Here is a 576,716-nt window from a genome sequence, read left to right on the forward strand (position 1 = left end):
ACGTTACACAAGTATAGCTATCCCTCTCACACTGCGGGTTACAACATATTCACTACTTGCTCAAACCCCTCAGCCACGTTACATTTTGTCGATTGGTGTAGGTACCCACAAACGGAATGCAAAATGATTCGGCTGTAACAAATTGCATTACATTGCCGTGAAAAATGAACGTGAAAAACGTGAACAAAATATCTTCAACGCTGGTAAAAACGTATACGCTAATTTTCCTTGTGTTTCCGGTGTTTCTTGCACCCTTCCACGAGAAAATGTTGTATGGAAAACAGTAATCCTTCTGATACACCGTTTTCTCACAGGACTAGTATGACATCCTATATATCCATTTAAATTTGCCACTTTGACGTGATAGGTAAAGCAAGAGACTAAGCCACTAAACATTTGGACATAGGTGCATATCATTTTTTATGTGTCGATGCAAAGATAAACCCAAGCTCTCTCTCCGAGCTGATGCATAATGTTAGTCTTACCACACAGAGACATATAAAAGTTATTATCCTTCCCTAGAGTTCAGTTCTAAGAAAATATTTTTCGTTTTTATTAGCAGTTTTGGAAACATTATCTATAAACCCTTTACTTCCACAGTAGCGCTTTCATTTTACCAATCATGAATGAATATTCTAAAATGACCTGATTTGCAGAAATATTTATAATTAACCTTGTGGCGTGGTTGCACCACCAGCAGTGTGTTATTGTTGTTGTAAATTTTATCGCATCGTAATTATTTAATTTACACATTGCTTTAAGTGAGACATAATGCAACAGCAACACGTTATGCATGCTAATAATTTGAGGAATTCGAATGTGCAATATTTCGCACAAACTATATAGAGTATGCCGTACACAAATAATTTTTGTTGCGTTATTATTAACCAATTATTTTGCATCGACATATCATGGCCGAAACATATAGCAACACATAACGGAATTTAAGGAATCTGATGAACCATTTTCATTAACTATTAAATTGAAGTGATCACCATGAAATTAGGGGGATAGCCACGTTAGCCTTTCGAGCAATAAGAATCAAAATAGTGAGTTTGAAACGATAACCAAAGGTTATATTCACAGATTTTATGGTGTTTAGAAGTTAGAGCAACAAATACGTGCAGGCCTGTACTGTCCATATATGGCGGACTTGGGGAATCACAAATACACCGTTTGTAATTCAAATAGAATCTATTATATTGGCACCTTTAGAAGTCACATCTTCGTACTGTTTTCCTTTCGGTAGCCAGTTTGGCCCTGAATGCTTTGAAAAGCAGAAATTCAGATCAAAGATCCTTTTCTTCCTACTCGCTGGTCTTACTTCTCCTATCTGCAAAGATTTTCATTTATCACATCTTCCGTCTGTTTTCAAGTCCCTTTTGGTAGCTAATTTGGTCCTGAATGCTTTGAAAATCAGAAATTCAGATCAAAGATCCTTTTCTTCCTACTCTCTGGCCTTACTTCTCCTACCGGCGAAAGTTTTCAATTATAAGACCATTTCCATCTGAATATGGAAGATCTACTCAGAGTCGGAAGTGGTCCGGTAAGATTCGACATCCTAACCCATACTCATTTTTCCCTCCGTAAAAATTGATGGCCTGACTTTGTCGATAATTTTCCTAAACTTTTAAACTGTATGTCTCATTGTCGGGAATTTCGTCTCGAAACAAAATCACTTGTTCAATCATCCCTGTCTGTAATCGTGTGAAAATTCCAAACTAGCCTGCACAGAATCATAATGACCCGGTACGTACGCGGTGAACATAAAACCAAAATTTTTAGTTAAAAATATCAATATCGATCGATTGAGACTTAATGACCGTTCAATCGAGAAAATGTAATCCAAAAAAAAATTCTTCCACATATATCTTCGATCATCTTCCAACATCTTCAAATGAATATGCCGAATTCAATTCGTGTGATATCTCAATTTCGTTAGGGAAAACCGACCGATTTCCATAGAATTTCTATTACGGTCTGTTGTTTTATTACAATTTATGTTAATAATTTTTCAAATAATAACTTGAAACGGCGCCCTATTATTACCACACACCAAACAGAAAAACACATAAATTGAAATAACCGGAACCGTGTCAATAAATAAGATATCAAGCGAGAGAGAGAAACGGAGAAAGAAAAAAACAACGTTTAACCGCTGCAATACATTCGACAAACATTAATACCTAAATCAACTAATTATTGAGTTGCCCTTCGAAAAAAATCACTCATTAAAAGTGAATTGAAAACCGAAGAAGTTTTATAGAAAAACAGAGAGAAAAAAACTAAAACAAAAAAAGTTCCGACATATTTTTCAATTTAAATTTTACTGTGGCCGAATTAGGGTTAATTGTGGCCATAAATAATAAATTAATGTTTATACAATTTTTGTTTAATAAATTTTATGCCTCCTTGTATATGCCAAACGTAGTTTTTGAAGGCATCCACTAAGAATGTTATTCATTTTTCGATGTATTCAACGTGTAAAAGGTAAAATATATTCATTCAACCCTTAAATGTATAAAAATTGGGTTTATAACTCGTGAAATATAATAATTGATCTTATGGTCGTGCTCGTCTTTCTGTCTCGTTGTTGAACACCAGCAAAAACATTTTCATTGTCTTTTCGATATATCCTTTTTTTAATGAAACATAAACTCTAAGACAACTTTGTATGTGGAGAGACCGTGTTTTCACATATGCTTTCAAATGGCAGATGGTTGAATAATTGTTTTATATTTTAGATAAATTTCTCATGAACTGTTAATAGCATGGAATATCTTTATACCTGCGACGACTGTGCTAAATATGCATATGTAAACGAGAAACTAAAACTTTATATTTGAATAAATGCAATCCCCGTTTAACGCTATATTGTCGCGTAAAAGGAGGAATAGAAAAAGGGATATATAGATAGAGACACATCAAGAGATCAACCCTTTTTTCGCCCGACTTATATATCCGAAAAGGCAAAACTTTCAAACCCCCATCTAATAAATATAAACAACTCAATTTTCACTGTTCCTTTGAGTACATTTTTCATTCAGAAAACCCCATCGTTAATTAAAGAAAGCCATAATATAATTTCCGTATCGCTAAGCGTTAACTGTGTTATCACGGCATTTGTTAATTGTTTAATTATGTTAAACAGGCAAAGGAGTCTTGCATAAGAAATTATTGTTCGCGATGGCATATCTTTTTCGGTGGAAATTAAAGAGATATAAAATACGCACCATAAAATGGTTGTATTTTAAGTCAAATATTTTTGGATGCCAAGGCAAAATAAGTTATAATTTTAAATGTTTTCGCTGTTTTCGGGACGGAAAATATGATTCTCGTGGGAGCCATTTCATGGAGTATTTAAGCACTTCCTAATGAATTTTAGCATTTTCATTCCGTTAAACTTGTTTAATTGTCTTCAATGTGTGAGATTTTATTATTGTTCGTCGTCGTTCAGTAGAAGACGAGCGAACTGAAAGAAGAAAGTGAAAAAAAACACACATTGCGCTGTACATAGAATTTGAATAACAGTATAGGGGTGAAAATCTCCGTATATTATTTGTAATGAAAACAATGCCTAAATGGAGTGTGCACATTGCACATTCGAAATGAAAATGTTTTGAAAAAAAAAAACAGCGATACCGGAATTAAAAATTCAAAGATTTTATGACTCATGTTTCAGGAAGTAATGGGTTGATGTTTTGTATGTTTTATGTTCCTTCATGTTTTTGTTTCTGTGATGTGTACAACAAAAAAACAAAAGAAACAAAGCACAAAGCATCGTAGAGCCTGTGGAGGTGTACTAAGCAATTATTATGCAGCATTGTACATCAGAGAACATTGTCAAATGTTAAAGATATTTCTTGTCATTCACCGATTTCTATGCTGCTTGCTCTCTGGTTAATGTGTCGGAACATGCTGCGGAACTCATCCAATTGTCTAGTCTATTCGATCCACATACTCGGTGAGATATCTGCAAAAATTATTTTCGAGCAGAAATTTAAGTCTCTGTCAGCTATCTGATTACAGTACTCCTTTAAACCAAAGATGATGGATTTTGTAGATTTTAATTTAACGGTAAGGCTGTTATAGCCAATTGACCCACTCAACGATTTATTTACTCATATTTCTTCATGTCATTGTAAATGTCGATGTTAGCCTCAGCTTTCCGAGTCGGGTACGATTTATTTAACAGTATTTTACATTATTTATAACTAAAATAATTCTGCCAAGTTCGTGGAAGGTGGAATTGTACCAAGAATCGATGCAACATTTCCACGCTGAATTGAGAGTGCTAATCTCTGGAACATAAAACTCTTATCTCTTTTCTCATGAGTAACTTCAGCGATCTTGCTTCGAATTGCTTTTATTAGTTTAATTGCTTCGTTGCCTTAGCTTTAGATTTGGCAGGCTGGGATGGTCTTTGTATAGGATGCGTCTCAAATGTATGGACAAAATTAGAAGCAGGAAATTGTTAGACCTTACATTCTCAGATTGCCCTCACAGACGAAAAAATAAGTTCTTCATTCTATGTCAGTCGATTTGGGGTGGCCGGAAGTTTGTCGAAGCGTAGAATTGTGATTTTTCAGACTAGCCACTCTCCAAGCCACGCACGTAAACGAACATATCGACAGAGGGCTCAAAATACGCAGGAAGGATAAAATGCATTTAGTGGAGAGGAGTAACACAAACAGTGGTTTGAGTGTCTCAACATTCATGTTGGTCTGTTTTTGGAATTTTGAGCACTCTGTCGATATGTTTGGCTGCGTGGCTAGGAGTAGTGGAAAGTCAACGAATTTCCTAAATATCGACTGCAAAAGTCCAAATAGGCTTAAGTATAATACTTATTTTTTTCAAGAGAACAATCTGAGAAAGTAAGACCCAATTCTGACTTTCGTGCTTAAGACACATCCTTTTGGGTATATTGCATGGCTGACCCATACGACTTCTTCGGATCACGACTATCAGTACTTTGTAATTCACAACTAACGTGAGGATCCGTTTTCTCTCCAGCTACAGTTGGGATCATTCCAAGGTCCTATCTTAGCCAAATGTTTATTCAACTCGTAGTGATCGTTCGCTACAACTTTTCTGAAGTGACACCGGTTCATGCTGACCGTATCTAATTCCTCACTGCTCTTTTTGCACAATGAAATTGTGATTGGGAGAGTATGGTCTTGAGTTGTGTAATTAAATTCTTTTACCAAAATATTGCATGCCGAAAAATTAACAAATCTGACAAAGTCTAAAATTACCAAAGAGAAGCAGAAAAAATAAATAAATAACAAACTTCTCAACGGATAACAATCAACAGATGACATAACAAAACCAAAGATGTTTTGCTCCAGATAAATATAATGCAGACACAATAGACACGAATAAATCCATAAGAAAACTGAGACGAAATTTTGCAATAAAAAGTTTCATGAAAATATCAGAAGAGTATCGTTTACATAGTAAGTAGCAAACGAAGACGACTTAAAAGGATATTGTCATTCATGAAATTATAGCTCTTAAAATATAATAGATTTCAGTAGCTTAAGTATTTCTATAAAAAAAAATGTCACAGATCAAACGCAAAGAAGAAGAAAAAATCACCAAGTTGTTAAAAGGATTTGTTTTGTATTTTTTTAAAGATTTTCTATGATATTATAAAGAACGATGTTTGCACAAACATGCAATACGAATGAGTGGATCTTTATAATGGATTAAGGGTTTTATTCAAATTGCTTTAAAGAGGATTTTGTCATTTCTTTCTATGGGGCAAACAAAGAATATAAAAATTGGAACTAACGAGACCTATTTTTTTAAGAATAAATGTTGGATGTAAAAAATGAAATCGTTTCCACCGATTTTGAGCACATTTCGAGAGATTACGAAGGAGATACAAATTACACAATTTAAGAATGCAGCATGCAATCAAACAGCAATAGACATTGTCTGCATGTTAATAGTAGCTCATCATACAACAAAGATAATAACGCTGATACAAGTATGAATACCTATGTAGAAACAGGACATTAGCGAATTTATTTAAAAAAAAAATCATGCATTCAGCTCGTTTCGAATACGCTTATGGTGTTTTGTCTTCTGAAGTATCAAAAAGAAACGTATTATTAAAGTCAGTACACTCTCTTCACAATCACCCTTTACTAGGTCTCTAGACCTTTCATTTTGAGCCGTTTCAGTATGGTCGTCCAGTTTGATTTAATTGAACCTGTAGTAGAGCATTCTTGTGAATTCCTCGGACGATACTGCAGTATTCCAGTCTGCTTCAATACAGTAATCATCAAATTTATGATTTTCACGTTTATCAGTCAGAACTAATCCTCAAATCTTGTACTTCACTTGATTTCTATACAAAATTTTCTAGATTCAAATGAGTGAAATGCTCCTATTTACTAGGCCCCACCTCTCGGGTGGGTCAGGTCCCTTGATTTACTACGTTTTTCAATAATTGCGGTCCAAGTTTTCTCATCATTTTTAAATAATTTGGTGTTCTCAACATCACAAAATTATAGTCAGATGAAAAAGCTTATATTTGCTACGTCATTAATTGTGGATCGCTTTTATTTTCACTGGCAGTTTAGAAAACTCAAATTTAATTTAATTTTCTGAAGAAACAAAGAGAGCTATGAGTTGAAGGTTCAACGACGAGCGATGTTTTACTCGCAATAATATGAGTCTACTAAAAAGCGCACATTTCTTTCCTACCTCTTGAATAAACTATACTCGTGCGAATTACGTTAAGTTCACACTCATTCAAATTATCTATTTCGTACGCATTTTAAGCAAGGGAAAAATTCTTTTAAGAATACAATTTGTCTTGGATCGCAATTAAGGTCCAATCTTCGAGCTTAACTACATTTAATACCTTATGTAACTCCATGCTTGAACTTAGCTTCAAAATTCACTTTTCTGAAGTGAAACCGAATGAAATTATAACAAAATATATTCACATCTACGACTTTGGAAGCCTCTGAGAATTACTCGAGTGTCGTATTATCAATTAAGCAAACCAAACTCTTTTAGGAAGTACCTCTACATTATTAAACCAGAAATTCAGAATTTTATTACTCTACCAATCAAAAATGTTTCTGGAAATCCATTGAGAATTACTCAAGTTAACGTGTTGTATTATCAAGGAATTTACAACCAGCCAACGAAACAATTTCGTGGTAATAAGAAGAAAAAAAAGTTGTGTATAGAATTACTCCCATCTCACTACTTCGATATTACCCATCTACGAACTTAACCTCATGAATATCATTCTCTAGCAATTGAAACAACAATCTTGAAAATTGGGTAAAAATTACAAAAGTAATTACTCAAATTACTCTAACATTATCCATCTACGAACTCAACCTCAAGAATTTCAATCTACGTCGATTAAAACAAAAACAATTAAAATCGGATGAGAATTACGCGGTTATCGCGGTAACAAGGAAAAAATTCTGTTGACGTATTGAAGTACTCCTATCCCATTACTCCCATATTGCCCATCTACGAACTAAGGTAAGATTTTCATTCTCCGACGATTAAAACCAAAATTTTGAAAATCGGTTTAGAATTACTCGACTTATTGCGTTAACGACTTGTAAAAATAAAATTGCAATTCCGAGTCATTACGAATTTGATACGGCTTTCCCATTCGTTTCAGTTTAAATTGTTTAAATTATTAGTTTTAAATGACCCGAAAAAAGTTATTCGAAAACCGATTCGCGTTACAGTATAACAAATAAAACTGCTGGTTCCCACGAAATTGAGTGTATACCACAATTTTTATTGACGATTGTTCAATTATTTGCATTTAAAAAAAAACCGAATAAGATTCCAATTTTGCAAACGTTAGTGTATGAAGTACCGATCTCCAAATAGTAAATGTCGGCACCATATATTGAAGGAAACTTTTTATTATCCTTTCTTCGCAATAAAATTCTAATTTTTTTTGTTCATTTTTTCTTCACGTCATTTCGGCTCTCTAACCGCATGTCCATTTTTAAGATCAATAATTCTAGGTTGCCCAAAAAGTAGCACATACGAATATAAAGAACATTCTTTATGTTTTCTACTATAAACAGAAAGTTGATAAAGAAACCGCTTCAGGTTAAATGCAATAAAAATTCAACATTTTAACTAATAAAAAAATTATTTTTATGCTTCGGATCCTGAAAATATGAAAAAGGAGGAAAAAAAACACACACACAAAAGGTCAATGGTATGTGCACATTGTATATCCTTACTGTATACTGTAGGTTTAAAACAAACTTTATTGCCTAACAGACAATATTATACTGTTACGGTGAGTAGAGAGATAAGAACATGATTTTTGGTTAACTTATACCCTGTATGGTAAATATTTGCATAAAATCAAAGTATTTTCTCCATTTTCTCTCTTTATTCAATCGACATAATGACATCTGTATACCACTATGCACAATATAGGTTTACCGGCGGCCCGAGTGCACAATATTCCCTGTGGACTCGACTCACTTATCCCATAATATTTACGCTGTGGTGGTCTCTGTCACCTCGTATTTTGCAATATCATTTCAACTTAAATTATCAATTGATGAAAGGAAATATTATTAACAAAAAAAATCTCCTTATTCGCAATCGACACGTCCTTACCAGTATGCACAATTTAATCATACAATTGTCCAAAACTTTCGACTCATTCATAATGGCATATACAGATTCATTACTGAGGATAATGACTGCTTGGTGAATGAATTTTGCTTGACAATGTGTATAACATTATATATCCAACAAACACTCGGAACACATGAAAATGCTTGACGGTCTCTTCTATTTGCAAATCCGTGTGTCATTAAGCATAAAGTGGCAAATAAATGAATAAAATATGAAAATGATCGATAAAATTGCAATGTTTAAAATATCCATATATCATAATACCGCTGTTGGATATTTAGTATTTATGTGTCTCGTCTTCAAATTATTGAATGACACATACAATTGACGATACAAAGCTTTTTCGAGTGTTCAACATTTTAATGGTCGATCTGTAGATTTATATTCGTTTTTCTACCGTATACCCATTTTATTGCTGTGTTGTCATGGGCTAATCTATATAATATTTTCAACACCAGAGTGAATGTGCACAGAATGCATTTTATAAACAGCAGTCACACACACCGGCAGTACGATGGCTCACCATATATATGCCGAACAAAAGTATCAAAAACTAAGAAGTCAATTTTCGGGGCATACAACAAAAATGTTACCACATACTGTGCGCTTTTCATTCAATTTAAAATCAAAGTCCTGCTGACAATTTTTTTTTATTGTTAGAATTTTTATGTGGACTACTATATGTGTAAACATTAGTCAATTCGGTGACCGGATTCTGGGTTATTATTAAAATTTTTGAATTTGGTTTTCGGTTTGCTGTTTTATGGATAGAATTGCTTGCACATATTCATCATTCATCACGATGATACATTTGATATCTGGGAGTTATGTAAAGACTCTCCGGGACCATTTTTTACTGGAATGGCAGGATATTGAGAATTATATCACTAAATTTTACTAAAAAATTCATTAAATTTGGTGAATTTTGTAGTGAAATTTAATGAATTTGGTGTAGTGGATGCAGACATGACTAACAGGAGTCTCGCGGTGAGAGTTAGATTTAATTCACAAGAAAAATTAGGTTTTTCCTGCGTTTATAATTAGTCATCTGAAGTCCGAGATTTATTGTGCTTCTAATTCTCACTTTAAAAAATCTAGCAAATTCAATTGTACATTAATATATATGATGACTCAGTTCCATATAGAATTTTTCTAGCGATTAAGCCGCATTGATAACAATCAATTAAGCATTTAACTTACCTCAGAACATATTTGCATACTTCGAGGCGTCGGTCTGAATTACAGTATTACTAGCCCGAATTGGCCGTTAAAGACTGTTAGTGAGGTCTGAAAACAAACAAATACGAATAATATCAGACTTTCAGATTCAAGAGTGGATGGATTCAAAAATGTACCGAGTTTCTACCAATAAACTAAACTCGAAAGATGGAAAAGAAGAGGGCATCGACATCATGTATATTGGTTTAGACCATAGACTATTTTTGTGAAAACTTTTTCCCAGATTTTCCTAGATTTTCTTAAGTTTTCCTTAATTTAAATAAAAGAAAATTTTGAAAAAGATTTTCCCAAAAATAATTTCCAACTGGTTAGATTGATACGCTAAAATGTCTAATATTCTACTACTTCAAGCAACAGAATGAAAAAAATGTGGACTTAGAATCCAACAACTCTACCTATTTCATTATACAACACGAGAAAATTGCCTCTACTATCTAAATTAAGATTTTTTTTTCGAATTCAAATAAATTGTCGAATGGAATAAAATATTGAATACATCTTGCGTTTGCCTTGTCGGTTCAATAAAAGTCAATTTTTATTATCACAATTACAACTATATTTCGGATGTATAAAGGTAAAATCGAAACCCTGCTGCGTGTTATGGCAACAAAATGTTTTGTTTGCACTGAACATATCTTAGCACTTGAATAATATTTTTGTCAACATGTTTTTTTCTTCGTATATCGGTGAAAAGTTGCATTAGCCGACATGTCCCATATAATAAGTTATACGTTGGTTAGGAGTCCACGTGTATTGTAAAGGTAAAAAGGATAAGAATTTTTTTTGTTCCTTTTTTTATCAAAAGTTGCATTTAGGAATAACCAAAGGTTTTTACAGAAGAAAAAAATTACAATGAAGATAAAATCAGAAATATTTAATGAAATTTAATTCGGATGTATGCCTTTTGGTGATAGTTATTAATTTGAAATCGATGCAGATTAAGAAGGTGTACCGCTCCGTTAAATGGTAAATAATGTTAGGATTTTAATCGTAGTCAACATGAGACCAAAACAATTTGTGCAATTCACTGTGAGGGATTTCGTTACTTACGCCGCCTATGTGCAATAATCTATTATTGCATTAGTGTAATAAAGGATTTGCAATGCTTTTTTGTACTAGTGCAAAAATATTCAATGGTACGAGCCCGCGTTACAATATTTTCCACTTTTTCCCTATACGAAAAAATTGGAACTATTTTCACGCCGCCGTTTCGAGATCATTAATTTGATCATCCCAACCTGATAAATCTGATATATGCGGCTTAACAATAGTTCCACTTTTACAATTTTACGAACAAAAGTGGAACTGAAAGTGGGGTATGTAATTGTAACGCTGTCTGCTTATGTTGTATCTCAGCATTGCAACAGTGGGCAGGCAACATGATTTGTGTCGTACAATGTATGTTTCCGTGTTTTGTCATAGAAGCAGTACATTCCGTTAAAGAATTGCATAATAGTAATTTATGCAACTAGTTGCGAAAAGTGGTAGTTTTTGTCACTAGAACACATCGTGTTCTAAGCATTGGGCTTTGGTGTCGGTGGTTCGAAATTTGGTCAGGGCAGAATTTTTATTTACAGTTAATGGTTCAGATGTTTAGAAGGAGGGGTGAAAAGTAAATCCATTTCACCACTAGTGACGAAAAGCATACATAAAAATCCATTTCACCACTAGTAGTGGTGAAAAGTAAAACATAGAAAACCAGAGAAAAAAAGACCATTCGATCGCCACCCAAATCACGCATGAAAAAGTTCAGTTTTCGCAGTGCAGTTGCAGAAAACGTTGTGTGCAACACGAATCGTATGCTGGTATATTATGGCACAAAGCACTAGATGTCGATTTTTAACCCGAGGCGAAGCCGTACCCTTATACGATTCTTGTTGCAAAGATCACTGTAATCTGCCAAGTGTCGTATGAATTTTAGATTTTCAACTCGAGGTTCATAAGCAACAGTGCGTGAGAAAATATCATCATAGTAAATACCACCACCACGTTAGAATAGCTCCAGCGGTACTCTTATAAACAGTCTCTGCAGTGAACAAGAGTGAAATCTGTCGTATATGATATCAGTCCTAAACGCAAGGACGAGTAACTCCATGAGAAATGGAAAAATTTTCTCCTTAATCATTTATTACTGTTATGGACAAAAAATGAATTTATCAAAGGTTTTCTGTTGGGTGACATAGGTGCAAGGTGGTTTATTGGCTGGTAACGCATTAACGTTGGAAACGGAAAAACCTAATTTTTGCAATTGAGAATATACGAAGGTTAGGTGCAACGATTCTAACTCACACTGTAATCAACCCACTTATCCTTTTATTAAACATTAAATAAATGAAAAAAATATCATCCACGAAACACCAATTTTTTTCCAATGTGAAATTTAAAAAAAAAATCGGGAAAAAATCAATAAATAAAATTCATTTTCCATTTAGAACGGAGAGAGAGAGAGGCGATGCCATTTAACAATGACTTCGAGAACAATATTAAATAATGACATCACACCCGTATATGCCAAATAACTAAACGAAACATCGTTATTGCCACGTGTGACATAATCTAAATCATAAAATTTTCGATACGTTCAAGTTCACGTGTTATTTCTGTTAAGCTTCATAGCCAATACGTACATCCTCCTAACACTCACACGGAATAGGGAATCATATAACTAACTTCCACAAAATGTATATCTGAAAAATCATTTGTAACATATTTATACACATCTCTCTATATAGAGAGGAGCAGAGCATATAATTTTAGATCGGATTTAATGACTGTACACAAAGAGCAAAGTGGTATATGAAATATGAGGGTGAGATGTGAGAATCACTGTACCAGTGATGTAAACGGCTGTGAATTATTTATAAATATCGAAAATAATATCGAGATGAGAATAGTACCATACTTTTAGATGTTCGGTTAAATGTAATTTTAGGGGGACTCGGCGTCACGGCCTACGCTCCTGCTTGGTTCATGATGAATTTAAAACACAAGCTGATGTAGTATTCGACGATTAATGTTATCCTCCAGTCATCTAAGCCTGATGAGAATAAAGTGTGAGTATCCAGAGCTACAACTTTATCTTAAAACGATTGTAAAAAAAACTTTGAACAAAAGACGGAATAGATTCCATTATATCGTGATACGCCGTTTGTCAAAGATTTGGGCGAATATCGACAGTGAAATGTTCGGTATTTTGTTTAGCTTCGATGCCTTCTTTGCACGCTGGCTTTCTGACTTAATCAACAATTTTACGGTAGAAAAAGTTCTATGAGATTATCTCGTAACCTCCAAGAAAAAAACCCAGCCAAACTGCCTACACATCGACAATGATACATAAACAACGAAATTTCCGAATTATAAAAACCAACAAACCTTTATTAATTTCAAAACAAAATATTCCCCCAAAAATTTACCAAAGCCCTTCATCCCTTTGATTTATACGATTCATTCACTGTTAACACCATATCCGCTGCCAATATTATTTTCCACATACCAACCCCTATCTCACTATATTATACCAGAAAAAAAACCCATGGCACACAAAGTACACACAGAATATCATCGAAAGTGTATAAACTCAAAAACCCCTAAACGCACATGGCACATATACACCAAAAAAAGACAGCCTCTTAAAATTTTGCATTTTGCCAACCAAACTTGTGTATTGGGTCAAACTCTCGGTATCGTTGTGGGCTTAAGGGTCGTGTTCGTCGGTTCACCCCTAAATAAAACCCCTCTTTATCCTATTGAATTATATACGTACACATGAGATATCGTAATGTTGGGGTATACACTACTAGTGTGTATAAAACGAAAATGTAATGTGCTTTGTTACTTTATAAAGTTGTGTGTTCACTTTTTGTGTGTGTACCTCTCCATATACATATATGCATATACATAAAATTCAATTCACCGAGATCTGCTGTAATTATAGGCACTTCATATAAAGTAGAAGCACACACAACAGAAATGTATTCAGTGTTGCGATATTAGGGTAGCAATATATCAAGTCATCGGATGAACACAAAACAGCAAATTAAAATGCTGCGATCGACGATATTTGTTTTATACAAAAATTTAATTATTTGGCCCTCGATTCAAGAATTTTATATTTTTATTCGTTATGCTGATTGATAATAGTAATGAGCATTTGAGAAATTTTGCTTTTTTTTATTTGGTTCCATGTTTTAAATTTGAAAAAAATAATCCCTAACTTTCGGGAATATATTCCAAGGCAAAAATGTACAAGGGACTGTTTTTGGAAATTGGTTTTTCAAAGATTTCTTAAATTTCACAGTTTCTTAAAAATTTCTCAAGGAGGTTCCAAAAAAAGTTTCCTAAGTTTTTTTTTCAAATTTCACATATTTCTGAAAGTTTTCCCCTGCAAAAAGAAGCTCATTAAAGTTGGAAGAGCTAGAAAAGTTATTTTCATTTTCTGATAATACGGCTAATTAACTTAAATTGGCGTATCGTAAGTATATTTCTTAATATTCTTAAAAGTTCCTTAATATTACGAAAATTAAAACATTTACAATTTAAATATTCTAAGAATTTTATGCATTCTCAGCAAATAAAAATTTCGAATAATAAGCTACCTGTGCCATGGATATAAATATGGATAAAATTACACTTCAGTTTATCTGTTTAGTTCCATTGCTTTATTCGGGTTCTGTATTACCAGATGATTACTGATGAAAATTAAGACATAAATTCGGTACCTCAATAATATCGAGTCGATATAAATATGACAAAATCTATTACTTCTTGTGTTTATCACACAGTGCATCCAACTTAATCGTGTATTTCATTTTTTCTGAAAATAGCTATTTTATTTAAACTGCTCAGTCGTACTAGTCTTCCACCAAATGATCTGGGCTCGATTACCGTGTCAGACAATTCCACATGGAATTTTTCTAGCGATTATATCGCATTAGTAATGTCCTAAAGGGGTAGCTGCAGTGTGTTGACTGACTGAATGACTCGTATACGAATTTGTGTGCATAATGTCTAGCCTTTATTTAGGCGAGATATCAATTAAGCACATAATTTCACTCAGAGAGTATTGCATACTTCGAGGCAAGGTTCGGAAGTCACGTTAAGTCGGTGGTCCACACTATTGTTATTGGCTGTAAAAGGCTGAGGTCTCTGAATGAACAATGAAACCCAAGTGTTTTCAAGAATTTCTTGTTTTGTAATCGTGTGAAATCGTGTGTAAAGCCGGGACAAAATGAAAAGTCACGTTCTCGTGTAGTTATTGATATCGGTGTCGCCTCGGATGAGCAATATTGACCCGTAAGCTCGACTTTATTTTCAAATTTTTCTTCTGCACGCATTGTTTAGAAATTCTGCATTACGTAAAACCCACAAAATGACATAAAAACGAATACCAATAATTAATTTCAGAGATTTTTTGTTAAAAGTAGCTATGAACAACATTTAAAAAATAATTTCTGAACAGATGTCACTGTGGTCCCGTTGTCAAAAAAAATGAAATACCAGAAGGACTTGCGCAATTCATGTAATAGAATTGTATATCGAAAACTTTTCACTGAAAAGAGGTTGTTTGTGAAACCGATCAGTCGTAAACAGGTCCTATCGAAGCGAATACAGGTAGGACCGTGTTTATGACGTGTCCCACGAAATTCCGAATATATCACAAGTGACACACCATACATATTACACAATGAAACGAGAAAACTTTCGACAAGACAGTTGAATTAAAAAAATAAAAATGAAACGGTTAGATGTAGTGAACGCAGAATTGCGGACGGAAATAGACGGGAACATTGTAGGTGTATCGAAATGAGTGTTTGAATTTTTTCATCTAGTACTTCAAAAAGATTCTTTCCGAAAATTTACTATAGTTGTAATCTTGTTGAACTGGAACTGGATGCATATTTCATCTAGATTTGTTTTCAAATTTTTCTTTATTTTAGGACCTCCGCAAATGTGCAAGACTTTAATGTAAATCTTACACGTATATGCCTCAATATGAAAATTTCTAAATAAATTCTTGAATTTTTTATGAAGTTTTGTAGATCTAATAGTTTTAAGTAGCTAACCTTCAAATAGCTAACCAAAACTTCTATTTTACTTCATCTCTTTTCTATATTTTTTTTGTGTTCGTTCACTCTCCATATTTCAATAAACACCAACCGTGAATACTGTTATAAAAACTTTCGTGACTATAAATTCAGCTGTAATGTCGTAAAAGTTAAACGATGCAATTCCAACCAAAGCTTACGATTGTGTGCAATATAACAACAAAAAACTGCAGCCAAATATTAAATCCCGTATACCGTGTATACATCGCTCATATTCAGCGTAATATAATGAAAGATAAAGTTTTCTCGGGGAAAAATGCTTGCATATCCACACACCACATTGTCTATATATGCTATAAAGCTAAAAAAAATTCAACTTCAACTTTTACAACAGTTTTGTGACGAGAAAAATCCTCTGAAAATATACCTTTTCATTTCGTCTATAAAATAGATTCAATATATATATTCTTATAACCACTACCTCAATCGGTGGCAGTAGTGGTGGCCGCAGAAGGATGCGATATGCGCGGCAAACCAAAACGCAAAGAGGTTGTTGGTTGTTGTTTTGCGGAGAAAGTTCTTGGTGAATGAAAATCACTGGTGACATACCTACTCGGTTAATGGAGACAATGGTGTGGGTGTGATGGAAAGAAAACATTTTTCTCCGTCTATATACACTCCGTACTGTATTTGTTGCTCAAGTTTTACAATTTTATAGCATACACATAGTAGCAATAGGTAGTTTAAAAACCGATTGTTGGTTGTCTTGAGGGTATCCATAGTGTGTGCGGTACCAAGGAGTATAGCCACAATATGGTGGGCGTGAAAAACATACTTCTCACTGTCATATACATTATATGAATACCTAGCATACCCCGCCTTTTCTCTCTTGTATCAGAAAAAAAAAATATTTTCATGTTCTCTATCCAACTTTTGCATATACGTTTCGAACATTTCTTTTACTTGGAAAAATAACACTTCTTACTTGTTCTCATTTGCACAGCTGGAAAATGTACAATCTTATCGTTTCGTTTTCATTCATCACTGTGGGTGTATGGGACGAAATGTTTGCATGTGTATGTGCGAAAGAGCGTTTTTTCGAAGTTGATTTTTCATCTTCAAATTCGTATGCGTGTGTTAGAACGAACGGGAAGATTACGTTGTCATATTTTTACAATATATTGCAAAATAAATATTCGCTTATGTTGTTCGTTTCATTTTGAACTTGTTCATTTGTCCGTACCATTCGAATTAAAACGGAATCGTCCGATCATGCAAGCAATCATAAATGGGAAACGGTTGCGGCATTTCCGTCGTAATGTTTCTAAAGTGGCCAATTAATGAGCACTTTCTAAGAGATTATTCTTGTCACCAGTCATACAAAAGAAAAAAACAATTATTTCTCACTTTAATGAGGATTACGATAATAAAATAAAAAAATTCATGTGAAACGATTACCGGGGTGTGTCGGTTATGGGATTAAAGACTAAAACCGCAATGCATAGAACCTTTCTTTACTTTCAAATTAGCACCTATTTTAATGTATTACTAATTGAATAGAGACAGGTACAATAAAATTACTGTGATTTTACAAAATATTTAGTTTGTTGTTTACCGACAAGAAACTCCAACAATTTAACGCAAATTACTCGGTTGGGTTCCTATTTTTCGTCGTGGTTAACACAACCTCTTTCATGTGTGTGGTATGATTAACCATTTTTTTTTCACGAACATCACTTCGTTATAACATTAGAAACAAAGCGATCGCTCACACGATAAAAATTCTTTCTCCCTACTGCATCGACTTTGTGAACTGATGAACCGAAATATAAATTTCTACTTTTCGAAGCAGAACGTTATTCTTAACTAAAAGTTGTTCTCCGGAAAATTAGTTTTGTCATAATAATTACATCGCAATGTTCCGCATTTTGTCAAACTCTCAAAACTCAACTGTGGTCATTTGTAGCAGAGATAAGTAAACGATTCTTTTTGGGCCCCCGCCCGGTAGCTAGAAGTTTGGCCACATTTTTGTTAAATTGAATGTCTATTAAAATAGTGTAAAATCGAAGATATCGATCCGCAATTTCGTAATTTTTTTATGTGTACTAACAAGCATGTCGCTCAGCTGAACAAAACTAATTTGGGTAACCGGCTAGAAGACATGGAGAGCATGACATATCAGTCTTACTGGCAAAATGTGTTTGCACCTCTTAAAAATATTTTAATTGGGTTGATGAATGGAGTAAGGTACGCTCAGAAATGAATCTTCTTCACTCTTACAGCAATTTACAAAGATATTACTGTTGAATTTTTTGAAGTAATTGCATTTTTCAACATTCGTCAATGCCCGTTATTATTGCTTTCAGAACAGAACAGAAACCGGTCCCACTTTGTTATATTTATTGCGACTTAAACTGGGCCCAAAACCTGTTGTAATTTTATGTTTCGCAGAAACCATGTCCGTATTCGTTGAATAATGTGACAAGAGAGATTTATTGAACAGAAATCTTATCACTAAGTGGCAGTGTACTAGTGACCATATGATCAGTAAACGAGTTACATTTCAACAGGAGGCATGCCGTAGAGCAATTTTTTGTTTAGATTCATTGGATGCTATAACTTAATTAGCTAAGATGTGTATTCAAAGGTGGACAATAATGTCCACTGTCCTGACCTCGGTTTCAAATGGAAGGTTTTTCCAAAACCATTCTCCTTTTAAAAATAAAAATAAATCAGCTAGGCAAAAAAAACGCGAGGAACAACATAATCTAGCGAACGTATTTTCAACGAACAGTGCGTATCAACATTGAATATTCACGACAAACAAAAAAAAGAACACGAAAAACTGTATCAGAATGAAACGAACATCATCTGACCAAAAATAAAATAAAAAAATCATTCTGTCTTTGTCCGACTTATGTCGCAGGTAAATAAAAATTTAAAAATGTGCTCAATATCCTTTTCACATTTTTACAATTTCGAAAAAAAATTGCTGTCCCTTTTCCGTTACTCTATGAATTCCATTTAGGTATATAGTACAGCAATAACCACATCGCATATGAATTAATGCATAGTGTGAGTGAGGCGGGCGTCCCTTGTAGCATTCAAGTTGGATTTTTTCCTGTTTTGTATGTATATTATAAGGGATATTCGACTCAATGTGTAAGTATATGTCTGTAAAAACGGATACCATTTATAGGGTAGATTTACCGCACATAGTGGGGTGAATATTTTTAACTCAATACCTCAAAAACATATAGTTTGTTATTCACTACATCAAACATATTGACCAAATGAGAAAAAGTTGTGTCAGATCAAACAATCAGTTCGATCTGAGATCTTGCGGGAAACGCACGCGACTTATTACACAAAGTAGAAGAAACGTAAAAGTGTTTTCAGAGCGGTGATTGAGTGTATTTTTATTTTGTTTTGTTGAGTGTGACGATTGTATATGTAAAACGTCTCGAATTAATTATTTTTGAAGGAAAAAAAAGAAAAGCAAAGACGAAACAGTTCATTTGACTTTTATTTCGGATTGTTTTGAATTAATTTTACCAAAAGAATTCGTGACAAAGAATTCTATTTTTGATTGAAGACAGAATTTTTAGTGGGAAATAAATAAACCGAAAAAAATAAATAAACGAAGAAAGTGGTGTGTAGAAAACTGTGCATGCAGACATTACTGGATTCAGTCATACGGATAAATGACATTGTGAATATACCATTCGGAAACAGACATTCGACAAACGTATCCCAACCAAATGCATCTGCCAAACAACCAAAATACTGCAACAATGCCACCATCAATGACAGACATGCTTTCTAATTTACGCGAAGTGCTCCAAGAATATCACGGTGACCTGATGCAAACCGGATCACCAACCATTATGTGTTCCATGCTACCGGGGCACTGGAGGAGCAACAAAAGTCTCCCATGTGCTTTTAAAGTTATAGCACTGGACGATGTGCAAGACGGCACTGAGGTTATGATACACGCAGGAAATGATGAAAATTTCAGCGCAGAGCTTCGTAACTGCAAAGCTATTATGAAGAACGGAGTAGCAAAATTTAACGATCTAAGATTTGTGGGAAGGAGTGGACGCGGCAAATTCTTCTCCGTTACGATCACAATCAAGACTTATCCCTGCCAAATCGCAACGTACACAAAGGCGATAAAAGTAACAGTCGACGGACCTAGAGAACCAAGAAGTAAGCAAAGTAAGTTTTAATACTTATTTTTTATAATTTGCATGATTTTGCCGTTTGATGTGTTTTCTAGTTGCACACTTTCAAAATATAATTGCCAGAGATTCGGTAACATTTTAAGATCTAATCTCCTCTTTTAATATATTTATTAAAAAAATTGAAGTAGTAGATTTCATTCACTCGATGCATTTCATTCCATACATAAAACAGCAACAAAATCAAAAATTGTGAAGTAATAGACCGAAAACTCTGCACCCACATATATTATGAGCAAACTGTTGCAGTAAGGTCTTCGAAATTTCAAATTCTCTTCTTTTACACATTGTGTACGAAAACGATCTCGTACTAAACTCTGTGGTGACACCTTATATTGGTGTCATAGGAACACTTATAATGGTATAACAAAAATGTTACTTGTGATAGATCTAGTACTTCCCCAAAAATAAACAAAATTTTGTGGCAAGTCTAAACCGTGTTGCACAATTTGCAATCGTTCACGTTGCAAATTTGCTGTCTCATAAAATTATTGTCAGGGTACGAACGTCAAAAATAGTTCAGTAAATTACTCCATTTCTATTTTATTAACTTCCCAACTAAATTGCGTTGAAACCGCTCAAACCCATTTAATTATTTAAAAAACAAAAAAAAACTAACGAACGAACGAAATCTCTCACCGTGTTGTTTAATTAAAAAACACAAAATAAACACGTTTTTCTCGGTGAATTTAAATGATCCATAAAGTATTTTAAATTTATGATTGAAACATCAAAAACCCAAAGAAATCTCGCGGCGCCAAATGTCAATAACAAAAATGTTTCCCATTAAAATAACACTCCTTTATGCTTTTCTGTGATCTCCAGTGCTTATTTTTCTTTCAGTAGAAAAGCAAGAAAAAAATCTTTGTGATACTGTTTCGGTATAGAGGAGTATCGCGTCGTCGTCGTAATATATAGTAGGTATTATAAGCGGTGAAAATTGCCTGCTCAGAAACATTTAACTCGTCTATTACCATATTGCTTCCATAACGTCTTATTTCTAATTTAATTTTCCAATAATTTTTTTTTCCTTCATCTCTTCGTCTTCTCTGTTTATTTATTTGTTTCTTTTTTGGCGTTTAACACTTTTTTAACAGCCGGGTTCGGCTCGTTTACATCATCAACCAACATTTTGTGTGTATAAAAATAAAAGGTAATGCGTTGGAAAACTGATACCCTACTTCTTAAGACCGGGGGTATTATGAAAGAAAACAATCAGACGAAACGAAAATCTTAATTTCATCCATAAAAAATTTTTTGTTGTGTACTCGGGTACTTTGATATCATTTAAGAATCACATGGCGTCATCGTCGTCATCGCGGTGCCTTTTTAATGTGCGCGCGGTCTCATGTCTGTTTACAAATATATACATTTACTTGTCTCATTCCGGAGGGATGGCGTATACTTTATTGTTATGCTAGGACTTATGTATAGATATACGCATTGGGATCGGAAAATGTTAAAAAAGAATTTTCTTTTGTCACTCTTCTTGTCTTTTTTGTTGTTGTTGGTGCTGTTGAATTATTCCTCTTCTGGTGGTGTTAAGTGATGAGGAAAATTTTTGTTGGTATTTCTTTTATGATAAACATTTAGCCGTATTTCGGTGGCGGTTGAGTCATCCGAAATTTATGAACTCAATTGAGGTTGATGTAAGATGTGATACTAAATAGTGGATAGCGAATAAGTTCCCAGTCATTCTTTGGTCATTTTTATGGTTTTCGTATTTGGATAGAGAAGAGGCTACATATTCATTCTGTCAGACCTTAAATGAATCGAATCGCTGCAGTAGAGTCCTATCTCGCATTCAGTTCAAAAACGGACGATTTTGTTTACGTCTTCCGGGAAAGTTTTATGATTTTATTGGACAGAAGCGATGATAATTTCATATGGGAGTCTCTGGCTATAAATTTTATGGCCTTTGCAGCAATAAAATACGTCAATTTGGGTCACGCCACATTTCCAATTCCTTTGACTTCAGAGATAAATCAATTGACGAATAAAGAAAAAAAAAGTGGAGGAAGGAATGTGCCATCAATTTGCTTTATTATTAATTACTGGCAGTCCGAAGCAGTACATTAAAATGCGATGTAATGAACTGCATGTATCATTCGATTGAAAAACATTTTAACTGCCATCGAGTGGGAAAGTCATCAAAGAACTTTTTTTTTCTCGTCGTCGTCTTCTTCTTCTTCTTTGCTTATTAAAATAAACATTAATGATGCTCACAAATTTAATAATTTTTGATTTTTTTTGGTTGCCTTCGTCTAAAAATAACATTTGGAACGTCGAGAAAAAAATATGATTTACAAGTCTGTGTGGCTGAACCAGCTATCACACTATCTCGCTTTCCATGCACTAGGTAAAATTTTTGAAAAGATTCTTTTTTGTGGAAATCATTTTTCTCATCTCGATTTGATTGTGTGTGAACCGTGGAAATATCCAACATTCACACACACTTGATAGTGTTTATGAAAGTCGTTAAATTAACACAAACATTGGCTGTTAATTTGACACGAAATTTTGTTGTGTTTTTTTCTGTGCTTAAACGCATCTTATTCGAAAATCCAAAACAACATAAAACTTCATCACTTCAAAGAGGTCCCATTCTCTCCCGTCTACACACAATAACGGCATGTCTTGTGATCCATTTGAATCTTAATTAGTGTTTAGATTAAATGCAAAGCATTTCAATAAACAATTCGAGTTGAACGGATTCTTTGTTCACAAACTGTTGCGATATTCCCCCTATTCCCCATTAGAATGTTTGTAATAACTATAGCTTTAGATGAATGCAATAATTTTTTTTCCATTTTGCTTAGTTAATGTTTCATTAAATAATCGATCAATTGTCTAACAAAAATGTTTTTTTTAACCTATTTTTACAGGCTTTGCTTACGGTCACAGTAATGATTTCGGACATTTCATTATTGGACATCCTTGGTTAGAAGCAGCATACATGAAATACGCGTGGCCAAATTATCTGTCTCATCAAACACACAATGCAGGCTTCCCAACAGGTGAGTTTAGTTTTCCAATCTCGTTGGGTTTTTTTCTAAATAAATAAATTCGAATGAATGGCATTTCCATCAAAGGTGAAAGAGATCCGATTCTCGATGATGATGATGGGTGCTTTTATGCAAACCATTATTACAGCAAAGCTAATTAGAAACAGAGGTGTCCGATATTTGTTTTTAAAATGTGCCTGCAAAAAAAAACTCTTTTTGCTCAAAGTTTTTTTTTTGTTCACCGAACTTGTGATACCATATAATGTTACTTTGTACGACGACACACTCATTGTGCTGCGAAAGGCTAATTAAAAAAATTCGCTTCAAACGGGGTACAACAAAAAATCCGATAAAAGAATTATTTACAGCGGAGGACATCGATCCGCAATATCAGGTGTATTTTTTTAGAAAATTGATTTTATGTCGAACATGGTAGTGTGACTGGCATTTATACAAAAAAAAGCAATTTAATATAATATTATGCTTTGAAATTGATAGTGGTCAGATGTTCGACACTAAAAATTCCTCTGATCGTTTTTCCATTTAGTTTTTCACACTGAATAAACGTGTAGAAGGGTATCCGTATCCGAACATGGTAGCACACACTCAGGACACACATCATACACTCTGTGTATGCAGACATGTATATATGTATGCCATTTTATACATCTAAAATGTCTACTGTCCCCATCTATACATATGTGTACATGTGGACGCATCGTAACATCGAAACGTCATACAGGACACATAAAAAAAAAATTCATCCACCACCCTCTTTTTCCCATACACAATAAATTTTACATATATTCGAAAGTAGAAGAGTATGAAAAACGAGTGGTTGTTCAAAAGCTCTCGCACAAACATGCATTATGTACACATAAATATATTTTTTTTGTTCGTCGTTTATTTCACAACGATTATATGAAGTGGATTTTCTCTGTGTACCCCCCGTATAAAAAAAGACACAAAAATATATTTTATAACCGAACCGTACACACACAGAGCACACAGTAAACATGCAGCCAACAAGCACTCAATACAATATATATTGCGAGAACGGATGGTGGAACGCTAAAACAAAATACGAAAAAAAAAATCTGCGACCCCATGGTTTAATGAAAAATCCCCTATCGTATCGATTAACTAGTTAAGCTTTGAAATAAAATTCCCGTGGATTAAACATTGTGTACGCAATGATGATAGAAACAAATAGGCAAAAAGTTTTTTTTTTCATAATACCTACACGAGTAGAACACTTCAGGATGAAAAATGTTCTAAAGTCGTAAATGAAACAAACAATTTTAGGCAATTGCCTCGCGTCAATAGGAACATTTTATAACAAAAATCGTTGTTGCCTAAAAATTTTGATTTTTTGAAGAAAAAAAAAATTAAAAACGAAACGATCAATTTAAACGATATTTGGAGCGGGCGTTGGTTAAAAAAATTCAAAATATCAAAAATGTACAAACCGGCAACAATAAAATATGTTCTAACGCTATTGTGAACTGTCCCTATTGCAACTTCCTATTTCCAAAACGAAATCGTAAAAAAAATTGCGAATTTGACGAATATCATTCCGTGGTGTTTACAATGAAACAATTTTATGGCAAAGAAATTTGTTGTGTGTGTATTTCCGGGACACAATTAAAAAAAACTGACAGCAAATATGGATGTAAATTGTATCGAACAGGTCTCGTCTAAGTCCGATATAAATTCATGTGACTTAATAATGGAATGCACTGAATCTATGAGAGACATTGTATTCAATATTCTGAATTTTCTGATCATACCGAACGATAAACATTATTCTGATTCGTTGGCGTACTCTCGACTGCAGTGGATAACTAATAACTTGTTACAAAAAATCCACTCACTTTCTCAAATGTGAATGCTTTTATGTCTCCTCCATACAATGACTTTACAAGCTTACATCAACATATTTTTAGTTCAAAAAGACCATAATATTACCCTTGAAATCAATTGAGCGCATATATTATATTCAAAAAGATGCAATCTATAAAATCCCGAAAGAAAGATATCATCTCATTTTCAGTAATCCTATTAGGGATTTATCTTATTCCCACACATATATCCGCACATACCGAACGGTTTTTTTTCTTCAATTCTTCTTCTTCTCTGTAACCTCCATTTATGCGACGCTTTTTAACCATTACTTTCCTATTTCTGATATAATTCAATGCTCTTCTATCCATACATGAATGGGAAAAAATTCAATCGCAGGCAGTGTAAGTATGGATAAATAAAAACAGTGCAGAGAGATCACAGAAGTCATGACGCGAATATTTTTTTTTGTTTGTTTTTCATCTGTTCTGTTCTTCCTTTCGTCGTTTCTCCTACACAAATGTCAAAATGTAGTACACACTTATGGTGGATAACGCTGTGCAGTGTAACATATAAGCCCAATATCTAGATAAATGGAAAAATCAAGAAAAAATCTTTTTAGAATCATTTTCTTCGTATATATATAATGCATGTTATATCCTATCCGCCTAATAATATCTTCTAGCATAAGGCTATACACACATATATAAATATCCCTTCAGTAGATATAATTTTTCAGTAACATTTGGTATATATTTATGGCACAAAGGGAGGCAAAAACACAAAATGTGTGAGGGTGAAGATCTCTTTGTTTTCAGATCAATCATGCGAAATTTGAATAATTTTACATTATTCAGAATGTTTTTCGAATTTTCTTTCGATTTTTTTCTTCTTCTTCCTTCCATCAAATTCATTTTTGAATGATTCCTATTTTTTCTTGTATGCACATCGTTTTCGGGGGTATTGTGCCAAAAGGCAAAGGACAAATCATATTAGGCAAAAGTTTTTTTTTTGTTTCGAACTTCCGTAAATAATTGAAGAGTGGAGACGAACAAGAACAAGAGGCAAATAATAAAAGAAAAAAAAATTGTGAAGTAAAAGCAACCCGAAATGAGTATATCTTTTATTCCATTTGACTAATATCTCATTCACTTTGATGTGCCAATAATCCAAACACATTGCAAATTAAATTGTTCCGAATCTTTTTTCCTTTTTTCTCTTCGTTACTGATTTTAATTTCGTTTATCACCAGGCTCACCACCATTGATGACACTGCCGAATGGAATTACACCCGGCTCCGGCACCGACATAAATCAAATGCCCCAAGCGTCACCGCCCCAGCCAGCCATGAACGGAAATCTCGTACCACCGCGTTACCTTCCACAATTCCCATTCGGTCATCCGGAATTGATCCATCAACATCCATTCCTGCCATACAATCTCGCCAATCTGCGAACGATGCCCAATGGTTTACCGCACAGTACTGTTCCGTCATCGGAAAATCTAAACTTAACGCGACTATCGCCGTCATCGTCACGTCCATCATCGTCCAGTCCACCATCCACGCAAAACACATCGATCCGAGTGCATTCGAATTCCGAAGAGGAATCAGACGACGAACAAATCGATGTGGTGCGATCAGCATTTGTGCCAATTTTACGACCCAATTCGGTGCAATCGAATCTGCCGGACTCAACGACCGTACCTGATCGATCGCCATCGGACTCACGGGTACCGATTAAAAGTGAACTGAAGGCGCCATCGTCAAGGAAGCCCGTCTGGCGGCCGTATTAGCGAATAAGGTATTGAAATGTGTGTGAGTGAAAAGTTGTAAGAAAAGACTTGATAACAACCGAAGAAACATTGACCATTTTGAGTGTTCAAATGTGATGTCAGCGTAATGTGTTCGGATTGGTTTTAGTGATGGAAAATGAACGATTAAAAAACGTTCGATTGCTCAATTCGATTCCAGTACGCCCCCATCAGCAAAACGAATATTCAAAATGGCCAATTTTCTTTATTTACATTATTAAAGTGAATTTCTAGTGATCTGTTTTTAATTTTTTTTTTCCTCTCTCGAAATTAATTGTAAAAAAAGAAAAGAAAATTTATTTTTTTAATTATATTTTTGAGAATGTTTATGTTTAGCATTACGTTTAAGAAAATGAATGAAAAAAATAAAATTAAAATAAAATAAAATTATTGTAAATAGTTGTAACATAAATGTGAAAAACGAAATTAGAACGCAAAGAAATCTAAATAATAAAAAAAAATAAAAATAAAAAATGGAAAAAACGTAAAATAAAAGTGAAATTTTATTAGAAAATGTACATAAATTTTTATGAAAACTGTTATTAAATAATAAATTATATTTAATTATTGAACGAATTTCTTTTTATTTTATTTATCAAAATGCAAAGTGTATGTAGTACATAGAGTACACTCTACACAATCAATCATACAAATAGTATCGATTTCATCATACACGTCCCCACTCATACTCAGAGACACACACAAAAAAAACTCATTCATAATAGACCGAGAGCCAACGAGTTTTCCCAGTCCCCTCAACGGTCCACAGACCGTGCAACTACAGATTGAGACTTATAGATGCAGGCAATGAATAGTTATTTGTTCAACGAGGGAAGAAAAGTTGGAAATTGAAAAAATGTCATTTTTTACCTTTTTCCCGAGTTAAGCACAACGTTTTTCACAATAAAGGCTTCGGAGGTTTAAGCGGAGAGTAGAAAATGACCATTTTCTCGCCTGCGTTGCGAAAAAACAATTATAATTCTTTCTGTTTGTTCCACATGTACTACCAACATTACGGTGCGTATAAATAGCAAAATAGTTATCGCGGGTATCTCTTTTTCAAAAAAGTACGACATTTATTTCCAGCAAAAATGTGTTAGCTTTAAAAAATAGAATTGGTTGGGTCAGTTTGACCAGCTCAGGTCAAGGGTTAAGGACTCAATTTTCTCAGAGCTAGTCAAACTGACACAAACAATTTCATTTCACTGATCATAGAATGGCAATGTTGGATTCCACTTCCAGCACTCCATTTTTTTAAATTGAAAGCTATAACAATGTAACAATACTGTTCGAAATAAAAAGGTCATACTTTTTTGACAAAGGATTCATCGATATCATCGTAAATAGAATACAAAATGTAGGCTACAATTTTGGCTATGTGGTCTTGCCTCTTAAGGAAATCTTATATAATATAGGGTAGATAAGCAAACACAAAGAACGTTTGTGCGGAAAGAATGCATGAATGTATGTGCAACGTAATTTACGTTCTACAAAAGCGCGCGATACAAATATTTGAAAATCCTAATGTCACTTTATTTTTTAATGTACCTTTTAATGACACTTTGCTTTATTTTGAACATTTTTATTCTACGACATTTTTTCACAAACTCTACGATTGTCGAATCAGGTTATGGGCCTAGTGTTTGTCTCAGCCGTCTCACAACGTATGAAACCTAATTAAGAGTATGTAAACTATTGCGGCATTAATCCTTTCATTCTAACACCAATATGGTTTCTGCGCTACGTGACTGATGGGCACAGCCTAAGTCGTAGAACAAATGTTTTGTTTTTGTTCTAGGACAATATCAAACTTAAAAATGATACTAGTGTTTTATGCAGTAGCATAGGTCAAACTATCAGACAAATTTGTATTTCTCTGCTCTGCTTCAAAAAATGGATTCTATGATCGAACCAGAAAGTACTTGCCGATAAAGGTTTTGAAACAGGAATGGTTCTGACTCCTTCCAAGAACAGCATCGTATAATCATACGATATGTAAAACAAAAACATCATCAGACGACACAGAAGAACCCATACAATCGGTATGACAGTTACTTTGAGTGTGCGCTGGGACAGCACAATCTTCTTTTTTTTAAACATTTTCTGAGTTGACCATAGAACGAATATTCGGAAGTGGAGCTTTGAAATTGGACCACAGTAATCACACAGTGAATCGCTGTCAGTGAACCGAACGAGTGACGGGTGAAACGCACATAGGCTCTCAACCTACACCGCCCAGTGAATGTACCGAATGATTTTCCATGCCGTGCATTATTAACTAAATAATTTAATTGCCAACCATTTTATGTAACTAACAGCATGAAAAAGTATTAATTTTGAATTATTTTCAGAGCATTAAATTAAGCATTACATTTTTGTCATTTAATATCAGATTATTTAATTAATTATTTATTTATTTTCAATATTTTTTTTAATTCATTTGAAACAAAAAATAAATAAAAAGGACTCACCTCGCCTATAGGCAAATAGTACAAAATAATGGTAAATAAATAAATAAAATTTGTAATAACATATGCTGTTTGCAAGAGTTTTTATTCTGACTTTCCTTTTATTTGATTCGCTACGGAAAATATAGTGTTCCTTCATCCAGATTTACATAGTTTGAGGAAAACATTTTGTTAGACTTAAGACAATGATTGTTTGTGGCCATACATAACACACTTCACAACACTACTTCAAGAGTTATTTCAATGCATACCGATACATCAATGATGACATAGCTACTACGAAAGCAGTTCTTGAATTTCAAAATTAAATTATGAAATCACAGTTTTATTGCCAGAATCAATTTATTCATTAAGTGAGACACTGATTGGCTATATGGTTATTTAAACTCTTTAGATGCAAAAAAAATGGTTCCCCTAAATGCAACAACACCTTTTCATCTATAATATAAGATTAAATTGGATGCTACGAAAGTAATTCATTATATGAGGTAACAATTTTGTGGTAAAAGCAAACTGACAGGACAGCTCTGTATTTTTGACAAGAAGTGTGGAGTTACAACACCACTTGTCGAAAAACAGTTATCGAAGAAAGTTGGTCAAAAAACATACCTGGGAGTTTGCTTTGATCACAAGGTTTAGTGCGAATTAATGAATTACGTAGCATCATCCCATTAATTCTGCTACATGCAAAAGTTATCACAAAAGAATTCGCGCAAAATGAATTAAACATATTCGTGGGCGTCAATCTGCAATGCAATGGTCAACTTTCTCATGGGGTAGGCAATAAGAGAGTAAAGAGAGTAAAGACAGGTATGACCTATTTTGTTGCTAGAACCACACAGCTCCACATAGAATATTTCTGATCAATAAAATAGATGAACCTTTTACGAAGGGAGATATTTACAAAGTTAATCCATTCGCTCGCCTTCGGCTTGGAAAGCAAAAGTCAACCTTGTCGAAAAAAATCTCCAAGCCAAACAACAGCAACGTTATCAAGCACAATGTGTGTGTATTCCTTTTCCAGGATTTTTCTTTTCACGTACGAGGATACATGATATTTAAAGTAGGGCGCACGATGATGTGTATAAATGTCTGGTAGTGTCGTGTATAACCAGTAAACTGTGTATCATAATACTTCAATGTCTAGTCTATACTAAATGTGAATCAGACGACCGAAACGAAAGAATGTCACAATTCATTTATAAATTTGATTTCATGCGCTAAAGTGACTTTTCCGGCATGTAACTTATGCCCAACGAGGCATTGCAAATATGTTGATATACCTGTTTTGCATATAAAATATCCACTTTTTAAAAGGATTAACAAAGAGAACGCAAAATTGCAAAGGACACACTACACACTGGTGTATGCTAGGTGTATTCTACAATTTTAATAAACCGAAGCTTGGGTGTAAGTGTATATATAGCTCTGACTGCAAAATGCTAGCATAGTTTTTTTTTAGTATAACTGAATGAGGTAGGTATAACATTTTAGATATGCGATGCTAAACTTACACTCCAAAAACCATACTACTGTGTAATCAAAAATTGCTTAAAACTTCCATAGGTCTTCTCTTCAATTCTCCCAACCGAACGGTATGTATTTTTATATAGAATTTTATTCACCCAAAACGGTAAGTGAATATGCATGCAAGAGGAGCTACGTATGAGCTATATACATTGTTTAAAGGGTTGAACGATATTCTAATCCGATTCTATGCTTGACGAGGTTTACTCTATCCATTATATCTGGGCGCTTTTTAGCTTGGCTGTAATCATACACGAAATATATATTTAGGTTTTAGTTGGGAGTTAATTTGCAGGGTTACGAGAGAGTAGAAAAAATAATGGAAAAACAACCGAATGAAGACTTTCGAGTCCAGTGTGGCAGGCGATGCACATATGTGGATTCTAATGCTTTTTAATTTGATTTTTTTTTACTTCTTCGCTGTTCACAGTATCCCATCAAATATGGCGATGTGTTTTTTCTTTTCAAGATTTAAATCTATTTTTTATGATATTACGTTGGATCTGCATTCTATGCCAGTGTATACCAGTGTTCACATACCAAGCATCGGGATTTTTATTTTTTGGTTTTTTTGTGGTGAGACGTTGAAATTCATTAGCTATTTTACAAGCACATTATGCTTCATCTAGTTTTTATATATATTTAAATGCAACAAAATTTCAAACTAAATCAAACCGATATTTGTGCTGGAAGCACATTGAACGGCATCGGCAGAGCGCAGAGTTTATACATGGCTGTAAACAAAATATTTTTTTTTATTTCAATAAATAGAACTTTTTAGAGGGTTCGAATCAATGAACATTGAGGGTAAATATTGAGGCATTATTTCATACATGAGTTGCTTTAATCAATAGACTTTGACTACGGTGGCATTGCATCTGATGCTAAATACCCCCCTCCGATTCCATGGTTACAATTTATGTGCTGAATGCATAGGGAAATAAACAATCACAAAATAGCCAAACACTTTTTCAGTGTGTTCAATTGTGAATGTTCGTCGGATCAGGAATCGAATGAAAATTCACATAAGTTTCTCTTGGTGGTTCTAGTGGCATCACAATCGGGTTGCATCTTAAGTGAAACTTTCGATGAATCATAATACGAATATTTTTTCCGAACTACTGACCTCGTTAACCTGCCAACTGTTTTCGTGGATATCAGACTGTATCCCTCATTTGTTCAGTCAAAAGTAAAGGGTGATTACAGAATACAGAATGACTCGTTGATTCTGTGTAGTAAAAATGTAGATAACGTTCGCGAGAAGCATTTATTATTTTCGATGAGTTTTCTGACATATGTCGGGTATACGATTTCTAGGCACAGACATAACTTCCGTTTCCGCAAAGAAGCAACTATTCCTTAATAAAATGCTAAAGATCGATGGATTTCGAGAGACATGTTGTCACTGCATGTTCTAGCAGCAAGAGTCATATCTGTTATAGATAATGACGGCAAAACTAAGCTAAACAGCCTGTCTCGCACCCTATTATATATCAAAATGTATGTAAACAAGGCATCAGAACAGTCGGAGCGTTTGCTGCGACTTAGCCCCGTACGACCCGTAATCCTATTTCGTCCGTAACCATAATATGTCCGTAGCCGTAATACGCCCGGAACCCTAATACGTCTACAACCCTCTAATGCGTCTGTTACCAAAATGCAAATCAAGTTGGGTATGGTCAAATTTACTGAAAGTGTTCATTTTTAAAATTGCGCATAGCGCAATTACGAAAGCCCGTACGAAGTACCTCTCAAATAAAACCAACAATTTACGACATTATTTTAGAAACCCAAAATTTTTTGCCAACTTTCCATTTGGTATTCAATTACCTGTCAAATGAAACAAAAACTAGCAAAATCGGATGAGATTTACTCGATTTCTGTGCAAAAAACACTTAGGGCCGAGTAGCGGCCTTAGTCCAAGGGCCCACATTTGAAACTTTTTTTTGCCACGTTCTTTTCGGTATTCAATTACCTTCCATAAAAAACTAAATCTAGCAAAATCGGATGAGATTTACTCGATTTATGTGCAAAAAACACTTAGGGCCGAGTAACGACCTTTGAGCCCTCCCAACAAGCTCGCGTTGCATCCTACACAAAAACAATGTTCAGCAACTTTGTTCTACTCGTCAATACCTTTCATTTGACATATCACAAGCAGCTATTGCGTGCGTATTTCGGTAGATATCGTCGAAAGACTGAAAAACACCTATAGGGCCCTAGCTCTGGAAGGGCCGACCCTACCATGCCCATTTTCGAACTTGACCTTACTTTTGTCGATACCAATCGGGGAAAAAAAGAATTTTGAAAAAAGGTTGTGATTTGCTCAAGCTAGAGGGGTCACAGACGGACGGACGGACGGACGGACATTTTTTTTATTGCGGATTCGTCATCTATGAACACAACCAAATGCTTTGCCCTTACTGTCTGCTTCTAATTCGACGTGTTACAAACGGCATATTAATCTTATAAGCCCCCAGTACTTCGTACGGGGCTAAAAATGAAGTAAAAGATTTCACTTCAAACTCTAACACAAGAGAAATTATAACGGTATCCTCAGCTTCGACTATGAGCTGTTGTTATCATTTATCAGGACAACTGTACTACTGCACAACATAGTTTATTCAAAAGAAGTAATAGACCTACTGATTATATACTGTCAATTAATATATGATAGATGAGGAGAGTTATGCACTAACCGTCACAAAAAGACATTTTTTAAATAAATTTTTTTCGGTTCATGCATATCTCTCCTCAGATGATCTGACGAAAGTTATTCGAGATGGAAATTGCAATAGAAAATGATTGGGCATAAAGTGGTTTCAATTAAGCACTTCGTCGGTGCTGTATTACAAACACTTTCTTCACTGAAACCAATTTATTACACATCCATTTATATCTCAAATAGTTACATATGCAACGTGTTCGAAATGTGAACGCGTATGGTTTCAGTGTCAGTGTGACATTGCGAACGTGTGAACGATGTATTTACCATCAAACTATTTGTCTAAGGCTTATCGAATCTGATAACGTGGAGTACAGAAACCGACATCTTCATTGAGATTCACAAAATTGTCTCCGATTACCCGTATTATACTGATTTGCTTTACCCATCTTTCTTCATTGTTATGAAATTTAATTTAAATTTTTTAAGAAATAACTCGTCGCTTCCACAACATTTTGTTTGTTTACAAAATACTTTGCACACCAAAGATCATAAATATGAAGAGGCGCTTGTTGTACATAACACACCCTTTATATCATCATCGCCCTTTTAACGTAAAACCTTTAAGATGAGTTTGGTCAAGTGAAAATCCAATATTAATTTCCTTATTTTCATTCACTTATACATTATAAATGGATTTTAATTTGAAAAACCAAATTGATTTAATAAAACCCTTCGGAAAACTGTTAAATATGCCGGCATTATTATCAGCACTTAACCCTTCGAATCGATTCGGAACGTTTAGACCGCAAATTTTATATTTTTGTTTGGGCTGTTTATGGGTTTCATCCATTAACTTATGGGGCTTATAAGCATATTACAGAAACGCATATTAAAATTTCGTGTTATATTTTTCAATAATTTTTTTTTTTTCGCATGCCAAATCGTATTCAATTTCTCTTCTACAATTTGTTATAAGTTTCATTATATTGGCGAAAGGGTTGGCAGGATTTTTCAAACAAATTGTATACCACACTGCACCACAATTTATTACAAATTTTTTTCCTCGGTTTTTGCGGTAAAATATGTTCGTTTATTACGGTCTTTTCAATTAAAAAAAAAATTATGACAAAAAAATGTAAAAAAAATATATTTTCGGAATCAATAATTTGAAAATGTGGTGTTTAACTGGAATCAATTCTCCATATTATTTCGGTATGCCATTGTTCGTAAACACTCACTCGAAATTGCACTTTCTACTTAATTTTCAGTAGCTTCCTATGTGTATCAGAGCAATAAAAACGAAGAAAAAATCTTCTTCTTTTTTCGTCAGTACAATAAATGTTTATTATTTTCGTATTCCATTTGATACATTCTTTCTCTGACTTATGCAAGCAGTTAAAAAAAAGAAGAAGACGAACATTATCTTATTCCAGCCGAAAATATGTTACGACCGAGGACATAAATTGCACAAACTTTTTTTTTCTCCAATAATTTCGATTTGAAATGAAGCCGACACCAGAGAAAGGAAAATGTAGTAAAATGCCGCAAAAGGCGCACGATCCCAATAAAACGGTAAAAATAAACTATGAAACCCTGCGATCCGCAATATAACCTTCTATATTTCCCTGTGCATATATCGTTTTTGATTTTTCATTTCTTTTCTATTTGGAAATTATGAATGTGCAGTTTGTTTGGCTACAAAACACCGTACAATAAAAGTAGTTTCTTTTTGGTAGAAAGAAAATATTTTTGTTTTATATTGCTAAACAGCTAAACAGTAAACCAAAGATTTTATGATAGATCTACTGAATTTTTGAACAACAACCGAAAAAATTCTATGTTTACATTGCCTGATAAAGTATTTTAAAAAAAAGTGTATGTGTACGGAGAGGTAGCGATAGCACACACATATATTTGGTATACCGTTCGATATGTACGTAAAATAACATTACAATCTGTAACGAAAATGTAAGCCAATATTTTCACAGTCGTTTCGATTCATTTAGCTGCGGAAGTTGGACTTGAACTGTAATTTCCCTGGACGAGCAACCAATTATTGCTTTTAAAGTGACGATAAAATGAAAACATGTTCGTAAATTCACTTCTTCAGTGCCGAAACAGATTTGATGATGAAATGAAAAATGATTAAAATGAAGGGTTGGTAAATCATTAAAAACTTTCCAAGATGATGTCAGTACGGATATTTTATGTGTTCGTTAAATCGTTAAACTTTAGTAATAAATTATTTCCGAGCTCTCGAGGTCATTCGTTTGTCCTCTGGTGTTAAATTCTAAGAGTAAATGCCTTTGCAGTTACTTGACACGGAGACACGACTATCTGAGACTTACAGACATTTCCTAAAGGCTTATGGTCAATTGTGGATTTTAGTGAGAAGAAAAGAGAGTAACGACGATCTGACAGGCGCATGAAAATAACACGTTTATAACAAATGAAATGTCCTTGTGACGTAAATAACTATTCAATGCATACTAACATGAGATAACCGTAACTAATAAGGAAATTCTGTTTGGAAACTAAAGCTCAAATGTAATGGATTTTTGAATAATTCTGTTACATTTCATCATAAAATTGCCAACGTCAGCCAACTTCACTGATATTGCCCAGAGTGACGTTATTACACCAGAACCAACCCAGATTTTCTATTCAAAGAGCTGCGTTGTGCTTGCACTTTTCTTATTTAAATGTATCCTACACGAGCCGTCCAGTGTCGTGTGGGGTGTCATTAGAAAGGTAATCACATGTACTATATTGAGCCGAAAAGGTACTTATTGGTTTTAAAATTCATCCACACTGAAATATGTGCAGTTTTCAACCGAAGACTTAAACTGTTCTTACTGAAATTTTTCGAGGTACACAAAGCGTTCATGGTCGTGTGGGGTGTCATTTTAAAGGTAATTATATGTGCTTTTGGGCAAAATATGGACTTATGTGGTTTGGATGCATCTACGATGAAATATGGACACTGAAAAATTTCAACTTCTATTTCATCGTAGATGCATACAAACCACAGAAGTCCATATTTGGTCTGAGAAGCACATAAAATTACCTTTCAAATGATCCGCCACACGACCATGCACGTTTTGTGTACCTCGAGAAATTTCAATAAGACAGTGTAAGTCTTCGGTTGAAAACTTTAACCGCAAATATTTCAGTGTAGGAACATTTTAAAACCAATAAGTTCCTATTCGGCTCAATACTAAGTGTTATTACCTTTCTAATGACACCGCACACGACCCTGTACGCTTACTGGAGAAATTGTTGTAAGAAAAGTGCATGTTTTCGGTTTTTGATCACCTTTCACGAAAACCTTTCTAGGCACATATAAAAAAGTCCACTGGAAAATGCGTCCGATTTTTATTATTAAGACTTTTATTTGAAAGCAAATAAAAGTTTTCTTTCGCAATAATTTCAGAAACGTTAATCGACAGTTACAGGTCATTTTCTACAAATTTCAGCACTGCACAAAACGTGATATGCCCTAACAACAGTGGTAATACTTTTTGCAGATGCTATTTGCAGTATGTATTCTGAGCAAGACTTATTATTCGTAATTTCGATTCTACAATTCTAAAAAATTCCTAAAAATTTCTAAAATTTGAGAATTCTTAGAATTTTAAGAACTTTTAAGAATATAAAGATACATGTCAGAGAACATACGAATTTTAGGTTCATTTTGTTTATGATTCGCCAGATCTGTACATGCAGTAAAGGTGTGACAAACCTGTAGTTGTCTGGTTGCTTTGCCTTTCCATGTCACCGTAACCAGTTGAAAAATTCGATTCAATTTCATTGGAAATTATGTCACAGATTTAAACAGTTGCCAGAAACCATTCTGTATAATGTCCAATAATTACTAAATTCCCTATAAGAGTCATCCATCATCCCCTTACTGTGTACCTTAATCAGTACATATTTTTTTCGCTGACATCAGGTTAAATAGTACAGACTCTACTAACGCTGACAGACATTATAAATGTTGAATCGTCCAGTTACAGTCGATTTGCATTACAACAAAATTGACCGTGGACGTGGACTCGAATCATTATTTAATAAACGAAAACACAGCATCAAAAACATCTTTACATTTTCTGAAAATTCGTTTTCCAAAATCAATATGTGTGTGTTGTTAGCACAAATGAATAAAGGCTTTGAACATTCAACATCGAATATTTGGTTTTAAATTTAACTTGTGACACACGTAATGAACTACCTTTTAACTCGGCGAGCTATACAGCAATATAAATTCTTTTTTTTGTATGTGCATTCGATACACTATTCTGATTCGATAACATTTTGGGTGGACTGTGCGGACACATTGCTACGATTAACCGTACTCTATGGTGGTATACACATATGGTGTAAGGTATCGTCAATGCTGAAAAATGTCACTTCAAATTAATTGAACATCAATTCAGTAACTTTATTTGGTAATGTAGTCGATTTATTTTTATATTGCAGTGGTTTTTTTTCCTCGTTGTTCATTTAGCGGAGATCGGAAAGGTGTTCCGATAATTTAAAGCAATTTATTGATACACAGCTAATTGCAGCCGTGCGAATATGTTTTGTTTGTAAAAAAATGTGTTGTTACGATTGAATTGTAAAGAATGATTGTGAATCTATTGAATCCATTTTATTGGGAAAGAACAATCGACGATGTGTTATATGTTGAGCGTGTGTTATTGTATGCATGCGGATATCGAAGATATCGAAAAAAATCGTAAATATTCATTATTTTGGATTTTCGCACTTTTCAGAAGAAAAAAAATTGTTAGAGTAAGTTCATTTGGTGGGCTGCGCTATAAGGAAAAATAGGAATGTTTTCGTCGAGGCCGTTTTTGAAAGAAATTCTCATTTGTGTTTTTGACAAGACGAGAACCCGACCCAAACTTTCAAATCCCCTCATTTCTGACCCCGTCGCGAGGAAATTTCGTAAGTTTCACAGGAGAAATAAAAATGCCTGAAACTATCTAGAAGCTAGGGATGTACGTTTTAATAATTACTACATTCGAGGCTGTCATCAGAACATTGCGTTCTAGATTCGAGAGAAGGACGTTAAGTATAATTTTACTCACTGGAACTCCGGAAAATGAAACATTACTTCATTTGAAAGAGCGTTTAAACTCATTTCGTGGGTCTTAAGAAAGCCGAATACTTACCAAAGAGCCATCTATCGCATAAGGTCTAAAATCACTCAGATTTCCATGAAAATGTTATAGGATTTGTGTAATCGTTTTAGTGAATATTCCAAATTGCACGTCTTTTTTGTAGTTAAATTAACAAACTTTACATCTTTAAACACCCAATTGCGGGGAAAAACCTTTGGAACAATGGTTTGTTTGTATACAAACAACGTTTAAAATCGCCACTGCACTTGGACGCGAAACACCACAAAACACTCATTTTTTACTCATTTACGTATCGGAACACACATTTTTTATTGAATTTAATTTAGAAAACTATTTTACACCAAAATGATCCATTATTTTTGGATACAGCACATTTCGTTGATTAATAAAAATTAAAACTGGAAGAATTTCTCACTGCGAAGAAACCTACTGGGTCTCGAAACGTCAGAATTTAAATCCCAGCCAGAATAAAGCTGTATGTACTTTTCTTCAGTTTTTATTTTCATCAATCTATTGCCATTAAAGAAATGTGTTTTTTCCAAAAATAATGGATCATTTTGGTGTAAAATAGTTTTCTAAATTAAATTCAATAAAAAAATGTGGGTTTTGTGGTGTTTCGAGTCCAAGTGCAGTGCCGATTTTAAACGTTGTTTGTAGGCAAACAAACAATTAATCCAAAGGTTTTTCCCGCAATTAGGTGTTTAAAGATGTAAGTTTTGTTAATTTAACTGCAAAAAAAACGTGCAATTCGGAATATTCACTAAAATGATTACACAAATCTTGTAAGTTTTTCATACAAATCTGAGTGCTTTTAGACGTTATGCGATAGATGGCTCTTTATACATAGGTATATATATAGGCCCTGTTAAGTGAGTAAAGTATCTTGAGGGATTCAAAATCGACACGCTTCGACAAAAAATATATGTGAATAGCGTGAATATTGTCACACCCTTGTCTGGGATGGATATATACATGGTTTCAAAGGTCTTTGCAAGTAGACCTCAATGCAGCACTACAAATTAGGTATCAATGGAAAGCTTAGATAATGTATGTTACAACTTACAACTAACATGTTAGGTTTACAATAACCGTCATCATTACCAGCCAGACCTGTCTGAAGCTCACACGGATTTCGGAAATAAATTGTTGTAAATTTTTCTAACATGTATCAATGGATGTTGTCAAATCTGGCATGAACTGAAAGTACTTGCCCTCAGCTTTCCAACGAGCCTACTCTAATTCTACTCTAATTAGTCTAAAAAACACTTTTTCCACCTTAGGATATCTTCCACCAGCAACCAGCTAGAGACTATCTGAGGCCTATTTTGATGTCTACTGGCAAATGCCTTTCAAACCATTTATAAATCCATCCCAGACGAAATGGGTCCGATTTTGATAAGTGGATTTTCAAAAGAATCCCTCCTTATGTAATTATTTAAAACTTTGCACTGTGCGTTGCTGCCCTTACTTCGACTCGGGTCGCAACTCTCGTACTCGGCAAAATAAAAAAAAATCGAAGAAAAATCCGGTCTTTAAGAAAATCCATTTAAACCATTGGCACTCTCGAAATTCGTCTCATTTAAACATCCACACAAAATCGCATAAAACTGTAAGAATTTCTGATATGACAATTTTTAGCACCGAAAGTTTAAAGGCCGTAAATGACAATGTTCCGTAGATTAATTAAGAACATTTCGAAGACACAAAGCTAATTCAAAATCCAAAATAAAAATTCCTTTTCATAAATCTAATTCTCAATTGCTTTTAATAGCCTTTATACGCTTCAGGTGTGATTAAGGTAGTTTAATTGAGTAAACTCGACAAGCCACTTATGTTTGATGTTCACATTATTTGTCTATATAATGTGCCTGTATATGACATCCATAAAATGGTAAATATGGCGATGTAATTGTATGGTTATAGGCACATATCTACGGATTGTCGTTAGATTGTATAATATTAAAACTTAGGGACGTGATACGCACCGTATATCTGTAATACACACGAAAATTTTGTATTAAATCGCTAAATAGGTTAGGTAAAGGCAGGTATATCTATCTGTAACGGGTATCCTTTTTTTGGGAACAGAACAGAAGAAGAAGATGTCTGTGTGTATATATGTCACGCATAGTAAAAGGGATATTCCCAAAAAAAGGGTTCCAGCAGCAGCAAAGTATACCAAACGACATTAAATTACCTCAAAATTGATTTTGCGTCATATCACATGAGATTTAATGTGACTGAATGGTCGGAATTACCAGCCTCATATATGCATGTGTTGTGTAAATGGTTCGATCCTATAAAAGTTTAAAGTCTAATACACAAAGCATTACTCTGGTATAGAGAAAGTATAGAATGAACACCAAAAAATCCGTATAAAATCAACCCCTCGTTTCGCTATGATGTATACTATATTTATGTATATGACGATGGGACACAATGTTTCTTATGATGCTGTTGTAACAGGCCCCGAAAACTTACAAAAGAGAATTATTTTTGATATCTCTGTTGGCGTTATACATATCATCAAATTTTACGCATCGTTGCGCCTATTGTTCTGATTTTACTCTCATAATATGTATGCCATACATATGTGTTGTATGCCTATATTCAATAATATACCCTCGATATGCCCATAAGGGTATGATTCACGTGTGTAAATATACATGTCGAACTCATAAACTTCTCCTGCATTACTGTGAATACAACATCCTCGGGGAGTTTTGACCAAACGAAGGGGTTCTCTTTGCATATATGTTGACAGATTTATTCGAATATATTCTCTTTTAAACAATGTGCAACCATTTGTGATTGTTGTAATGAATAAATCAATATTCACGTAAGCACTTAAGACAAGGCTTTGCAAATCATTCCGTATGCCGTTTGTACATTCGATATTAGCAACAATAAACCGGAAAACCATGAATAGTTTTGTGGTGTATTCGAAATCATTATGCCAGTTACAGAAAAACGGAACGACCAGCAATGAGCTATTTAAACATGGTTTTATTGAGTGAGTTACAGTTTACTACGAGTGATTGTTGTATCTATCACTGTACTGATAAAAATAACAGGACAGTGATCTCAAAAAAGTGGAAGGAACGTTATTTTAATTCGACAAAAAGTGGGATTTTTAGCGTGAGTAGAGAGTACACTTTTATCGGGAAAAAAAGAGCAAAAAAGGATGATGAAGTGGCGAATCTAATACCCTAAGACGGTTTACCAACCACAAGCCCTTAGCTTACATTTTCGAAAGTCGAATTGTACATTTTATATTTTTTTAACCCTGACCTTACTTGGTTGTATTTACAATGGTCCAGAGAATCTTTTATGGAAGAAAAGTTTTTTTCTATCAGTTTTTCCCATGCCTCAAGAGACCTTGAAAGAAGCGATCATCCCTATGAGATTACCTATTTAAGCACACCTCACACGCCTTTATATGCCATGATTTGTCTATTTTATTCGCACGTAAAATCGAAAAGTTCTGACTATAAATTTTAATTATATAAATTTTAATTATATAAATTTTAATTATAGCTCGAATGACGACCTCGATTTCTAACATTCTAGTGCCATTTTTATCCTACATTATTCAGCTATTATTAGTTATAATAGCCCACCTTTTGCAGATCTGAACGGCGAAAATAGGACCTGCTACTTTTTTGAAAGAGACGTACATATTCACATTGAATTTGAGCAGCGCCGAACTGGCTAAGGAAGCCTCATTGTAGGACTTTTAACTAAAAATTGAAAGGCGCAATCGATCTTGACCGTGCCAGATGGTCCGGCCATGAATTTGAGGAAACTTGTACATTTTACTAGTAACTTCACATTTTCTGTAAAAGACAAAGATTTTGAATGAAGAGTTAAGAATTAAAACTGATCCAAGATCGTTATTGTATAGTCTTAAGTAAATAGCCTTAATAAAAACAACAGACACTACGGATAAAAGCGACCGAGTCAGATTTTGGTTTCAAAGTGGTTCTGTTGGTGTAAATGAAAAGTAATGTGTAAAAGTAATGTGTGGAAGGTATCGGTCGATGATAATAAATCGTCCATTGCATTGCCTTTTAGTCTGACTAATTTTTATAAAAAATATTGATGGGCAAGAAAATATTAGAATCAACTAAAAACTTCATTTTCAATTGATTTGCTTCCCGGTTTTCAGGTCTGACCACTGAAATGGGGACATGTTGTAGCGATTCATACCAAAAGATTAAAATTAAAACATGGGATTAAGGTGGCTGTCGATGTAATAGGTCGCCCGGGCGATGTGAGTGCTTTAATTGCAAAAGTTTAAAATTGGTGCAAGTGTAGCTGGTCTAATCCAGGAAAATGGTTTTTTTAAATTGCAATTATCATGACACAATTTACCTTAAAGCCACTCAACGTTAAAATCCTACCCGTAACATTAAATAATAAAATCTCATGCATGCAACTCATTTAATCCACAAACCAACACTAAATCTGTATTTTTCGTAGTTATTCATCAAAAAACAATTCGTGTGAATATCATCGCATTTCCGACTTCCGTCAAAATTCACCTAAATAAATGCAATAAATACAAAACACCACGCAACACGACTTGCACTACTAGTATAATATATGTACAACCGTATCTGTGCAATAAATATTAATCTGCTAAAAAACATGAAAAATTATAGAAAACAAATCCACCCATTGGTTAACCGGGTAATGTGCTAAATTTTTCGAAACATACCATAAACAATTATTTCTTAACTAATCCTGTTAAGGATAATGGCTGAACCCGGGGCAATATCAATATGGGATTGGCATTTGCACCCGACTGTGACTCTATGACAATATTTTCGGATTTTAGCATTTGTTCTATCTATAATCTCATTGTATTTCAATTTAAAATATATTGGTAATTAAGTTAAGTACGATGAAGTTGCACTTTTTTGTGGTCGTAAAAAAATGCATGCATCTAGGTATAACTCTTTCTCGAAATTTTTTCGTAGTTTTATTATGGTGGGACACATTATGTCTCATAAGAAATTTGCATACAAAGGCGATGTTTTTTTTTGTGTTACAGTAACAAGATTATGGTAATAATTCTGAAGAGAGCACATTTTTGTGAAAGCAGTGTGCATTGAAAGCCGTCAGTTCGTTTGAATTATTTAGGTAAAATAAAGGAAACGAACTAGTTGAAAAAAAGGGTTAATGCATGTACGAACATTGTCATAAAGACATAAAACATATTTGGAAATTTAGCCCTGCCAACTAAACTGCGTTCGGACAATCGCTTTTTGTATCGTATTTCGTAATAATTTTTACGTAATATGGGACGGAAATGTAGTCTACACTGTGAATGCCGATCAGAGATGGGTTGAAATTTGAAGAACTTAAAAAAAATCCGGATGCCCATAGTCTCTCCAGATGACAATACAAAGCTCATATTTTTTTCTAAAATAACTTTATGTCCGCAAATCTAAGATCTGCCCATGCCCGTCATATCCAAGGGTATAAGGTATGAGCAGCTCATTTTTTCGGGTGACACAGTCATCTCTAATGCAGGAATAAACTTCGGCCGTAATCAAACATCCCAATGTTAAGTTATACTCGTTGCCTCGTTGTGGCAAGAACAAATGTTGATCGAAAACCACTATGCCTACCCATAAACTGATATATTCAATTGTGCAATGTTTTCAATATGCAAACACCTCATCGAAAACAGCATGCTGGGAAACGAAATTCTTCTGAAAGAAATTTCGTGATACATATCTTTCTCCGCATAACAAGAGGATATAAATATTTTGAAATTTAATAATTCAGAAATGTTGTTTTTGTTGTTGATGTTTTTTGTTATATTCATTCAAAGTTAGTGCAGTAAATTCAGCATTTAATTTTTTCATCTGTTTATATGCTAATTATTGAAAAATGTTTATACGAATCATAAAAGGGTTGTTGCTAGAGGGATGATGATGAAGAAAAACATGAAGACATACTGTTGCTTAGGACTGCTTGATATTGCGTAATTCAACTGTCGAAAGGATAAGTTTTTCATTTTATTTTTAATAAAAACCAACTGCAAGCCAATTAATTGGATTACATTCAGATAAACTGAGTTACAAACAATGGCTCAATGGCTTCAAAAAAAAATGTTGTGCATTGTTACAACGGATATAAGTCTGGCTAATGTAGAAATGAATGATTCCCAAACACAGTGAGTGTTCGAAATTAACTAACTAACAATCTGCCAAATAATTCAGTTACAATCAAACGAAACGAACGGTTGTTAACGATGGGCCCTGTGTATGCCCGTGTCATCAGCATTAATTAAGAGAATTTTGTTTTATCGCTTTGCAATGTTTGGAGTAAAAATAATCAAATTTTACTGATTAGACGGACGCAATTTCGTAATTGCTGATTGCTCAGACAAACAATTTAATTACAAAACGTTTCTCACACAACGAGAACGGCAAAATTCTACTAAATTATTTCATTTATGGAATGAACATACAATAATGTTGCACTGGACTTATGTGTGAGGACTCACAAGATAGGAGATAGTAATTATAAACCAGCATACATCTCATCAAGGACTTCATAACGTAGAGTCGATGTCATAGACATAGACTCTAACCGAATACGGTCGGCAATGTTTTGATAGAACTTATTGATTCTGATTTACTCTATCATCAGTTTATTCTCAATTTCAGTTAGGATTTTTTTTCTTTTGGTTCTGTGGAAATATTTTATCAACTTGCTTCATTGACCTTCTCCACAAAGCAGACAAACATCTTCAGTTTCATTCAACTGAACTCAACTGAACACTGCAATGCGAAAAACAAAAATCGGTTGGGAAATATTTATGTAACAAATGTTTCACTTAGACACCCATTCACATAATAATAAATTTATAGAGGCAAATTTTATTGAACATCGAGAGAGGTTAGAAAGGAAATGATAAATGGTTCCGATTATTTCAGTTTCTTTGTATTTAGTTTTGTTGAATTGAACGAAGTATCTCTTTTCATTAGGCGTGAAACGATTGACTTGTTGTGTGTCATCAACACACTGACTGGATCTCTGGATAGGTATAGGGTTACATAAACATACTATCAACAAAAATATTAGACATGATTGGATATGAATACCTTTGGGAAGGTAAAAATTTCATAAAAATGTACCACATGAGCTAAAATTTAAAATTAGACCGCAAAACAAAGTAGTTTGAAGAGAGCACGGTTGAATTTGTTCATTGCAATAGGGTTTTCAACGGAAAAGGATATTATATGGGAAGATGGCCAAAATCGGTTTTAGGCAATAACTCTACAAAATTTCACGAATTTTTGTCAACTCTGGCTCACTCGAGTGATTGCATAAAAAAGTTCTCCGTCACGACAGCCATTTTCCCTCTTATTCCCGTTTCTCGTCAGAGAAACGGGTCTTCAAAAAAAAATTGAGTCTGTCTGTCCGCAACCCAACATCAGTAGATCATACAGAAATATAGCAGTACTATCTATATATCTAGATCTATCTATCTAGATCTATCTATCTATCTATCTATCTAGATCTATCTATCTATCTAGATCTATTAATCCATCTATCTATCTATCTATCTATATGTTTATTTATTTGTTTATCTATTTATCTACCTGTATGAGTTATTACTACTAATGAGTTGTGTCTGGGGCTGGTCCAAAAAAAAATTTGAGTCTGTCTGTCCGCAGGCCTCCTGGAGGTCCCTGCGTATGACCTCCGAGGCCGTTTTTCAAAAATGGCCTCTCAAGAATTAGGCGATAAGACCTTCGAGGCTGTTTTTCAAAAACGGCCTCCGGGGAATCAGCCGCTACGACCTACGAGGCTGTTTTTCAAAAACGGTCTCCTAGGGATCAGCCGCTACGACCTCCGAGGCCATTTTTCAGAAACGGTCTCCCAATGGTCAACCGGTAGGAGCAACGAGGTCGTTTTTCAAAAATGGCCTCCCAGCGGTTAACCAGAAGTACCTCGAAGGCCATTTTTGAAAAACGGCGTCGCAGGGGCTAGGCGATACTACGTCCGAGACCGTTTTTTAAAAACGCTGTCAGATAACTCACTCGGTTCGTTCAATAAGGATATTTCCCAACAAACTGACTTGGACAGTCCAGCAAGTGGGTTTTCTCTAGATAATTTTATTTTATATTCCCTTGACTGAAAGTTATCGGTCTTACGAATGATAAACACTCTAAAATGTTTGTCACACAATGTTCACTACTATGATTGAAAATACATGAATGTATGACCAAAAACCTTAAATACAGAAAATGTTTGTCACACTTTGTTCATTTTTTGATGACACGATAACTTGAGTAATTCTAAACGGATTTATAACGAGCCATCAGAACAGTCGGAGCGTTTGCTGCGACTGAGCCCCGTACGAACCCGTATATCTATTGCGTACGTGACCCTAGTGCGTCTGTCACCCTACTTTGACCGTAGACCTATTGCACCCGTAAACGTAGTTGAAGTCAAATTATTATGAAATGTGTACATATTGCGCATAGCGCAATTACGAAGCCCCGTACGACGTTCCTTTCAAATGTAACACAAATTTCAAGTTGACCTAAAATTTTAATTTATTGAGAGGCCTAAGGCCTAGTTACGGCCTTAGTCCAACGACCCAAATTTTTTTTTCAACAGTATTCTATTCGGCCTTCGATTACCTTCCAAATGAAACAGAAATTAGGAAAATCGGATGAAATTTACTCGAGTTATATGCAAAATACACTTAGGGCCGAGTAGCGGCCTTAGTCCAAGGACCCAAATTTTAAATTTTTTTCGGTGTTCAATTACATTTTAAATGAAACAAAAATTAGGAAAAAGGGATGAAATTTACTTGAGTTATATGCAAAATACACTTAGGGCCGAGTAACGGCCTTAATCCAAGGACCCAATTTTTTTTTTCAACAACATTCTATTCGGTGTTCGATTACCTTTCAAATGAAACAAAATTTAGGAAAGTCGGATCAAATTTACTCGAGTTATATGCAAAATACACTTAGGGCCGAGGAGCGGCCTCAGTCCAAGGACCCAAATTTCAAACATTTTTCTCACCACATTCTATTCGGTATTCAATTACCTTTCATATAAGACAAAAACTAGCAAAATTGGATGAGATTTAATCGATTTATATGCAAAATACGCTAAGGGCCGAGGAGCGGCCTCAGTCCAAGGACCCAAATTTCAAACATTTTCTCACCACATTCTATTCGGTATTCAATTACCTTTCATATAAGACAAAAACTAGCAAAATTGGATGATATTTACTCGATCTATACGCAAAATACACTTAGGGCCGAGGAGCGGCCTCAGTCCAAGGACCCAAATTTAAAACGTTTTTCGCCACATTATATTCGGGCTTCGATTACCTTTCAAATGAAACAAAAATTACGAAAAAAGGATGAAATTTACTCGAGCTATATGCAAAATACACTTAGGGCCGAGTAGCCTTTCACTTCTGGGGCCCTAACTCACGGTCCATTCACCCGATTTTAATAAACTTTTTTTTCCTGCATCGGTATCGACAATACCTATCTTTTGCCGTTTAATTTTCACTTCCATCGTTTTTTTTTTGCCGTAAATATCCCCAAAAGACCTTAAAGCACTTAGGCGGCCCTAACTCACGAAGGGCCGACCCAAATATGCCCATCTTCGAACTTAGCCTCACTATTTTGACTATCTTTCAGGGAAAAAAAATATTTTTAAAATCGGATTTGATTTACTCAAGATATCGACGTGACGGACAGACGGACAGACAAAATTTTTATTGCGGATTCGTTATCTATGAACATAAGCAAACACTTTGCCCTTACCGTCTGCTTCGAATTCCATCAATTACACACGGCATCGTAATCCTATAAGCCCCTTTGTACTTCGTACGGGGCTAAAAATTTTATTTTAATCGACGGGGAATTCAATTCCTCACGTTAAGTTCGAAGATGGGCTATAATGGACCGGAGATATCTGAGATGTTTTCAAAAGAATTTTTAGGTCATCGCTTGACACCATGATAATTTGAGTATTTCTCAACGGATTTCCAATTTTTTTTTAATCGAGGGGAATTAAATTCTTGAGGTTAAGTTTGAAAATGGACTATAACGGACGAGTCACCTTAGAACAGGTCTTCGAGATATTCCCAAAAGAATTTTCGTCTCGTCGGTCGCTTGACAGCACGATAGCTTAAATAATCCTCAACAGATCTCAAAAAAAAACGAGCCGTCAGAACAGTCGGAGCGTTTGCTGCGACTGAGCCCCGTACAAACCCGTACATCTATTGCGTACGTGACCCTAGTTCGTCCGTCGCCCTACTCTTACCGTAAACCTACTGCGCCCGTAAACGTCGGTAAAGTAAAATTCTTATGAAATGTGTACATCTTAAAAATTGCGCATAGCGCAATTACGAAGCCCCGTACGACGTTCCTTTTAAATGTAACACAAATTTCGAATTGACCTAAAATTTTAATTTATTGAGTATAAATACACATAGGGCCTAGTATCGGCCTCAGTCCGAGGATCCAAATTTAATTTTTTTTTCAACTACATTCTATTCGGTGTTCGATTACCTTCCAAATGAAACAAAAATTACGAAAAACGGATGAAATTTACTCGAGTTGTATGTAAAATACGCATAGGGCCCTAGTAGCGGCCTTAGTCCGAGGACCCAAATTTAATATTTTTTTTCAACAACATTCTATTCGGCCTTTGATTACCTTCCAAATGACACAAAAATTACGAAAAACGAATGAAATTTACTCGAGTTCAGTGTAAAATACACATAGGGCCCTAGTAGTGGCCTTAGTCCAAGGACCCAAATTTAATTTTTTTTCAACAACATTCTATTCGGCCTTTGATTACCTTCCAAATGAAACAAAAATTACGAAAAACGGATGAAATTTGCTCGAGCTATATGTAAAATACACATAGGGCCCTAGTAGCGGCCTTAGTCCAAGGACCCAAATTTAATTTTTTTTTCAACAACATTCTATTCGGTGTTCGATTATCTTTCAAATGAAACAAAAATTACGAAAAACGGATGAAATTTACACGAGTTGTATGTAAAATACGCATAGGGAAAAACGGATGAAATTTGCTCGAGCTATATGTAAAATACACATAGGGCCCTAGTAGCGGCCTTAGTCCAAGGACCCAAATTTAATTTTTTTTTCAACAACATTCTATTCGGTGTTCGATTATCTTTCAAATGAAACAAAAATTACGAAAAACGGATGAAATTTACACGAGTTGTATGTAAAATACGCATAGGGCCCTAGTAGCGGCCTTAGTCCGAGGACCCAAATTTATTTTTTTTTTTCAACAACATTCTATTCGGCTTTTGATTACCTTCCAAATGACACAAAAATTACGAAAAACGAATGAAATTTACTTGAGTTCTATGTAAAATACACATAGGGCCCTAGTAGCTTTTCACTTCTAAGGCCCTAACTCACGGTCCACTCACCCGATTTTATAAAACTTTTTTTTCCTAGATTGGTATTGACAATACCTATCATTTGCCGTGTCATTTACATTTCCTTCGTTTATTTTGCCATAAATATCACCAAAAGACCTTAAATCACTTAGGTGGCCCTAACTCACGAAGGGCCGACCCGAATATGCCCATCTTCGAACTTAGCCTCAATATTTTGACTATCTTTCAGGGAAAAAAAAATTTTTGAAATCGGATTTGATTTACTCAAGATATCGACGTGACGGACAGACGGACAGACGGACAGACGGACAGACGGACAGACGGCCCAAATTTTTATTGCGGATTCGTTATCTATGAACATAGGCAAACACTTTGCCCTTACCGTCTGCTTCGAATTCCATCAATTACACACGGCATCGTAGTCCTATAAGCCCCTTCGTACTTCGTACGGGGCTAAAAATCGACTAAGAATCAAATTTGTAACGGCTCAGTCTCCTTATCATACGGAGTAATTTTCGACAGTACTGAAGTTAACGTTAATGGGAAATGATGGATCAATAATCTATGATTTGTTCTGAAAAGACTTTTATGCGTGATTTCTTGCTGTCTATGCTAGAAAAAACCGACGAGTGTGAACTTTGCGTAATCACACGAGTTGCATACCTTATTTATGAGCAAATCGGGTCAATTCAGTAGATTTATTTGCTAAAATTGTCTTTCAATCTAGAAAATGTCCACGAGTGTGAGCTTTGCGGTCGTATTTACAAGAGTTTAATTTTTATTCAAGAGGTAGGCAAGAAATACCTCCTCTTCAAAGCATCTCTCAGGAGACTGCATAACCCTGAAGCATCTTTTGTATGTTCTGAAAATTTATTTTCAATCAAATAAAAGGATTGAACCATTTATGACAAAATAAGACAAAGAGCTGCTTTAATGCCGGTCGTATCTTTGTGATTCGAATTTTTGTGATGTCACAAAATATTTGTGAAATCTCAGCGAAAAATCAAAAAATTTTCGCTAGGATTTCACAAGTAATTTGTTAATTTTTTTTATTGCATTCGCGGTGTGATTACCCGAAAAATTACTTATCTAGAGCGCTAATTCATACATTAATAGTTTGCTGTCAAAACAGTCGTATGTTGTTGTCTCGTTTTCGCTCATGCAATAAAGCATTGTCTGAACATCTGAACATCGGCGCACCACGACGCCCCTCGGCGCACCTCGGAGCACCTCGGGGCACCACGGAGCACCTCGGGGCACCTTGGAGCACAATTGGGCCTCACAGGGGTCGGCCGGTAGCCCTCCGAGGCCATTTTCAAAAATCGGCTTCCGACGGATCATCCGGTCAGTCCTCCGAGGCAGATTTTCAAACTTGGCCTCCAACGGATCAGCCAGACAGTCCTCCGAGGCAATTTTTTAAAATCGGCCTCTGAGAAGTCAGCGGGTTAGCTTTCTGAGGCCGTTTTTCAACATCGACCTCTGACAGATCAGCCGGTCAGCCCAGCGAGGCCCTTTTGAAAATTGGCCTCCGAGAATTCAGTGGGTCAGCTCTCCGATGCCGTTTTTTGAATCTACGGATCAGCCGGTCATTCCCTAGACGCCGTTGTTCAAAATCGGCTTCCGATGGAACGGCATGTTAGGCAGGTGGAGTGTGAATGGTATGCACAGGTTGAATTTCTTTACGTCGTCCCGTGTGATCCACATAACTTTTTATCACGAGAACTACGAAAATTGTAATTGAGGCACATAAACTCGAAGAAATGCGTTATCGTATGATGATTTAAACCAACATATGCTGACATTTGTGGAGGTGCAGGGGGCGGCAGCCCCCTGGTAAAAGAAAATATTAATATTATCAACCATCACAACAATCAGACGTAAAAAACAACAACAATATCCTCTGAATAATTCGTCATCAACTTTGTATGTTAACATTAATCAGAGCACTGGCGCACGGTCTGTTCAATATTGATCAAAGTAAACATCTTGACAAGGTTTGACTTTCGCATTATGTACATCGACTTTCGCATTATATTCATAGACTTTCGTATTATGTATTAACCGATATCGATATATAACTTGCATTTTTTCACTTTCGCTTCCCGTTTGGGAACCGAAAATTACAATTTTCGTAGTTCGTGTGATGAAATTTCTTATAAACAAATTCTCTGTATATCTTTTAAAGGTAATCAATGTAAAAACAAGTAAGGTCACTGACGTGGCTTACCCGTTTCTCCATTTTTCGAGCGACAGCGAGAATCCTACTCCATATGAAATAAAGTTCTATTAATGATAAACTGTTTATTATTAATCTTATTAATTAATAAGTTATTTATCTTTTTCCGAAATGAAACGTAAAGGCGTTTTGTTTGATCTTAGGGAATTCATCCATTTACAAACTACAACGTAAAGGCTTGTTCAATCAAAAAAATTATGGTGGCATCACAAAAATTCACATCTCAAAGATCCACACTGACTTAAAATGGATCTGCTTTGAGCAAATACCAATCTATGATATTATATTTTTGTTACAAAAATCTATTGAGAAAATCCCAGCCAGTCAAGGGACCTGACCCACCCAAAAGGTGGGGCCTAGTAAATAAATGAGAGGGCAAAATCAACGAACATACATTAAATACAGACGATTTTTTGAAAAAGGGTTTTTCTGGTTAGTCTAAAATGTGAATTGTTAGTAAAACTGTCATTAAGTTTTAGATCTCTATTCTAATAAACGATCCCAAACGATACATCCTTTTAGTTAGAAAAATATTTTTTTTGCGATAAAAGTTTCACAGGAGTCTGATATTTATCTTTTAATAGTCTTTTTTTGTAGATTTTGTTGCACAATATATTATTTTAAAGCTACTTTGATGGGGTACCCCTTTTATGAAAAGTTTAAAATGTCCTCGAGTAGAGTAGAGACGTTAGCTTTTATTAAATTCTAGGTTTCTAGATCGAAAATGGCTAATTTTTAGTTCGTCTTAAGGCAATAACTCGGACCAGTGTAAAACTTTTCTCATAGTCTTTTTAGTTCTAAGTTTCCCATCAAAATAACTTTAGAATCAGATATTGTGTGACTAATTTATACGTATTTTGCAGGAACATCTTTAAAAAGACTCTTTTAGATGGTATTGATAAATGTACTAAAGCATCGCTTCACATTTTTCAAAAATCGAGAGACCCTAGCAATTAGGGTTGTGCTGGAATATTTTCCAGAATTTGTCTAAAATATCTGTAGTATATCTTGATTTGAGCTCAATTACTCTTGAGAATTTTTTCAAACACGTAAAAAAAATGGAGAAACGGGTAAGCCACGTCAGTGGCCTTACTTGTCTCAAAATTATTTGAACCATCATCCATCGTCCATCATTTTTAGGCTTCCGTCTATCAACCTCAGCCAAATTATAATTTATTTATTTATAGTTCCAATGGACAGGCCGAACCCCAATTATACATCGAACTTAGATAAAACTAGAAATCTATGCAATACAATTTAAAAGATTTTTAAAGATAAAATTAATAAAATGAAAATTTAAGAAAATGAAAAGAAAAAAACACGATCGAAAAAGTCTAAAACGGGTACAGTCCCTTAACCACTGACTTATACTCGTTAAAAGTTGAATTGAAAATATCGTTGAGCCGAAAATAGACGTTATGGTAGTGCTGCATTCGATATACCGGCGAATTAAGCTGTATGTTCGATGATGGCGTAGGAAGGTAGAATAGGTGATGGCCACTTTGCCGAGTAAACCGTTGCGGAGCTTGAGGTGTGATACGCGACGTTAGATTAGTGACAATCCTTTCATGAACCAGTTTGTACAAGACCATTTCATCTAGTTCAAGACGACGGGTTTCCAGTGACTTCATTTTTAAATGTTCCAGTCTAGTTTGATAGTCAGGTTTAATCCAGTTGAATCGGTAATACAGCATCCTCGTAAATTTACGTTGCACCTTCTCTATTTGCTCTTTATATTTCACATAGTATGGGTTCCAGATAGGACTGCAATACTCCAATCTACTCCGAACGTACGTGTTATAAAGTTTGATCAGGCTAGCCGGACGTTTGAAGCTCTGAGTACTTCTAAAGATGAATCCAATCTGTTGATACGACTTTTTCGTGATTTCATTGACGTGAGCAGCGAAACTTTCTTTACTATCAAACGTGACACCGAGATCCCTTTTGATCGTTTTCTTTTCGATTGGCATATCCTTTATGGAGTATTGACAGTTGATCGGTTGCGGTTTGCAAGTTATCGACAGCGCCGAACACTTTTCTGGGTTTAGATTCAAGTTATTGTTATCACACCATTCCGAGAAAGATGAGATATCCGTTTGTAGGCTGGAGCCATCTGCCAAGCATTCAATTTTCCGGAAGATTTTGTTGTCATCGGCGAACAACGACCTAGAGGAGCTGAAGATATCTGGCAAGTCATTAATAAACAGCAAAAACAAAAGAGGACCAAGTATTGATCCTTGTGGGACCCCGGACGTCGGCGTAATGCTATCCGACTTACCCCCTCCGATCACGACATATTGGGTTCTTCCTAGAAGATACGAGCGGAACCATTGCAACGTAATTGACTTAATTCCAAAGTTCTGCAGTTTTTGGAGCAACAGCCCATGAGACACCTGATCAAAGGCCTTCGAGAAATCGGTATATATAACGTCCAACTGACCACCATCCAAAATCGAGTCAGTAACTCGAGTTGCGAACTCTAGCAAATTCGTTAGAGTCGATTTACCAGTTACAAAACCGTGCTGTGCCGGTGAGATATATTCTTTTACGTGATGGTAAACTTTATTGAAGATAATTCTTTCGAAAACCTTCGACGCAGCTGCAAGTATCCTTACCGGTCGATAATTACACACATCTGACCTCTTTCCTGACTTATAAACCGGCGTCACATTACTCACTTTCCAAGCGGATGGAAATGAGCCCTCTCTGATAGATTTATTGAAAAGTACCGACAACGGCACACTTATAGATGGAGATAACCTCTTATAGAAAATTGATGGAACATTGTCCGGACTTGAAACCTTGTACTCATTAAGCTTGTCGAGTATAGACTTAACTTCCTCAATTGTGACATCGGTAATATAAAAATTCGGAGCTATCTGATTAACAACAAACTCGTTGTAGCTAGCATGTTGGAAAACACTAGAGAAATACTTCGCAAACAAGTTGCACACTGAGTCACGATCTTCGGCTAATTCAGATCGAAAATGGACTTGACTCGGGATGGAGTTGGTTTTCCTGAGCGACTTAGTGTAAGAGAAGAAAGCTTTCGTATTAGAAGTAATCTTATCCTCAATGTCGTCAACATAAGCTTCCTCGCACAGCTTCTTTCGCGCTTTAAACTCTTTTCTTAGACTAGCAAACAACGCATAGTCCAGCGGACTCTTAGAACACATGAATTTGTTTCTCGCTCTAATCTTCTGTTTTAGCATGTGTATCAAATCGCGCGAGAACCAGCACGGGTAGCTCTTCACTGCATTCTTTACAGTTGGAACTGAATCGAAAAATGACGTTAACAGTCTATAGAACTCTTGAATCGAGTCATCAACATTGCGACCATCGAACACCTCACACCAATCAACGTTACTTATACGCTCATTCAGCATATCATAATTAGCTCGAAAAAAGTTACGCTTAGGTGGCCGATTCTCATCCAGGAAGCAGAGAGGAGAAACATCAATCAGAAGCGTGACAGGAGGGTGGTGACGGTCTATTCGAGAAATAGAGTCATTGTCGGTGTCAACGATAATTTTGTCACAATCGAGGTTAGACAAGACCAAATCCAGTGTTCTATCATTGACATTACGTTTCGAGTTAAACTGATTGAGATTAGTCAGTTAGAGCACGTCGACAAATGATTCAGCGATGTTACCGACTACGTCACGAGCACTACAGCTACCGTCAGGTTCTGCAGTCCACGTGATAGAGTCGGCTAAGTTGTAGTCACCCAATAATAGGAAGGTACCGTTCGGCTTAATCACGTTGACTACCTCATTAATCTTAGCAAGACGCATATCATAAACATCAAATGTACTCCTACAGTCGATATAACGAACATTAAGATAAATTTTGCGGCCGTCGAGCTGATCTAGCGATATCCAGATGTCTTCTTTATCAAGCTCCCAAGCGGTAATTCTCAATGAATAGTATTTACTCTTAACAGCAATTAGACAACCTCCACCGTCCTTCTTGCCTGTTACAACGCGATCTCGATCTTGACGATACACGGTGTATCTGTCATCGAACAACTCTGAATCACTGTAGTCGCCCGTCAGCCACGTCTCACACAAAATGGTAACATCATAATCGCTCGATAGAACATTGGATTTGAAATGTACGTCTTAGTCTTGATTCCTTGGACATTCTGATAGTAAACGCTCAACTTCATTATGTAGATTATGCAAATCATGCAACCGATTCCAAGACGGTGAATGGATAGATAATTGGACTTACGTTTGGTCTTACGTTTGGTTTTTTAGCCTATTCACCATCTCAGGTTCGATCTTCACTACACAATAAATATGAATCAACTGAACTTCAAAAAGAGAGATCGGATATTGTTGCACTAGTGCCAAAAACGCCATAAAAAATCTGTCATTTTCTCTGACGCAACAGTAGTATTTTCTGCAACAAAAATCGTATGTAAATCGTTATGTGATAATATACTAGCTATAATGGGTTGTGATGGAAGTTACAGATTTAGCCGCAAAAATCGACTCCAGCGCCAACTTTGTAATTTTCTTTTTCGAATTTCACACGTAATTTCTACTTAAAAAAAAAACAAACTCTACTACCGAGTCAAAACATAAACAACCAGAATACATGTCTTATTTACGAGCGTCATATACCTTGATCGCAATTCTTCTTCTTCTTAAAATGGTGGAAATCACAACCCATTCTGTGACGGAATGAACTGCTAATATACACGGAAACATACATTGTACGATGCAATCCTGGACAGTGTAATGCAAATATGAGCGACAACAAAAATCGTTAAAATTTGCCACGTCTCGACAGGCAGTGGCAAAAATATTCTCAGTCTGAAGTCTTCGTTTTTATGGACGATGGACATGTTAAGCGAATCACATGAGGAAAATGTAATTGTAATTTGCATTTTTTTCGTGATTCGCTGAACATGCACATGAATGAAGATAAGATAGTCTGCTTAATAATTGAGAATATTTTTGCCACTGACTGGTGAGACGTGGTAAATGTTATTTTAACGAAACTCTCACAAATAACTGATAAAATTTTCTATCGTTGGTGTTACTTCGGTCTGAACACTCGTGGCAGCACTAGTACGGAATAGTTTTTCTTTGCACTCTAACCTACGTGAGATAATCTTCCTCATAACGATATCACAGAGGGGCAAGAAGCAGTTCAATTCCGTCACAGAATTGCATAATGGTTATTTATGACATCGAGTGCAAAGTAGTTTATAAGCTCTAGATGTGTAATTACCGCAGGTCCTGTGCTTAATACACATCGTTATCCTATGAAAGTTCTTTGCACCGAGATTCATACAACGCTTTATCCGCAACGGAGTAATCTAAAGAGATGCTGAGTTGCATAAAATCAATTAAGGCAACGTAAGTAACGAATGCACTCGCTGAATTGCATAAAATATATTTTGTTTTGTAGTTTCTACATACCTAGAGATGAAGAGTTGCAGAGAAAGTGGTCATGTGATTATTTACCTCGGTTTTGTCTCGAATCAACAAAAATCACACGAAAACGGTTCTTTTCAACTTTTCATGGCTTCTAAATTCTAAACTCCTTCCTAGCAAAAATTAGCGGTTCGCATATATTGAGAACGTTTTTACTCAAAGCACCGTCAGTAGAGTCTATTATACCCGTTGTGGAGACCATATTCTGTTTTACAATTCCAAAAAAATGAATAATCCGTTATTCAATTATCGAATTTGTTTTATTTTTAACAGTTGATTTCAAAAATAAAAGCTTAAACGAAACGTTTGAACAGATGGATGTTTAATTTAAGCCGAATGTTAAGCAAACCGTTTTGCCTGTTTAATGAAATTGTATTTGAAACAACGATTACAATCGAAAGAGGTAATTAACAAAAAAAATGTTTCGTAATCATGAATTACAATAGCGAAGATTTTTAAATCAAAAAAATAAAAAAAATATTTGCACTTGCATCACATGTCAATTTATACTGTATGCACGTGTGTACAACCGCTTTCTGATTGAATTGAATGATAAGGAACATCTCGCACGCATATAGATGTCGATACGTTTTTAAATATTCCATCAAATTTATCATGTTATCACCGAACCTGCAACACGATACGGATCAAGTCTTTAATCCAATTATAGAGCGATTGACCCAACGCAACTGTTCATATGGCTTTGGCAAGATCGTGCCAAAAAAAAAACTGTTACTCTGCAACAATAATCTAACGCCATTTACAAATCAAGTCTCATTTATCAATCGCGTGTTGCTCGTGTTGCTTCGAAGTGTTCCGTGCATTGATTTTTTCCGCAAAGGACGTAAACCAAGCTGTGAAATTTTGTTCTATCTTGAGTCAGGTAAACTATGAAATTATTTGCTTTTTTCCGAATTAAGTCGATTTGACGTAATTAGTCGAACGGGGCTATTAATCGCGATCGTAAAATAGTTGATCGAACAAATTGATCGTGATTACTTGGCGCAATAAATTTTCTGCGATTTTTTTTCACCGATTTCTATACAAAAGTGGCCGCCGAATTACAAAAGATACGAAACGTTATCCTGGTGGGTTATAGTCGGGAAAAAACTATATTTTCGGTAGAAAAGTTTAGTTTTTTTTTTCTAACGTCGCGCTTTCATTAAATTTCAATTAGTATAAATTGGAGGTTATGTTGAACAGCCGGCGTAAGCTTCTCCGAGAAATCATAACTTTGTGCACTCCGAACAACATCAACTTTTGGGGGGAAATTAACCAAATTTGGTTGTCTTCTTAGCGTAATGGCAGTTAACGTTGTATTAGTGTGTTAACTATTCCTTTTTCTATTTCTTTTGTTCACATGCAGAAATTCATGCCGATACACACACTGGTTTACTTTTCTTTTATGCCCATGAACAATGGGCTCAGACTCAGATGCAGTAGTGGTGATATCGGACAGTGACGACCAGAATGCAAACGGAATTTTGCCACAGCCGATCCCATCCAGAGTGCAACAACGTGAGATCGTCACACCTGACCGTCTACGTATCGCTGTGAACAGTGCCATGCGCAATACAGCTGGACCCAGTCGAATAGTGAAACTGCAACAATCGACTTCAACGCATCGGACCAATGAGCCAAATCGATCGTCGGTACCGCAGTCAGCACCGTTATCGCAGTCAGCACCGTTACCGACGAAACGAAAACGGGGCGGACGATTCACAAAGAGACAGGACAGAGTGGGAAAACGAATAACTGTGGTTAAATGCAAGCTACAGTCAATACTGAAGAATGATAGAAACGGAGAACTCATCACTAATCTGATAAGCGACATGTGTTTGCGCGCAACAAAAATCTGTCAATTGGCATCGCTCATCATGCTCGATTTTATCCACCGTTCGGCCAACGATTTTTCCGTATTCGATGGTTATGCCAGTCAACATGTCAAAAATGCCTTCTTTTCGGCAACAACATCATCGTCCACAGTGTTACGCGACATCAGATCGCCGGGATTCCTACAAATTATGGCTAATCGCAACGTGGATGAAGTGAGTTCATCGGTTTTGAACAACGCCTACAACTCCTTGTGCCACATGTACGAGACGAACTTCAAAAACAATGTGAAGACACACGCTAAGAAACGAATCGTACGGCTGTTCAAATTGTGGTTCATCGAAGCGAACGGTGTGAAGCCATCGTCAAGACACATGAAAGTGCTGAAGAATGCTGCCACGTTCATGTTCAAAAGGAAATCGACTGTACCGCGCAATCCCTATCTAACACAGCGTTTGATGATGTACATGCCACCGCAAATTGTAGCTATGGTAGCTAATTCGAATGAACGCGGCTTCATGAACAAATTGCACAACGCTTTCAATTGGTTCCGCATGGTTCCACTCTACTTACGAATCCAAAGCGACATCGACCAGTACCAAGCAACATGTAGAGCAGCAGACGAACCCATTCACGTTCGCAATTTTCATGTGGTGCCACTGCACAACAGCAAAACGAAATACATCCGGATCGACTCGGCTACACTGAAGCTCATGTTGCAGCACCTCAAAATCCATCCAACGAAACCAAGTCTGAAGCAACCCGTGGAACCGACGGGAACATTCAATCCGAATTGGTTTAATTATTTCAAGTGGTCTGCTGTTAAGAAAATGCAGCGGCACAAAGAATTCGACTATCAATTTCTAACGAATGGTGTCGCGGTGTCCCTTCAATTTATCGTCGACCAGCCCCCGGAACCGGAAACATTCGAAAAGGTGATGGAAAAGCAGAAAATCAAATACAGAAAGTTCGGTCAGCGATTCAACAACAATCAGTACAAAACGATCATCGGCATCGATCAAATTGTATCTGGCTGCGGTTAGTAAGGACATGAGAACGAATGAAGAGACGCTGTTTCGCCTGACTTCGAGAAAATTCCACAACATGTGTCAACAAAACATTCGGGATCGAAAGGCCAAACGATACACATCGCAACTGGAAACGGAAATGGCCCATGATCGAGAAGTTAATTTTGGTGGAACGATCGCATCGCCAATGTCTGCAACAAATTACATGCTGTTCATCGATCATCGCCTGAAACATTTCAACAGCTGCATCGCACTGTACACACAAAACAAATATACTGAGTTGGCGTTCCACAAGCACGTGCATACGCAAAAGGCAATGGATGGTATTGTCAATGAGCTGTTGCCATCCAGCAGGTCACACGAACGATCGTTGTTGGTGATTGGCGGAACGGAATTTAATCCGAGTGCGCCCATCAAGAAATACAGACGATGTCCTGGCGTTCGGCAACTAGTAAAGTTTGTGCGAAAGAGAACCGGTTGTGATATTGTCTACGCGGATGAATATAACACCTCGCAAGTTTGCGGTAGATGCCAGAGACGCTTCAAAACAAGCGACGACGAAACGATCCAGCACAAACGATGGGAACGGAAAGGAGCCAGAATGCGATTGTGTTCGAACTGTACACCAAACGACAACATTATTCCTCTCCCAACAACGATCAACACCAGAATGTCTCCGCGTGCCCAACATCTTCATCGTCTTACCATTACGAACAGGCTTTTCTTCAATGTGGCTGCGTATTCTATGGAGGATGCTAAGCGGGAATCGGACAACATCCACTACATCGCCGAGAATTGTTGCTATGATATGTCTCATGACAAACATACATTCGACCCGAACGACAGGACGACACAATTGAAGTGCGTATGGAACCATGACATATCTGCCGCGCGCAATATTCTAATCAAAGGGGTGGCAAGCATAACCGGAATTCCCGCACCAAGAACGTTATATCGACAGACGCAGATCAACGAAGAAAATTCCTCAGATGAGTCAATGGATTGACTTTGTCGTAAGTGCTTGATACGATAATATTCTCAATACTTTCATTACAGACATTTTTCTTTAATTTTCAGAATCTCGAATTTGCGATACAAACAGTAATACGGAGTGTGAACATTCATTTGGAGCATTTAGAGCGATTAGTTCCAAAACATAAACAGACAAACGATGAACATGTTAGGAAGCAATTTCACAGTTTTGTCTTTTTTTCTCTCTCCATTTTTTGTGGCACAAAAAAATAATAAATAATTTCACTGGAATCTATTGTTTAGTGCACCAGGTTCTTTTGGACATCGTCGTGTGACCATTTACCTACCATTCAGCATTCCCAAAATAATATTAGTTTCGTTCAATAAGTATACACATCATCCATATCGAATTTAAAATAGACACCCTACCGTTTAGAGTCTCGCGACCGCCATAAACCCCAGTGCAAATTGTTCTGCATATATGTTTCTCTACTGTTTCGAGTTTGTTTTGTAACAGTCACAATTACAATGCCGTAACAAAGCGAACTTCTACGAAGGCACAAAAAAAAATTAAATTCATTTATTATCCTTTCAAGGAAAATTGAACTGCAAGTTCCTTTTCTGTTTCGCATACACTTTTTTTTTGATAGTCGCGTGTAGTAAAAACATATTGGACCGTTTTAACGTACATAATATACGCATGTAGAATGCACATATAGATGTATGTAGACACCACATTCCAGTGAAACCATATGTAAAAAAGACATACACTGTATGTTATACTGTACTATATGGACTTGGGCACCCACCCATAAATAAACCGTAGCAGATATAATTCACAGAGTTTTGTGAATACAAAAAACGAGAAGAAATTCAATGTTCCACTGCTTATACACAATTTTATGGTCAACTAAAAATTATACGATCCTGACATTCACTTTATTATGATGGATGATTATAAAAAAGACAGTAAGAAGCTTTCGGTAGTTTAAGAGTCACATAGATTTATTTTCCTTCCATAAACTTACTTTTAGAAAGTAGGTTAAAATGCGGTGCGAAACGTACCGTTGACATTGCCTATAGTCACATTGGTCGTAGTTGTTTTCTTTACACAATTTTGTTTATCGTTCAGGTGATTTAGGTTATTGATGACGACAACGCACTTCAAGCATTAGTGTTACTATAAAGGGTACTGAAACTTGACAGTTCGTTAAACAACTGTAAACACTGTAAAAACCCTTATAAAAAAGTCCTTTATTTGGCAGCTGTCAACTATGATCACTTTTGCTTGAAGTGCGTTGATGACGATCATTTATAGCCCTTGGGAAAAAAGTAGTAGGTTTTCGATTAGAATTTCCGAAAATTATAATGGCAAAACAACTCAGATTCAAAAAACCAGGTTCAATTATTTGTTCGCTACTTCGCTACGTAAGCCATCCGGTTCCATAAAACATTTGGGAACCGAAATTTTCGGTATCCGTTACATCAACACACAAAACCTGCATGCTGGCATAAAGAACTATTTTATGATAACACTTTATGACGAGGTTTCAAAGTAAACAAATTTTGATTGGCTTCTGATTGATTTGATGTTAGATAATATACAAAACATCTTAAAATTGCGATATGCAAGGGGGACCAATTTAGTAGATTACATTGTTTCATTGCATTGATTTGATCACTTTGTTGTGGAAATAAGTTTCTCGGTTTTTTTTGCATGATTTTTTTTTGTTACAATGAATTCAGATGCAGTCTCGGTTCGAATAAATGATTAATCCAATAAAATTATGGGGTCGAACGGAGCGAGGGAAAATTCGTCCAGATGAGAGCTGCACTTTGATTTGAGAATGTTCCTCTATTCATATCTTAGGGTAAGATGAAACGTGAGCGAAAAAATTGTAATCCCTGATTACCTCGGTCGGAGGAAAAATTCTTTTCTAATTCAGTAGGTTTAACAATTAACTCTAAAGTCACTCTTTATTTTCACATTACCAGTTCACTATTTGCTTATTCATATCATCAATCATCTCCTAATTTCTCGCCAATTTCAGGCAAAATATTTTTCACCTCACAAACTCAAAATTTCCGCTGAGCAATACTTCCCGATAAACTATATTTCCGGCAAACTTTCCGGTAAACTATTCTTCGCAGTGATTTAAACTTCCTTTACCCTACTCCACATCTACTTCAATATTTGTCTCAAAATTGTCATATAAAAAAAATCAATATTTCATTCTTTCCGCTTTGGTAACCAGCCTACCACTAGCCAGTGCCTATTTTGGCGAATTAAAATTCTTGAGTCCTGGAAGTTTCTTGAAAATTCTCCAAAAATCCTGTAATTTCATTTCCAGAATTTTGACGAAATTTGGAGCATTTTCAAAATTTTCGAATAGACTATGCTACTAACCCTCCATACTTGTTCTCCCCACAAATTAAGAAAAACTCAAAAATCCGATAGCTTTAATTAATCTTATCTTTTGTTACTTTCCATCATTGCAATGATCTGCTGACTGCTGCTATAAAATTTTACATCTAAGACGTTAGGGCTCAGCTGGAAGTGAAAAATAATGACTCAGAAAATATGCTGATTACTAATACTAACGCCAACACTTAACACAAATAGTAAGAGTAAGGCGCGCACTTACCACTGATTGATAACCACAATCACTCCACCGATTTCAATAACCAATATTGTTAGAGAATCTCAATAGTATTAAAGTTCTAATTAGCCCGCCAAGAAAATTCTTTAACGAAATCGGAAACTGATATATCAAGCTGAAAATGCCTGTAAGTGTTAACACTGGCCTTAAGTTCTAATCGAAAATTATTTAACAACGAAGAGAAGAAGACGAGAAACGACTAAAAACAAAAACAACTGCATCGGTAGTAATTTTTAATGGATTTCACAATGATTTAACAGGATTACTACTGTCTCGTGGCATGTTTAAGTGGCTGTGATATTTTAATCAGGTTTTATTTACGTTTCGTTTTTTTTGTTCCTTCTATAAATATACCTACCTCTCTATGTAGCATAGAATATTATCTGTCTGTACGGTTGTATAAAAACGGGAATAGGAAAAACGAGGAAAAAGATTATTTTCTTGGCTTATGCCACTTAAACATTTATTAAGTCATGGAAGAAGTAGAAAAAAAACACACACTGTCTTTTCACAGAAACAAAGTTTTAACGCAAGTGTTAATTTACTGATGTTTGTTCCGCCACCCTTTTTTTCCTAAGGCCATTAGCTTAAGTAGATTATTTTGGGAGAGAGTTTTTGTTTGAAGATTTTTGAAGAATATGTACTTGTTATACTTGCAGTTATAAACGACGGAAATAGATTCAAGATTATATTATGTCCATTTCCATTTCTACAATGTATAGTGTGTTGTTATGGCGTGTAGATAAATGCATGTGGAATCGTGGTGGGTACCCATCAACAGAAATGTATAAATCGTATAAGATGTTCATATACGGAAATGCATTTATAATATCACTGTCCTCAGTTAGCCTCCGTTCTTGAGGTTCTTTAGACCGATATTTGGTATGACAAACAGAAGAACTAGAAAAGAAAAGAAAAAAAAACTTTTTGCTTCCATTCTTTTTCTGAATCAATATTTTCACACGCAACATTTAACAGATGATCAAAATAATATCAAGGAAAACAGCACCTTAAATCATGCTTAACAATACTTACGGTAAACCCATTAATCATTGAGTCAACACATTGTGTGCATTCGAATCTCTGATTTATCGAAATGAGAACAATATGTCATATTTCACAACTGGGAAAATGTGATTGTGATAGAGACATATTATTTTTTGTCAGGTAGGTTCGATTTCTTCTCCTTTTTTTCGACTTCGTCTTTTACTTTTTTATTGTGTGGTAGCTGTTTGCCCAAAAATTGGTTACCGTTTCCTTAGAGCTCGTATAAAAGGAGACGTAGACATGTTAATTTAGTGTTGTCATATTTTTTTCCATTAATTTTTTTTAACATAACGTGCAGACAAAGATGATATGGGTCGATACGATATAAATATTTGGATGAAGTCATGGTGTAATTTTGTGTTATTAACAAAATAACTTTCATTGCTGGACTACAGCTTAATCAAATACTTACGTTTTTAGATGTATTTAAGATATTTTATGCTTTGCTTATTATATTGAATGAAAGTCAGGGTCTTCCATCAGAAAATCAATTGAAATGTCCGTAACGATGACTCTACTATGATTTGTTGAATATGGTCTAATTTAATGGTAAAAATGTCGAAACTGGCTTATTACATCAATAAGGAAAACAAGTGGAAGCTCTTCTTCTTCTTTTCTAGCCCGGTAATATTCACAGTAGCTCACAGAAAGTAATGTCCTCAACACAACGGGATAGCTAGATAATCACGATATCTAGAGTATTGACCAATTTTCAAGATGTTTTAGTCGACGAAGAATACATTTCTCGAGGTTGACCTCGTAGATGGATAATACTGAATTTAAGAGATGTGAGTAATTCCAAACAAACCACTTTTGGTAACTTTAGCAATTCTTATCCGATCTTCTAAATTTTTGCTTTAGTCATCGAAGGATTAAGTACTTGAGGCTGGGACATAGAAGTTTTTTTTATAAATATTTTTACATCGTTACCTCGTTGCGTAGAGTCGGCGTCTTTCAAATAAGTAACTCAATTTATTTCAGGTGTTTTTCAGCTGATTCAATCATTTTCACGTGTATGGTATAAAATTTTATTTAGAAACATAAATGAAAGGCATCATTTTACATGAGAATTACAAGTTGAAAATTTTGTCCAGCTTTTCTTTCTTAGGTTGTGTTCCAAGAATGCTACATGCATTCCCTTGTTGAATGGCCAAAGAAATTCTATCATATAAAAACTTTTTGGCACGCACATCACCCGATTCTTGAATTAGTTTTTTACCAATTGCATCAATGAAAGACTTTGTTTCGTCACACCAAGGGCCTAGCGTTTCGAATGCCAATCCAACGGATATGAAATTTGACGCCTTTATTTTAGTGTAATGATCGTGTTTTCGTTTGCAAGCGAGTTCGGCTGCAGCACCAGCCTTTTTCGATGTGGCATTTATATAAGAAGGTGCCAAGGTGTCGGACACATGTAACGTCCCATACTAGACGTTTTCCTTTTGACCAAGGAGCTAGAGTCACACCGTGTGGACGTTCGCCATCATCACGGGATAGGCCAGGTGGTTCAAGTGAACAACTGTGACGGGCTGACGTTAAAGCTCTTTTCATTGTATGGTTCATGTCCACATGTCTTGGGTAAGTTCCCTTGGCGTTAGGGCAGCTTAGTCCGTGTGTTCCGCTTTCATCCACTCCACATACGAGCCGCAAATGCATTTATATTTTTCGAAGCAATTTATTCCAAGACGAAGTGCTTGACATGAAGCCAACCACCGGATTCTGGCTGTTGCAATGCTTCTTACATGTTTCTACGGATGAGATAGATACACGCACGTGAAACAGACTTAAAAAAAATGGTTCGATTAGGTCGAACGATCTGAAAGTAATTAATTAAGAAAATAGAGGGGAATGAGAAAAATGTAAAGGAAGTCTTCGCTCTTAAACATGAGGGACTTGTAATCCAGTAGTAATGAGGGACCACTTAAAAAAAATCAATTAAGGGACCTGGCCCAACCTGTGGTATAAACGTTTTTTTTTTGTATAAGTGGACCAGCTAAAAAACAGCAAATTATTCATCTCTAAATGTTCACTGACGTCCGCTGCATAGAACATTTTTTTAAAGTTGTTTTTGAAAAATATTCTCTGCCTGGACCAATCTAAACCAATCTAAAAAAAATGGTTAATCAGATGCCAAATTAGTGTGTCAAATCGTAATTCTAGCTAATTGAAACACCAGGTGTTCGTCATACGAAATCATAATATTAGTGAAGGGAACCGAAAAACGATGAGTGCGAAGTATGCATTCAATTACCAATAAGCTGTTTATGCTTTTATCCTTGTTTGTTGGTAAAATTAAAGCAATTTCCTATACACATACTATAGAGAGATTTCATGTTCAAACGTAATAATGTAATCTGTTTGTCTACTCTAAATGACTAACAATAAATTCAATCAGCATACACACACAGAACGAGAATTAAGTTAACGAATTCAATTGTGATTAAAATTTTCACACACTTTTCACTTGCTGTGCACTATTTTACATAACAAAACGGATAAACTAGGTACCAACTTCTCTTTTACAATAATTGAAATTTATTTATTTGTGTTATATGTCCAAACTGCAAGCCATTTTTGACTCTCTGTTTTTTTTTTACTATGAATGGGGTGGTTCCCGAAATATCGTCTAAAATTGTTCTTTGTTAACGAAAGTTATTTTTTTCCTTTTACACAACATTCATTCAATTCAACATGAATGAATTTATGAATATCGTCAACGTAATTCACTATTGTAAACGTTGCGGTAAAAGCAAAAGCATGCTATTCATTCATAAGAAGAATTGTACAAAGATTTGGATTAAAGAAATGTGAGCTATTTGTGCGTTCCGTTTGGATTTGAAGAGTCAATCACGACATGACGTTTGTAGTTTTTTCAAATGCAAAATTTGTCGTAAGAAAATGTCTCAGAAAAACCAAACTGAAATGGATTGAGATTATCATTCAAGCGAGAGTATTTATTTTGTGACCAAATTGGACAATAGGCACGAAGCTGTGACATGGAAGTTAATCTTTAGACATTAATTTTACGATAAGTCGAGATCAATAATTAAAATCGGCTTCTTCATTGACTTATACGATTCGATACTTATTAAAGAGTATACAATTAGATTAGATTAGATTATTCATTTATTGAACAAGTTATTGATGTTAAAAATACACTGGCAGCACTGAAAAAAGTGGACGTCGTTTATGGACAGTCCATTGTCCATCAACACGTGAAAGTAATGACTCATTGTGAAATTTCGAATCATTGTAGATGAGACTAAAGCAATATTTCATTGTCCTGAAATTTCGACGACATGAGTATCGGTGACATCCTGAAGAAACGGTGACTTACTGAAAAAACAACGAGAAGAAATGGTGACTTCCTGAAGAAACGACGAGAAGAACCGGCCACTATAGTCGCCGTTTCTTCTCGTCGTTTCTTCAGGAAGTTATCGTTTCTTCAGGTAGTCACCATTTCTATAGGATGTCACCGTTTCTTTAGGAAGTCACCGTTTCTTCTCACCGTTTCATCAGAAAATCTGAAGAGTCGTCTTTACATGTCACCATTTTTTCAGAAAGTCACCGTTTCTTCGAAACCGTCGACTTCCTGAACGACGAGAAGAAACAACGACTTTCAGAAGCAACGCATCTCACCGTTCAATCTCTGATTGCAAGCAACTAAAACAAATAAAATAAAAAGCTTTGTATTTTATTTCAAATGAATAAAATCTACGTACAGTGGCTTATTCTTGATTTGAGATGAAATTTCGATTTCAAGAAATTGTTCAGTTGACAATCTCAACTCAAGATTACTAATTCAGCTGACATTGAGATCCCAAATCAACTCTAATTTTCGTCTCGCCGTAAAGGCGTTTTGTTGCTTCCTATGGAATTCATTATTTTACGAAATGTAACGTAAAGGAGTTTAGTTCATCACTACAGAATTCATCTTTTTACAACATGAAAACCAATTTTCATTGCACATAAAAAGCGTTTTAATACGCCGAGCGATCCTTCCCATTGCCCCGTAGCGAAGCGGAGGGCCGCAATGCGAGCCGAGCGCCGGAACGGTGTCGGTAACTTAGGAGTTAATTTTTTTTCTCTCGCATCGTGTCATAAATAGTCCGTGTAATTCATTGCACATAAAAAGCGTTTTAACACGCCGAGCGATCCGGCCCATTGCCCCGTAGCGAAGCGGAGGGCCGCAATGCGAGCCGAGCGCCGGAACGGTGTCGGTAACTTAGGAGTTAATTTTTTTTCTCTCGCATCGTGTCATAAATAGTCCGTGTAATTCATTGCACATAAAAAGCGTTTTAACACGCCGAGCGATCCGGCCCATTGCCCCGTAGCGAAGCGGAGGGCCGCAATGCGAGCCGAGCGCCGGAACGGTGTCGGTAACTTAGGAGTTAATTTTTTTTCTCTCGCATCGTGTCATAAATAGTCCGTGTAATTCATTGCACATAAAAAGCGTTTTAACACGCCGAGCGATCCGGCCCATTGCCCCGGAGCGAAGCGGAGGGCCGCAATGCGAGCCGGGCGCCGGAACGGTGTCGGTAACTTAGGAGTTAATTTTTTTTCTCTCGCATCGTGTCATAATTAGTCTGTGTCATTTTTTATATATACACGCACTGAATTTTGAAAACCGACACATTTTCTGTTTTGTGCTTTACTGCCTTTTTCTTAATTTTACATACATTTTTATATGGAGAAATCAAAAAACTCAAGTACAACACAGAAACATATCGCTCGGTGTCTTAAAACACTTTTATGTGACTAATTATGACACGATGCGAGAGAAAAAAATTAACTCCTAAGTTACCGACACCGTTCCGGCGCCCGGCTCGCATTGCGGCCCTCCGCTTCGCTCCGGGGCAATGGGCCGGATCGCTCGGCGTGTTAAAACGCTGTTTATGTACAATGAAAATTCGTAAAGGGATTACTTCCTTATGGTTGGTATTCAATACAGAAAGATTATTACAGCAAGACTATTCAACAACCAAAAAGTTACTGCCAAAAAGATACCGCCAAATCGCTTATTATCGACTTTCTGTATAGAGACGATAGAATTTCTACTTCATATATAGAGACGATAGAATTTGGTTTTTGGCCTTATGAAGAAACGTTGACTTCCCGAAGAAACGATGAGAAGAAATGGTGAGTTCCTGAAAAAACGATTAGAACCTTCCGTCGCCGTTTCTTCAGGAACTTGTTATTTCTTATGAATTCACCGTTTCTTCTCGTTGTTTCTTCAGGAAGTCATCGTTTTCACAGAAAGTCAGCGCTTTTTACATAAAACGGCGACATCCTGAAGAAACTGTGACTTTCTGAAGAAACGACGAGAAGAAACGGCGAGTTCCTGAAGAAACGGTGACTTCCTGAAGAAACAGCGACTTCTTGAAGAAACGGCGACTACTCGCCGTTTCTTCAGGAAGTCGCCGATACTCATGTCGTCGAAATTTCAGGACAATCAATATTTCCCATCAAAATCTTGCGTACATTTGTTTCCTTTACGAAGATACTTGAAGCGGAAATGTTGGAAAAACTAAATATATTTCGGAAGTATTTGCGCTGCGACCAAGGTTTGGTTCCACGGCAGTGTAAGATATACCAGGCAGGAGCGGTTAATTTTTGAAACGTCAAATTAGGTCTCGTATGTTTAGTATGAAAATGAACTCAAATGAAGACTGATATAAATTAAATTAATTTTATTCGTAATATATAAGACTATTAGATAATTCAATTCCCTAGTCAAATCAAGCGCTACTGTCTGGTCTATTTTTCTCTGCCGTGTTTCGTTCCCATCGCATGGCAATGAGTAAATTCATCTTGAATAGCCGATAGTCAGTTCTGTGGAACGGCCTTCAACGAATGCAATCCAATTGGAGGTATTCAATCCACAATATCCACATGCGATATCGTGTACACGTAACGCATGTGGATTGAATAAGGATAATTGCATTGTAATTGTAACTTCTTATTTTTCCTCGCCTGCACAAAAAATTGGTCCTGACCCTTTGCATAAATGGAAGGAAATCCATTTAAAGTCTTGTCACACAGGGAGAAAAAAAACCAGCCCTACTAGTGTGACATTTAGAAATAATAAAGCGCCGTGTACCATCATGTACACCTAAAAGTGCTGCCGGCCGTGCTGATAATCTCTGATTCTTTATTAGCCCAATTTGTTCCACAAATTTACATCTGTATTGGTGGACCAAATCAATGAGAAATTGATGCATGGCGGCATTGTTAGGTGTTCATGCCTTTAGAGATTATTTAAACAAATATTTGTTTTAGGTCAATTATACGCGAATTTGGCCCGACCTCAAAATTTTGTTTCATAATTTTAATATGGGACTTTTGCGTTTGAAAAATGGAGGTTTGTCGTTAATATTGTTTTGTTCTTCTTCTCGATATGTTCAGCATTCTCTACGATTCGTCTGAATTAGACATTTAAAAGCCGAGAATCCAAAATGAAATCGCTCTACGAACGTCAAACTTTGTATACCCACACAAAGCAAAAATTAAAATAAAAAGCATTCTCACATTTGAAAATGTATTGATCCTCTTCATTCAGCACGTTTACCGAAATTTCATTTAAATTTACAACATATCGAACAGCCAGTGTTTGTTTGTATAAACCATATGCCTATACTATGCAAAACACAAAACATGCATATTTACTCACAATGCACTTTTTGCATGGCACATACTTCCTCTATCAACCAGCACAGCACATAACAGAATAACAAAAACAACGAATGTAAAATAGAAATAAAAATACAAAAAAAATAACAAAAAGAAAAGCAGGAAAAAAAGCGGAAAACCCGTGAGTGGTAAATTTATATGACCTCTCGTGTGTTGCAATTGCAAAACATCACGAATTTATATTTTTTATTGATCTGGTAATGCACCATACCATGGTCCATCAGTCTCGTTAAAGCTCTCAATTGCACGTATGTGAACCCGTGATAAACCCCTCTAACGCGAAAACCCCATCATGAAATCACCTGGTGTGTATGCGTTGTTTTTTTTTAAATACTCGAGTTGAATAACACTAGTAAAAAAAATATGAAGTTTATATATCATGTGGAGATTGGTAGTTCTCGTTGCATTGCATTGATTAAAAAAAAGAGAGAGAAAAAGTTTTACGAAATAGTTATTTAAGTAACAAGAATCGTATGGAGGTATATTATCGTACTAGATGTCTGATGCCAATCCGTGGCGAAGCCGAGGTTTGCAAGACATCGTGTGCGAAAATATACCAGCATACGATTCGTGTTGCATTCAACATTTTATGCAATGAAGAAGTTCGAAAAATTACCGAAGATAATCGTAGTATGACATGAGTAACACATGGCTTTTATCGCACTAGTGCGATAAAATCCATTGCAAATCCTTCATCGCACTAGTTCGATAAAATACGTTCATACAGCATTGCACACAGTAGGCGTAAGTTACAAATATCGTTACTGAATTGCATAAAGTAAATATATATTCGGTTGGAGGAGGGGTGTCATTTATAACTTTGTTAAAAACGAAAAAAGAATAGCCTCGAATAACTATACCGTACACTTCAGTGGATGTTTTTCGGAAATAATAGTTTGAATTTTCTCTCTGTAAATATATACCTCAAGGTTTTCATAACAAATAAATCATTGGCCGAGAGTGCAATTGTTCATTGTTGACATTATTCTGATTCTTTCAAAACATTGATACTATTCACGTTAACGAAGACGAAAAGAAAAGACATAAACTTATAACTTATTGCCGAATTTGAATGTATTGTAAATAAGATTTATGTTGCGGATGTAGGTAAAGAGATATTGTTGGTATATTTCAACGACGATGATGACGATAATACTCATAATATTTCTTTCATTTAATCCAAATAAATAGAATTAAATGAATTGAAACGATATTTATCTTTCGCACTCTTATTTAAGCACTTCCGTTTCCAAATAAATATAATGAAAACTCTATTATGTCCTAAGTCTAATTTTATCTTATAACAACATAATTTATTTCCGACCAATCCACAGTGAATAATTGGATGGTAAAAAAATTATATTTCTTTGGTGGGCATATTCGAGGTTTGCCAACAAAATAGAAATTAGGTCATGATTATATCCAGAAACATAAATTTCATTTTGGTTTTGTTGACCGAAATCGGGTTTTTCTTCACCTGGAATAATTTGGTTTATGGAAAACAATTTTTGGATTATATGTCAACTGGTATTGTCAATACCATATCGATATAGCGACGACAAAAATAAAGCAACATTTTTCTGAAATTAGGTGTACGTTTAAACAAATGAGGTAAAAGATTCTTAATCGATTGTCTGCGAAAAGTTTGTATTCAACTTGGTGATAAAAGATTTTGCTTATTGCCTCTCACTATTAATGAGTTATTGTTTCATTGAGATGAGCGGGAAAACCTATTTCCCAGGATTTTAGTGAGGAAATCTCTTACTTCATTTGTCTAAGCAAACACCTCATTTCAGAAAACCACATTAATATGTCGATTAAAATTTGGTTGCTGAGATATTGCTTCTTTTCCGAATAAGCTATCTCAAAAGTTTAAGTTGAAGAAGATTGAACACTACTTATTATAAGGGATTCTTCTGAAAAAAAAAGAAGACCGAAATCGGACGCATTTTCTACTGGATTTTTTTATGTGTGCCCAGTAAGGTATTCGACCCCAGAAGCCAAAACCACTTTCAAAAAAATACTTCGAAGCTGGTGTGGCTGGTAATAAGAGGTCATCAAAAACCGAAAACTTGCCCTTTTCTTACAGAAATGTCTCCAGTTACACGAGCCGTACAGGGTCGTGTGGGTATCATTAGGAAGGTAATTGCACGTACTTTCAGAGCAAATAGGGTCTTATTGGGGTTTGGAAGCATCTACGACCAATTATGAGAAGTTGAAATGTTTAAGTGCTTATATTGAATCGAAGAGGCTACCAAACTTCCGTAAGCTCTACTTTCCCTGAAAGTATATGCAATTACTTTTCTAACGACACCCCACACGATCATGCACGTTTCGTGTACCTCGAGGAATTTCTCTAAGAAAAGTGTAAGTTTTCAGTCTTTTTTCAGTTGAAAACTTCAACTGTACATATCTCAGTGTGGATGAATTTCACACCCAATAGGACCCTATAAGAAATTTTTGTAAGAAAAGTGCAAGTTTTCGGTTTTTGATGACCTCTTACCAGCCACACAAGCTTCGAAGAATTTTTTTGAAAGTGGCTTTGGTTTCTGGGGTCGAATACCTTACTGGGCACATATAAAAAATTCCAGTAGAAAATGCGTCCGATTTCGGTCTTCTGTTTTCAGAAGAATCCCTCTATAATACCTTATTGTACACTTTCATTGTTCGTTTAAAGGATTCCAGGCAGGCATCCCCAATAACGTTATTATTACCCGAAATGATTTGTGTTACTCGAATAACGTTATTCGGAAAACGAAATGAGCTCGGTTACTCGAATAACGTTATTCGGAAAACGAAATGAATTCGGTTACTCGAATAACGTTATTCAGGAACCGAATTGAATTCGGTTACTCGAATAACGTTAATCAAAAACCGAAATGAATTCGGTTATTCGAATAACGTTATTCAAAATCACGAACTAATGTCGGTTAATTTATCACAAATTATTGCAGATTACACTAAAGATCACTTCCAAGGGCTGAAAAAATACAAACTCAAACTCACAGCCACAATTAATCGATCTCTGTGGGCCGGGGTCCATTTTTGTATGAAAAAATTCAAGTTTGGGGCACTCTCCGGTACGTTGTTCCTTTTTAGTCTCTAATCGATAGTGTACAAGGGTGCCATTCCATCCTCGTCCTAAACGATTTAGGTCGCTCAATGGCGAAATGTGTAACAAACGACGAAAATCGGTGGAAATTCTACAAGAAGGAATTTTGTGAATATATTTCTAAGCGATTTACCTGCTGTTATTACTAGTTATTACTCGTTAAAATTCTCTGAGCACTGCTTCATCTTGTTCATGATTTATTACAGTTTCGTCACAGCGTAAATTATTTATACGTCGCTAAGTTTTCGAGTAAAACAAACTTGCCATATATTTTACACGCTTCATGATACGAAAACAGACGAAATCACGCGCTGAAAGTTATCGGAAACCATAGTTTTTTGGGTTCTCTCTGAGCAGACCTTGTAAACAGGTCTAGGGATAAAAATGATGTTTTACTCGCTTGGTACCTGTTTTAAATTGATATATACGAAGGCGGAGCTAACTCTCTCACTCTCTTTTGCTCTTTTTGTTTTTTCTGTTTTTCGAATCATAAAACGTGTAAACTTTTGTTCATTATGGAGAGAACACACTCAATCACATTATGTATGTGAACTCGTATCCAACGAGAATTATTTTTGCATACGTAACGTATGTATACTGTAATTTCGTGATTTCTCTCCTTATGATGAAAATAACTGTTTCTCTACAAAACTTTTATTTTTAATAGACCCATAAAAATACTAGTTTTTGAAGGTTAGGGTCTAGACTTTTCTACAATAACGGAAAAATGTCAATACACCTTCCCGAGAGCTTTGCACAGTTTCCTAAAGTTGGACGAGGGTACCTGAAATGGCTTGAATTCTAGTTTTAAGACTACTATAGTCATTAAATAGCCGCTGTGACAGCGTGCAACTGAGGTGGTCTGAAAAGCATCCCAAAAGAAGTCGACTCAGAGGATTTCAACGGTCTACGACCAAGCACTAGACATGATTTTCGTTTAATACTCAAGTATTACCCAGTGTTTGATATGTATGCTTTTGTGAATTACTATATAATAATTGCAGCAACTAAATCGCCTAGATACACATATAGACCCAAAAATCCTTTTTTTTTGAGAACATCCTGATGAGAAAAAACCGAACTTATCCTTACGCGAGTAATGTGTAATTTTGGATAAATGTCGATTTCCACATTCATCAATTTGTCATTTGTTACACATTTCGCCGTTGAGCGACCTAAATCGTTTAGGACGAGGATGGAATGGCACCCTTGTACACTATCGATCAGAGATTAAAAACGAACAATGTTCCGGAGAGTGCCCCAAACTTTTCCATACAAAAATGGACCCCGACCCACAGAGATCGATTAATTGTGTCTGTGAGTTTGAGTTTGTATTTTTTCAGCCCTTGGAAGTGATCTTTAGTTTAATCTGCATGCATTTGTGATAAATTAACCGAAATTAGTTCGTGATTTTGAATAACGTTATTTGAGTAACCGAATTCATTTCGGTTTTTTAATAACGTTATTCGAGTAACCGAACTCATTTCGGTTTTTGAATAACGTTATTCGAGTAACCGAATTCATTTCGGTTCCTGAATAACGTTATTCGATTAACCGAATTGATTTAGTTTTCCGAATAACGTTATTCGAGTAACAGAAATCATTTCGGTTATAACGTTATTGATGCCTGATTCCAGGGAATTTTTCGCCTGAATTAACAATTGCTTCATCAGCTGTGGAATGTCCTTCCGGACCAGAAAAACATCTCATTAGCCTAATATCCTACATTCCCCGGAGTCAGAGCAGGCCTAGTCTTATATACATAGCTTTCGTCTAGTTGCAACCCGTAATCTACCATTTGACCATCATTTTTCAACTGAATTCACTTCATTCCCATCTTCAATTAAAAAATGTTGTCAATTTTCCAAGTTCATGGCATATAACATATTCCGAACACCTTTGAGTAAAATTCTCATTTCCATTTCTACTCTACGTACATGCCATGCCATTCCTTTTTCACTAAGCATAAGCACGAACCAATTTTGACACAAAATTACAGTTATATTCTTTGCTTTGAATGAAAACGAAATTGGCAGACCGGAAATGACCGAGGGATTCGTCCAGTCAATTTTAGCACCGATGCTACTTTGATTTTTTATTTCACGTTGGAAAAAGGGATATGTAAAATTATTTCACAGAAAGTTGAATTGATGGTGGATATATTATGGAGGTGTTCGTAAAGCCAATTTCATATTTACATGTACGTGTACGATGAGCGAATACTCACTGTTTTAGAAGGATAAGCATAACATTACAACAGTAGAGATGGGTGTTTTAAATATTCATTGCTTTTAGTGCACTTTTTCGAATAATATGTGGTAGATAGTTGATTTCGTATGCATTTACTACATAAACTGACGAGGATCTAAAAGGAGCAAAATGTCTCTATCGCTGCAAGTTTATCCTTAATAATCTACCATTAAAGTTGGACTGCATTTAGGGATTTAAACAACCCAAATTTGCCCTTTTCTCCTGTTAAGGGGTTGGATTAACACCGTCTAGCACGGGTAGCAATACTTCCTGTAATGTAAATGACACGATGTGATAATAATACTCGCTTCGCTCGTTTGATAAAATCACATCTAGTGACAAAAACAACACCATTTCTCAACTTGTTGCATACACATCTCGGTCACATATCACTCGGTGGCATAAATAACCGTCACGCAATTGAAAAATAAAAGGCATGTCGTCTAGACAAATCAAATTTTCGAAATTTTAGCTTGTCTGGCAGTCATTTAAAAATTAAATTAGTATTTTGCTATGTCGCTGAAGATCTTCGGATTTCTTTCTCGTTTGGATTACAATAACTGAATAGGTCGAAATACCATGTAGATGAACCATATATGCACTCGTGACTTGACGTATTGGAAGCATGAATGATGACCTTTGACATTGGCAATCTAACTTGCAATCCCTGGAGATTTCACTTACCGTGATACGTCAAGCTAAAGCCCTCGGATCATACACACCTTCTTGGCAGGACATGGCTCATTTTTTGAATTTTAAATCTGAAATGATTAAGAAAACTTTCGAATTTTTCAGAATTTAAAAAATTCCCAGAAATCAAACTCAGACTCAGGATTATTCAATGAATAATATTCATAACATTTCGATTATAATTATTCGATTATTGGCTTTGCGTTAAATTTTTATGACACTCATTTGAGGAGAAATAATGTATGTAAACGTTTATGTAAACAATTCCAAACAAAACATAAATTGAAATGTCAACTAATATATTAATGGGTACAACAATGCCCGTTTAAAATTCTACCGTATCTAATTCGAAATTCAGAGGTTTCACTGATTTTAAAATCAATAAATTTCGAACGATATGTAGCAATGTAAAAAGGAACAAATTTAGTAAAATCCAATACAAATGCGACAAAAAGAACTGTACAATGAGCGAATTGAACACCAGACCAAATGTTCTGTAACAAGTTTATGATCTGTACTATTTTGTACATATTGGATGATGACGGTTACCCTTAAATATTTATATGCAAATTTGAATTTGTCGCTGGTTTGTTATTTTTTTTACATGCAAAATACAGTGGAGTCGTAGCCTTTAAAAAACACCATAAAATGGATATAACAGATTGGATCGGCATAGTGAGTTAAATAAAATGAGATGCGATTATAAAATAAAAATAATAAAGTCAGTCGTTCTGTAGATGTTGTATTGCAAGGATACTCTTGTACCATGTACTTAAAAGCAATGTAAGCGCTTAAAATTTACGAGCATAAAAGAGGGCGCATTGTTTATGTAAATTATGACAATATTTTCCAATGAATAAATTGCTCAACTTTTAAACGTCTTGCCACTTCAACGCAATAGTGGCAAACGAACCGATTGCCAATTTTGATAGCACAGCGACTGTGTATATTTGGAAAAGATGGACATTTCAGTTTCAAATGTTCCCTACAATTTATCTAGTTTCCTTATTTCAGAAACCTTTCAGAAACGGTCAAGCTGACAAAAATAAGAGATGGGTCCTGGAAAACTATGGATGAACAATTTGTTCTAATACGGATAATTTGTCAACAGCACTCGAGTTACATCAGACAGAAACCTAATCCTATTGTTAAGCTAAACTATACAGATTTTTTAGAATTTATATAGAGCAGACCAACCACGAAACATCAGCCTCTATACTTCTATTAAGACTATTTCAACTGTTAACGTCAGCGCCAACATAATAAACGATGAGTTTTGGCAAATACAGGACACCTTATAGCAAAGAGTATGATAAAACTAACGAAGTACAAGATTTCGGATCAATCCGTCAAAAATCCTTAGATCAAAAAAGCAGCAGATTCGATACTGTTGAAACATCGTAGTGACTATTCGCAGGTGCCTGCCAACAGCCAAATTATTACTAAAGATGCTATTGGCAGGCGAACTTGCCTGCAAGTAGTGTGTTCCCTTTTACGGAGGCTAATGCGCTTGCCAATAGCATTTTCTCTTTTACACAGGCTATAAGCAGGCGCCTGCCAATATCATTTTTCCTTTTACAAAAACTATTTGCAGGTGAAATGGCCTGCCAATAGCATCTACGGTTGACGTAAATTGTGTGTCACCGCCTTCGTGATCAACTCAAAGTTGTCTTAACCTGTTCTTTCAGAACCCTCACGTCGTCTACAAAAGTTAGGACTGTTTTTTGGCCTTGAAGTACTAGTTTGCATCTAGTACACCAATGTCATTATTTGTCAATCAATCAGATCCCTTGGACTATATTAAATAAGTAAATAAATAAAAGATATTTGACAAACGAAGATTGAAAGTTTGTGGATTCTTACATTTTATGCCAACCGATAAACTGATGTACACAATTTAATTTAAACTTCGTCCCAAATCAATTCATTAACAGAAAACCACAAAGTAAATTTCAATTTATTCTCAAATGACTAGATAAAAACCTTTATCTGTGTAATCATCCCCAAAAACATTTCCAATGCCTATACCAAAATGAAACCATTCTTCAATATTTGAAACAAACCAAATGACCCACTAAAGAAATAATACGAAATAAACGTTTTCCGTGATTTTTTCCATTCATTCACTACGAGAATTCGTCCTTTTCCAATTCAAACAAAATGAAAAGAAAATACCTAATCGCAAACAATCACCTCTAATAAAAATGTTCTTTTGTATGAGGCAAAAAAAAAAGATTTTTTTGTATTTAAATTCATCCCTTCTTTAGTATAATGTTATTGCGATCAAAGTGGACTTCAGTGCATGGTTGTTGTTTTTTTTATATTTTATTCTTCTATCAAAGTCCTTAGAGGGACTGGTCAGTTTTTATTCGTTTTTTACATTTTGCTTTTTTTAAATTCAATTTCTTAAACAAATGTCGGTGTATATATATATATTCCCCGTTGAAGATATGGTGCTTTACTGGTTCAATGGTTTACCCAAATCCCAATCTCAGGCCAATAAATACGATAGAATTCAAATGTGTCGCAATTTTATGGCATAGTAAAGATAAGGAAAATAGCTTCATTTGAAAATTGAATTTCGTTGTTTTGCTTGTTATACTTTCACTTTGGATTGTGTGCGATTTTTTTCGTTCGTTCGTTCGTTCTCTCGTTCCTTTTATTTATTTTTCTGCGATTTGAACTATGTGTATGGTCATTCTGGCAATTTACGCAAGGCACCGTAACATTTTAAGAGAAAATTTAGTGTTATTATATTATGATATAAATATAAATTGAGTGGGGGGTGTGAACGAAGCAATTGAAACCAAATGTCACACACTAAAAATATTTGGAAGAAAAAAGAAAAAAATAAGGTCAAAGAGCCAAAGAAAGAATTGGTTTAGTTTTATTATATAAAGGATAGAGAAAAGGGGACCGATAGAGCCATTATCATCATAGAAAACTCTATTTTAGTTGCACTAAAATAATCAATTTATCAAAACCCACCGAAAAGGGAAAAGGTTGTTTTTTGGTGTTCAAAACGAGACTTGAAGTGTGCCCAAATGGATTTTTTTAGTAAACCTAAGACAAAAGTAAAAATTTAGTTTCTGGTTGTGTTTTTGAAACCTGGCAACTGGCAATAACAATAATGAGATTTTTCTGAAATTAATTTGATTAATGAACAACCTTTATCACTCTAGTCTCTGTAGTACAGAGTCTGTACTGTGCTCAAGTTAAACGATATAAGTGGCAGGTCCGTAGCTAGATATGATTAGTCTCTTTATAATAGTTTATGGCAATTGTCGATCATACACTCATACTGTAAGTTATAAAAGGCGTCGATACACGGCTATACACTAAACAGATAAAATGTTTCCGGCGAACCTTTGTTCATATGTGCACTATACCAGACATCCCTTCGTTACTAGCGTGTGCGACCTACCACTCACCATAATAAAGATAGTTTCGCTACGGCTCTGATCTTTTATGCCGCATACATGTCAATCATTCGATATATTTTTTTGTTTAGATTTTTAAACTTTCTATTTCGAGCAGCTGTATCAAATGGAACATTTTCACCCTGCATTATTATTATGTGGCAGGGCTTATTATTAGGAATTTCAATTCGGAAAATTCGGAAAAATTGTGCATCAGTTTTTCGGAATTTTACAAATAAAAATCCCCTGGCTGGGCAGCGTGGTCATATTTTATGGGAAAAAACTCCTTGATAAACGATGTACGATTATAAAGACAAATTGATAACTTCGATTGAGGTAAGTTAATTCCGAGGGGTAAACCACTGGCCAAAAAAGTGGCAAATCAATTTCTAATTCCTTTCAATTCCGTTTAATTACATCAATTACCGGAGCAACTCGTCTAATTGCCTGGTTCGCTCTATTTCCTTTCAATTCCGTTCAGTTCCTTTCAATTTCTTTCAATTCCCTTTCAATTTCTATAGGTACTTCCTGTCAATTACCTCAATTACCGGATCAATTCATCTAATTGCCGGATTCACTCTACTTCCTTTCAATTCCTTTCAATTTCTTTTTGACTGGAGTTTTTGACAAGTTATTTTTAATCGACGTAAAACATTATTCTAAACAAAAAATTGTTCAACATGTCTCTAAAATGCACTGATCTTTTTATAAGTTCGTCTAAACTTCGACATGTACAGTAAAAATATTACTTGGCGGCCATATATTTTTGATTTTACACTGTTTTTAGAAGTTCTTTTGATCAGAATTGTCGATACCCATGTAGTTCTTGATGCATCGAGACTTGAAACGGCCTCCGGCACATTTTAGGCGGCTGACAAAATTGGGTCGATTTAGGGTCGCACGTTGTAAACAAAATAATTTTTATTAAAAAAATTGTGCATTTTAGAGGCATACCGTAGAACAATTTTTTGCTTAGAATAACGTTCTGCGTCGAATCGTTCAAAATTTCAATCCCCATTCCCTTTCAATTTTTATAGATACTAACTGTCAATTTCTTACAAGTCTCATTAATTCCTGTTAATTCCTTTTAATTCCTGTCAATTCCATTTAATTACCTCAATTACCGGATCAATTCATCTAATTGCCGGATTCGCTATACTTCCTTTCAATTCCGTTCAATTCCTTTCAATTTTAACTTTAAAACTTTAAAATATGAAAAATTCACAGGCTAGAATTGATTCATAAACGAATTGTCTCTTCTACAAAGATTTAAGACTCACATGTCGAAGCATTCTAAAATGTACCATTGATTGGTGCTATGACTGCAATGGTTTATATGGTTTTTTGTTCACTCCAAAAGTAAAGTAAGTGTCCTTATTGACGCAGTAAGTGCGCTTCAGTTTCAAAACATGCATAGCATAATAATCTAATGTTTAGGTTTTGGCATTTATTATATGACGATGACGTCAGCGTTATTTTTCCCACCTGTCAAATGTAAATAATCTAATTTTTGACGCAATGACGTGAATTGTATTTTAATCTACAATGTAAAGTTTGATGTTTGTTTGTTTGTCTCTTTTGACTTGACACTACTGACTTAAGTTAGGAAGAACTTCATTTTCATGCGTTATTTGACGCATGAATTCCAATTGCTTCGTGGATGTATTCTATATATGCGTAAACATTTTTGTAACGCGTTATAACACTTTTTGCGTAATGTTTATTTTTGAAGCCGTGAAATAAAATTTTGTCAGAAAATGTACGGAGTTTCTGTCATTTTTCGTTAGTAGTGAAATAATTACAGTTAGTCAATAAATTTCGTGTCACAATTTCACTTCACGGCTGACTGTATGCTTTGCTTGACGAGAGAAAATATTTTTAAAGTACAGGAGTCTCGAGCGAGGCCGGGGGTACTCCACTAGAATTCAATATTTTCATGGAATGAAGACTCTTCATTGAGTCGAGCATGCTTGAATTTTTAAATTGTTTTGCATAATATTCCGCAACTGACACATACAAGCCGGAACGTGGAATTTCTGATCATTTTTAGTCCCTCGTCAGCATTTTCATTTCTATCATTCGAATTTTCTGTCGTACCCGTGACAGCACAAAAATTGAATATTAAATTTTCTATGAATGTTATCAGCGAGAGGATGGAAATTCTTTTTCGACAGATTGATGAGATGATGAGCATTAGAGCTAATGAATTATTGGCCATCGATTATTTTTTTTACCAGAGAGCTCACGGGCTCTGTGATAATTAGACCTAATTAATGTCCGGCGTCCTTTTTTCGTCGGTAAAGTTAAACTCGCTCTTGGTATATTGTATGACAGAATTTGTTAACTATTTTAGGATTCTATTTCCACATCGAATTAAATTCATTCCTCTCGGTGAATAATTAAAAAACTTTTCAATCAAAAAATGTCATCTCTTTGGACTTTAATTTGTCGGGTATACTCCATTTCGCATAAAAAAAATTATTTGGCCAAAGTTGTATAATGAGTGAAATGTATGCAGCTGTTAGAAATCGTATCGATAGTTGACTGTATAGTTGTCTAATATACATTTACTAAAGGTTTATCACTCGTATGCAATAACATTAAGCCTAAAGCGTGAAATCAAAAAGTAATTGGAGCATATACAATACTGAACACGATAATATTAAAACAAGATTTAACGGAAATCGGATTACAAACAATCCATCGTGACAACCATACATAAATGGCGTTTTATTTATAGAAAACCTATTTCTGGCCAAAAGAACTACAAAGAATCAAACAAAACAACAAAAGCAGAAGTAAAGAAAACGAAGAAATTTTCCCAAAGAATACAATCAAAAATTTTACCGATCAATTGTATGCAGTCGAGGGTATGAAAAAAAATGTGTCAAAAAATTATGCAGTTTGTGTTCACAGTGCAGTGACTGTTTTTATGTGTGTTTTCTTGTTTACAGTTTGACGAGATCAATTTCCGAACTTTTATTTTCAATATATAGCATTGTTTGCGACAGTAACACTCTACGTCTCTATTTCGATGCTGCTGCTGATGGATAAAAACTCCGGCACAGATGAATCGGTATTGCACTCGGGATATACATATTTTGTAATATAGATTTTCCATTTATTGATGGATTTGACTTTGTTGAAACATCTATTTTTGCTACTTATTGCGAATAATATCATCACAATGGTAAAATGTCAGCATTTATTCAATTTTGTTGTTGTTGTTCTTGGTAAAAACCTATTGGTTTCAGTCGCAATATACTGATAAATACATCTACTGTTATGTGTGACGAAGGGAAGTATAAATGAACACATCAGTCAGGTATAATTGAGTTTTTATAAATCCGTATATAAGTCGTGCAGTGAAATTATGAAAATGCAGCGGACCATTGAAGTATAGTTACCTTAACATTTTGCACTCAATGCATTTTCGTTTTCTCCATGCATAATATTGTGGTGTAGTTTTGATTCTCTGTAATTTTGTTTTATTTTTCATTTTCATTTTTTTTTTTTGTTGCTCATTCATTCATTCAGCATTTCATCAACTCCATACAAAAGCACATGTGCTGTTGAAGGACATTTTTTAATTGAAAATAATTTATTTTTATTTTCACTCATTGTGTGTATATTATGTACGTTTACAATGTGTGCATTGTATGTCCTATATAGGTAATACATTAAATTTCTCCATGATATCAATTTTCATGCGTGAAATGATTTATAATATTTTCGTTTTTCGTATTTTCAAATTGTTTTTAACACCCAAATCACAAGTGGAATGGATGTTCAATGCAAAAGTGAGGTAAGTGAAAAGGCTGGCGATAATGCATGCATTGATACAATTCCATGAATTCCCTCTTCCTTTACGGCCAACGTTCTCATGGATACACCGAATATCGTGCATGGGTGCTTTGTCGGTCAGGAATGAGATCTTACTCATAACAAAAAGAACTTCGTTCCTCCTAATTATGGAAATGCGTAACTCTCTTTTGTCATCAACTCAAATCAACACACACGACACATATAAATCAACGACAAAAAACCAATTTGTGACCATATAAAAAGGGTTAAATTTAATAATAAAAACGTTACGGAACGATTTTGAGAACACTGCCAACTATTCGATACCCTGTGGTGCATGGAAGTTCACAGATTTTACCGTGACTAATCAAAAGTTTTAGAATTTGAAGTTAGGGTTTTTTTCAAAATAAATTAGGGTAAAGAGAGTATGGGTGATTGGATGTAAACGCTCAACCGCTTGAAGTTTAAAAAAAAATTAATTGTCGTAGATTAACCTTCCATCAACAGCGTTACAATTTTAGTACTTTTTCGTAGATCCATCGTACGCATATCGCTAATTAAGAATTTTTTGTTATTAGAAATTGTTTGTTTTATTGGAGTTGTCACTCTCAAGCAGTTGCAGCTTCGAACTGTTGTCCCTCGATGTCTTATAAGTTGATAGGAATTAAACTTTCGAGGATTTTTTACTTTCGAGAATTTATCCGTCACCGTTACTACAATTACCTTACAGGTCTGTTTTTCAACTTTCTTTCACTATTTTCATCAACAAGGGCCTGCACATAGATATAGGCCACAGCCAATGATGCCACACCGAACACAATGGAGGATGTGTGTCAAAAATCTATATTCCAAGTGGAAAAACGCCCGGGTCGGGTGTAAAGGTACGGTTTAATCACCTGATATGGACAAAGAAAATAAGTGAGGGGCGGAGAAACTAGAAAATCCTATGTTAACCGAAAAAATCCTTTGGAATTTCAAATGGGAATTCCTTTGAAATTTTTTGAAAACTGGAGATCCTTTCATCAAAAAATCGTGAAAATCAAAGAAAGTCTTCAAAAAATCCTTGGATATTCAAGAAATTTCTCAAAACTTAAAAGGAAAATTCTTAAAAACCGACGTAAATTCTTGAAAATCCATCAAAAATTGTAAAGAAGATCCTCCTAGAATCTTAGAAAATTGTCAGAAAATCATTGAAATCAGATTCAACGTAAATAAGGCATGACCTCAGCAGACTAACAATTTCTTGAACAGTCTTTCAGTTGATCAGTTCTATCGAACTAACGATTTGCTATCGATTTGTAATAGATCTATTGAAAGTCCTTCGATCTAAAGAAGAAAAACATCAGATAAGTATACTTACTTACTTGAGGTACTTGCCGACTGTGAAAGGTTAACGGATAAAAATATTTTTCAGAATCAGTTCCATTCCGCACTTCACTTACAGTTTGAAATTAAGACGCATTTCGTTTCTGCTTTTATCCAGCTGATCCACTGAAAAGAAAAAATTTTAACCCCAAATGATCGAAAATACTTGCAATACCCCCCGATGGCGGTCTTATCAAGTGATTTAACAATGGTGTAATAATATTTTTTGTTAAAGAGCCGAATGATGTATATGATGTCATATGACGCCTCTTATTTATTTTGTTGTTCAAAATTACATGTATTTACACACATGTGTATATTTTCGGATTCCACCCTCATAAATATTCCCATTATTATATCCACACATGTAGTAGAGGTTTGGACTGTGTGCTATATATATATACACACACAATATCTATATATCAATAGAAAGTACGTACAAAATCTGCGGAGAACGTGGCTTCCCTCTGTTTGGCCACACATCCCTAGATTTTAGAAACCGTAAGTTTTTTGGTCGTTTGACAGCGAACACTACCAATGGGTATTATACATATATGTATGTGCGCATCCAGTTGTTATATTGAATCCCCCAATCCAGAGAAAAATAAAAACCAACACCACATGGGCCAGTAACGACGTTATATACACCCTTAAATCTCTTTTCGGATAAAAACTTTTTTTTTTCGTGTGTTACATATATTATATTCTATGAGGTAATTTGTACTTCACATCAGGGCATACACAGTAAATTTTTTGATATGGACTATTGCTTAGAAAAAAGGGGTTCCGATGAACTCATAATAGTAAATCAGTGTTTTGATAATTTTTCAGCAATAACTTCAATTTTTATGGAATGAAAAGCATTCAGAAATGTGCTGATATTGTGCATTTACACATGGACATATAAGGGAATGGAATTGTATATGGTACGGTATAGCGTTTACTATCAGAATAATGTACGTCATCACCTCAATTCACAATTAAGTTTTTTGGTTACATTTACAAATACCATTCGGTTTGTGTGAACCGACTAAACTGTAAAATAAATATAACTTTTTGACGGAATGTATTGCAAAAATACACATAACAGAGCAAAGAATATCGTTCGTTTGTTTTTCTATACCTGAGTTCAAACAAACAGAGAGGCACGGTTTAGGGCATCCAATAAAATATTTAAAAAAATATTTTTTCAGTTATAGAGTATCCGCAATTGCACTCCTAAAAAACATTTTTTTACATCAAATAACCCTAAAAAACTCGTTTCGCAAATAAAATCCCCTTTTCGTCAGTCCGCATGTGATATTTTTCGGTGTTGTTACTTCTCGAGACATAGTTTGTTATACTGTTTATAATAAACTCCGTTAGCAAACTGAAAATGCTCTGTCTATAACTGATTGCACAGTTTTTTTTCCGTATTTGTTTCGAATATGAAAACAAACGCGGAAAGAATGTGTCAACAATACCATTTTGATACTCGCACGATCACCAGAGGGTATGCAGTAGCCGTTTGTGAGCAAAATGCAAAATTGTCTGCGAAGTGATCTTATTTTGTAATTTTAACGATGTTATAACAACGTGTGCATTTGATCGAACTTATATGAGGCTTGTCCAATTAGCGAATTATAAGAAAAATGAGATTTCATTCAGCCTTTTGAGCTAAATCTGTGAAATCTCATTTTTCTTATGATTCGCTAATTGAGTTTGAATATCTAGACAAGTTATTGTTAATGGACGCAGAGCATGATTCTGAGCAAAAACTTTTTGAGTGGCATACCTCTAAACTGTGCCAATTTTTTTAGAAGTTAGTCTACAACGTAGAAACATAAAGCCTCCCATCAAAAAATTAAAAAATGGTGGACCAACGCACTTCAAGCATGAGTGGTACTCTAAAAGGGTACTAAAAGTGTAAAAAAACCGATTTCATACAAAATAGTACTCTAGTACGAAACAACGATGAAATTCATACGCAAACTTAAAAATGGTCAGCTACCGCGATATCTCAGCGAAATGGTGACGTACAACCGCGATATTCACAATTATCCTGTAAAGGAACGACTTCAGGGTGGAATGCAAGAGGAGTGTAAAAAATTGGAATTCAGTATTCAATAGGGGATTGATACAATACAATGCGTTACCGGGTGATGTAAAAAACACAAAGTGTGAACGGACGTTTAAGGATAAGTTGAGACAATTTGTGAAAGACAATTTTTGATTATTGATGTAATGTCTCAATGTTAGTGTATTTATGTAAAATTGCGATTTTTAATAGCTTTTGCTAAATAAATGTCGATTATTATTATTATTATTTGGCAGCTGTCAACTACGATCATTTTTGCTTGAAGTGTGTTTGATGGATGGACTCATATTTTTGATTTTACACTGTTTGACATATCGCTTACCGGGCAGATAGAACCAATTTATATTTATCGCACCCACCCCAACGCCTCAGCCAAGTTTTTAGCGGATGACAGAACAACTTTTTGCTTAGAATAACGTTCTGCGTCGAAAATGTTGAAACAATACTACCAACGCACTTCATGCATGAGCGGTACTTTCAATAGAGTACTGAAGCTGGACAGTGTATCAAACAAATATTGCCACTGTAAGAAATATGGAAATTTCATACAAAATAGTACTCTATTTGGCAGCTGTCACTCGAAGCACTTTTGCTTGAAGTGCGTTTGTACAACCCAAATGGGCATGTTTCCTTTCTGCATTTAGATAATCATATGAGTAGGAGTAATAGGAGGATATTTTGTCTTCAACAAACAAGTTGGCACATTTTTGTAAGTTCCGGCCTCTAGAAGGAATAAGGATTCGATCTTCAAACACTCAAAAAAATATTTTTACTTTAATTTTATAGAAAATTGAATTGAATCTCATAATTCAGTACCATCACACGTGAATAAATGTACGGCCGACCAATTAACTTCTGTGATGTGATTTGTCATTCCTTCATTTCTTTCATTTACTCTCAGTTCGGGCGAGACTAAAAAAAATTACACAGTCGGCCACATCACACAGAGTTATGAAATTTATAAATTTATTGTTTTAGCCCACCAAATAGAGGTTTTTCCCTTAACAGAAATAAAAATTGTTGTTTTTTACCATCTTTCGTTTTATTTTTTATTTACTTTGCTTATTTTTTTAGATTTTAATTTTTGGTTTTCTTATAATGGTTTGTATAACCAAAGTTTATTACTTTTAGTGTCTGTGTTTTCATACTTCGGATTTCTGCATTTCTTTTTTTTTTGAGTCATCCCAAGTCAAACCTGACGCAATTAATGTTAATGGGAAGTTCAACTTTTTAACAGCAACTATATTTGAATTCAGAACAGTGTGAAAAATAAAAATGCAGACATGCGTCTTGATTGTATTAACATGGTAATTGGGAAACTTTGTTTGCAATCGTCAAATTGAATTGGCAACGAAACAACGTAAAAAAAACTGGGCTTCATTGGTAACAGTGAAGCAGGCAAAGTTTCCAAGGACATTGTGCAGGTTTTTATACTAAAATTTACTCAAAAAGAATTTAAGTTAAGTTTGATTAGAAGTGGAATTGGTCAAGATATTGGAACGCTAATATAGATAAAGTAGGGATGTGCTGTCTGTTGACCACCCTCCCATCTTGTTTGTAACGTTTTCCCGAGCAAAAAAAAAACGACGAAAAAGTATATGACTATTTCCTTGTAAACGGTGAAGTATTTGGATACTCTGGTGATATTTGTGAAAAAATTGAAATTGTTCGCCAAAAAATGCTTTCAATGAAATATGACATCTTCGTTTACTCACAATCTTTATTGCCATTAAGGAATGAGAAAATTAATGAAACAAAGTTTTTCTTATAAGTTGCACATGTTTCTGCTAATATCCGTCGCCAGACAGTCCCTAATACTTAACGAGACAAAGCCTAGGCCTAGACCTAGGTGCCACGTAGCTACCGTACAGAATCAGCTTGCAAAGATTCAAAGACTAGCACTGCTAAGCATCACAGGAGCAATGAAATCACCCACGTGGATGCAATAGCTAGAAACACTTGTTTAAGCGGCGACCACATGACGTTGACGTGGTTTTCTGATGGCTCCAAATACAACCATCACGCAGGTGCGGGAATATTCTTCCACCAAACACAGCTCGAAATATCACACTCGCTGGGCTTCTACGCCACAGTTTAACAAACAGAAACATATGGCATCTCAGAATGCAGCCGAGAAATGTAAAGCGAAAATATCCGAGGTAGGTCAGTAATGATCTGTTCTGACAGCCAAAGCGCATTAAAAGCTATAAGTGCGTACAAGATCTGCTCATTCACAGTCCTCAGGTGTAGGGACAAACTCCAAAAACTCGCCGAACATAACTCGGTTAAACTAGTCTGGCTTTCAGGCCATAGCAACATTCAAGGCATCGCTGAAACTCTAGCAAAAGCTGGAGCATTAAAACCTGTCAGCGGACCGGAACCCTTCTTAAAAGGGCCACCATCGTTCTACGCAAACCTAATCAGCAAAAACAAAAAACAAAAAGTTCAAACAGCACTGGGACTCAACGAACCACGCTAGACAATAAAAAAATTGCATTAAGATTAACGCTAAAAACTCACACTATATACTCTCACTTAGCAGGAAAAACATCAGAAGAGTAACATCCATTCTTACTGGACACTGCTCCCTAAACAAGTACATGCACACTATAGGCCTAGCCCCAAGCAGCCTGTGCAACAACTGTGGAGACGTAAAATCTACCGAACATTTTTTATGCAAATGTCCTGCCTACATCTCAGCCAGAGCAAAAAGCTTTGGAGACTACATTCTCCCATACAACATAATCTGGAGTCTTCCGCCCAGTAATGATCTGGATTATCTAAATCGTACAAATAGGATTTAAGTTACCCTGTTTGCTTCACCCACTCGAACTAACTAACTAACGAGACAAAGCCCTACACATTTTCCTAACAAGAGAAAGCCCTACAGATACGGAATTAACAGTAATGTGAACTGATAAGAAAATGTTTCATGAATTTTCTTATTTTTGAACATTGGTCTTACATGTTACCTCGCAAGGATGTTGCCTCGAAGAGAGTTTATGACATATTGACTTTTAGTATGCAAGAATATACTTTAAAAGGGTACGAGTAAATACTGTTTACAGTATATGAACATTTCCTTTTATGTACTTGGAAGGAACCAGTATATAAAAGTAAATTTTCATATACTGTGAGCAGTATATAACTATAGATACCCTTACCTGGAACAGACAGTATATAAATGTTTATGATCATATACTAAAACACCAGTATATGCATATACTTTTTGGCTCATATTTCTTGCTCGGGTAATGAATTTTTTGTATGAAGTCTATCGAGAGACCCTCCTCTTCCCCCAAACATTTATGAACGCTCTTCTGGAAGATGATTTGAGTATTTCTCTTTTTTCAGTTGTTGCTCCTACAAAGCAATAAAGTGAAAATTTGTGGGAGTAATATTCGCATTGATATATCGCGTGGGTTGACTTCATTGAATCTAATTGTTCCATGTACGAATCGCTTATTTTGTTTTAGTTTAAGAAGCAGATCATTTTGCGGATTCAAACACAGAAATGAATAATGATAGTGACTGAACAAAAATTTCCATGTAACGAAGAGAAATTCAGCTCACACAATACACGTTTTTCGTCCATTCGTATTAGTATATTACTTCCGAGGTTCCAAGTTGTGTATTTGATAAGTGGGGTGTTACAGCCCGACCCGAAGGGGAGGGCTGTATTCCCCACTTGTCAAATAACAACTTTGAACCTCGTAAGTACAATGCTTTACGTGATTAGGCAATGTAAATGAAAATGAAACATGCCGTAACACGTAAAAAATATTCCGTTGACAAATTAACGTTTCTGTTCATCGTTAGAACAAATGCTTGATATAAAATCAATAATGGAATCACCTCATCTGAAAAAATAAACTGAAAAATTCAGAACTTATTGAATAAACAAATGGTCAAAGTGGAAGATGTGTGCTTTTAAATTACGCAACAAAATAAGTAAAAATTCCTAGAATTTGTTAAAAACATTTTCACGTTTACTTTATTGTGATACACGCTAAATGCACGAAAGCAATATTTCTATTTTTGGCAATGAAATCTTCTTTTCACGAGTACCTACATCAATTAATTCCTTTTTTGCTTCATTTGAAATAATTCTATCGAACCGAACCGAAGTTTTTTTTATATTTTTTGTTCTATTTCAGTCGAAATTGCTATTGTAGCAGGTATAGGTTCTCCAGGGCCTATTTTACGGAAACATGTTTCTCAAGTTTTTGAAAGTTTCCAAAATGTTTCTGAAAAGTTTCTTAAAGTTTCTCAAAGTTTCTTAAAGTTTCTAGAAAAGTTTCCTTAAGAAACTTTAAGAAACATTTTGGAAACTTTCAAAAACTTGAGAAACATGTTTCCGTAAAATAGGCCCTGAGGTTCTCACATCATTTTAATTTGCGAGCAGGGTCGAAACTAGCTTATTACATAACTGTGGGAAAACCAGGAGCCTATAGCGTGTAGTAGTAACTACTCACGAAAACTCGATTTTGTCCACGAAAAAACAAATACAGTTTTTAACATTCAAAAGTATCGACATATTATACATTTCTTATTTCTCCAACTTCTCTCATTTCTCCATAACGAGAGAAGTAAGCAAAATAAGAAATGTATAATATGTCGATACTTTTGAATGTTAAAAACTGTAAAAAGTTGAGAAAGCAACAAGAAAATTGAATTAACTGAGTTCAGTGGAGAAAATGTTTATTTTCTTCCCGCTTTCTTTTTACAGAGGAGACCCCAGAGAGAAAATAGGCATTTTCCCGACAATATTAGTAGTTTTCAGAGTGACCAAAAGAGAATTTTCACAACGCACAAATAAAGAAATTTAAAAAGTATTTATACAATCGAGGCATCGTGAGCCTAATTAAGTACTTTGCATCGAGTTGCATACATCGCTTTATGCCACAAAAAGACATATAAAGTTTGCAAATTTTGAAAATTATGATGCTGAGTGGCATAATTAGTAATTTATGCAACTAGTTGCGAAAAGTGGTAGTTTTTGTCATTAGATGTGAAATCGTGTGACAAAAACTACCACTTTCGCAACGTGTTGCATACAACATTTTCTGCAACAAGCTGCGAAAAATGAACTTTTGAAATGCAAAACATAACTCTACCTTTATCATACATTCTACTGTATCAACGAAATATGGTATGAACGATCAAGTAGACTGCATTTATGTACGCTTCAAAAATTGGTTCACTGCGATTATATATCTCAATAGCCGAATGGTTACAAGGCTGTATACTTTGGGGAGGTCACGCAGACCGCCATTTTATTAGATACGCGGGAACACACCACTTCTGATGACTTTACATATACAAAAAATTTACCACATCATCAAGACGACGAGAATCATCAGAGTAGGTAAATTTTTGTATGAAATCGGCCATTTTATCATCAATTGTGGTGTGTAACCCGCGTATCTGTATCTGCGTGACCTCCCCAAGTATACAGCCTTGGAATGGTTAGAGGTGTTGCTCGATAAGCATTGGGTTTTGGTGTCGGTGGTTCGAAATTTGGTCAGGGCAGAATTTTTATTTACGGTTAATGGTTCAGATGTTCAGAAGGAGCGGTGAAAAAGTAAATCCATTTCACAACTAGTGGTGGAAAGTAAAACATAGAAAACCAGAGAAAAAAAGACCCTTCGATCACCACCCACATCACGCATGAAAAAGTTCAGTTTTCGCAGCGCAGTTGCAGAATAGTACATTTCGTACCTAGGACTAAAAGTTTTCTTTTTCATATTAGACGGAGTCGCACTTTTCGGGTCCTAAGTATGAAAATTAAATTTTCGTGTGAATTTTGGCTGAAAGTTTAGGAATGAACTGAACTTTTCAACTTTATATCTAAATATCGCTTCGAGAAACTGTAAACTTTGAAAATGAGTAATTGGAGAGTAATTACTGCCCACATTCTCCATTCTTTTCTCACTCCTATCAACTCTACATTGCAACGAAAATCGTATTGTAGACAGATGAAGGTATCTGGTAGAGGAATGAGAAGTATAGACAATGTGTATGCTTCAACACATGACATACTAATTGAGAATTCTAGGAACGGACAATTTATGTTATTCATCCCACATGGACCACGCTCCTACAGTGTAGGACATACACACCAGTATAGTATAGTAATATTGGTATCGAATGTGGAATATGCAGAGGATATTGGACTGTAATTGTTTTAAATTGTCTGTTCTTATAATTCTCAAACTGTATAACATTGGAAAAGAATGTAATATTGATCAAATGACCCCGACTAACATCGTCTAAATCTCACTTAAGGTAAATTTATAAAATTCAATCTAAAACGTTTTCTAAATTTCTTTTTTCAAATCCAAATTAAAATAAATGGTAAAATAAAGTCAATTCAACGAAAATCGTCAACAAAATCTCAGCATGACGAAGCATTATAATACATTTCAAATGACACACCAAGTCGGACACTTCCTAGCTGCCATAGGATTAATCAATTATGTGTACTTTGAACCTAAACAAACAATGCACCTTGAGCGCGCATACGTATTGGCTTTTCTATTTGTTTAAGCAGCCGAGAAAATTGTGTGTAACTGGAAAAGTAAAATCAAACCAAACTGAAACCAATAAAAATTACAAATCCTTTTAATTTAATCTTCTTAGCTTATATGTGTAGCTTTTATATCGAGCTTTATCCCTAGTAAATATAAATGTAACACGACTGGTCAACGATAAATTAGCTTACACATAACACAGAGGAAAGTACACGTTTTACACAAATTGGCATACTTTTTTTCTATTTTATCTTCTTTCGTAGAATGGAAACATTGACAAAGGTAAAATGCTTTTCGTTTTTACAAGTGGATTTAACATGGATAAATGTTAATTTGTATTGCAATTGCATGTTGGTAATTGTCGTATATTTGAGTCAATTGAGTGAAGTAGCATTTTATTAAGTTTCCTTAAAAATTACATCGTTTCCAGGTGTGAGCATTTTAATACATACTACGAATGCTAATGCCTATTGATAAAGTGTTTCTGCATGAAAAGCAGACAAGAAAAAACAGTTTCTACGGTAAGATTTTTTCCTTTAACAGTATTTTACTGCCAACAAGAATGGTGTTATGTGCTAAGCACTGTTTCAGTGCCTCATGTCTAACAGCCGTTGTTGTGAGGATATTTGGCAAAATGGCAAGGAAGCTTTTACCGCTGTATATTCACTGAGAGCAGCCATATCAATAGTTTTACTATCTGAACTATTACTTCATTCGATATAAGTCGAAAAGTGCGATTTATATATATATATATATATATATATATGATAAAACGTTGTATGAATCTCCTCGGTGCAAAGTACTTTAAACTTTATTAGGCTAACGATGTGTATTATGACACATAATGAGCTTCACGACAATAACACTCGTTATCTCGTTTGGGATGCCACTTTATTATTTTTAATCGTTTACCGACCAACTAACAGGCCAAATGACAAGTCAGTCCATACAAAACACTTGTCTGGAAACGCTGGCTCCCAGTCACCACAATAGCTCAAACAAACAACACAAACCAACACATCAATACAACAAATACACAGAGCTGAAGGTCCCAAACTCCACGAGGTGAGTGGCGATTCGAGACTTCACATGTACTTAGTTCAACGTATCTCATTCGCCAACATATTATTATATCTCACTATCCCTTCCTTGGTATCGACAATCTACGCTCAAAATTGTTTTTTTTATTATTAGCTACGGCTAGAGCACTTCGAAGTCAGAGCTGCTGTAAGCGTTATGAACCCCATACGGCTTTCGATTTATTATAAGTAAATAACGGGCTAAGACAACGAGCTGATGACGAAGGCGGTGACACACAAATGGCGCAATTTGTGTGAAAAAGGCAACCTAACATAAACGAAAATACTGAATTTTGCTAAAAAAAACATTTTCTTCATGTCGATTTCACACCAAATCTGTACTGAGTGCGTTTATCAATTTTAGGTGTCACCAGCCTTCGTGTCCTAACCTGTTCTTTCAGAACCTTAACGCGGGTGACACACAAATGTTGACAAATTTTATTACAGTTACATAATTATAATATGACTATGGGATTGTAGGATGTACATTGTACATCCTACTTACTTTCCACATTCAATTGAACCTACGAATTCAGTTTCATTTTTGATTTTGTCGATTGGCACCATTGACAATTGACATACAAGTGGTTAGTTCTCGTTATTTGCTTGTCGTGGCAACATATACATTACGTGTCCAAGCAGTTAAAGAAGCACTAGGTAGCGTCAATGAAAATTCTGAAAGGAAAGTATAGCTCACATGTGACTTGATCACAAAGGCACAAATTTAGAAGAGATCTTTTTGTGTACTGTATGTATTTTACATGCTACATGAGTCAAAAACCGTACTTTTCATGTTTCAAGCACTAGTTACGACGCCCAAAGCGTCTCGTTTTCGTGTGTTTAATGATCTCGGCTGCATCTCGAATCAACCAAATTCACACGAAAATTCCACTTTTTAAATGGGAAAATGTAAAACGCTAAAGAAATACATGTAGATTTAATGGAACGAAATGGATGAAGAAAACCAACGAAAGCGGTAAAAACGTATGTTGATTGTTAAGTTTGAATTTAGTCTAAGACAAAATAGCAAAATACTAATCATAAGAGATTGTGAAACAAAATGGCAATCGGCTGTACCTCTACCGTTTTTGAGATCAACCTTTTTGACACATGACATATGCAAGATTCTTTTCATAATATTTTCATTGTTCATTTGTCAACAGATTGCAAAGTGACATTTTAGTGTATTTTTTGGCTTTTCGTTATATTCACGCCATAAGTGCGGTCGAAATTCAAAATCTTTCTCACGCAAATCTTTCTAAAGCAGCGTTATTTTCATACAAGGAAGCGTTGAAATGTATTTTTCGGTTCACTTTTTCGTCGTCTCGTTCATTTCAAATTCAAATTTTAGGCACACTTACGGTGTGAATTGCAAAATTTTATTAACTTTGGGAACACGGGTTCTCCAATTGAAATGAGTGATAGGTCGTTGGATTCGTCTTTCAATTCTAGAGAAGACGCCTCTTTAATTTTTTTAATAATTCTTTTATTATCTTTAATTTTAAAATTAGGGGACAACTGGAAGCTATAAATTTTCAGCATGAATTTAGTGTGCGAGATCTCGATCTCGAGCGTATGAATTTTTCGTCCGGACAGTGAAACACGTTATTGACCAGAACGTACCAACGATTAGAGTGAAAAAATACAGTAACAAACCGAAATGGTGGACATCCGAACTTCAGCATTTGAAGAATAGGCGCGACAAATTGTTCAAACGAAAATGTAATGGTGCATTGACCTTGGAGTATGAAAGAGCGCTTAAGGATTTCAATGAACTAAACGATCGATTGCACCACGACCACCTCATCAGAATTCAAGAAAACATCAAGAATGATCCAGCCGCATTTTGGGAAATTTGCCAGAATCAATGGAGGCATCGACGCATATCCGAATCAGATGAGTTATGGTGACAGAGTGCAAATAAGACCGTTAAAGGGCTGTCCATGAAAACGTCTACTCTTCATGCGGGCCCGCGAATACCCTTTTAAATGAAATTGGCGGTGAGCACGACAGTTTCTTCTTACCAAGACGTAACTCGTAACACATTTGGTGGCAGAACTTTTGTTGCCACAATAACTCAAAATATTTCTGTATAGAAAGTTTCCACCCCCATTTTTCAGTTTCTATATTAAATTTTTACCATAAAAGAGCGTGTAATGTAAATCCGTGACAAGCATTCTGCCGAAACTAAAAGTATGAAAATTGAACTGTTGTTAGTTTATCAGAGTATAATCAATACAGATCTGAGAATAATGATTTTTATGCTCATTCAAAAAAAAGGGGAAAATAACATTCTGCAAAATTGTAGTTCTGCATTCTTAATTGTAATCAGAAATAGTTTTCGTGTACAATAGCTACAATGACATTGAATTGTTCCATTGTTGCACCGTATACAATTTCGAAAAATGTGTGTGTTCCATTATTACTGTACATTTTTGGGGTGAAAGTGGGGTAATGTGAGGTCTGGCTTGGTAAATTTAATTTTCAAATGAGTTGGTTAAACCCTTCAGTGTTTTCGGTTTGTGCTTCAAAACCGGATTCTATAAATCATTTTAATATTTCATTTAATTTTATTGAAATGAAAAACAAAACAAACCTGCGGACTTATACCCATTCGAAATGCGAGTAAATAAAAGTACAACCATTGCAGAATCAGGGTCGGATTAAGACTAAGAGCGCCACTGGTCTATTTCGTTTACAGCGTTAAGCTCAAACACATCGTTTAAATTTCCAGCGCCAATATTCGCGAATTTTGTTCAGTGCCACTGGGCTAAGCCCATGTAGCCCATCGGTTTATTGCGGCTCTGGCAGAATATCTTGCACTTCATGCTAATAACATTTTTAAAAATTCATCGTTTGATAACGAAAAAAATAGAACTTGTGGCACTATGTCAACAATGTTGCTAGTGGAACTGACATGAAACTTACAAAACGAGGGTAAACAAAACAAATTTCGATTTTCACTTAGAATTCTTAATTTATCCATACAAAGCATGAGGAGAGTCGACTTAAACGTTAAAGTTTTACGTCTTTTCTTAACTATAAGTGAAAATTGCATTCTCCCCAATATCAGACTCTGTTTTAACTTTTAAAAGAAAACTGATATCGTTAAAGGTGTTAAAGGAGCACAAATTACAATTATGAAAAATCGTCTGTCATGTGGGCGAGTCAAGTGTTTCCCGAGAAAAACTATAAAGTAGTAAGACCCCAAAATAATCTTCGCAGATTAAGTAAAGCTGAGTCGGAACATCAAATTTTTCTGCTCACCTCTCTAATGCGAAGCTAGATTTTATCGACCAGAGCCTAATTTTAGTAATTTAACTCCGCAAAATTCCTAAAAATTATCAAAAATCGTTTGACGAATTTTTCGGAATTTTTTCAGAACTTCACGGAATTAAATTACTAAAACTAGGCCATGATCGATGCTAACCCTCTCATTATATAGAATCCTTCACTTAATGAATAATGTGAGAGTAATTACGTGTTACTTTGAAATCAATATTTTTGCAATGCAACTCTATCAACCTATGACATCTTAACACGCAGTGCAAGAAACCAAAGGAAAAAGAAATCCGAACGATGTATGTTAATATCCGGTTCATTTTATGCTCATCAATACTGAAAATCATTAAAAAAATGTTTTTTATGCATCTTTAGTACCTGAACGTAAATGAAAAGTCATGTTTAATGTTTCAAGACTATAATGATACAATGCAGTGCTACTGTTGTGTACACATAAAAAACTCAACCTTAATCCTTATTAAAAATCATATAATCGCTGCGGGGCACACTTCTCGACATCATTCCAAAAAGGACCTTACGTACGTGTACAATCTCAATCTCAAGAGACCACTTGCTGTAGCCGATCTTTTTTACTTTTTTTACAAAGCAACTAAAAACTGACTGGTACGTACGACTTTTTTGTGAGATTTTTATTGGTTTGTAGTTCAAAATTTATGTAGACACAATCTAAAAGTGAGAGTTCTTGGAAAAAAATTAGATCTGTAGAACTAGCCTGCCATATGTCAACGTCAAAAAAAAAAACAAATAATTGGTAGGACGTGCAAAGTATATACTCGATTGGCGATTGTGATAATTTTAGTTGATTGAAATAAAAATCACTCGCACCAAACAACCAAAAATTCATCTCCGGACATTCCTCGTAGTATTTGCAACAATCATCTATTTTCACAACGACATTGCAACATATGCGACATGTGGAGTGGAATGTAGAATGAGAGTAGAATGAATTGCATGAAAATTGCATTACAAGGGTTGAAGCTATATGAACCGTACATTAAATCACAAACATTAAGATTGACAGCATTTTACCTACAAATGGACTCGACAAATTCGTTTCAGCGCAGAGTCAGATAGCCACTAACCTTCCCCTCTCTCCGCCCAAACTCGTTGCGTTTCTACAGTATTATGCGTAATTATTTTACATGGTACCTACATGCGTCGAAAACCGTACTTTTCATGTTTCAAGCATTATATAACTCGGGATAAAAATGACAATTCTCGTTTCAGTGTGTTTATTGACCTTGGCTTCGCCTCGGATCAACAAAATCCACACGAACGAATTTGATATCTCTTATCCAGATGAGTAAAAGTATCCGATGGCGTTTTACTTTACGAGCAAGGGAAAGACTTTTCACCAGTGAGGGAATGGCCACTAGTAAAGGAAAATACTATTACTCTATATATGGACATCCGCCAAATATTTTACGGACTCCAAAGGTATTATCAACAAACATCTATGATCTTAATAGTTGTTTTTCAGCATGAAATATAAATTTATTGCAAGATATTACTTGGCAGAGTAATCAAGATAATAGCGGTGATCAAAAGCTGTATTTTTATGACAGTCATTTTTTTTAAATACTTCGATTTTGGTGGTTTACTGTGGAATAAATCAAAAAACTTGGAATGAAAGAGACTATTTGCACAGTGTACCAAAGCTAAAATTATCTCCGCAGTCTTCCAATAGCCATAGTTATTATGAAAAGATAATCTCCACAGCCTTTCAATAGCCGTTGTTATTATGAATAGACTATTTGCACAGTGTTCCAATAGCCAAAATTACCATGAAGAGACTATTTGCACAGTGTGTGCGTCGAGTCTTCTTCGAATATTAATATTACATCGCAGAGAAACTGTGTTGCAATTGGCATTGGTTTCATATGACCAGTGAAATGTAAACTTTATAATTTTCACTGCAAGTATTGTCGTACCTGACTAGCTGAAGTGTTCAGATCATTTGACAACTGTTATTCCCTATTGTTCTACGAATGTGTCGGTTCATAGTCGAGAGCCGTTAATTATACCGTTAATTCAGAATCTGGTCACATGTTTGTGGGTGTTTCTTTTATTACATGCATAACGTCAAGTAAAACTTTTTTTCCTCTGTTTTTTAACGTTTCCATAATATGTAATATCCATAACCACCACGACAAAATAAATAAAAGGTTTTCGGTATTTATTATATCGAAGGAAAAAAAAATCATAAAAATATATGTTCCGGATACCGTTGACTACTTTCAAATAAAGTCCGTATTTTTTATGTGTGCTAATCAAAAAAAATCAAATATTACCCTGTTAAAAAAGTAGTTCTGTTTTGTCCAACAAAGGCGTATTTTTCTTCGAAGTTTCTTTAAAAAAAAGATGTTTTATTGTTGCGATAAAGGATCATTCTTGTTAGTTTTTTACTTCCATTTTTCTCTCGCTAAAAAACACATTTTTATTCTGTAAATTTTCAGTTTCATTTTCAAAGCAATTATTAGGATTTTTTCCGTAAAAAAAGACTTGTGTTTACTCTTCCGCATACATCATACACAACACACATTTTTACGCATTGTTGTAAAGGTACATTTCGATAACCATACCATGTGCCTACGACTGCAGGTTATTTAGGGATAAGCTTTAACCAACAAAACCGTTCTTCTTTTATTATTAAATATTAAATATCATAAATTTCATTATATGAATATTAGCGAAAAAATATGATTGATCAATATGAAATACTGTTTTGCCTGAAGGTGAGGTTAAATTGGATTTATTTTCGAGCTTTATATCCTGATGGATATCCGGTAGATAGATAGATTAAATGCAAACATTGGATTCAATGAACATTACTAAGTAGGTAACTGGTGATCTGTGTTACCTAATTTTGGATTATTGATACGAAATAGGGAATAGATTTCAACACAGTAATCGAAATTTAGACTATGAGGTCGGCCTAGTTAATCCTTTGGATACTGGAAACATATTGCGATATCACCTTTAAATCTGTTACCTCATTTATTTAACTTATTGTTTGACAAATCTCTTACTTCATTTATTTTCATCAAATTTCTTGTTTTGGAAGACTAGCCGAACTAGCCTTAAAGCTGTCCGGGCATTGAATCTTGTGTTTTATTTTAAGAGACATCGATGCTTAGATAAAATTGTAACCTACATTTGTGAGTCTCGCATTTCACTGTTGATTATATCTTTTCATCAGAATCCTTTTTGAAAAATGTACGACCGCAATACGGACCATGAATGTGGTAACTTTAAATGAAAATTGGTTTTGGTCGTAGTAGTTTGACAAACTCTGAGAAAAGTCAGCAGCTTAAGAGGCATCGATGCTTTGCTGAAAGGCATACATTTGACCGTTTCTAAAATATTGGATGTTGGTTTATAAGTTTGATAATATCTTTCCAACAAAATTCATTTTCAAAAATGTACGACCGCAATAACGACAATGAATGTGTTAGCTTTAAACAAAAATTAGTTTTGGTTGTAGCAGTTTGACCAGCTCTGACAAAACTGAACAGTTTATGAAAATTTCGGTAAACTGTCAATGAACTAATTTTTATTTAAAGCTAACACATTCGCGGTCGTTATTGCAGTCATACATTTTTTCAAAAGAATTCTGATGAAAGATATGCTACAATTTTAGCAAAGCACCGATGCCTCTTAAGAGGCTAGCGAATGCATCTGAAAATGGTTGCTAGTTTTCAAGGTCGAAACAGATTTTCTTCTTTTTTGCTCCGAAGAGTCTTTATTTAAAAGTTGGAGTATTTGAAAGGGAATTCGGTTTTTGCAATGTGCCCTCCAGAGCTTTTCGTCTCAGGTTAAGCAAAGTCGGTATGCAGGACGTAATTTTCTTAAACTATTTTCGGTTGAAAGCTAACACATTCGTGGTCCAATATTTTTGAAAAAGGATTCTGGTGGAAAGATATCAAAAGTAAACTAACATCCAGTATTAAAAGAACGCCCAAATGTATGCTTTTCAGCAAAACATCGATGTCATTTAAGAGCGCTCACCACTTGGCAATTTTCTAGCCTACATTTGTGCGCAAAATATTCGTTTTTTTATTGATTTCTCTGAACCAAAATCTTTTTTTGAAAAAATAAAACCATATGCAAAAATGTTTTACTTTTAAGAGAAAAATTGGTTTGTGGATGATAACTTATTGCACTTGGAGAAAATGTGTAAATTTATGTGTTTTGCAAAGGATTCTCCAAGTGGGTTAAGTTATCGACCACAAACCAATTTTTCCCTTAAAAGTAACACATTTTTGCATGCTTTAATGGTTTTACTTTCTAAAAAAAAATTGGTTCAGAGAAATCATCAAAAAACGAATATTTTTGCGCACAAATGTAGGCTAGGAAATTGCCAAGGGGTGAGGATCTTAATAATTTTTTTTTACCGGGAAAAATTTAATTTGAGTGATTTATTCAAGGAAAAAAAAACAACACCTTTTGGTTGGGATATGAAATTCTACATCAAATTACGAAATTGGCCTGCAAGAAAGATGATAGCGGAGCGCAATGACTTCGATAAAATTAAAACTAAATATCGATTAAAATTCACGAAAACTTAGATTTGCCATATGGATAATACTGAAGTCAGCGGTTGTGTCTTGAAATGTTTCTCTTAAAAAAAAGTAAAAAAGAGAACAATCGGTCGCACATGGCAAAATGTATTAATTTTCTCGAAAGCCAGTTCAATTCATCGAAATTTATCTGTTTAATTTCAAAAACAATCTGCACCCAACATATCCCTACACTTAACTAGAGATTGTGGTGTCCTAATTGGTGCTACAGGCAGGCACCAACGTACAACTTCCCAAAAATAAATATAATTTGAAAGAAGAGAAAAAAAACCAACCAACGCATATATAGAGTCAACAAATTGTTATTTTAGACAATAAATTATTTGACCGCAATGGTCTCAAATGAATTTTAAATGTTTTTTCTATACGAATATATTCGGACAATGCACAATTCTGTGATTTTGTATGTCTCCTAGCACTCCAGACACATAAAATATACAGAGAAAAAAAAACACCAACAAGCTACATAAATGACCCAACTGACGACATATTTCAGTTAGTAATGACACGAAAAAGATTCCTAAATTATATTGTTACATGAACAATACGATGAGTCCTACATGTGTGCAGATAAAAATGTCGAATTTCTGTTTGAAGAGCCGTAAAATATTGCAATATATATGTATAACAATTTTGGTGTGCCTGTTTGTGTCCTTTGTGGTTCAAATCGAGGATGTTGTGCAAGTATTTTCGGAATTTTAACTTTAAATGTGGCGATATTGTATAAAGTGGTTTCGGTTACTGATGTATTCAAACAATGCAGAATGCTTGTTACATTATCATGTTCCCAGTTTGACGTTAACCAAGCTTCATATTGTCAAATTGCATTTCAAAGGTATTACAGAGGAGTCCTTTCCTTTTATTTTTAACATTTCAATTTACCGGCAACAATGCTGAACACATTGATTTAAGCAGTTGTCAGTGGTACATCTTTTTCGCATCGTAATGTGTTGGAGGACAATAGGAAAATTAATAGTGGAAAACGATGGTAAATGGGCAATAAATGTAGAACGACTGCATATGTACATTGCGTTCAAGTTTAATGAATGAGTACAGAAAGATCGTTTCATGTGCTAGATGAAATCAAAATTTTCAGCCAGTAAAGGCTAGCTTCTAGTGTCATCAGGAATACGCTATTTCTATTGTTTAAATCAGCTAAAATCGATTAAAACCGGTTTTAACAATAGAAATATCATATTCCCAACTGACACTAGATGATAGTGTGTGTTGGCCATAACACAGTCTTCTTCTAACATTATAACAATTAAGGTTCATATGCGTCTGACTAAACAACAATTTGAAACTTTTGTAATGCACATAAATGGTGGCATAGTACGTTGGATAGGTCTCGGTGCGGCGCCCTGAGTACAAAAAACGTATCCGTTACGCTGCAGCCGTTTCTAAAAAAAATCAGTTTGGTAATGGGACAGTTGTTGGTGCAGCAGGAATCTAGGATGCTGTGAGTTCAAATAATAACTCCATAGGACTTCACTATCGATAGTTAGGACAATATCGAAGGAAGATAAAAGTGCTCGATATTGTCCTAACGATAGGTAGTGAAGACCTTATGGCTGCAGCGGAACCACAGACCTCATTGGACCTGGGTTGCCTAGTTTAATCTTGTGATGTTTTCTTACACAATAGTTAGGTGAGTCGTTTTGGCTGATTTTTAAAAAAAAAGAAGAACTACGTTTGACCTACCAACCAATAATCATTGGTATTATAACGGAACAGTTGCGACCAGTGCGTGCTCTAACATAAATTGTTAATTTAATTCGTAATATTGCTGGCGGTTACAATTATTTACTTAGCAAACTAGCATTAAAACTGGTTCGTGCAGCTGAAACTGAACAATACAAGGGTCAGCAATATAGGAAATTAGAACATTTCGATCAAACATTGTGTCTAAATTGCTCTCGAAAACAACGACATTATTTAAAGTTCCTAAAATGTGCTATCCAAACAAAATTATCACTTGGAACAAATTCCTTTTTCAAAATATTAATCCCAAAAAAAATTAGCCTGAATGTCTTTCTAAGAGGTCAATAAGTAGAACCAAAACTATGAATAAATCACAATCATATATAAATGCTAAACAAACTCTCGAACAAATTCGCTCCAACAGCCCAATATATATTCAAATTTTTATAACTTCATTCTGCAAAACATTTTTTTTTATTCGTATACAATGGACAGCGGCAATCTTGATTTACCGAAAAACGAATGGGTAAATTTTTTGATAAATCGTTTCAATAAAACAACCGAAAGAAAAAAAACAAGTTTTTCCTTTTTTTCATTCACCCCAAATCACTTTTGTCTTGAAGAGTCCATGTGGCCACAAAAATATTTGCTAGACCAACGTTCCGTTTCCGTTTATTTGTCTCAAAAAGTAGTTATGTATCGTCTTGTTTTGTTTTGTAGCTCCAGATTCGACAATGGAAAGGCAATGGGTTTTTATTTAGAGTATATGCATTTAATGCTCGACAGTCGCATATAATGAGATGAGGGCATTTACTTTATGTTATGAATGAACTTGTAAAGTATAACACACATGAAGAGGCTCTATGGTTGTTATGCAAATTAAAATAAATTTGAATATTTTTTAAATAAGTTTTCCATTATACGTCTGTTTAGTTCCATCTATCCACGACGAATATATTGTAAATTAATTTTTTTCTTATTATTAGATGTGTATATAGTAGCTGGATAGATTTAAATACTCGCAAGAACAAAAATGCATGTAACGTTACATATGAAACTCCCGATCAGACTGGGACTGACCATATATGGGCGCATCGGATTTTATTATCAGGTAAATTCCGATGCACTTTTGCGGTCTTGGCACCTCAACTACACTAGAACAGAATATATGAAAGTTTATGTTCGTCGCTAGAAGTCTTCTGAGCCGAACCACCTATTGTTAGCGAGACGGGGCCTGCTCCCGATAGTTGTGAAAAATTATTGAAATTTACCCTAGCACAATATCTCACTACAATTTGAAGAATTTAATTATTCGAAAATGTGCGTTATACTATTTGTGGGTTGAACGAGATCGTTAGGTCAGCGCCTTTTGGGTTTTTTTATTTAACAATTTTAGGCATTAGGCATCGTTTATTGTGCCGTAAAAGATGTCAATTTTTAACTGGATTTCAGAAAAGGTGATTCTTAATAACTATCCGGGCTACTTTCAATGTATAAACTAACTGCTTCAGCACTGTATCAGTCTCAGACTTGAGATTGGATAGCTATCAAGGCAAGAAGACCTAAAGACCTTAAGGATTTAAAACTATCCGAAATCTCTGGCTATTGAACGACTGTATATCTGAAGCAAAATTTTGTTTTAGGAACCGGTTGATATCGACTCTAGAACTTGTTAATGTGTTTCGGTGCACATACAATGGATCCACTCCATTAAATTTCCACAAAGAAGCTACTGTAATTAACAAAGGAAGGTGGTCTGCGTCTCTTCGCTTTAGGTACTGATTAGGCAAACACAAGGGAAAAGTTTAGCATTATTTACATTTACAAAGAAGAGTGAATCTGGTCGGAAAGGAATAACATGACTTAATCCATAACAATTGAATTTTGAAATTATCTTTTATTCAGAGGAGTGGGCGTGAATCATACGTTACTTCATTTTGCCTTGATTTTGGTCTTGATTTGATGCTTTGTTGAGTAAAATTCCTTTCGTCTCTGTAGGAAAATGTGTCTACCTTTAGAGGGTTTCTATCCTTCGGCATCGGCTCGCAAAACAAACTTCTCCCTCGTAGATAACCATATTTACCTTAACGTACAATTTTCAATCCTTCCTATTATAAATCAGTAGATCAGTAGATCAGTAGATCAGTAGATCTACTACGTCTGTTGTTTAAATGTTTTCTAGTTTCAGAGAACATTTTGCTACCAAAGGGAAGCTCAACATATTTTGTCTTGTGACTGTCAATAGCAGATGAACAACGCGTTCGGCAAAAGTTCCAACAAATTTCTCTCAACAAATGCACACAGAAAAGTAATAAAATCCCGTGCGTGAATCAAGATGTTTTAATGTCCACAACTTAATAAAGCAATAATAAAAATCCAAATCCATGTTTTCGTCACACACGCACGTTGCAGTGTTGCGTGATGTTTAATGTGTTTATTCGATTCGGGAAAAAAGAGCATTCATTATAATTATTGGAAGTGACAATTCCATTGTTGTTTGCACATCAGACGAAACATATTTTTTGTGATTTTTTTTATATCTATCCATTTAGTACACATCATCAGACTTTCAGGCTAGAGAGCTTTTTGCATATATAGCCATTATCCGCTCTGATTTAGTCACATTTTTTTTATACGGATTTACTATTATGCGCATATCATGGTGCGTTTAATGCACAATACGGCTTACAATAAAGTGTGGGCAGGTGTGAACATTATATACGGTGGCATGACAAAGGTACGAACAAAAAAAAATATTTACAAATCTTTCCGAACGAAAATGTAAATGGTATTACACAACAGCAATAAAAGTCATGATTGTGTTGAGGTGTTCGTTTTCTATATAACATCATGGTCAATGGTCTGGCCAGTCACAAATATTTCCTTTTTGTTTAACTGGATGGTAATAGACATGAAAAGGACCTTTAAGTTAATGCTCAATAGGGGGAAAAACAATTCAATTGAATGTAAATAGATTCGGTACTCTGTGTGGTCATAGTGTGTTCCTAACGATTTTATTATTATAACACATTATTTTGAGACTATCGGCTTGATTATCTTCATGTACATAACTTAGTACAGCTTCAAACTAAAACAAATTATTAAATAAGGAGATTATGGGATTGTCCTATCCATCTCGAGCAGCGATTTTCAAAGACGAACATTTGAATTGCCACTTGGATTTTTTTTTAAATTACTCTTCTTAATTATATAGAAACAAAAATGCTCATACATACATATTTGTAGCTTTTAAGAGTGATATCGCCAAATCTTCGAACAGCCTTGGGGACAAGTGGTCACAGATATTATTGAGTTATAGCTCATTCGATTCGTTGAACTGTTGCAAGTAAAACGTAGTACTACGTTTGGTGAAATTTCTTTTGTTGTCGACGATCGAGGTCATGAAGTAAGGGTCTGCCAAAAGAGCCTCAAAATCATTTTATTGCGAAGAGACGAGTGAAACAATTTTGAGAAAAAACTTTCTAAGCTGGCCTTATAGGCCTTGAAAAGACGCACGTTTTGATTATACACACCACCAGGCCCACGTTGACCTGTTGGTGATATCAATGATTTTAGGTGTAAAAGTAGGTGATTTTCCCGAGTCCTTGACCGCCTGCAGTGACACATGGTATACATGGTAAGATAGCCTAATCTCAGTAGTACCATACTATGGAAAAATATCCTTGGATTAGTTTCACTGCAAAGGGTTGGAGCGACTTTCGTGGAATTCCACCCCAAATCGACGAAATTTTATCGCTTTTCTTCGTTTTTTTCTGTTGTTATTCACTATTTATTGCTGATAGGAGTAAGATCAACTAAAATAAAAGTTCCTCGATGTATCCACGTTTGGTATGAAGCATTTTTGGACTTTTTGTTGGGTTATTCAATATTTATTTTCAATAAAATTGTTATCTGAAGTGAAATAAACTAAAATAAAGAGTTACTTTATATATCCAATCAACGAATCGAATGAGCTATAACTCAATAATATCCGTAACCCCTTGTCCCAAAATGTCTGATTTTGTTCGATGTTTTGGCGATATCACTCTTAAGTGCTGCCACGCGTCACAAAATGATATTTTCATTTTACAAAATGCCATAGTTGTGAATCACTCCGGGCGAGATTCCCAGAAGCCGAGGTCCTTTGTAGTAATTTTGTACATTTTTGAAGTAGAAATCGAACGAAGACTAGAATTAGGATGAAATGCAGAGAAAAGATACTCAGAATTGTGTGCTGGAAAATAATTTTTCAATTGAATAAAAGAATCGATAATCGATTCCAATTATATGTATACATCACCAAAAATGTAAACAAAGGCGCTGATATTCATACATGTGACTGATTATAATGTTCCACATTTAATTTAACTTTTCAAACCAGCACGAAGTACAAAGGCCATCCGACATCTAAAAATTTTTCAACAATTTTGTAATGACAAAATTTAATGCATTTGATGCTAGTCTAAGTTACAAGATGTACAAAATCGGCCGATTAGGTCCTGAGATAGGTTCGGAGAAGTGATTTTTTAGAGGACTGGGAAGGTTCACATTATCTGCGAAATTATGCCACCAAAAACAACGTTCAATATAGGAAGTTGGGGCTCAAGTACAGATCTGAGTCAGGCTACTCGGTCGTATAGTGAAGGTAGTGAAGGCTTCTATCTCGAGTAAATATTTTATCCGATTTTTATGATTTTTCCTTACATTTAGGAAAAATCATAAAAATCGTGAAGCGGTGGTGCTGTTTCCGATTCCCTAACAAAATGGCCGATAGCCGTCATATTAGATTTTAATTGAAGTGGAATATCTTGGTAAAAATGGTACTCAGAGAGTTTCTGTCAACAGGGAAGAAGCATCTCATTTATGGACAGCTACATTGAGAATCAGGTCATTTGATCAGTCACTTTCGGTTTACATGGCACTATTTTCATAGACGGTGGTTATTTTTTTTTCTGTAGCAAACAGGAAGTTGAAGTGTTCTTTTGCAGGGCCGGATTTAGGATTCTAGCGTCCTGGGCATGTGACACTGAAGTAGTGAGTTAATGATCGCGAACGGAGCGATCGGAAAGTTTTTGTGGTTTTCTAATTTCAAAACATTTGATTTCTCACTTCTGAGCGCCTAAATTTCTAAATTTCCTGGGCTCTGATCTCTTTGCCCATTGAATAATGCGGCTCTGTTCTTTTGCTCAACAAAAGTGTTGGAAGCACCTCCAAAATATTATGAAAATGTTAAAAATATTATTAAAAATTTGAGCGTTACTTAATTTATGAATACATCGAAATTTTTAAACATTAAATAGAAAGCCATTTGGTTGTCTGTCAATTCTAGTCCAAATGCCAATGAATGCTCAATCAATGTTTGTCATTAATCGAGAGATATGTAGGTCCATTTCGACGTCTAGTTCATGTACATTGTACATAAATATGTGCAGAATAAATTTTCTTCTTTCTGTGAATAGAATTCTATTTATAGAAAAAATTGTTTTTCGGAGCTACAGCCTCTCCCAACAAAATATTTTCATTTATTTATAAGCTTTTGATAATTTTTTTTTACTTCTACTTCTTCCTCGGTATACATGTTATTCAACCCTTAAAACATAACATCAATGTGGCCAACGACAGCCCAAAACTATTGTTGTTTTGATTTTCAGTGTGTTTCCGAGTAGGGTGAATGATTTATCTCACGGAGGGATCTCTCATGCCTATAAGTAATATCACACATTACAGATGCATCGACAATAGCTTTATATATTTATACGAAAGATAGGAAAATATGTTAAATGAATGCAAACAGCATAATACTCTCGCCGGGGTTACAGGAGGGGTGTACATCATAATATACGTATATGGTATGGTTACCATTCTATATATGCATATGATGGAACACAACCGTCCGTATCTTATTGTTTTGATCGGTAATAACAAATAGAAATGATTTTGAACAAAACTTCAACGAGACTCATTATTGCACATAATATGTACATAAATGGATCGCTAAATTGATGACAATACAAAAAAGAGGATAATTTGAAATGAAAATCTTTTTTTTTGCTGGATGAAATCGTATCCTAAAAAAAATCTATTTTTTTTCGTTGTTTGGGGGTTTCATTTTTAAATTTCTTTCGCTCTCTCCTCTTATGTAATAATGTCGGGGAAACAAAACATCTAAACTATCAAATTCACTTTTTTATGTGACTCAGCTACCGTATAAAATTTTTACAAGATTTTGAACTTGAAACTTCGTTAGCAAAAAAAACAACAAACAATAAACAAACAAAAAAGGCGGATTTCAAAATATATCACATATCAATGACCCCGAACCGAGAAAGATCCGATAAATTGATAAAAGTTAATCTATCCCTCGCAAACACACGAAATTGTTTAGTTTTCTATTATGGCAAATGGACCTTCTTTTCGTTCCATTGTTAAATCATATATTTATATGGAGAAAGAGAAGAGATGAAAAAAAAACTGTGCGCTCTGGTTGTGTTATTCCATTCCATATTATAACATTTGATGAAAAACGTCTAGATCAACCCAACCCTCATAAATAGTAAAGATATGAATGACATGAACTAACCGGGGGTAGATTATTAATAATAAAAAAAAAATCTTTATAAAAATCAGTAAAATCCGGCTTATTATATCAAAACATTTACAGGAAATAGTTCCAATGATAGTCAGAACTTCAATTACACAATTTTTTTTTGCAAACATGCCTTGTGATTCCAATCTTTTTAGCATTTATTTTACCATACGACTCGTAAAAAAGGTAAAAAAAAATATCGTTGAGATCACAGCAAATTACTGTGATAAACCTCGTATACACCAGTGTAGCGTATATGTGTAGTTCGACATTAGAAGTATCTAGTGCTACTACTTCTCGACGCTCGTAGGCATCAGGGCCTATTTTTTCGGAATTTAATTCTTAAAAATTCCATAAAATTCTTAGAAAAATTACTACAAAAAATTACTGAATTCAGAAATTAACAGGCATTGATAACTCACGTCGTAATTACGCTTCAGAATTTAAATTTTAAATGAATCTGTACGTGAACAATGGTACTATATTAGCTAAGTAATGGAACATGTCGTATCTAGACGATTGAAATGCATTTATTCACTGTCCCCCCGAAAACTCATTTCCCGGAGACTATTTTGAGCAAGAAACGAGGTGTAACCGTAACCCTAACATTTGGCAAAATAAAACATTTCTAACAATGATGTAAACTACGATTTTCTATAATTGCGACGCTTCCTGAACATCGTGATTGGGATTGATTGACCCCTGCATTTTTTTACGACTATCACTTTTCATTTTAAGATTTCAACAGACTTATAGCGACAATTTTCGAAAGTGTACGATAGTACTAGATACTAAATTAAGGAAAATCGTGAAAAGAACTCTGTTGAACAGACCTCAAAAATTACCTCGTTGGTTTCGACTCCACAATTTTCTTGTTCTCATTCTAACCTTTCCTTAGAAAATTTCTTATTAGAAAATTAACCGGACCGGGTTCGTTACCTAACTAGTCACTAGCTATGAAATGAAGTAGTTTATCCTATCCAGACTGTTACTAATGTTGTCATTGAAGTATCTAATCTGTGAGACATTGGAGCCAGAAACACTTTTCCAGAATTGTATTTTGTCATAAACACGTTTTCCGCTCGTAAAACACAATAAGAACCTAAATTAACTTAAGACAAGTGCAAGTCAATTAAAGTCAGGTGAAGTCTGAAGTTAATTTATCCATAAGCCTTAACAGTACAACTTTTAAATACATCTCGACAACGATCTCACAGTAACTAAAAGTTGCAGTTTTTCGATTAGTACCGACATCTACATTTTAAATTATTAAACTTGAGTAAGCTTCACTTCACATCGTAGCTTTCAGCTTTACGCCACTGTAGTAATTAAACAACAGATGGAGCTAATCTAGGTTGGAGTTCTGACTGCTGGTGTAACTTTTTCCGTCTGTAGCGTAATTTAAGGATTATAGTATAATCGAATGTTTAGAATCAATTTTAAAATCAAAAATTTCGTAATTATTAATTGGATTCAACGATTGAGTGTGCTTCGGGAAATTATGGACAATTTTTAGATAATTCTCAAGAATTTCTAGTGTAGTACCGTAGAGCTTCCAACTTTCTTTTTAGCCCCGTACGAAGTACGAAGGGGCTTATAGGATTACGATGCCGTGTGTAATTGATGGAATTCGAAGCAGACGGTAAGGGCAAAGTGTTTGCCTATGTTCATAGATAACGAATCCGCAATAAAAATTTTGTCTGTCCGTCTGTCCTTCTGTCCTTCTGTCCTTCTGTCCGTCTGTCCGTCTGTCACGTCGATATCTTGAGTAAATCAAATCCGATTTCAAATTTTTTTTTTCCCTGAAAGGTAGTTGAAATAGTGAGGCTAAGTTCGAAGATGGGCGATTTTGGATCGACCCCTCCAGAGCTGGGGCCCCATAAGTGCTTTAACGTTTTCCAAAGATTTGGAAATTGGATGACCGACTCGTGAGTTAGACCCCTTGGTGTGAACTAGGTACAGGGCGGCAATCCGTTTTTGCTTGTAGGTTAGTCAAATTTGAACGGATTTAGATGGATTTTGATTTATTAGATAGGTATTGACCGTACCAATCAGGGTTTATGAAATTCGGTTTACCGGAGCGTGAGCTAGGTCTCTGGGAGTGAGCTTATATGTGGTTACTCGGCCGTACAGTGAAGGTGGTGTTTTTTGTTAATATCTCGAGTAAAATTTAACCGAATTTCATGAATTTTTTTTTTGTTTGAAAGGTACTAATGAATGTAAAGCAGCCGTTGTATTTTCCACCTCGTAACAAAATGGCCGTCGGCCGCCATTTTGGATTTTTGTAAAATCAATATAAATAGGTGAAAATGATAATTCCAAAATCACTGATCAGTGGGAAGTGTAGTTTGTGTTACTTTTGAAAGGAACGTCGTACGGGGCTTCGTAATTGCGCTATGCGCAATTTTTAAGACGTACACATTGCATAAGAAATTTACGACGTTTACGGGCGCAATAGGCTTACGGTAAGAGTAGGGCGACGGACGAAGTAGGGTCACGTGCGCAATAGATGTACGAGTTTGTACGGGGCTCAGTCGCAGCAAACGCTCCGACTGTTCTGACGGCTCGTTTGATAATAAATACCTACCACTACCACCCGTATTTATATGCATAAAATGGCTTAAACTTCTCCGTTACATCCATACGAAACAGTTCACCTACTTCGACAACATACTATATACATGCTAGTTTTCAGTCGTGCCTAACCGACAGTGTTATACTGTCCAACCTAAACACCAAAGTGAATCGAAGTTATTCGAATTTTTTTGTATGGCGGGGCGGACGGTCAAAATTTTCCAACTACACTCGCGGAATTTTGAAAACCGACACATTTTCTGTTTCGCGCTTTGCTGGTTGTTTGCGAATTTTACATGTATTTTTATATGGAGAAATCAGAAACTCAAGGAAAGCACAGAAACAGAAAATGTTTGGTTTTCAAAATTCCGCGTGTGTAGCAACCAAAAGTCAAAATCCATAAAGAAATATTTAGATATTTATGTTAAGAATGTTGTATGTTGTATGTTTTGAAACAACCTGCAAACCTTTTTTTAAGAGCCTGATCTATTCTAGGTTTCCCGTTCCGCTTTTCGATCACGACAATTTAACTCTTTAAAAAAGGTCCTATAAGTACCATAAAAAATGTGGCGCCTCTACAGGCCGACTCACTGAATCTACGCAATTTGCTCGACATATTGATGATTTTTCATAATAGTTTTGTTAAGAAAGTGACTTGTTTTCAAATTCTGTGAACCAAAATGTTTAAAAAAAAGTGTTTAGAATCACATGGCATGAACAGATTGTGTAAAATTTACGCTAATTGCGTGAATTGTCAAAGTAATTTTATTTCTTTGAAAAAAACAAAGTTGTTACTTCCGGAATACCTTGAGTCGACCGCCTTCCTTATATAAAGACAAGACACTTTATAATCTCATAAAATCCTAAATTTGGTTTTTAAATATGGCGCGGTCTTTTTTCACTCTTTTGTTCTAGCAGTCAAATGAAATCTAGTACCGAACGTAACTGAATCATGTGTCAACGGACTGAGCGAAATTTACATTCTTGTTCGCAATTTTCGGTAGTGTTTATATTTATTTGCTTTTCAAAAAATAACACAGACATGAAATAAAAACATCAAAAAAACCTTAAATGAAACGCTAGTCATTCGATACCTTTCTTCAAAGCGTGTTATTCAAATTTCGATATCGCATATAACAATTCATTATTTGGTGATTATTTTGGTTGTGAAAAGGCATTTCGAAAAGAAAAACAACATACAAATATAGAGCTAAATGTTCGTGAGTAGGTATTTTAGAATAAAACCAAGTGTTCAGAAAATTCATACGATTATTGAATGAAAACGGTTGTCCACGTCGGTTGTCGATCTAAGAATATATCGCTCATTCAAAATAAAACAACAACAAGAACAAAAAACGCCCTTGTGCAATATAATCGGTGTGATTGTTGTACTTAATTTTAATTTATTGATTTTCCGATCATTTTTAAATTTTAACCGTAAATTGTTTGTGATTGCCGCTATAATTTGATTTTCAAAATCATGGGCACCGAAAATATTGAAAAATCCAACTATCAAAATAGTTCGCCGAAAACGAACGATGAAGTCGCTACGATACCACTAACGATAGATGAAAACAATGTCCTTGAAGGAGCTCGGGAGGTTTTAAAAGTTATTAGACCAACATGGAACGATGACAATATTAAGTTCAAGGTTAGTCGATTTTTTTCTGTTTTTTTTTGTTATTCAGAATTTTTTGTGTGTTTTATTACGTGACGTGACTTTCAAATTGAAACAAAACGCTGATTATTCATGATTATCGTAATTTTCATAAAAATACGCCAATTTGAAGAGTTGTTTTATAAACGACGGATAGAAACATTATAGAAACGAGTTTTCGATATATTTCTGTACCTTTGCATAATTGATTAGAACGACAAAGTAAAGTAAACAAAATGAGATTTCCATGAAACTGTCGTTGTAGGTGCTGGGGATAATGAGAGTATTTCGTCTGATAAGTCGGTGTTTTTTTTTATTGTGCAATAAATATGATAAGAGAGTTTATTACTCGTTCAATTTGATGGAAAAATACGAATCTTTAGATTTGTTGTCAACTGTTTTAGTTAATTTTTTCAACTAAGGTTTAGTAATCTCGTGAGAACTTTTCTTACAATCAGACTGTTTGTATATCGAGGCTGACGTAATTTTCATGATGGACTTAGTGAAAACCTTAAACAAAAGAATTCTTTCGTTTAAAATTTTCACTGAGTCTCTTATGCAAATTACGGCAGAGCAGTGTAAGGACTATTTTGAGAAATCGATTTAAATTTCTCAAAAACAATTTCTTTTATATTAATGCTTATCAAGCGCTGGGAAAACGGCACGCTACCTGGTTGTTTGGTAATAGGTTCTTACCACACTAGGTTGTGGAGGTTCATTTAACATTCTTCGATGTAGTGTATGACTTGCCATCACAGGACGTATTTACATGGTTCATGTGAAAAATTAATCTTCTCCTTCCAAATACCCTTTCTTCACTTGAAGCTCTTTAATTTGTTCTTGTTGTAATGTTCTTCACATTTAAATGCCTAACCCCCTACTTTCAACTTAACGAGTAGGAATTTCTATCTCGTCTAAACGACTATTTCCAAACGTAACATGTCACATAACACCTCATTGTGCTGTAGCAATTATATCTACTATCAAGCCTCGCTCAAATTATAATTAGTGTAAGTTAGTGTCAAGTAATGAATCATTTCGATGTAAATAAAGGAATGATGAACCTGTTGATATACTTCTTCAATCAGTCATTTGTATTATACGCTAACTGTTAGTCAACTTAACGTAAGCTTTTCTTCAAAAAGGATCATCTGAGATCAACAGAGAGTTTTAAAAGAGTTCTGTAGAAGCAGGTGAGCTCTCTATTTTTAGCACTATCTAACGTGACCTTGGTTCAATCGTGCGGCTAATAATTTATCGACGAACTTCAAAATTTTTGCAAAAATGACTCGCCTTAAATTGAGTTAAATGTCTCGTTTATCAATAATTTTTGTAATAAACTTTTTTTTAACTTCCCGCAACAACCACAACGTTGTTCTATGCTATGAACTATAAAAACTCAACTCATGAACCATGTTATAAGTCAAGGGAGTATTTTAATTCGAAATATTATATCTCAGTGAAACATAAATTGGCTCCAGATTCAGACTATGATGCCTGAAAGGCATGTATGAACAAAGAGTTTCCTAAAAATTCTCGTCATTCAACGTCCAAAGAAGGTTTGGGTAGCTAGTCCGGCCCTGATTGGCTCTATAAATAGAGTTAAAATTGGTCACGAAATCATTACATTTCCATAAATAGAAACTCTGTAGTCATGTGGAATTTTCAATAAGAATAATTGCATTTCGCTACATTGCAGAATTGCAGAACATTTGTGAATAAGTGTCAGTCAGTTCAGATGCAGAACCAAATCGTAAAGAATTGAAAACAAAAACAGAAACTGGTTCAGCAAACAGTTTAACTAAACAATATCACGGGTCGCACATGTTTCTGATTATGTAAAGGAATTTATAGTTGTGAGCAGTAGATGTCTGCCAGAGCAATTCCACTAGAATGTCCAACCGCTAAGATTTTCGTTTCGTTTCGCTAGAACATAATTTATAAAAACGCAGGCCTGGACTGACCATACCCATCTAGCACTGTAAAACTGACTGTCGAGAGTAATGATTGGAGTTGCAACTCAGACACTATCAGGCTAATAGTATTAGCATATCTAAGCTAACTCGACCATTCGCACGTTATTCTCAAAATATACATAATTTGACGAGTGGTTGCGATCACGTGGAATTTAATATAATCAGCAAAAGGTTTTTCGTACAGAACAAAAAAATTGTTTACGTCGAATCAGCGAATTATAATATGTGTAACTCGTTGCTGCTTGTCATTCCAAGTAAACATTGGCTGTTTGAGATAATTTCAAATTCATAAAGCAGTCACGAATTCTGATACGCGCAAGTATTGTCGATACGAATGTGATAGCTTATTGACCCACAAATTCAGTATTTATGTACATCAATCATCTTGAAATAGTTAAAAATGGAGCTACAGTATCGCACCATTCGGTATAGAAAAGGCGATTATCTAACAAATTTTACATTTTACAGTATAACAATGCTCGTCGATACGCTGTACAACATACGCGTAGTTGATAGTTGTTATCTGTCTGTTCTTTATGGGATGATATCTATGCATTAGAGGGGATACTACTAACCGAAAATCTGTCCAACTGATTCCATTAGTTGGTTCTCTTCAATCCTGAAACACATTCTATTCTCCGAGACGAGAAAATTTCTCAGATAAATCCGTTATCGTAATTCTAAAAGATTTATAGAATTTCGGAGCGCTGCTTCAGGTCGGATTACTGTGATAGACATAATTTAAATATTTCAATGAATTTAGTATCCGTTCGAAGACGCTAAGCAATTACTAAACGAGAAAATCATCGCATCGCCCAATGAGTCACGACACGTGAAATCCAAAAATTTTCCACAACCAAAAAATTTTTAGTAACAAACGTAACTGAATTCAGTTGTTCACAGATGGCATAACAAACAAACTGGTTGGCTGTTTTCACACGGACTCAAAATCATCGTCACCGGATTCCCAACAAACCACCGATATCGCGAAAATGTCCACCACCGTTCCGGAGGATGTCGTCTTAGTGCGTGTGTACGGCAATAAAACCGATTTACTTATCGATCGAAAAGCCGAAACGCGAAACATTCAGATGCTACATTCACATGGCTTTGCGCCGTGCTTATATGCGATATTCCGTAACGGTTTAGCGTATGAATATGTTCCAGGTGTGACGCTTACATCCGAAACGGTTGCCGAGCCGCAAGTCTGGTCTTTGATAGCTAGACATATGGCGGATATGCATAAAATACAAATCGATTGCGGAAGTGATGATCAGCCAATGCTTTGGGGTAAAGTTCAACAATTTTTAGATATACTGCCGGAAACGTACAGTGACAGTCGGATAGATGAAAGGTGAGTTTTTACTCCCAGTATACACATGGGGTACGACAGAATGCAAGAGATAATCGAGTTGAGATTGGTATAGCGTATGGGGGTATCTATACCGTGAGTATTTAGATCGGTACTTGGCATTTTTGTTTTCTGTTTCGTTGCTGAAATTTGCTACCTTTCGTTATCTCCCATTGCAAACATGCAACCAGGTAAAAAAAAGATTATTTTTATGGTAATTACCAGACACCATTCACTGATACAATCAGTGCAAGCAGGTCGAAAAATGGTTTTTTGATCTATTTGTTTCCATGTTAGTTCGTAAAAAAAAATCTTGGAATGCTTCAACGTCTAGACGAACTGTCACTTCTTTTAAAATTGATATCAGCTGCATAAAATCAGTGAACTTGCAGTCTTGTACTACATTGTCGTACATATATGCATGCCATTTCAGTTGCATTTTGATGTGCGTTTATAATTTGATTAACCAATCAGCAACGTACCGTAGATGCTAATTTATTGTCAAATAAGGCGAACAATAGTCCGATTTGAAAGTGCACTTATCCAACGAGTAAATATCACAAGCCTTGTCGGGTAAAAATAAATAGGTCGAGCGCACCAGACCTGAGTTACACCTGACATGAAAACTGTTTGCTCCGTAACTTTTCTCTTTGAGCTGTTCGAATGACTCAGTCAGAAATAAGCTTCAAAAGTTCGCTTATGAACGCTATTCGTGTGAGTCATGTTTTAAGGGTTTGGATTGAGGAGATTTTGTCTCAAAAAACGGCTTCGCTCGCTTTTGTTTTACGTTGAAGGGGATACGAAAGTATGGAACAAATTTCTTTTATGGAAAATGGAAAAGTACGATTTGTATCGATGTATACTTCTCGGCAATCCATCAACAAAGATTAGGCTACATAAGAGCTAGGTAGTTCGGAATTTTTGTTGTAAAACCGATCCCTGAATCTGAAAGTTTTTTTACTGCCTAAGCGACTATACTAACGACAGTTCTTCTGCCTAATCCTTCCTACATTAATTACAATACGGCCTAACAAATAGAGGTAACTACTTGCCAAAACGAATCATACCGCATAACAGACAAGAGAGGTGTCTTATCTGCTGTTTTAAACCATGGTCCAATAATTCCAATCATTTGAGAATACTTTCAGTGCTTTACTTCTGCCCCTTCTGCCTCAACTGAATAACAATTTTGTCCGTTTCTATTCCAGGGTAAAAGCAAATTTTTTGCCAATCCGTCAATTTAAAGATGAATTTGCAGCACTCTACAAACATTTAGCGGCGCTAAACAGTCCAATAGTATTTTGTCACAATGATCTGCTGTTAGGCAATGTTATCTATGAAAAGTCAACGGATCGAATAACATTTATTGACTACGAATATGCTGGACAGAATTTCCAAGCTTTCGATATTGGGAATCATTTCACGGAATTTGCTGGTATGTTGTCATCCTCAACATTGTGTGCCGACTAGCCTAATCACCTTTTGTATGATAATCTTGTAGGGGTGGATGTGATCGATTATCGTCATTATCCGTCGAAAGAGTTTCAGCTGAAATGGTTGCGTAGTTACTTAGAAGTGTACCTGGGACCGGAAAAATGTGTCACTGAGCGGGACGTTAACGTGCTGTATGTACAAACCAATAAATTTGCATTGGCCTCACACTTTTTGTGGACTGTGTGGGCACTTATTCAGGCCGAGCATTCGACGATTGATTTCGATTTTGTGACGTAAGTTAATGAACCACACTTCACGATTGGTAATTTTGCCTGTCCGATGATTGACCTTTTTCGAAGCAACTAGTAAGTTTAGCCAGGGCTTAGCTTTTAGGGATAAATTTTGGAAAAATTGAGGAAATTTACGAGATTTTGACGAAAATATTTTCCTAGGGCTTAGGTTAAGATCAGAATTGTTTCTAAAGTGCAAGACTTGGAACTCCATTTTACAGGAATGGCAAAAGTGTGGAAATAATTTCTTTCTGACCGGAGGTATGTTTCTAAGCCGAATTTTCGTTTCAGGTTCGCCCAAACAAGATACAATGAGTACAAGGCACGGAAAGATACGTTCCTAGCACTGACCTACGAGTGATGATGGTACCTATAGTACCTTGTAAAAAGCAATTTTCACTTTGTATTCTTTGTTTTTTTCTATTTTTATTATTTGTTCCAAAGTTATATTCAAGTCTGTACATTTTTCGAATTGTAAATCATTCCAGTATGCACCTGGTCGGTGTTTGTACTTTTATTTTATTAAAAGTATTACATATTGTGATTCGTTCGGTGTTTTATATTTGTCTCAAAGAATTCAGTCTTCACAATCCCTAGTCATCGGCGAATATAATTGCTAATCACTTTTTCTACGGAACCCGACGAACGCAAAAAGTTCCACCTGTCGATGACTCACTACCAACACAGAATTGGATCACAGTAATTGGTGCTATTGGTTCTATTTGAATAGCAGAAAGGAGATAACGCACATTAGTGAATCATAAGAAAAATGAAATTTCATTTGTTTAGTTTCGTTTCGAAGGGTGACAATGTTAATCAAATCGAAGCAAAACGAACGAACATTTTTCTTATAATTCGCTAATATAACTTGTCGGCTTTCTACATTTACCTATTCATATTTAAAGCATTGTGTGATAATTGGGTTTCAACGGTAAATTTTTCATTGGCGACGTCTTGGAAAAAAATATTTTTAGGTTTGTAGGGAAACAATGTTACTTTAGAACGGTGTTCTTGCTTCAAAATGAAAAATTCCCGCAGGAGTGAAATCTTAACAGGGGAGAAAATAGACCCCCAAACTGTCAGACGAAGTGGATCTGCGCCTGCAATCGCATTTAAGTATTTATCAATTTGTGTATGTTTCCATCAAAGTTTTTATGAATCAAAAGTCTTTGCCGCATTGAGAAAATTGGACATTTCAGCTTTCCAAGAATGAGTGCAGCAAATTGTTTTTAGAAAACGTAGTACAGCCTACGATAATGGTTCCTATTGGTAAGTTGATCATTTAAGTGTTACAAACTGTGGCCTTTTAATTTACTACTTGCACATGGACATCTGATTTATGGAAAAACCAAATGATTGTTTATAATGTATACACAGTTGTCGCTTTGGAAATACATAATGATAAACACGTTTTTGAACGCATAAGGTGCCTTTATCGCTTCTAGTTTCTAGTTAGGGAGTACATTCGGTGTGGCTATAGTTAAAACCTTGGAGGCAGCATTGTTACTCACTCGCATAAAATAGCCAGCTTTTTATATTAGTGGTAAGATGACCGAAAAACCTAGTAGTGTCATCTCTGTACTAGGAACAAAAGTAGTACTATTACCGGCTACCTGTAGTTCTCCTAATAACGGATTCGCCGGTAAAAGCTGTGCGAAAGCTCAATACTCAACTTTCACTCGATAAAAAACCGATTCAATCAGCTGTGTTTGGTTTACAAATCGGACAGCTCAATTTCGTAGTGGTGAACATACGTGTTAACCATCACATCATGCAGGTACAGTACATACTAAATGCTAAATTACTCTGGTATTTGAACGAACAAGCACTAAAACTGACACTTTTGACGATTAGCACTGGCTGATGTTCTTAAACTCACTAGCGATATGGACGATGAAAATATTGAAGTAATAGATTTCGCATCAAAAGTGTGAAATATTGACGATGAAACAAAAAGACCTCTTTTGGTTGATACTTAACAGGTGAATCTTTATTGAAATAAGCTTGACTGTGGCTCTCACAAGAGCAAAAGGCCCTGGTGTATGTGTTTGACTCTACGTTATACAAACATGCGATGGTGATAAATCCGCTAGGGTACACGGAACACAAATGAAGTAATAGATTTAATGATTGCCGTTTTTAGAAATCTAAACTAAACTAAGACGGTTATAAAGGGAAACATGCGTCACAGTTCGATCCCAAAAAATGTTTATACCGGTCTTGTATGACCTGCTGCCGTCTGTAAAACTTTACGACTTTTAGTAACCATCTTCAAAGCAAACCTTGTATCTCCTTATCATAGCAACACGCTACGTCTTGCATAATGGGATACGAGCCCGCTTAAGTATTTAATCAAATTATTATCAATCGAAAATTGTCAGTTCGTACCACACATTGCAAACTTCTTCAACAAATACTTATAAACAATAATATTCGTCTTACGTCCAGCCAAAATTAACACAAACGCAACTAGTTGTTAGTGTGACTGGTATTATATAGAGGTATGTTGTGACTTGAACGCGTTATCATATCGAAGAACGAAAAAAAGAGAACAGATTGTTTGTCAGTCAGTCTTTATCAAAATCGCTGTCGTTCGGCTTGTGTTGCTTACGCACCTAATAACATGGCAACTTATTTTCGTACACATTCCACAAACTTTGCTAAACGCATTTTGGTGCATAGAAATCGCGACCTACTGTTTAACGAAGTAAGTGGAATATTCCCTAAAATATTGGGTTGTTGATATCGACATCGTATCAACTCGAACTCGGTGTATTTGCATCGATTTTATAGTGAATGTAATTAACAAAATGTTGTCACTAAACGATTTCTGTAAAGTCACTATACTCTGAAAGTTTTAGTGCGGTTTATAAAATGCATTTAGGCACAGCTCTGTTCCGCAGTGCTATGACTGACGTCGATTGGGACCATTTTATAGCGTTCGAATCAACTTGCAACCATATTATCCATATCGAGAGGAATGTATGTGCCGGTTCAATTTTATTAATTTCAAATTTGGCATACGAGTTCTACTTATGTAAGCGTTTCACGTGGAATTTTTCTTTATTTTTTTGATAAGAAAGTGTTGTGGCATATCCCACATTCGCATACACTAATTAGAACACTCAATTTTACATACATATTCCGATATAATGAACGACTGTAACTCGGTTCGGTATGTATGCTATGCTATGTATCCATTTTCACACATTTTATTTTGCATTGCGTTGTATACGTGTGTTTTGTTTTAAATTATCATTTTGTGTGTGAAAATGATTATATCATATGTGCAGACTACACCAGATATAACAGCGAGGAAACGATATAGAAAGTTATGTACCTGACGGACTAATCGCTATGTTTTCAGCGACTCTTAGACATAGACATCGACTGCGCTGTGGAGATAAAGAACTAATCAGCAGATCATCCTATTGATGAAAAAATGAAATAGAAACCAAAATAGTGAGGTGAAAGGCAGATGGTAAATTAATCTTCAACTTTGAGCTATTGCCCGTTCTTTACTTTTTGACGAAGGCGAAGGCTATGTTAGAATTAGGCACATAGACACGTTTCTTAACTCTGTGCTGTCATACAGGCCATTGGAGTTATGGAGGTACATAAATATGAATTTATGAGATGTGAAATGTATGACTCCATCCAAGTACTCCCTAAATAAAGGGCAGAGCATAAATTTAACTTCCAAAAATTTCTCGAGTTATAACTCTGTCTGACATGTAACCAGTGAATTGCGGACGTTCTTTATGAATGTCTCACATTGTGGATAACATTTCTTACAAGTAGGAAGTTGGGGATTTTTATTGAACCGCCACCAACGGTAAACTTATGATTAGAGCGGGTCCGCTTAGGATTGTTTGTATTGTATGTTTTAACTGACACAACGATGAAAACAAGTGATCTATCTGTATAACATAAACGCAGTGCCTTCTGTGATTTCATCAGCCTCCGAATATTTTCTATGTTCGTGCTGGTAGCAGTGCTGTGCTTTGACCCCTGTTCGAAGTACAGTTAACAACCCAAATCTTTCAAAATGGCAAGGGTCTATGAAATAATCATCTGTTACTTCTTTTGTTTAAAATGTGACTTAAGCAGGACTAGATTAGAATTTGCATGCCCTGGCAAATGAACTTTAATGGGCCCCATAAAAAAAAGACTTTTGCTATCATTTTGCAGACGGCTTCCTTGTTTAACGGCAACGATGACAATCTTAGTTGTATTGAAAATCCATTTTGCAATTTCATTCCAGAGACTCAATAGAAATTTTACAACAACATTACAACTGGAACGGAAAGTTGCATTTAATCTGAGCGATATCGGAGAAGGGATTCGAGAGGTTACAGTAAAGGAATGGTACAGAGAAAATGTCGCCCAACTATGCGAAGCTTCTGTTGCTAATTATATGTTTTTGTTGTTAGGTATGTAAAAGTGGGAGATACGGTCGAACAATTCGACAATCTCTGCGAAGTTCAAAGTGACAAAGCTTCCGTAACGATAACTAGCCGATACGATGGCAAAATCACTAAATTGTGCCATACTGTTGACGAGATAGCATTAGTCGGAAAACCGTTGCTGGAATTCGACGTAGCTGACGAAGACGAAGAAATCAGTTCTAGTTCGTCTTCGTCTAGCGAGGATGACGTTAAGCCAACAGCAGATCCTGTAGCTTTAGAATTGGCAGCTAGAGTCAAAGTCCTCACCACTCCTGCTGTGCGCCGAATCGCTATGGAAAACAAGGTTGATCTAACCAAAGTTCCGGCAACGGGACGTCAAGGAAGAGTACTCAAAGGTGATGTGTTGGAGTATCTAAATCTAGTTCCACCTGGAACAAACAAGCCTCATCCAACGATAGTCGGTTCGGTTCCGGTGCCGGTCACTCAAAAACCAGTGGTTGCCGATCGTGTTGAACAACTTAAAGGCGTTCGAAAGATAATGTTCAAATCTATGACAGAATCGCTGGTAAGGCTATGAGTATTTTACATTCAGTCGTTCAGGAGTTTCATATTTTCGATCACTTTCTTTACCTCACAGAAAATTCCTCATTTCGCTTACAGTGATGAAGTGAATATGACCAATTTGGTAAAACTTCGGGACGATCTGAAGGCTGAAGCAATTGAACGTGGCGTTAAACTGACCTACATGCCATTCTTGATCAAAGCCGCATCATTAGCTCTGTTTAAATATCCAATTTTAAATAGTTCCTTAGACGTTGCCAATGAAAGCGTTCTGTACAAGGGTGCTCACAACATAAGCGTTGCAATGGCTACACCTGAAGGACTAGTTGTGCCTAATGTTAAAAATTGCGAAAGTAAATCCGTATTTCAGATAGCATCCGATTTGAATCAGTTGCAAGAGAAAGCACAGAAGGGTCAACTGAGACCGGAGGACTTCGCAAACGGAACATTTTCTCTTTCAAACATTGGAATTGTGAGTGAAGATTTTTGTTAAATGTTTTCGCCTTAATTTAATTTAAAATCGTAGATTGGTGGAACATATACGCATCCGTGCATTATGGCACCACAAGTTGCTATCGGAGCGATGGGAAAGACGAAGGTACAAATTTCTGAATTGCCACAGTAATGTAAACTCATTGGGAAATTTAACAATCAGATTGTTCCACGCTTCGGTAAGAACGATGAAATTATCAAGGCGCACATAATGAGCGTCAGTTGGTCAGCCGATCATCGTGTAATTGATGGCGTAACTATGGCAAGCTTTAGTGAAATTTGGAGAAAATATCTGGAAAATCCAATGCTATTTTTGCTGGATGGACATTAAGAGTGGAAATTAGATGCGAAGGAGATTATCGTTGTATTTCAACCACTCCGACTTTATTTTACCAGACGTTGCATTTATTTTTGACGTTTTTATTATTAACTACAACAATTTTGTTTTGATCACAATGATGTGGAAGAAAATAAAAAAGAAAAACAAAAAAAATGCAGAAAAAGTCGACAGATCTACGATTTATGCATGGATATGTACGGAAGGATTGTTTTGAAAAGCAACCTACCGAAATCGATCGCATTTTCCAGTGGACTTTTTTCGCCTAGAACGGTATTCGTCCCTAGAATCCAAAACCACTTTCCCAAAAATTCCTCGACGCTTGTGTGGCTAATGGGAGTGGGAGGTGATTGAAAACCGAAAATATGCACTTTTATTAGAGCTAAAGAGTCATTACCGAATACCGGTTTCCATTAAAAAATACCGGTATTCACGTCGTAAGTGCGGTCGAAATTCAAACTGGAAAGTGCGGAGGTCTTTCTAACGTAGCGTCATTTTCATACAAGGAAGCGTTGAAATGTACTTTTCGGTTAACTTTTTCATCGAATCGTTTAATTCAAATTTTATGCACACTTACGGCGTGAATTAGTAACACCGTAACTTTAAAAAAAAGTTTTGTGAAAGTAACGCACTTCAAGCAAAAGTGATCATAGTGGACAGCTGCCAAATAGAGTACTATTTTGTTTGAAATGTTTTTTAGAGTGTTTTACAGTGTGTGACACACTGTACAGTTTCAGTACTCCATATAGAGTACGACTCATGCTGCTGAAAGCTTTCCATTTTTTCGCTACTGTGCCAAATGTCAAATTTTTTACAAGCTCACTTACCTCACTCAATGTACTCAATAGATCGACACTGTTGCACTGAGACATAGCAAATGTGGTGACACCACAGTGGTGTTGATTAAAAGGTGATACCAGCAAAAACAATTTTTTTACTATTAATAATTAATCAATTTGGTTGTGCATAATCATCATGAGTGTGACTTAGCTGTCGCTGAGTTTCACAACTATAGCCAAATATACCAGCGAAAAACTTTGAAAGCACTGCAAACCTCTACGTGGACGGTTTTCAAAATGTAGTTTTTTTGGATATTGTTTGAGGTAACACCACTCAAGTAACAAAAACTCTTTATAGCGCCTTTGTGTCTCCAGAGTCCAAACCTATGTGACCTTCTGAAAATCGTTATTTTTAAACTTCAACGAGTCACTACCAGCCTATGTCTTGCACCCACAAAGCCAATTTTTTAATACCGAAAAATACCGAAAATATCGGAATCGCCGGTATTGAAACTTTTAACTTTTGCCAATACCGAATCCAGTAAATTGAAAAACGGTCCAGTATTTAATTCCCTAATTGATCATTCTTATAATTTTTTATATTTTGCACAATGCCAGTCAAGAAAATAGTTAGTTTCTCTCCTCCGTTGAAACTGCAGAAGCCTTTGTTGTGAAAAACGTTGTATTGAAATTGTATTGAAGAGCGAAGGTAGCCCTCGAAGTACTTTCAACTTTTTTCCCTGGAGCTGTGGTAATGGACCAAGAAAAACACCTAATTTATCAATCATAATTCCTTCAACTTGAAGTGAACTGTGAAGTTAACGTGAAAGGTCTTCTTTAATCAAAAAGAATTTGTAGTAAAAAAAGGTTATTCTTATACCGGTGCCTCGACCGGTGCTATATTTGAATGTTTATTGTAGACTTTCACTGACTTAATTAAAACAAGCAAAGCACGTCCCTGTTTGCGCAAGAACGAATTTCCATATATTTTCGTAACGCTTCCCCTAGCACTTTAACTTTCCAAAGTAATAAAGGTTTCGATTTATCTTCGCATCAAGCTTTATCCATTTCCATATTTCCTGACCAGGTCTTTCTCACGAGCCCAAAAATCTAAACCCTTTTAGATGAAAATTTAGAATATTTTCGACATATTTGCCATTTTTACCGCTTTTTTCAATTTCCTAGAACTCGTCGAAACCTTGTTGAAATTGGAACACTTCTATATAAAATTTGAGGACATTTTCCTTCAAATTTATCATTTTTTGTAGCGCTGCAGCACAACTAAAATTGTCAAATTGTCTTAAATTATTCCTAGAACTCATCGAGACCTTTCCAACGAGCTATCGCATGGTAAAATCGGTAAAAGTTTCGATATGTTTTGAAAGAAATGAACCAATTTTTACTCGATTAAAAATGGTAATCCATGAAATAGTCGCACGTTACCCGAAAGAAAGGCAATTTACAACTTTTTCCCCGAGGTAAACTCAATGTTTCTCACACCAAAGGCTTGGAAGTTTCAGCAGAGGACATTTTCTGGACACTTCCTTAAAAAAAATTGCAGTTTTCCAGCAAAGTTTTTATTTTCCATTCGAACGATTTGTTAATTTTAATGATCTTCGGAAGGATATAAAAATTATTAAAAAAAAATCGTACAACTAGCCTAATGGAAGAGATTAACGTATTTTATAGTTAGAGTTTTATTAGTTTGCTCTGTTTTTGTTTGATCCCAAATGCTCTTTGTAGATGGTATGTAGATTCTATTACCAGCTCAGTTCTTCGGGTAAACCACCAGGATATTCACCAGTCAAACAGGCCGTACAATGATCAGATTCATTCGGTTTACTTGTTTTCATGTTATGACGAACAGCTCTGCGCAAACCATCAACGCTCAAGTAGGCAAGACTGTCAGCGCCTGCATCAGAAAATTTCGTTAGTTCTTATCTTTTCTTTTGTTAGTCTTTAAAAGCAAAATATCGTCCATTTGACTCGTATAAACTTACCAACATGTTTAGCCAATTGTGCGGGATTCATTTCGTTCGCGATTAGTTCACCGCGTGTTGGTATATTGATTCCCATGTAGCACGGATGTAACAACGGCGGACTAGCGATACGAATGTGAACCTCAAGTGCGCCAGCATCACGTAGCAGTTTAATTATTGGACCGATTGTGTTGCCCCTCACAATTGAATCGTCAATTAGGACGAGTCGCTTTCCTTCAACATTTTCCGATAGAGCACCAAACTTCTTAGCTACGCCCAATTGACGTAGTCGTGTTGATGGTTGAATGAATGTTCGGCCAACGTATCGATTTTTGCACAGAACTTCCGCAAAGTGTAGACCAGACTAACGGAATGAATGGGCCATGAGACAATTTGCTGTTGACAACATTTCGATTATTTTTACCTCTCTTGCGTAACCATGAGCTGCCGCTGTGCCAGATTCCGGAACTGAACTGCATATGTCGGCTTGTACAAGAGCTTCGCGTGCTAGCTGTCTTCCGCATTGCAATCGAACGGAGTAAACCATTTGACCTTCGAAAATCGAATCAGATCGGGCAAAATAAACGTACTCAAAGATGCAGAAGGCCAATTTCTTGTTCTCGGGCCGTTCAACAATGTCAATGGTTCGGATACCATCACGTGTTATTTCCACAATCTCACCGGGTTCGACCTAAATTGAAACAGCAAGAAAATGTGACCTAACGTTCAATGCACTAAATGTTTGTAAGGAGTTCACCTCTCTTTCGTATCGGGCGCCAATCGACAGGAATCCACAACTTTCACTGGAAATAACCCAACCTTCGGCAGGTACAGATTGAGACGTGTCTGAAAGTTAAATTTTGAGTTTAAATTTTGTGTTCAAAGGCAGGCTCTTTTCTAATTGTCTTACGTCTTCCCAAGTTAATTGGAACTATTTTTCCAATACAAAGCGGACGATTTCCATACGGATCACGTACACCGTAAATTTTGTCTTTCATCATTATAACCAACGAATATGACAGTGGAGCTAGTGTCATTAAATGTCTTATCCGGGCAGGCCAATCCGGACCGTTATTCTGATACAAAAAATATTTTCGATTTTTCGAATGTAAATTTTAAGCAAAATTCACAAAATGACTTACTTCGCCTTCCGGAGGATTCAGACACAACGCTTGAGTGATCAACTCAGAATCGCTATGTGTGGACAGACCAACGCCGCCTTGTAATACCTACATGTTAGGAAATACGTTAATAACGGAAAAAAATATTTGTTCGCCAAAAATCTGCTCACATTTCTACGAAGACTCTCACAATTCACCAGTTGACCATTATGAGCAACGGCCATGGCACCGTGAGCCGTGTGCACTACAAATGGCTGACAATTCACTTCTTCCGAAGCTGCTGACGTTGAGTATCGCGTATGTCCGATACCTAAATTGCCCTTCAGCCGTCGGATGGATTCATCGTTGAAAATGTTGTTGATCATGCCCATTCCTTTTTGCACATTAAATGATTTGGCACATTTTCCCATACTGGTCACAATGCCTGCCGATTCCTGGCCTCGATGTTGAAGTGCAACTAAACCTAAGCATACTATCTGAGCTATATCTAGCTGAATTTGAAACAAAAAGAAAATTGTCAGAGGTTTATCGCTTGAATTTTTTAGAAAGTTCTGCATACATCTGTCGGCCAATCACCGCAAGCCAATGCACCAAATACACCGCACTCGTGTGTTAGTCCCGATAATTCTTTTCCAGACTTTTGTTTTATCACCGTTTCATTAGCTAGAAATTGAGTCGAAGCATTTCAGTTTTGGATAATTTTTATTTCTCCAAACGACAGACAATAAACTCACCGTTCTTACAGACTTTGTTTTTATCATTACGACAGCAAGAGGCTCCTTGCAAATTTTCTTTTTCACAAACTGTATCCATTCTGAAAAATAAGGGAGAAATTAAAATCACTGCGTATAATTCACAACCCAAATTATTGAATGATTTTGTCAATGGAATGAATAGAAAAAGCTTTTTTCCATAAGGAAGGATCAACTCAGTGCATTGGGACCGAATGTTGGACATATTCTCGTTTGCATGAAAAGTTGTGTACGTATCTTTTGTTAATATCTGTAATAAAGTCTGCAAATAGTGGGGAAAGCTAGGTGCTTAATTTGCTTCTCGACTAAATGTAGGCTGGACACGTTTCCACAAATTTTTCTTTCTTGAGTTACGTCATACTAGTTATTTAGTGCGTACATCGTTGCAGCTTGCAGCCACTAAAAACACATCGGAACTGTCCAAATTATGAAGTTTGAGTGAACATCAGGGCGTTACCGATGACATATATTATCAAAAAATTAATTCCATAGGGAATTGTACGACACGGGGATCAAACGCGGATTGTAATGGTGAAAGCCTAGTACGTAACAACGGAGACATCGCGTCCTTGTTATATATACCCGGATAAATAGAATCCTTATTATTTGTCGAAATAACCTCAATCCTCAAATTCAATTTTATGTTGAGGAGTGAGGTTGTTCGTTACGATATACTGAGGATTTCTTTCTCATTATGCCGAAACTGGAAGCGGTGCGTCCTACTTTCATTTCAAAAGCATTTCAACTGAGCACTAGACTGCTCCGCCATCATCCAGTTCTAGAGCCGAGATTGCAGATGCAGAGGCGACAAATTTGATTGTGTGAAATTTTTGGATTGTTCGCAATTGGTGGATTGGATAGGGTTCGTTGCCCTGAGTATAAAAAACACATCGATTGGCCCCAATAACGTCTTGCTAGCGGGGCAGTAGGAGGTCCAAACCAAAAGAATTTCTCGTTTCTTATCGGTTCGTGACTTAAGCATGTACTGTTCTAAGAACAGATAGTGATCAAAGTCGCAGAATCTGAAGGGCATCTCTAAATTGCAAAGGCACAACAGGTCAAAGCAAAGTATCAAACATACATTCACTGCACCGATTTGAACCACCTATCAACGATTAAGTAAATATTTTTAGCCATTCACATGACTTGGTTGTTAACAGCTGTTACTATAGGCCGATAGGTTGATTTCTTTCACATTTTTTTTTTCATTTTCAAGTAAACAAGATTTTGTTTTGGCGTCATTACAATAGCAAAAATAATTAGAAAAAAAAAATGAATTTGTTACGAAAACATTATGATAGTAACGTCGAAAACATCCCGGCCTTTTCAGTGGAAAAATTGGATTGGCTAGCTGATACCAGATGAAACTCTCGTTGCATTTTTGAACAGAAAAAAGTTCACTGATTTGATTTATTCAGAATGTTAACCCCATCCGACCTTCAAAATAAAAAAGTTGGTTCGTTGATTTGAAGGAAGAAAAAAAAAGTTTTTTTAAAAATAGATTATGTACTTCAGAGTCTTGGAGCTTGAAGTAAAATATAAACAACAAAACGGCAATTAAATTATGTTTGTGATCTAGCTCGCCATATACTTGTTTATTGCAATCGTCAATTTGATAAACATCCTAGTAAACAATTTAATGTTTTTTGTCGGTTTTTAATTGATATTTATATGGCTAAACAAGACAAATGTACAGAGATTATCGTACAATATAACTGCTAAGAACGCATTAACCCAATTCACTGATTATCTAAGCGATATTCGTACAATATGACGTACAAGGTGCATGATTCTCTATTAGAAAGCACAATGATTTTGCATATTACACAGTCACGAGAAATATTTATTTGTTTACCGAGGGGAAGAAAATGGGAAATTCCACCAAGCCAAGGTTTTAGTGAACACAACGTATTTTATGTGTACATGGTGTGATTAACGGTTTTTCTCCACGAAACGAAGCCATCAATTCGTCATACCATTGTTGAAAACAGTGACAGTTCAAATGAGCAAATTTCTATTATATTTCCACGGTAGAGAAAATGCTGCACTTTTCTCACTATAAATGTCTTATAACCATTCGTCAACAAAACATAATCTTCTCATGGCCTATTGAGGGGAGAAAATAAGGTTAATCCCGCCGCAAATATCAAAATTATTTTTCATGTTTGATATGTTATATAAACAATTACGTTTTGATAACGTTTTGTCCTTTTAAAGGGCGGGGCAGAAAACGTCTATTTTCTCCCATTTTGAACAGAGAAAAAAATAGACATTTTCTGTCTCGAACTATCACCTTTGTTGTTGCTTTGAGAAATTATGGAACAAAATGATGTGCTTGTTTCGTAGAAAAAAGATGTGTTCACCCTCTGGAAGAAAATACGTATATCCAACTCGAACGATTCGTGGTCTTCGCTTTAACCGCAAAACTTCACTTTTGTTGGAATTTTCTATTGTCTTCTCTCGGTAAACAAGTAACTATTTTTGTCGTTATAAACATTTCGTCAATGCCAATCAAGCAAATAATAATGTTCAAGCGTATTTCTTGCAAAATTCATACATTATGCACTTCCACTGAAGTGGAGTGAACTTTGATGAAAATATACCTGATACAAGCACTTTTTGAAATGAGCTTAGGTATTATATTGTAGCCCAAACACATTTTTCTTGGGTCGAATTACACTTTGCAAACAATTATTTTAAATTCCGCTTGAAACGTTTGAAGGAGGACGAACAAATGCAGTTGTTTTTGAATGTTAATTTCAATTGATTTATAACACAACATACTATATAGGTTCAAAAAGATGAATTTGAGAATTGTCATCTCTTAATATACGCATATGTATAGGAACAGTTCGCACATATATACGTATAGCAAGGTTTCGTCGTGTCTCTGCCTCCCCCAAAGTTATGAACGTTCTTTGTGAATAGAAGCCAACAAGCTCGTAACAATAACAATGTTCGTCAATTGTTTAGCCAAATGGAATGTGAATTACTTTTGTCACGATTTGTCACGTAACAACACCTTTCACAGACGACAAGCATAACAGCTATATCGGATCTATTACTTCAATTGATCCAAGTGTTTTAAAGAGATTGATTTTAAACACCAAGATCTGACAAACAAACGAAGTAAAGTTTGTTTGTCAGATCTTGCTGTTTATTTATGAAGATGTTTTGAATAACAAAGTGTTGCCTCTACAGCAAGGGACAAATTTTGAGGATTCTGTTTTTGCTGTAGTTATATCGGTTTTGTAGCATCTAAAGGAAAAAGAGTTTTTCGGCTTCCTGGAACTTTTTTTTGGGTTCATTTCAATTGAAAAAGCAAGCACGAATTACGAGAACTTTACTTGCAACACTCTACGGAAATAATTCTGTAGCTTGATAACCCTTCTGATTCTGGTAATTTTCATTTGAGACTACATACCAAAGTATGTAAGTCGCTGAATCTTCAGCATTTATATACATACATAATTTGTGTAATACTACTAGTATATGCTAGTATAAATGCTGAGCCTTTCGTAAGGACTTCATAAATTAAGCGTTTTTGTCAACAGAAAAAAAATGCAAAAAAAATCCTCTAAAATCAGAACTGATGTTGAAATAATATGTACAAGTAACACAAATGTCTCACTAACTTTTCAAAAGAACGTCTAGATTCTGGAACACAAGCCAGCAGTACAGCCATGCACATTTAGAAGTACCATCTTATTATAAATTTCTTATTTCTCCAGCTTCCCTCATTTCTCCATAACGATTATATGGAGAGATGAGAGAAGTAAGCAAAATAAGAAATTTATAATAAGGCGGTACCTTTAAATGTGCATGGCTGAACAACGAAGAAAAAAAAAGTTAAACAAAAAATTTCCGAATCAATAAAATGATGATGCAAGAAAGTGTAATTTGAAAAAAGAAAAGTTTCTGGAACCAAACAAATACGTAAAAAAGGATGGCAATTTAAAAAATGAAACTGACCTGTACCAAATTGTTTGTTACTCAAAACCAACTATTCTCATATATTTAAAATCATTTTTGCAAGCACCCATGTAACAATGAACAAGGATTCTCAATATTGAAGGATCATTTCCTATTGTTAAGTAAACAAAACCATTTTCGGTTTCATAAAATTTGACCTAAAAACATTTTTTGGACTATAAATCAAGAAATGAAAAAAAAAACGATTTTGGATGATATCTAGATATTGAGTAAGAAATCCGTTGTTCCACAAAATATAGGGATCCTCAAAAGTATATTTCTTCTACCAAACGAGATAGTTATCAATTTTACTTACATGTCGATGAAAATGCGCGTACGAAAAAATTGTTAATTCTTAAGCACTTAACCAACACTTTACATTTGCCACTAAGAAGAACAACTAAGAAAAAAAAACTATCCACGCACCAAAGTAATTAGTTTTATAAACTGGTTCTTATGTACAATTGTCTTGTCGTTTTTTTTATTATTTAAATAACCAGCACAAAACGTTTTAATCAAATCGTCTCATAATTTGCCAATTAATTTTGTGTCAATAAATCAATTTTTAATATAATCACACAACAAAAAAGGATATTTTATTTGAGTGTGCAAAGAACCACAACTCACAATCGAATGTTGAAATTGAAATGAAATTTGATTAACAAATTATTTGATTACCACCACGTGCTTTATCTGTATCAGACGAAAAATAATTTGTATAGCGCTCTCAATGAATGTCGAACGACATTTTCACAAACACTAAAGTGAAGTGTATTTTTTTTATGCTGATTGATGGTCTCAACTCAACTAAAAGAGTCGCCATATGAGAGGTCTCTGTATACATTAAATAACAACAACAAGAAAAAAAAAAGAATTGAAAAGAACCTTGTGTGTATGTTCACATTATCAGAATATACCAAATAAGAACTTTTTTGAGAGTGTTGAGAGTGTTAAATGAGTAAAAAAATGGGAATTCATAGTAAAAGATTTACAAAGTGGAATATATCAGCGGCTAATCATCGGTTAACGTAACATGCAGTGGCCTAAATTTACGATGTCCTCTAGCTAGTGTTTTCTCATCCACGAAATATTTAAATGTTAAAACGAATGAAGTAATAGATTTTGTATCAAACACTTTGAACAAACGGATGTTGTAGATGATGTTATATTATTGTGATAAGATTCCCGTTTCTAATAAGAATTATCATAACACAATGTAATATCCTATTTTAGAGAATTATTCTAAGGAATCTCTGGAAATTTGAAGAATATGAATTTATAGGAATTTTGTAGAATTTACAGAAATTTAAGTGTTTAGGAATTTTAAGAAATATTTCTCAATTTAAATTTTTTCACAGTTTTTAAGAACTTTAGGAATGTTTAAGATTTTTAGGAGAATTGTATGGTATTTATTTAGTAAAATAGGCGTATGAAGACCACAAAAATTAGTCAAAAAAGACACAAAAAACCGATGAGCAATGGATATTATAAACTCCCCAGGTTGGATCCCCATTAACACATTCATTTCAATAAAAAATAAAAGAAAAGTAATTTCCCATGGCCAACGGGGCCCGCAAAATAAAAATTCACTTTCGCCGCACTTTAGAGGTAAAATAAACTACATAATTGTGCGGAAATCGTTGTTTTGACTCGTGTGATTGTCCAAACTCCACACCACACTCTTCAAAACAACGATTTTCCACACAATTATGTAATCTACTATTACATAGACATTGTTTTGCCTTAGCCGTTTTAAACAGCTGGCTTGATAGTCTCAGAATTCACTCTACTTAAACTTCACATTGAGACGTATAGAAAACAGTTTCTTCTTTAAGTTTATATTTTTAGATGTATAGACTTTAGGTGGAACTGACTTTTGGTTTTGGGTAAGTATCATATATTTTGGGGTTGTTTAATTAACATTTAAACAAAATGAATTAAACGACGTGTACATCTAGATGGCATACGTAATTATTAAAAAATAAAAAATAAAAATCTTTAAATACAATCGTAAACATTCATTGTTATTCCATAGTAAAATAACGCAGGTAATGCCATCAAAAGTTTATTTCAATGCGAGCGTCCAATGAATCTATAGAGCTTTAGTTGACTTTTTTGTCTGTCCTACTCAGAATAGCATTTATTGTCCTAACAATGACATTTTTACGATCGACGGTAATACTACTTTACCACATAAGGGAAAAAAAAGCTTTCTGAAAGTAATGAAATTTTTTGGCGAGTCTACAGGTTTTCTCATATAAGCGCGGATGTTAACAAATGAAGTAGTAGATTTTTTGTCGCACACTAAACGACAAAGTAAGTTTTTAAGATGACGTGGTAAAAGCTTAACAAAGAGCCTTTAGTACAGCTACCTAGTGCAGATTCTTATACACCGAATAATTTCACCAAATAATCGAAAAAAAATCAAAGCAAAAATATTTTTGTTGAACTTTTTACATTTAACAAAAAAAAATCGAATTGATAAACGGGTCAGAATTTTCCATTACAATGAATCAAAAAACGTTGATTGGATGTTGTTTTTGGTCAATCAACGTACGCAGATATACTGTAAACCCTGGAAAGGTTATCGTTGTATTGAATTCATTACAACAAGTTGTCAGTATAAAAGTAAAGAGGTGTTGAGAGAAGCTCAACTAGTTATAAAAGTTCGTTCAGCACATGGTTGTTGATATTTTATTTTAAAAATAAGTTTTTTAAATACAGTTCCTTTTGGTAAAAGCTGAGTCAATCGGTAAGTCATAAATTCCATTTGGTGATTTTGCAGTTCGCAAAAATGAAAACGATTTCGCAAAACATAGCTACTCAATCTTGTTGAATCGCGACCAATTACCACACCGGTAAATTTATTGTTATCGGTGTATTCGTTATAGTTTACATTACGGATCATATAATATTTGGTGACAACATTAAACTGGTGCTTCTTATTATGAAATTTGTAGTAAATTCAAATGACCAAGCCGTCCACTTTCGTCACAAGCGGGAATTATTTAGAATTATTTCAATTTGGTGTAAATCAATCATTTCGACCTTGAATCTTAAATTGAGATCGTATGTAATATACAGCAAAGCACAGATGTATGTGACCTACCGGTCAGATAAGGAAATACCCGCCGCAACAAACTACAGTGCGTAAAAGAATATTTTTTAGTTGCTGTTGCTGGTACTCTATTAGAATTGTCGAATTATTTTTTTTTAGTTTTATTTGAATTTGGAGGATGGTCTTTGCTCTCATCAAATGATGTTTTTTTTCTTAACTCACTTTTTATGCTCAGTTGGATTTTGATTCGGTGACAGAGATCAACACGTTGTTTTTACATCCACTGATAAGTGACGGGATCTACGCACTCACTGACCGAATTTCACAATTTTGGAAAGCATTATTCTGTATCCTCTTGACCTCAATTTCACTATTAAAGTAGGTGTTAAATAGGGCTGCATTTATCAACAATAAAATCTCTTTTGATCAAAATTGACTCAAATTATTTGAGTCAATTAATTTTCATGAATTAGAAATATTGTTCATCTCTTAGACTAAATAGTGATAGAGCCGGTCTACACCTATTTAGTCTAGGGTCTCTAAGGTTCTATGGATATAAGAAGATTTGAGTCAAGGTACAGGTGAAAAATAAATTCCTCATTCCTTATGTGTCCCATGTATCGTCTTAAACATTTATCAATTTATCACTATAAATCGCCTTAGAATTTCATAACTTGTCTACAACTCAAGTAATTCACATACACGTAATTCACTAATATTCTATGTAATCGCTTCTTCGCTGTTGGTATGCAAGTTAGTATTTCGTCATAAACAACTGTAATAACTATAACGTTGGAAAGAACCGAAAAAATGATGAAATATGTCTCGACCATTTTTTAACCTGTTAACGACGGTTGAACGTATTAACTAAGTTTGAAATATCAGATCGATTCTAAATAAAAGCGTATATTGAAATTTCGGCTATTAATTCTCAAAGTTCGTAGACATAGCGACATAGGGAAGTAATGAACAACAGATGTGCGTGACAGAGTTTCTGTAGCGATTTATCTAAATTTTTGTATGCATCACTCAAGACGGAAATTTAGGTAGCATGTTTCTTTGATATAATGTGATATGGAATATCGGAGACACTTAGACCCCCTGGTGAAAAATTGGAAAAACGAATACTCATGCTCAGATGTAGACTACCCCTTCTTACTACACCAACAGACAAACAAATATGGTCAGTGACCGTAACATCCTTTAGGATTTACATTTATCAAATTAAGTTTTAGTTTCTTGGTTCTAGTTCGAGTACTAAAGATTAATTTTTTATTTTTATAGATACCGCAAAATGGCACCAATACCTAAAATAGGTTTGTTCAATAACCTTTCACAGACGGCAACAATATCACCTGTGTACTGTTATTGAATCTGTTACTCGTTCAAACTATGCAACAGATTGACAAAATCATTTACTTCACTAAGCTTAACCGTCATTTTGCTATAATTCTCGGCTAATAAGACCACATAAGCCGCTAATTTTTCTTCTCTGTCAATAACAAATGATATTTCCGTCTGCAAAAGGATACTCATAACCTGGTGAAAAGGACGTTGAGCGAGTGTCTCAATGAGCCACACCAGCTAAGTATATTTAGAGATGCTAAAATTTAGTAATTTCAGTCGGCGAATACAAATTGGGCGACTTGCTTATCGAAGGCAAAACGAAGCAGGTGTTTGATTTACCGTCACTTCCGGGCCATTGCCTTCTGTTGAACAAAGATCGTATAACCGCCGGTGATGGCGTTAAATCTCACGATCTTGCTGGTAAAGCCGCCATTTCGAATCAAACAAATGGCAAAGTTTTCGGAATTTTGAATGCTGCCGGTAAAAACTGTCCTAGAAGATGTGTTAATCGTCCAGGAAAGTAATTCTCTCGATTTGTAGGTGTAAAAACGGCCTATGTTAAAACGGCTTCGGAAAATGCGTTCATTTCAACAAAATGCCAGATGATTCCAATTGAATGGGTTACACGTCGCTTGGCGACTGGATCATTCTTGAAACGAAATGAGGGCGTACCAGAAGGATACCGATTTGCACCGCCGAAGCATGAGACATTCTTCAAAGATGATGCTAACCACGATCCGCAATGGAGTGACGAACAAATTGTTTCAGCCGGATTTGTGTTCAACGGAGTGAAAATTGGTAAGAGAAAATTTTTGTCTTTTATTTTAATTGTGTAGTCCGAATATTGATATTGGTTGAGATGTTTTCGTTTAATTAACTTTAGTTTTGTGTTGCAAGTTGCAAACAACAATATTTCGAGCACATGATACTCTCTCTCTAGAAGGTTCTTGCACAGGAAAAACATAAATATTTTGCTCGATTTGTTTTTGATACGAACAAAATATTTTCGTATTTTGATTTGCGTCAGATCAAAATAAAATCAATTGAGGTCACACTCACAACAAAAATTTTTTGTTGTTTTGTTTTTCAAAACTCTTGCTTTTTAGCGCCGTACGAAGTACTAGGGACTCTTAAGATTGTTATGTCGTTTGTAATCCGTATAATTTGAAGCACATGCTAGGCCCAAAGTGCTTTTTGCATATAAATCGAGAAGATCTCATCTGATTTTCCTAATTTTTGTTTTATTTGAGAGGTACCGAATAGGACTTTGTTCAATAGATTTTAATCTTCGGTCCCTAGATGAGTACTAACATGAATTTTTCACGTTTCGTGATGAGTCTGACAATAGGGTGATTGACGTAGTAGGGTTACGGACGTGCTAAGATTACATATGCAATAGATTCGTACGGGGCTAATGTCTGCTACTAGTTATTCCGAATGTATGACAATGCAATTCACATCAGAAATTTCGTTATGCGACAATGAAGACATCAAAGGCACATTTTTATCGCCTAAAATTGTATTAATTATTTCTTAGCTCTCGAGATTTTCTTTAAGAAAAAAAAATCCGTTTCATTGACACTCAGTGTTTCATTATCTTATCCAGCCAGCGTACTGAAAAGTGTACAGAAAATGTATGGCAATATTGGTTTATGTTGCGCGATATTTAATTTCAAATGAGTTCTTTGCATGACATTAAAATTAATTGATTAATATTTTGAAACACTCTGGGCACGAGATGATTTTTTTTGTTTGTTTGTTTATTTTTGCTTCAGTCGCAGACGATATGAGGCCATTAAAACGGGTACAAATTTGTAATAAATTTTCGGATTCTGATTATGTTTGCCAATGACCTGCTTGCAATTATTGTATTCGATTCATTGAACTGCGCTAATGATAATTTAAGAGGTAATTGGTACACATTGACATCGAGACGATTTATTGGCTAAATGATTGTTCGGTTGCAAGTTAGTATTTATCAGCGGTAAATAATACATTTTGTTGTGCACAAATTTGTTACATGAAGGATGAAGCGGATTTATAGGATTTAGTTAACACGAAAGAGTTAAGAACAGGCTCTTGCTACCTTTGATCGAGGTATTGATGACTTTGAGGGCGTAAGACTATGAGTGTCAAGTAAATATTCTTGGTAGCATTGAAACGTGACCTTAACTTCAGCCTAAGTCATTAGACGTACATCAATTTTCCACCGGGCTTCCGAACCCAAGAACCTCGTCTTTTTGAAAGTTCAGTGAAGTTGGGTTCTGTCTACCAACTTCACTGAACCAATTTCGTTCTTCCTAAAGAACAGAACCCCGAACCCGAACTCTTCATCACAAACTGTACAGAACATGATTTTTTTACCATGACAATGTGGGCAATATCACATCGGCCTCATGAATAACAGCCGTGAGCTCGCAGTCGATGTACTAACAACTAACTCATTTTAAAACTGTTTACTTTGAAGGTTCAACCATGCTTTTCCTCACTGTTGGACTGGCCATATAGTGATTGCGCCTTTAATTTTTAGTTATATTGAATATAGGATGTGCAATGACCATATGGCCAATCCGACCTTCGGGAAAAAGTTGGTTGAACCTTCAGAGTTACCAGTTTTACGATGAATTAGAGGTTAGCATATCTCTCATCTCTCACATCGTGGCTGTCTTAATGTAGTATATTGGCGCCTATTTTAATTAAATATTGCACCTCTTCCCTTCTGGTCTATGCGCCTTGGAAGCAAGTGCGTCCTTCCTTTTACCATAGGGTGTTTCTTCTCCCAAAATAATTCTTATACAAATTTCGATATATTTTTCGATAAAACATTGATACACCGCCCGAGAATATGTGACTCTTACCTGATTTGATCGTAAATACTGAGTTCTGATGATATTCACAACAATTTCAGGTCAAACTGAAATCGACATCATGAGAGACATGAGCATCGTAGTTTTCGAGGTACTGGAGAAAGCCTGGGCCACCAGAAACTGTGCATTGATTGACATGAAAATCGAATTCGGCGTACAAGAGAACGGTTAGTTCGATTTATTTGAAAAAAATTCGAAAATCACAAATCCATCTATTAGGCGAAATTGTGGTGGCTGACGTAATCGATTCGGATTCATGGAGATTATGGCCGTCTGGTGACAAGCGTTTGATGAAGGACAAACAGGTCTACAGAAATCTGACCACTGTGGTCGAAGCCGATCTGGAGACGATCAAAAACAATTTCATTTGGATTTCGGATCAATTGGATCAAATCGTGGCCCGAAGCAATCATATGGTCGTCATTTTCATGGGCAGTCCGTCGGACCAGGAACACTGCAAAAAAATTGCCGGACATTTACGGGATTTGGGTGTCAATGTACAGACCAGAATATCATCGGCGCACAAGGCCACTCAGGATACATTGAAAATACTACGTAAATATGAAAGTGACTACGAAAAGCTGGTCTTTATCGCGGTGGCTGGCCGATCGAATGGTTTGGGACCGGTATTGTCGGGAAATACGACGTATCCTGTCATCAATTGTCCACCAGTAAAGCCGGAAAATGTGAACCTGGACGTTTGGTCGAGTTTGAATGTGCCATCCGGTTTGGGATGTAGCACCGTTCTCTATCCAGAGGCTGCGGCTTTGCAGGCGGCTCAGATCATTGGCTTGGGAGATTTTATGGTCTGGTCCAAGTTGAGAGTGAAATTGTTGAGTAATTTGAACAGTCTCCGATTGGCCGATCAAAAGTTGAACGCGTAAATTTTGCTTCATATTTTAGTGCCAGAGCATTCCGTTTGTCACTTGATTTCGTTTTACATTTTTTTCGTGTAATTTTCTACCTTTTCTACTAATGAGTAATATATACGTACGCATAGGACACGCATGCATTTAATAAAAAATAATTTTCAGCTTATCAAATTGGGAATATTTATTGCTAATGAAAACCCAGCCCCAACATCCCGTTATAACATCTAACAATATAAACCACCATTCGGCATCAGTATACCGGAAATGATTGATCCACCGATTCAGCCCAAGAATGTAATCCGCCGACGAGATCTTTAGCTTGAACTCCATTTTCAACGATTTCATTAAACCGTTTCACTGCTAGTTGCGAATCGTTACCCCGACGGCACACCACGAAAACTGAAAAACAAAATTCCGATGAATATTACTCGACCCCCCTTTCATTCAACAAAATTTTCATACTCGGCAACTTCTCTTTCGACTTCAAATTCTCCACTATGCTGGGAAATGTTCTGTCGCTCAAAATGTCTTTGATTGGAATGTTGACCGAATTTGGTAGGCTGCAAATAGCGAATTCGTTTGAACTCCGAACATCGATTAAAATGTGTTCCAGCTGTTCGTCCACAATCGCTCGGTACTGTTCAACAGTTATACGATCACCACGGTCCAACACATTCAAGTTGGTGTCTTTGTCGGACGCTTTCATGCCGCAAAATTGTTCGTAGTCGATGAGCTTGGTAATCTTCGGAGTGTCTGAGCAAATGTCACAATTTTCACGTTTCCCACGAAGTTTTACTGTTCGAAATGAGGTCTGGGTTCCATCGAATAAGAGTAGACGACCAGACAAGACACCATCCAACGATAAAATCAATTTGATGGCTTCCAATGCTTGAAGAGTACCGATTACACCCGGTACTGCTCCAATAACACCGCCATCTCCGCAATTGGTGACTGTTTCCGGTGGAGGAGGCGTTGGGAAAATGCATCTGTAACAGGGACCCGATTTGTGATTGTATAGTGTCAATTGACCCTCGAACTGAAAGGCAATCGGTTCTGATAAATTGTCTAAGGAACGGAGCTCTGTTCAAACAAATATACCTGCAATGCACTTCCAGAAACTAGAGGTTTTCGACCGAGAACGCAAGCATCATTGAGGAGATAACGAGTCGCAACATTATCAGTCGCATCCAGAACGATGTCATAATCAGCGATGATGTTCAGTGCATTCTCGCTGTTCAGTGGCACGTTGTGAGTTGAAATTTTGACCGTTGAATTTAATCTGTGGACAAGATGTCAGTGACATAGACATTTCGTTCAACAAGAGCAGTGTCTGTACCGCGATAGAGAATTCTTAGCTGATTCTGATTTCATGACACCAATGGCTCTTTCACTGTGCAACAGCTGCCGATGTAAATTATTTAGTTCAACGGTATCGTAATCGACAAGTCCAATGTGACCTAAACGATCAACAGTATATAAGTTGGCCGTCGATTTATCAAAATAACCGGAAAATTACCGATCCCTGCTCCAACCAAATACGTAGCAGCTGGACACCCAAGCCCACCGCAACCGACAACAAGGACCGAAGAAGATTTCAATTTTAGTTGGCCGGTTACACCGATTTCTGGCAGGATTAACTGTCTGCTGTAGCGACCGATTTCAATTTTATTGAGTTCGGCCTTGCTGGTCGTCTAGAAATGATTTATATTTTGAACAAATTTCGGTGTATTGACCAATGTTGGGCTTACCGTTTCGGACAATTGAATTTTCTGTAGCAATTTCTCTTTAGTGTCGAGTTCTTGGCGCAGTGCCGCGATATCTTTTCGTAATTGTTCCACATTTGAGTTCATGATCAATCTCGATTCAAAAACCAAAACAAACACTCCACACATGTACTGTCAACGTTTGTCTGGCACCGCCGTCATCGCATACATCGCACATCGTTTTCACAACAAGTTATTGTAGTCAACTTCATATAGATCGATTTAAAAACTTTGCGCGAAGACTTTAATGAAGAAAAAAAAATATTGAAAACTAACGGTGTTCTTACAAACGAAAAAGATATTTTTTGGATATTTCGTCAACTATTTAGTTACGAATAGGGGGACTATAAGGGAACTGAAATCAATGTTGGCTCATCGCACTAGATCCTGCTCCATAAAAAAATCGCACTGAATAGTTAACAAGTTGAAATGTATTGCTGGAGATCAAGGGCCCTCTCAATAGAACAAACTGATAAAATAAAATGAAAAATCAAATATTTAAATGTGTGTGTGACAGCTTCTTGTACAGAACTCCTAATGTCAAAAGTAAAGGGACTTACTATGTCAAAATAAGCAAGGTAGTCTACCATTATGCTGGAGATCTCAGATTTGCAATGTTTCCTTTCATGTTTCAAGCACTTCGAAGCCATCAGAATGTAAAATCCATTACACAACTGAGGATAAAAAGGTGAAAAGTCTCGTTTTCTTGTGGTTATTGACCTCGGCTTCGCTTCGGATCAATAAAGATTCACACGAAAACTACTTTTTATCCCTAGTTTTGTAAAATACTATTTTTTATGCCCTTTTGAGAGGAGAAAATAAGGTTAATATCATCACATCGCACATATGAAAAAGGATTTCGTGGAATTCGAAGACTTTTGCTTGTAGCTCTCACAAGCATCACTAGCAACTCACTAACCGTCTACAACATTTACTTAAGTAAGTATTCCATCAAGCACTAAAAGATGTTTTCAACAAAAGAAGTAACAGATTTAATCGGAATTAATTATTATGAAAAGTTGGAAGGCTTAGAGGTCAGTTCTTAAACAGAAATTTAATTTAATTAAACACTGCTTGACAAGTTTGCAGGTTCAATTTCATGATTTTCTGAAATTACAAAAAAGTACAAGCTTTGTGGAAACGTTGCTGGGGACAGCTATGCCATTGGACTACGACATTGGGCTCAAAAGGCCTTTCAAATGTCCCTTTATTCTTTAACGATAAGAGTCGTCCAACACACTTATGTCATTTATAAATCGTTACACTTGCTATAAACGAAACCACATTCAATACATCGACATAATACAACACCACTAAATTCTTACAGAAAATTGACTCGCAAAAATTAAAACTACAAAGTTTTTAGTTTATAGCGTCGTTTGTTTGTTTATTATTTTTTTTGCTTCTTTCATACATTGCCAGTGTATCTTAATTGCCCACGTAAAACGTTGCTTAATCACCAGTCAAATATATTCGTACTGCGTGCAGTAACAGACATATCGTCTCATTCTTAGTATAAATAAATTAATTTTGTGTTTAATAAGAGTGTAGGTGTTTAAAAAATACTGTAATACAAAAGTGTGCACTCGTTTAATGTTTCTAATAAAATTAGTTTTGCCAAATAGACTCGCTCAATTGCTGCCGAATATGAAAATTATACTTCGGCATGCAGCTCCAAAGGAGACAACGAATATCCTTATCTATCTGTTCGGGTACTTACACAGCTCAATTCTTTTAATATATTTTCCTCAAAATCGATTATAGTAAGTCGATCGAACCAATTTTTCTTATAAACAATGGTCGAGTGGTTTGCTACACTGGTAAAAAAAACGTTTCTGTACTTGTCTGTGTGCTACGCATCACGTTATTTTCGTTAATCTTTGAGGTTTGTTTTTGTTTGCTAAAACGTGCTGGATAGCTTTAAAAAAATTGTAAATAACATGATTATTTGTTATCTACCCAGACCTGAATTGCTATAAATATAATTATAGCCTGAAGCTCCTTCATTCAAACTGTTTTCGATTTGCAAATTGTTTTTTTTACCTAATGTAAGTACCAACGGAGCTTAATTGTAATAGATTCGTCAGATAGTGTTACAACAACGGAATAAGCTTTATACTAGCCATGATTCCCCTCATTATTATTGTCGTATCACTTATAAATAGACATTATTTGAAAATGGCAGCTGCTTCACAAAAAAAAAGTTATGGGAACAGGACAGTTATTGGTGCAGCAAGTATCTAGGGTGCGGTAACTTCAAATAATCACTGCATAGGTCTTCACTACCTACCGTTAGTGCAATAATAATAATAGTCCACTAACCACTATAGACCTGTGGAACGTTTATTTGAACTCGCAGCACCCTAGATACCTGCTACGCCAAAAACTATCTCATTTCCTTTACTTAAAAAAAATGTGAAGAGGCTCTAGCGGAACAACAGACGTCATTGGGACCAAAAGCTGCTTGTTTCGTACTTAGAGCACCATTCCAAAAGTTTCAAATTATTGCCTAGTGAATCTAGTATTAAATTCAAGGATTCAAATGATCAGTTGACCGACTATTTCAGCTGTAACTATAGTATTTGAATCATTTTGATTACATTACAGTAAAACTGATTATGTCTCTTGACAGTTGTATCAAAAAAATATCTCCCACCGATTCCAATAGATCTTAATGGTATGAAAATTGTCAAAAGAACAAACAAAATAAACTCCAGATAGACATTTATACAGTTCTATGTGCGCCTTAAAGTGCATTCATAACAAACACATTTACCTATATTTTTTAAAGCATGGCATCTGTTTAACGTACTTTAACAGTATATATACTGAAGGGACTGGAAAAAACATTTTCCCAAAAATGAAAGGAAAAAACGGAATAGTAATCATCGATTGGTGGATCAGCAAGAGGAAGAGAGAGGATGAGAGGAAACACCTGCAATTTATCTTATCGATTCAAATTTCAAAGAAAAAAATGTCAGGTTAGGTTTATATACAGATCGAAAGGTATAATGTCGTTCCACGAATGGTTTAACCTAATAGATATTTTGATATAAATGTATTGAAATGTTATGGTTTTACGCACGAGATGTGCGATTTATCGTAACGACAACGAGCCGCTGTCGAGTTTTACTATACATCTATTGCGTAAAACAAAACAATTTCGATACAAACCCGAACTAAATGTTTTGCAATTCACAACGAATTCAAAATTACTTTAAGACACTAGTGCGAAAAAATACGTATGAAAATCTGAACAGATGATTTTCATAAGTATTTTTACTGCAGAAGGAGTGATGTCGAAAGGACATTTTATATACAAGTCAAAGTATGAAAATTTGGTTTTCAATCATAGATTTCGTTTAAGTATTCTATGATAAGAAATATTGCAGCACACAACGATTATGTAAAGGAAAATCCCATAAATGGTTGAAAACCTCAACATGTTGATGTAATATAACGAAAAATGAAAGGATTTTGCCATTCACATAACTATCGTTTCTACGTATTGAGTCCTTCAAATTCCAGCAAGTACATCATTTGTAACAACCATTGTATTCTTTATCCTGCATCATCTTTTACTGAGAAACATACAAACAAATTGGACAAAACTGAAAGTTACGCTAAGCTTTATCAGTGTTTTAAGTTTAAGTGTTTTTTTTTGTATAATAAAATTTCGAAAGACTAACATTGCCTGCAGCAAAATCTAAAATAAAGAAACTTTGTGCAGAAATATGCATTTAAAATTTACAGATTTTAACTTAACATGCATGCATATAATCGGTACAGTCAACCATATTCTATTCCTTTATTGTAAATAAATTGTTTTCAACAAGGAATTCAAACATGTTTGTTTAAGAAACAGAGAGTTACGTCTCAATAATATCGTAAAAGAATTAATCAATTTTTGAATGAATAACTTTGCGGTGTATCACAACAACTCTCTTTCGGAATACGTGCTGCATATATACAACACGGCTGGGATATAATAGCCATACGAAAAGAGAAAAAATAATAATAATAAAACAACAATATAATGACGGATGATACGCATATATATATTAAAATATAAAATGAACTTCTTTCGCTGCACATAAATATCTATTTGATGTTCCACCAATTATTACTAATCCATTATTTGAGATAAATATAATGAGAAATTCTTTGTTTATCCTTTACCGATCTTTGAACACCCATATTATTCTCGGAAACTAATTAACCTGCTGAGTATTTTTGAGTAGATTGAATATCTGACTGAACAATTTCTTACCTGGTTTATATTAACGTGATCTTTGTATATGTTAACTATGTCTTTGTAAAAAAAAACCTGGTCAACCGGTTTATTTATTGACTTTACAAGGTGATTCGAAGGAACTGGCGACGATGTTTCCACTCGGCAAAAATTGAAACCGAAAAATATATATTTAGGAACACACAAATGCTGTTGGTATACCGGTTGAATTCTTATAAATGTAAATACTGTATAAACGAGCGTCCAAACAACCGTTGTTGATTACTCAAACGAAAGACGTTTGAAAACGAAAAATAAAGCGACTGGCAAAATTACAATTAAAACTTCCGATGAGCCCTGTTGTGGGCGGGCATTAATTTGTTAAAACTAGGTATACATTTTCTCAATTATTGAATGATATGAACAAGATGTTTAGTTTTAAATGGTCAGAGCTAGTGCAGAGTAAAATAGACACTCAGTTTCGAAAAAAAAGTTTCTTAAATGTTTAACTCCATGATATATATCCCCGTATGTTTAATTTCAATTTCGTTTTTCATTCGTAACCATCAACTATTATAAATGTAACATGAGAAATTGTACGGAAAATGGTTTTTTTAAAAATATAAAATAATTTTTTTAACAAAAATTTTAGTTTTTATAAAAAAAAATGTTTTAAATAGTGTTTGTTGTTCTATGATCTGTGATTCGATTCTTTATTGGTTTTACAATAAAAAATTCAGATTTTTTTTAATGTGCCAGAAAATTGCAAAATTTATCGCTATATGGACACTGCGAACGTTGTTTTAAATAAATAAATAAATAAAAATTAAAGAGAAAAAACAAACCAACAACAAAGTTTACTATACATTAGGCCATATGTAACAAAATAATAAAAAAAATCACTTTTATTATTTAAAGAAAAATATGCGATCGAACATAAGTGTATTGTCACTTGCGGTAATTATCGTATGTGGTATTGTTTATGCTGAAGCATCTTTGTCTGGCTTTTATGTAGACAATGGCATTGATCAAACTGTGATGCATCGTATGCTAAATGGTGACGACACACAAGAAGTAGAACATGAACTGCTCGAATTACTCGGATTACCCGACCGACCGCGGAAAAAGAATTTGCATCCGTCAATGAGGTAATGTTATCATCACACACACACACACACACACATTCATATATTAATTGCATGTTAACAGATCATTGTACACATTCGTTTATTGGCATTTTTCCATTTTTATTAATAATTAGGAGCAAGTCAAGCACAATAGAATTACACGAAAGTCCCATCATTAACTTGTCTCAATCTATATCGAATTGTTGTCCTCTTTAATTTCCTTCAATTTATAAATCTTCGACAATTTTGGCTTTCGATTTTATCGGTGGCCACAGATTCTGTTCATTCTGAAATATCGTTCCCATGAATATATGATAAGGCACAGTTTTGTTGCTGGTGCAAACAATTCTATTCTTGTTGTTGAATGAAAATCGATTTTTTTTTATCTTCATTAATGTGAAGAATAGAATTTTCTATTTTGTTACAGTCAGCTTCTCTTATCGTTTTCATTGATAGAGTCGTTTAAAGAGTTCATTGATAACCAGTCCGTACATTATACAATTTGGCAGGAGAAGAACAATCTGTAGAAAACATAAAAACAGAAATCATTATTTCCTGGTCTGTCCATTTACCGATTTATCGCTGGTTTCATTTAAATATTTTGTAGTTTAGTAAATAGAAAGTTGATAAAATGAAAAATTATTTTGCATCTTTGACTGAGCATTCTCTTCGTTCTCTTCGATTCGATAGTAAATGAAAACAAAATTATTTAACTTAACGTTTCTTTTGTCGTTCATTGGCATTTTAAATTACCGTCTCTACGAGCTAAGCGATTTTTAGAACAAGCCTAAAGTTCTATTGATGCGTTGATTCATAGAGTTATACTCGAGAGTCGTCACCCATGAATTACATGGACACCCAGGCATGTTTGAAAACCATGCCACCTCTCGAGTATAACTCTACGAATTGATTCAATCGAAAGTTAACAATAAAAAACCTGCAGATTTTCGCGCTAAATTCAAATTGAATTCAATCAAAAATAAAGAGAAGTGAAGCGGAATAAGTAATGTATAACCACGCTAAAGCCAATCGATACATCTTTAGAATGGCAACGACTTTAGGTCGTAAACATTTTCTTCCTTATTACAAAAAAAAAACATTTGAAACAATGAGCAACCAAAACCAAAAGTTATTGAGCAAGTCACGGATCGAAAATATACTCCATGGTGTTCAATACTGAGAATGGACAATTCCGATCATTGAACTTACTGTATATACTGGGGATGTTCATAAAAGACGTGCAGATTTAGGGGAAGGTTGGAGTTGTGTCAACAAAACTGGAAAAACAATATTAAAGGTACATGAAAAACATGGACTAGGGGAATGGAGGGATGTTTGTCAAAAGCTACCAAGAAAGTACGGACGTCTGTTATGGACAGACCCCGCTGAGGATCGTATGATAGGAATACACATCATTGCACATTAAATTAAAACGGACATTTTATAAATTCGTTACTGGATTAGCTATTAGAAATTGAATGGTTTGAATAAAGGCTATGAATGCATTAAATTACCGCTTCAACTTTCGTGTGTTGAATGGATTGAAATTCGTAAAAAAAACGCTGATCGTCTCTAAAAGTTCTTACAACGCCATAACGAATTTTGTTAACATTGTGCCGGTATCTGAAATGAATGCTATTGTTCAAGCGGTCGAGACGAAAAGTCTTCGACTTATGCTTGTTTTGTTTTATCGAACGGTCGATTCGAGTGGTTTTATTCGAGTAGCGAAATCAGTGAATCGACGTGAATTTAAATCAAATAAACAAAAGTTTAACGACTGAGGAGCAATATATAGTGGGTTCATGCTGCGTTTGGTTTGTTTGTTTGAATTGTAATGTAATCTTTCGTAAGAAGTTTTACTCATCGCAAAAGTAACCATTTACACTGGACGGTAAAACCACACTTTCGATCTTTTAGCGATGTGCATATAATGTACACACGTTCGTAAAAATATCGTAAACAAATTACGTCACATTCCGTATAAAATGTTCACTCTTCTTCAATGATAATTGCGTTTCAAGCAAATGAAAATATCTTACGAACAATAAATATTATTTCATGGCAGTACAAATTTTCGATTCCATTTACTCTGTTAATATTAGCACACCAAAATTACAACGACTGGTTAATGTATCGACCATATCGATAAAATTTTGCGGAAACGATGAGTAAACATTAGTCAAGAGCATTCTGTTAAAGAATTCCAATGAACTTAGAGTGCAATTTATAGTTACGACACAATATGTGGCTTTGCAAAAGACAGCATTTGTGCCAGCTATGCGTTTTTCAAGAGCAATTCTATGTTGCATCTGAACACAGATCTACTCAAAAATGACCAAGACCATTTCGAATTGATTGTGGTTTAGTCTCACCCATACTGCCAACTGATAAGGGATCCTCCATAAGTCCCGTCCTAATTTTTTGTCAATAATTAGAACCATTGTTTAGTCAATCAGTCCAAAACTTTTTTAAATCATACTGTCAAAAATACACTTTTTCAAATTACTACTTATCAGTAGCGTAATTTGGAGCTATTGCATATGGCTTCACGAAAAAAATATTTTCAGAGTGATTGGGTCGCGGGAGTTGTTTTCAAAGTATTCAAAAACAAATTTTCGTTATTTGCAAGTCAAAACAATATTTTTTGTAGAGTTAAGGCCTTCGATTACGAATTTCTGGCTTTCCTAATAATAATACAACGTTTTATCGACCTTATTACTTTAGAAAACGATGTTTTGAAACCCATTCTCATTTCTTTCCCTTTACAAAACGTAATTAAATGGATTGTTCATTCGACAATCAGTTTATGAATCTAGCAAAACCACCAGTAACATTGGTTTATGATGTTTCATTTAGCTCTTTCAAAATCAATATTTATTCGGTTCTACGCTTCGTTCGTTACTTTTTCAATTAGATGTGTTGCACAAAAAAAATCTTCTTCCATGCGAGCCTGTGCACACGGGTGGCCTAATAATTATATTTATAAATAAAAAAAATCAAAGTCGGAAAAGTATGTTGTTGTGGAGACAGAATTTTCAGTCGACTTAGAAATTGAAAGTCTTTGAACTAAGTCTGAAATTAGCAGACAACTTTTTATATCAGAAAACAGATGCATTGCGATGTCATCACTAAATCTCTTACTTCGTTTGTCTAAGAGACGTGGATGCTTTGCTGAAAAACATTTGGACGTCAGTACTGGATTTTAGATTACTTTTTGATATATTTTCATCAGATAATTGAAATTTTAAATTGAAAATGTAGCACCGCAATAACGACCACGAATATGCAAACTAAGTTTCGTTGAACTTCTGTATTATCTCAGAGCTGGTCAAACTGCAAAGCAAATCTAATTTTTATTGAAACAAATTCATGGTCGTTATTGCCGTCGTACAAAAAGGATTCTGGTGAAAAGATATCATCGAAAATTAAATACAAAACACACAAATGTAGGCTACAATTTTACCTAAGCATCCATGCCCCTTAATGCTAAGATTAGTGCTATGTGATAAAAGACCGAGCTTCGAGTTGAATTATGACAATAGTAGTATATTACGTCCTTTATAAGTTTGTTATTTGTGAGCTTTGCGGGACGATCCAAAGGCGAGCCAAAACAATAGCTCACAAGCAATTACGTAAGATATTATATATGTACCCTGCGGGTGGAATGTGACGAGCTATGATGTAAAGTACGCTTTACCACACGCTTGTATGTAAAAATAATTCTCCGCATTTCCTTCAGTTATATGATTGCTAATTTTGCTTTCATTAATTCTAAAACGACAGCTATTAGGCAGAGCAAATCGAAATGACCCAAACGTTTACATTTCGTATTCAGAGAATATCCAATTTCATTGCTGACAACACCTGTTGTACCTCAGTCATAAATTCAGTCACAACAACGAAAAAACGTTTTCGTTATATTTAAATTCTTTCTATAAATATCATAATCTTATAATTTTGGAGGCCATCACAGTACAATAAATGATTTGATGTCTGTTTGGATCATGAAGACAATAAATAAGATGATGTTACCACTCTGATTGTATCAGCATGTCAAGAACAAGCTTACATAACAGCTAAATGCTCTCTACACACTGAGCAAGAACCTTTGTAAGACGCTTAAACTTTCAACCAAAATCGGTTTTTAATACTTAAGGATGATATAATAAAATGTGGCTATTTCACACCCACTCTTCTCTTCTCTTCTACCAACACACTTCAAGCATGAGTGGTACTCTAAATAGAGTACTTAAACTGAACAGTGTACCAAACAAATTTTATGATTGTAAATTTCATACCAAGTAGTACTCTGGCAGCTGTCTCTTAAAGCACTTTTAGTGGATATCAAAAAAGGCTTTTTAAAACGAGTATGTGATGCAGATGACCTGTAGCTTTCAACATGTACATGAAAGTTAATTGAACATGTGGATCAAAATGAATAACAAGATTTGGTGCTTTCGCAGGGGATTGTTTAAAATTGCATTTTTCACACATTTTACATGCATATTGAATATTGGACTGTACTGGGAGAATGTCTTTTGAAGAGTCTTGTACATTTACCAAATTCGCTAGGGTACCGAAGTTACGATTTTAATTAGTTTTAATGACGGCGACTTAACGAAAAAAAATATCTCTGACCTCAAGTCTGAACAGACTGCCTCCAAAATTACATCAATTAAATCATTTAAACTGCTAGAACTGAACGGAATATTTTGTTTCAGTTAGTGTGTGGTCCTCTATAATCCTCTTCTTTCACAATGACAAAAATTCTAGTCAAATTCCTGACGAAAATACCGATAACACTGGGGTTGGACGTTGGTCTTGAGTGTGTGAATGATAGCGGTCCGAACGCAGGTTTATTGACACTCTAGCTCAACTAGCTTTTCAAATGTAATCTAATTCATTTTAGGAAATCAGCACCAAAATTTCTGTTGGATGTGTACAAACGCTTAAACGACGAATCGAATGGAATACTGAGTCGGCCTGTCCGTAGTATAGAATCGGATGAAAATCTCATCACCAGCATAGACAAGGAAGCAATCGAAGAAAGTGACATTATCATGACTTTCCTCAATAAAAGTGAGTTTTACAGTGAATTGAACGTTCAGTCAACGCACCAATGTTGGTGCAATGGTTCAGTTTAAGTTTATTCGGAATTGCTTACGAATCCTTATATTTTACAGAAAATCACGTGGCAGAAGTGCGACATGAACGGGGACGTAAACTTTGGTTTGATGTATCGGATGCATCGAAGGACGCAACATTGTTGATGGGCGAACTCAGAATTTATCAAAATCCGAATCTAGGAAAGTGGAGGAATGAGACGAAAGAATTTGCGATAACAGTGTACGCAATCACCAAGAATGATGGGTGAGTTTTATTCATCTCCTCCATCATTGAATATTTTAACGGAAAATGTTATTTTTTTGTGGTACAGTGAACGTGAACTACTGATGCTATCAACAGCCAACACAACCTCTGATTATCATGGCTGGCTAGAGATGAGCGTAACCGAAGCTGTTGAAAAATGGTTGTCAGATAGTAGCAGCAACAAAGGTCTATACATCAGTGCACATGCCATTAATAAGCCAGAACATGAAGTTCGTTTGGATGATATTGGTTTGGTGAATATCAAAGGAAATGACGAATATCAACCGTTTATGGTTGGATATTTCAAAGGTCAAAATATTGTGAAGCCTACGAGGCTTCTTCGATCGAAACGTAACGCATCGAAGCGTCGAAAAAAGTCTGAAATGCGAAATCCGCTGATTGAACATAGACTATTGGAGAACCATAAGAGTTGTCAAATACAAACGCTGTATGTTAGCTTTAAGGATTTAAATTGGCAGGTGAGTCACTTGATCATTTTTGTCCCACATTTCAAAAGTCTTACAAATTTTCCGTTTCACCAAAAAGGATTGGATTATTGCACCGGACGGATATGGTGCTTTTTACTGCAGCGGTGAATGTAATTTTCCGTTAAACGCTCACATGAACGCAACAAATCACGCAATCGTACAAACGCTGGCACATTTAATGCAACCAATGAAGGTAATGTGTCGTGACGACAGTCTGCGATACTTTTTGTTGTTTGGTCAAATTGAATAACGAATCCAACATTCATTTCAGGTACCAAAACCATGTTGCGCGCCAACAAAACTCAGTGCCATATCGGTATTATATTTCTTGGATGAAGCGAACGTTAATTTAAAAAAGTACAAAAATATGGTCGTGAAAAGCTGTGGTTGCCATTGAAATTGGTATTCTTTTTCCTACTCATTTGTACAGTGCGATATGAATTCAATAAAATCATGATCGGAGGTCAGTCTGAAATTATAAAATGTTTTCGTTTTGTTTCTTTCATTATCTTTGTTGCGAGCCAATAATAAACAACAAACAACAAGAGAAGTAAAAATTGCCCCGCCGTCATGGTTTCGTAGTGCGCTACTTCCTTTTTAATGGAATGGAGGCCAAAACTAATTTCCTGATCCCACAACGTTTTTCTCAAGATAAAACTACCTACGGGTCCCTGCTGTAATACTAGAAATATCGACCAGTGGTTGCTACATTCGTAAACTTTACGAGTGGAACCTCAAATTCTACAACTTTAACATAGCGACATCAAAATAGTAAGGCCGACGGACCCTGACAGCTCTGACGTTATATTGCAGTATGGGTTATCGGAGAATTTTGTGATACAAACACACTCATAAGTGTGTCTTTCGATGGGCAACAAGTTTCAGTACATGTCTTTTCGACAAGTGTAGAATGTGCATCAGAGCCGAAGGCGATAAAATACGCGACGGATTAGGCGAATATCACAAAATTGTTTCCGAATTCAGTAGCAGCATCCAAGGTATTCTGTTTTACTGCCTACCAGTTGAATTTCAAATAAAAACTCACGAAAAATGGATCGAAAATATTCCGCTTGTAATGAATAATTTTTACAGGCAAATTGCTATATAACGTTCAACTTTCGCATGGGTCAGGCAGTAAATTATCATCATAACGTACAGTCATAGAGTAATTTCGGTAAAGAAAATGCTGAGCAAAAGAATCAAGGGTAATCTGTACCTACATCGGAGAATCGAAACTTTAATCATACTCAACATATTTGCTGAGTTATTTTTCTTCGAGCTTCATTAACCACCAGCGTTACTGGTGTAATTATGTAAAATAACTAAACATACTTTTTGAGACAAAATAGAAATCATCCTCATGTGATACAGCCTTTGAAATTCGCAGGCATCTAGTTGAATGACTATGCCTCATACAAGATGTTTGTTGGTAGTCATGATTGTCATGATTGGTATTGCTGTAAAGCTTACATCTCAGGCTAAACAGCAACTATATTTTTGTGTTCAAACGAGTCACCAGTAAGGTCCAAACAGTTTTCGATGCTTCACGCAGGTCCCAAAAAACGAAAAATCGATTTAATTAAATATTTTCCCATCGAAATATTTTGGGAATAGTCATTTCGTCATCCTGGGAGGCCCCTGAGCACATTCCCATAAAAATATCCCATGTGCACGAGAGGTCGAATAAAAAATTTTTAAAGCTCACAATGACTTCTTACCTTCAGTTTTTCTTTAACAATAGTTGCAAAACCAATCTTGCCTTGTTATGCACACAGCATATTTGAAATTTTGCGCAAAACAACTGGACAATGGCTAACGTCATTGCTAAGTGAATTGTCACGCAAAACATCGCAGTCATCGCATCGGCGTTCTTCTCCGACCGATTTGACAGAACGAGTTTCTGAAGATACATTAAAATATTCGACGGTTTTTATTGACTAACCTAAACGACGTAAACTGTATTAGAGTGATATCAGTCGATCAGAAGTTAAAAATTCGAAATCATTTCTAAATTAGTTGAATGTGCTGTGACTTCCATCTGCGATCATCGTTGCTTTTTATGCTGTGCAATTGACGTGTTTCCATAACGTAAATTTAAATTAAACGAAAGGACAAAAAAAAATCGAAAACAAGCCGCTAGAAGCATGGAGCCAATGACACTGAGTCCATTAGCTGGAAGTCCAGTTAATCAGCCATCACATCAAATGTCTGGAAATATAAATTTTCTTCCCGCATTCCTAATGGGAGAATCAACAACGCCTGTAACAAATCCAATGTCTCCCAATAACGCGCGAAATTTGGCATTCGGTAAATTTACTTGTTGATTCAAGTCATTATGCTCCTTGCCGTGAACTGATTTTTTCGTCTTTAGGACAACAGCAACAACAACATCATTATCAACAACAGTCACATCATCCACGGGATGTCACCCAATCGCCAAACGATTTAAACAGATCGATTTTACACCAAAAGTCACTGTTCGGATTTCAGTCACCGCCGCCATCGAATGTTAACAATGGTCCACCGACAAAGGTAAAAACTGACTTTCTATACTTTGCATACGTTCCCGATCCAAACTGGTTCAATTCCAGGGCTTATTCGACGCCCTACAAGAAGAGAAAAACTTCATTGAACATTCGCCATTCAACCACAGCCAATTGAATCGCTCGAATCGGCCAGCGACTAGTGCCAGTTTCAATCAATCATATCAATACAATCCGAATCAATCGATCAACGATTCGTATCTGAACCAGAGCGAATTCCATACATCTCACATTATGTCACCGCCACAATCGTACGATTTTCGTCACAGCATGGCCAATTCATCCAATATGATCTCATCGCGGCAATCAAGTTTCTGGATCACCGTTTTCGGATTCCCGCAATCGGCCACATCGATGATTCTATCGCATTTCGCTCAATGTGGTACGATTGTGGAAAAGGTTTTTGCACCGCAATGCGGCAATTGGATCCACTTGAAATACTCGTCGCGATTGGAATGCGACAAGGCGATCAACTATAACGAACGAATTATCGGTACCGGTTTCATGATCGGTGTGGTATACTGCAAAGACGAGTCAATTGTCGATAAGGAAAACATCGAGAAAAATAGGTAAGAGAGCGGGCAGACCGAATTTACACTTTCAAGGGAAAATCTCCATGTGATTCAATTGATTTAAATTCAGCAGTCTACCGGTGAATCGTGTTCGGCCATTAGCTCACGTCGCGTACAAGAATGCTCAAACACCAACCGAAGTTGCGGCTAGTCCAACGGCACCGAAAAAAAGTTCCGGTATCATCAACAATGTTATGGAATCGATATTTGGATGGTAAAAGAAGGTGATAATCGAATGTGTCGAGCGAATTGTGCATACACCACCGTCACAGCATAATTACCAGCAATATTTTTCGTTTATATTTTTTTGTTGTCGATAAATGAATGACTCCATTCTGGATGGGGTGGTGGGGTCATTCATTGCAGCACGTGATGAACATAACTCTGTCAAAATTTAGTGTTATGCTAATGAATATACAAAAAGTATTTCGATGTGACTAAATGGTCGTTGGTTTTTCTAGTTCTGCTTGAATCAGTTGCTTGAAATCAGAAACATTTCCCATTTTTTGAATATCTCTTTTATTTACATCAATTTGTCTAGCACAGACAACGTACTTTTCTTCATCTTTTTCGTAGTCTTGCGATTTTTGCTATCACCATCGGTACCATCGTCGTCCAGTTTCCGTTTACCTAGCGGCTAATATTCAAAATGATATCAAGATTAGTTTAAGGTTTACGAAAATAAATTGAGAATGGAGTCGCATTGTCATTTCGCCGTGAAAATAGCCACAAGAAAAATTAGAGTTCAAAGGCTAGAAGAGAACTACATTGCCAAAAATATTTGTTCTGGCTGGCACCTTGGCTTTTGAAACCAAGTTGGTCTAAAACTGAAGTTACGAGTTCCACTTGAGTAATGGAAACATGAAAATGAATTCGTTTGGAAGGTCGTGTTTGAAACGACAGATTTTCAATCAGGTTGTCAAGCTCAACCGACTCCAGAGGGTACATTGCTAGCCTTTAAAACAAAGTTCCTTCTGTCTCGCAACAAATGCCATAAGCTACTTTATGAGGGAGTGATATGCACATGGGTTTTCGGTCAATTAGATCGAAAGTAGCAACAAATTCAATGACTTCATTGACCAGTTGACAATGATCTTACCTGCAGCTATTATGAGAGGCGTCGATCTTTGGCTGTCTTTGGTGTAAAGATTCAATTAAAAAATTCACAAAATCTTCGGTGCTAGGTCCGCAAGGACCAATCAAATTCGGATTTTGTGTTAGCAAACATTCTAAGTCAAAATATTTCAGAATTGCTTGTAACAAAGAGAGTATGAGTCAGAGCTTATCGCTTTTTTCGCTGTCGTTGCCAATAACAGATGAAATCGCTTCTCCCATTCTATCTAAAACAGCGAACTTACCTTGTCATCGTCTGTCGAAATCACGTTGAACAAAAAGTTCTTCGAATTCGTATTCACGCTGGGTATACCGCCATCTTCGGTTGACATTTTGGCCAAATTGGCTAACGTTTGCTCATCCCGTATCAGCAACGAACTGCGATGTGTTTGTTCCTGTCAAGCATAACTGTTCAGCTCTGTACCTCATACATAAACACACAATTAAGGGCACTGACATAGTGCCAAACATACCTCCTTCATTTTACTGATTAGAAATGATAGATCCTTCGTCGCCGACGTATTCAAATTGGCTGTGGTCTTAACGATGGAAATTCGTTTCTTTGTCTTCGTGGTCAATACCAATTTACTGTCGTTGATTGTCTCGTTCTGGGCTTTCGTTTCCTGCAAAATATTATTCCGCTCGTGCCTCATGCGACGCCATGTTTCTTCCGTTTCATCGTCACTTTTCGCATTTTCATTTCCATCCACATCGCCGTTCCGTTGATTTTCGTCCAAATTCAGCGAATTTTCCATGTGCTTCCACCGATACTGACGCTGTCTACCCAGACCACTTTCTTCTTCATCCTCGAAATGTGTGTCCTTGATAATTTTCACTTCTCGGGCATCTTGATCGAGCATGCGTCGCCTGAGGGCACACACACAAAGATATGACTCGATTCGATTTTGAAGTGGATTGAAATCTACCTGTGAATTCTATCCAATTCCGACATCAATTGATTTTGATCGAACTCATCTTCGTCACCCAGTTCCATTTCAAATTTGTCAAGGTTACGTTCGTCCTCATCGGCACTGCCCCATTCTGATTCGGAAAGCTCGGCTTCATTTTCGAAAAAGTCGGAGATTTTCTTCTTTTGCACAACGGGAACCTGTTAATGAGTCAGAACATAAATTATTTGCAATGAATGCAATCAACCACAAAGGAGGGTCAAACTCACCTCAATTTCATTTTCTTCGGAATCATACTCGACGATTTTCTCTACAGCTTCTTCATCTTCGGATAAATTGTCAGTCTCAGCATTGCTTTCGTGATTGTCGTCATCTTCAGAAGCGTCATCGTTTTCACGAATATTTGTGTCTTCGTTGTCCTGTTCTTCATCATCTATGGAGTGATAATGTGAAGTTGAGTGTTCTTATGACTCAACAATAAAAGGATTGACTAGTCCAAAGACTTACCTGAAATATTAATTTTTTTCCTTTGCTTCGATCTTTTCGGTAGACCGATCTCGTCATCACTGAATTCGTTCTCCGAAAAGTTGTTTGCTTGCGTTCCAAAACTTGGATCGGGGACGGTCTCAACGAAATTGCCCTGACAAATTGGAACGACAGTTTGACATTTACTTTTGCTGAAAAGATTGGAAGAATGGACTGTTACCAACTTACATTTGTTGCTTGAGTAACGAATGAACCGGAGCATAGATCCAGCAGCTCCGTTACAGACATACTGTCAGCGGTTTGCGTAAACAATGTGGATAAATTGTTGTCGGTTTCATTTTGTTCACTATCACCGAAGGGAATGATTTTGCCGCATGAATCAATCATTTGATCGGCGCGACTTTGATTTTTGCTTATTTGAGACATTGTCTTGTCAACGGGATCTTCAGGTGCAAATTGGTTTTCGTCTAGGCCAAGGTCCAGGCTGATTGATGTTGTATTCAAATCAGCCGATTTTATCGAATCTTCTTGCTGTCCTGTTTCATCGTCGTCATCGGAGTTGTCCATCAAAATTATTCGCTTTCTTGGTTTCGTTTTTTGGACCAGTTCGCATCCATCCGATACAGATTGAATTTCTTCGTCTTCGGCCGCTTCATCTTCAGCAGCTTCGTCATCTTCTTCATCGGATCCGTCATTGTCGTCGGATGCAGAGTTGCTATCATTTCCATTATTCATTTCAATGTCTTCCGCCTCCTCCTCATCACCATTTCCACCAATATTCTCTTTCTCAATTTCCTCGTCGGAGTTTAATTTATTATTGCCAACTGAATTTTCGATCTCCTTTCCTTTGTCGGCCTGAATTTCACAGTCACTGTCACTGTCCTCCAATGGAATTTTTATCGTCGGCATCTGCTTCTTCTGCAATTCTTCTTTTCGTTTCGCTGCAATTCGTAGACTCAATTCCTGTTTCAATTTGAACACATCCTTCCGTGGCTTCGAATAAATGCAATTTGCCTCATCCGACTCTATTTTTACGTTATTCAGTTCAATCACACCGTTTTCGGCGCTCAAAATGCTGAAATATTCGAAATTTTGTGGTCTGAAATAGTTGGTAGAGAGGTGGCTTCCCAGTTTCTTACCTAATTTCCTTAGCTGGACGGTTCGGCTTCAAGACAACGTGTTTTATAAATCTTGCCATCAACTCGTCACCACCAGTTTTCGTTGGACTTACATCATCATCCAGATTAATGACACCGTTAACCGGTCCCTTCAGACAAGGTTTAATATTACTGTAAAATGGAAGTATATCCTTCAACGTTTTGGCTTCGTTTCTTTCGGTTTCCCCGAAATTGTAGTCAATTTCGATGGGTTCGTTTGACTTGGCCTCGGTTTCTTGACTATCCACTGCATTAGCAGCAGTCACGATGACATCTTCGCTTGAAACGCCAGCAGGGTGTCCTGGAAACAAAAGTACATTTGAAGGATCGCAATGCGGCAATCAAAAACTAACAGATTGACAATGACGATAACTTACGTTTCGGGCTTTCCATTTCAACATTGCACAAATCGGCAGCACCATTCAAAATCTTTGTCAAATCAATAACATCTTTTACAGTGTCAATTGGTTGGGCGACTTCTACATCGTTTGGTTTCTCTGAAACGCTATCAATTTGTGTCGATTCTGCATCGTTACATGTAGCTTCCATAGGCTCCGCAGCGTCTTTAGCCACAACAGCCAAGTCAACCAAAGTCTCCTCACTCCCCGTTTGTTCATCACTTTTCGATTTTGTTTCGTTGTCATCGTCGTTGTTTGTATCGTCACTTTCACTGCGGTAAAACTCTTGCGACTCCTTGTTTCTGTCTTCAAGGGATTTTCTGTAGGATATGGAAGATCTGCGATGTTAATCTTTGCTTAAAGCACGAGAGACGTTAGTGCTTGTCTGCCAAGGAAGTCAGTCCACTTATCCTAGACTTTGATTTTCCAATTAAAGTCAAAGTTCGTTGCTACTTACGCATATTGCTCCAATTCTTCTTGCGACATCTTTATGGTTGCAGCTGCCTTTTTTGTCAGAGCCATCGGAACTGGTCGGTTAATAGTTCGTCGGTTTAGAAAATCCTTTAGCGAATGTTGTTTCGGCTTATGGTACGGAACGCTTGAACGAGAAGACTTTACATCCCTCGGCTTATTAAATTGTTGGTCTACTCACCTCAGATGACACTGTCTGGCTAATCGTTGAGATTCGCTCTGAATCAATTTCATCTGTTCTTCAGCTTGCTTCGCCGACATCTTGAGCAAGAAAAATTTATGTTTTTATTTTGTCCACGCAAGTGTTACGTTTACTTAATTACCCGCTGTGGAGCTCGATCGGTTTTCTTTGTAGTCACGGTTTCAGGGACATGCCTGTCGCTTTCATCTGATGACGATTCTCCATCACACAATGCACTGATCTTTGATTTATGCTAAGGGTAAAATGGAAACACACGTACCGATCACCTGGGCATGATTGCTGAAAGACAGTTACAATACCTCATTGTCGGCGATCTCCCGTTCGTCAGATTTCTTCTTTGTTCTTTTCTTTTTACGTGGAGTGGTCGTAGCGTTTCTGTCATCATCATCACTAGATTCTTTCGATTCATCGCTGTTTTCGTCAGAGTTGCTTCCAAATCCATTTGTTTCAACAGGATCTTCCGGAGGTGTATCTACCACTTCATCTTCGGAGTCTGTCTCGTCAATTCGCAGTGCCTGTTTTCCATGTTTCTTTCTAGCAGTGAAATCAATATCTTCATCGGAATCATTTGAAGCTATTTCGTTTAGGGCAGTGTCTTCCATTTGTGTGATGAATTGAAACAACTTAGATTAGAAGAAATCCAAAATACAATTTTGGCGGAAATTTTGGCGGTTTTCAAAAACTGTCAACGTTCATAATATAAACACTATTTTGACATTAGCAACTAGTGCGTTTTATTACCAGACTAAAGAATCAAGAGATTCTGTAAAGAATGACTATTTTAAAATTTTTAAGAAATGGCTAGACCTTCTTAACAAAATGTGTGAAACAATAGTTATTTACGTATCGAAAGAGTTACGAAAGTTGAAAAATGTTATGCCAAGAGCCGAAACTGACAGAAAAATGTAAGCCAAAGGGCGAAAGCGAAGCGTTACAGCATTACAAAACTTGGTATAAAAAAGAAAAGTCTCGTTTTCGTGTGTTTATTGACCTTGGCTTCGCCTTGTATCAACAAAATTCACACGAAAACTCTACTTTTCATCTTTTTATCCCCAGTCATGTAATATATATTACACACTTGTCACGAAGAAGTCGAGGCTTGCCGAGACTGATAGTGACAAGTGTGTACTCTATTTTATCATATAAGCGAAAACGAGACAACAACATAGACCTGAAGTGTAATGTTTGAATTAAACTTCTAGTGAAGTAATTTTGACATCCGAACATCGCGAGTATGTGATAATATATATTACACACTTGTCACGAATAAATCTAGGCTTGCCGAGACTGATAGTGTGTACTCTATTTTATCACATAAGCGAAAACGAGACCTGAAGTGTATTTTTTGAATTATTCTTCTAATTAAGTTATTTTGACATCCGAACACCGCGCGTATGTGATAAAATACTATTTTACCCTTAATGATACGAAAACAGACGAGATCACGCACCGAACGCGACAAAACTTAAATATACAGCGGAACTGAGCGAATCCTCTCTTTGCATCGATCTAATGAATTGACGTATACGAAAGTGGAGCTAACTCTCTCACTCTCTTTTGCTCTTTTTGTTTTTTTTTTATGTTTTTCGTATCATAAAGCGTGTAAAATAGATCGATGCAAAGAGAGGATTCGCTTAGTTTCGCTGTATATTTAATTTTTGTGGCTGTACGGTACTGTTTAAATTTCCATAGAACGCAATGGGAAAGAATGAGACACACTGATATTATTTTTTGCCGTACATCGGCAAACACGCATATATCTGAACGAAAATAGCTCTCTTTGCATCGGTCTATTGTGTTCATGACTTCTATGGCTTCTTATTGAGAGCCATCTGTTGAAAAGCTTCGTGTAAACAGCGTCTCTTGTATAAAGAAACCACAATTTGTGTAATCATTAAGTATGGTTTCCACTCAACAAAAAGTACTCCGTGAGAGAGCTGTCAAATAAACAAAGAAAAAGTTGAAAAAATTCAATTTTGTCTCTCACACGGAGTGCTTTTTTGGTTAGCGGAAAACAAGCATTATTGAACGGAATTCACATCGAGACACGTATCGGACTACAAAATATTAAAGTTTGGACCTTTTATCACCAAATTGCAGAGAAAAAGTGTTTAAAATAATTTGTGAAACGAATGATAATAACGTTTTAAAACAGCACAACACTGGTCACGAAACATGTAGAATTTCACAATAGTAGAGAGAGAGAGAGAGAGAGAGAGAGAGAAATTCGATACCATTAGTGCAAGGGAAGCCGACAGAGACACGCTAAATTTAAAGCGTGGATACTTGAGGATGAAGCTAATAAATAGTTCTAGCAGTAGAGCAACATTTTCTCTACCAATGTCAAAAAAAATATTTTTGGAGACTATTTATTATCTTCATCCCTCAAGTATCCACGCCCCTATGACTGATGACTGCTTGAAAATCACGTTTTTTAAATTTAGCGTGCCTCTGCCGGCTCTCTTGCACTTATGCTACTGAATTTTTGTACAACAGTTATTACAATTTCAGGCACTACCGATTGCAACCACAACCAGTTTTCCAGCACTCTCTCTCTCTCTGTAGACAGGATGGGCATGCACACTGTCACCTACAGTACGGATGAAAATCAAAAAAATTTGTGGAACCTTGTTCAGGGCTCAGAGCTAACTAATAATTCCAAAAATATCAAAGTGCATCGAGATGCTCAGTTAAAATTCATTCATGAGATTTAAAGATTTAAAGAGCAGAAATGAATTTTTTCTCAATTTTGTCTGAAATAGCTGGAAATAATATGAAATAGTGAGAAAAAGGAGGAAAGTGAGCAAATCTAGCAAAAGTGACTCACTTTCGCTAAAGCTTAAAGTAGAAGAAAAAAGTGAGGGGACCTGTCGTACTGTGTAGCGGCTACACTGTAGCCTGATATAAAAACAGTAAATACCAAATACCTTGCATGCCTTACAGTCAATAACAACAATTACCCACGGATCTTTCAAACAGTAGCCGAACCTCGCAGCAATTTATCAACCTCCTGACTTCATCTGCAGAATGAACCAAGACTTAAAATGCGTACCAGCTTTATTCATTTCAGTGTAACATTATCGGGACAACATTTATAAAACATTTAACATTTAATTTTGCTTGGCCGCTGAAGCTTTCATGTAATTGAATAAATGCAAACTGTAGTCGTAGGACTTTCGGCACAATGTTTCATCGCTCAGTTCATCCATGCACAATTGCATCTCAAATTCGAAATGATTGGGAAACCATTCGAATTCACTTTTTTGAAATTGGAAAATTCCGTCGTTGATGTTGTGCAGCCAAAGCACATCATTATCGCTGTTCACGAACTTCAGTACGGGTGAAGCAAGTCGCATGCTACGGAATCGCCAATTCAACTGGAATACGTCCGGAATCAGAGGTCTGGGTGAAAATGACTCGTCGTCGTCCATTTCGTCCCAATTGTAGCATTTCTTAAATTGTTTTACAAAACTCTCCGTATAAATCGAGCGGCCCTGCATATATTCCACAATGGTTTCGATGCACGATTCATCCTCGTCGAGAATAGCTCGGCATTCCAAATAACTGCGTACGTCACCGCCACCTTCGTTTCCTGCACTGTGAAATGACGCTGATAGCCATCGCGTGCTTCTATGGCGAATTTCGATTATCATTCCATTTTTGTCACACTTAATTACCAGTTCCCGCTGACGCCAGTAAACTGATATTGTTGTGTAAAAAGCGTCATGATCATATGCACTACTTCGAACTTCCTTAAAACCATGCTGAGCAGCAAACTGTCGAGCACCCTCCAGACCCAAACTCCAGACGGGATAGAATGAATGACGAATGCCGTTGGTCTTACTGTCAGTTGTAGTCGGAATGGCCTCCTTATTACTTGCTTTCTTTCCGACGAATCGGTTTTTCATTTCGCTCAATGGCATCAACATCAAAGGTTTTTTGTCGTCGATCTTGTTAGCGGTTTTTATTAACGTGAGGGAGTCCTGCAAATCACTGATGATGTTGTTGTGCTGTTCCAAAATCAAAGCTTCCTCTAAATGTGAAACCTTCTCCTCTATCGTTTGTAGTGTCAGCGTTTCGAAGGAATTGCACAACGTCTCCGGAACGTTGAAAAAGTAATGATTGCCACAACGGATATTGCACTGCATGTCACTAAAGAAGCGTTTAATTTTCGATTTACCGAAATTGATCTGCCTCTTTTCCCGGAATAAACGAATTTGTTTCAGGAATTGCATCTGATATCGACTGTATTCGGTGGTATGCCAGTTGAGATTCGGGTGTGCACTTCGACATGTTAATCGGGACTTCCAAAAGCCAGTGTGTCGGGCTGTGTACAGGTCGCCGTTATATGTTGCAAATGATACTTCTGTCAACGGTCCACTTCCGAATTCTGTGACAATCACAGTTGAGTTTGCCACATGGAATGTGTTGTAGCGTAAAGTTCCAATGCGTAATCGGGTATTGATGACTTTGTTATGAATGCTTTGGATTCCTTTTTCAACGTCTGGTAGATACTTGTAGTCGCCAATTACCTCGACATAGAAAAGTCCGTTACGCTCAACCAGTTCAAACAGCAAATTTTGACTTCTTGTAGAATTGCAAATCGTTACGATCTCTTTCAGACATTGCCTCTTCTTCTCGTCCGATGCATTTTTCGGATCAATGTAACGCTTGTCAAGGCGGAACAGCCTTTTCTTTGTACAAAACTGGAATAACTTTCGAACATCTCCATCATGTACAGTCAGCAGCACTAACGCATGCTCTCCTTGCGTGCACAGTTCATCTATTAAATCACTTTTTATCAACGGATCACCATTCAGCGGATCCACTGCAGCCGCAATACATGCTCGATTGTTTCGATCTGCGAGAAATGTAAGGAAATCGTAAATGAGTGCTCCGCAGACTGAATGCTGAACCGACTCCATCCAGTGTCCCAATCTCATCAGGGTGTACGGTCTTATATCCGACGAATACTTCGGTGCCGATGCTGTTGCAAAGTAGATGAACAAGTGACAAAATGAGACGACCGTCATTATTCCTTGACTCCCGCACGATTTCACTATTCGAACTGTGCGGGCCCATTCAGTAAGGACTCGAAGAGCACTCCAGTATGCAGGGTTTTCGTCGAATATAGCGGCCAATCTAAGACAAACGCAAGAACATCATTAGGCATAGATTCGTAAACAGTTTACTCTTGTCCTCTTACCCGTAAGTCTTGGTAACACCACCCAAAAAATTTGTGACGTCAATATTGAGTGAATCGATGGACAAAGTAACACAAGCGTGTGGTTTCGTAATGTTCATGGCGTTCTCATCCAGGCATTTCAGCAAACTGCGCAATTTCACAAAGTCGTCGTCGCTGCTATAGAAATCAATATCGGAAAACTCCTCGCTCAGTCCTAGGCAATTAAGATGCAAACACTAATGAATACAGACAAACAGACATTGAAGTACCAAAACTAACTCACCCAACATCGAACTGCCATAGTAATGACACTCGATTCCCTCCAACTTTTGCATGATTACTTGACCAATATTGTAGCGTACACGCCATTCGCTCAACCATCGCATTTTATTTCTGTGCACCCATCGTTTGGTTGACTCGAATATTTTTCCGGAAATTGTTTTCATGATGCAATGATCGAAACGTATGAATGGCAATGCCAAGAATGAAAAACTGTGAAGGGCCCACGGTGACGATCTCGGTTTGCTGTACCATTCGAGAATTTTCTGTTGATTATTGCCGATGTCCACTCGCCATTTCTCGAACCGAACGCTCCATTTCTTCCAAAATTGTCGAACATTGTCCATAAGCGTTTCACGCAACTGATGTTGCTGCTTGTGTGTCGACATGTAATCCTCTCGCCACATTGGTGTGCCGGAAAATAAATCCACTTCCGATTGCAGGTCGAATCGCTGCAACAATGTTTTCACTTCAAAAGCATACGCCTCGTACATGTTCTCAATGGACTTGCTGTCGCCGATGAAATTAAATTTCGATACCGGAGAAGCGGCAACTCTTTTCTCGAGAAATATTTCGAAAATCGGCTTCGATTCACGATAGAGTTTACCGAGCACGGTAGGCGACCGATACATTGGTTTGTCCGCTTTTTGCATGAAATCTGGATAGGCTGTCGGAAGTAGTTTTGAATCGACTTTGCCAACTGTCAGTCCTTTCTTTGGTGCGTCAGTCTCTGCAGCTACGTATCGCGCTAGTTGGATGCTTTTCGGATCACGCATACCAAGTGAATCAGAAACAGCCAGATGAGCATTCGCAATAACGCCCAGTTGGTTCTTTGAGACATAGTCGCAGAAAAACTGAATCGTTGTAGCCAGACCATTTGAATCACCGGTAAACGGAGCCTTTTTTTCCTCTGTAAAAACTTCGACAATTTTTTCGCCCGGAACTTTTAAGTTTTTCGGAAGCAGATCCTTATCCCAGATGACGTAGTAGAGATCCCCATCCAAATCACCGCCAGCACATTCTCTTGCGTGTGAATCCGCTCCTTTTGATGGAATGACCAGACAATTTTGATACAATTTCTTCAGAGGAGCAGTGGCGGCGGTTCTTTTACAAGCATTGAGCACACGAATATCCGACGGAAGAACACACGGATTGCGAAAAACCACAACTCTACCTTCCAATTCAAACTCATTATTTTCTTCCACAATGTTTGCATAGACTTCACCATAATCCAGAGTTCCGGTTTCATCCAGAACACCCATCAACACACGACCATTGGAGACTGGAATGTGAGAATAATTCGTGATGCCAGCGATTAGATCATTAATGTTACTGAAAAGCATCTGCTGGAAAAACGGCTCTCGAACGAGATGTTCGCGTGAAAACAAATGCCAATCGAAGATGTTCGAGTGAGACACAACGAATTTGAGCGAAGCTTCGTCGTCGGCCAATATGTCGATGTTCTTCATCAGCAGATTGTGTTGCATGTCGAGAAAAACATTGTCGGGCACACCAAAGCTGGACAGCAACAGGATGACGTGTCGGTTGAGACACAGCTGAATCGGACGGCTGTAATTCAACACCTCCAGCATATTATGTTCGCTTTCAAATTTCTTCATCGATTTGCGAAACATGAAATCCTCTTCCTGATCGTACACCGACACTACACCTTTCACTCCTCCGACGCGAATCTGCAGAGCCGACGTTGATTCTGGTATTCCTAGAATTTTTGTCACTTTTTTGAAAATGTCTCGCGATGCCCGACCAATGCCATCGCTAAAGTTTACGTCACCGATTTCCACGTCAGGGGCAACCGTTTTCATATACCGTTCATTATCCAATGCGACAGTCACAACGCTTGCGGCAAATGCCAAAGCTATTCGAGTCAATTTTCTCCCAGCATTCCAACTATTTGGAAACTGTCCAATTTTGTCGTAAACTTTCTGCCGATCCAATGATGAGAACCAACAACGACCTTCACGCAGCTGTGAGTTCGAACATCCCAGGAAACTGAAATAAGTGTCGCCCACTCGAATGCCTTCAGTGAGCACGCAAAGAAATCTAAAACACACTTTTCCCGATCGCCATGGATTGCCGCCATATTCATCGCAAAATGAGACCATCAGAAAGTTGTCGGGGTTGGGAAAGTAACGAAAAACCCGATTGACCGGTACCGGTTCTAAACCAGTGAATATGTAGCGATAAGGAGTTACTTTAACTCGACCAATTAAGGCATAATTGCTCGGCTGAGGACTGCAATCAGGAAACGGTAATTTCACATCGGCAATCTGATCGATGCGAAGAGTGTGAAAGCGTGTTGGCTTCGTGTTGTTTAGCAACAGCATCAAATTGGCGACTGATCCGCAACTATGCAAGTGATTAAGAATCGATGCTGGTAAGTGGGTTGGAAGAACAGCCGCATGGGTACTGTGCCAAGCACTGATGAGGTAATTTCTCATGAAATCGTTCGAGTTCCCACTTCGATTCCCACTCCGTTCCATGTTGTTCGTTTGTCTCAGATTACACACATTGTTGACCTGAACATTTAGATTCTGTAAGGCACTGCGTATGCCCCACGAAATGTCCGAACGAACCGGAATGTTGCACTTTAAACGGAGATTGAAGCTGTTGTTGTTAAAATCGAAATGATCCAATTCGTTTCCGGTGAAATAACATGGCGGAAGCCGTAGACACAAAAAGATTTCGAAGCATTGATTACAGTCGTTAATTAACACCGGTCCATCAATGTCCATCGCACGAATGATAAACTGGCCAGACTTACTAGACGAAAGTACGATTTCGTTGCCACGAATGGAAAACTGGAATTTTCCGCTCCAGATGCAATTCGAATCGTAGCAAACGGTTAAGAAGTCATTGAAATAAAATCCTCTCATTTCATCAAAGTCGAGCCCATTGAATGCGTTACATTCACTTTCTTCGTCGGATTTGGCAGTTCTATACGACACATCGAACCATGAGCGTAAACGTGAATTTTTTCTGTTTGATGCAATTGAAGAGATTTCTCTTATTATCTGGGAATCAACTGTGACGTCCGCAACAGTAAATTGAGCGTATATCAATCCCGATCTGATACGATCCACTCGAGAGGAGATGCAATTTTCAATGTGATCGACCAGAGACTCGATCAAATGTTTTTTGTTCACGAAATTAAAGAAACGAAAATGGAGAACATTTCCACCGTTCGGCATGCTCAGAAGTAGTTCGTCATCATCGGCCTCTTCATCGTCGGAGTACTCATTCTCGTTCACCGTCAGCCGATCGGACTCTAAAAATGCTTCGACTTTCTCATTCACGTACGGATCGAAAGCCGATTTGTACTCGACCATCAATTGCCGTATTGCATAGTCCATCGATATTTCCAGTTGAGTGAGTTCGTTTGTCTTTCGTTGTTCATCTGACACAACGAATGCCACGAAATTGGCTAGATCTTTTCGGGCACGTCCTCGCGATTGGATTGTTGACTTTACGGATTTGATACCGTCGAAGCAAATGACAAGACCACAGGCGGCAACGTCTACTCCTTGCTCAAGTACTGACGTACCTAAAAATTAATGTGGTCAATGCAGAGCACTATCGTTTGAAACAAACAGAAAATCCATTACTTATCAATACTCGGCATTCCCCCCGGCTGAACATCTCCAAAATGGATTGCTGCAGCTCTTTGGGAAAGTTCGTTCCCGACGATCCAACAACGAACGATGGATTCATGTGGGCAAGGTCAGACTCATTTTTGAGCTTACGGCACAGCCTCTCAGCGGTATTACGACGATCTACGAAAATTAGAATTCGTTCGTCGTCATTCAGATGGACCTTCAGGCGGCGTAGCAATTCGTCCAATTTCGGTGAATTGTCTGCAATGCTATGCTCGCGCTCAATTCTCTCAATTCCACTTTGCATTTGTTTTACAAACGCACCCATTGCCGGTGAGATTTTCCTTAGCGTATCGTTCCTCTCAACGAATTTCAGATCAGCTCGAATGAAGTCTATTAACTTCCGTGGTCCGAATATTTGCAACAAATCCAACGAATCAATCCATTTCTTCATCCATTGCGTTAGCTCGAAAAGCGCCACATCAGCCATGTTCTGTGCAATCATTTTCGAATGGCTGAGTGATTTCACGACAATGTCGGTTTTAATTTGCGTGGACACATTCGGCGGTATCGGGATCCAGTTGCTTTTAAAAAAGTCGTGGAAACGAGACAATTTCTCCAACGATTCGATGATGAATGCCTCGTACTTCAATTCGAATGACGTTTTGTAGATTCCGACGAATTCACAATTCACACTCTTGACAAACTCACCGTCATCGACCAGCGGTGTATAAGGTACGGCCATAAGTTTGTCGCACAACGACGAAATACTTTGACGGATATTCATAGCATTCGAACTGGATGGTGAGGCAGATAGACCCAAAACCCTTGGTCGTTGCGAGGCTGGACATTTTAGTAAGTAGGGTAACAGTAATCCGTATGGCGATAGTGGACTGTTGGCTTCGTGAACTTCGTCCAGAACGAGCAAGGATTGTTGCGACATGTCAACCATTTGCATTTTGATTGCATTCAGAAGCATTGCTGGTGTGCACACACAAATTTCATCAGATGACCATGGTGTCCTATTATTTTGTTCACCACAACGGCGCATCACTTTCAAACCGGTGTTGCGTTCAACGACGCTCGCTTGCTGCTCAACCTGCGACAGTGAAGGACAATTTAGTTTTATGCAGCTGCGCACCCATAGTCATCGTAACTCACCAGGACAACTGTAGGAACAATGAATGTTTGCCCTTTTATCGGGTTTCGTTGGTGATACGCCTTCATTAACATGGTGGCTATGAGTGTCTTTCCCATACCTGCAAAAAATATATTTTCAACGGCTGACATGATATCAATGATTTTGGGGCAAAAAAATTGTTACCGAACCTGTTGGCAGGCATAGGAGAACGTTGTTGTAGCAGGAGAAAAAATAGGACCGAAACTGGTAATTCCGTGGATACAGCTTACTGCGTCGGGACACCGCATTACCAACGTCAATCATTTCGTCCAGATCCTTGACACCGTGAAAATTGATCGTATCGGATCCGACAAGAACAACATTACTTTCAACGGTTGCCGTCAATTGTCGGATGTGACGGAATGATGAAATGATGTTCGACCACTTTTGATTGCCAGATGGTCGGTCATGACTCGAACGCAGCAGTGACACTTTTTTTCCGTTGAAATTGGCGGATAATTGACGAAATCCGCAAATTTCATTAACTTTACCGATTTTGGCCATACACCGGCCACACACAACGTTATAGGGACATCGTACATTGCCGGATTCAACGAGGCGAATATTTGGTGGCAATACACCATCAGGAATTGAATATTCGGGCCCAAGAGCAAGGTTCCAGCCGCCGTTGTTTAAATCTTGATAAAATGCGAGTTGATTGTCGTCAGCTAAATCAAAGCTGACGCATTCCACGTATGAACATTTTAATGGCATTTTGCAAGATTTCAGAAATTATTATGCAAGAAGAGTGCATCAGCTCATGTTGTTCGCATCAAACTCCCTTATGGGTGTGACGATCGTATGTTGCGTTGCACACGCACACGATTGCTGCGATCGTAAAAAGGAAACTATGTTCGATTCGACACGGATTTACAACATTTACAATAACAACTACATACGACAGTACTGTGATGTAATTCCCGATTAATCTTTGACGAAACGAAGTAAACTTATTTCAATTTGATATTTGACTATCTGTCGGTTCAATTGTAGCTATTTCAAGAACAAACCAATTTCACAGGACGACAGAAATTGTTATGAGATGGGAATTTACCGGCAAATGTCAGTTTTATCAGTGTTGTGTTCGTTTTTGTTTTGAATATTGTTGTCATTGTGTTCCAACGGTTCCAACGTTTTGGACGTTTTGAAACAGGTGAAGTGTGTTTAGAGAAAATGTACAGTAGCGGCAAAATTTTGAAACGCCGGTTCGATTTCAATACTAAAAACATTCACATGCGTGCTCTCTGAATGGAAATCAGTATAATACCATGGGTTGAAGTTCCAAGCAGGGAGTAAAAGCCAACGTTCTGAAAGAACAGGTTAAGACAGCCACAAAGGCGGGTGACACCGAAATGGATAAACGCACTCAGTACAGATTGTGTGTGAAATTAACTTGAAGAAAATGATTTTTGGGAAAATTCGGAATTTTGTTTTTGTTAAGTTGTTATTTTCATATAAACGTCGTAGCCGTTGATGCAAATTTGTTCGTCACCGCCTTCGTGATCAACTCAGAGTTGTCTTTACCTGTTTTTCAGAACCTTGGTGAAAGCATAAGCATCTTGTTTGGATATGTGTATGTGTCAATGGAAGTCATGAAACTATAAACCAGGTATGGTATATCGTCCAAAGTTTAGAAGTATGTAAACAATAACGACAATAACTCAGCCCTCAGCTGATCACAGAAAATACGGAACCCATCGGTTGAGAAGGAAAACAACGGTTGGGAAGGAATACACCAACACACTCTTACTATTACAGAAAAATCTCTTTCAAAATACCCCAATACACACTCGATATGCTTCGCCCGCGCGTGCACACATCTTGTGTGTATTGGGGTATGTTGAAATAAACTATTGTTATGTTGCATCCGTGACATTTGGCGTAATAATGCCTTCGAAGCCTTCGAAAACTATTTCAAGAAAGGGATGAGATAATATATTCGAACAAAAGGCAATTGAACCCTGTTCACCTCTGGGTCCAGGATCTAGAACGTGATGGCTTCAATCACTTTTTGATTCTTTCATTTACCATTGACTTTACGTGAGAAAAAAGAAATAGTTTCAAATCTCTAGAAATGGGACAACAATAAGGCGGCAGTGAACAGTAAAAAAAAAAACTTTTTATTTTTCAGTTAGATTAATTATCAACGTTTTTGGTGATTGAAATTATGGTCAAGGTGACGTTACATCAATTTATCGTTGAATCAAATTGGTTGACTGACAGTTTTTGGTTAAAAAAAAAACAAATCTACTCGATGGCTTTCTGTTTGTACGAGTCGTTAATGTGTTCATAGCCCAGCTTAAGTAGAAACTGGAATGACTTGAGAGAAGTTAGCGATGCCAGTTCAGGTGCTTCCAAAAAGTCTTCGATCGGAGGTAGGAAATCTTCAATATTTGAACCTAAGAAAGACCCAAACAGTTGCGTTAGGCGTGACCACTTCCGTCGTCCATTTTATCAATGTAAAATTTACCTAGTACGAAGCACAGGTCAATCAGTTTGAACAGCAGCATATTCTGTAGATCATTCAGCGGTGCATTTATGTTGTACGTAGTCCAATTGTCACGCAATATGACACTGCACCATATTTTGTGCCTCACATCAATTGAGTCTTCGACATGATTGAGTAACTCTAACGCTCGTCTGTAGTCGTCTTCTGTAGCCGAGTCATTTTCTTCAGAAATCAGCAACTGTAAAAATCGTTGGAAAAAATTACCCGTCACATTCATCACGTTGCAAAGCGACCGAACTTACGTTGATAATTTCTTCCGGTTTCAATACTCGCGGGTTCATCAAATCGTAACCGAATACACTAAGTAAGTGATCGGGTATGATCTCTTGATATCCGATGATGAACAATTCCACATTGATTACACTCAACTGTACGCTCATATCCTCATCGGCGGCAGTACATGCCAGCTTGGCCAGCGACAGCATAGTCTTCTTCCTCTGTACCAATTCCGTTTCGTTTTGTGCCAACATTGTCAATATCTTAGCCGCTCTGCCTAAATCACCATTGAATATGCATTGCACCCAGGCCAACGACGGATGATCGCCAAGAAATTTCGATAATTCGGCCTGATTATGCTTGAATCGTTCGAACAGATCGCCCCTTTTATTTTGTCGCAGGTGCCAATTGATGGCAAACTGTGAAAATTCCATTTCCTTGTACTTTTCGATGTATTCGTCGAGGCGATCTTGATTCGCCGTCTGATCGCATATTTGAACCAGAATTTGAAAGTCTAGATACTTCTCGGCTAGCTTGATCGCAAGTTCGTACTGGCCGTCGTGGACTGTAACAAGCAATTAGTTGGACGATTGTTTATCATCAATAAGCTTAGATGGCTATGCAATGGAGGTCGCTCACTCACCGAACGGGTAAATCAAATCACTGCGCTGTGATTCGTACTGCTGTACCATAACCCCGTATTTATCTGTATCCTTGATGCTTTCCAAATACGCTTTTCGGCCATCCAAAACAAAATCAACCAAGTCAACCAATTGCCTGTAGTGACGCTGACGCAACTCCGGTTCACCGGTTGATCGGATTCCATGTTTCAATGTAATAGAAATTTGATGGAGCAGAATGTCCCGTAGACCTGAAACCGAAATGCATTCACATTGTCAGAAAGAGAGACGAATTGCTTCCTCACGGCTCAAGAACCGAGTCTCACCATTTTTGCCGGATGCTGCTGTCCATGGCAAGTATTCAAAGTCATTTTGTATGTGTGCTGGTAGTACGAATTGGCCAGATTTTAACTCACGATATTTCATGACATCGGTGAGAACGGTCTGATCGGATAAATACAGAAGAAATAATTTTGTGAAACTAGAAGCCATAGGCGTAACGACTTACCAATATGATGGTATTCACATCGCTCAACACTGACGAAATGCGTGACGAGGACTGTTGACTTTGAACATTGTCGTCGTTCACATTGGATAGCAATCGGAAAATGTCCTGGATCTCTACGATTTTCACGTAAAACAAATCTTGAGCGGTTAGACTCACATGGACTTGTTCGTTGCGTTGAACCAGTAATGTTTGTATAGCTTCGTCGATGAGCTTTGCGTAGTTGTTGTGAATTTGCTTCAGGGAAATCGCTGCAACTATTTTCTCACCAATATCGGACAACAGATGGCAAGTTGACTTTACGCTTCCTCTGTCAGTAACCGTTCCCAACTAACCGGAATCAGAAATGGAACAAATTTAGCAGTTTGACACACATGGAAATGTGAACAATTTACCTTTGTCCAAATGTCCGTGGAATGCAAGAATTCGATGAAAATATTGTACGCAAGTTTCTTCTCCTTCAGCTGTTGGATAATCTGCATGGAAAACGAGCTGCCAAGTGCATTTTTCGACATTTTAATTTGTTCCCAACGAGGATCCGATGCGGGTACATCTTCGGCCAGATCTTTAGCAATTTCAATCACAATCCGATTGATGTTCGTCGATGAATTGCGATTTTCCAGCAGGCCCGACAATATTTCTGTGGTTTTGTCGAAATTCTTCTTCAAATGGTAGATGAAAGCGGCCTTCAGTTGATTCTTTTCCTCTGCGTCGTACACTTCGTCGGGATTCAATTCGTACATGGACAGATTGCATGGATTGTCCAGGTTGGCATTCGATGCACTGAGAAAGGAATGATCAGTCGGATGAGCGCCAAATACGTCCGATGTGATGGAGCTGAAAATTTGTGGAAAAGAAAAAATTTAAAAAATTTTGAGCAGGATTGACATCTGCGAATCTTATTTTCCTTGTCATGAAGTCGTGCCTTCAATTTTTTATATTTTCATATCATCAGTAGTTATCGAATCTATCACTTCTTTTGTTTTAAATATTTTCAATATATTTTCAAGCACAAAATCTGCTACTTCATCGATTTTAACAGACAATTTACTGTTGACAGCAGAGATGTTATATGACGATCGTTCTATTTACTCTGAAAACTACGAACGAATCGAACAACTGTTGAACAAATCGAACCAGCTGCTTCGTTATCATTTAATTGTGCACAATTCAACGAAGTGAATGTCATGCTAGCAAAGACGACAAATTGGCCATTTTTTTTTTTTTGAATAAGCGGGTGGGTTGAGAGTCTTTCAGTGTTCCAAAAATGAGTTTTCGGGTCGGACCGGGTTCGGGCGGATTTCGAATTTAAAATTATTCCGCTCGTAACATCGGGAACATTGAAATTGAAATTCGTGCGGGTAATTGTAAATTCTTCAAATTCTAAGCAATTAAGACCCAATGCTGACCACCTTATTGTCTGTTACTCGAGGAACAAAACTGACATGATCTGACCAGAGCACGATTTTGAACAGTAACGCAAAATCTTTCAGGAAACCCAAAACCTGACTTCGGGTAACCTAAACTCTCAGTTTAGTTTAAAATTCAATAAAATAAGTTCAGGTCGAATAACGTTCAGGTAGTTTGGATTCAGGTTCAAGTCAACATGAACTGATTCCGAGCCTTAGACAAGTATACAAATTTAGCAAAAAGATCGAGATGGTAACGAGAAGTTAAAAAAAAAATCGACAAAAATGACGTACCCATTAAAAAAGTCGTTCTGTTCAAAGTCTGCAGCCGTAATACACACCAGGCCGTTCAACCGTGAAAAGAACATCGGAATTCCATTATGCACGGCCGCTGCCATTATTTTGTCACCTTGCACTGGCAATTCGATTTTCTCGTTTTCATCGTTCAGGCCTAAAACACAAAATTGAAAACAAAAAGCGTTACAAAATTGCCGCCTATCCGAGAAATCCTATCCTAAAATTCCCCTACCGTTCAAATACACCTGAATCACTGTCTTGTCTTCATAAATGTACGCCGCATTCCGTGTCATCGTGAATTTCATTCGAGCAACATCGGTCACTGGATTGCCGGTATAGAATGTGTTGTGCTTCATCTGACAATAGTTCGCAACAGCAAACGATTGATTCTCCTCGACGAGCGTGATCAATGCATAGAATACTTGTGGTGTGTGCGCAAAATTTAAAGCGGACGCCAGAACCACGATCTTCGAATCAATTGTTTGCATGTCAACGAATTTTACTTCGATGCCAGTGGAGTCTACAAATTTGGTTAGGAAATTAGAAATTTTGAACAGACAGATCTGACAGTAACTACCAACCTCGATTGCTCCACAATTTCTTGTGGAATACGTTGAACACCTTGTTAAGTATCTCGTGGTCTTCGAATAAAAATGTTTCCGCACCGGTTGCCTGAATTTTCCATCGTTGAATCCACTTGTCTGCCAGTAATGAAACTATCCAACTTCCGTCTTGTGACTTTGAAGACTCACCACACATTCTGATCAGTTTCTGTAATCGAAAAACAAAACGACTCGTATCACATCTCATTTCCGTACGCGAACCCATTCCGCTCTCACATTTTCTTTCTCCTGACTGCTACTCATGGCAAAAATCATCGAAAATCGTTTACCAATCCCTCCCAAAATACCCGTCGGTGGTCGAATAGCCCGATGAACGATTGAGTATCGTGATCCGCTTAATTGCAGTTGCAGCAACACCAAATTGCAAGTGGTGGTGACTAGAATGTATCCCACCGGCGATATATTGAACAATTCGTCGAATTCTTGACCTTCCAGAATTTCGGTTACATCAATGGACGAGCCATCATGGGCCACTGAGGGCCAGTAGCGAATTTCGCCAGTTGGAGACACAGCCAAACAAGACGCAAATTGTTGATCGTCAATTGTGAATACAGTCACCAGCGATGCTTTATGACCGATGTCACAATGGGGTAGCGTAAGTTCGCGACATTGACTAGTTGTGGCCCGACGAGGCGTTCGGATGGATTCATTCAAATTTGAATTTTCTTTGTACGGCCACACATACAGTTTGCGGCCGCAAACAGCCTGTTGAGAATCGAAAATAAAAATTTGTCGATCGTGTCACGAATAGCCAATTGCAATCGAAATTGATAAACTTACCCAAGCCCAACCATTGTTATTGCAATTAACTGAAACTGTGGCACTTCGTTCGGAAAATGTCAGTGCTTCATTTACTAACACAGGCAGCGGCAGACCATACGATTCGATGATATTATTTTCCGATCTTGCAATTATCTTTGTGGACTGATTCGAACGGCCAGAGACGCTGTACCGGCTTCCGGAAAGTAAACAAAAAAAGTTAGGTTAGGTTCGTGCCGACGAAAACGCGCCTTTTCTGCTATTCCATATTATGTAAATCGATCCACGATCACTGGATGTTTGCAATTCAATTACCCAGATGTTGGTAGTTTTTTCGGTCCACCAAGGAGCGACTTTCTCGGGGCAGAACTGTTTCGCGGATAAGTTAATCTGGAACCAGCGGTATGGGTGAACGATGACGACGTATTCATGATAATTAATTAACGCTAATTGATAAGAAACTAATTCAATTAAAAAATTGCAACTATATATTCCCACTGCTATCCGAACTACATAAACAACTTTTATTTTTCAAACGACATAAAAAGAAGTTATAAAATGAAAACGTTCTGTCTGCAATTACGCTACTACGAACGTCAGCGATCATATAACCTGCGAACCGCCTGGTTTTGTAAACACAATGTAAACATTATGCCGCAAAGTTAACCAGAGATTTTCGGGTGCGCGTTGCGTATTCGAGAATTTGTATGAAAAAGGTCGATTCTGACTTCCGACGACTGATGCGTAATGACTAGAAAATCAATTCATGTAATCAGTTTGTCGATTTCTCATTCTCTGATTCTCTTTGGCACTTCCATGCACTTAAAACATATAGAGTACCACTCGAGAGGTGGCATGGTGGTGCTGATGCTAATGGACATCAAAAAATTACATGGGCATCCAGACACGTTAAAAATGACAGCGCCACCATGACATCTCTCGAGTGTAACTTCCGAAAGTAATGACTTCACCAGTCAGTGGATGCAACTGTAACGCTCTCAATTATGTTTCTAATTGATCATATAAACTCGCCAGTAATAATCTTTATTTTCAAGTCGCATTGGACCACCCGTCTCTCACATATTCCTCGAGAAGCCATGAATTACACTCGACAGACGCCAAGGTCATTATTTCAATATATGTCTGTTATCCCACATATTTCTGTGGTTTCCTTTAATCGACAGCGCATTTATGTCACCTCTCGAGTGTAACTCTATGTGACAAGCAATCTGTCATTGCCAAATCTTGATTTTAGATAAACCGTTGCCTCCTTAAAATTTTCTGCTTTAGATGGAAATCTCGCCATAACTCTTCGTGCCTCTGTCTCTTTCGTTGTTGACTGGATGAAATACTGAAACTTCTCTTCAGGTGTTTACATCAGTTCATTAAAACTGACTCCAGGAATTGAGCCATTGCCTTACATAACCATCGAATTCAACACGTTTTGGTAACTTTGCCTAGATGTTTTTGTGTCACGTCGCTCTCCAATAAATGGTTCATGAACATGACTTCTTTATGGTAACACCGGTCTTCGATTCCTGCGCAGATTTGTCTCTCCACTTCATCCTTCTTGCGAATTCTAACTCACCACAGTGGTAGAATTAAAATTAGAACTCGTAATCGGAATATTTTTCTTTATGAAATGTGATATCAATCAAGGCTGTAACCTTTGATATCAATGGGAAGTTCAATAGTTCAACACCATTAAATTGAGAGGTTTACACTTGCGTGCATGATTACATCAGTTCAGGGCAACGAGTCTCGTATTTTTGTAACTCTTAAGACTACGAACGGTACGAAAATGGAGAATCTACGCCCAGGTCGTAGTTGTTGAACATTGATTTTTTTTTAAATGTTGGATTAACCCGTGTTTCTCGAGACGTAATAACGTCTACCCGAAATGACACTTTGTATCCCTAGTTATATAGCTATGTAAAGCAACTTTACAGCGACAATGTGCATACTTGGCCCAGAAGAGTTGAATCCCAACAATTGCATAACTCATACGAAAATGACTCATACAAGAAAAACAAATCTAAAAATATCAAAATTGCCACCAGTAATATAGTTCTTGTAAACCACCGTGCATGTAAACCGTTGTCAAGGTGTCATTAAAAAACCAGCCGCAGATCTGTGCAGGCGTGTGACACTTTGAACGAACTGGCAATGCAATAAAATCAATTGATTGAATTGAATTTTTGTTTGGTCAAGTTAAATTTCCGTGTACACACTGGCTGTCATCTGTCATTTTGACCGATTACCAGCTGGTATACTCGGGATAATGTTCGTTAAACGATTAAACTTCATTAATTAAATTAATTAATTTCTGATTTTATTTTTAAAAATATCTTTGATACGAGCAGAACAGCCTGTATGATCTGAAATTTCCAATTGTACGGCAGAAATCGGTTACATTTTCATTTAAAATGTTTGTCGATTTATTTGGCCAGGTTTGCGGAAGGTAATCAAAATTCCAGATCATACGGACTGTTCTGCTCGTTCCAAAGTTTTTTTTTTCAAAAAGAATCAGATTCAAATTGATTTAATTGCAGAACTATTCGATGTAATAATAATGGTACCATCCGCCACCGGTGTTCGAAAAAACATTTCGGTACATGTTGTGGTATATTATCGGTAATGTGCTGAAATTTCAACCTAACAAAAACGAAAAAATTGCGTGTTCGAAGTGTCATGCCCCAGAGATCTGTTTAAAGATGGCCTTGTGTTTGTATTGAAAGAGTTTCTGTGTTGTGTAAAATCTAATTTTTCTACCAAAAAAAATCAAAAACTATTTCCATTCAAATTATAGATTGAATTGATAGAATGTGTTAAGTGTCTTCCACCATCAATATGTCCGAAATAAAACGTGTACAACTCGCCGATGCACCGCATGATCAAACCGCGAGTTCCACCAAAAATGTGTCCGCATCGAAGTCCATTCGTTTTGATTTTGAATTGTTCGAACCTACCGCTGATTCGTTTCCAGAATTCAATTATAAAAAATTATTGGACGAAGAGAAGGTGATTGATTTAGTTTGATAACCAATTCATATTTCCAACATGATACACGGGATTTTGCGACTGTTGCATGATGTACGTTTTCCGGGTGGACTATTTACGTTGGAACGCAAAATTGCATTTTGTGGGATATTTTGATAATTTTTTTCTTCTTACGGAATTCAATTACAAAATAATGTAATGCGGTGGCAAATTTTTTTTTTGTTAAAAAATATATTGGGGACGATGATTCTACGCTACCTACATACATGTAAAAATTCTCGAACTGTGTGTGTATGCAGCGAAATTATTTCTTGTTTCTCTTGTGCTAACCGAATTTCGTGAAGGGAAACTGATAATGTAACACAATATTGTAAGGACGAATTTACAATGATTCCGTCGGTGATGTTTGAACGAGAAATCGGCCTGTGTACCGCGTGTATTCAGTGTAATAAAACTTGTGTTTGCGTAAATAATGCTCCGTGTTTTGGGAGGGTTTAGGTTATGTTTTTTGTTTGGTATATCTAGTGCCAGCGGGATACGATGTCTCTTAACAGATTTTTTTTTTCATTTTATATCTTGTTGATCATTGCCAATACATTTTGTTTCGTCGGCATGGGAGTTTCCTTCGGTCGAGCATTCATTGGATTCATACACATTTTGAATTCATATTATAACATGTACACTGTCGAACAAAGTAATAAACGAATGTTGTGTGCTCAGTTTTGCATCATTGCAAATTTTAATGTCTAAAAGTGAATGGAGTTTTGTGTACGTTCTTGAAGGCATTCCTACTCTTTTCGACAATCGTTTATTGATATATGTGTGTGACTTCTTCGTTTTGTATCGATGTGCCATTTTTAAGAGGTACAGTATCTACAGTATCCACATGCTTGAGATGTTTTTTTTTTTGAGAATTAGGTGGTTACTTGTAACGAGTACACATCGAAACGGTTTATAATAAATAAACAAAAGACCTCGCAAGTAAAAAATGATTATAAATTTTATTATCACAAGATAAACCATCCATTTTCTATATTCACCGCTATATTGATGTTTTTGTGTTGAACATCGCATTGGTGAACATTTGTGGGATGTTTGGTTGTAGTTTTGGTGTCAACGAATAAATGATTTTTTTTTGCGGATCGTTCACAGATGACATTTTGCTGTTTAGAGATAGGGGTTCCTTTTGAAGAGTTCGCTAATTGTGTGTATTGATGAGGGTGGTTCCGATGTTCATTGCAGATTAAATAGACAGCCACTGAATCCGTTTTTTTTCGATTGACGCAATTTGTTTATTTTGACTGACTTTCGATATACTAAGGTGGTTTGGTTCATATTTTAACTGTAATATTTATGAAAATTATTTGTTGTAAGGAAATTCTTAGCGGATTTAATTCTTTTTTCAATTTTGGTGTCATAATCATCTCTAGATAGTTAGTGCCTTCTCTAAAGTGTAATATGACTTCAATTGTGAACTTAAAATTCGGACTAGAGAAGAGCGGGCCGTACTATTTCACAGGGTAATATAAAACCGATTTTTTTTGGTTATTGTCAAGTTAGATTTTTCCTATAACAATACCGAGAAGAATGCCCTAGAAGTTCGCAGCTTGCAAAGGGCCAATAAGTCGAATTACATCTCGTCTCCCGGTCTAACTAAGGCAGGTTTTTAAGGGCTTGCTCTTAGGGTTGTTCAAGGAGAGCGTTTTCTGCCTAGCACATTGAAATTAATTGCGGCTTGCCAACTTTCGGCACCCAGGACTTTATTTAAATAGTCGAGGAATGCCTCCAAATAAATTTCTAAAAATCCAAAACTGAATTCTAGATTTTTAGAATTTTATTTGGAGGCATTCCACGACTATTTAAGTAAAGTCCAGGGTGCCGAAAGTTGACAAGCCGCAATTATTTTGGGTCCCACGTCAAAATGAGAGAAATCGCATACAAGTTTAAACTGAGTTTTTCTCTCGATTAATTTCTTCGTTCTTCAATTTTTGAATGCTGACCCCGAGACCACTTAAATATAACTAGTTCTGGCTCTCCTATAGAACCCTGAGAGTCCGATTGTTTGACACTTTCTTTACGCTCAACGTCCTCTCCAATATATATCTCATTCATATTTTTCGAAACTCCGTACCTCTGCGCCACTGTCAAGTATTGTTTTTTTTTAATATTCCGAAAAACGCAGTTTGTTTAGTATGGAGTCCATACATAAATTATATATGTGCATGCGCCATGTATCTATTCCTCGTCTCTTTGAATAAGACTAGAAGTGACGGAATTTACTCAGTTCAACGTTTAGAATGCTATGCTTGCAGTCTGATGTTGATGTCCTTCTTTATAGTACATAAACTAATGATGCAACATTTTACAACGAAATGAGATGATATCACTGAGCGTTTGGAATGTCGCACTACAGATTAAATTTTGAATTTATTTAGCTTTTCAGTTTAACATAATTTCCGTTAATTTTCAAAATGTCAAGCAATTTGAATTTATGCACGAGAAAAGATCTGGAAGATGAGAATGTTGGAATACTCACCGGTGCCGCCTTTTAGCGCCAAAAGCAATTTTTAAATTTGCGCCACAAATGTTGTTTCTGGACGTTAAATGTACATATCTCAGTTGACTAAAAAAAAATTGTAGACCCCACCGCCCTTGTGTCCATGTTTGGAAAATGCGGAACTGTCACCCACAGCTATCATTACTCATCCACACTTAAAAAGGGATAATAATTTTTAGAGAGACCTCTTACCATTTGTAAAATGTTAGTCACAACTCCTCATACAGCCGTTACATTTGGCGATAATGCACAAGTCTCTTTTATAAAAAAATTGACTGTAAAAATTTTAGTTATATCAGTCGATCCATCGAGTCGTGAATAATTGATCCTTAAATATTCGAGCAACCTCCAGTTTCTTTACTTGCAAACTTAATGCCTTTTACTTTACGTTCACAGAAGAAACAGAAAAAAATCATCAAAAAAGTGAATGGCTTCGCCGATCCATTTGAAGAGAATGATGACGACGTTAACCGAATAGCGAAGGAATTCGAACGGAAATATGGTACCGCGTACTCTGGCAAGAAACGTGGCTCTAATAATAATGAATGTGACAAAGGTGCTGGCTACGATATGAATGATGAATTTATCGATAACAGTGAAGCGGTCAGTGTTTCCATTCGATTGTTGTTTCGTTTCCTTCCCCAATGTCTTCGTAATTTCTATTGTTTTTGTAGTACGACGAATTGATCCCAGATGAAATTGAAACCGATCGAGGAGGATTTTACATTAATTCTGGTGCGTTGGAGTTCAAAAATTTACCGAATTATGAACGGCCCGACGATGCAGCCCGTATGCCAAAGCCAAAAAAGGTTAGTGTTTGATTGTGCAATGTTGGCAATAAAATGTTTATTTATCGAGTAAATCGTCCGCTAGCGTTCGCTGTCAACATCATCGGAGAGTAGTTCATCTGACAATGAAGAACCTAATAAGAAACCAAATTCCACAAAAAACGGTCCCAACGAAAAGAAACCAAAACTTTCCGAGAAAGACAAGCATAAAAACAAGGAAAAGAAGCTGAAAGTCAAGGAAAAGAAAGACGATGGACTCGTTTACGATTCGGATAATAATACGAAAAAAGTGGTCAAAACGACCACCGTCAAAGATATGTTGCGCGCTAAACGGGATAGCATGCGAAATATGATTGACAATGGCAACAAGTCGGAACAGACTGAGGACAGTAACAAGGATACGAGTAGTTCAGAAGATTCGTCCGATTCGTCAGACGATGGCAGCGATGGCGAAAAAAAGGATTCGAATTGTGTTCAAAACGGCGATACCAAGTTGCCGGACAACTTGCCGCCGGAGCTGTTAGCAAATATCAAAAGAATCACAGAAGCATCTAAGGTGTCCAGTTCGGGAAAAAGTAATTTCTTCGATTCAACGAACATGAATCTGCTTTTCGAGTAAGTAAACAAAATTGCGTTATGCTTGAATGTCTGGCTTATGCAACCGTTTCGTCGTTTCATTTTTTACAGAATCGATACGGCTGCTCGTCTGAAAGGCGGTGCTGTGCGTAATCAAGTGTACAACTATTTGGAAAAGTATCTTCCGTGCACGAAACAAACGATTATGATACGGGCAAAAAAGATACGTAGTCAGAAGGAGGAGGCGAAAACCAATAAAATTGTGAAAAAACTTAAAATGGCTGTGGGCAGTATGATGCCGGATCTGTTAAGTAGTTATGAAAAGGAGTGCGAACTGGTGAATGATTTAAAAGCCAGTACTGTGCCAGTGAATGGAGGTAAACCGGAGCAACCAATTAAAAATCCAAAGAAAAAGTTTTTATGGACAGACGCAACACGGTAGGTCTTTGCAATATGGTTGAGCCAGTGGTGCTTCAACAGAATGTTTTTCAATTATTTTTCAGTAATCTCTTGTGTGAAGTCATCAATTCGAGAAAGCAATCGTATACTGTTATCAAACCTCGCCGGGAGAGCGTTGAAGATTTTGTGAATCGTTATCTTCGAGAATATGTTCTTAAGATTTGGCCGGATGGTTGGATGAAAATCGATGAACTGCTAAAGGAATTTGATAAAAGGTTGGTGTGCTAAGGGAAATGCAAATTCTATCCACAGACTCATAAAAAAAACCCGTCTCTTCCAGACAAGTGAACCATGTCAAGAAGCCAAAAGAAAGTAAAAAATCCAGTGAAAATTCTGCACAACAATCAATACCGGATGTGGGCACATCGGTTGGTGAAGCGACTAGTACCACATTAAGTAGTTCAACAGCAAATAGCAATGTCGCTACTTCACATTCGTCCTTACTCAGTGAAGTGAAGTCATTGCTAACGTCAAACAATTCGATTGTGCCAAATCTGAAAGAAACGTCTGTGACGGTCATTCCCGCGCCGAAGGCAGTGAAAACGGAAGACACAAATTCCAGTACGGATGCAGCAAAGCCGACCTCATCACCGACACCTTCATTTGGCAGTAATTTGACTATAACGGCCATTGGAGTTAACGAAAAGATGACTGCCAAGCCACTAGCCAGTGTTCAAAATCAGGTAAATTTATTGTCCCGCTTTGCACACGACTTTCTTTGTGTGAACTGATACGAGACTACTTTGCACTTTATTTTTTGTCGAGGACGATCTTTAAACGTGCCCTAATCCTGGGATCGTTCAGTGATTTCATAACATAAAATTGATCAGACCCAATCCCGTTTCAAACCAAATGTCTTGAGCGTTAAAATGTGATAGGCATAGGAAACAGCAATCTGTCACACCATCCCGAATCCGCTTCCTGTGAGTTGTGAAATTAATGAACGGTTCCATATCTATCCCTCCGTTTCTCTCGCAGATCAATCTGTCGTACGCCGTTTTTGTCCTATAAGTTTAACTCTATGTACTCATTCAATCAATTTTCACACCTTTCTAGGTGACTATCACAAACGTAGAATCTTTGTCCCAACCATCTAAGGTACTAACTACCACTCCTGCCATTACTCAACACACAAATAAAACGTCGACGAAAGATCAAACGAATGTGAAGATCTCTTCGTCGACGAACTCTGGACATATTGTCAACCATAGCGCAACTAAATTACCAACAAAAACTCCACCATTACCCACGGATATGTTGTCACCACCAAAGAAGGCCACCGATCATAGTATTAACAGCATAATATCATCAGCTGCGCCAGCAACCAGTCATTCCAAAAATGAAAATCCGAAAACTATTGCTGATCCATCGAGTAGTGCAACTACACGAGTTATTAATTTGGACAATTTGTCGACCAACGATATTCTCAGCACAGCTGCAGCAGGCACCGACACAAATATTCGCATTAAAAGCGTTGAAACGCTGAATAAAAGTGTACCCAAAAGTGGTGCCACCGCAACGAATCCCCCAAAAGCGAGCAAGGACAAAGATGGGACATCGAAGAAACATAGTGGATCGAATTCAGGGTCTGCGACCAGTGTTCTGAAAGCTTCATCTGTTTTACTTTCGAAGCCCGCTCCCATGGATTCGATCATTAAGTCAACAGCATCATCGAAATCATCCCACAGTTCCAGTTCGAAAACCAATTTTGTTATATCGAAACCGAGCGCTGCCGTACCGCACACACAATTAAATGTTCTGAAGCCGTCGATTGACAGTAAATCAGTGGCGACTGCATTGTCGATTCAATCGGTAGAAGAAATTAGTTCAGATAGTGACGACGTTGAGTTTGTTAGTGAAACACATATAAAGAAATCGAAACATCAACTGCCAAATGTGATCAAACAAATGAAATCGTCGAACAGTAGTAGTCGAAGTAGTTCGCCCAGTTCGCAGGCTCAGTCGAATTTGCTGAGACGGCGACGCGACTCGTCGATAGATGGGAAAGAGGAATTAGACGTTAAGCAGATTATGGAAGCTATTAAGGAACTGCAGGTATTAAACGAAATAATAATATTTTCCAATTTTTAGATGTTTAAAGTGGTGCATGTTGCTTTGACGCTTCTTTAAAGTGGAACTGTAGTTGTTAGTCACTAACATTTACTTAGAGCATTCTCCGTTTTGGCAATTTATGGTCTGATCAATTTCAGATCCAATTTATTGCTAGTACAGAAGCAGTAGATATACCAATCAAATTAACTAACAAATACCATCGCTCCGTCACTAGATAGTCAAGCAGTATTCCTTCCAACAATTTCCTTAAACATTGTGCCTGGAAAACATTCTCAATTTCAATAGAAATTCAATATTGAGGCAAAGTTCTCAAATCTCAGTCATGACCGTACAGCTCGACATTCAGGAATTTTTCTCATTTAATTGAAGCGTTTTGTTGCGGCAATTCTGCTCACGTTGCAACTCAATTTGGTCATTTGGCCGTTTCTTCAACGGACTGAATAAAGCCTTAACTACACGCGGCTAAGAAAACAAACGAGCAATTTTGCGTTGATGGGATCGATTATGCTGCGCTTTCTATTGTAATCAGATGTGAGCAAGCTTAACAAAGGAAAACGACGCATAAATGTCGATCCAATCAGTACAAAATTGCTCATGTGTGGCGCTTAAACGTTTCACTAAGTCTAATTTCAAACTATTTAAACAAGCAGAATTTCCATAATTATCATTTCTGTTACCTCACCAAACACTGTCGTTTCGACTTTCCGGTTGTGCTCCAAACAAAAACGATTGATTGTTTGTGCTTCTACTAACGGTTACTGTGTATCGCCAGATAATCATTCTGTGACTTGTCTTAACACCATCCTTCAAAATCTTCTACTTCATTGGTTATAACATACATTTTGCTAGATTATAAGATCACTTTAACTTTCACCGCTTACTTTTGTCGATGCTGTCGATAACAGATAATGAGCCATTCCCAATGGAGTCATATCCGTGCACTTTTTCCACAGCTATGAGTGAAGTAACTTGTATTCTTTTGAAATTAATTGGAAGTAGCTATTCACGCAACTAGGGCGAAAATAATGTTTTATGTGTGCGTGGGATTCAAGCAAAATATTGTTATTTACGTATATGTTGTGGAATGTAAATTTTGGTGAGTTGTAGCCAGAATGAAGTGAGGGGGTGACAAGCGGAAGTGCCTAAAACCAAAGGTCCACAACAGAATACGTACAAAACTTTTCATTCAAGAAGCCAAATGACGAGAAAATGTGGCCCAGGACATGAGAAAACCATTTTCTCCTAGTTGCAGTAAGTTTTCATGTCAATGAATTGCTTCTCCCGCTTTTAAGAGACACAAACATTGTTTTTAGCTTTACAGAGACGGCAAACATATCAACTTGAAACCTTTTCTTCTTTTGGATCTAAGTATTTTCAGTATATCGAATCGATATTATCGATACACAATCCGTTACTTCATTAGTTTTACCATAAAATCTGCAATATAAAAGGGTACTAGCCAGAGGTCATCTCTTGTTCCTCTGAGATGATTTTTCGAATTTTATTTTAAATGGAATGTTTCTCTTCTTTTTCGCTTAATTCAGTCTCCACTGTAGTAGTAGATTGATCCTCTATTTCCAGTCAACATTTTTTTTTGTCTTTGCTCAACACAAATTTTCTATACTCTAAAGTGATGTGTGGGGCTTAGTTTCTTGCCGTGCCTCTCACATACGAGCGAAAAAATTAATAGACATACCATAGGGCGTTCGTCACATTCATATCTCTCCGTATACCACAAAAGACCGTTTTTGAATTAATCGTAATGGCACAATAATTGTAAAATTGTAATAATTGAGATGACTTACCTAAATATTAACACATCAAAATACAGTTGGACGGTGTAATATTAAGCACATTTTTACTCTTTACACAAACTAACTTTAATGGTAGACCACATTAATACTTTCGAAATTTCTGTTTTGTCCTAGAGGAAGTTTGTAGTCTACGGGCTCACATTTCCTTACGTGTCAAAACAAAAATGCGGAGGCAGTTGCGTACTTTGTTTTATCTGTCAGCAGGAGGTAGACACTTTCTTCTGTTATCGAAGCGGGTTTAAAGTGCACCTTTACCTACCCGCTTGCAGATAAAATTAATTATTTTTTATTGGGTTGGTTTGGTAAAGCGTCTCAGCTTCAAACGATTTTTATTTTGTGTGTAAACCAAAGGAAAAAAAAACTTTTTTTTGTGATAAGTTAGCATTAGTTGGTAACTGTAAATTTTTCTGAAATGAATTTTCAACTAAATAGGAAATGCAAACCAATGCAACCGGTGTTCATTCATCCGGTAGTAATTCATCACATAATAAAAAGAGCCTTCACCACAGCTCGTCACTTCCGTACAACAAAAAGTTAGATCATTTGGAACATAGTAAGTGACAATCTAATAATTATTTCGTAGTTATTGGTATTTGCACAAGTACTTTACGAGTAATTCCCAATAAAATAACGATTCGTTGACATTTTGTCGGATTGACACAAAGCGGGGACCATTGTAAAACCAAGACACACATATCATTAAGTCATGGTTAAGACTCGCTGACATATTGTAGCACTACATAAAACGAATGATGTTTGCTCAGGCAATTTTGTTTTCAAGCGTTGGTCGGACCCTAACGAGAGTAGATACACGTAATTGGTGTCAATAAGATTTATTTTTGTTAAAATGCCAGTCGTTCAGACCCCGACAGACACTTCAATAAAAAACTTTGATTCCTCCACGAGGAACTGACTCACAAGTCCTAGCGCAAAAGAAGACAAAAATACCAAAACAAAAATGTTTCGCAATGGGCGGTGTTACAATATTGTATAGGTTTAACAGCGTCGTAGTCGACTGTTCTCGGCCTATCTATCTACACGGTATTTCGAAAATTCAATTCCAAACATTGCATTGACTTGTCCCACTAATTCATCTAGTGGGTTTTCCTAGCCTACGATGTTTATCGACCAGAAAATTCTTCTGCTTAATCAGCTGATGGGTGAATTTTACGTCGCCTTTTTTATGTAGTCGTGTTTTTATTACGCTAGAGTGACCTGCGAATAGATTCTTCCTAAGTCCTATTATGTTACAAAAAAAATGACAATTTTTCGGTTCTTGAATTGAATGGACTAAAGTCAAATCAAACTAAAATGACCAATTCTGAGGATCTTCAGCGCATCATGATTCGAAGATAAGTTGTATGGACCTACATAGTGAGCATTTGAAGTGTTTTTCATTACATTTGCAGTGTTTATTCGGTGTAATTAAGCTTGTACGCGCGATTATACCGGTTAGTCGAGCTTATGCCAAGCTTTTAAGCTTATACACTGAATAAACACTGCAAATGTAATAAAAACAGTTCAAATGCTCGCTATGTAAATCTATACTAGTTTTCGAATCATGATACACTAAAAATCCTCAGAATCGATAATTTTAGTTTGATTTTATTTTAAATTAGACTAAGTGTACGAACTGGACTTACTCATGTGCGACAAAATAGAGAGATTTTTGTGGAACTCTTCAAATTGTCGTAGTATTACTCAGGTTTCTTCGAAAAATTTACTCGTCGGGCTAATTAAATTGCCACCATCGACGTTCTGCGACCCGCTTACTACTTTCAACTCTGAATTTTGTTATCTTTTTTATTATGATAAAATCTATCGCACTCATTTACACGTATAAGAAACGTTTCATTTTTTTAGTCGATTCGAACTGAAATTTGACCGTTGGATCAATTAATTTCGATTCTTTTTTCTCTACTTCCGTTACAGCCTCCCAACTCAGCAAAAGCTCATCATAGTTAAAACAGATTGAAGACATGAAAATATCACCTTTACAACAGCACAACACACGGTGTTTTTTCGTTCGTTGATGAAATAATTTTTTTTTTCTTTAAGTTTTCTGTTTTGTAATTTAAATGAAGGAAGAAATAAGGAAGAAAAAAAAACATTTCCTAGTTACGATATTTATTTAAACTCTCAAAAAAAATATTTCAAAAGAAAAATGTAAGATACTTGTTCATGATTGAAAAACGAATAAAATTTATCATGCAATAAATCTACTATGAATAAGCAACGTTTTTGGGACGTGTTTTTCTTTGCATTTCTATATCTCGATTCTTCTTCGTCATGACACCATCCTTGGCTAGGCTAGCAATATGGTATGGTAATTACCTATGAATGAATGGTTAGTAACATGGGAAATGTAAACGAGAGTTCCAATCATTTTTTTTTTCTAATTTCAACTTACATTGAAGGATTCCAAGTATTCACAAAAGAACGAGGTAACATTTATAATGGTTAATGAATGAAAGTAGAAAATTATTTTATGGCTTGTTACATGCGAAAGTTGACCATTCCACTTCAAACAAATTCCTCAATGATATTCAACTTTCGCATGGGCAGGCAATAAACCGGAAGTATATTGTATACGGCTACGTAAGTTATTAAGAGTGAATTCGCCAAGACTTCGAACAGTCGGGATTCAAGGAGACGGCGATCCAATCGAGCTATGGCTCGTCGTTCAATTCTGAGAATATTGTGGAACAACTTTTTTCCCGAAAAGTTTTTGTTGGGCTGTCATGGTCATTGAAAAAAAAAATTCTCCGAAGAGGTCGCGAAAATCGTCCAATATGAAAAATACTATTCGTACCACGGACTGAAAGTCTTTTTTAGCTTATTCGATTCTGGACCTCGCCTTTGGCTCTGTCTGGAAACGTCTCACACGCTAAAAAAGACTTTTAGTCCTAGGTACGAAATGTACTATTTTTTTCAATTACTTTAACGTGCGAGATGACATGGGTCAGAAATCTTACAATGGTTCTCCTAGGAATTTCCTAGTGTTCTCCCATACAAAATTAGAATACAACAAAACTTTCATGAAAGATAATTTTGATATGCTTTTATTTGTTCCACCTCATTCAAATCTGTAACAACTACATCTGGCGTCACAAGCAACGATTCTGTGATAGTGAAAAAATTAACTGATTAATCCCGTCAGTTGATGAAATATTCTCATTTTCAATAGTAACTCATACACTCAGGTATCGGGGAATCCGGCACACGGTGCCAAAAGAACGCACTTTTAAACTACGTGAAAGATGAACTCGCACATGCAAGTTTATTGCTGCAAATGCTTTTTAGTCATGTCATCGACTTAATGACTCCTTTTACAAAATTTTGGTATCGAAAAATCGTGTGCGAGTTCACCTTTTACGTAGTTGAAAAATGCGTTATTGTAATTTTAAATTTTAAATTAAGGTCATTGCGATGCATTTAAGTAGATAATTAGCCGTTTCTGAGTACTTCTAGACTCTAGATCGACCGATGATGCTCCAGGCGTTCTAACTTACATTTGGAAGGGAGACAAATTTCAAGATGTTTAGTAAAATGTAGCAACTAATGTAACAACTGTAGCGCTAAAAACTCTAAGAAAACAACATTTCTGTGTGATATCTCCGCTACGAAGTGGTCGTGAAAGTTTCGGAATGGTGATATTGGTAGAGGGAACACTGGAAAAAGTGTCTTTGGAAGTAGTCCCAAATGCACAATTTTTGAAATCGTCTTTTTGACTACTCTCGATAAACTTTGTGCCTTACACCATTCCAGTGTAGGTCGTCTTTAACAAAATTTAATTAGTTGCTTAGCACTAAGCTTAAGCTATTTAGCGACACCAAACATGACATAAATTTTGGGGTAGACTGTTAAAAAATCACTTTTTTGTAGCGAGGTGTCTCTTCGAAATTTACAAACGAATATTAGCTTCTGAAGTTGTACGTCAATCAGTTTATCATGTCAATTCGTGTCCATTGTTCTTAAATGATTTTCTCGCGTTGGAAGATAACATCTGAGTGTCGAAGAAGTCAAATATAACTGATATCTGTGTGGGTGTCATTATTGGGCTGATGCAGAAATTCTAATATCTTCACAAAATCTCTAATTTTGTAGGCCTGTGGAATAGCCCTACTCACGTTAAAAAAAATTGGTTCAGATCTTTCGGAGGAATGTCGATTTCGTTTCTTCATCGAATCCTAAACAATTCTCTAGAACATCAAAATTGACAAAAAATTGTTTCCGAGTCGCGCAACGCATTTGAAGTTTACATGAAAACGCATAGAAACGCATGGTAACGCAGAGAAACGCATGCATTTTCGATTGCGTTGCGCGACTCGGAAACAATTTTTTGTCAATTATGATGTTCTAGAGAATTGTTTAGGATTCGATAAAGAAACGAAATCGACATTCCTCCGAAGGATCTGAACCAAATTTTTTTAACGTGAGTAGGGCTACTGTGGAACTTTCACATAAACTTTACTTATAACCAAGTTGGAAATTTTGTTGGAATTTTGTCAAAATGAAACTCATCATCGCATTGATTTGCTATTTAGCACTTTTTTTTGTAACAATATTGTTAACATTATGTGCTTAAGATTTTTAATCAACTTCTTCAACAGTTGGTCCCTTTGCTCCGCCAGCTTGCCCTCCTTGACTGTCACCACCCTGACCATGCATTTTTGCCATAATCGGACTGCAGACCTTTTGTAGCTCCTTCAAGTGATGTTCGAACTCTTCTTTGTCGGCGAGTGTATTCGAGTCTAACCAGGCCATCTCACTAGCACACTTATCCTTTACCAATTGCTTATCGGTGTCAGATATTTTTCCAGGTGCTGCATCTTCAACGGCCTGAGAATTAACAGATGTTTTTTGTGTGATTTTTTCTTCAATATTTGTCCTGAAATAATTACCTGTTTGCATCCGAATATGTAACCTTCCAGCGAATTCCTGGCTGCAATTTTCTCACGCTGCTTTTCATCTTCTTCGCGATACTTTTCCGCTTCAGACAGCATTCTATCAATGTCGGCCTTGGACAAACGACCCTTATCGTTGGTGATTGTAATTTTCTCGGACCGACCACTGCTATTATCTTTTGCCGAGACATTCAAAATACCATCTGCATTCAGATCGAACGTTACTTCGATTTTCGGAACGCCTCGAGGAGCTGGTGGAATTCCTGTCAAATTAAATGTGCCCAGCGAATTGTTATCTTTGGTCATGGCACGTTCACCCTCGTACACTTGAATGGTGACTGCGTTTTGGTTATCGCTGTATGTGGTAAAAGTTTGCTGTTGCTTGCATGGAATTCTGGCGTTGCGTTCAATAATTTTCGTCATGACACCACCAGCTGTCTCGATGCCCAATGACAACGGTGTTACGTCGACCAAGAGAACATCTTGGATCTTAGAACTTCCTTCACCCGTTAAAATGGCCGCCTGTACAGCAGCTCCATAGGCAACCGCTTCGTCAGGGTTGATCGATAAATTCAGTGCTTTGCCGCAGAAGAAGTCCTGTAACATTTTCTGAATTTTCGGAATTCGAATGGAACCACCGACTAGAACCACTTCGTGAATTGCACTTTTGTCAAGTTTGGCGTCGGCCAAGGCACGTTCAACCGGCTGAAGTGTGGACCTGCGAGTAAAACGTCAATTTTCTTCGGTCTTGTTGCAAAGTAAAGCAAAATGCCTTTTACCTGAACAGATCCATATTCATTTCTTCAAATCTGGCTCGGGTTATCTTTGCATAAAAGTCGACACCCTCATGCAACGCATCAATCTCCAGCGACGCTTCAGTACTGGACGACAAAGTTCTTTTCGCTCGTTCGCAAGCAGTTCTCAAACGACGCAATGCACGGGGGTTTCCTTGCAAATCTTTTTTGTACTTGCGTTTAAACTCCTCGGAGAAATGATTGACCAATCGATTGTCGAAATCTTCTCCACCCAAGTGAGTATCGCCAGCCGTCGATTTCACTTCGAAAAGCGATCCCTCGTCAATAGTCAAAATGGATACATCAAACGTCCCACCCCCAAGATCGAAGATAAGAACATTTTTCTCGCCCTTCAAACTCTTATCCAATCCATAGGCCAGCGCAGCTGTATATTGTATCGATTTTATTAAGAAAGTCGTTACATTTTTGCGAAGGAAACAAATTACCTGCTGTAGGTTCGTTTATTATCCTCAACACATTTATTCCGGCAATCGATCCAGCATCTTTAGTTGCTTGCCGCTGTGAATCGTTAAAATAAGCTGGAACCGTAATTACAGCATCAGTAACTTTGCTGCCAAGGTAGATTTCGGCAATTTCTCTCATCTTCGTAAGAACCATTGAACTAATTTCCTCTGGAGCGAATTTCTTCAGCTCCCCCTTAAATTCGACTTGAATCTTCGGCTTGCCACAGTCATTGATAACGGTGAATGGCCAATGCTTCATGTCTTCTTGGATCTTTTGATCGTCGAAACGACGACCGATCAGACGCTTCGCATCAAAGACAGTGTTCTTTGGATTCATGGCAACCTGAAAATGATTTTTTTTCTCCATAATTTGGGCTCGTGGGAAATATTAGGCTGGTGGTGGAAATTAACAAATATAATAACACGATTGCTGTGGGTCAAAATGCGAAAAGGACCTCCTTTTGGTGCCGGTCGTAATGAAAGTTCAGAGCTAATGGGGCCGAGAATTGGTTTTTCGCACATACGGAATTAACCACTCTTCAATGGTGAGTGATGCATCAGGTGGCCAATTCTGGCCAATTGAGATAAAAAGTCAGATCGGTTGAGCGAGTCGTGAGCTGAACTTTCTGAGGGACAGAAAATTGAGCTACTCCGCTACTCAAGTTAAGAATGATGATTGAAGTTAATCGCATGTAAGTCGAGTGAATCATCAATAAATACCATAAACTCTTCATTTCCTGAAAGATTATTCAAAAAGCATGACAAAGACGGAAATCTGTTTAAAATCGGAAAATTGGAGATATTGCCGAAAAACTGTATCATCGTGCGAAAGGACTTTTCGATCATATCCTTCAAAGTACCGCACAATCTTTATACAAATGATTTGAAATCGGTTGAGCCTGTCGCGACCTAGAGGGCCGAGTAACCAAGAATTGGAATACTCAAACTTAGAATGGTAAGGTAAGATTTTCGAGTGTATCGAGTCTTTCAATTTAGGTCTTCAAATTCATCTTTGAACTGATGACAGATATTTTGGTGATGCAAATTACTAGCGCCTAAGGTTCTATGAAAAAAAACTAGTTGGTATTAGAAAACCAGTCAGTCAGGAAAACATTTTGTGGATGGGTGAGCAGAGCCTATCTCAGAATAAATTAACAATGGATTTTTCCATCAAGTTTCATGCTTGAATTAGTAGTTGGGACGCTTCGGTTATTAAAAATAAAATTTCCGATGATTCATGCCTCTTTAATAAAATTGGAAAATAAAATAAATATTTTTTCATTAAAAATTTTCACACGACAAAATTCTCGAACATAATTCTTTTTCGGTGGCGTGGGCCGTATAGCGAAATAGTCTAAATGTTAATGAAGGTATGCTGCTGCTGCATTATATATATGGATAAATGATTCAGTATAAAGAAGAGGAAAAAAATCTCAACGCTTCTCGAACGTATTCATTTTAACAACCAATCGTCTATATTTAGACCCAACATATTTATAGAATTTAAATTATTTTTTATGTAAATAAAAAGGTGTTGTTTACATTAACAATTTTCATATTAATATTCAGAGTAAAAAATTCGATTGATTTTTGGCAAATTATTTTCAAATAAAAAATATTTCGATAAAATAAACAGAAAGAGAGATTCCATAGAGACATACACTGATCACAAATGTTAAGAATGCAAAGAAAAAAAAATTATCCCAAACCTGATTTTTAGCTGCATCGCCGATTAATCTCTCGGTATCATTGAAAGCCACATAACTCGGTGTAGTACGATTTCCTTGGTCATTGGCTATTATTTCGACTTTACCGTGCTGCCAGACTCCAACGCACGAGTAAGTTGTTCCAAGATCGATACCAATTGCTGGTGCCATTTTATTTGTTGAGATATCTGTGTGGAAATCGGGGTCTCTTTTATAAAATTTCTATTTTTTAATGTGATAATTTGATGAAGGGTCCTCCATTGGTTAGGATTTGCTTTCTTAAATTTTACACAATTTCTCTAAAACAAAATATTTGCAGAAAAAGCAGACGGCATGCGTCCACCACACCATTGTATTTGTCGAAGCTATGTAATCTTCAGCTCCACGATTTCTTTTGAGAGACACTTTTAAACAAAAACTGAAAGAAACTGCTGGACAAATTGATGTGTAGAATTCAAGAAGTTTTCATTTTTTGATTTAGTAGAGTGCCTATTAGGGACCGTTCATAAATACCGTCCTCTATTTTTGCTGATTTTTTTGACAAATCTGCTCCCTTAAAACCGACGTGCACTTTCGACAAAATTCTCAAACGTGAAATTCTTTACTTCACAGGAACTGATATTGACTAACGAAATCGCGTCGCTGGAAATTGTTCACTTAGAATTATTTGACCAGCTCAATGACTCAATTCACTCTTAAATTGTAAGAAAGGAACGAACCTACTATCACAAGTCATAGAGCCAAGTAGTTTTTTCGTTGTCAATATATTCGAGGTATTGACTGGACGTTATGTAATCCCACCTTCCTCTAGACTTGAATTTACTGAAGTTTACAGAGAACGTTTTTCGGCAAGATTCAGGAAATTTTCGGCCATTAAAAAAATGCAATTCTCAATAACAGATCCTGACTGAACATCGTCCCTTAACCAAGTGTGTGGAATATGTCGACAAGTTCAAGTTTGATTTAAGGACGAAATAATGTCATTTGCCACCGAGTTTACAACATTTTTCTCAAAAACCCCGCTTCACTTTTGGACACCGAATAGAGAAATTGAAAACAAGTTGTTTCAAACAACTGATTTTGAATCAGTAAATCATTAACCGTGTTTCTAATTGCAGGGCCTACAATGTCATAAAATTAGGACACATGTAATTGGATTAGGAATATAGAAAGAGAGCTCATCCTGCAGATGATACTTAAAATTGGCGACTTATGCCATTCGCATCAGACTTTAAATCAATTGTAAATGCATCTTTCATTCGACCTATTTAGAAATTAAATTGACTAAGACGGTGTGTTTGGAATTATTTTTTTTTTAAATGAGGTGAGAAACGAGGTGAGTTTGTGATAAAAATGTAAGCGATAAAAAACATCACCACCGAAATAAATCCGTCAATTGCGTGTATGATTAGTAAAAAACGCGCGTCCTAAATTTAGATAAAAATTTACGTAACCGATTGAGTCTTCCGAAAGAAATTACATTTGTGATGAAAGTGATTTTCCTTAAAAAAATATTTTTTTAATCTTTAATTTAATTTCAATTAAAAATGAATTTGTTTCTTCAACACGTTTCATTGGTACTCCATGGTGTCTACTGGTATTATCGACGCTCACAACAAATAAATAGTTTACATTCTCTGGAACTTTCCTCTCACTTCATTTGATCATAACAAAATATAATGCATCGTTTTTAAGACTTGGATATTCGCCAAAATTCACTATGTACACAAACTGTTACAATTACTTTCAGCAATTTAAAGTAGAAATATAAGAGGAAAACTGTATCCATCAAATTGCCGGTTCATGTAAAGAATTTTTTTTTGTCGGATAAATATTTTGATCTAAAATCGAATAAAACACTAAATTTCGGAACGTATGGTACCTCTTACACTGAACGGAGTCAAATCTGTGTATTAGTCTCTTCAATAGAAAATATTTTCGGAACCGAAAAGAAACAACAAATTATCCAACAATTCCAATCCAACCAACCGAAAATCTTTAATGTACTAAACGTTCAATGATGCCACACCATTCATTTATACATCTCGATGTTTTTTCGTAACTGACCAAAAATAGCAACCATTTCTGATTCCATCAGTCCACATTCTCGAGAATTATTTAAGCAAAATATCATATCTCACTAAACTAATGTGCAAATTACTTCCATATTAAGGAACAACATCGAGTTATTTTCAATTTTGATTCACATTTTACAGAAGTTTTTTTTTATATTTTAGATATAAACGTTAAACGAACATCAGATCATATCAACTGGATAGTTATGTTGTTTAAAATTCTCCCATAAAAATTTCATGTAACGTGTAATAATTACCTGTTTCCAAGTTATTTTAATCCTAAATTGGCAGCAAGTCTTGTCGTAGATTTTTTTTTGCTTTGCTTTGCTTTTAAAAAAAAATATTATAAATTAATTAATGATGATGTGAGTTGTGCGCTCCAACAACTTCTGAACTGAATGAATTTTAAAAATTACACACAGAATTTTCGCCGTTTCGCGGTTTATATATCCAAAGTGGACACAAACACAAATGAGTGGGAACATTTTTCTCGAAGCTACTACAATTTCGACGCTTCTTACGATTCGTTTATCTATTTATTTTTTCTGTTTTTAAGTAGAAACGCTTTCTGTAGAAGTGTGGTTGAATAATGTTTGATGATTTTTAAATAAAAATTTGTTTTCTTTTGGGTATTTTTGAATGTTTCATTTGGGACAGTTTGTGGATTGTGATTGACAATTAAATTAAATAATTAGACTAATACCAAAGCCTTGTACTATGTTAGTCGGTAATTGAAGCACGAAATGTTTATGCATGGGAGGGGAGACGGGATCCCTGCTCAAATAACTATTTAAAATTTTCTGAATTTTTCTATGCTAACCTAAAGGTGTCGGGGAATCTCGCGCCGTGCGAAATTACTACTCTAGAGTGGTAATTTCGCGCCCATACATTTTTTTGATCTGCAGTACTTTAGAAAATGAGTTATTGTAAGTCAGCGCGAACTATATAATTCGGGGCGAATTCCATTTATGATGGTTTTAGGCAAAATAAAAGTTGGAAATGGGTGCGAACTCGATTTAGAGCACTTTTGGAAAAACTGAAAGTTGGAAATGGGTGCGAACTCGATTTAGAGCACTTTTGGAAAAACTGAAAGTTGGAAATGGGTGCGAACTCGATCTAGAGCACTTTTGGAAAAACTGAAAGTTGGAACAGGGTGCGAACTCGATTTACAGCATTTTCAAAGGAACTGAAAGTTGGAAATGGGTGCGAACTCATAAATGGAATTCGCGCCGAATTTCATAGTTCGCGCTGACTTCCAACAACACATTTTCAAAAGTACTGCAGATCAAAAAATGTATGGGCGCAAAATTACCACTCTATAGTAGGAATGTCGCGCGGCGCGAGATTCCATTTTTCACTATATATTTCGCCATACGGCATGAGATTCCTAGCAACCGTTGTTGCTGCAAGTACGAGTTAATAAAAAGAAGAACATTTTTGGTAGATCATGTGGTAATCCGCCAAGTGGATGTGAGTGCAAAACATGAAATGGAAACGAACGTTTATTTTTTTTCCTTCTATTTATTTTTATTTCATGTCCAAAATTACAATTTCTTAAACAAAAAGGACAAGTTAAAACGATTTTTTCTTAAAGATTTTGTAGAGATTTTTTTAGAAAAATAAATTTTCCCTGTAATCATCTACAACAGTAAACTATTTAAAAGAATAAAACAAATTTGGAATCAAGCTGTCTCACTACACAAGCGGTATCGATTCAAATTACAGCAATCTCAACCCATACAGTGGTATCGGTATGTACTGTGCCATGCCATGTTCATTTTAAAAATTATAATGGTAAATTTAGTATTTCTTAAAAAAACTCAATTAATGGTGTCAAGGACGTGAAACAGTATTCTCAGGTCGATTTTAAAGAAATCAACAACAAGAACTAATTCGCTAATTAATGTCGAAAAGAAAGATTGTTCGTTTTAAGTTTCACTCGCGAAGTCCTGTATGCTGCAAAATAAAAATATACAACAAGTTGCGAAAAGTAGTTGTTTTTCTCACTAGATGTAATGTTATCAAATAGTTTGATAACTACATCGTGTGACAAAAACAACCACTTTCGCACGTATTCCATACATAGTAGAGGTCCATAGCCACTATTTTTAGTTCATAGTAGAATTGTGAAATTTGGACTAGTGATACAGCTTGCCACTCTGATTCGAAAGCGATTAACAGACAACAGACCTTGAAAAAGCCCCAACCACCACCACCTTTTTGGGTGGAATTGGTTTTAGAGACAGATTATTAATGACTTTCTTATGCCGCAATTCGCCTTAATTTGTGTGAAATGAATAAAAATGAAAATGGGCATGGTAGGACTGGCTCCACTTGAGCTATGGCGTCATAAGTGTTTGTGGGTTTTCTAAATACTCAAATAAGAAGCTTACAACTGCGTGTGGCACGTCAAATGAAAGATATTGACATTGCCGATCAGCGAAAAAAGTCTGTTAAATTCAGGTGAGTGGTTCGTAAGATAGATCCCTAAGAGTGAGGTGGACACTAGGCCCTAGTAGTTTTTAGCGTGTAGGTCGAGAAAATTATAGCAATTTTTCACAGTTTCTGTCCTAGGTATGAAAAGTGGTTTTTAAACGATGATGTCAAACAATCAATTTTCGCAGGGTGTACCGTTTTTTAAGCGAATCAGTTCAGTTTTGTATTGTTCACTGATCACTTAAATTTTTGCAAATGAATTAATTGCTCTTTTATTTTACTCTTATCGATTCAAGCTGATGTTCAATGAATTTTATTATAACATATACCACAATCGTTTAACTATTAATTGTTATCTTTTGTACTTGAGACGTCGCAAAACCTTCTTGCGCGATCTATTTTCCCTTTATCTCGATTTACTTTTTGTTTGTTTTTTTAATACTTGATTAAAGTAGCTCTTTTGAATTGTTACAAAACATACTAGAGTTACGTTGATGATGTAAACCAAATTTTTGTTATAATTTGAAATAAATAAATGAAATGAAATGAAATCGTTTTCCATCGTGATGATGTTGTTTGGTCGGGGCAAGTTAAAAATAGCTGGTCTGAATTATATTATTATTATTACTTGCTACTTGCTACTTGCTATTGACTTTCCTTGATTTCCTTGTTCCCGCTCGTATGAGTTGTCTATTATTCTGTTTCATAGTCTTATTGTTACCGCTAATCAGAAGTAAATGATGCGAATGTAGAACGACTAGAGGTCTCTTTCACTTTGGTACCAAAGAATCCAACGATCAGGCTTAAACAATATTTTTTGTCCATTGGGTCGACCCACTTTTCTTTAAACACTTTTTTTTGTTGAAAATTTTGAAAAATACACATTTCTTAGATTTTCGAGCAAAATTGTTCATTTTTAACGATTTTTACCTCATTTTCGATCGATTTTTTCGACCATTCCTTCAATTCCTACAAAATTTTCGTCCAAAGAGCTCAGATGCAGAATTTAATATCCTATAATTCTCCTAAAGACCGTTTTAGTCTAAAATTTGATCTTCATGGGTCGATACAGCAAAGACGGAAAAACGTCCGAATTTGGGCCAAAAACTGACTGATATCTCGAGAATGACCAGGAACTCAGCCTGGCACCCGAACTTTTCGTAATCAGTGCACCGAAAACGACCAACAGATACTCCTCCCCTTTCATGGTCACAGGATGTTCTGTGGCCCCTGGACTATTAGACGTTTCCTGAGTATAACAATAAAACGCCAAGAAGTTTCGCTGTTAATCAACTTTTAATTTTGGAACTAGATTCACTGTAAAAAAATAGGTTTTTATGTCATACAGTTTCGTAAGCGAAGCGTTGCAACTGCCTCATCAAATACATTCATGATACTTTATTCTTTGGTGTTGCTGATGCATCGAACAGAGACGACAAATGTACAGCTCATCATACTACTGTTCCCATAGACTTTGTTCTGTTACTTCGAATTTCCAGTTTTGAATAAAATATTTCGATGCTCAAAAACCACCGTCGCCCTTTTATGATGCAAAAAATAAACGGTTCAAATAGGGCAAATCGGATTTTAAATGGGAAATGGTGCCAGTCATTACCTGTTGATATACAGCACATCCATGAACACATCTGCGTATGCCACAATTGACCAAACTGTGATGACATCATATATGAAGTAAGTGGCACAAAAATAATATTTAAATTTCCTGATTTCCTCTCTATATGCTTCCACTAAGGGGCTGTTCACATATGACGTCACGCTTTTTTCATCTTTTTTGACACCCCCCCTCCCCCTTGTCACGTTGCATCACGTTCAACCTACCTCCCTTAAATACTACGTCACATTTTAGATACCCCCCCCTCCTCCACAGGAAGAAATAGTGAAACAAGAATAATATTTACAAACAAAAGTTTTTTATTAGAATCCCTAACATTTTCCCATGTTCCGCGCATATAATCTTAATTTGGTTTAAAGTATTCTTTAGACACTTGACATTAGTTACATGTCATTTTTACATCGATCATTATTTATCGATGTCAATGATGCCAATCAAGTCAATCAAAATATCCGAGTCGTTGGTACGAGCGTATTTTTTTTTGAATTTTTCGTAACTTTTATATGTCTAACTTGGCACACGACGTGACGTCACACTCGCTCTTGACACCCCCCCTCTCCCCCGTCTTTCACCATCATATTTTTAGAAACCCCCCTCCCCCCTGGACGCGTGACGTCATATGTGAACAGCCCCTAACACCAGAATAAAGACTGGAAACGAAATCAAATGATTATTAGATAAAGGATCCGTGTTGGTGAAAATTTTCGAGTTTACGGACCAACACATATTTTCTACTAAAACGTGAAATTGTCAATGATGAATTTTTTAAAATCTTTCAAATCGATTTATTGACATCTAGGGATATTAAAAAAAATTTACTCTTACCCAGTTCTGATTTTTAACACTCATTTTATATTGTATGTAAATATTGTTTGAATAAAAAAACGAGCCATCAGAACAGTCGGAGCGTTTGCTGCGACTGAGCCCCGTACAAAACCGTATATCTATTGCGTACGTGACCTTAGTGCGTCTGTCACCCTACTTTGACCGTAAGCCTATGCGCCGGTTAAAGTAGGTAAAGTAAAATTATTATGTAATGTGTACATCTTAGAAATTGCGCATAGCGCAATTACGAAGCCCCGTACGACGTTCCTTTCAAATAAAACAAAAATTTCAAATAGCCCTAAAATTTTAACTTATTGAGTATAAATACACATTAGGGTGGAGCGGGAAAAAAATTTCGATTTTTTATCCAATTTCGACATCGTGATCCAGAATCAGTAACTCCCACTGATCATTTTTCCGAAAAAAGATTTTTTTAATTTTATGATTTAGGGGTGCCGCCGATGGTATTTTTGAGTAGAGTGTAAGGGATTTTTCAAACATTTATAGCGTAGAAACCTTTTCCGATGGGTTCAATGATCTTGGTCATAAAATGTCTAGAAAAGTCCAAAATTTATTTAAGTATAACATTAAATTTGAAAACAATCAATTTTGTGGACTTACGGCACTTCAAAGTTAAAGCTCTGTTCCCAACGAAAAATTCATCAACTTTGAAGTGAAATCTCGGTATGAAGTTGCATTATGACATAAATCAAATTAAGCGTTATTTAACTTGTAATTTAATGAGGAATTCAAAACAAAAGAAATATTTGAAAAAAATTGCAAAATGTAGATGTTCTTGAACGTTTTGCATGAACGTCACCCTTTGTCAATAACATCTACAATTTGTAATTTTTTTCAAATATTTCTTTTGTTTTGAATTCCTCATTAAATTACAAGTTAAATAACGCTTAATTTGATTTATGTCATAATGCAACTTCATACCGAGATTTCACTTCAAAGTTGATGAATTTTTCGTTGGGAACAGAGCTTTAACTTTGAAGTGCCGTAAGTCCACAAAATTGATTGTTTTCAAATTTAATGTTATACTTAAATAAATTTTGGACTTTTCTAGACATTTTATGACCAAGATCATTGAACCCATCGGAAAAGGTTTCTACGCTATAAATGTTTGAAAAATCCCTTACACTCTACTCAAAAATACCATCGGCGGCACCCCTAAATCATAAAATTAAAAAAATCTTTTTTCGGAAAAATGATCAGTGGGAGTTACTGATTCTGGATCACGATGTCGAAATTGGATAAAAAATCGAAATTTTTTTCCCGCTCCACCCTAATACACATAGGGCCTAGTATCGGCCTCAGTCCGAGGATCCAATTTTTTTTTTCAACTATATTCTATTCGGCCTTCCAAATGAAACAAAAAATACGAAAAACGGATGAAATTTGCTCGAGTTATATGTAAAATACACATAGGGCCCTAGTAGCGGCCTTAGTCCGAGGACCCAAATTTAATTTTTTTTCAACAACATTCTATTTGGCCTTTGATTACCTTCCAAATGAAACAAAAATTACGAAAAACGGATGAAATTTGCTCGAGTTATATGTAAAATACACATAGGGCCCTAGTAGCGGCCTTAGTCCAAGGACCCAAATTTAATTTTTTTTTCAACAACATTTTATTCGGTGTTCGATTATCTTTCAAATGAAACAAAAATTACGAAAAACGGATGAAATTTCCTCGAGTTGTATGTAAAATACGCATAGGGCCCTAGTAGCGGCCTTAGTCCGAGGACCCAAATTTAATTTTTTTTCAACAACATTCTATTCGGCCTTTGATTACCTTCCAAATGACACAAAAATTACGAAAAACGAATGAAATTTACTCGAGTTCAATGTAAAATACACATAGGGCCCTAGTAGTGGCCTTAGTCCAAGGACCCAAATTTAATTTTTTTTCAACAACTTTCTATTCGGCGTTCGATTACCTTCCAAATGAAACAAAAATTACGAAAAACGGATGAAATTTGCTCGAGTTATATGTAAAATACACTTAGGGCCCTAGTAGCGGCCTTAGTCCAAGGACCCAAATTTAATTTTTTTTCAACAACATTCTATTCGGCTTTTGATTACCTTCCAAATGACACAAAAATTACGAAAAACGAATGAAATTTACTTGAGTTCTATGTAAAATACACACAGGGCCCTAGTAGCTTTTCACTTCTAAGGCCCTAACTCACGGTCCACTCACCCGATTTTAAAAAACTTTTTTTTCCTGGATTGGTATTGACAATACCTATCATTTGCCGTGTCATTTACATTTCCATCGTTTATTTTGCCATAAATATCACCAAAAGACCTTAAATCACTTAGGTGGCCCTAACTCACGAAGGGCCGACCGAATATGCCCATCTTCGAACTTAGCCTCACTATTTTGACTATCTTTCAGGGAAATTTTTTTTTTTTGAAATCGGATTTGATTTACTCAAGATATCGACGTGACAGACAGACGGACAGACGGACAGACGGACAGACGGCCCAAATTTTTATTGCGGATTCGTCATCTATGAACATAGGCAAACACTTTGCCCTTACCGTCTGCTTCGAATTCCATCAATTACACACGGCATCGTAATCCTATAAGCCCCTTCGTACTTCGTACGGGGCTAAAAACTTAGAGAATGATCGACATTATGAATATTGCTGTTTTCGAACCTATTGCAATATGCATTGAGTCAGTATATTTAACTAAGTGAATGCACATTAATCAAAATTTAATTCACTGTGTGTGTATGCATCTCTTACCTATGATCGCGGTGAAAAATAAGTAATACATTTGAAATGGATTCGAAGCGATGTACTTCAATTGTGATGGCTAAATAATTATAAAATGGTTATCAGGTAACTAAGTTAGAAAATGGCCAGAGAATATTACCGAAAAAAAGTTGAAGGACGCAATTATTAGGGGAACATAAATTGTCACGATAACTGCCCAGTGGTTCGCCCATTTCATATTCTTTGCCCAATACAATTCATATTTTAAATCCTGATTTGCACAAATTAATTCCTTCTCCATTTTAATATCTCTCTGTGTTTTCAAATCGAACAAAAAGTTCTAATGCAATGACTAGATTCACTAGAGTTTCATTCATTCAAGAGGTAGGCAAGATTTAATTCCACCTCCACCTTTTAAGCGCTGTAAAAACGAAAACTGTGGGCCAAGAAAATAATCGGCACGAGTAATGCTGAAAACAAACGAGACATTGAAAACGTGTTTTGGTCCTAGTTTTCATTGACAAATGCAGCAATCGTAATTTTCGATAGAGAAATTTCTAACTTTATTTGACAGTTGCGACAATTTCGTCATGAAAACAAGAACCAAAACATGTTTTGAATGCCTCGTTTGTTTTCAGCATAAAGAAACTCCATGCAAGTGGAAATTAAACGAGCCATCAGAACAGTCGGAGCGTTTGCTGCGACTGAGCCCCGTACAAACCCGTATATCTATTGCGTACGTGACCCTAGTGCGTCTGTCACCCTACTTTGACCGTAAGCCTATGCGCCGGTTAAAGTAGTTAAAGTAAAATTATTATGTAATGTGTATATCTTAGAAATTGCGCATAGCGCAATTACGAAGCCCCGTACGACGTTCCTCTCAAATAAAACAAAAATTTCAAATAGCCCTAAAATTTTAATTTATTGAGTATAAATACACATAGGGCCTAGTATCGGCCTCAGTCCGAGGATCCAAATTTTTTTTTTTTTCAACAACATTCTATTCGGTGTTCGATTATCTTTCAAATGAAACAAAAATTACGAAAAACGGATGAAATTTACTCGAGTTATATGTAAAATACACATAGGGACCTAGTAGCGGCCTTAGTCCAAGGACCCAAATTTTTTTTTTTTTTCAACAACATTCTATTCGGTGTTCGATTATCTTTCAAATGAAGCAAAAATTACGAAAAACGGATGAAATTTACTTGAGTTGTATATAAAATACGCATAGGGCCCTAGTAGCGGCCTTAGTCCGAGGACCCAATTTTTTTTTTTTTCAACAACATTCTATTCGGTGTTCGATTATCTTTCAAATGAAGCAAAAATTACGAAAAACGGATGAAATTTACTCGAGTTGTATGTAAAATACGCATAGGGCCCTAGTAGCGGCCTTAGTCCGAGGACCCAAATTTAATTTTTTTTTCAACAACATTCTATTCGGCTTTCGATTACCTTCCAAATGACACAAAAATTACGAAAAACGAATGAAATTTACTCGAGTTCTATGTAAAATACACATAGGGCCCTAGTAGCTTTTCACTTCTAAGGCCCTAACTCACGGTCCACTCACCCAATTTTTAAAAACTTTTTTTTCCTGGATTGGTATTGACAATACCTATCATTTGCCGTGTCATTTACATTTCCATCATTTATTTTGCCATAAATATCACCAAAAGACCTTAAATCACTTAGGTGGCCCTAACTCACGAAGGGCCGACCCGAATATGCCCATCTTCGAACTTAGCCTCACTATTTTGACTATCTTTCAAGGAATTTTTTTTTTTTTTAAATCGGATTTGATTTACTCAAGATATCGACGTGACGGACAGACGGACAGACGGCCCAAATTTTTATTGCGGATTCGTCATCTATGAACATAGGCAAACACTTTGCCCTCACCGTCTGCTTCGAATTCCATCAATTACACACGGCATCGTAATCCTATAAGCCCCTTCGTACTTCGTACGGGGCTAAAAATTTTCGCCTTCGACGAAGTTACGCTATTATTAAAAATTCATTCACTTTTTATAATATTGTGTTGGGGCATTGCCCGAAACAAAGAAGAAGAAAACCGCCAAAAAGTTAATTTAAATGCGATTGTTTATCGTTTGTCTGTAGTCTTATGAGAGTCACAAACAAAATCTGTTAATCCAAACTTGACGGAATCTGTTGAGTAACCTAAGGCGGAACCGTCAGCCAGAGTTCGAATAATAATGAAAAGTACAAAACATAAACAGAATCAATTCGGTTGAAGTCTGTTGAAAATGTTCTCTTTCTTAGTGTACCGCTGATCAAACTCGAAACCCTTCATCTTGTGTCAAAAGCCACGGTAAGTGGAATTCTACAGTGGAATTCAGCAGGCACTAAGTCTTAAACAAGTATGTAGTGGTTCCTTAAATTCAAAACAAGTTAGTCCGGTCAAAAAATGTTTTTAGTACTACGAAAGTAAGGCCTACATTTTTCAAAACTGATTGTGCTGTACAAGGAGAATAACAAAACTTTCTTAATTCTTCATTACCAGTCTTTCCTGTTTTAAATTTGATCTCCTTGAAGCCACAACACTTAACAAAGTTTGTCACTACCGCTGCCGTTTTAGGAAATGCAGGGCTCGTACTGAAATTCGATTCGTCCTTATAAGGAAATAAGGACAATTTAAATGCAAAAATGAGGACATTCCAAGGACAATTTTGAACTGAAAATAAGAGCAATTTCGCTTGAAAGAAGTATTTTATTTGCTGACCGTTAGTAGGGCTCACTAGTTGAGCAAAATACATTTTTTGGTACATTTTGGTATAAAAGCGTGAATTTTCTACCATTGATAAATATACATTTGGGGAATCAAAAAGAATTAGGAGACTTTGAAAAAGTGACCTCTAGCGCCATCTACATCCGGTTGAAGTTTTCGATGCAGAGGTAACTTTGATGAATTTCAATGTAGCGGGAATCGAAGCTACGCAGGTGATATTGGTCTCAAACGAAAGCTAAGGGTTCAAAGTTTTTTTTAGTGCAAAAAAATTTCACGAATTTTCCGATTTTCCCGTAGTTTTTCCGAATTTTCTTAAAAATGATATTTTAAAACTGAGGTGAAACTTAAGTAATTTTTAAAATTGATTCAAAAAAGTTTTTTTTCTTCGCTATTATCGTTGCACGTTCAGTTTCCAAACTTTTAACGATGAAAAAGTTTTTGGATGTTCCGCAGCAGTGGTAACTAGTTTCAGTTTTCATCGAAAATTTGATCCCTTTTGCATGGCGAATTTTTTTCGGCGAATTTTTTTTTCGTAAATTTAATGAGACTAGTACTGGGAATGCTAGGCATGATCTAAAAACAAAATAAAACCAGTTTTTCGATTTTTAAAAAAATGTTAAGTTTCCGAAATCTGCTAAAATCTGTAAATTTTCCTCCTTCGGTGAACTTTGACAGACTCTAAAAAATCCATAAACGTTTCAAACAGCACAAGATTACTTATAATGCTATGCTGGGACCCTCAGCTTTTTCAAAGTCTCCTAATCGTTTTGGAATCCCCAAATGCATATTTATCAATCGTAAAAAATTCACGTTTTTATACCAAAATGCACCAAAATGCAGCTAGTGAGCGCTACCTATTATGGTGTTTGCGTTTAGCTTGATTTTTTCTTTACAATTTTTTGTTTCAGTTATAGGGTGCCTAAATTTTTTTTTAAATCACATTTTGATTTTTCCATACAGATGTTGCGTTGGAAAATTAAAGAAAATAAAATTATTTAGAGCTACTCATACTTTTATCTATTTTTTGATTCTGTTCTGTGAACAAAAAAAAATCATAAAAATTCAAACAGAAAATAAGGACAATTAGTACAGTAAGGACATAATAAGGACAATTCTCGAAAAGTAGGAAAAATAAGGAAATAAGGACAAGAACGACCCCTGGAAATGTTAATCAAGACCTTGGCCAAAGAGAGCATCGATAAAAATAAAACGTTAGAGTACAAAAATGTTGCCGATTACGTTCAATCCGACAACAAATTGGAGTTCCCGCATTCGATTTTGCCGAGGAAAATTACCGGAAAGGCGATCATGAAATTGTTAAACGATACCGACGACTCTGATAAATTTGATAATTCTGATAAATCGGACAGCAGTTCATCGAGTTCCAGCGCAAACGACGAATTGTCCAGTTCAGATAGTGGTGATAGTGCAGCGGTGGATAGTCAAAAGGAAGAACCAGAAAAGACCGAAAATAAGAAGTGAAAAGGCTTGTGCTAGATCAATAAATAAAGGCACATGCTATTCGCAGTAAACTGGCAATAGTCAATATTGATACTATTCGCAGTTGACCGCCAATAGTCAATATTGATACTGTTTTTAGAATTTGTGATTCAAGTTTTGTAAAGGGGCGCAAGAGTCTGTACGATCGCAGTTTGTAATAGGCAGCAAAAATCTGTAATGTCACAGATTGTCAACAGTGTGTAATGTTACAGTTTGTAAAAGGGATCAACACTCTGTAATAATACAGTTCGTAAAAGGGAGTGACAGTATGTACTGTCACAGTTTGTAAAAGGGATCAACAGTGTGCAATGTTACAGTTTGTAAATAGGAGTAACACTCTGTTATGTCAAAGTTTGTAAAAGGTATCTGCACTTTGTAATGTTACAGTTTGTAAAAGGTAGCGACAGTCTGTAATGTTACAGTTTATAAAAGGGAGTATCACTCTGTAATGTTACAGTTTGTAAATAGGAGTAACACTATGTTATGTCAAAGTTTGTAAAAGGTATCTGCACTGTAATTTTACAGTTTGTAAAAGGGATATACACTCTGTAATGCTATCGTTTGTTATAGGGAACAACACTTTGTAATGTCACAGCTTGCGAAAGAGGTCAACACTCTGTAATGTTTCAGTTTGTAAAATGGATCAACAGTGTGTAATTTCACAGTTTGTAAAAGGGATATACACTCTGTAATGCTATCGTTTGTTATAGGGAACAACGCTCTGTTATGTCATAGTTTGTAAAAGGGATCAACACTCTGTGTTACAGTTTATAAAGTGGAGCGACAGTCTCTAATGTTACAGTTTGCAAAAGAGAGCGACAATCTGTAATGTTACCGTTTGTTATAGGAAGCAGCACTTTGTAATGTCACAGTTTGTCAAAGGGTTCAACAATCCGTAATGATTTAGTTGGTAAAAAGGATGATCAATCCCTAGTTTTACAGTTCGTACATGTGACCAACAGTCTCCAAAGATTATACAATGGATAATGAGTTTCTTTCGTTGCATTTTGCAATATATTTTTTGACTGAACGAATTTTCTTTGTTTTAATATAAGTAACAAACCAAAAATCTTCCCAACTTGCTCTACTTTTATTTTAGAAGATATTTTTAGTTATTTACAATTTTTCAAATAAGTAACTGCGAATAGCATTAATATTGACTATTGGCAGTTGACTGCGAATAGCATCAATATTGGCTATTGGCAGTTGACTGCGAATAGCATCAATATTGACTATTCGCAGTTAACTGCAAATAGCAATAATACTACATAATACTACATACTAGTAATACTAGTAATTTGGTACACGGTGCTAAAATAACTCATTTTTCAACTTCGTAAAAAATTAACTCGCACACGATTTTTCGATACCAAAATTTTGTAAAAGGAGTCATTAAGTCGATGACATGGCTAAAAAGCATTTGCAGCAATAAACTTGCGTGTGCGAGTTCACCTTTTATGTAGTTTAAAAGTGCGTTCTTTTGGCACCGTGTGCCAGATTCACCGATACCCCCTCCAGTACAAGTTTTTATACTTTTAGGAAGTAGGGAGTCTTTGCCTTCCAACGGAACCCTCAACCGTCAGGTTCTCGGATGCGCGCAGGCGTCACTCGTCAGAGAAACATTTTTGTCAATACAGTCACTGAAGCCAGTACAACCAACGGTTCGACGTATTTGATATCTTGTGTGATCGGCCTAGTCTAGCACTACAATCCCCTAAAATTTGAACGAAGTCGACCCCTTATTACCCGAGATAATCAGGGGGGATAAAAATTTCCACCTGAAACCCACCGACATTTCCAAGAATTATTCTCTAAGAAGTGTACAGTTTCCGCGCGCGAAAATTATAACATTTTTACGTTGTTAAGTCACTTAGACTTCACAATTTTCTAAATCAAATCGTTCGTCTGCGACAGGCTCTTGTCAGTTGAGGACAGCTTCAGGGCTCAGTCTTCTCCAATGGTGGAAACTCCATCGATCATCCAGAAAGAAAAAAAAAGCAGAAGAAAATTTCTACCGTAAAATTGTTTATTCCATCAAAAGTGTCTGATAAAACGCAAATAAAAGGAATTGTAACCGATAATAATGCCGTCACCCGGTCGACTCATCCACTTCAAATAGCTGATCGAATCGCTGCTGTCCGTATCATACAACTCGAATTTTGTCATTTCCTTTTGCTTTTGACTGATTTGTAAAAAATATCCATAGACACGATCCGATCGAACGCCGACCAGTATGTATTCCATTGACGGTGACATCGACACCGACATAATGGCGGCCAATTTGTTGATTTTGTGCGTGTACACCGCTTCGCCCAGACTGGCTTTATCCAGGCTGAAGGCAGCTGTAAAGAAAATGGATTTTTGATTTCAATATTCGTTTGAAAGGCGAGAAGGACGGACGGATATGGATTGTAAACGAACCAATTAAATAACATCCGCTAGCCAGTTCACGGAATGAAACGATAATTTTGCCATCCCGTGATATGTCCACCGTTGAATCGTTGTGCAGCGAACAGTAGGTGATTGCATTTCGCCAACCTGAAATTCAAATTCGCAGAGATTTGAGATTGAAATTTGTAACAGAGAAAGCGGTTTATTTCTGCAGGTCTTACTTTGCTTCAAGTCCGGATAATTTGTCAGGTCAAAGTCCCACACTTGAAGCTTACACTGATACCGCGAGAAGGCCGAAAAAAGTCTGAAAATTTCGACAAAAAAATATTTTCGATTTAGTTAACTCGATCACTTCGGATGAAGCAGCGTCAAACGGTTGATATTTACCTTCCCTGATCGAAATACTGAAGATCGTGCTGGTATAGTATCACAATGTCATTAATTTTCCTAAAAACGTCTTCTAGAATGTCTAGGTCAATATCACTTCTGCAAAGGAAAATGGGAAAATTTTACATTTTCTCTCTATAAGAGAGTACGCGGGCCCAACACATACCTGTTTTTAAGCAACACAGTTTCGCTGTAATATCTACTGCTAATGCTACGTAATGCTGATAGTTCAGCGTCAATATCGGTTGTATTGAGAGATCGTATTAACCCATCATAATTGTCGATACTTTGTTCGATTGCGATGAGTTTCCGTTTGAAAATCAATAGCGATGCCCGAAAGTCCTGCAGCTGTATAGAAAAAAGCAAAAAATTGCTTTGCCATATTTCAATGAGTGACACTCCTAGTCTCCACTTACGTAATTGATGCGAGATTCGCCTTTCTGTTTCAGCTGAATGACTTTACGCAATTCCACGAGATTCGCAAACCGGACAATTTTCGTAAAAATTTCGTTCCAGCACTGGCCAATGTTTACGGAATCCACGAACTCGATATTGTCCAAAATCAAATTGAAAACATTGAACAGTTCAATCAGGAAGTACGTTGCTGATTGTGCAGTATTGTCGTTAATCAGATGATCCATATTGTAGTCCACTTTGTCTCCGTTCTCATGCAATATTCCCGTTATTAGCATTTTATTCACCGGATTAAATTTGGCGTACCTGCGAGACAAAGTAAGGCAAGGCCATGAAAGCTAACTGAAACGATCCTAAGCCTCGAATTCGACAAACAATGCCGACCAAATTCTTACTTGATTTTGAGCTTCTTATCCGCATTCAATGACTGCTTTACATCCTGTTCCCAGAACCATAAGAAAATCTTGTGATGTATAGCATAGCAAACCATATCGTAGGTGGGATGAAACGAGATCGACGTAATCGTTCCGATCGGCAAAAATGTGTTATTGTTGTGACTCCTGTGCAATTTCTGGACGAGGAAGTAAATGGAAATCAAAAAAAATCTTTTCAAATTAAAACACCCAATGAAACTCACAAAATTCTTATAAATCGACACGTTTCCATCCAAACTGCCCGTAGCTATTAAGCTCGAATCATAGGGATGTATTGCAACCGTCCAAATTGTGCGCTTGTTTCGTTTGATTTCCCTGACTTTTTCCATGTTGGCTGTATCAATGACACTGACACAACGATTCGTATGAGATGTTATAGCCAAGCTGTAAAGATTTCATTAGAGAACAAACAGCTCGAATTTAGACCAATTCAGCCTTGTCACTTACCCATTCACAGAACTATCAATCACGTAGCTTGATCGCTCATTTGCTGTTATGTTTCGAACATTCTGCGGAATAAGAAAGCGGAAAAATAAGAAAACTTTACTCAAACGCCCAAGTGGAACAAAAATTGAAACACCAAATGGATTTGAAAATTACGCAAATCCCCTTTTTAGTATACGATCATTCCTTGATAGGTCAAACCGGGAAACTTGATAAAATAGTTAAATTTAAATTATCATTTTGGCGCTCAATTGCTGACACTCATCCGAACAAATTAAATTTTTGAACAAACAAAACAACGGTCATTCCGGAGGTAAATTGAGCGTCTGTCGTGTGTCAATTGTCGATAGTTGATGGTCAAAAACAATACTAACTTTCCCGCAAAACTGTCTCCCACAATTCGATTCGTATCATTAATGCTATGGAATTAAGTATTCTGGATCTGTTGATTGTAATTTAACATCCACTTAGCTTTGTGTCGCGTCCGAATTGTTTTATGATCAAATCGGAAAAATTAATTGCTAGACACACACCTTGATATGTTGATTTCGTACAATTTGTCTATCAGCGAGAAAGGATGCCTTATTCTTCAGGTCGTCAAAATCTCTTTTGGTGAAAATTCCCATTTGGCGCTTAACGAACAAATCACAAATCGACGTTTTCTTATGCATTTTTGTATCGAACGAATTCTAATTGTAATTTCAGTCTATTTAATGTATTCCGTCAACGGTCAATTTAATAAAAATTTATTGATAAAATTCAATTCAAAATGAAATTAAAAAACATTATTTTTGAGCGCGACGATAAACTACCGCGTACAGTTTTTTTTTGGTCATATTTTTATGACAGAATGACAGTTGTTTTGACATTTTATGTTATTGCCGCGTAACTGCGGTACAAGAATCATTGGAGTAGAAGCATAAAAACATTCAAAATATTTCCGCGTTGGGAACGAGTTTTAAATTCGTCAGAAAATGACCGATTGTTGTTGTTGTTGTTGTTCCAATAAGTTATGGCGTGGTTCAGTTGAACCATGTTCAGCCAGTTCTTTCCTGTTAATTTCTCACATTAGAAATCAAGCCCCGCTTCTTGATAAAACTTTACAATCGCGCGATATCGAACCAAATCAACTGACTCCAATAGTTCTGTCAACGTAGTACATCGTTCTAACACCGGAAATTCTCTTCTCACCATCCGATATTTTGTGCATTTCAATATGATATGTTCCAGGTCTTCTTTCAGGTTGCATTCTTCACACAACTCTGACTCGCGTAGTTTGAATAGTTTCTTTTTGCTACCACATAGGCCGTGTCCCGTTCTCAATCTCGTCAGGATTTTTATATCTTTGCCGCTCAAATTGCTATTCTTGAACCAGGGTTTTAGGCTGACTTTTTTCTGGATCTCGTAGTGCACTTTACCTTTCTTGCCATTCAAACATCATGTTCCTTTTCACTTCGTATCTCGCGTCTCCGAAGGTGTTTTTAAAATGTGACGTTTCTTCCAATTGACTCCCCCGGTTGGCGTAATCATCGGCTAATTCATTTCCCCAAATTCCTACGTGGCTCGGGATCCATTGAATGTTGTAATCCGTTGATTTGCTGTCTTCAATTACTTTCCTAATGAGGTGTACGAGGTAGTTGTCCTCCAATCCGTTTGCTATCCACTTGCAGCCGTTTAGAGAATCCGTGAAGATAACTACTTTTTCTAAATTTTTTCCATCCGAATGTAACAATGCTTTTAGCATCGCTGCTAATTCTGCGCTAGAGATCTAAAATTTCTCAGATAGTCGTTCACATTCTCCAAATCCCCGGCCGTCTGACAGTCCGATTCCGACCCTGCCATTCTTACTTTTTGACGCGCCTGTGTACCATTTGTGGGGTCTCCCATACGCCTCAGCTATCTTTGTTTCTGCTAAATGTTTCCATTGTTTGTCTTTCAGATCCTTTTTTAGCAGATTCCATCAGGTTCCAGCGTTTTCGAGATCGTTAAATTTTCCGGAAAGTTCCGAATGTCTACGTGACAGATCATTCCCACTAAATTCGAATTCCTGACACAGGTGGCTTCTAGATAGGTGAGTCCGTGGTCATCAAAATTGTTCTGGATTCTTTCTAGTCTTTTCGTCATCGGCAGCTTCTTTTCCAAAACTTTAAGCATTTCCTTTTCAGCTAGAAATTTTCTTCTGATTTCTAACGGTATAAATGACCGATTTGTAAGACGTTTTTATACATTATACAGTCAGCCGCGAAATGAAATTTCGACCTAACAAAATTTACTTTCTGTCGGTTTTTTCGTCAAAATTAGTCAGGAAACACTCAATATTTTTATAATTTAAATCCATTTAATCCAATGTATTTTTTGGATTAAATGTATTAAATTTGAAGAAATGCGTGACCCCTCGCTTCATATAAAAAAAACTCACCTTTCAATGGTTTTTATTGATAGATGATTTTGTTTGCGACTACTTTCGCGTTATTAGATATAGGTGTAGACCTTACCAAGCAGGGAAAACAAGTTTATGAAATTTGGCTCCTCGGCCGTACAGTGAAGGTGGTGCTTTTTTGCCAATATCTAAAGTAAACTTTGACAGAATTTCATGATTTTTAGCCCCGTACGAAGTACGAAGGGGCTTATAGGATTACGATGCCGTGTGTAATTGATGGAATTCGAAGCAGACGGTAAGGGCAAAGTGTTTGCCTATGTTCATAGATGACGAATCCGCAATAAAAATTTGGTCCGTCTGTCCGTCTGTTCGTCACGTCGATATCTTGAGTAAATCAAATCCGATTTCAAAAATTTTTTTTTCCCTGAAAGATAGTCAAAATAGTGAGGCTAAGTTCGAAGATGGGCATATTCGGGTCGGCCCTTCGTGAGTTAGGGTCACCTAAGTGATTTAAGGTCTTTTGGTGATATTTATGGCAAAATAAACGATGTAAATGTAAATGACACGGCAAATGATAGGTATTGTCAATACCAATCCAGGAAAAAAAAAGTTTTTTAAAATCGGGTGAGTGGACCGTGAGTTAGGGCCTTAGAAGTGAAAAGCTACTAGGGCCCTATGTGTATTTTACATATAACTCGAGCAAATTTCATCCGTTTTTCGTAATTTTTGTTTCATTTGGAAGGTAATCAAAGGCCGAATAGAATGTTGTTGAAAAAAATTAAATTTGGGTCCTCGGACTAAGGCCGCTACTAGGGCCCTATGTGTATTTTACATACAACTCGAGTAAATTTCATTCGTTTTTCGTAATTTTTGTGTCATTTGGAAGGTAATCGAACGCCGAATAGAAAGTTGTTGAAAAAAAAATTAAATTTGGGTCCTTGGACTAAGGCCACTACTAGGGCCCTATGTGTATTTTACATAGAACTCGAGTAAATTTCATTCGTTTTTCGTAATTTTTGTGTCATTTGGAAGGTAATCGAACGCCGAATAGAAAGTTGTTGAAAAAAAATTAAATTTGGGTCCTTGGACTAAGGCCACTATTAGGGCCCTATGTGTATTTTACATTGAACTCGAGTAAATTTCATTCGTTTTTCGTAATTTTTGTGTCATTTGGAAGGTAATCAAAGGCCGAATAGAATGTTGTTGAAAAAAAATTAAATTTGGGTCCTCGGACTAAGGCCGCTACTAGGGCCCTATGTGTATTTTACATACAACTCGAGTAAATTTCATCCGTTTTTCGTAATTTTTGTTTCATTTGAAAGATAATCGAACACCGAATAGAATGTTGTTGAAAAAAAAAATTAAATTTGGGTCCTTGGACTAAGGCCGTTACTAGGGCCCTATGTGTATTTTACATATAACTCGAGCAAATTTCATCCGTTTTTCGTAATTTTTGTTTCATTTGGAAGGTAATCAAAGGCCGAATAGAATGTTGTTGAAAAAAAATTAAATTTGGGTCCTCGGACTAAGGCCGCTACTAGGGCCCTATGTGTATTTTACATATAACTCGAGCAAATTTCATACGTTTTTCGTATTTTTTGTTTCATTTGGAAGGTAATCAAAGGCCGAATAGAATGTAGTTGAAAAAAAAATAAATTTGGATCCTCGGACTGAGGCCGATACTAGGCCTATGTGTATTTATACTCAATAAATTAAAATTTTAGGGCTATTTGAAAGTTTTGTTTTATTTGAAAGGAACGTCGTACGGGGCTTCGTAATTGCGCTATGCGCAATTTCTAAGATGTACACATTACATAATAATTTTACTTTAACTACTTTAACCGGCGCATAGGCTTACGGTCAAAGTAGGGTGACAGACGCACTAGGGTCACGTACGCAATAGATATACGGGTTTGTACGGGGCTCAGTCGCAGCAAACGCTCCGACTGTTCTGATGGCTCGTTTTTTAAACAGTGTTAACGGTGTAAAGCGTTAGTACTATTTTTGATCTCCTAACAAAATGGCTCCTGGCACTTGTCACGAAGAAGTCGAGGCTTACCGAGACTGATAGTGACAAGTATGTACTCTATTTTATCACATAAGCGAAAACGAGACAACAACATAGACCGGAAGTGTAATTTTTGAATTAGACTTCTAGTTAAGTAATTTTGACATCCGAACATATGTGATAATAGTAGATTATTCACCTCTGTCCACATGTTCATTTAGACACTTGGGGAGTTATTGCATGAGCCGAAGGCGAATGGTATAACCCCAAGAGTCTAAATAAACATTTGGACAGAGGTGAATACGCTATTTTATCTACCGACGGCGAAATAATAGCACTTTTTCACTGCTATTATTTCACCTAGGTAGATAAATGATTTTTATCGCATAAGGTTCTGATTCCTGATATAAAGCTGTGTATATGAGACACGTACTAAGGCTCGCGCAAGCGCTCGTATACGTCTCTTATATACAGCGTCATAGCAGTAATGTACTATTGTTCTCGTGCCTGTTCTTGGAATGCGTTGATTTTTTCTAAAATGGGTCTGTTGTTTTTGCTGCTAAAACAAAATATAAATCGGTAAAGTTTTTATTTGTCTTGATTTGAGCTGTTCCTAAACCTTTATTACTAATAATCGTTAAGAGAGATTACATTTTTATTTCGTTTAAATATACTTGCTTTTGTGACCGTCTTCATGAGCCCTTGTTTCATTCATTGAATAATAATCAACACAAGTGATTGTAAGAAGACAATTTGTCATTGAAGCTTGAGAAACTTGCAGCCGATGAACGGATAACAAAACAAATCCCACCGAACGGCCATCCAATGTCCCGACAATCTGCATCCTCACACACTCGAATGCAATTGTCACCGTCATCGAAACGAATCGACGAAATTTGATCGTTCAATTCGTTCGGAACATTTGTGCAACGATCTGTCCATCCTAGTGGTGCTTGGAATGCAAAATCTGAGGACGAAAAAATGAAGTGTGTCACTCATATCAGCAACTCTGTTCAATTGATTACTGCCATAGCACTGCAACTAGTAGCAGGGCTGTGTTACTGCACAATTTTTGCAGTAAGATCTTACTTTGAAAATCTTTGTCTCTGTAGAACAGCATTGCAGAAGTCGACTCAACATTGTTTGCAATAACAACGATGAAGCAAATGAATCCAATGCGAATCCATGTTAAGTTTCCTTTGCTGGCCATCTTAGAGACAGTTCAGAAATATGTCTAATCAAAGTTTTATTGTTAAATTTCGGTCGACACTCAATGAAAGTCAAGGTACCAGTGACGTTGAAAACTTAAACATTTCAGTTTTTTTACAAACCATATTAACAAGTTCATTGTAATTAGCTAATTACGCCAATGTTAATTGTTACAAATATTGCATTTAAGACGAAATCAATTTCGGAGAAATGTGTACGGACGTATGAATAATGAATTCAAAACGAAACTAGTAACACTAGTCCAAAGCAACTTGAAAGAAAAAAGTGTGACGCAAGTCCTTCACATCACGCATAAAAATTTCTGATTAAAAATTTTAGTCCGTTTGGGATTACCTTCGATTTGTTAAAGACGGTTAGGCATTTAATAACGTATTTTAATTCTTAACAATTTTTTTTTGTTTTCTGTAACAACGATTCAAAATAAATTCTGTTGAAATATTAAGAACGCAATGGCTCAGTGTGAAGATTCTCGTCGGGTGTGCAGTAGGTCTCGGGTACAAATCTCGTCAGTTACCACTTTGAAGAATAATTTGTTTAAAAGAAAACACCATTTAAATCACACCAAATATTTTTATTGGCAACGTTTCGGTCTATATACGACCATTATCAAGCCTTTGACTCCTTTAAACTAAAATTTAAATGGTGTTTTCTTTTAAACAAATTATTCTTCAAAGTAGTTTAATTAATCGCACCGGTGTTCGAAAAAACCTTCAGAAATATCTGTCGTAAAAAGTCGTCAGTTACATAACATTTCTCATTTCAGCTAAATACAAAAAATGCCGCCCTAGACGCAGTAGATGTCGACACATCTAAGAAAGTTTACCTAAGGGGTTGTACTCTTCATACAATTTCGTGTACGCAGGTAAAGTTGTCTAGATACATTCTTCGATTGTTATTATTTGTAAATTACCCTGTTTCAGTAAGAACCCTTAGGCTACGTAAAATTTTCACAAAACTCAACGAGTTTGCCAATTTTTAGAAGTCATAACGGGCCATTGCCATTTTTTAGAGTTGGTATTTGTTTCAAATTTGAAACGCTTAAGGTCATACCATTGATATGACCTGCGTCATGCTTTTAGTATTTTGAGGGATTTTTGTTCAACTGATCAAGTATTCGAATTAGTCTTGGAATCATCGAAATGCCGGTTAATAATTTTTAAATTAATTTTAAATTGTCTGTTGTAAAATACCAATGAAAAAATCTTATGTTGATACTGTTAAGGTCATTGCGATGCATTTAAGTAGATAATTAGCCGTTTCTGAGAACTGCTAGACTCTAGATCGACCGATGATGCTCCAGGCGTTCTAACCTACATTTGGAAGGGGGACAAATTTCAAGACGTTTAGTAAAATGATTGTCACCCTGGAATATGTGGTTCCACAACTGTAGTGCTAAAAACTCTAAGAAAACAACATTTCTAATGTGTGATATCTCCGCTACGAAGTGGCCGTCAAAGTTTCGGAATGGAGATATTGGTAGAGGGAAACATGCCCTCTCGAACACTGGAAAAAGTGTCTTTGCAAGTAGTCCCAAATGCACAATTTTTGAAATCGTCTTTTTGGCTACTCTGTCCTAAATTGGAAGAAAAACAATAGTTTTTTTTTCAAAAATTATTTCTGGCCGATTTTGTAGGAGATTGTTTTTTTATAAAATTTTGAGCAAAAATTCATAAAAAAACAATCTGCAATTTTCTGGCGCCATGTCACACAAAAACTTTTGAATCAATTTTTTTACATCGCTCCACTGTGTTGTTACATAATCGAATTTAAGAGACCTGTCACAAGTGAATTCTGAATTATGTGCTACTCCAAAGCACAGTGCGTTGGCTACTCTAAACGGGTAGGGATGAATAGCCTGCATTCATACAAAACGAACCGAACCCGCATCGGATGACCAATATAATACATGACAAATATTGGATTTGGATCATTTTGACCATTTCGACCGAGATTTTTATCCAAATTAATTTCGTAGATTGTTTTTTCTGAAAATTATTTGTGGCTGATTTTGCGGGAGATTGTTTTTTATAACATAAATTTTTTTTTTGAAGTAAATATCTTGTTTTTCCTTCAAATAGGTTTCTTCAATACTCTCTCTAGCATCCAAACTCTCTCAAAAAATCGACTTAGGGGGGAAAATAAGTTTGAGAAACGCTGATTTTTAATATGGCTTAAACACAACAACAACAACACGAGCGGACAAAGTAGCAGTGATTCATAAACGTATCTACCACCTTAATAATTGTAGTTTGGTTGCTAGGGAGGGTATTGGTTTCTTCCATCGTACGGTAAAAACGAATTTTGACAACTTAAACAATTTTGTTCGTTAAAAATTCAAAGTGAGGTTGTGTTGGCTTCTCTGTGGATGACGATTGACATTTTAAACGGCCTTGGAAGAGACCCATTAGGGCAGTACTGTCGATAAACTTAGTGCCTTACAGCCTACCAGTGTACGGTCGTCTTTATCTCCAATTTATTGGTTGTATAACGGTTAATTGCCGAATAAGTTTTTGACAAAAATTGTCGATTCACTTATTCGTTTCATAACGGTAGTACAACTAATTCGTTAAAAATTTAATGATAACGAATTAGTTGTGAAACGGTTATATAACGAATAAGTTATTGTGAACATAGCGTATTCATTACATAACCGTTGGACAACGAAAAAGTTTGCAACGAATTAGTCAATTTTCCAACCGCGGTTATCAAATGCTACTTGGGTTACGATCACTTGAACGAAACAAAAAATTGAATACTTTGGCTTTTGCTGACGTGTGCTGATCAAATCCATTTCTTGTCGAGGTACGGACAACGTTTTGTGCATCGGACAACTGAAATAGACAAAACACATCAATTTACTTGAAAACAGACACAACTTCACATTCACCATATTAAAAATCAATCGTATAGTCATGGAAAAATTCATGTAATTCGGTAATTCCTTTCCCGCACCATAAATCGTAAAGAAATGAAGTTTTTTTCATGCCTTGGCATAAATTACGGAATTTTTCTCGTAACTTAGGCCCTCAGCATGAAAAGTTGTATACGCATCTGTTGTGGACGGTTTATTTTAGGCACTTTCGCTTGTCGCCCTCACTTCGTTCGGGCTAAAATCCTCGAAATTGCCTAAAATATACCGTCCACAACAGATACGTAAATAAATAACTATTCCTGCACCATATATAGTTCGGGAAAAACTGACATTTCTTAATGAAAAATCATGGGAAAATATGTCGTATTTCAGTTGTCGTATGCACAAAAGTTTTTCGTCATTTCCTGTCATGGTACGAAAAATACTATTTATCTAAAAAAAAGAATGATGTGCGATGTGAAATCATTTTAAACAAAACTGCAGTCAATTGGACGGTTTAAATTGAAATTGAAAAATCTCTTCTCAAAAGTATAAGTAAAAAGTAAAGATTCTAACAAGATGATTACAAATGTAGGACAACATAAGGACCCTGACCATGATGTGTGGTATTGTGACAATTTTTAACTTTGTACGTCGTTTTCTTGAAATCGTTTGACATCCAGGAGTAATGGTTAACTTTATTATGAAGATTGAACATTTGGCTTCGCAATTAATCAAAAATTAATCGATATTTAAAGAATTTCTTTAACTAAGTTTAATTTTTTAATTGGATCGAGATTTGCGTTATGGTGTCCGTGATTTGTGGTATTTTATATGAAATTCAATAGAGACCGATATTTGGAGGTTACAAATTATACCGCAAATTATATTTAATGTCTGTTAGAAATGCATTCATTTGAATAAAGACAACCAAAAAAAAAGTGAAATCGTAGACAGAGAGGCATTACAAACTTTAACAAAACAGGTTCCATCATTTCCTCACTGTGAAACGTTAGAGTGTTTAAGAAGGGCACTTTTTGAATTTATGTGTTCTTCTAAATCAGACTATCGATGGCGACCTGCAACGATACAAAGTTAACGGAGAGAGATTTTGGCTCAGTTAAATCTAACTTTCCTTGAAGATAATGTCAAAATGACAGGTGATTCAAATTCAATTTCCTCTTAAATACACTTCTCCCGTCATAATGCTTGATTTCCACTCAACAAAAAAACACTCCGTAAGAGAGAAAACTGTCAAGTAAACAAAGGAAAAATTGAAAAAAATCAATTTTGTCTCTCACACGGAGTACTTTTTCGGTAAGCACAATGCTTGTTTTCCACTTTCCAAAAAAGCACTCCAGTGATAGACAAATCTGATTTTTTTTTCAAAATTTTCTTTCTTTAATTGACAATTTGCTCTCACTCGGCTCTCTCACCAAGGCTGTAAACTCTATGTAAAATCTTCAGAAGTGGTGCGTTCCCGCGTATCTAATGAAATGGCGATCTGCGTGACCTCCACAAAGTTTCAGCCTTGTCTCCCACGGCGTTCTTTCTGTCGAGTGAAAACCATAGAGTTGATTTCCTCTTGAAAAGTTATGTCGTAATAGAGATTAGTGAAGGATTTTTATTGGGAGAGATGAGAGAGACGAATTTAAGTGGAAAGTCTGTACAACATTCATATTTCGAAAATTTTTAAATATTTAAGATCAGTTAAATTTAACTTATTTTCGCCCTCAGAATTGCCTTGTTCTGGCTGCAACTCGAGAAATTGCCTAAAATCTACCGTACACACCAGATGTGTAAATAACTCCGGAGCACTGCCGGATTGAATAAAATTTTGACTCTGTTATTGACGCATTGGCATCCGGCTTTAATCGCTGAGAAACTCAAGGCTGTGACAAGGTTAACGGCACTTATGAGTCTGAGTCATATTATGTTATGACCTGATCACGAAGGCGGTGGCATAACAATTTTTCTGTTTAAATTGACTTTTCGCGCAATATGTAATGAGTGCCGAGTGCGTTTAACAAATTTAATGTCACCCGTCTTCCAGAGTGTCCTAACCGGTTCTTTCAGACTTTTGGAAAAATCTGTCATAATTCTGCCTAAGTCAAGCAAAGTCATTAAACTACTTGTGATTATGATAATAGAGTGTTATGATGAAAGAGAAAGAAATATTTTGACAAGTACCCAAGGCAAGTCATAATAAACTAGTCTTCGGTCCTCTTACTCGCATCGTAAGATGTTGAAAGAGAAGCAAATACTTTGACAAATACCCCAAGGCAAGTTATAATTAACTGATATTCGTTCGTCTCGCTCCGATCAAAACACTCTATCTGCTGTCAACGCTGATTTGCAGCTAAGAACAGTTCTAACATCAAAGTGAACATAATCGTAGCATGTGATGATAAGAGGAAATTATGATGTGACAGTTGACCAGTTGCTTCAGTTGTTTTGTGTGATTTAAATTTCTAAGATTTATTTTCTATCTGTTACTCATGTGAAAAAACATTCAATTTATTTGTGATCTGCTTATATTTTACACATGGTGCTATGAATAATCCCCCAGTCCAAGAGCATCCACTGCGTGTCCGTTAACTTCCAATCTAATATTTTCCATTTCAATATCATCCAGTCCAACATCATCCAGTTCAATTTCATCCAGTCCAACAATATCCACTGTCCATTTTCATCGAGTCCAATAACATCCACGCATTTTGTATAAGGAAAATCTTTTTGTATAAGGAAAATATCCCTGAGATGGCTGGATATTATTGGACTGGATGAAATTGGCGTGGATATAATTGGACTGGATGAAAATGGACAGTGGATATTATTGGACTGGACGATATTGAACTGGACGCTATTAGATGGGAAGTTAATGGACGCTGTGGATGTTATTGGACTGGGGGATAATGCGCGTTACGTCGTTACACATTTTCGTGAACAAAAACGAGCCGTCAGAACAGTCGGAGCGTTTGCTGCGACTGAGCCCCGTACGAACCCGTACATCTATTGCGCACGTGACCCTAGTTCGTCCGTCGCCCTACTCTTAACGTAAGTCTACTGCGCCCGTAAACGTCGGTAAAGTAAAATTCTTATGAAATTTGTACGCCTTAAAAATTGCGCATAGCGCAATTACGAAGCCCCGTACGATGTTCCTTTCAAACGTAACACAAATTTCAAATTGACCTACAATTTCCTCAGTCCTATATTAACCTATATTTACCTATAAATAAACAATTTACTGATAAATATGCTAATATATAGCTCAAAAGAACTATCTACACCGTTATATAGCTCAATATAGCTGTATATATTTATAAATAGATATCCATATTTGGGATCCTTGAAACACCACACACACATAACCAATCACTTCCCACTGATCAATAACTTTGTAAGAATTATTTTCACCGATTTATATTGTTTTTACAAAAATCCAAAATGGCGGCCGACGGCCATTTTGTTAGGAGGTGGAAAGTAGTACGGCTGCTTTACATTCGTTAGTACCTTTCAAACAAAAAAAAAATCATGAAATTTGGTCAAATTTTACTCGAGATATTAACAAAAAACACCACCTTCACTCTACGGCCGAGTAGCCTCATATAAGCTCACTACAAGAGACCTAGCTCACGCTCCGGTGAACCGAATTTCATGAACTTTTTTTTCCTGATTGGTACGGTCAATACCTATCTAATAAATCTATCTAAATCCGTTCAAATTTGGCCAACGTTCAAGCAAAAACGGGTTCCCGCCCTGTACCTAGTTCACTACAAGGGGTCTAACTCACGAGTCGGTCATCCAATTTCCATAAACGTTTTTTTCGTCGATCGGTATTGTAAATACCTTTCATTTGACGTATCACTTACAAGTGTAGCCTTTAAATGGCCAGAGATATCTTCGGAAAACGTTAAATCAGTTATGGGGCCCCAGCTCGGGAGGGGTCGACCCAAAATCGCCCATCTTCGAACTTAGCCTCACTATTTTGACTATCTTTCAGGGAAAAAAATTTTTGAAATCGGATTTGATTTACTCAAGATATCGACGTGACAGACAGACGGACAGACGGCCCAAATTTTTATTGCGGATTCGTCATCTATGAACATAGGCAAACACTTTGCCCTTACGGTCTGCTTCGAATTCCATCAATTACACACGGCATCGTAATATAAGCCCCTTCGTACTTCGTACGGGGCTAAAAAAAGAATGGAATAGGAAAGCAATAAACGGTTTTTGTTAATAGATAATGCCGAAATCCCATCTGCAAACGTTCAGCACAGCATTTTGGAAAGATTACAAAGAGGTACTTATATTTGTTGCGACTGGCTTCGCTTGGCAGAATACTGAAACGAAATTTTCGTTTTGAACAGAAAAGGTTCTACCAGATAATCGACAATATTCCGAAACTCATGGAGTTCGAATGTGGGCCGGGCAATGTAGACATGTACCAGAAATTGTGCTCGTTTTCCTTGATTGCATTGGTAGATAGAGCGATCGATAAGACAGTCGCCGCTGAAACTCATATGATAACAATCTGTAATAAGTACCAAACTGTGATTGCGAGCACCAAGTACCCGATCACGGCCTTACAATACTTCATTTGTCTGGAATATCTGTGTGATTTGAGTGACATTCCAAAGGAGTTGCTCAGTCAATTGGTTGAAAACCTAGCCGCTGCAGTGTTAAACAAAATTACAACATGGGAACATTCATGGACGGATCCAGATCGGACCACATTGAACCGATTTATCATCGTTCTGGTTGAACTAGAATCGAAGCTGCCGTCTCCAACATTTACATTGGCTGAGGAAGCGATCAAATTTTTTTCGACCATAACGACTGACCAACGGAAAACTGCCTATACTGAGTATTTGCTGACCACTTTAAAGTTGCTCATGTCATATCGTGACGAGAATGTGGACAGTTTTGGCGAATTGGTGAAGATTAGGTAATTGTTTAAGTTAAGAAAACGACGAAATATTTTCCGCCTTTTTCAAGCAACAAAAAATGCAAAAAAATTTCCGCCAATAAAAACACTTTCTAAAACATTTGCAGGTCTCAATCCACGAACGAAAAGTACATAAAAGACCCATCATGATGTCCCAAATTATTCGTGCCAGCACATCGCTGATATCGAAAGGATCCCTTGCTTTCAAGCAAAAAATTGTGACTATTCTCAATGGTCTGTACGAAATCATCAGAAATAAGAGTCTTTCGGCGTGCCAATACATATTTCGCAAAGCCTTCAAAGCAGACTGCTGCGATACTATCACGCATGCCGGCCTGCAAATTCTGGAAACTGTACGAACAATAGTTGTCGAAGCAATAAGAGGCAACAATTTTAATGAAATACTAGTTAGCGCGATGTCTAATTTCGCGACGGCTGAAGAGGAAATCATTTCGCATTTTGTTTGTGCAGCTCGTAAAAATTTGAATTGGAGCCTTCGGGAAACGTTTCGTTTTATTTTGGACAATATTGACAAAATTGTGACCACCTGTGGGCTGGATAGAGCAAAACGTACGTTGCAGAAATGTCTAACCATGAATTCACTCGAAGGGTTGAACTGTGTCCGCACTGTCGATGCCTTGTCGAATATATGCAAGGATTCCGACAACATAGCCGAAAAAATCAGCTGGGCTGCGTTCGGTTTTATGTTCTGTACCGATCGAAAAAATAAAAATTTTTACCTGTGCAAGTTGCATGAACTTCAGTCGAAACTAAATGATCCGAAGCAGTTTGCGACAATAACATCGTTAGTGAAAGACTTACCGAAGAAAAAGAATTCGGTGGACATAGATCCCATTCAGCTGCAACTGTTTCAAATATCCGTCGAGATCGATTATCCACGATTGTCGGAAATGTGTCTAAAAAAGCTGGGCGATGATATGTGTGAAATGGACTTCTACAAAAGTGGTCACAGTTTCAACGCAAATCTGTGCAAAAGTGGGGTTTGTTACGTGCTGTTCTTAGCGCATATGCAACAGTACAAATCGAATGTGAAGTTCGAACGAATGGATGATCCGTTGAACGAGAAATTTGTGCTGTTGAAGAAAGAAGTCGAAATCGTCGGAAAGCTGAAAGAAGCGCTTGACTATTTGGCCGAATTTATACGCGATGCGGACGCTTGGTTGGGTAAGAAGGACAGTGTTGACTATATTCTCTTGGCTGAGAAATTTCTGTTAGTAATTGCTGAAACTTTGATAAATCGTCACTACAAAGATCAGGCTGTCGCTGCATTCGAACTATTCTACAAATTCACTAAACTCATCGATCATCGAGTCAATCAAATAATAGCTGCTGGGTACCTTGTCGAAAACATTCATTTAACTTCAACGGTATCCGAAAAGGAAATCGTAACAGAGTTACAGAGTAATATAATGCAGAAGTTGAAAGATGTAAATACCATGTCTGAGGATGAGCTGGGTAGTTTCTTGTTCGGTTTTCTGCAATTGACCATGTACACCTTGCGTCACCAGTGTAACATCGAACATACCAAGAAGTACATGCAGTCCATAAACAAATTGTTGGACAAATACGACGGTACGAAAGCGAAATATTTACCCGCACGACTGAAATACGCCGAGGTGATGTTCGAACTGATTGTAAAGAATCCCGATACAACCATTACACCGGTCACATTTATCGAAGACATTTTCCATCGGTTTAAGCGAATTCGTATGGTTTCGAGGTCAGACTATCGCACAATTCCAGGCATCATATTAGATTTGCTGATTACATTGCACGAATTTACTCAACCTCGTTACGAACTGTGCTACACATCATCTCTGAATATGACCGTACATTCTGTAGCGATTCGAAAAGGCTACTTGTTCTTACTCGCAAAGGTTACGATAGTGCAGAGCAGTGAAATGTTACTGATAAACGGAAAGTATTTGAAGGTAAGAGTCTCGTCTCGTTTCGTTTTTCTTTACCATATTGTGTACGTCACTGTATGGAACGTAACGCTTGGCAAAGAAAATATTTTTCGTTTCCCTCATTGGTATTCTTTTCATTGCAGACTCTCATGAATCAACTGGATGTGCTGTTCGATTGTCCACGCCCAGCTTTGCCGGGCCCGGAAACAGAAGATGAAACGGTAGTCATTCCAAGTGAAAAAGAAGATAAAATGGTAAGTAATTTCGATCGTCACCACAATTAAGTCAGTCGGCCCGATTCGGGTGTGTATTTGTCAGCGGGAATTTTCACAACTTCGTAATTGGTGTAAGGAAAGCGGTCAATAGTCGAATTTATGCAGATTTTAAGGCAGATTTTTGCAGAGATTTGGAAGACTGATGAGTGACAGCTGACCATTTTCATATTTTTAACATTTTTAACAATTCAAGAAACGCGATTGAACGTTGTAATACTTCAATTTTCAACCTTCTTCTCTTTCCAGTTACAGATTACGTGGAACAAAGACATATCGCCGTTAATCCATTCTATCAAATGCAAATGCTTCCAATGTACGAACAAATTGATGAACACTCTCAGGATGGACGTCGCTACGCTAAAGACGTTGGCCGTTTACTTCAACAAAGAATACGAAAATAGCCTCGCGTTATTCAAACGAATTTACAATCATTGGACGGCCTTAAACACATTGTCCTACTCCGGTATGTTGATGCATTACAGCGATTGCCTGGTTTCCAATCACCGCGAGGACAAGTCCAATGCTATCTTAAACGAAGTGCTCGATGTGTGCAATGATTATGCTCAGGCGCAAGACATAAGTGTTCGATTGCTGCTGAACACAACGCAGGACGAATTGAAAATTGAGCCGATAAAACCGTATGCCGATGAAGTGCGACCGAAAGTCGTTCGACCCAAAAAGAAAGTCAACAGTAAACCAAGTTTACCGGTCGCTGCCACTGCAGTAAAAGAACGAATAACTTATCCAAAGCGATCGAATTTACGCAATTAGTGAAAATTGAAAATTAATTTATTTTGCTGAGACTGTTTGTAAAAGGCTGTTAAAAACTCAAGAATATAAGGAAATTGAATCGAAAATTGTGCGTTGGTTACTTGACTCTCTGGCACCGACCAAAAGAGCAATCTTAAGTGAAAGCATATAAAAAGTCTGGTCTAGCAGCTTAATTGTTAACACATTCATGAACCCATAGGACGGATTTCAGAAGTTTGTTCTCCTATCTTCATTATTTTCCGGTTCATTCAAAACGTTCGCACACTAAAATAAAAGACGATATTGAGACCCCACTAAGTCTCACACGCTCAAATATTCAAAAAAATAATGTGTTTCTCCACCTCCCCATAAGACAGCGTAGGCACTAGATTGAACGGCTTCGATTCACTTTACAGGAAAGAAAATGATCTAAGCCTGACTGAGTGAGTCAAAATCCCTCGTACACCGGGGCTAGCGTCACTGTGCACAGAATTCTCACTAGCAGAGCTTATGACGAAGAATAAATAACGTCTCAGGGACTCTATACTGTACAATCAACGAAAAATGGTGATAGATTATCTGCATATTATGACTGGCTGGCAGTGATTACGATTCCTAACGGGGAATAGTCCAATTTGATGGATACCAACTTCATTCTACATATTTTAACACGCCGAGCGATCCGGAGCGAAGCGAAGGGCCGCAATGCGAGCCGGGCGCCGGAACGGTGTCGGTTACTTAGGAGTTAATTTTTTTTCTCGCATCGCTCGGCGTGTTAGAACGCTGTTTATGTAGAATGAAATTGGTATTCATCAAATTGGACTATTCTCCGTCAGGCGTTAGGAATCGTAATCACTGCCAGTGAAAACATGCAGATAATGTATCACCCTTTTTCGTTGATTTTACAGTGACGTTAGAGTATCTGAGACGTTATTTATTCTTCGTAAGGAATCATAAGCTCTGATAGTGTAGTGAGAATTCTGCAGGGGCGCCGACTTCTAGGTGGCGTTGGGTGCTCAAGCACCCGACACCAAGATTCGTTGGGTGCGTAGCACCCAACAGATATTTGATATTTTTCTTAATTAAATAAACTAACATTATTGCCACTATTTCTGAATTGAAACAAAAAAGCCTTCAGACATTTTTCGGACCTTCACAAGCAATAATAATAACGTTTCTGTGTTAGTTGTCTGGAATTGTAGTTTTTGTATTAGTTTTGTCTTAGCTTGGTGTTCCACTTCAGCACTTTCCTAATGTAGAACAGAGAAGAAACGTGCAGAAATAGTCATCTATATTAAAGACGATATGTTTAAAAATAAAATCATACGAGGAATATGACAAAGGCTATGAAGAATACTTTTGTAGAAATAGTCATTTACGTCACAAGGACAAAGGTCCGAAAGTACTTTTCCATGTGACGTATTGAGTTTTTCATGCTTGCTATGGGAACCGAAAGTAGAAAAATGTTTACTTTCGCCCCTCAAAATTGATATTTTTACTTTCGGTTCCCATAGCAAGCATGAAAAAGAAATAGTATGTCAGGACTTTTGGTCAGGGCGAGGGCGACCTGGATTGGGTACGAGTACGACTTGTAAGTATAAGCAGAAACCTGAAATGTTAACTTTTTGACTTGCTGTCAAAATGGAAGTCAACCTGAAACTACTTTCGAGCCAACCTGATTTTTTCAGGTCAGTTTCATTTTCTTTAACCGGAAGCCACCCTGTTAAGATCAGGTAAATGAGATTCCGATTCAAGTTTTACTTTACCTGAACCACTCCGACCATTAGACGACAGTTGCATAAAAAATGGAAAACATGCATACGAGCAATTTTTCTCTAATGTCGATATACATGTCCAGAATAGAGATGAAAAACCGGAAATTTCAACTCAAATTTTCCACCAAAATATTATATAAAATGAAGCTAGATTGTCAAAAGAAGGCTTGAACAAAAGTAAGTGAATGTAGTTATTCCGTAATATTTTCATGAAGAAGTATGTTCTACAAGTACGACTTAGACATTATTGACTCAATCTTGATTGCAATACGATCACTTCATTTTAGTTTTTTGGCGAACCCTATCTATTTGGACGAATGTAGCCTTATTTTATGACGTTCTGTTGGAAAACTTGAGTTTTTGGTTCGGTTTAGACAGGCAATTTCTTAAAGGAAAACCTCTCTACGCACTCATGCGCCCTTTTGTTATAGTTTGTTCTTAGCTTTACATTTCTCGACTATATTATTACTACGATGGGAGAATACATATTTCTCTGTTAGATTTACAAATCACTGAGAACCAGGTCCTGCACTTTCTCTTGATATTAAATTAAGTTGCTAGATTCGCTATCGTGAAAATCACTGTACAGAGATCTCGCACCCAACAACCAAAACACAAGTCGGCGCCCCTGGAATTCTGTGCACGGTGACGTTAGTCCTTAATATGGTAACCAATAAAATCTTGATATATCAAAAACCGGTGACATGAATCTTGATATATCGAGATTCGTGTCATCAAATCTTGATATATCAAGATTCGTGTCATCAAATCTTGATATATCAAGATATTTACTAATCTTGTATTTTTAATCTTGTGCTTATAAGAATAAGCGAAAGTTAGTAAATAAAACGAATCTACGAAACCAATGATTTGTGAAATTGGATGATATTCGTGCATCAAGGGACGTTGTAGTGAAGACAAAAATCAAAATTTACGTCGAAACAAACTATCATACATGCATCTTATAACAACCACAGGACTGAATCGTTTGCCTTCGAGAAAAGAAAAATAGTTCAAGACTATTCAAAGGATTCAGCAACGAAATGAGCTTCTGGTACGCATTGATTCCTGTGGGAACAGCGATTTCGATCTATGGGATACGTAAACTATGCGAGTATCAGTGGGGTTGGGTCCGAAATAAATCGTCGTTGGAAGGAAAAATATTCATTGTAACTGGTGCAAACACCGGTCTCGGCTTTGAAACCACTAAAGCTTTAGTTGCTCGTGGTGCCACGGTCATTATGGCATGCAGAAATGAAGACCGGGCAAACGAAGCTGTGGTAAAAATTCGTCAAGCAACGGCTAATGGTCACTTGGTTGGTAGATATGGATGGAACCATTGCACTTTTGATGGTAAAATTATTCCCTTTTAATCGACTATTTTCCCTGTGCAGATTGTACTTCGCTTGGACTTGTCGTCGTTCAATTCGGTCAAAGAGTTTGCCGACAAAATTAAGACCACGTATCCGAAATTCGATTGCCTTATAAATAACGCTGGCATGGCCGTTCAAGGGAATCAAACGAATGCAGAAAATTACGAATTACACTTTGCCACCAACCATTTGGGTCACTTCCTTCTGACTGACCTGTTGAAAGATGTGATTGCAAAAAATTCTGCCCGAATCGTTGTTGTTTCATCGTTGATGCATAAGCGCGGTCGCATTGATTTCGACAATCTGGGTAAATGTGCCACAACTCCTCGTTCGCGGAACGGTTACTACTGCGATTCGAAGTTGGCAAATTTCTACTTTGCCCGTGAACTGTACAAGAAGGGATTCGATGTGCACGTCTTATGTCTGTGTCACACTGACTTTTTCAGAGACTTCAATCCATGATGGTATCACGTCAGATTACTTGATAAGGGAATCATTTTCCTGTTTCAAAGAGTGAAAAATATAATTCATTGCGCAACGGACAATGAAAATACAGAAGAGAAAAATCCGGCCACAGGCTACATGGTGCGTAATCTACGTCAAACGAAATCTAAATATCAATTTGATGATCTGACGTCAGTCCGTTTGTGGGAAGAAAGTCTGAATAGGGATGGGAGACCTTTTATATTATCGATAATATCAATCAAAACAATTTATCGATAATTGATATATCAAATCGTTATCGATAATTTGATAATTATCGAAATATCGATAATTATCGAATTATCGATAATTTGATAATTATCGAAATATCGATAATTATCAAAATATCGATAATTATCAAAATATCGATATTTCAATAATTATCAAATTTTGATATTTCCGAAAATAATTGATAATCATAAAGTTATGTTACTGTGAAGAAATTGAAAACTGTTCTAAGCAACTTTTCGAGATCTCTGTCTAATTTATCATCATCCTAATGGAAAGATGGAAGAGTTACAGCTGAAAACTGCATGCATTTGTATTGGTTTATCTAAATATTCATATTCATAGTAGCTATCAAAATATCGATTCTTCGATAATTATCAAAATATCGATATTTTGATAATTATCGAGATATCGATATTTTGATAATTATCGAAATATCAATTATTATCGATTATCGATATTATTTTTGATAATTTTCGATAGAAAAATTTATCGATAATCGATTATCGATAATCGATAATTATCGATTATCAATATCAATATCGCCCATCCCTAGTCTGAAGATGTGTGGTTTATAAGTTGTTGTAAGTTGTTGTTATCTTTTAGGTCGTAGTTGTTGTAGTTTTATTGCAAATTAAAAACAGTTTCCGGTGACAGTAACCTCTGTGGACTCTTTTTTGTTGTTGACCGAAAGCAACGAAGGTAATTAGGTGAATAGTAACCTGATGTTAAAATTGTCCTTTTTAACAGGGTAATAAATTAGAACATTTTAGAAGATCACTCGAGGCCGAAGAAGTATTGATGACTCATAATTGCTTAAATAACTGTTAACTCTGCTCAGACGTTTTTATACAATATCAATCGTCGCAATGCGTCATCTACTGTTTCCTACTAATATATGTCTTCTACATTAGACAAACCCTGTACAATAAGAGATCAACTCTAGGTAGAGTGGTTTCTTATGTAGCAAACCGTATTGTTAACGCAAAGAAGTAAAAGACTGTAAACAATAGAAGTAACAGATTAGATCGCAATGAGGTGATGCGCTTGAAATATGTCAAAGGTTAAAGAATCACTAGGCAACATAGGCTACACAAATATTGACATGCGTTGGATAGGTCTAGGTGTTCTGAGTACGAAACAGTCATCCGTTGGTCCTAGTGACGTCTATGGTTCCATTGCAGCCGATACTCACAAAAAATGAAAAAGTAATGGGAACGGGACAGTTATTGGTACAGCTGGTATCTTTGGGATGTGTCACATTTGTGAATTATAAGAAAAATTTCATTGATTTGCCTCTGTTGGAAAATGGTACGATAGTTAAAACATCGTAAAAGCCTATTCGGAACGGAGCCAAAATAATATTATTTTTTTAATTATTCGCTAATATGTCTCGTTTCGATTTTTTGAAATAACGATTTTTCACGTGCCAATTAAATGTCGCAATGGTTGTCTTTTTCCCCTTTCTTGTTGCATCACATCCGAAAATATATTTCTTTAATTTTGCTGGACATGAGTGCTTACCTTATCCGAACTTAAAATCATTGATAGATTCATAATTGCTATCACACAGTTACTAGCTATTACTCATCGATTTCGCTGAATTTCAACAGTTTTCAGAGTTCAGAGTGTTCCATTTGCTCGTGTATAATTTGGCATGTGTCTCCGGAGCCGTAGCCAAATTAAAAGTTAAGAGGTTATATGCGCCCAGCGGAATTTTTTGCTTGTAATCATATACCCTTCATTCCACTTGCGCCACATAGTTAACTTTTACCACCAATTATTTTTTTTTAATTGCTAAAGAACATAAATTGCTATTGTTAATCTAAAATGATTCTAAGATGAACGCAATACAAAAAATGAGACATTTACAGCGAAAAGCTTTATACCGAAGAAGACTAAGTCACGCTGTACCGCGTTCAATCGTAAGAGATTCGAGCATTCTACACATAAACGAATGTTCTCGAGTTTAAATGAAAATGTCTAAATTAAATTTTCTCGTTGTTGAAGCAGCAACTGGATACTACGGTACTGTGACTTTTCTTATACAGAAGAATAATTAATCTTTGACGATTACATTATCGATCATATACTTCTACTTTATCCACTCTTACTTTATTTTCGGTTGTAATCTCAGTAGCAACTCAATTTTGATGATTCTCTTTAGATTTTGTAAACAATATTATTTCCTGTTCTATGCGAAAGGTGACCATTACAAAACAGTTTGCCCACCATGAAAAAGACCTATTTTACATGAAGAAAATGTTCTCGTTTCATAGAAATCCCTTAGCGATATTCCACTTTCGCCTGGGACAGACAATAACCTAGAATACATAAGATGGTGCTACCTAATTCATTATGGAAACAGTTTCGTGGTACTCGTAAAATCATTCATGTGTCTGTTTAGTGTTGCCTTCGGCTCGGATATACAAAGTGTACACTTGTCAGTTAGGTCAGTCAAAGGTCAGTTACCGATGCTTGTGACTTTGCTTTAATCAAAAAACTGGTATCTCATGTAATGAATTACTTTCGCAGCGTTCAATGTAATCTACAATTACCCATATCTATTGCCACTATACTATGATAATAAGAAGACAGCGTCGAAAACTTTTCCAAAGTATTTTCAAAAAAATAATAATTGCAGACTGATTGTGAAACCCAGCACAACATGTTGTCGATTTTGAGGTTGTTTGTGCTTTCCCTGGCCTTTATATCAACGCAAGGCGGTGTGTCTGTTCATAATCCCTTTTATTGTTATTCAGAAGATCCAGTCAGAACGTGGACTGGCTTGGGAGGTAAAGTTAAATGTTAAACGACTAATCTGACAAAATTAACTTCAATACTATTCACAAGGTATAAATTCTCCTTATGAACCAAATCGAGGACAGTTTATTAACGCAAATGTGTCCACTTGTAATCCATCAAAGATTTGGATGTCAGGTAGACATGGATCAAGATTCCCCTTCGAGGGGGATCTACCAAATCTACGCAGCGAACTACCTGTGCTTCAACGCCAAATTTTGACGAATTACAACGAAGGAAGAACATCGTTGTGCGCGTCCGATTTTGACTTGATTAGAAATTGGCAGTTCAATCCAGATATCACTGAGGAAAATGCAGAACATTTATCACCATCTGGATGGAATGAAATGAAGGAAATGGCACAACGTTTTCAGGCTGCATTTCCGACAGTTTTACCATCAACATATTCTCCCAACGATTACTTCTTTCAAAATAGCAATTTTGAACGTACGCGAAGCAGTCTCAATGCCTTCGCTGATGGTTTGTTTGGTGATGGTGGCCATGAACAGGTTCAATTTGAAGATATCCCTGAACCAGACCTCCACTTGCGACCTTTTAATCACTGTCCGCTATATACCGATCTTAACCTTGCAGTCGAACAAGATGCATTTGTTGAGGGTCCCGAATATCAAGAAATGGTCATGCAAGTTAGTGCTAAATTAGGCTTTCACAATTCAAACGTGTTGCGACATAGCGACATTGTTCTCCTCGCCCTACAATGCAAGTACGATCAAATGTGGAACTTGAATTACACATCTCCATCTCCATTCTGTGCTTCTTTTTCCGTTGCAAATGGACAAGTTGTTGAATATTATCAGGACCTCTACTGGTACCACATAATAGGCTATGGTCAACCAGAACATCGTAGACTGTTCGAAAATGTAATGTGCTTCACATTGCAAGATATGCTGCGTTTCGTTCGATCAAATGATGCAAGGGACCACAAATTGAGAATATTCAATGGCCATGTAAGACAGTTTCTGATGTTTTTGCATTTCGATGCTTTTGACGGTGACAATGTACTGACTCGTCACAATTTTGCACAACAATCGCAACGGGTGTGGAGATCAACTGAACTCCTACCAATGGCTATGAACATAGCGGTTGTACGATATGAGTAAGTTGTTTGCTTTTTTTTCCATAACACACGTCTTTAAAACTATATTCGTTGCTGCAGCTGCGATGATGGTGACAATGATCTACTGTTCCTCTTTAACGAAAAGCCACTGCAAATCCGTGGATGTGACTCAAATGGAGTGTGCAAACAATCGTTTATATTAGAAAGATTAGGTCGCTACCTGGATGTTAATTGTTTAGAAGTATTCTGCACTTACGATTAGTGATTATGAAACTTATAACTTCTTGAATGGTCCGATTGTTTTTTATACAAATATGCAAAGATTCACTTTCTTTCTCTTAAATTAATATTAATTAATTACACACACATTTCCACAGATAAAATCAACGTGCACGAGTTTACGTGTGAAATCAGTTGACCCGAGGTGAAGCCCCGGTCAAAAATCACACGTAAAAGTGGTAACTAAAAAACAAGAAATCCATTATAACGCTAGTCCTATTAGTTATACACTGCAGGACAGTACCCTATTTTGTTTGCTTGCGGTCAAAAAATACTAAAAAAAAAGGTTTCGAGCGAGACGTTTCTGGCCGCAAGCAAACCTCGCTGCAACTTAATAACCGTTTTTCCAGACAAGACAACAGTACTATGATAAGAGAAGAATTCGTCAATCATAAATCATAAATTATTCGACGAAACAATGCGCTCTGTAATGGTAAGCTCTTTCTTTTATGAAGAAATAAAGACTTGCAGCAATAGGGGTAGTAGACCCAAAGTTCCCGAGAGAGCATCAAATGTATTCTGGTTTATTGCCTACCACATGCGAAAGTTGAATTTGACATAAAAATTCACGAAAAGTAAACCGAAAATATTCCATTTCCCCTGCAATCGATCATTTTCGCAGGTGGCAAATTTCTACGTAATGCTCAACTTTCGCATGGGACATGTAGTAAAATTATTGCGTGAATTAAATTCGTTAAATTTTGACAACCCCGGAAAATTTGCTACGAGCCTTGCCTTACTAAAAGTGGAATTTGAACAAAAAATGACGAACATTGGATTTGGCGAAATATAAACTTCGTAGTCAGAAGAGGCAGTCTTCCAATGCAAAAATTCGTTTTCAACATCGTAAATCGGTTCGCAGATTGGTTGAATCAATTGGTTGCGTGAAACTTAAATTGGTTCCACAATCCATATAACAAAGCATTACAAGCATTAGTGGTACTCTAAATACCAAATAGTACTCTATTTGGCAGCTGTCACTTTGGCAGGCACTTTCGCTTGAAGTGTGTTGGACCACGGCAGAGTAAAAGTTGACCTGGCAGGAGCTGTTCATTATTGAAACGTCAAATGAGGGACCTAATACACTGTATGAAAATGAACTCAAATGAACACTGACATAAGTTGAAAAATTTAATTCGCAAAAAACATAGGGTTACTAGATTATTCAGGTCCCCAGTCAAACAAGCGTTCCTGCCTGGTTTACTTTTAATGCCTATTAAAATTCATAAAATCCAAAAAGGATGTCAAATTCCACAAAAATTGCCAACAAATATTCGTTCAATCACATAGTCGGATGTGTTCAATCAATGCTACCTATGTAACACATTCGACATTCTTGCATGATTGGTAAAAGGTACATTATAATGAACTGGATGCATGAAACAACCATTCAACGATGAAAATAGGAGATCACAAATCGATTGTCGAGAATATCATCTGAAAGAGCAATGAAAAATGATTGAAAAATTGATTTCGAAGACCAAACGGGTTCCTTAACAAACCAATCAAGAAAATATTTGTCGTTACAGTATTTCGTATCGTATCGTAGCAATTCTGCAATTATGTGAATTAATGCCAGATTTTGCGTCTACGGAACGCGATATTTGAACTCCGTACACGATTTGTGTGAAAATACGTGTGCAGATGCATGAAGAAGATCACCGATTCCTATTTCTATTCTAAATAAAATTCAATTCTAACATTAGACGGCTCATTAAATACTTGTGTCACGTGTTACAACTTGCAACTGCTATAGACCATGATCGGATTCATCATTCAGTTGTTGCACACTTCATTTTACTGTAATAATTTATCGGCTTGGAGGATTTAAATATTTTAATTCAACAGAAAAACAACCTAATAAGATTAAATGCATAAGAAAATATGATTGATGAAAAGTTTTCTGTTTAGCTCGTTTTTGTGACCTCGTATGATTTTTAGAAGTTGCATGCATCTACTAAGATCTTGTGTGCTGCTAGTCATACAATTTAATTTATATTCTAAACGAAACACATGTCATTTTGCGTTACAAAATGCAATATGTACACAATTAAAGTATGTGATTTTCGTTAGAGACACCGTTGCACCTCCATCTCAGTCAGATTTAATAAGTGCGCTTGGTCGTTAGTGGTTAATAACGTTGTTTCAGCTATTCGGATAATATTTGAAATTGAAGTGCTCGAAACAACTCTGTAAATATGAACGAAACTTCTTCTGTTAATGCAACTTCTATTTTTGATTTACTTTCGTTGGACAATGAAGTGTTCAGGAGTTACATTTTTTATTCATCACTGTTGGTTATGAAGGTTTTTTTGCTAGTCCCACTGACCGCAATTCAACGAATAAAGTACATGGTGAGTTTCCGAAAATATTTTTTGTTCTTGTGCCGCTCGTAACCTTTTAAAAACGGTAATCGTACCATAATGTAAATCTGTTACTTCATTTGTTTAAATTAACGCCTTAGTATTTGATTAAAAAACTGTTTGCTTCATTTGCTTTACCTATCTTAAGAGAACACTACAAACAGCTTATTGCTCTCTTTTGCCGCCGGAGGCCGTTGTCGATATGATAATAGGCTTTCAGCCTAGCCATAGCCCAAGAACAGAATAAGCTTTCCACGAACTAGCATCATCCTATAAAGACCTTTTTTCTCAACAAAATTTCAGAATAATCAATAAAATTCAAAATTTTCTGAAGAATAGACTCTGATGAGCAGGGAGCAGTTTAGTCATTTCCATATGAGTTAAGTTGCTGAATTATAAGAAATTTATAATTAGAAGGCGCTATAACTTGTGCACTTCTCATAATTCACATAACATGCAATAACGGAGATCTGAAGGGTTGCAAATTAGTCTACATTACAGATTCTATAGTTGCAAAAGCTGTAAACGGAAAATTTTCGCAACCACCCACCTGAAGAAGTTCGTACAAGCGAAATTGGTTTTAACATTTTTTGCCACTACTTCAAAAAGCTATAGATTCTTCGCTCCACTAGAAAGCGCGTGAAATAGTACATTACTTCCATGGTTCCAAAATTTTATTTTGACAAGTGGGGACGTAGTAGCAAAACCCACGGAGGAGATCAGTATTTTCACTCGTCAAAATAAAAATTTGGGACCACGGACGTACTGTGGGTACGTGATTACGCATAGTAAATAAATAAAAAATTGGTTGAGTATATTAAAATCGGCTTCACATGCTCTTAAAGATTATTTAACTACCAAATTAGTTTGTTTTTGAGTGTTAATCTACTATTTTCGTTAAAAAACGGATAGTTTCGAGCTTCAGTAAACAGATAACAAACGGATATTTTATCGATAAATGTTAATAATAATCGATGATTGCCTTTGAATATCGATTATCGATGAAACATTCGATTATTTTGAAATTGTATCATCAATTGATGATAGTTTGAACATGCCTAACCCCCAGGCTTTTTTAAGGATTTTCTAAGAATTTTCTGTGCAGTACAATGAAAGCGAACATTTACAGTCTGAAAATATTTAACTTACGCATAACCAACAACAGGTGATTTAAGATCTTAATTCTAACATTTTTAAATTTCTGAATTTTTTTAGAACTTTGCCAATCCCGAAGACACTAAAATCAGGATTGGATTTTTACCAAAACCATCCGTCTCATTGAACAACGAACACATCGAACGTATACGAAGGTAAAATCTAAAATGCGATGTTTAATTATACTTGTATTGGGAATGTTCATTCCGTTTAATACGTTTTATACTGCTCAAATCGAAAATAACCCGTTTTTCTTTTACCGCATCTCTCACAGGGCACACCTGAATGACTTAGAAAACATACCGTTTTTCGTGTTTTCCGCATTTTTCTACATTCTAACTGGACCCAGCGTATTTGTAGCCACAACGTTGTTCAAGATAGTCACTCTGCTCAGATTTGTGCACACGTTCGTTTATGCAGTGATCGTCATTCCGCAACCTGCTCGATTTTTATCGTTCATCATTCCCTACTTTTTGATGTTTCATATGTGTTTTACAGCGGTGATACATTTTTGGGATGAAAATTAAAGTTTTGATTTGAAACATACGCAAAGCGGCGTAATTGGTTCTTCATTTCGTAGAATGCCGGTGCACACTGTACAGTCATGTAATCAGGAAATATTAGGAACTGAGCCGTCATTGACTACTTTGTCTGATTAAGTGTTTGCTGGCTTTAGAGTATGTTACTTTTTTGACCTAAGTAGTTGTCCAAAAGGTTGGAAAAAGGTGCAAATGTAAGACACTCGTTGAACAACTTAGAACTCCTTCAGCAAATATGCATCGCAATTCTCCGAACATTTTAAACACTCATCCGATGAATTGTACAAAACACCCTTTAATTCCACTTAAAAAGCTGCAACAGCGCTACAAAATTTACAAAAAGTACAGAATTGTACTAACTGCCATGTAACCAGTAACTGCTAGAGGTACGAAGAAAGCTATTGCACGAGCTGGTTGTGGCACGACGACAACAGCGTACACAAAGGTATGAAGTAATCGGGAAATCGCGGCAGCACGGTACAATTGAGTTGCAAAATAAACACTTGGCGATGTGAAGATATAGAAGAAGCCAATGGTGAAGAATGGCAAAATGTTCTCCAAATCATTTCTATGCGCTCTATAAAAGAAAAGAGAAAGTTTGAACGTAATTTTGGTAATTTAATGGGAAATAAATTTTAGATTTTACCTTCGGATACGTTCCACATCTTCGTCACCAAATTTAACTTTCAACTTCTTCGACACCAAATCTTCTGGGTTGGCAAAAGTCTGTAAATTAGACAAAAAATCATTAGCCTCTGGGTTCTGGGAACAATGGGTTAGAATTGTTGAGATAAAGTTAGTAGACTAGACTTCACTGCACATGGAACATTCCACAATAACACGAAAAAATCTTTTAACACAAAGGTCGCGGATGAGTCATAACAGAGTCCCTGAATGAAAGTGAAATAATTGTCGATATAAAAACTAATTTTACTTCGACCCTTGTGGCAGATTTTACCATTTTCAATTCTCGTTTCGTTTCCATGGTTCGACAAATGTCTCGGAAAATAATAGAGAGTAGTGTATCACGACAGAGTACCATGCAATCTTACATTTTTACATCGGTAATACATTTTACACCTCAGAAATTCAATTTCGACCGTCTAAATGAAACAAGAAAAATACAGTTTCCGACGTGTATCGTGAAGGTACCTCAATCATGAGCGGTAAGCATAAGTGGTACTCTAATTAGGGTGCTGAGACAGTGTCACACAACTGTAGAACACTGGAAACAACCTTTTCATACAAAATAGTAATCTATTTGGCAGCTGTCGACTATGATCACTTTTGCTAGAAGTGCGTTGGTATACCACGTAAGTTTCTATTAGTTTACAGTCAGTTGACATTTGGATCAAAAGTTGATGACTTTTGTGTGGACCGTGTGGTGTGTATAAGTGGCAGGAGTATTTGTGAAAATTTGATGATATTTAGGATAGCCAGGAATTAAAAAAAATCGAAATGGAAGACCGTAATCCCCAAAAGTTATTGTTACGATGATTATTTTTTTTAACAGAAGCTCATTTTATCGTTATTTAGGAGCCTTTTTCATCGACCTCAACTAATGTGACCTAAAACAACCCTAAGACTATATCACCCCCTTGAACTAGCTGCCGAAAATACAACTTTTCAAACGTAAGCCTGGCATCATTTGGAATCTATTGCTTGTGGTTCCACGAAAAAAATAGTTTCAGGGTGATTAGTCAGGGTGAGTTGATGAGGTCGACCAAAAAGACTCCCAAATGGCGATAAAATGAGATTCTGAAATTTTACCTCGCCCAACTGTTTTCAAAGAAAATAATTCATCGTTTGCGAGTACAAAACTATGTTTGTTGCGGTTTAACGGCCTTCGATTTCGAATTTCTGGCTTCCCTAATTTGGTTGCAATTCCTTTCAAAGAAGTGCATGCTCAAATGACATATATTGCATCTAATACCGAACCAACGAAAAAATTTGTTGACAGTACCACAACCTTGTAAACAGGTTTCAGCGTAAACGCATTTCGATTCAGAATCTGTAGGAGGCTCATAAGCAGTTTAATTTGAAATTTTATTTTTAAGAAAACGAAAAGTTTACTCTACAACTATCGACACCATAATATGTATGACACACGCATAGCAGAAACATGGAATACACATCATGAAGTACATCATGTCGAATTACGTTTCTTGTTTGAAGTGTACTCAATATACCTATAACTATATATCATTTATCATCTCTATAAATATTGTTGTGAACAGGTTGTTTCATAAAACGAAAACAAAACGTGGCCGGCAAATTTTGTCAATCCAATTATGATAAGGCAAATTTTTTTCCATAACGACAGTGATGTATCAACAGAAATCTACCACCACACAAACTTACAGTCGTTTGAAACACATAGTTTCATCTGTACACACATCTTTTCACACAATGATACCTAATACAATACAAAACAATGTTTCGCGAAATTATCATCGCTTTTTATTCATGATTACAACCTTAAAATACTTCTCGCGTTTTGTTGTGCGTTTGTATTGAGGAAAGTGATTGAAGTTCATGCTTGAACCATCATTGCATAATAATAATATATCAAAATCGATGACACAGCAATTTTAGGCATTTAGTTTGGAAATTAATTTTAATAGAGAAACATTTTTGATTTACCTTTGTACGGAACCGTGTCATTCCAGTGAACACTGACATGAACAGCATTTTAAGCACTAGAACACCGGACCAGAATACGTACACTCGGAACACTTCATTCCTGGTTAATTCGGCTAGTATTTCCTGCATAATTATATCGGCTTTTCAGTTCAGAAACTGTTAACTACGAAAGTGACTACCAGCGATGTTTATGCAACAAACGAATGAAAGCGACTGGAAGACTGTAGTGAGCATGTAGTATAAGTAACTAATAGGAATTAACTTTTTCCCATATCATATCATATCAAGAGTGTTGTTATAACGTGTATACTTATACACATAATATACAATACAATATTCAGTCGGCGAAATAAATAAATAAAAATGGAAGTTTCAGAGATAATGAGAAGACGATTTAAGATATAATATGCGGTCAATCGATATATATATGGAGTTTATATTTGCGTTGGCGATAAATCTATTGACGTTGTAAAAATTGTATAATTGTTGATGCAAAGTGATCAGGTTTAGCTTTTAAGTAGCATCGGACACACCCTTGAAAAGTAGTCCAAACAAAACTGAATACGGCTGTAAATCAGAAACCAGAGCGTCATCTACACATCCAGTGAGAGACCGTTCTACGAAACACAACCAAACCCGTAGGTATTTAAATACATTTACCTTCACAACGGGTATCGTCTCCTGCCGACTTCAGGATTGCGATAAAACATTCTGAGTCCATCAATAGCAGTGTTTCGAGTCTCCAGACTGGTTTGGGGGCTGCGTATTCCAGATATCTAGGTATTGTTTGTCTCACCACTTACTGATGGTTATAAGTCGGTTGTGGAGCTAAATGAACCACATACATTTGGCACACCTCCTTCCTTGGTTACTAATTCTATTCTTTTTTTGAGTGAATTCTTAGAGTTTTTGTTGAGTTTGATAATGCTTTGATAAGCTTAACTAACATCAACGTTATTTACGAAAACGACGAAAACCCGTTACAGTGGAAACATGTAGGTCAACAAACTAACCAGAAGTAAAGCGTTCCAACTTCGTGCATTCGACATCAGAGGTGTGAGCCCTCTTTTCAGATAATGTTCACAAACTGTGTACTCATCTTTACTGGAAGAGTTAGGAACTGCGAGCAACAGCCAAATTGGAACACTCGTTCCATGGTATCGAGGTCAACATCTCGTTTGGGACGCCACCTGCTGGGACACTCTTGCGCACAGTCACGTACGAATATCTTCTATGAAAGCCGGACGCACAGCCGAATTAGCTTCACAGTTTAAGCACGCAAAATACAGCGAGTTGAGGGAGAACAATTACATTTTCAACGCAGTTGATCAATAAAATCGGCCCGCTTTTAAACGTCGCAAGCGGTGTCTCGCGTTCTCATAGCTACCTCGTCCAGAAAGTATCGCTAGCCATTCAACGCTCGAACGCCTCTTCAATGCTGGGGACTTTCCCACCATCGGTAAGACTCGATCAAATTTTCTACTTGTAATCCGGCTAAGGATCACCTTGTTTTTTTACCTTTAAAACCGATATGTGACCTTACGTTTGAAATAAAATTTATAAAAGCCAAATATTTATCTCTTAAACAAAAGAATCTTTTCAAGTTGTGTTTTTTGTTCCCTTTTGGACTTAGTAATAATAATAGTACAGTCGGAGAAAAATAGATTTCGGGATTTTAAGAGACATCACCGTTTTCATCGTTTTTCTGTATTCTCTCATTTCGCATGTTATTTCAAATGGTAATTGAGAGAATTAGAGAAATGATGATTTCTCTTAAAAAACCCGAAATCTATATTTCTCCGAATGTAGTTCAGGTCTTAAGAAAAAACTACTTTTTTATGATATTTCTATCTAATCAGCTTTCATAAAGATATATTGAATATTCAATGTAACAAAAGACTTGTTCCTAATCCTTGAATAAAAATGAGGAAGAGTGAAAGTAGTTGTGAAATGATTGTGCAGGAAACACCTGATTTTCTTATCCATGTAGAAAGAACTTCTAAAATCAGTAAAAAGGGCATACATAGTCTCCCAGGCTCTACTTCAGGCTTCTCTAGATACTGCTAAAATAAGTTGCATATTGGAATACAAAATTTATCTTGATGAATTTTCCGGGACACAAGCTCCTGTACTATCTCTTATAAGTGAAGGTTTTCTACCGTTTTTAATGAGCCAATTATACTAAGTATCTCTCTGCTCAGACTTAGGATAATTTAAATCAAGAAATTTTTATGCAAAATAGAGAATTGTATTCATAACATCGATCACAGTTGACATCAATAATATCAGATTTAGTAACAGTAAGAGTGCGTGTACAACATAATTTTTCGTATCTCTTCAATTAGTATTGCGAATTTAATTGACAAAAACGATTGCCGATTGTATAGCCATGTAAAACATTGCGATGTACGGTATAAAGAAACCAATAGCTCGTGCCGGTTGCGGAATTACGATAATAGCATAGACAAAAGTGTGCCAAATTCGAGCTGCTGTAACTACTCGAAATATGTTGACGGCAACTGCTGGAATTGGATCGCTGAGCACATAAATGAAAGAGATCAGTACCAGCGGTAAAATGTTTTCCATGTCATTGAGATGTGCCCTGAGGGGGAAAAATTTTGGTTAAAATTGTAGCTGTATGGGGAATGAGATAGTATCAATATAGAAGCAACGAAATTGGGTTCTTTTTCGCGCTAGACAAAACTTTTCCATTACGAGCCGAAAAAGTGCCGTAAAGAATTGTTACAGCACTCTAGAGTCGAAAATAGAGGTGTGCGGCGACATGCAGCTGACAGAAAATTTATGAAATCTAATGTCATTTTGCGCAGTTCTTTCAGAACCTTGATTTTGCGTTAGCGTTACAGATCACTAAAAACACAGCACTACTTCTAGCATGAACCGAAAATATTTGGAGGCTGATGAAATCACCTTTTGTCAAGGTAGATGACCTCTTTTCGTTGTACGAGTTAAAACATGCAATACAAACAATCCTCAGCGGTAGCTTTTATCACTAAAACCTCCAAATTTTGACACTTGTCAATTCAGTGTTCATGCACATGTTCACTGTGTTTAATCAAACAGTTGGTCGCAAAAAAAAAGATTGTTCTGTGAGTGCGATAGAACTAATTGGGGTAGCAATCGATAGGGAGCCAAAGACTGACCGACGCACACCTCTATTCGAAGAGAACTACATTATTTCGAGACTACAATGGTACATTGAAAACACTGTTGAAAATCTCTTAGCCTTTTTAGCCCCGTACGAAGTACTGGGGGCTTATAAGATTAATATGCCGTTTGTAACATGTTGAATTGGAAGCAGACGGTAAGGGCAAAGCATTTGTCTATGTTCATAGATAACGAATCCGCAATAAAAAAATGTCCGTCTGTCCGTGACCCCTCTAGTTAGAGTAAATCACAACCTTTTTTCAAAATTCTTTTTTTCCCGATTGGTATCGACAAAAGTAAGGCCAAGTTCGAAAATGAGCATGGTAGGGTCGGCCCTTCCAGAGCTAGGGCCCTATAGGTGTTTTTCAGTCTTTCGACGATATCTACCGAAATACGCACGCAATAGCTGCTTGTGATATATCAAATGAAAGGTATTGACGAGTAGAACAAAGTTGCTGAACATTTTTTTTGGGTAAGATGCAACGCGGGCTTGTTGGGAGGGCTCAAAGGTCGTTACTCGGCCCTAAGTGTTTTTTGCACATAAATCGAGTAAATCTCATCCGATTTTGCTAGTTTTTGTTTCATTTGAGAGATAATTGAATGCCGAATAGAATGGTGGCAAAAAAAGTTCTAAATTTGGGTCCTTGGACTAAGGCCGCTACTCGGCCCTAAGTGTTTTTTGCACATAAATCGAGTAAATCTCATCCGATTTTGTTAGTTTTTGTTTCATTTGAGAGGTAATTGAATACCCAATGGAAAGTTGGCAAAAAATTTTGGGTTTCTAAAATAATGTCGTAAATTGTTGGTTTTATTTGAGAGGTACTTCGTACGGGCTTTCGTAATTGCGCTATGCGCAATTTTAAAAATGAACACTTTCGGTAAATTTGATCATGCCCAGCTTGACTTGCATTTTGGTAACAGACGCATTAGAGGGTTGTAAACGTATTAGGGTTCCGGGCGTATTACGGCTACGGACGTATTATGGTTACGGACGAAATAGGATTACGGGTCGTACGGGGCTAAGTCGCAGCAAACGCTCCGACTGTTCTGATGCCTTGTTTTATTTTGTTTCAATAATACCTTCTCACACGCTCTACTTTGTCATTGACGGAACACTCATTATCTTTGCCAGCGTCCTCCGGATTTGCAAATGTCTGAAATAAAAAAAAACGATATTTTTGATTTTCATATCTTGGGCATAAATTTCAGAATTTTTTCTCGTAATTCAAGCCCTCAGCATGAAAAGTTATATTGGACGTTGTATTTTAGTCACTTTCGCTTATCGAACTCACTTCGTTCGGGCTAGAATTTGCGAAGTTGTCTAAAATATACCGTCCACCATTGGTGAACCACCACTGATACGTAAATAACTACTATCCTTTCGCAGGCGGCTATCCATCTGTTAACGACTCGTTGAAGACTCGTTTAGATTATTTTTATTTTCACCAGTTCATTGACTGCAATTTCTTCTTCTAAAATCATGAACTACTTTTACTGTAATTTTCGGTATTTAGCATTCCTATTGTTAGATTGACTCTATTTTAGTAGACCTGCTGATTATTCATTAAGTGGCGATCGATGCCTTATTTTCTGAAACTATTTTGTCACGTAAATTCTAGCCATTATTGTCAACACGTTTCTATAAAAAAAGAACCACAGAGCTTACAAGTGACGTCATATTTTTCAACAACAAAAATTTTATGAAATCACCAACCCCTTTCTAACAGTAAATAATATTAAATTGGCTTCATGCTATGGTTCACCTCGTGACAAATATTTTCCATGGTTTATTTCTAACTTTCAGATTCAGTCGAGAAATTATTTGTCAATTAAAATACAATCAAAAGACGTTCACGAAACGTTTAGAAATAAATTATACATTAGATGAACATCATTACATTTTTATAACTACCTCGGCCTCGGTTTAAATTTATTTTTTTAATAACTAGGCAAATATAAACTTACGCTACTCGATATCCAACATTATAATTATTCCAGCAGTCTACTAAATATTTTAAAATAAGACTTCAGTTTAAAATCCCCTATTTTACAATCAATTGTATTGATTAAAAATATTACGAGAAATTTCATTGCAAAGTAGTCAAACAATATACACTAAAGGGCAGAGTTAGAAGCCGCGGCTCGCAAATTTGTATTAAATCCAAAAATTGAGTGAGAAAAAAAATGATCGCACGCAAAATGATTTATGACATTAAAATTATTTATGACATAGAGTCATAATTACATATCTAGAGCCTAATAAAGCACCGAGATTCATACAACATTTTATGCAACAGAGGCTTAGATTCGAACAGTATGATGCTGAGTTGCATGGATTGGATTGGATTAGATGGGAAGGGGGTTAGCCCAGCACCTAAGCCTCTAGTGGGCCTGTTGTGCTATTGCACAAGTCACTTGATCATATGAATTGTGATTTTTCATCATATCTCTTCGGACTCAGATAGCTCACAAATCGACCGTGTAAACGTCCCATACGTTGTGAATTCTCTGAGCCACGAGTAGTATGCGAAGACCACAACCATCACTAATGACTCATGCATTTTCCCAATGAGCGACTAGTCGATCATAGATGGCGCTTATCCTACAGTCTGTTGTATATTGTGAATTATGTCATTGACATTATGTCAATATGGCGTGATTGTTGCGAAGAAATCGAATATTGGATTTCTTTGAAATTTGCGACTTTGTTACGGTCGTACAGCCATTAGATAACTAATAGCGAGTGCTTAATCACCAAGTGATTAGAATAAAACCAGGCAAGCATTTTTGCACCGGGAGTCGAACCCGGGACCTCTTGGGTATGAGTCCTATGCTCTACCGATTGAGCTACCTGGACCTACAGGCTGAGCTGAGTTGCATAATAGTATGTTGTGTTACAAGCGAGGGGTGACGCACTTCCATTAAATCCATTAAATCCATTTAATCCGTTTAATCCACTTTACACCAAAAACTCCTAAAAGTGGACTTTTTCGCTTTTTAACATTGTAGTATGAGTTGTAGTACGTGGTTCGATCAAAATCAACAATTTTTAAGACTTTTACAGTATTTTGTAAAATGAACTTTTTTCCTATTTAATCCATTTAATCCAATTTTTATTCCATTAATTCCATTAAATCCATTAAATCCATTTAATCAAGAAGTGAGTCACCCCTCGGTTACAAGTGTTGTAATATTGATTTTTTCAGCACTAGACCCAAGTTTTTAAATTCCGAAATTTATGCTCAAGGCATGAAATATTACATGTTAAATGTCGGTGCCGAAAACAGGGGTTTTGCAGAAATTTTCGGAATTTTCTCGGGTTTTCGGCATCTTACATGAAACGTTGTATACGCATCTGTTGTGGACGGTTTTTTTAGCACTTTCGCTTGTCTCCCTCGCTAGTCTTTGTTCGGGCTACAACTCGCGAAATTGATTAAAATAATACCGTCCTTCACAGATACGCAAATAACTTATTATGTGTTTATATCGATAACCGAGGTATAACAAAAGTATGAAAATAAAATCAATTGTCCCGATTTTAAAACTTTTACGAAACCAGGTCGATCGAAATTATTTATTTATGGAATATCTGGCGGTAAGAATTTTTCATAACAAATTATCAATCGATAGAAAACGTAAATACGTAAATAACTAACATGTTCACACCAGCAGGTACGATTTCGAAAAATCGGTTTTCGAATATTTCTTAAAATTCCTCCAAAAACTTTCCAAATTTTTCAAAAATATAGTTCTTGCTACACCAGTTAATAATGTTTTAATTAAAGATCCGACAATGACCATTCCCATTAAATCATAGCGAAATCGATTAAATTTTTAGAGTTAAAAATTAGTAGTTGCACATCACAGATGTTTTGATAGAAGTTACTAAGTCCAATAAAACTCTGTACTAGCTGCAGCCCGGAAACTATTGACGTTTCTCAGAGCTCGTCAAACTTCCTCAAACAAATCCATAGAGGTAGACAAATCTATTTTCAATGAAAGCTAATCAATTTGTGGTCGTCATTGTCACCTTACATTGTAAAAATACAATAAAAACGCTCAAATTTAGGCTTTTCACGAAAGCATCGATTGTTCTTGACTCTTGAACAACGAGCAACGAATAACAATGAAATTCAAGCCGCCTACATTGGGGCGTATTTTATCATATTTTTATGTAAACATCCATGATCAAATGTAAACACAGAATACTCGCAGCGCAAGTTATCAATAAAAAAATTAAATTGTTTCGAGAAAAACTAGCAGTTTATGTGAGTTTTGGGTAATTTCAGTGCAGCATCCGTTGCTCTTAAGAGTCAATTTGTGAAAACGTCGAGCAACTTAAAAGCAAGCCGTTGTCGATTTTTGGAAGGTATGCAGCAATTTATTCGGTAGACCTTCATGACTAATTTGCAACAAAAAATCTTCCTCGAACTACCTAGATTTCACATGAGAGAATGGTTTGCACTAGGGTGACCAAAATAGTTATTTGTTACATTCATATATCAATCGACAATATGTAAAGCATTTATCTGAAATTATAGTCATTGGTAGAGGTCCTGAAGACGCATATGTTGTGGCCTTTTAAAAATTTTTAAATCCGTCAACCCATGTGTTGGAGCAATTTTTGGGGAAAAAAATTCCAATTGGAGATATGGAAGAAATTATCTACTAAAAAAAACCTTAGGCAATAAACTTGGAAGCTATTAGTGTCGTTGTTGACTAGCCGTTTCGAAAAGGTTCTCGACTTTGACGAATCAATAAAAAAAAGAAGTTTCCTATTTACCTTGGTCCTGTATCGTTGAAAACCAGTCATTATCGACATTAAAATCATTTTCATTAGCATAATAGCCGACCAGAAACAGAAATTTCTTAGCACCGGATTCTCATAGGTTAAAAGTTCTATTAACGCGCGACCCATCTTACAAATTTAGATAAAATTTCGGCTTACACCTCTTTTAATAATGTTAATATTAACCGATACACCAATATTGTTGATAAGTCCGACTGATTTGTTTTTGATAATTTTATCGGATTCGGTTTTTATTATTGTAATAAATTGCGTCCTAGCTGTTTGAACATCCAAAGAATACTAATTTGTATTATAATTCTTGTAGATATATTGAACAAATTTCAGGTATTTATATATGTTGTGTATAGAAATTAATGTAAGCCTACGTTTTCCATTGGACACACGAACTTGTTAGACTGTAGTGCGGTAAATATTAATTCGTTTGGTGTGGCGACGCGAATGTTTTCTACACTCGAAATCATATTCAAGATGTTTTAATTTATTAGTTCACTGTAAAAGCCTTATTAGGGGTCTTTAATTGTTATTTGTTTTCCAATCCCACCTACCAAAAGAAAGTGGAATGTGGTAACAACGAAAGCTCGTATGGGGACAAATATTTCAGCACTGGTAATCGTAAAGCTCTGTATAGGCAATATACCCGAAAGAAGAACCCCGTTTGGTTATTGTGAATTTGCTTTTATTATGTAGGTACGTTAAGGATCAACTATTTACATTTCAGCAAAATATGTTACGAGTTGTTCGTACTATTTTGTGTTGACAATTAAATTCGAATGAATTTCTACACAAAAAAAAAACCGAATTTCGTTGTGTAATAATGATTTTTGGTAAACATTTGTGTTAATAACTTTTGCTTATTAATAATGACTTGTGCTTTGTTGTTTATTGAACGAAATGCTGATCTCATACCGTGGAATTGTAACATGAGTAGCTTTCGACCATTTTACCATATATCCATTCACCCTAATAGCGTAATGAATTCCGATTTTGAAAAATTTGCATGCTTCCGGCTAGGAGAAAGAAATGTCACCCTGATTCGGTTACACTAATGGCATGTGACGTGTCGTTGGAAAACTGAGTGAAGTCTCTTTCCCTACAACCTATTTCAGAAATAAAATCATTCATTTAGTGCGACTCATGAGCTTCCTATAATTGTCAAAAATTCTGGACTTGGGTTCGGTCAGGGTGACGCATCAACAAAAGGTTCATTTTTGAAAAGTTTTTCGAAAACTTATTTGTTTCATTTGTTTCGAATTCATCATGAAATTATGGATTGAAAAACGGTTAATTTGACCTAGGGCATGAGAGGAGTCTTCCGTGCGAGATTTCACTTCAAAGTTGGGAAAAATTGGGAACAAAATTGTAACTTAACAACGCAGGCGAGAAAATGATCATTTTCTCCCATCCCCTGCCAGGGACCCTGAAACTTCGGAAGGATTTGTTGTAAAAAACGTTGTGTATACCTCTCGGGAAAAGCTGGCTACTCTCTGGACACAAACAACCTCCTCGAAATGTAATTACCAAGTTTTTTCTCCCTTGTTGAACAAATGACTATTTCAAATTAATTTTTTTTCAATCCATTCGAAAATTAGTCACGTTCTAAGAAAGTGGTAGATGAATTTTGTGTTTGCAGAGCCAGATGTCTAGGGCCAGAAGCGCAGACAGGCTTGGACTGTCGCTTTTTATTTGATATAAGCGCATTCTACTAGTACATCTAGTGTACAAAACACTCCAATTTCAATTTTATATTTTAAGGTGAGGCTAAATTTTCAATGGGTGGATATTTTGTCAATAGATGGCGCCGCTGTCATGCTTCTATTTGGCAAATAGATAGCGCCACGAGTTTATTCTAAACAAATCGCGAAAATTTGAATTGACAAGAATGGTCAGTTCTTTTTGCGTTGCAATAAAGCAATATTTTCGTGAAACAACCCTACGGAATACAAAATATTTTCAGATATTTCTTCTTTGGAACCAACATTGATCTCACTCGGAATAGTTCCATATAGATAGTACAGATATTACGAGACAAGTACGACAGACTTTTCGTTTTGCGATAGATTGAACTTTCCTAGTCTTATTTATCTAACATGCAACTCAGACAAAAAACGTTTCATGGTCGAATGTTTTTCTTGCGAAAGATTGAAGTTTTCCGCTCATATTTTATGCTGGGTACAAGAAAAGCAAATTCAAGTTTATTTTCTCTTTACTGACATACACTCAATTACTCAATCTTGTAACAAGTTACCAAAATAACCCAACAGTAGCAATGGTATAGATGTACCAATATTCGAGCTCAAAACTTCATAACACAACACTAAAAACAACACGAATACGTTTTGAAATTTTGCCTCGAATATTGGCTCAACCCCCCTTCTCACTGTTGGTTTATTTTGGTACTGTTGAAGGTCCAGCTTTTTGAACAATTTTATATGCCCGCTTGTTCTTCGTAGCGAGGCGGTAGTTGAACATCTTTTTCTTATAAAGAAATTTTTTTGACAACAGTTTCAAGTACTTTTTCTTGACCATCACTTTGGCCAAAATGTTTACGTTGGCATTGCGCCCCTCGATTGCCACATCGGATAAGTTTTTCTTTTGCCCTTCAATTTTCAAGTTTGATTTCAAGAATTCGACCTGAAAGTACGATAAACCAACTGTAATATTGTCCCCATACCACACAACGAAAAATCGTATGCTTACCAGTTCGTCCACGCTCAAGTCCACTGCCGCTGTACAATCTATCTGGAAGCGAAACCGAATAAAGTTTTTCGATTTACGAGATTTTGATTTTGTCGAAGCGGTTGAAGGTGAGCCAGCAGATTGTTGAACCGTTGTCAATGTTGTGGCGCACGGTGGAAAGCGATTCGATGAGACAGAAACCGGAATGCTTTTCGTGTCTGAAACAAATACCGGATCGCTTTTCTTCATGGAGGTATCTGACTGGGCACTTTTCGGGGTCTTCGGAGAAACTGCGGCATGTGGATGAGCGCATTTCGATGCCGAGACAGACGTTGGAACAGTATTTGATGTTGAGACAGTCGATGGATCACTTTCTTGTGTACTTGATGGTATTGTATCCAAAAATCGAATTCGTTTTGTTGCGCGGATCGGATTGCGTCTAACAGTTATTTTTCGTTCCTATCACGTTTGAAGAATTTTTTATTTTTGGTTTATTTAGAGGTAAAGAACAGAAAAAGTTACCATTTTCTCGAATACCGAAAATTACAATGAACAGACAACTCTGATATACAAAATGTTTACTCTGTTTCAGAGACTACTCTTTTCCTACTAAATTTTTTCGATATAGCTATGGTAGAGTGGTTTTCAAGTAAGATTTGTAAGTCAAACTCACACCTCGACATCCAAACTGCCAGTAATTTTATGGGTCAGATTTCTTATTTGACACATTTTTGCCACTTTTCGAGTGATATTAGTTATTTCAGACTGCAAGGTTGAGTTGGCAGTACGCATTCAGTTCAAAAAATAGTTATCTACGTATTTGTGGTGGACGGTGGAACGAAGTGCCTAAAAAACAACGGTCCACAACAGATACGCAGATTTTCATGCTGAGAGATAATTACAAGAAAAATTCTGTAGTTTTATCCCAAAGCATGAAAACGTTATTTATCACAGATTTGCATACAACGGTTTTCTTAAAAAATACACGTCTCGTCCGACGGTTGAGAAAAAAACCCTTACTAGTGAAGCAATGAGGTTTTTTCCTAACAGGTGAAAACCTTTTACCTCGCGCGTAAAGTAAAATAAATCTCTCGGGTAATTTTAGTCATCTGGATACGAGATATCGCTTTTCTTCACTCATATTGTAATCAACTATCAGTCGCAAAGAGATAAAAGGTTTGTTCCCCTTTCAAAAGTATCAATATTATGTGAATGGATGGGTATCGCACAGAACGTACTGTGGTTTACTCACCGTTTACGCTATCACAACGGAAAGAGAGAACAGTTGACATTGTTCAAAGTAACAATATTTGCGATCAACGGCGATCAAAACGGAGTGACCACGAATCGGCCTTTAAATTATAATTACTTAGAAAACAGCTAAAGGAGGCTCGCTCTCTTTATTTCTCTCCTTGGTGTTGCACCTTTGTGTAACATTACACTTGTAATGTCACCGAAAAAGTAATATCAAAATACAAATACAGAGTCAGCTTTACGAAGGCAAGAACTTTTGTAGTCTGTAAGTCGATAAATTTAGAGGTTTCCTTTATCGGTAGTGATGGCTAACTACATGAGTATATCTTTTGAAATATAACTAAAATGAATTTCAAATGTAGAACCATTATGACTTTGTCAGAATCATTCGATTCTAACTGATTTACAACACTTGTATGTAAGTCAACTATTTTTCAAGTTTAGTCACACTGATTGTTGAAATTGTTGAATTGAGTAAGAAACTGTGTGTAGTCTTAGTTTAACTTTGGAATGTTTTACACTGGGACTGGAATCGCTTTTAGTGCCAATGTTCAATAAAAAAACGAAATTGTTTGCTTCAGCTTCAACAGTAAACACGTACTTTGACAACACGATCGACAACAATTTCATCCGTAGCAACATTAACCTACACGATTCTTATACAAAATTCTGATGAAGAAAAAACAAAAATTGGTCCGAAAGGCAATTTTGAAATTTGTTCGAATATTATGAGGAATCCATGTTATTGTAAAATCGCTGCGTTTACGGTTAACTGCAACATTATGTGTATTATGTAAAATTATGTATGCTTTGAAAATAAAACTACCGATGCAAGTCATTGTAAATACGGAACAATCTTTGGGTTTTGAATTACAAGAAGATTTCAGATTGATAAATTTGTTCAGAGGCAGCCTTCCCGTTACAGTCATCCTCAGTTAGTATAGAAAATCCACTACACTATCACATACGAGAGACAGTAGTAAGAGATGTCTGGGAACATTCTTCAAAAATGTTCAATTTAAAACGAAGATGTAAGTCTATCCCTGCCAATTTTCTAGTTCGACATTTGCATCGGCTTGTAATTGTCTAGGCTGCATTCTTACGGGTCCTTCGTAAAGCTGACCCTTTAAAATAATGAACGCGAAAGAATAGAAAAGTTCAATCTTTCGCAAGAAGATTAGAAAAGTTCTACCCTTCGTAATTCAAACTCTGTCACTTATACGAATTAAAGTGTATACTATATAAATTGGTAATGGGAGATTCTTGTGAATTATAGAAAATATATTTTGTAAATTGTACACTGGGTTAAACATTATAAAAGATTTATTTATTTTTTGAACGTTTCCCAACGTTATTGTTCTCAATGAAACATTAGGGTTTCAGTCAGGCAACTTTTACGCTGACGTTTACTATTTAACAGCTCTCTTTGAGTAACACTCTAACTCTTTTTTTTTTTTTTAAATCGAGAAGACAACACTAAATAGTTGTAGCTATTGATTTACACTACGTTGTGAACAGTCACTCCGCATTGAATATGGTAGCTTTATAATATGTAAATTTGTTTATATGGCTCAGTGTGGTAAGACTAACATTATGCATCAGCTCGGAGAGGGAGTTTGGGTTTATATTTGCATCGACACATAAAAAGTGATATGCACCTATGTCCAAATGTTTATTTTGACGAGTTGGATTATGATCCGCGCCTTCGGCTTAGGATAACAATCACCAGCACAGCAAAATAAACATTTAGACACATGTGCATAATATTTATTATCCACAAACAATGCCTCTGTACTGCATAATGTTTGCTGTGAGCCTCGACACATTTTACACTGAGTCAAATAAGTACGTGAGATTGTTCTTATTCAACTCTACCACACACTAACCGGGCTATGTTTAGTCCAGAAAAATTTAATTTTACACATAAAAACTAAAAAAGCCCAATGGGCGATGCTCGGTAGGCCAGTATGGCTATGCGGACCTGACCACGATGACCGATAATAATTAATTTTTTGATAAATTCGACTCCGAGTATTTTTGATGTTAATGTGTTGTTTATCGTACGTTTAATGAGTCGCGACATTACAATCAACCGTAACACTCCGTTGTGAACAGTCATTGAGCGAGCATTTGTAACGATAGATTCAGCATTCTGTTTTTTCAAGCCGAGTCTATGCGAGCAAATTATTTGATTTAAATTTGTTATATCAACTGTAGTCAGCGATGCAGTACCTGTTTATTTTTTCAGTTTTAGTTTTGCAAACAGATGTCTACAATAAAGTGTCAGTTTTACGAAGGTATGCACTTTTGTAGTCTTCTACACAGTACAGTACCAGTTTTAAAGGCTCAAGTCAGGCCAAAAAATAATATCCAATTTTTGAAAAACTATCGAAATACTTGCTTTTGCTTCTAAACAGTGAACGTAGCACATATTCATGCAATTAAAAAGTAAGTAGCAATTTGGCATCTCTTTAGATTTTTGGTACCAGACACATTGCAGCGCATTCATTAAGATGTAAGACTGTGTAGGTTGAAGTAGTGCAACATCGTTTTCTCGCTCTACTTACACTTACAGATATAGAGAGAGAAAGAAGTTTGTATGACAGTGTTAGATGAACAATTTTGTATTCAAAATAGCACAAGCGTACCAATCCTCCGACAAGGATGAGTCGTTGGACACTTATTGTTCTCTATAACTATAACTGTCCGATGACTCCTATTTGTCGGAGGATCGGTACTCTTATCCTACACACGCATGAAAAATGTCTACAAGTGAGCAACAATATTATAAACAGTCACCGAAAACGTTCACACGAATATTTTATTTTTTTCATCATAATCGCGAAGTTCCATAAATCTACTACTTCGAGGATCAACCAATTCCTTCAGCATAGCTTCATTGAAAAAGTACAACAGTTCGGGTTCCATTTTTATCTTCCAATACTCATCATCTCGATCAATTTTTTCAATTTTAAATTCAGATGGCCCCAGGTACACCATCAAGTAAGCAAATTGCTTACCAGATACGTGTAATTGTCCTTGAATTTGCATGTACCAGTGACTATCAACATTCACATTGATTGTATCTGATGCTTTTGATTTCGACCAAAACGGATTTTTTTTTTTATTAATAGCTTCACAGATAGTGCTCTTGAATGCGTTTCGAGGACATTTTATGACAAGAATACCATGACGTCCAATGAGTCTATACGGAGAAGCCCCCAGAAAGCTATATTTTTCGTCTATAAAAATACCACATAATTCAATGGGTTCATTTTTGTACAGATCAGAAAATATTTTTAGGGCTTCTGATTGGTGCAATCGTTGATGGTTTTGATCGGCTGTGTTTGTGTATAACGCGTTGTGATACAAAATATCCTCTACTATCTTTTTGTAACTCTTCCTGCTTCTGGAATGCAATATTCGGCTGAAATACGATGAAGTAAGCAAATCTTGCTTGATTTGACAATATTTTACGCTGTATTTTTGTTGCTGGGTCTCGATCAGTATGTTGTGCCGATTATGTCTATCTTCGTTGAGTCTATTTAGGAATCGTTGCTTTGCAATCTCAAATTGTTCAGGAGTTAAGTCTACATCTTCGTGACCTATACCACCGCTAGCATAACTTCTTTTTTTGTTTGTTTTTGATTTGGGCTCTTCCACTCTGCGCCGTTTCTTGTTTTCCTCGTTGTGGATCGTATTCATTTTAACTTTTCTTTTTCTGCTATTTTCCATTTTCACAGTTTCGGGTAGGGCTTTACCATATTTGAATTTTTGAAATGTTGAAATGCCGTGGTAGCCCGAATTCAACTGCACGGATGCCATCGCAGTTCTTGACTTGTACGATCCAGCCAAAACATTGTTGACACGTTTACCACCTAAGATGTGAAATGGGTGTGTTTATAAGGTCACGAACCATAAAAAGTCGTATATTTATATGGATAAATATGAACTATACGCGAATGCAACATATTGAAAAAAAAATGGATTAGTAAAAAGCGGGCGTTCGTTAAGATTGATCAGGAAATAAATTTCCAAGAAGACAAATAACCCGACATTTCTGCGGTTAGATATCTACATGATATGTATAAGAAGCAGTTTTAATGAAGCTCTTCATTCAGGCCTAATCAACTTTTCAACGACAGATTTTCAAAATGAGCTTTACCTAAATGCTTAGCGATTATGCTGTTAAATCCTTCCACCACATTTGTGTCGTATCCAGCAAGTAAACTCTTTGCCTTATTTGCAAAATAATGTTGACACAAACCAAGTATCTCGTATAACAATCCCTCGCTTTTCAATAAAGTGAGATTATCTCGTGCTTCAGGCGATGTAGTTTTTGTACAAAAGTATTCAGAACATTCGTCATGAACTCCCAAGCAGTGGAGGGGGGCATTCATACAATCTTTTTCAAGATTTTTACATTTCTCACCAAGGCTTATATCTGCAGCATTCCAGTGTTTGGCTGCCATTCGTACACCTTTACCTATGTCTAAGCCTATGAAATGAATGTTGATTTGTTCGTATGCTTATAGTTTAGACTATGCTAAATTGAAAGTGTGCTTCAATTTGTGTGGCAAAACATCCAATAACTAGCCACCAGTGAAAGAGAAAACAGATACGACTGTAACTTGACTTGAGACTAGTCATGGCCCATGCTGCATGGGCTCATAATAAAAATAAATAGGCTCATAATTGGATGTTTTATCCCACAATTTGATGATGAGATTGCGTTTTTACTTACAATTATAAGTTAGCAGTTATACTCCAATATGTACGTCAAGTTGTACATCAACGTGTAAGTAAAAATTGCGATCTAGCTATTTAGATTACTTATGCTCACTAGAATTACCGATTTTGTCACTTATAAGTTTTCGGCTGTTCGGCTTGAATTTCTTGCTGTTCTCTAAAGCGACGAACTTTTTTATACCAGTTCTTGTGCAAATGAGTTGTGCAATCAAGCCTATCGATGTACACCGTTGGGTCCTGATACAACCTAAGGTCTCTCAGAGTTTTGTATGTAGACGAATCGCCATCCCCAATGAATTTATGAAAACGGGCGCCCTTTTGAGCACAGTCCTTAAAACCCTCTACGATAATTGCATTTTCCATCGCAGTCGATGGACCAGTCCAATTGGCATTGCACTCGTGTTTCGTCACGGGTGAACATTTTGAAGCAGCAATTTTACATGTGTGGCAATATTTGTTTTTGACATCGGAGAAAAGTACTTTATTCGTTTTTACACCAACTATAGCAGCACAACCAGCCAATGAAGAAAAATTGTTGCCAAAAGATCGCTTTGGCCAGCTGCCGTCAACTTTCACAGCTATCAACGCATTTCCTGATGTATCAACTTCATTGCATCCCTTTGCCAGACGAATTTCTTCCGCTAGAGATTTTGATTCTAATTGTTTAGCCAGTTTCCACCAATCTTTTTGTAATACTTTTTTCAACATTGTAAAATGTTTGATAACTCATGCAGGGTACATTGAAATGTGTGAGGAATTCTTGGAGGTGATAGTACCCAAGTCCAATCGATATTATTCCTGTTACAGCTGCTTCATTGTTGTTGGCTCTATTTTTATCTTTGGGACATGAGTCAATCTGTTTTTCTTTGGAGACAGGGATGAGCATACAAAGTGAAACTTAGATATTAGCGCTCTTCTTGTTTCCTTTTGAAAAGCAATGTCACCACCACACTTCTTGCATTTTATTTGAAAAAATTTGTGCATTCGTGTAAGAACGTACTGAATGTCAACTATCCGGCGGCTACTCTCCTGAATCTGAAGATATTAGGAAGAATTCTGTTTAATTGCTGTTTTCGGATGTGCGAATGAGACAACTGTGTTTACATTAAAAATCTACCGAAGAAAGTACTTATTTCTATTATACTACGAAATAACTATCATTTGCCGACACTACTTTAGCTTGCAGTCTGCAATGATGTGAAGTTCCAAATCAAATGAACAAGTGCAAAAGAGAGATTCAGAAGTCATTCAATTCGATTTGATGTGACTTTAAAATTTACAATTTTTCCTGGAAATTCCTTTCGAATGAGTCACAAACAACGTATCACTTCGTTGTTGCGTGCACAAATCACCGTTCGCTACCTTACTCTCTTTTCTATTGTTTGTAGTGCAAACAGTGAGCAAACGAAGTGAAGCGCGTTTCATGAAAACCACTTTCACATAATTAGCAACTAATTGTCAAGGCAAAAAGGGTGGGTCACCATAGGTTTAACTCACAAATACATATGTAAAATTTATTTTCAAGTTCTATTGAAACTGAACCGTAAGCCCAGCATTGCCGCAATGTCATGTTACACAAATGATTGTAAACCATGGTCAAAATTAATAAAATCTACTCCTAAGTCGGTCTACTATTACTATCCTACTGCTCTGTTTTCTTTAGAAGAAGTTCTAAACTTTAATGTATAACTTTGTATAAAGTAAATATAACCGAGACTTCCCCGTCGTTAACAAATTGTGGATTGTCAGGTCAGGTGCGTCAGGTTTCATAAAAATAAAAGTGAAAAGTGAATTACAAATTGATAAACATAAAAAGTAACGTCCTCGAGTATAGATTAATTCTAGTGTGTGCTCCTTTACGGTTTGTGTTATTAATTGATCCTAATTAATATTTACGTAAACGAAATGGTTTAGTTACGAATACCTTCTCGGAAGGATTACTTCCTTCACTAAGGCCGTTGACCACCTCTTCAATGACAACTTCCTCTTCGAGGTTTAGACCACTTTCCTAAAAAAAGTTTTTTATTCAATTTATGATACTATAACTTCAAATTCTAAACAATGAGATATGTGGACGGCAAATGTACGGTGTAATAACAATTTTGAGCAGATAAGATGCGAACCTCTTTAGTAGTGAAGTTATTTTAGTAAACATTTATATACTCGTTCGAATTCTGCAGACCAACAAAAACATCATTTGTAGAAAACATTCGGTGGAAAAATTCATACTCGTCGTCGTCAATCCAATCTTCTTGTTCGTCAACAAACGTTTCCTAATGAACATTAGAAAATTGTGAAAACTGTGGGCATTTTTTTTTTGGGGTTAATACGAAACGATGGATAGTCTATCTGCTCTATCAGTTCATTTGTGCAATTGCTGTAAAGCGATTTTGAGCAGCAGATTAAAGGCCTGTTGCGAACAGCCGCAAAAATAATTTAGAATACACATAGACTCACTACTCATTCGAAATCTGAGGGACATCATTTTCTTGTGCGTCTGTTGCGTCAAATTCCATTTCATCGATTTCAATTATTTCAATCAATTCTTCAGTCTCATCAACAAACGTTTCCTACATATGAATAAAATGTCACACTTAGTAAAGCTGAAAACTACGGATAAATTTGAGACTTGAGTCTTTGGAAACAGTAAAATTTTATCGCAAACCATTTGCAGTGCATATTAGATCATACAAAAAAATCTAAATCTGTCTCTCGAAAGTATTCTGAACAAAATTACCTCAACCAATTCATAAAACAATACATATGCTGGTATGGCCAGAAATTTCATTTAGCATTTGCACGGTTGAATCATTGAATGTGTATATTTGACTGCCTGAACGAACAGTTGCAGTATAGTGCCCTGTTTTATATGTCTGTCCAATATGATCGATGGTAGATACCAATTGATATTTCGATTGAATGACTTTATCTTCCGCGACACATTTCAAAACCAAGTCTCTGTTGATTTCAATATTACTGTTTCTTTTAGAATGTTTTGCGAAACGATTTAGCACTACAATCATGCATTGAGGTACGTTGACCAACGTATTTTTTTCGATGCCAAAACGTTTTCCATGCAAACAACGCATTTATATTCGTCAACGATCTCGGTTTCAAAATATGACTCTAAAGCCTCTTCTACCGATTGCTTTCCCTGAACATCCACAATAAAATCCCCAACGTTGCTTTCATTCTTGAAGACTGTCTCGCATTTAAGACATTGGATTTTGTTGATGGTCTTAGCAATAAATTTATTTGCCAAATTGGTTTGTAAATGCCTAGTATTTGCCATTTGATCAATCAGCAACTTTATGAACTCGTGTGCGTCTTGCTGTTGGCCATTAAGGAGCTTGCAAATGCATGATTTTTTCGGAGCGCTTCATAAGTTTTCAGTGGGTAGGAAGGCAGTTGTTTCAATTTTGTCTCGTGGTAAAAGTTCTGAATGGTGCAAAGAACGCACTTACCTATAAGAGGAGAGTACAACTAAATCGAACCGTACAAGTATCTCAAACTAGTTACATTCTTTCGTAGCTTTTTTTTGAAACAATCTGCTAAAATTGGTATGTGAAACAAAGCTTGAAAACTTGCATTAAAGTAGCAACTGTTCCCGATATTCATCAGACCACAACCAATCTTCGGCTGCAAAGAGTATACAAACACAATCCAAAAATTAACAGACAAAATAAGATATTCGTGGAATTCTAAGTATATGTTCACATCTACGTTGTAATGAATTAATGTTCATTCATTACAACGTAAGCAAGCAAATAGGCATCTAAAATTTTACCAAAATGGTACTGCATCATAATACTGCAGTGGCGATATTTATAATGCTCATATTCTAGATGGCTTATTACCTTGATGCTCATCGTTGTTTTCATAGTCAGGTTTCTTGTCTTCAATTGGAACAGATCGCAATATTCTGAGTCAACAAAAATATAGGTGTAAAGCCAAATATTTGAAATAGGTTGCGAGCTTCTCAGAAATGCTTTTTGGGGCGAGCGAATTTTTTCGAAATACATTAGACATTAGACGTTTCATTTAGACAGCCAACGTCTTAGTTCAACTGCTACTAATTTATTATCGGACGAAATAGATTCTGGAAGTTTTTTCACTGATACACATTTACCAAGGCTGCTTTCGAAAGTTTACAGCCTAACATATTTACAACATAATTCTTAGTTTTTAGACAAATATCAGAAATCAATTTTCCTCCTTGTGAATTATGAAACTAGGTGAGTAACTGTATCAATTCAAGCCGTGAGTGTGCTACATAAGATCTACGGCATCAATTCTCTAAACATTAACTATCACTGATGGAAAAGACGATGAAAGTAGTATCAAAAAGCTATCTTCGGACCGAAAATGAGTGTCAATTTAATCTTTTTCCCAGATTTTCTGTGCATTAAACTTTAGATTTATGTACCTATCTTGGACGATTGATGTTAGATATTTTCGCTTGTAGCCCGTACGAAGTTAGGCCACAACTCGCGAAATTGCCTAAAATCAATCGCTCAAGATAAATACGTAAATAAAATAACTATTAGACTCGCTATTAGCTGTCTGATCCTGAGATTTTTGTTTGTTTTGTGAGCAAAAATTCATTCACTCTACTATATACTGACATTTTTGAATTGCTCTCAAACTTAGTTGCGTTGACTTTTGATAAAAATTGCTGTCGTAAAAAAACGTTTGGTTTTCAAACCCCGTCGGTCTAACAAAAATAGTTTTTTTTCTTCAAAATATGTGGATTTCTGTAAGAAATCTCGAATCAATTGAATGATGAGCAGCTTTATCTACAAAATACGATATAGAATCTTTGGAAGACTCGTCTATCGCAGCCGGATTCTTTGAAATGATTGTCAGGCATGTATCCATCGGGACATTTTATTGTTTTGGAGTCGTTCTCACCACTGCCGAATGTAAACAACTGGAAGTCAGAAAGTCTGGTAACATTTCTTTAGAATAAGCTCTTTATATCCTTTCATGGCTGTGTGTGCAAGTATACTGTCGTACATCAGGCCTTTTCCTAATTCTGAATTAATAGTCAAGTGATACAGACGTCATCATTAGTCGTACTTAAATTGGGCAGTTTATTTGAATAGAATAGAAATGCGTACTGAGAATGGTATTCTTTTGGCGTCAAAAATGTTGACTTAATTATTCGAATTGACATAAATAATTGATGTGCTCGTTTAACTTATAGTTGCAGTGACAAAACTAGAGAAATTGTCTAATTGAACAGCAGAGTATTGTTGGAATTACAAGAGATTTCAGTTGATACATATTTGTTCAGAGGCAGCTTCAGTTCAGTCATCCTCGAGTTAGTATAGAAAATGAACTACACTATCACTCGAGAGCAGTAGTAGAGATGTCTGGAAGCATTCTTCAAGATGCTTCAATTTAAAACGAGATGGTAAGTCTATCCCTGCCAATTTTTAGTTCGACATTATTGCATTCGGCTCTGTAATTGTATAGGCTGTCATTCTTACGGGTCTTCGCTAAAGCTGACCTTAAATAATGCCGCGAAAGAATGAAAAGTTCCAATCTTCGCCAAGAAGATTAGCAAAAACAAGAAAAATAAACAAAAAACCAACAAGAAGAATAACCAAAAAAGGAAAAAGTTCTACTTTCGGAATCAGGATACTCTGCGACTTATTACTGAATTAATGTGTATACTTTAATATTATGTGGTAATGGAGATTCTTGTGAATTATAGAATAATTTTTTATAATTTGTCTGGGTTAACATTATAAAAGATTTCTTTATTTTGTGAACGTTTCTTTTGTTCTCAGATGAAAACATTAGGGTTTTAGTCAGGCATTTTCGTGACGTTTACTATTTAATACTGCTTCTTTTGATGTACATTTTAACTCTTTTTTTATTTTTTTTAAATTCGAGCAGAGCAACATAAATATAGTTATTTGATTTACATAACGTTGGTAGTGAACAGTATCCGCCATTGAAGTTATGTAGCTTTATAATTGTAATTTGTGTTATATGGTCAGGTGGTAGACTACATTATGCATCAGCTCGGAGAGGGGAGTTTGGGTTTATATTTGCATCGAAATAAAAAGTTGATAGCACCTATGTTTCAAAGGTTTATTTTGAGAGTGTTGGATTATGATCGCGCGCGTTCGGTTTGGATACAATCACACAGCGACAGCAAAAGTAACATTTAGAACAATGTGCATAAATATTTATTATCCAAAACATTGCCTATGTACTGCATATGTTGCTGTGGCCTTCGACACTTTTACATCTGAGTCAAATAAGTAAGTGAGATTGTTTCTTTGAACTCTACCACACACTACCGGCTATGTTTAGTCCAGAAAAATTTAATTTTACAAAAAAACTAAAAAAGCCCATGGCGATGCGTGGTAGGCCAGTATTGGCTTGCGGACTGACCACGATGAGCGATAATATAATAATTTTTTTGATAATTCGCTTCGGGTATTTTGATGTTATGTGTTGTTTATCGTACGTTTAATGAGTCGCGACTTACAATCAACGTAACTCCGTGTTGAACAGTCATTGAGCGAGCATTTGTACGATAGATGCAGCTTCTGTTTTTCAGCCGAGTCTATGCGTAGCGAATTTATTTGTTTAAATTTTGTTATATCAACTTAGTCAGCGATGACGTACTGTTTATTTTTTAGTTTTAGTTTGCAAAAGTGTCTACAATAAAGTGTAGTTTTCGAAGTATGCATGTTTGTAGCTTCTACACAGTACAGTACCAGTTTTAAGCAGCTCAGTTCAGGCAAAAAATAATATCCAATTTTCTGAAAACTATCGAATATACTTGCTTTTGGCTTCTAACATGTGACGTAGCACATATTCATGCAATTTAAAAAGTAAGTAGAATTTGGATCTCTTTTAGATTTTGTACCAGAACTTGCAGGATTCAATTAATGATTTAGACTGTGTAGGTTGAAGTAGTGCAACATCGTTTTTCTCGCTATTACTTATAAGATATAGAGATGAGAAGAAAGTTTGTATGACAGCTGTTAGATGAACAATTTTGTTATTCAAATAGACAGCGTACCAATCTCACAAGGATGAGTGTTGCAACTTTATGTGTTCTCTATAACTATAACTGTCCGATGACTCCTATTTGTGGAGGCATCGGTACTCTTATCTACACGATGAAAATGTCTAAAGTGAGCAACAATATTATAAACAGTCACGATAAACGTTCACAGAATTATTTATTTTTTTTATCATGAGCGCGAGTTCCAAATTACTACTCGAGGATCAAACCATTCTTTCGAATAGCATTCATTGAAAAGTAAATCAGTTCGGTGGTTCCATTTTTATTCTTCAATATCATATTCGATCATTTTTTCAATTTTAATTCAGATTGCCCCGGTTACCATCAAGTAAGCAAATTGCTTACCAAGGATTTTTTTTTTTACGTGTGTAATTGGTCCTTTTGCATGTTACAATGATATAACAATTGAATTGATTGTAATCTGATGCTTTTGAATTTCGACAAAAACGGTATTTTGTTTTTTATTAATAGTTTCACAGTAGTGCTTTGATGCGGCTTTGAGGAATTTTATGAAGAAATACCATGCGTCAATGAGTCTATCGGAGAGCCCCAGAAAGCTATATTTTTCGTCTATAAAATTACCAATAATCAATGGGTTCAATTTTATGTCAGATTCAGAAAATAGTTTTTAGGGGCTTGATTGTGCAATCGTTGATGCGTATTTGATCGGTGATGTTTGTGTAACGCGTTGTGATAAAATCCTTCTATGTCTTTTTGTAACTTTTGCCTTCTAGAGAGATGCATATTCGGCTGTGAAATCGATAAGTAAGCAATCTTGTTGATTTGAATATTTTACGCTGCGTAGTTTTTTGTTGCTGGGTCTGAGTCCAGTTGTTGTATGCGATTATGGTCTATCTTCGTTGAGATGCTATTTAAGGAAGTTGCGCAAATTCTCAAATTGATTCAGGAGTTAAGTTAATCTTCGTGACCTAACACCGCTGCATAACTTCTTTTTTGTTTGTTTTTGATTTGGGCTCTTCCTTGCGTTTTGTTTTCTCGTTGTGGATCGTATTCATTTTAACTTTTCTTTTTTCTATTTTCCATTTCACAGTTTCGGGTAGGGCTTACATATTTGAATTTTGTAATTTGGAAATGCAAGTCGGTAGCCCGATTCAACTGCACGAGATGCAATCGCAGTTTTGGACTTGTACCGATCCAGCAAAAATTGTTGACAGTTTACACTAAGATGTGAAATGGGGTGTTTATAAGGTACGACAATAAAAGTCGTATTTTTATAGGATTAAATCATGAACTATACGGAATGCGAATATTTGCAAAAAAAATGGATTAGTAAAAAGCGGGTTCTTAGATTAGTCCAGGAAATAATTTCACAGAGACAGGACATACCGATTTCTGCGGTTAGAATAATTTTATGATGTATGTATAAAAGCAGTTTTAATGAAGTCTTCTTCAGGCTATCAACTATTTAACGGATTTCAAAGAAGCTTACTATGACTTAGCGATTATGCTAGTTAAATCTTCACACATTTGTGTGTATCAGAGTAAACATCTTTGCCTTATTTGAAAATAATGTTGACACAACCAAGTATCTCGTTATACAATCCCTCGCGTTTTCAAATAAGTGAGATATCTCGTGTTTCAGGCGATGTAGTTTTTGTACAAGTATTCAGAAATTGTCATGATCCAATGAGTGAGGAGGCATTACATCTTTTTCAAGATTTTCATTTCCAAGGCTTATATCTGAGCATTCAGTGTTTGAGCTGCATTCGTACCTTTACGATGTTAAGCTATGAATGAATTGATTTGTTCGTATGTTATAGTTTGACATGTAACATTGAAGTGTGCTTCAATTTTTGTGTGGGCAAAATCATAACTAGCGACCAGTGAAAGAGAAAACGATAGACTGAATGACTTGGTAGTCATGGCCATGTGTGGGCTCATGATAAATAAATTTAGGTCATATTGCGATGTTTTTATCCACATTTGATGATGAGAGTTGGTTTTTATTAAATTATAAGTAGGCAGTTATATCACATATGTAGTCAAGTTGTAATCAAGTGTAAGTAAAAAGTGCGATCTATGCTTATTGATTATTTGATCACGTAGAATTACCGATTTTGTCACTTATAGTTTTCGACGCTGGTTCGGCTTGATCTTTGCTGATGTTCTCTAAAGCGAAATTTTATATACCAGTTTTGTGAAATGAGTTGTGCATAAGCCTATGATGTACCACGTTGGGTCCTGATAAATAAGGTCTTCTTCGAGTTTTGTATGTAGAGAATCGCATCCCAATGAATTTATGAAACGGCGCTCTTTTGGAGCACAATCTTAAACCTACGTATTGCATTTTCATCGCGTCGATGGACGTGCCAATTGGCATGCATGTGTTTCGTCACGGGTGAAAGTTTTGACGCAGCAATTTTACATGTGTGGCAACTATATGTGTGCTTTTTCGATCGATTTGCGCGGAGCAGAATACGGGACTATTCTTGTTGTACACGACTATAAGCAGCCAAATGCAAGGTCAATGAAGAAATATGGTTGCCAAAATCGCTATTGGCGCAGCTGGCCGTCACTTTGTCACAGTTCACGCATTTCGCTGATGGTACGAATTCATTAGGGCTCCTTGGCAGACGAATTCTTCGCTAGGAGTTTTGATTTAATTGTTTAGCCTGTTTCCCAACATTTTTGAATTTTTTTTTAATTTAAAGTTGTTGATATACTCATGAGGTAATGAATAATGTTATGTGAGCGAATTTTTGGAGGTGATAAGTACCCAAGTCAATCGTATTATTCTGTTACAGCTGTTCCATTGTTGTGGGCCTCTTTTTTATTCCTTTGGAGAGTCAATCTGGTTTTCTTTTTGGAGAAGGATGAGCATACAAAGTGAAACTTTAGATATTAGCGCTTTGTTGTTTCTGTTGAAAGCATGTCACATCAATTCATTGTTTTATTTGAAAAATTTGTGCATTGTGTAGAGTTGATGTACTATCGCGGCTACTCTACTGAATCTGAGATATTGAGGAGAATTCGATTTAATTGGCTGTTTTTGGATGTGCGAATGGACACTGTGTTTAACATTTAAAAAACTGACAGAAAGTAGTTATTTCTACGTTTACTACGACATAACTTCATATTGCGACACTACTTTAGCTTGCAGTCTGTGGCATGATGTGAGTTGCAATAAAATGAACAATGCAAAAGAGGATTTCAGAAGTAATTTCAATCATGTTGATGTTGATTTAAAATTTACATTTTTTCTGAAAATTCCTTCGAATGCATCAAAAACGTTACTGTCGTTGTTGCGTCACAAAGTCCGTTCGTACCTTACTTCTTTTGTATTGTTGTAGTATGCAACGTGAGCAACCGAAGTGAAGCGCCGTTTTCATGAAAACCCTTCAAATAATTAGATAATTTCAAGGCAAAAAAGGCGTGGGTAATCAATAGGTTAAATCAAAATATATGGTAAATTATTTTCAATTCTATTGAACTGAACGTAAGCCGGCATTGCCGCAATGTCATGTTACAAAATGATGTACCATGGGTCAAATTATAATAACATTACTCTAAGTCGTCTACTATACTATCCTAGTGCTCTGTTTTTCTTTAGAGGAGTTCTAAACTTTATGCTATAACTTTGTATAAGTTAATATAACCGAGGATTCCCGTCGTTAACACAATTGTGATTGGCAGGTCAGGTGCGTCAGGTTTCTAAATAAAAGTTGAAAAGTGAAATTCAAATTGATAAACATAAATATACGTCTCGGTATAGATTAATTCTAGTGTGTGTCCTTTACGTTTGTGTTATTAATTGTCTAATTAAATATTTACGTAACGAAATGGTTTAGTATCGAATACCTTCTCGAGAGGATTATTCCTTCACTAAGCGTTGGGCCCTTCTTCAATTGAAACTTCCTCTTCGGGTTTAACCCTTTCTAAAAAGTTTTTATTCAATTTATGATACTTACTTCAAATTCTAACAATGAGATAGTGTGGGAGCAATGTACGTGATGCTAAATAACAATTGTTGAGCAGATAGTTCGAACTCTTTAGTAGTGAAGTTATATGTTAAGTAAAACTTTATATACCTCGTTCAATTTGCAGACCAACAAAAATCTTTGGTAAAAATTGCGGTGGAATTCATTACTCGTCGTCAAATCCAATCTTTTGTTCGTCAACAACGTTTCCTAATGAATTGAGAAATTGTGAAATGAATTGTGGCCCATTTTTTTTTTAACGGGAGTTATACGAACGATGGAATAGTCTATCTTCTATCATCATTTGTGCATATGCTGTTAAAGCCGATTTGAGCAGCAATTAAAGCCTGTTGCGACAGCCGCAAAAATATTTAGAGTAACATAGACTCATACCTCATTTCGAAATCTGAGGTGACATCATTTTCTTGTGCGTCTGTTTCGGTCAAATTCATTTCTCGATTTCAATATTTCATCAATCTTCCAGTCTCATCAACAAACGATTTCTACATATGAATAAATTTTTTGGTTCACGTTAGTAAAGCTGAAAACTACGGTAATTGAGATTGGTCTTGGAACAGTAAATTTATCGCAAACATTTGCAGATGATATTAGATCATACAAAAAAATTAATTGTTCTCTCGAAAGTATTCTGAACAAAATTACTCAACCATTCATATCTTGTAACAAGTTACCAAAATAACCCAACAGTAGCAATGGTATAGATGTACCAATATCGAGCTCAAAACTTCATAACACAACTAAAAACAACACGAATAGTTTTGAAATTTTGCCTCGAATATGGCTCAACCCCCCTTCTCACTGTTGGTTTATTTTGGTACTGTTGAAGGTCCAGCTTTTGAACAATTTTATATGCCGCTTGTTCTTCGTACGAGGCGCGTAGTTGAACATCTTTTTCTTATAAAGAATTTTTTTTGACAACAGTTTCAAGTACTTTTTCTTGACCATCACTTTTGGCCAAAATGTTTACGTTGGCATTGCGCCCTCGATTGCCACATCGGATAAGTTTTTTTTTTGCCTTCAATTTTCAAGTTTGATTTCAAGAATTCGACCTGAAAGTACGATAAACCAACTGTAAATATTGTCCCCATACACACAACGAAAAATCGTATGCTTACCAGTTCGTCCACGCTCAAGTCCACTGCCGCTGTACAATCTATCTGGAAGCGAAACCGAATAAAGTTTTCGATTTACGAGATTTTGATTTTGTCGAAGCGGTTGAAGTGAGCAGCAGATTGTTGAACCGTTGTCAATGTTGTGGCGCACGTGGAAAGCGATTCGATGAGACAGAAACCGGAATGCTTTTCGTGTCTGAAACAAATACCGGATCGCTTTTCTTCATGGAGGTATCTGACTGGGCACTTTCGGGTCTTCGGAGAAACTGCGGCATGTGGATGAGCGCATTTCGATGCCGAGACAGACGTTGGAACAGTATTTGATGTTGAGACAGTCGATGGATCACTTTCTTGTGTACTTGATGGTATTGTATCCAAAAATCGAATTCGTTTTGTTGCGCGATCGGATTGCGTCTAACAGTTATTTTTCGTTCCTATCAGTTTGAAGAATTTTTATTTTTGGTTTATTTAGAGGTAAAGAACAGAAAAAGTTACCATTTTCTCGAATACCGAAAATTACAATGAACAGACAACTCTGATATACAAAATGTTTACTCTGTTTCAGAGACTACTCTTTTCCTACTAAATTTTTTTCGATATAGCTATGGTAGAGTGGTTTTCAAGTAAGATTTGTAAGTCAAACTCACACCTCGACATCCAAACTGCCAGTAATTTATGGGTCAGATTTCTTATTTGACACATTTTTGCCACTTTTCGAGTGATATTAGTTATTTCAGACTGCAAGGTTGAGTTGGCAGTACGCATTCAGTTCAAAAAATAGTTATCTACGTATTTGTGGTGGACGGTGGAACGAAGTCCTAAAAAACAACGTCACAACAGATACGCAGATTTTCATGCTGAGAGATAATTACAAGAAAATTCTGTAGTTTTATCCCAAAGCATGAAAACGTTATTTATCACAGATTTGCATACAACGGTTTTCTTAAAAAATACACGTTCGTCCGACGGTGAGAAAAAACCCTTACTAGTGAAGCAATGAGGTTTTTTCCTAACAGTGAAACCTTTTACTCGCGCGTAAAGTAATAAATCTCTCGGGTAATTTTAGTCATCTGGATACGAGATATCGCTTTTCTTCACTCATATTGTAATAACTATCAGTCGCAAGAGATAAAAGGTTTGTTCCCTTTCAAAAGTATCAATATTATGTGAATGGATGGTATCGCACAGAACGTACTGTGGTTTACTCACGTTTACGCTATCACAACGGAAAGAGAGAACAGTTGACATTGTTCAAAGTAACAATATTTGCGATCAACGGCGATCAAAACGGAGTGACCCGAATCGGCCTTTAAATTATAATTACTTAGAAAACGCTAAAGGAGGCTCGCTCTTTATTTCTCCTTGGTGTTGCACCTTTGTGTAACATTACACTTGTAATGTCACCGAAAAGTAATATCAAAATACAAATACAGAGTCAGCTTTACGAAGGCAAGAACTTTTGTAGTCTGTAAGTCGATAAATTTAGAGGTTTCCTTTATCGGTAGTGATGGCTAACTACATGAGTATATCTTTTGAATATAACTAAAATGAATTTCAATGTAGAACCATTATGACTTTGTCAGAATCATTCGATTCTAACTGATTACAACACTTGTATGTAAGTCAACTATTTTTCAAGTTTAGTCACACTGATTGTTGAAATTGTTGAATTGTAAGAAACTGTGTGTAGTCTTAGTTTAACTTTGGAATGTTTTACACTGGGACTGGAATCGCTTTTAGTGCCAATGTTCAATAAAAAAACGAAATTGTTTGCTTCAGCTTCAACACGTACTTTGACAACACGATCGACAACAATTTCATCCGTAGTTTTTCTTATACAAAATTCTGATGAAGAAAAAACAAAATTGGTCCGAAAGGCAATTTTGAAATTTGTTCGAATATTATGAGGAATCCATGTTATTGTAAAATCGCTGCGTTTACGGTTAACTGCAACATTATGTGTATTATGTAAAATTATGTATGCTTTGAAAATAAAACTACCGATGCAAGTCATTGTAAATACGGAACAATCTTTGGGTTTTTGTGATTTAGATTTTTGATAAATTTGTTCAGAGGCAGCCTTCCCGTTACAGTCATCCTCAGTTAGTATAGAAAATCCACTACACTATCACATACGAGAGACAGTAGTGAGATGTCTGGGAAACATTCTTCCGAAGATGTAAGTCTATCCCTGCCAATTTTCTAGTTCGACATTTGCATCGGCTTGTAATTGTCTAGGCTGCATTTACGGGTCCTTCGTAAAGCTGACCCTTTAAAATAATGAACGCGAAAAGTAGAAAAGTTCAATCTTTCGCAGAAGATTAAAAAGTTCTACCCTTCGTAATTCAAACTCTGTCACTTATACGAATTAAGTGTATACTTATATTAAATTGGTAATGGGAGATTCTTGTGAATTATAGAAAATATATTTTTTGTAAATTGTACACTGGGTTAACATTATAAAAGATTTATTTATTTTTTGAACGTTTTTATTGTTCTCAATGAAACATTAGGGTTTCAGTCAGGCAACTTTTACGCTGACGTTTACTATTTAAACTCTCTTTGAGTAACACTCTAACTCTTTTTTTTTTTTTTTAAATCGAGAAGAAACACTAAATAGTTGTAGCTATTGATTTACACTACGTTGTATGAACAGTACTCCGCATTGAATATGGTAGCTTATAATATGTAAATTTGTTTATATGGCTCAGTGTGGTAAGACTAACATTATGCATCAGCTCGGAGAGGGAGTTTGGGTTTATATTTGCATCGACACATAAAAAGTGATATGCACCTATGTCCAAATGTTTATTTTGACGAGTTGGATTATGATCCGCGCCTTCGGCTTAGGATAACAATCACCAGCACAGCAAAATAAACATTTAGACACATGTGCATAATATTTATTATCCACAAACAATGCCTCTGTACTGCATAATGTTTGCTGTGAGCCTCGACACATTTTACACTGAGTCAAATAAGTAGTGAGATTGTTCTTATTCAACTCTACCACACACTAACCGGGCTATGTTTAGTCCAGAAAAATTTAATTTTACAATAAAAACTAAAAAAGCCCAATGGCGATGCTCGGTAGGCCAGTATGGCTATGCCGGACCTGACCACGATGACCGATAATAATTAATTTTTTGATAAATTCGACTCCGAGTATTTTTGATGTTAATGTGTTGTTTATCGTACGTTTAATGAGTCGCGACATTACAATCAACCGTAACACTCCGTTGTGAACAGTCATTGAGCGAGCATTTGTATACGATAGATTCAGCATTCTGTTTTTCAAGCCGAGTCTATGCGAGCAAATTATTTGATTTAAATTTGTTATATCAACTGTAGTCAGCGATGCAGTACCTGTTTATTTTTCAGTTTTAGTTTGCAAACAGATGTCTACAATAAAGTGTCAGTTTTACGAAGGTATGCATTTTGTAGTCTTCTACACAGTACAGTACCAGTTTTAAAGGCTCAAGTCAGGCCAAAAAATATATCCAATTTTTGAAAAACTATCGAAATACTTGCTTTTGCTTCTAAACAGTGAACGTAGCACATATTCATGCAATTAAAAAGTAAGTAGCAATTTGGCATCTCTTTAGATTTTTGGTACCAGACACATTGCAGCGCATTCATTAAGATTAAGACTGTGTAGGTTGAAGTAGTGCAACATCGTTTTCTCGCTCTACTTACACTTACAGATATGAGAGAGAAAGAAGTTTGTATGACAGTGTTAGATGAACAATTTTGTATTCAAAATAGCACAAGCGTACCAATCTCGACAAGGATGAGTCGTTGGACACTTATTGTTCTCTATAACTATAACTGTCCGATGACTCCTATTTGTCGGAGGATCGGTACTCTTATCCTACACACGCATGAAAAATGTCTACAAGTGAGCAACAATATTATAAACAGTCACCGAAAAACGTTCACCACGAATATTTTATTTTTTTCATCATAATCGCGAAGTTCCATAAATCTACTACTTCGAGGATCAACCAATTCCTTCAGCATAGCTTCATTGAAAAGTACAACAGTTCGGGTTCCATTTTTATCTTCCAATACTCATCATCTCGATCAATTTTTTCAATTTTAAATTCAGATGGCCCCAGGTACACCATCAAGTAAGCAAATTGCTTACCAGATACGTGTAATTGTCCTTGAATTTGCATGTACAGTGACTATCAACATTCACATTGATTGTATCTGATGCTTTTGATTTTCGACCAAAACGGATTTTTTTTTTATTAATAGCTTCACAGATAGTGCTCTTGAATGCGTTTCGAGGACATTTTATGACAAGAATACCATGACGTCCAATGAGTCTATACGGAGAAGCCCCAGAAAGCTATATTTTCGTCTATAAAAATACCACATAATTCAATGGGTTCATTTTTGTACAGATCAGAAAATATTTTTAGGGGCTTCTGATTGGTGCAATCGTTGATGGTTTTGATCGGCTGTGTTTGTGTATAACGCGTTGTGATACAAAATATCCTCTACTATCTTTTTGTAACTCTTCCTGCTTCTGGAATGCAATATTCGGCTGAAATACGATGAAGTAAGCAAATCTTGCTTGATTTGACAATATTTTACGCTGTATTTTTGTTGCTGGGTCTCGATCAGTATGTTGTGCCGATTATGTCTATCTTCGTTGAGTCTATTTAGGAATCGTTGCTTTGCAATCTCAAATTGTTCAGAGTTAAGTCTACATCTTCGTGACCTATACCACGCTAGCATAACTTCTTTTTTTGTTTGTTTTTGATTTGGGCTCTTCCACTCTGCGCCGTTTCTTGTTTTCCTCGTTGTGGATCGTATTCATTTTAACTTTTCTTTTTCTGCTATTTTCCATTTTCACAGTTTCGGGTAGGGCTTTACCATATTTGAATTTTTGAAATGTTGAAATGCCGTGGTAGCCCGAATTCAACTGCACGGATGCCATCGCAGTTCTTGACTTGTACGATCCAGCCAAAACATTGTTGACACGTTTACCACCTAAGATGTGAAATGGGTGTGTTTATAAGGTCACGAACCATAAAAGTCGTATATTTATATGGATAAATATGAACTATACGCGAATGCAACATATTGAAAAAAAAATGGATTAGTAAAAAGCGGGCGTTCGTTAAGATTGATCAGGAAATAAATTTCCAAGAAGACAAATAACCCGACATTTCTGCGGTTAGATATCTACATGATATGTATAAGAAGCAGTTTTAATGAAGCTCTTCATTCAGGCCTAATCAACTTTTCAACGACAGATTTTCAAAATGAGCTTTACCTAAATGCTTAGCGATTATGCTGTTAAATCCTTCCACCACATTTGTGTCGTATCCAGCAAGTAAACTCTTTGCCTTATTTGCAAAATAATGTTGACACAAACCAAGTATCTCGTATAACAATCCCTCGCTTTTCAATAAAGTGAGATTATCTCGTGCTTCAGGCGATGTAGTTTTTGTACAAAAGTATTCAGAACATTCGTCATGAACTCCCAAGCAGTGGAGGGGGCATTCATACAATCTTTTTCAAGATTTTTACATTTCTCACCAAGGCTTATATCTGCAGCATTCCAGTGTTTGGCTGCCATTCGTACACCTTTACCTATGTCTAAGCCTATGAAATGAATGTTGATTTGTTCGTATGCTTATAGTTTAGACTATGCTAAATTGAAAGTGTGCTTCAATTTGTGTGGCAAAACATCCAATAACTAGCCACCAGTGAAAGAGAAAACAGATACGACTGTAACTTGACTTGAGACTAGTCATGGCCCATGCTGCATGGGCTCATAATAAAAATAAATAGGCTCATAATTGGATGTTTTATCCCACAATTTGATGATGAGATTGCGTTTTTACTTACAATTATAAGTTAGCAGTTATACTCCAATATGTACGTCAAGTTGTACATCAACGTGTAAGTAAAATTGCGATCTAGCTATTTAGATTACTTATGCTCACTAGAATTACCGATTTTGTCACTTATAAGTTTTCGGCTGTTCGGCTTGAATTTCTTGCTGTTCTCTAAAGCGACGAACTTTTTATACCAGTTCTTGTGCAAATGAGTTGTGCAATCAAGCCTATCGATGTACACCGTTGGGTCCTGATACAACCTAAGGTCTCTCAGAGTTTTGTATGTAGACGAATCGCCATCCCCAATGAATTTATGAAAACGGGCGCCCTTTTGAGCACAGTCCTTAAAACCCTCTACGATAATTGCATTTTCCATCGCAGTCGATGGACCAGTCCAATTGGCATTGCACTCGTGTTTCGTCACGGGTGAACATTTTGAAGCAGCAATTTTACATGTGTGGCAATATTTGTTTTTGACATCGGAGAAAAGTACTTTATTCGTTTTTACACCAACTATAGCAGCACAACCAGCCAATGAAGAAAAATTGTTGCCAAAAGATCGCTTTGGCCAGCTGCCGTCAACTTTCACAGCTATCAACGCATTTCCTGATGTATCAACTTCATTGCATCCCTTTGCCAGACGAATTTCTTCCGCTAGAGATTTTGATTCTAATTGTTTAGCCAGTTTCCACCAATCTTTTTGTAATACTTTTTCAACATTGTAAAATGTTTGATAACTCATGCAGGGTACATTGAAATGTGTGAGGAATTCTTGGAGGTGATAGTACCCAAGTCCAATCGATATTATTCCTGTTACAGCTGCTTCATTGTTGTTGGCTCTATTTTTATCTTTGGGACATGAGTCAATCTGTTTTCTTTGGAGACAGGATGAGCATACAAAGTGAAACTTAGATATTAGCGCTCTTCTTGTTTCCTTTTGAAAAGCAATGTCACCACCACACTTCTTGCATTTTATTTGAAAAAATTTGTGCATTCGTGTAAGAACGTACTGAATGTCAACTATCCGGCGGCTACTCTCCTGAATCTGAAGATATTAGGAAGAATTCTGTTTAATTGCTGTTTTTCGGATGTGCGAATGAGACAACTGTGTTTACATTAAAAATCTACCGAAGAAAGTACTTATTTCTATTATACTACGAAATAACTATCATTTGCCGACACTACTTTAGCTTGCAGTCTGCAATGATGTGAAGTTCCAAATCAAATGAACAAGTGCAAAAGAGAGATTCAGAAGTCATTCAATTCGATTTGATGTGACTTTAAAATTTACAATTTTTTCCTGAAATTCCTTTCGAATGAGTCACAAACAACGTATCACTTCGTTGTTGCGTGCACAAATCACCGTTCGCTACCTTACTCTCTTTTTCTATTGTTGTAGTGCAAACAGTGAGCAAACGAAGTGAAGCGCGTTTCATGAAAACCACTTTCACATAATTAGCAAACTAATTGTCAAGGCAAAAAAGGGTGGGTCACCATAGGTTTAACTCACAAATACATATGTAAAATTTATTTTCAAGTTCTATTGAAACTGAACCGTAAGCCCAGCATTGCCGCAATGTCATGTTACACAAATGATTGTAAACCATGGTCAAAATTAATAAAATCTACTCCTAAGTCGGTCTACTATTACTATCCTACTGCTCTGTTTTCTTTAGAAGAAGTTCTAAACTTTAATGTATAACTTTGTATAAAGTAAATATAACCGAGACTTCCCCGTCGTTAACAAATTGTGGATTGTCAGGTCAGGTGCGTCAGGTTTCATAAAATAAAAGTGAAAAGTGAATTACAAATTGATAAACATAAAAAGTAACGTCCTCGAGTATAGATTAATTCTAGTGTGTGCTCCCTTTACGGTTTGTGTTATTAATTGATCCTAATTAATATTTACGTAAACGAAATGGTTTAGTTACGAATACCTTCTCGGAAGGATTACTTCCTTCACTAAGGCCGTTGACCACCTCTTCAATGACAACTTCCTCTTCGAGGTTTAGACCACTTTCCTAAAAAAATGTTTTTTATTCAATTTATGATACTATACTTCAAATTCTAAACAATGAGATATGTGGACGGCAAATGTACGGTGTAATAACAATTTTGAGCAGATAAGATGCGAACCTCTTTAGTAGTGAAGTTATTTTAGTAAACATTTATATACCTCGTTCGAATTCTGCAGACCAACAAAAACATCATTTGTAGAAACATTCGGTGGAAAAAATTCATACTCGTCGTCGTCAATCCAATCTTCTTGTTCGTCAACAAACGTTTCCTAATGAACATTAGAAAATTGTGAAAACTGTGGGCATTTTTTTTTTGGGGTTAATACGAAACGATGGATAGTCTATCTGCTCTATCAGTTCATTTGTGCAATTGCTGTAAAGCGATTTTGAGCAGCAGATTAAAGCCTGTTGCGAACAGCCGCAAAAATAATTTAGAATACACATAGACTCACTACCTCATTCGAAATCTGAGGGACATCATTTTCTTGTGCGTCTGTTGCGTCAAATTCCATTTCATCGATTTCAATTATTTCAATCAATTCTTCAGTCTCATCAACAAACGTTTCCTACATATGAATAAAATGTCACACTTAGTAAAGCTGAAAACTACGGATAAATTTGAGACTTGAGTCTTTGGAAACAGTAAAATTTTATCGCAAACCATTTGCAGTGCATATTAGATCATACAAAAAATCTAAATCTGTCTCTCGAAAGTATTCTGAACAAAATTACCTCAACCAATTCATAAAACAATACATATGCTGTATGGCCAGAAATTTCATTTAGCATTTGCACGGTTGAATCATTGAATGTGTATATTTGACTGCCTGAACGAACAGTTGCAGTATAGTGCCCTGTTTTATATGTCTGTCCAATATGATCGATGGTAGATACCAATTGATATTTCGATTGAATGACTTTATCTTCCGCGACACATTTCAAAACCAAGTCTCTGTTGATTTCAATATTACTGTTTCTTTTAGAATGTTTTGCGAAACGATTTAGCACTACAATCATGCATTGAGGTACGTTGACCAACGTATTTTTTTTCGATGCCAAAACGTTTTCCATGCAAACAACGCATTTATATTCGTCAACGATCTCGGTTTCAAAATATGACTCTAAAGCCTCTTCTACCGATTGCTTTCCCTGAACATCCACAATAAAATCCCCAACGTTGCTTTCATTCTTGAAGACTGTCTCGCATTTAAGACATTGGATTTTGTTGATGGTCTTAGCAATAAATTTATTTGCCAAATTGGTTTGTAAATGCCTAGTATTTGCCATTTGATCAATCAGCAACTTTATGAACTCGTGTGCGTCTTGCTGTTGGCCATTAAGGAGCTTAGCAAATGCATGATTTTTTCGGAGCGCTTCATAAGTTTTCAGTGGGTAGGAAGGCAGTTGTTTCAATTTTGTCTCGTGGTAAAAGTTCTGAATGGTGCAAAGAACGCACTTACCTATAAGAGGAGAGTACAACTAAAATCGAACCGTACAAGTATCTCAAACTAGTTACATTCTTTCGTAGCTTTTTTTTGGAAACAATCTGCTAAAATTGGTATGTGAAACAAAGCTTGAAAACTTGCATTAAAGTAGCAACTGTTCCCGATATTCATCAGACCACAACCAATCTTCGGCTGCAAAGAGTATACAAACACAATCCAAAAATTAACAGACAAAATAAGATATTCGTGGAATTCTAAGTATATGTTCACATCTACGTTGTAATGAATTAATGTTCATTCATTACAACGTACAGCAAGCAAATAGGCATCTAAAATTTTACCAAAATGGTACTGCATCATAATACTGCAGTGGCGATATTTATAATGCTCATATTCTAGATGGCTTATTACCTTGATGCTCATCGTTGTTTTCATAGTCAGGTTTCTTGTCTTCAATTGGAACAGATCGCAATATTCTGAGTCAACAAAAATATAGGTGTAAAGCCAAATATTTGAAATAGGTTGCGAGCTTCTCAGAAATGCTTTTTGGGGCGAGCGAAATTATTTTCGAAATACATTAGACATTAGACGTTTCATTTAGACAGCCAACGTCTTATAGTTCAACTGCTACTAATTTATTATCGGACGAAATAGATTCTGGAAGTTTTTTCACTGATACACATTTACCAAGGCTGCTTTCGAAAGTTTACAGCCTAACATATTTACAACATAATTCTTAGTTTTTAGACAAATATCAGAAATCAATTTTCCTCCTTGTGAATTATGAAACTAGGTGAGTAACTGTATCAATTCAAGCCGTGAGTGTGCTACATAAGATCTACGGCATCAATTCTCTAAACATTAACTATCACTGATGGAAAAGACGATGAAAGTAGTATCAAAAAGCTATCTTCGGACCGAAAATGAGTGTCAATTTAATCTTTTTCCCAGATTTTCTGTGCATTAAACTTTAGATTTATGTACCTATCTTGGACGATTGATGTTAGATATTTTCGCTTGTAGCCCGTACGAAGTTAGGCCACAACTCGCGAAATTGCCTAAAATCAATCGCTCAAGATAAATACGTAAATAAAATAACTATTAGACTCGCTATTAGCTGTCTGATCCTGAGATTTTTTGTTTGTTTTGTGAGCAAAAATTCATTCACTCTACTATATACTGACATTTTTGAATTGCTCTCAAACTTAGTTGCGTTGACTTTTTGATAAAAATTGCTGTCGTAAAAAAACGTTTGGTTTTCAAACCCCGTCGGTCTAACAAAAATAGTTTTTTTTCTTCAAAATATGTGGATTTCTGTAAGAAATCTCGAATCAATTGAATGATGAGCAGCTTTATCTACAAAATACGATATAGAATCTTTGGAAGACTCGTCTATCGCAGCCGGATTCTTTGAAATGATTGTCAGGCATGTATCCATCGGGACATTTTATTGTTTTGGAGTCGTTCTCACCACTGCCGAATGTAAACAACTGGAAGTCTGAAAGTCTGGTAACATTTCTTTAGAATAAGCTCTTTATATCCTTTCATGGCTGTGTGTGCAAGTATACTGTCGTACATCAGGCCTTTTCCTAATTCTGAATTAAATAGTCAAGTGATACAGACGTCATCATTAGTCGTACTTAAATTGGGCAGTTTATTTGAATAGAATAGAAATGCGTACTGAGAATGGTATTCTTTTGGCGTCAAAAATGTTGACTTAATTATTCGAATTGACATAAATAATTGATGTGCTCGTTTAACTTATAGTTGCAGTGACAAAACTAGAGAAATTGGTCTAATTGAACAGCAGAGTAGAGCAACAACCTTTCGGTAATATTTCGTCTTCTCCAGTATCTCAATATTTTCTATCACACAAAGTACAGATGAGTAGAACTGAAAAGCAACCGATATTACACTAGTAATACCGTAAAGTGGTTGTTACTCCCGCAGAAAACTGTAATCATTGTTACATATAGTGACATTGTATGGTGGCCGTTATTTCTACAGTAAACCGTAACCAATAGCACCATAGTGCTGTTGTCAAGTGGTTGCTAGTTCTACAATACACAATAGCCAATGTCACGCTGGTGATGTTGTAAGGTAGACGTTGCTTCTACGGTGAATAGCAACGCTACGTTGTCACTTTTAGTGATATCGTCGAGTGGTTGTTACTTCCACAGTAAATTGTAATCGTTGTCACGCTAGTGACATTGTAAGGTAGTCGTTACGTCTACAGTAAATTGTAATCATTGTCACAGAATAGTGACATTGTATGGTGGCCGTTATTTCTACAGTAAGCCGTAACCAATAGCACCCTAGTGCTGTTGTAAAGTGGTTGCTATTTCTACAATACACATTAGCCAATGTCACGCTGGTGATGTTGTAAGGTAGACGTTGCTTCTACGGTGAACAGCAACGCTACGTTGTCACTTTCAGTGATATCGTCGAGTGGTTGTTACTTCCACAGTAAATTGTAATCGTTGTCACGCTAGTGACATTGTAAGGTAGTCGTTACGTCTACAGTAAATTGTAATCATTGTCACAGAATAGTGACATTGTATGGTGGCCGTTATTTCTACAGTAAGCCGTAACCAATAGCACCCTAGTGCTGTTGTAAAGTGGTTGCTATTTCTACAATACACATTAGCCAATGTCACGCTGGTGATGTTGTAAGGTAGACGTTGCTTCTACGGTGAACAGCAACGCTACGTTGTCACTTTCAGTGATATCGTCGAGTGGTTGTTACTTCCACAGAAAATTGTAATCGTTGTCACGCTAGTGACATTGTAAGGTAGTCGTTACGTCTACAGTACATTGTAATCATTGTCACAGAATAGTGACATTGTATGGTGGCCGTTATTTCTACAGTAAGCCGTAACCAATAGCACCCTAGTGCTGTTGTAAAGTGGTTGCTATTTTCTACAGTCGCCAATAGCCAATCTCACTCTGGTGATATTGTAAGGTAGACGTTGCTTCTACGGTGAACAGCAACGCTACGTTGTCACTTTCAGTGATATCGTCGAGTGGTTGTTACTTCCACAGAAAATTGTAATCATTGTCACGCTAGTGACATTGTGGGGTAGTCGTTACGTCTACAGTAAATTGTAATCAATGTCAGTATAATGATATTGTATAGTGGCCGTTACTTACACAATAAACGTAACGCTTACTCGGTATCATCTAGTGATATCGTAATGTAGTCGTTGCTTCTATGTTAAATGGTAACCACAATCAACAATTGATTGTGTTTGGTGGTAGTTGCATCCACTTACTGCCGTCTGTAACTTGTTTTTTTCGTGTGTATAGTAAAGAAATGCATTTTCTTTCACGATTGGTTGCAAAAAGTGGTCAACTGAATGATCTCAAGAATTGAAAAGATGATTCGTCTTGGAAATTAAACAATGGCAGTCAAGTCGATGGTCACATTTTTTTAAGGTAAAAAATTAGTTGATCAACGACGCCAAAAGAATAATCCTGATAAAATTTCGTTGAATATTAGTTCTAAAATCAATCAGCAGTACAAGCCTGACTAGCGATGACTAATAAGTAGGACCTCTAACTATATAAAATAAATGTTTCTAAATTGGTAGATAGGAAACAAATGTCTTAGACTAGAGCAAGACACAGCACTAATTTTTCTGAAAACGCCCTGAAATAGTCAAAATAATCTATACAGTTAGAGGCAGTGAATTTTCAGCATTAATTTCGTTTAGCTGTTTTTCAGCTGATCCACACAACCCATCAAAACTATTTATACGTCTTTATAGGGTTTTACCACTACCACACACGTGTAGCAGCTTCAACCGTATAAACAAATAAAAGCAGTTTTGATTGTATGTGTGGATCAGCTGACAAACAGCTGAAGCAAATTAATGATCAAAATTCACTGCCTCTGACTGTATCGTCGAAATTTCATCGAATCACGAAATACTGAAAACGATTTACATATAACGAACTTCATTTCCTAAAATCGTCAGTCAATCCAGCCACAGCCACAGTTCGTGTTAAAATATGAGAAATTGAAAAAGTTAGACAATCATTAGACTAAAATCGTGTACAAGATTTGAAAATCGAAAAACAAACGTTACAGTAAACCATTCATTATATCATATAATCATTCAATTTTTATGGCACATTGATCTATTACTTCATTAGTTTCAACATTTATTTTGCGTTATCGATAAAAGTTGCTTCGATATGTAACGATTTGCATAACCCAAAGGAAATGAAAAAAATATCTGAATCTTATGGTTCGGATTCTTTTTTTTTTGTGATGATGTAACTGAAATTTATTCATATCTTCAGTGAGTTGTGAATTTGATCTTTATTTAGAATAATTTTATTTTCACCTCGAACCAAAACAATCAAATATTTGAAATAATAACCGGTTTTGAAACCGTTTTCAGTTTTGTTTGGTAAGGTCCTTCAGAATTAATTTACATAGTAATTTCACGTTTGAGGTTAGTTTTTACCACGAAAAAGGTCCGATTTACACTAGCCACAAGTTCGACGAAAAAAAATGGGATGTTTGCATTTTCCAATATATTTTTCCGTCGAAAGTTCAACCGAATCTATGTAGAAAATGTTTATTCAAATCTTTTGATTCTCGTCAAACTTATACACTTTGGGAGTTTGGGATGAAAAATGTTTCTCGGGACATTTTACATTTTTAGTATTCATACACTTTGTTGTTTGTTCTATATTAGTAGCGTTGTGAATTGGTTTACCAACTTTATGAATCTATTCATTGATGCCATACGCTAAAAATAATAGAAAGTCAAAATACCAATGATAACCTTTTTGTTTTTCCCGGGTGAAAATAAATTTCAAAAGTTCGAAAAACGTATATTCACAAAGACAATATATTTGAGACCGTGAGTACACGCTCTTCGAACTTTTGAGACTTGAATTTTCACCCGGGCTATCACATAAATATACTAATTTGTGAAAATATTTTATTCAAAATAACCACTCTAACACAGACACGAAGAAAAAACTTAGTGGAAAAATAGTAATCTTTGAAATATAATAAATATTCAGAGACCACAGTTGTCTGTCGAATTATATAGTTTTGTCACTTGTAAAAATAATACAACGTTTCTACTCTATTCTTCGGAAAAAAACAATTCTGCTAGGAAATTATCGATAACGAAAGACTTCCCTTGCATCAGCTAGAGCTGGACAATCGAAATAAACACACAAAAGTGTTACGCCTGAAAACGCATTCCAGTTTACGGACCAGCAATGAAAGGAGTTCCAGTTTATGTTTCCGATCTGTGCCGTAGCATTGAAATGGTTCGGCAATCTGGCTCAACATCAACCGTTTCAACGAAATCGAAGCCGCCATAAAATTGTTCAAAAAGCTGGACCTTCAACAGTACCAAAATAAATCAACAGTGAGAAGGGGGGTTGGGTGAGCCAACATTCGAGGCAAAATTTCAAAACATATTCGTGTTGTTTTGGGTGTTGTGTTATGAAGTTTTGAGCTCGAATATTGGTACATCTTTACCATTGCTACTGTTGGTAACTTGTTACAAGATTGAGTAATTGAGTGTATGTCAGTAAAGAGAAAATAAACTTGAATTTGCTTTTCTTGTACCCAGCATAAAACATTCGACCATGAAACGTTTTTTGTCTGAGTTGCATGTTAGATAAATAAGACTAGGAAAGTTCAATCTATCGCAAAACGAAAAGTCTGTCGTACTTGTCTCGTAATATCTGTACTATCTATATGGAACTATTCCGAGTGAGGTCAATGTTGGTTCCAAAGAAGAAATATCTGAAAATATTTTGTATTCCGTAGGGTTGTTTCACGAAAATATTGCTTTATTGCAACGCAAAAAGAACTGACCATTCTTGTCAATTCAAATTTTCGCGATTTGTTTAGAATAAACTCGTGGCGCTATCTATTTGCCAAATAGAAGCATGACAGCGGCGCCATCTATTGACAAAATATCCACCCATTGAAAATTTAGCCTCACCTTAACATGGAAATAGATGCTTTGTCCTCAGTTTAGAATTTTTTAAATTCTGTTTATAAATCGGAACTTACCTGACTCACATCTAGTGCACAGGGTCGAATCGGGCGTCAAAAGGGAAAACACTGAGAAAAAAGTTTTGATAGTTCTGTCCCCAGGTAATGTAATTTTTCATTAAAAAGTCACATTATCTGTGACAGGAAATGCTGTTTTTGTACGAGAAATTACATTACTTGGGGAAAGATTATCTGTCACAGGTAATATTCTGAAAACTTTTTTGTCAGTGTACTTTTAGTGTAAAGAGGTGTAGACTCAATAACTTCAAGCGAAAAGTGAAAGGCGCAGTCGGGTTTGCCCGATTTTAGCATACAGGTAGTTCCGACCACTTTAAACATGTATCGAAAACAGTTATAGTTGATCCTACTTCCATTCAACTTCTGTTTTGCTAACGTTTAATTTCAAAACAGTTTAAGGGCAAGGTTCACTCCAAGGTAAAATCACGACTCGAACACTGAACTTTCAATTTATGTCCCGACTTTCCATGCTTGAATTTTTTTATCTGTCCTAGGTCCTTGAGATCGAAAGTAGCTTGAGCCATTTGAAAAATCATTTTTTTTACACTTTTTGTATTTCTATTTCTATAAAATCAATTTACAAGCCAAGGGGTGTAAATCAATAAATTTTATTGTCGAACCACTGCCACTGCTTTGGCTTATTATTGTCGATGACATAATTGAAACATCGACTGTCGCTCCTGCAAAAATTAAAAAGCTAATGTAGGGTATGCATACCAGCAACGCACTTCAAGCAAAAGCGGTACTCTAAATAGGGTACTGAAACTTGACAGTGCTCCATACAAAATTTTACACTGTAAAAAGAGTGGGGATAAAATTTCATACAAAATAGTACTCTATTTGGCAGCTGTCATTTATAGCACTTTTGCTTGAAGTGCGTTGATACCAGTCATCGGGCATGTATGCGTAGGCTGACACATGTTATTCTTTCATTCATGAACTTTCTTTTATGAATGAAAGAGCAATATGTGTTCGACGAGTCATACATATCCGGAGACTGGTACACTGATTCTATTCCATTATGCATTCAACTTTCATTCATTTTTTTACCTTCGTTCTAAGCAGCTAACAATTGGATATTCCTTTCGAAAGCATTGCGGGCGCAATAAATTGAAGTAAGTTACTCCAATCTTGTTTGAAATGAATGAATTGATCCCTTTTAGGCACGTATAAAAATCCCGATCGCATTCGCAATGAGACCTGAAATAATCGTTTCAAAATATATGAGAAGCTTAATTTTGTAAAAATTAGTTGTCTAATACCATGAATTTAGTATACTTTTTCGCAATATCGAAAATAAACCATGTAAGAACATAAGAACGGAATGAAAATGGATGACTGGTGAGTTCAGACTAAGGCTTGATTTCCACTTATCAAAAAAGTACTCCGTGTGAGAGACAATTTTTTTTTCTTCAATATTTGCTTTGTTAACTTGGCAGCTTGTTCTCTCACGGACTACTTTTGTTGAGTGGAAACCATGCTTAGTCTGCTTCAGTTAGCTTAATCCCAGTAATAAAATCTGTTTCTCTTTGCGGATAACATCGATCTAAGCGACTCAGTAGATTTGATATTTTTCTCGATCGAATAATGAACATTAATAACAAAAACAATCTAATTTTCTAAAACGGCAACAACAGAATATCGTTATCAAATTTGTCGTTTGATTTTCGTTCCGAAATATTACGTAAAGTCAAAATAAAAATCATTTCAGCCGACGATTTAAATAAATTGCAATTTTGACTTTCATTATGAAAGGAAAGTTTTTCGAATTTGCATAAAAGAGTGAATGTCATTAACTATGAAGTGGCCGAAAAAAAAGATTGTTCCTATAGTACGGTGAATGAATGAACGGATCATTTCATAAATTAGTGGAATACTTAGGGAATAAATGTAACATTTGCGACACGACAGGTGTGTCGCCATGTAATTATTAAATTCGCCGTGCTATATGGTTTCTGTGTATAAGAGAACAGTCGTGGTCGATAAAAAAACAAACAAAATATTTGTAGCAAAAAATAAACATCTTGACTCATGTTCAATCCTATTACTAAACATTACAATAATTTAGTGTTGGTTTTAGAAATTGACCGAGTGAAATTATGGTTACATTACCTGTACTATAAGATACAACGATACTGCTGATTTAACGACTTTATCTTTTACGACTGGTGTTTGATAGAGAGTTACGGGAAATGGAATTATTTTCGTACACAGATAAGACGATAAGTTTGCCTGAATGCATTTAATACCACTTTAAGACAATGGTTCCATATTTTTATTCTGACGAGTGACAACGTTATAGCCCGACCCGAAGGGTCTGTTGACTGCTCCAAACGATGATTCTTAAAATGTTAGAAAGGTTTATGTGGAGAGATTTCTAATAAGTTTTGATTATTGTAAAAAAATAATTGAACCAGGAAATATTTCGTAATTAACAGGAATAGAGAGATTTATCAAAAACAGTTAAGTCCAAATTTCATTTTTCTTATAGTTCGCTAAATATTTTAAAGTTTTTCAAATTTATAACACCTCGCATCGACATCCTTTACTTATCGTCTTTTTTATGACAATTACAACAAAAATGATGTTAAATTTCTTTTTTTACAAGTTAAAGAAAAATTAGCTTTAGTAAATTATAAGAAAAATGAAATTGGACTTAAAAGTTTTTGATATATGTCTCTTTATATACAGACTATACATAACTATGGCACGCAAAACTTGATATTTCGTCCGTTATATGAATGTTTTCACACGCATCCTAAATCAGGTCAGTCCATCTAAAACTTTGATTTTCTATAGATGAAAATTTGTATGAAGAAATAAAGACAATGCTAACAACTCTACTATAAACTGTAAAGAATTAGTCAGGAAACAGACAATTTTTTATAATTTATTTTGATAAATAAACCTATTTTAGAAAGATAATCCTCCAACAACATATGGAAAAAACGCAATTTTATATTTTTAAAATTGAAATGAAAATCCACAAAACTCACATAAAATTTAACGTAGCAAGAATACCAATGGGCTATGTTATGACATGGCTCCGATATGCCTTTGTTATTGTTTATATGTGTTAGTAAATGAAAGTTCTAAACTGTTCTAAAAAACTGACAGTCTCTTGACAGCCTTTTTGAATATTTAATAGAAAGTAATGAAAAATCATTAAAATGGTTTTTAAAAAAAATTTTAATTATCGGAAAAAAATTACTGTAAACGCAGAATTGTTCTATTTTGTATGAAGAATACAATTAAATTATAAAAATATTGACTTATTGTTGGTTCCCGCAACTCCGTATACCATAAAATGCGAATGGAAAATGTAGTAGTAACCAATTATAATCCGGTTAAAAATATGAATATCATAAACTCTGTACATAAAATTAAGAAAAAAGTTTACAAAAAAAACCCGATAGATTTATGGTCGATTAGATCGATTGAATTTACATATTTTTGAATTTGTGATAAAGATATATTCCTTTGCACAATGTGCAAGTAAATTAAAGTTGAATATAAGTTGAAGTCAGTCGGTTACTAGCATCGCTGTAATTCAGTTCAATTTTAACTTAAATTCGTTGAAAACTATTTTTTTGCATAACAAGAAACAAGAACATTGAAACATGAAAGTGTTGATTGTGTTAGCCAGTGTGTTTTTGGTTGCATACTGCAAAGAAGAGGACTGTGAGAAATGTCCACCTATACCGAAATTATACGACGAATTGGGATGTGTGGGTAAAAAGGACGACAAAGGATGTTGTTTCGAACGGTTAGGAAATCCGGAATCGTTTTCGGTTACTTTTTTCTAACTGTCAACTGTTTTAAGTTTCGAATGTCCTGATTTGACGAAATTGGACTCAAAAAAGTGCCATCTGAAGGGAAAATCATATTCAATCAAAGAAAAGGCACCCGAAGAAGATCTACCAATTTGTATGAACCATTGCCGCTGTACAGACGTTAAAGGAAAGGCCGAATTTGTGTGTCCAAAATCGGAGTGTGCTGGCTATAAATGGACTCCTGAATTTGCAGGTTGCCAACATATGTTCACCGAAAATAGTTGTTGCTCAAAGATGATTTGTGGTAAGCAAAAGAAAATGGAAACCGATTTGCTGCTGACACAGAAACTTAATTGCACTTTTTTCTAAATTATTATTCTCCAGAAAAAGTTGAAAGAACGACATGCGAGTACAACGGTAAAATCTATCACGAAGGCACCAAATTCTATCCGGATGATGTACCATGCCATTCGTGCGTTTGCCATAAAAATTTCAATGCATCACTACCGATGGCATCGAACAAATTTTGCCGTAAAATTGACTGCGGACTGGAGTTACGCTATTTCAACAAAATGAAAGAAGGCTGCGTTCCGATTTACTTCCAAACAAGCGCTTGCTGCCCCATCGACTTCAAATGTCGTAAGTTGAATCACTAGGTCGTCAAACGAAGAAGGTGATTGGAAGCTTTGAAAAAGGTTCGATTTAAAAAACTGTTTTAAGCTCTCTAAGCTCTTCAAAGCTTACAAAAAACTTTTTTTTTGTTTGCTTAACCCCCTTCGTTTTGTCCTAAATTCTTTTGAATGACAACATTATAGACTCTCATTTTTTCCAACTAAAAATTTTTTTCTGTTAAGCTACCGACTCAGACGAATTCATTCGATTACCTGGCCGATCCAAGGCTGAAGTTATCCCAGAGAAAATGTGCAAATACGGAAATAACACGCTACTGATCGGAGAAAGACTGAAAACAAAAAAAACGTGTGTCAGTTGCACTTGCAAGCAACCACCCGTGATGGAATGCATTCAAAGCAACTACTGCTGAATTTAAAAAAAATCCCTAACTTACTTACTGAAAGAAAAAAATGGAAAAATCGAAATTTCTTTTTCAAATAAAATGAAATTGAAGCCACAAAGAGATTGATAATTCATTTTGGTATCACAAGGTAAAAACTCCAATCGTGTTTCATCGAAAACAACTCACCTCGTAAAGATGCCAACATTTTCTAAATTTTTCCACTTCTCCCCACCTGCAATATATTTCGGACACGAATCATGTTTCCAGCAGCATTTGTCGGTTCTTCTAAAAAATCCGTAGTCATTACTATCTCTTGCCCGTGTTCCACCTCCACACCACAACGTTCCTGGATAAATTAATTTAAATTGGCTCTTCATCGTCTTTAGGAGCCTCTGGGTAAAGTAGCTCGACTTCAAGCGAACGTCGAGGCCTTTAGTTCTGTTCGACATCTGCATTTGTGTATGTTGTGTTGATAATTTATATGGGCGGTATCCGAATAGCTTCAGAATTGTGTTGAAAAAACCTGTTGAACGTAAAATTCAAACTGTTCGACAATTTCTGCTCAAAATTACTAAGGAAGTGTTACTGCATCTTATCATGCTTGTACGTGAGGTAACTCGTGTTGGGGAATCCCCAATTGGGATGGGAAATATACGATGATGAAATAATGAAGTTTTAGGCTATGAAAAAAATCGTTTTCTCACACAAGCACGACAAACATGACCTTACGCAGCAATATAACCTCAAACTCTGGTCCCTTGTTGGAAGTTGACATTTTCTTCTCCTTGAACTTTGAGTAACAAATGACTTGCTTTATTACCTAGATTATTGCTGCGTTTTTCTTGCTCGTCTTCATATGTTGTCAAAGGTGTAAACACATCTTCATCGGAATCCGGTATAATATTTGCGTAATAATCGTCATATTGGTAGACCTACAATCAGACTCTTTCGTTTTTCAATTGAGTTCTACAAGAAGGAGTGAGTATTTTAACGATTCATAATGTTATCGACAACGGTGACAAAAAATGTGGAAAAGGAGCAGATTCTTCCGTCTATGTAAGTAATCTAACTAAAATTTCTTCCATTTTAGCAAAGGCACCAATATTAGAGATGTGCGAGCCAAACAACTTCAGGACAGCTTCGTCACATAAATATTCAATCGGCCTAAGGTCACCTAGTATTTCCATTGCAGCGATTGGCATCGACTTAATGGCGCCGGTTTTGATCCCAAGTGCTTTCTATTTCCTGTTTCTTTTTTTGAGATTTGCATGCACATATTAGCAAGTCGCTTCCGTTCATGAGTACTGGTAAAATGTACGTTTTGTAATTAGCGTGTCTTTGGATGAGCCCCATTTTCTGTCAGTTAACCTTTTATAGTATGTTACGTCACTGTTTGTAAATATTTGTTTAGGCAAGTGTGAGGTTTGCGGAACGAGCCGAAGGCGAGTGGAGTAATCACACGTGCCTAAACAAATATTTACAAACAGTGACGTAACACATTTTACATGTTTGTGGACGCTAAGTGCATTTTCCCTGTCACAAGCAGTGATGTAAAGTGCCGTGCATAAGCATGTAAAGTATCTTGAGTTTTTTCTCTGTTTGATAACTATTACATAACAAGGGATGAAAGGTTGAAAAGTACAACTTTCGTGTGAATGTTGTTGATCCGAGGCGAAGCCGACTTTTATCCCGAGTTTTGTAATAAGTCCCTAGGTGTGTAATAAGTCACTTTCGTCCCGAAAACAAAAACATGTAAAATTATTTCAGTATTGTTCAATATCTCATCTATGCCACTGATGATTGTGTGTATTCAGAAAGGTTTCTCAAAGTTATAGAACAACAGAGGGGTTCAATTGTAGAGATGGCAGAGATTTTTACTTCATGTGCAGATAAAACACAGAAAACCTTCGTTAAGAAAGCCTAATTTAGATGAAATTCGGTTGTTGTTTCGATCCGAACACGTACAATCTTAGTAATACTAATATAAAACAGATTTTGAGTTAGAAAATTCTACAAAAATCCGTTTATTGCACCAAAAATACTTTATTTCACGGTTATAGTTTGGACTGTATTTAACAAGTCTTGATTCAAGTCGGTACATTCACTACCCTTTTATATTGGGCAGCATAATTTCGTTTTACTATTCGTCTTGCTATTTCAGAGAGCATAGTTGGCATTCATTGTCGATAACTCATATGAATATACTGTACTGTATACTGAATGTATACTGTACTGCACTGTACTTCACAACAAACTCACCCCACTATATAGGTTATCCTTTCTCCCATAATTTTGCCAATAACTACTATCAACCTCATTGTCACTTATATCGTTTTCATAAATAAATGCATTGGAATGGTCTTGACTGAAGTGGAAGAAATTCCTCAACGACTTAATGTTCGATTCATAGGCCTTCGTGATGATGGATAAAATATTGAGATCAGCACTACACGAACTTATTGCCATTAATTTAATTGCAATTATTACGATGCGCACAGTCATATTCGGTCATAGTATACTTATCACATCTCACATTTGCATGACACTCTAATTGGATTTTCAAACTGTTCATCACTGTGTATCACAGCCTTACTTCTCTACGACAATCTGGCTCACTTGAATTTTCTCAATTATTCCGAGTTGCAAATTAGGGTCTTGCAATTCGTTAAAATCCAAACACTATACCGCAACCGCTCGACCGATATTTAATTTACACAGACCGTTTCATCGTTGGGAATGAAAAATTCTTTAAGAGATTTTTTTTGCATTGTTGCTTTGTGTATGCTTAAAACACCGACCCATTCTTAAGCGAATTTTATTAAACAATGAAATTACGTACACACCACACTTGTTAGCTTGGCTTGGAATTAAGTAATTTTTTTTTTCAAATCTGATATACCGTTTCCTCTAGCACTCTGGTGGAAATGGTGTAAATATATCTGAATATTATCTGTTAATCAAATACAATCTCAGATTTCACACCTTGATGATCACTTGCTAACAATCTCAATGAAGGTAGAATTCTGTTTAACCATTCCACATTTTGCAATACTGAACGTAGAGTCATTAATTTACTGCATGCGTCTCTGTCCATCATCATCAAATCATGTTTATTACGGCGTAATAAAATGAGATTAAGTCGCTGAATTAAACTTGAAAACAATGTTTTTGTTTGTGTCCACAACATTTCGGATGGCTTGTCTATTTTGACATCGATACCCTTGATCTTAATGAAGAGCAAAGAGACTTTTTTCTGCTATGCATGCCGTTAATAATTTGTTGTTTTTACAGTTTTTCGGTAATTTTGTTTTGTCAGACCTTCATCTTAGTTTACCTTCTGACCTAGACGGTAAAATTAAAATAGTGAGAACAACTATGCGACTTCTGTGCTTTATTGTTTTCTGCTTTGTAAATATTCGATTCAACTTTGCTGATGATTTGCCGAAGCATGGATAGGAAAAATACAGAAAACACGAACTAATGCAATGAAATTAATTAATCAAAAGCATGACACAAACGACCTTGTTCAGACTTTTCGTTAAAATTAAAATGCTACTTTTTGATGCTCAAATATTAAAGACTAACCGGAAATTACATAATTACGTAAGAGAGCTAATAATGTTTTCAACCTTTCACAAACGGCAAGTATATCATCAGCAGAATTTATTGCGGTTTATATTACTTCGTTTGACCTGATTTCAGAAAGTTCATGCGGAATCTATTACTTCAGTTCTTTTATCATGCAGCACATTTAGAACAGAACATGTCAGGCTGAAAACAAACGAGACATTAAAAACTTGTTTTAGTCCTTGTTTTCATGACACAACGTTGTCGCAACTGTCAAATAAAGTTAGAAATTTCTCTACCATATACTGCACAGCTGGTAACCGTTCAAGTCTCGCAGATATGGCAGGGAAAAGTAAGAAAAAAAATATTTTTTCAACATTTTCTTACTGCAAAATGGAACTGTTAACGACCTCTGTCGCACATGAGCAGAGTATCACCAGATCGGGCATTTCATGCTGATTTAAATGGAAAAATTCAATTTCACCGACCCACACCAAACGGAAGAGTTTTGATCCGTTCAAGTCTCACAGATATGGTAGGAACAAGTTGAAAAAAAAGAACAATTTTTCAACATTTTACTTCTGCAAAACGGAACTGTTAACGACCTCTGTCGCACATGAGCAGAGTATCACCAGATCGGGCACTTTATGCTGATTTTAGAGATACCATTCCTTTTCACCGACTCATTCCAAACGGAAGAGTTATTAACCGTTCAAGTCTCACAGATATGACAGGGAAAAGTAAGAAAAAAATTCAACATTTTCTTACTGCAAAATTCCATATCTATTAACACTCGTTAAAGGTATTTTAGAAGTTCCCCTCAATAATATTCAGTATGATTACACCTTACAGATCTTAATTTGTAATTGTTGTATTGCTGGTCTAGTAGTATTAAATTACTGAGCTGTTGTATTACTTTGTTCCGTTCCGACCTATGTTGAAATTTTTTTATTTCAACGTAAAAAATGATGTGAGAGATCCAACAATGCTTTATGTGGCAGATATAGCAGCAAAGCGAAAAACGAGTTTTGAACAGATGACGAAAAGTATTTTTGCCGATGCAACCGACGTGACTATGTCACTCTGGTTTGTGTCGTGCTGATATACACATTGTCCTGGCAAGACATAGATGTACTGATGAGGCGAGATAAAATAAAAAAACTTCAACATTGGTCGGAACAAAGCAATACAACAGCTTATTAACTTACAGATCTTTATGGTAACTACTTAAATTTCGGTTTACGTTCCGACCACTATCATTATCAAGTCATAGCCCCCTTTAAACTCAAATGGAGGCTATGATTTGATAAACCGAAACTTAATCAGTCAAAATTTAGAATTTTTAAGTGTAATTTAAATAGTTCTTTAGTCTGTTAAGAACTACCCGTTAAATTATTGCTTAATCAATAACCCTCGGTTTCAGCATCAGTAGTTGTGTGAATATTTAGTATAATTATTTTTTAGACGTTATATTGCTTCGGATACACCGATCGTTAGACAAATTATTTGAAAATGAAGAATGTAAGGTATTAGAAATCAAATTGAAATTTGAAAATAAAATTTCTGTTGTACGTGCCAAAATAAGATTTGAACCCGAGACCTCTTGCGTATTAAGCAAACGTTCAACGATTAACTTGATTGCTGTTCCATTTCCAAATTAACTACAGGATTTTTACCGAGGGGAACCGCACTTAATTTGCAACTCTGTTTCCTCGTGCAACTCTTTTTCTCGGCATGCAACTCTTTGCAACTCTTTTTTCGGCGTGCAACTCTTTTTATAAAATGCAGCTCTTTTTCATCGAACGCACCGTTCCGATGGACCGAAAATCGGTGTTATTATCAGAAATCAGAGATATAATTACTTGAAAATTATTCAAAGATAGAAATGAATGGTTGGCTATGAATTGAATATAAAATGTTATTTTGCATTTTAGTACGTTACTCGATAAAAAAGATTAATGTTGGGAACCGAAGTCAATAGGGGATGGAATTTGTTTATGTATTGTCCGTTGACAAGTGGATCGCCACCGGTTTTGGGGGGGTTTTGATTTTTGTTTTTTACATGTTGCCACACATTGTTGACAAATTCAAGATTTTTTATTTACGAAGGTTACGCTGATTGCTTAGTGAAAAAGGACTTCACCTAGCACAAATTAAACGACCTTAGACATATTTGACATAGGTTTCTTCCAAGGCCGTTCAAAGTGTCAATCGTCATCCACAGAGAAGGCAACACAACCTCACTTTGAAGTTTCAACGAACAATTTTTTTTCAAGTTGCGGTTATGTTTGCTTCTGTGGATGCTCTCGTTCGTTTTCGGCTTGTCAAAATTCGTTTTTACCGTACGATGGAAGAAACCTATTACAATGTTAGAAACATAGCGAAAATTAATTTCAAAACCCCCCGAAACCCCGTGCTTCCACCTACATAAAAAACACAAACCGAACGAGCCAATCTCAATTTATACTTTATATTTGCATTACTTCCCAAGATTCTGTAAAATCTTTTTGAGAAATAGGATATTTCCTTAGGTAGTAAAAAGGAAGTAAATATTCAGTTGTGTGGCTTGTTTCTAATTCTCGATTTGTTCCACCTTCACGTAATGGTAGAGACTCTTTAGATTTCTACTATTACAATGTAGTGAAACGTTTCTAATCATTTTTTGTTGTCTTGCGGCGAATTTTCGAAATTTTTACAATGAAAAGCCAAAATTATGTGAGAAAATGGGAGGACATTTGTGAACATCTGTCAAAACAAGTGTCAAAATTTTAAATTTCTTGTCAGTTGGTGTTCTCTACAAACAAAGATTGTGTCTCTAACGTTCGTTCTCGAAATTCTTTTAATAATTTTATTGAATCTCTTATCTATGTATTCTTACATCAATTGTATAGAATCTACCAAATTTATTTATAGAATGAAGATCTTTTTTCTGTGTTAATTCCAGATTTTGAATGTGCAACTCTTCTGTCTTTTGCAACTTTTCTGCAACTCTTTATTTTTTGCACATGCAACTCTTTTTTTCGGCGTACAACTCTTTTGCAACTCTTTTTTTTCGCGAGCAAATCTTTTGGAACTCTTTATTTTTGCGTGCAACTCTTTTGCAACTCTTTTTTTTCAGATTGCAACTCTATGCAACTCTTTTCAGTGGGGGACCCCCTCGATTTTTATCTGACAAGAGTGTCCCAAGTAAAATCATTTTAATAATGTGAACCAAATTTCTTATAGCAACACGATTTAGATGGTACCAACCTAAGCGATATTTGAACTCAATCTCAAGAATTCACCTCCTTATCTAATAACATAAACATTTTTAGAAATCCGTTTTGTTTGAATCTTGTTCGCTTGTTTAATGGTATAGTTAACATTTTAAGAAAACATTTTCGATTGCCCTTTATCTAGAGAGAGTTTGCACATTCTGATATGTGGAATTTTTGCCAGAAGAATAACCACACTTAAATTCTTGGGAACTTTGTAGGTAATCCAAAAATAAATAGCTTTTGAAAAAAAAAGTCTCTGACGTGTTTGTGGGGTGAGTGGTTATTTGGCCTAAAATGACTCAATGGAGAAAATTCAATTTTTTAAATATACACAGAAAACTATATTTTTGTGTCAAATCATTGAATCTGAGGTTACATTACAAACAAGATACATGTTTCATGTGCATGTTTCATGTTTTCAAAAAATGATCTATACTTCATTCCATTCCATTCGTGCTAACCACGAACCATCGCGCACACTTTATAGGTAAGTCAGGTTTCATAGATGAATTGATGAAGACTCCTCTGAATTAAGTTTGAAAAACTGTTTCGATAAAACTGCCTATAAAACTATTCAATCTACTCAGAGCTTATTTTTATCGTTTTGTCTAGTGGGTTGTCCATAAAAGACGTTCAGCATTAGCGCAACAAAACCGGAAAAACAATGTAAAGATGAAGAATGAAAAACCTGGACGTAAGGGAGGGGCGGTCAAAAACTACTAGAAAAAACGTACGGACGCCTTTTTTCGGCTCTGGTTAGATTTAATAGTTATTTACATGATAAGGGATAAAAAGTTGAAAATTAGATTGTTCGTGTGAATTTTGTCGATCTGAGGCGAAACCTAGATCAAATACACACGAAAACGAGAGTTTTCAACATTTATCCTGAGTTTGGTAATGGATTTTACATCAAATTCAAATAGAGCAAACATGTCTCTCATCTTTAACGCTACGAACAGAAACACCGTAGCGGACCAGGCTTCAAACATAACGCAACATACAGTCATCGTAAGTGAGAAGGAGCAACCTAAGACGAAGAAGTCAGGATTGGGCAACGAAACCTGTAACGGAAATAAAGAACAGATTCCACCATCTGGCTGTTACAATTTATTTTCAAACTTCCAAACAAAAATCAAATCAAAACTAATTCCACCATTCGGCTGTTTCAATTTATTTAAAGAACCGAATCAAAACTCAAATCCACCATTAGGCTGTTTCAATTTATTCGAAAAAATCAAAAGAGACAAACGGCAAAAGAAATTCAAGCTTACAGTCAACAGAGGTCAAAATTCCTCTTCCCTCCCCATACACGTAAAGTGCAAAAAGCGTGAGCAAGTCAACACAAAGAAAAGCTGTTTCGACCTTGGAACACAGTGGCACTGATTTAGTTAGTGGTGTCCTCGCACTGATTTAGTTAGTGGTGTCCTCGATTTGTGACCGCCGTTGAGTTTCGAGGTCGAAACAGCCCGTTTTTCTTTGTACATTGCTTTACGCATCCCATGGGAGGGAAGAGAATCGAATTCTCTGTTTGTTTTTGTTACTCTTGTTTTAGCGATTTATCTTAGGCATTTCAGCTGGGGGTATTTTTAGTGATTCCAATCGCTCTGAATAAGAGCGCAACGATTTGAAATTACACAGGATCTTCAATCAAAAGTAAACTTGAAGCAATTTTGTTTTATTATCTCAGTGCTGTTTGTCCAATAAATTTGGAAAGGAGTATGCGTTTTGGTTGTTTTCAATAAATTTTGTAAAAGGAAGAATTGTTTTGGTTTTCTGCTCGTTAGTCTAATAGCCTCGCGCTGTGGGTTAGCTCTGTTGTTGCTTTTGGTCCGTTGCCAGTTTGTAACGTTAAAAATCCAGCACTGATTTAGTTAGTGGTGTCCTCGTGAAATTCGATGAAAAGGACGAATTTCGGCCCATGTGAAATTAGTTTGTTTCAGTTAAATATTGATGTTCTTCAAACGCAAACTGTTGCCCGGATGGACTTTTCGAAGTTTCGTACGAATGTTACTAGACTACGTTGTGCTCCACTCAGAAATTAATAGGAACGATAAATAAAGGTTTATTTAAAAAAAAAATGGCTTTCTCGAGTCAGTCCCAGCCGTATAGGTGTTCGATATTGTTCTCGGAAAGTCCCAGTAATTCGGAAATTAGGAGAAAAAAACCAAAACATTTTTAATTATAAAACTACAAAAAGGAGTTTTATTCGATATAGTATAATAATAAGTATAAAATTTGGCACACTCTCAATATATGACTAATTCAATTACAATAATTATATAAAAATTTTATTTAACTTTTTTTCTCTATAAAATTATTTTAATTAGAAAATTGTGACTTGATATATTTCCGTTTTATTTCTATCATAATTGTTTACTTTTTCTGTTTATGTTTTGTTTGTTTTACTTTAATATAATTTTATGACAAACACCTAGGAACTAGAAAAAATTAACTTTAATTTTTCGCAATTTTATGTTATTTGGCATTATTATGTACAACAAAGAAAAATGTGTGGCATAAAATTTCTAAAAAAAAAAAAACATTGAAATGAACATTCACACGTTGCGACAAGAAAATGGAGAGAAAAATTTAACGTATATGCAAAATGGCAGTTCCATTTCCTCTATCTACATGAAACGACGGCTGTATTGCTATTATATAAGAAAATTTTGATTTTAAATATTTTTTACCAAAAAAATTCATTTGTTCACCAAAATATTAGTGGGGATGTTCTCTGAGCTTAATAAAAACATTTTGCAATGAAATTAAATATTTTTTTTTTTCATTTCATTTTAACGAAACGGGAACCAATTAACTCTTAACATTACATCCTGTTTAGTTCAAATTAATTCTCAAAAATCTGTGATGTCTTCTCGCTTAATTAATTTTTTCGGAGACACACCCCGCAGTTTTACGCAAAAAAAAAAGTTGAAAAAACATTTTGAACGCAACCGTTTTTTTTGTGTGCGCTACAAAATTAAACGAAGATTTTTGTTCCAATTTCCTTTAAATAATAATTTCTGACACAATAAAAAAAATTCTTTTTTGTTTTTTGTAAATGTAAATGAAACAACAACAAAAAAATTGCAGAATTATAATCCGTTACTCGTGGTTCGGTGACGAATTGTTTGTTGGTACCGAAGATTGCACACGTTCATTAATGAAATTTAAGTATTGCGTTAACCGTAGAACGGCAATTAAGGAAGCAACATATTCATGGACATCCTCTTTTTTGAGGAGTTTAACCTGACGTGAGACGGTACGGTAAACTCGACGAGCAACTTTATTAGATAGACGACCAACGGTCTGGCATGTATGAAGAACTGGATCAGCATCGGCTTGAATCGGTGCTGAAATAAAAAAAAGTTTTTTTGTTTTGGTTTTGGTTTCTTTTATTTAACAATTTGATTTGCTTAGTCTTTCGATTTGTTTTGTTTCGAGTGTATGCTGCATATAGACAAACAATAGGTAACAATTTTGGAATGTGCAATTATGCATTGCGCGTTGGATGGATCTGTGTCCCGCGAAGCACGCATCCGTTAGTCCCAACTATGTTTGTGGCTTCGCTGAAGCCGCTTCACAAATAAAAATGAAAAAGTACTGGATATGGGACAGTTATTGGTGCAGCAGATATATAGGGTCCCGTGAGATCAAATAACCACTCAAAAAGTCTCAACTACCAATCGTTAGTACAATATCGAGGGTAGACATGTTTGGGTAATTTTTGTCTATCTTCGATATTATACTAACCATTTCGGGTCGTTATATGAACTTGGTGCACCATTAACTGTCCCGTTCCCATTACTTTTTAATTATTTTTTTTTTTTTGTTGAAGAGGCTGCATAGGAGCCAATAACGTCATTGGGACCAACGGATGCGTATTTCGTACTCAGGGCAACGCCACCCATTCAACCCAATATACCACCATTTGTGCACAAAAGCTGTGTAGTGAATATTTCAATCTATTGCTAGAGCGTAATAACGCTATATTTTACTACTAATTTACGACTGAGATAAGTCGATAGGGCCGGTCGGGGTAAAGTAGAGATTTCTGAAACTGTTTTAAAATTGAGCTGCGAAAGTATTGTACGATTTTTAAAAGTCGTCAGTGCCGATCCAATCAAACAATATTTTAAAATCAATGAAAACTGGCGATATGGTCAGTTCACATGCAATAAGTTTGGCGACAAGAAAACGGCACAAAATTGAAACTAAAAAATTTAATGCAAGTGAGACGAGGAAATGATATTCAATTGAACTGAAACTTAATTAGAATTTTGGGGGTCTGATTGAAAATGTTTTTTTTTTAAAAATTACGAAGACAATCATGCAACTCATTGATTGAGACAATTTTAATAAATTATGGAAAAATATGACGATCGCATGTCCAACTGGTAAAATAAATTCAATTCCATGACTTACACGTTATAAAAGAAAAAATACTCACTATTATCATCTTCTGTATCACTTTCCGATCTTGGGAAATAATAATCCAATAAACGTTCAGCTAATGCCGATGTTGTATCGACACCAGCTACAGCCATGCTTCCATATTGGGTGGCCAACACTTCATTCGCCTTCTGCCACGATAAGTCTTTCAACGATGCAGCCCTTTGCTGACCAGCAGCACGTAACGAACACACTCGGCTCAATGTCGGCTGAACGACATCTACCACCTTGTTTTTGGCTTGAATGTAAATGTCTTGCGGCTGTTCCTTAATGATTGGTGCTTTTGCTTCAAGTTTATCGATGCCGGTGCAGAGCGTTTGATCAACATATTGAATGGGTCGATCGAGCTTTTGAACGAGTGGCGCAGCGGTATTGATAGCCAATTGTACGGATGCTTCGGCTGCACAGAAGGCCCAATTGAAGATGGAATTGTGGCCTAAAATAAAAATGGAATTTTACAAATTAAGTTCAATGTCCATCCTACTTATGGTTATAGAGAAGTACTAATTGCTTGTACAATTGTTTCAGCAAAATTCAGATTGTAGAAGATCGAGATTGATATTAAAATGGAAGGATTGAAAGGACACATAAGTTGAAAACACGATTTTGAAATTTCTACAATGTGTGTAAACAGAGATACATACTAGGACTACCCTCATTAGAGCACTTGGCACTCGTATCGCTAAAAGACAAAGAAATCGTAAAACAAAAGCATTTCTTGTCGGGAGTTCCAAGTCGACTGACTTATGTATCAGTGTTCTATGTGCTCTCGGCCTAATACGTTCCAGTATATTATATGCATAGATTTGCCTACAAAATACCCTTCACTATATGTACGGTTATTATTGAAGTGTAATTGTAACGAATGTCATTGTGACAATAAGGTTATTCAAATTAATTTTCAGTTATTCGATTAGATCGATTTTGTAGGTAACCATTTTTCAATGAAAACCAATTGAAACTCTGACTTCTTTTTTTTGTGTTTGTGATAAAAATGATTTGTCTATGTCAAAGACTTGCATTATAGTGTTAAGATGAACGATGCAATAGTACCCCGTCGAAAAGAAGCGAATGAGTCTGTTTGCAAAACTGAATGCAAAAAAATTGATTTGAAATTATTGAACGAATGAACTTTGAACGAGAGACGCGAAATGAGACAATACATTTCCAATCAATTTATCATGAGTGTTGAAAGTTTAAATTGATTCCAAGTATAGACACACGGTCATTTTGTAGATGTCGAAATTTTATTGAAGTTTTTTTTTTCGTTGGAAAATTTGTTTCTAATTTCCAAGGCTAAATTCGATCATTGGATTCTGTACCAACAGTCTAAGTGGGCTCGAGAGTATAATGGGATAGGGGGACATTTTTTGCTCAGAAAACTTAGAACATCATTTTCGACTTTCGGGCAACTGTAGTGATCAATGTTCAATGTACACAACGGACGTAAATTTTTGTTTTATCGAGAGAAAAAAACGTTTTGAAGGACAAACACTTTGACCACAAAACGATGCCAGATACATTATCAATAATATTAAAAATAAAGAAGCGAAAAAAAAAAACCGAAGGAATATCTTCTCAACAGAGTCAACAGGTTATCCAATCCAAGCAAGAATAATTACATTTGACCAGAATTCATGTGCATTTTAAATAAAATGTTATCACCAACCAACGGATGTTAATTTCTTGTTATTCGAAATATATGAAGACACTTAGTGCAATCAATCTATTAAAATACATAATTCATTTAAAAAAAATTAATTTAAATTAAAATAAATCTAATTTAACCTGATAAATGATAAGGGAACACATTGTACATGTACGTACACGAATATACATCATAAATTAGACGTATTTATTCAGTCAAAACATGATTTGCAGAATATAAATGCACTCTCTCATCGTTTCTCTGAATTCTATAAGTTCAACTTCAATGTTATCGAAAAAAAAATGGCAAACGTGGTCATGTGGTCCGGTCTCGGTCGGTGGATATTAAAAATAATTGATCAGAGCACAGTAGATCATGTGAAATAGCTAAAACAAAATGCTTCAACGCTTCTCAAGTTGACACCTTGTTCAACAATATCCGCTAATTTGCACCGCGATACCGTTGCATTGAGTTGGAAAACTTGATGTGACACTGATTTACTTTTAATTTTGTTAACGAAGGTCTGTCTCTCATGAAAACTTTAGAGTCAGATAAGTCTACATCGAATATTTCTAGCAAATATACTGCATTGGTAATGTCCTAATTTTCACTCAAGCAGTTTTCAAGCACACTGAGTGACTTGTATGACGTAACACAATACGCCTAAATGTGTAAATGATATGAGCATATATCTAGCCTGCATTAAGGCGAGATATCAATTAAGCACCTAACGTCCATCAGATAGTATTTGCATACTTCGAGACGTGCTTCGGAAGTCATGTTGAGCCGATGGTCCAGGCTGGAAGTGTTATTGGCCGTAAAAGGCTGTAAGAAAATCTTTCTTATGAATTGTGCCCGATTTATTATTAATTTTACCTCTCGCTCTAAGCCTTGGAAACTTTTCGTTCATAAGAAAAAATCGTCTACTGGAACACGACGAAACACAACAAAACCCGTGCTCAAAAACGCATCGTTTAATTTAAACCACACCAAGTGCATAATGTCAATTTTATCGCTCAAATAATATGAAAAATAGACTCGTGTTCCAAAGGTTATTGAACTGAAAATAGTTCGATATTTTTATGAATTAGAGAAATGAGAAAAGTATTTCATTTTTATTTTTTGTGGGTTTCTTCATTGTGATTTATACCTTCGCTTCGTGTTATCTCATCGTACCGACTTTAACACTTGAGAAAAAAGAAATGAACAACACGAAAGAAAGAAAAACTCGTTTTCGGAGCGTTGTTCTTTTCTTCTTCCACTATCCACCAATTCAATCAAATCGGCTCGATTTCTTCAATTGATATCAATTCTATAAAAATAAATACGCGGGTACAAAGTCGAACGATTCATACACGTTTGAGTTTGTAGTATGTGGTGTTTTTCTGCTGATGGAAATAAACGACGCGCTTTATGAACATAATATACTTGTCTAGTTTTATTTTTGGAATTTCCTGCATTAAATAATTGCTGTGTAGTAGGCAGTAGCAACATAATACATTGCGTAGATCATGTGTGCGGTGTATAGTATACAGAGATTCCTTTTTTTTTTCTTTCGTTATATTGAAATTCCTCTAAAAGTGACGTTGTAGTTCAAAGGTGACTTTCAGAAAGTAGTATTTTTCATTGCTATATGATGAGTCGTATACACTTTATCTGCATTGCGATAGTCTCCTTGTAACACGTTGAATGTACAAAGTTCGATCGTCTGATTAATGTTAGAATTGTGCAATTTACAATCATCTGTTATACCATGAAATGAATGTTAAAACAAACGAAGTAATAGATTTTACGTGTTGTGGCAATGAAGATGGTGCTTTACTCATATTAATTATGCCTGATAATGTAAAGCACAGTATGTACGTTCCGAATTTTTATTTTGACTAGTGGGAATACCGTTCTCCCCCTTGGGATTGAGCTGTAACGTCCCTACTCGTCAAAATAAAAATTTGTAACCACCGACACTTGGCGATACTTTGAATAATAGAATAATAGATTTAATAATTGCACAGCGATACCCTTGCTTTTTCTAAGAGGTGTAAAGGTTGGACTTAGACCCTTCGACGTACGAGGTCTTCACTAATAGTCTTTTTTACAGGATCACAATTCGATTCCAGAGAAAATAACAACAAAAACAATTATTTTAGAAACAAAGTTTATTCTTGCTTCGATTCATTTTCTTCGGGGGCGTCATGTATATGCAAGTTAGTGATAAATTTACTACTTAAAAACTCAAAAGACACAAGTGGACGCAAGGTTCCGAAAGAATAGGTACAGGTTAAGACATCTCTGAGTTGATCACAAAGACAGTGGTAGCAGGCTTCATCGACTAAGAAGAGGAAGTTTTGGGTACTAAAGACTCCATATAGAAAAAATACTATTCAGAACTTGTGGAGTTTGTTTAAAGCGGAACAATAGTTAACGTATTTTTGTTAGCTGTACCAATTAGATTATTTAGTTTGTCGAAATTCTCTTTCACATAGTGTAACGGGTATTGTTCTTTGTCTCCAGTTTATAGATCAAAAAAAAAATGTTAAAAAAATCCGAAATAAGTAAGTCCAAGTCCGCAGTCATTCTGCGGCGACAATTGAGAAATATTGGTATTGTGTCATCATCGGTGTGTTAAAATGATCATGAACAAACCATCCTCGATTACATTATTTATTTACTCTTGTAAAAATTTGTTCCCGCGTATTTTTGAATTTTATTGTGGTCTATCCCTACCTAATGTAGCATTGATTTAAAAAAAAAAATTGTAATTGAAAATTTTTGCCTTGATGTGGGACCATCCATTATTCCCAAGAAAACAGGGAAAATTCCTTTGCTTTGGATAGAGTCTGAGAGTCCCGTTAACAAATAATTAGTAAAATTTGTCTGGTCACATGGTGCATGAATTTTGTAAAAAAAAAACATTCCCTCCGCGATTGTTGTGACCATTTCAAAAAAAAAAAAAACATCCAAATTATATTGTGAAACGAGAATGCTGACCGGTCATATAAAATGAGAAACAAACTGTTGTTGCATTGTATGTTGCATTGTACTCGGTAAGCGCTTTGTTAATTACCAATAAAAAAAATTACAAAAAAAATTGTCGAAGACATTGAATAGGAATCGCTTGGTAATTTGTAACTTGAAACTTAAAACCGAAAATATTCTTTATAATAGAGCCAAGCTTACCTTTAACTTTCCCGTACACATCTTGACCTTGATGCCATGCGGCTTCAACAACTGGAAGTTTCATCATCTTTTCAAAAGATTCTAAATGTGGCAATAGAGCCGCATTGTCTCCATGGTTTTCATGTCCAATATTATTTTGTAAATGGTTACCAGAATGTGCCATTACGATTCGTTGATTTGATTTATTTTTCTGTGATTTACCAAACAGATGAAATTTTAATTAATTTTTTTCTTCCAGAAATCCCGCTAGAACAACCGTAATATTGAAATAATTGATTTCAATTTTACAGATTCAGTTGCACTAATCGTCTGTTTTTTCACTTTTCTTTTATTCCTATGAATAACACTTAATAAACGTTTTATTTAATTTGTTCAACCTCTTGCACCACTCACTGCTCTCCGTTCAAGTTCCAATTGTAGACTGTTTGAGTTTAACACAATGAATTGATTGATATTAATTTTTTTACGTTTCAGTTTAATTTTTCTTTTACTTTTGTGTGCGCAACGACAAGAATATTCCAGTTTTATTTTGTGTTCCAACTGTTAATTGTGATCGACTTAAAATGTACTTTTTTTTGATGCGCTTCTCTCTCTTTAATTTCAACTCGTCTACTGAATAGCAGCTACTTTGTCAGTTGCTTTTATACATTCGGTTTCACTCACATATCTCACTTGTATAATTTCAAGTAGAATTCAATCGTCGCTTGCATCGTCTATATACAAACTCAATGTACGTACATGCACATGCTTTGCACTGTTAGAAATTAGTCCAGACCTTTTACGGATCATCTGTTATCGACAACGACAACAAAAAATAAATATTCAGCTTACAGTTAACGTTGTCGTCACTGCATAGCAAATAAGTATGCTAAAACAAATGAAGTAAAAGATTTTATTTCTACTTGTCGATATGCTTGTCATTGGTATGCTTGTCGTCAAATGTTAAGTTATTTATGTTTTACAGTGCCGAGTCGTGCCTGCCATTCAAAGTATTGTTTAATGTCCAAAAATTCAAATTGGCAAGGGTTTGACTTTGATTTAAATATTGATGGACACCACGACCCAGGGCCAGTTATCGATTTCAAAGCATTGTGTTAAGGAAAGTCATGGAAAACAGCTATTTGTTAGCTCTCTTCCTGTTTCCTGTTTCTCAGCATCTCTAACTGCTCTAGCGCACTAGGAGCCCACAGGTTAATCGGACAAGTCTTCTGCGATCATTCATAAATTATGTTAGGCGTGACAACTATTTACATCTCTTTCTGATACATTTTCATGCATATCTTGTATATCTTTTGCACGTTTGACATTCTTACTTCTATTAAAATTAGTGGTTAAACAAATGAAGTGAAAGATTTTGAATAAAACTCAGAGCGATGCTTTGAGCAAAGAACGTAACAGATTCAATGAATAACCATAAACGCTTGCCCTTTCGGAAAAGTTAGGATTGACAGTGAAAATTATTCCGAAAGCGGAAATCACATTTCTGCAGTGTCAAATCATAACGACTTATGTGAAAAGCGCAGAGCTTTCGTTTTCCATAGAAAATCAGCGGTAGTTTGAACACTCGTAGCCTCAACATATACGTTGTTGTATAGCAGAATTTTTCTTCCGGCCGGCATTCTTCTGTAAAACCTGTAAAACGCATAAATATTCACTACAAATCTGTACTATAAATTACATTGTCGTGTGACGTTGATGTTAGGCAATCCGACTAAAACCACATTTTACCAAAATACAATGTTTACGCCAGGTTGTAAAAGAAATTCTTAATATCTTGCAACTGACTAAGTGTTTGATGGAGCCAAATAGGATGTGGGGGTCAAATCATTTAAATTTTTTAGATTTTGATTTTGTTATTAGAGAATTACACCAAACTAAAAGAAAAATTTTCTTTCTCAATTTTAAGCCATAAGCAACGAAAGCAGCAGTGATAGTAAAACAGAATTCTGAAAGTAATTTTTACTCGAGACACTACTTCCACAATTATCTCTCTGAATCACACCACCAATCATACACATGGTAGTAATACCGAGCGAAGCGACCTTTGATTGTTCAGCGAAAACTAATCTCTGCTTTAATGTGAATTCTTAATTCTATATTTTCTCATCTGTCTCAGGGCTTAATAGCGAGACACATTCATGGGGATTGATATAATATATATATACTTTTTGCTACTATAGTGTATGTACAATACGTGCAAAATGTTGCCGTCTGATGAAATTGATAGTGAATATTGTTCGATGTTTAAAAGAAAAGAAAAAAATTGATTTTTGTTTCTTTCTAATTTACTGTATTGTTTTTGGCCACTTTATATAGTCACACTTTATAAAGAAATGACAAAAAAAAAATTAAATAGAAAAACATGTTATCTGTATACATGCACGGTCCGAAACCGCTATATAACATAATACAGTCGTGGTGATAAGATTCATCATTTTTCGTTATTTTTTCCAAATAAAATAATAAATGTTTCTGGGTATGTTATATATACCGAATGTAATCGCTATATTCAGTGTATTCGCTTTATGTAATAAAAACGAATGGAGATAGGATTTCCATAGGATACAAAGTTCAATAAGTCGGTGTCGTAAGATAGTGGATCTTGGATGGACTTAGACATTTGAACAATAATTTTTTTTTTGTCGGAATTATTTTTTTCTTCTTCTTTCACTCGACTTTTCAAGACAATTACGTAATTCAAGTTATTTTAGAATTAATTATGTTATGTTCATATTCGCTGATAAATTGATAACCTGCAAATGTGCAACTAACATTACCACAAATAATTTTGGTTTCATAATAAGAAGGTCTTGACATCTTGAAAAATTTAATACCCTGATTATATTCAGCCAAAAACTTCTATGCATCTGTGGTGTGACAACACGGCTACAAAAATAAGCAATTTGAAGACCAGTTAATGTTATCACAGTGTTACTTAACGAAACGTATGTTACATCTAACGAAACGCAAAATTTTGCAACAAAAGTACTAAGAACATAGTTCGAACATCATAAATAATGATTACACGAGCTCGATGCCTTGAGTATGAAATCGTTAGTCCCAATCAAATAGTTGACTCAATAAAAAATAAACGAAACAGTAACGGTTGGATACCATGAGCAAAAATATCTCTATTGCCTCCTACAATAACCTAAATAATACCGAAGAGAGACACCAATTTTTGCACACTTACTCATAAAGGAATCCACCAGTAATATTGAACTAACTTCATGTGATGGAATGGAGACCAAGAGAGATAAATCGCCATGATTCCAAATTGTTTCTTTCTTTTTTTTTTGGTTGGGTCAATTGCTACTATGAAAGGACAACAACAACAACGGAGATTTCTTGTATACAATCCAAGATGCAATGCGTCGAGCCCAATCTAAAGTATAACCTATAACCTTTAGTAAACTTTCAAAAATTTCATATTGTTGCCTAGACATTCTCGAAGTCGAGTCTGGATAGTCAGCATCTGTACTTATTTTACGAGATTCTTTCCATATAAATCCTCAATATATTTCCCTTTAAGAAAATGCAGACTCCTCAGGTGATTGTTCTATCATATGATTCCTAGGAACTCTGGAATGATTGTTCAAAGACGGATGACACACTTTTTGTACACTATGTTTGGTAATCTCTTAATCTCCACTTAAAATTCGTAGAAAATATTTGATTCAATTTGATAGTTTGGATGATAGAGCTACAAAGTAAAAGTAAAAAAAAGTGTTTGTGAGCTTCAACTGGTGAAATTTCATTCATCTTGTCATTTTTAAATTTAAAAAAAATGAACAGAGTTTAAAATTGAACGACCTATGAACCTGAAATTGTGATAAAACGAATGTTTATCAGAATATATTTTATTCAAAGAATCATCATTTTTAAATACATTTGCGCGTACATGAACGTTTGTTTATTGTACTTTCAACTCAAATGTTTAATCGAATTTTAAAAAAATCGATTCAGTGTTTTTTTGGAGCTGTTTTTGAGTCTGTGTTCAATAACAATAGTCAAAATGTAATTTATTTGTATATAATGGCGACCTAATAATGAAATTTTTAAAAAATATGTCGTCGCTAGGGGCTATCCATAAGTGACATCCACCAAAAACTCGCAAGTGAATTTATTTTTGTAATGTTGCCTCATTTTCTTGTCAACAATGTTTTGCACAGTTTTCTTTGCATACAATCGTTCAGAAGTATTACAAGCAACTTGACGCAAAGAATTCAACATTAGTGCAACTTGATGGAGTTAAATTTATCTGAAACGTCGATCCGTGTGTAACTGCGGATGCACATTGAGTACAACATCATTTGTGGATGACACCCAGAAGTATTATGCTACACTTTCTTCACTTAAATCTACTTCCCATGTAAAAACTTCATAAAAATTGTTGAATTTAATTTCGAATCTCAGGTTAGGTTAGCACAACCAACTGTTCGAATCAACATTAATAATATCTTCAAAGTAAATTCATTTCTTTTGCTAATGTAACCATCATCCCCTAAAATTGTGTTCGTGTGCTTTCTATCCACACCACTCCAATCGCCTTTCCTTTTCAGTCAATTTGATTCAATGGAAAAATATAAAAGGAAATTTACATATTTCCAAACGAAATTTGATCAATCACCCATTTTCTATACTGCCAACAATTAGCTATTAAATTTACTGTACAAATCAACTCGATGGGTTCTCCCAATCAATGTGCACATAATAATTTTTCCTCCTCAACATACGAATCGTGTGTGTGCGTGTGTAGTGTGTGGTGATGTGATGTCTTTCCACATGTCGTCGTTATTTACGTAAATATAATCGAAAATTTTGATTTCAAATCAAAAACGATATTTAATCGGAATATAAAGGGGGTGTCTAATCTTTCTCTCTCCTTTTTTTTTGTTATTTTTATGCCTGTACTTCGTTATAATAAAATTTGCCATCGCCTTTTCGTCTTGTACGACATTCGGGGAACTTTTGGTTTCACTGTGCCGTTCACTGTGGACATTCCACAATTGCTAAAATTCGCATAAGTGAAGAGGTCAACTTTCAAACGATATTTAATCGAAAGTAAAGTTTCGATTCAAAAGGTGAGAAAAATCGATCGAACGTCTGTTAATACCAAGTTTGTTATTCAATTGATTTTATGTCACATTTTGCTCGATGAAAGAACATTAGTCAGAGCTCATTAGAGAGCTTTGTCTTATCAGTTGAATTTTCATATTCATTTTTGCTTTAATTCAGTAAAATTTTCATATCTAAATCGTTTGTCGAAATCCAATTTCTTCACATTAATTTGTAATTTTTTTATGTAATTAGTATAAGCTCAGCGAGCTTTCATGCAGTCAGCATACTGAAGTTTACCTAAAGACGAAAAATCTACCAACTTTTTCGGTTAAATCAGTTAATTTTTGGTTCATTTCGGTAATTTTCAGTAATTTCAGTAAATAAAATTACAAACAACAATCACATTAAGTCAATCGCGAGGTCAATAAATGAAATTAAAATCAATTCACTTTCATATTATCAATATCCAGGGCCTATTTTAGTGAATTAAATTCCCGAAAATTCCCTAAATATCGCTAAAATTCCTGAATTTGAATTTCTCTCAAAAACAGAGAAAACACCCAAAAGAGCCATAAAATCAATGGAGGCCATTCGATCTGTAGTTATTGAAGAGAAAATGTGGCAAAAAAAATGAGAGAATTTTCAGGAATTTTATATCTCCATACAACATCGAGTAGAATTGGATTGGATTGAAATTGTTGAAATGTTGAAATTTTGTTGCACCCATTCGTCGGGGGAATGTTAGGCTGGGGCATTGCCGATGCGAAATGCTCCAGTTTCAAACCAAATTTACAAAAAAATGCATCACCGACAATATCATCTATTCCATCAACTTTTCAAAAGCCTAATGCTCAAAACAAACGAGACATTGAAAACGTGTTTTGGTCCTATTTTTCATGACGAAATTTTCGAAACTGTCAAATGAAGTATGTTTCATTTTCATATTGCAACCGGCTTATATAGACTTTTCTCACACACAATTGTATCCTCCGCGCAAAGGTCCATCTGCTTCATACACACAAAAAAGTAACATTCTCCGCACAAAAGTCCATCTGCTTCATACACAAAAAAAACAATTCGTTCCTCCGCGCAAAGGTCCATCTGCTTCATACACACAAAAAAGTAACATTCTCCGCACAAAAGTCCATCTGCTTCATACACAAAAAAAACAATTCGTTCCTCCGCACAAAAGTCCATCTGCTTCATACACACAAAAAAGTAACATTCTCCGCACAAAAGTCCATCTGCTTCATACACAAAATGTTGCAAAAGCCCATCGTCCATAAAATGTTACATTTCTCTTGAAATTTCCATCGACCATAATATATACACGGAAGAACACGCAATTATTGTGCGTTGTGTTCTTCCGTGTATATATTATGGTCGATAGGCTTTTGCAACATTTTGTGTATGAAGCATGGACTTTTGTGCGGAGAATGTTACTTTTTTGTATGTATGAAGCTTGAAGCATGGACTTTTGTGCGGAGGAACGTTTTGTGTATAAAGTCGATGGACTTTTGCGCGGAGGAGCGAATTGTTTTTTTTGCGTATGAAGCATGGACTTTTGTGCGGAGGAACGTTTTGTGTATAAAGTCGATGGACTTTTGTGCGGAGAATGTTACTTTTTTGTATGTATGAAGCTTGAAGCATGGACTTTTGTGCGGAGGAACGTTTTGTGTATAAAGTCGATGGACTTTTGCGCGGAGGAGCGAATTGTTTTTTTTGCGTATGAAGCATGGACTTTTGAGCGGAGGAACGTTTTGTGTATAAAGTCGATGGACTTTTGCGCGGAGGAGCGATTAAAGAAATAAAAGGAATTAAGAGCAATTAAAAGGAATTGACAGGAAGTATCTTTAGAAATTGAAAGGGTATCGAAAGGAAATTGAAAGGGAATTGAAAATTCAAAAATACAAATGATCCTGCGTTGTTTTTTTTTTTCATAGCCGGATTAGTAGATTACATTGGGTGTTGTGGAAATAATTCATTACATGGTCAGTTTGTGATACTAGGCGAACTCACAAATGCGTTTTAAGCAACAAGGTATGGCAACTGTTATTAGTGTAGAGCCGAAGGCGAGGTCAGCAACTACACGAGTATGCTATTTTAATGCCTGTCCCATGAAAATAGAAAATGGTTGTTACAAGTACACGAGGACTTTGCATGTGCAAAAAATAAGTATTTTACATAAAAACGGAACAAAACAAAATAAATCTGTTGTTGCATTAAAACGTTTACAAACAAATCTAGTACACTTACAAAATCGGCTCACACTTCAAAAATATTGATATTGATTGTGACGACGTCACTACTGTAACATCAGTCACTTCTTATTCGCCCGGTTGGCCTGTAGAGGCGCCACATTTTTTTATAGTACTTCAATCTCACTGGACTATTTTTTTTTTGTGTAACAACTTCACATTGATTCATTCCCATGAAATGTCACAGCAGTGAAATTTGTTCATGAAAAAATTATTCAGCAGACTTTTAATGAAGAAAAGTACTAAATTGTAATAGATTTTACCCTTAGTTTCTAAACTCCATTCTCCTATTACTTTCAGAGTATATATTCTACACTAGGTATATCCTATCTATATCTATCGCCCAAAACCACTTACAGTGGAGGGGTGACGCAAGTCCTGTTATCCACTTACAAAAGAGCAGATATCGGTGTAGGTGACGCTTACAGATTCGACACGCAAAAAGATATGCGTCACAAATGGCAGCTGATGAGGAAAGTACGCGAAAGCTTTATCAACAAAAATCTTACCAGAAAAATTTTTAGGGAGAAAGTTACAACAACAAAAAATTGCGTCAAAAAGTGGTAGATGATTCGGCTTTCTTCCGTTTGAATTCCATTCTTTAAAGCAATATTTACAGGCTTTAACATTTCAAATGTCTCACTGTCATTTTTTCCAAAGAATGTCATTGTGAATTCGCAATGACACAATGAAATTCTCTGAAAAATTTGACAGTGAGACATTTGAAATGTTAAAGACTGTATGTTGCACAATTATAAAAATTTTCCTTCCTCAACATCTTTAGGGAAACCATGAAACACGTATCGACTAGAATCTAAAACTCACACATAGCTCACACTTAAAACGCTCATAGCTCGCAAATAAGCCACTTTTTAGGGAAACCATACACACTTATCGACTAGAACCTAAAACTCTATAACTTTGTCCTTTACACGAGGTTTCTATCTGCCGTATTTTCAGAGTTATGGCTGACATAGCTCGCACTTAAAACGTACATAGCTCCCCAATAAGCCACTTTTTAGGGAAACCATGAAACACGTATCGACTAGAATCTAAAACTATAACTTTGTCTTTTAAACGAACTTTCTATCTGCCATATTTTCCGAATTATGGCTGACATAGCTCGCACTTAAAACTCTCATAGCTCCCAAATGGACGACTTTTTAGGGAAACCATGAAAACACGTATCGCCTAGAATCTAAAACTCTATAAATTTGTTTTTTAAACGAACTTTCTATCTACCATAGTTTCTGAGTTATGGGTCCTATAGCTCAATAGCTTAACACGCTCATAGCTCCGAAATTATAAGCTTTTATAAAAATTCCTTCAAATTAGTTTCTTAGAATTACGTCCTTAACATACCCTGAAAATTTCAGCCAAATTCAAATTTAAAAGTTTCGTTGTAACAGTGTAACAAAGGTTGGTAAAATTCATCAATTAGGTTCTCTCCTAAAAATTTTTGTATTTTATTTGGATGTCGAAAATTATTTTCAGCGTTTTCATATTCTATCATACATCAAAATTTTGCTTATTTGTTTTCCAATTGTAAAAAGTATTGGGAAAGTTAGCAGAATTACCAACGTTTGTCAACATGCGACCAGCGCGCCATCTTAATTATTCACAAGAAGTTGTTACAATTTTTTTTTTTAATTATAAGATAATTCACCGTTTATTAAGTCAGTATAGTCAGTATATAACACATTTATAGATAATAAATTTCATTCAAATTTTTCGACGGTGGTAATGTTCCCAGAATAGAGGCTACATTACCGCGTTGTATCGCCAAACTTATTCTTTGAATGAAATAGCTGGTTGCTCGTTTTTCGTGTGTTTTTTCAGATATCTTTGAACCAATTTTCTTAAACAATTCCAAAGCCAATTTGCCAAACACACCAGATGTCTCCGTTGCCACTGGAACAAATATAAATTGGTCTCTTAAGTTCGCATAGTGATCGAATTTCCGAGTTTCTGCTTGTTTAGCTGCCCAACCCAATTGACGTGCCGTTTTGTTAACGTATGACGGTGCGAAAGTGTCTGCACAAGTAAAATCCCATAGGAGGGATTTTCCTCTTGCCCATGGAACGAGGCTTAATCCATCCGGTTTCTTACCATCCGGTCTGGAACAACCGGGCGGCTCACGTCTGCAAGGAACTTCGGCCGATTTTAAGGCTCGTTGGATCAAATCATTAGACACTCCATGTCTCGAATTTGTGCCCGATGCTTTGCTGCATGACAAACCGTGTCTACCGAATTCATCAACTTTAGTTCCACACACACACTTATGAGGCTGGACAATCGCGGCACCAAGCCGTAGGCCAACAGACATTCGAAACTCATCATTGCTTAAATGTGTCCCCAGAGGAGGTGATGGTAGAGCGTGCAACCATGCTCCAGATTCTTGCGAAGAATTTGCCAGAAATCGTGCTCTGTCTACGTTTTTGTTCAGTGAGTTGTTAATCCAAGCAAGTTTTTGATCGATTTCATACGATTCCCATACACTTTGATAAATACGCAGTGACTCCTCTGGCAATTCACCAAATTCTCTGTACCATCGTTCCTCTGAATCCACCTTAGTCGGATCTACATGTCGATAAGTTTCAGGTAACAGTCGATCTAATAAGGCGGATGCGTTGTACAATGATGACAAAAAACATGGAAGAGCAATATCGGAGGCATGACGTATACCAATTCCTCCCTTTTTACTTACAATTTACATGTAAAAGTATTGGGAGTTTTAGCAAAGGCTCAAACCAAATCTCCTTTAAATTTTAGAATTTGACCCTTTAAATTTTGTTATTTATATCAACATCTAAATAATAAATTTCTAATTTAAATTCATCAGTTTTAATCAACTTTCAAATGGAGCTGGGCGGGACATATTGCAAGAAGGACAGACGAACGTTGGACCAAAAAGATCATGAACTGGCGACCATATAAAAGACGAGCTATAGGTAGACCACCAGAGAGATGGACAAACGGAATTAAGAATATTGCAGGTACAAACTGGCAGCAAATGACAATGGATCGTACGAAATGGAAAGAAGTTGGAGAGGCCTACATCCAGCAGTGGATAGAAACAGGCTGAAAAAGAAGAAGAAGAAGAAGAATCAACTTTGTAAAAAAAAACAACACATTTTTTTGGCATAGTGTAGAGTAATTTTTAGTTGATCCTTGTATATGGAATTGAAATAAATTCATATTCGAGAGCCTAATTTCAAAATGTATGAAAATCCATTTCTTCATACAAATTTCTTCAAATTTCTTCAAATTTCCAAGTTTTGAAATTTAATATCTCGGCCAAATCTTAACCTTATGATAGCTCGTTGAACTCGTATGGACGCCCAGATTACGAATAAAATACTTTGGGGGTAGTAGGAGCAAAGAGGAAAAAGTCATAAAGTTGGTCTATATATTCTTCCTCAGTCCTGCGGAAAAAAATTTTGTCAAATTTTTCAGTGTGAACGGACGTGCGTCACGGCCCTTCACTAACGTAGGGCCATGATCTATGGCGTTTGAAATGCAATTTTTTACTAGGCCGTTGAGTTGGAAATATGAGCAGTTCCTTATCGCGCACAATAGGCCATAATTGGCGGCCAAGGTTCAGGAAATTCTTGTGTTTCCCCCACTTAATCTAATCTACTATCTGGATATTGAACGTCCATTAGCTTCTATACCCCTCACTACTCTGTCCAATTCGATCCGGTTTTGATCCCTTTAGCTTTCTTTACTGCCACCCTTTTATGGGAAAAAGGATGTAATGGTGGGGTAGTTTACAAGAACGCGACAATGTGCATAAACTTGTAGAGTAGGTCTTCGATTGTGTCTTTAGTCTTTGTCACAGTCACTCATAAAATATGTGCTTCACCAACGCACTTCAAGCGTGAGTGGTACTCTAAATGGGGTACTGAAACTGGACAGTGTATCGAACAAATTCTGGCACTGTAAAAAATTCGAACACTTTTTTCATACAAAGTAGTACTCTATTTGGCAGCTGTCATTAATAGCACTTTTGCTTGAAGTGCGTTGGCTTCACAGTATTTTCAGCATAAATAGCTGTTATGTTACAGGGGACAAAGACGTTAAATCGAGATCAGGCGAGATGTTTTTATGTATTTTTATTCAGGTGTGCTGGGGGCGTTTCACTATAGATCTAAGTTTCGACAATGAAAGACAGGCAAGACAAGTATCAGATAAATGGGAATAATGTGGAGTGGAATCAATAAACGAATGCGATTTTTGACTATGACGTCAATGGTTGGTCGGTGTACCTTTTTTTTTTAAATTCAGATGTTATTAAGAATTGGTATTTGTAGATGGAAATGCAATTATGTCGCCATCAAACACATTTCCAATTCGGAGAATTACAAGAATGATCCCATTCTGATAATAAGTATAGTTGAATTTAGAGATAATTTTCGCAAATAAACTCTCAAATAAGAAACTTGAAGTAATGAAGTATCTACTGATGCAACAATCAACGCACCAGCTATCTTAAAATACATATGTACCCATCCTTCTACAAGATGAGGTCGCATATATTGAATTCATCAGTGAGTCCAATTAGATTACAGTGACGTCGCGTCACTTAACTTGAAAAGAAAATCAAACATCACACTGGGATCAATGTTTCCTTAAATATCGACACATACAACAAGCTCGGCCATGAGAACCGTCAATGATGCACCTTATCTATATTAGATTCGAACGATTCGAACCAATGGAAAAAATAAAATTCCCGAAACCATTTCTCTCAGATAATTTACAATTTTAGTTCATGATTTTATCAACTTTTATCAAAAATATTTTCACGACAGCATCTACTCGGAGAATCTTTTAATATCAAATATGTTCAATTACGTCTTGTACATTTAAGTATCTGTTTGGACGTAAATCTCAACAAAGTGTGAAAACCGTATCTGAGCTAGTGAAACAAATTTATAATTTTACAGTAAACATTTTGATTAGACTATTTCGCTTGGCTTCTCGTCGTCGGCGGAGTGTTTTTTTTTATCTTGAGGATGCATTTTTATTAGAACGAAAATTGAGGCAATCTCTCGTTTCTATTAATGAAATGAGTGTCTTGTACAGTATATATTGCGCGGCCTAATTGCTACCAGCATTATGTATCATATATATTGTAGATTCTCTACGTTCAGATAGACTAATCCATCAAATTTAATCAATTAAGACATAATAAAAGGTGGTATAATCGCTTCGTTTTTGTTATCAGTAAGATGTATGCATTTATATCACAACATTTATACACACTCACATCGCGTTAATCATACATTACACTACCATTTCATCGAAAGGTAACAATATATTATACCATCACACAACTGATTCTACCTACAGATTTACTATTAATAATAAAAAGTCAATTTTTTCAACTGATAAGCGGCTAAACCAAATAAAAACAAAACATTACACGCACGAAGAAGTCGTCATGTCATTTCGCTCGTCTGTTTCAAATATATCACGCCACTTAAATGAACTTTGAACAGTTTCGTTGGCAGGGCGATAAGATCCGTAAGGCTTGAGTTCGTTAAAATATTTGTTGTTGTTCGTTCTTTCTCTAGTCATCATCATTTGAGGATCGCACTTAAACATTTTTTTTATGTCGTTTAGAGCGACGTGTCATTACTCAACGGTCAACTAAAATTATTTCATTTAATCTGTGAATCATGTAGTATTATATTGACTGTAAATGATGTATGGGTATCGCACTCCATATTTGCATGACGAAGTCAAAAAGAAAGGGAAATTACTTTGATTGAGATAGTCGTTAGAAAAATTCATCCGATAATGATGACTAAAAAAATTCTAATGTAGCCTTTTACAGGCGGCTGTATCTCCAGCCACCACAAAAATAAGACGTCAGCTCTAGATATTATGCGGTCCTCTACAGACATCCAAATTAATATTAAACCAGATGAAGTAACATTTTTCATCGATCTGTTGATCGATCTGTTGTTCATCAAAAGAAGCAACAAACTCTGTACCATGACACACACTCTTCTGATGTCATGGCAGATGTGTGTCAACGATAAATTTCAAATAGTAATGAAACGTTTGTCATAAACTAATGACGAGCCCCTTAATGTCTCGACAATGTTATACAGATCCACCGATAGAGATAAATCGAATTGAGGGATTCTTTTGAATTTCGACTGACCGAAATCGGCGCTATTTATTCCGGGACTTTTTTATATTAGTGTAGTGCCTAAGCCCCAAAATCAGTCTCAGATATTTTTCGGATTTCATTTCCGTAAGGTGGCGCGGACACGGGCATGTATGGGTTCGTTGGAAAGCTGAGGTCGAGTCATATTTCCTGCCGTTTATCATCAAATTTTATGAAGGTAATATTTGCCCCAGGAGTACTGGACCTCAGCTTTCCAACGAACCCATACACGCCCGTGTCCTCACCACCTTACGGAAATGAAATCCGGACTACGAAACCCCATTTTTCGACTTTTGGCTACTGACAACCAGCCAGGTATGGAAGATCAAAAATATCTGAGACTGGTTTTGGGGCCTAGGCACCAAGGCCTAACTAGACATGTATAAAAAAGCCCCGGAAAAAATAGCGCCGATTTCGTTCAGTCGAAATTCAAAAGAATCCCTCATTGCAATCCCATGTAACTGGCTCACAATTTTTAAGGGCTTAGATAAGACGCGTTCGTATTTTGATTTGATTAATAAATGATATGAAAAAATGTAGTCAAAATGGTTGGACGGCCGAACTTGATTTGTACAGACTCCCCGCCTGTAAAATATCCCGAGAATCATTTACTTTCTTTCAGACACACAATGAGACAAATGATGGAATACTGTGGGTTTGTTGACCTTGGCTTTGCCTGATGATTAACGTAGTTCACACAAGAATCACCATTTGTATCATTTGCTCATAACTCTATTACTCGCGAAAATTACTGCAAATGTCGTCGGGTACATTTTCGTGTAGTGGTGCCAGTTCAAAGGTTAATTAACCGTCAACGAATCATTTTTTATGAAACAATGTTAGCGCGAGTCAGGTCTCACTCAGGTATAGTCAAGTCGTGTGTAAGAACATCAATTGGAAATAGTGCAACTATTTGAATAACTAGATTCTAAATAAAATAGAATCCATGACTTAGTTGATATAAGGAAGCTAGGATGACCGAGGAAATATCTAACTTTCGCGATAATTTTTTTAGTAATCCAATAAGACACAAAAAAATCCATGGGATCGTCTGACCCCTTGTTGCATTCACGTTGTTTCAGAGAATCATTTATGGAAGAAGTTTTTTCTTTAATTTTTTCCCCCTGGCTTCAAGATTGATTTTGATGTTCGGTGTAGTAGAGGTTGAATGTATATTGAGTAATGTAACTTTAAAATGGCACTACCATGTTGCAGATAGATGGTCCATTCGGACTTTGTAAGTCAGACCATGATTTTTCGACAAAAAATTGCGATTTTACTTGCAGATAAAGTCGACAAATAGGTAATCTCATAGATAATTTAGGACATTGCTATCAAATTTGCTTTAATAATACTCGGATGATCGCTTCTTCATAGGTCTTGAGGCATGGGAAAAACGTATTTTAAAAAAGTTTCTTCCATAAAAGATTCTCCGGACCATCTTTAATGCAACCGAGAGTCAGGCGTTTCAAAATAAATTACTGGAACAGTCAAACTTGTCATAATATGAGAGGCAGGAGTGTTTCCCGGGAAACAGTAAACAGCTTGATTCACAAAGACTGTGCTGAAGACACTGCCAGTGATTATACAAAGGTACTTTCTCTGCTACTTACAACTTCTACATGAGACCTCAACGACTCACTTCAATCTTTATATGAAACAATACAACAAGAGATGCCAAACTTACCAATCAATTCGGCCAGTGCACTACAAATTTCCTCGTTTCTTAATTCCAAATTTTGTATTCAATTCTTAAATTCTACACAGAGACTCATAGACTCATATTCCCAATGGCAAACATTGCGGGTCGTCTAGAAACTCTCCCTTATCTTGTAAAACGCCATGTGGTGCACATCTAAACGGATCGTTGGTGGCAACCAGCCACTTCTCAAGTCGATCTGCCAAATCATCTCGCACCTGTTTCATGGACTGCTTGTTCGCCAAGTTAGACAACTCACCGACGTCCATTTTCAGATCGTACAATTCCCATTCGTCTCGATTGTAATATTTCTTTAAATTCTTGTACCACGGTAACGGTTGATTGGCCATTGTGCGATTGAGTATATCCTGAAAATTTCGTTTTTCAGTCGATATCAACAGCAAGACAGTAAATGCTATTATACCTGGAAAGTGGGCGAAACATAGAAGTCCTGATCGATGGGGAACGGTGCCCGATAATTTATGTTGTGAATTAGCTTGTAACGTTTCGTTCGGATTGCTCTCATCGGATAGTTCATGGTAATTTCGTGGTAGCTCTGACTGGCATATACAGCTGCATCCGGATTTTCGGGAGGTTCGGTTTCAAGCAATGGCAACAAACTCGTTCCCGTCAATACAGGCTGATTTTTCGCGTTAATGGAATTTGTGTCAATGTCATTAGTAGCGATAGTGCTGACGTTATACCAATCCAGCATGGTCGGAACGATATCCAGTAGGCTGGTCATAGCATAAGTTACTTGATTGCGACGTTTTTTGTGAATCGGCGACGAGATAAACATGGGCTCTCTCATACCAGGATCGTACAAATTGGTACGACCGGATGGCAGAGGTGGACCATTGTCACTTGTATAGATAACCAGTGTGTCATCTTGATGACCAGCTGCGGTCAGCTCTTTGAGGACTAATCCAACGCCTGTTAAAGAAATTAATTTGAAAAAGGTGGAAAATTAAAATCAAAACGGGCAGACGACATAATGGATTATTTTTTCATTGAATTGATTAGGTCGATTTATCGCCGAATAGCATTCCAATAGCACATTAATGGTTTTCATGGAACATTTTGTTGTTTTTTTTTCGAATCGACTTTAATCTTTTTGCCCGATAACAGCGCAACATCGAAAAATAAAATCAGCCGCCGAACATAGTTTATTAGACGCACAAAATTGAAGTGGTATCCTGACCTTGATCCAATCGTGAAATTGTTGTGTATTGTGCTGCTACGTCGCGTCTAGCTGGCTCCGTATCTGGTACATAGTATGGAAGATCAATTTCGTCCCATTGATAGTAGATGGGATGCCAATCGGCAATTAATCCCTAAAGAGACAAAGACATCGGATGATTAAAAGCGAAGAGTAAAATAAAATAAATAATTTTTATGGTCTATAATGGTGGAAATGCTTATAGGCTACGCGGACCCGCAAGAGATCGTTTTAAAAGCTTCTTCTCTCCATCCTTTTTTTATCATCCCTCGTCTATTCATCGCCCTCCTTCTTATCTCTTTCAAATAAGAATTTCGCTCTAAAAATCTACATTTTATTTCGTTAAAATTGCCAGCAATATCTCCAAAGTAGAAGGTCTGACTTTAACATCCGAAGATATTCCACTCCTCACCTTCAAGTTCTCGACCAATCCGACATTTTGTTGGGAAAAATTGATTGAATACTTCCAAAAACAACAAGAATTGCCAAAATCGGTTAAACGTTACAATCTACTCGGATTTATTTGCAAAAAAAACACTCAAAGGAGATTTTAACACGTAAGTTTCTGCTTTTAGATTGAAATTGGTTGCGTTTTATTCGAGTTATCGCGAGGACGATGATGCGTTAACAACTTTCCCCATGAAAACATAGGTCAATTCTCAATGTTACAAAGTCGAAACGTGTATCTATAAGACCATGTACTTCGTACGGGTCTGTAACTTAATTTTAGCTTTTAATTTAGTCGAGCCCTTTCTACAAATTATCCTGCCACTTATTCTGTTCACACTTACCATATTCTCTTCCCCAGATCCCCAACGTTCGCAAAAACTACCATATTGTGGAGTAACATGACCACACCGATGAGGATCGTGAAATGATACCATTAAGAAGAAAGGTCTAAGAAATGGAAAAATGTAGGTTATGTTATTTCAAAAGCAATGCGGTTGAAACAAAATCTGACCAAGATGTGAAGGCATTTTAAGTCTATTCACTTCAGTGAATTATAAGAAAGTTTCAGTTTCTTTGATTTAGTTTCGTTTCAAAGTGACTGACGATAGCTGAAAAAAAACATCGTCAGCCCATTCGATACGGATATGAATGAAATTTCATGTTTCTTATAATTCGCAAATGTGACACGTCTCGTTTATGTATTTTACAATTCATAGGAAGATTTGACAGGGACATTTTTTACGATGATAAAATGGCTATATGCAGGATGTAACTCAAAAGAATTCACTAAGGTGGTACCTAACTGGTGGTGTAGTGTGAGATTTCTAGTCTTCAAACTGGTAGGTAAACATATCACCAGTACAAACGTCAACTCTTTCACTTTTTTGACCCACACGTTTTATATCAGGGACTGAGTTCATTGCCTATTTTTTCACGTCGCTCCCGGTAACAGATTTCATGGACGACTCATAAACTTACTGCGAATTATTTTGCGTCGCTAGAAATTCTCGCACCAACAGCTTAATGTTTGTTATGTTCCGTCCAATTTGATTGATCGGATACTCCTCTTCGGTACGTTCAAAATCGAATTTAAAAACATCCGCCGGACCGACATGCTTCTTTCCGATCAGTCCCGTGCGAACATTATGCTTCCTCAAAATGTTCGGAATGCTCTGCACTCTGTCGAATGCATTGAAATGATGTTCGCCTTGGTGTAAACCGTACATTCCATTTTGATGGCTCGGCTGGCCAGTCAACAGTGATGCTCGACTCGGAGAGCAACTGCTCACGGACGTGAAAGCGTTGTTAAATATCAGACTGTTCTTTGCAAGAGCGTCCAAATTTGGGGTTTGGCAGATGCGATTGCGATAGGCTCCCATTTCGAAACCTCCATCGTCGGCTGGAAAATACAAAACGAGCAATGCTTAGATTGTGTTGAGCTCAGAATCTAAGGTAGAAGAAAAAGAATTATCTTGAATGGACAAGGCAGTGAATGGTAAAACACACTTCTTGAGTGGACTAAACGAAAAAGTCGTCTTCCCTGTTCATATGTTCATCATACATCACTGCGGTGAATTACAACATTATTGCAGTGAATGACATACGTAATTTCGTGACACCCGTGTTGAACGGTAAAATCAGGACACCTATCCAATTGAAATAGACGTTTACTGAACACAATAGCCCAATTCGAAAGTACCTACGAAATTCCTCGTTGCCTACGAAAATCCACATAAAATTATTTTAGCACTGCAGGCTGTGCCAACGAGTCTTCATCGATTGAGATGGTGAAAATTCAAAGTTTTGCCGCTGTCCGATACCAACAGCAAAAAATAAGAAAAAAAACTCACCCAACAACAACAACACATTGCCGGCTGGCTTTAATGTATTAGAATTAGTACGATGTCGTGGCAATTCTGCTGACACATATCGAATATGTATTGTAAGTCCAATGATAACAACAAACCGATACAGCATATTGGGACTAGCGCTTTTCTCTATGCACTCATACAAACTTAATCGGCTTTATCGTAGTGTAAATTAAAAATGTTTGTTTTTTGAATGAATTTCCTTGGCACAGTGTGTAAAAAATCCGCTCCAGTGCAGAACGTTTTTCACTCGATGTAAGTACTGCACGCTCAATAAGTGAAATGAATTGACGTTTGATTTTTCGTTTCATTTTGAAATTATTTTCGTTTCTAGAGACGAACCACCGACCAAAGAGATTTAAGTGAAAGTATAGCAGACACAACAAAAGCAACAATGACAACAACGAAGAATCTTGCTCGCAATAAGATTTTGTTATTGTTTGATGTTGACGGTACATTGACTTTCCCCCGTGCGGATATCGAACCGGAATTCGAAGAGTTTTTCTACAGCAAAATCAAGCCGATAGCTACCATTGGCATCGTCGGCGGTTCAGATTTGGAAAAGATGTTCGAACAATTGAACGGACAGAGAATATTACAGCATTTCGACTATGTATTCCCGGAAAATGGTTTGGTGCAAATCATCAAGGGTACCGAAGTAGGAAAACAGTGTCTTCACAGGCATTTGGGCGAGAAAACGTTACAGCGATTCATCAATTTTGTTTTGAAATATTTGTCCGAGCTGGAATTACCGTTCAAGCGAGGAACATTCATTGATTTCCGCAACGGCATGTTGAACGTATGTCCGATTGGCAGACAATGTACGAGAGAAGAGCGAAATTTCTTCGCCGAATACGATTCGCAGCATAACATTCGAAGCACCATGATCAAACGGCTGCAGGAGGAATTCCATGATATTGACCTAACTTACAGTATTGGCGGACAGATTAGTATTGATGTGTTCCCACGCGGCTGGGACAAATCGTATGCCCTGCAATTTGTCACAAATGATACGGAATTCTCCGAAATTCACTTTTTCGGCGACAAAACGGAACCGGGTGGTAATGATCATGAAATTTTCATTGATCCGCGAACCATTGGCCACAAAGTCTCTAATCCGCATGATACGAAGAAGATATTGATGGAATTGTTTCAGTTGACTGAATGATGAAATGATGATGTAATGTCTGTTATACTACGTGTACGATATATGACATGCACCGCATTCAGAGTCTACATTTATTTTGCTTTATAATTCCATTTTATTTGTAGATATTGTCCATTTCGTTCAGTTTTCAGAGTAATTTTTATTTTTTATTTAATAAAATGTTTTTGTTTAACAAAGTATAATAAATGCACTTTAATCACAACATATGCGTCACAAATATGGAATCACCATCGTGGCAGAACATTTCTTTTTTCTGAGGGGGCTGTATAGTTTCCTGAAAGAGAAATATTTACACATTTGCAACTAAACCGACAATGAAATGATTTTCTATTCTAGCTAGACCCTAAGCCCATTCTGGCACAAAGCGCAATTTAATGAAAATCGCTTAACACTACGGGAACATTTTTATTGATGCAAGCTAGTCCTGTATAAGGCTTCGATCTGGTTCAGAGGTCCTGTTTCTATTCAACTTGACCCGAGAACCTGAACTAAGATTTCACGTTCGATTTGAGTTATGGCAACCGTCAAGTTTTCTTATAATAATGATATAAGTCCCCTTATGGCATAGCTCCCCTGAAATACCTAACAACCACTCGGGTTTAAAAGATCCCTCGAAATCGCTTATTAAAATACCTTCCGACGAGCTCTGGCTGGTGTTTTCTCATATAGCAACATGAATGTGAAGACCAATGAAGTATAAGATTGTGTATCAAGTAATTTGAAACAGATGAAATAATAGATTTAATCGTTTTGTATAACGATACGAATGTCGTTAAGCCAACAAACTGTTTGAGTTAGAGTTTTAGCCCAATCTAAATTTCTATTTTTTTCACTAACAGTATTAACAGCACAAGGTGCATACAATAAAGCTAATTTTAAACCGCCGAGTACGATAAGGGAGCATGCAAACATGTATGGACAAAATTTATTTAAAGGCACGAAACGCACGTTTTTTTCTGATCCTCCTTCCTTCAAATGGTGCGTGCGTACTTTGTGAATGAACCCTAAGACAAAATAAGAACGAAATTTGTCTTATCTAAAAAAAAGTTCTTTTCATTCGTGTAACATGAAGACACTGGATACCACCTAAAACACGACCTAGAGGTCAATTGGCAACAAGTTTGAACGGATCGTTCCGAATGGAAGAGAATCGGGGAAGCATAGAAGAACATGAAGACACAAGCGCATTGAGCGTATCACCTTTTAAAAACAGTTCTAGGGGTTACAAATCAGTGATACTGTTCTTAAGTTCTTAATAACACCGAGTTGGAAAATCGTTGCAGTTCATGTTTCCACATCAATATGAAGTTGACGACTTGTCTTCGCAAATGAACAAATGATGGAGTAGCAAAAAAGATGCTGGAAAAACATTTCATGATCAGTTGTCCGATAATTCGACGTTAATTTTGCAAAATATCAGGTCAATGGAAGAAAGAAAAAATCCTTTAAATGAATTGAGTCGAGAATTAGTGTTAGTTACTGATAGCACAGCGAATTTTGTCTTTGTTATCACTGTCATTGATAAGGTACATTCTATCAACTATTGAGTAACCGAGAGACAAAGCAATGTTAGTCACATTATTAGAATCGTATGATAAAGAGCAAAATGTAGAAAAAACGCCAAAAGCTCAGCAGATAAGGAACACAACGAGAACAAAAAAAAAGTTGAATGAAGTGAAGGCGGTCCTAGAACATTTAGGCTGTATCGTTCAATGAAATAGGTAAGCTTTCAATTGTGGCCGTACGCGGACGGAAAATTGAGCATAAGTATCAGTCCCATTATTGACAACACTTTTATCTCATCATTCTTAAGGGATCAGGTTAGTTACTTTGGTTGCTGCTAGAATTCAGCAATTTTTCAGAGACGAAACCCACATAATTATCGAATCATCTCGACCACATAAATCACACCTCAATTCCAAATTTAAAATAGTTTTCGTGACAACATATCTTACCTTGCCACAACAAGTTCATTCTCCCTTGTATTCTGGTTTTCGCTTCTCCGCAAATGCTTTTAGTCCCTCCAAACGGTCTTTGGTCGGAATCACCTGAGCGTAGCACGCTTCTTCGATGGCATATCCAGCATTTAAGTCGACTTGCATTCCCTTGTCAATCGCTTTTTTCGCCATTCGTACACCAATCGGACCGTTCGGTAGAATTTCTTTCGCCAATTGTAATGCTTTCAAGTAAGCGGCGTCCTTGGTGTCATTTTGCGGGACGGAATGATTGCAAATTCCCATTTCGAAAGCGGCAGTTCCTTTAAACGTACGAGCGGTGAAAATCAGTTCCTTTGCCAGGGCAGGGTTCAAAATTCGCGGAAGCCTTTGTGTGCCACCAGCTCCGGGAATTATAGCCAATCTTGTTTCCACCAGACCCATCAAAGCCGTATCGGCTGCGGTTCGTATGTCACAGGCTAAGGCCATTTCTAAACCACCACCCAGACAAGTACCATCAACAGCAGCCAAAACGGGCATCGGCAATTGCTCTATGCTGGTCAAAAGGAATCGGAGCCGGTTCACGAAACGTGTCACTTCGGGTTGAGTCAATTTGGCGCGCTCTAATTAAATTCATTGATAAATAACGTTGGAAGAATGAACCGGTTTATCAAGTACCTTTTAAATCCGCACCCGTGCAAAATGCACCAGGCACTAAACTTCGAAGAATCACAACCCGAACATCTTTGTCATGATGTAAATGTTCAACGGTCGTTGACAATTTATCAACTAGGGACCGACTAAATGCATTCATTGCTTTCGGTCTATTCATACCAATAACTGCGATTCCTTGCTCATCGTCGGTCAGGTATTTTAACTGGAAATTGAATTGAATGTCATGGGTCCATTCGTTGTTACCAGGATTCGAACGGATAGTTTACCTGTAGCTCTGAATCGGTGTCATTGTTTTCGCTCCAGCGTGATTGGCTTGTGCTCAGATGCCGATACAATTTAATCGTTGCCCTCGTTGACAAATTAATGTTAAATTTACAGAACAAACTCATTTTTACGAAACACTAAAAATTTATGATAACAGCGAATCCGGTCAATCCATATCACTGAATGTGTTTATCTCTAAAACCTTTCATCAAGCAGTGTTGACAGTATGTCGCGAAGCCATCAGTGACATAACAGAATTAATAACTTGAACAGGTCCCACGCTTCTTGGCGCGCCATACAAAAAAAAATAAGTTATAAGAACAGTCCTTTTGTGGCGCGGTGAACAAGAGAAGAAATTTACTTTGTATTCCATAAAGAGCACACATCATATCCCTACACTCATACGAGCCCGAATGTTAAATCCAAGATCAGATTACTTTTTAAAACGTTGCACATTTTGTTTATGTTTATTGCCAAAAAAAAATAAACAAAGGCGATACGTCGAGCATATTAATTTGAGCCGTTTTCTACAGTTGAAATATATTTCGCTTAGTGTTCCACGATCGTCTTGCGGGATTATTGAAGAATTTCTTTTGATATAAAACGTACATACGTACGCCTTCATTAATTTACGGGATGGATACATTGTCCAAGATTACAAACGGTATAATTCGTTCGGCTTTACTCGAGACTGTAGAAACAAAACTTCAATCGAAACTACATCAAATCGACATAAATTGTGTATCAGAGTGTGGTGAAAACAATTTTATTGGCATCATACATCGGGTGTCGTTCTCTAAAGAGAAGTCGACTGAAAATCGCTTCGAAACTGCTGAAAATCTGATTTTAAAAATTGCTCCTCAAAATGTTACGTGCCGCTACATGTTCAATTCACGGCAGCTGTTTCTACGAGAAATTCATATGTATGATACAGTAAGTGATGCATTGGTCAACCAGTCCTTTTTTTGTAATTCGCTTTACTCGAATGTCCATATACCTACATAGGTTTTGCCGCAACTCCATCGGTTTGAGATCTCGAAAGATGTGAACATGGAATGCAATTATTTTACTGAATATCCCAAATTCTATCGATCAGTTGATGACTGTATGAGCGAATGCATTTTCCTTGAAGATTTAAGTGTTCGGGGTTTTCAAATGATAGATCGATACACGGAGGATGTTACTGCTGAACATGTATATTTGGTGATGGAATATTTAGGGAAATTCCATGCAATTTCATTCGCAATGAATGACCAACAACCGGAAAAGTTTAAAGAATTGACAATGGACTTAAAGGAGCTGTACATTCATTGTGATGATCAAAATCACAGACAATTCTGTACATCGAGCATGCAAATTGCTTTGGGTGTAATTTCAAATGAAAGCGATTCGGAATTACGATTCAAACTGATGAAAATGCTTGAAAGAGATGCAATCGATGTCGCTTTCGAATGTGTAAGTGCAGATTTCGCTGATGGTGCAGCGACAGTTATATCTCATGGTGATCTGTGGCAGAATAACACAATGTTCAGACATGATGTTGATAAGAAACCAATCGAAGTTTGCTTTTTGGATTGGCAACTTTCCCGACATTCGTCGCCAATCATCGATGTTGTTCATTATGTCTTCTGTTGTACAACAAAAGAGCTTCGTGATACCCATTACGATGAATTCCTTAAGATTTACCATGTAAGTCTTTCTACACATATGCGAAAGTGCGTGTAAACTATCCAAAAATCGAATGCAGGTCACTTCATTACCACCCTTATTTGAAATTAAATTTCAGATTGGGCTCTGATCCGGATGAACTGTTTCCCTATGGTGTGATGTTGGAACATTTCAAAAAGTTTGGAAAGTTTGGATTGTTCATATCCGCAATGTTACTGCCAATGATAACAAGCGAACAAGGAAATGGAATCAATTTGGACGTACTTGCAGACCGATTCGAAAATGGTTCGTCTGACAATCAAAACATCTTCATTACTGACCGATCCCGGGAAAATTTTAACAAACGGATGCGAGATGTTGTTACTGACATGGAAAGATTGAATTATATTTAATGTCTGTTAGAAATGCATTCATTTGAATAAAGACAACCAAAAAAAGAATGAAATCGTAGACAGAGAGGCATTACAAACTTTAACAAAACAGGTTCCATCATTTACTCACTGTGAAACGTTAGAGTGTTTAAGAAGGGCACTTTTTGAATTTATGTGTTCTCCTAAATCGGACTATCGATGGCGACCTGCAACGATACAAAGTTAACTCCGTCATAATGCTTGATTTCCACTCAACAAAATGCACTCCGTGAGAGAGAAAACTGTCAAGTAAACAAAGGAAAAATTGAAAAAAAAAAATTGTCTCTCACACGGAGTACTTTTTCGGTAAGCACAATGCTTGTTTTCCACTTTCCAAAAAAGCACTCCGTGTGATAGACAAATCTGAATTTTTTTCAAGATTTTCTTTCTTTAATTGACAATTTGCTCTCACTCGGCTCTCTCACCAAGACTGTAAACTTTATGTAAAATCTTCAGAAGTGGTGCGTTCCCGCAGTATCTAATGAAATGGCGATCTGCGTGACCTCCACAAAGTTTCAGCCTTGTCTCCCACGGCGTTCTTTCTGTCGAGTGGAAACCATAGAGTTGATTTCCTCTTGAAAAATTATGTCGTAAGAAGGATTTTTATTGGGAGAGACGAGAGAGACGAATTTAAGTGGAAACCAGACTTAAAAGTCTGTCCAACATTCATATTTCGAAAATTTTTAAATATTTAAGATCTGTTAAATTTAATTTATTTTCGCTCTCAGAATCGCCTTGTTCTGGCTGCAACTCGAGAAATTGCCTAAAATCTACCGTACACACCAGATGCGTAAATAACTCCGGAGCACTGCTGGATTGAATAAAATTTTGACTCTGTTATTGACGCATTGGCATCCGGCTTTAATCGCTGAGAAACCCAAGGCTGTGACAAGGTTAACGGCACTTATGAGTCTGAGTCATATTATGTTATGACCTGATCACGAAGGCGGTGGCATAACAATTTTTCTGTTTAAATTGACTTTTCGCGCAATATGTAATGAGTGCCGAGTGCGTTTAACAAATTTGATGTCACCCGTCTTCCAGAGTATCCTAACCGGTTCTTTCAGACCCTTGGAAAAATCTGTCTTAATTCTGCCTAAGTCAAGCAAAGTCATTAAACAACTTGTGATTATGGTAATAGAGTGTTATGATGAAAGAGAAAGAAATATTTTGGCAGGTACCCAATAATAAACTAGTCTTCGGTCCTCTCACTCGCATCGTAAGATGTTGAAAGAGAAGCAAATACTTTGACAAATACCCCAAGACAAGTTATAATTAACTGATATTCGTTCGTCTCGCTCCGATCAAAACACTCTATCTGCTGTCAACGCTGATTTGCAGCTAAGAACAGTTCTAACATCAAAGTGAACACAATCGTAGCATGTGATGAAAAGAGGAAATTATGATGTGACAGTTGATCAGTTGCTTCAGTTGTTTTGTGTGATTTAAATTTCTAAGATTTATTTTTTATCTGTAACTCATGTGAAAAAACATTCAATTTATTTGTGATCTGCTTATATTTTACACATAAACTTCTAACGAAATATCGTAAGTATCTACGTATAGCATTCGAACCGATTTTTTTTTTTGAAGGGAGTCGTTACACATTTTCGTGAACAAAAGAAAACAATGGAATACAAAACAATAAACGGTTTTTTGTTAATAGATAATGCCGAAATCCAATCTACAAACGTTCAGCACAGCATTTTGGAAAGATTACAAAGAGGTACTTATATTTGTTGCGACTTGGCAGAATAACGAAACAAAATTTTTATTTTAAACAGAAAAGGTTCTACCAGATAATCGAAAATATTCCGAAACTCATGGAGTTCGAATGTGGGCCGGGCAATGTAGACATGTACCAGAAATTGTGCTCGTTTTCCTTGATTGTATTGGTAGATAAAGCGAACGATAAGACAGTCGCCGCTGAAACTCATATGACAACAATCTGTAATAAGTACCAAACTGTGATTGCGAGCACCAAGTACCCGATCACGGCCTTACAATACTTCATTTGTCTGGAATATTTGTGTGATTTGAATGACATTCCAAAGAAGTTGCTCAGTCAATTGGTTGAAAACCTAGCCGCTGCAGTGTTAAACAAAATTACAACATGGGAACATTCATGGACGGATCCAGATCGGACCACATTGAACCGATTTATCATCGTTCTGGTTGAACTAGAATCGAAGCTGCCGTCTCCAACATTTACATTGGCTGAGGAAGCGATCAAATTTTTTTCGACCATAACGACTGACCAACGGAAAACTGCCTATACTGAGTATTTGCTGACCACTTTAAAGTTGCTCAAGTCATATCGTGACGAGAATGTGGACAGTTTTGGCGAATTGGTGAAGATTAGGTAATTGTTTAAGTTAAGAAAACGACGAAATATTTTCCGCCTTTTTCAAGCAACAAAAAATGCAAAAAATTTCCCGCCAATAAAAACACTTTCTAAAACATTTGCAGGTCTCAATCCACGAACGAAAAGTACATAAAAGACGGTGCCATCATGATGTCCCAAATTATTCGTGCCAGCACATCGCTGATATCGAAAGGATCCCTTGCTTTCAAGCAAAAAATTGTGACTATTCTCAATGGTCTGTACGAAATCATCAGAAATAAGAGCCTTTCGGCGTGCCAATACATATTTCGCAAAGCCTTCAAGGCAGACTGCTGCGATAGACCTATCACGCATGCCGGCCTGCAAATTCTGGAAACTGTACGAACAATAGTTGTCGAAGCGATAAGAGGCAACAATTTTAATGAAATACTAGTTAGCGCGATGTCTAATTTCGCGATGGCTGAAGAGGAAATCATTTCGAATTTTGATTGTGCAGCTCGTAAAAATTTGAATTGGAGCCTTCGGGAAACGTTTCGTTTTATTTTAGACAATATTGACAAAATTGTGACCACCTGTGGGCTAGATAGAGCAAAACGTACGTTGCAGAAATGTCTAACCATGAATTCACTCGAAGGGTTGAACTGTGTCCGCACTGTCGATGCCTTGTCAAATATATGCAAGGATTCCGACAACATAGCCGAAAAAATCAGCTGGGCTGCGTTCGGTTTTATGTTCTGTACCGATCGAAAAAATAAAATTTTTTACCTGTGCAAGTTGCATGAACTTCAGTCGAAACTAAATGATCCGAAGCAGTTTGCGACAATAACATCGTTAGTGAAAGACTTACCGAAGAAAAAGAATTCGGTGGACATAGATCCCATTCAGCTGCAACTGTTTCAAATATCCGTCGAGATCGATTATCCACGATTGTCGGAAATGTGTCTAAAAAAGCTGGGCGATGATATGTGTGAAATGGACTTCTACAAAAATGGTCACAGTTTCAACGCAAATCTGTGCAAAAGTGGGGTTTGTTACGTGCTGTTCTTAGCGCATATGCAACAGTACAAATCGAATGTGAAGTTCGAACGAATGGATGATCCGTTGAACGAGAAATTTGTGCTGTTGAAGAAAGAAGTCGAAATCGTCGGAAAGCTGAAAGAAGCGCTTGACTATTTGGCCGAATTTATACGCGATGAGGACGCTTGGTTGGGTAAGAAGGACAGTGCTGACTATATTCTCTTGGCTGAGAAATTTCTGTTAGTAATTGCTGAAACTTTGATAAATCGTCACTACAAAGAGCAGGCTGTCGCTGCATTCGAACTATTCTACAAATTCACTAAACTCATCGATCATCGAGTCAATCAAATAATAGCTGCTGGGTACCTTGTCGAAAACATTCATTTAACTTCAACGGTATCCGAAAAGGAAATCGTAACAGAGTTACAGAGTAATATAATGCAGAAGTTGAAAGATGTAAATACCATGTCTGAGGATGAGCTGGGTAGTTTCTTGTTCGGTTTTCTGCAATTGACCATGTACACCTTGCGTCACCAGTGTAACATCGAACATACCAAGAAGTACATGCAGTCCATAAACAAATTATTGGACAAATACGACGGTACGAAAGCGAAATATTTACCCGCACGACTGAAATACGCCGAGGTGATGTTCGAACTGATTGTGAAGAATCCCGATACAACCATTACACCGGTCACATTTATCGAAGACATTTTCCATCGGTTTAAACAAATTCGTATGGTTTCGAGGTCAGACTATCGCACAATTCCAGGCATCATATTAGATTTGCTGATTACATTGCACGAATTTACTCAACCTCGTTACGAACTGTGCTACACATCATCTCTGAATATGACCGTACATTCTGTAGCGATTCAAAAAGGCTACTTGTTCTTACTCGCAAAGGTTACGATAGTGCAGAGCGGTGAAATGTTACTGATAAACGGAAAGTATTTGAAGGTAAGAGTCGCGTCTCGTTTCGTTTTTCTATACCATATTGTGTACGTCACTGTATGGAACGTAACGCTTGGCAAAGAAAATATTTTTCGTTTCCCTCATTGGTATTCTTTTCATTGCAGACTCTCATGAATCAACTGGATGTACTGTTCGATTGTCCACGCCCAGCTTTGCCGGGCCCGGAAACAGAAGATGAAACGGTAGTCATTCCAAGTGAAAAAGAAGATAAAATGGTAAGTAATTTCGATCGTCACCACAATTAAGTCAGTTGGCCCGATTCGGGTGTGTATTTGTCAGCGGGAATTTTCACAACTTTGTAGTCAAATAGTCAAATTTATGCAGATTTTAAGGCAGATTTTTGCAGAGATTTGGAAGACTGATGAGTGACAGCTTACCATTTTCAAATTTTTATCATTTTTAACAATTCAAGAAACGCGATTGAACGTTGTAATACTTCAATTTTCAACCTTCTTCTCTTTCCAGTTACAGATTACGTGGAACAAAGACATATCGCCGTTAATCCATCCTATCAAATGCAAATGCTTCCAATGTACGAACAAATTGATGAACACTCTCATGATGGACGTCGCTACGCTAAAGACGTTGGCCGTTTACTTCAACAAAGAATACGAAAATAGCCTCGCATTATTCAAACGAATTTACAATCATTGGACGGCCTTAAACACATTGTCCTACTCCGGTATGTTGATGCATTACAGCGATTGCCTGGTTTCCAATCACCGCGAGGACAAGTCCAATGCTATCTTAAACGAAGCGCTCGATGTGTGCAATGATTATGCTCAGGCGCAAGACATAAGTGTTCGATTGCTGCTGAACACAACGCAGGACGAATTGAAAATTGAGCCGATAAAATCGTATGCCGATGAAGTGCGACCGAAAGTCGTTCGACCCAAAAAGAAAGTCAACAGTAAACCAAGTTTACCGGTCGCTGCCACTGCAATAAAAGAACGAATAACTTATCCAAAGCGATCGAATTTACGCAATTAGTGAAAATTGAAAATTAATTTATTTTGCTGAGACTGTTTGTAAAAGGCTGTTAAAAACTCAAGAATATAAGGAAATTGAATCGAAAATTGTGCGTTGGTTACTTGACTCTCTGGCACCGACCAAAAGAGCAATCTTAAGTGAAAGCATGTAAAAAGTCTGGTCTAGCAGCTTAATTGTTAACACATTCATGAACCCGTAGGACGGATTTCAGAAGTTCGTTCTCCTATCTTCATTCCTTTTCGGTTCATTCAAAACGTTCGCACACTAAAAAAAAGACGATTTTGAGACCCCACATAAGTCTCACACGCTCAAATATTCAAAAAAATAATGTGTTTCTCCACCTCCCCATAAGACAGCGTAGGCACTAGATTGAACGGCTTCGATTCACTTTACAGCCTGACTGAGTGAGTCAAAGTCCCTCGTACACCGGGTAAAGAAAACCATAATCCACTTATACAAGCGATAAAACAAAACGCTGTATTTACATTGGCGAAAGTAAAGAGAAACTCACTGCTCACACGTTTAAATGTGTTCGACTTGCACATCAATGCAATTATAAGAAGAATAAGCGAAAGTTAGTAAATAAAACGAATCTACGAAATCAATGATATGTGAAATTGTATGATATTCGTGCATCAAGGGACGTTGTAGTGAAGACAAAAAACCAAAATTTACGTCGAAATAAACTATCAGAGGTAGATATACATCTTATAACAACGACAGGACTGAATCGTTTGCCTTCGAGAAAAGAAAAATAGTTCAAGACTATTACTACTTCAGTGCACCCCGCACAAAACACTCATACGCGAATCTACTCATTCAATTTTCTAATATTCAAAGTATTCAGCAACGAAATGAGCTTCTGGTACGCATTGATTCCTGTGGGAACAGCGATTTCGATCTATGGGATACGTAAACTATGCGAGTATCAGTGGGGTTGGGTCCGAAATAAATCGTCGTTGGAAGGAAAAATATTCATTGTAACTGGTGCAAACACCGGTCTCGGCTTTGAAACCACTAAAGCTTTAGTTGCTCGTGGTGCCACGGTCATTATGGCATGCAGAAATGAAGACCGGGCAAACGAAGCTGTGGTAAAAATTCGTCAAGCAACGGCTAATGGTCACTTGGTTGGTAGATATGGATGGAACCATTGCACTTTTGATGGTAAAATTATTCCCTTTTAATCGACTATTTTCCCTGTGCAGATTGTACTTCGCTTGGACTTGTCGTCGTTCAATTCGGTCAAAGAGTTTGCCGACAAAATTAAGACCACGTATCCGAAATTCGATTGCCTTATAAATAACGCTGGCATGGCCGTGCAAGGGAATCAAACGAATGCAGAAAATTACGAATTACACTTTGCCACCAACCATTTGGGTCACTTCCTTCTGACTGACCTGTTGAAAGATGTGATTGCAAAAAATTCTGCCCGAATCGTTGTTGTTTCATCGTTGATGCATAAGCGCGGTCGCATTGATTTCGACAATCTGGGTAAATGTGCCACAACTCCTCGTTCGCGGAACGGTTACTACTGCGATTCGAAGTTGGCAAATTTCTACTTTGCCCGTGAACTGTACAAGAAGGGATTCGATGTGCACGTCTTATGTCCCGGTCTGTGTCACACTGACTTTTTCAGAGACTTCAATCCACGATGGTATCATTACGTTTTATTTTCGCCGATTGTATGGCTAATGTTGAGATCATCCGAACAGGTAAAACTCGGTCATGAAATCGTTTTTTTTGGACGCGTCAGATTACTTGATAAGGGAATCATTTTCCTGTTTCAGGGAGCGCAAAATATAATTCATTGCGCAACGGACAATGAAAATACAGAAGAGAAAAATCCGGCCACAGGCTACATGGTGCGTAATCTACGTCAAACGAAATCTAAATACCAATTTGATGATCTGACGTCAGTCCGTTTGTGGGAAGAAAGTCTGAAGATGTGTGGTTTATAAGTTGTTGTTATCTTTTAGGTCGTAGTTGTTGTAGTTTTATTGCAAATTAAAAACAGTTTCCGGTGACAGTTAACTCTGTGAACTCTTTTTTGTTGTTGACCGAAAGCAACGAAGGTAATTGAAACGATGTTAAAATTGTCCTTTTTAACAGGGTAATAAATTAGAACATTTTAGAAGATCACTCGAGGCCGAAAAAGTATTGATGACTCATAATTGCTTAAATAACTATTAACTCTGCTCAGACGTTTTTATACAACATCAATCGTCGCTATGCGTCATTTACTTTATTGTTTCCTACTAATATATGTCTTCTACATTAGACAAACCCTGTACAATAAGAGATCAACTCTAGGTAGAGTGGTCTCTTATGTAGCAAACCGTATTGTTAACGCAAAGAAGTAACAGACTGTAAACAATAGAAGTAACAGATTAGATCGCAATGAGGTGATGCGCTTGAAGTATGTCAAAGGTTAAAGAATCACTAGGCAACATAGGCTTTGTAGTTTGTACACAAATATTGATATGCGTTGGATAAGTATAGGTATTCTGAGTACGAAACGTCGAAACACTCATCCGTTGGTCCTAGTGACGTCTATGGTTCCATTGCAGTCGATACTCACAAAAAATGAAAAAGTAATGGGAACGGGACAGTTATTGGTACAGCTGGTATCTACGGTACAGTGAGTTCAAATAACCACTCCATAGGTCTTCACTACAGTAGTGGTTATTTGAACACACAATAGTATTGTGACAATACCCTTGATACCTGCTATTAGTGCAGCTGTCTAAATGACATCACTTTTTAAAAGAATTTGTGATGTGGCTGCAACGGAACCACAGTCATCATTGGGACTAATGGATGCGTGTTTCGTACTCTGGGCACCGAGGCCTGTTCAACGCGCTATCCCACCATCTATGTACATTGTTGCCTAGTCAATTCAAAGGAAACTCAAAGAACAATATAAGGACGACTGGACGACGAAAGACTCCGATACAAAATAGATAGGACGGTTATACCTACTTTATCCGTTTCTAATTGAGTATAGCTCACGGTCTCATATATTTGGACTTTACCTTTGTTCAGCAAGCAATTCGAGTTTCCAAATCCGAAAGTCGGCGTTACACTAACTAAATCGATGCAGAGAACGAACTTTCCAACGGTTCACATTGTAAACATACAGCCTTGATAGTTGCAGACTATATGAAGTTTTCTTTAAATCATTCCTTAGCGGTAATCGTACTCTTTCGAATAAATGCTGTAATCAATCATTGATCATCCACATCTCCGCACAGTGCCGCGTATTCTGAAATTGATATGGTAGAAAAAGGACCTTACGTATCCGCGCCTCTTACTACTTTCGTCTGCGGTGCTATTAAGTTATTCATGCAGTGATTCACTTGGAACGTAATAAACGTTTTTATATTCGAAAAAGTATTATCAACATTCAAACAAATAGACGAGGGAATGGTAATTACTGATAGCGGTTGCCAGAGTAGAATTTCAACGATTTTTAAGTTTTTAGAAAACAAACTCAATGTAACGCTTCGACTGTATGGAATAAAGTCTGTGCGCGGTTTAAAAGCTATTTATAGTCTTCGACATTCAATGAACCCCGATGGTTTCACGATCTTAGCTACGACCAAATTTCTTTGTGATATCCACTTTTCCTCAATGCAAATCTGTGTTCGAAATGAACTTTCATTTCACTAGTATACTACATATATGACGATTCCTCTGATGTGACGCAGTTTACATTTTCAAATTGTGCATCGATGAGATAACAGCTTAGACGTTATTGCGTCGTTCAAGGTTAGCGTGTGCAACACTCAAAATCAAATGAAAAGGCGATGCGTGATAATCTGGATAATACTCTCTTAAAGTGGTTCTTCTGATAACAAGTCGACAATCTCTGTTTAATTTGCAACATTGTATTGTGGAAATCGTTAATCACAGGTGTCGTCGGATTGTTGAAAATGAGAGACAATGATAAAACAATTGAATGAAGACGAATTTAGTTTTTGTGTAGATTTCAAATTACCCTTGTGTTCAAGTCGCTAGTGTTTCTAGTGTTGAAAATGAACCCTTTGATTGGTGTTGCCTTAGCTCTGTTACAGTTTATAAATGTATCGATCGGTGCGAGACCAAATATTTTAATTTTACTGGTGGATGATTTGGGTTATGGTGATCTCGGATGCTATGGAAACAGTACGATCACATCTGTTCACATCGATTCATTGGCACGCGAAGGAGCACTCTTCACGCAAATGTATGCTGGCGCTTCGATATGCACACCGTCCCGGGGTAGTTTGCTTACAGGCCGATATGCAATTAGATTGGGATTAACATCGAATGATAATAGATTTCGAACTTTCAATTCTCCGGCTCAAACTGGAGGGCTACCACATGACGAAACAACGTTAGCTGAAGTGGCTAAGCGATTGGGCTATCGAACTGGTTTGATCGGAAAATGGCATTTGGGTCTAGGCCGCGGAGGAGAGCATTTACCGATTAGACACGGTTTTGATTCATTTTTCGGCATGCCGGTGACCAATGTTCAATCTTGCGGAAATAAGACGGTTTACAATCTAATTGGAAACCATGGCGAAATAATTGATCGGTCGTTTGTCGCTTATTGGATATTGCTTACCGGGAAGGTACTATGTCATTGGATGATTGTGGGAAACGCATTTTTCTAATCATTTTTTACGCTAGGTGTGGATGGCATTCATTGTATTCTCGATAACATCATGGTTCTTTGCACGTAAGTTGGCGATAATCGTAGTGCTATTAGGAACTGGTGCTTTTGCTGTCAGCGTTTGGTATACCTTATCGTTTACATTAATCAGTACTTCGTCGTGTTTATTGTATCGAAATGAAGATATCATAGAGCAGCCTGTTCACCTCGAGAACCTAACGCTTCGGAATACGAATGAAGCCATCAAATTCATCAAAGATGCAATACTCACACCAGATCAAAAACCATTTTTTCTCTTCATGTCGTACATCAAGGTTCATACGGCTCTGTTCACCCTTCCGGAAAATACCGGGCGAAGCCTACACGGTCCATATGGTGACAACGTTGAAGAGCTGGATTGGAGTGTTGGTCGAATTCTTGAAACGCTGAGAATGCTTAATGTCGACAATGACACTTTGGTTTTCTTCACGTCCGACAATGGGCCATTTCTCGAACGCGGTACAGAGGCTGGATTCTGTGGTCGTGCTACTACAATTTCCGGTACAATCAGCGAACCACTGAGAGGAGCTAAAGGTCAAACGTGGGAGTGTGGAATCCGGGTTCCTGGAATAGTTCGCTGGCCTAGTCAAGTCGTTCCAGGTCAAGTGGTCCATAGCGTAACATCTTTACTGGACATTTTCCCATCACTTTTGGAAATATGGAATGTCCCCCCAAAATCAAGATATCCCTTGGATGGAGTCAGCGTATGGCCCCATGTTTCCCTGACAAAAGATGCAAAGATTTCTCTTCCCTTAACTACCGCAAAAGAGAGAGATTCATTGTTTCATTATTGTGGGTCTACAATAACCGCACTCAGACTTGGTAAATTCAAAGCTCATTACTGGACACCAGTATGGGATGCAGGATTCCAAGCATGTCCAAGTGTTACAATTTGTCCATGCTTAGGTACACAGCATACACCTCCGTTACTGTTCGATATTGATGCTGATCCGGGCGAAACGTTGCCATTAGATGTGAACAAGCATTTAGAGGTTCTGTCTTCGATGGACCGTGCCATACGGAAGCATCAAGAAACAATAGTGCCGGTGACGAACCAAGTAGAAACGCTAGGTTTGCCATGGTTGTTTCCTTGTTGCAACGCACATGGATGGACCCGAATATTTCGTTTGGTAACAAATTCGTGTCGTTGTTAGTGGAATATTTTGGTTCAGCTATAAGAGATCTTATCGAGATGACGTGTAATTTATAAGTAAATAAGTAAAACGAAATTTGTATTTATGATTAAGTATATTGGGGTGTGGCTGATGTAGCTGGAAAAAATATTTTGGGAAATTTTATTGTAAGAATACCATTCAGATTAGTCTTTTGGTTGGTGGAACCAGACCAGTTTTTAATATACATAAGAGTTCAGGAAATGAAGGCAGCAATGGAATCATTTTCAGTAAGTTTTCTGAGTACTAAATTCAGTGACAGTGCCACAGCGCTGCACATACACAACGTACATCTCAGAGGCCATAGGAACATAATGAAAACTTTCAATGTGAAGAGCTAACAATTGAATTGCTATCGTGGCCCATGCATCAATATTTTCATGGTCGTGCCAGATAAGTTAAAACGTCGAAAACTTGAATTTACTTGACGACAGACCAATAGGAATGTATTTTACTCGCAGAAAATAAGTCGTTACATGATTGACACTAGCATTCAAACTCACTTTCGCAGGGATTCGCGAGCAAGAGTAGACTACTATATCAGTGAAGTAACGAGCTATTTCGTATCCGGATCAGTAAAATTATCCGTTCGATTTACTTCAGGGACTATTTTCTTAAATCTAACCAAATTTTCCTACACGAAGGCATATAGTCCAAAACACACTACTTGCACCCAATTATTCCAATTCAAATTGTTAGGCTCCAGTCGAAACACCGAATTTTTAGGCCAATTTGTACAAGGATGTTCCAAATAGCTTTTGTCGAGACATCAAATTGTTAAGCTAGTTTACAACAGATGCAAATAGTGTATTTGAGGCTATTTACACCCGGGTGCAAATAGTATTGTTAAGAGATTTTGTGGAAGGAGCAAAATGTTTCATCAAAAATTGCGTCAAAGTTTTGTGATTATTGTAAATATTTCTTTTTATATATTATTTGCCTATTTGTTATTACGAGATGTAGGTTACAATGTTCATTAAATTTTTTGTCTTCATAACAAAAACTAAAACTAAAATCAAAGGAAACTTAATGGAACATAAAGGCAATAAAGATGGAGATGGAAGAGTAATTGATGTTGCCGCAATAATGATTTTGATGACGATGAAAATGAAAATGAAAAAAATTGTTCGGCTTAAGCAGATAGGAGGAGTCTAAAAAATATCGGTTTCTATCTGTCTATGTTTCTCAAATGCATCAAAGTGTGATGAGATCTGTGTTTTCGATCAAATTCTTTTATTAACAAATTTCTCTTTCGACTCATTCAATAAAATCCAAATGAAACGAAAACAGACGAAGAGAAAATTTTAAATTGAAAAAAAAACCGCTGAACATTCAGATCGACACAATAATCTCAATACACCTCTTTGCTAGGCGTTGAAATACCAATAGCTTCCTCATAGCCCGTTTTCGAGTCTTTCAATTTTTTCTCCTTCCCCTTTTTGTCCTTCTTTTCCTTCTTATGCTTCTCCTTTTGATGTTTCACCGGCGTTCCAATCAGATCCGGTTCATTGTCGCCGATGCTATGTTTCGACTTTTTCTTACCGTCCCGGTCTTTGTCACGTTTCTTTTCCTTTTTATCGCGATTTGATGATTTCGCCGTTGTTATCACTTCGGTTTTCTTTGTAACATTGTTACCAGCCAATTGCGGTGCAATTTCATTGAACTTTTTGTAGGACTGTTTTGGAAGAATCTCGTCGGTTCGCAGAGGCCTACAATAATGAAATTAATCAATTGATTGAAGTGTAACGTCGCCAAGGTATACTTACAAGTCCAAATCGATATCGAGTGCCCGATGGGGATCGTTGACATCGTGTTTGTCTTTGTCGTCGTTGTCCGAAAGACTTGCGCCTTCTGGCATTTCAATGAATGTACTAACGGCATGTATGGCTACCGGTTCTGTAAGCGGAACGCGAGAGTTTAGTCTCATTGATCATTTACTTTCGCAAATCATTCACTTTACCTTCGCCATCCGATTCACTGCTAATTCCTAATTTATGTTTTGATTTTTTAGTCTTTTTAGTTTTCTTTGTTTTCTTTTTACTGCCTAGTTGGTCGTCTTGGAGGTACTTATCAGATCTTTTTGTAGCTGAAATGGAAAGACGTGAAGAGAATTACTACAAAATTCTTCCCACAACAATACGCGCGAAAGCCAGTGACTCTTGTTATACTCACAAGTGATTTTGAGCGGTACTTCCAACGCTAATTCAGCTATTGGAATATCCTCACAACCGTCCTTCACTATTTGATTTGGCTTCGTAGTTGATTTGAGATAGTTGGGATTGTGACTCTGTTCGATTTTGCGCACTTCTCTCAATTTCATAATTTCTTCGGGCGTCAGTTCAACCGATTTGGTTTTTCTGTCCGAATGTTCCATTTGTTCGTGCGACACAAACAAATCGGTTTGTTCGTCTTCACTGGATTCACTGCTCTCTGCCGGCGGCGTATTTATCCATTCGTCTAAGCTGAGACCCTCGGGTATTTGGACTTTCTTTTGAGCCTTCGGAGCCACCGGATTCAAATCGCCAGCGAATAGCAGTGCCATTTCCTGAACGATTTCAATTGCACCGATTGCTATTTCACTGGAATCGATCGTTGGCAATTGCGACAAGATAACGTCCGTTGACTGGCTATCACTAACTAGATTTAATTGATCACGCAACATTTCTATTAAAACAAACGCTGAGCTGGCGCGTTCCTGTACTTCAATGTGACTGGAACTGACGAATGACGGAAGCTTCTTGAGTAGTAAATTGCATAGCTGTAACAAAAGTACATTTTTATGTCGATTCCAAACAAATAACAGACTACGCGGCCTTACCCGAAGAATTCCATGTACGTCTTTATGTTCCAAGTAATCGGTAACGATCCGAGTGAAAAGTTTGAGAATGTTTTGAACGTAGACACCTTGTATGTGCCCGGGAAGTGAACGATGCTTAAGCAGAACATTCAGACTACGTTCCGGCTCGTTCGAGTCACTGGAAAATTCACCAACAATCCATGCGGCCGCATACAAAACTTCAAACATCGATCCACTCTGTGTGGTTTCCGGAAACGATTCTAGTAGCGCTGTCATTTCAGACACAGCAAATGGACGAACCGCTTGCACCCTAATGGACACATCCAGTAATTGCTTAGCAATCACACTTCCTGTAGAAGAAAAATGTTTCGATTTGAATCAATGAAACAACAAGAAAATGGGTGATAGGTCAACATACCATGCTTCGATCCGGCCTCTAGCTGAATCAGTTCAACCAAAACGGTCAAGTACCACTCGAAATTTGTTACATATTGGTAAGAACCCTGAGAGCAAATCTGTATAACTTTAAACAATAATTCATCACGATAGGCCGACCCTTCGGCACGTTCCATATGGCCGAGCAGTCGCCGGACAATTTCCATTAAATTCTTTTTGGACACCATACCGCCACCCTTTCCACAAAATAGCAAATCTAATGCACGTAATCGAATTGACTCGTCTTTATCATCCAGGCACGCCAATATAAGATCCTTATGCGCTTGTACACTCTTTGGATGAGTTTTTAGAATTTTTGACATGGCCAGCAGTCCCAGATATTTTACTGCGATAGATAGTTAAGTCAATTAGATATCGATTTGCGGCCAACTGTGTGCAACTTACGATTTTGATCTGAATCTTCGATTAGAATCCGCAATTTCTGCACGCACAACTGTATCGACGCTGTATGGTTTGGCATTCCACTACTAATGCTAATTAATACTGCAATAACTGTATTTATGCACTCGTAGAGTAAACTCATAGCGGATGTACTGTGAATGTTTTGATTAAAAAATTAAAAATAAATTTTGTCGTCCAAATTCGTGAACAGGTTCTATGTTAGCCGGAAAAAAATGGCCATTAAAAGTTCGATGAGAAGCGATTACAATAATTAAGTCTACTTGCCTATGAATTAATGATGTGAGAGGTTCTATCAACTTCTTGCCTAGTCGAGGTTCTAAAGGTGTTAATGCGCCAAACTGAAAGTCATCATAATTGATAAATAAGCTTTCAAAATGGTATCGATGGCGGAATAGAAGAAAATAAAATAAATTTTAGGACGACTTTACCAGGGCTTACTTTTGAGAAAGTAAATTTCTTGAATTTCTCGAAATTTCTCTACTTTGTTTAAATTTCCCGAATTTAAGAAAATCTATTCGCGAAATTATTCAAGAAATTTCTTGAATTTCCCGATTTTTTCCAACGATTTTCACAAAAACGTTCTCAAAAGTAGGCTCTTCATTTTATTGTTACAAAATTTATCGACACCAGCTAGAGAGGAATCAGTTCTTGTATAAGATCGTATGACTTTCGATACAACGCTATTTATGAAGTGATTGCTATTGATTCCCTATTCTCCATTTTTTCAATCGTCAATTTATTTTTTTTTCAATATCTAGCCAAATTTAGGGTGACAATACCAGTATCCGGACATGTTCTAATTGCCAGACACCTGATGTTCTTTCATTCAAGTTTATCAATAAAGGAACAATAGGTGTACGACTACTTGTACTTGTCCGGCGCGCACACCCCAACTTCAAAAAGGTATTTTACAGATGAATGAAAATTTCCCTAGATAAAATCATGACCCACACATTTTCCACTAAACCTGCCATTGCCAGGGTGCCATAGCGCTCAAAAACACAGATACCCGAACATCGTTAGTCTTACGTAGTGTAACCCTATGGCACACAAGTTTCAAACATTGACTTTATGATGTATCTCTCGTGAATCCAGTGATAGAACAATAGTTAAAATTTTGGTAGAGCCTAGCCACGATTTCATCAAAATGAATTCAAAAGGATTCAGTGGCATTATTTGCATACGGATTCTGGCTAGTTATTAGCCCATCGACGTGAATATGACTGTGCCTATATTTAACATTTGATAACTTTACTTATTCTTCACGTGCTACGATCACAGATATGTTGGAAAATGTTTGCCTAAAGATAAAGTATCTAAGTAAAACAATCGTTTGAAGATTGATAAATTTAAATGAAGTGTTGACACAGCCGTAAGTGTTCAACAGGTGTGTTTACAATACAAAGATATGTGCACTTGAAACAGCGACTCCGATAAATTTTTCTTTTATCTCTTCAAGTTGGAACTTCGAGCGAAATATTTCGATGGAAATGAAGTGCCGGGACTAAATGTACGATTACATTAATCAAAGAAAAAGTCGAATAAATTTTCGCCTAGGTTTTACAATGTTTATAGAGTGGGTAGGGCAATTTTGCTTTAAATTCTGTAAGCCATCTTCAAGGATTTCCCCTTTTCGGAATTTCTTAATTGAGGCTTTAAGGTTCCTGTTGAAGGTCGAAGGTAATACCGTCAACAGGAACCCTCACTCTAACTTTGCTAATGCTTTCAGAATGGATTAAGGGTGAGGGTAAATTCTCAAGAATTTCAAACAATCACATCAGTGTTACTACAGAATCATCCGATTCCGCTCAGCCTAACGTTGTTTTACTTCATCTTAAAGATAATCAAAAACAATGAGATCTGGCAGCTAACTAATAAAAAAAAAAAAACTTTTGCGATAACAGAACGTATCGCTTAGCGTTACGAACAAAGCATTCTACGAATCTCGGATTTCTCTAGCAAATAAATACTTCCAAGACCTTGCAATGATAGCAATCAGTGGCTGAGACAATTTGTATCCCAATGCTGGCTCAATCGTTGTAAGGCTGCCAAACTTGTCAATAAAAAATTGAAAAATTCCGATTATTTGCACCAACATTCGTTTCATTGTTCGCACAATATAACTTCCACAGACAGCAAAACGGGCAAAGAAAATTCGATTTTTTTTGTGACTCACCAATTTGATGATTTTGATCAACATCCAGTTGTTCGTCGAGGTGGTCATCAGTTTAAAAAATATCGGTGCCAGGGACAGGTAATTCTTCGGATTCTTTCGGGCTAATTCACAAATCACATTCACAGCTGCCGACTGTACACCCGGATCGGGATCTTCGAGTTTCTCTTTTAGTTTCGGGAAAGCTGGCCGCAACGCTTCCGGATAGCGTAGGAAAACTTTATACATCATAAGGACGGCCTTCATGCGTAGATAAGGTTTGGTTGAACTACACTGCATGAATCACACATAATTTTATGATTAGTCTCTGTCTCGCTGGTATGATCAATTTTAAGTTCTTACTAAAGTCATGATATCATTTGCTAAATCTCTGGACAAATCTGATGAAATAAAGCAGCTGAGACCGCTCAGCGCCACGCCTGCATCGTATTGGGTCTGTGAATTCAAATCCTTCCGTATCATATTTGTGGTCAGCATGATGAGCTAGCGATAGAAATTAGAAAAAAAAAATACAATCAGCGAAGGGTGTCATGTCTTCTCCATCCGCCCAACGTGACATATGTTGATGACGGTCTCAATGAAAATGACTATCAAAACCATATGAATTCCACTCACCTCACTATCCGGATGGAAACACTGACTAGCAGCCAAGTAGCCCACTCTTTTGCATGTAAATTTCGATGAGCTCATCACCTCGATGATATTAAATCCAGCCCAAGATATGTCGTATCCGAGCATTTGAATCTGGAACGGAAATGTAAATTCGGTTAGCCAATCAACTTTCCATAGTTAGAGAAATTTTAGACCTAAATGTCCCGGTCCACACACTTACATAAGTTAACTTTGCCACAGCATTGCACTTAACGTTAATGTTATCTTGACGCAATTCCTGTTTCACCTCCTCGATACATTGAGCAATATATTTTGCCTAAAACATTTAACGAATCGCATTAATTTCGAGTGGAATGACCTCATTAATCATGTTCGCAACACATTGCAATAAATCGACCAGGTTTGCATGCATTCGCGATAAATTGAACGCATAAATATGGTTAAATTCCCATAATAAAAACATTGAAACCGATAGCAATCGACCTAATTTCTACGAAGAGAATCTTCTTCAACAAAATCAATATACGCCCCATATCGTATGGACCGCACGGAAACACAAAACACGGTTTGAAGAGTTTCACACAAATGCTTTGCAAACACTTTGAATTAATTGAATTTTAATGGAAAACAATTAAATTGACTCCACTTCTTCCATACTTCATTATCTTTGTTGTTGCGAATCCCTCGAACCAGATCGGTTAATGTTTTGTCAAAGAATCGTTCAAAGTTTCCTTTAACTTTCTTCAGTGCCATAATGGTCGGTAATTTCACTGTTTAGTTGAACGAAAGCATATAAATTGGATAAGTGATGGATTTTCGAATTGTTCAAATGGCTGTCTAAATAAAAGCAAAAAATGATAAAATTGGACAACTTAAAAACAGTCAAAAAAATTGCACAGATCAGCCATCATTACCACGTCAAAATTTGGATTGCCAGATTGGTGTATGACAGGATAATGTTCGAACATCCAATTTTGTGTATAAAGGAGGCAAATTTGAAAATACAACCAAAAAATTGCCGCATACATTTCGCGATTCTATTTTCAGAATATTTCCGAGCGTTGCATGACGAACATACATTTATGACATTAAAATTAATTAAGAATATAATGAACATAACGAACATAATTGAGAATTGTCAGCTCATGAATCAGTTAGATTCCGTGGCAAAAAACATATTCGGGCCATTAATCGTCTTCCATACATCAAATGGTTTCAGGTGCTGAACCACGGGAACATGAAGGACCCTCTGTTTCAACAATAGATCGCAAGTCTGCCAAGTCATAAGAGGCATGGTCTAACATGTGCTCTATTGTTTAAAGACTTATGTCAAGTAAACGCTTTGAAAACGGAGGCTAGACGAAAACGTTTTTTCGAGTGTGACCATAACGATTTAAATTTACAAGCTTGCAGGAGTCTTGTACATACGTTCCAAGGCCATGCGAGTTTTCAAATGACTGTCATCCACAGAGACATAACCTTATTAATATTTATATGAAAACCGATCTCTATGGATGAAATCGTGTTCGTTCGGTTAGTGAAAGGAAAATTCGTGTTTGGAACAAACTTATAGACGTACAACCTTTTCATCTAAAATCAGAGATCAACATTGCTGATTGCCGCGATTACATACCAACAATGGACGACTCATCAAAGTGAACGGAATACATTTAAAGTTTTTTTGCGATCTCTTTTCCTTTTTACTGCCGATTCTTTTTTGAAAGATAAAGTAAACAATAATTTGAAGAAGAAAAAACGGATAATCTGACAAATACCATGGAATCAACGGAATTGGATAATCGAACAATAAATTAATTTAAAAAAATAATAATTTTAAGTTGCATTCAAAGTGAACAAACTGCGTGTAGCGTTCAAAGTGTCACAGCCGTCATACCCGGTGTTCGAAACTTTTCAAAATAAAAACCCATCAGAGCATCATCAAAATTTGCCACGCCGTCTAAAAATGAATTTTTAAGAAATATTAGAAAATACTTGCAGGAGTTGAAGGTAACTTAAATCGTAACTAAATCTAACGCCCAACCAGCCTGCTATCGAAACGCCATCGAATCTATTTTATTTTTACTGCTCGCAGTTGCTATAAGTCAATATAAAATCATCACTTCGTCACACCCGAAATTGGATAAACCGGTAAACAATGGACACATCAGCCAAAGTAAATGAGGGACTGCAGAAAAAGGAGCATCTGGTGAAGTTGGGCATTCTGACATTAGCGGCAATTTTGTGTAATTTTGATTTCGTTTGATCACGAAGGTTAAGTTAAATTTGACAAATGATTTGTGTTTTGCAGCATTCAGTACCCGGCTTTTTTCTGTACTACGCTTCGAATCTGTCATTCATGAATTCGATCCATACTTCAATTACAGGTAAATTTGGTTTTATTTGGTTAAAGTACAGGTGTGTGATTGTGGGATTTTGAAACTTATCGATGTATTTGTTCGTCCGGGTGGGATTTACATGAATGCAAATTACAAACTTTTATCTCATCCCCTCCCTCAGTGCGGAATGTGTATTGTGATAAAACTCAGTAGTTTTGCATTCCTATTCCTACGTGAAAGAAAATAAAAAAAATTGCCCGTTACCATTGCATGCCGATTCGATCGCACGGATAAGACTCTAAGCTTATCTATGATTAGTAGTTGTCGGATTTGTTGACAGAACTTTTTCGGGTCTGATAAGCGAGTGTTTGTTGAATTAAAAAACATTTCATGGCACACCCCAATTGAAGATTGCATCTGACGGTGAAATGTCTTTCCGGATAGTGACAATGGTTGAATATAAATTTGAATCTTTTTCATTTCCATCCCCACCAGAACGACACGATTCCTAACCGAAGAGGGTTTTTACAACTTCCACAATTGGTTCGACGATCGAGCATGGTATCCATTGGGTCGTATCATTGGCGGGACCATTTATCCCGGTTTGATGATCACGTCGGGAGTTTTGTATCGGCTCATGTGGCTGGTAAACATCACAATTGACATACGAAATGTTTGCGTATTTTTGGCTCCATTCTTTTCGTCACTGACTACAATTGTCACGTACCTGTTGACGAAGGAGATCCATGTAAGTGTTGCGTCGGTCACTTTATTCTATGTGTGGACCAGTGAACAATTCGTCATTGAAACGATTTTTAGAGCGTCGGTGCTGGACTGGTAGCCGCTGCTATGATTTCCATCGTTCCCGGCTACATTTCGCGATCGGTTGCCGGTTCGTACGATAATGAAGGCATTGCCATATTTTGTATGCTATTGACGTACTATTTCTGGATAAAATCGGTCAAAACTGGCGCTATATTATGGTCGACGATGTCAGCATTGGCATACTTCTACATGGTGTCGTCCTGGGGCGGCTACGTATTTTTGATCAATTTAATTCCATTGCATGTATTGGCTCTGATGGCCACTGGTCGATTTTCGCATCGCATCTATGTCGCATACAGCATTTTGTATTGCGTTGGTACAATACTGTCGATGCAAATTAGTTTCGTTGGATTCCAGCCGGTACAGAGTTCGGAACATATGCTGGTGAGTGTTGGTCGGTTTGTACGCTGAGTTGTTTTTTTTTTGGTTAAAATTTTTGCGCCCGGTTCTGTTCCAATGATGATAATGGTTTATGATAGGAAGAGTATGAAACATACATGATTCTCAATAAACAATAAATCTGATTGGCAAGACAAAAGTTTCGGTTTGAATTTCGATAACCCATAAGCAACCACTGACCGTACGAAAATACTATTACAGGCTCTCGGTGTGTTCGGTTTGTGTCAAATCCATTCATTTGTCGATTACATCAGATCAAAGATGTCCAAGGAATACTTTGATGTGCTGTTCAAGGCGCTTGTTACGGCTGTACTGTCCGTAGCCGCTTTCGTTGGTATTGTATTGACCATAACAGGTACATGCTTTGCTTAACCACTTTGACAAGACTTTTTTGACTTGACATTTTTCGTTTTGTTTATTTAACAGGAAAGGTATCCCCGTGGACGGGTCGCTTTTACTCATTGCTGGATCCATCCTACGCAAAGAATCACATTCCAATTATTGCATCCGTATCGGAACATCAACCGACGTCTTGGTCATCGTTCTACTTTGATTTGCAGGTAATTGAATTGTCTGTTTTTATTGGTAAGAAGGTCATGTGACGACTTTGCTCCGCAAAGAGTAAGTCTTCTCGTCATTTAATGGACGTTGTACCGTTCCACTAATAGTAAAATGATGTGAAAACTTGCATGTAGTGATTGGAATTTTGAGTAGAGTCATTCGGTGATTCCTTGAAACTATCACAATGACTGTTAACACTTTGATCGCTGATACTAAAAGATTCAGAGATTTCTCTTCCAACTGTCAATAATGTCAAAAAGTTGATTTCCCTTCCTTCCTTGCAGATTCTCGTGTTTTTGTTCCCAGCTGGTCTATACTTTTGCTTTGCCAAACTCTCGGACTCCAACATTTTCATCATCCTTTACGGCATAACGAGCATCTACTTTGCTGTAAGTGACACAATGAAACATATTTTTCTCGATGTTTTCAAAAACAACCAAAATTTCCCTCCCATAGGGTGTCATGGTTCGTCTGATGCTGGTACTCGCACCAGTCATGTGCATTCTGTCTGGTATTACGGTTTCCCATCTGCTGACAAAGTACATCAAAAGCGTTGACTCATCGGCGGAAAAGAAAGTCGATCCGAAGAAGCTACGTAAATTCGACCAACAATCCGGTGGCGTGAAAAGCGAAGTTGCGCTGGCATTCGTTGGCGTTATAACGTTCTTATTGATAACATATACATTCCATTGCACCTGGGTCACATCGGAAGCGTATAGTTCGCCGAGTATTGTCCTCAGCGCTCGATCACATGACGGTGGTCGAATAATTTTTGACGATTTCCGGGAAGCCTACTATTGGTTGAAAATGAACACGCCTGAGGTATGACCGATGCTGGAACAAATATTCGGGATTTTTGTTGTTGTTGCTCACGACCGAAACTTGTCTCCCACTAATAGGATGCTCGCATTATGTCGTGGTGGGATTATGGCTATCAAATAACGGCGATGGCCAATCGAACCATTTTGGTGGATAATAACACTTGGAACAATACGCATATATCACGTGTCGGTCAGGCGATGGCATCCACTGAAGAGAAAGCTTATGAGATTATGCGTGAATTGGATGTCGATTATGTTCTCGTAATATTTGGCGGTTTGACCGGATATTCATCGGATGGTAAGTTCTTGTTATCTTATTCAATAGCACCAGTGACATTCATTGTTTTGTGCTCTACAAAATCTGGAAGGTGTGTGTTTAGTCTAAGGTTTACTCAATCTTGCGCTCTCTCAATAAGCACAACTTTTTTGCCAATTTGCTGATCCGGCCACTATATTAATCGATTCGCTTTCCTGTTTTGATAAGCTGAATAGTGATTTACACCCCTTCCACCTGTAGCGTGTTTGTCTCTATCTTTGTTTGACAAGTGATTATTCAGTGGTGAAGGTCGATTCTGTGGTCAATCAAAACCGAGAAAACCCACCTTTCAGACTCTATAGTCTGCAACGAGTTCAAGGTGCGAAAAATCGAAAAATTTTCGATTAGCGGTTTATTGGACTTGGACCATTCGTACCTTTGCCAAAAAAACACTTTCAGATTTTTTCGTTCCTTTTGTTGTTGTTTCTATTCTATGCAGTCCTTGCTATCATAATAAAATGAAAAAAGTTTGGAAAAAGGAAAAACTTGGCTTTGCTATGTGACCGGAATAACCAATTGTTAATTTTCAGAGCAAATTGGAAACTTCAATCATTCTGGGTCTATGAACCACTAGAATTTTTTGTGAACCAACCTCTTTCGCGCTCCACATAATCGACCACCCCTATCATTCAGAATGAGTTTCTCTCTTCTCGAAACCATTCTATAACGAACCACCCGCCACAATAATGCCCTTTCGTTCCAGACATCAACAAATTTTTATGGATGGTCCGAATTGGCGGCAGCACCGATCGTGGTGCGCACATAAAGGAAACGGATTACTATGCGCCCAGCGGTGATTTTCGCGTTGACAAAGAAGGATCGCCGACGCTACTGAATTGTTTGATGTACAAAATGTGCTACTATCGATTCGGTCAGGTATATACGGAAGGTGGAAAACCACCCGGCTATGATCGAGTGCGTGCGGCTGAGATCGGTAATAAAGATTTTGAATTGGATGTGATTGAGGAAGCATACACAACCGAACATTGGCTGGTTAGAATTTATAAAGTTAAAGACTTGAGAAATCGCGGCGTTTAAGTTTCTGTGATTGATTTTTCCTTTCACCCGTTTCTTCCTCTTTTTTTGTTTTTTGTATATAAAAAATGTGAGTCTGAGATATTTCATGAACAAACTAAAATGTAACTACTACTACTACTACCACTATGGCATTTTACTACTACTTTTTTATTCGTATCATCATGAATGATGGCATTTCTTTAATGAATTGGATCCGGTGATTAATATAGCATAGCGATCAATTGCTTTAGTATAATGTCGCCCATCATTGAAAAAAAAACAACGAAAACTCTCTCACAACGATGACGTTCTATTTTTACCTCTGTTGTGGACCCACAGTAATAGCTTCAAATTTCCATTGTCTCGTCCATTGATGATGAGACGTGTGAATAGCTGAAAATAGAACACTCATCGGACCTAATACACAATGAGTTGTTTGTTTGGTGGAGTGATGAGCGACTTATTCGAAAAAGGCACACTCACTGTATATTGTTTTTCGTAGTAAGAATAAGAATTTTTTTCGAGCACAATTTACAGTTTTCATTTTTTGGGAGCACTCGGCTCCGACATAAAAATGTATTAATTGTAATGTTTACTGGAAGGTGGTTTTTTGTAAGAACAATATGAAATGAACGAACAAAATGGAAATCATTCTAAACAATTAAAATAAACATTTTTACATCAACAAGACGATCGAGCGGAATATTTTTTTTTTTGCTTAACAATTTTCCTCCACGGAGCGGCGAAAACCCGAATCCGGTGCATTTGGACATGGTGGTATTATCTATAGGTAATTATTGAAATTTGTTGATTGTTAATATGTATAGTATAGTATAATAAACCTGTGATGACACCTATGTTGATAGGAAGAGTATGAACATAAATGATTTTGCCTCAATATTCTGAGAAAAAACGGAGTGTATGCAAGCTGACATAAACTTTTGCCCAGTTTTTCAATTACATACCTAAGCCGAGCACTTTCTGTACACATATTTATTCGAACTACGACAAATGTTTGTTTAAAGAAATGTGTACGTGGTCAGAAACTGACTCAGTTTAAAATGCTCGGAAGAATGCCTTGGTGAAAAGTTTTTGCTTGTATAACTTCTGCACTCCTTCTGGCGTGAGAGTGTTTCTGCAATTGTATATTATATTGGATCTGATTATTGGTTTTCTCTTCATTTCAGGTTGATGTATACATATCCCTCCTTATCTGGTCGGTATTTTCGTTTCTAACGATTGATAACTCCAAATTTATGAATAAAACATTACGCCGGGTCGGAAATTCAATTTAATTTTTGGTAACTTCTCGTGTAATTCAACTCCATTAACGCTATGAGGTATTTTACAACTAAGTTTTCGTTGGTGCTACGTATATGGTTACAATCGACCAAGCAACTATATGCACCTAAGTCTTATCGAAACTTTCCGGACCTTAGTTCCCCGTGCGCAAGGCGATAAATGGAGAAAAATGTGACGAATCTTGGCGACAACTTAAGGTAACTAATCACCACAATTAATAGTTTTTAAAATTAAATTTTTCTGTGATGACACCTATATTGATAGGAAGAGTATGAACATAAATGATTTTACCCAATATTCTGAGAAAAACGGAGTGTGAACAGGTTGACACAAAGACTACTTCCCGCCAAGACATTATTCGGTTAAAGTGTTATCAATTACAGATCTCAGAAGATTTTCTGTAGAAATTTAATTTTTGAAAAATGGAAACATGGGGAAAACAGGGCCTATTTTCGGAAAATTAATTTACGAAATTTGCTGAGATTTTCAAAAATTTCCTAAAAATATTTTCAACACATTTAGCAAATCGATTTTCTAAAAATAAGGCCTAGGTCAAAAACGACCTAGCTTTAAATCCTAACAAAATGTCTTGTGTTTGCTTTGAACCATGAACCTTTACTCTCTTTTTTGTTTGAGCGTGATTGGTCAATTATAAATTATATTTGTTCTGATTGTTGGCTTTCTCTTCATTTCAGGTTGAACGTATGTCACCCCTTACCTGGTCGGTGTTTTCGTTTCTCACAATTGATAACTCCAAATTTACGAATAGAACATTCCCGCCGGGTCGGAAATTCAATTTAATTTTTGTTAACTCGTGCAATTCAATTTCATTACCGCTATGAGGCCATTTTAGAACTAAGTTTTCGTTGGTGCTACGACACTTTTAGAACTGGAACTGGTATATGTATACAATAGACCAAGCAACTATATGCACCTAAGTCTTTTAAGGGTGAAAACTTCCGTCGAAACTTTGCGGAGGTTAGCTCCTCGTGTGCAATGGAGAGCTTAAGGTAATTAGTCACCACAATTAATAGTTTTTAAATTAAATTTTTCTGTGATGACACCTATGTTGATAGGAAGAGTATGAACATAAATGATTTTGCCCAATATTCTGAGAAAAACGGAGTGCGTAAAAGCTGACACAAAGACTACTTCTGGCCAAGACATTCTTTGTTTAAAGTGTTATCAATTACAGATCTCGAAAGATTTTCTGTGGACCAATTTTTTCAGAAATTTATTTGTTAAAAAATGTCAACGTGATCAAAACAGTGCCTATTTTTCTAAAATTATTTTCTAAATTTTGTAAGAGTTTCTAAAATTTTATTAAAATATATTGAGCAAATATAGCAAATCGATTTTCCAAAAATAGGGCCTTGGTCAAAAACGACCTAGTTTAAAATCCTTACGAAATGTCTTAAAATGTCTTGTGTTTGCTTTGAACCTTTACTCTCCTTTTTGTTTGAGCGTGATTGGTCAATTATAATTTATATTTGTTCTAATTGTTGGTTTTCTCTTCATTTCAGGTTGACGTATACATGTTCCCCCTTACCTGGTTGGTATTTACGATCCTTACGATTGATAACTCCAAATTTACGAATAGAACAGTTCACCGGGTCAGAAATTGAATTGAATTTTTGTTAATTCCTCGTATAATTCAACTCCATTAACGCTATGGGGCCATTTCAGAACCTTAGTGCTGTGACACTTTTATAGCTAGTATTCATTAATAGTTAGAAATGATATATGCTTACAATCGTCCGGGCAACTATATGCATCTTTTAAGGAGGAAAACGTCCGTCGAAACTTTTCAGACTTTAGTTCCTCGTGGGCAAGACGAGAAATGGAGATCACCAAAAAATGTGATGAAGGCACGAGCCTGGCGACAACTTAAGGTAACTAATCACTACAATTAATTGTTTTTAAATTTTTCTGTGATGACACCTATATTGATAGGAAGAGTATGAACATAAATGATTTTGCCCAATATTCTGAGAAAAAACGGAGTGTAAACAAGCTGACACAAAGACTATTTCTGACCAAGACATTCTTCGGTACAAGTTTTTTTTTTTAATGACAGTTACAGATCTAAACGATAAATTTATTGAAAGAACTGGAATGTCTTGATGAAAAGAGTTTGCTTGTAACCTCTACATTCCATTTTGTTTGAGCGTCTTTGATCAATTGTAAGTCATATTTGTTCTAATTTTTGGCTTTCTTTCTATTTCAGGTTGACGTATACATGCCTCCCTTTACCTGGACCCGTCTCTTACCACTGTAAATTTTGTCTTTAAATCATCAAATTGAGTTCACTAGGCCGGGCCGAAAATTCAAATTGATGTTTTCGGCTTTTCGTACAATTCGGTTCCATTACGGCTACAGTTCTATTGTAGTTAAAACTCATCCTCGATATTAGAAATTGTTCTATTGTTAGAATCGCTCAGATCCTATTATTGGAGAAATGGCTTTCTAAAATTTACTGCACATTTAACGAAATTTCGTCAGCAAGATTAATGAAATCTGAAAATCGATTTCACAACCATGAGCTCTGTTCGGTCCCTATGGAGCAGATACGTGTTCAAAGGGAGGAAACTTCCATTGAATTTTTCCTGATCTCAGTCACTTCCTCGTGCGCTACTTCAATATAAGAGATGGCAATCATCAAGAATACATTGAAGAAATGTGGCACAAAAGCAACCAACTTCACGATCTTGGCAGCAACTTAAGGTAACTAGCCACCATAAGTCATCTTTTTTCTCGTTAAATTCAAATTTTCTGTGATGAGACTATTTTGATAGGAAGAGTATGAACATAAATGATTTTGCTTAAATAATAAATATTCTGAGGAATTATTGCAATACTGCCACATTGAGACATTTTTGAATGTTTGACTAATTTTCGCCTTTTCTATTTTCAGGTCTGGTTTCGTTGGAATCGGAAGAATCGGGGAAGGCTACCTTTCGAATGGTTGACAACAATTGCCTCCAGGTAAATAATTACATTTTTCATAACAATTTCCATCATTTCCCTCATTGGAAATTGGTTTGATAAATTATAAATTCAATGAAACTTTCGTGATTTATGTGAACCAATTACGTAGACCCTAACCACTTTCTGTGAAGAAACATTTTTGATAGGAAGAGTATGAACATACATGATTTTGTCTAACACCGCTCTGAGAAACTAAAAATTCGATAGAACTTACCGAATGTCGTCGTGAAATGCATTTGTGATTCAGTTTTGTTTTCCATTTTCAGTTCATCAATTCGAAATGGCAGGACTCATCAAATTAGATCCGTTGTTCAGTGCACCATCGAGCGTTGTCAAATATGTTTTAAATATTCGTTTGTAAAACCAACAACAACGATTTTTAAATAAATGATAGAGAAGGTGTAAAATGGTTGTTTAGTTGTTGCAGCTTTCCACAGTAAAATTTACTTTTGTTTATCAAAGTCATCCGATATCTGAATGGTTCAAGCGGAACGTACAGCATTACAGCATCATAGATAAAGGAGCCACGACGGCAGTTTAGTACAGATAGAAAAGCTCTAAAATGGCAGAAAAAATGTCTGAAATCAAGATTTTCCGTATATAACACGAAAATTTCGAAAAAGTGTCGAGCTATGTGGATTCATGGTCTCTTGACCATGAAAGCCGAAACGCTATAAACGTCTGTGTAAAGAAATATAGAATTGAAGGTGGTCCCGCAGAGATAAAGCAGTCTTGAAGTGACAGGAAATACATGAAATTGTCAGTTTAGACCGTTTAGACCTTATCCCTAATCAACCATCGATTTTGCTTTGATACATAATTCTTAACGTAAGCCATTATGTTACATTCTTATACTATCTCTTTTTATTACACCTGCAAGTATACTACGCAGCTAGACCCTGGACTTTGTGTCATGGTATTGAGTGGTTTTGTCAGCTACGTTACAATTATCCATTAATATATCATGTTATCTTTTGTATGGTGTGTTTGCTCAATACAAAGGTTTCGCTGTTCTGTGATACATTACGTGTATGTATGATAACGTACAAGAATCATAGGTGCTTGTTCAATGTTCTTGTGCTCTCTACTCTCTTCTGGCTATTATACCTCATCTATAATTTTTACTGACAACCAACGAATGACGATTTATAGTTGATTCAATAACACTGCCGTAACATGATTTTTTTTACTTCTATGTCAGCGATTTCGAACCCACATACTTCCAACACTTCCCCATGTGAAACAAAAATTGCGTCCAGCTATAGCTTCATATCAGTCAAAAACACTCAAAGTGTAAAAGTGACGCAAGTCGCACTTCTTTCCGTCCAATATGAAAAATACTATTCGTACCACGGACTGAAAGTCTTTTTTAGCGTAGTCGATTGCAGACCTCGCCTTCGGCTCTGTCTGGAAACTTCTCACACGCTAAAAAAGATTTTTAGTCCTAGTTACGAAATGTACTATTCTTGACGTTTCAGAATGTACTCTATCCGAATCTTCAATAAAAATATTTTACCCAAAGACCGCGGAAACGCGAAAACCGCGAAATTTCGAGAACACACTTTTTCCCAAAAAGTGTTTTCTCGACGTTTAAGAATGTCCTCTATCCGAATCTGCAATAAAAAAAATTGACTCAAAAACCACGGAAACACGAAAATCGCGAAAAATTTCGCAAACTTTGTGACCCCCAACCCAACTTACATTTGCGAAAGTGATCTCAAAAACTTTCTCTACAACATATAAAAAGTTAATTTTTTGACACGCTATTTTGTTCTACCATACACATCCACACACTCACACACACAAACACACTTAAAGGTGTTCTTATATATGGGGCTTATCATGGGCGCGCCTTAGCATAGCGCCCGTGACGCAAGTCCTACGACAAGAAAAAATTTAAAAATTTTTTTTTGTCGTAGACTGCAGAACCATATATACAGCAAATATTGAAGTTCTACTATTCAAATCCAATATGGAAACTTCGAGAAGCCCTTAGCTCCCAAACGATGTCCGTTCTCCCAAAAAAAAAATTCTGGAATTTCTTAGAATCTACTCCCAAAATTTCAAGAAATTCTAAAGAAGACTTTTGGAGATAGGCTCTAACTGGAAACACGGACGGACGGAACCACAAAGTAACGTAGGATTTTTTCATTTCGTTTGAAGTACTGTAAGAGACCAAAATGTATGGAGATAGGGCTTCTTAGAAGATTTATTGCGTGTCCGAATTTTAAGCTACAAGAACGTGTGATAGCTTGTTGAACTCGTACGGACGCCTAGTTTTTTTTTAAGCTAATTTGGAGTCATTTGGATTTGAATTGTAGAACTTCATTATTTGCTGTATATATTGTTCTGCAGTCTACGACAAAAAAAAAATTTTAAATTTTTTTCTAGTAATAGGACTTGCGTCACGGGTGCTATGCTAACGCGCGCCCATGGTAAATAACGGGGCGAAATATATCTCAACATTTCTTAGAAGCGTAGGGTATAGTAAGAAGCCCACTAGTATGAGTATTGAGTAATCGAATCTTTTATTTTGCATTTGTACCCTATGTAGCCGTTATCCCAAAACGAAATGTCTTATATGAACGATGAAGAAGTGGAAAAGATGAGATTACTGTTTGACCATTTGAACCGACACTTACTCATTTTACAGCTTAAAATTTCCTTTAAATCGGTATTCTTCCATTTTACATAAACTTTTTGCCGTCGACATGGCGTTAATGGAAAAGCTAATGATGATACTGACGTTACATCAATCTATAGTAACGGGGGATTGAAGTTTTGACCAATTCGACGCAGAACGTTATTCTAAGCAAAAAATTGTTCTACAGTCTACCTCTAAAATGCAAAGATTTTTTTATAAAATTATATCTGTTTACAAGGTACGACTCTAAATCGACCCAACTTTGTCAGCTGCCTAAAATGTGCCGGAGGTCGTTTCCAGTCTCGATGAAAATAAGTATGGGTAAGGTGTTCTGCAGCAAGAACTACATGGGTATCGACAATTCTGATCAAAGGTATAAAATCAAAAATATAGGGCCGCCATTTTGTAATTTTCTTACGGGCGGCTGTACGTTTCGAAGTTTAGACGAGCTTATAAAAAGATGTGCATTTTAGAGACATACCGTTGAACAATTTTTTGTATAAAATAATGTCTTACGTCGATTTAAAAAAAAATTAAAAAAACTTCAATCCCCATTGATCAGAAAAAGTGATGGCCTCGATTATTTGTACTAGTGAAAATTTCAATGTCCATTCTGTATTCGGTATGTATTGTGTATAACAGCAATAAACAATTTGATAAAAATTACATATTTACCAAACTTGTACTTGGTCAGGTCAAGATATCATTATCTACTATTTAAACTATTAATACTAGAACTTGAATTTTAAACATTTGAGATCTTCATGCTATGCATGCAATGCATTATAATAAATTGCAAAATGCATGCAACAGACATTCGGACAACCATTATCTATGACGGTAGATGAAGATAATCATTCTTCATTCTCTTAACTTTGTTTGTATCTAATACCGTCTCTTAACTTTATCTTAAGGAAAACAAAAATGTCACCAAATTTAAGTTCCAAACAAAACGTTTTTATATTTTATTTCGATGCCGAACGTTATTTGAAGTATTTTTGCATTATATTATGCATGGAAATTTTGCATAATTCATTTTTAATTCAGTAAAGTATCGTGAAAAATTAAGAAAATAAGCAAAGTCAGAAACCTTCGTCAACATGCGTGCAGCGCGCCATCTTTTTATTCAGTCGAAATTGCGAAAATTTACATATAAAACAATCGGGATATTTAGCAAAGATGTGAACAAAATGTCCTTCTTCATTTGCCAAATGACTCTTCTCCATCGGGTTGTCATGTTATGAACACAAAATCAGCTTTATAAAAAAAACTAAAAACTTTTTTGTTATGGTCTAGAATAATTTTTTGCTCATAATTCACGCCGTAAGTGTGCCTAAAATTTGAATTTCAAGTGAACGATTCGATGAAAAAGTGAACCGAAAAGTACATTTCAACGCTTCCTTGTATGAAAATGACGCTACGTTAGAAAGACCTCCGCACTTTCCTTTTTGAATATCGACCGCACTTACGGCGTGAATAATGTTCTCAATCGAAATAAAATCGTTGTTTGGAACTCATTCTTTTTTTAAGATTTTGAATTGTACCATTATACGATGACCCGAAAAAAATGTTCAAATATGCTATCGATTTGAAAAACTAAGTTGATATACTTGCTAATGCGATTAACTCATTCTCCAGTCGAGGATCTCCACGGATAATTAAATTAAAATCTGCATTTTTTTGCACGAATTATGTCAATTAGAATCATTAGAATCCATATTTCGGGAATTAAATTGAATAAAACGGAAACTAACTTTTACATCAGTCGACTCGTTTGCTAAAAATATTATAAATTATGCTCCAGCAGACTTTTGATTTACGGTTTCTGGTATCATATGGTAACATGCATTACAAATGTTGCTAATCAAATAGATATAGGTAGTATGTTTCCACGTAAGTACCTATTTATGTACCAAGCTAGGTATGAAGATATTTTATCACATACGCGCGGTGTTCGGATGTCAAAATTATTTAACTAGAAGAATAATTCAAAAATTACACTTCAAGTCTATGTTGTTGTCTCGTTTTCGCTTATTGTAATGAGATAGAGTACACACTTGTCACTATCAGTCTCGGCAAGCCTCGACTTCTTCGTGACAAGTGTGTAATATTAATATATATTATCGCACTAGCTGTCGATGGCCGATTCGAGGCGAAGACTAAATTGAACGTTTGGTTCACTCACTCAAATGTCAGGCGAGATAGAATTCATTTCGATGTTTTTTTACCAAGTTATAGCCTTTCACAGACAGCAAAGTCTCGTGATATGTATCCAGTGTATAAACACAGAGCTTAGATTCTCGTAGCGTTCGTAACTTTAAGAATTCGTAACTTGACAGATCTTATGGGATTTTATACACACAACTGTCAAGCTACGAATATTTGGAGCTACGAAAATACGAGAATCGTTGTCCACTGTCCAGGGTCTGGTAATATTTTTTTAACAAGAGATTGAAAAAAAATTTTTTACTCGCAGCATCCCATTTAAATGACTTAAATACCTGACGCGATTTGGGGTCGATTTACGTAAGTCTTCGCGAGAAAATTTATAGAATTACGCAATTATCGTTGTGACTAAAGGGATTGCCTTCAGTGAAGGCTACAAGCCTAAGACTCGTAACACACAATAAGGCCAGGGGTTTTTGCTTTTTGTGTCTTCTTTTTTTGTGGTAGGTCGACATGTCGTCAAGAGCGCTCTACAGTAAAAGGAAAATGATGAAATTTGATTCCTACATTTGGGCACTTTTCAAATTTTTGATTTTAGATTATTTTCGATGATAAACTTTCACCAGAATCCTTTTTGAAAAATGTACAGCGATATACTTGCCAGGCTACCAAATCTATTTTTTATTGAAAGCTACCACATTTGTGGTCGTTATTGCGCTCATACATTTTTCAAAAAGGATTCTGGTGAAAATATATCGAAAATAAAATACGAAACACAACAAAAAACACAATCGTAGGCTACAATGTTGGCCTATTAAACAGTTAAAAGCGCCAAAGCGATATACTAGATGCGAAATCTACAATTTCATTTGTTGTAATAGTTATTTTAACTAATTTGTATTTGTACCACTTCACTTTACCGTCGCTTTCGATAACGATTACTAGCCGTTTCTGAAAGATAAAGCCCAAAATTAGAGAATTAGAGAACTCATCGAAAACTCATACAGTTGCATTTAATTTTTACCGAATCACTCTACAACACTGCACAAGCTCAAACACCTGGATATAATATTATTCGTTACATGCACAAGTCTGAAAAAAGCCGAGAAAATTTTCAACGAATTTTCTCCACCGTTTCTTTCCTATACTAAAACCACCTACCTCAAAGGACCATAACACTTGCATAACCACTAAACTACTACACTATATACACACATTGATTTCGCTTTTCGCTCACATAAATCAGTATGGGAAGGGAAATATAAGTATCTCGCATGAAGTAGTATATCAGCGTCAACAGATGATATGTCGGTTTTGATATTTATGTGCTTGTACACAGTGTGTCGTTAAGAGATGAGTTTGCATTGTATATAAAGCCATTTGATTTGGCAGTCGGGTGGTTTAGTCGAATAAGTTGAGTTCTGCAGAGCTTTTAATTTTTATGCACTGAGGTTGTGGATGAAAATGCAAATTGGCTGTATGAATTAGAGATCGGGGAAAAAAAGTTTTTTTTTCGTGGCGGAATTATTGTGCTAAATTGGCGGGATTGGATTTTGTTTTTTTTTTGTTGTGTTTTGAATTAATAGAATTTTTCAATTAAACGAATCGCTGCTATTATAATTGACTAGTGGTAGATTTGATTTTCTATATTATTTAAAATTGACTACCGGTCCTTTACGGAATTTGTGTTATTTTCTAAATCAAATTCAATAATTCGCCTAAGTAAAAATTTATTTTTCTTAAAAATAACAAAAAAAAAATTGTAAAGTGAAAGTAAAATGTGGACTTTTAAGCTTTTGGTGATTTTCTGTGGTGAGTACTTTTCACTAACTGCAAAACAAGTCATATAAAAATGTACTGGTCCATATATGTATGTCTGCAATACACCAAAAAGAAAAATTTTAATCCGAAAATATTGCGCATACAAGACCGTTTCAATGCAAAAAAAAAGAATGAAAAATGTCTTTATGACGAAGAAGATAATAGTAACATCATAAATTACACTTCCTTAATGAGAACCGTAACACCATAAAACTCAAATTTTAAGCAAACAAATCGTATATCACAAACGCATGGCACAAATCTGATGATTATATGAAGCAAAACGTTTTTCATTTTTGTGCAGAAAAAAGACCTCGAAGATCTTGAATTGCTAGGATACAATCTCGATTGGCAATAAAATTTATTAACAGATTGTAAAAAGATTTACGTTCTACGCAATGCTTTAGTAATTTCGGTAATAGGTGAAACGTAATGCAGGAACAAAAAAGGTTTTAACTTTTGTCGTACTTACCACATACCTATCACTTCGAAACAATCGAAAGCAAATAATACGTAATAGTATTTCATCTGTTAATGACAGTGACTCTGTAATAATGTTCTCTTATTATAAGAAAATCAAATTTAAAACCAACGAAGTAAAAGGTTTGTGTTAATCAGTTAAAAATACAATATAGGATTAAAAGTTTTTTTAGCGTGTGAGAAGTACGAATACGAATACGCTAAAAAAGACTTTTAGTCCGTGGTACGAATAGTATTTTTCATATTGGACGGACCCTTTTTCGGGTCCTAGGTATGAAAAATCCTATTTTGGAAATGTTGGTAAAATATAGGAGCGATCATTCGGGAGTTTCGACTTTATTAATTTAATGACCAATGATTAGTAGAGCTGATTTATGTTATTACAACTGTGACATCGATAAGTCTAAATTTGAAATTAGTTTTTTTTTTTAAATTAAGTTTATGGAAAGGTCCCGGTTTTTTGACATTTTTTTTAATTGTTTTTTCTATGGGCAATTTGTTAGTTACACTCCAAAAAGATTTTAATTCAAAATTACTGATTCTAGTTTCAGTAAAACTGTGAACAATTATCTTGAATTATCTTGATGCCTTAAGACACAACAGAGTAAAGTGTCAGTGTTCATTTGAGTTAATTTTCATACTGTGTATTAGGTCCCTTAATTGACCTTTCAAAAATGAACCGCTCTTGTCTGGTTTATGTTATTCTGCCGAGCCTAAAATCTTGGAAGTAAATATAAAAGATTTCCCAGTTTAATTGAAAGGTCAACGTGTTAGTCACAACTTATACTTATTTATCGTCGTGACAAAATCTACCAAGTCTTACATTAATCTAACAAGTTAACGAGTTATTACAAACAATTTGAAAGTACAGTAAAAAAGGTGTAATACACAGCCCATAGCCGTAATAGTACAATTTCAGTGTATATCTTGTTATGTTAAGCGAACGAATTGATTCAGAATGTTAAATACGTAACTGCTTTGAAACATTCGCTCTGACTCATAGCACTCCTTCATGCTGCTGCGTACATGTCCTATCTTAAAAGCACCCAATTACAGTTGCGAAATTCGAATCATACGATGTGCTTAGATGATGGTAGTTTTTCAATCTTATCATAGCAGACCACTCACATGACACACAATAAGATAGAGAGATACTGGATTTATTGAAACCTTACAAGACAGGATAGTGGTCGAAAACCAAGTATGAACCCGGTTCAGTTTGGTAGTTTGATAGTACAAAGTAAGACATTTTCCATCAATCTGTTGAATTTGTTTAGTTATCCAAATTCAATAATCTATTAGAAATTTACCTAGAAGTTTCGGTATAGTCTGATGCGACAGTGCTTCAAGTAAAAAAATGGCAGACACGAAAATTCTTCTTTTAAGATTTTTTCTTCTCCGTTTTTCCTCTTAAGAATTTACCACTCTTTAGCAATTGAATCAACAATATGAGAACTGACTGAAAGGCCAACGGCCACACAACCAAAAATTCTAGCGATTGTACTATTTGATGATAGACGTTAGATTTAACGACAATTTTATTTTCCTACTTAACCATTAAAATTATCAACATCGCGTTGATACAAACAACATTGAATTACAACAATTTGAAATTAAGCTATTGTGTTGTTATTTAACAAAATTTATTAATAGTACCAGTGTCAGTACAGTCGCATAAATATTATATCCATAAAAATGAGATAAACCAGCGTCTTGAAAGTATGACTAACGACTTTTCGTAGTGCGTATAGATAACAGCAGAATCTAAAAATGAAATGAACAAAATGCAACTTATTGACGATTTTTATGCTGCAGATGGTTTCTTTCAATTGTCCAGTGTAGGTCACAGTGGCGAACGTACTTCTGAAGATTTCAGTGTTTTTTTAAGACATCTCACACGATTCCTTATTGTTTCACGATTTGTCGAAAGCTATTTTCCACCGCAGTCAAGACTGGTCTCGTCTAGGTCTCTGCAAAAATTGTCAAGATATTATTTCGGTTATGTAAATGTCTATTCTACACGGAATCAAGCAAGAACTAACAAGAACTAACTTAAAAAATACCGACAAGGTTACAGTCCTACAGCGAGACTATCATGGTACTTCTTATCGACTGTTGTATTTATTGTCTTTCTAGTTTAGAGCGACCTAAAATATTGTCTACGGTAGCGGCTCCAAACAAAATTGTTTTCAAATTTTCCAATCCATTTTGTGCCGACTAAAACTCAAGAGCTCGTTGGTATGTTGGGATGGATATATGCTTTTCCTGTCTAACCAACGCGCTCTTATGGGGAACTTCCACGAAGTTTCGTAGGCGTAAAATAGATAAGAAAATTTTTCAACAAACTTGTTTAGAGTCTACTACCGGAGCCAATACTTTTTTGTAGCGCTCTAAAATAGAAAGAGAAATACTACTAGTCACTTAGAGTGTAAGACTCTGTGGAACATAGGATGAGGAATTGAGGAACCTCCATGAGTATTGAAAAGGTCTACGCCGCAATAAAAAAGCTGTCGATAAATTTCAATGATCGACAAAAAATTTCGCTGGTAAAATTTTCCGAAATCTAATTTCAATTTTACACGTAGAAAATGAAGAAATGATTGAACAAAATTGTCACAATACCATCATCCTGAAAGTCTTGCTGCTGAAGCTGCTAATATGAAATAGGTTTCATTCAAGTAGTTGCGATACCGTTTGAATGTAACAAACAAATAAATGTATTTTGCTATTGAGCAGCACTCGACGTTTTCAAAAGTGGTAGATATAAGTACACCTCATCCAGGTGTAATAGAATGCATTTTTCAATATTTTCATCTCGGAAGAGCTTTTTTTTGTTATAAACATCCAACATGGTGTTGATAAAGAGGATTTAAAAAAAAATGTGAATGAGAAGGTAGAACACTTTTGCTTTACGTTACTTTATTAAAAAATGTTGCAAAACAGTACGCTCGTTCGACATACACCAATTTAGAATTTATGATTTGTTAGTTAGAGCATTATGCAACGTATGTCTCTGAAAAGTTACAGAAAAGAGAAGACTATATATATATATATATATATATATATATATGCATGCAGTGTGTTTTCGCTTGTTTTTCTTGAAGTGAAGGAGTGTGACGTACACAATATAAATGTGTTTTCTTTGATACAACAATAGAAAGAGAGTTAAGGTGTGAACCATGCGAGATATTTTCTTAAAATAAATTTTTCTATGTTTTGCATGTCCACAAATTGATTTTGATAATAAAATCTTTTATGGATTAACAGTACGCGACTGCATTGCAACTGTTGTAATTTTGAAAAAAAAAATCATTTTTTGTTCTCAGCAAAGTAAACAATGATTTAAGTTTCCTTTTATCTATTCTCTGACAAATATAAGTACCACCCAGTCACAGTGTTTGTTCGAATCAGTTCATTCCATGCAAAGTCGTCATTAGTACATAAAAGAATTAAAGTATATGAACCAGTAAAATTATGATGCCACAGCGCATTGGAAAATCTGACTAACAGTGCTCGTCCACCTGTAAGCTCAATTTCCATCATTTTCATTTACTCAGTCCACTAAATTACGACAATTCATTGAGAATAAATCAAAATTTTTATTTGTATTTTTTGTTCGTACTTGGTCTCCGGTCCGGTTTAAGATGAATAAACGAGGGGCAAACCACTTTATTTAAAACTTATTTGCAACTGTTTTTTCAGGGTGCAACTCCGACGAAACTTTTTTTTCGTACGCAAATCTTTTTCTGTGCCTTTTTGTGCCATTTAAAAATAGGCTGGTTGCATTGGATTGTTAGATTAAATGTTTTACATGCTTCGAACCGTACTTTTTATGTTTCAAGCACTACTTTCGACGCCCTTATCATCTTTTCATCTTTTTATCCCTAGTTATGTAATAGTATTTTACATGACTAGGGATAAAAAGATGAAAAGTAGAGTTTTTGTGCGAATTTTGTTGATCCGAGGCGAAGCCTAAGTAAACAAACACACGAAAACGATACTTTTCCTTTTTATCCCGAGTTATGTAATGGATTTTACATGCTAAGAGCGTCGAAAGTAGTGCTTGAAACATGAAAAGTACGGTTTCCGACGCATGTAGTATGTAAAATACTATTATCACACACGCGCGGTGTTCGGATGTCAAAATTACTTAACGAGAAGTTTAATTCGAAAATTACACTTCAGTTCTATGTTGTTGTCTCGTTTTCGCTTATGTGATAAAATAGAGTACACACTTATCACTATCAATCTCGGCAAGCCTCGACTTCTTCGTGACAAGTTTGTAATATATATTACATGCATTTGTTTTCCATAGGGGCGAAAGTGGCTTATTACACACCTAGAGAAAACAAGAAATTTGGTTTAGGATTCAAAAGCATGTAATATATATTGCACACTTGTCACGAAGAAGTCGAGACTTGCCGAGACAACAACATAGACCTAAAGTGTTCTAAAAATAAAATTAAACATAAATTATTCTACTAGGTAAGCAATTTTGACATCCGAACACCGTGCGTATTTGATAAATCCATTACATAACTCGGGATTAATATCATTAATATCATATTAATATCATCTAATCGTTGGATGTATCACTTTCAACTATTGAGGCGAGAAAAGGACCTATTACAGTGTGAACAAAAACCAGTTTTCGCATTTTATAGCCGTAAGACAACAAAATATCATACTGTCTCGTTGGTTTTTTTTTGTTGAGGCGGATGGGATTCATTCTTTGCCTTCGGCTCGAAATACAAACTTCCCAGACGTCTCAACAAAAGTGGCCTAGCGAAGCAGTTATGTACTATTTTAATCTCTTGTGCTACTCTTTTTACCGTGCAACTCTTTTTTTTAAACGTATAACTCCAATGCAACCTTTTTTATCGCATGCAACTCATTTGAGTGGTTTGCCCCTCGTGAAAACGTAAACATACACTCAACTCAACACCCAAAACAACTTCAACTGGTTGGTTTTCCACTTTTCACTTCCACAAATAATTAAAATAATCGAGAAAGTTTCTGCATCTGAAGTGGTTATGCGGTGGAAGAGACGTAATGAGACTGTTAACAACTAGATTTTGCATTAATTTTCCTTCTTTAATGACAAATTGCTTTGTCAAGGAGTTATTTTTAGTTCACAATGAGAGGTATACATCTACATTATATAATTGAATCATAGTTCATGAGCCCAGAAGATGTTTGTTTACATATGTGAAGTAGGTACAGAAAAATGTGGAATTTTTGAATGAGGTGAAACTTTATGGGTTGCTCTAGTAACACAGCGCTGTAATTAACGAGTGTAAGGGGGACTGCTACCTGAAGAGTCATTTTTTTACATTTTTCTTTTTTTTTTCTTTTCTTTTGTCTATTTTCCCCCAAAAAAAATGTAATAATATTAGGGGTTGGCTACGACGCTTCCTGGAATAAACACAAGAACTATTTTTGGGAAAATGTTTTTCCACATTTTCCTTAATTTTTAACGGCGGCCTGTAACTAATGCAATTTCATATAGCACTTAATAAATGAAGTAATAGTACATAACGTCCGAGGTTCCAAATTTTTATTTTGACGAGTGGGGACGTTATGGCCCGATCCAAAGTGGAGGCCTGTATTCCCACTCGTCAAAATAGAATTTCAAACCTCGTACGTACAGTGCTTCAAGTGCTTCTGGTCGGTAGATGAGAAAAATGTACTCAAAAATTGCATTTACCACCACAAGCCCGTAAAAGATTTTTTCCTAACTAGTGTTGAAATATCGCGACTTCGTCGCTTTTTTCCCACATCGTTTAAAAAAAACGTCGTTCCTAACTTATGCTAAAAAAAACTTTTTTAGCGAATTCGATACCAACACTCGCCTCCGGCTCGAGTTGGAAACCTCTTATTCGCTAGCATTTTAGCATGCGTTATGAAAATAACTATTACATGCCAGCGTCCGCTAAGCACTTTTTCACAGTCACAAACAGTGATGTGAAGTGCACTTTACCGCGCGCTGACATGTTAATTAATTGCCGTCTGTGATTTACCGTAGTTTTCTTATTGAAGGTTAAATATTTTTATAAGAAATTTTCAAAATGCAGTTCTCTATTGGCTCGAAAGAAGAATGTCAATACAACATTCAAGACCGAATTATATTCCGATAAAGAATGATATAGTTTGGACAATAAATATTCCAATTACTATGTACAGTACACAATATGTAGAACTATTTCTTCGATATGAAAACTATCTACATCCATGTGTATTCCGTTTGTAATGTTCATTGATTCTCCATGGTTTGAAGATTTCGGTTCTCAGACTATGGGTAGTAATCATTGTTTACTGAAATAAATTCAATATTTGTAATACGATAAACAAACTGAAACAAATCCTAATCTAATCATCAAAAAAATGTAATTATTTTACAGGCATTGCAATCGCATTGGCAGACCATTGGGGATATCCAGTTGAGCAGGAAAACGGCGTTGTTAAAGGTAAGTCATTACAGTGATAAATTTTGTTCCATAAAATATTTTATGATTTTCCATCAATCACCAAACAAAAAAATTATCTTCGATTCGTAATGCTAGTTGTAGATGATTTTATCAGTGGCGTTGAAATTGCCAATTAGGCTATTGATTGTCAAACTATAATTGCTACTAAATCAGCTTGTAAATTCTTCTGTTTTTTCTTGTTGTTGAATTATTGGCGTCAACCGGCTTTTATCGCATTGATAAAGGTATTTTGGATTGATATATTTTTATCCCTGCCGCGACAGATATTAAAAGTTAATTTAGTTGAATTAAAACGTTTTCAATGAAAAACTGTCCGAACAATTATTTTGTTAAAATATCTTTCTTTACCGAAATATTTTATTTTATGACTTTTCTTTTGGTAAAAATGTTAATTTAGAAAGCTCTCGCGATAATAAATTGTCTTTTTATTACTTTTGGGTTAGGTTCGACATCGCTACCGAAATAAATTTTTTTTATGAATTTTCTTCTGCTGCTTTTTTATTGCTGATGGACAGCAACAAAAATCTAAATAAAAAAAATCTTTTTATCGTTTTTTCGCGTGTACCTATTATTAGAGTTTTTATTAACCGTCCCGTCATCACTCATTGAATTCATTTTTAATGGTGAGAATATAATGGTGAAGAGCCGAATTTAATTTTTACATTTCAACGATCGTTTTAACAATTAAGATTACTTACCACGCATCAGATCTCTATAAAATTAAAAGATTTGCACTTACCAGTCGCACATTATGTAAATTTGGGCTAGTTTTTTTAATTACTGCGCTGTTAATCCAAAACGCCGTATCGTTTTATCTGTGTGCTTTTGAGTGCTTTCGAAAAATTTGAAAAAAAATTTCATTGGAAAATGTGGAATATTTTAGTGGAATACAAAAGAAGCTTAAAGCTTTCGAAACATATTTAAAAGCAAAGACACAAATGCGATACGGTGTTTTGGGTTTACACTTCAGATTAGGGCTATGCATTAAAATAGCGGCCAAATAACAATGAAGCTCTGAAGAAGATCTCTCAAATCATCAAAATGTCGTTTCGACGTATCGAGAAGCTTGATTTCTACGCTTAGATAGAAGATTGACTAAGAACCAACTAACACTAGCATCTAGTGTCAGTTGGGAATATGATATTTCTATTGTTAAAACCGGTTTCAGCCGATTTTGTCTGACTTAAACAATAGAAATATCGTATTCCCGGTGACACTTAAGAGAATGGGATTTTCAGATTTAAAACACTCGATCAATTTTTCGATTTATCCGATAAATCCGATTTATAGCATAAGTTAAACAATGAAAATGGCAACATAATTGTCGATCTCAGCACCGCAAAATTGCTCGTGTTGGACTTAATTCGGCTCTTCGAAGTTTTAAAGCAAGTACAGTCACCTTACGTGAGAGTACCAATCATATGATACTAATTGCCTTACATGAGAGAAATTTATTATTATTTGCACATCCTTTATATTGAATCATTTCAGCGGGAATTTGAAACGGACACTATGGTACTATGGACATTATTATTGTAGTTACATTGTTCGTCAGTACTCGTCAAAATGAAATTGTCCAGACAAAGGCCGGATCTCCAATTTCTTTTCAAACAAAAAAAAAACGTCATCAGCCGTAACCTACTCTTCCCACATTTTACCGCCAGTCGTAATCCTCTTACGAGCGAACATATTCATAAATTGAGGATTAAATTGAACCAATGTGAATTGTCGGGTATATTAATATGGATAATTTGACCTGTAAAACGAATTAGAACTTCTGTTGTATAGCAATTATTGGATCGTCGAGTTATTGATTTACATTCATTCCGAATAGACAAAAAACAACATTTTCGTACGGTATACTGTCCGGTCATTTCAAATTGCTTATTCGGATGGTTTTAATTGAAATTTTCGGTTGAACTCATTCGGTTTAACCTAAATTTCAAATCAACATTGAGATTTTTTTTTGTGCTCTCACACAGCTACCGTTCCAATTCCCAATAAAAAAAATCTATGTGTCCGATGATGAATGTTTCTAAGCGTGATAACTCATCGCATCACTAAAATACATTTACCTACGTCAGACTATATACTTTTTTGTATATGGACGACACACGAAAATTAAACGTAAATAAATATTTTCTTTTATTTTAACGTTAAAATAAATTAAAAAAAGTGAAGCGAAAAAATTGTAAAGCAAGAAAAAATATCTTGTCAAGTTGAAATATTTTTCCCGTTGATCTGTTGAACATATGGAAATATTCTTTTTGTTTTTCTTCTGGTCAAATCTCTCAACGAAAATGCCGCCCAAACTGTTTGCCACTTGTTGCGAAGACTCTTTCAGAATTTTATTTTATCTTTTTGATTAACTTATTTTTGATGACTGAGCATCAAATAAAAAGTTAAATTGTTTGGGTGGTTCGGTGAGTTAGTTGAAATTTGTTGAAAGACGTCTCGGGATTCAAAAAGAAACATTTTTTTCACCTTCAAATTTAATTATCGGATTTCTTACATGTGTGGGTCTATGTATAATTAAAAATTTAGACATTTAAAAATTTGATTTATTCATCTGATTTCCTTTGAAAACTTTTTTGATTCCGAATGTTGTGCCAACGGTTATACTCTCCCTATTACTCTATTACTCGCCTCTTCTTAGTTTCAGCATCAAGATGTTACATAAATTACAGAATTTCGTACGGTTTGTTACCACAGGCTCTTATGGTGTTACAGTAAACCTCAGTGAAATTTAAACATACATTTGAATCAGCTGTCAGTTTTTCTGTCTCTGTCTCTCTCGCATCTTAATATAGGAGGTAGAAAAGTGTAGAAGATTAATTGACTTAGGACTTGTTGTTTATTTTTCATCGATATGCCATATACAAACTGCTCATACGCATTAATACCAATACCACACCTATACGTGTAACTCTTTAACCTATTACATACAGCATACGGAATTATTGTCTGGTCTCTAACTTCCATCGATCAAAGATATTTTAATCGGTTGATTTCAAATCTTGTACTTCAATTTTACAAGATGCAATTTACGATATAAATGACCATATAACCACAAGCTCATGGTTTGTCAATATTTTTATCGTCGTTATCGATAATAGATGAATTTATTGTTAACTTGTACACAAAATGTTTGTATTGGATAAGTGGACCAGCTGGAAAAATGTTCATCAAATTCACGACTAAATTTCATTGACGTCGACTCATAATCAAAACAATTTTCAATTATTTAGTGAAGTGAAACAACCTATTTCAAAATTTGTATTTTAAGAAATTTCACTGATACTAGGTTCCTGAAGGTCCTGTTTGTAAAATTTGTCCAATTTTTTTGTCTCATTACAACAAAGTATTAATTCCGTATGTCAACTGTTTCTTTCAATCAATATTGATCACAATCTAAACATGAACCTTCCTATTAATCGGTTTATGGATATAATTTGAATCTACCCACACAGAAAAAGAAGAAATTAGGACTTCCTCCTCTTACGTACGGAGCTGTGTATAAGACATTTTTTGAAAATATAGGAAGCATATGGTCTCATTATGGTCCTCACTACTTTTTGAAGGGTGTCTCAGAGCTCAAACAATCGGGAGTAACAGACGAAGGAAAGGTTATTTTATTGAAAATTGTTTTGAAGAAATTCTAGATAGTTTTCAAGAAATTTCGAGAAAATATTTTCTCAAAAATAGGCTTTGAGACGAAGTAATTATTGTGCCCAAGAGGCATTCTATTTAGTGCTTAGTGAATATGTGAAAAAAAAATCATTGCACGGCAAAATAATGTAATTTTTTCAAGTATCATAAAAGTTGCAATCTGGTGGAAAACGTCACCACTTCTTGTAGTGCCCATTCTTTGATTAGGCTACGCATCGCAAAACTCTTTTTTTAGCCCCTGCATCTGTAATTTTGAAGTACGCCCAATATCACGATAAGATTCCATCTTTCGAGTGACTTTTTTTGTTTCGTCGAATATGAATGAGTCGTTCGTCAATATAAAACTCGTGATTGACCCTTGAAATGAACAGATCCACTAAATGATACCAACAACAATTCAAGTATGAATTTTGATTTGCGTTCGACCAACCGGGTCTTTTTTGGTTGCGTGTGTTTTGATAGACAAAAAGGAGTTTATAGCAAACCATTCGCAAAAAATATGATATTGATGGAACGTCTGTCTTCCTTATCACTCTTAAAACTGATTACTCGAATGTCGTAAATGCTAAGATAAATTTATATGAGTGCAGCCAAATTATCATTTTTATTGGACGTTTATTGGCCTATTCAATTCAGTTTTTATTAATTTGAAATAGATCAGACGGTGATGAGTTAGCGCAATTTATTTTTTGAAATGTCCAATTATAAATGTACAATACCATCGATAATTTAGATTGTAGGTGGAAAAAAATACAATTCATCTCAACGATTAAAGCATATAGGTCTTGGTAAAGGTCAACCTAAGATTGGATTAGCGCCGGCCAATAAATGTGGACTTTCCCGTTATTGTTATCTTTCTGGTTGATTTTTTTTTAGAAAATGTGAGATCTCCGTATATCTGGTATATTCTCCTTACCTGAGACGCAATCATTTTAATCTTAATCCAGTTGCTCTTTGATCTGCAGTTGCTCTTAGATCCGCTACCCCTTCGACCGAAAATTTATTCATTGAATTTTAGAATATTTCCTAAGATTTCGGAAAATATTTTTGTCTTTTATTAGAAAAAAGTAAGAAGGTTCAATTGTCCGAAAGATCTAAGGGCTGCAGTGCGAATTGTTAAACTAAACCTCTACCACTCCTAAACTTATATGTTTTCCGAGCTCCATTAAACTCAACTATGGGGACTAATCATGGAAGTACCAGCTGATGAAATATATGGGTAACTCCAGGGTTAGTTGCGTTACAAATTTCGTCATTTCTGAGGCATAAAGTGAGCTGTGTTTTGCGGTAACAAATCAGTCTATAAATTTTCTCATACTCAGGAGACCCAGTGCTTTCATACCAACAAGAATTGGAATTTTTAGCCTGCGAATTATGACTTGTGTGATCGAAGGAGTCGGCAGTTAGTAGCGTTACACGTTTGTGACTTTTCGAAATATTTTCAACAAATGTAAACTGATTTCTGTAAACTTTTTTTTCCCTGAAAACTATGAAAGCTATGGTCAAGACGCGCAGTATGAGGTTAGTAGCCCAAAATTTGTGGTAGATGTGTCTATAAAAGTGATATTTTTCGGTGGTCATTAATAGCCAGAATTTTTCTTTCGAAATTGGTGGTGGTTACCCCACAGAAAATGTTGCTTTAGCTCAAAACCGTTTAAAAAAATGGTTACAAAATTTTTCAAGATAACCTCGACGAGTCAAAATTCGAGGATGACACTTATCACCACTGTGAAGCTGATTTCATCTACTTTACTCACCAAACTAACCTGATCGAGCCAACATAGCTAACGCCGGCCCGTACGAAACACCTATTCGTATCAAAATCCTTTAATGTGGAACTCTTCATTTCTCTACCAAACGAGGAAAATCAGAATTTTTAAAATCGGATGCGTTTTACGCAAGTTAGAGAACCCACAGACAGACAGACGCACAGACATTTCTTTATCGCTGATTTGGCATCTCGGGACAACCACAATAGGTTTCCCCTTACTCAGGGAGTCCAATTCGACGTGTTACAAACGTATGCGTAAACCTATAAGACCCCAGTACTTCGTACGGGTCTAAGAAATGTAATTTTGGCAACGTTTGGGTCGAGGCACAGCCCTGCTTCTAGCATGAACATAGAAAATATTCGGAGGCTAATGAAATCACAGTAGGCACTGCGTTTCTGTTGTACAGATAGATGACTTTCTTTCGTTGTATGAGTTAAAACATACAATACAAACAATACTAAGCGGTAGCTCGTATCACTAAAGCCTCCAAATTTGACACTTGTCAATTCAGTGTTCATGCTAGTAGCAGTGCTGTGGTCGAGGTGATTTCACCTTACTTCGAAGCAGAATGAACCAAAAATCTTCTAAAAATTTAATTTCGTGTCATTTGGTGCAATTATGGAATTATAGTGTTCGTTTCTACAGGGAAACAAGTTTACAGAAATCATTTGAGATTTATTGAGAATATCTTGGAAAGTCGAATACAAACAAACACTTTTTGGTCATATCTCCCCGAGACGTTATGGCAATGACATCTTATTGGTGTCAAACTACGCGTCTTGTCAATAGCTTTCACTAAATAAAAAGTTTAACGAAATCGGTTCAGGTTTCGTGAAATAAACTATAATTTTCAAAAATTTGCTAAAAACAAGCATACATTTTTATGGTGGTATCTCCTCCAGATTTTCGGCCACCGACCCAATATGTAACAATTGGTAGTCACAATCGGTTTTCATTTGGTGAAAATAATTTCGAAAAGTCTCAAATTAGCTCATTACCCATATATAGTTCCAAAAAAAACTAGGTTCATTATGTACTTAGAGGCTGATTATCTTCTCATCTCCTTCTATCTTATTAAAAACGATTGAGGGTGAACATGTGCAAGACATACACGCAGCGCAAGAAAATGTAGGCTCCCAATATTCCTTCATATAACAAATCTGTTTAGTTACAATGAAAATTTCCCGATTCCCAATATTGAAGTACTTGAACACTGGTTTCAATGGTCACATCAAACTACGTCAATATAATCGGAATTTTGTTATCAAACCGTAATATAAACGTACAATCTAATAGGCTACTGTTTCTTCGGAATCTTTCTAACTACGGATAAAATTATGATTGTAGGTACATTCCAAAACAATTGTTTCATGTCAATAATGTTGTCACGATGTCTTCATTGTTTTTGGAAAAAGACGAAAATTTGTCTGTTTATCAAGAGTGATTGTAAGTGATGGGTATACTATTAGCGCATCAATCATTATCTTAATTCGTATATTGCTGTTAGACAAGCAATAACTAAGTTGTTAACAGTGTCATTTTCGAAGCAATTTGAAGATAAAAAACGAATATAAAGTACGGCGTTATCATTAACCATTGAAGATGAATGTCAATTGATTTTGATGAATCGTTTTTTATTATTGAACCGGAAAGGAATAGAACTGTAATGTTGTTTAATGTAATTTATTATTCAGTCAGGACAGTAAATTATTTTCCAATCTTTTGTTTTGTCGTGCAATATTATCTGCATGACTTTTTATTGTAGACCTGGTGACGCATCGGATGACTCATATTTCTTAAACTGTCCAGACCGCAGGCATATCCGCATATCAGCGATTTTACTATACTAAATCTATTACTTCGTTTGGTCTAGTACTTTGAAGATACAATTTAATTGTTTTGAACATTTTTTCTCTATTTTAGTCAGTTTGTCGTTTATTCCTGAGATGATCGCCGTCTGAACAAAAAATATTTTAGAATTTGCTGACTTTGATTTAACATTTTACAATTATTATTAACTAACAAAATTCAAATACCGATAAGCAAAATTGAACAATGTCTTAATTGGAAAATCTTATGATCAAAAACACCGAGGCCAGTCTTTGTTGGGCCCATTGTGTTATATCTCCGTTTTATTACATTTTTATATACCCCTTTCAGGTCCGAGTAGCCACTTGCTTCCTGTAATAAAAGAAAGCACGTTAGCCAAGTCTAGCTTTAACTGTTCTTCAGGAGTCAAATAAAAGTCTCCTAGATGTTTAGTCCTCAAATTTTTTAGAGCTGGGCAAGTGCATATGAAATGTCTTGCAGTTTCCGGTTCTAGACCACATCCTCTACAAGTTGGATCATTTATGATACCTATCTTGTTGAGGTGATAACCCAGGCTGTTGTGTGCTGTTAGGATTCCAATCAGCCCTCGCAACTTCTCTCTACCGAGACTTAAAAGAAATTTGGTGTTATTTGCGTTGCATCCCGCCAAAAATTCTTTTGACTGTCTACAGGTTGTTGTAAGCGAATCCCATCTTTCCTGATGGTATCGTTTCGTTAGGCATGGACCCTACTAATTAATGTCACCTTAATCATTAACGTTCGGATTTCTCAGCATATTTTTAAAACAAGAGGTAAAAAGGTTGTCTTCGTGTTATTGGTAACTACAGCTATAATTGTAAAGACCAATTCTCTGTATCCAGTCTTCGCTAGTCTTCGCTCTCTATTCATTGCTCAGTTATAGTGTATGCTGATGTGTTCATAAAGTATGTTGTATATCGCGTACAGGATTCCTTGATCATTCACTATGTTACAATTTGTAAATGAAAATGTAAAATCCTTTAAAAATTTAATCTCGGAACGTCGGAACAGGTCAAGTTCAGGTCATGCAAAGTTTACTAATGTTTACAGAGACGAAGGCTATAGATCGAATTTTATCTGTTTAGAGATTTAAATTCTAACCACCATCAGCACACTGTATCATTATACAGTGTCGATTTATTCTACAAAGTTTTGTAACAATTTTGCCTATGCCTCCTTGGCATAACAACAATTTATTCATATGAACCATGTTTCAATGTTTTTCTTATCTATTTCAGGACCCGAAAATTGGGGAGGACAATGTGCACTTGGACGCCGCCAAAGTCCAATTGACCTTGCTGAAGATGCATCCGTTGTTGGAGTTTATCCGTCATTAAGTTTTATTAACTACTCCGAGCCAATTCAAAATGCAAAGGTCAGACACACCGGACATTCACGTAAGTCGCACATTATTAAATGTTGACGATAGGCTGAAGCCCTCGGATAATTTTACTTCATCTGGATACGAGATATCAAATTACTTCCCTGGTATAGTAATCTACAATTTCGTATGTGCGGTGTGATTAAAATTATTTTATCCACTAAAAAGGTTATGAGAAAATTTTGTTTTTACAGAAACTAGAAATTTTCTCCCCTAAACTTTTTGTTTCGAAAAATTATGTTTCAATTTGTTGCTTTTGTTTCGTGGAGAACTACAGTTAATCACACCTCGCACATGTGACGTTGTATGATACAACGTGTATCTCTGGAAGAAAATATGATATTCCAACTCGTGCCTCGCTTTGCTCTGGCAGCAAAACTTTCCTCTTATTCAAGTTTCCTATTTTCTTCCTTCTGCAAACCAATGACTATTCAAGTATAGCCGACCTAACTCGTTTACTTCATTCGTTCTAAAGTTCGTCTCTCTATATGAGAGAATAAGAGATGGCTCTGTTTACAAGTTATTATTGTCCGTCACTAGAGGCTTAATTGAATGAGGAACAAGCAATTTATTCGTCTTTTACAACTATATTTCGGCATATGTAAATTACATGAAAAATAACATGCCGTCACACCATAGATGAGAATATGTCAGAATTAGATTTATTATGAACTGATAAGACTGAGCTCGTTGTTATGCTTAAGATTACTTACATCAAACATAAAGTAATCTCCCCAGACAAACAACACAAATTATGAGGTTATTTCTAACAGCTTTGTCTATTTACAGTTCAGATAGATGTAACTGATGGACAAGAATATCTGATGACTGGAGGAGGACTACCTGGTACTTTTGTTATGGATCAAATGCATTTCCATTGGGCATCTGAACATACATTGAATAATGAAAGGTAATTAATTTTTCATCGACACAAATTGATGTAAGTGACTAGGAATGCATATCACGAACTTAGTTTTAGAGAAACTTTGTTTGCTGTTAACATTCGCAATCTTTTACTTCATTTTTTTAACGTACATTTTGCTATGGGACTACTCTAGCAAGAGATTTGAGTCTTTACTTTACAAAGGTCATAGAAGTAATCTCGTTTTCTGTTTATTTTGCTGGTTATACTCTTAGAGTAATTATACCTAGAGAGGAAATTTCGAACAAAATTACGTAAAATATGTGGTCCCAACATGAAATGCGAAATGTTTATTGGTATATGTGTTTGCCCTCTTAATTAAGAGGGCAAATTGAACTATCAAAGGCGAAATAGCGTCATCGCATACATGTATTGATGTAAAATTATGGCTGATGCTATTCGCACGCGGGTGCGAATAGCCATTCCTTATTGTAATTGACTATTCGCACGCGCGTGCGAATAGCCATTCCACACTGTAGAAGACTATTCGAACGCGCGTGCGAATAGTCATTTCACGTTGGATTTAACTATTCGCACGCGCGTGCGAATAGCTAAGCCTACGAGTACTGGCTATTCGCACGCGAAATCGAGCGCCCATGAAAAATACGAATATGATTTTCGCGCGAAAATCATATTCGTATTTTTCATGGGCGCTCGATTTCGCGTGCGAATAGCCAGTACTCGTAAAACTGATAGATCAACAAACGGCAATGTAAGAGTGTCTTCATTTATACACAGACAAGTGTATAAATAGTAATTCATGCAACAAGTTGCGAAAAGTGTTCCATACAAGGTTGTTTGAAAACTATATCTTCGCCATACATTTATCCCTATGTACGGAAAATTACGTGATGGTTAGAGTTCTTGCTTCATGAGCAATTGGTTTTAGTATCATGGGTTCAAAATTTGGTCAGAACAGAATTATTATTTACCATTAATGGCTCAAAAGGAGTGATAAAAAGTGAGTGATTAAATTTAACTTGAGCATTAAAAAGATTCTTCAGTCACCACCCAAAACAAACTTGAATTTCGCAGTGCTCGTCCAGATAATCAAATTGATCATGCCAAGCCAATGCACAGTGGACTATATAGAACTTTGTCCGATTTTAATGAAAAAATTTCGGAAGAAATTTTTTATTTTCAATATTGAACTTTAAGCCATTTCGATATTGTCAGCATCCAATAAAATAATTGTAAATTCAAATGTTCCAAAACGTTTTTCGCTTTATTCTACCAAAAAATGGTTTGTTCCAAAGTGGAACAATGAATGTGCCAATATGAAAAAGAATGTAACATACCATCTTGCGTTAAATTTCGTAGGAGGCTAAATTAGTTAGTATCAACAAACGCGTTTACATTTTCTCGATGGAAAAAATCCCTAAGATCGAACGAAACGCTTTGTCGTTACATTAAGTCGTTAAAAGGAAAAATTCGCTAGGAATTTTTATTGTGACCCTTTCGATATTTTTACTTAACTTATTTTGAATTTATTAAAAAAAATCCATCATTTAATGTAACGTAAGTTTTGGATATTTCGAGTTAATTCTGGTCTCAAAATATTTTTATATGTATTTTGAATGAATTTACGCTAGACATGTTAAATTCAAGTTTTCAGCCAATAAATAACGCTATAACGACAAAATGGAATCGTTTTGATTTGAGATAAAACGTGGATGCGTGCGAATAGTCAAACCCAATGTAAAATGGCTATCCGCGCGCGCGTGCGAATAGTCAAGTTCAATGTGAAATGGCTGTTCGCACGCGCGTGCGAATAGTCTACTACAGTGTGTAATGGTTATTCGCACGCGCGTGCGAATAGTCAAATCCAAAGTGTAATGGCTATTCGCACGCGCGTGCGAATAGCCACAGTGTAAAATTATACGAAATGTGTATCTTGTACAAACTGATGTTGGGACCACATTTCGTCGTACAAATTTCCTCTCTAGGTATAATTACTCTTAGGTTATACTGCACTTGTATGCAGGCAGAACCTATTTTCGAGATTACAAATTATCGAAATTTCTTTAAAATACCCGAAAATTGTTAAAATTACTTTTCAATTTCAAGTAAATTCATCGTAGTCTTAAGTGTTGCATCAAAACGGTTACTTCTTCTATTGTCCGAATTATCACGTAATGCCTGATGCAAAATCTTTTACTTCATTCGTTTCAACATCAGGCAAAGACCACATTATCTGAAGGTCGATAACAGATGGCTGGAAAATTTGCAAGCACGAAATCAAATTGTAATTCATGATATATGAGTCAAATGACTGAACCCATCTATACCTACAATATCAACGTATATATACCATTTTCACATTTATCATCAATGCAATGGCCTTTTAATTGAGTGATGAGTGAAATGCGTATAGATGTGTCAAATTTCTGTCACAAAAAATAAATTCAAATAAATCACAAATGCAACGACTTAAATTGCAAAATGGTTCTGTTGACGAATCCAAAGAAAGGATGAGGTTATCTCAATTTACAAATAAAACGTTTCAAATTGAATTGAACCATGTCATGTAGTAATGCAATTAGCTTGTACTTGCCATTCAAAAATTTTTGATTTCAGCGCGTACATGTTAAACATAGAGACGTTCTTTTCAAACACTGTCGACGTATTATTTATGTTACAAACACTAAATCATGCAGTGGAACAGCCATATAGAGCTTAAATGCAATAAGTGACGATTAGGTGAAAAGAGGTGATTTATTATAGCGGTGGCTTATTAAGATGGATCGTGTGACGATTATGGGACGACGAAGATTTATTATTATTTTGTTGCATTGGATTTGATATAAAAGACGAACTGTTAAATACCACTCTACAGGTATGCTGCGTTCATTGGATACCAGTGTAATGATTCGGTTTAGACTAATGTCGAGCTTCCTTGTCGCGAATAAAATAAAACGCCCCTCAAATCAACATTTTCTTGATGCATTTTCGTAATGCTTTTCTCAAATCGTATGATATCCTTCGCATCTAAAACAGTTTCACTCGCCTCGTCGCTGCTTTACTCATCTTTTAGATATGAGAAAATAACGAAAAGTAGCAGGGCGAAAATGTGTCACTCGCTCAGTGTCGTTTCCTCTTTGCAACCAGCTTAAGTAAAAGTAATTTGATGAGTACTCGTCTTTCTGGTCCCCTCATTTATTGCATGCACTAAATTATACGTGCTACTGCCAATGAAGAAACCGTACAAAGTCTAGTGAACAGACATGTAATAGGCATCCGAAATTGATTTTATTTAATAAAACATCCGAACAATTATCATAATGTCTCCATCAATTGGTTAATTTACAGATACGGGTTAGAACTTCACATTGTGTCGCATGAAAAACGTTTCGGTACATTCGCTGAAGCTGTACAAAACAAGAATGGTGTTGCCGTGCTTGGAATTCTATTTCATGTAAGCATCGCATTACTTTCGATGTAGATATGATTGTTATTAATTCTCCTCTATTAGGTTTCAGATGCACATAACATAAATTTGAAAAATATTCTGGACAGTGCTGAGCCAATTAAGAATGCAGTTGGTGGTGCTAGTTTAATCAAAGCCCCCATTGCACCAGCAGATTTCTTGCCGAAAAACCGAAATTCATTCTTCCGATATGAAGGTCAGTGCATAAAAGTTGTTCAGATATCTTCCGATATGGAAAATTAGGCACATCAGCACTACCAACCGTGGAAATATGAAATCCACAAAAATGCTTGGTGTGGTCCACAACCCACAAGCTATCCACAATCTCTAAATGTTGCGGTAGATTTCATATTTCGGTGTCTGCATTATAAAGTCCGTTGTTAAGGCTACGTTCGTTATTGACAACATTTCCATTTTAGGATCACTAACAACTCCCACATGTGATGAAGCGGTGATATGGACAATTTTAACTGAAAGCGTTCCATTTGCCATGCTTCAAATCGAAAGATTTAAGGAAACCACTGACGATGTGGGTGGACCATTAACGCACAATTACCGTCAATTGCAGCGTCTAAATTCGCGAGCATTGGTTTATGTGAAACAAAGTTACGGTGACAGTGGCGCCACTACAATGACTACCATATCCGTTAGTATGCTGGTAGCTCTACAAGTCATTCGTAGAGTTATTTTGTAAGGACCAAAAATGTCGAGTGGATCGATTTTTGATGCATTTTTTGTTTTGTTTTTAAGACCAGAAAAGTTTGTAGCATTTTAATCAGAAGCCAGATTTAGTTGTATATACTCGTTGACACAATTACACGTACACCACACACTACGCTACATGTCGAGAAAAAATTAAAAAGGAACAAAAGTTTGTTGAAACCTACGAATTTATCCAGTAAATTACGAATTTATCCTTCTTAAATGAATGGAACTAGTCATATAAAACATAAAAAATATTTAAAAATTGTTTTTAAAAAAATTGTAAATATTTAATGAACACACCCCCGATGATGATATATAATGTACGCTCCGTGTACCACTAAATCAATTTATTATTTTTAATTGTTCAATATTTTTGTTTCTCGACTTTAATTATATTAATTAAAAAATAAGGAAATAAAAAAGACCGGAACTCGTTAATCGTATGTCTTTCATTTTTGGCAGCAGTTGAAGAGTTTTCAAAACATGTATGTGAAATTCCAGTCCATCACAGCCGCGTATAAGCTTAGCGGCCGTGAAGCAACTCTCATTACGAGAAGAAGCTCTGTTTTATTTGAGTTTACCGTTACATTTAATGGAGTCACTGTCCTACTTTCCAGATATTGGTCAAAATTGAGTGAAATAACGGTAAAGCGTTTAAACATATTTGCAAAAAGTAAAATTCCCGTGGGAAATCTATAATTTTTGTAACTGCAATACATTTGTCAAATTACTCAGGACCATTCAAATAGTAAAAAGTCATTTCGTTCGGGCTACAATCATATATGAATGATGAGAGACATGTAGAAGAAAAACATAGGCTAAAATTTTATGTGTTGGTAGTACCGAATTTGAGCTAGTTAGCTGTCAAAATTGTATGAGACGATGGTGTAGCGATGGTAGCGATGCGCTGAAGCGGCTGAAGCGCTGTAGGAGCTACAAAATCTCATACATTTTGACAGCTAACTAGCTAAAATTCGGTACTACCAACACAGTTTTTTTTGTTCCACGACAACTTTGTCGTATATATCATTCTTTCATATATGCTACAATACGCAAAAAAACCTAAAGCCCGATGTTCAAGGCAGCCATGCAAATGACTTTTACAGCGTGCGCTGAAATAATTTGAGTTTTGTATTCGCAAGAACTGGCTTTTTTTTATGTTAGAACATCGGCAAAGCACTGCTACTAGCATGAACACTGAATTGACAAGTGTCAAATTTGGAGGCTTTAGTGATACGAGCTACCGTTTAGGATTGTTTGTATTGTATGTTTTAACTCATACAACGAACCCAAGTCATCTATCTGTACAACAGAAACGCAGTGCCTACTGTGATTTCATCAGCCTCCAAATATTTTTTATGTTCGTGCTAGAAGCAGGGCTGTGATATCTGACAAAAGTATGTTCGATTTAATTCCGCTACGCGTCGCACCGTTTGTTGCAAAGCTTCAAATGAGCTTGCAGGACAAAAGTGAAGAGACACTCAAAATACCTATTTTTGCGTTATGTAATTATGAAAGGCCCCTATTGCGTCGACAAATTATCGTCCTGTTACGTCCTTTGTTCAAGGGTCACCTAGTTTTTGAAGTGAGACAATTAGACAACACTAATCCCACAGCTCCAAGGCTGTAAACTTTACAGACCCAAAGTTTACAACCTTGCACAGGTCGTTGCTTACTCTTCGATGTCGTTCGACTTTTCAAGGAATCTGCTCTCGATTAATAATTCCGAAACCGGAGTCGATGGCATTTTACATTTTAAAGAGGCAGTATTTTGATCGTTTAATAGAGTGTTATGATGAAAGAGAAAGAGATATTTTGACAAGTACCCCACGGCAAGTATAATAGACTGGCCTTTGGTCCTCTCGCTCTCAACGTATGTACCACGTCGAAAGAGAAGTAAATACTTTGACAAGTACCCCAAGGCAAGCTATAATAACTAGTCTTCGGTTTTCTCGCTCTGATCATCACAGTCTATTCTCTGGTCTTTGTTGATAGACGATCGACATAATAAAATTAGAAAAGAGAAAATTTTAATTCAACAAGACATCAGCGCCACCAAATTGTCTCCATATAATTATACAAGTTTGAATATTGCGTGACCTGCCTTTGTTCTAATTACGTAAAATCGGTAAAAAGAGAAAATCTGTCAAGCGTCACGTTTATTTTGTTTTTTTGTTTTTGTGTACAGAAATCTGAGACAATTTATTTCGAAAATATAGCTTTTTCTGACGAAAACAGTAGTCCTTTCGAATTTCCATATCGAATTTCACAAGAATTTGATGGATAAATGGAACACAGTGAACAAATGTAAGTAAAAAACAAACTCTCACACCACATGCAAAACCACCAATCGTGTTGTTTACCTTTCAGACGTGATTTTTTGCCAACAGACGAGGAATTACTCCATCGAGAAAAGATTCTTCTCAGTCTATTCGATGTAGGTTGCTCCATGTTACTCTGGTCTACACCCTGTGATCGAAACCCCTTTTTTGTTTTACAGAAATATAACACCGATGAAGGATCCGATCCGGAATTAGTTGAAGATGTAAACGCGTCGACAGTTAGCAGTGAAAACAGTGTTTCAGGTTCATCATTCGTGGAAACGAGCGACTGTGAAACTGAAGACAATTTCGATGTAGAAGAAATGGATAAGCAGCTGCAGCCATTCATTAAAGACCGTGTTAATGGATGGGCTGAGAAAGGCATTAATTTTCAACTGAAAACCGTTGATCGCGGTGTTACTGTCGAAGAATGGTTGGAGGCGAATCAAGAATTTACGACAACAACAAAGAAGCGCAAAACGACCGTAATAAATGAGAACAACAAAACGACAACAATAACAACTATGCAGACAAAAACAACAACTCGAACTCGAACGTTTAATATGCGACGAGACACTGCTGCCCAAATACGAACAATCGCCAGTGGGGAGCTGATGGATGGGCCTGATATCGAAATGGCAACACCAACAGAACATAATTATTTACCCAACGCCTTGATCAGTTCGAAAAAGTTTGATATACCGAGAGGCCGACAAAAACAAAGTACGCCAGACCGGCTAAACCTGAAACCTAAGGCTGCATCGACTAAAGGAAAAAGATTGTCTCCGCAAAAGGTGAAGTTACGGAATCGTAATGAGTCAATACCAGCTAAGAGTAAGTCGATAAGCAAGTCGAAGATAAGTCAATCTGATTCAGGAATATTTTCCGAAGAACTTTCTAAAGAAGTTTCAAATGAAATTTCCAGTGATTTGAGCGATGAAGTTTTCACTGAAGTTGGTAAAGATGTTTCAAATGAACGTTCCAATAAAGTTTTCGGAGATAGTGTCGTTGGCGACGATCATAATACTTCTTCCAGGCGAGCAGAATCCGATCGTCCACAAAAGAAGGAAACTTCCCATTCCAGAATAAGCAAAGCGGTACCCAAACTTCGTCCACCAGAAATCGTCGTCTATTCACCCAGTGCTGGAAAAAGTTTCGGTAAAAGAATCGACGACGAATTTATGAGTGTCACGAAAACCGATTTTAAGAAGGGAATCGATCGCAAGTATCATCCGTACACGGATTTTAGCTTAATTAAGAAGTGCGTTGTGCCAGTGAATCAAAGACTCATGTTCGTACCGCCAAGCGATACTGCAACGAAGAAAAATTCAAATAGTGACGACTGTGAAACCGACGATGATGACCTGATGACGAGTTACACAACTACCGGTCACTTCTATCGTATGAATTCGAAGTAACTTTGTTTAATTTCCAAAATCAATAAAATTTAAGTTTTTGTTTCGAAAATTTGAGATGGTATGAATGTGATAAAAAAATATTTTTGTTCGCATCTGTGGGCAAAAGTAGTGGAAAAGTCACTAAATATGAATACTGTCCTTTCAATGAACTGAAGTGAATTTTATTTATGGATTTAACGAAATATATGCAAAAATGTTTTCTACGAAAAGTTTTTTGAATTGGTAAATAATAGGGAATGCAATACCGGTACATACCAGTACCGGAAGTACTCAATCCCGGTTTTGAATAATCCGTATCTTTTCAGTTCCAAAAATGTTGTCATACGTATTCTATCCGGTGAGGCGACAGCAACGCCATCTGTTATCATTTTCCTGCTGAAAACATATGTTTTGTTCGTGATGCAGTGAAAATCTCCATAGGTTTGAAATAACCGTGCCTTCATCGCCTTCACACAGAGACGCAAAAGTGACAGATGCGAAATTTTTCTTTTGTTCTAATTCCCTTGACTATAAGTCAGGGTCTTATGCCGGAAAATACCCTAAAATATTTGTATGAAAGGTTGTATGATATGTTATGAAAAAACGGAATTGTTTGTCCCAATATTTTTCTTGTAAACACGATAATTTGAATAATTATCAACCAATTACTATTTTTTTTTCTTTAATCGACACAGAATTCAATTCCTGAGGTTAAGATCGAAGATGGGCTATGTGGGATTAAGGATCTGGAAGTTATTCCAGCATGAAAACTCACATGTGCACCTGTTTGGGACGGTTGATTTAAGGCACTTTCGCTTGTAGACCTCACTTCGTTCGGCCTACAATCCGCAAAATTGCCTAAAATCAATCGTCCAAAACAGGTACACAAAGTGCCTTAAATCAACCGTCCCAAACAGGTGCACATGTGAGTTTTCATGCAGAGGGCCGGAAACCCGAGAAAATTCGAAAAATTGCCCTCATTTTCGGCCCCGAAGCATGAAAATGACTATTACGTATCGATTGAGTAGGCCGAAAGAGTTACGTATTAAGTTTTTCATGTGTCGGGGCCGAAAATGAGGGAGTTTCGAGATTTTTCTCGGGTTTTCGACCCCTTACATGAAAAATTTTTTGAGTATCTGTTTTGGACGATTGATTTTAGGCACTTTCGCATGTAGCCCTCACTTCGTTCGGGCTACAACTCGCGAAATTGCCTAAAAACAATCGTCCAAAACAGATACTCAAAAAATTTTTCAGATACACAAATAACTATTGTATGCTTGCTAAGAGGACCGAAAGTAAAGAAATGTCAATTCAAGGGTCGAAAGCGATAGCTTTCGCCCCGCGAATTGACAGCCGACGGCCATTTTGTTAGGAGGTGGAAAGTACAACGGCTGCTTTACATTCGTTAGTACCTTTCAAACAAAAAAAAAATTCATGAAATTCGGTTAAATTTTACTCGAGATATTAACAAAAAACACCACCTTCACTGTACGGCCGAGTAGCGAGTAGTCACATATAAGCTCACTCCAAGAGACCTAGCTCACGCTCCGGTAAACCGAATTTCATAAACTTTTTTTTCCCTGATTGGTACGGTCAATACCTACCTAATAAATCAAAATCCATCTAAATCCGTTCAAATTTGACTAACCTACAAGCAAAAACGGATTGCCGCCCTGTACCTAGTTCACACCAAGGGGTCTAACTCACGAGTCGGTCATCCAATTTCCATAAACTTTTTTTTTGTGGATAGGTATTGTAAATACCTTTCATTTGATGTATCACTTACAAGTGTAGCCTTTAAATGGCCAGAGAAATCTTTATAAAAAGGGTAAAGCACTTATGGGGCCCCAGCTCTGGAGGGGTCGACCCAAAATCGCCCATCTTCGAACTTAGCCTCACTATTTCAACTACCTTTCAGGGAAAAAAAAATTTTGAAATCGGATTTGATTTACTCAAGATATCGACGTGACAGACGGACAGACGGACAGACGGACAGACAAAATTTTTATTACGGATTCGTTATCTATGAACATAGGCAAACACTTTGCCCTTACCGTCTGCTTCGAATTCCATCAATTACACACGGCATCGTAATCCTATAAGCCCCTTCGTACTTCGTACGGGGCTAAAAAGCCCACTGTAAAACGTGACAGATTTCGGTAGGCTGTTTTACAAAGAATCTCTCTTTACACCTATTTGGCAATGAATGTACATACCAGGTGTGGCCGATTCTTCTAAATCTGTCGATTTATCTTGAACGCAGTCAATATTTTTGTCAAAAGAATATGAGAAGAATCCGTTTTTAAAATCGTTATTTCCTCCTATGTGACATTAGACCATACCTGGGTGGTTTATATTCATTGCTATTTTAAGCTACTAGTCTTTGAGGTTTCGGTAACGATTGTATGAGATCAGTCAGAAGGAACTATTTTTCGGGCTCCCTGGAATTTACGAATCTACAAATTTACTAATAAACATTCAATAGAAAATACAACAGAGTGCTCGAACTACAGCAGGGGCTTGTATTTGGTAATTTTACCCTATGTAGTGTGAAGAATATATCTGGGTTACCGGTTACGCAAACAACTCAAACTACAAGAATGACACTATGATCCGAAGGGAAGCTTACATCCAGGGTTGTCACTTAAATTAATTTGAAAAATATTCACATCAACAATTTAACGCTCGCAACGCATATAGATTGTGCGCGTATAATTAAACATCGCATTTTGCCAGAGACGCACCTTTGAACGCACTTTCAAAAACCATCGCATTTTCACTTCATCTGTCATTCGGTGCTGTCTCCATTTATTTTTGTTTTCAAACTCGATCTGCCACCAAACATAGTGGTATTTTTGGATATTAGATTGGAAAACACCCAGATGTCGACCGAAGACTTCTACCTTCGTTATTACGTTGGACATAAGGGCAAGTTCGGCCATGAGTTTCTGGAATTCGAATTTCGTCCGGACGGCAAATTGCGGTACGCAAACAATTCCAACTACAAGAATGACACCATGATCCGAAAGGAAGCTTACGTCCACCATTCAGTGATGGAAGAATTGAAGCGAGTAATTTTGGATTCAGAAATCATGGCTGAAGATGATTCATTGTGGCCGCCACCGGATCGTGTGGGCAGACAAGTAACATTATTAAATTTGAATTGAGGTTAGGTATGAAGTGGGTTCACCAAATTGTTTTCGATTCGTTTCCAGGAATTGGAGATTGTCATTGGCGATGAGCATATATCATTCACAACATCAAAGACCGGATCACTGGTCGATGTGAACCAGTCCAAGGATTCGGAAGGACTGCGTTCTTTCTACTATTTGGTTCAAGATCTCAAATGTTTGGTATTTTCGTTAATCGGATTACATTTCAAAATCAAGCCGATCTAAGTTCCATTGGTTAGCACGGTTACGTAAACAATCTGTAATTGACAAACGAGAATATACGCTCTTGAGCGATGCTAAAAACAATTCCTTTGCATTACTGGATGAAAGAACCGCCGAAACAGAACTTGATCAAAGGTTCAGTGAACCTGGTTCACCCTTAAAATTGAACATCGCACCGATGTACTCGGCATGCAATTACACTAAATCCACATCCAAGTTTAATTATGCAGAATTCTCGGAAGCGACGACTGTCGTTTTAAATGCCGGATAGGCGTATAAGTTCTACTACCATCACAGACTCAAAAGTCATACTTTTGATAGGACTGAGATCACGATTTTCACTTACGACAGAAGGCCCGGGTTCGATCCCCGGACGTGGCAGTTTATCTTTTTCTTTTCAAATCTTGCTTTCGAAAATGCATATTCACTTACGACGTAAAATTTATGAATGCAAACCGATTTAAATTTTTAAACCGGATCGGATAATCGGTTTTTGAGCATTCGAAAACTGCGGTTTTTCGGTCGCTAAGAATCTATTGAATTTACAAGCAATATGCGGTCCAACAACGCGTATAATCCTTAACATCAAACGAGTTCTTTCGTTTATAAACATCAATAATGTTTTTGTTGTCTTACGGCCAGAAAACGACTACTGTCTCGCTCAAAACCAGTTTTTCGCCTTCTTCTCAAAAAACAATCTTCCCACACGCCTCAACAAAAAATGTCCTATAGCTGGACAGTAATGTACTATTATGCGTTGAAGGGTGAGTTATCAATTAATGCGCTCCTTGCGGGATCTAAATTTCTCAAATGTCGAAATATATTACAGAAATCGGTAAGTGTCAATAGTAAACTGTTGGAAAGTTTACAACTCGATACAAATTTTCCTTTGTTTTTCAACTGACAAATCTAATTTTATGCAAGGAATTCGTTGAATCAACTCTTAGTAGTATAGACCTCGTTCCCGGGAAACTGCCTCTGCTCAACGAACTTCATTTTTTATTAACTCGCAACTGACCTAACGTGCGAGTGCGATCATCCTTTGCTTAAGCTACATCAGAACAGTCAGAGCGTTTGCTGCGACTTTGCCCCGTACAATCTTTTGCGTACGTGACCCTAGTGCGTCTGTCACCCTACTTTAACCGTAAGCCTATTGCGCCCGTGAGTGTAGTTAAAGTAAAATTATTATGAAATGTGTACATTTTAGAAATTGCGCATAGCGCAATTACGAAGCCCCGTGCGACGTTCCTTTCAAATGAAACAAAAATTTCAAATAGCCCTAAAATTTTAATTTATTGAGTATAAATACACATAGGGCCCTAGTAGCAGCCCTAGTCCGAGGACCTAAATTTAAAATTTTTTTCAACTACATTCTGTTCGGCCTTTGTGTACCTTCCAAATGAAATTACGAAAAACGGATGAAATTTACTCGAGTTATATGTAAAATACACACAGGGCCCTAGTAGCGGCCTTAGTCCAAGGACCCAATTTTTTTTTTCAACAACATTCTATTCGGTGTTCGATTACATTTCAAATGAAACAAAAATTAGGAAAAACGGATCAATTTTACTCGACTTATATGCAAAATACACATAGGGCCGAGTAGCCTTTCACTTCTAAGGCCCTAAGTCACGGTCCACTCACCCGATTTAAAAAAAATCCTGGTATTGACAATACCTATGATTTGCCGTGTCGTTTACATTTCCATCGTTTATTTTGCCATAAATATCACCAAAGGACCTTAAATCACTTAGGTGGCCCTAACTCACGAAGGGCCGACCCGAATATGCCCATCTTCGAACTTAGCCTCACTATTTCGACTATTTTTCAGGAATTTTTTTTTTTGAAATCGGATTTGATTTACTTAAGATATCGACGTGACAGACAGACGGACAGACAAAATTTTTATTGCGGATTCGACATCTATGAACTGAACATAGGCAAACACTTTGCCCTTATCGTCTGCTTCGTATTCCATCAATTACACACGGCATCGTAATGCTATAAGCCCCTTTGTACTTCGTACGGGGCTAAAAACAACATTCATTGAAGCCGGTCGAGTAACAGACTTATCGTGATGCAACGCACTTCAAGCATGAGTGGTCCTCTAAATAGAGTACTGAAACGGGACAGTGTATCAAACAAATTTTGGCACTGCAAAAAATTCTGGAAAATTTTCTCGTACAAAATAGTACTCTATTTGGCCAGCTGTCACTCAAACCACTTTTGCTTGAAGTACGTTGTGTGATGCCAAGAATTACTAAAAAGAGTTACCGACACTAAAAGTACCGACACTAAAATTACCGACACTGAATTTTCAAAAGTAGTTACCGGTACTGAAATGGCTACCATCACTAAATTGAAAAGGTTACTTTCAAAAAAATTACCAGCACTATATTTGAATCGCTAGACCCTGATTTTCAGTCAATGGAATGATGTTGCTTCTTCATTTTGTCAATAATGTCATGTTGGGTCATAAGTAGAAGGTAAGATGTCCTAATCAACATGATCGACACAAATAATAACAAACATGTTCAGGAGATTAAGAGCAGGATCATTTATTTGTAACATTTCGTTGAAAAATAAACGGAAAAAAACATAGCAAAATCTTAGACAAAATCTTCACAAATCGCTCGCCAACACATCCTTCCTTCAAATATCTTTAATTGTGACCGCATTCATAGCTTCAATATCGTCCAAATCGACATCCGAATCCGGATCCGACTTAGTGTCAACATTTGTCGTTGCTGGCATGCTTGGTGCCGGCTGAACCGGTTTCGGGAAGTCCAATTTCGCCCAGCTACCCGGTTCAGCCTTTGCCAGCGATATTTCCACTTTGGTTCCCAAAAACTGAACTTTCGTCTGTGCAACATCAATCACGCCTCTCAATTCTAAATTTAGCGTAAATTCGGCATCGCTCTGCTGCGGGAACACTAAACAAACGTCCAGCCGAATCGGATTTACTTTTACGTAACTTTTGGCGTAATGGTAGGACTTAGCGTAGATAGCAATGACTACGTTCGTGGCCGTTTGATGCCAATCGTATCTGCATCTAATTGCCTCGGAGTCTTCTTTCTGCGGAGAATACGAAACGATAGAATAATTGAATTGATTGTAATGGACCGTTGGTGTTTCTTAGTTGGTGCTTACGCTTTGTATCCACTTGTGCTGACCCTCAGAGCATCCCTTTTGATTTAAAAACGTCGCAAAATCTGACGTCCGCTTTGTACAGCATGACCAAAATTTCATTCCTTCATGAAATATGGGACATCCGGGATGATGGCAACAAATTGATTGGTCCGAGACCGGCGATTCATAAACACTACCGCAACCTCCATTCTTGCACACAGTTCCAACCGGAATTGAACTGTAAATGAAACAATTTGTTAATCGACAACACTATTGACAGTCTTATGTCGGTAAACACCAGTACCTACTATCAGCAGCTACACTCTTAGCGGCCGCACTCGGTCCGATATTGTCTATGGTTTGCTTTAATGCTGGCGCAACAGTTGGTTCTATGACGGTCAGAGGTGCATTGAAATCTATGCGTTCCAATGCCGAATTGACTACAGGAGATGGCATCGGTGGCGGTTCTTCCACGACAACGTCTTGTTTGGGCTTCTCCGGTTCTGGTGGTTTTTCATTTGAATGCTTCGACACTTGACAGCCTTTTATATTCAAGAATTCCGTAAAGTCGACACTTTTCTTGTTGCAACATGACCATCCTTTGTACGCATCATGAAAGTATGGTAGGCCCGGATGGAAGCGACAAGATTCTAAGTATTTGAAAAATCAAGGGGAAAAAGAAAAGAAAATAAGAATTGACGGGATGGCCTTGTAACCCATTTTAGACCAAAAATCGTTAGAATTGCTCAATCGGGCGAACTCAACTAATGTACAAATGAAGAGTGTGTGTATTGCAAAACAACAAAATATGAGCTACCTTCGGTATTAGTATCTGGATCGAAATCCTTTCCGCATCCTCGATTATAGCATGGAATTAATGTCATCTCGATATCAGCGTTCTTTAGCACTTACTGAATGTGTTGATTAATTTTAAATTGTTTGATTTTACTGCTAAATTCGAAACTCCTATCGGTGAAATTTTCTAGAACGTTTATTCAAACACACACGACGTCTTTTTGACAATTCTGTCCAATATACATATGCCGGTTGATTCGGGTACATATAACCAGAGAAATCAGAATGTGTATAGACTGTTATGATCAGAGCGAGAAAACCGAAGACTAGTTATTTTAACTTGCCTTGGGGTACTTGTCAAAATATCTTCTTCTCTTTCATCATAACACTCTATAACGAGCGTATAAAATATATGTTCACCGGTTTATGCATCTATATACAATGAGATTCCCATTGTCCTACTGTAGAAAATGCAGCAGGGATATAATCTGGATGGATAGATCCGGAATTTTTAATTTTTAATGTCTCATTGTCGAACAAGTAACATAAGCAAGATGAACGCACTTCAAGCAAAAGTAGTGATCATAGTTGACAGCTGACATAATATTTTGAATGAAATCAACGCACTTTAAGCATGAGTGGCACTCTAAATACTGAAACTTGACGGTGTGTCACACAACTGTAAAAAACCATTTATACTCTATACCGATGATTACATTTGCTTGAAGTGCGTTATTTTCCTAACTAGTGTTAAAATATCGCGACTTCGTCACTTATTTTCCACGTCGTTTAGAAAAAACGTTGTTCCTAACTTATGGCTTTTTATGGATTGAGACTTTTTTTTAGCGAATTCGATTCAAGCACTCGCCTCCATTCGCACTCGCCATTTTACATGTTTTTGTTTTCCCTAGGGTCGAAAGTGGCTAGGTTTCAAAAGCATGTAAAATCCTTTTCAGAACACGACCCAAAAACTTAGGTCTAGTGTAGAGGTGTGCGCCGATCTTAAAATAGTCGGCGGCGGTGCGCCGACTGGTAAGGAATCGGCGGCGGCGCGCCGAAAGAAATTTATAGTCGGCGGCGGTGCGCCGATCGGCGCGCCGATAAATTTACAAAAAATCTAAACTTTCGAAAATAATGCAAAAACATTTGAAAAAGCGTGCGCAATCCTTTTTCCGAACACTGAATTCTTACTATCTTGCGATCAGAAGTATCAACCACTTATGCAAGGGGAATTTTATATTTTGAATGTACAATCACTGACCTATTATTTTAAAAACATCTAATTTAAAGAATCCAAGAATGATTAGTGAGTTTGCGTAAATGACATATAAGCTATAAGTTAACTTATAAGTTGGAAATTTTAAGTCACATCTTCATACTAGATGTTCTGCAGGTTTCTTATTTCCAACTTACAATTTATGTCATTTACGCAAACTGACTACTATTATCTTTCGATTTATGCAATAACCGTTCCTGTTGCCTTTAGTCCATCTTCGATGTAGGAGTGAGATCGTAGTAGAAGGTTTTCGAAAATAAGATATTTAGATAAACTTAAATTTATAAGTAATAAGTGTATAGACTACGCCAAAATGATTTTTTTCCCAAATTTTTTACATAAAGCAGCTAAAAATTGAAAATAAAGATACCCGTGTCTCGTCTTTTGACTAAAAAACTTGAAACCGGAAAGATTTTCCACTTTATAAATTCCTGAAACATGTGATATGCGCCATTTTCCACCCAAATTCCACATAAGGTCTTAAGTTTGCCACTTTACAATTACAGTAGTATTCAACCAGTTTTGACTGATTCACTGAATTTTGTTTTCTTTCTTCTTCCTCTTATCTGCTTCAACAGACAATAAGAGAAACGTCGTTTGCCATCTGCCGCGCTCCATTCCATTGCACAGAAAATAGAGTAACGTACCCAAGGGTTCACGTTAAGTGAGGATACAGAAAAGACAAATGCTGTTTCGACCTCGGGTATCGATGTCGGTCCCAGGCCAGCGTGATCTGACCATCCTCAGTTGTATCCATCGATACCCTTCCCAAGACAGCAGCAAAATTTTTCTTTGGACGAGTATTCAAAAATTTGCTTAAAACACTTGCCATCGACTGATGGAAATAGGATACGTTATAGAAAACTACTTCGAAGATAACCCTATCGTAGCAGCAGAAACAAAATCACCGTCGTACAGTGCAAGTAAGAAGAAAAACCCAAAGTTCCAACAAAAAATTTTTAACAAAAAACTCCTTTCTACGCATATAGAAACAGCATAAAGAAACCTGACTTATAAATTAAGAGAGGTTTAACATTTGCTAAAACCTTGTACTCAGGCATACACTTTTGTATAGATTTTTCAATTTAAGTTTACATTGCCGCCCATTAAAATGGCTGAAAGCACTAAACGTATAAAATTTCGACGCGACGAAAATACAATCGGCGGCGGCGGCGGCGTGAGCTATTATTTTTCAGCGGCGGCGCGCCGAAAATTTAGCAAAAAATCGGCGGCGCGCCGGCGTAAAATCGGCGGTGCACACCTCTAGTCTAGTGCTGAAAAAATCAGCATTACAATACTTGTAACACAACATACTATTACATAACTCGTGATAAATGTTGAAACGTCTCGTTTTCGTGAGTTTATTGACATCGGCTTCGCCTCGGATCGACAAAATTCAAACGAAAACTCTACTTTTCAACTTTTTATCCCTTGTTATGTAAATAACTATTAGCATGTGTTAGGAGAATAAACATACACTATCGAGTTTCAGTACCCTATCAGAGTACTGTAGTGATACATATTAAAGTAGTCGGCCTCTAAGTATAAGACGATTTAGTAGGCCGAAGCAACCCTTACGGTTGTATAGATTCAATAAATTCATTCAATCACCAGCCGGCACACCACACAACTAATCGTGTTTATTATATGTAGAATAGAAATATCTATCTCCATAGATCAGTGTCAAATAACGATTTCTTCTCTCAAAATAGTGTCAAATGAGTTGTCAATTTCACAAAGCTAACCTCAAACAATGACAGCTTCATATAAATTTTTGTAACATTGTGGTTAGCTTTGTGAAAATGACAGCTCATTTGACATCTCAAATGACATTGACAATGTACCACTCTATAGTACCACTCACACTCATGCTTAAAGTGCGTTAGCAAGATGGAAAGTTAGGAAATGCAGAAACACAGAAAGTTCAAGTTTTTAGAGAAGATTTTAAATAAAAAATGTTTTATTCGACGACGGTATTTATTGCTATTGTGAAAAATGCAGTCGCACAAATCTATGTTCAAATTACGTTTCAAATCATTGTCTTAAATCTATTTTGTAAAGATGATTAACAGCCTGACCCGTTGCTCGTGTACCCAATGCTGTCTGTTCATTGCTTTTATAGCTCATATTGCCCCACTTCGGCTTATATTCGATGAAATTCAGCAAATTCTTACCGTATTCCACAACAACAGCCTCATTATTTGCTGGACCGCAAAAGAAAATCAAAACCCCCTCCTTCTTATTCGAGGCTCTTTCATTTTTATACGATGTGCTGACTTTCATCTGATAAATGCCCGTTAATTTACCCTGACGGAACAGATCACAGGCCTCTGACCACTTTGCATCCATCTGGGCCTTCGGAAAAAACATCATCCATTTACCGGATGGTTCGTCGGTATAATATTTTGCTTCCATTTCGTCGTCGGCGCAAATTAGCCATGGAAAGTTTTTCACCTCGGATGGCTTTAGTGTTGTGTTGATGTAGTTCTCAATGTCCTCGGTAGACATTTTTCAGAAAATGAAGTGGAAATAAATTAATGAACAAAGAGAAAAATCTTTGTATTTGACAACAAAAGTGAATGGAATGAACATTGTATACAGCGATACTATGCATGCGATAAATGCGATTTTTTTGTGCTACCAAGTCTACCAAGTATGTTCACTTAATTTCAAAATGAGCTTTTCATTCGCGTGCGATAAACTTATAGTTATTTTCGCAATTCCGGTCCATAATCATCACCTTTCCATGCATCCATTTAATGTCGTTTTGAAGGCATTTATTTCACTGTATTTCTGGACACAGTGCGATATTAACTTTTTTTTCGCACGCAGTGCGATATCAACTTTTTTTCGCACGCTAAAGAACCTATTACCTTTAACGAAGGCTAAATGTTTATAAATAAAAATCTTGCATTGACCAGAAATCGAACCCCCGACACCAAAAGGTTTTTGAACACAAAGCAGCGACTATAGCCATTCGGCTATAGAGTCACACAATTATACCGAACGTAATGTTGAAGCGTATTTACTAAGCATTGACTACTCGATTTCATTCAACGCGTCTCTTCACATCACATTGCAATGTGTATTATAATGCAGCCTTCTTGATCGTTCAAATGAATTTCTGTATACACAAGAATTTTGGAACAAAATGTAGGACATGTTTTGCATTGGAAAGGTGATTATGGCCCGAAATTGCGAAAAACGTTGTATCTACCACGGTAGGTATGCCGGTATTTTTTTGCACACGACGTCTTGTCGACCTTGGCTTCGCCTCGGGTCGACAATCGACATCTAGTGCGAAAAAATACCTTCATACATACCTTGGTAGATAAATAACTACAGGAAAATTTTGATCACACCGCCTTCGTGATCAACTCGAAACTTCGCTTGCGATGTTATTTAAAATGGCAAATCGCGAAATCTATATTTCTCCGACTGTAACACTGTTTGAAAGTAGATACAAAAATGTGAAATATAAGATTTCATGGATAATTCGCACCATTGATTCTAGCATACGATCAGGCTACCCTCAACGCATGGATTTCTGTTCAAAAATATCGCAGCGCTTCAATTGTTTTGGTTGTTATGTCTCTGCAAAAAATTGGTGCGTCAAATTGTGCTACAATGACATTTGACACATTTGTTATGATATTCTCGGTGTTGGAGTCCTGACTTCAAAAATAAGTTTTCCAATTACTTTCTTTTATGACCGTAGAGATTAACCGTCTTCAACATGGAACGAAACTATAAAGAGGACCAGACTAACGAAATCGAAGCATTGGATTCCATTTATTGCGGCGAAATGGAAAGTACGTTGAACCAACCTACAAATATTGCTAACCTCAACTTATATTTATGACACATTTGAAATGTTTTTGTTTTCCAATCGACAGTTCTAGCTACAGAGCCTTTTCACCGCTTCAAATTACCGATATCTACGGAGGAGTTTAGTACCGATGAAGACAATGGTTTGGCTTGTCATTTAGTTTTCACATACACGGAAAAATATCCGGACACGGCGCCACTTGTTGAAATTGAAGATGATGTTAATTTCGAGGATACGTATTCGGCAAGATTAATTGATCATATTAATGAGACGGTAAGAATGTTGAACTACTCGAGAATATAACGGCTTTCGGTCTTCATAATCAAACATTCCTTGCAAGAGGAGGTCATACATAAAGTATGTCAGGGAAGAAATCCGTTGTCCAGCCGTGCGTAACCGTTCATAGATGTGTTTCAATTTAGTGCATTCATGTGGAGTGAGAGGCGATTTGGTGTCATTTCAAACTTGACACACTTTATAAACGATCCCCGATAACAGCAGTTTGGTAGCTAAACTCTCAATGAACAACATTTTCTTCAAGACCTCGTTGTGACTCTAGCCTTGTCCCTGTTTTCGTTCTTGTAACGAATCTTCTTCGGTAATTTTGAATTTTTGAAGAAAAAAACGAGCCGAGCTGATGAGCACAAAGAGCGAAAAAAATTGCATCAAGTACCTTAAGGTCCCATTTTTGAGTTCAGAAAGGAAATTTCTTCAGAGGACGACCATTGCTATTTCATTCATTTGTGTCTTGGTTTTGATTTCCGTAGACACTTACTCTTCTACCCACACACCGCTAGTTCATTGTTATGGTCATTTGGCTAGGCGATCGTTGATCATAATGTATGTTTGATTACAGATTACGGAAAATCTTGGAATAGAAATGATATTTTCACTGGTTAGCAGTGCACAGGTAATTAATGTCCATTGTCCTTAAAAAGTCACTCCTCACCAAACCTTCAATTTGTGAACCAGGAATGGCTCAATGTGCGCTGGGATGAACATAAAAAGGAAGAGGAGAATCGATTATCGGTGAAAAAGCTAGCCGAAGAGGAAGCCGAACGAAAGAAATTCGAGGGAACGAGAGTAACGGTCGAAAGCTTTCTGGCATGGCGCAACGAATTCGAATTGGACACGGGCATTGCGGCGAAACGGGAAAAATTGCTCGGCGACAATAAGAAATTGACCGGTAAGGAATTGTTCTTGCGCGACAACACACTGAACGAGTCCGATTTGAAGTTTCTGTTGGAAGCTGGCGATCCGATCGAAAGCGTTAAAATTGATGAATCGCTATTCCAGAATTTGGATGATTTAGATTTCGGATCGGAAGATGATGACGATGAAGATTATGTACCCGGGAAAGATTAGGATTTGAATAAATGTTAACGGTTACAAAAAATGTGCTGTTGCCTTTGTATGCCGACAGAACAGATTTTGAGTTCAAATGCCCGTTTAACTAATTTAATTTTGTCTCGGATAATTTTGTGGCAAATGAAGTCAGTGATTCTGTACAGTGACAATAAGCAAATGCGTGAACTTCGAGAAGACAGTTTGTCAATAATTTTAATGTGGCACTGCTCAAGATGTTCGATTATTCGATTGGTATGTGACGTACTTTTAGTCTTTTGAAGTAACTCAACGAAGTTATGAGACGTCGAGAGTCACACATTCAGCAGTTACGCGTCTTTACTCTTAGGCTGGGCAGGAATTCCTTCTTGTGCTAATCCGATGTAGACTAAATGGTTTCTCGAGTGTTATGAATCTTCGAGAGTCACGACAGGAATCCACGACTTGTTCCACAAAGTGATTACCTGACACGCTGATTACAATAAAATTGGAAATTGACCTTGCACCGCTACTTCCTACCTACCGTATACCGACCGTGAAAAGTTTATTTAAATGTCCCACGGTCACTTACAATCTCGCATACAATGCACATTCTTGCATACAATACTAGAGTTTAGTTAGAGCAGTAACCAAAATGAAAGCAGCGCAACTGAACAATGAATCGACAAAGCTACCACACCGACATACAACTTTCATTACTGATACAGTAACGAATGTTTTTATTGGAGAAACATGCGACAACTGTTTAGTTTCAGTACCACCCACGCTTGAAGTACGTCGATTTTCGTTTTGATACTGGAAGGGCACCTGCTTAATTATGTTGAATCACTTGTCGTCAGGCATAAACACTCAAAAACTAAAGTGTCAGAACAGACAAATTTTATGTTTTCAAACATTGAGTGACAATATGACCCATAACACATGTCATACCATGACCTGATGATAGACTGAAGTGTACGTGGAATCGCCGCCGATATACATTATTTTGGAAACTTTATTTGTCTCTGCTACACTCACTAAGACCCTATGCAACAATTTGTTTAAACAAACGTTTGTTTTGAATATTTCGTCATGAATAGCCAGCGCTATCAGAAAATACATCCGGACTTTAAGCAATTGACGTCTTTATCTTTCGATTTATCAATTATCTTTATCAGATTTGTTCAGGTACAAAACAACATTTTTTCATCAGTTTCGCTTTCAGCTAATCAGAGTAAATCCAGTTCAGTAGCAACACAAAGTTCGTTTAAAGTGTAATCGGTTTGTAGACTAATAGAAATAAGGTGAAATCATGAGGTGTGATTGACGAAATAACGTTCTATTGAGTAGCCCGTTCGTTACGACTTTCGTTTTGATTTCAGAAACTCGAAGCTACTAACAACACTCGTCATTGTTGGAATAGTAACTCGGCTCCAAATCATATCTGCACAAAATGTTACAGTTGACGGTCTCTGTATTTACTATTACGATTCGAACAGTTACACGTGTGACCTACACAATGTGATAATTAATTCACCCGATCAAGTTCTTGTAATTAATGGAGACCACCTGCCCGATCACAGTGACTTTGATGTTGAAACATTGATTCATCGAAATGTTTCCATTTCCTATTTCAATGGGGAAGTTTTGCGAAAATTTAGAAATTTGAAGTACCTGGCTATGGGTGGTGTATCGCACATCAACGAAAATGCATTCGATGTTTGCGACAATCTTGACCGCATTTACATTGGCTTCAATCCGTTGGAAACGTTTCCGCCGAGAATGCTTCAGAATTGTTGGAATTTACGGCAATTCGATGCGTCATTCAACGTCTACTTAACATCAATACCTGAAGAAATTTTTGGTAGCACATCGAATTTAGAAATATTTGAAGTGATTTCGACTAGTGGACTATTTGGCGCGTTACCACCAAATCTACTCCGAAACATGACAAATCTGAAAGAATTTATTTTTCGATCGAATTACATTGCAAACGTTGATAGAGATCTACTCGCAAATGCAGTCCGTTTGGAAAAAGTCGATTTATCGCAAAATTCAATATCTGATTCGTTCGTCATAACTAACTTATTAAACGGCCACGGTAGCTTAAAATCGATTAGAGTGCTTCGAAACAGATTTAGGTCATTCGACTTAGCTTTCTTCGCACAATTCACCGAATTAAATGATCTACAGATCGGTAGTGATGGGCAAATTGATGTTGACTTCATCGGTTGGAACGATCTACCTTCGTCATTGACATCAATTTATTTTTCGAATATTGGCCATGATATACCAGGTGATGCGTTTAGCCATTTAACGAATTTGGAAAGTTTAGGATTCACCGGCCAGCGTATCACCAATCTGCATGAAGACACTTTCAAGCAACTCGTAAATTTGAATGACCTGGGAATTCAATCAACAGGGATACGATCGATTCCATCTAACGTTTTCGTTGATCAAACGAATCTGACGCAATTGTTCTTGAGCTACAATGCAATAGAAGAACTTCCCGAAGGAGTTTTTGCAAGTCTGACCAATATTGGTTTTAACAGAACAGCGCTTAGAGGTGATCTCATACTCAGTGGAAATCGCATACAGCGCCTTAATGCTAATTCTTTCGGTCATCATCCATATCTTCAAAATATTGACTTACAGTTCAATGAAATCTCGGAAATTGAGAGAGAAATTTTCGATCACTTTCCTAATACAATGGAAACTGTTAACTTACTGTGGAATAATTGTACTAACACATTCTTCAGTTATAGCTCTAATTTACAAAACGATGAAAGGTTACAAAATTGTTTCAACAATTGGGCTGGAATAACGACTACAGAGGCACCAGGTTCTGCTTCTAGTATTGTCGATGGCTTTGTGTTTTCAATAACATTTGCTGTTTCTACCATGTTTTTGATGTTAAAAGGACAATAAATGAATCAAAAAAATATTTTTCAACCAAGAAACTTGTGGTGGCATTGTTTCTTTAACAGACAGGGATGTCATCGAAATCAGAGGCATTCCTTTCCGGATTCATTTACTAAGATCACGATTATGTCTGAGATGGTTTTTTAGAGGCGTTTACACCTCGATAACACACCAATCTATTATTTTTCCAATAAAAACCTGAGAAGTTGTGAACGCGAAGTAAGACCTGTGTGGTGGAGGAACTCAGCAGATGCGTTACACTTTTGTGACTTTTTTTATAGGAAATTTAAACTAAATCTGAACCGATTTTGCTGATAGTTACATACTTGGTCAAGTAAGTCAGACTTGATTGCACGAGTTTGATAGTGTGCGAGAGTATATATCTGAGTGTGAATGTTACATTACAGTCACATTACAGAAACTATTGCTTTGGAAAATTGTTACAAATGGTAGATGATTTAAAATGTAAGAGTTTTTCGTAAGGATTTTTATTGGTTAACAAACGAGAGAGACGAATTTCAACCAATAGAAATCCTTCAGGGTGCTCTCTTACTGCGAACATTTTAAAGTGGAAACCAGACTTGGTGTTGCAGTAAAAAGAGATACTGTACTTGGCCTCACGACAAAAACAGATTTTGGTCGATCAGATTAGTTTGGTGAGTTGAGTCGATGAATACAGCTTCCCATTGGTCAAGAAATGTGATTCTTAAATTTGTAACTCATATGCAAAATTTGCAAACTTTAGATGCAACTGTAACATAAAATGCTAAAATTGTTATCTTGACGTGTGGCCATTACAAATCTCGCCTTGCAATGAGCCGAAGGCGAGATTTGTAATGGCCACACGTGAAGATAACAATTTTTGGCGAGAGATGCATAATCGTATATTACACATCGATTGCATAAATAACTATTTCAAGAGGTTTTAAGTTGAAGTAATACCTTATCATATAAAGTAGTAGAAAGCACTTACCTTCATGGTCATATCTAGCTCAGAGATATCGGGCTCAAACTACGAGTCTTATTAATAGCTTTCAGGGAAAAGTTTACCGAAGTTTGTTCAGATTTAGTGAAAATATCTCAAAGTGTTACAAATAGCTGCCCCATTTATGTAACTGATCTGGCAAAAACGCACAGAGTTTAATCTGGTCTATCAAGTAATGCGATCAATAGTACATTACTATACCAGTGAAGTAATTTGATATCTCGTACAGACCGAGGTACTTTTTCTCATCGTGATACAAGATATCAAATTATTTCACGTGTAAAGTATGGCGTTTTACTTTACGAACGAGCGAGGGAAAGGGTCTTCACAGATACGGCCACATTACCTCACTAGTAAAGTAATATATAGTACTTAGTACACACTTCTCACGAAGAAGTCGAGGCTTACCGAGACTGATAGTTACAAGTGTGTACTCTATTTTATCACATAAGCGAAAATGAGACAACAACATAGAACTGAAATGTAATTTTTGAATTAAACTTGTTAAGTAATTTTGACAGCCGAACACCGCGCGTATGTGATAATATATATTACACACTTGTCACGAAGAAGTCGAGGCTTGCCGAGACTAATAGTGACAAGTGTGTACTCTATTTTATCACATAAGCAAAAACGAGACAACAACATAGAACTGAAGTGTAATTTTTGAATTAAACTTCTAGGTAAGTAATTTTGACATCCGAACACCGCGCGTATGTAATAAAAGAGATTTACGTGTTACGGCATGTTTCATTTTCAATTACATTGCCTAATCACATAAAGCATTGTACTTGCGAGGTTCCAAGTTGTTATTTGACAAGAGGGGAATACAGCTCTCCCATTCGGGTCGGGCTGTAACACGCCACTTATCAAATACACAACTTGGAACCTCGGAAGTAATACAGTATTACATGCTTTTGTTTTCCCAAGGGTTGAGTTTGGCTTATTACAAACCAAACAAGAAATTTGGTCTAAGCATTTAATAAACATTATGCAACTGTGTCGAAATTTTTATTTTGACGAGCTGGTGATTGTGATCTGAAGCCAAGGGCGCGGATCATAATCCAACTAAAATTCTAAAAAAAAATCATCGTTTAGAGTGGTCCAAAAAATTGGGAAATGTTAATGAAAATTGGAATGAGCAAAGCGAGTAATTTAGCTTGAATTTCGACCGTTCGAAATTGTCGCAAGCTCATTCTTAAATAACATGAAAGATCTTTGAGTTCAACATTAATCATTAAACCAAAGATGAAGACATCAATATAAAAAAGAACGACACCAGGTGCTTCGTTTGTCTAAAATCCCCGGCTAATCATTTTTTTTCTCTTTATTTTACCAATTTTTCAAATATTTGTTTCCATCATGAGCCATGGTTTCTTTTAGTGTTGTATTAACTCTCGCTGTAAAATAACTACAAAATTGCCAATGAAAATAAATGTTATGTTTAATCTGATTTGAGAACATTTCTACGCGCAACGCATATTAAGTGCGACGAATTGAAATTTGCAATGTTGTGTCGTCGGTTGATTTTAAAAGCGGTACAAGTAAAATAAGAAAATTTTTACGAACAATTTTTGTAAGCCAGTTAAAATTTGCAAATTGCAGAAAAATCTGAATATTATTTCAATGCCGCTCGCGAAATCAATTAAAGCAAATAATACGAGTATGCGATTGCACCCATAAAAAGTGACCACAACTCTTGATGCTGTATTGGGCAATGTGATTTTATTAGTTTAGTTGCTGTTAGACTTTGCTTGTTTTCGTTTTGCGATTGATTCAATTACAAAACATGGCAAAAAAAACGTTAGGAAAGATCGACATCCATTCAGAGAAAACTTTGCGGATAATAATCAGTTAGAGACCACACAGATACACACTGAAAGAAGTCTAAGATCTTTTTGCACATAGATCCAAACCCTCTGACAATTTCTATTCCAAAATGCTATAACATTGATTTGTTGTATGGTTACCATGGGTAGCATTAAAATTGGTTTCAGTGTTGGTACACCATTTATCGAGAGAATTTAAATTTAATTTATTAGATCGTTTTCCTTGTGGTGTCGGGAATTCTTCAATTCACCATTGTGAGACAACTGGTAAATGATCTTACATTCAACATTACAATGAGAGATACAATGAGATGTTGCAATGACACAAAATATATAGCGTGATATTGCGTGGCACTGGTCCCTACCAAGAAGTTCTTTAACAATAAAAATCGTACCGTAGCCATAAATTCGAATACCTTCAATATGTAGAAGGTTGAGCGCATTTAATAAATTGTGTGCTTTCACATGCTATTAAAATGTAATATGAGCGAGAACCTCTTAAAATTATTTGCTAATAGTCGATTATACATGTTGGATGGTTTGAAACAATTGATGCGAGAATTACGAATTTAGTTTAATTGTTTCGCCTTTCTTTTATTACTTCAAGTATCATACCAAATTTGTTTAGTGATTTGTTCTTACAGTTAACTTAACTTGGAACGAAATTTGTTTCAGCTCTTTTACAGCTGATCCATTCAAACAACTCATAAAACTCGTATAAAGCAGTGGGGTTGTGTTAGTGGACCAGCTGAAGCAAATTGCGTCACAAATTTGATTAGGGTTATCTGTAAATTGAAATAGATTTTATTTATTCCTTCTAAGCTTCCTTCTAGCTTAGAAACCTAAAAGTAACTTAGAAACTGTTACCTTTTTAAAGAACTTCCACAAGTTCTACCTGCATTCGAGCTTATGTTTCTTATACACTTAAAGCCCCAGATCAAAGCATCTGACATAGTAATGGAACAATTGGTGTGTCACAATTGTAGTCTATTTAATAACAATAATACCATTGCAACTACTATTACTGTTGTACTAGGTGCTTTGACAAGATTTACTTACAACAAATCGCACACGGACACGGATAATCGCACCTTCTTCGTTGACAATATACACTTACATGCTTTCGTTTTCCCTATGGTAAAAAATGGTTTATTACAAGCCTAGGGATGAAAAGTACGGTTTTCGACCCATGTAGTATGTAAAGTAATTTACATAACAAGGGATAAAAAGTTGAAAAGTCACATTTTCGTGTGATTGTTGTCATCGGCTTTGCTTTGTGTTAACAAAATTCATGCGAAAAGTGGACTTGTTATGTAAATTACTATACATAGCTTGAAACAAAAATTAAAAGTCTCGTTTTCGTGTGTTTATTTACCTCGGGTTCGCCTCGGATCAACAAAATAAAATACACAAGAAACTCTATTTTTCATCTTTTCATTTGTTATCGTATCACATAATTCGTCTGACTGCGAAAATACCTAAATAAGATCCACGAAATCTCTGATGTTAGGTTCAGAGTTTGTCACTTTTCCTACCTCTTCTTTCTTCCAGGAGGGAACACTAATTGTCGCATGCATTACAAAGTGTAATACACTAGGCCCCACCTCTTGGGTGGGTCAGATCCCTTGACTGGCTATTTTTTTCTATAATTCCAGCCTTAGTTTTCTATCATATTTATTTAATTTCCTGAAGAAACAAAAAGAGCTATGAGTTGAAGGTCCAGCGAGCGATGTCTTACTCCTAAGTTGAGTGTCCTATATAATCTACTAAAAGCGCTGAACAGGTGGCGCATTTCTTGCTTACCTCTTGAAAAAAAACTCATGTGAATTACGGCTCTGGCAAAATTCACACTCGTGCAAACACTTTAGGAACGAAAAATTTCTTTTAAGAACGCGATTTCACGCAAAAATTGTCGTATATCGCAGATTACCAGTCCAATAAAGTCCAATGTTCGAATTTAACCACATGAATTACGATACTGGTCGAAAACACTTAATATTTTAAAATCTGCGATTTTCGAAGCCTCTGAGAATTACTCGAGTTATCGTGTTATCAAGCAAGCAAGATTGTTCTAGACTTCTAGATTGTTCGACCAGAAATCCAGATTCACTTACTCGTCGAATAATTTTTTTTTCTGGAAATCCGTTGCAAAAATGTCGCGGTAACAAGTTGTGTTTACAATTATACTCCAACTACTCCACTACTCCAATATTATCCATCTACGAACTCAAAATCGGGTAAAAATTACTTAAGTTATCACGATAACAAGGAAAAGTGTCTGAGTATAATTTGGCGTATTTCCTGCCTACCTCTTGAAAAAAATATAACTCGTGTGAATTATGGCCCTCGCTTCGCTCTGGCCACAAAGTTCACACTCGTTCAAACATTTTAGGAACGAAAAAAATTCTTTTAAGAATACGGATTTCACGCAAAAATTGTCGTATATCCCAGATTACTAGTCCAATTAAATTCCAATGTTCGAATTTAACCACATGAATTACGCTACTGGTCGAAATTGATTTTTTAAGCCTCTGAGAATTACTCGAGCTATCGGTTTCTCAAGCAAGCAAAAACTCTTTTGGGAAGTACTTCTTAATTGTTAGACCAGAAATCCAGAATTTCACTACTCGTCAAATAAGAAATTTTTCTGGAAATCCGTTGCAAAAATGTCGTGGTAAACATAAACAAGTTATATTTACAATTACTCCAAACTCGCTACTCCAATATCATTCTCTGTCAATTAAAACAAAAAATTTGAAAATCGGGTAAAAATTACTCAAGTTATCGCGCGGTAACAAGAGAAAGTGTCTGTGTAGAATTTCTCCCATCTTGTTGTTCTAACATTATCCATCTGCAAACTCAACCTCAAGAATTTCAATCTTCGTCGAATAACACAAAAAGTTTTAAAATCTGATAAGAATTAGGGAAGTTATCGCGGTAACAAGGAATAAAATTCTCTTGAGAATTACTCCCATCTCATTATCCCAATATTGCCCATCTACGAACTTAACCTCATGATTTTCATTCTCCGTCGATTAAAACCAAAATTTTGCAAATCGGTAAAGAATTACTCGAGCTATCGAGTCCACAAGGAAAAGCGTCTGTGTAGAATTTCTCCCATCTCGTTGTTCGAACATTATCCATCTGCAAACTCAGCCTCAAGATTTTCAATCTTCGTCGATTAAGACAAAATCTTTGAAAATCGGATAAGAATTATGGAAGTTATCGCGGTAACAAGTAAAAAAATCTCTTGAGAATTACTCCCATCTCATTACTCCAATATTGCCCATCTACGAACTTAACCTCATGATTTTCATTCTCCGTCGATTAAAACCAAAATTTTGCAAATCGGTAAAGAATTACTCGAGTTATCGAGTCCACAAGTGTACGGACGTTTTCTGTATTTAACGTTTTTTGCCAATGTGGAACAATTTCAAAATATCAAAGTGAACTTAGCGTTACGGACATTTAAGGGTATTTTCTTTCATAAGACCCTGACTTTCAGTCAAGGGAATAACTCGGAGAGAGCGTTCCTTTACCGAATGCGAATCACTGCGTTTTCGTTCAAACCCTTGCGATCAATTTTGCAAACAAAGATCATTTTAATGATAAGCTTGGATTGTGTTTGTTGTCTCACAGGTGGATACCAATTAACTTTGATTTGATTAACATATAAAATTTTAAAAATCCATAGAATGGTAATACATTTGCGTTAACCTTGTGACACCTCAACATTTAACTGACTAACTCGATTTTCTATTTATTTTATTCAATAATAACAAATTATTTAAAGACTATACGAGCAAAATTTGTTTAAATTTCTGATTGTATTTTTCATGATACTGCAGCATGTCGCGATTTGATCTCTGAATCTGTTACTTCATCTGTTTAATGTATTGCTTAGTGCTGTAGCTGTAGACAAAACCTTTTATTGATCTATAGGTATTACAGTATACGATCAAAAAATATTTTGTTCAGTTTTCAGCTTAAAATGTAGCGTTTAATCCTTTGAATATTGGTTGATAAGTTTAACGGTTAATCGGTACATATTTGACAACATCAAAAGGATTTGTTTTTGCAAAGCAACAAAAATTCCAAAAGAACAAATCTATTACTTCATTTGATTAACCAATCACTTTACCATGTAAGACCACAATCTCATCGCATATTTTTGTGGTTGCAGTCGATAACAGATGATTAGTCGTTTCTGTAAAGTAAATGTGTTTGGAATTTATTATCATATTACATATTACTCATCACTCATTACTGACTGCTCTTTAATGTATATATCAATAAATCATAGATCACAAGAAATGTATCAACAATCAACTTATTCTATGAAAATAAGCAAATAAAAAAAAAATTAATTGAAAAATGTTGCGTAGATTTTATTCATTTTAATCTTTTGCTGACGACTTTATAATCTGTTATCGACTCGACAGCTATTATTAGTACTAACGTATGGTACAACAGCACAGCGTTGACGAAAATAAACAATTAAGTCATTACATTTGGGCGGAAAAATTCGCTTTTGATGATTTTCTAAATCAAATTTCTGAAATCATTAAAACACGAAAAAATGTGTTACTTTTAAAGGAAAAATTTGTTTCTGAGTCATAACTCAACCCACTGTGCAGAAAGCTGTGCAGATTCATAAATTTACACAATCAGCAAAGGCATGTTACCACCCACACACCAATTTTCCCCTTAAAAATGACACATTTTCGCGTGCTTTAATGGTTTTACTAAAAAAAAAAGATTTTGGTTCAGAGAAATCATCAACAAGAGAATATCTTCCGCCTAAATGTAGGGTCCAAATTTGCAAGGGGTCCATTAATTCATACTATACCAGAACATTTCGTTAATGCGTCATCTCCCATTTACGAAATATCAACAAAATTCTTACTAGCGAATCTGATGTAATAATTTGTGCTTATAACTGCGCTTTGACAAAATTTCGTTCAATCTCTGAAATTTTCATTTTCAGTCAGCACTATCTTCTCAGATAACCGAATTGACTAAATTGTCGGTATCGTCGGAACACGTGTGTGACGGTCAAAATTAACTTCCTTTACTTGAAAACTTGATTTATATCCGTAAAATTGCAATCGCTGCGGTTATGTGAACCAACAGAATAATGGTACGACCAAAATTAATACGAGTTGACGACTTTCAATGTATCACATTGAAGAAACGATTCCTCCTTTTACTTTTAATCATTATTAAGTGGCGGTAGTTGCTTCATTGAAACGGCGACGAGTTGGCTGCCTGTTGCAATCCGATAATCGTTTCAACTTCTACATAGTTATCAATCCAAGAGAGTTACAAATTCATCAAAGGTACACAAACCTTCCTCGTAATCCTCCAAATCGTTATAATGAAGAGAGACTAGAAACCTAAGTCGATTTATTAATTTTGTCGATTTTACAGTTGTCGATGACAGATAGTGGATTCTAATGCTTGATTTCCACTTACCAAAAAAGTACGCCGTTGAGAGACAAAACTGAATTTTTTGAATTTTTTCTTTGTTTACTTGAGAGCTTGCTCTATCATTGCTCTCACACGGAGTACTTTTTGTTGAGTGGAAACAATACTTAAACACTTTAAAAGCGCATTGACTTAAGGTTTTGCTTTAAGCGCAGTCTCCCCATTATCTGTTTTGTGTTTTATCATTCATACACCTCTATATGTGTTCCAATATAATCAAAGCAAAAAACCTTCAGATAACTCTGAATAAATGCCCACATTAAATAATAATAATGATACGGACCATAATAACCAGCAATAAGATCAATTTTGACTCATAACCCATTAATGTGCATTGCTACTACTCAATGAAAATTATATTTTCAGTGAATTGGCATAGACCTCTCTGGTAATTAGCAACACATATATACGATGTGTATACATTCAGTTCCCAAATCACTGAAAGAATAAATTAACTACAATTAGCAATAAGTCTATGTTTCATCCAATGCTCTGCCGAGTTTGACCTTAGTATCGGCTATTCAACCACAGTTCATTTTCACAAACCACATGATTTTGAAATGCAATGTCATCGCTAGTTTTTCGCCTCACTCTTAAAACAAAAGTTTTTTTTTAAACATGAATATCACCTCAACAACTTGCAAAAAAAAAAATTGTTTAATTTAAACGTCTACACTGATCCCATACCTACATTAAACATTAAACAAAAAAAAAACAAAAAAAAAAATATGCGAAAAAACATAGCGATCACTTAAGCAGCATTATTCATCATCATCTAACATTAAACGTCTCTCCCTCGTCATTAAAACAGTCAACGAGACCAATTATAAAACTATTTATAAACTTAAGGTATCGATTACCAGAATGTATGACCTTGTGCAAAAATTTTACCGTTTAGTAAATCAGCGAAAAAAAATTTACTTCCGAAGTTGAAATGGATAAAAAAAACACACACACACCGTCTTGACCGACCTAGAACTTGTCTCTCGCTCTGCAGTTAAATTTGCAGAGTTGATCGTGATACGAAAATCAAGCTAAACATCTGATTTGAAATGCCACAAAAACAGAATTTTTGTGCGATTTTTTTTTACTGGTACTTTTGTGTTAAAGAAATTCTTTTAATTCTTGTGGATATGTAGTGCTAACATTGTATATTGAATGAACTCTGTTAAAGAACAATGTGCCCGCAGGACATTTGGTCATAATCATTGGTCATTACATAGGTTTTACATTGGTCAAACTTGTGTAAAGTGTCGCTTAATTGACCCCAAAACAAGCAGTCGAGTTGTTGATTTTTTTTTTTGCTTTTCTTTATATCGTAAAGCAACATTGCGAGTTTTTTTTCTGTAGAAAAAAAATGTTGTAGGTAATGAATATCGTGTGTTATTCTGAGTAAGTTGTGTGTATATACAAACATATTATGTGCTTTAGGAAATTGAAAGTTGATTATAAAATATTGAACTTGGTTTTTTGATCTTGAATTTATTTATATTAAATACTGGAATCTATATCTATAGCCGTGGTGGGTATATGATGTGATAAGATATGCTAAGAAGACAAATAAAATTAATTTTTTTTTTCGAGCATTTCAGTTATAAATTGCCGTTTTTAAGGAAGGAAGTGCGGAAGTGAATGATGAACCGTGTGCATGCAACCAATCATTATAATAATTTACACGAAATTTCAATTAATAATGCAAATGATATGCTAATTTAAATTGAATGAACAATTATTGTCAGTGCTCCATTGTGCCCTCTGTATTGTGACAAACGATTAATGGAAAAGGTTAGGTCGAAAATGATTTAGAAAATTAGGATTTCAATGGCAATATAGTACGGTTGGGTTCAAACCGAATTTCAATTGGATACAGTCGAATCAAGAATCGTTTTTATATTTAGTTAAGTATAGAGTTATAGGGTAGGTATATAACATATAGACGGTGTTTTGTTGAATGATTCCAATGGTTAATGGACGTAGTAGAGAAGACATTCGTGACTACTTATGGACAGAAAATTCTGGTCCAATTGTATGACCCCAGCTTGAAAACGACGGTTAAATAATAGGTGCAAAAATTGAATTCAAGTAAAAACGAATGGTAACATACAATACCGTTGGCCATATGAAAGTGTATAGCTTATAGTTGGTAGACAGTCGATTGTACCAGAATTTGGGGTTGATATAGTCATATATACAGGTCATACAGTGATGTGATGGATTTTTATTGGTACATTACTGCTGAGTCGAAAGCCCTAGGGTTGTAAAGTGTTTCTTATTTTGTAGTCGTGTTTCGTTGATCCAAGGCGATGTCGAAAAGTGACTTTTATTCCGAATGACGTAAAAGATTTTATCGCATACACGGTGTGATTCCCCGAAAAAATTATTCACCTAGGATATATAAACAAACATTATACTTCTGTAAATTGTCAAAGTGTCATTCGCATATCTTGTTGTCTCGTTTTCGCTTATGCGATAAAAAAGAATATGCACGTATGACAAGCCGTCTCGGCAAGCCTCGACCGCTTTGTCATACGTGCATAATATTTATTAAAATTTACATGCTGAAGTTAGTATTGCGACTGATGCAAATAACAGCAGATTATTGACATATGAGGGGAAGCATCGAGATTTACCGAAACGTAGGGGAACGATAAATTCCACTATCAATTTCACGGCATGTCTTACAGCGAAAGTCACCCAAATAGACGAGAACTTGATGTACAGTCTGGGAACTGTAACATTAAGAGTTTCCATTGATTGAAACGTTGAATCATTGAATGCACGATATGACTTGAAAATCATTGATATTTGCAAGAAATTATTAGCCGGATTTACAAACGGTTGATCAACTACTGACTTGAAATTTTCAAAAAGATTACACAAAATTATCTTTTCGGAGTTTACCGTCATGATCTTCATAAAAATTAACTGAAACTATTCAATCAACAATAGTTGATTAAACATCATTGAGAACCTGTTCTTGCTTCAGTCAAATTTTCAAAAACGTGAGAACTGATTTTGTCATGCAAGTTTGTTGGCCATTTTCCGTGGCCATCAGCTCGATCATAATGTTGTTACGTTAATTTAGAATCAATAGAGAAGAACTATACATTCGAAACAATAGTCCAGATACGTTTGAAAAAAGTTATGACGTGCTTAACAGTGCTTAAAGACCAATTAAAATTCTTTATGAGTTAAAAACAAAACGACAATGTAATGCAAGGAAAATTGACTCACGGTTTTATCGTAGTAACAATTAGTTGTTATTTTTATCAATTATTTATATAAAAAGAAATTAAAGCAATGTGTCAACCGTTACAATTTTAAACATTTTATTCGAATGTGTGTTCTAAACGGTACACTTTAAATGAAAATTACATATAAAAACAGAGGCGTCCGATATGTATTCAGAAGACCATTCCGAGAATTTCAAAAAATTTCTATAGAAAAGAGTGGAAAGGAACGTAGAATTTCGTTTTTCTAAAATTAGGTCGTGCTATACGGATGGATCTGCTCAACGTCTCTTTCGATAGATATTTGCAGAAAACTTTTAGTGATTTATGCAGTCAGCGTCAGTGAAATTTAAACATAAATTTGCTTCAGCTGTCTTTCAGTTGCACTCATGCAAAGAAAACGTCTTTGTACGGTTTTATGTCTATACACATAATTGCAATAAACCCATGTTTGTTTGTATAAATGAATCCGCTGAAAAACAGCTGAAGCAAATTAATGTCTTAGTTACTGACGTTCACTGTATTTGAAACCCAATGAAATTCCTTAAGAAAAGCTCTGGAAAAAGAACAAAAGAAACTTTTCTTAATAAATTCCGATTTTCATATTGGAAGAATTTGACTAATTGGGAAAGTTGCAGTAGTTCTTTTATGTCTAACGATCTTTGTACGACATCGATCCTTCACAGGTCAAAGAGATGAATATTTATAAATAAATCTTGCAGTTAAGTGCAGTTAAGAAGCAGAAAGTCTTTTACTTTATTTGTTATCATGTAAGTGAAAACTTGTTAGAGCCCACGGTTTTTTGTTGTTGCCGACGATAGTAGAAGTTTGACATATGATTCTGACTCTGACGCTATAAAGCCTAAACTGAACTTATACGGAGAAACGTACAACCATTGAATTCTTTCTTTACCAATCATGCCAATCAAAGTAATTTTACTTTGCTAGTGAGGTAATGTGGCTATTCCCTCACTAGTGAAAACCTTTTCCCTCGCTCGTAAAGTAAAACGATATACTTTACACGTGAAATAAATTGCTATCTCGTATCACGTTGAGTAAAAGTACACAGAGAAAAAAGTCGGATTAAATGTTTAATCTACAGAAAGATTACGAATATTTTAAATATTTCGAAAGATTTATTTTCAATCTTTTTTCAAAGATTACAAAAATTAAATCTTTCGATAGATTGCGTTTCGGGTTAAAATGGTTAAAATGGCTAAAATTGATAGTAGCAATGAAAAGTAAAGAATTTCCCACGAAAATGTTTTGTTTTTGTTTAAAGTTCGTTGTTATGGTATCTAGAGTTTATGATTAGAAGCTACTGCCATGTGTAATTTTTAGTCACCTGATAGCGATTCAAAAGTAAAAACCACAGTACACAAATGTTTGAGATTTTTTTTTTTGCTTTACTTAAAGGATATTGATTTCCGAGTTAAGAAAATCGTTGAAAAAGTAAATAATTCTTTCATGCAAATTGGTCTGTTATACTTCTTAATCAATGGTACAATTAAATATGGGTGCAAAATACCGTTTTATTATAATATTTTCCATACGCTTATGGCACTTTTCAATAGTTTTGCCAGGCTCAACTTCCTTATCTATGCTCATACAGATTTATGAAGTATGATAACCGTTTATTAAATAATTGGAAAAATGAAAAAAAAAATGTTGCCTTCGATTAGGATTTGAACTCGTTTACTATGATGGTTACCTCAGTTGGTACAAAGGTTTCGTTCAGAAGATTATTTTTTAATCTTTGAAAGAGTAGAATCTCCGCAACAACGGTTCGAAAAAGAATCTTGCTAAGATTAAGAACCCAATAGCTCAGTGGTAAAGTACAGGACGGGAGATACGGAGTTACCGAGGTGAACGAGTTTGAATCCTGATCAAAGTAAGTGAAAAAAAAAACATTTAATTTCAACTAAATAAATAAATTTCCAATTTCAGAATAAATAAAACAAATAAATCTGACTCAATATTCAAATAAATGTTGGAAAAAAATTTTTAATTTCAAAATAAAAAAAATTGGAATCTCTAGGAAGATTTCGATCTAATCCGTCGACAGATTATTTTCGAAAGATTAAATGCAAGTAATCTTTCGAAAAATTAGATTTCAATCCAAAAATAAATTTGGTCCTATATGTAATCCGAAAAAGATTTAAATCTAATCCAGGATTTTTCTCTGTGTACCTCGGGCTGAAGCCCTCGGATACTTTTACTCATCTGGATACGACATATCAAATTACTTCACTGGAATAGTAATGTACTATTACATAAGTGTCTGGTCTCGAGTCTAGTACAATTTCACTACATATATACAAATTGTATGATAAAAATTAAAAAATTATGATACTTCTCTCTGTGTACACCTAACGCAAAGGGCGCCACTGGGCAAGTAATACGTACGCGCGCCGTGTAGAAATTCTAATTAGCAACATCTAAACTGAAAAAGTAATAACTGAAATAATTAAATTAATTACAAAAACAATAATCATCAAAAAATTGCAAATTATATAGCGAAATAAACGATTTCCTGGAAATCACATATCACAGAAATTATTGTATTGTCCTTCAATTTTCTGTCTTAACCATCTCGTAAATCATTCATTGTTTTGCTACTAAACGCACTTAAGCAACATTAACATTTTCTCATGTTATAAACGGTACATGAGAGTTCTCTTTTAAGACATATACCTCAACAACCGCACTTATCTTCGCCCCACATTTTCGTAACATCAAATTTAAATTAGAAATACATTAAAATTGATTTAAAACATATTTGTCGTTGTTTTAAACTTTACACGAGAGTATTTATTTTTGTTGTAAGTATTATGATCGAGTATAATCAGCGTTAATGCTTTATGCATCCTATGAATGGATATTGCAAAAACGAAATATTGAAATGTGCAATGCAATGTTCACATGAGGTTATAATATGCAATTTTATATTAGCTCTCATGAACCAATTTTATTGTATAAAACGCTTATCAGAATCGAGACATTCGATCGGTACATACAGAGCGAAATGTGTAACGTCTGGTACAAATATATTTATTCAAACGAAGAATATATTGACCGAGATATTGACACGATACAAACGCATTTTCTTACCCGTTTTTTATTAGAGAACACGCACAGAAATGGTAACATTTAGGCAGAAAATACACAAGCAATTTTGCGTTGATATGGGATCGACAATCATACTGCGTTTGCCATTGAAATTCGATATTCACCACAGACTAAACAATGAAAAACGCGGCATAATTGTTGATCCCATCAATGCAAAATTGTGTTTTCGACCTTTCTCTGAAGAGCGAACGGACTCTGGGTAAGACAGCTTTTGACCGGTTGTTGAAAACAAACGTATAGGTCTCTGTTCTTCTGTTTATATCGCCAAGTGTTTGCTACAAAGTCTTTTATTTCGTTTGTTGAGAATACCCTACACCCATTTTATTATCATCAGAGACCACTGGCTGGACATTTTATGGTGCAATTCAAGCCACTAGAAGACCGTGAGCAATATTTTGTACAAGCTCGGACAATACTATTACGGTTCAAAGCAATTTTCGAACTGAAATAATACCTCAAACTGCAACATTTTCCACAGAAAGAACTGTACAGAAAACAAAATTACATTTAATTTATGAAATAATATCTTTCCAATCAATCAAAGGAATAGCAAACTATTACAAATGACTTCTTGCATCAGTCTGTTCAAGATTGTTAAACCAAGAGAAGTACCAGATTCGACATTGCATAGGTTCTAATTTTCGTTAAAATAATTTTCCGTTTTCCTCTAAAAATTATTTCTAGGCTCAATTAGAATTATACTTCTACTACAGTAAGCAGGAACATAGACGACATTGAACTACATTTCTTGAAATATGTGTTAACTAGTAGCAAAAATATAACAGCAGTGACAAACCTTGCTTTTATTTAAAATAGATGAAAATTTCGCCCATGTGCACTACAATTCAATAACCAAATACTAATAAAACTGTCGGAAGTAAGATTTTCTTGGAACATATTTTATGCAGGTACTTTACGTTATTTTACGTAATTGAGTTTCAATTTATTTATATATTCAAAATTTTATTAAAATCGATCGATTTAGCATAAATTAAATGAGAATATTCTCAATCAATTAAAAGATATTTTACGTTAATGAATCCAACATAAAATTCATTTCAAAATAATTTCTTAACATTCCTAGAAATGGAACACTAATACACTTTACAAATTTGAAGAATAAGTATCCTTAAATGAGGTGGAGCTCTTTCCACAAAATGTTTAAATCTACTAACCATTCAATCGAAGATGGAATGACATGATAAAATACTGAAACAAGTAGTATACGAGTGTATTTGGTGAAAATTTGTTGATGAAGAGGATGAAATAACATTCCCTTCTTTTAACATTCTATTAAAGCGGTTCGATTTCCATCTGAAAAAGTATAATTTGTAGCTGAATCTGAATGTTGTGATTTTGTGAAGGCTCACAACTCTTCGTAGCTACGAATACGGTGAATTTATGGACAGAAGTACTTCAATTACAACTAGCGCCACATAAACTGTGAGAAATTTTACAATTGAAGAAAATCCATTGAAATCATAAAAAAAGGTTTTTCGGCTTAAATTTTTCATATTGAAGTTCTTCACGGAACAGGAGGTAGCATAGCACTGATCCTAGCATTGTATTAGAAAATATTCTGAGGCTGATGCAACCAGACGAGGTTCTGAATTTATTTCGTTGAGGCAAGAGCACGAGTTATGTTTTCTTGGTGTGAGTTAAAACCGTTGCAATTGTACACACATGCATGTATCAAAATTTGGAGGCTTTTTGCCATCTGAAATACAAGTGCAGGCCTTAAGAGTGTATTTATTTCCGACGACAATTCCACAATTATTATTTTATTAATTTCTGATTACTGTTTTTATAGTGCAAGTTCATAATCATTACTTTTACTCTTAATTTTATTAGAACCTTACCCACTTTACATTAGTTATATCAAGGACGTATGACAATTGTGAGTTTAAGTTGTTAGTAGAATAGTCACGCATTTTACTGGGAATTTCTTTTAGTTTTAAGATTGTTATTACATGCTTTTGTTTCCTCTAGGGTCGAAAGAAGCTTATTAAATTAAAACCCTCTCAAAGAAAAATAAATTGACTTTAAGCTCAAAAGCATGTAATAGACTTTGGGTCGTCGTCTGCAACAGGTCACAAAGAACGAATTGAGAGTACACAGAACCAGGCCGTCATCATCCTAAACAAAGACAAAGCGATACCAAGAACTCTCACTAAACCGAAGAAGGCGGTACTGTGGATGCACCAAATTATCTCTGGAAGTTTGTAGTTTGTACACACCCTACCTAGGAAATCAACTGAACCTGAATACTGAAGAGTGAAGATTGTCAACCGAGAAATTCAGGTTTTATTAGACTGAAACATCAGAAAACGGATCATGGATGGAACTCTCCACTCAACTATACGTGCATAGCATTCAATTGTGCAGCGCCAGTTGTCGATCCGACGTTTCCATTTTTATGAGCTTAAAACAAGAAGTTTTCAAACTGCCAGATCGGTTATCCGATAACCTCATAGAACTATGAAACGGGAGATGACGGTAAGTGGAATAAGAAAAAGGACTGTGATATAGTGGAAAGATGTTGAATTGGAGACAGCTAGATTGTGATAATAGGAATAGGTTAATTGAATTTGAAAGATTTTTTGAATTTGATTTAGACATGATTTTGACTCGGAATTGACGCAACTTAGATGTATAGAGAATGACGAAGCTAGAAAGCGAAATTTTCGTTTTGTGTGAATTAAATTGTAAATTGTGAATTTGGATGGCTGAATTGGATTAATATTTAATATTTGACTGCTTTGATAATGATGATGACGATGATTGTAGCTGTGTCGGTTTACTAAAGTATAATAATAAATTTAAAAAATTCACCAATTTTACTTCAATTGAGATTGTTCTCAGGAATTTAATAGATCACGAGATCCCGCTCGTTTTATTAAAAAGCCATGAGTCAACATTTTCCCAGTGACAGTAAACTCTCCTTGTTGTATGACAAAATTACTTAGCTTTACGTGGACTTCCCTACAATCTCATTTATAACAAAAATTATCCGTAACTATGTCACTATGCCCAAAACTATGCCATTATACAGTACCCTTACGCATAGTTTTTTTTTACATTTTCTTTTTATATCCAAATCTAAAAAAAACCAGCAACGAAACGTAACGGAAATACTCAAACGTAATTTAATAAAAACAAAACCAAATCAAATTTCTCTCCTAAATTGCATTATAAACTTCATACGAAATTCTTTTGCATAAAATGCAATTATTTTCTTGAAAGAAAATTTCAATAATTTTTCAAGAACACAACGCTCCGAATGTTCGATACAATGTATGTGTCGGTGGCACAGCGGATGTCACTAATTAAATTTGCCCTCATAGCTTCATTATGTGCGCTTATGTTATGTGATGCGGCTATAACCCAGTGTGATGCAACGCGTTTAAGTTTTGCATTTAATTGATTAATTTTTTCGTTTTGATGAGAATTCACAATTGAATTTAAATATTTTAAAGTGAACATCATCTGCGCGAAGACATAAAATCAACAACAACAAATTTTTTATGTTGGGCTCTTCCTATTTATTTATTTTTTTTTGATCCGTCACGGTAAATCATTACCGATCAGTCTCAAAGTATAATTCTACACACACAAAAAAACGAGTAGCAACAAAAATATACAAGCGAAAAGACCTTGAAGGTCGAATGATTTTTTTTACTTCGTTAAATAGACAAAACTAAAGATTTGTTTAAAGAGAAACAGAGAGTCTTTTAATATCAAGAAAAACGGTAAAATAAAAAAAGAATTGAAGAAAAAACAACACGAATTCTTACCTCTCACGGCTACTATACTTTTTATCTGTTCGGAAACTCAGATAGAAAAAAAATTATTTCTGTTTGCATTTGAGCTTTTGAGCGCTTATTCACAATAAAATTGTTTTCATTCGAAAGAGAGAGTGTATTTTCATATAAAATCCACCAACCAAAACCATTGCAAGCCATTAAGTGTTTACTGTCTGAACAAATCGCATATTATCGTTAATTTTTGCGTTTCTCGTATTTTATTTTATTTTTTCATAAAAAATAAATTTAGTTTGGTCGTTTGTTCTCGTCTGAGACCGTATAACAGTTAACAGTGTCTGTGATATCAGTATTTAGATAGAAATCTAAATTCACCACCGGCGAATTCAATTAAGGATTAAAAATTACCTCAACCACATCCCTCCAAGGAATATAATTAGTGTTTTTCTTGTATATAAACGACGAAAATCAAAACCAAATCAACAAAAATGAATTTCGTAAGTTTAAATTTTATAGCGAAAAAATGAAAATTAAAAATAAATCGAAAAGCAATAAAATAAAATGCTCGTTGGTGTCTAATGCTCTATATGTTGAAAGGGAAAAAGTTTCAATTTTTTTGCTGCTAAAGTGCATTTTCTATGCTCAGTTTTCGTTGTTTTGAAATGCAATTGCAAACAATTGCTGAAAATGCGGTTGATTGAATAATTAAATGGTTCGGTTTCTGTTTCAAATGTGTCCTACAAGCGTGAAGGAATAAATATATTGGAATGGATTAATGTCTGACGTACAGATTGTATGTTTATGGACAGACAGTGGAATGAAAAAATTTATTCAAATTTTTCGATAAAAAAATCAATTGCCAAGTAATTGAAGGGGTTTCCTGAACCCTTCGTCGTGATATTTCCTGACCCACAATCAATTTGTAATATTGTCAGTAACTACATCCAACAGTAAGATATTTTTAATCAGTGTCACAGTCTGAATGAACCTCAAAAGTGAATTTATTCTAATGTATTCAGAGACTCATTCAATACAAATTAGACGTGCCAGAAATGGCTCATTTTCTCATTTATTTCTGTCGTCTAACTAGATCTAAGACTGTGCCTTTAATCTAGCTGAAAAATGTAAAGTTTGAACCATATTGTCTTCTCGAGTAACTTCGGGCACTAACCGTTCATAGACGGAAAACATATCATTGATATAATTACTGAATCTATTACTTCTTACAATACAAAATATGTCAATTGATTTTGAAACAGGATCTATTACTTTATGTGTTTCAACATGCATTTCTAGTACATAAGAATATATTTACCCATCTAGTTGTCCTTGTCGAACAGGAAAGCTGTTACACAACACACTTGACGATAATATCAAAGCTTAGTATCTGTTCGTATTAGCTTAATACGATGGATTTTTACACAATAATTTCAAAGTTTTCGTGGTGATGTCAGGAATTTTGTTTATATGTAAAATCATTTGAAGTGGTGTGCTTCCCGCTTCTCTAATAAAATGACAGTCCCCGTAACTTCACCAATGCTTACAGTCTTCATTGAGTAGCGCCCTTTTAATATCGTTTGTTCGATGTACGGGTTAGTTTTCATATAAAGCAGGTGTTACTTTAATTTCCTAAAAATTATACTGGACTTGTCATACAAATAAAAATGAAAGCACGAAAAATTGCTCGCTAACGTACCGAACGATTGCCCTTAAAAGGGAATACTTATTCCAAAGAATTGTTTGCTTTTGAACTATGAGAAGATAAGTATCGGTTAGCCAAAAATAAAATAAATTAATTGGCTGGAGGTCAACTACAGCACAAGTTTTCTTCAAATTTTGCAATTTTATTTCACACCAAAAAAATGTTTTCAAAAAAAAATCGATTTAAATCAAAATTATAATAACAAAACATTCAAAATCAAGTTTTTAAATAATTTTCGCAATTTTTTTATTGTTTAACGTTTTATTTAAATTTTTTGTAAACTTTTTTTTTTAAATTTGTAATCCAGTTTCAAGTTCAACATATCGATATATTCGACTCGATTTATTTAAATTATTTATGAGTTTAAATTTTCAATAATTTATTACTTGCATCAATTTACGTTGAATATTGATATGAGAATTTGAGATTGCAGTTTCCGATTCAATAATCGGCTTCGATAATTATCCTTTAGGTTCCATTCGCAAATTATAATTTTTTTTTGCCATTTCAACGAATTGTCTGAACTAGAGAATATCCTTCGAGTGAACAATTTTTCCTCCGGTGCTTCTGCAATTTCAAAGAAGTCACATGTATTTTCATGGATAGCCCATTATGCACGTGCCTTCTTGTATGTCAGGATGATCGAAATCTAGCGAAGTCTAACGATTCGTAGCTCTAACGAATGATTTCTTATTTAAAAGTTCACTTAGACTAGCCTATCGTAGTCCAGTCCGTAGCCTTTAAAAATGGAGTTTCTGTACTCAGATAAAGACGATAAAGAGCACCTTCAAAGTCGGGAACTCTTGCTCACTATGTGTTAACAATGTATTGAGTTAAGTCATCTTTTGACTAAATCATCTCTCGGTGGAAAATAGATGGAAAGCTGACTAATAATTTCCAAGCTATAAATGACTTGCATTATTAAAGCCGACTGAAATAATTGCAGCCGCATTCCATATTTATTGTTCATGTACTCTTTCCAATGCACGCACTATTTACCTGAGAACAATATCAATTATCGCAGTGTGAACACATCAATCAAATTACCCATATAACGCAGAACAGAAAAATCAAACATTTAGCGGTGATGCATTTATCGATCCAATTTAAATTCCACGACAAAATTGCTCTAGATTCTACACCAAATGAAAATTTTGCAATCATCTCTTTGACATTATTTCGAATTTCCATATAAATAAATTGTCATTCCGGCAATTTTTTTGTGTATGTTATGTGCTGTGCTGTTTATAATATTCACTTCTAAAAAAGAGTGCAGCAACCGAACCATTTTCGTTATTGTCATTGAATATTCTTGTAATATTAAGATTTATGAACACATCGAACTTGTTATGCTAATCAAACTTTTTTATCTTCATTTTGTTAAATAATTTTCAAAATGAATTTAATCCAAATAGGAAAGGTATAGGTATAATCATTGGACATAATCTTCAGTTCGTTGGTAAACGTGAATTCAAAAAATTATTTGCATTTACGAATGATCCATTGATCCATAGAGGCCTCGCATAAAATGAATTTTTATAATGAAAAATATTATGCAATGTGTGCTTATAAATAGCCCATTGACATGATATTTCTTCTTATTGTTTCTGGTACGGCTGGAACGGGACGTATCCCATTTCAATTTTTTTAATACGGGTTCTTTTGCTATCGGAACAATGTCTTACCAAAAAACGATTACATAAAATTCCATTTTTGTTATAATTCACTAACGTTTTCCAGAACCTGTTAACTTATGTAACCTCTCACTTCGTTTTTTTTTTATTAAAGTAAGCCGCTCTACTAGCGTTCACTTCGTTTAGTCTTATTATTGATTCTGAATAAAATTCGGCAAAAAAACAATGTTAGTGAATTATAGGGAAATGAAATGGGACTTTGCACTCGATTGTTGACCTCAGAGACTTTGCTCGATATCAACTTTTACTCATACCGATAATAATTGAATTATTTGTTATGTGTAATGTATGTCTCAATTCGCAGTTAGGTGCTACATGTTAAAGTTGACCGGAGTAAAAATAAAACGTTTTCCCTCGTTTCATTCGAAGCGGAAAAAAGTCACATAAAACATAAAATTTGTAAAACGATGCGGGCCGGTGCTATTATAACAACAGGTTGCTTAAATATTAGTACATCTAAATCAATGAATTGATGAGATTGAAAGTGAAATTTTTGATTGATGAAGTAAGATGTTATTTTTTTCCGAACCGTAAACGTGTTTGCATCTACACACAAACGAAATGATTACATTTGTTTTCGGTTTTACTATTTGAGGTAATAGCAAATTAACTGCATTGAGTCATAACATTTTGATCATGACTGTTCAAATACGGAACAAGTAGTTTTTTTTCTGCTCTTGCGCCGGTATTTTCGTTATTGACTTTGAAAAATAAACAAAAAAAAAGTTTGACTTAGTTCCACTTTGCGGAGGAAAAAAACTCAATCGCGCGAATAAAAAATAGTATGGAAATGAGGTACGTCGTCTAAATCTTTCGTTTGGCTAAGTAGAATGCAATGAAAAAAAAATAATTTTTTAAACTTATCGCTAAATTGACCTTAGAATTTATTTTTTTCTTAATACTTTTTAACTGTAAGCAATTCACACGCCTCGTCAATAGCTGTTTCAACGACCGTTTAATATTTATGCATTCGTTAAGTAGCGCCCAGAGTAATGAAAAAATGTTTTAATTGAACGAAAATGGTTCTTTCTCTCTCATGTGTTGTATTTTTAAAGTCTGAACAATGCGTCAGTTCAATTCCAATTAGTTATTGAGACTTTTCGTGGAAAGTCTGTTTTGATTTAGCATTTTTCAAGTTCGTTCATGAATTAATTACATTTTCCGAATCTTTTGTTTGTTCATTTAATGTTTAAGCCATTGGAATATTTGCTTCCACAAGACAATTAGCAGACAATTGAAACTTCCTCGTTGATTATCATTAGAATTCAGATTAGGGGCCTTGCGTAATAAATAGTTTCTTAAACGAAAATTGTGCACACATAAAAAAAGGCTCCAACATTGTATTCTAAGTGCAACTTTTCAAGTTCAGTTGGCCAATTAAGCGAGAGATAAAAAAAATATCAAAAAAATAATAATTCCATTTTACCAACACTAATTAATCGGTTCATTCATTATCGCTAATTAGTTTCTATGATTAAAAATTCATTTTATCTCTTTTGGAAAACTGATGATTTTTCTTGCATGCAACATGAACGAATGAGAGAAAAAAAACTCTGTTCAAGAACTCTAATTGAATAAAAACCGTCTTCATTCATAAATATGCAATCGTAACCGACGACTCAATTAAATATCCAATTAATGATTTAAAAAAAAAAACTTCTGAAAAATCCTTGACTTTCGATTTTATTTTTTTTAGTTTACATTGCTTGGGATATTAAAAGTTTTGTTTCTACATAAGATACAGCGCGGCTGCTATCTGTATTTATATATACTACTGAAACACGTGCTTTATGTAATGTTCACAGTGTTGAGTTAATAATTTCAGTTAATGTGAAATTATAGGTATAAGCAAGAGTGCTAATAAAAGATTTCGCAATCATCGTTACAACTCTCTGTGTGTGTATAATAGAAGCAAATAAAGTACGATGCAGTTTTTCTGTTAGACTTAAAAATTAATAAATGGAGGACACGAATAGGCAGTATTACGAATTTTAATTTATCGCTAGCGTTCTATAGCCAATAATTAGCCAACATTATCAATAAATTTTATGTGAACAGGAAATAAACTTTTCTTAAAGAACTGCCCGGCTATCGCAAGAAACATGAGCCGAACAATATAATTATAGTCCGAAATAAATTCAAAACAAATAAATATTCAACTGCAATGTTGTCTGTTGTACTTCTTCTGGTCGTTCGAGTCATCCAACCGAACGAACATGGTAACGGTACACTCCAATTTTCTTCATCAGAAAATTCTAAGGCCCACCGTCACGATTAGTACTTTAACATTAAAGTCAATTGGCCTTCCAACAAAAAATTGTTTTTGTTTGTTTTTTTTCATAAAACGAAAAATTATTTCAATTCTCAAAACTTTTACTTTTCTTTTGTAAAGTGCTCGCTGGTTGTACATAATTTACATCACAATTTCATTTACTCATTGGTAGAATAACTACGGTAATAAAATCCAATTATTCAACGCATCCAGTAAACTTCTTTATGTTTTAATATCCACATGTGATGAAGTAATTAAATTGTCTGATAGTTTCGCTTTTTTCAACAACAAAAAATGTTCGTAGGAAAAATGTAGGGCGAATTTCGTTAGCTATATGGCGATTTATATGTTGTTTTGCAAAAAGCGATATAATAGCAATGTGTGTCTGTTAATGACTTTTCGATTTGTTTATTATTTCAAATAAAACAATAATAATTAAGTCGTTGGGCTTACTGTGTCCGCCTAGTTGTTGGACAATATTCGCTCATATAAAAAATGTTTTCGAAAAATTTAATTTTATAGGAATACATTCGATTTATTGCTTCATCAGCAGCTGGCTCTGCCAATGTATCCATAGTTCGTTCAAGAATCCATATATTCTACCGTTAAATAATGCGATGTTTATCGGTCAATAAACAAAAAGTTTACGCCAAAAATTAATAATAAAAAAAATGAAAACAATTTTCATTTGAACGGATATATTAAGTGTATACGATTGCAGTAAATTGATCATAATATGTAACAACAACAACGAAAAAAAACCAACGAATGAAAATATGATTAATATTGTGTAATACAGGTGGTATTAAAAGGTGTCTGAAATGGCATCTAAATCACGGTTTGAGTTGAAAAAAATGGTACTTGGACATAAAACCAATAAAAAATTTGTCAGCTTGATAGCTAAACTATTAGTTTCGATTTAATTTATGTGTGTGATATATACACACATAGTGTGGCACGAAACGGTTTTTAAGCAGTGCAGTCACGTAGTAAATTTAATTTGAAAAATCATTTCCATTTCAGACACTTATAGGATGTGTTTTTATACACCGGCTACCTTTATGCCAAGTTCTCCATTTAGCTTTATAATTTTCGATTTAATTAAAACATTACTACATGTTTTAGAGCACCCATTTCAATCAAATAATGATATTCATCGAATTACCGAACTTTATTGTAGCAGTAATGCGTCTACCTCATTATATCACTAATTTGACAATAGCAATAAAATTATGATGTAAAAACCAGGGACTAATTTTGGAAAATTAGTTCGCCTAAAAAGGCAAAACTTGCTTGCTTTGGCAAATTTTTGGAAAATGTTTCAAATTTTCGCAGATCAATTTTCCGAAAATAGGCCCTGCTAAAAACAGTTGAGACTCTTTTCTCACTCATCTTTGGTATCTAAATTAAAATTGACTTTTTTTGTCTTTTATTTATAGTTAAGCGTATGCGTTGCTCTCTGCATGTGTATTGTTTTGGCATCGGGCCAATTCTTTGGTAACGGTTTCGGACGTGATTTCGGATACAGTGGATACAACGCATTAAGTGGAGACTTCGGAGGACCGTCAGCATTCAGCGGTGGTCTGGGAGTTGGCTCAACAAATGTAAGAGATCCACGACAAAATCGAGGTATGTTGACAAAGAAAAATAACAAAAAACTATGCTCAGCATTATTGAGGATGTGATTTTCGAGGATTCTAAGAAACGCATCCGAAACACCAAGAGGTGATTTTTTTTAGGAAGAATAGGTCGTCAATCTCGATATACACTCGGCGTTCGCTTCGATTTTACTTTAATTGACGAAACCCTGCAATGCGTGTAGGTTGAGTGTCAAAAAGAAGACTAAAAAAACCGAAGAAATAAAAAAGTTCAATGTAAAACTTCTGTGTCAGTTGTATCTCATTAGACATAATGATAATTAAGGACAAATATTTTCCGAATCAACGAATTGCCCTTGATTAGAACCCACAATAAGTATACGTTTTATACAACTGTACAGTGTTACACACTGACAAGAACGATATCTAATATCGGCTAAGTGATATATTTGTGTCAAGTTCTATGTCCACAGTCCACACCAGTATGCACAACACACAGTAGTACAGATGATATTCAAATGACTGTGCAATATAATTTAAATCTGAAAACATTCTTTAACTTGAAATTGATATTCCATTGGCTGGTATACGCACAATCTTTCATGTTTAGATATTTATGTCAAATGCAAATTAATAAAGCAATAATTTTGTACAATGCATGTACTTGCTGTGGTTATATTATATGGATTGTTAATTGATACATTTTAAATTATAAAGTCTTCCACCTTGTCTTTTGTATTTTCCATTTCATTCACTGACTGGTGGAAATGAAAGAAAAAAAAAACACCAACAACCGCCGGTGAGAAGTTATAAATATTTGTCGGTGTGATTCCTCGTCAAAATTTAATGTTATGCTGCAATATTTCACGCTGTGTGAAGATTATTAATTCGTTACGAAATGATTTAATAAATAAACTGGCGTATAGCATCGATTTAATTACCTCTGTAATGAGGATTGACATGGATACTTGACGACATTAAATTGTTTTTTTTTGCTTTGTTTGTTACATTATTCGTTCAAACAAAAAATGAGAGTTTTATGCTCGGTGGTTTTTTTCTTCGTCAATTGCGTGGTCAATAAATTCAAATTAAAAATTTACAAATTCGTATTTCCTTTTAATCTGTTATTTCACTTGGTTAAAAGATATTTTGTCGCGTATTTGATGCGCAATCTTTTACTTCATTTATTTAACATTCGTTGTTTGCGGTATATAATGGAAACAGTAGTGAAAACATGTCATTCGTTTTTGTCGTCGTCGATAGCAGATTGATTTGAAATACCTTATATTCATTGATCGGTTGTGTTATTTCCTTTATACTGAAGCGTATTTAGTTATGAAAAAAATGGCGCCACTTGGAAATTATGGAGAAAAAAAAACAGTAATTTTATGTTGGACCGCTTATTCAGCTATGACAATGAAGAGATGTCGCCACTTAAAAAACGATGTACAAATTACTGAAGACACGACCAATAGGACTTAATCATGAGCGATTTAAGATTCAGAGCCATGCAATGGAGAATTCTACAAACGTTTATCTCAACGTAGAGAAAGAATGAGAGAGATAGTCGCGACACACATTTCAGTCACTCATAACAAATATCAACTCCGTTCGCAAGCTAATTATCATAATGCAAATCCATTCATATTTATTTAATCTTACCAATAATTCCATCAAAGAGAAACAGAAAAAAATATCTTGATTTATCGGTGTCCATACTCGGAACATTTACAAATACATTTTGCTTATGTACCGTACACACGATAGTGACCTTAGAGTTCAAGTTTTACATATTTTCCGTTAAATTTATTCAAAATATTATTCCGCATGATAAGACAAACAGAAAATTTTAGGTTGCAACCTTTTCGTAACCAAACTTACGGCTCGATAAATAGGCCAGAGCATACATTTTTTAGGAAATAAATTGTAGAGAATTTTGAAGCAATTTTAACGTTAGCATAATAAAGAGAACCCTACCGTATGCAGCAATCGGTTAATTCGAAATTAGCCTCTAGGTTCTTCTTTGATAATTGAATTCCGTCAACTCCGTCAACTAGTCCCTGAAATGTGGAGTAAATGTTACATTTTATTCCGTTCGATATCAGTGAGTAATACGTTGATTTGAATGTGAATTCACTATGTGTTCTTTTACCTTGCACATGTAATTGATGAATTGTTCAAATTGTGATGAAAAAGATAGAGAGAGAGAGAACCTTTTAAGGTTAAGTTAAGAGTTGATTTGAATATATATATTCAAGGTTTGTGAAATGTGAAGTAAGTTAATTGAATGGATGATTTCAAACTAAATTGTTTCCATTTATCTACACATTCTTTTCATAATTAACTTGTTGTTGTTGTTGCTGGTGTTTTTTTGGTGTTTTGATTCTGTACCGACCTTCGGTAGGGCGTTCATAATTGAATGGTAAATGCAAGGTTAATGAGAACAAATCAAATCCAAAGGTTTAGGTTCAGGTTAACTATGTGAAATGTGACTTTGACTTAAAATTGATATATTTTGTAATAGTCAGCCAGTCCAAACATATAACAATTCGAGATAAATTTGATATCTCTAGAAACGACAAAACAATAATTACTTTTTCGTTCCAAATTGGACAGACAATGCAGCATGGGTCTGAGCTCTTTTTTTGTATTTCACAAGCACCCGACACAATTTTATAATTATCAACACCACGCAGTGTTTCAATCAAGCTTTAAAGTGGCGAATTCAAATTATGATTGTTTGGATTGTTGATACAATTTATTAATTTATTGCAACAACAGACTTTATATTTAAAGTAAACAACAAGGTGCACTATAAAATCGTATCGGCTCGCATGGACTTGTCTAATATTAAATGTCTTTTTTTTAAGTTTTGTGCTAACTGTTTAACGGTCAACTTGAATGAAATAAATTCTCGTTATACATTTTCCGTTTAATCAAATGTTGCATTTAATTTCATATAAATATTCTCCACATCAGTTGTTCATAAATGTTCGGCTATATGGTTGTTAATCAGTACGTGTTAAATTGAAATTGAACATTGTGAAATAATGTACACATTTTATACTCAGAGGAGAGATATACAATACGACATGAGACAAGCCAATAAAGTAACGCCGTCAGTTAATAATATGCATCTACATATTTGTGTATATTATATTGGCGAATATTTATATTGGCATAAGCGAGCGAGCGCACATAGTTTGTGACGCTAAGCGTAGGCGCTTTTGTCGCATAAAATTAAAACGAGATTAATTATGTTAATTGGAAAAGTTAATGAATTTTGATTATCGTTTTGACATCTCAATTATATAATTATCAGTTTGATGGTAAATGCTGGATTAGAAGCATATTTTCGTAACCGTTTAAAAGAGCACCATACAATTTCTATGGGGGAGCTGCTTTAACAAGTCCCGTTGTTGAGCATTCATTTTAGCGGAGAATCGTCTGATGAGTCACTAAAAATTTAATTCTTTGAAAAAAGGGAAACTAATTTCACTGATAGATCTCGAAAGTGAGATGCAGGTCCAAGTAAGGAACGTTCCTTGTTCCATTTTGTAACCTTACCCAATGATGACCTGAATGTCTCCCTCAGGATAAACTGCACCGAATAAAACAAATTTTGGTCAGAGAAGAATGGAAATGCACGATTTATTTCTTAAACTCCTTTGAGTTCCTACCAAAGATTACAATTCACTCAGAGGAATCATATTATCGCTTAAAATTTATGAAATAAACACATGTAACATTTTGAAACAAAACTGCGATAGATACACCAGACCTCTGTCGGATTTTAGTTAGATATTTTTTTTCTAAATTTATGCTGGACTTACGAGCTGTCAAATTAAATTAAACGATTCCTTATGACAAATGGGACGATTAAACGCTCCTTTGAATTATCAGCGCAGTTACGACATGAATTAAGCGGCAGATCCATGCAAACATTCCCTTAAGTTCCCTTACATAGTTCGTGAAAAAGTGTTGATATAAAATGTAAGGCCTTTATTTTGACATACACTTAGTTTAGTTCATGGCTAGGAGAGCGAGTAACTCTGCTGTCACGAAAAATTATTGTACACCGAGTTGATTTTCTTTAAGATTTTACCTCCTCTATTCTATGAAAATTCTTCCTTATCAGATCGATTTAATAATTTTGTTTTTGTTTTTATTTTGTTTTATAGGACCAGTAGTCTTCCCCGATCCACCCCAAGACGGACCAATGGAAAGCAGTGGTGTGATAGTCGGTGCATCTGGTTTCGGATTTGTTCCACCCAGTGGACAACCTGATCATAGTAAGCGATAAATTTACTAAAAAAATTAATAATTTTTGCATTAAGAAACGCACGAAGGAAAAAAACAGAGTCTTAACCATCATGATTTAAGTGCTAAATAAAAATGAAAAACTAGAGTCAAAATTAGCATTTAAATTAATTTATAACAAAAGCAGTTGGTTTTGTATATAAACAAATGAATGCAGTAACGGAAATATTCACCATGTGAATGTTATGATACTTATAATAAATACCTTCATATGGCAAAATGCATGTATGCCAGAGCTTAATATAATTTTTTTTTAAATTGTAAATTCCTTTTTTTTTTGTTTGTTTGTTAACATTAATGTATAACACAGAATAAATGATTAATAATTGTAAATTGAAGAATAAAAGTTTTAAAATATTTCAAATTTGTAATATAAAATATGATTTGAAAATTGGAAAAAAAACGAAAATCAACAAAAAAAATATTTTATTTATAAAATATATTCTCCTGTATATAAAATAAACATTTTAATTAAGTTATGTCTGTTTTTATGGGTTTTAATCAATGAAACTACACACATACGTCAACACAAAATAACATAATTTCAATAGACATAAAATTAAATGTTATAAAATTTTTCATTAAATAAATGTCTATCGATGAAACATAAGAACATATTAATGACCTGGTGTTGTAAAATTGCAATGTTGCACGAAACGTATATAATATGTCCATATCAGACGTGAGAGCCATGTGAAAAATATTTGGTGGCGGTTAGCCGAAATTATACAAATTATCAGCGGTGGTTTGAACACAGAGTCAAAATTCCCGAAAGAAGAAAAAAAAAATCAACAAATTTGGACAAAATGTACACCTCTGAGCCGACTCTTTTGACCATATCATCGGCTCTGCACATCGATTTTTTTAAAAATGACATCGATGATCTACTACTGCTACATATTAGTCGGCGCTCACGTCTGGTCTGGTACGTTCATTTGGTTGGGTGTAATGTTTTATGTTTATTATATTTAACTCCGGAAACATTGTCCCAGGGAACAAACGGTAGAGATATGAATTAGATATTATTTATACTGATTTATGTTTATGCATGCTGGAATGGTATTTTTTTTAAGTTATTTAAGAGGACAATTGAACTGGTTTTTTACAGTTGATTGCGCTGGATAACCAACCATTAATGCTAACCATCGATTTAAAAAAAATTAAAACATAAGGAAACGTTGAATTGGTTACGACAATATGCCAACACCATTGTAGACGAGGGTCATCTTTTAGAATTTGTCGACTAGAAACTCTTCTACTTAAAAATCTATCACCAGTTGAACTAAGAGGTGTTAACGATCTCGAACAGGACTGCGAGCATTTCATCGAATCTGTTACTTCGATTTACAAACTTTTCAAGAGGATAATGCAAAATCATTGAATTCAGAGGTCTTTTTGCCATCGCTGCCGATAACAATTGATTGACATAGCCGTCTGTAAAATATGAATTTGAAATGAAGAGTATTTAGGTGAAAAGGGATATAGGCACGTTACGAGCCTGTACCTCGTCTGAAATTGACACGTTCGAAATAAAAGAAAACACCAATAGAAAGTACTGAGACAATTTGCTAGTGATGATTCATGATTCATTCTTTAGAATTTTCAAAATGAATTACCCAATAGAACAGCATTACGAAATATCGCTGTCCATTCTCTGTTTAAGAAAACTCTCCAGTAGCATCTTTAAAATTACTTTAGGAACTTGTCTTTTGTGGAGAACATACTGCTGCTGGTATTCTGGCACGGTAATAGGGCTGATGAAACGTAGCGCGAATTCAATTTTTCCATGAACTAGCATACCGCCTAACGATTGAGTGTCGAAAAATTCACCCAAAAATTCAAAAATTTCAATCAATAGAAATTATTTTTGAGATATCTGCTCTAACCGATTCATTAATACAAGGTCCGACATTGAATTTTGTGTCGACATTTACTGCAGCTAAATGTAACAGCTGACAGAATAGACTGAGTGTTTTTACGAGTTTATTACTAACGCGTGCATTCCAATCGTTTTATGTAACCATGGACACCATCAAACGTGTATGAGCATACCTTCTTCATCCTCCTCGTGTATGAGAATATCTATCAGCTGGAAAGCCTAGCTGAAGCATATATAGATACAAAGTAAGATGGCTTGAACTGTATGAAATACGTGGAAGTTTGTGGAATGTAATTCTTTACCCTTAAATTGTTCCTTACATTCTTATATTTCCGCAATCCTAGTTGTGATAAATGAAATCTGAACCTATTACACCCGCACAGATATTTGCGTAAAGACATTATAAAGACATGATTTAACAAGTTCTGCAAACGGCATACCAAACATTCCCTAATATTGGGGAATAAGTTCACAAAAATACGGGAAAATTTGAGAATTTTTTCACAAATTTTTTACATTGACCTTGAGTAAACCCTTGTGATAAAGCAAGATGCGAATATTATACAGCCTTTGCTGTATAATGCATGTGCCTTTGCACATGAATAATCTAATCTAGTTTTTTGAATAGGGAATTTTGGAACGTTGACAACATTTAAAAAAACGTTAAAGCAACAAGCTGGGTATACTCAAACCAATAGAACAATAAAAATTTTATTTTGAAATTAATTACACACTGACAATTGAACAGTTTCTTTGTTGTTGAAATATATTTACTTTGAGATTGCACGCATTAAATCGAAACAAATATTTCGCATGATTAAACTTTTCTAAAGTTTGGATTTTTTATGCCAATTACATTAAATGCCATTTAACCTGTAAAATCAATGCAAATATTGTTTTTTGTAACAAAAATTCTTCTCTTTCTATGACTTTTTCATTCATCGAATGTTACGCTTCAACGCAGAAAACCTTTATGTTTCGTTTGCTAACTTTATTACACAAAATTTGCTATGTCTGATAAAATGTGTTGCAAAAACACATGAGCATTGAGCGACAATCCAAAATTATAATTTTGCTGAGGAACATTTTCATCATTCTGATAGAAAATCGTTTATTTCATTTGTTCTAACATACCTTTTTCTATATATCGTGAACAAGAAAAGGAGTTTTCTTTTGTTTGCCAAAACTATTTCATTCTTATAATAAGGTGAATGACGGCACGTTCTCACCATTTTCAATGAAGATTAAAATTTACTTTTTCTACTTCTTCCTTTCAAAGAAAACATTTCAAAAAATATCAAACTTCTTTAACCTTTTACGGACGGTTATAACCTGTTATATATAACGACTTCAGTGATAAATGACAACCATTGACTAATGCAGTCTTATTATAGCAAAAAAACATGCGCTCAAACAAATGAAGTAAAAGATTTGAAATCAATCTTTTGATAATATTTTGACCAAATGAAGTAATAGATTCGATAGTAAAACCACACATATGACTATAGTCTGTGAAGTGAAAGGTTAAGAACCAAATATATCATCCAGAATCCCAGCCACCATATTATCTCTATGCAGATGACTTGCCCGACAAGTCTAGTCGTTTCTAAAGTTGCAAAAAGACACAGAATCCACAGAATGCGTTAGAGGCCAAAACTTTAGAAGATGCTAGTTGTAACAGGTAACAACTGGACAAGACCTAGTAATTTTTCTTAAAAATATTCAGTGATAGAATCTGTTGGAAAATCGTCGTAAACTAATGCAGTTTTGTTTGGGAATACTATAAGGATAAGATTAGAAAGGAAATAGGGATTTACCAGAACTAGCACGAAACTTTCCACTTTGCCGTCCAAGGTTGTGCAGTTCTTTTTACGCTGAAAGTGCTTATTCGATGAAAAGTACTTTTTTAGCCCAATTGTTGTATAGTGAGAGAAAAGTAAAATTCAACAGGTTGATGTGGTCTGTAATTGATTTCACAAGAACTTTTTTAAACATGAGAATTTACCTTTTTTTCTGAATTTTTGTTAGGCACGCGCTTGAAAGAATGAAGTACTATAATAAAAAATCTAAATTTTCATTTGCTGAACAAATTTTGTGTGGAATCATTTACAAACCACAACTACTCCCAAATAAAAAAAACTTGTCGAATTTCACTTTTCTCTCCCTGTGAAGGAATTTTCAATAACTCGAATTGTTGATTCCAAAACTTCGCAAACCCTTCGTTCAAACTATATCTTTTCATCAGGTGAATAGTTGGTTATTGAGTGATACTAACATCACTGTCGAAAAAACACTTAATACCACCAAAAGAGAGTGTGAAATCAATTCGTTTTTCTTCTTCTTTTTACAGGTGCCACGGCTCGATACTTATCAAACCGATTTAACAGTCGATATTTCAACCAGTTCAGGTATTTCTAAGTCATCAGAACATGAAACTATTGCACCAAAGTCAAACTATAGACGATAAACCTATACCAGAGTATCCAATTAAACATAAACCAACCAGCCAATAATTTAATTTATTACAAAAAATAATAAAAAATATGTGAAGTCAAAGTGGTCATTGATAGCGAGGGCGGCAGCCTTCACATCAACTTAATTTTTTTATTAAATATTTTTTATGCCTTTCTAAATCGCGAGTAAAAGCATTTTCGAAACCTTTGGTTTACGCAACACGGAAGAAAATATTTGTCTGGTCTGGATACTTGTAGTCCTTGCTATTGGCTCGGGCTACAATTTCCCCACTCGTCAAAAAACAATTCTCTCCCTAGTTGCGTACATAACAATAAATTTCGATTTTAAATTTACGTCGCGCATCGTTACCGCTCCAAAATGAAATTAATTTATTCAAAGTGTTTCCATTTAAATTGTATAAAATGTACAGTAGAGAGTGTTTTATTTTGTGTTAATTTATAAGAATTTTGTAAATTTTACTGCATACTGTGAATGCTAGAATTATAGTTTTTATTTCATTAATATATTTACAATTGCTAAACTAAACAAGACTTTTGATAGCTTCGTTTTACAACATATATCCTACAAGATCCTGGTTGCGACAACTTGATTAAACATATGGACCACTTAATCCCAACATTTTCATTTAAATTCCAATAAATTACGAAAAAGTGAAATTAAAAATCCTACGAACAAAATCTTCAAATTCACTGTAATTCCTAAAAACCCCTTAAAAAGTTCAGATTTCCTTCCAACTTTCAAAAGATAAAGAACATCATTTAAACATTACCAACAAAAATTTCCTGATATTCCAGAAAAATGGTCCTGATAAATGGTCACAGGACTTGTTTTTGATTCAAAAAGCGTTGCCACTTTAATTTTAACGCCGATGGGCGGATATATTTGTAAATTTAGCTGACAAAGAATTTTCTTTAAGCATTTTCTAGTGTCACCATTTTGCTGTTTTTTTTTATTTCCAAAGATTTTTTTAGTTTTCTGAGGATATTTTGAGGATTTTCTTTGATTTTGAAGATTTTTTAATTAAATAATTTTCTAGTTTTCGAAAATCTTCAAAAGAATTTCTGGTCGACGCTTTAATGAATCTGACACAATTTTAAAAAAAAATTCTTTGGTTGATTAACAATGTCTGCTACTTGCACAAATGTTAAGTCAACTGAATTACGACCAAAGATTTAGACAAAGACCATTGAACTTGGCCCACTTTAATAAGTCATATTACAATCCCCATATTATTCCAAAAATTGTTATTAAAAATCTTTATCTTACGAATTACACTAACTATTGAAATTTTCGACCGCCCTATCACTCTTTCAGCACTTTTACAATGCATAGCCCAACAAGCCCAACACTTGCGAACGTCCCTATTGGATGGACCCTAATGGCTTCTACCTTGCGAAGAAAACATAATCCTTATAGCATTTCAAAAATTCCATTGGCGTATCTGGGGCCGACAACTCACTAGCAATATGTGTTTATTTTATTTATTCCAATGAGTTCAAAATAACAATTTACAAGTATTTTTACAAGTTCGTCGTTTCATTCTATAAATCAACTCAACTAGTTGGACTTAGACATTGACCGCTAGATTTTCTAGCCAGTTTACTGCTCGGCCGATGATGTGGTTTAATTCGTCCATTGAAACCCTCGAAACGATGAATTACACAGTGGCGTACGAGGTGATCAATTGTTTGGGGTTGGCCACATTCGCATAATGGTGACGAAACCAGCCCCCATTTGTGCATCATATAAGCACAACAGCCGTGACCTGTTCTGATACGATTTAGACGGGACCAAAGTCTTCGAGACAATTCGGCTCCTTCTATTTCAGCGGTAGGATCGTTTATGAGATCTCGATTCGTCACATCCGAAGCAGTCCACCACTGTTTCCATCTCGTTTTCAAGTTTTCCATTTCTTGAAAATTTCGATAAAAATTCCAAAACGGCTTGCGAGATTTGAGTCTTGGTGTGGCTGGAGCCGATTGTATGTCACTGTAGATGGGTAGCCTTGGGTTGTCGTGGATTTTATACATTCTCTGATTGCCGATTGTTCCCTCAGAATTGTTGTCGGGGTGATGTTGCTCAGCGCGTAGATCCATGGTATTAGCAATATGTGTTGATGACATCGTTTATTTTGCTGCGTTTTCCATTGTAATCAGATGTTCACCACAGGCTAAACAAAGCAAACCCATCATAACTGTTACAAAATTGCTGGTGTGTTTCCGGTCCTAAAAATGGCACTCTTTCGCGAAAAACACAAACTTCGAACGCATCAAAGGCGAAATTTATATGGAGGCGCTAAGCTCTAGGCATTATTTTGCTGCAGTTTACTGTTCAGACACACTTAAAACAGAGTAGTAAACAGTCAATGGCAGGTCACGAAGAAAGACGTATACTCACACTCATTTGCGTTTATGGATGAACATAAAAAAAAACAATTTCCAAATATGAAAATTACGTAAGGTAAGCGAGGGTATAGCTGACCGTGCAGGTGTACCTGACCAGCTACATTATTTATCAGTTTTGGAAAATAATTACAAATGAAAATACGCAAATTAACGTTATAATTAATCTTTAGAGCCTAAAGATTAATTTTTTCATGAAAATAATGCGATTATTATGTTTACTTATTTGATAAAACCATAAAATGAAACCAGTGCACCATCTCAGTACAAAGTTGCACATTTCTTAAGAAAATCATAAGATCGGTGTGGTCTAATTTAAGGTTTTTATTGACAAAAGAATTATTAATGGACAAAGTTTTGGTGTTTTTAGGTAGTAAATAGTTCGACAATTAATATTATTAACATAAATAGCGTCTAAAAGTTAATATTTGATTAATTACATGGTGGTCAAAACATTGCATCAAAAATATGCCATATTTGTGTAGTTGACCGCACTAAATTCCGTACATTTTTCTTCATGTGACAAATTCACCTTCCCTGTGCATTGTTGTGTACAAAATGATGTGATTAAAATTCGTTGATATTTTGTGTTTTTATGCGCTTTTATCATTGAAATTGGTTAATATCAGTGAATTAAGAGTGAAAATGTGTCGAAAATAATGCGAAATTATTGCGAAAAATGTGAAAAATTTCTTAATTTTGTAGCGGTCAACTACTGCAACAAGACTGGTCAGGTGTAAAAACATCCGTTTTTTAGTGGTCAGCTACTGCATCAAAAACAGTGCTTCAGTAAAATCAGTTTTTTACAATAAAAATTAATTAATTGTCAATATTTCTGATATTCTACGGAATGGGAACAGATCAAATTAAATTCTGACGAAGGAAAAACTTAGCTTCATCGAAATCATCCTGAGATACTGATGACCAAAGTTGAAAAATTGCTTAGCCGGTCAGCTACTACCTCGCTTACCTTACTTGCCTTTGATAAAACTCGAAATTCGAGAAGAGAAGAATTATGTAAAAAAGGTCAGTCAAATTATGCCTCAATAACGAGCTTACCTCGCAGACGAATTCAACTACCTGTGTGGTTTTGCTCTATTTTGTTCTTAATTGTTGAATTTCGTCATAAAATAAACCGAATTTCAACAACAAACATTTTTGAATTACAATTTTAAGCTTCTATTACTTTGTAAAAGCAACTTTTCTAATAACGCAAAGTCGAACATTCAATGTAAATTCATTGTACTACACTAGTTCTTATCCATTCTTTCCATGCCTGAATGCTTCTTTGGAATGAAATTCATATAGGTAGTCAATTCAATGCTGTTGTTGTTTGGTGTGTGTTTTTTTCCACTGCAGACGAAGTTGGTAATATTTTATTGACTACTATGAGAGAGGATTGGAAATAATAATATCGTGTGTGTAGATATTACAGAAACAGAAAACATAAACAGAAAGTGTTCCAATGGTGCACCGGTTGCCGCAACAGTGATTAATAAGTCGCAAAGAATTTCTTTAACAAAAAAATCTGCGTCATAAATCTAAAGAACCTACTCATAAGCGATGTAAATATTCTACGAGCAATATTAGAGACCCGCACACGAAACCGATGTCATTTGTATGGTAAAAACTATATGTGTCATTGATCATCGAAAAGCGTCAATTGAAGAACAAAACAACGGAACGGCTCAAAAAACTCAACAATATCGTAAACCTTTCTCAAACATTTCAAGTCTATTACATCTTGTACTTCATTTATTGCAACTTAAAATTTGCTATGTAAGACTACAGTAACTAAACCAAGTGGACGAAATCGAAAGCCTTAACCTAAAATATTGTTTTGACTCAAACACAATCAAGGCTGTACACTTTTGGGAGGTCACGCAGATCGCCATTTTATTAGATACGTGGGAACACACCTTTTCCATACAAACAAATTCACCAAAATTGAATTTGTATGGCGTGGTGAATTTTTTGTATGAAACGTGATGTGTAACCCGCGTATTTGCATCTGGATGACCTCCCGAAAGTATACACCTTTGAACACAATGAGAACCTCATTTTATCAACATTTTAGACAAATAGTAGATTATTGACACATGAGGGAAAGCATAAGCGAATAAGTGTTTATGAGTCCTACATCATAGGTTAGCATGACACCATTGTTAGTTTGAAATTTAAAAAAAAAATGAAATTTTGGCAACACTCTAAGCGTTTTAAAAGACTTTCTCGTTTTTGAGTTAAAACAATAATTTTTGAGGGATTTTCACCTTCGATTTTTTTTTCTGGATACCCAAGACGTACCTGAATGTTGTAATGTTAATGCTTTTGTGAAGGGAGAATCTGTTTTTCGTTTTATCACACCAAAAAAACTTTACTTTTCTTTTGATTTAAATATTCATAATATTTTTCGAAAAACTGGCGTCCACCAGGGGTGCAAAGTGGAACACGAACTCTATGTTTCCTTATATAGGATCTTTGGTAATATAAGATCACATCTGTAATGCGAATTCGTTTCAAACCAGATGCCTTCATCATAGGAATATTGAATCTATTACTTCAAGCGAAAATTTGGCTATGCGTCGCGAAGTGTAAGAAAAGGGCAAATATATTGCTATGTTAATAACTTGGATGAGTTTAATTGTAGAAATGATCAAAAATATTGTGCCTGTAGGGGTCTAAATATAGAGTCAATGTGTTCTTGTCGCACCATACCCAATACCCACCTAATAATCCAATTAGATTAGACTCGGTCGCGTCATAAATAATCGGTATTTTATACAAAATATTTAATACAATTATTCAATCTTTATCTGTAGAAACAAGCGTTAATACCTTCAGGTAAATCGAATACTGCTGAAGCGTGACCTACAGTTAGTATAGTAGCTGTGTGCGTCACATTAATGGATCGGATTTTTTTTCTACATCAAACAATCTAAGTTCTATGCTATTAACCATAAATGAGGATAATTAGTTGAAAGAAAACATACAATTTGTTGATGCTTCACAACAAACAAATTACGCTAAGTACCTTAATAATACCAGAAATTGAAATTGAATTGAATTTTTTTCCCTCTAAATATTTATAACTCAACAATCGTATATCTGCATATCTCAGCATCGACAGAGAAAAAAATATCACCCGCCCACAAACGATTTTATTTACCTTTTATTATGTTGTATGACGAAACCTTGATTTACGCTGTGATTATAAATAAATTGTTTTGCTGTGGAACATAGAGATATGCACCATTATTTCGCTGTGCGTAGCCTGATCCGCAAACTAGGAGGTATGACTGTTTTACGAATGCATTTGTTGTTAGATAATCCGATTTAAGTCTGCAGAAGTCTGGAAATAGATTTGTTATTGGAAATGAGTTATCAGATACACTGTAAGCATAGACTGTAAGCCATTCAATTTAAATAGTTTGATTTTTATAAATTTTTTTCTTTCGCTCCAGCTGAATTCAGTTGATCCACATTCCACAAACATACAATTTTCACGATCAACTGCTGTCATTGATTTCTAGACTATGGCGAAGAATGAGCTATTTGCTTTGGTTTGTGTTCTCTTATAAAATGCGTGTGCAAAAATGTTAAAATAAATGAAGTAACAGATTCTATGTGGCAATACGTTATTTTTGGAAGGAAAACAGGACGAAGAAAAGTTCAACAAAGCAAGAACAAATTCGGTATCATTTGTAAACCAAACGAGCTTCGATGTCTAACATTTTATTTTAAAGATTTTCCTCTAAAAGGCAACAAAATGTCTTCATCCAGCATATAAGTCATTCCTAAAGGCAGATAGAAGCCGTTAACGCACACAATATTCTTAAATAACTCCAACGAAACACTGTCATTAAATTGCATCGAAGAATTTAATAAACAAAAATATAAATAAATTGGCTGCATTTTCTTCTATTCAACTGTTCGATATATTTTTATTGTTAATCGGTTTCGTAACCGTCTAAAGCTCTTACATATCAATTGCATCGTGCATCAAAAACATTAACAGTAAAGTAAAAAAAAATTAAAGAAAAAATCGTAGGCTCATGTGAACGAAACGTTTTCTATGTTAAGAGAACGGTGTGTTACACATTTGAGAGAGATTATTTGTATGCGAATACTTTGCGTTACATAAGTCAACATACTTAAGTATGCTTTATGTGCTATACAATATGGTGGCTATATGTATAGACAGTATGAATAATCTTTATTATGCTCATTTGTTCGATTAAAAACCGTAAAATCAATGGTTAACGATATGTCGATATATATGCTGTGCGCACTGTGATCATTTGTTTTCAATTAGAATTGTTCAATTTAATGGTATTTTTATTGCACATTACTCGGTCGTTCATCCAGATCATCCATATGATAAATGCACAATCGTTAACAACAAATAAAATGTCGTTTTTCCTGAGTTTTGTTATGTTTACGTGTTTCAGCACAATTTGCACAGATTTAATATGCTTTCGAAAATAGGTCACTAATCGATGATATCCAATAAATTTTTACGATAAATAGCCGATGGAGAGGAATGTGGTAAAATAATGTAGCACTTCAGCAGAGGCTGTTTTGCAAGGGGAAAATCACTAGTCTCTAAAAATTCCAAATAATAATGACTGATTTGTATGAAAAGAGAAAAATTAAATTAATTTTGACCAAAACATTCAAACATACAGACAATATTGAATCGCTGCGGCCGTTTCCTCAAAAAAATCCACTGAACGGTGCTCATACAAAATTGTAGCTCAATTTCAGTTCAGTTGAAATTTTTTATTGAAATTCAGTTTGAGTTACCGATAACCGCCATGTGTACAGCTACAGAACATTCCAGTGGATATTTTTGCCGATAACGGACCCAGCGATCAGCGTACTCCTCATCTACACCTTTGTTTTATTATTATTTAAATGCAGAGAAATGATGTGTTTCAACGCCATCTAGGTATCATTTCTCTGGTATGAAGTACGTATGTCAGAATTGATTCATTATGAGCCAAAAACCACATTACATCGAAATTTTCTGTCGTTGAAAACGTGAACTGAACACGAAATTTGTCTTTAAACAATTAATTTTGAACAATATTACAATGTTATAGTAGCCTTATTGTAATATTTACGATAATACTGTAATATAATTCAAAATTATTTTTTCACAGTTTGGTAATGGCAAAAGACAGAGCTGAGGGCCAATATGTGCTTCAGGGTTTTTCGAAGATATCTCCAGACATTTAAACGCTACACTTGTAAGTAATACGTCACACGAAAAATATGTACAATCGCCCAAAAGCACTTACAGTATAAGTGTGACGCAAGTTCTGTTATCCACTTACAAAAGAACTGATATCGGTGTAGGTGACGCTTACAGAATCGACACGCAAAAAGATATGCGTCACAAATGGCAGCTGATGAGGAAAGTACGTGAAAGTTTTATCAACAAAAATTTTACCCTAAAAATTTTAGGAAGAAAATTATAACAAAAAAAATTTGCGTTACAAGTGGCAGATATTGAGGAAGGAATATTTTTATAATTGTGAAATATATTGCTTTAAAGAATGGAATTCAAACGGAAGAAAGCCGAATCATCTGCCACTTGTGATGCAATTTTTTTTTGTTATAATTCCTTCCTAAAATTTTTGGGAAAAACGGTTAGATCATCAGCCCGGCAAGTTGAAGGTTGTGAGTTCGTGTCTCACCCGTGCACATCAAAATTTTTATTTCAAATCCAATTCGATTCTACTATTTCTAAAGCTGAAAAAGAATTCGTCGCGTTTCTCTCATAACTTTCTCTTTGATCTGAAAATTCCAGCTTTCATTTGACGAAATTTGATCATTTGTCGAAATACGAAAATAGAAAATTGGAAGGGAAATCGAAAATTTGCGAAAATCGAAAATTTGACTAAACTCGAAAATTTGACACACGTTTTAGAGGTTCGCACACGGATTCCATTTTTGGCACACGAATTCCAATTTTGGTTAATGTTTCATTATTGGCACATCAAATCATTTTAGTAACAAAATGTCCGTGTGCCAAATTCACCCCAACGAGATTAAATTGATACTGTGCCAGATTCCCCAATGAACGCCAACACAAGGTATGGTCGAATGTCAAACTTTGTATGTAGCGGAGGACATAGCGATTTCATATAAACAAACTCACCTCCCATGAGAGGTGAGTTTGTTTATATGAAATCGCTATGTCCTCCGGTTTGTATGAACAGACCATACCTGGTTTATACTTTCATTGAGATTCACCTTAGGAGTAAATTTGGCACACGAACATTTTGTATGGTGTGCCAAATTACTCCACACCACGAATTGGTATGTGTTTGCCCTCTTAATAAAGAGGACAAATTGAACAATCAAAAACGTTTCCTGTCTCAAATTTTCCGTCATTTTCCGTGTAAGACCCTGACTTTCAGTCAAAGGAATTATCGTAAATATTACAATAAGGCTACAGTGTTTACATACTTTGCCAAAAATAAGGTTGTGATTTTCAGGTCATACTGTACAATTGAAAAAGAGGTGAGAATTTCGTCAATATTTTTCGCATTTGAAAATCGATTGAATCGTTGTTCCGTGTAAAAGTGAAAAGTCGATTGTGCCTTTGTGTATATCAGTGATTCATGAGAGTGATTTTTTTTGCCCATCAATGTCCTGTTGACTAACCAAAATTATTACTTTTTCAGACATTCCAGAAACTCAGTTTCCCAGCTGTGACTATTGAACTTGAGAATCAAGATGACTGCAATCAGATTCAAGCCGTTCTTGGTGAAATGACGGGGGCTACTTCAGTGAGTATTCAACTAAACTTAGGAGTTCATTTTTTTCCCTCTCGCATCGTCTAATAATTAGTCTGTGTAAATATGTTTTATATAAAATTTAAATTTACATAACCAAACTATAGACGGCAAATATATACACAGACTAATTATTAGACGATGCGAAAAAAAAATCCTAAGTAACCGACACCGTTCCGGCGTTTCGTAAAAAAATGAATTCTGTAGGGACGAACTAAACTCCTTTATGCAACATTTCGTAAAAGGATGAATTCCCTAGGAACGAAGTAAACATATTAAATAACAGTGTACCGAACCGTAATGTTTGACAAATGATGGATCAGATTTAATGTTATTTGACGAATATTTGAAAGTTAGTGTCACTACAACCGAGAATACGCAAACGGTCCGACTTACAATTTAGTACACCGATGATATGAAGAATATTAATGATTTGAATTTAATAGTTGGAAAAATTTTGTTTTGTTACTTTTCCTTTAACCAAACTCCTTATATACTAAATCAAAACTTTTTTTTGAAAACCAAAAATCTTTGTATACTTACAAAACTTTTTTTTGGAAACAAATTTTTTTTTTGAAAAGATATGCCAAAAAAAATACCGTATTTTTTTTGGCATATCTTTTAACATATCTTTTCAAAAAAATTTTTTGTTTATACACAAAGGCACAATCGACTTTTCACTTTTACACGGAACAACGATTCAATCGATTTTCAAATGCGAAAAATATTGACGAAATTCTCCGTGAAACTCGTTTTCTTTTTCAATTGTACAGTATGACCTGAAAATCACAACCTTATTTTTGGCAAAGTATGTAAACACTGTAGCCTTATTGTAATATTTACGATAATTCCTTTGACTGAAAGTCAGGGTCTTACACCAGAAAATGACGAAAAAATTGGGTATCCAACGCACTTCAAGTAAAAGTGCTATTTATGACAGCTGCCATAGAGTACTTGTTGTATGAAATTTTATCCCCACTCTTTTTACAGTGTAAAAATTTTTATGGAGCACTGTGAAGTTTCAGTACCCTATTTAGAGTACCACTTTTGCTTGAAATGCGTTGGGGTAACAAAAAGGTTCACTGTGATTGAAAATGTATAACTTGAGTACATCTTTTTTTAAATAAGTTAGAGCACACTTTTATTAAAAAGTGTAAGAAATTTTAATAAAAAACTTAAATTTTTGCAGGCAAATAACATCTTATCTCAACTAATTTCTGAAGAGTTTTTAAATACATGGAATTAAGTGAATCAAAGAGAATATTGTAAAAATTTTACGAGTGTGAAGTTTGCGGCCAGAGCGAAGCGAGGGCCGTAATTCACACGAGACGTGATATTTTATTCAAGATTGAAGATTTTGTGAATGGGAAATCATATTCGAGGGATTATTTTTTCTCGATCTACCAATATATTTCTCCTTTTACAAATATTTTAAATCCCTTTACCATTATAGAGTCGAAATTGGTAACAACTTACCGAAGTAAGCTGAGTTATTTATAACTATCAACCAAAAACTAATATAGTTCATTTATTACCATGTGAAGGTATATTAAGTACCGGCGGACCTCCTTTTTTTGTACAAAAGTGTAAGAGAAGCACTACTCGTTCCACATTCATAAAACATACTTCGCATCTTCTCTGATGTAACAAAGAGGCAGTCAGAATAATAGACAGCTCATACGAGTGGTAAGTTTACGGCCAGAGCGAAGCGAGGGCCGTAATCTACACGAGTCAGATTTTATTTATGATTTACGGTTGATTGAAAATCTTGAAAATTGAAAATTCACAAGAAAATGGAGAACTCAAAAAGTGGTTAAAAATCATTCCACCTTACGCTCGATGGTTTCCAAAGAATTTTTTTAAATTTCTAATTGTTGTATCGCATTTTTTTTAAATCAAATTTTACTGTCATTTGCGTGGAGTCAATAAAATAGTAAATATATATGTATTAAATGTGACAAAATTAAATGTATGAATACAGCTGAAAAAATAAACTGGAATCAGTGATGCTTCTGAAGCTTAACAATAAAAAATGAAAATGCATTGAAATTGATCAAAAATACATTTAGAAAAGTGTCAGTAAGGGACCTGACCCGCCCGAAAGGTGGGACCTAGTACTGTAATATTATTCAAAATTAATTGTTGAAAGACATAAGTTTTGTGTACAGTTCACGAGGTTATGACGAGATCTTTCAGATGTCAAAAATGTCAATGTAAGTTAGCCACAACTGTGACATTATTACAACGCCACGTACACGCAAAAAAAAAGTCGTACGGATAAAACGTACATTTCGACGATGAGACCAATGGTTGAGTTATCAGTACAATGTACGAATAAAACGTATATTGGAAATTTCGCTTTTTTTTTAATTTTTCTAGAAATAATGTTACTATATTTCGTCCTTTGCCCACTTTACAGATGTGAGATCGATTACTTTATATAAAACAAAGTGCTGGGTTTCTCAAACGCGAATGAAAAAAAAAAAAAAACATTGTCACTGGCGTGAATTGAACTGGGGACCTCTCGATCTTGAGTCAGTGACTTTCGCACTGAGCTAACTAGTTGTTGAGTTACGAACAGTTTACTTTGAAGAGTTCTTTTGTTTGTCATTTCCTTTTAAACATAGTAGAAAAAGGATGTAGTTTAGACGCAGTAAACTGATCTCATCATAAGAATGCAATTTTGGTGGGTTTCGTTTGTTTCTTTCGTTTTATTTGTTCCACGCGTGTTCCACCACATAGAAGTAGCGTTTGCCTTTACGCTTCTTCAATTCCACACGTTTGTGAGTGAAACGACACTCTTTACGCTTCTTTTGTTGACAACATGTGGAACGCTGTGGAACAATTAAAATTGTAGAATGCTAACCAATTGCAAACTTAAATTGAGTTGAGTTTAGCAACATTCAGGCAAATATTTTCTGATGATTAAACATTAAATTTCAGGCTCCCAAAAGAAGTCGAGTTTTCAAACTTTAAAAAATAATTATTATTGATAATTTATGAAATTTTCGCCACATGTTCCTTTAAAAATATAATGTACAGTTCATCTAGAACACATGATCATAGGATTCTCGGTAGATTTGTACATTTTATTATGCAATTGTAGCTATACATCTGTTCCAAGGCCATACGAATTGTCAAATTTCATCCATAGACAACAGAACCTAAACAATTGCTCATGAAAAATGAGCTGTCACTGTATATACGGGGCCTTAAAATTTCAGCGAAAAGCCAAGGCTATGTCGTCTATGGATGAAATCGTCGTGGTTCGGGTTGTCAAAGTTCGCGTTTACAGTTATTTGGAACAAACCTATTGAGCTAGAAAATCTGAGTACTTGTAAGCCAATATAATGACTGGTGAGACCGAATCCAAATATGTATTCTTGTTCTGAAATTTTCGAGTAAGTTAGAGTTGTTAAGGTTGGATGTTGTTGCAGTAATTATATTTTTTTAGGCTCCACGAGATTGAAGGTTTTAATCAAAAATAGATCCGATTTTTTAGCCGCAACGCATCCATTTGTCAAGTCGGAATTCAATCATCACTTTTTTTAGATGTCGGATTTGGGCTTGTTGATTGGCAATGGCAACTCCGAATCCGATCAGAAACTTGTGAAAGTATAATGGTCTCATCAAAGGCCAGAGTTCAAAATTAAATACGCGTGATAAAATTAAATAATAGAATTCCATTTCCTACGCATTATAAGAACCTCTTTTTCTTGGATGAACTCTCATGGTTCTATTGGCAAGAAATTGATTTTCCGCGGTAATATTAAAATGAACGTTAAAATCGCGTTACATCTTTACGTCGAATTTTTTTAAAACATTGGTCGTTTCAAAGCAATCCAACAGCTTAGAAACCAAACGAGCAATACGACAATACAACAATTAATTGAAATGAATATTTAAATCGAATTGTTCTTTTAAATAATTTGTGAAACAATTCAGATATAACTTTTGACATCAACACCAATGTAGTGCCCCTTACTATATTAAGTAAGAGAGAAGTAAGTTCTCTCTCTTTAGTATAAGAACCATGAATATGTTACTTAAGTGAATAAAGAATCATTCCATATTATATCGTCAAGCAGTGCGTTTCACTTAATACAACACTCCCGTTAAGACTATATATACCAATTATATATATACATGGCGACAGTGACAGTGATATAAAAAAAAAAAAAAAACGATAAGTGGTCGGGTTAGTGAAACCGTTGTACTGCAAAGTAAATAATTATTAATAAAGTGAATCATTAAATGAATAAATTATGGGCACATCTGACTCAAAGCCGCAAACCGCCACAACGGATGGTACTAACAGTAATACTGATGTTAATAGTGTCAATATAATTCAAGAATTTTCCGAACACAAAACCAGCACTGGCATTTGTTTATTAATAATAGTGGTACTATTGGCAATTCACTTTATCTATAAATTTTACACGTTACATAAAAAGTGTATCGTAAAGCGTGAGAGACAAGTACGCCAAATTTGAATATTGAATATAAAAACAGAAAAATAAACCACGAACAATATTTGACGGGATTTGAAAAATAAATGAACAAATAACATTACTGGAATTGATGGACATCCAAGAGCACAGGCACGAAAATTCGTACAAATTTGGTCTGTGGGGTCCGTGGAAAACAGGAAAACATTGCTAAGTCAACAGCGAAGGCACAGAAAATCATAGATCGCACAGGCGCGTAAGGTCGTACAAAATTTGGCCCTGGGTAAACAGATACACATAGCAACAGGTATGAGTTATGGAAATTAAAATTTGATTTTTTTTTATAAGAAAATGTTTTAAATTTTGAAGTTTTTATATGTAACGACACGCGATTGAAAATTATATTTTATGCTTACGTTTTAAAATCGATGTTATATGAGAACGATTGTTTATTTTGCGACAGGATGTTGAAATATTAAATACGACGAAAAGTTGTTCTAATTAAAAAGAAAGAAAAAATATTTTTTTCTGATGTCAGCGAATTTAACACGCGCAGTTTTGAAATTCTTTACACGCGCAGTTTTGGAATTATTTTTTTTTTCGCTTACAATCGGTATTTGGTATTATTTTATGAAAGAAATACGATACTAAGTTTGGGACAGGATGTATAAATTTTGAAAATAATTGCAACATTGTGATTGATAAAGCAAACAAAGCGTATTTAATGGTACGAAATGGAAACGTTTGAATCAAAGCCTTTATTTGATTTAACGGAATTTTTAATTGTTTATTTTTCAATTTTATTTTTCTTGATGGTCTTGTCATTGGTTTTAATTTGGTTTTATTGTCAAGCCCGAACGAATAGATTCATTTGATGTGTTTATATTGTTGGAAATCTGGTGAAGTTGATACGAATAAGTATTTTTTATTTGGCAAAGTATGACTACATGGACACAATTAAGTACTAAATTAGACGAACACAGAATAGAATTTGAAAGAATTTATAAATGCCTGAGTGTTTCAATTAAAAGGAAAATTCAACGTGAAACTTTCGATAAACATTTACAAGACATTATTGAAGTATATAACGCTGCGACAAAGTTGATAAGAACGCACGATCTGCAAGAAGACCATTTGACTTATTGTACGGAATTTCACACAAAAATTAGAGATCGTCTTCTCAAATTGTTTGGAACTTTGAAAGTACACATTGTAGTACCCCCCGGAGTAAAAGAAATTGACCCAAAAGTACTTGATAAAGGTGATTCAGACTCAGATTCAGAAATGGTACAATCAGCTGAAGAGTTTCTTGCCTTGGCAGGAAAAACTATCTCTAGGAATTATGCAGGTGACCCATTAGCCCTTACAGCTTTCATAAACTCTATCAAACTTCTCGAGAAGATGGCAGGTACGACGCACGTTACCCTTTTGATAACATATTTAATGACTAAATTGGAAGATAAGGCTATGGAATCAGTCCCTGAAGATCCACAAACTATTCAAGAAATAATTGATGGACTTAAAGTAGGCATTAAACCTGAGACGTCTAAAGTAGTAAAGAGTAGGTTACAGGCTTTGAAGTTTGACAGATTCAAGGTTCAAGACTTTGCCCTTGAAGCGACGAAATTGAGTGAAGCACTCCAAAGAGCTTTAGTGTTGGAAGGTGTTGGTAAGGTCAAAGCACGAGAAATGTGTGTAGATGAAACTATTGACATGTGTCGGGCGAATGCTCGAAGTGATCTGATTAAAGCCGTATTATCAGCGTCTCAATACAATGATCCTGATGAAGTAGTTGCTAAACTGATTTTAGAATCGTCTACCGAAAAGCAGGAAAAGCAAGTGTTAGCATACAAGGCACAGTTTAGAGGTAAACGGGGAAAAGGTAGAGGCCGTGGTGGTTACGGTAATTACGGTAATAATTATGGAAACTATAATAAATGGAATGGTGGAAATAATAATTACCATCAAAACGGCAATGGTCGAGGTAATAATGGTAGAGGAAGATCCTGGAATCGTGGCCGTGGTCGTGGTCGCGGAAGTTATCAGAATTATCAAAATTATCCGAATCACTCAGTTAGAATAGTCGAGGCTTTGGGAAACGAGGAAGCCCCTCAGCGATACCAGCAGCTGGGGGAAACAACAGCAATGATGCCGTATCAGTCTCAATAGTCCAAAGGAAGGTTCTATCTATGAACCCAAACTACTCAGATTTTATAGTTTTGAGTAGTTCGATTTCAAATAAACAATGCACATTCCTAATTGACACGCAGGCGGACATAACTCTCTTAAAAATTTGCGCAGTCCGCCCAAGAGCGCTATTAGATGTAGAAAATTTGATTGACATAACAGGAATAACGGAAGATCCCATAACGACTTTGGGTTGTACGAATGCGACGTTGGGTAATGACGATTTTAGAGTAAATTTTCCAGTACATGTAGTACCAAATGAATTCAATATTCCGTCAGATGGGATCCTAGGTAAAGACTTCATGAAACATTTTAGATGCAATATAAATTACGGAGATATGACGTTTAGATTTACATTAAACGAACAAATGATTACGGTACCAATAAGGGAAGGTCCCGAAGTAAATACGATAGTTTTACCCGCGAGAAGTGAGGTAATTAGACAATTCAATTTGAAAAAAGAAGTGTTAGAACCCCAGTGGGTCGATTCTTGGGAAATTAGTGCAGGAGTCTTCACAGCTCGCACAATAATTAGCTCAGCTCAGCCGTTGATCCGAATTCTCAATACTACGGATAAAGTACAAATAATGAAAAATGACCGTCTACCAATTCAGAAGTTGTCAGATTATAAGGTTTACACAACGAAAAAGGAAATCTCTTCTAAAGAAAGGACAGAAACTTTACTGAAAATTTTAGAAAACAAAGTTCCTAGTTACGCTAAAGAACAGCTTTTCCAGTTGATAGAAGAATATGCGGACGTTTTCGCATTAGAAACTGACAAGATGACCACAAACAATTTTTATGAGCAAAAATTAAGGTTAAAAGATGACACACCGGTTTATATAAAAAATTACCGTACACCGCACAGCCAGATTAATGAAATAGAAGCTCAGGTGAATGAATTTTTAAAAAATGACTTAATAGAACCAAGCGCATCCGAGTATAATAGCCCTTTGATTTTAGTCCCGAAACCCCCTTTGAATGGTCGTGAACGATGGAGACTATGTCTGGATTATCGCCAAGTTAATAAAAAATTAGTGGCAGACAAGTTTCCACTGCCTAGAATGGATCAGATATTAGATAGTTTGGGAAACGCAAAATGTTTTTCGGTCATTGATTTGTTCCAGGGATTCCACCAGGTGCCATTAGAAAAGAATTCCAGAGACATAACGTCTTTTAGTACTAGTACTGGGTCATACAGATGGAAAGTTTTGCCTTTCGGGTTAAACGTTTCACCGAATTCATTTACTCGCATGATGACAATTGCCTTTTCAGGTATCCCCCCAGAACAGGCATTTCTCTATATTGATGATGTAGTCGTGATAGGGAAAAGCGAGAAGCATCATTTACAAAATCTCAAAGCAGTATTTCAAGTGTTGCGAGACAGAAATTTGAAAATACATCCTCATAAATGCAAGTTTTTCGAGCCCGAAGTAACCTTTTTAGGACATTTGTGTACTCCTGATGGCATATTGCCAGACCCTAGGAAACACGAGAAAGTTAAAAATTATCCAGTTCCCACAGACAAAAACGCTGCACACAGATTTGTATCATTCGCAAATTATTATCGACGTTTCATCCCACATTTTGCGACTATAGCAAAACCATTGAACAATTTGACTAAAAAAGACGTGACCTTTGAATGGACTGAACAATGCCAAGAAAGTTTCGATACATTAAAGGAAATTTTGACAAAACCACCAGTTTTAGCTTACCCAGACTTTTCTAAGACTTTCATAGTCACAGTCGACGCCTCAATAACAGGTTGTGGGGCTGTACTGAGTCAGCTACATGACGACAATGATCTACCAATTTATTATGCATCAAAGTCATGGTCTAAAGCAGACGCAGTGAAGTCGACTCCAATTCAAGAATGTTTGGCCATTCACTTTGCCTTGACCCAATTTAGACCTTATGTGTACGGAGTACCGTTCCGAGTCCGTACAGATCATAAATCACTTATTTATCTATTTACGCACAAGACTTTGTCTCCTAAACTTATTCGTATTAGGCTGGACCTCGAAGGCTACGATTTCACAATAGAACACATTAGTGGAGCTAAGAATGTAGTGGCCGACGCCCTATCGCGATTAAATATTAAAGATTTACTAGATTTATATGGAAAAACAAAGACAGTATATGTTATGACAAGATCCAAAACAAGAAATTTGAAAAAGGAAAATGAAATGACGACCAATGAAAATTTAAATAAAACACAAGAAATAAGTTACGTACCGGTAATTGAACAATTAAATGCGCATATAAATAAAAAGATACCTCGAATAATGTGTACGCGTACAGAAGGAAGTAAAGACGAGGTAATAGAGCTCAATATATACGAAAATTATAAGAAACTGATCAGTATGAAAGTTCCGGTAGAAATACGCAATGATTTATCAATTCTCGAGAAAGTAATTAATAGTTTACAAGAAATTGCGATAAAGAAAAATTTTAACGAAATTCAGTGGTCGCTAAACGATATTATGTTCAAATTTGTATCAATTAACGTTTTTAAAGAAATTTGCAAAAATAAATTGAATAAACTACGAATAGTGTTAATTAAAAGCCCGATTTTGATCAATGATAAGACAAAACAAAATGAACTCTTAATGTACTTTCATGACAATCCGATTTTTGGAGGACATGTAGGTCACAAGAAACTCTACGCAAACTTAAGGAGTTATTATGCCTGGAAAGGCATGAGGCGAGATGTTGCCTCTTTTGTCAAAAGTTGTACGAAGTGCAAACTAACGAAAGTCAGTGTGAAGAACAAAGAAGCCCTCGTATTAACAAATACTCCCCAGGCCCCCTTTGATGTAGTAGTGATAGATACCATAGGCCCATTGCCTACTTCCCTTAATGGAAATCGCTATGCGATTACGTTAATTTGCGATTTAAGCAAATACTTGGTAATCATTCCTATTCCGGACAAACAGGCTCTTACGGTAGCCAGAGCTATTTTCAATAATTTCGTGTTAATCTTCGGCCTGATGAAACAGGTCATCACCGATCTGGGAACGGAATATGTGAATTCAGTGTTAGAAAGACTATGGGTCCTTTTCCATGTGACCCACAGCAAATCCACTGCTTATCACCATCAGACAGTGGGTACAGCAGAGAGGAGTCACAGAACGTTTAACGAGTATGTCAGAACTTACATTTCCGGTCAGCTCGATAACTGGGAAGAATATTCAAAATATTTCTCGTTCTGTTATAATATCTCCCATCACGCGTCTTATGATTTCAAATACTCCCCCTATGAATTGATATTTTGTAAGAGCCCAGTGCTCCCATTCGATTGGATGGATGGTCGAATTGACCCAATCTATAATATCGATGACTTTAGCAGGGAAGCGAAGTGCAGACTACAAAGAGCACACGTAGACGCCAGAAATCTTATTGACAAGATGAAACTAAGGAACAAAATGAACTATGACCGTTCTGCCAAACCGATAGAATTAGAGTTAAATAATAAAGTAAAGTTGTTTAAGGAGCCATATGATAAACATTCGGAACGCTACGACGGTCCATTCATAGTTAAGGATATCCAAGGATCAAATGTTACGATCACAGATGGCGACAAGTTTTTGAAAACGGTGCATAAAGATAGAGTCCGAAAATATGAATGAATCGTCACAAAAATAAAAGAATGATTTTAATATTTTTATGATTTTATTGTGAAGTTTTATTTTTAAATTAAGGTTAAAGATTAAGGGTTAATTTACAATTTAATCTTTATTTCAATCTGCAATTCAGTTTGAAATTATGTTATCATAAATTTCTTTAAAAAAAAAAAAGGGACGGTGAGAGTCGCAATCTCACAAAGTGAAATCAAATCCCAAAAATTAATAAATTATAAGCAATGGTTAGTTTTAAGACTAAGAAAAGTTTAACTTTCAAAAGGAAATAAATAATGTACGAAATAAATAATAATACGATTGGCATACACCAATCTAGCCGAAGAGGGATGGTGTAGTGCCCCTTACTATATTAAGTAAGAGAGAAGTAAGTTCTCTCTCTTTAGTATAAGAACCATGAATATGTTACTTAAGTGAATAAAGAATCATTCCATATTATATCGTCAAGCAGTGCGTTTCACTTAATACAACACTCCCGTTAAGACTATATATACCAATTATATATATACACCAAACATAATATTATTGTACGTCTTACATGTACACCATCCTACGTCTTAAACGTAAATCATGCTACGGCTAAAACGTACATTTCGACGATGAGACCAATGGTTGAGTTATCAGTACATTTAACGTATTATCTGTACATTTTTCGTTTTATGCGTACATCACTACGTCTAGTACGTAGAATGTACGTCTAAAATGTAGATTTTGTACGTCTTGAACGTACATCCGAAATTTCCTTTTTTTGCGTGTATGTCGCATAATTTTCTTTGGAAATATCTGAAATTAATTTAACCAGACGTCGCCATGGCCAGCAAATTAAATAGCCAAAAGGTGAGTGCACTTGATGGTTTAAGTTTCAGATTTCAGTTACAAAGAGCCAATGTTTTCCCTTCTAAAACAGCCGAAAGATACTGACAATGAAATATCATCAAAGAAAATGAAATCAAATGAAGAAATCGACGAACCTGATAGCGATCAAAAAATGTCTGTCGAACTCAGTCTCGAAATTGTTTTTCAAGGATTCAAAGCTCCCCCAGCTTTAAACGAAGAGGGTGTTCTAGACGATTTGCCACGGTTTCTGGCAAAGCATGGCTCTCAAATCACAAAATTAAATTACGCCGACGACCCAGGTGAAAAGAACAGACAGCTCATACTTCAGCTTTGCCACAACATAAGCGAAGTTACATTCGAGTTCACTGAATATCCGGATCAAGTTGACGATGACGATTCACAACGTCTGGTCAAGTTTTTGACCGCTCTGGCCCCAGGCTTAACGCGCTTGGAAACAATAAACAATCTCATTGGCCTCCACTATCTGTCGTGCATGGGCTTCATTTACGAGAGCTTTAACGACAAAATCAAATTTGTGAAAACCGATGAACTGAAACCGGAAGAATTGTCAGTTCTATCCGGGGATAATAACAAGGACAATCCTGCACTGTCATTGGAAGAGCTTGTCTACTGCGACAATGACTTCCTGTACTCAACAAAGCGTAACAATCGATCAGCGAATCATTGGCTCTGAAACCGGCATCTTTGACTGATTTGGTGAAGCTAACCAATTTGCGAAGCATTGATCTGCCATTCTTCCTCTCGAAGGATAAGATACCGCCAGTTGTCGCTCCATTACCATTGCTGAATTACGCTTCCATCAGACTGCTGTCACATAATAGAGGAAAGGTAGCAACCTCATCGTTCACCGAGAACATCGGTAAAGCATTGGCCAATGTGATCGAACTGAAGCTAACCTTCGCTGATCCGTAAGTTTAAATACTTCGCTTTATTTAATTGATCAAAACTGAAATCATTTTCTCTCTCTCCTTCCGTAAACAGTGGTTTATTTGTACTGACGAGCATATTGAAGAATTGCGTCAAATTGGAGAAGCTTGACTTGATCTCTTATCACGTGCATGATAATTATGTTATGGGCCTACCGACATTATCAGCTATCAAAAATAGCTTTAAACAACTTGACGCTACAATCAGCTATAAATCTCACGCGATGGACGTAATTTTACGTCTCATGAGCAATACGCCAACGCTCGGAACAATCAACATTGTTGGTATCGACTGCAAAGACGACTTGCATAAGATCAGTGCAGCTGGAATTGCATTGAGTGAAAAGGTTGAGCACAATGTCCAAATGAATTTAACAGTGCGGAATTTGGCTGCGAGAGACCTTCCAGCCGGTATACCAGATAATTTGAAAATTGAAGTTCGTTCGAGCAAATACTGAAATTATATTCAAATAGCTTTCCATTTTTCATGTTTTTATCATTTAACCGACTTCTACGCTTTCGAGTGAAATGGCCCTTTTTAAAAAATTAAGCTTCTGGTCCCCATGCAATCTGGGTTCTGGACCCAATTCTGGGATGGTGGCTACTTGGTCTGCAAATACTTTTTCAAGAAAATAACAGTTTTGGTGAGACACAGCCCTTGATTGACCAGCTGAAGCAAATTCATGTCAAATTGCACTATCATCCCGTGTAATTCTTTCAGGGTTTAATTTAAGCATATTGAAGATGATAGTTTCAGTTCTCGGGATGGTAATTTTTTGAGAGAACACACACCCACCTGTGTCATTTCTAATGAAACTCTTGCATTCTAGGGTTTACATCGCTATCACGATATGTACTTCCTCAACCCAGCTACTTTTGTCCATCAGTGATTCGCTGTGACTTTCTTTTCTCTCGGTATTTTGTCCGGAAGTTTTCTCGCTTTTACTCTTCGTTAGAGTCTAACAACCAACACAGGTAGTAAAAGAAAATGTTTTTATTGTCTGCCCCATGCGAAAATTGACTATTACACGGCTGTTTACCCCCTGCGAAAGTGATCCATTACACTAGGGATATTTGGGGTTTATTTCAAGTTGACAGTTCTTTCAAGTAAAATTTGCCTTGCTTTCATTTTATCTTTTGAGTGGGTGGAAATTCCCCGTTGCCTATCTTTTTTGTTGAATGAATCGATCGATCGAAAAAGAATGTAAGAAATGTCGCTAAAATAACATTTTTTTGATAAAAATATTGATCGATGAACACAGTTATTTCAGAAAAACTTGTTACGCAAGTAATCTGGTTACAACATACTTTTAGAAGAATTCGCAACACAGAATTGTCGGCCATATTTATTGTAACAATAATTTTGATGTTCCGAAGTAACACTTTATGGCCACACATTTCGTTGTATTTGTCACTTGTAACACTAAATGTTTTTGCTTATAGTACAAACACTACACTTTGTTGCACATTTTGAAAACATTAAAAAGGACTAACAAAATAATTGCACAAACAATGCGTCTTCGTCGATACTAACTGCGAAAAACTATTCAATGTCAACTTGTCACCAACACAATTGTAACTACTGTTGCGACAATACTAATGTAACACGAGTGCTGTTTTCGGGATCAATTTTTTAGGAGACGTGTAGCGTGTGAGCCGATTTCGTCAGCACACTAGATTTGTTTGTAAACGTTTTATCGGAAGAACAGATTTATTTTTGTTTTGTTGGTGTTGGTTTATTGAGAACAGCCGTGTAATAGTCAATTTTCGCATGATCAGGCAATAAACCAGAATACGTTGGATGCTGCGACGTAATTCATTGCTCTCGGACACAATTTTGTAGAACTCGCAAACTCACTCGTGTTTTTGAGCAACAAGCTTCGGTAACTGTTTTCTCGACAAGTGTAGTTGCATACCTTGCCTTCGGCTCAGATATGCACTTGCCTCGAAAACAGTTACCGAAGCTTGTTGCCCAAAAACTTACTCGTGAGTTTGCTCGTATCACAAAATTGTGTCCTTGTGTAATGAATTACTTTCGCAGCATCCAACGTAATCTACTATATTGCCTGTCCCATGCGAAAGTAAACCATTACATACAAGTTTTACCACTGCACAAATTTTTAATTACATGCAGAACATTTTCGGTTCGTTTTACGTGAATTACATTGTGATAATCAACTTTCGCATTGAAATTGAACAGGCAATACAGAACACATTGAATGATGCTGTTTACTTCATACTTTGGAAACAACTTTGTGACACTCACAAGCTCACTTGTGTGTTTTTGAGCAACTTGTTTCTGCAACTATTTTCCGACAAGTGTAGTTGTTAAATAGACAGTTAGCAAAGCTTGTTGCTCAAAACACACGAGTGAGTTTTCTGTTATCACAAAGTTGTTACCTCATGTAATGACTTACTTTCGCAGCATCCAATGTAACCTATACTTTTACATAACTGCTGTGGCATGATTTGTGATGTAATGAAATGAAAACCTTTTACTTCATTATTTTGAACAGTTAGTTCATTTAATCAAAAATAATTATTGTCGGTGGATGAGGGTACGAAGTTAAGTTGTCCATCGATGCCGATCCACTTCAAACGTCAAATGCAGGAATGTACTTTTTAATCTATTGTTCATCTAATTCGTTATACTATTTCACAGATAATCGGCCGGACGAATTAATTTTATCCCAAATAAATCAGAATATTATTTGTAATTTTACATAATATTCCGCGTCGTTTTGTGTGTGTAGTAATTAAATGACCATCAATTAACATTTTCAGTTTTTTTTTCGTTTACTTTTTTTAGTCTATATACTTTCAGCGAAACAAAATCATTTATGCATTGAAACGTTTGTTTTTAACATAAACATTTCAAAATATTTGAAAGATAAATAAATTGTGTCTCTTTATTTCTAATTATGCAAGACTGGCCTTATACAAAATAGCATGCACATACATCAGTTACATTAATTTATGTATTTATGTTGAAAAACAATCAAAACAGGGATATCGGTAACAGGGTAAGCAATCCGTAATGATATGCAAAAATGGTTGAAGAAATTTTGAAATAAATTAAAGATACCTCGCATTGCATTATACACACTTGGACTATAAAATATGCAATAACGGAGATAAAGAGTGATAGATGTTGCTCCGATGACCAATTAAAGCTTTGGGTACATTACTGTTAAAGATGAACACCACGCATAGCTCGATTCGTTGAGATTACGGCTCAAGCTTGGGAATGTGCTAGATAATGACCTTTGACAAAGTAAAAAATCCTATTTCCCAAGTGATGACCAATACTACGCAACGAAAAAACAATGATGCGCCCGCTAAAATTTTACAATATTGCTTTATTACCAGCTGGTCAGTATAAGCACAGGCTGCTTTTTAGTATAAATAATTTTGTGTTTATCAAACAGACCATAAGCAACTGTATGACAGAAATTGCTTACAAATAGTTGATAATTGATAACTAATCAAGTTAATGAATTAAATCTTTTAATTCACCTAAAGCGGAGCAACCACATTTTTAGACCAGCGTAACATTGAAGCTGTAGCTTTACCTGAAGCATAACACTGCTCCTAACATTATCATAGAAAATATTTGAAGGCTGATGGTATCAGAATAGGTGTTTCATTTCTTACGTTACGACAGGAGTCATGTTTTCTGGTGTGAGTTAAAATCATCGATATAATATACTGTAGATAATGAGACATTTCGGAAATTTCATTTTGAGAAATTTCGAAAATATAGCACACATACAGGTGCAAAAAATACGACTCACAACACAAAACGAAGAGAAAAAGGATATTGAGAAATGCTGAGTTTCAATTATTTTCAAATATTTGTATGACATTATTTCGCGCGCTTTCTCAAAACGTAAGTTACGTTAAACATACATCCATGTGATCTTTCCGCATAAAGTTGCTTTGCCATTACTTATCTACCCTATATTATATCGGTGGTTAAAATATACAACAGAGCCCATGCAAGTGTATACTATACATTAATCAAATTTGGAGTCTTTTTGACATCTGGCATACGAGTGTTAATGCTAGGAGCATTGCTGTGCCTGAAACGCGACTCAAATTATTAGAATCAATTCAAACGTAAAAGTTTTACATTTTTTGACTGTTTTTCCTGATGGTTTGTATTATAATGTGTGGGAAGTTTATATTTCGAGCCGCAGGAGTGGAATGCATCTCCCTCCCACGTCGAACAAGACTACACAATTATATTATTTCGTTTAGCCATATTTTTCGGGAAGTTACGTTGATCAACATGAACGGCGACACGCCACTGTTGGTTATTTCACCACAAAAAATTCACTACAGCTACCAATATTCATCAAAATAGTGATTTTTTTAAAGGGAAAAACCTCATGCATGCCCTTGTAGCCTTGATTAGTCTTCTGTAAACGACTAGACACTTTATCTTTTTAGAATTTCTTCACTCGAAAAATCACAAAGTAAGCTTTTGTCTCACACCCAGAATGATCACAGTTTTTTTTCTTGTCTGTGATGCATTACTATCAATACCTTAAGAACTTCCGATGGTAGAAAACTTTCAGCATATAATTTCAGGGATATTGAGAAAGGTGACTGAACTGTGACGGTCACAATTATTCACCATGATGAATGGTATTATGTTCGTCAAATATTAAAATGTGAAAATCTTAATCTTTAATATGAAGAATAAAAAAAAAAATATGAGGAAGTTAATCTAAAACAAGGCGAACAGTAATGATGATGATGGTCAAAGTCGAAATCGAATTGCGAAGTAATTTTCATTTCGATTTTTTTTTTTCGTTGCTGGTGACATTGTCGTTGCATAAATTACGTGTGTCAGATATAAATATATTTATAGCTAGACCGTTAAAATCGTTAATCATTTTCAGTGATTCATTTCTATTTCGTTCGAATGAGAAGCATATTAGTCTGAGTATAACCCTCTCGACGATAATTGATGGAAAACAATAAAAATTGCACATTAAATGCGTTTGAAATGAAGTGATCAGTTATGTATTATGCAGGCCTCCCACTCATCAAACACAAGTGCACGAAATATTAGAAATTCAGATTTCGTTTGTAATTTTGGATAATTTGTATGGTGGTTTTATTACAGTGGTAAATAGTTTGAAATGTGTTGTCTTTGTGGACCATCTGGTGAACTCAGCTGGTGCAAAATACTGCATATATCAGTGTAGAAAATTATAGAAAAATTTCTTGTAAATTAAAAAAAATTTTAAAATTTCTAAAAACTTCTACAATTACTGATAAAAATGTATAAAATATTGGCCTTGGTTCTGTGGGTCATCAGTTCATATCTACACAGACAAAAGTATAGTTTCCAGTATAATTAATATTAATGTACAGCTTCACGATGGATGTTTGTTTTTATTAATTTTTACTCAAGTTAACAAGCGAGTGCAGCGAGCGAAAAAAATAGTTGTTCAATTAAACAAAAAGCCCCCTTCGACAGCAAATCAACTTAGAACATGACCTGATCTATCGATGGATGTTTCAGTAAAACATATTTTACGCGTTACCAAACAAGCTCTGCGAGTTGAGGAAGCATTTGCCAAAAATAGAACTTTTAAACGATTCCAAATGTTGCTGTGGGGGATATTGCCTCGGATGCCTAGGATGCTGGGAAATCATGTACCGTGTGACGTATACGCAGCTTTCTGGCACGGGAGTGTGTACGTTATTTGCATAATGAACGGGAGCAAAAACAAACGATCGCTAGACCTATTTTTCATGGGTTGGAAACAGACCATTTTAAACTGACAAATCCACACCAAACGAAAAATCATAAACGTAATGTCTTAACTTTAACTTTAAAAATGATGCGGTTTTTGATTGCGAGTCCGCAGCTCTTCCTATGTAAATAGGTCACAGTTTGTGACAACAGAAATTTGTAGGCAAAATTATTAGTTGAATTTTTTGAGCGGGATACCTGCACAATTGTGTTTATCTATTTATCTTTTTTATACAATATCAATCTCCATCTACATTAGATGTGGTTCTGCGGCTGTCTGTTCGCTACATATATAAATGGTTTATATGCTAGAAGTATGCATGAATTTCTGCAATAACAGTAAAATTTACGATTGAAGTAATTCTCGAGGCAATTTACTTCGCACATAAAACACTTGTTCAACAAAATGTAAAATGAATAATTCGTAACAATCAGATATGCATATTTGAGCCAACAATGTATCGAAGACAAGAGTATACAAATTTAGCTCTTATTAGTAATGCATGTACCTAATTCATTTGTTATGTTAGGTCATGTAACCTACATAATATTACTTTTTTCTCTACTTCCTTATTTTAAAAATAAAACGAGAAGAAAAAAGTAACAAACTCTCTGACTCGAAAATATATTTAGCAATGTGGCAATAAATTAGGATCGCGGTTCAGGTACAATTTTAGCTCAATAATTCTTGAATTCAAATATGGTTTCATCATACAATAACTCACAGACTTGGTGCTGTACTGAACTGTAGTTGATGGTAGAATATTGATTTCGATATGAAAACGCATTCGAAAATGAAGCCAAAATAGATTTGTTGTGCAATTTTGAAGAAAAATGAAAATATTGAAAATGTAGATTTTTTTTCTTACTGAAACGGAGGCTGGAAGCTGAAATCCGGCTGGCAAACAGCTGTACTAGATTTGCCTAACTCTTCTGTGGAGTTACGAAAATGTGGATCGTACGTAAACGTTCGTTAAACAAAAGCGAAAATTCTAAAAAAGTATTTCAACTAGTAGTAGTTGAGGTATTATCATTCACTAACACGGTGGGACTGAATAAATTTTAAATAAACATTTTTTTTTTCAAAAAGATTCTTTTTATTATTCGTTAAAATTAATCCTAAATTTGTACCTGTACATGACACAAATTCCACCCATAAACATGTAAGATTTCATCCCGTTTTTCTTCATTATTGAGTTGGGTGATGGAAGAGCTATTCAAGTAAACAAGTTTCGATGAAATTCCCTGAGAACCAGCACCAGCGTCAGCCGATGCTTGTGAAACAGTGAAGACTTAAGACTTACATTGGAATTGGAAGAAGGAGAAATTCTAAGATTTACAATGTAGAATTTATTGCTCTCGATAATTTCTATGTGAAATTTCTATGAAATAGCAGCTGAAAGTCAAATTTCACCATGTTGAAAGACTGATATCTTCTTCATGAATCAACCGAGAAAGGCTGTAAATAGTGATCCCCGACTAGTTTTGGGAACCCTTTCGAAAAGCAAAAGAAATATTTTTAAATCGAAGTTTGCTGACTCAGACTCAGAAATTGAACTTTTAGGCTACAGTCAGCGAACTTTGGGCGCTTCCAGGCCCGGACTGGCCATATGGTGAATTCGGGGAATTCCCGATGGGCCTTTTGGATTTTTGTATGAGAATTTTTAATTTGTGGGCCTTTTTAAATTGAGTTGCATGGAGCCACCGATGGGCTTTTTCGTGCCAGTCCGGTACTGGGCGCTTCGATACCTTACTGGTAATATTATTTCATATCAATGTGTCGCTAATGTGATAGCCTGGAGTCTCAGCTGTACAACGATACCAAATATGTCATGCAATGCATTTTCCACACATGAGTGCGAGGAAGGAGGGGCACTAAAATTCGTCATTTCTAGCGTGCGTTTTTTATGAATGGCTCTATCAACTTATTAAGGCCACCGCGCACAGAAAAATGGGAGTTTACAATGTTCAAACAACTTGACAAGGAAACGGAATAATCGACGTAAAACGTTATTATTAGCAAAAACGGTATGTCTCAAAAATGCACAGACTTTTTTTAGAAATTAAAAAAAAATCTCGAACAGCTGGTAAATATTATACGGAAGACAAATATGTTATCAAACATCTGGGCTCTTACTAATGGTTTTTACCTTGAAACAGGGCATATTGTTGACAATTTTACTGAAACTTACCTAAATCTACCAAATAATTTGCTGAACTTACCAACAATTTACCGAAACAAGTTTCCGTTAAATTTCAGTAATTTTTCGGTAAACTTCAGACAATTTTCGGTAAATTTCAGCAATTTCAATAAATAAAATCCCAATGATAGGCAATGGCTTGATATATAAATTTATTGCATTCGACATTACCACATGCATTTCCAACGTTTACGTATGTATATTAACGTGGATATCACATGTAGAATGAAAAACATCAATTGGTTTGTAATTGCTGAAAATGTGGCTTCTTTCACTGTTGTGAAAAAAAGTCAGTGCATACCGTAGATTATTTTTTTTGCTAATAACAATGTTTTATGTCGATTAAAGAAACTTATAAAAACATCTACTTCCCATTCTAATTTTTCAACTCATTCGCATAAACGTTGATCCACTCCAAGAGGAAAAGCGAGACCGATAAAAAAAGGAAAGTTAAAAGACCAGTCCTATTGTAATCATAATCAACTTTTAAACGGAACCAATTAAATCAAAGTCTTCAACAGAAAATGAAAGAAAATGCGATTTTTCTTATTGAACTTGTCTGTAAGTGTGATCTTTGTAGGCCGCGATACGTTCCACGAAATAAGTTGAATGTTGAATCGTCAAATTTGGAGGCATTAGTGATAAGAGCTGAAGATTGTTTGTATTATATGTTTTACATGATTGTGGGTCATAAATTTCTCTATTCATCGAATTTCATGAATTTTCGAACTCGAATTGATAGTGAGAAGTCATGTTTTAGTGTTGACCTCGGCTTCGCCTCGAATCAACCAAATTCACACGAAAACTGGACTTTTCAACTTTTTATTTCTTGATATGAAAATGACTGTTAATTCATATAACGAAAACAAGTCATTTAGCCATCTATTTTTACAAAAGATCCAATTTCGATTTCTTCAGCCTCGGAATATTTTCTATTGTAATGCTAGAAGTAGTGCTAACGGTTACGGTGAATATTTATCATTCGGAGTCAGGCACAAACAGTAACACCGACTTTCCGTAATCAGGATTGTGAATTTCGCGTTATCGACAAATAAACAAGAAATAAATAAAAACTAAATCGATTTCAATTCAAATTCGTTAACGGACTAACAGTGTAACACTTTCAACAGTATACATCGACTGTGTTTTATTAATGATTCAAACCGTAACTTATATCGACAAATTGAAGTCGGAATCCGAATACCTACTTGATACTCGTCTACTAGAATCCAGATGTCGTTTCATGTACCGAAAAAGAGACGAAAAAAGAATCTCATCAATGATTTACGCAATGTGTACACAATAAACGTATTGCATTATATCGCGTAGATTTTTTGTCCATTTCATTTTAGAACGAACCGAAAAAGCCTTTCTGTTTAGTTGTTTGTTCATACTCAACCCTGATAAACACGCGATTTATTAATAATGAAATCATTTTATCGAATAAAATCAATGGCATATTGTGTACTGTATGAAAGTAGTATATGTACGTACATGTGCGACTACACTCTCGTGTGTAATATAGTTGTATAATCCGTGTACACAAATTCAATTTACCAACCATAAATCAATTTGGAATAATATTTATGTGTGTTATGATCTTTCTTTCATCTATCCTTTTTAATAATAAAATTATTAATACAAAGGATACAACAATCATTCGAGAGAAATCCATTGTGACGTGAATTACATTTTATGTTTTAAAATAAAAAGCATCATAAAAATTATTGAATGAAAATGATATGTTCCGGAAACAAGAGTTATAAAAGAAAAATATTTTTTTTGTTAGATCATAGAAAAGGATAATGCACACGGCAGAACAGACGAAGAAGAAAAAATATGACGGGTCGCTGTATATATAAAATATTTCTCCTTGTGTTTGTGATAACGAAAGTTGTTTTTATGTGAGCTGAGCATACAACGCTTCATAAAATTGGTATTACATTACCGAAGAGGCTGGTATGTTCGTTCATATGTAGAGCAATCCTTGTTATGTCCCGTGGTTTAATAAACTTCAAACTGAAATACCTCAAATCTGTTTAATATGAAGGATTCTTTTGGAAAACAGGCAGAGGAAACATTTTTATGTGCCCAGACACGAATGGAACCCTAGAATCCAAAACCAATATCAATTTTTTTTCCGGCCACTCTGTCGCTAGTGGGAGATGACCAAAATCTGAAAATTGCAATTTTCTTACCTGGTATTCTCCCACAGGTGACGAGGCACATGACCAACCATGATGTCATTGGAGAGCTGATGTCATGTAGTTAAGGGCCAACATGGTTTATGTGAGTTTTTTCCTCTAAAAAATCGGTCCGATTTCGATAGGCTGTTTTTCAAAAGAATCTCTCTTGTAGCATCTTTGATTCTTGGATCTCTCTCTCTCTCTCTATCTCCTGCAGGTTTCGTTAGTTTTTATAATATCGATATAGTGCACCTAAAACGTTTCATATTTTTAGCAAGGCTATATTTGTCTTTATTCAGGGGCAGTAGAAATTGCGTCGCCATAAGTGTTTTCATACATAAAAAAAATCATAAGCTGAAGCAACGCACTTGCGTATTCAGATTTCAGACCACACAATCTGACAGTGTATCATATATTCGACAATCGACAAAATGTAGTATCGGGTGAAATCGTACTAAAATACAACTATATTGTAGTACTGTATCAGTGAAACTGACTAATCGCATTTGACATAATAAGCATTTGTACTGCACTTGACAACGACAGAAAAAGTAATCCATTTGTAAGCGACGTTACACGAGTAAGCCTATTCCTCTCATAATACAACATATTCACCTCTCGCTCACACCCCTCTGTCGTAGTAGTATCGTAGTATACTTGTGTAATTTTGTCCGGAATTATTAAGGGGGAACCTTTCTGGTAGTCAAATACTGTGTTGTTTGCTTCCAGAACCGAAGAAGGTCGGAATAATCTCGAAAAATGACTACCCGAAGATCTGCCGAAAAAACCTTCCATGTTGTTTGAGCTAAAACTGTATTGTAAGGAGATAGGACAGCCGATAGCCGACAATCGCGTTATAGGAATTTCGAAACTGTTGGCTATCTTTGGAAGATGATATTAAGTTGCGAAACTTCTATCTACGTATTTACAATTTCAGTTTTTGTATCGCTAAAATGACTCATACTAAGAATTTCGTATGCCTCCAGCTTCCGAAATCCAAATATCAATAAACTCACAACACGAAAACGTTCTGCACCATAACGACGATTTCGATATACGCTGAAACATTCGGTTCTGGATTTTGTTTCATTTATTTTACTTTTTTGATTGATTAAAAGCAATGTCCTTATTACCATGATTTGAGGGCGTGAAATTGGTATTATAATAGCCATAAATACAAACAGCTAGAAACGACTAATCCCCCAATCCAAATGTGACAGATTCATTTTGGCTTACGGAATATTTTTGTGTATTGGTCTGATGCGAGTTAAAATCATAAAGAAAGATGGAAATAGGAAATTGACATTGGATTGGCAGGCTGAATAATTTTCATAAATAAACCGAGAGATTGCTCTCTAACTTGTATTTGCTTTTACAAAAACATCAATGAATTTACTGTCCTAATTTAATGATAATATGGTTGTCAATGTAACAATAAGCTGTTTATACGACTAAACACAAACTGCTCACCAGTTCACTTTTGTTGTTCTCCACTTTTTAAAAAGAATGTCCTCTAAAGAAATTCATCGAAAATTGATTATTTTAACACCCAACGTTGTTGACTAAGCACTAGGAATAGTACATTACTATACCAGTGAAAGCGAGATGTCAAATTATTTCACGTGTAAAGTATAACGTTTTACTTTACGAGCGAGGGAAAAGGTTTTCACTAGTGGGGGAGTATCCACTTTACCACACTAGTAAAGTAAATGACATTTAAACGCGAGCTCAAACAAAAGAGATGCTATGCTGACCAACTGTCCATTTTCAATGTAGTAGGAGATTCAATCGCTTTCAATGCCCATTTGTATCTTCACGGTAAAGCCTACAGAAGGCAAAAATTATTTTAACAATTTGAATTGATAAGCTTCAGGGCGATTTGATACATATGATAGATGTCAGACAGTGGCTGAATCAAAACGTTAGCTGCCCGGGTTGTACACATAAGTATATCACTAATGTGTTTATGTTAAAATTCAATGAAAATGAAATGGTTATTGGCTTATCAGGCGTGAAAAATTTTATTTTCTCCACCAAGGCACTGTCTCCAGTCAAATACAGTTAGAGGATGGCGTTTTGTTGACATGCTCTCTGATGACAGTTTAGGCAAGAAATTTTTATTTTCTCAACTCTTGTTTCTCCCATGGGGCGAACAAGAGTTTTTACATGCTATATGCGTCGAAAACCGTACTTTTCATGTTTCAATCCATTACATAACTCGGGAAAAATTAAAAGCCTCGTCTTACTGTGTTTATTGACTTCGGCTACGCGTCGAATCGACAAAATTCACACGAAAACTCAACATTTCATCTTTTTATTCCTAGTCATGTAAATGCAGTTTGTGCCTCCGATATCCAAAATTTCCACACCAAATGCAAAGCAATGTGGTCAATCAAATTCGAAATTTTTCTATTTCAATTCTCGGTTGCCACAAAGCATGATGTATTACACGTATTGTAATGAGATTTTTATATGCTGCCTACTGCCGGACGAAAGAAAAAAATCTAAACCCAAGGGCCGAAAGTGACAGATATGTAAGCCCACGCGGCGAAAGCTTCGCTTACATTTTTCTATAATTTTCGGCCAATGGGCTTACATTTTTCAACTTTCGTCCCCATTGCCAGCATATAAAACTTAATACGTAACTCTTTCGGCCTCCTCAATCGAGACGTAAGTTATTGGAAGAGACTATTGGCACCTTTATAATACTGTGGCTAATGGCACCGGGTGCCAATAGTCTCTTTATTATGCTGCGGCTAACGGCACCAGGTGCCAATAGTCTTTTTATTATACTAATGCTAATCGCACCCAGTGCCATTAGCCACAGTATTATAAAGAGACTATTGGCACCCGGTGACATCAGCCACATTATTACAAAAACACTATTGGCACCCGGAAAAATTAAAATTTGAATAAAAAATCCGGATATTTTGAAAGTAAAACTTAACGAAATGTAAAGACGGATTGTTCGATCCTAAGGAATTCATCGTTTTACGAAATGTAACGTAAAGGTATCGAACAATCCGCCTTTACGTTACATATCTCAATAGGATGAATTCCCTAAGATCAAAGAAACTACCTTTACGTTACATTTCGTAAAAGGGTGAATTCCTCAGGATTTAACAATCCGCCTTTACGTTAAATTTTGTAAAAAAACGAATTCCCTAAGATCGAACAAACTATCTTTACGCTACATTTCGTAAAAGGAATAATTTCGTAGGATCGAACAGGCCGCCTTTACGTTACATTTCGTAGAAAGATGAATTCCCTAGTATTCTATAGAACGCATTTGCGTTATATTTCGTAAAAGGATTAATTCCCTAGTATCGAACAACCCGTCTTTACGTTACATTTCGTAAAGGGACGAATTCCCTAAGATCAAACAAACGATGTATACCCTAGTATTCTACCGTAATTTGCATAAGAAACACTTAACGGTACTTTACTATTTATTTTTTATCAATTTTTAATTCCATAAGAAACTACTGGATCGAAAATGCAAATAAATAATTTGTAAAAGAAACTTTTTCTACAATTAATTTGCATAAGAAACACTTGTTTCTCATACAAATTACGGCAGTATTGTGCACAAAACAAGTTTAATTTTCAAAATATCCAGATTTTTTATTCAAATTTTATTTTTCCGGGTGCCAATAGTCGCTTTATTATTCTGTGGCTAATGGCACCCGGTGCCAATAGTCTCTTTATAATATTATAACTATTTGCACCGGTGCGATTAGCATTAGTATAATAAAGAGACTATTGGCACCCGGTGCCATTAGCATATTCTTTAGTTAATTGTGTATTTGTTTTGGACGATTGTTTTTAGGCAAAATCAATCGTCCAAAACAGATACTCAAAAAAATGTTCATGTAAGTGGTCGAAAACCAGAGAAAAATCTCAAAACTTCCTCATTTTCGGCCCCGACACATGAAATAGTTAGTAACTATTTCAGCACACGGCCCAATTTTCCGCCGTATAGAAAACTTGGGTCTAGTGCTGAAAAAATCAACATTACAATACTTGTAACACAACATACTAATCTCTTTGCAACTGTCACTTTGTTTTGGTTTTGAAAAATGGTGGAAAAAATGAAATGAAAAATTATGTGATCAAGGTCCATATTTTCAATGACGTGACTTTAGTGCAAAAATTGCTTTCAATTTCCAGGGAGATTCAACCAATGAATGTACAAACCAGGTATGGTCCGTCCATACAAACCGGAGGACATAGCGATTTCATATAAACAAACTCACCTCCCATGAGAGTTGAGTTTGTTTATATGAAATCGCTATGACCTCCGATCCATACAAAGTTTGACATTCGACCATACCTTGTGTTGACGTTCATTGGATTCTACTCCCATGATTGACCGCAAACTTTCGCTCTTGTAGCATTTTCCTCCCTTGGTAAAGAAATAACCATTGGTCTGATCCTCGTTGTCACAATGATTATTTATTTTCAGAAGTACTTAGTTCGCTCACTTAAAATCTCTTTGCTAATCTGTTTGGAAATGTTCACCAGCAAAAAAAAAGTAATTTTCGAGACAGCATTTACGAAAAAACAAAACACAAAGTCGTTATTGTAACGAAGCAAGGCCAATAAATCAATACACATTTTTGCTTTCATCGCTTTATTAATTTTTACAACCCCCTGTTCCCAAGTCGAAACAAAAATCTAAAAATTTTAATAAAAAAAATTATAACACAAAAAAAAACGGAGAGTGATGCCCTTTTTTCTGTGTTTTCATTTTGTGTTTAATATAAAGACGAACGTTTGGAGGCTACGAAATATAAACCAATTAACACTAAAACTCCCTCCGTTGTGCTGTTGATTTATATACCAGAGGAGAAAAAGAGTGTACCGTATTATTATGCATTATAAGTTTACACACCTACCGGAAAATTAACATAACAGTCAGGGAGCAGTTAAGAAACAAGTTTGAACACAGAAAAGAAAAACGAAAAACAAGAAAAAAAAATTGAATATTAGAAACAGAACCCATTTGTGTTGTATTCTCCTGCCGCAAAACGGCATAAATCATTACGAAACCGATAAAAGGCAGTCACACATTGCTAAATCAAACGAATATTATGGCGCAATGCAATTGACGACATTCTTCACACTTTTCACTTCATAACAATAATAATTATAATTATTCTTAAGTGTTTTACGATTAATTTTAAAAGCATTATTAAAACCGAGAAAACTTTGTGTTTTTCATTCCAAAATTAGATGGGGTATGAGTGGTGGTGAAGATGATGGTGGCAGAAAGACTGAGAGATATAGAGAGGGAAAGAGAAACGGTGCAAATTTTAAAACAATGCTTGAATGATTATAATGAAGTAGTAATGGGTGTGAGAAAATTTACTAAGAATGTTATACCGGAGACACTTTATGTTATGAACGAGCACAGAATATCTATGGGAATATAAACGGGCCCAGCTCTTGTTGAAACTTCAAATATAAAGACAAAGAGTGGTCACATCTGTGCGGCTTTAATTGTGTCGTTAACCCCTTTAAATTACTATGATGGTTATTATTGCGATTAATTTTCTAAAATACAACAATTTCGGTAGCTGGAGGCGATATTATAGAACAACGGCATTTACACCGAGAATATCTAATTCAAAGTGGCATTTATTGTACACAAAGGTCAATTTTCTAAATTTGAAAGCAAAATTTTCACTGTATGAATAGTTTACGTGTGCCACTCAATGCCGACAACACAACATGTTAAGGTAGAAAACATTATGTCCGAATCGGTCATGTGTGTCTCTATTGTGTGAACAAAATGTTGTTGGCACTGAATGTTCGCTTTGTGTTGCCACTTTCTTATTGATGTTGATGATGGTCGTGTATTGTTTGGCAATAATTATGGCATTTTGTGTACAATTCGATGTAAATGAATGATACGTTATGTAACCATAACGCATCATTATGTCTTAGGACTCGTTGTATTACATAAAAAATCTAAGGAAAAGCTAAATTAAATCCGAAATAAATTAACTTGGGAGCTGTCCATAAATTAGTTCCAACGCTTTCTCTTTGCATATTTTTACCGGATGACCGGGCAAAATACAGATTAAACTATTTGACATCATTGCATCTCGCTCGCACCAATGCATTTCGCATTTAAAATTGGGAAAGCTCCGGATCCTGACGTCCTAGAAACTATTTAATTAGCGATTTTGAATGAAGACGAAAAATTGAGATTTTCAGACTCGTAACTGCTACGTACGAGGTGTCAAGTGAGGAAAAAAATATATTTTTGAAATGTTTTCCTGAAAAACAGTATCACAGCTTTCAGGACTGTTCAGGATAGAATTAAGGCAATGTTAAACTACCCCATACACGATATTCTCTATTGACGTGATCTGTCAACTCAAAGCATTGAAATTTATTTTTTGGTTCGTCTTCTATTTTTGAGTCGCACTTATGCCATCAATTCGGTTCTTACAGGCACTATAATTGGCACAATTGGAATTCTAGTGAACTTTGAGGAATTTTAGTGAAATCTGTTTCTTCCTTTGTTAAATGAAAGATTTTTTTAACTTCATTTGTTTAAGCAACTACTTTTACAGTCGTTGTCGACAACAGATACCGTTGCTGAAGAGAAGTAGAGAAGTTCTGCGTATATGACATTAATTCGAACATATAGTTCTCGATGACGATTCCCGAGTGAAAGTAAATCTGACACTAAAACCAGGACTAATGTACTGACAATCCCGCCATTCACAAATATACGTCGAATGGAAAATGCCAATGAAACAGCTATTTATTCAAGTGCATCGTGAATCGTTTATCTGTGACTAATAGCAAAACAATTTTGCTGTATTTTCGTTTAAATCTTCTCAAAAAAAAGTGCAACAAATAGCGAGAGGGCTTAGGAAAAACAACATCAACTTAAAATAACATAAAAACAAATCAAATGTGAAAAACACTTACATTTATATATATATTCTCTCTCCTAATACAATATCGACACCATCATGTAGTTTTATTACAAAATCCCATAAATCAAGGAGTGAACGAACTATACTTTCTCTAAAATCGTATGTGAACATTATATGGCAATATGTTCGGATTGAGAAAGAAAAACTCATTTTATAAAGGGTGCAAATCGGATTATGCTGAACACTCGTATCGTTCATATATGTATACACCTTTTTCCAAGCATATAAACTGTTAAGTGAGTGAATGGCATCCTTGTTTATACTAATGACAAGACATTAACGTTCACAAGTTTGTAAATAATTCAATTAAATTGGTATAATAAATGGCAAACTATTTTATTTATATTTAATATTAATATTTATTGCTTTTATCGAATTTTGGTTGGTGAAGGAGCGGACGTTCTGTCGTATGAGTGATGTTTATTAAATTTGGACTAATAAACTGAACGAACTAGGTGCTAGGTCCTTTTTTATGGATGGGTCAGGTCACTTGACCGAAGAAATTATCGAAAGATATTGAAACATTCTTCTAGCTTAGCTTCATCCTCTAAATTCTCTAAATTAAGGCACTAGTTAAAGTGAATCAAAGGTTCATGAGTGTGACGCCCTAGTGAGTTGTTAGCAGAGATGACTCTGTTAACTCACATTTTCCAGTAAAATAATAGAAAATGAAGATAGAGTAGTCAAAACAGATAGGGTTGACCAAAGAAGCTTAAATGAACTGATTGTATTGACCTGTATTGCAATCAAGATTGAGTCAATAACATCTGTATTGTACTCGTCAAACATACTTTTTCATGAAAATATTACGCAATCACTGCATTCTCTGATTTTTCGTCAATTCTATCTATTTTGGCGAATCTACCGTCATTTTCGGTGTACCGAACCAAAGATTTTGGTTTTTCGTCTCTTCTCTAAGTGTCAAGACGTATTTTCTGACGTAATAATAGTCAAGGAAATAAAGTCCAGGGGTGCCGCCTTAAGGAGGTAGCATTAAAGTAAAACTTTTGTCATTGAGAACAGCCTGTACAGTTTACTTATTTACTACACATTGTTTTATTGGCTCAAGCATGAGAACATTTGATAGTTTACTTACAAAAATAGACGTTTTTAAAAAGCGAACGAAATCGATAGAGAAATCAATGCTTCACAGATAGCATACATTAAAGTCGAGCTACTTTCGTCAGGTGTCGTCCGAGGGGGAAACCATTCTTGATGTGATTAACATGATTAACCAGTGATTAACATGATGATGAATTGGTGATTTACCAGCATTTGACCGGGGGAATCATCGTAAAACTACAAATAAACGTGAAATATAGCGGTTAATCAATGTTAATCACCGATTAACCGTTTGGATTCACAAAACTTATGTTTCTGATTAACAGATTAACTGATTAACCATGTTAATCACAAAATAGTGGTTTTCCCCTCGCATATCTCGTGATTTTAGAAAGCATTTATCTTTCGATTGCATGAATAAGTATATCAAGCAATCTTCCACCAATCATCAAAACAAAAATGTCGAAACGTCTCTAAGTGCAGTCAAATGATGAAATGGTTGTAAGGTATCAAATGTGCTCATAAGGTATATCGCTTTTGCAGGATAAGTATAAAACATAAATGATGAACATAAATGACGCTTAAAAAATCCAATTTAAACGAAATTCCGAGAAAATCAATTAATTCGAAAATTAATTTACAAAGGAAAAGGTATAAGCTGGAAAAACAACTTTTGTTTGAATCTAAAGACACGAACGAAACATTGCCACTTTTCTGCTTTGCATTCGATTCGTATTTATCTTTCGACATAATTGTGTTTAATTAGAAGAGAACATTCTAATTTTTAGGTTCAAATTTACCTAAAATTTCGAATGACCTGGAACAGTTCGTGTTTGGATAAGGTTTTGTGTTTGTGATGAGGCGTTGATAGCGACTATTTTTGTTAAATTCTTTGAAAAGTTTTTTTTTGAAAATTTGATGAAATTTTGCGAAATATTTCAGAAAAAGATTTTTCAACATAATTTTTGAACGTTGTGGCAGGTATTCTCACAACAAAATTTAATAAAATTGCAAAGTTCAACAACAATGTTAAGTTTTTCAGACAATAATTTTAGATTTTGGTCTCAACTGTCTTTGGTCTATAACTACCTGACCTAAACTTTCAATTTGTCCAAAGAAATCATAATTTCGACTGTTAAAGCTCTGACTCTGCCTTCGGTTTCAGAAGTTAGTTGTGACATCATGTGCACTGATAAAAGAGACAACATACTAGGGACTATTGCTGGGAAAACATTTTCCTTAATTTTCACAGACAATGTTTTTACGAAATATTGGAAAATAATAAGTGGACCGCACGTTAAACTCGAATACATTGCATCAGAAACCGTAGAGATTGTCCAGCTGAACTTTTATCTCGTCATAAGATTTGATTGTTCTATTCTTCCTCGAAGAGTAAAAATATTTTATTACCAATTTTTAAAATTGCGTTCAACGCTTTGAACTCATAAACATTTCAAAAAAAAATCCATAAAGTTCAATTATCCGTAGAACACCCCATATAACGAGACGGAGAGAGTGAAGATGCAACAATTTAGGTTAGCTTGTTAGTCGAACATTTTTAAAGACACATCATTAATAAAACATTTTTTTCCCCATATAAGTATGCCACAATCATAAAATGAAATAAAAACGATATAAAAACATACATAATATTATCCACAAGCAACTAAAAGAATGTTATACAGATGTATATGGTATAATGTACGGTCGCAGCGCCAGCCACCACCCCACCTATGAAAAAATCCTCCATAATTTATTATCTTTTATTGTTGCATAAAATTCCGAACACATCAAGGAAGACGAATTCATCCATAATCTATGCAATTAAAAAATTGATAGCGATCGTAAAAAAGAATCCCGATTATATATAAATGTATACGTGCCACACTAATAATATCTAGTCGAGAAAGTTGTGAGGAGTGTAGCGGCTTCCGATATTTTATTGCTTTGCAACCTATTAGAATCGAGAATCTTTTCCTTTATATCATTAACGATTTTGCAGTCGATGGTCGACTTTATGATTTCAGCATGGCTGTGAATAATTAAGAAATGGTGAATCCGACATTAACTTGCATTGCATCTTGTATTCGATGTATTGTAGGCGCAAGGTTCATCTGTACGTGTACGTACATGGTATGTTTGTGTATGCTCAAATTTTAGATAAAATCGATAGAACTAACTTGCTATGTTTTAACATGGGCACATGCATAAACTCTGTCAGACAACAGGATTTACTTAAACTTGGATGCACATTAGAAAGTACACAACGACATTTAGGATGATATTGCGGACAAAAGCCAGTAAAGAGAAAGTTGATATCGTCAACAAAATGATGTCATTTCTTTTCATAAGCACCCAGAAAAAGAAAACTCAGGCAATACTCCGGGTATGTGTAAAATTCGTCGGAACGGTATGATATACATCATTAACGTATACGATATACATCATTAACGTATATGATACATAGACAATGTTTCCTATACCTGGGACACGTTGAAACCGTAGTTACGTATTTCGATTGTCAGATTAGAATATTCATGTGTTGCGTATTGTGTTGATGTACGTGTAATGTGAATAACTTACGAGTGGGACGGAAGTTAAACGCAAACCACGTATGTTAAAAGTATATAGTAAACATGTAGTAGGGTGTAGGCGTTTTGCAGTCTTTTTTTATTTTTTTAAGGCCTGCGGGTAGGCTCGATGCAGAATGGTCCACTGATCACGAAAAAAAATAAAATAAATAAGTTCAAAGCTCCCATACGCACCTCTGAAAACCGACTTTATGGTCACAGAGCCATAGTGAGAGCAGTTCTGCCGCCTGTGTTGAAACAAATTTGTTAAGTGTATATGATAACTACTTGCAGAGACTGTGGCTTCAATTTGGCATACTTTAAAATTTAAAAAAATTTCGACTCACCGATGAAAAATTACAAAAAGTGTTCCCGACCATGACTTTTCCAGAACTTTTTTCGAGTTAAAGCTTTCTAAAATCTGTGACAATCTGTGACTGGGAAGCAAAATAGTCGTGTCGTAGCTCATTTTAAAGGGAATTTCAGGAGCTTTCAAACGAATATAGACTCGACGTAAAGTTTCACCGGGTTGCAGATTCATTGACCTTCAAATGTGTTCAAAATGGTACTAGAAAAACCTTTTTTTTAATTTTTCACAGAATTTATGCAAAAAGCGGTTCCAGAGCCAGAGGTTCCCGGTTCAACTCACGAAGAAGTCAGTTTTTAATTTGAATTATTTGTCACCAATAACTGCTAAAATGTATAACAGCTGCTATAAACTGGTTAATATGATGTATATCATATTATCATAGGTGAATTTCGTGCAGTCATTAGAGGATTACATCCATCGTGTGATGTAAAAGAAATAACAGATGATTTAATTGAGTTAGGCCACGAGCCTACTAAAATCACAATCATAGTTAAAAAAACCAAAGGCAAAGACGGAACTACAGAGGAAAAAAAATTTCCTCTATTCCTAATTGAATTGAAACAAAAAGAAAACAATAAAGAGATTTTTGCTGTTAAAAACATTCTACACTGTAAGATAACAGTAGAACCTCCCAAACAAATAAAATCCATCCCTCAGTGCATAAACTGCCAGCAACTAGGACATACAAAAAATTTTTGTACGAGAAATCCAGTTTGCGTCAAATGTGCCGGAAAACATGCTACAAGCGCCTGTACGAAGAGACCAAACGTAACTCCGAAATGTGCCCTTTGCCAAAATGAAGGACACACAGCAAATTATAAAGGTTGTCCAACATATCAGAAAAAAATCAAAAATCAAAACCAAACCAAGTCGGTAGTAAACCGGCTCAGTGAAAAAAACTTAGAAGTTACAACAAAATACAAGGAAGTCAAAAAAGGACTAACTTTCGCGCAAGTCACAAAAAATTTGGAAAATAAAGAAAATAAAATATCAAACAAAATTGAAAACTCTGAAACGAACGAGCCGTCAAACGCAGATATACTGTCATTGCTCACACAACTAAAAACCAATATTGACCTAAGTATTGGACTTTTGTCAAACCGATTGGCAAAGTTGGAAAACAAACCGACTGCCCAAAAAACTAAAGTCAACAAAAACAAAAAATGATAAGCAAGTTCCTGCGCATCATGAACTGGAACGCAAATGGGCTCAACGCTAGGGCTCAAGAGTTGGAAATTTTCCTAAGAATAAACAACATAGATATTGCTTTTATATCTGAAACACATTTCACCGACAAAAGTCACATAACAATTAAAGGTTTTGAAGTCCACTGGACAAATCATCCGAACGAAAGAGCCAGGGGAGGCTCAGCGATAATCATTAAAAAAAATATAAAATATCATACACAAAACAGCATACAGAAAGAGTTTATACAAGCGACTGTAATTACAATTCAGTTCAACAATCAAGATGTAAATATAGCTGCCGCATATTGCCCACCAAAATCTACTCCAATATATTCAGAATGGATGGAAATCTTCGGAATATTGGGCCAAAGGTTCATCATTGGAGGTGACTTCAACACGAAACACACAGCATGGGGAGCGAGGCTGATAACTCCGGTTAAAGGCAACGGTCTTCTAAACGCAATCAAAAAAGAAAACTGTAGTTACCACTCCGGCCGTAAGCCAACGTACTGGCCTACAGACCAGAAAAAGGTACCAGATCTATTGGATTTCTTCATTTCAAGAGGAATATCACACAACAACATGGAAGTAGTAAACATGGTGGACCTGACATCAGATCATACACCAGTGATTCTTAATCTCAATGCTACAGTCATACTAAAAAAGAAAAAAGAAAATCTAACTAACAAATGCACCGACTGGGAACTCTTCAGAAATTTAGTTGAAGAGTCAATCAACCTCAACGCTAGCCTGAAATCAAAACAGGAGCTTGATCTACAAACGGAAAATTTTATCAATCTTCTGCAAATTGCGGCAAGAACAGCAACTCCGGAACCAAAAGAAAAACTTATTCACGAAATCAATTATCCAGCCGAAATAAGAGAGCTTATCAAGGAAAGGAGAAAAGCGAGAAGACTTTGGCATAGGAGCAGAAACCAAAGTGACAAAAGAATCTTCAACAATATTAGTAACAGAGTTAATAAAGTTACAAAGCAGTATAGACAAGAAAGTTTTGAAAACTACCTAAGCAATTTAAGTTCGAGTAAAGATAGAGACTACTCTCTATGGAAAGCGACGAGACGATTCAAACGCCCATGCGTCCAAATCCCTCCCATAAAAGACTCCAGAGGTATTTGGTTACGAAGGGATACTGAAAAAACGGAATTCTTTGCAAAACATCTTGCAGAAGTCTTTCAACCTCACAATGACATACAATCAAATGTAGACACAACACCAACCTACCAACCTGACAAAAAGTTCAAAAAATTCACTCCATATGAAATTGCAACAGAAATAGATAAACTAAACAAGAAAAAGGCTCCAGGTATAGATGAATTAGCACCAGGAGTATTGAAAGAACTGCCAGCACATGCGGTGTACATGATTACATATCTGTTCAATGCATGCCTTAAATTCAAATATGTACCAAAAAGCTTCAAAATTGCGCAAGTAATTATGCTAAGAAAACCAGATAAACCGCCAGAAAAAGTAACCTCGTACAGGCCGATCTCACTGCTACCCACAATCTCAAAAATATTCGAGAAGTTGCTGATAAAACGACTAAAACCTTTGGTGAAAATCCCCGATTTTCAATTCGGTTTTAGAAACAACCATTCAACAATTGAACAAATTCATAGACTCACTACTAAAATTGAGAGTGCATTCGAAAAAAAGGAGTACTGCCCGGCAGCATTCCTGGATGTATCACAGGCATTTGATAAAGTGTGGCACAAAGGACTCACATATAAAATGAGTACACTCTTTCCAGGCAACTACTGTCAACTGCTTGAATCATACCTATCGGAGAGAACGTTCAGAGTAAAAGACGAAGAAACCTATTCAAACTTCTATCCAATACTAGCAGGAGTACCACAAGGAAGTGTATTGGCACCTTTCTTATACACTATATATACTGCTGACATACCTGTAACCACAAACTCTTTCATTGGAACCTTCGCAGACGACACAGCGATCATGGCAACAGATACATCGCAGTCGGAGGCAGTTAAACATTTACAAAATGCTTTGGATAAAATAAATCAGTGGACCATCGATTGGAAAATAAAACTCAATGAGTCAAAATCTAATCACGTCACTTTCGCATTGCGTCACATAAACAGCAATCTCCGCATTTACCTCAATGGAATTCCCATTCCGCAGGCAGAGTCAGCTAAATATCTAGGATTAAACCTGGACAACAAACTAAACTGGAAACATCATGTGAAGCAAAAAGCTGAGCAAATCAAACACAAAACGAGACAAATGTACTGGTTAGTCGGATACAACTCTAAACTTAACCTGTATTGTAAAAGATTGATTTACAAATCAATTTTCGCACCTATCTGGATGTACGGCTCTACTCTTTGGGGCTGTGCTAAAAAATCAAACACAGATATCATCCAAACAAGTCAAAACAACTTTCTTCGCATGATCACCAACGCATATCGTTACGTGACAAACAAAGAAATTCACAAAGATTTAAAAATACAATGGGTTGCCGATGTAATTCGGGAAAACGCCATCAAACACGAAAAAAGACTGCTTCACCACACCAACGTAGAAGCCATCTTATTACTAGATATAACAAATGAAATAAGGAGGCTGAAACGTGTTAAACCCCACGAACTGACATGAAGGATGAAAACAGCACACCGCATAGGGACTCGACCATTGGGTCGTAAAACCCACACAAGTCTTACTTTCTTCTAATTACGCAAGTAAAAGGAAGATAGTACAACTCAACCCTAGTAATAAATTAACAAATAGTTAAGATTGTACTGTTCATACCAATAAAGGTGTTTTTGAAAAAAAAAAAAAAATAGGTGAATTTAATAAAATTCATATTTTTGAATCTGTGTCAAAGCAAAATACGTCTCGGACGTATTATATTCGAGACCGCTGTATAACTACCTTATCACACTTTTTAACAGATATACGCATAGCACGTAGGAAATTTCGCTCAGTGAGTGTTTGAATTGCTGAAAATTTCTTTCGAATTTTGAGGGGAATGGGGTTACATTTAACGAGCAAATGTTCAGGATTGGTTTGTTCCAAGTACAGCTATCAAAAATTAGTTAATATCACATTTTTGTTTTATGTAGGATCTGATATTTCTAGTCCCACAGACTCTGACAGCTGTTATATTGAATGAAATATTTGAATTCGCACACATGTAACGACCAGTTTACTGGGATACAAACCAAAAAACCATTCAATATCAAGACTGTCAAATCGTACGTTAGTGAAGGGCCGTGACGCAAGTCCGTTCACACTGAAAAATTTGACAAAAATTTTTCCGCAGGACTGAGGAATCATGGCCCTACGTTAGTGAAGGGCCGTGACGCAAGTCCGTTCACACTGAAAAATTTGACAAAAATTTTTCCGCAGGACTGAGGAACATATATACACGAACTTTTTGACTTTTCCCCCTTTGCTCCTACTACCCCCAAAGTATTTTATTCGCAATCTGGGCGTCCATACGAGTTCAACGAGCTATCACACGCCTCATAAGGTTAAGATTTGGCCGAGATATTACATTTCAAAACTTGGAAATTTGCAGAAATTTGTATGAAGAAATTAATTTTCATACATTTTGAAATTGATGAATTTTACCAACCTTTGTTACTTTGTTACTTTGTTACTTTGTTACAACGAAACTTTTGAATTTACCGGTGAATTTGGCTGAAATTTTCAGGGTATGTTAAGGACGTAATTCTAAGAAACTAATTTGAAGGAATTTTTATAAAAGCTTATAATTTCGGAGCTATGAGCGTGTTAACCTATTGAGCTATGGAACCTATAACTCGGAAAATATGGCAGATAGAAAGTTCGTTTAAAAGACAAATTTATAGAGTTTCAGATTTCATTTGACACGTGTTTCATGGTTTTCCTAAAAAGTCGTCTATTTCGGAGCTATGAGCGTTTTAAGTGCGAGCTATGTCAGCCATAACTTGGAAAATACTGCAGATAGAAACCTCGTGTAAAAGACAAAGTTATAGAGTTTTAGATTCTAGTCGATACGTGTTTCATTGTTTTCCTAAAAAGTCGTCTATTTGGGAGCTATGAGCGTTTTAAGTGCGAGCTATGTCAGCCATAACTCGGAAAATACTGCAGATAGAAACCTCGTGTAAAAGACAAAGTTATAGAGTTTTAGATTCTAGTCGATACGTGTTTCATGGTTTTCCTAAAAAGTCGTCTATTTGGGAGGTATGAGCGTTTTAAGTGCGAGCTATGTCAGCCATAACTCGGAAAATACTGCAGATAGAAACCTCGTGTAAAAGACAAAGTTATAGAGTTTTAGATTCTAGTCGATACGTGTTTCATGGTTTTCCTAAAAAGTCGACTATTTGGGAGGTATGAGCGTTTTAAGTGCGAGCTATGTCAGCCATAACTCGGAAAATACTGCAGATAGAAACCTCGTGTAAAAGACAAAGTTATAGAGTTTTAGATTCTAGTCGATACGTGTTTCATGGTTTTCCTGAAAAGTCGACTATTTGGGAGCTATGAGCGTTTTAAGTGCGTCAAATTTTCGATTTTCGTCAAATTTTCGATTTTCGTCAAATTTTCTATTTTTATCAAAGAGATCAAAGAAAAAGTTATACAATTATGTAAGAAGAATATTTTCGTTCAAACTGCACAATATGATTGTCTATTATCTGCGACCAAATTCTAAAAAAGCACAACTTACAAAAGAGCTGATATCGCCCAAAACCACTTACAGTGGAGGTGTGACGCAAGTCCTGTTATCCACTTACAAAAGAACTGATATCGGTGTAGGTGACGCTTACAGGTTCGACACGCAAAAAGGTATGCGTCACAAATGGCAGCTGATGAGGAAAGTACGCGAAAGTTTTATCAACAAAAATTTACCAGAAAAATTTTAGGAAGAAAATTATAATAAAAAAGTTTGCGTCACAAGTGGCAGATGTTGAGGAAGGAAAATTTTAAAAATTGTGAAATATATTCCTAAAAATGGAATTCAAACGGAAGAAAGCCGAATCATCTGCCACTTTTTGACGCAAACTTTTTTATTATAATTTTCTTCCTAAAATTTTTCTGGTAAATTTTTGTTGATAAAACTTTCGCGTACTTTCCTCATCAGCTGCCATTTGTGACGCATACCTTTTTGCGTGTCGAACCTGTAAGCGTCACCTACACCGATATCAGTTCTTTTGTAAGTGGATAACAGGACTTGCGTCACACCTCCACTGTAAGTGGTTTTGGGCGATCTAGAAATTATGTAGAATCTGTTGAAAACGAAAATGTGATATAAAGTAAATTTTTTTAAGTGTAACTGTAAACACTTATTTTCAGTGACCGAACGAACACGGTTTACATATTAATATTGATGAGGTTATGGAAGATATTGTACAGTAATTTAACAGTTCGTACAGTCGGAGAAATATAGATTTCGGGATTTTAAGAGACATAATCGTTTTCATCGTTTTTCTGTATTCTCTCATTTCGCATGTTATTTCAAATGACAATTGAGAGAATTAGAGAAACGATTATATCTTTCAAAACCCCCAATCTATATTTCTCCGACTGTATGACCTTGGAACAAACCTATTCACAACAAGAAAATAAAATTTTGGCGCAAAATTTAAATTTTCAAAGGCTAAGTCTGATTCTAATTGAACCTTTTCTCTTCAAAAATTTCCAATTTTTGGTCGAGTTATCGTGACCACAGTTTTATGCCAACCCGAGAATTCTTAGGGGTCAGTGTGTGCGAAGGTACACAATTTCGAGTGGATTGTATGACTTTGTGAGACTGCCTCCAACTGTAGAAGACAGTACGTAATTTCTGAATGGCTCCCTACTGCTTGATTACATATTACCTGTTTAGTCTAAGATTCGAAACTTTCGAATCGAAAGAAATCATTCGAATTTGAAAACATCGAAAACATTTGAACAAGTGAAAAATCAGTTGATAGTTCCACTTTCAGCCGTCTTTCTCCCAAAGGATGTTGTAATGCATCAATTATCATTTTCTCGCCAAAAAAGCACTGAAAACTCCTCAGATCAATCATCCACATGTGCCAAAAAATATTATTTACATTTTTATTGAGAATTTTATCCCGAAATAAGTCCAAAATATATTGATAAAATTGTATTGATCATCGGATCAGTTCTCGTTTAAAAATGAAAATTACAATAACTTCCGACCTAAAGTATTAGATAATGCTCTAAACCTCACCACACAGAGTTCAGTGTGTATGTGGTATATGAAGTGGAACGTCATGTATGCAAAATATATGTGCTTATGTCCCATTCAAGACTCCCTTCAGTCGATAAAAAATTTTTCCTTCAATATAATGCAGACAACCTGTCGTACATTATGCATAAGAATCAAGAGTGCTGATCCCTTTGACTTTAAATAAATCACCATGTCATATTATTCAAATAATGTTCGATTTTTTGCATACGATGAGAAGAACAAAAAAAAATCGAAAAGCAAAAAAAAACGAAGTATAAAAATGGATGGGCTACAATCTCTTACGTTTATAATCTTGATGATGGTTGGTAATAAATAAATTCAATTGTAATACCATACCAACGAAAACATCACGTAAATTTACTTTAATAAATATTTTTGTTCTTGCAGCTAAATTTCTTTCCAGAGATTCTTTTCTTCTTCTTCTCCTGTTGTATCTTAAATTACATTTACGGAATTTTACATTACTTTATTGTTATGCATGGAAGAGAAGATTTTGCATATGTGCCCGTGATAAGTGTACACAAAGAAAAATCCTTACATATATATATTTTCCAGCAAACATCCTAAAAAAAGAAGAAGAATAAGAAATTCGATACACAATTTGAATGTTTGGATGGAATAAAATCAAATTCCGAAAACTTTAAATTAGATCAAATTCAAATAGATTGAAAAGTTAGCGTTCCTCTTGGCATATGTGAGTTTTTTTTTGTGTTGCTTCGTCTCTTTTACAGATCGACAGTATTGGAGGGTTGAACATGTATAGTTGCCATTTGAAGAGTTTTGAAAGAAAATACAAAGAATTACATTTTGCAATTATTTTCGTGTTTTTTTTTTATTTTGTTTAATATAACCTACAGTTATTGTGCCGTCATTATTTTTCCGTTCGTTTTTTTTGATAGAACATTCGAATTGAGAGGTTGAGCCTTTTTCACCTTATCATTTGAATTGATTTATTTTAAGGACGATTGATATCCTCTCGCTTAAAAGGCCCCATTTGATTAATAGTAATGACCTAGCTGTCCTCCAGTGCAATGGCAAATGTGAGGAGAGGAGATACAAAATTTATTTCGACAAGACAAGCAAATAAGTTAGGACCAGTTATTCTAATTTGTCTTGAGGGATGTGTCAATATCTATAGGAAAATATCCAATGACAAGTTCCTTTCAAGGCAAGTTATAGTAACCTGTTCTTAACTGGTTGATTCCTAATATTTCATCGTCTACCATCTTCCCCAGTGTCAGATTTGAACCATTTCCAAGAATCTTTCACGTTTACTTTGGGTTCGGTAACATCATGAAATTCCATGGTCCATTCTTTCTCACAGACTTTTAGAGCCTCTGAAGGTATTGCTGGGTTCCATTCTGGACTTTTAAGATTTTTGAGTTGATGGTATGTTGGTTCCTAAAACTCCATGGTAAGGTACTTCAGTATAATTTCTCAGAAAATAAAATAAATAAATGAAATAAAATACGTTCACGGTATGGTAAAGAAATGAATGAAAGACATGATTAGTTCGCGTCTTCATTACCGATATCGGTTATTTTAAACGTAAACAAACGTAAAGGACAAAAGAACTCGTGACAACATAACTGTCGAAGCTACTCAAAATTTCTCGTGTGTTTTTGGTTTAAGAAAATCACTAGTGCTCTTGGCGAATCATTTCATATTCTACATTCCAAAAAGCATGAAGTTACAAATTATCAAAACGTTGACATTGTGCCTAGGCAAACGATTTGAAAGAATAGTATCACAGGTCCACGTGATTTGAAATTCTAATGCTTTCAACTTAACATAAACTCAAATTTCCATGTTATCAACACAATATTCTAACATCAAATATAATGTGTATTAAGACTGTATGGTATATTCATGCAACTAGATGAAATAAAAAAAAAACCAAAAACAAAAATGAAAACTTGCGAGAATTCTAAAGACAGGAAATGGAAAATGATAAATAGATGAAATGTGCAAAGGGCCCCTTTTATAAAATTGCGCCTTTCTCGGTCGTTGTCGAAACGTTTTCTTTTTATTGTGTAAATTGAAATTAGTGAAAATTTTCTTTTGTGAAAGATCTCGGTGAACTTTGTATAATATGGATTAAGCAACAAGGTGCCATTGTATCCACATTTGCCTTGTACTACACGGAAATGAAGAAATATAATATTCGGTGTTAATTTATGGCATCGTAAAATTTTTATGGTAAATAAATTTATTCGAAACATAAAGTTTGAACGAAAATTGTTCGGTTACGTTTTGAGTGTAAAGTAAAGAATTTTTTGTTTGACAACACGTTGAAACCTTTTATCGATGTATACCGTACGAGGTACTTGTAGCATCATCGCAATGGGCAGGCAATTGAAAAATCGTTTCAAAATTTTTTTTGTTCTAATGTTGCTTTTTAATTTTAACAGAGCAGATTTACTTCAATTACTCGGGTGTATTCAGTATAATTGCTATCAGTATCGTGCTGAAATATGAAGACTACAGTTGGAATAGTATATTTTCGATTGTTGGTAAAGCTGGTCAATCCGAAGAACCACGAGCCGTTCACACAGATTCTACATAACCTGTACTCATATTCAGAAGACGACCTGCCGTCATTTTTTACTATAAAAAATTATGCCTGTACGTCACAGTGATCACAGAGATAGTATTTAAGAGTGCTGGTAACGTTCTTGTTCGTGCAGAACGTATACCCACTACACACACAGGTTTACAAATAATAATGAACTAACAACTAACGCAGTTGATTAAGTTACAAAGACCCATATGAATTTGATTTTAATTAAAGTCACCTGCCAATTTGTATTCCATTTACGTACACATCAAAAAACGATTTCCTTAATACTCGTATTCGTATCATCATTTAACAAGCCCACATATATTATATACCTATAAACAACTTGAATTCCTATCACATTACATAACGTAACATTGACGATAAAGTAGCCAAAGATATTGCTTCCCGTCATTTCTTTAACTACCCGAAATTATGTACATCTGAAGCTATTAGTTTCCATGTTTACAACATCATGCAATGTTACAATTTCTATGCTCATAACCGGCGCAGAAAAGTCACTGGGGATTTGTCCCAGTTGATTGCTTGCTATACTTGCCTGGGTAATTTGAACTATGACTTGGACAATTTCGGAATAAGGAATTAACTTTGATTGATATTTTACTCTTGATACCATCATATAAAATTGAGTTTTATGATCGAAAATGACTTACCGTTGTTTGGTCATGGATTACGAAAATGAATTGAAAATTGATGGAAACGACAGAACGTTTTCTATTACAACGGTTTATTTGCCGCTTTATTTCACATTTTTGAGCATATACATGTAGGGGACATGGGGACAGTAATGTGTACACGAGGTGTGTATTTTTGAATAGCATTCGTTTCTAGTTTGCGTACACTATGAAGATCTAAGTATAAGATGAACGTTGAATGTTATTTTGGACATTGATATGCATATTTGTTGAAGTTTAAGAGCCTCGTAACAAAGGGCTTCCAGTCTTATTTACTCGAGGTACTAGATTGTATGTACTACCTAATTATTGTCTTGAGCAGTAAAATTTACTTCAAAAAACTCAAATTTCCCTTCGATATCCTGCTCTACCACTAAAGAACTGTTCTAAATACGACTTCAGGAATAAATGACAAGCTGCACCTATGTGGCCTTATAATGGCAAAACGAATGTTCAAAAAAATGAAGTAGAAGATTTGAAATCAGATGAAGTAATTTTACTGGCTGCGACATAATTGTGAGCAGTCTTTTTTGTCGTATTTAAAATAAAATTCAAGATTTAAATTTTCTCCCGATGAAGTAATAGATCTGACAGTAACATTGGCGATACGCTGACCCGTCTGTGAAATAGTATACATAATGAAAATTGTTTATAATATGCAATGACCCCTAAAAAGTGTAAATACTGCCCATCTTTGTCTATATTATAGACTCTATAAATACAAAAAGGAACGAATCGCGAGCGATAAGTTTTTAAGATTTAAGAGTTAAAGGTTTCTGAAGTATCCACAACGTTACTTTCACTTCGTGAGTATTAATTTTGCTCGACTCTACCGCGCAAGGGAATTGAACGAAGTCCCCGAAAAGAAATTAATCCCTCATGTAATTCAATATTTTTCCATCGTGTGCGAAATGCATCTGGCGTTTGTCCGAAATATTCGATTTGATTCGTTAGTTTAACTTGATGCAATAGAAATGCGAAAATTCTTTTCTTTGTAAGTCAGTCTGATGAGGCTTTGAACAACAGAAAACGAAACTAAAATTAGCATAAATTATGGAAAAATTTAGCCGGATTTATTCATACGAAATCCTAATCAAACTTACTCAGTATTCATAGTTCCTTATACAACAACACATCGAAAGGTGTATATAAAACCAAAAGGGTTGATTCGCAATTCTATTCGAAAATACATCAGAAATAATCTGTTCAGGCCAATCTTCATAAATTTTCACCTCATCTTTACCGTTTTACAAAGTGATTTTATCTCTTGAAGCATACACAATGCCATCATGTGAATAAGAGCACTATACCTAACGTATTTATACCTCGGCAAAAGTTTAAGAAGAATAGATTAAGGGTTAACACCGTTCAGTATATCGATAGCACACATCGCGTATTCTCATCCTGGATAAATATTCACACCCCAAAATACAAGTCAAAGTTGAATCATAAATCTTGTTGTAATATACGCCAATGACATGGCATTGCGCACTTTTTCAATGTTATTTTGTTGTACAAAAAGTATTTTGTATGAATAAAAGAATATCTTAGGCAATATATATTCATCCTACGGTACATACACACATCGAGGAGTTAACAGGAGAATGGCGAAATGTTATTACGACGTATCGAAATTATGTGTGTGCACTCGATAAATATATAACGCGGATGTGCATAAATATATATAATATTCTCGTATAGGGACACAGTGTCAACTCGTATAATGCAACTGGTGCAACACATGATTCGACTTGCACGATTGCGAATATCGTCGGACTACTTCATCAAATGATCGGAGCATCAAATACATCAAATGAAAAGGAATACAGTGGTAACGAAGGATGATTTCGACTCTTAACTAATCCTAACTGGCCTCGGGGACAATGTCAAAATTCATTGTTCATTCCGACTTATTTTCATTCATAAATGTTTGACATTTCTCTCGCGGTGAGTTAAATTTAATCGACCTTCACTCTCAGTTAAAGCCTGGTTTGGTCATCGGGCAAAAATAAAAATTTGACAGAAAATGTATGGACCATCTGTCAATGTTTCTTTTCGCGGACGAGTGAATGCTTAGCTCAAGACTGACTGTTGTGATGACGGAGAAAGAAATCGAATTTGGACCAGTTATTTTAACTTGCCCAGAAGGTGTCAAAATTAATATGAAAATATCCAATGACAAGAACATCACGGATCAAGTCAATTAACTGGTCTTCGGTATTCTCGATCTAACAGTTTATTTCGCCGTGAGAGTGATGGCAAGGCAGAGCGATTGTACCATGCCTGTGACATAACGGGATAATATTATGAAGTGAAGTATGACTCTGGGGTGTCGAAGAATTTCGCGTCGCGCGAGATTCCTACACTAGAGGTGGAATCTCGCGCCCATACATTTTCGATTTAACAATTTCAATGTAAGGAAAAAGTGGAAATATACGATTATCAGTATTTTTCGACCAGTAGAATATGGGAATTAGGTGCGAACTTGATTTTGGGCACTTTACGAGTAACAGAAAATTGGAAATGGGTGCAAACTCGATTTTTGGTGTTTACACAGATATCGTGAAATATAAGGGGAAGGAGCTTGGTTCGTTCCAAGGAAAAAAGTTATCAAAGTCGAGTTCGCACCCAATACCAATATTCAGTTGGTCGCAAAATACTGAAAATCGAGGTCGCACCAATTTCCACTTTTTCTTTAAATTTAGAAAATTCGAAATGTAAAACCGAAAATGTATGGGCGTGAGATTCCACCTCTCGCACGCACGGCGCGAAATTCATTTTTTTTACTATATAAACGTAAGAATTTCGCACTGCATGGGCGCGAAATTCCTACCAGCTGACTCTGGACATTGAGACCTGAGAGTATTTTGGTTTTGTTCGGTCAATGTTACTTTCACTTCCTGTGCGTTGCTTATCATTGCTCTGCAAATCAAATATTTGATTTTTCTTCTTTAAAAATATCATTCGTGCGAGTCAGTAAAAAACTCTTAGGCGTTTTGCTTTCGTTTCCAGCATTCAAGGAAATTTACTATTAGATTACTGGCGAATGAATAAAACGCCAAAATAGATTTTCACAATTTCCAATACTTTTTTTTAAATCAAATTTTTATTTCATCAACTTTCCATGCACACACATAATAATAAGGAGATGGGGAAAAAAACATTCTCAGCGTTACTCAGTCATGCAGTAAATTCAAATATGTTTGTTTATAATATTGTACATGCATGCATATAGGGAAATGTAGAAAAAATATAAAAACATCTAACGTATGCCAACATCTAACGTATATAATACATGTGGGGGAATTCGCGGAAAGAAATACCTGCCTTTGGATACTTCTTTTATTGATGAAAGTTCCCGTTTCTCGTATGCGATTTTCTGTGCACGGAATTTGAATGGAACATGATAAAATTGATTAGATAGAGCATATGTGTGCATATCTAAACAGCTCTCTTCTACATATGTCACAAAGATGAAAGAAATTTCTTAACCAGAGACCGATATTTACTATAGTTGGGTAAGGCATTAGTATACGTAACCGGCGTATACTTATTTTGATTAATGTGAGCTTCAGTTGCTGCAGTTATACATTTATCCGGATAAAAAGAAGGAAAATACAAAGCACACACAGATAAATGTACGTTTTGCACGTTGATGTGGAAATTCTTTTGCCGCTTTACCGATAAAAAAAAAAGATCTGCACCAAAAGAAATAGATTTTTTGCATCAAGATTTTAATTAGCAACCCCGGTTGTGCAGGGACAGAGACTGCATGTCGTTCGTGTCATTTGCATTCACATTAATAAATTAAAAAAAGAAGAAATGGATTTTTGAGAAATTAAAACGAAAAAACTTGGAGTGAAACGACAATAAAATACAAAATTGCAAAGAATTAGAACATAAATGGTATCAGGATAACAATCTAAATTGAATTAAAATGAGTTTTGAATATTCTATTGAAGTTTTATCTCGAGACGGAAATTATCGTGATCGAAAAAGTACAATATTGAATTGAAGCTATTAGTTCGGTAATAGTACGTCCTAATTTGGAGATATTTGTTTTGCAGAGTAAGTAAAAATTCATGCCCCGTTTAGGTTCAATCGGTTCAATTCGAAGGTCGAAACAGCTCTCTCTTCTTTAAATCATTCACTTAACGTGAACCGTGGGTAAGGGAAGAGCACTAAAGCTCTGTTTGTTCTCCTTTTATCCGTTTTGTTTTCTTTTTCTTTTACTTTTTAGACAAGAAAGTTCGTAGGCATTTCAGCTGTATCTGACCGTTTAGTATAAGAATTGCATTAATCCTTTGGAATTAGGAGTTTAAAGTTTGAGGAATTCCAGCTTTGTAGTTAAAATGGTTAAGCTTACGGTTTTGACGAATGAAAGATTAATGAAAGCGCTCTTTAAGAATAAATTTTGAAGGTTGAGGCATTCCAGCTTTATAGTCAAAGTAGTTTAGCTTCTCGTTTTAGTTGGTCTTCATTGTTGTCTGTATAGTTCGTTGCCAAATCGCAACGTTAAAAAGACCTGAAAGATGCTTTGTAGCAATCTGTTGTTATGCCCGTTCCCAAGAAACAACGAAAGTTTTACTTTTCGTCAAGGAACGCAACGTCGTCTGCGTATCATTTCTCTGTATGCATTTCGGTGATAATAGTTATTTATTTACCAAGATATGTAGGTGTTTTATCGTTCTAGATGTCGATTGACAACTCGAGGCCAAGCCGATCCCAGTACAGAATCTATTTCAATCAAATTTTTCATTGTTCACTTTTGACGCATAACGAAATTAAAACAATGAGCATGAACAACAACATGCTGTACAAAAATTGGTATAAAAATAAACATTACATTGAGATATTATGGAGATCAACAGATTATACGGAGAAACGTGTCACTTAAACTGTACTTAATTTGTGATTTGATTGACAGAATTAACTGTTTGGTTCGCTCACACAGAATGTATGAATGTATGATTACATGACTGAATGTATTTCGCGAAAAAAAGGTTTCGATTTTCCTAATTGAGCCATTTTGCTACAAGTTTAGGCCAAACAAACACGACACAAACATTTCTCAGATGATTTTCAAAAACTATTCTGTTCTGTATAGCTGGCAACATCTCCAAGAATTTAAGCCCACTTGAGCAAAAATCAAATAATTTTCCAGATGAATTTACGAATTTTCAAGTTTCTAGTTTTTCCTAGTGCGTGAACTTTGACGACGAAATAGACTTTTTCGGATTAAGTTTAAGGATTAATTTCCGGCGGTATGAAGTGAAGATATACCTCGAAGGTGTTGAACTGAGTGACGTTAGGAGAGTTGACGAATTTCAATATTACCGCGATTCGTTAGGTTTTCAGATCAACAACTACAAAACGCTGAGCGAAACTGTAAATTTATATTCCGGATTTAACTACAATGAACTGATGGCATTGGTGAATGGCAAGATACCTGACGACTTCTTCAAGAAATTTTTTCGTACTCGACGTATAGCTGTGACAGGAAGCGTGCTGCATCCGGAGCATCTGTTTCAGTTTCTTAAAAAATTCGACTACTTGAGTGAACTGTATTTGAGAAGTGAATCATCATTCGATCAAAATTTCTACGACAGTCTGTCCGAATTGGAGCAACTGACGAAAATCACTATGCAAATCATTTCAAAGTCGATTTCCAGCTTCACCTTTCTGACAAAGTTAAAACTTCTCGAATCTTTCACGACAATCTCCGATTCTTTGGAATATTTCGAGTTGGCCCTTCAATTATTTAGACATTCGAAGTATTTCGGCTCCATAGGCTTTTATTTACAGACGGACAGTATCTCGATCAAAAAAATTTTTCCACTGAATTGTTACCACGTTCGTATTACTAAGAAGAACGCGCCATGTGTCGGGTCAAAATATGATTTCAACGGACTGGTTCGTTTATACAATCTTTATGCAATTCAGCATCATAATGTGCAAAATTTGGAAACTTTAGATGTCTCTGTTGCATAAATCGTTTTATGAATCTCGGTGCAAAGTACTTCATTAGGCTCTCGATGTGACAACCTGCGGCCTCGTGTCATAATCAATTCGATGACTTAGGCATCTCTTAAAGTCAAAAATATTTTTTATTATATTAATCATAACCTAATTTTCTCCACTCGAAAAGCCATCAGAAAATAATGTTTTTGTTGACGCTTTGTTCGGGGGATAAATGTCTATTTTCTACCCTCTTGTTTTGACTGGAGAAAATCGACATTTCTTCTCCCTCAAACTGTCGCCTTTGTTTTTGATTTGAAAATTTTTGTAACAAATTGATGTCACACTTCGTGTATACGAAACCATTATGTTCACCTTTGTAAGAAGGTCGCAAAACTTCGCACTTGCAGGAATATCCAATTTTCTTCCCTCGGTAAACAAATAACTATTTGTTTTCTGTCAATATTCTGTAATATATGTTGGCCTGCTTCATATGCTTGAATCAATTATCATCACTTCATACCGCATTTACTTTATGATTTAAATAGTGAAAACGAGAACTGACCCATCCAACCGAGAAAGCAGCAACGATTAACAATGTTTCGATGGGATTTTTATGACATCCATTTCTAACCACTCCCACTTTCACAGCATTTTGACAACTCTAGTTTAAGGCATGACTATAAATGTAAAAGCGATGATAAATTTCCATCAATGTAGCAGAATGTATTTTGAAATAATTAAAGTAAATGATTTTATATTAAATGGTGTTCAAAGTGTTATCTCTCAGATATGCAGACGTTTCAATCCATTTTCTAAACGAAGTGACTATTTGCACGGCGTGCAAATAGTCATTACATTATTAAATGGCTATTTGCACGCGCGTGCAAATAGCCAATATATTGTAATGTATTATGAAGAGACTATTTGCACACTAAAATCTTTCACAAATTGTCCAGAAAGATTTTTTTCTCGTACGGTTAACGAAAGCGTTACCACACTGACAGAAAAGTTTTCAGATTATTACCTATGACAGATAATCTTTCCCCAGGTAATGTTATTTCTCATGAACAAACAGCATTACCTGTCACAGGTAATGTGATTTTTATATGAAAAATTACATTACCTGGGGACAGAACTGTCAACTTTTTTCTCAGTGCAGTTTTTGTGCAAAATGATTAAAGAAATGTGGAAAAATATGCAAAGGCGATTCAGTTTTTCCTTTATTTATTGCGTAATAAATGTAAATGTAATAAAAAAAAAACGAAGCGACTATTTGCAACCGAGTGCAAATAATCAATATGAACACTATCTGTACCCGAGTGCAAATAGTGAATTCTACCTTCTACAAACTGTGTAAGGATGGAGTTTGGTTTGTTCCAACTGAATTCATCCTTCTACAAACTGTCTAAGGAAGGGCTTGGTTTGTTCCAACCAAATTCACCCTTCTACAAACTGTGTAAGGAAGGAGTGGGGTTTGTTCCACCTGAATTCATCCTTCTACAAACAGTTGAAGAAAGGAGTTTGGTTTGTTCCAACCGAATTCGTCCTTCTACACACTGTGTAAGAAAGGAGTTTAGTTTGTTCCAACTGAATAGATACTTCTACAAACTGTGAAAGGAAGGAGGTTGGTCTGTTCCACTTGAATTCATCCTTCTACAAACTGTGTAAGGAAGGAGGTTGGTCTGTTCCTAAATTCATCTAAATCCTGAATTCATCTAAAAAATCTCAAAGCGTCAGGCCACGCGAAAGACAAGAGAGTCCATTACTTTATAAAATGTTACAATTCGTATAAATAGCCAACCTATTATGAAGAGACTGTTTGCACGTGCATCCGAGTGTCGAGAATATGAGCTTTGTTGGCGCGCGCCAACAAAGCTCATATGCTCGACACTCGCGTGCAAATAGTCTCTTCATAATGTAATGACTATTTGCACGCCGTTCAAATAGTGCCAACCTTTTCTGAAAACATCGAAACACCTAAATTGATAATCAAAAAAATGGGTTTTACTGGGCTAAATACCTACTAGTTAGTGACCTAGTGAACCGATTTCCCTACACTTGCTGTCTCCATTTCGTTTCGAATGCCGATGCGGTTGTCTAATAATTTTCCTCCTCATCAAAATGATCCGTGATTTGTATATATTTTACCTAGCGAGCGAAGCAAGTGAATTCGCCAAATCTTTGCTTTAACAATTTTTGTGTCTCTGTAATCGCTGCGCCCTATGCCCTAAAGAAAAAGTTTTTATTTTCCAAAGAAAATTCTGACTGACACTTGGTCCATATCACGACCGGTGGTCTTCAGTCTTTTTCGTAAAAGTTTCCCCCCCCCCCTTTTATTTTAAATTTGAACCTGCGAATTTACAAAGCTAGTAAATCGTGGAAAATCATCGTCACCAAATCATGGAAAATTCGTAAACTCTTCTCTGGCATGTACCGTGCAAGTCTTTGTTTGCATCTTCTTTTAAATAAGTAACTAAGGACATAATAAAACATGTAATTAATTCTCCTCATTCGAAAATTGTAACATCGTCATATTTTTCAAATCAACAACGAACCCACTCCATTCAAGTTACACAAAAAAAAATTGATTGGGAAATGAACCAAAAAAAATTGCCAAAAACTTTTTCGTTGTGCACTTCCGGCAGAGTATGAAAAAAAAAATTGGGTACAGGAGAATAGAATTTCCACAAAGTATTAAACAAGGAAATTAACGAACTTTTTTTCTCTTCTTATTCCTGCGATAAAAGAATTCGATTTTTATTCGGTTACTTCTTTTCAGTATCGCTCATTTAAATAATCTTAATTAGGATCACGTGAATTAAATATATCGCCGCTTGATGAGATTTTATATGCGGGGAGATGCCATGAAACATTAATTGGGTTCTGATACATTCGAGTGAGAGAATATGAAAAACAAAATTTTCTTTCATCGGAAAAAAAATGATTTCTTGTCCGGGGGGGAACAGATTATGTCAATCATACATTGTATTTTATTAGAGATGGAATTCATAATTAACAAGAGGATTAAAAATGTCGTAAATATCATCATCATTGTTGGCAGTGATGTTTGTTAATTTCTTCCAAAGCATCTAGCTGTAAGTTTGTTATGAAAAATGAAACCGTCTCTCATCTCTAATAAACGCCAATTAAAATCCATTGGGGGCTTGAGCGTATACGAGATAAGTGTCTACCTTGGGAAATAGATTCGTTTTAATGTCGCATCGTTTTTCTTTATATATGGTGATGCGTTCCTACATATATCTTACATATCTCGACTAGATTATACTTCCACAAAACCGCATTACATATAAATATGCTCATATGTGTTCAACTAGCAACTGATTATAAATAATCTAAATAGCACATTTATATCTAATAGCTTTCTATACCTCCGAATGTGTTTACCGTATCAAACCCAAAACTTAGTTCCATATTCTTTCTTCTTCCTCTATTTTTTTTTGTTGCTTCTTCAGAGGTATAACATCCCACATGCATGGAAATTCCATATAAAATACAATATCCAATTTAAGCTACTACCTCGTCTACGTATATAAACGAATATGTGCGTTCAGATACGACAAGCAACACTTAAGATATAAGTAAGTACAGTCAATACCATAAAAACTTATATGTCCTGTCACTGTTCAGGATATTATCGTTTTTGGTTTGTGTGTACATATATATGTGCTGGATCCTGAGGGAACGGAAATAACCAACACATAAATAAAATGTATTTTAATATTGCGTTTAACGAAAATACCTTGGTTTGTTATATTACTGTTATGGGACTAATAAAATATAATTTAAGATTATGGTCATAATCACATTTTGATTTTAATTAAATAAAATATGCTTGTCGCTTGTACGTACACACGCCGTGTCCATGATTAATAAAGTGGAAACAGATGCTCAGTCGCATATACTACGCTTATTATGTGGGTGATTAGTGTGTTCGACGGAGTTTCGTCTGTCACTGTCATTCCATTCGAATTGATGTTTTTACAACATATCCAATGAATGCACAGATTTTTTGACCGTACTAGAAATCAAGGGCAAGGAGAAGAAAATCTTTTGTTAAGAAAACAGTGAAATTCGTTGAAAAGATTTGTAATTTGTATGAAAATTCTCGAAAACACTTTGAAAATCCTGAAGAAAATACTGTTGAAATTACTTCTACGATTATCTACTCTCAAAATTCACGATTATCTGCTTGAAATGTTGTAAATTTTAATCTGCCAAGGAAGAGTTCTGGTAGTTTAGGGCAATTTTAGTTCTTAGTACGGTGGGTAACGGTACAAAGTGCTCCACGAGCCTACAAAAATAGTAAAAAGCAGAAAATTCGTAACCAATGCAGAAAATTTGTAATGGTTACCAATCCTAGTTGGTAAACAATGTTCACAATGCCATTACCTACAAAAAATGGCAAAAAACCGAAAATTCGTAACCATTACAGAAAATTTGTAATTGTTACCAATCCGACCTCATAAATAATGTTCCCAATGTCATTACCAACCTAAAATAGTAAAAATCCGCAAATTCGTAACCATTACAGAAAAGTTGTTGTTATTACGACCTCCAGTTCGTCACAAAAAATTACAAGAAGAAACTTAAAAATAGGTAACCATTGCTAAACATTTGTAAAATTTATCAGCGAGAATGATTCCCGATAACAAGTACGTACAAAAATCGAAATTGGTAAAATCAACAGTCGTAACAGTAAACTAGTAAAGTCACGAATCTGTAACAACAACTGACATTTTCGTACTTTATACTAAAAAACTGTTGATTTATGATTTACCAATTACAGTCCCAAATCAACAGTGCCGGTTTGGTAACTTAACATTTTCAATAAACGTATACGGAAAAAAGAATTTTCGAAACATTTTGTCTCCTTCAAGAGATGTTTGACTTTTAAATTTTTTCTCCGTATAAAAGCGATTTTCTATTTTCCAAAAAAAATTTAGTTCCACAATTTTAAAATTTAGTTCCACAATTTTTAGTATAATACTCAATCAAACGAATTGTCGAAAGGGACTGGGCTTTTATCATAAAATTAGTTAACTTAAGACGAAACGTAATAGTTCACTGAAATTGGCACAAACTCTGAATTTTTTCGCAGTAGGTAACATTACCGCAAACATTTATCATTGTTACTCAAAGCCAACAGTATTTGACACAAAATGATGGACCCAAAATGAAGGACCCAAAATGATGGACCCAAAATGATGGACAATATCATCTGTTATCAACAGCGACGACATAAGCGATGAACTCTGCCAATTGTGATCTTATATATTAATGTTATGTCAAAACTAATGAAGTAATAGATTTTGTTACAATCTGTCAAGATCTCGTTGACCAAAAGAAGTAACAGATTCGAAAATGATGAAATGATCAATGAGTCTTTTAATTTAACTTAAGCCGACGTTATCCATGATGTCATATCTGATACGTGATGATAGTTTACATCGACCAGAAATAATTAATTTGTCAGATTGCTTCATTTGATAATTATTAAGATCTTGTGTTGTGAGCTTCAAAAGAAGTAGTTGCAGTAATGTTAGAAGAGCTACATTACCAATAAAGACCATAATCAAGGCTGCAACCTGAACATGGGACTTTATACTTTATTCATTCAACAATTTTTGGTGTATTTGTCCACGTCAGCTTATACTGAAATTGTTGATCAGCCTCGACTTGTTCTTCAAAAATAACAAGAAAATTATATTCCTTAAATGAAAATCGAATTTTCGAATTGAATTGAATCGAAATTTGTAACAAAAAGCTATTTAGCTCATCATTCCAGTCTCCAATGACGATAAACCGTTCACCAAATCATCATATTTCAAAAATGAAAATACACGACACGGGAAACGACATAACTTCTAGATGTTTTCTTTTTTGCTTTCTCCGAAGACACAACATAATCATCCCTTTATTCAGTTGTTTTTTTTATTTCCTCGAAAACTGCATCCCCAAGTTTAGCCATATTGATGGCAACGTCGATGACAGTATAAAAAATATATCAATTTCATGGAAGCTCAAACCGAATTACCGTTACATACCAGAGTGTGAGGAGTGAGTGTATGGTGTATCATTGAAGAAATATCCGAAATAATTTTCGTATACAACGTAAATGACAATCGATAAATTCTCTATTTCTAAGGTGAGAAAATTGAATAAATAAATCAATCATACCGGGGGAACGTACAAATGTTGTGTGTATCCGAAAACGTGGTTGCACGGGTTGCTGTAACGATTTTCCGCGCCAATTCTGAATTTCCATTTTCATTTCGAATGGAATTTTATGGATTACATGTATATACATATGCAATCATATTTTTCTAGTTAAAAAAAAACATCATTCGGTATTGCCCTGGCAATAAAAATGTAAACCTCGAAGACGACGAAAAAAAAAACCACGCACAATGAAAAACTTTTAACAGTTTTTCTGTGTTTGCATTTCGAAAGTCTGTGCGCGGTGATATGCCACATCATCATCAAGAGATGGATATTAAAGTGATTTTTATCCATTCCACAGTGTATTATTTTAATATATAAAAAGAAAATTCTGCATCAATGATTTTACGATCCAGGGACAACTGCGTTGACGATATATTTTTTTTTGCTTCATTCTTTTATTTTCATATTCATCATGTTCCTGAATATTTCTTTACGTTTATTACGTCGCTGTGTATACATATCTTTTGTGAAGTTTATTGCTAAATAATAAAAAAAAATAAAACTTCTCTCTCTTGCTCCATCCATACCGTTCTTGTATGTACTCATAATACATGCACCGCGCCAGGGAAAATCGTTTAAAATATTTTTATACATCCGTTTTATTTTTATGTTCTCAAAATGGAAATAATGGGAAATATTATCTCCGGTATATAACACATTATAATACAATGTATGCGGCTGCAAACAGTCACAAACTTACAAATTTGTTCGAAATTACAATTTTTGTGTTTTTTCTTCCATTTTCATTATAACTTTCGGTTTCATTTTTTAATTTCGAAGTTATTTTCTCAAGAAATTGAAAGTTATTAAACCGAGTTTAATCTTGTTTGTTGAGTTTACTAGAACCGTTAACCAAGGATCAGGTTCAGACAATAATTACCGTCTTTAATGAACAAATGAAAATTGTTGGAAAAAATGACCTTCCTATTAACTTCACGAAAAACAAATGACGATGGATAACACTTCTAAGCATTTTCTCTAATTTTCCCAAATTTTTCTAGAATTCACCTAATTTTCCCAATAAATATTTTTGTAAAAATTTAGAAGAATTTGAGAAAATGTGGAAAAATTAAGGAAAATGTGGAAAAATTTTTTCTTTTTCTTCTTTTTCTTTAAACAGTCACAGAAGAAATGGTGTAAAACCATATGTAGATTGGAGAACAAAACTTAATCTAATCATCCGAATCCGACGAATTCGATTCTGACAACAGATGTGCATAATTGTCATGGATTTTTTTTTTATTAATCAAATTGATGGGATCGGAATAGGTCGGGCTTAGGTCGACCTGAAAATAAAAAACCTGACCTGAAATTAAAGTGACCTAATTAATTTCAGGTTCGGTTCAGTATCAGGTCGAATGAGGTTTCAGGTTTTCAAGGTCAGTTTTCAGGTTGACTTATATAAAACGAAGTAATAGACGTGATATCTTGCGTAATATTCTACTGGTGATATACTTGCCATCTGGTGAAAAGTTGAAAACCACACATTATTATCAAAGGAATTAGGTTGAAGTTGTCAAACTATAACTGTAATACAACATCCAACCAACTAAAAGCTTACTGGTTATCATGTCAAACACTTTGCAAAAGATATTTCCTTAATATAGTTAACGATATAGTCTAGTAGCTGAAATGATTTCCTTAGCGACAGTAATAGAGAATCATTTTTAGCAATATATACCCGATAAATACTAAGAGGCATCGATGCTTTGCTTTAATTGTAATCGACCAATGGTACAAAACTTTATTTTACCTGGAAGCCAGACTAACCCCAGGGGTAGCGTTATCTAATATGTAGAACAATCACCAAAACAAACAAACAAACAGAGCATAATTACTCTTCCCTTTCCCATGGATCGCGTGAAGCGAAAGTGGAGATAAAATGCTGTTTCGACCTCCGGAACCAGTGGCGGTCAGAGGTTAGCGTGGTCTAACCATCTTCAGTACCATTGGTCGATTACAAGGATATTAGTTTACTTTTGATATCTTTCCACCAAAATCGCTATTCAAAAATATACGACCACGAATGTATTAGATTCCAACAGAAAATAGATTTGGTTCTATAGCAGTTTCACCAGTTCTGAGAGAACTGAGCAGTTTATGCAAATTTCGTTCAACTTTTCTAATTTTTCTCAGAGCTGGTCAAACGACTACTACCAAAAATAATATAATTTGTGTTCGTGGTCGTTATTGCAGTCGTACATTTTTCAAAAAGGATTCTCATGAAAAGATACCATCAAAAATGTAGTCTACAATTTCAGCTAAACATCGATGCCTCTTAACATGTACTCCACAAATAGCATGCTTATTTTCAACCCTATGGGAAATATAGTCCAGTCCATTGTGTTAATCTGCTTGCATTAAGTTTTTCAATTTTTTTCTTTATCTCATTTGATTGAGCATGGAAAACTGTGGAACTGTTTTTGGGAAAATGGCTTTTGCGGCTGAAAAGCGGTTTATTAAAAAAAAAAAACCTACCAATCTCCTGGGGTTTTATTTACGTAACGAACGTCAAAGTTTAAAGATTTTCTCGGTAACTTTTTGAGAAAAGTCTAAATCGATGCCATTTTGTCTCATTAAAATGAAAAAAGAATTTTGGAAAAATGTTTTCACCTTCAGGTTATTCATCACTTTTAATTTTTTCATATAAATCGCTTTTTCGGCTGGAAAAGCCATTTTCAATTTTCCACAGTTTTTCATGTTCACACGGTTGGTTTGAAACGAGATTAAATAGGGAACGCCGACCACCAATATTTTTTTTTCATATTATTAATATTGTTAATATTATTAATATTAATATTATTGAAGCTATTGTATTTAAAACGGTTGCTAAATCATTATTGGCTCACTAAAAAAGATTTAACAACCAAAACCTAGAAAATTTTTGAATTTTGGAAGAAATCAGAATTCCCGCATAAGCCCAATAGTGACACCTACACCAAAATCAGTCATATTTGACTTCTTCGACGCTCACCTGTTAACACGAAAAAATCATTCAAGAACAAAGGACACGAAGTAGCTGTGTTACAATTTCGAAATTTAAGATTCGTTCGTAAATTTCGTCGTAGAGCGACCTCGCTACAAAAAATCTAACAAAAACGGTGAGTATCCGATGAGTATCATGCTTGGTATTGTTACAAAGCTTAAGCTTAGGGCTAAGCAACTGTACATATTTTGATTAAAAAAAGTACGTTGGAAGCGTTCCAGCAGTGTTCAAAGTTCGCCGATGGTAGCAAAAAAAAGATGGTCGAAAATGGGCCATTATAGACAACATCTAAAAAATCAGTTACTAGTGGTTGATAGGGCTTGTAACCCTCTATCCATATCAACAATCCGAAACTTCCACGGTTGCTTCCTTTCGAAGATATCGTCGATTGAAAATCGTGATTTTTCGACTACTTGGGGCTACAGCTGCCCAACCAGATGTTCCAAGGTGAATTTTTTTTAATAAAAAGTCTTAGAATTAGTCCTGCTACCGATCCCAATATAAGTCACAACTAACCGCTACTCTACAGGCCGTGGACGACACAGCTGCTGGTTCTCAGAAACGGCCCAGCCGATCGGTTTGATTTTTTCCTGTGTGATGTTCTTGTCCATCACTGATTAATAATATGAAAAAAAATTATTGGTGGTCGGCGTTCTTTATTTAATCTCGTTTCAAACCAACCGTGGTTCAATCAAGAAAAATTCAAGAAACAAAAAACGTGCAAAAAAAACAATGTAAAATCAAACACCATTAGACGCGTTAGATGCATAGGAGTGTAAGGCTTTGACATCGACATAAATTAACTGTAGCTATGGTTCTTCTAAAGTACAACATATACCCGGTCACATATTAACGGAAAAGTAATTTAGGTAAGGAAAATATTGGGATAAGATGTTGTTCGTGATAGGTGTGTTTTCGGTATGGTATTTAATGGATTTAACAAATTCAATCTGATTTACTTTACAGATTTATTCATCGGTCGTTATGCTAAACATTCGGGTAATGCATCGTTAAAGAAAAGTTCAATAAAATAACTTAGACGCCGACATTTTATATTCATGTTGTAGAGAATTGGACGCGAAGAGATCGTTAAAAATGCACTTTCGTTTCGGTCTATTCAAATCGTAAAATGTAACATTTTTCGGTTCCATTAAAGGGAAAACTTTATCGACGACCGGGAAAGAACGAAAAACGAATAAGTTTCACTGCCTTCACTGCTTCAACTCCAACTTAATTAAGACATCAATTTACGAAAGTAAAAAAAGGATTTGATCGTTTCTGTATGCAATGCTTTTTATTTTATTTGAAATTTACTGGCGTAAACTCAATTTCCACTTTCTTTTAGAACTCTGTTTTTGGTATTAAATCGGGCACTTCATGGAAAACCCAAAAATGTTTTATGCCATTAAAGAAAGATCACTACGTTAGTATCTACTCTTCTTCTTCTTCTTTTTTTATTTGAAAGGTACATTAAGAAACAACCCTTTTCGATATTTTGCACTCCCAAAAGGGTTTTGTTTTTCAAAGATTCGTTTTTTTTGTCTTATATTTTCATTTGGGTTATATCTGCAAAACACCAAAGTCGTTCAGGTTGTAAAATACACGCTCATTTATTCCCAACTGATTTACAACCATGTTTTGTGTTTAGAAGAGACAGACGTCAATTGCTGTGGAAACATAAAGTAAAGTATTTTGCATCTATATGGGGTTGAGTTCAGCTTGGAATTTTATGAGTAAATAAGTATTTATATGTACCAACTACGTTTATGCACGTATCGTAAATCGGTGAATTGTTCGATGAAATCTTATTTCGATTTTATTTGTTATACAAAATTGAGAGACTTAAATTTGTAAGATTTGCACATTATTTCAATTCGGTCTTTTCGTAATACCACCAAACCAAAACTGAATTAGTAGTAGTCAATCGGTCAATAATAATGAGGTGCCAGACACATGAACAGATAAACCAACTCCAATTTTAAACCTACTTAGCAGCTGGTAATTTAACATTAAAAAAATAACAATCTAGTACTTCATTGTTATACTTCTATTAAAAGTATGTTAGAACTCTAAATTCAATTTTATTAGGTAGATGGTGCAGTGATTGATCAATACTCTGAGACATCAATAAATGACGTCAAGTCGTAGAATTCCACTTTTAGGAGACTGAGAAATTACAAGAAAAAGCTTGGACGGACGAACTTTTTAATTTAGGAAAATTTGTAAATTTTGTCCAGATTCAAACGAATCAGTGATTCGTAATCACCCCATAAATAAAGAAACGGACGAGATTCAGTGTTCTCAATAGAATTCTTTTCGGTTGCTGAACTTTTTATTTATGACACATATGCCATATTATTAGCAAATGTGGTGAATCTACGTGTCCTTCTACTGTACTGTTCAAGGGACGTTTCCGTTTGCAGCCACAAATTTTCCAAAAACTTTTTCAAAATTACCGATTCGTGTAAATATTTCGCTAACATTCTTCTCATAGCTTAAAAAGAAATGATCAAAAAGTTGCGCCATAAAGCAAGCCACATTTTCCATCTCGAAATTAGATAAAATATCTCAATTCATTGAAATTCCACAGGAGATTAATTTGGCCTCCAGCCAAAAACCTGATAATAAGGGTCCACAAAGAAGAAAATACATACATCGCCCATCAATGTACCGTATGCAAATATACAATTACCTTAAAAGGGATTTATATTATTATGTCTTTAGGTTGATTATGTTGCCTGAACACGAGAGAGAGAGAGAGAGAGAGAGAGAGAAAGAGAGTTGATTTGGAGTATTTACCATTCAATCTACATGGGGCTCGCACATATTATATACAGATTCAATGTATATTTTATCGCAACACAGAAAATGTTCAATGTTTTTAGCTAAATGTCAACGGAATGATGGACAAACATAGGTAAATTCCTTTGTTTGTCGGAAAACAATGCCCCGGTCCCCATTCTCGAACTCATAATTTAATCATATAAAATATAATCTCATACGCCAGTAAAAGGTTATTACCAGGAATGTAGCAATTTGTGAGGTAAGGTCATTATATGAAATTTAATATCGCCCATTTAATGATGAAAGTTTATGTATTTGTGGGTGCTCTCGTGTGCGATTCCTCTAATAAAAGACAGAGTGGAATTTTTTGTCATCACCATAATCGTTAAACTGAGGAATTAAAAGGGATGAATTATTCGAGCGATATACAACATAGCGATGGCTGTCACGTATAACGTTTTTTTTTTAATTCTTTCACTATACTTGTGCGAGCAGTCCGTTGTACAATATAAAACATTTTTTATGTTTAAGCAACGTTGTAAGTTCGCAGTTAAATCAAGTCTTTGTTGTTGGATCAATAACATTTGTATCGATTGTTGCATCGTCTGTGCCATTACAAAATTATAACCATCTACACATCATTCATTGTTCTTGTAACATTCACTTTAATCTCCTTCTGTAAATGTATGTACTTCGTCTGATAAGAAGGAACGCGACTAGTATAAATCAAAAATCCGCTTAAGGAGACATTGTTTCAATAAGGTAGGTATTCTTCGAACAATCGGCTAGTCATCCCATCAGGAGCTTTGAAAAGCATATTACCGATTTTTGGGAAACTAGCTCCAGCGGTTATGTTATCAAAAATTCATAACTATAGCTCGTGTGAGCTCCACAAGCGTCCAAAACTACAAAGAAATTCTACCACTTTATAAACAACTCTACCACTGACACAACACTTGGGAGAGAGGTGAGTTATACCTCGTTGAACTCGTAGTGAAACAAGGATTCCATCAGTACCCTGCCTTTCAAAATTCCGAATGCCTTGGATTCATCCTTTCGAAATTTGCAGGTCGATTGGGTTTGTTTTTGGACAATGATGCAGCGAGAGTTATTGTTTGCAAGAATCTCTAAACGTTTTGGAACCGCAGGTCTAACCCGTAATGACAGAAAGAAACCAGACGAGATGTCTTTGATCCAATTAGGTCACGGCAAAGCTTCTTTTTTGACACGTAGGAGTCAAAATCGTTGTTAGAAAGACGGAAATATAATCATTATGTAACAGCTTCGAAATGATTACCATTTCACACCGTTTGCATTCGAAACTCTGGGTTGTACGGTCCAGGCACCAAATTATTTTTAGACGGATTGGGTTCATTGATGAAAAAATGAACTGGTGAACCTCCAAATCTTTAAATTTCCTCTTACCAGAAATTTCTATATCCGTTCAGCGTTGATCTCTTGATCTTGCACATTCGAATAGGACCCTGTGGTCTTTCCGGAAGAGCTTGAACGTTGAATCACTAACAGTGGAATGACCCACTTGGATTCCCCTTTTTGCCCTACTTGTTCAATACGTTGATACTTTGTGTGCACATTGTATCAATGTATTGAACAGCGCCGGACGGCCGTCCGATATGTGTTAAACTTATGATTAACAACAACCACCGTCGCCGGACTAAGTGACTGGACTAGCTACTAAATTTTGCGTAATTTGTAAATACATGTAAGGAGGATGCAATACAATGTGACACAATATAATGCCACAAGGAGAAATCAATTACCTGGTGACAACCAGCTGTCCGGGTTTCATCTAATAAATCATCTAAATTACCTGACTGAGTGAGACTCATGTCATTCATACCACGCCTCGCATTGCCTTAGAAGTCGGCGCCCCTGACCGCACGTCACCTGATGTCACTCGCATTACCTTGTTTGAGCCACTCTACAAGGCATTGTCCATTCCGTTTGTTCCGTTCACATCACGTTTTTGAATTCTCATAAGAGGACCTCCAACAGTCTCACATTTGTGGACCTCCAACGGTCACTCATTCCCTCGAACGTGCTACTCAGCTCGTGCAAGGATGATAAAATTGCTTCATTATGAGGCTGCTGTCATCATCGACGTATTCGAAGTTGATTGCCGTTTACATATTTGTATTGGCATTCCTGTTTACTTCATATCTTCCTTTGATTTCGTTGTGACCCGTCCAGAATTCAGCAAACTTCCGTTGTTTTCCTTCCTGTTGGTTCTCTCGTTCTCATAGTGCAACTTTTGATAGGTCATGAGCAATCAGCCAAAGCGCCTCCCTCGTGTCGTGTGCGTCACAATCGCGAACTATTTAATCCACCTACTACCACCTACTACAAGCCACCTTCTATATCCGTTCAGCGTGGTAACTTAGTATTCTTAGTAAGCACTTATGTTAAAAAGCCTTAAACCTTTAATCTAACCTTAAACCAATGTCGAAGATGCCAAAACGTCGACCACTATATTAGTAAAGTTTCTTTCAAATGTTCTAAATTCGAATATTCAACTTGTACTGCAAGGGAATGCTAATTAGGAAATATTTTCATTTTTTTTTAATTTTTATCACATTTGGGCGCCAGCTGCCCTCGTTGGTGGCTTAACCTTTCTGTCTTTTCAGAATATATTATTCCCCATTTTTGAACTGGTTATTGATGACGAATTGTTATTGTAGCTTGTTAAATTCTAGTCGCTTCTCGTCTGTCTCCATTTTTAAATCGGCGACTTTTTATGTGACAATGAAATTTTAATCTTTAATGGTGTGTGAGCCTGGTCTGTGATAAAGGTGGTTCATCCCAAACGACAACAACAAAGAAAAAAACAGATAAGTCAAATCTCAATCCCATGTTATGTATTACGAATCTCTAAAATCCCATTCCGCAAAAGTTGTGTTGCTACACAATAACACACTTGCCGCAATAAATCACACAAAACAAAACATAAAGTGAAAATCCAAACATCTTTAATAGTCATTTGATAATCACATCGATCAATGCAAAAGTCATTTACGAAATTATTAAATCGAGTGAAAATTTAAAATTCACTTTCTGAAAATGTTTTATCGTTTTATGTTCTCTCTTCCACTTTTTTTTTCTCGGTTCGGTTTTATAACGCTTGATAATATGGATGGGTTTCCGTTTTGTAAAATTTTTTACATTTGTGTCTCTAATGTTAAATAGGGAAGAGTGAGGGTGCGAAAACTTTTTTTTATGTTAGTGATGCGAAAATCCCTATTTTGTCCGCTGTCGTTGTCGAAGCTGGTATGCGAAGCGTTGCTGCCGCTCAGAAAGAATTGGTTCTGAAACAAAAGTGAGGACATTTGAAGCTGCGTTAGAAATATGCATTTGATTTTAAGGAGAACTGGAGAGGGTGTTGTAACTACAAATCGTTTTTTTTGGTAAAATATAGACCGATTTTTGAATTTGAATTTTAATGAACGAAAAATTAACGGAACAACATCCTTATTAACGTAGATCATCGGCCGTTCTACCTTCCAATTCCAACATTTTTTCGGCGTTGAGAATGGACTGTAAGTCATCATTTTCGTCGTCCTCCTTGATCGACGATCGTGTTCGGTTTCGGTGGATTGTCGACTGCCTTTTGGAGTTTCTTGATGACTTTGGCACATCTAGGAAATACTAGACATAGTATAGAAATGACATAAGCGTTCGTTCCCGCTTATGTCATTTCTATTTCACTTGTGGTACTAAATTTGGTGAGTGAATGTGACGTTTTTGGTACACCAGGATGAAAATAATCATTTTCTCTCCTAAAATGGCGGGTTCATCCATATTGCGTGAGAAAGTAATTATTTTCTCACGTACAATGGCTGAATACCAAAACACGTTATGTACTTCATTTTCTTCAAACTGGACAAAAATGCGGATTTTCGCAAAACGCAAGCATGAAATAGTTATTTACGCATCTGTTGTGGACGGTTCATTTTAGGCACCTTTGTTGGTCCCCCTCACTTCGTTCGGGCTACAACTCGCGAAATTGCCGTCCACAACAGATGCGTACGTATACAACTTTTCAGGCTGAGTGCCTAAATTACGAGAAAAATTCCGTAATTTATACTTAAGGCATAAAAAACGTTGTGTTAACCTCGGAGTGAAATATTTTCTCCACTTGGTCAACAAATAACTATTTTCTTCATTATTTATATTTTTTGTGGGATATTTATGCCAGCCTGTATGACATTGTGTGTGTTGGGCTGGGAAAAGGATGAAGATATTTTTGTTTTTCGAAAATAAAAAAAAACTTTGAACGTAGTTTCTCGAAAAACAATTTTAAATGGATATTTTGTTGGTTGTTTCGTAGTGTATGTACGTTGGCTGTTGTTCGTAATTTAACATTTTACTCTGTCGAAGGGATACATTTACAATAAAACACCTAACCCACAGAAAACGCACCGAACAAAAAAAACAATCGAAAATGTAATTTTACTGTCAGAAAATGTTGTTTATATCAGAAAAATGTGTTTCGATTCAACGTGGTGATGATGAGGGGTTGTATATCAGTGTAAATATTTCAGATACAAATTTGACAGTTAATTATCTTTTTATTTTGCGTAATCACGAACAGTTGTTTTACCAGTGATTCCTAGTAGATGAATAATAGGGAGATTGCGATTTTCAATTATAGGTCGACGTAAAAGTTGGAAATCGTAAGTAACTTTTGCATACAACTTATAGGTCACACGTTTTACCTCAACTTATAGTCTCAGTCATAAGTGAAAATAGCAATATCTCTAGTATATGCGCTATACATGTGTAATGTATTGTGTATATATGTGTTTTACTGCCGACGTTTTAGACGTTTTATTTAAAATAATTTCTTCCTCCTTCATATTGATATGTACTGACTCTATGGGATATGATTAGGTATACGCGTTTAAATTTCACAATTTCAAACATTTAGTCATTTATCATTCAAGTGAATTTACAAGGACCGAACCTCATCGGCAGTTTACACCTTAGTTTTGAATATAATATCCTAAAAGCTTCAACTTCCCCAGTAAGGACTATTCATTCTTAGGTGGAAAGAAGTTTCTCTCCATCGTTTTTAGGTGGGAAAAGAAAATGATAATTTTCTCACCCGCTATTTTAGGGGAGAAAATGATTATTTTCTCACTAAAAATGTCGTCTCGCAGAATGACAACCAAACGCCATTTTCACAACGGTTCATAGTCAACAAAATAAGGATTTTCTCATCGCTAGCATTAAAAATATATAGAACGCCTAACGTAAAATCATTGTATTTGATGGTCACTTTTAGCAACTATATATTAAACTGCAAATAATTCCATCAAATCGAACACAGGTAATTACAAAAGCTTCGATCAGCTTCGATCTTTCCTCAAAAAAATATCCTTTTTTCACGTAAACGTACAACGTACAAGAGAGGGGGCATGATAATAGGATTACAGTGGAAGAATTATAACAAGTTACATTTTTAGCCCCGTACGAAGTACTGGGGGCTTATAAGATTAATATGCCGTTTGTAACACGTCGAATTGGAAGCAGACAGTAAGGGCAAAGCATTTGGTTATGTTCATAGATGACGTCCGTCCGTCCGTCCGTGACCCCTCTAGCTTGAGTAAATCACAACCTTTTTTCAAAATTCTTTTTTTCCCCGATTGGTATCGACAAAAGTAAGGTCAAGTTCGAAAATGGAGCTAGGGCTAGGGCCCTATAGGTGTTTTTCAGTCTTTCGACGATATCTACCGAAATACACACGCAATAGCTGCTTGTGATAAATCAAATGAAAGGTATTGACGAGTAGAACAAAGTTGCTGAACATTGTTTTTGGGTAAGATGCAACGTGGGCTTGTTGGGAGGGCTCAAAGGTCGTTACTCGGCCCTAAGTGTTTTTTGCACATAAATCGAGTAAATCTCATCCGATTTTGCTAGTTTTAGTTTTTTATGGAAGGTAATTGAATACCGAAAAGAACGTGACGAAAAAAGTTTCAAATTAGGGCCCTTGGACTAAGGCCGCTACTCGGCCCTAAGTGTTTTTTGCACATAAATCGAGTAAATCTCATCCGATTTTGCTAGTTTTTGTTTCATTTGAGAGATAATTGAATGCCGAATAGAAATGATGGCGAAAAAAGTTTCAAATTTGGGCCCTTGGACTAAGGCCGCTACTCGGCCCTAAGTGTTTTTTGCACATAAATCGAGTAAATCTCATCCGATTTTGCTAGATTTAGTTTTTTATGGAAGGTAATTGAATACCGAAAAGAACGTGGCGAAAAAAGTTTCAAATTTGGGCCCTTGGACTAAGGCCGCTACTCGGCCTTAAGTGTTTTTTGCACATAAATCGAGTAAATCTCATCCGATTTTGCTAGTTTTTGTTTCATTTGAGAGATAATTGAATGCCGAATAGAATGATGGCAAAAAAAGTTTCAAATTTGGGCCCTTGCACTAAGGCCGCTACTCGGCCCTAAGTGCTTTTTGCACATAAATCGAGTAAATCTCAACCGATTTTGCTAGTTTTTGTTTCATTTGAGAGGTAATTGAATACCCAATGGAAAGTTGGCAAAAAATTTTGGGTTTCTAAAATAATGTCGTAAATTGTTGGTTTTATTTGAAAGGTACTTCGTACGGGCTTTCGTAATTGCGCTATGAGCAATTTTAAAAATGAACAGTTTCAGTAAATTTGACAATGCCCAACTTGACTTGCATTTTGCTCCGACTGTTCTGATGCCTTGTTTTAAAGTAATCTGTAAAACTTCAATAAAAACGGTGAAAAATTCGCGGATAAGTCTAGCTTTAAAAATTTGAGATTTTCGATTCTGTGGATGTAATTTGTGTACTACAAGAATGAAAGACTAACTCACCGAAAATTAATTTTGAAAACAATGTTCACATTAATCTGCTCAAAATCTGCTGTCTCTTGTTTTTTACTTCAAAAATCACAATGATGAACGTGAGTGCACCATTATTTTGCGGTCAGTTTACTCCGGTTTTATGGAAATTAAATTACAAAGTATCCATCATCATTAAGAGCGATGATTTCTGTATCTTAGGCGCAAACAGTGTTCAAATACAGCACTGCTCCTGAGCATTGAATTGACAAGTGTCAAATTTGGAGGCTTTAGTCATAAGAATTACCGCTGAGGATTGCTTGTATGTAAGTTTTAGCACATACAATAACAACAAGTCATCTAGATTTCATAGACCTGCAAATATTTTAGGCTGATGCTATTCGCACGCGCGTGCGAATAGCCATTCCTTATTGTAATTGACTATTCGCACGCGCGTGCGAATAGCCATTCCACACTGTAGAAGACTATTCGAACGCGCGTGCGAATAGCCATTTCACATTGGATTTTACTATTCGCACGCGCGTGCGAATAGCTAAGCCTACGAGTACTGGCTATTCGCACGCGAAATCGAGCGCCCATGAAAAATACGAATATGATTTTCGCGCGAAAATCATATTCGTATTTTTCATGGGCGCTCGATTTCGCGTGCGAATAGCCAATACTCGTAAAACTGATAGATCAACAAACGGCAATGTGAGAGTGTCTTCATTTATACACAGACAAGTGTCGAAATAGTAATTCATGCAACAAGTTGCGAAAAGAGGTTTCGCAACGTGTTACATACAAGGTTGTTTTAAAACACAGAACTACATTCGCCATACATTTAACCCTATGTACGGAAAATTACGTCATGGGTTCAAAATTGGTTCAGAACAGAATTATTATTTACCATTAATGGCTCAAAAGGAGTGATAGAAAGTGAGCTAGAGTGATTAAAATTAAAGTTGAGCATTGAAAGAAAATATTTTTTATGTTCAATATTTCGATATTGTCAGCATTAAAATGTTCCACTAAAAATAATTGTAAATTCAAATGTTCCAAAACGTTTTTCGCTTTATTCTACCAAAAAATGGTTTGTTCCAAAGAGGAACAATGAATGTGCCAATATGAAAAAGAATGTATACATACCATCTTGCGTTAAATTTCGTAGGAGGCTAAGATCGAACGAAACGCTTTGTCGTTACATTAGGTCGTTAAAAGGAAATTTCCATTGTGACCCTTTCGATATTTTTACTTTACTTATTTTGAATTAATTAAAAAAAATCCGTCATTTAATGTAACGTAAGTTTTGGATATTTAGATTAAATTCTGATCTCAAAATATTTGTATATGTTTTTTGAATGAATTTACGCTAAAGACATGTTAAATTGAAGTTTTCAGCTAATAAATAACGCTATAACGACAAAATGGAATCGTTTTGATTTGAGATAAAATGTGGATGCGTGCGAATAGTCAAACCCAATGTAAAATGGCTATTGGCACGCGCGTGCGAATAGTCAGGTTCAATGTGAAATGGCTATTCGTACGCGCGTGCGAATAGTCTACTACAGTGTGGAATGGCTATTCGCACGCGAGTGCGAATAGTCAAATCCCAAGTGTAATGGCTATTCGCACGCGCGTGCGAATAGCCACAGTGAATATTTTATATGTTAATGCTAGGACCAATGCTGTGGATTTATGATAGAGAAGGAAAAAGTACATAATGTCTGCAGTTTAATACTTCGATCGTCTTCGAAATTGTTAGTCTCATCGGAGCATTAATTTATTTTGTGATATTCAGTGATATTTCGCATTTAAAAGTGTCCAAGCACCACATGTAACCATTCCTCTTAATTATAAAAATAAAATTAAAAAAAAACAATTTTTGTGTTTATCAAAAACAATGTGTTCCTCTCCACAACCCACAACATACGTCCAATACACGAACATTGCAATTTCATTTACATTGTCATATTATTAATTTTGTTGATTCCACATTATCATAAACCCGCAACGGTTGTATCCACAATTTATAGTTTAAATGAATAAATTCAAATGAATGTGATTATAAATAATGAAAAATACTCAGTGCAACGGAACCCCGAGAAATTTGATATGGATTTTAAAATATTCATGAAACAAAAGTTCCCAGGGGAAATGGTTATGCGGTTCGCATATTTAATAAATTTGTTGTATTTGACAAGTTAAATTTGTGGAGAATTTTTTGTTCCGTTATTATTATTACGAAAACAGTGATTGTATATAGAACATGTCAATAATTAGGAGACTTTCAAAAGGGACGTTCAGGGATGTCGTTTTTTCACAATACATAGATTAAATGTGCTGTAACACCTATCAAATTCAGATGGTAATTTAGTGAGCCTCTGTGATTGTGTCAGTGAATCTAGGGATGGGCGATATTGATATTGATAATCGATAATTATCGATTATCGATAATCGATTATCGATAAATTTTTCTATCGAAAATTATCAAAAATAATATCGATAATCGATAATAATTGATATTTCGATAATTATCAAAATATCGATATCTCGATAATTATCAAAATATCGATATTTTGATAATTATCGAAAAATCGATATTTTGATAGCTACTATGAATATGAATATTTAGATAAATCAATACAAATGCATGCAGTTTTCAGCTGTAACTCTTCCATCTTTCCATTAGGATGATGATAAATTAGACAGAGATCTCGAAAAGTTGCTTAGAACAGTTTTCAATTTCTTCACAGTAACATAACTTTATGATTATCAATTATTTTCAGAAATATCAAAATTTGATAATTATCGAAATATCGATATTTTGATAATTATCGATATTTTGATAATTATCGATATTTCGATAATTAACAAATTATCGATAATTCGATAATTATCGATAATTATCAAATTATCGATAACGATTTGATATATCAATTATCGATAAATTGTTTTGATTGATATTATCGATAATATAAAAGGTCTCCCATCCCTAAGTGAATCTCTTAATGTTTCTTCAACTAAGAGACTTACCTATCAATTGGAATCTCGTTCCAGTCCTTCTTAAAGGTCTTTTATTTCCATTGGTTTATGAAATTGCAACGGAATGCTCGATGCTGATCTAGCTAACTAGTCTGCTATTTTGTTGCCTTCAATACCACTACGACCAGGGGCCCGACCTTATAGCTGCTTGGCTGTCAATGAATGTCTTAATTGGTGAGTTAAAGCAATACCCTCTCTAGCAAACAAACTTAGTTTTGATGGTGTCAAATCTCTAAATCCGGATTATTTACAGTAATTTGTAAACGGATTCGGTTGTGTCCGTAGGGATCAATCATAAAATAAGTCACGTTTTCTCAGTGCTGTCATAAACATTAAATAAATAATAAATTTAAGATTTTATTCTGATGACAATACTGGATAAGGGTAATTTATCCAAAGAAGGACGATGAATTCATCTTAAGATAGCTTAAATATAAGAGCTGTTGATCTGACTCTGACCTCTATGTAATTACGAACGTCTAAGGAAACTGATAAGAATTCATCACACAAAGAAGGCAATTCCAAATGGATCTTTAGCACAAGGTTCTGAAATTTGTAATCGACCAATGGTACTAAACTTTATTTTACCTGGAAAACATACTAATTCAAGGGGTGGGGTTATCTAACATGCAGAACAAACACCAAAACAAACAAACAGAGCATAGTTACTCTTCCCTTTCTCTGATGAGTTGTCCGGCTCGGTAGATTTCCTTTTGTCAATTTGCTTTACACGTCACTACACTAATAACGTACCTTGTTCTAAGTAAAGGATATGTAGCATACCTTGTTCTAAATGAAGGATGGGCAACACCACATACCCTATTCCATGTGATAGATGGGTAAAACGCTTTTCTGATTAAACACTTTCCCAGTTTGGGTCGCTACACTAACTGAATCAGTATTCTGACAGGATCAGTACGTTGACAAAGGGAATTTTTTCATTTTTCTTTCTGTTTTCCTTTTCCTTTTTTGGTTTTTCGTTGTGTCGGGTTTTCTTATTTTTGGGTTAGTGACCGAGCAGTTTTGTTAGCGTCAGTGTCAATGCTTTTGGTCTGTGTGTTTTTGCGTTTTCTGGTTTTGTGTGAAATTTGATTGGTTTTTGTGTGAAGGCGAGTGAATTTTGTGTGGAAGCGAGTGAGTTTTGTGTGGAAACGAGTGAGTTTTGTGTGGAAACGAGTGAGTTTTGTGTGGAAGCGAGTGCATTTTGTGTGGAAGCGAGTGAGATGATCCGTGCGGGGGCTGGTGGGGTGAGTGATTTTTAGTTTATTTTTTCCATTAGGTTTTTGTTCGGTCTTTGTTTTTTGATTGATATGAATTTTCTCTTTGTTGTGCTATGTTTTGTTGGTACGTTTTCATAGTAGCTTCTCACTAAATTTCGAAATTTCCATCGAAAGGTGGCAGAACTTTTATTGTAACAAGTTCAATCAGAAAATTTACTGCTGTCTCGTGGAAACTACTGAAGATGGTTAGACCACGCTAACCTCTGACCGCAACTGTATCCGGAGGTCGAAACAGCATTTTGTCTCCGCTTTCACTTCACGCGATCCATGGGAAAGGGAAGAGTAACTGTGCTCTGTTTGTTTGTTTTGGTGTTTGTTCTGCATGATAGATAACGCCATCCGTGGAATTAGTATGTTTTCCAGGTAAAATAAAGTTTTGTACTATTGGTTGATTACAACAAAGGTGTCTTCACCTGTTCTTTCAGAACCTTGCTGTAGCAAAGTCTCCTCAAATGTGCGTGAAAGTTATCAATTTTTTTTGCCTATATAGGCAAATGAGCGTTTTGAAAATAGCCCACCTTCACTGTTTCGAAGAAACTCACTGACTCTTATTGCTGCCCTTCCGCAGAGCTATTTTTCATGAATTTCCTTTTTTGTATAGATGAACTCAACTGCTGTTGACCGACGGGCTATTCAGCACAACTATTTCTGTAGTCATTTCAATTAGAATGGCGGTAAACACAAAATTGCTGAAAAGCCTTTCAACTCGTTTGACCAAAGCAAAAAGCATTCTCGAATAGAAATAATTCATTGGAATGAATGAAATATGTAAGTCGCACCCGAAAAACGCTTTTGATCCACATTTTTGAAATGGTAACGAAAAAAAGAACTAAAAGTGTATTTCTTGAGAAAAGAAATCCTCCTTCTTCAATGGATACAATATTCTTAAGAGCATTGCAACACAAAAAATACAGGGAATAAAGTTCGGTTGTTGTTGTTCGGAAAGTAAATGTACGAAAAAGCCAATTTCTTATTCGTACATATACAAATTAAATCCTTATGATTTGTTCACATATTTCTAATAAAAGTCAATTTAAATAAAAAAAAACTTTTTCTTTCATCTTGACTATCCTACGGTTGGTTATACATTATACGCTTACACTTTGCATTTTGTACTACCATCATATATAAAACTTTTTCAATGCATGTATTCATGTATATACATATATATATGTACACCACCCTGCATATACCAGTAGCAGCAATTCAATGCACGATTCTTTCAATTGAAAAGAAATTCTTTCATTCAACAAAAATATATTTTGTCCATTCAATGAACGAGAAAAAAAATGATGTTCATGTAAATATCGTTCACCATTGCCTAGTATATATATATATAACAGTCCGATTCAATAGGATGTAGAAAAGAGCACTGTACGGGTAAAAAAAGAAATCAACCTACGGTCTACTAACGGCATTCATTTAAAAATATATGCGACGCAAAGAAATTCAATGAATTTAATTGGCAGCGAGGGAAACGTTTTCAAAATGTTTGTCTCGACTTTTAACTTAATTTAAACTGTGAGATCAGCAAAATATAATGCTTTAATCTATCGACTAATAGAGAAAAAATATGCAAAGGTCGGTAGCCGAGAAAGATGCTTTGTAAAGTTTAATTGTGGATGACATTATTCCGGTTACCACACAAAGAACTAGATAGATTGTATGTCCTATTACTCAACATCAAACGGTTGTAGCAAAATATGCGGACATTCTGGTACTTCTTTCGTTTTGTGTACCGTTTTTCAATCAGCTGGGGTTCTCTCTTCTGTTTGACGATACAGCTGATTCATAATGATCTGCTTTATGAACCGCAGAATTTTGTCTCATTTCGTCTACTCACTTTTTTGCCTTTGTTCCGGTGGGTAAAATGTGTCTGATCGTTCGTTTTTTGAGTTGCATTGTTCTATGAGTGCTGCATGCTATGATAGCTGTTTTCATCTTGTTTTGAATGTAAATCAATTGTATCGAAATGTAGCCAGGTAGCTTATTATTAGTTGGGTTGGCCTAAGAATAAGAAAATACAAAAATCTTGTACTTCGTTATTGTTCCTACAAGTGATGTACAGGTCAACGATCACAAGATAATTTTTTCTACGTTCTTAGACTTTATAACTCATGATTTGACATTTACATAGAATACGAACACATTGTGCATTGCACTTGTACTAAATCTAGTACTTTGGCATAACATAAAGAAGAATCCAGGCAGATACAAATGTTTTTCTAAACAAGTTCTGTCCACTGGTATCTTGCCCGCACGTGAGTAAGTGTGACTACCAAAAATGTATTTTTTTTAGAGACTGAGGATCATGCCCACACGTTAGTAAGCTGGCGTGACGCAAGTCCACTACTACACAAATTTCAATTTTTTATGGGACTGAGGGACATATTTAAAACAACTTTTTCACTTCCTTCCTTTGGTCCCAACGAGTACTCAGATATTTCAAATCTGGGGATCCGTACGAGATCAAAGAGCTGTCACACATCAAAATCGATTAACGTTTTGATTTTTGTATGCGATTAAGCTAAATTACATATTTGGAGACAACTGAAGTTTTCGACGTTAGTCACTAAATTCCTAAAAAAAAGACAAAAAAAAGTTCCTATGGGTGTGAGCGCTCCAGCAACTTCTAAACGTTTCTATAGATTTTCCTGAAACTTTAAATAATCGGTCAATCTCAGGCTTTAGATCAAAATAAGATTTTAAAAATGGGGGTTCGCGAGCCATTTTAGGAGCTTGGGATTTTTAATGAATTGTCTTAAATTTTCTGAACAATGGTTTCCTCAACATCTGTCACTTTGTGTTTTGCTAAATATTCCTTTTTTCCTTTTTTTGCTTCACGCGCAAAGTAAATAAAGACGTAAGAACTTGCGTCACCTGCATCGTTCGTTGAAGGGTATTGATTTAATTGTATCCACTCAGAAATTAGAAGGAAAAATAATAAAGATGTTTAAAAAATCGATCTCTTTGGTGCTAGATATCCCACTACGCGTTGAAACTTAATTGTTGAATACGTCCACTTTAAAATATGTTCATATGTAATGCTATGCGGTCCGCATATATATGTATCTATAAAGCGTTACCCTTAAAATCAGTCAACAATAGACTAATTTTACGATCAAATTTTTTTTACGAGTTTTTGTATCACTTTATTTATATTGTCACACACTGAATAAAATGCCATCGTTATCCTTAGGGCGACATTTTGATATGATTTATTGAAGATTTTTAGGATGTTTTTATATGTGTACGCCGGTTGTGTTTTTTTATTATTATTTTTTTCTCTTCTTCGACGATAATAATATCATACGATTACAGTTGTTTCGACAAAATCTATCGATAAACCGACTGAATTATTAAAAAATAATAAAAAAAAAGGAAAAACAAACAGGCAAGTCTATTCTTTACATTTTATTGACGGATTCCATTGGATGCAAATAATAATTCAAAATTTATTGAAAGGATCAGCGAAATTTTCCAATTCCAATTTGATTTTGATTCATTGAAAAATACGTCCGAAAAGACCTGAATAACAATGTTGTGCATGGATGTGGCATATAAGAGGGGTACGAGCGAGGGTGTGAGTGTAAATTCGAAAGATATTCCCACAAAATCATTTCGTTCGTCATTAACGTTTTAAGGGTTTGTGTGTGAAATTGCGAAGTAAGGACACGTAATTATAGCTAACTGTTTTTCCTATCAAACACGCAACATCAATGCATTGAATACATTGAATGATTATGTGCCACCAATGTGCATATCTCATCAATGGAATTATTGTTATTAACCAGACTGCACTCTCTCCGTGTGTGTGTATATGTTTGCTTGCATATTCAAAATGTTTAAATTCAATCAAGCATTGTACACATCCAAAATAAACCATTTTCATTATTCAAAAAGGCAAATTTGGGTACAGTCTTTGTTCCGTCCGAACACTGCCGCTGCTGCTGCGTTGTTGTTACTTCTACCAGGAATACATTATGCATTTTACATTCAAATCACTTTCATTTGTCTGGTCGAGTTTATTCCATTTATTTATTGATCATATCACTGCAAGATGGCATTGAATTATTTCGTATGGCATAATATGCATTATGAAATTGGTTAAAGGTTCATGAACTGACTGGGTTCGGTGCTACAATTTTCACTTAAAATTTTCGTTTTGGGGTGTGGGTGTATCGAATTAGGTACTGGCTGTAAATGGACGAGTTGTTTGTCAATGGTTGCAGGCATAATTAGTGGAAAGTAATTTCCATCTTCGTACTCGGCTCCTGTGTAATTCAATTCAGGTAAAGCTATTTAATTGAACAGCGCTTAATTTTGTGTGTATTTGTCCCGCAAATTCGAATTGAATGCACAGGGAAACACAGGTTCCGTTGTTCGTTTGTGTAAGCACTAGTGATCATCACTAGAACCTCACCATCACTTTGTAGGGAGGAATTCTTTTCGAAAATAGCCTATTGAAATCGGACGCATTTTCCAGTGCAATTTTTCATATGCACCTAGAATAAAACCGAAAATTTGAACTTTTCTAATTGAAATTTCACTTAAGAGATGCTTCCAGCCCACACAAGACTCTAATGGTCTAGCCAAAAACAATCATAACACTCCGTGTGTTGGAAATAAACGAAGAAGTTGGGATATTTTAGCAGAAAATAGAGAATCTTGTGTAGCTATCTCAGCTATCCCTATAATTTAATTTTTGGTTCTCTGGTTCAAATGTGAACTTTTTTTTAAATATATATTCAAGGAATGATTACGTCCCATTGTAATTTCTTGAAATGCAATTGTTTAGTTAAATTTGTATTTTAGTCTCAAGATCCCTCAAGCAAAATCTACTTTCTTTGAGAGTGTCTTGTCGTAAAGTGAAAATTTTTCACTGAAAACTGCAATAGTATTTGTGCATCCGACAACTGAAATATGACCTATTTTGCCATGTTTTTTCATTAAGAAATGTCAGTTTTTCCCGAACTATATATAGTGCGGGAAAAAACTTCATTTCTTTACGATTTATAGTGCGGGAAAAGAATTACATGAATTTTTCTATGACTATACGATTGATTAAATTTAATATGGTGAATGTGAAGTGTGTATGTTTTCAAGTAAATTGATGTGTTTTGTCTATTTCAGTTGTCCGATGCACAAAACGTTGTTCGTACCTCGACGGGAAATGGAAATACTATTTTCGTACCAAGACAGGAAATGACGATTTTTTCGGCACCAGTTCTAAGTTTTAGGACGTGTGCTGAAAAAATCCATTTCCTGTCGAGGTACGAACAACGTTTTGTGCATCGGACAACTGAAATAGACAAAACACATCAATTTACTTGAAAACATACACACTTCACATTCACCATATTAAATTTAATCAATCGTATAGTCATAGAAAAATTCATGTAATTCTTTTCCCGCACTATAAATCGTAAAGAAATGAAGTTTTTTCCCGCACGATATATAGTTCGGGAAAAACTGACATTTCTTAATGAAAAATCATGGCAAAATAGGTCGTATTTCAGTTGTCGGATGCACAATATTTTTAGATGTATAGGACTAAATCAAGAACGCTGAGCTTATATCATAAAAAAGAATAATGAAAAATGTTTTATTAAAAAAGAAGTCAGTTAAATTTATTTTTGTTTTGAATTTAGTAGGTTAATTCTTAAAGTATTCTAACGAGACTATTCGCTCTTTCCAATAATAATTGCTATTTTAATTGAACTATTTTTTGTACACTCCGGTTTGCGATTTCAGTTCGATAAATGAAGTCACTGGTTCCAAATCGTAAAAATGTTCATGGAAATTGATCATTTCGCCCATAGCAATATGCTAAAATTACTTCATAATCACCTCTCACCCATATCGCCTTGTCAAGGTAGTAAAAATCATAGTGGAGGCCAACATGTAACTGGACGATTTATCACAAATGGTTCTAGTACTGAGACGATCCAAAGCATCGGGAGTAAAATCAACGGTAAGATTATCGTCGTCGATACGAGCAAGTTGGCCTAGCGTATTCATGATGTGCTGCGTTCGTTTCCCATTCACATCGGTATTTAACTTTCGGACATGCTGTGGCACTTTGGTTGATTGTAAAATGTTTAGCACAAACTAATATGCTCTAAATCTAACGTAAGTCGTGTACATTGAATCCGTGTCCTCTGTATGGATAAAATAAACTTATAATTTCCACGTTCTACGTTAACTTATAATTATGAGTGAAAATCACAATCAACGTAATGACTCGAAAATTAGTGAAAATAAATTCTGGAATCTTCAACAATAAAAAAGAGCAAACTTTTCAATTGCGACTCGGAGGACTCACATTTGAATATCAGACAAATAAGCGAAAAGCTGATTAACATAATAGGAATGACCTCATCGCATTTGACTTTTGCTACCAATTTTTTTTTCGTATTTTACGAGCTAAGAGTGGCATATTTATAGACACAGGAAGTTATTTCAAGTATATGTAATTCCGTACTTCAGTGTTACAGTATGTTCAAATAGATATAAATTTTGCATGTCATATCAAAATCAAGTTCAACCCTTATATCCCCCGAAATAAAAAAAAACGGAACGGCTTATAATGAATTTGCATACGACTATAAATATATAGAATTTTCAAACTCTCATCTCTATGTGCGGATATAAAGAGCCATACGTTATTACACAGTAACTTGCATAATACGTATCATGGGGATATGTGTAGTACAGGAACAGGGCTGTTCAGATGTTCCATAATTCAACTGCAGATCACGCGTTAAATTAGGGATACATTTCGGTTTTTTTTCTCCATTTTTTTTTGCTAAATTATATACATGTAATGTGTGCATAAATGAATGCCTAGTGAGTATATAATGTACTGTTATGCAGTAAATATTGGATAATCGAGGTGTATAAATAGGGAACATATTCACATCATAGATCAATTGCAGGCAGTTTTAATGTTTCCACTTTAAATGGCGATTTGAGGGAAATTTAAAATTCTAAACTCTCCTAAATTCGCTACCAAAACGAATTTTAATGAGATTTTCAGTGAATTTATTTCGCTGGCAAAGACTTTCGAGAATAGATAAATTTTTATTAAACGTGGCGGCGCGGTTATGATTCTTGCCAAGAAAATTTATTTTTTGAATTATCGACATCGCGAAAAAACCAACAAGCGATGCTATCGTTGCTTGATAAGCTTGTAAGAGTGAATAGGTTTATTTTGCGAGGGGATAATGGTCCTTTAAAGTGTTTTAACGTTGACGTTCACGAAAGTTCAATTTGAAAACGACAATTTTAAATCAACTCATATGATGCATTACCTTCTTGTACAGAATTCCATCATATTCTTAAAGATAGTGTATCAAACCATTATCTAAAACTCGCAAAGGTAAGGTTAATTCGTTTGTAATTTCAAATCTTTTACTTCATTTCTTTGAACATAATTTTGCTTGTCGTTTATTACTGACGAGCTGAAGTTTTTACCGATAACAGATGATCGCCGTCCGTAGCAGGTACTCAAAAATTAAATACTATCAAATCTATAACTTTCCATGGAAATCAGTTTAGAATCGTTAGATAGGGTTCTCGGAATGACATTCTGTCAGGGTCTGTCGAATGATACAGCCTGTTCATATAGAGCCAAGATATATCGGTAAAAGACAATAGTGGGCTATTATTACAGTTGCATAAATATATCGAATTAATGAGTTAGGGTTGGTTTCCCAATTGGATTTTAATAAAAATGAAATGTCTCGTGAAAACGATAATTAGAGAGGTACTGCCAAAATGGAAATGATTGGTTATGAGGTCGACCCCTTAAGCTGGCGTAATTTTTGGACTAAATAAAACAAAGTAAATTCGAACAAATATTGTCAACCAACAATTTTCAATTTGTCAATTGTCCCAGCAAATTTATTTTTACTGCATTCAATTATGCTTGAAAACAAAGCCTGCAATTTTAAATGTAATGACGAGAATCAATCCGGTAAAGCAAACACAAAGTTACGTAAACTTTAGCTCTTCTCGGAGGAAAAAGAAAGTCTCATGTTGTTTTTTGCAACATTTAAAAACAAACCTAATGAATCTATTTGTGTGTGCACAATGTGCATAATTTTAATGTAGCAAAAAACTTTTACGTAATTATTAATACATCAAGGATGAACTTAAAAATTTTCTAACTACTTTCGGTCGAACATTAAATAAGTTACTCGCTTTTATACGGTAGATTTCAATGCACACAGACTTTATTAACAAGGAACGGGGTAGCGCTTACCAGTATGTTTAATTTCTAAGTAAAAACAGAAAAGCTATAAAATATACCGCATAGCGAAAGTAGAAAAGTTTTTTTTTTCTACAGTGGATAATAGGAGAAAGTAAATAAATTTCAATGGAAGCCACAAAAAACTTCATCTGCTTTATTAGTTGTGTAGCAGTCTGTTTACTCACCGAACATATACTATGTGTGTGCAGTGTGAATTAGTATTATACCGAGGTCGTAGGTGTACACAAATATCTTACACGTTTTTTTTGTCCGTCTGTTCGATTATTATCGTTAAAGATATTTACACAAATATAAATCATTCGAGTTGGTGCGGTTAGATTACAATGATACAATATCAAAATTCAAAAGTATTTGTTATTCAATCACGTACAAATATGCGATAACTGCAAAACAATATTTGAAGCACTTGTCTGGAAGTGAATTTGTAAAATTAATAACAAAACTTTGAAGAATTATACTATTGGCGTCACAATGAACTAGGCCGCACTATTTGGGTAGGTGATCACCTTGACTGGTTGTGATGTAACTTACCGTTTTTCTCCACGAAGCAAGAAACTGTTACTGGGAGAGAAAAGTGAAATTCGACATATTTTCTGATTTGGGAGTTGTTGTGATACTAAAACTTTTGTGCAAAGAGTTACACTTGGAGGACTAATTATCTCACCACAATCAGTTAAATGTTCACTTTAATCTGAACTTAGATTAAAATAAATTACATTTTTTGGCATCCTCCTCCAACCAAAACAATTTTTTCTTTTTTATGACAAATGACTTGACTTGTTGTGGTTTGTAATTGATTCACTCGCAACAAGTATGAAATACTAAAAAAAATCTAGCTTTTCATTTGTTAAAAAGTTTTGTGTGGAATTATTTACTAGCCTTAACAGCTTCCAAAACAGACAATATGTCGAATTTCACTCTTCTCCCCTGTATACAATTTTTCCAAACAAAAACCCTGTCACCCTGGTTCTATTTTCTCCCCTGTCAGAGTAAGAGGTTAGAAAGTAGAGATTTCATTTTGTGACAAACATTTTTGAATGATTTTCATCTGTAGGACCCTGGCTTTCAGTCAAGGGAATATAAAAAAAAATGAAGAATGTCGTCAGCATTCCGAAAGTTGAAATTTCGACTTCGCATGACAAGGTTGTTGAAAACGAAACCGCCGATTTTAATCCATCAATGGCAATAAAAATGAATTTCGATTTTATTTCTGTCTAATTAGCTTATGTGCTCTTTGTTCGTAAATGACAAAGAAATCGATTAAACGTTATCGTACGGAGGTCATTACTCCGCCATTACGTATCAATTCATCTTTGGAACGAGTGTAAATCTTTTTATCTTTGGTAAAATTTATGTCGCGTCGGAAGGTAGGCCATTTGCTTGGTTAAGTAGATTTTTCTCGGCTACAAGATCTCATCAAAGTTAGCCTGAACAATAGGTTGAAAACACAAAGACTCAACATAAAAATGAATCAATCCACAAATATTACTCTGATAAAAGAGTGTTTTTTTGCTCCTATCTAACTGCTCCTATCACACGATTTACGAAGAGCTGCAACAATTTAAAAGTAGTTTTAATAGCAAAATTGGGACGCTCCAAACTTATTTCATTGATTTGACACTGAAGATGGGTGTTTCGTCCTTTTATATTCATATATCGTGGTAGAGTTTCATTAGACGCGTCTATTATCACATGATAATGAATTCGTAAAATTAAGAAAGTAATACTCAAAATTCGAAGGAGCAAAAAAAAGAGAGTACGCTGCACTGTCAACGTATAATACAAAAAATCTCTTTTATCAGTGTGGAACCTGAATCTTACAAAAAAAGACATTGAGATCGGACTCAACGCATGTCCAATTAAACTCGACCAACTTTTGATAATACGAACCCTTGTACCCCTTTCATAGCTAGTCCTTGGCTTTTCTACGACATGATTACGTACAACATTGTACGTACCGAAACAATGTACTTTTAACATTAAACTGTAAAGTTTTGTGAATTTTAACGCAAGCCATTTGACGATAATGTGAACAGAAAGGTAATCAAATATCAACATATTGTTGCCTGCGTTCCACAAAATCTAGAAACAAAATAGTCATCGCATAATCGTACTCCGAACAAAAACTATTTTCCCCGTTTTCCCTACAGAAAAACCATAATATGCCGTCAGCTAGCCATAATAATAATTTTTCTTCAGAAAATCTGTGCAATTAATATTTTAGATTATTATAACAAACGCATGTATGAGTACTGTAATTGCCTAATGACACGTTATTACATTTCCTAGATAGGCCAATAAAAGTGAATTGACTGACATGTTGGGTTAAATTATTGTTATATGGCTTTTGATACGAATTTTGTACTTATAGCATGATGTTTTTCTTCTACGCTTATATGTCCAAAAAGCATGCTAGATATTATATGTATAGACACACAACATAATAGCCATTCAGTCCACATGTTCATTTCATGGTTAATTATTTATGGATTATGATGAGAATAAGATTTATAAATTTTCTTACCATTAAAGGGGATGTGGACTTGTTTATAGCTGAATGGTTTGCTGTTATATTAATTTCGGTGGAATTCGGTTAAACCACATTGCACTCATTTAGTTTGGTGGTGCAAGTAATAGCCCACATATTTACTAAACAACGTCCATAGGAAATTGAAATTGGGAAAAAAAATCCTATTTCGTCCGTAGCTATAATACGTCCCGTAGCCCTAATACGTCCGTAGCTCTAATACGTCCGTAGCCCTAATACGTCTTCAACCGTCTTATGTGTCCGTTATCAAAATACTTCCGTAACCCTATTTCGTACTTGCAATTATTGCCTACCTAGCCCAAGAACGGCATGTGCAGATTTACTGAAAGTGTTCGTCTTGAAAATTGCGCATTACGTCTCAAATAAAACCAACAATTTACGACATTATTTAAGGAACCCAATTTTTTTTTTGCCAATTTTCGGTATTCAATTACCTTTCAAATAAAATAAAAACTAGCAAAATCGGATGAGATTTACTCGATTTATGTTCAAAAACTCTCAGGGCCGAGTAGCAGCCCTAGCCAAATGACCTAATTCTAGAATTTTTTCCACAACACGCTATTCGGTGTGCAAATACTTGACAGATAAAACAAAAATAAGAGAAATCGGATGGATTTTACTTCATTTTTACCGATTTATATAGTTTTTATTAAAATCCAATATGGCCGCCGGCAGCCATTTTGTTAGGACACCGGAAATAGTACGACCGTTTTGCATTCGTTAATACCTTTCAAACAAAAAAAATCATGAAATTCGGTCAAAGTTTAATGTAGATATTGGGCTCACTCTAAGGGACCTAGCTCATGCTATGGTGAATCGAATTTCATAAACTTTTTTTTCCCTGTTTGGCACAGTCAATACCTATCTAATAAAGCAAAAATAATTGAACTCTGTTCAAATTTAGCTGACCTATGTGGGAACATTGCTTGGCGCCCTTTGCCTGGTTCAAACCAAGGGCTCTAACTCACAAGTCGGTCATCCGAATTTTAAAAACTTGCTTTTTGTCGATTGGTATGGTATTTACACGTTAAACGGAGCCACTTATAACTGTAACATTTAAATGTCCAGAGATATCATTGAAAAACCCTATATTCGCTCATGGAACCCCGGGAAGCTCGGGAGCTCGGGAGAAGTCGACCAAAAATCGCCCATCTTCGAACTTAGCCTTTGTTTTGACACTACCAAACGGGAAAAAAAAGAATTATCAAAAAAAGTTGTGATTTACTCCAGCTAGAGGGGTCACAGACGGACATTGTTTTTATTGCGGATTCGTCATCTATGAACATAGGCAAATGCTTTGCACTAACCGTCTGCTTCTAATTCGACATGTTACAAACGGCATATTAAACCTATAAGCCCCCAGTACTTCGTACGGGGCTAAAAATAAAATCTCATATTGTGTGACCACTAGACCGCTCCCGATTTTTATATAAGCTGGCCCCCTTATAACAATATACTATCCGTTTAACACGTACACACTTTACTTTAAGTGAAAAAGAAAAATGTGTACCATGGAAGCATATTCAAATATATTTTATTTCATTCAAATTAATCAATCAACTTAAGCATGACTTTCCTGTTGTAAATTATTCAAATCTAATCAACATCTTCTCATCCATTTCGAACTTTTATGGCATGAACCTAATTAGAGATCCGTATGCTTTTGGTGCAAATTTCATCTATTTCCATATTCTCATTCCGAATGCATAATATTCGTTTTTTGAACATTAAGTATCCCATTCAACGAACGACCGATTTTCTTTCTTTCGATTACAAATTTCCCAATTCTTATTTTTAGCATCCCAACATAAAATCGAGTTAATTATTCGTCTTTTTTGTTCTATTATATGGAAATTGGTGGTTTGAATGGGAAACTTCGTGCAGTGCAAATCCATATAATAAAGTTGGTTTTATGTAATTTTTTATTTTACTGCTGTTGTATTCGTTCCTTCGTTCTACAGAGCCACTCATACCATTAAACCTCAACATCCCATGACAATTATAAGGTAAAATCGAACAATGAATTTTCAATGTTCATCAAACTCTCGACACCACCCACCTTCATCCTACTCCCCGATTTACACACTGAAAAATACAAACTTTTCAAGCACATAGTCGGTATTTATGTCTATAAAAGGTATTATTACATTTAGATAGATGGGAATGAGAATTAATTAGGATTAGAATAATGGAAAAGTTAAAATTTCATTGTCTAATCTGGTTAAATAAAGTGTAATTAGATTTGCAATTACACTTCGTTAATAATGAGAAGTTCTTTTTTTCTAGCATGTGCGATTAGAACGGCAGACAGTTGATTTTCTCTTCTTTTTTTATCTGTTGTTGTTGTTGTTGTGGTGCGAGGATTATATTAATTGTTGCGTTCACTTAATTTAAATATCTTGTCTTAATTTGGATTTTTTTTCTCTCTCTCTTTAAATCTGTTCCGTAATCTTCTTTCATAATCAAATAAATTTCCCCGACTTATCTGGAAAATATTTACACACCGAAAAGATTTAGTCATAAGAACATCTACAAAAAACAACGAAACACAAATTTCCAGAAAATAAATTAGGTCTGAAAACCCCGCAAAAATGGTACACATATTTCTATAACCGTACCCCCGCCTTTCCATATTTAAAATGTTCCAAACGTTTTACTACTGAACAAACAAACCCCTTATCAATTACATTTTTATAGCCATTTAATATTCAAAACCTTCGGCTCTTTTCACCTGACTTCCTCTTGCGCTTCGCATCTTTTCATGTTTTTTGGTGTTGTATATTTTTGATGTTAATTTCAATTAGATGAGGGTGGATCAGTGACGTGCTGGCGCACGGCTCTCTCTATGGTGCGTTTCACTATTCATAATATTTTACAACATGCAAATTATTGGATTTAATGAATTCTGAAATCATAAACTTTTCTAATAAAGAAATAAGTTTACGTTCGGTGTATACATATATCTATCTAACGGCATGTTAAGCAACGAATTTATAATTTGTGATTTAATGTTGTTGGAATAACTTACCCATATAATGCCACCATTTAATATAAAAAACAAACGGAAGACGGAACGAATTTTTAATACTTCATTATCGTCCAGATTAAACTAATTTTTTTCGTCGTTTCCTTTAATATTGCAGCAATTGATCTGATGGGTGGTTGATTGCAATCAGTTATAATTTTCATCGTTCATTCTTTTCAATATAGTTTGGCTGCGAGCGTTATTGTCTTCGGTAATCGGTATGGATGTTGAAAAAATGCGTTTCGAATTGCACATTTCGAAAATTGTTCCATATATCAGGAAAATCAAAGGAAAAATGTGCGTAAACGTAGCTCCGGATAGCAAGCACTGAATGTCCATAGAAAACACATCTAATACCCGTCAAAATTTAAATTGGTAATTATTTAGCGGTTCATATTTGCTCGCTACGCACGCTACTACAATGATAAATTGATCATCTGATCCAAATCTAAAATTGGTTTCGGTAAAGATGTAGGCAATTCGTGATTTTACCATCGTGAGTGGTACTTTTTATTTTAATTTTATAGCCCAGTCTGAGTGTCCACCACAGCTATAATGTCAGATTTGAACAAGCACATCTCATTCGTGTACCAATATGTCTTGGAATCCTAAATACAGGCGTTCTGTTGTTTTGATATCTTCATTAGATGTAACAACTTTTGTTGAATTTATTCATAACAATGCTCGTAGTAACAGGTAGGACTTTGTCTAGCCGGAACCCGAACCTGAACTAAACCTTAGGTTTGATAAAAGCCTGAATCTGATCCGGTTCAGAGCTTTCATTTTAGGGTTTGATCCGAGCCTGACTTGAAATTTTCAGCTCAACTCGAATTCGATCGGAGCCTTACTATATATCACTGCTTCTAGCATTAATAGTTGTGTGAATCAATGTAAAACGTGAAAAAGCTTTCAAATTTTGCTGATGTATGCGTGTACACTTGGGGCGCGTACAGCAATTGTTTTTCGTTAAGTGACAACTGTCAAAGTTCACTATACATATCTCTCCTCTACCCTTGTCTGCGATATGAGTAGCCTTCTTAAAACTGTCTAAAATTCGCTGGTGAATATTGACGAATAATTGCTGCACGTGCTATTGCTTGTGTTGTGTGTTTGAACTTTGAAGTCACACAAAGAAAGCATAACTCTTGTCTTAAGGAAAGAAACGTCAAGTCTATAAGCCTTCAAATATTTTCTATGCTACAGCTAGTAGCAGTACCATGATTTATTGCATAGTGTTCAATGAACAATCTTTTACTTCATTTGATTTAACATATATCTAATGTCATTGCAGTTGCTCGAAGGTTGTGGACGATATATGCGTGTTTTCAAGCAACAGCTTTCAAGCAACAGGGACTTTCAGAAGAAAGTTTACATATTATTGCCTTGACTGTAAGTCATGGGATGGGTACATAACACGTTCACTATGATTAAAAGTGTATGGAAATGTGATGAAAAAACGTTAAATGTAACAATTTTGTGCTCTTTGTTAACATGATAACTTGAGTAAATCTCAACGGATTTTCAAAAACTTTTTTTTATTTGACGAAGTATTGAAATCCTCAGGTCAAGTTCGAAAATGAGCGGTATCGGTTCAACCATCTGGTAGTAGTTCTCGAAAGAAGCCTTTTCTGCTCTTTGTTAACACGATAACAGGAGTAAATCTCAACGGATTTTCAAAAACTTTTTTTTATTTGACGAAGTATTGAAATCCTCAGGTCAAGTTCGAAAATGGGCGGTATCGGTTCAACCATCTGGTGGTAGTTCTCGAAAGAAGCCTTTTCTGCTCCTTGTTAACACGATAACTGGAGCAAAGTTCAACAGATTTTCATTAATTTTTTTTATTTGACGAAGTATTGAAATCCTCAGGTGAGGTTCGAACATGGGTGGTATAGGCTCAACCATCTGGTGGTAGTTCTTGAAGGAAGCCTTTTCTGCTCTTTGTTAACACGATAACAAAGTTCAACAGATTTTCATTAATTTTTTTTTATTCGACGAAGTATTGAAATCCTCAGGTCAAGTTCGAAAATGGGTGGCATTGGTTGAACCATCTGGGAGTAGTTCTCGAAAGAAGCCTTTTCTGCTTTTTGTTAACACGACAACTGGAGTAATTCTCAACCGATTTAAAAAAAATGTTTAGTTTCATTGAAAACATGTGCCATTTTGACAAATAGATACATTTTGTTGAACACATTCATTACACTTTGTTTGAAATGTCAACTTGAAGAAAAAAAAAAGTTTTTATCAGGTTGACATTTCATACAATCTGTAATGAGTCTGTTCATTAAAAGCATCTGCGTGTCACCGCCTTAGTCATCAACTCAGAAGTGTCTCAACTTGTTCTTTCAGAACATTGCGAAAATGGGTGGTATCGGTTCAACCATCTGGGAGTAGTTCTCAAAAGAAGCCTTTTCTACTCTTTGTTAAAACGATCTGGAGTCTTGTTATTTGATTTTGACTTGTAAACAAAACCGAATAAACAGAACCAAAATTAAAGAGTGTGAAGTTTGCGGCCAGAGCGAAGCCAGTTTAAATTTTACTGAAAACATACGTCATTTTTTACCGGGGCATTTTATATACAAAGTTTCGGAGATTTTCAGTGAAACGAAACAGAAATAAATCATCAATGAGAGATTTATTAGACCGTTCTAGTAGTTCTTGTTCTAAATTACATTTCATTGAAATAAATCAATAAATCATTGTCAATAAAAATACTATTAAGAAGCTCAGACAAACAGTCAAGGGATCTGACCCACCCAACAGGTGGGACCTAGTTTTTCTTGGCGTCTTGGTACGGCCAATTCATGTTTTGAAGAACACGGTGTTCTTCATCGTAGAGATTGATTCTTTTTGGGTCGCTGGAATGCCACGTCTTTGTTGAATTTGATGGGGAGACATTGATTGTATTCGCAGAGACCCAACTGCACTATATTGCGCGCGGCGTTGCCATCGCTGTCAGCATATATTACAAAATAAGAACCTATCAAAATCTCAGTGGAAATAATCATTTTTCTTTGTAATACAGCAAAATCTGCGAAATTGTTCATAATGAGTTATGCGCCATAAACGTCTCGATTGACGATGTGGTTCAGATTAGCAGAAACTAACGAAAATTCACAATGTGGATCTCATTCCCATACGCAATTCGTCGCATTTGAAAAAAATTTGCATTTGATCTTGACACGCTTGAGCTGCATTTTATTCATAAAGTATCAGCCACTTTTGGTATTGTATTTGCGTGTACCAGAAAGAATGAAAATGGGAATATACGAAAATAAATTTTTACAAAGAAAAATCCTATTAGCAGGATGAAATTAGCTAAACAGTTTTTGTTCCATCATGCAGAATTTATTCACTTTTATTTACGGTCCACTTTTAATCAATAAAATTACTCGGGTTTCAAATTTAACGTTTATATATAAATATATGCCTAGATATGGACGTACATAACATATAAGTAGCATATTCATATGCAAATATCGCTTTTATACCCAATTCCACATACACGAACCTCAGTCATGTCCTCTGTTTTGTCATTATACAAAGTTAAGCGTGTGCAATATATATATATATATATGTACACGGATGCACACATAGCGGTATAATATTGTGCGAATTCGAGTTTGAAATTGGCAAATGTTTTTGAATATATGATTTCGAGGTATGTAGGGCTACATAATGGTGTACGAAAAGTTTATGCAGAATATAATATGACTGTATACGGGATATATATATATATAGGGTGTGGTCGAAATTATAAATGTGCATGTGCTTCAAAATCATATTTGAAACGCACGCTCATCTCCGTGATATTTTCCGTATTGATTTTAAATCAAACAACAGTATACAACACACCGCGTATATAGGTTTATACATAATACAAATATTTGGTACAGTCAAATTCTGTGATTATTATTGACCTTGGAAAACATTCCCCTATTTTTTAAAACGAAACGTAAATCTCTCAATTCTCTTATTAACAAGTTTGTGAATTATATTTGATCGGTAGGTACGCATTATTATGTAACTCTTCGATTATATTCAGCAACAACATACAATCACATGCAAAAGGTGTATCACAATAAACAAGGGAGGTTTTTTGTGAACAATTTTTTTTTTAAATATTCATCCCCTAAGGATCATGTGTTATATGTCCAATGAGATAAAAAGACAACAGAAAGATTAGAATAACTCTTAATTCAATTAAAATTCATTTACCTATTGGGAGTTGGGGTCAAAATGTATTTTTCGGAAAATGCTACATTTGAAAAGGACATTCAACTGGTAACTCATTTGGTTAGAGCATCAAGACATTAACGTGAAGATTGTGTGCGGGTCTCAATGTTGTGGCAATTTCTTTCATTTCAATTTACAAGTCCATTAGCAATTCGGTCATTTACACTAATATGTAATGTAATGGTCCGTTGCTAAGGCGTGGGATTAAAAATATCGAATGTCGAGTAATACGTTTTACAAAGTAATTGATGCGAAAATTCTCCTCAAAAACCCTGCTGGTATTGAGAAACCTTTCAACAGTGCATATTCGTCAAAACTCTTTACAAAAACTCTTCAAAAATCTGCAACTATGTAAAGGTATTTCTAAGTTCATATCTTCTGAGACACACCTAACAGGTATTCAATTCTAGTCGCATTAACATTACGACAGGATCAGTTTTCAGGAATCTTTTTGTGAATTTTTAAGAATCTCGACAATTTTCCACATTTTTCAAGAATTACAAGAATTATAGACGCAGTGGGGGAACACCCCACTTATCAAATACACAACTTGGAACCTCGGAAGTAATACACTATTACATAACTAGGTATAAAAATTAAAAGCCACGTTGTCATGTATTTATTGACCTAGCCGATCACAAAAATTCACACAAAAACTTAATTTTTTATCTTTTTATATATGTAATAGTACATTACTATACAAGTGAAGTAATTTGATATCTCGTATCCAGATGAGTAAAAGTATCCGAGGGCTTCAGCCCGAGTCTTCACTAGTGAAGGAATGGCCACATTACCTCTCTAGTAAAGTAATAATTATTTACTTAACAAGTGATATAAAGCTGGAAATTAAACGGTAAATAAACACACGAAAACGAGACTTTTCAACTTTTAAGCCTAGTTATGTAATGGATTTTCCATTTGCAACCTAAACCAAATTTCTTGTTTTCACTAGGTGTGTAATAAGTTACTTTCGACCATAGGGAAAACAAAACATGTAATGGTTATTTGTGTACCTGTTTTGGACGATTGATTTTAGGCAATTTCGCGGATTGTAGGCCGAACGAAGTGAGGCTTACAAGTGGTCTCCCTAGAGGAAATTGGTTTAAGTTTCAAAAGCATGGAAAATTCATTATAAAATTAGCGACAAAAATCGAAAAGTCACGGTTTTATGTTTTGATTGATCTCGGCTTCGCCTTGGATTGACAAACTTCACACGAAAACTGGACTTTTCAACTTTCTATCTCTTGTCATGTAAACTACTATTTATCGAACTCTTTTACTTCACTCGTTCAAACTTATATCTCTTTCGAGTTTAAGACATTATGAACCGACACCAAGCAGCAGAGAAAATTGTGTCATCGTATCTATCTCCAAGTAGTCAGATAAAATACCAATTACAATTACCATTCAGTGTAACCTACCTTATCGGACTATAACGTTACAACACAACAGTACCTAGTTCTTCGATTATTCCCTATATGAGCAGATGATATAAACGACAACAAATTCCGCTCGACATTTTCCTGCATATATTAAACCATTTGCATCGCTTCAGTAATCTTCAGATCTCTTAACACATATTACATGCACCTACAAGTATTTCATTTATAATTCCAATCTAATTATGAAGTAGAGCAAAAGGGTAAATTTGTTAGCAGCATCACATAATCACTGCAACTGGGATTCAAATATTTGTTAATCATGTGTCGCAGCAATATAATCATTTGCGTAATTTTATAAGAATATAAGCATAATGTGCACACACAACATACAGTGTTTTATACTCTCGTACACATATTGTATAAAATGTGTTGAAATATACAAAATAGCGTAAGTGTTAATCAAATAAGATCCTTGAAACCAGAACATTTGCTTTTTTGTTCAAATATTTGCCAAAAAATTCGTTCAACCCTTTTATGTTATGCGCCAGCAATTTTAATTAAAATATCGACTTTCACTTTATTCGAACCCGAAAAGTTGAGTAAATATCACAATTTTATTTTAACATTATATTTGTGTCGCTTGCATGTTATCAGAAATCTCTTAATTATGTGGATGCGAGAGATATTCAAATCGTGGGGAACGGAAGAGTCAACACGGAATTTATTTTCGGATGTTTTATTTATATGCCGACAGAGATGAGTTGCATATTGTGTTCGATTGCAATATTTTGTCATTGTAAGTAAATAAATGAAAAAAATTCCAAGAAAATTTCCTTTTTAATTTAAGTCAACGAAACATTCTATTTTGCGAAGCTACTCTGTGCGAAAATGGGAGAACTTTTCCGTTGGCGGAATTGGATTCGTACAAATTCAATGCATAAATTTCGCTTATCAAGTCATGTTAACACTCCCCAAAATCTTAATTAATGTCTGTTTCATTTATGAATTCGAACGTGTCTTAATCCGTTTAATGTGACTTTACGTTTTCAACAACCAGAAGATGTACACTTCCAAACATATACACCCAGTGATTCACGCGCGCGGTTCCCATTACAGCAATGAAAAAGGGAGACTGTTCGGCGAATTTCTGCAATGCAATACACGGAATATTTAAGGTTTTTTTTAGTTGTTGTTGGTGTTGCCGATCTCGAATAACTCTTTTGGAAAATTCTAGATGGCATCTAATTGAGTCACCAGATAACGAATTAAACTTAATTTATACTTGGTGTATCCATGCAATTAACACCCTCGTTTTTATTCAACGCTGTGGATTTTTTAATTGCTTTTACACACAACAATTTCTAAAATAGTATACACAAAATGAGTCAAGTCGAGAGGAATTATTTAAATTATTTTAGTTGTTTTATTCAAATTCGGGACATAATTTCATATATATATATATGTATGCTTGTCGGTGTTGCGTCGACCCCCTCAAAAAAGAAGGCGAACATGGTCGAATATTATATAGTGTACATATTTGAGTTATCCCCTTTTTCCGCTGCTTTTTATGCGGGGGGATAGCTGTACATATTTATTTAACTACAGAAAATGACACGATATCCCATATCCATGAACGGTTTAATGTCTTTTCGGGAAGTTTTTAATACATTTTCCTTGTTTTTTTTTATCTGTGAGGCATGCGACTTAAGTGGTTTGACGCTAAGGAAAATTTTATTTTTAGCTTTTCTTTGAATGTTTCTTGTTGGCAGTTTAAGAGAGACGAAAATTTTTATTAGGAAATCATAAAAAAGGCTTGTAATTTCGTAGAGCGCATTTTTATGTTTGGACATTTCGTTTGAAATTATTTTATGTCCGCCAGTGTTTTGGAGTTGATTTGCAGCCGTTTTTTTTGTTATCTAATTTGCTTGATTACAAAAATATGGTCGGGTTTTTTTAAAAATGTTTTTTAAAGGTTCCGCTTCGAAGTTTTCATCATTTTATCTTTAATTGCATATATTTTTCTTGTTGATAAACATTAAAGGGTTGAATCCTATTAAACGAAAGTCATTTCGAAATGAATCAGTTTGCCTTGCTTGGCATTAAATGTTTTCCATTTTGTCAAACCATTAATGATGTCAATGTGGTGAGTGGTGTGTACGCATTCCAATTAAAATACATAAAACCGTTCTCGTCGTCGTCGCCAATACGTATCAGCGAGATGGAAGTAGAGAGAGACCGACCAAAAAAAAGAAGACGAAACGAAATGGAAAACAGTTATTCATAAATTCATTAACATCCGAAAACCATATCGAGAGATTTACGAGGACCCAAAAAATCTCCATTAAACATGATAAAAAGATGCTCACCCCGTAAGCTTCGAACCCCTAGAGAGATTTAAATTCTTTCCATCAACATAAAGCATACATTTCTCTGTATATACGTATTATGTGTGTTGCGTAAAATACGATACGTCCCATATTCCACATAGGTTACAATAAAATTATATTGAAAATCCTTTAGATTTTATTTATTGTATTATTCGGTCGTACATGAATTCAATGGTGCGGGTGACCGTTGCCATATATATATATATATATATATATATATATATATATATATATATATATATATATATATATACAGATATAAGCCAAGTATTTTATAATATGTGTCGCAGGCGTCCGTATACGATTTTAATTATTTGCTCCAATTTATGAAGGACAGAATATGTACACAGTACAGTTCCTTTTCCGGATATTTAGATATAAATATAGGTAGACAATTGTACATTTTGTGTGTTTCAAATGGGAATTATTTTATGGCACCATATTTTACCTCTGCGGGAGCATATTGTAATGTACGAAATGTTTTTTTTTGTTGGTCCATTTAAATTAAGTAATACGGTAGGCAGTATATGGCTGGCATATGTATCCAGCATATTAATTTATCCCGTATATGCGAGAGAAAATAATCGGTTTGTAATTCTATTTGAACATTACTCTTTTTGCTATTCAAAATTTATCTGCCCATTTATATCAATTTGATGGGGATTATAAGTTATGTTATGAGGGATGGTGTACAGCTAGGCGTCCCATTTTCCTCATGTAGTTATTCCCTTGACTGATTGTCAGGATCTTGCGGTTGGTTATTTGGTGAAAAATAAAAGTCCGTAGCTACTAGCTATATGAGGTATCACGTAATATGTCAGTATAAACACACATTATCTCGAGAGTCAATTAAGCGATTTATAAAAGAGATATACTTCTTGCTCATTGAGGTGTTCAGATATTATTTAAAGATAGTTTTAAATTTGTGATTAGATTCGGTATGTGACGCGTTTGTTCATACGATTAAATATTTCTCAACTACCAACCAAATCAATTTTCATTTATATCGAACACGACGGTACGTGCCAGAGGAAGTTAAATATTTATTTTGAGGTTGATTAAGGTTCGGTGTTCTGTTATACTATTCGAAAATAGCAAAAGGGCGTCTTTAATGACAGATCAAAGATAGGGATAACTATCGATTGACTTACATGATTTTTTTTCAAATTGAGCCAGTTATTGATAATTGTATTTTATTGAAATCCAAGTTTACCAAAAAAATGTCTAAAATTTACTGAAAAACTTTGTCATTTCGTTGACTAAACAACGTGTAGACTTGGATATATTTGGCGAAATAATGAATTATATAAAATTCATTAATCCGTGCGGAATCTACATCTTCAGCTGGTCTACGAAGAGACTTCCTGTATAACCTGTTACAGACAGCGAGTATATGACCAGTGTTATTATAGGGTTTATTTTTTTTATCGATCAAAGTATTTTTAATCTGTCGATTTCAAATCTTGTACTTCATTTTTTTAACGTGAATTTTACTTTATAAAAGACCATATTACCCAGAGCTGGTAATTATTTTTGTAGTCGTTATCGATAGCAGAGCCGTATGTGACAGGTTAATAAACAATATGCACATGTAGGTGACGCATAACATGACATTTGGCCTTTGGATTGTTTACTATTAAATATTTGTAACTATTTTGTCATTAAAGTAAACTAGAGCAAAGCCACTAGAAGTGTATAAAAGACGGTAAAATCGAACGCATATACCAGTATGACGATCAATTTAAAACTTAAATTCGCAGTTAGAGTAGATGGACAACACAGCATTACTTCATATCTATAAAAATTTACGAAAACTAAATATCGCTACGCCCATTTTTCCACTCTAAACGATTACTCATCTCGGGCACACAGCACCTCTCTATTATTTTTTGTTTATATGCAGCGAATAGCATGGAAAAGAATATTGTTATTTGATAATAAAATGAAAGAAAAACAATTTTAAGACTTATTTTATGTGAAATAAAAAGTAAGAAATAAACTTAACGTTTGCGAATCGTTATCGCTTCTTTACATACATTACGCGAAACAAGCAACAGTACACAGTAGAAGTAATATGACTGAATTTTCAATAAAAAGCATTTCCAACCCCCCATATTTGCTTAAGACCATTGAATATATAAAATCTGTAAAAGTCATCATTAAAAAAGACCTTTTATGGATGGAACTTTGCTTTTTATTATGAGATATTGCATGCAATATGAATAAACAGAAGTTTAAGAAAGCTTGGGGAGCTAAGTAGAATAGTCGGGCGCATTTAGCGCATATCGGTCGAGATCCAACATTTCTTTTCTCTTTTCATTTATGAAATGAAAACAATCAGAGCATACATTGAATACAAAATAGGTATTTTTAAACCACGGGGAGAAAATAAGAGATTTCACCAAGAGCGAAAGTTTGCGGTGTCAGAGCGAAGCGAGGGCTGCAATTTGCTTAAGAAGGAATTTCCCATTTCAACACAACGTTTTTCATGCTTGCGTGTTGCGAAAATCCGTATTTTTGTCCACTTTGAAGAAAATGAAGTAGCATCAATAGCATGACCTTCACATATAGTTTCTGAAACGACTAAACATCTGTTATCAACAGCAATGACATAAATAAGCAATGTCCTACTGTTAATATGGTCTTTACAGTAAAATGAATGGTTAAACCTTGGATTAAACAAATGAAGTAAAAGATTTTATGTTAAGGCCCGTCATAGGGAAATAACAGGACAGTTTCCCAAAAATGTATGACAAATTTTCTAACAAAAATTCGCCGAAAAAATTCAAAGAAACTCACCTCTTAAACTTTCCATTGTTTTAGGTCGCCAAGGCATATTTGAACACTAAACACTTTTTACTCGATGCAAAAACAAAAGTTTCTTTTGTTTTCGCAACAAAAACACAGAAAATATTTCGACACAACTGTGACACTTCGCTATTACAAGTACTAGAATGAATGTTTGCTGTGTTCACTTTGGCGGTAAAATATCTTCGTTCGAAAAAGTGTGGGACATTTCAAAGATGATAGACATTTATTAAAATTGTAGCCTTAATTTGAGTTTAATTATGCCACCTCTTTGAATAAAAATATCGGCTGAGGTCGAATAATTCTCCGCTGAGCTTTAACAAACCTCCGGTGAGCTCTAATAATTCTCCGCTGAGCTTTGGCAAACCACTAATTTGCTCCAATGAGCCATCCCCGAAAGTTTTGGATGTCCTCGCACATAACTCGGCGGTTCGCTGATGGTAAATTTTCAAAATCTGTAAAATCGTCTATCAGCGGACGCCTGAGTTTTTATGAACGAATAAAACTTACTGGAGACGATAAGGCGTGAAAAACTATGGAACAAATCCGTTATTGGCGGAGAAATAATTTTGTTAGCGAAGATCGCCGTAGAATATGGGTTTGAAAATGCAGACCTCCACCAATTGCAATAGTTTTGTATGACCAGTTACCTCAGATCAAATTTGTAACACTTTGAGGCAATAGATAAAAAACCAGTCTAATGCCTGAAACTACGATTTTTTCTTGAAACTAGAGTTTTAAGTCTTAAAAATTGTAATAACAGACCGTTATTGGCGGTTATTAGCAATTTTCTAAACTTGAAAGAAGAAGAGCAGTAGATTATAGCATTATATCGTAATTTCCGCCATTTCTTAAAGGTTCAGGTGGTAAATACGTCTTAAAACTGAAAAACGAAAATGTGTATGGAATGGAAGTGGTAGGTAGATTATAGCGACAATGTGGTATGACAGTGTATCGAACGTATTTAAGTGCTTGTACAGGCATCAGGCATCTTATATACTTCAAAAGAGTATACTCAAACAATTTGACATGACTCACCCCTCCAATATCGCTAATGCTGAAGATGCACGAGCAGTTGAAAATCTTTTTGGATCTTCTCTCACGTCATTTTCAAATATAACGCGACTATAACAAAAAATACAGATTTTCAGTTGCTCGTACGTATTCTGCTTCCGACTACGATTTATCTTCTCAAATGATTTTTTCGTCCATCGTCATCACGCCACCTGACTACAAAGCTATTCAAATAGCAAGTAAGTTCTCTCAGATGAAATGACATATTTCGTGTTATATGTGCGGCAGCAATATAATTTTACAATAACCTTTTTTATATTCTCTTTTTATACATTATATTTTGTGTGGTTGTGGCATAAAGGTGGATTTTATTTAGTACTATCGTGTAGCTGAATTGAACGTTAACGAAAATGTGTTGCGCAATTAATGTGCATGTACAGAATAATGTAGAATGGCGAAAATTGGGAAAATTTTGCGGTCTGTTGTAAAAACAATTTTGAAGCGTGGCACTGCGTCAAACTCAGTTTTTTTCTTCCGAAATTTATTTCTGAATAATTCATAATTTTCACTGTCGATTTTCATTCTTAAGTGATGAATGACTTGTATCTCTCGGTTATAGATACATTTGTTGAAGACTATTTGAAATAAGGCACAAAGATTTTGGAATGTTGGCAACAAGGCTGCTTAAGCTACTGTAACTTGTTCTTCTATAAAAGCGTACAAAACGCCAATGTGTTGAAATAAGTATAATACAACCTTGGCCGAATACGTGAGTCGTACTACATTTCCTACGCAAAGACCAGGACTGGTCAATATCACAAAGAAACCAGATTTTCATCCAAAGCAAATTACATCCGTTTCTATAACAAAGGAAAAAAAACCTTTCTACCTCGTCGACTTAATCATTTACCGTCCATGACGCCTTACTTTGCAGCACATTTATTCAATTTAATCTCAATTTTCATTCCCTTTGACACACTAACCCTCCAACACTAATCATCATGAAAACTTAAAAATTCTTTTGACCGGAAATCAAATATAACACCAGGTCCTCTTTGAAATCTCATAAATTGAATCTCCCCGGTCCTCTCGTCTCGGTGTTGTGTATAAATGCGAACGACGAACAAAAGAAACTTTAATTTTTCATTTGTTTAACACACAGAGACGCACATGTGTATATCAACACAGTTTTTCATCATGCGTGTTGCATTTCACACTCAAATGATCCCAAACTTATATCCGATAGAAAACCATGTCGGTCGGTATGTAATGCGTATATGTAGCTGTAGCGAAAATAGAAAACCAAATAACGTCGTGGCGTCGTCATCACCCTTCTTTTTGCTGCTCGTTTAAAGTATTTTCGAAAATAAATAACAAAAATGAACTGGTCGAAAACAACAGAAAACGAGATAATCATGGCACTACTTTAGTGAAGGATCGTGACGCAAGTCCATTCACACTGAAAAAATTAAATAAAAAAAAATCGCAGGACTAAGGAACATATATACACGAACTTATTGACACCCAAAGCATTTTATTCGCAATCTGGGCGTCCATATGAGTTCAACGTCACACGCCACATAAGGCTAAGATTTGGTCGAGATATTAAATTTCAAAACTTGGAAATTTGTATGAAGAAATGGATTTTCATACGTTTTGAAATTGATGAATTTTACCAACCTTTGAACCTTTGTTTTTGTTACAGTGAAACTTTTGTATTACATGGTGGATTCGGCTGAAATTTTCAGGGTATGTCAAGGACGTAATTCTAATAAGAGAAGGAATTTTCATAAAAGCTTATGATTTCGGAGCTATGAGCATTTAAAGCTATTGAGCTTTGGGACCTATAACTCGGAAAACAAGGCAGATATGAAGTTCGTTTAAAAGACCAAGTTATAGAGTTTCACATTCTAGTCGACACGTGTTTCATGGTTTTTTCCAAAAATCGCTTATTTAAGAGCTATGAGCATTTTAAGTGCGAGCTATGTCAGCCATAACTAGGAAAATATGGCAGACAGAAACTACTTTTGAAAGACAAAGTTACAGAGTTTTGGATTTTAGTCGACATGTGTTTCAGTGTTTTTCAAAAAAGTCTTACAAGTAAACTGATATCGCCCAAAACTACTTACAGTGAAGGTATGACGCACTTACTTGCTTTTCTTTTTGCGACTCGAAGCTGTAAGCGTCACCCCCACCGATATCAGTTCTTTTATAAGTGGATAAAAGGACTTGCGTCACACCTACACTGTAACTGGTTTTGGGCGATACAAAAAGTACCATGTGAGAAGATACCAGCAAGTATGGACTAAGGATTATTTAGACTATAAACAAGAGACCAACCAACAACATTAAAAACAATATACGATAAACGAATCTTCTCTGACTTGTTTGATCTTTTTTGTAACAAATTAGTTTGCGGTGAATTTTATAAGGGGTCAGTGAAAATTCCGGTTTTCCTTATATTTTACACACATCCCAGCTAAAAGTCCTTTGGGGTTTTTCGGAATATTACAATTACAATATTGTCTTGACATATTTAGTAGGGTTCATACCATAACATGGCATGAGGGAAGTAAATTATTTTTTTTTTGTTGTTGTCTTCCTCTTTTATTTTATTTCAATTCTTTGGATTTCAATCTAATGTCCAAGTGAAAAATGGTTCAGCTTGGTGTTCGGTGTGTTAAGGTTTAGGTTTAATGCCAAATTGCCTTACAATGAAAAGATCTACATGCAGTTAAGTGAAACGGTTTATGACTGCAAATTAATTACCGACAGAACATAAAATACAGACACCGCATCTGTACATGTATGACGTTATAGTTTATGTGTTCTAACATAACATACAAAGCTTAAAGTTTGTTAATGTTTAATTTCAATTTCCAGGACATATAATCCGGTTTTATGATGATATGAAAGCGAAACAATGCCTGAGACGGTGCTGCTGCTGCTGCTGCCACTGTTGTGTATGGTATGTATGTTCTTGTGTGGATATTAAGTACACACTTCTAGTTCACAAATAACATCGAATTAATTCCTTCTGATAGTTTGAATGTTACCATGTCTTAAAAGGGGATTAAACCTTAAACCAGTATGTTCTTTGCACAATTCTAATTTCACAGAAAATATGCAAGATCGGAAACATGTGTCGGTTATAGTTTCGTTGCTCATAAATCGATGTCAAACATTGTTTTGTGTACAACCGATTTCAGCCAAACGTGTGGGTGTAATTGCAAAATTGGTTTGTCCTTTTAACTTTTCCTTTCAAAATGGAAGCAACGACAGATAAAAACGTAAATTCTGAAATTATTCCACATGGCGAATCATACAATTGAAATTGACGAATCTCTAAAAATTGTCCCAATTACTTTCAAAATAAAATTTACCGGACAACCTGTTTCGATGCCTTTAACAGAACATTTAAGAATACTTTAATGTCGTTATCAAAATCTCACATCATTTGTCTTGTCGAATTAATGGAACCATATCACCATGTCCGCGTCCGGGATGGCCATACTAGCAAAACATGTTTCACTTTTTCGCGACTTTCATTTTTTTTTTGCATAAATTGCCCTTGATTCTGAATAGGTCAGGGTGAGTTACTTTTCGGATCTAAATTAAATGTAATTTTGGTACCTGATCATCAGGTCCTTATGTCATTTTCGGAATAGTACTTACAACTTAATAGCACTAGTGACTAGTGAATTCAATCTATTAGTATCTCAAAGATTTCAGTAACTACGACACAATTGTAATAACGGACCACTTCCATCCAACTTACACATAGTGTTCCACACAGAAATATATTGGGATGATAATAAACGGATTATTAAAAAAAAAAGTTAGACGTCTTAACTGTCATGAAAACATTGTTTTTCAATTTTTGACTAACAGGGAAAGACCACAAGCTTACCACCAGCTACCGTCCTATTAGCCTTTTGAGCTGTTTGGGAAAAGTTTTTGAGAAAGTTGTATATACGCGCCTCAACGCGTTTTTGACCAGTACCAATGTTATTACAAAAGAACAGTTTGGTTTTCGACCACGACATTCGACGGTACATCAAGTTAAATGGGTGGTTAGCATGGTTAAGACGAATAAGAGATAAAGAAGGTCAACCGGTCTAATACTACTTGATATCGAAAAAAGCTTTCGATTCGGTGTGGCACAACGGACTGATCTATAAACTCAATGCGGCACTAGAAAAATTCCAGCTGGTGTTCCGCAAGGGAGTGTGCTTTCACCACTTTTATACTCACTGTACACATCTCTGACTTCAAAGCACCCAGGAATTGCAACCTTTCGTTATATGCCGACGACACTGCTCTTATGGCTGTAGCCAAAAGCACCAATGCAATAATCAAAAAGCTGCAATTTGGTCTGAAATCCTGTGACAGATACTTCAAGAAATGGAAGATCCAAATCAACACTGCGAAAACTCAGGCTATGCTCTTCCTGTTCAACAGGTCAATTAAACGCAAGTCATCCAGGACAATAGAATTTAATGGAACAGAGATTCTCGAAAACTACAACGTATCTTGGAGTGGACTTTTGGATGAAAAACTTACGTACAAGCCACAAATTGAAAAGGCCGCTAACAAAACCACCAAAGCCTTTAAATCATTGTACCCACTGCTAGCAAGAAGATCGAAACTGTCGTACCGAAACAAAAACATTCTGCTTAAATCTATGATTCGACCAATTATGATGTACGGATGCCCACGTCCAGTATGGCATGCACCAGCCGCAACTCACGTCAAAAAGTTGCAAGTAGTACAAAATAAGTCAAAATAAATAAGTTGATCAACAAACTTCCATGGAGGTACCCGACCCGGCAACTTCATCACGATACCCGCTACGACACTATTCACGAATACATAATGAAAACAAACAATGGCTCGTGTGCGAGGTCTGACTTCGAACTCATCAGAGCCATAACTACCATGATGAGCCATCTCGACGGATCGACAAATGGACTTCTCCAGCTCCGTGGAGTTGGTGAGAGTCTTACCGTTAAACCTCATTGGTCAAGGTCTAAAGTTATAAACATTTATACGTTCTTCAAACGTGTAAATGTTTATGTGTTCAGCCGCTTCGAGATTTAGTCTCAGTTTTGTTGTGTTTTTTTTCGATATAAAGGTCATGTGAAGGTTTTCTTAGCCTTTTCCCTTCAAGAAGAGTCGTGCTTCCTTCTGAAGTTCTGAAGTTTTCTTTTGTGCGTAACGTTATCACTCGCTGAAAAGTTTCCGTAAGGGGGAGACTAAATTTCGGAAGGCTTATTGTTTGTAAATGATTACGGCTTATGTATCTGGGCAAATAAAGTGAATTGAATTGAATTGAAATTGAATCTTAATTTCCAAGAAAATGTATCTTTAGGCATACATACATCATTGTACAAATGAGTGGGTCGATATCTTCTAGCTACGGCACTGAGTTAACATTAACCTTTATGTCGAGGTTGTTTTTCCAGCTGGTCTAATCATATAGTAACTGCTTATTCATCTTTATATGGGTTCCACATTCAGAGAGTCATTCGTATTACATATGATCAGTGTGATTGATGAGTGGACCAGCTGGTAAAACAACTGAAGCAAACTAAGTTTAATTGACATTAACTGTATGAGCTATTCATTATACATGCGATATCCACAATGTTATACGTAAAAATACCACGTGTGTTGCGTGAATAATACCATGGACATCACATATGGAAGCAAGTTGGTCGAATAATGTTGAAAATGTTACTTCTTCATTTTTTCACACTGTAAAAATATTGAGCGTCAGAAAGTCAATTTAAACTTTGTCATCGTTATCTGTATGGATATCCGGAAGCAACTCATTAGGCTAATGACTCATATTACATCTCATTGACAAAGTTTAGTTTCCAAAAACCGCACTAAATTAAACTTCGTATTTCCTAATGTTCAATCAATTGAGTCTCTCTGTTATATGGTTCTATTACAATATTACGTATGGAGTGCACGTTATTAATGTTGAACAAGAAATTAAATTTTAGTGCGATTTTAATTAGTTTCCTCTCTAATTCTATTGTACACCGGATCAGCATTATTGTGACAGTTACCAACCCTGAAGGCTAACCAGCTAAGACACGATATTCCCCTGAAAATCTTGTTATATTAATTTTCGTAAAATATTATGCGGCAGTTAAAATGGATAACTATATTTCTGATATCCTTTAAAGGAACACAAAGGACTTGAGACTACAACTTATATTTTATAAGTCTACATAAACGAAGATTGCTAAATAACGTAACGTATGTGTGTGCTATATGGTTCGTACATCACAGTCATATCCTAACTCTATATTATAATGTAAAACGTAAGTTACATTGTCGAAATGGTTGAGAAAATTCTCTTTGATATATTTCTTGTCGTTTGGTGGAATGAGCTCCATAAAGTAATAATATTTTGCATTTTAATCCATTATGTTTATAGAAATTGCTTATTACTATGAGAATATGATATTTGGTTACCATAATGTGTATTTTAGATTTATAACTTTGCGTGTATGGATGTATATATGAACGTACAAATATATATTATATGTAGAAGACATAAGGTGAATTGGAAATTCTCGTTGAAGAAAGACCCAAGTTTAGATTAGTTTTTGGGTTTGGTAAAAGGAACGGCAATATTATGCTTGCTGTATAGTGGAGAGATGAAAGGGGATGTTAGTTATTACAAAATTATTATAATGTTATTGGAACTGTTCGGATCAGTGCAAATATATGTACCGCTCTTTATCGGTGGTTTTGACTTAAATTATAATTTACAGTTCATATTCGTCAGAGTGTACGATATTTCAATGGAAACGTTGCACTCTAAACAAAACTATTTTATATGTTTGCGAGCGCGATAAATATTATTTTAAAAAAGTTGGATTTCAAAAAGCTGTTTCTGCCGAAAACCTTGGAGGAAAATCAAATATCGCCATAAGTACTGTCTTCGTTCTATTCGTTCCACATGTATCTCATCAAATAAGAATGAAAACTATTTTACGTTTCGTCCATCCCACACTTGTACGTGTGAGTTAAATACCACCTATTTTTGGAATAAAAGTTTTATAAAATTCTTTAAAAAAAAATTGAAAACTTTATTTCAGGAATTTCAGGAAAAATAGAAAATGGAGTGAAACGACTCTTTACTTTGCTTTTGTTGACAACGTGTGGAATGTGGAAAGATGCGTAACAATAGCTGTAAATTAGGAAACCACCTCAAATTACACCGATTCCTATTGAAAACGAATTTCGGATTTGCAATGATTTACTATTATTCATTAGTGAAGTCGGTACACCCTCGTTTTTATCTTCTTCAATATTTTTTCTTTATTTTCCACACATAACACGCTAATGATTCACGAGTAAATAAGTCGATTTTAAAGTGTATTTAAATTCTTGGCAACCTATCCAGGAAAGAAAAATTTTTGAAAATCGTCTGAGTGCGACATGGCATTTGGTCGAAAATTGAGGCAAAATTAATTAATTGAGCAAATCGAATATTTGAAATACAGTTTTTAACATTCAAAAGTATCGACATTTTATACATTTCTTATTTTGCTTACTTCTCTCATTTCTCCATATATATATATACTCGTTATGGAGAAATGAGAGAAGCTGGAGAAATACCCAAAAACATTTTTTTTGCTCAAAAAATTAAATCTTGCAATACCGATCGACAAAAAAAAGTTTATGAAAATTGGATTACCGGATCGTGAGTTAGCGCCCTTGATGTGAACCAGGTATAGGGCGTGAAGCAGTTTTTGCTTGTAGGTCGGCCAAATTTGACCGGATGTCGACTGTTTTTGCTTTATTATATTAGTATTGACCGTACCAATCAGGAAAAGAAAAGTTTATGAAATTCAGCTCACCGGAGCATGAGCTAGGTCCCTTGGATTGAGCTCATATCCGGCTACTCGGCCGTACAGTGAACGTGATGAATTTCATGATTTTTTTTTTTGTTTGAATGGTATTGACAAATGCAAAGCATTACTACTTTTTCCAGTTTACTAACAAAATGGCTGCCGACGGCCATATTGAATTTTATTAAAATCGATATAAATCGGTAAAAATGAAGTGAAATTCATCCGTTTTCGCCAGTTTTTCGCCTTAGACTATGGCCGCTACTCGGCCCTAAGTGTTTTTTGCACATAAATCGAGTAAATTGTTAATTTATTTGAGAGGTACTTCGTACGGGCTTTCGTAATTGCGCAATTTTAAAAATGAACACTTTCAGTAAATTTGACCATACCCAACTTGACTAACATTTTGGTAACAGACGCATTAGAGGGTTGTAGACGTATTAGGGTTCCGGGCGTATTACGGCTACGGGCGTATTATGGTTACGAACGAAATAGGATTACGGGTCGTACGGGGCTAAGTCGCAGCAAACGCTCCGACTGTTCTGATGCCTTGTTTTAAAATAAAATTGGTAAATTTTTCAGTTACTTTAATAATGGAAACGTGGCTTTTGAATCATTCACAGTCATAGTGTAAATAGAAAAATTTGTTATTGATAATCAAGTCTCTTACTTGCCAGCCCGAGAGATGTACATTTGTCTATGTGTTAATCACAATTATTGTCATCAACCCAAGGACAAAGTGATTGGATCTAGCTGAATGAGATTGTTTTCCCGATACATTGTCAAGGTGGCGAAACATATTGATGCAAAGGATGTCTAGGCGAGTGTCTAGGATAATTTTTACAAAGGAACTAGCAGTCTGCTGTTACTAAGCCAACCAATGATAAATTTGAGGCTGGACCATTTCAAATCAAACGCAACAAGTTTATTTAACCAATTTTTATTTTATTTCAATGTAAATAGTTAAAAGAATCAACACACAATTTTGTTTGTTTTTTGTTCACTATTAATTTTTAGAGACAATCTAGTATCTCGGCTCTCATTCAATTAAAAAATAATCAAAATTTGTTCTGAAAAAGTGTAAATCTATTTTGTTTTTGTTTAAACAATCACAGTCATCCACTACCCGATCTTTCTACTTTATTATTATTTCATTTAAAACAACTCGCCCAATTATTTCGCATTCAATTTTTAAACGATGCATCACACCGAAATTAATTGCGAAATATTTGGAGCGGTTGCAGTTGATTCTTAGAATGTAAAAAAAACGAAAATTATTACAAAATTTAACGAAAAAAAAAATCTCTGTAAAATTAGACTGACTATCAGAAATGATGCGCAGCAAATTAATAGTTTTATTGATATATATATAAATGGCTCTGTACGATTATTATTTTTTGTTCAAATTTTTATGCCAAAGAAAAAATCATTTATTTTGTTCGAAAAAGAAAAAAACAAAAAAGTACACGAACTACAAACGTCCTTAATGCAGTTGTTTGTCGAACAAAAATTCTCCAAGTTGTCCGTTCGTGTTCGATTTCATCATCTTCTTCAAAGTGGAAATCTTTCCGGCCAAATCGCGTTGACCTCGATATTGCTCTTCCAAGAATTCGCCAGTGAGATAATCAACCAACTGCACATTTCATGCAAAAAGAATATTTTAGTCATACACTGCACACACCAATGCAAATATTCATTCGTCTTACATGATAGTCGTTGTTCTTGTCATCGTCTTCACATTTCTGAATCACTTGCTTGATGCTCTTTGTTACGGCAGCTTCGGTTTTGAGTGCATCTTCTAGAGCATCGAGACCTTGTTTCCAGGATGTTGTTTCCGGTGCCTGAGTTTTTTTTAGATATTTCATTAGGCACATTCTCACCGCGATCAGCGCTGTAATTTCAAAACTACTACTTACGTTCACTTTGATCAAGTCTCCAACCGACGACAATTGAGTTCTCATGAGCAAATATTCAATCAACTTAGTAGCATGTTCACGTTCTTCGCTAGCAGATTTGAAGAAAAAGTCGGCGAATCCGGGACGATTGACAGTGTCCTGAGCGAAATAGGCTCCCATGGCTAAGTACTTGATCGAAGCATTGATCTCAGCCTGGATTTGTCGACGCATTTCGCCGATACAGCCCCCGGTCATGTCCAACCATTCGGTTGGCACGTATGCCGTGCTAACGTCACCTAAGATTTAACAATAAATTGGAATTTTAAGTTTTTGCATTGATTGCAGTATGATGAACGAGATGATAAGTGCAATTGGTGACTGAAAGGACAATCGTCATTTCGAAGACGAATAAACGACGAGCAAATGTAACAAATGAATCGTTGAATGACGGATCGAGAGGCAGATGAACATAGCATATACTGTTGTACTCAAAATCCTTTGCAAAAATCCTCAAATTAATTTAAAATCCCCAAAAAAATCCTTTCAATTTTAAGAAAATCTTTTGAGGATCTTCTATCCTCTTGCACTCAAAATACACGATTATCTGCTGCTCGGACGAACTATTTTTGTTATTTGAACATTCGTGTTTCCGCTATTTGTTGGCGAGAACAAGAGGAAACGGATCGACTTCGAAAACTCATGAACGCCAATAACGAAAGACATTGCCTGTGTCTCATCAGAAATATTGAAATTTTCAACAAAAGTATCACAGAGAGAAGTAGCGGAAACAATTAAATAATAATTATGCCAGTATTGGAGGCTCAATTCAAGGCTATCCTTACTCTTAACAAACAGAATACGAAATCGATAACAGATTTGCTAATCTGTTACTGAAACATGACACATTCATTTCCACTAAACCCTGTGAACCCTAGTCTACCCGGGTTTTTCCCAGAATAAATGAGAGTAAATAAAGGAAATGAAGTGGCAGATTGTTGACCGTTTCGTAAAATGATTCCCCCGAATTTATTCCTGTTGTTATAACTCTGCTGAAAACCATAACAGCAACAAAACTCGATGCTTGTTGCCACGTACGATTTTGATTGTATTATTATTAGAAAATAGATCAACAATATGTCAATTGAACGAAACGAAAATTTTATCTTTTATTGACCAACTAATAGGAGCAGACGGTGATAATATTAATAATTTTTTTTTGTACCCAAATCAGTGCTTACACCAAGTACACCCATTATTCTATATAGTCATTTCCATTGTTTGATTCAACTGAACACACAAAAAAATGTTTAATTTACACAATTCAGATGAAGCATCAGCTAACGTTCATTGAAATAACATACTCGTGTCGGAGTACACATTATGATAAGAGGCTTCGGACATTATCTATCTATATCACCAGGGTGAATATATGCTAATGGTTCTTTGTATTGTCTGAAATGACTAGTCACTTTTGTTATCGAGAACAATGACAGAATAAACGATTGGTTCTGGGCTCACTTATTGTAGCAAAATGAATGCTTAAAACAAATGAAATAAAAGATTTTGTATCGAAACTTTAAACAAAATGAATTTCCAGATTATATGTGACGAAACGGTTACCGTTTTGTGAAGATTGACAAGAAATATTTTATTTACACAAGTCATCCCATCAATAAAAATGCACATTTGGGGCAATAGGAATTTTTGGAATATTTAAAATTTCTTTTCAATTTTTCCTGTATGCAGCTAGCAATATTACCCTAGTGCGGTTACCATAAACAAACATTCAATGAATGCGCGTCAATAAAATGAAATTGCATATGGTGGACACAAAGGGACTGCACTAATAAGACACTTAGTTGCCAATGCAATTTTGCAGTAGCAAAAGGTACACCTTAATCAATGTGAATATGTGTTGTCCTTTCCACTTAGTACACAATAACGTTCTGTTTTCCATTTTTGAAAATCTATATTTCCTAGGATTAACTGGACTAATCAAGTTGTTGTTATGACAACCGTGCCTCCACCTTAACAACAGTTTTGGCTTTCTGGTTCGACAAATTATAATTATCTAAAACTCAATGTAATATCTAACTCGAAGTACTAGATTTGGGCGAATGTGGTGTGTCATGTCAAGTTACAGACATTTGTAAGAGGAACTTCTCAATTAATCAGAAACTTTTTATGTTGTCCGATGTGTCACTTAAGGCAAAATGTAAAGTTCCAAACTTGCTAAATAAGTTTTAATGCTTATGTCATTGAAGTCATGACTCATTTTCCGGTGGTGATGTGAGTAAAATACCACGCTCCTGTAGCAAGAAAAAAACGTATCAGCCTAGCAAGAACGTATAATCTACTACTAAATAGGAAAAATGTTTCTGACGTACTTGGTTAGATGCATTATCACCAGTTAAAAATTACAGAAAATTCGAGTCGCCAGTGTCTGTTTCAGTAACTGTTTACCAATTAATTTTGCACTACAAATCATGTAAATACCCCAAAATAACAAGGGCATGATGCCAAAATTCTGTTTTCGTTTTCTGATGTTACATTTTTGTTGGAATCGATTTTTTTCCTTACGAAATGTATCGATACCTACACGTGGCGGTATGACCAGATTTGACCACATTCAAAAAAAAAGTGAAGGAAATTCTTCGAGCGTGTGCTCTTGAAACTGCAACATTACCAATCGATCGGCAAAATAAACAACATTCCTCAACTGAGAAAGGAATCAACATCGAACTAGAATCCGGCTACCACATACAACGCAGTTACATTTTGTGTATGTGTGTGAGTCACATTTTGTTTGTGTAAAATTCCACAAAGGAAAATGACAATTTTAAAGACCTTTGTAACAAACAATGTCACACTTTGTGGGAATTAATTTGAATAACAAAAAATGATTAATGCGACCATAGTCAATCACTCAATTATCACCTTGCAAAATTACTGCCTCTCAACGAGACACAAAAAAACTCTCGAAAAACATGAGCTACATGCTAAGGCTAACCATACAAAATCAAAACATGCCTTGAAGGACATCAGTTTACTTCACTGAAATTGTACAGAAATGAACGGTATCGTTACGCGACACATTTTAATGATTTCTTGCAAAAATTGATGAGAATTTGTATTCTTAAACAATTTATCAATTATTGTACTTACATTGAAGTTTAGCATTGCTGCTGGTCACGGCAACGATAACCAAAACGGCGATTAAAATGGACTTCATTGTCACTGATGTATTTTCTTTTTTAATAATTATTTATTTGAAACGAAGGTGTTACTAACTTCACAATCGATCGAATCACACTAAGTCAATTCGTTGGGACTTTTGAATATGAATAAGCTTTCAATTTGTTATAATAATGTCAAAACGAAATAAATCAACAACAGTCTTTTGCCTTTATGAAAATTGATTTGAACAAAAACCTTTATACGCACTGGTATAGAAGGAACGAAACTCACTAATAATGTAAACCTTTTTCACTTTTATCGAGTGGTAATATATGTATGTCTCTTATCTGTCGCTTTCGTATATTGAATAAACAGCACAATTGCGATTTTATTTAGAAATATTAATCAGATAACTTTTCACACGATACTATGTATTCTAGAAGCAAATCAGCCATTTGTATTTTTTCAAACTGAACTTCATTCGATTGTGTGCAACGTGTGTAAGTATAGCGGCCGACGAACTAGCCATGTCATGATTATTGTGACGTTGTAACTTTGAGTGACCATTTGTTTCTCACTGTTGAATATACGCCATATTAGTCAATCATTGAAAGGTGAGTTTGTTTATATGAGATCGCTATTTCCTTCGCTCCATACATATTTTGACATTAGACCATACTTTCATTGCTATTAGTATACTAAACTAGTGACAGACATCGCGAGTAGATATTTCGCTTAGAGGTATAGGTTTGCTCCAAGTAATCATATAATATTGATAAGGTTGTCTCTATGGATGAAATTTGACAATTCGTATAGCCTTTTAACAAACCTGCTTCAGTCTAAGCTTATTTTACTGTAGTATTGACTAATGCGTGAATAAATCGCTTAATTTTCAATTGATCACTATCGAATTTGAATGTACAAACCAGATATGGTCTGTTCATACAAACCGGAGGGCATGGCGATTTCATATAAACAAACTCACCTCTCATTAGAGGTGAGTTTGTTTATATGAAATCGGTATGTCCTCCGCTCCTAACAAGGTTTGACATTCGACCATACCTTGTGTTGACGTTCATTGATTACCTTAACATTTCTCTTAATGAATTTTTCTAAGTACTTAGTTCTATGAAACGTCCTTCTTATTCGCGTCGTGCCAATGGTCATTTTTCACAAATGTGTGACCTGTTGGGAGGTTACCATCAGGCCCGGACTGGAAATATGGTGAATTATAGCGATTACCAAAGGGCCTTTTGGCTTTTTTTATTCAATTTTGAGTTTTTGGGCCTTGTACAAATGAGTTGCAAGTAACAACCCCAGATGGGACTTTTCGAGCCACCAATTGTTCCTTCATTTATAATTGTTTTATGAATGGAAGAACAGTATGTGTTTGACTACTAGCACCTGACTGGAAACTGATGCAAAAAGTAACTGAATTAATGGAAAAGACTCAGTGATCCTGATAATCTGTGCTGGTAATATAATCGGCCATGAAATTTCATTTCAAAAGGCAAAATGTGCGCACAATAATAAATGGAAAATGGATGAGAGTTCGTCACCATGCATTACCACTACAATCAAATCAGCTGGTTTTGCTGGCCGTGTGTTAGAAACAAATATTTTCCAACAAATTTCGTCAGATAACGACACGGTACTACTTTATGTGTCATACACACAAGTCAGCCATACTTCAGTTCAGTTGTTAATAACAAAGTCGCCATTACAGTTTCGCTAATCGAGAAAGTTGATAGATTGAACGTTTTAGATCACTCATCGAGTGCATTCAAGCCTTTACATATATATTTGTGTGCAAGCTAATTAATAGTTTAAATTGTCGTTTATAATCGTTCGAGTCGGACACTATAAAAGGTTAACTTAAAAATAATCAGACAAAAACACAAAAGTTTTTGACAAATCGAACACTAACGTTTTGGATTTGATTTTTCCATTCTTTTGAGAAATTACATTGTACTAACCAATCAGTTGCGATTTGATATCCGACCTTACTTTACAAAGTTTTTTTTTCTTTCCTCCTACTTTGAACAGATAAAAAATAAACTAAAAAATGAAGTGGTTATTGGTATTGTCAGCCGTCCTTGTAGCATTCACAAATGCACAAGATACTTGCTACTACGAATCCGTACAGGGTTGTAATTCACCAATAGCAAATGGTACGTAAATTAGTGAATAATAGTGAATGATGGTAAATACGTAAATTGGTAGTGAATGGAGTGCTTAACACACGATACTTCAATACGGTGTGAATAATGAAATAACAAAAAAAAATCCGTCGCTCCGCATTGATTCGATGACAATATGTACGACTTATATGTCATTGTCCACGCGAAATCCTTGAATTGAAAATTGACTCGGTGTACAATTGCGATCAATTGGAATTAATTTCTTTTGTGCGGGCTTTTGTGTACAATTTTTTTTTTGTTCCTTTCAACACATTCGCTAATGACAAAGAATTACTTCTCGGTGCAAATCTTAACATCCAAAGTTCATTAAAATGCGTAAATCCATTTAGCCATTATACATACAAACGTCAAAATTGTTTTTGTTTTGCTTCAAGTAGAGGAGCGGGATTCTAGTTTGACTCTCTCGTGTCGTCTGTGTTTCATATTTCGGATGTGAATTTCTCTTACGAACGGTAAACATGACGCGTTAGTAAATATTCCTACGAACGGTAAACAATGTCGCGATATGATTGTCAAATCACTTAAGTTTGCTTTAAGGATACGAAATCTTTTATTTCATTAGCGTTACTAAAATGTTTACGGAAACTCTAGACATTGGTTCTATATGATGCATTTGAGTGACATCAGTTGTTTCTCAGATTTTATTTCAATTTTTTGTAATTTTCAAGGATTTTTTTTTTTGAAAGAGGTTTTTGTTCCAACAGCCTTTGGCCTTTACTGTAATAAAACGTAAATTTCTTCTATGTACAACTTTCGCAAAAATTCATCGTTTATCATCCTTGAACATAAGTAATTCAAGTAAGGAAGTTCTGTTTCAGTAAAACATTTCTGCAGCAAACAAAGCCACTTCTTTAAAAAAAAAACAATTCATTTAATGGCCCCGCTGAAGCAAAATTTAAAACATTTCTAGCCGAAGCTTTACATTCAATTCAGTTATTGTTACCGCCCGCCTATCAACTTGTGTTGATACTGAAAATCAACGAGAATTTATCTCTGTGAGTCTATTTACAGACGCATGGTTTGAACGCTCCAATGATTTATCTCTCTTGTGAAAACAATTGAGAATTGATAAAAATCTGTTAGCGACAGTGACGAACAGAAATGAGTAATGAGCAATGAACTCTAGGTGGTGGTCTCTTACTGTGTAGACGAGATATATGCTACTAATAATGAAGTAATAGATTTTCTGTTAGACGAAAAGCAATTGTTTGAAACATGAGAATGATTGTCACAGTAAACGAAAATGTCCAATGACAAGATACCAATGTTCAACTCAATTTTTTTCTTTTCTTATCCTAAACCAGATGACCTCGTCAATTGTAATGCCGTCTTTTCCGGCTTTGCAAAGAACGTCGGCGTACTTCAACGATATGCCAACCATCAAATCGAAAAATCCTTTGAATATTTACTGCTCTCCGCTAATTTCGGAACCTTTGTCAAAAATCGTCCCGGCTTCGAAAAACAATTCCGCAGCCTGTCGGACAAGTCGTGGAGCAATGGCATTGAGCTGATTAAGCATATCACTAAACGAGGCGGTGCCCATGACTTCACAATCACGTCGAGCAACAAGACCGAAAAGAAGCAGATCTTGGATCTGAACGAACTCAATGCATTGGCATTGACATTGGATTACGAGAAAACGTTGGCTTTGGAAGCACATCACATTCACGAGAAATATTCGCATGCCAAACATCCAACTGAATATGATCCAGAGGTATGTAAATCATGTATGGTGTTGTGAGTTGAATTGCGACATTTTCCACGGTATTTTCCACCATTGATTGAAATTTGTATTCCCCTGAGTTTTGTGAAAGTCGTAAATTTTACGACGAAATAATCACGAAAGTGGGTCGGACGTTGTCATGATTTTGATTTTTTGTTTTCGTTTCTCTTATTTACACAGATCGCTCATTTCATCGAAGAAGAATTCATCGAGGACCAAGCCAGCACCATTCGCAAACTGTCTGGTTATACAAACGATTTGAAGAAATTGTTGAAGGAATACAAGGATACCAACGACGTTTCGTTGTCGTTGTACTTGTTTGACGAATATTTGGGCAAACAAGAATAAATATTCCGTTGATTTCGTTGATCGTTTTCGTCGTTAAACGTTTTCAGTGCAGAGGAGAAATATTTTTTAATTACAAAGAAGATGAAACATTAAGTGAAATTCAGATTCCTTTTTGAAATATAAAGCCACAAAATTCAATAAATTATTTTTTGATCAAAAAATGCGAACAAAAAATTCAGATTTTAACTTTTCTTATTATTAATTCATTGCCATCAGCGTCTAGAGTATCAAAGTCTATCAAGTTCAAAACGAACGGATTCTAACAATGTGTCGGAAATTCCTAGATTAAAATTATCTTTTGAAAATTATATAAAATTATGAAGCTCGGCCGTTCATTTCTTTTGTTTAATTTAAATACAAAATCGCTTTCGTTCATACATAGTGTTCCCCATTGTATAATATAATTGTTTATTCGACCGGGCGCGATAAGTACATACGTGCGATTCAAATTTATATATAAATGATAGACACACACTGAGAGAGAATAACGTGTCAAAGTTTTCGAGTGATTAAAGCACATTCGAAACGGGAAGGTTATTTCATTAACATTTTCGATTTTAAATGAAATTTAATTTATCGATCACTTTGATACGAACACAACAATAAAAATAATGTAATTTGTTTTGTGATAATAAGTTTTTTTTGGAATAAAGATTTTTATTAGAGAATATGTTTTTGGAGTTTGTTTGTCTTACATCAGCCACCTGAACCATCTTTGAGAAATTTTTTCCTAATTTTCTCAATTTTGGTAGCTTCTCCGCATTTTCCAAAGTTTTCTCGATTTTGGGATTTTTCTTGATTTTTTCGAGAACATCTTTTCATTCCTTTCTTCTATCCAGCACCGCCATCACAATTTTTCCATTCACATGCTTACATTTCTTTGTTTTCTTCTGTCTTTCACAAACATTCTGATCCACCC

At 35.6% G+C, this 576,716-nt stretch overlaps 42 protein-coding genes, 7 long non-coding RNA genes and 1 pseudogene across 61 annotated transcripts in view; 29 read left to right on the forward strand and 21 right to left on the reverse strand.

Annotated features, from left to right (window-relative positions):
• LOC119068963 overlaps positions 1 to 4,303 on the reverse strand; it is a 12,262-nt gene extending 7,959 nt beyond the window's left edge. Inside the window, exon 1 of the long non-coding RNA XR_005086255.1 lies at positions 4,182 to 4,303. This is a non-coding gene — a long non-coding RNA (uncharacterized LOC119068963). The remainder of the gene's footprint in view (positions 1 to 4,181) is intronic.
• A 14,843-nt stretch (positions 4,304 to 19,146) lies between these two features.
• LOC119068965 (segmentation protein Runt) lies at positions 19,147 to 26,961 on the forward strand. Of its 2 annotated transcripts, none has more exons than XM_037172830.1 (3): positions 19,147 to 20,144; positions 23,062 to 23,193; positions 26,276 to 26,961. In XM_037172830.1, exons 1-3 carry the CDS (start codon positions 19,697 to 19,699, stop codon positions 26,815 to 26,817), a joined length of 1,122 nt encoding a protein of 373 aa, XP_037028725.1. In that variant the 5' UTR covers positions 19,147 to 19,696; the 3' UTR covers positions 26,818 to 26,961. The 2 variants fall into 2 exon arrangements, with proteins under 2 accessions (XP_037028725.1, XP_037028724.1); XM_037172829.1 differs by having other exon boundaries at positions 19,150 to 20,153.
• Positions 26,962 to 60,371: 33,410 nt separating this feature from the next.
• On the forward strand, positions 60,372 to 61,757 carry LOC119068966. The gene is made up of 2 exons (XM_037172831.1): positions 60,372 to 61,636; positions 61,701 to 61,757. The coding sequence occupies exon 1, from the start codon at positions 60,646 to 60,648 to the stop codon at positions 61,627 to 61,629; it is 984 nt and encodes a 327-aa protein (XP_037028726.1). The 5' UTR covers positions 60,372 to 60,645; the 3' UTR covers positions 61,630 to 61,636; positions 61,701 to 61,757.
• Positions 61,758 to 66,398: 4,641 nt separating this feature from the next.
• Positions 66,399 to 70,763, reverse strand: LOC119068967. Its single transcript, XR_005086256.1, has 3 exons — positions 70,753 to 70,763; positions 70,516 to 70,520; positions 66,399 to 66,729 (listed from the first exon to the last, which is right to left on the reverse strand). It is a non-coding gene; the product is annotated as an uncharacterized LOC119068967 (long non-coding RNA).
• A 32,991-nt stretch (positions 70,764 to 103,754) lies between these two features.
• Positions 103,755 to 111,033, forward strand: LOC119069001. Its single transcript, XR_005086257.1, has 3 exons — positions 103,755 to 103,766; positions 105,889 to 105,894; positions 110,881 to 111,033. It is a non-coding gene; the product is annotated as an uncharacterized LOC119069001 (long non-coding RNA).
• Positions 111,034 to 116,048: 5,015 nt separating this feature from the next.
• Positions 116,049 to 122,309, forward strand: LOC119068989 (ethanolamine kinase). 3 transcript variants are annotated; one of them, XM_037172861.1, is made up of 5 exons: positions 116,049 to 116,716; positions 119,592 to 120,052; positions 121,258 to 121,484; positions 121,551 to 121,776; positions 122,065 to 122,309. In XM_037172861.1, the coding sequence occupies exons 1-5, from the start codon at positions 116,546 to 116,548 to the stop codon at positions 122,132 to 122,134; spliced, it is 1,155 nt and encodes a 384-aa protein (XP_037028756.1). In that variant the 5' UTR covers positions 116,049 to 116,545; the 3' UTR covers positions 122,135 to 122,309. The 3 variants fall into 3 exon arrangements, with proteins under 3 accessions (XP_037028756.1, XP_037028758.1, XP_037028757.1); XM_037172863.1 differs by having other exon boundaries at positions 116,058 to 116,716; positions 119,602 to 120,052; XM_037172862.1 differs by lacking the exon at positions 116,049 to 116,716 and adding an exon at positions 116,985 to 117,021 and having other exon boundaries at positions 119,602 to 120,052.
• Positions 122,310 to 124,253: 1,944 nt separating this feature from the next.
• LOC119068983 (lipoamide acyltransferase component of branched-chain alpha-keto acid dehydrogenase complex, mitochondrial) lies at positions 124,254 to 127,720 on the forward strand. The gene is made up of 6 exons (XM_037172853.1): positions 124,254 to 124,480; positions 126,038 to 126,141; positions 126,207 to 126,747; positions 126,820 to 127,215; positions 127,270 to 127,341; positions 127,399 to 127,720. Exons 1-6 carry the CDS (start codon positions 124,397 to 124,399, stop codon positions 127,564 to 127,566), a joined length of 1,365 nt encoding a protein of 454 aa, XP_037028748.1. The 5' UTR covers positions 124,254 to 124,396; the 3' UTR covers positions 127,567 to 127,720.
• A 2,186-nt stretch (positions 127,721 to 129,906) lies between these two features.
• Positions 129,907 to 136,991, reverse strand: LOC119068980 (amidophosphoribosyltransferase-like). The gene is made up of 10 exons (XM_037172851.1): positions 136,492 to 136,991; positions 132,186 to 132,265; positions 132,011 to 132,114; positions 131,622 to 131,942; positions 131,473 to 131,559; positions 131,241 to 131,406; positions 131,088 to 131,176; positions 130,755 to 131,021; positions 130,352 to 130,694; positions 129,907 to 130,263 (listed from the first exon to the last, which is right to left on the reverse strand). Exons 2-10 carry the CDS (start codon positions 132,262 to 132,264, stop codon positions 130,112 to 130,114), a joined length of 1,608 nt encoding a protein of 535 aa, XP_037028746.1. The 5' UTR covers position 132,265; positions 136,492 to 136,991; the 3' UTR covers positions 129,907 to 130,111.
• A 1,770-nt stretch (positions 136,992 to 138,761) lies between these two features.
• On the forward strand, positions 138,762 to 144,485 carry LOC119068988 (multifunctional protein ADE2). The gene is made up of 6 exons (XM_037172860.1): positions 138,762 to 138,927; positions 140,518 to 140,549; positions 140,857 to 141,060; positions 141,121 to 141,378; positions 143,489 to 143,614; positions 143,667 to 144,485. The coding sequence occupies exons 2-6, from the start codon at positions 140,528 to 140,530 to the stop codon at positions 144,329 to 144,331; spliced, it is 1,275 nt and encodes a 424-aa protein (XP_037028755.1). The 5' UTR covers positions 138,762 to 138,927; positions 140,518 to 140,527; the 3' UTR covers positions 144,332 to 144,485.
• On the reverse strand, positions 144,399 to 146,263 carry LOC119068985 (adenylyltransferase and sulfurtransferase MOCS3). Its single transcript, XM_037172855.1, has 6 exons — positions 146,068 to 146,263; positions 145,836 to 146,010; positions 145,656 to 145,776; positions 145,418 to 145,598; positions 144,782 to 145,355; positions 144,399 to 144,718 (listed from the first exon to the last, which is right to left on the reverse strand). The coding sequence occupies exons 1-6, from the start codon at positions 146,209 to 146,211 to the stop codon at positions 144,570 to 144,572; spliced, it is 1,344 nt and encodes a 447-aa protein (XP_037028750.1). The 5' UTR covers positions 146,212 to 146,263; the 3' UTR covers positions 144,399 to 144,569.
• A 4,474-nt stretch (positions 146,264 to 150,737) lies between these two features.
• On the forward strand, positions 150,738 to 157,782 carry LOC119068986 (protein 60A). 2 transcript variants are annotated; one of them, XM_037172857.1, is made up of 7 exons: positions 150,767 to 150,841; positions 151,232 to 151,461; positions 156,350 to 156,519; positions 156,624 to 156,810; positions 156,878 to 157,289; positions 157,357 to 157,491; positions 157,570 to 157,782. In XM_037172857.1, exons 1-7 carry the CDS (start codon positions 150,815 to 150,817, stop codon positions 157,693 to 157,695), a joined length of 1,287 nt encoding a protein of 428 aa, XP_037028752.1. In that variant the 5' UTR covers positions 150,767 to 150,814; the 3' UTR covers positions 157,696 to 157,782. The 2 variants fall into 2 exon arrangements, with proteins under 2 accessions (XP_037028753.1, XP_037028752.1); XM_037172858.1 differs by having other exon boundaries at positions 150,738 to 151,461.
• A 1,397-nt stretch (positions 157,783 to 159,179) lies between these two features.
• Positions 159,180 to 160,855, forward strand: LOC119068990 (nucleoporin Nup35). 2 transcript variants are annotated; one of them, XM_037172864.1, is made up of 4 exons: positions 159,180 to 159,605; positions 159,670 to 159,830; positions 159,890 to 160,410; positions 160,484 to 160,855. In XM_037172864.1, the coding sequence occupies exons 1-4, from the start codon at positions 159,443 to 159,445 to the stop codon at positions 160,629 to 160,631; spliced, it is 993 nt and encodes a 330-aa protein (XP_037028759.1). In that variant the 5' UTR covers positions 159,180 to 159,442; the 3' UTR covers positions 160,632 to 160,855. The 2 variants fall into 2 exon arrangements, with proteins under 2 accessions (XP_037028759.1, XP_037028761.1); XM_037172866.1 differs by having other exon boundaries at positions 160,487 to 160,855.
• A 61-nt stretch (positions 160,856 to 160,916) lies between these two features.
• Positions 160,917 to 165,833, reverse strand: LOC119068970 (claspin). Its single transcript, XM_037172835.1, has 13 exons — positions 165,448 to 165,833; positions 165,270 to 165,380; positions 165,128 to 165,207; positions 164,933 to 165,073; positions 164,455 to 164,795; positions 164,060 to 164,378; positions 163,149 to 163,995; positions 162,942 to 163,074; positions 162,704 to 162,867; positions 162,453 to 162,634; positions 162,000 to 162,393; positions 161,772 to 161,921; positions 160,917 to 161,050 (listed from the first exon to the last, which is right to left on the reverse strand). Exons 1-13 carry the CDS (start codon positions 165,748 to 165,750, stop codon positions 160,937 to 160,939), a joined length of 3,279 nt encoding a protein of 1,092 aa, XP_037028730.1. The 5' UTR covers positions 165,751 to 165,833; the 3' UTR covers positions 160,917 to 160,936.
• Positions 165,834 to 168,187: 2,354 nt separating this feature from the next.
• On the reverse strand, positions 168,188 to 176,475 carry LOC119068968. Its single transcript, XM_037172833.1, has 6 exons — positions 175,553 to 176,475; positions 175,385 to 175,482; positions 174,236 to 175,322; positions 170,617 to 174,174; positions 170,355 to 170,547; positions 168,188 to 170,290 (listed from the first exon to the last, which is right to left on the reverse strand). The coding sequence occupies exons 1-6, from the start codon at positions 176,115 to 176,117 to the stop codon at positions 168,259 to 168,261; spliced, it is 7,533 nt and encodes a 2,510-aa protein (XP_037028728.1). The 5' UTR covers positions 176,118 to 176,475; the 3' UTR covers positions 168,188 to 168,258.
• Positions 176,476 to 177,500: 1,025 nt separating this feature from the next.
• LOC119068969 (nuclear pore complex protein Nup133) lies at positions 177,501 to 182,939 on the reverse strand. Its single transcript, XM_037172834.1, has 13 exons — positions 182,657 to 182,939; positions 182,363 to 182,537; positions 181,799 to 182,287; positions 181,541 to 181,730; positions 181,192 to 181,479; positions 180,957 to 181,113; positions 179,649 to 180,090; positions 179,257 to 179,583; positions 179,075 to 179,192; positions 178,772 to 178,999; positions 178,155 to 178,693; positions 177,874 to 178,090; positions 177,501 to 177,802 (listed from the first exon to the last, which is right to left on the reverse strand). Exons 1-13 carry the CDS (start codon positions 182,770 to 182,772, stop codon positions 177,651 to 177,653), a joined length of 3,438 nt encoding a protein of 1,145 aa, XP_037028729.1. The 5' UTR covers positions 182,773 to 182,939; the 3' UTR covers positions 177,501 to 177,650.
• Positions 182,940 to 185,015: 2,076 nt separating this feature from the next.
• LOC119068972 (yemanuclein) lies at positions 185,016 to 195,844 on the forward strand. Of its 2 annotated transcripts, XM_037172838.1 has the most exons (10): positions 185,016 to 185,362; positions 188,295 to 188,501; positions 188,573 to 188,707; positions 188,772 to 189,301; positions 189,374 to 189,700; positions 189,766 to 189,936; positions 190,002 to 190,404; positions 190,778 to 191,776; positions 194,041 to 194,161; positions 195,541 to 195,844. In XM_037172838.1, the coding sequence occupies exons 1-10, from the start codon at positions 185,192 to 185,194 to the stop codon at positions 195,567 to 195,569; spliced, it is 3,093 nt and encodes a 1,030-aa protein (XP_037028733.1). In that variant the 5' UTR covers positions 185,016 to 185,191; the 3' UTR covers positions 195,570 to 195,844. The 2 variants fall into 2 exon arrangements, with proteins under 2 accessions (XP_037028733.1, XP_037028734.1); XM_037172839.1 differs by lacking the exon at positions 194,041 to 194,161 and having other exon boundaries at positions 185,017 to 185,362.
• A 2,290-nt stretch (positions 195,845 to 198,134) lies between these two features.
• LOC119068977 (heat shock 70 kDa protein cognate 2-like) lies at positions 198,135 to 204,006 on the reverse strand. 2 transcript variants are annotated; one of them, XM_037172847.1, is made up of 6 exons: positions 203,812 to 204,006; positions 201,483 to 201,667; positions 199,756 to 200,116; positions 199,295 to 199,694; positions 198,513 to 199,233; positions 198,135 to 198,450 (listed from the first exon to the last, which is right to left on the reverse strand). In XM_037172847.1, the coding sequence occupies exons 2-6, from the start codon at positions 201,648 to 201,650 to the stop codon at positions 198,202 to 198,204; spliced, it is 1,899 nt and encodes a 632-aa protein (XP_037028742.1). In that variant the 5' UTR covers positions 201,651 to 201,667; positions 203,812 to 204,006; the 3' UTR covers positions 198,135 to 198,201. The 2 variants fall into 2 exon arrangements, with proteins under 2 accessions (XP_037028742.1, XP_037028743.1); XM_037172848.1 differs by lacking the exon at positions 203,812 to 204,006 and adding an exon at positions 203,362 to 203,498.
• A 13,428-nt stretch (positions 204,007 to 217,434) lies between these two features.
• LOC119068979 (activating molecule in BECN1-regulated autophagy protein 1-like) lies at positions 217,435 to 220,350 on the reverse strand. Its single transcript, XM_037172850.1, has 10 exons — positions 220,034 to 220,350; positions 219,504 to 219,565; positions 219,260 to 219,440; positions 219,018 to 219,193; positions 218,625 to 218,928; positions 218,375 to 218,556; positions 218,209 to 218,307; positions 218,043 to 218,125; positions 217,852 to 217,968; positions 217,435 to 217,772 (listed from the first exon to the last, which is right to left on the reverse strand). Exons 1-10 carry the CDS (start codon positions 220,169 to 220,171, stop codon positions 217,465 to 217,467), a joined length of 1,650 nt encoding a protein of 549 aa, XP_037028745.1. The 5' UTR covers positions 220,172 to 220,350; the 3' UTR covers positions 217,435 to 217,464.
• A 10,048-nt stretch (positions 220,351 to 230,398) lies between these two features.
• On the forward strand, positions 230,399 to 345,885 carry LOC119068971. Of its 2 annotated transcripts, XM_037172836.1 has the most exons (7): positions 230,399 to 230,472; positions 341,966 to 342,026; positions 342,145 to 342,204; positions 342,263 to 342,840; positions 342,948 to 344,799; positions 344,919 to 345,029; positions 345,280 to 345,885. In XM_037172836.1, the coding sequence occupies exons 3-7, from the start codon at positions 342,148 to 342,150 to the stop codon at positions 345,802 to 345,804; spliced, it is 3,123 nt and encodes a 1,040-aa protein (XP_037028731.1). In that variant the 5' UTR covers positions 230,399 to 230,472; positions 341,966 to 342,026; positions 342,145 to 342,147; the 3' UTR covers positions 345,805 to 345,885. The 2 variants fall into 2 exon arrangements, with proteins under 2 accessions (XP_037028731.1, XP_037028732.1); XM_037172837.1 differs by lacking the exon at positions 230,399 to 230,472 and having other exon boundaries at positions 341,866 to 342,026; positions 344,919 to 344,996; positions 345,286 to 345,885.
• LOC119068975 lies at positions 231,010 to 235,975 on the forward strand. The gene is made up of 6 exons (XM_037172843.1): positions 231,010 to 231,026; positions 232,216 to 232,275; positions 232,343 to 232,920; positions 233,028 to 234,872; positions 234,992 to 235,102; positions 235,370 to 235,975. Exons 4-6 carry the CDS (start codon positions 233,067 to 233,069, stop codon positions 235,892 to 235,894), a joined length of 2,442 nt encoding a protein of 813 aa, XP_037028738.1. The 5' UTR covers positions 231,010 to 231,026; positions 232,216 to 232,275; positions 232,343 to 232,920; positions 233,028 to 233,066; the 3' UTR covers positions 235,895 to 235,975.
• Positions 238,678 to 239,693, forward strand: LOC119068951 (annotated as a pseudogene).
• LOC119068984 (multiple inositol polyphosphate phosphatase 1-like) lies at positions 242,358 to 243,946 on the forward strand. Its single transcript, XM_037172854.1, has 3 exons — positions 242,358 to 242,527; positions 242,586 to 243,651; positions 243,712 to 243,946. The coding sequence occupies exons 1-3, from the start codon at positions 242,401 to 242,403 to the stop codon at positions 243,872 to 243,874; spliced, it is 1,356 nt and encodes a 451-aa protein (XP_037028749.1). The 5' UTR covers positions 242,358 to 242,400; the 3' UTR covers positions 243,875 to 243,946.
• LOC119068998 (microsomal glutathione S-transferase 1-like) lies at positions 245,947 to 247,970 on the forward strand. The gene is made up of 3 exons (XM_037172875.1): positions 245,947 to 246,245; positions 247,470 to 247,564; positions 247,684 to 247,970. The coding sequence occupies exons 1-3, from the start codon at positions 246,090 to 246,092 to the stop codon at positions 247,934 to 247,936; spliced, it is 504 nt and encodes a 167-aa protein (XP_037028770.1). The 5' UTR covers positions 245,947 to 246,089; the 3' UTR covers positions 247,937 to 247,970.
• On the reverse strand, positions 248,224 to 250,823 carry LOC119068999 (microsomal glutathione S-transferase 1-like). Of its 2 annotated transcripts, none has more exons than XM_037172876.1 (3): positions 250,592 to 250,823; positions 248,595 to 248,674; positions 248,224 to 248,549 (listed from the first exon to the last, which is right to left on the reverse strand). In XM_037172876.1, exons 1-3 carry the CDS (start codon positions 250,718 to 250,720, stop codon positions 248,282 to 248,284), a joined length of 477 nt encoding a protein of 158 aa, XP_037028771.1. In that variant the 5' UTR covers positions 250,721 to 250,823; the 3' UTR covers positions 248,224 to 248,281. The 2 variants fall into 2 exon arrangements, with proteins under 2 accessions (XP_037028771.1, XP_037028772.1); XM_037172877.1 differs by having other exon boundaries at positions 248,224 to 248,525; positions 250,592 to 250,817.
• On the reverse strand, positions 252,818 to 258,957 carry LOC119069000 (microsomal glutathione S-transferase 1-like). Its single transcript, XM_037172878.1, has 3 exons — positions 258,540 to 258,957; positions 254,837 to 254,910; positions 252,818 to 253,193 (listed from the first exon to the last, which is right to left on the reverse strand). The coding sequence occupies exons 1-3, from the start codon at positions 258,672 to 258,674 to the stop codon at positions 252,947 to 252,949; spliced, it is 456 nt and encodes a 151-aa protein (XP_037028773.1). The 5' UTR covers positions 258,675 to 258,957; the 3' UTR covers positions 252,818 to 252,946.
• LOC119069002 lies at positions 266,317 to 267,421 on the reverse strand. The gene is made up of 3 exons (XR_005086258.1): positions 267,349 to 267,421; positions 266,662 to 266,976; positions 266,317 to 266,374 (listed from the first exon to the last, which is right to left on the reverse strand). It is a non-coding gene; the product is annotated as an uncharacterized LOC119069002 (long non-coding RNA).
• LOC119068992 lies at positions 295,273 to 302,555 on the reverse strand. The gene is made up of 5 exons (XM_037172868.1): positions 301,785 to 302,555; positions 300,346 to 300,457; positions 299,712 to 300,048; positions 295,788 to 295,937; positions 295,273 to 295,417 (listed from the first exon to the last, which is right to left on the reverse strand). The coding sequence occupies exons 1-5, from the start codon at positions 302,025 to 302,027 to the stop codon at positions 295,336 to 295,338; spliced, it is 924 nt and encodes a 307-aa protein (XP_037028763.1). The 5' UTR covers positions 302,028 to 302,555; the 3' UTR covers positions 295,273 to 295,335.
• On the forward strand, positions 298,245 to 299,650 carry LOC119068995 (kielin/chordin-like protein). The gene is made up of 4 exons (XM_037172871.1): positions 298,245 to 298,503; positions 298,561 to 298,814; positions 298,895 to 299,149; positions 299,365 to 299,650. The coding sequence occupies exons 1-4, from the start codon at positions 298,358 to 298,360 to the stop codon at positions 299,550 to 299,552; spliced, it is 843 nt and encodes a 280-aa protein (XP_037028766.1). The 5' UTR covers positions 298,245 to 298,357; the 3' UTR covers positions 299,553 to 299,650.
• Positions 308,529 to 316,296, reverse strand: LOC119068997 (lipid storage droplets surface-binding protein 2). Its single transcript, XM_037172874.1, has 3 exons — positions 315,624 to 316,296; positions 310,797 to 311,234; positions 308,529 to 309,699 (listed from the first exon to the last, which is right to left on the reverse strand). The coding sequence occupies exons 1-3, from the start codon at positions 315,784 to 315,786 to the stop codon at positions 309,452 to 309,454; spliced, it is 849 nt and encodes a 282-aa protein (XP_037028769.1). The 5' UTR covers positions 315,787 to 316,296; the 3' UTR covers positions 308,529 to 309,451.
• LOC119068981 (N-sulphoglucosamine sulphohydrolase) lies at positions 330,814 to 334,661 on the reverse strand. Its single transcript, XM_037172852.1, has 6 exons — positions 334,342 to 334,661; positions 333,470 to 333,890; positions 332,833 to 332,938; positions 332,024 to 332,156; positions 331,247 to 331,755; positions 330,814 to 331,190 (listed from the first exon to the last, which is right to left on the reverse strand). The coding sequence occupies exons 1-6, from the start codon at positions 334,466 to 334,468 to the stop codon at positions 330,903 to 330,905; spliced, it is 1,584 nt and encodes a 527-aa protein (XP_037028747.1). The 5' UTR covers positions 334,469 to 334,661; the 3' UTR covers positions 330,814 to 330,902.
• Positions 334,393 to 335,731, forward strand: LOC119068996 (phosphomannomutase-like). The gene is made up of 2 exons (XM_037172872.1): positions 334,393 to 334,614; positions 334,694 to 335,731. The coding sequence occupies exon 2, from the start codon at positions 334,754 to 334,756 to the stop codon at positions 335,525 to 335,527; it is 774 nt and encodes a 257-aa protein (XP_037028767.1). The 5' UTR covers positions 334,393 to 334,614; positions 334,694 to 334,753; the 3' UTR covers positions 335,528 to 335,731.
• On the reverse strand, positions 335,665 to 338,609 carry LOC119068994 (methylglutaconyl-CoA hydratase, mitochondrial-like). Its single transcript, XM_037172870.1, has 4 exons — positions 338,403 to 338,609; positions 338,140 to 338,338; positions 337,483 to 338,084; positions 335,665 to 335,801 (listed from the first exon to the last, which is right to left on the reverse strand). Exons 1-3 carry the CDS (start codon positions 338,523 to 338,525, stop codon positions 337,498 to 337,500), a joined length of 909 nt encoding a protein of 302 aa, XP_037028765.1. The 5' UTR covers positions 338,526 to 338,609; the 3' UTR covers positions 335,665 to 335,801; positions 337,483 to 337,497.
• Positions 338,788 to 340,488, forward strand: LOC119068987. Its single transcript, XM_037172859.1, has 3 exons — positions 338,788 to 339,333; positions 339,406 to 340,115; positions 340,187 to 340,488. The coding sequence occupies exons 1-3, from the start codon at positions 339,037 to 339,039 to the stop codon at positions 340,458 to 340,460; spliced, it is 1,281 nt and encodes a 426-aa protein (XP_037028754.1). The 5' UTR covers positions 338,788 to 339,036; the 3' UTR covers positions 340,461 to 340,488.
• A 468-nt stretch (positions 345,886 to 346,353) lies between the features above and the next one.
• LOC119068991 (retinol dehydrogenase 13-like) lies at positions 346,354 to 347,835 on the forward strand. Its single transcript, XM_037172867.1, has 4 exons — positions 346,354 to 346,499; positions 346,645 to 346,931; positions 347,010 to 347,516; positions 347,592 to 347,835. Exons 2-4 carry the CDS (start codon positions 346,659 to 346,661, stop codon positions 347,760 to 347,762), a joined length of 951 nt encoding a protein of 316 aa, XP_037028762.1. The 5' UTR covers positions 346,354 to 346,499; positions 346,645 to 346,658; the 3' UTR covers positions 347,763 to 347,835.
• A 1,797-nt stretch (positions 347,836 to 349,632) lies between these two features.
• On the forward strand, positions 349,633 to 351,780 carry LOC119068978 (arylsulfatase H-like). Its single transcript, XM_037172849.1, has 2 exons — positions 349,633 to 350,417; positions 350,476 to 351,780. Exons 1-2 carry the CDS (start codon positions 349,839 to 349,841, stop codon positions 351,649 to 351,651), a joined length of 1,755 nt encoding a protein of 584 aa, XP_037028744.1. The 5' UTR covers positions 349,633 to 349,838; the 3' UTR covers positions 351,652 to 351,780.
• Positions 351,781 to 352,575: 795 nt separating this feature from the next.
• Positions 352,576 to 359,032, reverse strand: LOC119068973 (AP-3 complex subunit delta). Of its 3 annotated transcripts, XM_037172841.1 has the most exons (13): positions 358,767 to 359,029; positions 358,330 to 358,425; positions 358,113 to 358,241; positions 357,840 to 357,980; positions 357,501 to 357,770; positions 355,589 to 355,662; positions 355,307 to 355,455; positions 354,885 to 355,247; positions 354,488 to 354,816; positions 353,842 to 354,427; positions 353,630 to 353,755; positions 353,436 to 353,565; positions 352,576 to 353,378 (listed from the first exon to the last, which is right to left on the reverse strand). In XM_037172841.1, the coding sequence occupies exons 1-13, from the start codon at positions 358,860 to 358,862 to the stop codon at positions 353,021 to 353,023; spliced, it is 2,847 nt and encodes a 948-aa protein (XP_037028736.1). In that variant the 5' UTR covers positions 358,863 to 359,029; the 3' UTR covers positions 352,576 to 353,020. The 3 variants fall into 3 exon arrangements, with proteins under 3 accessions (XP_037028736.1, XP_037028735.1, XP_037028737.1); XM_037172840.1 differs by having other exon boundaries at positions 353,842 to 354,816; positions 358,767 to 359,032; XM_037172842.1 differs by lacking the exon at positions 352,576 to 353,378 and having other exon boundaries at positions 353,432 to 353,565; positions 358,767 to 359,020.
• Positions 359,033 to 359,969: 937 nt separating this feature from the next.
• Positions 359,970 to 364,705, forward strand: LOC119068976 (dolichyl-diphosphooligosaccharide--protein glycosyltransferase subunit STT3A). Of its 2 annotated transcripts, none has more exons than XM_037172845.1 (11): positions 359,970 to 360,116; positions 360,202 to 360,352; positions 360,418 to 360,493; positions 360,941 to 361,193; positions 361,265 to 361,654; positions 361,871 to 362,024; positions 362,096 to 362,229; positions 362,515 to 362,619; positions 362,687 to 363,052; positions 363,130 to 363,349; positions 364,071 to 364,705. In XM_037172845.1, exons 2-11 carry the CDS (start codon positions 360,265 to 360,267, stop codon positions 364,403 to 364,405), a joined length of 2,121 nt encoding a protein of 706 aa, XP_037028740.1. In that variant the 5' UTR covers positions 359,970 to 360,116; positions 360,202 to 360,264; the 3' UTR covers positions 364,406 to 364,705. The 2 variants fall into 2 exon arrangements, with proteins under 2 accessions (XP_037028740.1, XP_037028741.1); XM_037172846.1 differs by having other exon boundaries at positions 359,986 to 360,116; positions 360,187 to 360,352; positions 364,071 to 364,669.
• Positions 364,706 to 366,093: 1,388 nt separating this feature from the next.
• On the forward strand, positions 366,094 to 396,264 carry LOC119068993 (putative carbonic anhydrase 3). The gene is made up of 8 exons (XM_037172869.1): positions 366,094 to 366,110; positions 375,250 to 375,296; positions 382,187 to 382,252; positions 390,801 to 390,959; positions 391,733 to 391,853; positions 395,175 to 395,280; positions 395,338 to 395,488; positions 395,712 to 396,264. Exons 2-8 carry the CDS (start codon positions 375,263 to 375,265, stop codon positions 395,984 to 395,986), a joined length of 912 nt encoding a protein of 303 aa, XP_037028764.1. The 5' UTR covers positions 366,094 to 366,110; positions 375,250 to 375,262; the 3' UTR covers positions 395,987 to 396,264.
• Positions 396,265 to 398,084: 1,820 nt separating this feature from the next.
• LOC119068917 lies at positions 398,085 to 399,938 on the forward strand. The gene is made up of 3 exons (XM_037172779.1): positions 398,085 to 398,304; positions 398,368 to 398,434; positions 398,498 to 399,938. Exons 1-3 carry the CDS (start codon positions 398,285 to 398,287, stop codon positions 399,734 to 399,736), a joined length of 1,326 nt encoding a protein of 441 aa, XP_037028674.1. The 5' UTR covers positions 398,085 to 398,284; the 3' UTR covers positions 399,737 to 399,938.
• Positions 399,939 to 401,931: 1,993 nt separating this feature from the next.
• Positions 401,932 to 409,610, forward strand: LOC119068920. The gene is made up of 3 exons (XR_005086249.1): positions 401,932 to 401,977; positions 405,319 to 405,320; positions 409,598 to 409,610. It is a non-coding gene; the product is annotated as an uncharacterized LOC119068920 (long non-coding RNA).
• On the forward strand, positions 402,425 to 403,195 carry LOC119068919 (protein mago nashi-like). The gene is made up of 2 exons (XM_037172782.1): positions 402,425 to 402,858; positions 402,931 to 403,195. Exons 1-2 carry the CDS (start codon positions 402,598 to 402,600, stop codon positions 403,111 to 403,113), a joined length of 444 nt encoding a protein of 147 aa, XP_037028677.1. The 5' UTR covers positions 402,425 to 402,597; the 3' UTR covers positions 403,114 to 403,195.
• Positions 405,648 to 407,272, reverse strand: LOC119068918 (cysteine and histidine-rich domain-containing protein). The gene is made up of 4 exons (XM_037172780.1): positions 407,057 to 407,272; positions 406,544 to 406,889; positions 406,261 to 406,477; positions 405,648 to 406,185 (listed from the first exon to the last, which is right to left on the reverse strand). The coding sequence occupies exons 1-4, from the start codon at positions 407,121 to 407,123 to the stop codon at positions 405,763 to 405,765; spliced, it is 1,053 nt and encodes a 350-aa protein (XP_037028675.1). The 5' UTR covers positions 407,124 to 407,272; the 3' UTR covers positions 405,648 to 405,762.
• A 2,329-nt stretch (positions 409,611 to 411,939) lies between the features above and the next one.
• Positions 411,940 to 413,539, forward strand: LOC119068561 (RWD domain-containing protein 1). Its single transcript, XM_037172189.1, has 4 exons — positions 411,940 to 412,122; positions 412,207 to 412,412; positions 412,996 to 413,049; positions 413,112 to 413,539. The coding sequence occupies exons 1-4, from the start codon at positions 412,047 to 412,049 to the stop codon at positions 413,502 to 413,504; spliced, it is 729 nt and encodes a 242-aa protein (XP_037028084.1). The 5' UTR covers positions 411,940 to 412,046; the 3' UTR covers positions 413,505 to 413,539.
• A 1,134-nt stretch (positions 413,540 to 414,673) lies between these two features.
• LOC119068539 (platelet glycoprotein V-like) lies at positions 414,674 to 416,420 on the forward strand. The gene is made up of 2 exons (XM_037172155.1): positions 414,674 to 414,779; positions 414,845 to 416,420. The coding sequence occupies exons 1-2, from the start codon at positions 414,775 to 414,777 to the stop codon at positions 416,388 to 416,390; spliced, it is 1,551 nt and encodes a 516-aa protein (XP_037028050.1). The 5' UTR covers positions 414,674 to 414,774; the 3' UTR covers positions 416,391 to 416,420.
• An 18,576-nt stretch (positions 416,421 to 434,996) lies between these two features.
• Positions 434,997 to 451,270, forward strand: LOC119068558. The gene is made up of 4 exons (XM_037172184.1): positions 434,997 to 435,302; positions 441,913 to 442,102; positions 446,253 to 446,363; positions 450,621 to 451,270. Exons 1-4 carry the CDS (start codon positions 435,294 to 435,296, stop codon positions 450,686 to 450,688), a joined length of 378 nt encoding a protein of 125 aa, XP_037028079.1. The 5' UTR covers positions 434,997 to 435,293; the 3' UTR covers positions 450,689 to 451,270.
• A 10,882-nt stretch (positions 451,271 to 462,152) lies between these two features.
• On the forward strand, positions 462,153 to 472,490 carry LOC119068537. The gene is made up of 4 exons (XM_037172151.1): positions 462,153 to 462,207; positions 470,978 to 471,060; positions 471,131 to 471,989; positions 472,063 to 472,490. The coding sequence occupies exons 2-3, from the start codon at positions 471,034 to 471,036 to the stop codon at positions 471,752 to 471,754; spliced, it is 651 nt and encodes a 216-aa protein (XP_037028046.1). The 5' UTR covers positions 462,153 to 462,207; positions 470,978 to 471,033; the 3' UTR covers positions 471,755 to 471,989; positions 472,063 to 472,490.
• Positions 472,491 to 518,349: 45,859 nt separating this feature from the next.
• Positions 518,350 to 520,315, reverse strand: LOC119069006. Its single transcript, XR_005086261.1, has 3 exons — positions 520,304 to 520,315; positions 518,461 to 518,464; positions 518,350 to 518,399 (listed from the first exon to the last, which is right to left on the reverse strand). It is a non-coding gene; the product is annotated as an uncharacterized LOC119069006 (long non-coding RNA).
• An 8,282-nt stretch (positions 520,316 to 528,597) lies between these two features.
• LOC119069005 lies at positions 528,598 to 547,843 on the reverse strand. The gene is made up of 3 exons (XR_005086260.1): positions 547,692 to 547,843; positions 544,682 to 544,687; positions 528,598 to 528,610 (listed from the first exon to the last, which is right to left on the reverse strand). It is a non-coding gene; the product is annotated as an uncharacterized LOC119069005 (long non-coding RNA).
• A 19,534-nt stretch (positions 547,844 to 567,377) lies between these two features.
• LOC119068674 (ferritin subunit) lies at positions 567,378 to 572,011 on the reverse strand. Its single transcript, XM_037172356.1, has 4 exons — positions 571,514 to 572,011; positions 568,370 to 568,644; positions 568,160 to 568,294; positions 567,378 to 568,086 (listed from the first exon to the last, which is right to left on the reverse strand). Exons 1-4 carry the CDS (start codon positions 571,578 to 571,580, stop codon positions 567,937 to 567,939), a joined length of 627 nt encoding a protein of 208 aa, XP_037028251.1. The 5' UTR covers positions 571,581 to 572,011; the 3' UTR covers positions 567,378 to 567,936.
• A 1,089-nt stretch (positions 572,012 to 573,100) lies between these two features.
• Positions 573,101 to 576,066, forward strand: LOC119068673 (ferritin heavy chain). Its single transcript, XM_037172355.1, has 4 exons — positions 573,101 to 573,394; positions 573,572 to 573,696; positions 575,031 to 575,440; positions 575,630 to 576,066. The coding sequence occupies exons 2-4, from the start codon at positions 573,591 to 573,593 to the stop codon at positions 575,795 to 575,797; spliced, it is 684 nt and encodes a 227-aa protein (XP_037028250.1). The 5' UTR covers positions 573,101 to 573,394; positions 573,572 to 573,590; the 3' UTR covers positions 575,798 to 576,066.
• Positions 576,067 to 576,716: the final 650 nt, after the last annotated feature.

The sequence above is a fragment of the Bradysia coprophila genome (assembly GCF_014529535.1).
Source record: "Bradysia coprophila strain Holo2 chromosome X unlocalized genomic scaffold, BU_Bcop_v1 contig_20, whole genome shotgun sequence".
NCBI lineage: Eukaryota > Metazoa > Arthropoda > Insecta > Diptera > Sciaridae > Bradysia > Bradysia coprophila.

Coding starts and splice junctions, on each gene's coding strand:
- LOC119068965 (XM_037172829.1), top strand. CDS start 19,697: ATGCATCTGCCAAACAACCAAAATACTGCAACAATGCCACCATCAATG. Junction 20,154..23,061: donor AGAACCAAGAAGTAAGCAAA/GTAAGTTTTAAT, acceptor CTATTTTTACAG/GCTTTGCTTACGGTCACAGT. Junction 23,194..26,275: donor CAATGCAGGCTTCCCAACAG/GTGAGTTTAGTT, acceptor GTTTATCACCAG/GCTCACCACCATTGATGACA.
- LOC119068966 (XM_037172831.1), top strand. CDS start 60,646: ATGAGAACGAATGAAGAGACGCTGTTTCGCCTGACTTCGAGAAAATTC.
- LOC119068989 (XM_037172861.1), top strand. CDS start 116,546: ATGGGCACCGAAAATATTGAAAAATCCAACTATCAAAATAGTTCGCCG. Junction 120,053..121,257: donor GACAGTCGGATAGATGAAAG/GTGAGTTTTTAC, acceptor TTTCTATTCCAG/GGTAAAAGCAAATTTTTTGC. Junction 121,485..121,550: donor TCATTTCACGGAATTTGCTG/GTATGTTGTCAT, acceptor ATAATCTTGTAG/GGGTGGATGTGATCGATTAT.
- LOC119068983 (XM_037172853.1), top strand. CDS start 124,397: ATGGCAACTTATTTTCGTACACATTCCACAAACTTTGCTAAACGCATT. Junction 126,142..126,206: donor GAGGTTACAGTAAAGGAATG/GTACAGAGAAAA, acceptor TTTTGTTGTTAG/GTATGTAAAAGTGGGAGATA. Junction 127,216..127,269: donor CTCTTTCAAACATTGGAATT/GTGAGTGAAGAT, acceptor TTAAAATCGTAG/ATTGGTGGAACATATACGCA.
- LOC119068980 (XM_037172851.1), bottom strand. CDS start 132,264: ATGGATACAGTTTGTGAAAAAGAAAATTTGCAAGGAGCCTCTTGCTGT. Junction 131,407..131,472: donor TGAATCCTCCGGAAGGCGAA/GTAAGTCATTTT, acceptor TTTTTGTATCAG/AATAACGGTCCGGATTGGCC. Junction 130,264..130,351: donor ACAATTGGCTAAACATGTTG/GTAAGTTTATAC, acceptor TTTCTGATGCAG/GCGCTGACAGTCTTGCCTAC.
- LOC119068988 (XM_037172860.1), top strand. CDS start 140,528: ATGGCACCAATACCTAAAATAG. Junction 141,379..143,488: donor GTTCAACGGAGTGAAAATTG/GTAAGAGAAAAT, acceptor CAACAATTTCAG/GTCAAACTGAAATCGACATC. Junction 143,615..143,666: donor ATTCGGCGTACAAGAGAACG/GTTAGTTCGATT, acceptor TCCATCTATTAG/GCGAAATTGTGGTGGCTGAC.
- LOC119068985 (XM_037172855.1), bottom strand. CDS start 146,211: ATGTGTGGAGTGTTTGTTTTGGTTTTTGAATCGAGATTGATCATGAAC. Junction 145,356..145,417: donor TTTCTGGAAGTGCATTGCAG/GTATATTTGTTT, acceptor ATTGCCTTTCAG/TTCGAGGGTCAATTGACACT. Junction 144,719..144,781: donor GTCGAAAGAGAAGTTGCCGA/GTATGAAAATTT, acceptor TTTGTTTTTCAG/TTTTCGTGGTGTGCCGTCGG.
- LOC119068986 (XM_037172857.1), top strand. CDS start 150,815: ATGTTTAACTCCATGATATATATCCCC. Junction 156,520..156,623: donor CATGACTTTCCTCAATAAAA/GTGAGTTTTACA, acceptor TATATTTTACAG/AAAATCACGTGGCAGAAGTG. Junction 157,290..157,356: donor TTAAGGATTTAAATTGGCAG/GTGAGTCACTTG, acceptor TTCACCAAAAAG/GATTGGATTATTGCACCGGA.
- LOC119068990 (XM_037172864.1), top strand. CDS start 159,443: ATGGAGCCAATGACACTGAGTCCATTAGCTGGAAGTCCAGTTAATCAG. Junction 159,831..159,889: donor ACAATGGTCCACCGACAAAG/GTAAAAACTGAC, acceptor GTTCAATTCCAG/GGCTTATTCGACGCCCTACA. Junction 160,411..160,483: donor GAAAACATCGAGAAAAATAG/GTAAGAGAGCGG, acceptor ATTTAAATTCAG/CAGTCTACCGGTGAATCGTG.
- LOC119068970 (XM_037172835.1), bottom strand. CDS start 165,750: ATGGAAGACACTGCCCTAAACGAAATAGCTTCAAATGATTCCGATGAA. Junction 163,075..163,148: donor TCGTTACTCAAGCAACAAAT/GTAAGTTGGTAA, acceptor CCAATTTGTCAG/GGCAATTTCGTTGAGACCGT. Junction 162,394..162,452: donor GAATTGGATAGAATTCACAG/GTAGATTTCAAT, acceptor GTGTGCCCTCAG/GCGACGCATGCTCGATCAAG.
- LOC119068968 (XM_037172833.1), bottom strand. CDS start 176,117: ATGCCATTAAAATGTTCATACGTGGAATGCGTCAGCTTTGATTTAGCT. Junction 170,548..170,616: donor CTATGGCAGTTCGATGTTGG/GTGAGTTAGTTT, acceptor TTAATTGCCTAG/GACTGAGCGAGGAGTTTTCC. Junction 170,291..170,354: donor GGTGTTACCAAGACTTACGG/GTAAGAGGACAA, acceptor CGTTTGTCTTAG/ATTGGCCGCTATATTCGACG.
- LOC119068969 (XM_037172834.1), bottom strand. CDS start 182,772: ATGAATACGTCGTCATCGTTCACCCATACCGCTGGTTCCAGATTAACT. Junction 180,091..180,956: donor CAGAACGACTTTTTTAATGG/GTACGTCATTTT, acceptor ACAAATTTTCAG/CTCCATCACATCGGACGTAT. Junction 177,803..177,873: donor TGACCTGTGCTTCGTACTAG/GTAAATTTTACA, acceptor GGTCTTTCTTAG/GTTCAAATATTGAAGATTTC.
- LOC119068972 (XM_037172838.1), top strand. CDS start 185,192: ATGTCCGAAATAAAACGTGTACAACTCGCCGATGCACCGCATGATCAA. Junction 189,701..189,765: donor TTATGGACAGACGCAACACG/GTAGGTCTTTGC, acceptor ATTATTTTTCAG/TAATCTCTTGTGTGAAGTCA. Junction 190,405..190,777: donor TAGCCAGTGTTCAAAATCAG/GTAAATTTATTG, acceptor ACACCTTTCTAG/GTGACTATCACAAACGTAGA.
- LOC119068977 (XM_037172847.1), bottom strand. CDS start 201,650: ATGGCACCAGCAATTGGTATCGATCTTGGAACAACTTACTCGTGCGTT. Junction 199,234..199,294: donor ATGAATATGGATCTGTTCAG/GTAAAAGGCATT, acceptor TTTTACTCGCAG/GTCCACACTTCAGCCGGTTG. Junction 198,451..198,512: donor ACATATTCGGATGCAAACAG/GTAATTATTTCA, acceptor GTTAATTCTCAG/GCCGTTGAAGATGCAGCACC.
- LOC119068979 (XM_037172850.1), bottom strand. CDS start 220,171: ATGCATAAGAAAACGTCGATTTGTGATTTGTTCGTTAAGCGCCAAATG. Junction 219,194..219,259: donor TGTCGATTTATAAGAATTTT/GTGAGTTTCATT, acceptor TTCCTCGTCCAG/AAATTGCACAGGAGTCACAA. Junction 218,308..218,374: donor ACTGTGTTGCTTAAAAACAG/GTATGTGTTGGG, acceptor TTTCCTTTGCAG/AAGTGATATTGACCTAGACA.
- LOC119068975 (XM_037172843.1), top strand. CDS start 233,067: ATGATGTCCCAAATTATTCGTGCCAGCACATCGCTGATATCGAAAGGA. Junction 234,873..234,991: donor TAAACGGAAAGTATTTGAAG/GTAAGAGTCTCG, acceptor TTTTCATTGCAG/ACTCTCATGAATCAACTGGA. Junction 235,103..235,369: donor GTGAAAAAGAAGATAAAATG/GTAAGTAATTTC, acceptor TTCTCTTTCCAG/TTACAGATTACGTGGAACAA.
- LOC119068984 (XM_037172854.1), top strand. CDS start 242,401: ATGTTGTCGATTTTGAGGTTGTTTGTGCTTTCCCTGGCCTTTATATCA. Junction 242,528..242,585: donor AACGTGGACTGGCTTGGGAG/GTAAAGTTAAAT, acceptor ACTATTCACAAG/GTATAAATTCTCCTTATGAA. Junction 243,652..243,711: donor ATAGCGGTTGTACGATATGA/GTAAGTTGTTTG, acceptor TCGTTGCTGCAG/CTGCGATGATGGTGACAATG.
- LOC119068998 (XM_037172875.1), top strand. CDS start 246,090: ATGAACGAAACTTCTTCTGTTAATGCAACTTCTATTTTTGATTTACTT. Junction 246,246..247,469: donor TTCAACGAATAAAGTACATG/GTGAGTTTCCGA, acceptor GAATTTTTTTAG/AACTTTGCCAATCCCGAAGA. Junction 247,565..247,683: donor CACATCGAACGTATACGAAG/GTAAAATCTAAA, acceptor CATCTCTCACAG/GGCACACCTGAATGACTTAG.
- LOC119068999 (XM_037172876.1), bottom strand. CDS start 250,720: ATGCAGGAAATACTAGCCGAATTAACCAGGAATGAAGTGTTCCGAGTG. Junction 248,675..250,591: donor TGACACGGTTCCGTACAAAG/GTAAATCAAAAA, acceptor TCTAATTTACAG/ACTTTTGCCAACCCAGAAGA. Junction 248,550..248,594: donor GATGTGGAACGTATCCGAAG/GTAAAATCTAAA, acceptor CAAAATTACGTT/CAAACTTTCTCTTTTCTTTT.
- LOC119069000 (XM_037172878.1), bottom strand. CDS start 258,674: ATGGGTCGCGCGTTAATAGAACTTTTAACCTATGAGAATCCGGTGCTA. Junction 254,911..258,539: donor TTCAACGATACAGGACCAAG/GTAAATAGGAAA, acceptor TTTTTATTTCAG/ACATTTGCAAATCCGGAGGA. Junction 253,194..254,836: donor AAAGTAGAGCGTGTGAGAAG/GTATTATTGAAA, acceptor TTTCCCCCTCAG/GGCACATCTCAATGACATGG.
- LOC119068995 (XM_037172871.1), top strand. CDS start 298,358: ATGAAAGTGTTGATTGTGTTAGCCAGTGTGTTTTTGGTTGCATACTGC. Junction 298,504..298,560: donor AAAGGATGTTGTTTCGAACG/GTTAGGAAATCC, acceptor AACTGTTTTAAG/TTTCGAATGTCCTGATTTGA. Junction 299,150..299,364: donor CCCCATCGACTTCAAATGTC/GTAAGTTGAATC, acceptor TTTTCTGTTAAG/CTACCGACTCAGACGAATTC.
- LOC119068992 (XM_037172868.1), bottom strand. CDS start 302,027: ATGACTGTGCGCATCGTAATAATTGCAATTAAATTAATGGCAATAAGT. Junction 300,049..300,345: donor AAAACGCAGCAATAATCTAG/GTAATAAAGCAA, acceptor TACGTTCAACAG/GTTTTTTCAACACAATTCTG. Junction 295,938..299,711: donor AATGTTGGCATCTTTACGAG/GTGAGTTGTTTT, acceptor CGATTATTTCAG/GTCTCATTGCGAATGCGATC.
- LOC119068997 (XM_037172874.1), bottom strand. CDS start 315,786: ATGGCACATTCTGGTAACCATTTACAAAATAATATTGGACATGAAAAC. Junction 311,235..315,623: donor TGTGTACGGGAAAGTTAAAG/GTAAGCTTGGCT, acceptor TTTTTATTTTAG/GCCACAATTCCATCTTCAAT. Junction 309,700..310,796: donor TGATACAGAAGATGATAATA/GTGAGTATTTTT, acceptor TTTTTATTTCAG/CACCGATTCAAGCCGATGCT.
- LOC119068981 (XM_037172852.1), bottom strand. CDS start 334,468: ATGCTGTATCGGTTTGTTGTTATCATTGGACTTACAATACATATTCGA. Junction 331,756..332,023: donor AATTTCACGATTGGATCAAG/GTCAGGATACCA, acceptor TTTCTTTAACAG/GCGTTGGATTAGTCCTCAAA. Junction 331,191..331,246: donor ATGTTTCGCCCACTTTCCAG/GTATAATAGCAT, acceptor CGAAATTTTCAG/GATATACTCAATCGCACAAT.
- LOC119068996 (XM_037172872.1), top strand. CDS start 334,754: ATGACAACAACGAAGAATCTTGCTCGCAATAAGATTTTGTTATTGTTT.
- LOC119068994 (XM_037172870.1), bottom strand. CDS start 338,525: ATGAGTTTGTTCTGTAAATTTAACATTAATTTGTCAACGAGGGCAACG. Junction 338,339..338,402: donor ACACCGATTCAGAGCTACAG/GTAAACTATCCG, acceptor TTCAATTTCCAG/TTAAAATACCTGACCGACGA. Junction 338,085..338,139: donor CACGGGTGCGGATTTAAAAG/GTACTTGATAAA, acceptor GAATTTAATTAG/AGCGCGCCAAATTGACTCAA.
- LOC119068987 (XM_037172859.1), top strand. CDS start 339,037: ATGGATACATTGTCCAAGATTACAAACGGTATAATTCGTTCGGCTTTA. Junction 339,334..339,405: donor AAATTCATATGTATGATACA/GTAAGTGATGCA, acceptor ATACCTACATAG/GTTTTGCCGCAACTCCATCG. Junction 340,116..340,186: donor CTTTCTACACATATGCGAAA/GTGCGTGTAAAC, acceptor ATTAAATTTCAG/ATTGGGCTCTGATCCGGATG.
- LOC119068971 (XM_037172836.1), top strand. CDS start 342,148: ATGCCGAAATCCAATCTACAAACGTTCAGCACAGCATTTTGGAAAGAT. Junction 342,841..342,947: donor GGCGAATTGGTGAAGATTAG/GTAATTGTTTAA, acceptor AAACATTTGCAG/GTCTCAATCCACGAACGAAA. Junction 345,030..345,279: donor GTGAAAAAGAAGATAAAATG/GTAAGTAATTTC, acceptor TTCTCTTTCCAG/TTACAGATTACGTGGAACAA.
- LOC119068991 (XM_037172867.1), top strand. CDS start 346,659: ATGAGCTTCTGGTACGCATTGATTCCTGTGGGAACAGCGATTTCGATC. Junction 346,932..347,009: donor CAACGGCTAATGGTCACTTG/GTTGGTAGATAT, acceptor TTCCCTGTGCAG/ATTGTACTTCGCTTGGACTT. Junction 347,517..347,591: donor TGTTGAGATCATCCGAACAG/GTAAAACTCGGT, acceptor TTCCTGTTTCAG/GGAGCGCAAAATATAATTCA.
- LOC119068978 (XM_037172849.1), top strand. CDS start 349,839: ATGAACCCTTTGATTGGTGTTGCCTTAGCTCTGTTACAGTTTATAAAT. Junction 350,418..350,475: donor GGATATTGCTTACCGGGAAG/GTACTATGTCAT, acceptor TTTTTACGCTAG/GTGTGGATGGCATTCATTGT.
- LOC119068973 (XM_037172840.1), bottom strand. CDS start 358,862: ATGGCACTGAAGAAAGTTAAAGGAAACTTTGAACGATTCTTTGACAAA. Junction 354,817..354,884: donor AGAGGCCGGATCGAAGCATG/GTATGTTGACCT, acceptor TTTCTTCTACAG/GAAGTGTGATTGCTAAGCAA. Junction 353,379..353,435: donor CTCGATATCGATTTGGACTT/GTAAGTATACCT, acceptor TCATTATTGTAG/GCCTCTGCGAACCGACGAGA.
- LOC119068976 (XM_037172845.1), top strand. CDS start 360,265: ATGGACACATCAGCCAAAGTAAATGAGGGACTGCAGAAAAAGGAGCAT. Junction 361,655..361,870: donor AGAGTTCGGAACATATGCTG/GTGAGTGTTGGT, acceptor ATACTATTACAG/GCTCTCGGTGTGTTCGGTTT. Junction 362,230..362,514: donor CGTTCTACTTTGATTTGCAG/GTAATTGAATTG, acceptor CCTTCCTTGCAG/ATTCTCGTGTTTTTGTTCCC.
- LOC119068993 (XM_037172869.1), top strand. CDS start 375,263: ATGTGGACTTTTAAGCTTTTGGTGATTTTCTGTG. Junction 382,253..390,800: donor GGAAAACGGCGTTGTTAAAG/GTAAGTCATTAC, acceptor TATCTATTTCAG/GACCCGAAAATTGGGGAGGA. Junction 395,489..395,711: donor TTCATTCTTCCGATATGAAG/GTCAGTGCATAA, acceptor TTTCCATTTTAG/GATCACTAACAACTCCCACA.
- LOC119068917 (XM_037172779.1), top strand. CDS start 398,285: ATGGAACACAGTGAACAAAT. Junction 398,305..398,367: donor ATGGAACACAGTGAACAAAT/GTAAGTAAAAAA, acceptor TTTACCTTTCAG/ACGTGATTTTTTGCCAACAG. Junction 398,435..398,497: donor TTCTTCTCAGTCTATTCGAT/GTAGGTTGCTCC, acceptor TTTGTTTTACAG/AAATATAACACCGATGAAGG.
- LOC119068919 (XM_037172782.1), top strand. CDS start 402,598: ATGTCGACCGAAGACTTCTACCTTCGTTATTACGTTGGACATAAGGGC. Junction 402,859..402,930: donor CGGATCGTGTGGGCAGACAA/GTAACATTATTA, acceptor ATTCGTTTCCAG/GAATTGGAGATTGTCATTGG.
- LOC119068918 (XM_037172780.1), bottom strand. CDS start 407,123: ATGACATTAATTCCATGCTATAATCGAGGATGCGGAAAGGATTTCGAT. Junction 406,478..406,543: donor AGTGTAGCTGCTGATAGTAG/GTACTGGTGTTT, acceptor TTTCATTTACAG/TTCAATTCCGGTTGGAACTG. Junction 406,186..406,260: donor AGCACAAGTGGATACAAAGC/GTAAGCACCAAC, acceptor TATTCTCCGCAG/AAAGAAGACTCCGAGGCAAT.
- LOC119068561 (XM_037172189.1), top strand. CDS start 412,047: ATGGAACGAAACTATAAAGAGGACCAGACTAACGAAATCGAAGCATTG. Junction 412,123..412,206: donor TTATTGCGGCGAAATGGAAA/GTACGTTGAACC, acceptor TCCAATCGACAG/TTCTAGCTACAGAGCCTTTT. Junction 413,050..413,111: donor CACTGGTTAGCAGTGCACAG/GTAATTAATGTC, acceptor TTTGTGAACCAG/GAATGGCTCAATGTGCGCTG.
- LOC119068558 (XM_037172184.1), top strand. Junction 442,103..446,252: donor AGATCCACGACAAAATCGAG/GTATGTTGACAA, acceptor TTTGTTTTATAG/GACCAGTAGTCTTCCCCGAT. Junction 446,364..450,620: donor CAGTGGACAACCTGATCATA/GTAAGCGATAAA, acceptor TTCTTTTTACAG/GTGCCACGGCTCGATACTTA.
- LOC119068537 (XM_037172151.1), top strand. CDS start 471,034: ATGGCCAGCAAATTAAATAGCCAAAAG. Junction 471,061..471,130: donor GCAAATTAAATAGCCAAAAG/GTGAGTGCACTT, acceptor CTTCTAAAACAG/CCGAAAGATACTGACAATGA.
- LOC119068674 (XM_037172356.1), bottom strand. CDS start 571,580: ATGAAGTCCATTTTAATCGCCGTTTTGGTTATCGTTGCCGTGACCAGC. Junction 568,645..571,513: donor CAGCAATGCTAAACTTCAAT/GTAAGTACAATA, acceptor GTTAAATCTTAG/GTGACGTTAGCACGGCATAC. Junction 568,295..568,369: donor GAGACTTGATCAAAGTGAAC/GTAAGTAGTAGT, acceptor AAAAAAACTCAG/GCACCGGAAACAACATCCTG.
- LOC119068673 (XM_037172355.1), top strand. CDS start 573,591: ATGAAGTGGTTATTGGTATTGTCAGCCGTCCTTGTAGCATTCACAAAT. Junction 573,697..575,030: donor TAATTCACCAATAGCAAATG/GTACGTAAATTA, acceptor ATCCTAAACCAG/ATGACCTCGTCAATTGTAAT. Junction 575,441..575,629: donor CAACTGAATATGATCCAGAG/GTATGTAAATCA, acceptor TTATTTACACAG/ATCGCTCATTTCATCGAAGA.